Below are 576,716 nucleotides of genomic sequence, written 5' to 3'. Positions count from 1 at the left end.
CCGGTTCTTCTGCCAGTCTCTCACAGGCCCAGCTTTTGGGTGGTACACATCATTGGCCCCGGATTCGATCAGTACTTGGAGGCACCTGGAAGATCAGTTCCACACCCAGTATCACTCAGAGGCTACTGAAGCTAGGATTGCCGACCTCACCCAAGTCAGGCAGAAGCGAGGGGAAACTATTTCAGAGTACGTGTAGCGTTTCAGAGAGGTTAAGAATCGATGCTACTCATCACGCATCACAGAAAAGGAGGCAGTCGATTTAGCGGTTCTGGGACTCGCTAAGCCGATCAAGGATCTGGCTTTTCAGTTGGAATTCACCTCTCTGGCACACATGGTGCAGAAGCTCACAACGTACGAGCATTACCACCCTGAGCTGTACCAGGACAAGTTCAAGCGCCAGGTGAATATGGCCCAAGCAGATGATTCTAGTGATTCTGGCGGGGAACAAGAAGTGGCCGTGGCAGAATGGACCCGGGGGGCAAACCGCGTCCCGTGCAAGTCGGTTAAACAGAAAGGGCTTGTGAAGGGCTTTGACTTTGACATGGCTAAAGCAGAGCAAATATATGATCTACTACTCAAAGAAAAGCAATTGAAGCTCCCAGAGAATCACAAGATGCCAATGGCGCAAGAGCTACAAGGAAGACTGTACTGCAAGTGGCACCACTCCTTCACCCATGGCACGGGCAACTGCAAGGAGCTGCGTGGGCAAATCCAATCGGCTATTGAGCAAGGCCGATTAATCCTGGCCCAACACACGATGAAGGTCGACAATCAACCGTTCCCACAGGCCAACGTAGTGGAGCTATCGGATTTTGGTCCTACGGGCCAGAATTTTACGTTCCAGATCAACATGGCGGGGCCCATACGCCACCGTGGCGAGCAGAGGAGAGAGGCCGATTCTGGCAAATAGCCCCAGGATGAAGACGAGTCGGAGCAACAACATATTACTAAAGAACAAGTGCATCACATCCGTAATCAGCCGATCATCTTCGAGAAGCCAAAGGAGAAGAGCTACAAGCACTTGAAAGGATTATATCTCAAGGGCTTCATCGATGGCAAGCCTGTGAATAGAATGTTGGTCGACACTGGCGCTGCAGTCAATTTGATGTCGTATTCGGTGCTGCGCCGGTTAGGACGTTGTTCTACCGATCTCATCAAGACCAATGTGATGCTCAATGATTTCAATGGACAACCGTCGGAGGCAATGGGAGTCCTTAATGTGGAGTTGACAGTTGGCCGCAAGACGGTCCCGACCTCGTTCTTCATCGTCAACAGTAAAAGTACGTACACAGTGCTGCTTGGGAGGGATTGGATTCATGCCAATTGTTGTGTTTCTTCCATAATGCATCAATGTTTGGTCCAGTGGGATGGCGACGAAGTGGAGTTGGTCCGTGCAGATGACTCCAGCGAGGTTTCGCTCGCAGACATGAAAGCCTGGGATGCGGAAGGACAAGAGCCGATCTCAGGGGTTGCGCTAGAAAACTGTGATCGGATCGAAGCGACAAAAAACGGGCTGAGGCTGGTCTTATCCACTGGCCTCACAGAGTAAACACACCCTGGCACGCTACGGAATGTAGCGAGAGCAGAGAGGCCGATCCCAGCGACCGGCCCCAAAAAATAGATAATATTTATTTGGAGTTGAAACTGTTACATCATGTACAAACAATGGCCTGCTCTGGTTGTTGGCCAGTTATTGAGCTTTCAGTTTCGAATGATAATGGAAATATAGAAAAGGCCAGCCCGTGCAGTTGGCCAAATAATTTTTCTTTTTATCTTCCCGTGTTTGTTGCCGATGTGGCGGATGACGACAAGTTGCCTGCGTTCACAGTTGATCTTTCAGGCGATGGCAAACTGGGATACGGGTTTACATCAGCTGACGATTTAGAGGAAGTTGATATCGGTCCCGGGGATAAGCCGCGACCGACATTTATCAGCAAAAAGTTGGACCGAGCTTGCGTGAGCAGATGATAGCACTGTTAAAGGAATACCGGGATTGTTTCGCATGGGATTATACTGAAATGCCCGGTCTGGATAGAAGCATCATCGAACATCGGCTCCCGCTTAAGAATGGATTCCGGCCGTTTCAGCAACGAGCACGTCAGGTGAAGGCCGAAATCCTAGAAGAAGTTAAGAAAGAGGTGCAAAAGATGTTGGATGCAGGGTTCATCAGGCCATGCCGGTATGCAGAATGGATCTCCTGCATAGTCCCTATACAAAAGAAGGATGGCCGATGGCGAGTTTGCGTGGATTTCAGAGACCTCAACAGAGCAACGCCAAAGGATGAATATCCGATGCCTGTTGCAGAAACATTGATCAACGCAGCTGCCGGTCACAAAATGATGAGCTTTATTGATGGTAATGCCGGCTACAACCAGATCTTCATGGCCCAGAAGATATAAACAAGACCACGTTCAGAGTACCAGGCGTGGTCGGCTTGTTCGAGTACATGGTTATGACATTTGGATTGAAAAATGTCGGTGCAACGTATCAACGCGTCATGAATTATATTTTTCATAATCTCATCGGCAAATTGGTAGAAATCTACATTGATGATGTCGTGGTCAAGTCCAAATCGGCTGGGGGCATCTGGAAGATTTGCGTCAGGTCTTGGAGCGGACTCGAAAGTTTGGGCTCAAAATGAACCCAAAGAAGTGTGCCTTCGGTGTATCGGCCGGTCAATTCTTAGGTTTCCTGGTGCATGAACGGGGAATCGAGATCGGCTTGAAGAGTCAAGAAGCTGTGAGGACAATGAGGCCGCCTACTACGAAGAAGGAGTTGCAGAAGCTTATCGGCAAAATCAACTTTGTCAGACGATTTATTTCTAATCTGTCTGGGCGCATCGAACCGTTCATGGGTTTGGTGAAGATCAAGTCTGATGATGAGTTTCGCTGGGGGGCAGAACAATAGCAAGCTTTCGATGAAATCAAAGAATATCTATCAAAGCCTCTAGTGTTGATTTCTCCCCAGCAAGACAGGTCGTTCTACGTGTACCTGTCCGTGGGTGACACTTTCATTGCTTCGGTGTTAGTTCAGAAGCACGACGGCCAGGAAAGGGTGGTTTTCTACCTCAGCAGATGCATGTCAGACACCGAGACCAGGTATCCTGAGACCGAGAAGCTTTGCCTTTGTTTATTCTTTATATGTACAAAGCTTCGTCATATTTTGCTCTCGGCGGAGATAATTGTCATTTGCACATCGGATGTCATAAAGCACATGCTGTCGGCTCCTGTCCTAAAAGGCCGGCTCGGAAAATGGATGTTTGCATTGTCAGAGTTCGATATCTGATATCAGCCCACGAAGGCAGTCAAAGGACAGGCACTGGCAGATCTCGTTGCAGACAGGGTCAGCACTGATATAGCTGCACTGTTTATACATGCCTGGGCCATGTTTTTTGACGGATCGGCATGCGATGATGGGTGCGGCATGGGAATTCTGTTGGTGTCGCCGCGAGGGGCGGCTTATTCCTTTTCCATCAGAATGACTACACCATGCACCAATAATTTGGTAAAATATGAGGCCGTTCGGAAGGGAATGGAATTGCTCTTGGAAGCTGGTGCAGAAGCTGTGGAAATATTTGGAGATTCGAAGCTGGTGATTTCTCAACTCACGGAAGAATATAGATGTGAGAGCGAGGCTCTTTTTCCGATATGGATGCAGTGCCGTGAGTTGATGTCACAATTCAGGTATATTAATTTCCACTGGATACGCAGGATTCTAAACAATGAAGCCAATGACTTGGCATAGATGGCTTCCGGGTACAAGGAAACAGCCGATGGGGTCGACGTAGAGGTTCAGTTTCTAGAACCTGGGGATTGGAGAGCCGATATCTTCAATTATTTGAAGGATTCGGCTCGGGGGGCACCCAGAAGGGTAGGACTCAAAGCTATGAAGTATGTTCTGATAGGGGACGATATGTTCTACAGGACTTTAGAAGGACTGCTGCTTAAATATCTGGGACCTTTAGAGTAGAATCGGCTTTTACATGAGGTTCATGAAGGAGCTTGCGGTACTCACCAATTGGCTCATTAGATGAAGTGGCTGATTAGGCGATCGGGATATTACTGGCCTACCAAGCTTGAGGATTGCTTCAAATATTACAAGGGATGTCAGACATGTCAGAGATTTGGCAAGATTCAGATGGTGCCAGCGTCAGTAATGAATCCTATCATTAAGCCATGGCCATTCAGGGGTTGGGCCATGGATATGATTGGTCAGATCAACCTGCCATCTAGCAAGGGTCACCAATGGGTGTTGGCTGCTACGGATTATTTCACAAAATGGGTAGAAGCAGTACCCATGAGGTCGGTGGCGTCAAAAGATGTGATCAGCTTCGTTAAAGAGCACATCATTCATAGGTTCGGGATTCCCCAGACCATTACGACCGATGGAGGTTCGGTCTTTATATCGGAGGAATTTAGGAAGTTTGCCGATGACACGGGGATCAAGCTGATCAAGAGAAAGATTGATGAATATCCTAGGCGCTGGCATGAGGTGTTGTCAGAGGCTTTGTGGGCATATCGTATTTCATGTCATGGATCCATCAAGACTTCATCATACCATTTGGTCTACGGCCAAGATGTTGTATTGCCATGGGAGATCACGGCTGGGTCGAGGCGTGTTGTGTTCTAGAATGATCTGACGACCGAAGAATATGCAGCCTTGATGAGCGACAACGTAGAAGATCTTACAGAACTGAGACTTTGGTCGCTGGAGAAGATTAAGGAGAACAAGGCTAAAGTCGCTCATGCATACAACAAGAAGGTCAAGCCAAAGAATTTCCAGGTTGGAGACTTGGTTTGGGAGGTTTCAGTTGTTCTAGTGTCGGCTTCATGGACGATGACTTCATGTTGTACTGGACTTCCAGTTCTGAGGATGACTTCAATTGTGTCCTGGAAATAAGATTATGGTCAACCAGGATATATATGTGTAAGAAAGAGGTTTTGGAAAGATGAATTACCTGGTTGATGTCAGATTCTGATAGACTCAGGGAAGGTTGTGCTGATTTCTTGATGATTCGTCTCATGATCATCTTCCTTTTCTTAGCCGGGACTCGAGGGGCAACACTTGCAGAGGTTTGTGTTTAGAAGCCGACTGGTGTAAGTCGGGCTGAGCAGCCATTACTACTTTCTTCATTGATGGTGATCCCTTGCAAAAGAGAACATCAGGAGCAGTTGAAAGAAAGTGGAATGGTTCCCCGTTACTGGTCACGGGTTCTAGATCATCTTGTTCCTATAAGCAAGGTGAGCAGGATTAGTCAAGCAAAGGGGTAGAGAACTTAGAAAGAATAAGTGCATGGATTCAGTACCTCTTCCTCGGGGATTACAAATTCAGGATTGATTTGCTGCTGCAGAGGACCTAAAGCTTTTCTGAAGACATGAGTTTTCCACATTCCCCACCATGTGCTGAAGTCGATTGATGAGGGAGTGAAGGACAGATCGGCTGGTATTGGAATATGGAGGTTGTCAAACATGCTGTAGCATCTTGAACTGGTGAGACCATCGGGCAAATCGGTTCTACTCTCCACCAAGTGGTGAATATGGAAGTGGGGAGGGACTTGTCCTAAGCCAAATTGCTGAGCTGCTATGACTGGCAGATAGGTTTCATAATCTGGTTTGATAATTCTGTTGGAAGTACTCATGCCAATAGGGAGGAAGCCAGGTCGAATCATTAAAGAATATAGCTGCCGAGTACTGTCGTCATCGGCAAAACTATTCAGCCTAAAGGCAGTTGGGTTCTCAAAGGATTCAGATTCAGTGAATGGATAATGGAGTGGATTGTCTGGACCTTTGTAGAAAATTCTAAACCAATTTGCTGCTTCTGTCGAATTCTGTTTGCTGCCAGGGAGGCTGAATAGGGCTTGGCCATAGCTAGTGCATCTAATTGGCTTGCCATTCTCATCGGGGAAGGAGTTCTTGGTTAGGCTCTGAAAGTTTGGGATCTGATGCTGAAAGTAGAGTTGTGCCCATAACTGAATGAACCACCAAGGGCCTCCAGTTCTGAGTTTCCTTTGGTTAAGCAAATTAGTTGTCATCAGGTGGAGACATCTGTATGTTTCTCCAAGAAAAAGTTTGCCTAGGCCGGTGCTGTTGCCATGGGCTAGATGGTAGGCCAAAGAAAGGTAATTCTTAGTTGCAGCTAAGGAAGGACCACAGAAGATGAAATGTTCTAACCAAAGATTTAAAAAGGCTGTGTGTTCCTTTTCAGTCACTGGCTTTCAAAGAGCCAATCGAGTCCCGATGTCAGATTGGATCTGTATATCCAGATGTCGATGATTAAAGCAAATAACTATATAAACTGCTTCGATTAAATCTAGCTAATCCAATCCACAATGGTAAAGCTTCACTGCTAGATCGGAACATCCTACACGTAGTTGAGCCTAACGAACGTAATAGATAACTGTACTCTAACTAGAACGGAGGCCTAAGAATAAGCAAAGGCCGATTCCTGGATCAATCCCCACTAAGATCAAAGCAAAGCATCTAACACATCGCCGGATCATCCAACCCGTTTGCAAGGCCTAACCTAGCAGATATTAAGCCAATCCTTAAGAATAAGAACGAACCATAACAGATTAGATCTACTAGATAGAAAAGAAGCAGGGTGTTCTCTCTACGCGACTAATTCTATGCAATGAGAATTAGCGTAAGATAAAAACATTATTGCATAGAAAGAACATGATATTCGTAGATGATAAGCAACAAAAGCATAATAGATCTACTAAGGTCATGCTACGAAAATCAGGATAACTAGTATTACTCGCCATCAAAAACGCTTCAGTACGAGTAATACCAAGGTAAAGACAAGAACAATGCTGCCCTGGTCGCAGGAAGCGATCAGGGCAGCATGGCTCTTACTTGAACGAAACCCTAGAATTAGGGGTGGCGGTGCGCCGAGTTGTTGTTGCAAACGTGATCATGTTATCTTCTTACGAATATCATAAGGTACATATTTATAGTCCGGAGACTTGGGAAACAATCTAAACCTAACGCGTCCAAATCGGACTCTATCTCTAATCTGAACTGAATCTAAAGATACATAGCCCACATGGACCAAATACTCACGCAGGAGCCGATTTACAAGCCTTCTTTAACTTCTGCTTTAAGCCCATCTTGCTTGCAGGCCATTAATTAACCCTGTTAATTTATGGCGATAACACATGCCCCCCTGGTTTTGGCAATGATAATTCCAAAACCATTCCGTCGCTTCATCTTCACGTTAATGCTCATTAAACCGCACTGCAACCACCAAGGAAGACGCAACGTCTCTGCAACTGGCTCCTCGTAGAATGTGAAACTGCCGATCCATCTCTAAATTTTACTATTTAATCTCATCCCGAATCGACCCCTTTCACTGCAAACCCATCTTCCTCCCAAAGCCAAGTAGCGCAGAAAAAACTCCAAACCTTCAGCAGCCATGACGATCTCTTCGTCCTCCGGTTCCAACTTCATCGACTATCCTCCTTCCCCTTCTTCTTCTTCTTCAAGCTCCTCCTCCTCCTCCCTCGACTCCATTCCTGAGAGACGAGAACCGACGCCAGAGTACGACCCGACAGCGGCGTACGAGGCGCTCGCTCCTCTGCACTGGGATGCAGAGGAGTTCGACTTCGGGATCATCTCCGAAGACGACGAGCCAAAGACCGAGGGGGAAGACCTCCAATTCCTGTTTCAGGAGGAGCCGGAGAATGACGACAGCGACGACGACTTCTCCTGGGATGGAGCCGATTCCTCCTCGGAAGAGGAAATCGACTCCTCCTCCAGCGACGATCTAATGGGAGGAAACCCCTTCCAGTTCCTCGGGTCCTCCGAGGAGGACAGCGAGGAAGAGAGCAGTGGCAGTGGCGGCGGCCGGAGCAGCGACGCCGAGTCCAGTGGCAGCAGCAGCGCCGACGACGACGATGACAGCGACGACGACGACGACGACAGCAACGGCGGAGATGCACCGGCGCGAAGCCCCAAGCGCCGTAGGTACCTAGATACCTACGAGTGGTAGAAGCAAGTAGTACTGTAGGAGTAATACTGTAAAGCCGAAGGATTCATCCTTTGTCAAATCGGCTTCTTGCTTGTAAAAATCCAACCTTTAATGAAATCTTCTATCTTCCAACTCGTTTGCTCGGATTATTCCCCAAAAAGCCGATGGCACCGCATCAGACTTCATTAATATCCAAGAGCCGACGAAATTCAAACTAGAAGCAACCCGCATAAGAACAGAACACCACTTCCACTTTGAACCCAACTCGGAATAGACACTCCAAATCCGAGCGCAATTCGAGAATCTCGCTCCATAAGTTCGAGTGCAGACTCACAAAGCATCCAGAATTCGAACTAGAGCCCGCAAAACCACCAAACTTTGATGTTGTGAAAAAATTTATTTGATCAAAGATTCAAGAGCTAATTTTGAAAATATGGAAAGGATTTTGAATTCCAGGAATTTTGTCTTTTTCAATACAAAACCACTTTAAACTTAGACTTAAAAGCAAAACTTGCTGCCATGTAATAAATGCACTGAATTTTTCAAAAAGACCCTCCACAAAAGCTATAATTTCACCACCTATTCAAATATAACTGTAGAAAGGACCTTGCATAAAATCATAATTACACATATAATCTTTATATTTACAAAAAGATCCTTTTTCAAGCAATTCAAGCACATGATGCACACAATAGATATACAACTACTGTGCAGACACCTAGGGTGTCACAGCCTTCCCCCCTAAAAGGAATCTCGCCCCGAGATTACAGGAAGAAAAAGAATGGAGAGATTTGATACCTGAATTTGTTCTAAGAAAGTCAGGAAAGTTTTTTTGGAGAAATTTTTCAGTCTCCCAAGTAGCTTCTTCCTCGGTATGATGATTCCATTGAATCTTGTACATTTTAACTTTCTCCCTTCTAGTACTTCTTTCTTTGGTGTCCAGAATTTTGATCGGATACTCCGTATAGAATAGATCAGATTCAATCTCGATGTCTTGTGGTTCAAGGATCTCAGTTGGTACTTTGATGCACTTCCTGAGTTGAGATACATGGAAGACATCATGAATGGCGGCCAACTGAGAAGGAAGACAAAGTCGATAGGCAACTGGACCACAAGTTTCAGTGATTTCAAATGGTCCGATGTATCGGGGTGCTAACTTCCCTTTTACACCAAAACGTTGAAGACCTCTAGTAGGAGATACTCGCAAATATACGAAATCCCCCACCTTGAACTGTAAAGGATCTCTTCTTTTGTCTGCATAACTTTTTTGTCTTGATTGGGCTGCTTTAAGATTAGCCTGGATAACCTTAACTTTTTCTTCTGCCTCAGTAACTAGATCTGGTCCAAAGATTTTGCGTTCTCCGGCTTGTGACCAACTCAAAGGAGTTCGACACCTTCGACCGTACAACGCTTCAAATGGTGCCATTTGCAAGCTAGATTGGTAACTATTATTGTAAGAGAATTCAACTAGTGCTAGGCACTTGTCCCAGTTCTTGCCATATTGGATAACACATGCCCTTAACATGTCTTCAAGAATTTGATTGATTCATTCGGTCTGCCCATCAGTTTGTGGATGATAAGCTGAACTACGAATCAATTTGGTTCCAAGGGATTCTTGCAATTGTTCCCAGAAACGTGCAATGAATTGAGCCCCACGATCAGAAATGATCGTCTTTGGAACTCCGTGTAAGCGGACAATTTGATCAAGGTAGATCTCTGCATACTTCTTGGCTGAATAAGTTGTATGCACCGGAATAAAATGAGTAGTCTTGGTGAGTCTATCAACAATTACCCAAACAGAATCATGCTTCTGAGAAGTGGTGGGAAAGCCAACAATAAAATCCATGCTTGTCCTCCCATTTCCAAGATGGAATGGGTAAAGGTTGAAGAGTACCAGCTACTTTCAAGTGACTAGCTTTAACTTTTTGACAGACATCACATTCAGAAACATATCTGGCGATCTCTCTTTTCATTCTAGTCCACCAGAAATTTTGTTTAAGATCTTGATACATCTTTGTGCTACCAGGATGAATAGAAAACTTGGATAGATGTGCTTCATCAAGGATTTGCTTTCTAAGCTGATGATTCTTGGGTACAACAAGACGAGATTCGAACCATAGAACTCCTCTATGATCCACATGGAAACACTTGTATTTTGCTTCCCCTTGGGATAGCTTTTCCTTGATGATCTTGACACTCTCATCATGTAATTGTGCCATGATGATATCATCATGAAGTGTAGGCTCAATAGATATATGGTTCAAACTTCCTTGAGGTACCATTTCCAAGTTTAGTTTCATCATTTCCTGGCATAGAGTTTCCTTGAATGGTTCTATAGATAGACAATGGCATTGTGACTTGCGGCTGAGTGCATCCGCAACCACATTGGCCTTTCCTGGATGATAGTGAACTTCTAAATCATAGTCCTTAATCAACTCTAGCCAGCGTCTCTGTCTCATGTTGAGATCAGCTTGGGTGAAGATATACTTGAGACTCTTATGGTCAGTGTAGATATTACAATGAGTTCCCATAAGATGGTGTCTCCAAAGCTTAAGAGCGTGAATGACAGCTGCTAACTCCAGATCATGTGTTGGATAATTCATCTCATGATTCTGGAGAGCTCTTGATGCATAAGCAATAACTCGGTTGTCTTGCATAAGCACACAACCAAGTCTCGTACCAGAAGCATCACAATAAACATCAAAAGGTTTGGTATTGTCCGGTGTAGCCAGCACTGGAGCAGTAGTGAGTTGTGTTTGAGAGTTTGGAAGGCTTCTTCACATTTGTCATTCCAAACAAATTTCACTCCTTTCTTTAACATCTCCGTCCTAGGCTTTGCTATTCTGGAGAAATCAGGAATGAATCGATGATAGTATCCAGCTAAACCAAGAAAACTGTGAATCTGATGGACTGAAGTAGGAGATTCCCAATCCATCACTTCTTGAACTTTAGTTGGATCAACCGATATTCCCTCACTAGAGATGGTGTGACCCAAAAATTTCACACTATCCAGCCAAAATTCACACTTGGAGAATTTGGCATAAAGATGATGATCTCGCAATCGTTGAAGAACGATGCGCAAATGCTGAGCGTGCTCTTCTTCATTCTTGGAGTAGATCAAAATATCGTCAATGAATACCACGACGAATTTATCCAGCTCCGGCATGAAGACTGAATTCATCAGGTACATAAAATATGCTGGGGCATTGGTAAGACCAAAAGACATAACCAGATATTCATAAAGTCCATATCTGGTTGAGAAAGCGGTTTTTGGGATATCACAGGGCCTGATCTTTATTTGGTGGTAGCCCGAACGAAGATCAATCTTAGAGAATACTTTAGCTCCAGCTAATTGATCAAACAGGATATCAATGCGGGGAAGAGGATACTTGTTTTTAATAGTAACCGCATTGAGTGGTCGATAATCAACACATAGCCTCAAACTGTTGTCCTTCTTCTTCACAAACAGGGCTGGACATCCCCATGGTGAAGAACTTGGATGGATAAAACCCTTGTCAAGAAGATCTTGAAGTTGGATTTTCAATTCTGCTAACTCATTTGGAGGCATACGGTACGACCTTTTAGAAATAGGTGCAGTACCGGGTTGAAGCTCGATAACAAGTTCAATATCTCTATCAGGGGGCATTCCAGGCAAGTCATCTAGAAATACATCCGCATACTCACACACAACAGGGATGTTTTCAAGCTTAAGGTCTTTTATGGCATAGGCACAAGAATTGAAGTACTCTCGTTGTGGCAAATAGAGTATGGTGGCTCCTTGATAAGGTGAATCTATCTCGACAGCTCGGGAAGAAATATATAACAGTACTTTATGTGTGGTCATCCAATTCATGCCTAGGATAACATCCATGCCTTCTAAGTTCAACAAAATCAAATCTGTCTTTATCAATTTACTACCCAACTGAATTGGTACTTGTCTAATAATTTGATTGGAAGCAATCTTCCCACCAGGAGTTGCTATCATGTAAGATTTCTTGACATGGCAAAAATCCAATCCTAACCTTGCTCCAAATTTGGCACTTATAAAACTATGAGTTGCACCAGAATCAAATAGTATAACTGCGGGTTTATTGTGGATAGAGAATGTACCCGACATGACTGGTGCTCCTTCGGGAAGATCAGCAAGAGTAGTGAAATTAATTCGCCCCTGCTGAACTTGCACTGTTTGCCTCTTGCCCTTGCCCTTGTTGTTGTTGTTCTGGTTAGAATTCTGCCCTGGATAATTCTTTTTGGGATGTGGACAATTCTTGGCAAAGTGGGAAGTACTGCCGCAGTTGAAACATCGATTATCCCCATTTCCACGATTGAACTGTGGGGCATTTGGCCTTTGGCCAGACTACTGCTGCTGCTGCTGAAGCATTGGAGGTCTGAATCCTCCCTGCTACTGAGGCGGCCTAAAAACAAACCTGCTCGTTGGGGCATTTCTCTGTGGAGGTTTTGGTGGAGTATTCTGCACCAGATGATACCTCGGTGGCTGAGCACTCAAGGGTCCCGTTGGTGCCTTCCGCTTCTTCTCAGTACGATGTGCAGCAATACAGTCCTCTTGAGTAATGGCCAGATTAACCAGCTCATTGTAAGTGTTGGGCTGAACAAGGTTCAGGCGTTCTTTGAGCTTGGTAGTGAGGCCACGACAAAAGCGATCTCGTTTCTTGACATCAGTATCAGCATGATGGCCCGCATACTGGCACAGGTGATTGAAGGTCTGTGCATATTGGAGAACAGTGCGGGTTCCCTGATTTAGAGCCAAGAACTCATTCAGCTTCCTTTCAACTAATCCCTCAGGAATATGATGCGTCCTGAAGGCATTCCGGAATTCCTCCCAAGAGATGACATGTCCAGCAAGCTGCATTGCACAATAATTATCCCACCATATACGTGCGGTGCCACGAAGCTGCTGGGCGGCGAAGTGAGCTTTGTTTGCATCAGCACAAGGTACTGCCAGCAAACCAAACTTGGACTCAATAGTGCGGAGCCAAGCATCAGCATCCAGTGGTTCATCGGCCTTGCTAAATAGTGGAGGTTGGGTACCAATGAATTCCTGCTAACCCGCTGGTTGTGCATCACATCCTCCATGCTGCTGGGGTGGCTGATTCTGCTGCACTTGCACCAGCTGACGAAGCAACTCAGTTTGCATGGCCATTAGCTCGGCCAGATTTGACGAGGGTGGCGGTGGCTGCTGAGATCCACTGCCAGCTTCACGGGTGAAGCCATTAGGCGTTCCACGAGTATGACCAATCATCTGTAATTATGGAAGATATCCATTAGATACAATATTCTTGCTCCCAATATCAATGGTATGTGCAATGATCATACATTGGATCGCAAAATAAAATCAGCAGTACATAACCAATTGCAGTATATCAAAATATGCATAACACATATTTGTTCAATCAACATAGCTTAGAAATGGTCAGCTGTTAGATAACTTCATGCTCCATTGTAGTGACACTCAACGCTGAGAGCAAAGTGGTAAAGAAGATAATCTAACAACTCACTTTTTATTGTTCTATGTTATGCTGCTAATCAACAGAGATTAGAATAGTGATTGAACTGCAAATACAGCCTCACAGAATCCATAGGCCAAAATTTTGATGAACACACAAGTCACAAAATGAGTATCCATCAAACAGCCTAGGAGTGCACAAATGAAAGGATTTGACAAGTAGGAAGATCATAGTTTCCAAACTGGTGGTCGCTACTTATATTACATCCAAAGTAGCCTCTTTCTTACAACCTAGCATCACACACCCTTACCACATATGTTACAACAAGTGGTACTCCTCCCTAGGGCTATTTTACTACATTATCTTCCCTATGTACATATGCTACAACAAGAGAAAACACAAACTATCTAGGACAAGTCTAAGGCGCCTAGAAGTCATCGAGGTTGCCCACAAAAGAGGCACTGCCGGAAGAAGAGTCGTCCTGCTGAGGGTTAGGCTCAGCAAGTGCGTGCTCTGAATCTAAATCAGAAACTCCGTCAACCTCCTCGGGGTCCTCATCTGCTGCTGCAGGCTCGGCTGGAGCATCTAGTTGCTCCTGGAGCACACCAATATGGGCTAAAGCATCAGCCCAATCTGCTTGAAGCTCATTCATCTGCCCCTAAAGAAAACCGATCACTGTATCACACTGCACTATCTCAGCACCATGCTCCAAAGCCTGATGCTCAAACTGTGCAATAACATGATCCCTTCCTGCAACAGCATCCTAAAGTCCCTGGACCTGAGTATCTCTCAAACGAAGGCCTCACTGGAAGGTCTGAGCTAAGTCTATCACCTGGTCCATCTGATGCCGCAGAATACTCTGATAATGAGACTGGGCATTCATATATCTGACTACTGCCTCAATAGTCTCCTCAGCTACATCTCCAACTAAGTGCCCGAAGTGTGTGATCCTGAACTGCCACTCTGCATCGCCAGCTCTGACTGCTGGAAACAAACCAATAGGATACGCAGCTACCTCCTCGGGATAGTGCTCACAAAAAGTAGTGATACCTTTGAGAGCTGCTGTCTCAAAAGCATCAACAAGACGGTACCCAATCACCTCAATCTCAATCGGTGGCCACTCCAAGGTAGGGTGATGAGGAATGGTCATCGTAACCCTATTCTTCTGAATTCCATCCTCAGAAAACTGGCGTCCCGTGTACTGGGGTGGATCTGGGTAGTGGAAGATACGAAGTGAATCCCAAAGAATCCTCGGAAAACCCTCCCAGTACAGACAGTCGGTATGAGCATTTCCCTCCTCATCCCAAAAGATATGTGGACAAGCCGCCATCTGAATCAAAAAGGATTCAAATGTGAGTAATACGATTATCTCAAGACTTCTCAAATAAAGCTTTAAGCAGACTGCGGTAAAGCAAAAGTGATTCTAAATCAAAAGATGATATGGTTCCAAACTCAGAAAATAATAAACCACAATCGGTACTGGTTCATCATTTGAGATTCTAAGAAATAAAAAGATCCTTATAACAACAAGATGAGGCTTAGGATGAAGGCATGACTCAAAACCATCTTTTTCATCCAAGAAAGTCTAAGCATTTAACAAGCATGCTTCTATAGTCAAAATTTAACTCAACTCATGGTTCAAACACACTAACACATATCTAGAAGGATTCATACTAGAAATTCCTTAAAAGCTCATGTAACTTCTTCAATTTCTAGGGAGCAATTCAAACATCAACCAAATATGCATGCACGTCCTAACCGTCCTCACAAGATAAACAATCGCCAACTATCGTTGGGCTTACGTGGTCAGCACGGTGGCATACATAAATACGGCTCTCACTATATAGCTAATCGATACATTCTAACCGTTCTTAACTTATCGAATCATGGTTAGTGTACCTGCAGAAAATTGACAGAACATATATATATCCAATGAACCTTTCATGCCAGCACTCATGAAAGCGTCCCCATACAGTACCGCTCACTAAAGAAGCGACAGCCATACAATTTCCGCCGTATGGCCAACGTTAACATACACTACCGAGATAGTGTATTCACAAGTCCTCGATCGATGGTCGGTATATTGGCAGCAGCTCAAGTAGGCCACTGCTCGAGCGCAGCATTCGGTTCGCATCGCCGACGGGAAGGTCAGACTCCCTAAGCTGACTAAGTACACTTTACTTCCAATATAGCCAACTGATAGTTGGTATATTGGGAGCACCTCAAGTAAGCCACTGCTTGAGGGCAGCATTCGGCTCGCATCACCGACGGGAAGGTCAGACTCCCTCAGCTGACTGAGGATCCTTACCTTCTTACCTGAGCGTAGGTGCGTCGTTACATAAATTAAGGGTTGCTTGTGAGTATGGTTTGACAAAAAGTAAAGTGCTGGAAGTCAGAATAAATAAACCATACACAATAGCCACCTAGAAACTCCCGTAAACTCCCCTAGGACTTTACGTTCTAGGCACAACCCTTAACGAAATCCAACGCAGTTTTAAGAAAAACCATGTTGACCAAATTTTATAAGAAAACCAATTTTTAAGGTTCCAACACCTCCGGTGTATGCTTGTAGCTCTGATACCAGTTGTGGCAGAACCACCTGAATTATTCCGGCTCAAGTGCGCTGGCTATCACCATAAAGGCAACACCGGCTCAAACGCACTTCAAATGGAACAATCCTTGGTATGTCGGGTAACGTCCCGATACAACCACCGGTTTTGGATCGAACAAGCATACCCCGCACGAAGGCGAGTCCAGAGGTATTACAACCACAACTTTTACATCACAGGCATAGTAGTTATTACAAACCAGTTCAAAGTACTTATTACAGAACCAAACTTAAAAAAGAAACAGTTATATAAACCATAAGTTTAACTTCAGAGTTCAAAAGTAGCGGAAAAGTAAAACACGATATCTACAACACATCGCAAAGCATACCGAGCTAGCCCAAGCAAGGTATCACTCGTCAGGCTCATTGCCGGTCGAAGACGTATCCCATTCTACAGACCAGCCAGGAGGTAAAGCGCAGGGCCAAGTCAAACTAGCAACCTGATCCTCAAAACTCATACCTGAAAAAGGGTTCAACAGCAAGGCTGAGTATTCTAATACTCAGCAAGACTTAATCGTCAACGGGTCTATTAAACCCACTTTAGCTAGACTATATAGGGTTCTGAAAGGCTCTGGTTTCCTTTGCTGAAAAGCAATAAAGAGTAGGTCCTTAAGGTCATATTTTAGCTTTCCATATTCTAGTTGATTAATCATTCTATGTAAGCAACTAATCTAATTCAACCATGGTAAAGCTTTAAGCAAACATCAAGATTAATAATAATAAGGTTGCTCTTATTACTCTATGTGGCAAAAGGATCAAGCAGTCCCAAACTGTGGGAAGCAGACGATTCGAATCGAATTTCAACTTTGCAAGGTAAACCTAACACACACATCTGGAACACCGTCGGGTCATTCCCAAAAAACCGTTTGCCTTTCTTTCCGGCTTGTGGACAGGGTCACTCTCCCCAACTACAGGGCACCAACTTCCTCCCTTGTAGCCGTGGTGTTGATCAACATAAACATAAATAAACAACCTAATCTAAGAGAGAGTGAGAGGTAATGTCCACTCCCCGGTCCAATCGGTTACTAGGTTTACCGCGTACCATATTTACGGCATGTGGCTAGTACTTTCAAAAACTTAACCACCACCACCACACACCACGACCTTATCAATTTTGTCAACACAGACGAACTTCAACAAGTCCGTCCGTGGTCCTTATGGTTATAGCAGTAAGTAAAACAAGTAACTCCTATAAAGCTCGCAAGTGACAGGCAATCACCCGACTTTTACCGGTTCTAAAAGCATAGCAAGTATTCAAACTCAAGTCTAGTGTTCAGTACAAAGGGTTTCTAAGATCATGCATCTAGGGTTTCAATTCAACTCCTAAGAACTGTAAATGCACAAGTAAATAATAGTAAAGTGCATAATTTGAAAACTGGGTTATGTCCGGGGCTTGCCTTCTCGGTAGTCGCTAGCTAACACAGACTGGGGCTCTTCCGAACTTTGGTTCGAGGCTTCAGTTAGTTCAGCTGCGTTCACCTAGACTTCTGGATCACCTCCGTCAGACTCCGGGATCAACTCGTACGTCCCGTCCGTCAAAGCAGTCGTATCTATATGAGATGCAAGAGGCTAACATTCATAACACATGGGCAATCATTTATAGAGTAGCTAACTAACAAATCTAACTACACAAGTCATCATGATCAACAGCACAAATGAAGTTGACTACTTCATAAACAAGTGGGGGTGGTTTCTTATGACAAGCAAGACATGGTTTGCTAATAAACCAACCACTCAGTGTACACACAGTAATAAATTCTGCAAAAATTATACTAAACAGAACATGAAGAAAGGAAGCTATCCTGTAAAAATCATGCCAAAACATGTAGCCGTTCATTCACAACAAATCATTTACTCAGATAACATCTAGAACAAGCTTGAATTACACAGGTCAAACTAGAGCGAAGCAGAAACTCAAAATTTAACAAGATGTTGACACAGAGATGATAAAGCTACTATGAATTTTTAATGATTTTATATATATAGAATTAATTCTGAGAAAATAAACAAAACAGACATTAGTTTAGCAAGAATCATTTTTAGCTCCTGTTCTATTAATGAAATGATGCTCAAACTTGATGGACAAGTTAAGCTACTCAAGAAGAACACTCAGGAATATTTTCATAATTTATCATAAAAAGAAACTATTTACCATAATTAAAATCTACTAAACAAACATTAATTCAAAGAAATAGCAACACATGAGAACTGAGCACGAAATTTTTATAGAAACACTATATTCACATGAGTAATTCACCATAAAAATTTCATTGCAGGACAAGGCTTCAAACAGTAGTTAAGAAAAAGATAAAATCAACTAATATTTATGCACTAGTAACACTATATCCGAATCCGGCGACGGTGAGCGTCGGCTGCGAGGGTGGAGTTGGGGAAAAAGATCAGCAGGCCAATGCGGACGTTTGGGCGGCTTTGGAGCTCGAGAGGAGGGCCGGAGATGGCGTGTCGACGGCGAGCGGCGGCTTGCAAGCTCGGAGCACGGTGGCGGGGTGACTCCGGTGGCGAATAGGCGAGGGGAAAGGGCTGGGGAGCTGCGCGAGGTCGAGGCGCGGCTAATGGTGGGGGCTATAGGGTTAGAGCGAGTCTGTGGTGACGGCTCCGCGGTGGGGGTGAGCTCGCCGGGGTTTTGAGCGGGGCGGCGGCGGCGTTCTGGGGCGTGGGGGCGAGGAGAAGGCGAAAGAGAAAGAGGAATGGCTTTCTGGGGTTCTTGTAAGGCTTGTGCACGCGCTAGGAGGGGGCGGCGGCCTCTGTAGCGAGCTCGCCACTGCGACGGCGAGGTGGCGGCCGTACGGACGGTTCTGGGCTCAGCGGGGCGCGTGGCACGGCAGGGGAGGCTCCAGCGCGAGGCAATAGGCGTGGAGGAGCTCCGGAGCGACGCGTGGGCGCCAGCGCGAAGCAGGACGTGGCCGGGCTAGCTCTCCACGGCGCCGGCGGCGGTGCTCTGCACAGCGGCGGCGAGAACAGAGCAGAGGAGCTGGAGGAAGGGGAAAAGGACCTAAACGTAATTTCTGAAATTTCCAGGGACCAAACTGTAAAGCAGAGATAACTTTTAAAATAGGGCTCAAATAAAAAAGTGCCCAACATGAAAGTTGTTCAATTTTTCAAGATCTACAACTTTGATGTTGTGCAAAAATTTATTTGATCAAAGATTCAAGAGCTAATTTTGAAAACATGGAAAGGATTTTGAATTCCAGGAATTTTGTCTTTTTCAATACAAAACCACTTTAAACTTAGACTTAAAAGCAAAACTTGCTGCCATGTAATAAATGCACTAAATTTTGCAAAAACACCCTCCACAAAAGCTATAATTTCACCACCTATTCAAATATAACTGCAGAAAGGACCTTGCATAAAATCATAATTACACATATAACCTTTATATTTACAAAAAGATCCTTTTTCAAGCAATTCAAGCACATGATGCACACAATAGATATACAACTACTGTGCAGACACCTAGGGTGTCACACTCGTGGTGCCGCTTGGAGCGTCCGCCATCCTTCTTGTGGGAGTGTCCACTCTTATGTTTGTGGCGGTGCTCGCGGTACTCTTCGTGCCTGGAGTGGTCGTCCTCCTCCCTGGAGCTCTTCTTCTTGGGGCACTCGGCGGCGAAGTGACCGGTCTTGCCGTAGTTGAAGCAGGTCTTCACTCGTGCTTGTCTGTTGTTGAAGGCGCGCTGGAACTTGTGGATAATCAGTGCAAGCTCCTCGTTTCCCAGCACCTCCAACTGCTCATCTGTCACAGACACAAGAGAAGACAAGCAAAAACCTCCAAGAGAAGGGTCAGAGTTAGCTCCAGAGTTGCCTACCAGGGCCATCGACTTGGTGGTAGAGGCATCAGCATGATTGCCTTCCATCTTAGCTCGAGAGAGCTTCTCCACCTCCGAAGCCTTGAGCTTGCTGAACAGCTCATCAACGGTGAGGGTCTCATAGCTAGCAAACTCTATGATAGTCTGGACCTTCACCTCCCAGACCTTGCGATCAAGAGCATAGAGAAGCTTCATAGCCTTCTCATGATCGGAGTAGGTCTGGGTGCCCTGTGGCTGGTTCGCACGCACCTTGTTCACAATCGACTGGAAACGACTGAACATGGTGTCGATGCTCTCACCCGGCAACTGAGTAAAGTTCTCGTACTCCCGCCGGTGAGTCTCATATAGCCTAGACTTGACATGGTTGGTTCCCTCATGGAAATTGGCCAACCGTGCCCAAATCTCCCGGGCTGTGAGAAGATCACTGACACGATCGAACTCAGGACGAGCGAGACAGGCTATGAGAGCATTGTATGCCTTGCTATTGACCTCATGTCTCCTGACCTAAAGTTCGGTCGTGCGGACCGCAAGATTCACGTAGTCAGGGTCCACGCAAATCTCCCAAACTTCGGAACCTAGACTCAGAAGATAGGCACGCATGCGCACCTTCCAATAGTCATAATAGGTTCCATCGAAAATCTGGGGTTTGCCCGGTGAACCCATGGTCGCACAACGGTTTCGAACTGGAGAAGGCTATAGAGAAATCGTCCCGGCTCTGATACCAATTGTAGGACCGAGTAATGCGACCAGAGGGGGGGTGAATGGGAGCCTTTGAAAATTATCGCAAACTGAAACTTCGGCTCAAGATCCAAGTGCGCACCCCAAACCTAGAGTCCAAGGCAAAGTGTGGAGTAGCTATGAGGAGCTACACAAACACAAGAAAGCCCTAGGAACTCACGAGATCAAACACGGAAGCAAACGCGAAGAAACAGCGCAAGAATCAGCAAGGTATATATCACCGGTTGATCCGATGCACAATGGATTGAGGGCGTCGGTCAAACCGATGATACAGAGCCTGCAGCGAAGACAATCAAACACTGGTTGATCCAATGCTGTGTTTTGAACGACGTCGGTTTAACTGATGATAGCACACCGGATGAACCGATAAAATCAACAATAACGCCGGTGTAGTTGTCCAGAGAAGCTTCGAAATGGACTTTGACTACACCGGTTAAACCGACGATGGCAACTTCAAAACGTCGGTGCAGTTGTCTAGAGGAGAGGCAAAACGAGTTCAACAGAGCATCCGTTAAACCGGTGAAGAGAAAAATGAACTCGTCGGTTAAACGCTCAAAACTGCAATTCCATTGTTAACACCGGTTGATCCGATGCTAGTAAAGCCAAAAACACCGATGCATCCAACAGAAACGCCAAAAACCCTAAGTCAGAGCAATCCAATCACCGGTTGATCCGACGCTGATAAACTCGAAAGCGTCGGTTCATCCGGTGTTTGGAAAAAGCTCTGTTTCAAGTCCAGAACGTTTTTCCAGCCCGCGACTTGAGAAATATTCGACGATTGAATGATCAAATCAGGTCCAAAGCTGCTCAAATTTTGGGGAGACGAAGATGATGGGTTCAAGAACACACCCCCAAAAGATCTCCACGAAATTCCTCACGGATTAAGAGGAATCGAGAGAAAACAGAGCAAGAACGGGGTTTTTGGGATTTTCCTAAAACGTGGTTCTTGAGGGCTCACGACCTGCAGGTGATTTCGCACAGGGCTACGATGATTCAAGTCGCAAAGAAGAGCCTCAAGCACCACAACAACAAGTGGAAGAACCCGAACTCAAAGAACTCAAGAAATCGAGAGATTCATGCACCGCAAGCTCCAAAAGAACACGAACCTAAATTCGACTTCAAAGCCCCGAGGGCACAAGGAGGGAAGGGCCTCCTTTTCCACAAAATCTCCTTACAAAATCTTCAAGAATCCATGCCCCTAATCCTAGAGAAGACAGGGGAGGAAGAACATGAGTGGGAGAAGAAGAGAGGGCGCCCTGGCTGTTACCTCTGTCTTCTGTTGTGTCGCCCGCCAAAGAACCAGCGAGAGGGGAGGGCGCTAGCCTTTTTGACTGGGCCACGCCACCCACTCCAGCCTCCCTTTCCTTCTCCTCCAAGCCCTCCTCTAATAACTAGAATACCCCTAAGTGCTAGAACTAAACTAGAAGGCCCTTAGGGGCAAAACCAAAAAAGATACAATGAAGACCATCCGATGGCTGCGACGATTTGGAGTAGTTTGCTTCGACCCGACGCAATCCCTCTGATGTCGCCACGCGTCCTTCTGGAATCTTCACGGGGGCAGTTTTGGGAAAACTGCCGAAACCGAGTTCGGGGGGCGCTTTTGGAGGACCTGCCAAACCTTCCCGCGAGATGTTTCCGGCACACCCGCCAAGCCCGATGTCGCCACGTGTCCGACCTCCCGCCGGAACCCTCTCCGACTTGGCCGACGTCGACGCATCCCAGCCGTTGGTTTTTCCCGAGCTACCAACAAACTCCACGCCATCCCACCTTGGCACCAGGAGTCAATCGCCATGCGGCCCAGCAGTGGCCCAAGCATCTGGGCCGCCCTTCTCCACCGCACGGTCGTCCGGTTGGGCCTCCAACGCCACCGCAAGGTCTCCCGCCTCCGCATGGTCGTCGAGCTCCCTGCTACCGCAATGCCGCCGCATGGCGCATCGGCACGCGCCTCGCTCTTGTCCAAACCATCTCGCTGCCACCACGCCATCCGTGTACCTGCACACTAGAGACCAAGAACTAGCGCAATCTGCACAGAGTCGCGACTACACACAGTTAGTCCACTCCACGTGTTGGCAATCACTCATCACACCAAGGAGCAGGCCTCCACTGCCTCTCACTTCCAACAGAATTATCAAACCAGGTTATGAGACCTATCAACCAGTCATAGCAGCTCGGCAATTTGGCTTAAGACAAGTCCCTCCCCACTTCCATATTCACCACTTGGTGGAGAGTAGAGCCGATTTGCCCGATGGTCTCACCAGTTCAAGATGCTACAGCATGTTTGACAACCTCCACATTCCAATACCAGCCGATCTGTCCTTCACTCCCTCATCAATCGACTTCAGCACATGGTGGGGAATGTGGAAAACTCATGTCTTCAGAAAAGCTTTAGGCCCTCTGCAGCAGCAAATCAATCCTGAATATATAATCCCCGAGGAAGAGGTACTGAATCCATGCACTTATTCTTTCTAAGTCCTCTACCCCTTTGCTTGACTAATCCTGCTCACCTTGCTTACAACAACAAGATGATCCAGAACCCGTGACCAGTAACGGGGAACCATTCCACTTTCTTCCAACTGCTCCTAATGTTCTCTTTTGCAAGGGATCACCATCAATGAAGAAAGTAGTAATGGTTGCTCGGCCAGACTTACTTCAGTCGGCTTCTAAGCGAAGACAAACCTTTGCAAGTGTTGCCCCCAGAGTCTCGACTAAGAAAAGGAAGATGATCACGAGATGAATCATCAAGAAATTAGCACAACCTTCCCCGAGTCCATCAAAATCTGACATCAACCAGGTAATTCATCTTTCCAAAACCTCTTTCTTACACATATATATCCTGGTTGACCGTAATCTTATTTCCAGGACACAATTGAAGACATCCTCAGAACTGGAACTCCAGTACAACATGAAGTCATCGTCCATGAAGCCGACACTAGAACAACTGAAACTTCCAATGCTCTGACGGATGTGCATGACGAACAGGCTGACATAATCGAAGCCCCTGTTGTCGCCTCCAATCCAACTGGATCGATCGCACTTGAACCGATCATCACTTCTTGTTCAGAACAGGTAACACTACGAGCTGATTTTAAATCAGCTGATCACTCCATTAATGCACTTTGTTCCCAACTAATCTTTATCATATCAGCAGGGCTTCAACATTTCATACCTGCTCTCCTTTGACCCGGCATCAATGGGTCTGAATGCACCGAATGCAGAAGTGCAGTCACCACAGCGGCTGATTACAATTACATATCATCTTCAGAACATCAAGAGTCTGCTCTCTGCTCCAATTACTGCTCTAGTTGGTGATTCCAGCGAAATAAAGAACATCTTCGAGCAAATAGAATCCCAACTTCCGGAGCCGCTACAAATCAAGCTCTGGCCAGCCAGCAATCTCCCATTCTTCCGGGTAGAAGTGAAGAGAGCACAACAAAGAATAGAAGCACGCCGTTCTCAAGCTTCTCTGAAAGCTAACATTGCTCAAAAGTGCAAGGCCCTCAACCAGAAGAAGGCAACTCTAGATATCAAAGCTGACGTGTCTGCCAACATGAACCGACTCGGTCTCCTGAAGAAAGAATTGGCAGAACTCAAAGAAAAGGTCCGCACCACCAAGAAACTCATCCAGGCCGAGGAAGCTTCTATTGCAAACTCCAAGCAAGAAACCCAAGAAATAGCCGAGCAAATACAAGCAGAGTTTGCAGAGATAAGCTCCTTAAGTCGGCAGATAGTAACAGGCGATGACAAGGATGACGAAGCAATCATAGCATGAGCAGACGCTGTCCGCACAGAAGCCATCCATGCCATAGGAGAATTCCTGAACTAATAGATAGGCTCAAGAAACATTTAGTATTGCCTGTAAACCTGAAACTTGTAACTGTTAAAAACATCTTAAGTCGATGGTTACACATCTGCTGTCTCGCTTCTCATACATATGCTATTTTTTCTCTGGCCAACTCAACGTGTTGGCCTCTCTCTCTCTTTTATTCTTTTTTTTTGCTGGCCAACTCAATGTGTTGCCCTCTCTCTTTTTTTTGCTGGACAACTCAATGTGTTGGCCTCTATGATACAGCCAGATGGATTTCATCGGCTCTTGTCACTCGCTTTCCCACATGCTCGGGAAATATTTCTTGAGGTGTTGGCCATTGACAGCCACAGGAAACTTGACACCATCCAACTCCTCAAGCATGTATGCATTTCCAGGCAAGACCTGATCAACCTTGTACGGTCCGTGCCAAGTTGGAGACCACTTGCCATACTTTCTATCTTTAGTTCCCAATGGTAACACTGCCTTCCAAACCAAGTCTCCAACCTGGAAATTCTTTGGCTTGACCTTCTTGTTGTACGCACGAGCGACTTTAGCCTTGTTCTCCTTAATCTTCTCCAGCGACCAAAGTCTTAGTTCTGTAAGATCTTCTACGTTATCGCTCATCAAGGCTGCATATTCTTCGGTCGTCAGATCATTCTGGAACTCAACACGCCTCGATCCAGCCGTGATCTCCAATGGCAATACAGCATCTTGGCCGTAGACCAAATGGTATGGTGACGTCTTGATGGATCCATGACACGAAATACGATATGCCCACAAAGCCTCTGACAACACCTCATGCCAGTGCCTAGGATATTCATCGATCTTTCTCTTGATGAGCTTGATAAGGCTCTGGTTGGATGCTTCAGCATGTCCATTAGCCTGGGCATAATATGGGGATGATCTGATCAGCTTAATCCCCGTGTCATCGGCGAACTTCCTAAATTCCTCCGATATAAAGACCGATCCTCCATCAGTCGTAATGGTCTGGGGAATCCCGAACCTATGAATGATGTGCTCTTTAACGAAGCTGATCACATCTTTTGACGCCACCGATCTCATGGGTACCGCCTCTACCCATTTTGTGAAATAATCTATAGCAGCCAACACTCATTGGTGACCCTTGCTGGATGGCGGGTTGATCTGACCAATCATATCCATGGCCCAACCCCTGAATGGCCATGGCTTAATGATAGGATTCATTACTGACGCTGGCACCATCTGAATCTTGCCAAATCTCTGACATGCCTGACATCCCTTGTAATATTAGAAGCAATCTTCAAGCATGGTAGGCCAGTAATATCCCGATCGTCTAATCAGCCACTTCATCTTATGAGCCGATTGGTGAGTACCGCAAGCTCCTTCATGAACCTCATGTAAAAGCCGATTCAACTCTGAAGGTCCCAGATATTTAAGCAGCAGTCCTTATAAAGTCCTGTAGAACATATCGTCCCCTATCAGAACATACTTCATAGCTTTGAGTCTGCCCCCCGAGCCGAATCCTTCGAATAATTGAAGATATCGGCTCTCCAATCTCCAGGTTCTAGAAACTGAACCTCTACGTCGACCCCATCGGCTGTTTCCTTGTACCCGGAAGCCAGCTGTGCCAAGTCATTGGCTTCATTGTTCAGAGTCCTGCGTATCCAGTGGAAATTAATGTACCTGAATTGTGACATCAACTCATGGCACTGCATCCATATCAGAAAAAGAGCCTCGCTCTCACATCTAAATTATTCTGTGAGTTGAGAAATCACCAGCTTCGAATCTCCAAATATTTCCACAGCTTCTGCACCAGCTTCCAAGAGCAATTCCATTCCCTTGCGAACGGCCTCATATTCTGCCAAATTATTGGTGCATGGTGTAGTCATCCTGATGGAAAAGGAATAAGTCGCCCCTCGCGGCGACACCAACAGAATTCCCACACCGCACCCATCATCGCATGCCGATCCGTCAAAAAACATGGCCCAGGCACGTATAAACAATGCAGCTATATCGGTGCTGACCCTATCTGCAACAAGATCCACCAGTGCCTGACCTTTGACTACCTTTGCGGGCTGATATCGGATATCGAACTCTGATAATGCAAATATCCACTTTCCAAGCCGGCCTTTCAGAACGGGAGCCGACAGCATGTGCTTTATGACATCCGATTTGCAGATGACAATTGTCTCCGCCGAGAGCAAAATATGATGAAGCTTTGTACATGTAAAGAATAAACAGAGGCAAAGCTTCTCGATCTCGGGATACCTGGTCTCGGCGTCTAACATGCGTCTGCTAAGGTAGAAAACCACCCTTTCCTGGCCGTCGTGCTTCTGAACTAACACCGAAGCAATGGAAGTGTCACCCACGGACAGGTACATGTAGAACGGCCTGTCTTGCTGGGGAGGAATCAACACTGGCGGCTTCGATAGATATTCTTTGATTTCATCAAAAGCCCACTGTTGTTCTGCGCCCCAGTGAAACTCATCATCAGACTTGATTTTCACCAAACCCATGAACGGCTCGATGCGTCCAGACAGATTAAAGGTAAATCGTCTGACAAAGTTGATTTTGCCGATGAGTTTCTGCAACTCCTTCTTTGTAGTTGACGGCCTCATTGTCCTCACAGCTTCTTGACTCTTCAAGCCGATCTCGATTCCCCATTCATTCACTAGGAAACCTAAGAACTGACCGGCTGATACACCGAAGGCACACTTCTTTGGGTTCATTTTGAGCCCAAACTTTCGAGTCCTCTCCAAGACCTGACGCAAATCTTCCAGATGCCCCCCAGCCGATTTGGACTTGACCACGACATCATCAATGTAGATTTCTACCAATTTGCCGTTGAGATCATGAAAAATATAATTCATGGCGCGTTGATACGTCGCACCGGCATTTTTCAATCCAAATGTCATAACCAAGTACTCGAACAAGCCGACTGCGCCTGGTACTTTGAACGCGGTCTTGTTTATATCTTTTGGGGCCATGAAGATCTGGTTGTAGCCGGCATTGCCATCCATGAAGCTCATCATCTTGTGGCCAACTGCTGCGTTGATCAATGTTTCCGCGACAGGCATCGGATACTCGTCCTTTGGCATTGCTCTGTTGAGGTCTCTGAAATCCACGCAGACTCGCCATCGGCCATCCTTCTTTTGCACAGGGACCACGCTGGAGATCTGTGGCAGTACCACCCTAATTAATCCGGTTCAAGTGCGCTAACCATCATCTTAAGGATAATCCCGGCTAACACGCACTTCAAACGGAGTAATTTGGCGGCGCTGTCGGGTAAAGTCCCGAAGAATCCACCTTAGCATCGATCGAACCCAAAGCTTACATGAAACTCACACGAAGGTGAGCCCAGAGAGTACAACATTTCACAGTTATAATACATTACAGAGTCTTAACTTAATTATTACAAACCAGGTTCGAAATCTCCGAAAGGTACTTGAAGTTCAGATTGAAAGTAGATCAGAGTTTAATGCAGCGGAAATAAAACGAGTTCTAGACGACGATACATGATGTCATGATGAAGCCCGTACATGACATCACTCGGCATGGCCATCGCTGGCCGGAGTCGTATCCCACTCCACCGACCAACCAGGAGGCAGAGTACACGGCCAAGTCAAACTAGCAATCATGTCCTCAAAAGTATTACCTGAAACAAAAATTGAGCCACAAGCAAGGCTGAGTATACTAATACTCCGCAAGGCTTACCCGACTAGGATATAACTAACCCTCTAACTAGACATGCAAGGCTTTTGGCTTGAGGGGTTTGTCTTTGCCGAAAAGCAGTGAGTCCTTATTTTCCGATTTTAGCTTTCAAGTTCTATTATGATTAACCATTCTACATTAGCATCTATCCTAAAGCATACATGGTGGAAAGCAATTATTTTTCATCAATCAACCAAAAGTTCTCATCATCATTGTTCCACTTCTTACTCTATGTGGCAAAAGGGTTAAGCAGTCTCAATATCCGTGAGAGACGGACGATTCGAATCGAATTTGTTAACCTGGCCAGGCAGACCTAAACACACGCATGGGGAATGCAATCACCCACGCGACTTTTCCCCTTTTTCCCCGGGCATGAAACAGGCCCACCGTCCTAGGGTGCCCTGCACCCGTGCGTGACCATAGACCAGACAGTGGGGAGTATGTTCCACGGCCGGTTCCATCAGGTACTTAAGCTTACCGATTACCATATTCTCGGCATGTGGTTAGTACGTTCAAACGCTTAACCACCACTACCACACACCGCGACCTTATCCATTTTGACTAAACAGACGGGGTATCACAAGTACAACAACCCCGCCCGTAAACCTTATATTGCAGTGTGTAGTAAGCATTCAACTCCTATGAGCTCGCGAGTGACAGGAAATCACTCGACTTCTACCGATCCATTAGCATAGCCGACTAGCGACCTACACATACTAGTGTTCAAGCATAGGTACCTAGGATCATGCAACTAAGGTTCCAAACAATTCCTGCAACTTAAATGCACAATAAACAGGAATACAAATAGTTGCATAAATTAAAATAGATAGGACATGCTCCGGGGCTTGCCTTCCTGAGCGTAACTAGCTGTGGGCTCTTCCGAAACTGGGTTCGGGTCTTCAGTAGCTTCAGTTAGATTCAGTTGAGCTTCACGCTGCTCACTCTCGGACTCCGGCACCAACTCGTACGTACCGTCAGGGAGAGTAGTCGAATCTATATGAAATGCATATGCGTGAGTTATTTTAGTGATACGATTCAATCAATTCTTCACTAAAGACTCGTAATTCAATGCAACTCAAGATGATTTATAAAATATTCTGTTACATTATTTGGGCAACCATTTATAGAGTAATAATCATTATACTGACTCCACAAAGTAACTCAGATGGGTTGTCTCTTTTATCCTTATGCAGCAAAAGAAAGATTTTTCTTATTTATCACTAGGTTAAGCATGTCCTTATTATAAATAAAGTTACACAGAGATTCTGGGTTTGAAATTTTTATGGAAGATACATATCCAAATAACTTGCCTACTGTGAAATTTTCAGCCCATTTCATGCAGCCTATTAACCACGAAAAATAAAACAAACAGCTACTGCTGCAAACAAAAATGAATTTTACAGGCCAAAATCTGCAAGTAATGGTCATGAAATTTTAACTGAGGGTTGTATACCTAAAGATAAGCCTGCCATAAATTTTTCACAATTAAACAAGCAATGTACAGAGCATGAAAAATAATACAAAGTATAGCTGCATGGATCAAAACTAATTTCTACAGACTGTTCTAGCAAGTTACAGAGCCTCATATTTTACTAGAACGGTTACTTACTCAAGGTTAACCTCTAGAAAAATTATTAGAATTTTTCATGCACAGAAACTATTTTTAATGATTTAGTGTAGCTATCCTCACCAAAAATCATTTGGTCCAGATTGACTTAACTAAAAATTCTCAAACTTTTTCTGTAGACTCTTGGAACTAAAATACAAGTACTGTAAAAGTTTGAACCCATGAAACAGAACATAACAACTTGGGTAAATAAAACTATCCCTCCTAGACATACAACAAGAGTTAAATAAAATGATAGCTAGGTATGTAAACTGTCCACGAAATTTTTACACAGGCTTATACATCTAACATGTAACCTACCTACCAAAAATGGTTAACAACACATGCTTGTAACTTGAGATCTAATATAAAGCACATTTCCTTTGCATTTTAAATGACATAAAAAATATTGAGCAAATGAAAAAGTTAATGAAGCAAAAGTTGTAGATCTATTTTCAAAGATTCCAGAACAGTTGAGTTTGAATTTTTCTGATTTTTCTACGATTTTTAATCGAATTTACAAGTTCACTGGAAAATCTAGAAAATACAAAAACACAGATTGCAAAGGGGTCCCTGGAATTCTCACAGAACCCCCTGGAAACCTAAAACTATTCGCGCAGGGGTCCCTGGCCGGAGTTGGGGACAGAGGCGGCGGCGGTGGGGGTTTTCCCGGCGAGGAGGGGCTCGCCGGCGGCTGGGATGGGGCCCAGGGGAGAGAGCTCACCGAGCTCTACCTAAGGATGGGTGATGCGGTCGACGGGGGCGGCCGGAGCAGGGTCGGCGGCGGCGCCCAGGGAGCGGCGGCGGCGGCTGCAGCGGACGACGGCGCTCCGGTGTGGGAGGAGGGGCAAGAGCCGGCCGGGGAGCTTCACGGCGCCATGAGGAAGCTAGTTCGGGTGTTGATTGGAGGCGGGGAGGGGCGGAGCAAGGAGGTCCGTGGCGGGCGGGTGGCCGGCGATGTCCACGACGGCGACGGCGGTGTTCCGCGGCGCTGGGAGGCTCTGGGTGAAAATGGGCGGGTCTGGGAGTTGCCTGGGGGTGAATCGAAGCTAGCTGGGTACTCGATAGGGGTGGAGGAGGGCTGAGCTAGGCTCTCCGCGAGAGCCGTGGCTCGGCGGGCGGAAAATGGGGGCGCGGCGGCGCTGCGCGGTGGCGCGGCGGCGCTGGCCGCTCTGGGCGAAGGGGTGGGGCAGATGCGAGGGGAATGGGGTGCGGGCGTGCGTGCACACGTGCGGCGCGAGCTAAATAGGGGAGTGAGGGTGTGAGGAGGGGGCGGGACGCTCGGCGGAGGAAGCAGGGCGTCGGCGGCGAGGGTAGCCGTGGCGCTCCGCGTGCGCGTTTATGGCGCGCTGGCGTGGCTGAGCGGCGAGGCAGCAGCGGGGCAGCGACGCAGTGAAGGCGAGGCGATGATGGCGGGGTGGCGTGCGGGCAGCAGGTGCACGGCCGGCCCGTTTGGGCGCTACGGCGGCGAGGCGGCGCGTCGCCGTGCGCTTGTCGCGGCGTGCGCGTCAACGGGCTGGGCGCGGCGAGGACAGCGTGCGCGCTCAAGTGGAGGGGCGTCAGCGGCACGGCGAGGTAGCGCGGCGGCAGCGAGGCAGCAAGGCCGCGGCAGCAGCGCAGCGAGGCAGCGAGCGCACGCGCGCTCAAGTGCCTGCGCGCGCGCACAGAGCAGAGAGGAGAGAGTCAGCGGGGAAGAGAGAGAGGGGAGAGAGAAAGAGAGTGGAGAGAGGGAGAAAAAGTCAGCGGTTTGACTTGGTTCAAACTTAAGATTTTCAATGGAAACTCGAAAAATTTTGAACACGAAAGTCGTTCAAAATTAAATTTCCTACAACTTTCCTTTTAGGCAAAAATGCATTTGAGCGTTGGTTTGAAAGTTTAAAATTTGAAATCCAGTTTAATGATCCCGCTTGTGTTTCGGGGTTTTTCTCAAATTTTCATGTTAGAACTTGAAAAACTTTGGACACGAGAGTTGTTTATCTTGTCAAGCTCTACAACTTTCATGTTGGGCAAAAGTTCGTTTAATCAAAGATGCGAGAGTTGACTTTTTGGTGTATTTAAATGGAACCCGGCTTTTAAGTAATTAACCGACTAGGGTTAACTGTGTCATTGCATGTTAATTGCTTGTTTAATAGTGCCAAACACCTGAGGTGTTACAAGATCCATTCTGCATACCGACATGGCCTGATGAAGCCTGCATCTAGCATCTTTTGCACTTCTTTCTTAACCTCTTCCAGGATTTCGGCCTTCATCTGACGTGCTCGTTGCTGAAACGACCGAAATCCCTTCTTAAGCGGGAGCCGATGCTCGACGATGCTTCTATCCAGACCGGGCATTTCAGTATAATCCCATGTGAAACAATCCCAGTATTCCTTCAACAGTGCTATCATCTGCTCACGCAAGATCAGGTCCAACTTTTTGCTGATAAATATCGGTCGCGGCTTATCCCCGGGACCGATGTCAACTTCCTCTAAATTGTCAGCTGATGTAAACCCGTACCCCAGTTTGCCGTCGCCTGAAAGATCAACTGCAAATGCAGGTGACTCGTTGTCATTCGCCACGTCGACAGTAAAACGAGAAGATGATAAGAAAAATTATTTGGCCAACCGCACGGGCTGGCCTTTTCTGTATTTCCATTATCATTCGAAATTGAATTTCCAGAGCAGGCTACTGTTTGTACATAATGTAACAGTTTCAACTCCAAAGAAAAATTATCTATTTTTCGGGGCCGGTCACTGGGACCGGCCTCTCTGCTCTCACTACATTCCGTAGCATGCCAGGGTGTGTTTACTCTATGAGGCCAGTGGATAAGACCAGCCTTAGCCCGTTTTTTGTCGCTTCGATCCGATCACAGTCTTCCAGCGCAACCCCTGAGATCGGCTCTTGTCCTTCCGCATCCCAGGCGTTCATGTCTACGAGCGAAACCTCGCTGGAGTCATCTGCACGGACCACCTCCACTTCGTCGCCATCCCACTGGACCAAACATTGATGCATTGTGGAAGGAACACAACAATTGGCGCGAATCCAATCCCTCCCAAGCAGCACTGTGTATGTACTTTTACTGATGACGATGAAGAACGAGGTCGGAACCGTCTTGCGGCCAACTGTCAACTCCACATTAAGGACTCCCATTGCCTCCGACGGTTGTCCATTGAAATCATTGAGCATCACATTGGTCTTGATGAGATCGGCAGAACAACCTCCTAACCGGCGCAACACCGAATACGGCATCAAATTGACTGCAGCGCCAGTGTCGACCAACATTCTGTTCACAGGCTTGCCGTCGATGAAGCCCTTGAGATATAATCCTTTCAAGTGCTTGTAGCTCTTCTCCTTTGGCTTCTCAAAGATGATCGGCTAGGGGCCAAGATCCAGCTGCGCGACGGGCAATTCCTCCAGTTGGGGTGCCCGAAATTCTGATGGGAGCATGAACACCATATTCACATCAGCCGATGGCTTCTCATCGGCTTTTTGCTGCTTGGGGCGCCACTCCCTCCTTGGAGGGTGCCTTTCCGGCCTTCGCAGGTGCTTGACTTGCTCCGCGAGATCTGGACGCGCCTTCCTTCAACACGTCGAGGTACCTTGCTTCTGCTTCTTCGAGACTGCGTAAACGCTGCACCCTGCGCTTCTGTGAGCGACAGAGTCCGTCGGGACACCATCGTGGGCGATGAAACTTATCTTCTTCTTCGAGCTCAAGATCACCCCTGGATTCGAGCTCAAGATCACCCCTGGATGGCCGCTCAACATGGTCGTCGTGACGCGCTTTGGGCCCCAAGCGCTGGAACACCGACTTCTCGCCAGAATGGCGTGACCGAGGCCTGCACTCTAGACAATCATCGATAGTAGGCTATCGGCTCATGCCAGAATTCCAACAGTACCTGAAGAACGGGCAATGCCAGTGGTCACGAACGGCCTGGCGCCTCCCCAGCGTTCTTCCCGTGCGGTTCTCGTACTCCTCCTCTTCCGATTCATAGCGGCGACGCAGCATGTGCTAGTACTCGTATTTTTCAAGAAGCCGATCGGAAGGCGGGAGCTGATTACGGATGTGACGCACTTGTTCTTCAGTGATATGCCGTCGCTCTGACTCGTCTTTATCCCGGGGCTATTTGCCAGAATCGGCCTCCCTCCTCTGCTCGCCACGGCGGCGTATGGGCCCCGCCATGTTGATCTGGAACGCAAAATTCTGGCCCGTAGGACCAAAATCCGACAGCTCCACTACGTTGGCCTGTGGGAACGGTTGACTGTCGACCTTCATCGTGTGTTGGGCCAGGATTAATCGGCCTTGCTCAATAGCCAACTGGATTTGCCGACGCAGCTCCTTGCAGTCACCCGTGGCATGGGTGAAGGAGTGGTGCCACTTGTAGTACAGTCTTCCTTGCAGCTCTTGCGCCGTTGGCAGCTTGTGATTCTCTGGGAGCTTCAACTGCTTTTCTTTGAGCAGTAGATCAAATATCTGCTCTGCTTTAGCCACATCAAAGTCAAAGCCCTTCACAAGCCCCTTCTATTTAACCCACTTGCACGGGATGGGGTTTGCCCCCCCGGGTCCATTCTGCCACAGCTACTTCTTGTTCCCCGCCAGAATCATCAAAATCATCTGCTTGGGCCATATTCACCTGGCGCTTGAACTTGTCCTGGTATAGCTCAGGGTGGTAATGCTCATATGCTGTGAGCTTCTGCACCATGTGCGCCAGAGAGGTGAATTCCAACTGAAAAGCCAGATCCTTGATCGGCTTAGCGAGTCCCAGAACCGCCAAATCGACTGCCTCCTTTTCTGTGATGCGTGATGAGTAGCATCGATTCTTAACCTCTCTGAAACGCTGCACATACTCTGAAATAGTTTCCCCTCGCTTCTACTTGACTTGGGTGAGGTCCAGCTTCAGCAGCCTCTGAGTGATACTGGGTGTGGAACTGATCTTCCAGCTGCCTCCAAGTACGGATCGAATCCGGGGCCAATGATGTGTACCACCCAAAAGCTGGGCCTGTGAGAGACTGGCAGAAGAACCGGACCCTCAGAGGATCTGATACTGAAATCATCCCAAGCTGTGTTAGGTATCGGCTCACATGCTCGATGGAGCTGGCTCCTTCTGACCCGCTGAATTTGGTGAACTCTGGGAGCCGATACTTGGGTGGCAGTGAGATCAAGTCGTAGTCACTTGGATACGGCTTGGAATAGCCGATCACCTTTCTCTTGGGCAGGATGCCGAATTGGTCCCTCAGTATTGCACAGACCTGCTCCACACTAAGAACTCCTGGGGCCGAGGGCTTAGCACTCGGCCTGGTAGCGTACTTTGATAGCCATGCCTGTTTTTCTGCATCTGCCCCTGAAGCTCCCATACTCACCAGCTATCCCGAGCGTGTTGGGTTGATGTTGTCAGGTATGTACACGCACGTGTAGCCGTGCGGGATCTCCTTAGGCAGCTCGGTCAGGAACTGGCCTTCTCCGGGGTCACCGCCGATCTTGTAGACGTCGTAGATCGGCGAATTCTGCGGTCCTGGAGCCGCGAGTGAGTACGATAATGGCGGCCTAGACTGCAATGAGGCTTCCCCTTTGTGACTCCCCAAGATTGGTCCCGATGGGGAGTACTGGTTCTTGATCGCTTCCTGGACGACGTGATGTGCCACGCGTTCCAGCTCGTTCACCAGGCTTTCCGAGTGTCGATGAAGTGTGTGAGCCACCATGTAGTTCATCTCCTGGCACAGGGCTCTGGTGTGCTCCTCTGACGGCACAGACAGGTCAACGTTGTCGAGAGCGCCTTCAGGAGAGAACCCCTTCCACCTGATGCCATAGTTGCGGGTCCTCTCGAAAGAGCCAATGAGATCGGCTTCGAACAGAGCTTTGACTTCATCATACTTCTGCTTGTGTTCGGGAGTCAGCTCTTCATACGTGATAGGCTTGGCGACGGGTGCTTGGTCTTGAGGCCTAGTCATCTCGGCAGTGGACGTTGTTGATGAAGTGTCCCACTGGGCGTGCCAGAATGTGTTGTCGGTCAAAACCCACCGGCGAGCAGCGACAGGCAACACGAAGAGCCGGGAGGTCGCCGGGGTGCTGGCTGGCACTGCTTCCTCGTCAATGGCCCGCAATCCTGACACACGCCGATGATTCCGGAGAATGCAGCGCGTGCCACCTGACCTATACCTGATCAGGAAGGTGCGAACGTGCTTTCAACGATTTGCCTGCATGCACAAACACGTGTAAACATTAGTCCGAGCCATGGTCGGCTCCCCGGGATGACTCTTGCATCGGCTTTCAAAGAGCCGATCGAGTCCCGGTGTCAGATCGGATCTGTATATCCAGATGTTGACGATTAAAGCAAATAACTGTATAAACTGCTTCAATTAAATCTTGCTAATCCAATCCACAATGGTAAAGCTTCACTGCTAGATCGGAACAACCAACACATAGTTGAGCCTAACGAACGTAATAGATAACCGTACTCTAACCAGAACGGAGGCCTAAGAATAAGCAAAAGCCGATTCCCGGATCAATCCCCACTAAGATCAAAGCAAAGCATCTAACACGTCGTCGGATCATCCAACCTATTTGCAAGGCCTAACCTAGCAAATATTAAGCCAATCCTTAAGAATAAGAATGAACCATAACAGATTAGATCTACTAGATAGAAAAGAAGCAGCGTGTTCTCTCTACGCGACTAATTCTATGCAACGTGAATTAGTGTAAGATAAAAACATTATCGTGTAGAAAGAGCATGATATTCGTAGATGATAAGCAACAAAAGCATAATAGATCTACTAAGGTCATGCTACGAAAATCAGGATAACTAGTATTACTCGCCATCAAAAATGCTTCAGTACGAGTAATACCAAGGTAAAGGCAAGAACAATGCTGCCCTAGTCGCAGGAAGCGATCAGGGCAGCATGGCACTTACTTGAACAAAACCCTAGAATTAGGGGTGGCGGTGCGCCGAGTTGTTGTTGCAAACATGATGACGTTCTCTCTTTACGAATATCATAAGGTACATATTTATAGTCCGGAGACTTGGGAAACAATCTAAACCTAACGCGTCCAAATTGGACTCTATCTCTAATCTAAACTGAATCTAAAGCTACATGGCCCACATGGCGCAAATACTCGCGCAGGAGCCGATTTACAAGCCTTCTTTAACTTCTGATTTAAGCCCAACTCGCTTGCGGCCCATTAATTAACCCTGTTAATTTATGGCGATAACAGACATTTGGGTTGAAGAATGCTGGTGCGACGTATCAACGCACCATGAATTACATTTTTCATGATCTCATCGGCAAATTGGTAGAAATCTACATTGATGATGTCGTGGTCAAGTCTACATCAGCTGGGGGGCATCTAGAAGATTTGCATCAGGTCTTGGAGCGGACTCGAAAGTTTGGGCTCAAAATGAACCCAAAGAAGTGTGCCTTCGGTGTATCGGCCGGTCAATTCTTAGGTTTCCTGGTGCATGAACGGGGAATCGAGATCGGCTTGAAGAGTCAAGAAGCTGTGAGGACTATGAGGCCGCCAACTACAAAGAAGGAGTTGCAAAAGCTCATCGGCAAAATCAACTTTGTCAGACGATTTATCTCTAATCTGTCTGGGCGCATCGAGCCGTTCATGGGTTTGGTGAAAATCAAGTCTGATGATGAGTTTCACTGGGGGCAGAACAGTAGCGGGCTTTCGATGAAATCAAAGAATATCTATCGAAGCCTCTAGTGTTGATTCTTCCCCAGCAAGATAGGCCGTTCTACGTGTACCTGTCCGTGGGTGACACTTCCATTGCTTCGGTGTTAGTTCAGAAGCACGACGGCCAAGAGAGGGTGGTTTTCTACCTCAGCAAACGCATGTTAGACGCCGAGACCAGGTATCCCGAGATCGAGAAGCTTTGCCTCTGTTTATTCTTTACATGTACAAAGCTTCGTCATATTTTGCTCTCGGCGGAGACAATTGTCATCTGCAAATCGGATGTCATAAAGCACATGCTGTCGGCTCCCGTTCTGAAAGGCCGGCTTGGAAAGTGGATATTTGCATTATCAGAGTTCGATATCCGATATCAGCCCGTGAAGGCAGTCAAAGGTCAGGCACTGGCGGATCTTGTTGCAGATAGGGTCAGCACCGATATAGCTGCACTGTTTATACGTGCCTGGGCCATGTTTTTTGACGGATCGGCATGCGATGATGGGTGCGGCGTGGGAATTCTGTCGGTGTCGCCGCGAGGGGCGACTTATTCCTTTTCCATCAGGATGAATACACCATGCACCAATAATTTGGCAGAATATGAGGCCGTTCGCAAGGGAATGGAATTGCTCTTGGAGGCTGGTGCAGAAGCTGTGGAAATATTAGGAGATTCGAAGCTGGTGATTTCTCAACTCACGGAAGAATATAGATGTGAGAGCGAGGCTCTTTTTTCGATATGGATGCAGTGTCGTGAGTTGATGTCACAATTCAGGTACATTAATTTCCACTGGATACGCAGGACTCTGAACAATGAAGCCAATGACTTGGCACAGATGGCTTCCGGGTACAAGGAAACAGCCGATGGGGTCGACATAGAGGTTCAGTTTCTAGAACCTGGAGATTGGAGAACCGATATCTTCAATTATTTGAAGGATTCGGCTCGGGGGGCACCCAGAAGGATAAGACTTAAAGCTATGAAGTATGTTCTGATAGGGGACGATATATTCTATAGGACTTTGGAAGGACTGCTGCTTAAATATCTGGGACCTTCAGAGCTGAATCGGCTTTTACATGAGGTTCATGAAGGAGCTTGCGGTACTCACCAATCGGCTCATAAGATGAAGTGGCTGATTAGGCGATCGGGATATTACTGGCCTACCATGCTTGAGGATTGCTTCAAATATTACAAGGGATGTCAGGCATGTCAGAGATTTGGCAAGATTCAAATGGTACCTGCATCAGTAATGAATCCTATCATTAAGCCATGGCCATTCAGGGGTTGGGCCATGGATATGGTTGGTCAGATCAACCCGCCATCCAGCAAGGGTCACCAATGGGTGTTGGCTGCTACAGATTATTTCACAAAATGGGTAGAGGCGGTACCCATGAGGTCGGTGGCGTCAAAAGATGTGATCAGCTTCGTTAAAGAGCACATCATTCATAGGTTCGGGATTCCCCAGACCATTACGACCGATGGAAGATCGGTCTTTATATCAGAGGAATTTAGGAAGTTTGCCGATGACACAGGGATTAAGCTGATCAGATCATCCCCATAATATGCCTAGGCTAATGGACAGGCTGAAGCATCCAACCAGAGCCTTATCAAGCTGATCAAGAGAAAGATTGATGAATATCCTAGGCGCTGGCATGAAGTGTTGTCAGAGGCTTTGTGGGCATATCGTATTTCGTGTCATGGATCCATGAAGACGTCACCATACCATTTGGTCTACGGCCAAGATGCTGTATTGCCATGGGAGATCACGGCTGAATCGAGGCGTGTTGAGTTCCAGAATGATCTGACGACCGAAGAATATGCAGCCTTGATGAGCGATAACAAAGAAGATCTTACAGAACTGAGACTTTGGTCGCTGGAGAAGATTAAGGAGAACAAGGCTAAAGTCGCTCATGCGTACAACAAGAAGGTCAAGCCAAAGAATTTCCAGGTTGGAGACTTGGTTTGGGAGGCGGTGTCACCATTGGAAACTAAAGATAGAAAGTATGGCAAGTGGTCTCCAACTTGGCACGGACCGTACAAGGTTGATCAGGCCTTGCCTGGAAATGCATACATGCTTGACGAGTTGGATGGTGTCAAGTTTTCTGTGGCTGTCAATGGCCAACACCTCAAGAAATATTTCCCGAGCATGTGGGAAAGCGAGTGACAAGAGCCGATGAAATCCATTTGGCTATATCGTAGAGGCCAACACGTTGAGTTGGCCAGCAAAAAAAGAGAGGCCAACACGTTGAGTTGGCCAGCAAAAAAAATAATAAAAAAAGAGAGAGAGGCCAACACGTTGAGTTGGCCAGAGAAAAAATAGCATATGTATGAGAAGCGAGACAGCCGATGTGTAACCATCGACTTAAGATGTTTTTAACAGTTACAAGTTTCAGGTTAACAGGCAATACTAAATGTTTCTTGAGCCTATCTATTAGTTCAGGAATTCTTCTTTGGCATGGATGGCTTCTGTGCGGACAGCGTCTACTCATGCTATGATTGCTTCGTCATCCTTGTCATCGCCTGTTACTATCTGCCGACTCAAGGTGCTTATCTCTGCAAACTCTGCTTGTATCTGCTCGGCTATTTCTTGGGTTTCTTGCTTGGAGTTTGCAATAGAAGCTTCCTTGGCTTGATTTACAGCGGCTCCGGGAGTTGGGATTCTATTTGCTCGAAGATGTTCTTTATTTCGCTGGAATAACCAACTAGAGCAGTAATTGAAGCAGAGAGCAAACTCTTGATGTTCTGAAGCTGATTTGTAATTGTGATCAGCCGCTGTGGTGACTGCACTTCCGCATTCGGTGCATTCAGACCCATTGAAGCTAGATCAAAGGAGAGCAGGTCTGAAATGTTGAAGCCCTGCCGATATGATAAAGATTAGTTGGGAACAAAGTGCATTAATGGAGTGACCAGCTAATTTAAAATCGGCTCGTTGTGTTACCTGTTTTGAAGAGGAAGTGATGATCGGTTCGTGTGCGATCGATCCAGTTGGATTGGGGTGACAATAGGGGCTTTGATTATGTCAGCCTGTTCGTCATGCACATCCGTCAGAGCATTGGAAGTTTCAGTTGCTCCAGTGTCGGCTTCATGAACGATGACTTCATGTTGTACTGGGCTACTAGTATTAAGGATGTCTTCAGCTGCGTCCTGGAAATAGAATTACAGTCAACCAGAATACATATGTATGCAATAAGAAAGAGGTTTTGGAAAGATGAATTACCTGGTTGATGTCAGATTATGATGGACTCGGGGAAGCTCGTGCTGTCTTCTTGATGATTCGTCTTGTGATCATCTTCCTTTCCTTAGTTGGGACTCGGGGGGGCAACATTTGCAGAAGTTTGTCTTCGCTTAGAAGCCGACTGGAGTAAGTCTGGCTGAGCAGCCATTATTACTTTTTTCATTGATGGTGATCCCTTGCAAAAGAGAACATCAGGAGCAGTTGGAAGAAAGTGGAATGGTTCCCCGTTACTGGTCACGGGTTCTGGATCATCTTGTTGCTGTAAGCAGGGTGAGCAGGATTAATCAAGTAAAGGGATAGAGAACTCAGAAAGGATAAGTGCATGGGTTCAGTACCTCTTCCTCGGGGATTACATATTCAGGATTGATTTGCTGCAGAGGGCCTAAAGCTTTTCTGAAAACATGAGTTTTTCACATTCCCCACCATGTGCTGAAGTCGATTGATGATAGAGTGAAGCACAGATCGGCTGGTATTGGAATGTGGAGGTTGTCAAACATGTTGTAGCATCTTGAACTGGTGAGACCATCGGGCAAATTGGCTCTACTCTCCACCAAGTGGTGAATATGGAAGTGGGGAGGGACTTGTCCTAAGCCAAATTGCCGAGCTGCTATGACTGGTTGATAGGTCTCATAACCTGGTTTGATAATTCTGTTGGAAGTACTCATGCCAACAGGGAGGAAGCCGGATCGAATCATCAGGGAGTATAGATGCTGAGTGCTGTCGTCATCGGCAAAACTATCCATCCTAAAGGCAGTTGGGTTCTCAAAGGATTCAGATTCAGTGAATGGAAAATAGAGTGGATTGTCTAGTCCTTTGTAGAAAACTCTGAACCAGTTTGCTGCATCTGTTGGATTCAGTTTGCTGCCAGGGAGGCTAAATAGGGCTTGGCCATAGCTAGTGCATCTAATTGGCTTGCCGTTTTCGTCGGGGAAGGAGTTCTTGGTTAGGCTCTGAAAGTTTGGGATCTGATGCTGAAAGTAAAGTTGTGCCCATAACTGAATGAACCACCAAGGGCCTCTAGTTCTGAGTTTCCTTTAGTTGAACAAATTGGTTGTCATCAGGTGGAGACATCTGTATATTTCTCCAAGGAAAAGTTTGTCTAGGCTGGTGCGGTTGCCATGGGCCAGATGGTAGGCCAAAGGAAGGTAATTCTTAGTTGGAGCTAAGAAAGGACCACAGAAGATGAAATGTTCTAACCAAATATTTAAAAAGGCTGTGTATTATTTTTCAGTCACTGGACCTTTTGTTTTCATGTGCTGGTTCATGTAAGTGCCCCAGTTTGTGCAGTTTGCCTTGGATGAAAGTTTAAAGGGAACTTCTGCCATTTTGTGGGCAGCAGGATTAGGGGATCCAATGTCTAGGCCAGTGATCATGGTGACATCTAGCAGAGTAGGGGTCATGGGTCCATGACCAAAGAGGAAACAGTTCAGGGCATCGGACCAAAAATAGCCGATGGTTTTCAGAAGGTTCTCATCTTTGTCAAGGAGTGATAATGATAAGCTAAGTGCATCGGCTATGTTCAATTCTTGCCACAAAGGCATATAAGTTTTTGCTACTCTGCTGTACCATGTAATCCAGCTCTCAGGAGGGTTAGGCCAAGCTCTTAAGCAGTTGGCACAGAGGTTCAAATCCATTTTTTGACTTACGAAAGGGATTCTATTTGCATCACAGGAGATTAAATCTGTGGGATTTTCATAAATTCGTGGGCCAAGACAGAAAGATTTGGGATTGGAAGGATGCGGCAGAAGGATGTCTGACACTTGAAGTTCAGAGATTCAGAAATTTGTATATGGTGTCATATTTCAGAGTTTAATTCGTTTGGAGGTTTTGATGAACTGAAGAAAGTTAAAAGGACAGGCTAAATGTTACCTTCAGGCCACAGATTGCCGCATCGCCGACTGAACAATTCGTTGTTTTAGCTTCGGAGTCCGCCATGGTTTAGATCTGCTGACTTAGGGTTTGGTGGTTTTGCGGACTCTGGTTCGAATTCTGGATGGTTTGTGAGTCTGCACTCGAACTTATGGAGCGAGATTCTCGAATTACGCTCGGATTTGGAGCATCTATTTCGAGTTGGATTCAAAGTGGAAGTGGTGTTCTGTTCTTATGCGAGTTGCTTCCAATTTTGAATTTCGTCGGCTCTTAGATATTAGTAAAGCCTGATGCGGTGCCATCGGCTTTTTGGGGAATAATCCGAGCAAATGAGTTAAAAGATAGAAGATTTCATTAAAAGTTGGATTTTTACAAGCAAGAAGCCGATTTGACAACGGATGAATCCTTCGGCTTTACAGTACTACTCCTACAGTACTATCTACATTTACTGCTCGTAGGTACCTAGTACCTACGGTGCTTGGGGCTTCGAGCCGGCGCATCTCCGCCATTGCTGTCGTCGTCGTCGTCGTTGTCGTCGTCGTCGAAGGCGCTGCTGCTGCCGTCGGACTCGGCGTTGCTGCTCCGGCTGCCGCCGCCGCTGCTCTCTTCCTCGCTGTCCTCCTCGGAGGACCCGAGGAACTGGAAGGGGTTTCCTCCCATCGGGTCATCGTCGCTGGAGGAGGAGTCGATCTCCTCTTCCGAGGAGGAATCGGCTCCATCCCAGGAGAAGCCGTCGTCGCTATCGCTCTCCGGCTCTTCCTGGAACAGGAGTTGGAGGTCCTCGCCGTCGGTCTTGGGCTCGTCATCTTCGGAGGCGATCCCAAAGTCGAACTCCTCTGCATCCCAGTGCAGAGGAGCGAGTGCCTCGTACGCTGCCGTCGGGTCGAACTCCGGCGTCGGTTCTCGGCTCTCAGGGATAGAGTCGAGGGAGGAGGCGGAGGAGCTTGAGGAAGAAGAAGAAGGGGAGGGCGGATAGTCGATGAAATTGGAGCCGGAGGAAGAAGAAATCGCCATGGCTACTGAAGGTTGGGGTTTTTTGCGCTACTTGGCTTTGGGAGAAAGATGAGTTTGTAGTGAAAGGAGTCGATTCGAGATGAGATTAAATAGTAAAATTTAGAGATGGATCGGCGGTTTCACATTCCACGAGGAGCCAGTTGCAGAGACGTTGCGGTGCGGTTTAATGAGCATTAACGGGAAGATGAAGCGACGGAGTGGTTTTGGAATTATCATTGCCAAAATCAGGGGGGCATGTGTTATCGCCATAAATTAACAGGGTTAATTAATGGGCCACGAGCAAGTTGAGCTTAAAGCAGGAATTAAAGAAGACTTGTGAACCGGCTCCTGCGTGAGCATTTGGGCCATGTGGGCCGTGTATCTTTAGATTTAATTTAGTTTGATTAGAGATAGAGTCCGATCTGGACGCGTTAGTTTAGATTGTTTCCCAAGTCTCCAGACTATAAATTTGTACCTTATGTTATTCGTGAAGAAGAGAACGTCATCACGTTTGCAACAACAACTCGGCGCACCGCCACCCCTAATTCTAGGGTTTCGTTCAAGTAAGCGCCATGCTGCCCTGATCGCTTCTTGCGATCAGGGCAGCATTGTTCTTGCCTTTACCTTGGTATTACTCGTACTAAAGCGTTTTTGATGGTGAGTAATGCTAGTTATCCTGATTTTCGTAGCATGAGCTTTAGTAGATCTGTTATGCTTTTGTTGCCTATCATCTACGAATATCATGTTCTTTCTACGCGATCATGTGTTAATCTTATGCTAATTCTCGTTGCATAGAATTAGTCGCGTAGAGAGAACACCCTGCTTCTTTTCTATCTAGTAGATCTAATCTGTTATGGTTCGTTCTTATTCTTAAGGATTGGCTTAATATATGCCAGGTTAGGCCTTGCAAACGGGTTGGATGATCCGGCAACGTGTTAGATACTTTACTTTGATCTTAGTGGGGATTGATCTGGGAATCGGCTTTTGCTTGTTCTTAGGCCTCTGTTTTGGTTAAAATACAGTTATCTGTTATGTTCGTTAGGCTCAATTACATGTAGAATGTTCCGATCTAGCAGTGAAGCTTTACCATCGTAGATTGCATTAGCTAGATTTAATTGAAGCAGTTTATATAGTTATTTGCTTTATTCATCGATATCCGGATATACAGATCTGATCCGACACCGGGAATCGATCGGCTCTTTGAAAGCCGATGCAAGAGTCGTCCCGGGGAGCCGACCACGGCTCGGACTAATGTTTACACATGTTTGTGCATGCAGGCAAATCGTTAAAGCACGTTCGCACCTTCCTGATCAGGTATAGGTCAGGTGGCACGCCCTGCATTCTCCGGAATCATTGGCGTGTGTCAGGATTGCGGGCTGTTGACGAGGAAGCAGTGCCAGCCAGCGCTCCGGCGACCTCCCGGCTCTTCGTGTTGCCTGTCCCTGCTCGCCGATGGGTTTTGACCGACAACACATTAATGGGCCTCACAGAGTAAACACACCGGCGAGCAGAGTAAACACAACAGGAATATCTTCAATTTTAATTTCTTTTATGGCATAGGCACAAGAGTTGAAGCACTCTCGTTATGGCAGATAGAGTATGGTAACTCGTTGAAGCACTCTTGTTATGGCAGATATCTAACAGTACTTTATGTCTAGTCATCCAATCCATGCCCAAAATAACATCCATGCCTTCTAAGTTCAACAAGATCAAATTTGTCTTTATCAATTTGCTACCCTACTTAATTGGCACATGTCTAATGATTTGATTGGAAGCTATTTTCCCACCAGGGGTTGCTATCATGTAAGATCTCTTGGTATGACAAAAATTCAATCCTACCCCTGCTCCAAATTTGGCACTTATAAAACTATGAGTTGCACTAGAATCAAATAATATGACTGCGGGTTTATTGTGGATAGAGAAAGTACCCAACATGACTGGTGCTCCTTTGGGAAGCTCTGCAAGAGTAGGGAAATTAACTCGCCCCTGTCGGACTTGCACCATTTGTTTCTTGCCCTTACCCTTGTTGTTCTGGTTGGAGTTCTGCCCTGGATAAGGCTTCTTGGGTTGCGGGCAATTCTTGGCGAAATGGGAAGTACTACCGCAATTGAAACATTAATTGTCGCCGTTCCCGCGATTGAACTATGGGGCATTTAGCCTTGGGCCAAACTGTTGCGGCTACTGAAAGACTGGAGGTCTGAATCCTCCCTGTTGCTGAGGTGGCCTAAAAACAAACCTGCCCGTTGGGGCATTTCTCTGTGGAGCTCTTGGTGGAGTATTCTGCACCAGACGATACCTCGGTGGCTGAGAACTCGAGGGTCCCGTTGGTTCCTTTCGCTTCTTCTCGGCGCGGTGCGTGGCGATGCAATCTTCTTGAGTAATGGCCATGTTGACTAGCTCATTATAAGTATCTAACTGAACAAGGTTCAGGCGTTCCTTGAGTTTGGTGTTGAGGCCACGACGAAAATGGTCGCACTTCTTGGCGTCAGTATCCGCATGATGGCCCGCGTACTGGCACAGGTGATTGAAGGCCTGTGCATACTGAAGAACAGTGCGAGTCCATTGATTCAAAGCCAAGAATTCATTCAACTTCCTCTCAATTAGTCCCTCGGGGATATGATGTGTCCTAAAGGCATTCCGGAATTCCTCCCAAGAGGTAACATGTCCAGCAGGCTGCATAGCACAATAGTGATCCCACAAAATGCGAGCGGTGCCACGAAGCTGCTGGGCGGCGAAATGAGCCTTGTTCGCATCAGCACAAGGTACTGCAAGCCAGGCAAACTTGGACTCAATAGTAAGGAGCCAAGCATCAGCGTCCAATGGTTCATCAGTCCGATTGAACAGCGGGGGTTGGGTACCAAAGAATTCCTGGTAACCCGCTGGTTGCTCATCACGTCCTCCACGTTGCTGCTGGCATGGCGGATTCTGCTGCCCTTGCACCAGCTAACGAAGCAATTCAGTTTGCATGGCCATTAGCTCGGCCAGATTCGGCGGTGGTGGCGGTGGCTGCTGAGATCCATTGCCAGTTTCACGGCCGAAGCTTTCGGGCAATCCATGGGTATGACCAACCATCTGTAATTATGGAAGACATCCATTAAATATATTATCCTTGCTCCCAAAATCAATGGTATATTCAATGATCATACATTGGACAGCAAAACAAAATTAGCAGAATTTAACAAAATGCGGTGTAATATAATATGCATTACACACATTTTGCTCAACCAACATAACTAAAAATTGGTCAGCTGTTAGATAACTTCATGCTCTACCATTTCGGTATTCAACTCTAGAAGCAAAACAGTGAGGAAGGTAACCTAAAAATTCACTTTTCATCGTTCTGTGCTATCTTGTTTTTCAACAGGGATCATGGTAGTGTTTTGACTATAAATATAGCTACACAGATCCAAATAGGCTAAAATTTGGTGAGCACCCAGGTTACAAAATTTGCAACAACTTTGGTATTCATCAAACAACCTAAAAAATGCACAGATGAAGAGGTAAAAATTCGGCAAACAGAAAGGTCATGATTTCCAAACTGGTAGTCACTACTTATATTACATCCAAGGTAGCCTTTATATTACAAACCTAGCATCACACTTCCTTACCACATATGCTACAACAAGTGGTACTCCTTCCTAGGGCTATTTTACAACATTTTATTTTCCTATTTACATATACTACAATAAGGAAAACCACATGCTATCTAGGACAATCCTAAGATGCCTAGAAGTCGTCGAGGTTGCCCACAGAGGAAGCACTGCCGGAGGAAGAGTCGTCCGGCTGAGGGTTAGGCTTGGCAAGCGCATGCTCGGAATCTATCTCTGAGACTCCCTCAATCTCCTCTGGGTTTTCTTCTTCTGCTGCAGGCTCGGCTGGTATAGCTGGGGGCATTGGCTGCTCATGGAGCATACCAATATGCTCTATAGCATCACCCAACTCCATTTGGAGCTCATGAACCTGCTCCTGAAGAAAAGCGATCACCGTGTTGCGCTGCACTATTTCAGTACCATGCTCCAGAACCTGAATATGAGTGTCTCTCAGGCTAAGACCTCGCTGAAAAGTCTGGGCCAAGTCCATCACCTGATTCATGTGCCTCTGCTGAAGGGCCTGATAGCGGTACTGGGCATTCATATACCTAATCACCGCCTGGATAGTCTCATCGGCCACATCTCTAGATAAGTGTCCAAAGTGGGTGGTCCTGAAGAGCCACTCTGCGCTGCCAGCATTGACTGCCGGAAACAAGCCAATAGGATAAGCAGCCACTTCATTCGGATGGTGCTCACAGAAGGTGGTAATAGCTTTGAGGGTTGTTATCTCAAAAGCGTCCACAAGGCGATATCCAACCACCTCAATCTCAATAGGCGGCCAAGCCAAAGTGGGGTGCTGAGGAATGGTCATGGTGGCACTGCACTTCTGAACTCCATCCTCAGAAAACTGTCGTCCCTTGTACCGGGGTGGTTCTGGGTAGTGGAAAATACGAAGCGTATCCCACAAAATCCTAGGAAAGCCCTCCCAGTACAGGCAATCAGTATGAGCATATCCATCATCATCCCAGAAGATACTCGGAAGGTCCGCCATCTGAATCAAAAAGATTAAAATGTGAGTTATATGATTATCTCAAGACTTCTCAAATAAAGCTTTTAAGAAGACTGCGGAAAAATGTGATTCTGATTCAAAAGATTATATGGTTTCACAAGACTCAGGAAGTAAACAAACCACAATTGGTACTGGTTCATCAGTTGAGATTTTATGAAACGAAAAGATCATTATGACATCAAGATGGGGCTAAGGATGAAGGCATGACTCAATTCCATCTTTTACAACGAAGAAAGTCTAAGTGTTTCAACAAACATGCTCCTAATATCAAGTTTTAACTCAACTTATTGTTTAATCATACTAAAACATATTCATGATGATCCACGCTAGAAATTCCTTAAAAAGACTCATGTAACAAATTCAAATCCTAGGAATCAAATCAAACATCATCAAACTATGCATGCACGTTCTATTCGCCCTCACAAGATAAACAATTGCCAACTATTGTTGGGCTTACGTGGTTAGTACGGTGGCATAACATAGATACGTCTCTCCCTATAATATCTAGTCGATAAATTCTAACCGTTCTTAACTTATCGAATCGTGGTTATTGTACCTGCAGAAGATTGACAGAGAATATATATGCATTGAACCTTTCATGCCAGCACTCATGAAAACGTTCCCATACATTACCGCTCACTATAGAAGCGGCATCCATGCGTCCAACACTGCATGGACAGTCCTCATACGCTACCGAGGCAACGTATTCACGGGGTACTTTTACTCCCAATATAATCGACTGATGGTCGGTATATTGGCAGTAGCTCAAGTAGGCCACTGCTTGAGCGCAGCGTTCAGTTCGCATCACTGATGGGAAGGTCAGACTCCCTCAGCTGACTGAGTATACTTTACTCCCAATATAGTCAACTAATAGTTGGTATATTGGCAGCACCTCAAGTAAGCCAGTGCTTGAGGGTAGCGTTCGGCTCGCATCACCGAAGGGAAGGTCAGACTCCCTCAGCTGACTGAGGATTCTTACCATCTTACCTTCGCGTAGGTGCGTCGTTACAGAATGTAAAGTACTGAAAGAAAAGTGATGGAAGTTATTTATAAATAAATCATAAGTTAGATAGCCACCTAGTAACTCCCATAAATTTTCCCTAGGGCTTTACATTCTAAGCACAATTCTTAACGAAACCAACGTAGTTTTATAAATACTTTGTTGGTCCAATTTTATTTTGTGGAACTAGGGAGTTTTCAAATAAGCATCGTCAACTTGTTAATCTTGGGACTTCCTGCTCCCTAGACAGCTTGGAGAAGGTGATTATTGGAGCCCTTGAAGAAGATTGTGGAGGTGCCCAGATTTGGTTGTGAGATTCTTGTGCTCGCCTCGCTGGAATGGTGATGAGCAACTCTAGTGGAATCGAGGTTTGGAGAGGTTTACTAATTCATATTGGCTCAAAATCAAGTAGAGTCTTGATAGAGGAGCGGTTGATTCTTTGAATCCATCTCAACGTTGATTAGGGGTTACTGGCTAGTCATCGACATCACGGAAAAATTTTTGTGTCATGCTCAGTTATTTCTTTGCTCATTTTAATTTTGCAATTTATTTTGAGCTCTTTACATTCTTAGACTTTGAATTGCCTCTTGTCACCCTAGGTTGCAAAACAAGTGTTAGGCCTTATTAGGTATAGGTGCTCTTGTGTGTTACTAATCAAATTTTTCATGATTTTAGTTAGAACGACATACTCACCCCCCTCTTAGTCGGTATCCTAGATCCTACAGACGAGTGTGCCTCTATAGCGGCCTGATCGGCGCTGCAGTGCCCCCGTTCCCAGCGTGGCGGCATTGGGGGGGGGGGGGAAGCTCGTGGAGGCTTCAATGGAGGCTGATGGTGGCTGGGCCGATTTCGGCTGATTCGGCCAGGGAGAAGCTCGGGGTGGGGAAGACGGAGGGGGCCGGTGGTGGCCGTTTTGGTGATCGTAATGTCATTGTCCACGGCTAGTTGCGCCCTACCTAGTGCTAAGGAGGGCGAGTGCTAAGACAAGGCGCTGGTGCTGGGGCTCAAGATGGTGGCCATCGCGGCCATCCTCGTCTCTGGCTTGACCGGCGTAACGATCCCGCTAGGGATGGTAATGAGCCTTGACTCTAGTGGTCTCTTCACAATTTAAGTTGGTCTTTATATATTTTTAACTCAAAATAGTACAAGATTGGAGCCTAATTTGGAGCTCGGCCCTTAAATAATCGAAGTTAAATTGTAAGACCTTTTAGCACCCCTACCCTTGGATCCCGCTGTGCAGAAGCCAAGGGGGGGGGGTGGATGGGGCTGGATGGATGGACCGGCCGGTTGGAGGAGAAAGGAAGGAGGCAGCAGATGATGTGGAGTCTATACATCAGCAAGTGCAGAGAGAAGAAGCAGCACGGGTATTTTAGCCTATATAAAAATACAGAGGTCTACGAATGAATCCAAGAACATTAAAAATGTTTAAAACAACATATTTCGAAAGGAGAGATAATTGTAATGGTACATCTACAAATAGCTGAACTATAGTGGCGTACCATATATAACTTAAATTAAATTGTACAACTAATTTTTCCCCATCCCGTCCCCGACCGGCGAGGCGGCGAGGGGAGTCCAAGTCCCAGGGGTATTTAACTATTTGCCATTCTTACGGATGGCACTCTTTCGTTTGCCATTCTTACGGTGGCTTCTATATTTTTGCCACTTCTCTTTGCGCGACGCTAACCATTTGCCAAAATCGCCAACGTGGCAGGGTAGGTCAGCTGGCCAGCGTGGAGGGGGCACGCGAAATTACCTTTCTACCCATGTCTTGTCTTTATATAAGTTGCTCTCTCTTCTTCTATCTGTATGACTGGTGGGACCGCATCATCTTCTTCCACCTCCCTCTTCTTCCTCTGGCCGAGCCGCTCCTGTAGCTCCACTCCACCCTCCGCGCGATCCATAGCCGCCCTCCAAGTCAAGTCCGTCTCCGGCCGGCCGTGCGCGAGCCGTGGTCGCCGCCACACCTGCGCGCATGTCCCTAGCTGCCGTGCTCCCTGGCAGCCCGCACGCGTATGGCCGCCGCCCCGCAGCCACACATGCCTGGGCCGTCGCTGCGCCGCTCCCGGGCCGGCGCGCGCCACCCGGTCCCGGACCCCTGCAGCTCCGACAGCCGCCGCATCCCCGCGCACGCGCCGCACCCGGACCGGCCGCTCCCTCCCCTGGCCTCGGCGTCCAACCAGCGTGCGCAAAGGTGGCACTCCTCCTTGCCAGACCCGCCGCATGCCGCGCATTGCAGTGCACTGCCGCCGCCCCACCGCAGCGTGGCCGGGCGAGCTGGAGGCCTGCGAGTACTCGCAGATGGCGTGCGGCGCCGGCATCTCCACCTCCTGCTGCGCCAAGTCGACGCAGCTCTCGCGTAGCCCAACCGCCGGGTACAGCCCCACAGCCACCACCGCCGACGCCACCGACCCCACAAACACCACCCGCCCCCGGCGTCTCCTCCATCGCCTCCCACTCGCGCTCCCTGGCCGACCGCAGCGCCAGCACCTCCACCTGCACATCCACCACGTCGCTGTGCCGCCACATCATGTACAACTCGCCTAGCGAAGCACGAGCTCGAGCTCGAGGCCTGCTTTGCCGCGTCCGGCCACGTGCACGTGACCGTGGAGGCGTGCCGCGCCCGACAGCGGTAGGCGAGGAAGACAGAGGTGGGGCCGGCAGCGGCCGCGCTCAAGGCGCGGGTGGAGGACCTCCCTCTTTTCTGCACGCGTGAAGAAGACGGTGGTGGAAGAAGGAGATGACATGTGGGTCCCATTGAGCATAGAGATAGAAGGAGAAGGAGCACTGTGTACTAGGATAAGGTAGGGGTAGCATGGTCATTTCGCATGCCGCCTCCACGCTGTCCAGCTGACCTGCCCTGCCACGTCGGCAATTTTGACAAATTGTTAATGTTGTGAAAAAATGTCAAAAATGTAGAAGCCACGTAAAAATGGCAATGGCAAATGAAGGAGTGTAAGAATGACAAATAGGAATACCCCCCACGATCGGAGCGGAGCGGAGCAGAGGAGAAGAGGAGGGAACTCGAGCACGAGATGACGATCCGGTTCGTGCTGTTCGTGAACAAGCAGGGCCAGACGCGGGTGGCGCAGTACTACGAGCACCTCTCCCTCGACGAGCGCCGCGCCCTCGAGGGCGAGATCGTCCGCAAGTGCCTCGCCCGCACAGACCAGCAGGTCCGTCCGCCCGCCACCTCCCCGATCTGCTTGAATTCTTGCTTGCCGTTCGGGATCCAAGAACCGGTCATCGCCAGTCCAGCCGCGAATCTTGGGCCCAGATCGCGAGGAGAGTGTGCGCGCCTTCTTGGATCTGTATCGGGATAAGGTTTCTGGTTTCTGAGACATGCGCTGTTGTTTTGTGCTGATGCAGTGCTCGTTCGTGGAGCACCGGAACTACAAGGTCGTGTACAGGCGCTACGCCTCCCTCTTCTTCCTCGTCGGCGTCGACAACGATGAGGTGTGAAGCCCCCGTGCTTTCCTCTCTCTCTCCCGTCCCTTTGGATTTATTTAGTCACTGTTAGGCCAATTAGGCTTTTATTTGCAAGTGTGGATGAAGTGGATCGTTGGAATATCACCTGCTGTAGTGGGAGTTGAGCGGCTGTCATCTATCTTTGTTTGACCATAGGTTAGTTGTGAAGAAAATAGTTTAATATGAAAAGGTATTTTGCACTACCTTAGATCCACAAATGTTAGAAACAAATACCTCCGACTCTGATCTATGTTACTATTATGGTGTCATGGATAAAGTTATATTTACAGTTGTAAACAAATCTGAATCTCGTGGTCTTAGCCTGATGCTATGGATTTAGCACTATTTCATATAACTTTGTTCAGAGTAAGAAGTTTTGGCACAATGGGATTCATGCATTTGGCAGTTGGTACAGAGATCTTGAGGGAATAATCTTTCATTAAGATTTTCGTAGTTTTACTGTTACAACTGAGTTGTCCTTGAGGACAGTAGTTATTAGGGCTACTTTTTTAGTCTCTGTACTCAAGGGTACTCAAGGGAATTGTTAGGAATAATGCCAAAAGGTATTAGTACTCATAAACTAATATCCAATAATATATTTCTCAAACTCACCGTATTCTTTTCGTAAGTCACAGTGAATCATTTATGCTATTGTTATACTTGTCTAAGTTAATTTGGTTATTGTACTGTTACAATTCTTGATTGATATTAGAATTAGCCTATTGATGATCAAGAAAATGGAAAGTTTGTAGTATCTGACTTTTAATTATATACATATTTCATATTCAAAGGAATTTTAAGGCAATCTTGATCTTGCAGCAATTAACACTACGTTGCAAAAGAAAGCAATGGTCAAAATCTAGTTTAAATACTTTTTTCATAGAAAAACCTTGTATTAGTGGATACTGGGAGTATATATTTTTTTCAATGGAAGAAATCAGTACGCAATGGGATCTTAGAAGCAATGGATCTGCCCATAGGTATGGAGATCTTGAGCTAATCATCAATTCATCATATGGGGCTTCTACTGAGCCCTTGATGCCACCATTTGTTAGGGTTGCATTTTTGTTAGTTCATTGACTGACTTTTGAAGGATACAGATATCTCATGGAACAATAGTTCTTTTGATAGCACCATTTGTTAGGGTTACATTTTTGTTAGTTCATTGACTGAATTTTGAAGGATACAGATGTCTCATGGTAGAGAAGTTCTTTTGATAGTATTTGGTGACATTTGACATTTTGATTGACCCTTAGAAACTTATTACACTGTGATTGCTACTGCTCTGCATATCTATATCTTGTTTCTGCTGCTTGTCTTGTTTTTAAGCGCTTTTCATAGAATGAATATGGTTACAGTTTTCAATGTACCACTTTGTGAATTAGGATTTGATTTGTGTTAGTATTGGCTTTTGGAAAGTATCATAGATCTTACCCAGATAATCTTTCTCTATATTTCTTACATGAACGTGCATATGCAACTGATTGCTACAGGATCTGCAACTTCTATTGCAATTCGACTGCATTTTTTTTAAGTCGTCAAGAAGTTCTTTCTTTTAGATTTTTGAGGCACTCAGACTTTCTCTTAAATATAAATGACTACTTCAGTATTTTGTAACTTCTATTGCAATATAAATGCATTACGTTTTTTCAATTTATCCAGGATTCCTAGACAGTAGATGTATCTTCATTCCTTCCTCAAACTAGGAATTGGTTTTAGACATTTGTCTGTCTGATACAAAATCTAACAATGCATCGATTTTGTTCCGTTTTACAGAATGAGTTAGCTATCCTTGAATTCATACATCTTTTGGTGGAGACTATGGATCGCCACTTTGGCAATGTGGTAAGCTTTCCTGATCCTGAGTGGTCTATCACTCTGCAACCTGCGTTCTAAAATATCCACGTAACTAGGCCTGACACAACTCTTTCTCCTTTTTTTGGCCAGTGCGAGCTTGACATCATGTTCCACCTGGAGAAGGTGCACTTCATGCTGGAAGAGATGGTGATGAATGGTTGCATTGTGGAGACAAGTAAACAGAACATCTTGGCACCGATCCAGCTTATGGAGAAAACTTCTTGAAGTATTCAATCTGTCTGGTTTTCCCTCCTCTGGTTAGCACTTTGCATGCCCCCTTCCCTAGATTTTCCCTTTGTATGTGGAAGTGTCAACAATCTCTGTAACCATGGATTGTTAGTTGAACTGATTGCAAACTATCAGATTTTTTATGATCCTTTTTGCATAGATGTTGTCACTTTGACCGCATGTGTGTAAATGTAACTTTTATATTAAGTAATGGAATTTCCCTTTGTATGTTGTCACTTTTATTTATTACATTTAGAGTTTTATCATAAAAACATTCTGTATTAGAATGTTTCAATATTTTCTACTGCAGATAATTCAACAAGTAATGATCAAAGGTGCATATTTGGGGATTTTGTTGGTTCCATAAGTGATATAAGACAGACTTGATGAAGTATTTTGTTGTGACGATTATTTGATATTCATGAAGTTAGCAAATGTACCTTGTTCTGGTTTTTAGATTTACATGTTCTATTATAATTGATGCAATAAATGCCAATTTTTATGAAACAGTGTCTAATGTTGATCTGTTAAATTGTAGTGGCAAATGTTCTTCCTATTACTATAATAGATCATGCTAATTCCTTGAATCACTTGCACTTTTTCCCCCTGTTGTGGGCTATGTTTCTGGTCAGGGTTTGCAATTTTTTGATTTAGCAGTTCGCAAAAAAAAAAAACTTTGATTTAGTAGCATTATGAACTACTATTTTTCATGTGAAATAAAGAATTTCTGTTTGTAGTTTTATAATCATAAAAAAATTTGTCCGACTAAAATAATTTTTGCTCAGGATACTACGGAATAATGAACCAAGCTGTGAATTGGTGCTGATGCCTGACGACATAAAACGAATGAACTACTGGGACTATTTTGGTGTGATGATTATTTTACAAACATGAGGTATAGAACATGTAGCGAGTATCATAATATGATTCTTTACATTTACTTGTCTGAATAAATGGAATTGGGATGTCAGAGTGAACTGCTGGCAAAAAGTCCCACCCATGAGTTAAGTTTTACACCTCGTAGATATTCAGCCTTAGAATTTGGAATTAGTATTTGATAACTTCAATTATAGTTGTTGGATGGCTTGGAACTCGGAATTGGAATCTTACCCTAATACCAATCGCTATTCCTCGCCCCGCGACCCCTACCCAACAATACCAAACCTTACCCCTCGCTTTTTGTGCTAAACTGGCAGCCCTCCGACCTTCTCAGTGGATATTCCACCCTTTGTCTTTAAAACGAAATTGATTTGGGCTGGTTTACAAGATTCCAAAAGCTAATTTCACGTAATCCAAATATTAGAATTGGAATTGTTGTTCATTTCTATACCATGACTGATTTGGTATTAAATCCAATTCAATACCACGCCCTCCAATTTCGACATCCAAATGGAGCCAGAAAATTTCTGTTGACCATGCTAATCGTATAGGACAGTGCTTATGTTTTGGTACGTATTACTTTAATTTAGCCGAATTGGGCTTCCAAGGGTAAACATAATTTGGTACTGTCGTTGGACACTGGAGCGGGGATAGACTCTTCCAGAGATCTGCAAGTCACCTGTATTTTTTTTTTGATCGAGCAAGTCACCTGTATGACTAACGACATCATGAGCATCAGCATGTATTCCAGATTGGTTTCCATTCTTGTCACATACAACTTTTTTCATGAACCTTTTATTTCCCGAAGACTCCTTAAGTTTACCATTATGTTATATTAGAACCAAAATATAGTGCTTTCATCTAATACTTTTTTTGCCTGCAAAAATTATCTCAGTTATCAACCGGATGAAAAAAAAACTCAAGCTATGTGGTTATTCCTGTTTAGTGCCGAGACATGCCACACGTTGTTTTCCACGGACATAATTTGAACACCATAAAAGCATCCCTCACTCACACATGCTGAAGCTTGTACTCCATAAAAACATCCTACTGTGATCCTCAAAATGAAATTCACTTTTCGCGAAGCAGTATGAAATTTTTTTTAACTCCATGAAAGCATGGTCCACACAAACATACTAAGGGCTCGTTTGGCATAGCTTAAGCTTCTGAAATAGCTTCTGAAGCAGCTTCGCTAGTGAAGCTGAAGTTGTTTTGAAAAAGCGTTTGGCAAAACAGCTTATTTCTGTTTTTTGAATGGATTGCAGATGTCAAATGACCTATATGCCCCTAGCTATTTGACTTATTTATTCATCTGAATTGTATCTTTGCACTCACTTTACAATTTGAGTTCATGTAAAATAAAATAAATAAATAATCTCACATACTATTCTATTGTTCTCGTCACACCATTCCGCTTCTCTGTTGCCCCTCTGCGCGTGGATGCCGTCAACCGCCAGAGGGGATTCATCTTCAGTCGTTGCTTGTTTTGCGAGGAAGAACAGAGGCGACAGTGGCTTCACGCTGGGTACACACGGAAGGGATAAGGCAGTGGCAATTTGGCTGTAAATAATGCGAGTTCGAGGGCAAACGAACGCCTGTTCACGTGGGTCTGGTGGAGACGCACGTCGAAGCCAGGATTCCAGGCTTCACCTCCGCAGTGTATTTTGGAGGGTGCTTCACCGTCAGCTTCGTTCATGAAGCTGTTGCAAATAAGAGTATTTGGCATAGCTTCGGCTGAAGCTGTTGGTGAAGCTCTTCACAAAGCTATGCCAAACGAGCTCTAAAGCTTGAACTCCATTTATAAAGCATCATGGTACCGTGTACTCAAAATGAAATTCAGTTTTGGTCAAGCAGTATAAGAGGAGATATGTATGCAGAGCGACGAAACTTTGGAGACCTATGGCTCTCATTGCTCTTCATTGCTGTTGCTACTGCTAGTGCTACCACCTGATTCTTTGTCCTGGTTGGCATGGGCACCATCTGTGTCAGTTCCATTGCTACCACTGATGGCGACGTGGTACACATGCATCAGGAGAATCAAGAACGGGGCTGCTATCAGAAGCAATGCTCTTAGTTTCATCAGTGAGTACATAATGAAGAAGATGACCATGGAGACAGAAAAAACTGTGAGCACATCAAAGATCTCTGTTAGGTTGCTTGTGATGCTGTGAGGAGGCATTGTCTCAACAAGCATCAAGCACGCATCGATAATGCAAACAAAGAAGCTTGTGCCAATTGGTGTGGTAAGACGATCCTGTACTTCTTCTGTGCTGTTAATTTGACCCTCCAGTGCCAGGCCTTCCAGTCCAAGAAACAGAAGTGCAGTTATACCAGCTAAGAAGTCAAGTGACTTCTCCAGTTTATTGTTGTATTCTTCATCTGCAGCGGCAGCAGCAGCAGCAGGAGCAGGAGCAGTAGCAGCATCAGGAGCAGGAGCAGGAGCAGCAGTAGTAGCAGCATCACCCATACTGGTTCTGAAGTACTTGATGGTACGAATTATGGAGCAGAGTCCAATTACGGCGCCAATTACAGGGTATGCCCAGCTGTCTAAAATCAGATATATGATCCAGCAGGCAAGTGCCACTAGCAATGTGCTGGATAAGGGGGCCAGCAACTTGGTAAGTTTATGAGGGGAACTTGAGCTCCCTCTAGAAAATCTCTTGGAGAGACAACAAACCAGAAAAGGGCAAATATCGACTGTTAATGTAATGGTTGCTACCACGAGCATTGTAATCGGAATGGCACGCCCATGTTCCTTGCTGTTCAGATCAACCTTCTTCAGTGTAATTGCAAGAAGCACCGGGCAGACCATAGTCACCACTCCTTCGGCGAAAGCACGGTAACGGTTCATCCATGCATCCTACAGATATCATATAGGAATGAATCTAATAGGATCTATATTCTATACTGAAAGTAGGAATGGGAGCTCAAATATCACAACTATAACTGAATTTCAATCAGGTTTGTCTGTATTGGTCTTTTCAATTCATCAGAAGACTGCAGGTTATTAATTCAAGTTAGAATAATAAAAAATCAATAGGATGCAAAGCGGAATAGTTAATGAAGGTTTTGAGAAATTACAGGTGAAACTTTTGCACAATCTGTGCCCCATAGATCTTTCCACAGGTGTGTGTGTGGGCCTGTGGAAAGATCTTTCCACATAACCTCTGGCTGTTTATGTACACCAGAGGTACTTTGTTGCTATGTGATAACTACCTATGCTTCTAAACATTAACCTTCTTGGATCCTTGCTAGTTGCTAGATCATGTATATTTCAATTAGCAGGCACTGGGTACACCCTTTTTTAGAGCTTTTTTTGTAATCATTTGCATTTTTCCTAGGCAAAGGCATAGAACGAAATATGGGAATGAAGCTGATGCAAACAAACCATCATGGCACCCCAACATGGAACTTTGTAACCGTATACTGATTGATATAATTTTTCACCTCCACTCAGTTTCTATTTCAGCAGAAAAGAGATATAATAATTTATAATAATTCATTTCTAGTAGCAGAAAGAAATTCTTCTCACCTCATAGAGAACACATATGAGGAGATATGTAAAACATCAAGCAAAGTTGCAAATCTACAATGATAAAACACAGGACTGAATGTTGCTTACCATCTCGGAATCTCTGGCAGCTACTGATTAACCCCGGTGAAGTCCCGTCCCTCAAAAACCGGGGCCAAATGGGCCTGTGGTCTTAAAAAAAAGTCCCGTCCCTCAAGAAAAAGCCGCCTGAATAACCTTGTGATCAACTCTTGAAGACGGATGCTATGGATAGTAACTAGCAGGCAGTCAGACGGAATGAGTAGAAGTGAGAAGCTAGCTGCAGGCAAGAAATGGAGATCAATCTCCTCAAGGCTTAAGTTGAAGGTTCAGAGTTGCTTTGCTGGAAACTAAGATGCAGCTGCACCACTTCAGCATACAGAAGATGAATTTGAACTGAACTAGCACGCGAGAGCTCACACTGGGAAAGCGGCGACAAAGACTCCTTTATTTGGTGAAGTCAATGGCTATGTGGTCGTCGAAGCAGAAGGGAATGAACTCACAAATATCTGGATGCCAGAAAGACTGTAAAGACTGTAGCAGTGTAGCTAACTGCAATCCCAAATACGACTTAAGCTGGAGTGGCTGAGCTGAGCGATCGAGACAAAATCTTGAGGAAAATATTCCAGAAAAGAACCATAAGGTAAATTTGATCTGGCCCAAGTTTAAACCAGATATATGGTAACAAACTAACAAACTCTAGCACTCACATACCACCAAGGAGGTAAAGTATGATAAAAACTACTCCCTCCATCCCAAATTATTAGTCGTTTTGGCTTTTCTAGATATACATATTTTGTTATACACCTAGACACAATATATAAATAGATGCATAGTCAAAACTATGCACATAGAAAAGCCAAAACGACTAATAATTTGAGTGAGTAAATTATAGGTTGTTTTAGTATTTTTTGGTGCATAGTTTTTATTATGCATCTAGATATACACGATGTCAAAAATACATAATTAAAATTATGCACCTAGAAATACCAAAATGATATAAAATTTTCAACCGAGGGAGTAGAGACTAAGTATTTTTATTTTCATAAAATCTGTCAAGTTTTCCTTTGTGGGTTTTACATATAATTGAATCAATGGTTTGAGTTGTTCGAGCAAAGGACAAAGGGAAATCAAAACAAGCAGGCTACCATATTCCATACACACTGGCGCAAGTCATTGGTGTACCCTCTAATTAAGAAGTACTACTGTGGGTACAGGAACAATATCTAGGGTCCAGTAGTGTCTCCTGATGGAATCTTAAATAAATCAACTCATGAACCCCTTCATGTGTGGAAGGATCGGGGCCCAAGAAGAGAGGTTGAATTGAGATTTTTTCAATTTTTACCAAATTCTTAATCTAGACTAGTATTGCCCAATCTACAAAGATTGATCCTATCAACTAGAGCACACTAGAATCATCAAACTAGGTTGGAAAGCACACTAACATATTTATCATTCTTAAGAAAGAGATCACACTAAAAATATATGCAACCTAGTCAATAGAACAAACTAGCATGAAGAAAATCTAGCCAAAGAGCAAACAAGCTAGTACCAAAACAAACACAAGAGATATGAAATGCTAGAAAAGTAAATGAGAGGGACACGAGACAACCAGATTTTTTTCCCGTGGTATCGAGGAGTTGACGCTCCCCCCCTAATCCATGTTGGAGCACCCACTAAGGGTATCGCTCCCTTGCATCACCAAGAAGCAAGTCTTCACTAAGAATGCTCTTTCTCCATCTCCAGAATGGCAAGCTTCACACCATGTACAATCTTCTCTTCTTGGGGCTCCCACAATCTCTAAGAGCTCACCAAGAATCTTCCGATCACCGAGATCATCTAGGTGCCGTCAAACACCAAGAGTAAAAATCTCTCAAGGCTTCACTTGACCCTCACTGAGATGGCCCTAAGCTCTAGCACACTTGCTACTCAAGGAATGGTTGATTTCTTCAAGTTTGGAACAATTTAAAGCACTAGATCTTCATCCAATGGCTCGAAGCACTCTCTTCTCTTCTCTGGGGTGGCCTCAGGTATTCAATGCATCGAAGGCATCATAAATGAGCCAGGGAGTGGAGAAGCACCCCTAGCCGTTGGAAGTCAAAGGACACAAAAGTCGTACGGTTGAACCGCAGGTAGGGCACCGGTTCAACCGGTCACACTGAAGCCCAATAGTAGCCGTTGGAAATCTAACACTGTGTGCAGGCTTGCGTCATTACAATGGTGCTTGCTCTGGTAGGGCACCGGTGTAACTGGTGCTGAAGAAAATCTTGAGCTGAGCAAAACATCATCTCTGAAGAATAGTATGGTGATTAGACCTGTGCTTCTCATTGATGTCGTCGGTGTAACCGGTGCTGAAGAAAATGTTTTGCCCCCAAAACATGCTCTTTGAAGAATAGCACTATGAATACACCGGTGCTTGATCCTGGGGCACCGGTGTAACCGGTCACATTGAGTTATTTCCACTTGATCCCTACACACTGCCCGGTTGAACTGCAGCCAGGGCACCGGTGTAACCGGTGCAGTTCCGTTGCACCGGTGGTGGTTCACCGGTCTAACCGGTGCAACTCTGACTTGCTATTTTCGGTTTAATTGACTAGGAGTTGATTCTTTCTTCGAACTTATGTTCTTCCAAGTGTTTTCTTGAGTTCTTTCGAGTTGTCTTGAACTGAATTGAGCAAGTGTGCGAGATTTCTAGGGTCAAATTGATTTGAGTCAAGCTACTAACCCGAGAACCCCTCTTAATAATACGATCACAAACTAAAAATTATAAAACTCAAACTAAATCAAGTGTCCTTCATCTTCTTATGACACTTGAATCTAGAATGGTCCTTAATCCTAAAAATTGAGTCTGTGAATTGTTTGGTCATGAATTTTGAGGGGTCTCCTTTCACATTTCATATGAGACATAACTTGTAAATGTTATTTTCTTCAAAGCACACGTTAGTCGCATACGGTCATCATTAATCACCAAAACTTATGGAAAGCATATACGGGCCTAGATGCGCTTCAATCTCCCCCTTTTTTGTGATTGATGACAACACAAAGTAGAGATAGCCTAATATGAAATTGAAAGCGCTAAAACACATGCAAGATACAAGATAAACAAGGAACTAAACATGCATGCATAAATTGAGATGAAAAAAATGTAGAGACATGTCAACACAGGTGCATACACAATATCCAAACGACATGTCCATACACAAAATCCATGAAGTCCAAAATACAAATGAACTAATATGCTCCCCCTATCTCTACTTCCCCTATCTATCTCCCCCTTTGGCAACAAAGCACCAAAAAGGAAGGCGAAGCTAATCCTGGGGTGGAGAAGATGACGTCGCCGAGCTAGGTACTGTCATGAAGCGGTCGGCATTGTCGGAGGAGTCGTCGGACGCAGGCATCCTCAGGGAAGTCGTCGGAGCAGTGGATGTAGGAAGAGCTGAGGATGTGGCTGCCTCCGAGACTAAACTCGTGGACTCCGTCAAAGGTGCTGTCGAGACGGGAACAGAATCCGCTGAGGAAGGACGAACGGCTGTCGAGCGAATAGGCTCGAAAGTGAGCGTGGTGACTGGCAGAGTCTGAGCAGAGGGGTGCTGAAGCCCACGAAGGAACTCCTAGTGCTGGAGGAAGAGGGCCCGCTGCTCCTCGATCATCACACTCTGCTGTGCTGGTGCTGGACTTGGATAAGGCATTGCGAACACCCCGGTCTGTAGAAGTGGAGACATCGGGTACGAGGCCAGGGGTGTCTGCATGAAGCCGCCGATCGGAGGAAGAGGACCAGAAGGGTCATACTGGAGCTGCTGTGAGGTAGGAAACTGAGGCTCTGGCAGTCCCTGGTGTCGGTAGAGAGTCCCAAAGCATCCTGAGAAGAACGTGAACATCTGCTGCTATGCTTGGGACTAGAGAAGTAGCTGCTGCCTCATGGTCTCCTGCTGCTGCCTCATCTCCTAGAAGAGCAGGGTCTGAGCCTCCTGCTGGCAGGGCCTGCTTAGCTAGTATCTTGTTCTACATCTCCTGCTGTGAACACTGCTCCTCTGCAAAGGTGCGCTGCTGATCTACTAGAGTCTGGAGGATAGCAGCAAGGGAGTCTGGCTGGGTGACCTGAGCAGTTGTAACCGGTGGTGGCGCTGGGGCCGGACCAAGTGAAGGACCTGCCTCGATGTCATGAGCACCTCGGGGGACGGAAATGGTCGGAATGTAATCCTCATCATCCTTTGAGTCGTCTGTGTCAACAGCTAAGAAACCTGGCAGTTGTGCCTCTGCCTCGTCTAGGGCGGCGTCCTCTTTGGCCCTCTCCTCATCATCAACTCTGCCCTCGGCTATAGCATGCTCGTCGAGAGACCTCTGTGCTCTACGCTGGCCTCTCGAGCTAGGTCTGCCATCTCGAGGAGTTGTAGGTGAGTACTCCTTGAAGCTCAACCTCGATTACTGCAGCTCATCCAAATGTGCGTTCTGACCGAGCTGAGCGAGGATCCTATTGATCTAGTGAGCAAAGGGCTGCTGACGGTGAGCAGTCATCCCATCCATGGTCACCTCCTCTAACTCATAGATGAATAGATCAACTATATCAATCTCTCTGCCTGTTAGGATGTGAATAAGAAGCCACTACTGCATAGCTGTGAGTCCCTCGTTGTACCCCTGCCTGTAGAGCAGACTCCGCTGTAAAGCTAAGTGAAGGGTCTTTGCGACTAGCGTGAGTTTGTCTGGTATCCTCGGTGTCCCGGGCAGGAACGACTGAATAAACAGAATACTGGCCTCCTCATCTGGAGGGGGGTATGGCACGTGAGGGCGACGGGGAGGCTCAACATCACCATAGGTCAGGTGGTGTAGGGAGTGGGGCTCCGCTATGTAAGTCACTCCTAGCAGGCCAGCCAGCCGCTCTCGAGTCAGTCTGTAGTGCCTCTCCTGGAATGTGAAGTCTATGTACTCCCTGTCGTCCCCAACGAACAAGGTGGCGTAGAAAACTCTGACCCACTCACAGACATACTAGTCCCTGTCGCTGAGCAGTGCTGGCAGACCTGGGTACCTCTCAAAGAAAGGGAAGATAGGAACTCCCCCTGCTACCACGCGAAGTGATCCCCAGCGCAGTCTAAGGTGCTCACTGAACCTGACGCCTAGCTGACAATAGGCATAGTAGAACGACTGCTACACCCGGGTGTAGAAGCGATGATCAACGCCCTATCTCTCTGCTCTGGAAACCAGGCCTGTGGTGCAACAAAATGCAGCCTCCTGATCTTGTGCGACGGCAGCCCTCTCACGTCAAGTGAATCAAAGACTGGAGCCTTTGTAGACTTGTCCCCTCTAGGCTGATCCCCTGTCTGGCTATCACTGCCAATCTACTGCTGCGGCTGAGTGCAAGCCCTATCCTCTGAACTGCTCCCCCTCGGGTTCGTGGACCAGTGCGAGGAGGTAGTGTGGGCTGGGCTGCCGCGGAGCCACGAGTACGCCCTGAGCAGCATAGCTGTGGTGTGTCCTCTGGCTCCCCCTGTCTCTCTACCTCTGAGTCATTGATCCGAACTGAGTGCTGAGGCTGATTTGCTGCATCTGCAGCTGCTATAGCTCGGTCCCAATCGCGTTCCTCGCGAATCCTCTTCTTCTTTGCCTGCAGAATCACCTTGCCCTTTCCTTTCTTGTCACCAGCCATTTGTCACAAAGAGTTTGATGGAAGATCATAGAATTAAGATGAGAAAGTATATATGAATACAGAATCATACACTAGAGATAAGAGATCCTAAGCAAATCATGGATTTGATTGAGCCTAATCATGATTTCTAGTGGATGAAATGTGTCTCAAGTAATTTTGCAATGGAATGGTGACACGAATGTGAGTGTGTGAGAAATGTGAAACAAGTTCATAAGTGGCGAGAGTGTGCACTAGGCGTGTACTAAGGTAGGCAAACTAAATGTGACATGTGAAAGTGAAACCTTAGATGGATAAAAATGTGAAATGATGTGCACTAGCAAAGAGATGGAAGTGAGACAAGTGTTCATAAGTGAGATAGAAATAAGATTGAGAAGCAATATGGGGTCATACCCTTGAATTTCAAAAGGAAGACGAAGAGCAAATTTCTCAAAGGCAAATCGACGAGCACGTTGGAGGCGCCCTGAACTGGAAGATGGAGAGCTGGCTGGACATGGCCTGGGCGCGCGGGAGTGCTGAGGGGAAGGTGTGGCGCACAACGGCAAGATTTGTGGCGGCGCTGAGTGGCGGCGGCGGCGGCGCAAGGGCGCGGTGGCGACCTAGGGTTAGGCGCGGCTGTGGCTTGGCGAGCGGTGTGGGACAGGAGAGCGGCGGTGTGTGGTGCAGAGTAGCGGCGGCGGAATCGTGGGCGAGCGGGTGGCGGTGCGGTGGCGGCGCTGCGGCCCAGCGGCGGCGCTGCAGAGGGGCAGAGAGGTGCACAGCGGAGGTGTGCGGCGTAGGAGCGCATCACAAGGGCGAACGGGCGGCACAGATGTACGGGCGACGATGATCGGGCGGTGAAACGGTGAAAAGTGAGAGCAACTGACGAGTGGGGCCCACAGGCAGTAAGTAATATAGGGAACGCGAGTCCGCAAACCCTAGGAGCACCGGAAGGGTGTCGGTGAAAAGTTGACTCGATTTAAATGAATTTGAATCCTAGTCAATGCAGAGGCACCGGTTGCACCGGTGATGGGGCATTGGTGTAACCGATGAGCATTGGTGCAATCACCATGGTAACGTTTAGAGAGGATTTTTTGAGATGAGATCCACTCAGTTGCACTGGTTAGACTGCTGGACCGGCATCTGTTCAACCGAGCATCACCGGTTACACCGGTGCCCAGCCGTCGGTTTAACCGGTGGTGAAGAAATTTTGCTGAATTATGGAACTCTACTTGTGATCAAATTTTCAGAAGAACCAAGGCAATAAACACTTAAATTGGACCATTTTCAAGAGATATCTTCACCCCTCAAACAATCATACTTATAGGTGCTCTCAAGCTTTTACATAACATAGGCGAATTAAGAACCAAGCGAGGATAAACACAAGATCCAAGAAATGTATGATCCATACGGCCTATGAACTTAAAAATTGAAATTTTAAGTTCGCTAGGACATGACTCAATAGACATGAAAGGAAAACATTGATCTTATCACCCTTATGGAGTTGATATATCATATTTGTCATGAATATCTTTCTCGAAGTGTAATTTGCTCCTTTGTGATGCTACTAACGTAATGCAATGCTCATGCAGAGCGGGAATTTAAACATGAATGCACGCTATATGACAAGAAGAATGCATTGCATAAATTTAAATCTATCTTGTCAAGGTTGAACCCTCAGCAAGCTTCTTCAGGATGAACCTTTCTACATGCCATGAGCAAAACAAGGGACCACTGGCTCATGCAAGATCCATGTTCATCACTATCTTGATAAGGTTAGATAAGCCCCTAGTATGCACATATGAGATGTATCTACAAGACAAGGAAATTACATGACGTTAGAAGCATCTAACACGTTAAGCTCACTTCGCAACCTACAAAAAGTGCTCTCATCTAGAGGTTTTGTGAAGATATCCGCCAATTGATCCTCGGAACGAACACCACAAAGTGATATATCATCCCTTGCCACATGATCTCTAACAAAGTGATGGCAAATATCTATGTCCTTTGTGCGAGAGTGTTGAACCGGGTTATTTGCAATTTTTACGGCACTCTCGTTATCACAAAGGAGCAGGATCCTATCCAGTACAACACCATAGTCCAAGAGGCTTTGTTTCATCTAGCGGATTTGAGCACAACAAGCCCTAGCGGCAATGTGTTCCGCCTCCGCGGTTGACAAGGCCACGAAATTTTGTTTCTTTGAAGACCAAGAGACCAAGGAACGCCCTAGCAAGTGGCGCCCACCGATGTGCTCTTCCGATCCACACGACATCCGGCAAATTCCAAATCCGAGTATCCCAAGAGAGTAAAACTAGCGCCTTTGGGGTACCACAAGCCTATGCTAGGTGTATGTTTGAGATATCTAAGGAACCGCTTACCGGCACTAAGGTGTGATTTCTTAGGATTTTCTTGAAAACGAGCGCAAATATATACACTAAACATGATATCAGGCCTAGATGCAGTTAAGTAAAGAAGTGACCTAATCATAGAATGATAAAGAGTTTGGTCAACCGATTTACCTTCCTCATCTAAGTCAAGATGTCCATTAGTTGGCATTGGAGTCTTGATCGGCTAGCAATCATCCATCTTGAATTTCTTGAGAATATCTCTTGTATATTTTTCCTGATGGATGAAAGTCCCTTCCTTCAATTGATTGATTTGAAATCCAAGGAAGAAGTTGAGTTCACCGATCATGGATATCTCGAATTCCCTAGCCATCATATCTCTAAATTCTTTGCAAAGATTGGGGTTAGTTGAACCAAAAATGATATCATCAACATAAATTTGACATATAAATAGTTCTTCATTGATGATTCTTGTGAATAATGTAGTATCCACCCTCCCGATCTTGAAGCCCTTGTTGAGAAGGAAGTCACAAAGGCGTCCATACCAAACCCTAGGCGCTTGCTTGAGCCTATAGAGCGCCTTGTGCAACCTATAAACATGATTAGGATATCTAGGGTCCTCAAACCTAGGAGGTTGTTCAACAAACACCAACTCATTAATAAAGTCATTTAAGAAAGCACTTTTCACATCCAACGCCATCGTCTTGTTATGATGTGAAGCATATGCTAATAGGATACGAATGGCTTCAAGTCTTGCAACGGGGGCAAATGTTTCACCAAAATCTAACCCTTCAACTTGTGCAAAACCCTTAGCCACAAGTCTTGCCTTGTTTCAAACCACCACACCATGCTCATCTTGTTTGTCGCGGAAGACCCGCTTGGTGCTAATGATGTCATTTCCTTGAGAACGTTCTTCAAGAACCCAAACTTTATTGCGGGTGAAGTTGTTGAGCTCTTCTTGCATTGCCATCACCCAATCCGGGTCCTCAAGTGCTTCATCTATGTTTGTGGGCTCCAAGCAAGAAACATCTCTTGGTTTTCCTCACTTGCTCCAAATTCTATTCAGAATTGGAATCAATTGGAGCATAAATTTCATGAGCACTTCTTTAATGGGGAAACCGAAGCAAAATTGTTAGACTCGATATCGGTTAGGCAAGGCCGCGATGAGCCTGCTTCTGATTACTTTAAAAGATTCAAAGAAGTGAAAAAACGATGCTTTATTTTGACAATTTCTGAAAAAGATTTGGCAGATTTGGCTTTTAATGGCTTGCGTTCTTATTTGAAAGAAAAACTTAAAGGCTTTGAGTATCACACTATTAATTATTTGCAATTGAAAGTCTTGGGTTTAGAATTTAAGCTTAAAAATGCCAAAGACACCTATAAGACTCATCGATCCAATACTCATCTTCTTGATCATGATTCTGATAGTTCAGACAATGAGGGTAAGGAGGTGTATGCTGCTGAATTTGTTTGGCCATCAAAGGCCAAACTTGGTTCGGTTCCCTCTCTCAAACCGATTCAAAAGAATCGGCAAGAGGAGATGAGATTTACTTTTGACGTTTCTAAGTGTGATCGGATTTTTGATGAATTGCTTAAAAATGGTAACATCCGATTATCATATGCTATACCATTGCGTGAGGAGCTTAAATGACATGCATATTGTAAATGGCATAATTCTACATCTCATGCGACTAACGATTGTAATGTTTTTCGTCGACAGGTACAATCGGCCATTAATGAAGGACGATTGGTACTTTCTGAGATGCAAATTGACAAGGCCCCTTTCCCTGTTCATATGCTGGAATTAAACAATCCTAAGGTGCTCATTCGGCCGGAACAAGCCGAAGGAGCCAAGTAGAAGAATGTTGTCATTGGAGATCCTAGGCCGGTGAATGTCAATGACAAAATTCTAGCTAGAAAGGTTGTCAAGGAGAAAACTACTGATGGTGAGCGGACTCTGAAGATCACCATTAGAGCACCAAGGCTCGAGGGGCAGGGAAGCTCTCCATCAGGTAGTCGGTCTGCTGCTCAGGCACGACCGGCAGACCGGTTGCTCAAACCGGTTCCTCCAGCCGGTCAGACCAGCCCAGTGACCGTCCCCGGACTTTCAAGCCGAAGCGTCCAAAAGTGGGTACTTGGAAGACCAATGAGGCAAAGGTGTAGGGAAGGGTTGCTATTCAGAAGCCTACCTTTGATCAGTTGTTGAACAAGTACACAAAGACCGTTCAAAATGATCGGCCACTAAAAAATAGATCGCGATCACCACCTCGCCAAGGTAGGACAACATCCCCGAGGAGGGAATCCAGGAAGCGCAGGGGCGAGGTTACTACACTGTTTCCTCCCTAGAAGATGTATGCTACCAAGCCATGGGCGCCATCGGCGTCAAATGCTATAAATCCTGCATGGGAGCATGAAGGGATCTGGATGCAGTGCTTCCCCATGCCCTATCCTCCACATTATCAAGGGGAAGAGCCTAGGAGACCCGTGCATGACTGATTGGGACCCTGCCAATCAGGTTCGGTGCAACAGGTAGCACCGGTCAGACCGGTCAACGCAAACCGGTCAGACTAGTCTGATCAGAGGCCGGGTAAAACACCTCGTCCAGGAAGGAATACTATGTCAAGGAGTGGAAGGAGGAGTTGAAGATCACCGTTGACACAGAGAAGCTTAAAGCTGATGTTGTTGTTCAGATCGGCGATGTCAAGGTGGCTACAAAGGATGTGGGCAAAGGACCGATGGTTTTTGGATCGATATTCCTGTGCAGAGGCCAGTCGTTGCTAATGATCATGAGGCTAGCAGCAGCAGCAATGTAGTGGATAAGTACCATCAACCTCGGTGGTGTCCTCCGGGGTTGACACAAACTCAAAAGAGGAAACTGCAGCGCCTTCGCAACAAAGAGAAGACGGAGCAGGAGGCAGAAAAGATGAGGGACGAGCACTTCAACAAATACAGACCCATGGTCCCTCAAGGCAAGATCTGGCAGGTCAAGTCAGTTGACCAGCCAGTAGGACCAGTCGGACCTCCCCAGCCGACCGGTCTGACCACCCTGAGCAACTAGTTAGACCGATTGAGCCCAGTGCAGAGCCAATGATCAAATCAGAAGCGCATGTTTCGGTCCCTTCTATTGATGAAGCCCCACCAGTTCCTCCAGCACCAGAAGATGAGGAATTGGTGGATTATGTGGCGTCTCCAGAGCACACCAACATGGAAATCAATGTTGTGCATTTGACTTCGGGTTACTTCATGGTTTCGGAGGAGGACTTGGCTCATCTTCAGTTTGGGCCCTGTGAGACCGTGTTCCAGAAGCCCAGCGAGATGGAGAACCATCTAAAGGATCTCTACATGAGAGGACACATCAACGGGAAACCAGTCACTCGCATGCTGGTGGATGGTGGGGCCATTGTAATTCTTATGCCCTACTCTTTGTTTAAGAAGCTTGGTGGCCAGGATGAAGGCTTGATCAAGACTAATATGACGGTCAGTGGCATCGGTGGAGGTGAACCCATTGGTGCTAAAGGAGTTGCTTCCATGGAGCTGACCATCTGGAGCAAGACGCTTGCAACAACCTTTTTCGTCTCGGAGGTGCAAGGTAATTTCAATTTAATCGTGGGGAGGGATTGGATTTATGCAAACCAATGTGTTCCTTCTACCTTGCACCAGTTTCTTATTAAGTGGATCGGCGATGTGGTTGAAGTGATCCATGGTGACACTTCATCTTTTGTTGCTATGGCCGATTCCGATTCTATTGGTGCGCATGACAACATCAAGTGTCTATCAGGCGCGAATCTGTTCGATTAAGAGCTGATCAGTTACACCAAGGATGTCTTCATTTCTACTGTGCTAAAGCCGATGGACAATCGGCTAAATCATTTAATGTAAATCAAATGAGTTCAGCAGGAACTTCAGAGGCGACCGGTCAGACTGCCAGCACCGACCGGTCAGACCGGTCTAACTTAGATCGGCGCTCAGAGGCGATCGGTCAAATCGAATACCCCGACCGGTCAGACCGGTCCGGTTCAGAGAGACTACAACAGAGGCTAGATCAATATCGGGCGCGTACGAATGATATGTGTGAAGCCATTGAATATTTTGATGATCTGGAAAAGCTGGGCCAAGGTTTTACGTCGGCTGATCCTTTAGAGAGGGTAGATATTGGTGATGCAACTATTCCTAGGCTGACCTTTGTGAACAAAAAAATATCGGTTGAATATAAAGCCAATTCGATTAATTTATTAAAATAATATGTTGATTGTTTTGCTTGGGAGTATCATGAAATGCCTGGTTTGAGTCGTGATCTTGTTGAACATCGTTTACAAATCAAAGCCGATTTTAGACCTTATAAGCAACCGGCTAGGCATTTCAATCCTATTATGTATGACCGAATTACAGCCAAAATTAATCGTTTACTTTATGCTGGATTTATTCAGTGTTGTCGTTATGCTGATTGGATCTCTAATATTGTGCCTGTTGAGAAAATGGATTCAAGAAAAATCAGAGTATGCATTGATTTTTGAGATCTTAATAAAGCTACTCCCAAGGATGAATATCATATGCCCATACCCGATATGTTGATTAATGAAGCTTCCAGACATCGTGTTATTAGGTTTTTTGATGGTAATGCTGGTTACAATCAAATATTTATGGTCGAAGAAGATACATCTAAAACGGCCTTTAGATGTCCTGGATTTGTTGGTTTGTTTGCATGGGTCGTTATGACTTTTGATTTGAAAAATGCTGGTGCAACTTATCAGAGAGCTATGAATTTAATCTTCCATGATTTACTTGGTGTCATCTTGGAAGTGTATATTGATGATATTATCATCAAATCGGCTAGTTTGGATTATCATTTGGCCGATTTGAGGCTTGCTCTTGAGAGGATGCGCCGGTATGGTTTGAAGGTGAATCCACTCAAATGTGCTTTTGGTGTATCGGCTGGGAAGTTTCTTGGTTTTATTATTCATGAGAATGGTATAGAGATTGATCCTAAGAGAACTGAAACCATGAAAAAAGTTGAGGCTCCTGCCTGCAAGAAAGACTTGCAGAAGTTCTTGGGCAAGGTGAATTTCTTGAGAAGATTTATATCCAACTTGTCTGGGAATATCGATGCTTTTACTCCTATTCTTCGGTTGAAAGATGAAGCCGAATTTACTTGGGGGGGAGGGGGGCAAAACAACAAGAAGCATTTGAGAAGATCAAGATTTATTTGTTGTCACCACCTGTGCTTAAGGCGCCTATGAGAGGAGTACCTTTCAGGCTTTATGTGGCTGCTTAAGACAAGGTTATTGGAGCTATTTTGACTCAAGAAACTGAAGGCAATGAGTATATCACCACATATTTGAGACGACGACTTATTGATGCGGAGACATGCTATACTTTCATTGAGAAGTTGTGTTTGTCTTTTTATTATGCTTGTACCAAATTGAGACATTATCTACTATCTAGTACTTGCATAGTGGTGTGTCAAACTGATGTGATCAAGCATATGTTACAGAAGCCGATTTTGAGCCGTAGAATCGGCAAGTGGGCTTATTCTTTAGTTGAATATGGTTTGGCTTGTGAACCTTTGAAATCTATGAGAGGCCAAATTGTAGCGGATTTCATTGTTGAGCATTGGATTAATGACGAGCATGGTTTAGAAGTCGGCTATGTTACTTGCACACCATGGAAGTTGTACTTCGATGGATCAGTTTCTGACGATGGTCAAGGAATTGGTGTTGTTCTTATTTCTCCGAATGGTGCTATTTTTGAGTTTTCAAACTAATTGAAGGAAGAATGCACAAATAACCAAGTTGCATATGAAGCACTTCTATTTGGCTTGGAATTTTTGCAATCCATGTGGGTTAAACATGTTGAAGCCTTTGGAGATTCTCTTCTGGTGGTGCAGCAAGTATGCCAATGCTATAATGGTTCTTTAAATGTATATCTTGATAGATGCCTTGATATTATTTTATTGCTTTGATGAATTTGTTACATGACATCTCCCGAGGGAATAAAATGGAAAGGCAAACGCTCTAGCTCACCAAACATCTGGTTATAATGTTACAAAGAAATATTTCGGAAGCCGATGCGAGCGAAAGCCGAGTTTTAGGTTCTAGACGAACCGGTCCGATCGGTCAGAGCAACCGGTCTGACCGCCCAGACCAGTCTGACCGGTCCAGAGACCGGTCTGGCTGGTAGTTCTGCTGATAACACCAATTCGGCTGTAAAAGATGATTCGATCATCAAGGCCAAAGATCAAGATTGGAGGGTTCCTCTTATGTCATATTTAAAAGATCCTTGTCATGGTGCAGAGAGGAATATTCAGCGTTTGGCTATTAAATATGTTTTGATTGATGATGAGCTTTATCGTTGAACCGCCGAAGATTTGCTTCTCAAATGTCTGGACTCAGATCAGGCCAGAGTTGCTATGGGCGAGGATCATGAAGGAATTTGTGGTACTCATTAATCAGCTCCCAAGATGAAGTGGTTACTTAGAAGGGCCAGTTTTTAATGTCCTACCATGATGTCTGATTGCTTCAACTATTAAAAAGGATGTGAAGAGTGTCAGCGGTTTGGTGATTTACAGTTGGTACCCGCTGCATGGATGTATCCTATTATTAAACCATGGCCATTCCGAGGTTGGGGGCTAGATTTCATTGGGCAAATTAATCCTCCATCTTCAAAGGGGCATCGCTCCATGTTGGTTGCTGCGGATTATTTTACTAAATGGACCGAAGAAGTTCCTTTGAAAAATATGACACACAGGGAGGTAAATGAGTTTATTACTGAGCATATTATTCATAGATTCGGTATTCCACAAACTTTGACAACGGATCAAGGTTCTTCATTTATATCAAAGGAGGTGCGTGCCTTTGCCAAATCTTACAAAATTAAATTGCTCAATTCATCTCCATATTATGCTCAGGCCAATGGACTGGCCGAGTCAAGTAATAAGATTTTGATCAAGCTTATCAAGAAAAAGATAGAAGAGATAGCAGGTGGCATGAAGTATTATCCGAAGCATTATGGGCTCATCCTATATCTCGACATGGTGCTACTAAGGTTACTCCTTTTGAGCTTGTGTATGATCAAGAGGCCATTTTACCCGTTGAGGTAAATCTGGAGGCTTATAGATTGGCTAAACAAAATGACCTCTCCCCTGTTGATTACCATAACTTGATGATGGATAATATTGATGAAGTAACTGACAAGTGTTTGAGGGCTCTAAAGGAAATTGAGAATGACAACCTTCGGGTGGCTAGAGCCTACAACAAAAAGGTAAAAGTTAAATCCTTTCAGGTTAGAGATATGGTTTGGAAGACAATTTTGCCTCTTGGAATGAAAAGCAATAAGTTTGGTAAATGGTCGCCAAGTTAGGAGGGTCCATACAAGATTATCAAAGTTATTTTCGGGAATTCATATATGATGGAGACGGTGCAAGGAGAGCATCTACCTAGAGCTATCAATAGGAGGTACTTGAAGAAACACTATCCCAGCGTGTGGCAGAGTGCGAAGACGAAGATGGCCGATATTGGATATCGCCCTTAGTTTTGTTTGTAGGCCTCTGTAATCTGTGCAATACATGTATATCAGGCTAGTTTTTAGTACTTGCTTTTTTGCTTGTAAAACTCACCAAAAAGTAGGGGGGCATATGTTGACAGCAAAAATTGGCAAGGTCAGCGGCCGACCGGTCAGACCGGTCTACCCAGTTGTAATCCAAGTAGGGTTTGTTTTATTTTGAGAATCCTTTTGTAAACCAACTTGGAAGGGGTATGACTTCCCCGGCCTATATATATGAATGCTAAGGCCGATTGAGGATATTCCCAATCGAATCAATACAATTACATTACTTTTTGTTCTCTCAAACCCTAGCCTTTTCCAAACCCTAGTTGCTGTTCTTCCTACGTCTCGACGGCGTTTGAAGGCATTCTGAGTGGCCTGACCGATCTCAGAGCAACCCTAGCACCGCAGGCTTCGACGGGGTCCCTCCCGAGCTCGCTGTTCTAGGTTCACGCAGTGTTCTGCACAGACCGGTCGGCACAACCGGTTAGACCGGTTCGGCCTAGAGCATCGCCGGTGTTGATCATTTTGATGATCGTTCGCGTGTTCTAGCACATTCAGGTGTGTTTGGTGCAAATTAGTGTCAACAGATACATAAAAGTATGATCATCTTCATGATTACCTTTAGGGCATATTTTCTAACAGTCTCCACTTGCACTAGAGTCTAATCTAGAAGATATATAATACCCACAGCTCTTGTGTGTGCCTCATGCTTAGGCTGTGGAAGAGGCTTTGTCAAAGATCCGCAACATTCAAATCTGTGTGTATCTTGCATATCTTGATCTCACCCCGTCCGACGAACTCTCGTATGAGGTGAAATTTCCGTAGTACATGTTTGTTTTTAGGTGATTTTGTCGGTGTTTACCGCCAAACCTACTCAGGGATACCCTTAGCAGTAAGGTTTGTAGGTAGGGATCGACTGCTTTGGAACTCGATGGTGCAAGGATCACAAAGATTTAGACAGGTTCGGGCCGCGAGTTGCGTAATACCCTACGTCATGTGTGGTGGTTTGTATTGCCTTAGGTGTTGATGTTGTTTCGAGGAGGTCCCTGCCCGCCCTTATATATCCGGGGGGGATAGCGTTACATAGAAAATCCTAGCTGACTACAGTTGGAATCCTACTACAACACAATCGGGTAGTTTCCTTTGTACTGTAGCTAGTTCTACGTCTATTCGGGTAGCTACAATAGAGATAAGGTATATCCATAATCTATCCCTTATTCTAGAACATTCTATGCCTATAAGCAGTCCCGCTGCCCCGGGTCTGACAAGCCCCTGAGCTCTTCGTAGCCGAGTCCTGCAGGCGTCGAGTACTTAGCTGGGCATCTTTGAGTACTTCAAGTAGTAAGAACACCCTTCTGGTTGCTTCTGGGCCTTCCTTCAGATATATCGAGTAGTCCTCCAAGTACTTCTGGTTGCTTTGAGGCTGTGAGGTGCTCAAGCCCCGATTTTGGTCATATATGGTGCGTGAAGTACTCGCGCTCCATATGGAGTGTCACTTCAGTCTTTTTCCTTCATTATTTTCCCAAAAATTTGAAAAATAAATCTCTGATGCACATATTCCGCAGCCCCCAAGCCTTAAATCATAATCCCTTATACTACGGGTAGCCCCCGAGCAAAGGTTTAGAATTAAGAATTTAAGACGTGGCATCAGATTTTATTCTTCAGAATATTTGCAGGATTCATTAGATCCGGTATCCGAAAAGACCTCTTTTTCGTGTAAAAAATCCCAAAAAAATGATACGATTGGATACGCCACACTGATTGCACCCGAAATAACTTCAGAAATAAAACCCGAGATGTACGACTCTTTATTGTGTGCTCACGTGGGACTTTACTGTATGGAGAATCTACATTATTGCGTCCTTGAATGCGTCCGTGAATGTTGCCACTATAGCGTCACGGGTTATCCTCTAGTAGAGTCCTTTGTGGCTATAAAAGGTGGGGGAGAGGCCTTTGCCAGAAGCACCAATATTTTAGAAGTCATGGCTTGCATTTGGTGTTCTTGCTCTCGTCCTCCTGAAGTTTGTGTAGTCCTTTCCAACAAAAGATGCTTGAAGAGAACTTGCGAGTGGCAAGAAAAGTCCCTGCTACCTCACCTTGCAACCCCAATGCTCTCATTGGATCCATTCTGGACATCATGTCCTTGCATCTTCCAACGAGGTATATTCTCTGTGGACTGGTTGCAGGTATGTGTGTCATGCTCTTGGGGTTGCCTGTTTCTGGGTGCCCAAGAGCTGACATCTCTGGTAAGGAGACTTAATCTTATCACAACGTATTCAGGGAGAAGGTGAAATTTCTCCGCAAGATGCTACAAGAGACCTTGCGAGGTAGTTACTGTAATCTGCCTCCAAACTCTTGAAACTTTTCTCCCAGAATACAAATATTATTTTTCCCTTTATGGGAATAACAAGTTTGTACTTTGTCATGGCCTCGGGCTGATCTAGCTACAGTGACTAGAAGCTCCAAGAGATCCAGTCGGTGTGCAAGCAAGTCCGAGTCATTTGTAAAGCTAGTTTGGAAGTACTCGAGTTGTAATATCGAGTAGTTGTACTGTGTCGAGTACTTTTTCTTGTTGGAATATAATCCCAATTGAGGAAAGATGAGTCGAGTAGTTGACTAAGAGTGTGAGTGTTTTCTTTTTCAAGAATGTAATCTTAGAATAAGGAAATGTCTCAGAAAATTCCGCCCTTTCCGTGATTGGCAATGGACTATTGGCCTTTGGAATGTTTTACCATGTTGCCACCGCCATTATAAAATAAAACTGTAACTTAGGTTTTACCCCCACCGACTGCCATTCACTTTTACTGCTTAGATCTGTTCTTGCCTTCAAGCCCCCAGATCTAAGTTCTTGCTCCTCCTTGCTTCCTAACCTCCCTTAGGGTTTCCATCAGTGTATTCGTGTGAAGCGCTCTGTAGATTTCCGAATGGCTCGCAAGAAATCGAGCAAAGTAAGTGTTCTGAATCCGATCTTGGATCCTTAGTTTCTGCTGGTTTTCTACCAGAGAAATCCGTAATCCAATGGCATTTTGCCTTGGGTGAGGATCGTTCGTATGAGAATACGGGCAAAATTCTTCTATGGGCTCCTGCGCTATTATAGGATCCAGTTTCACCACTTGACCCCCAATTCCTTTGTTCACATTTCTATCTTCGTGCATTTGTTCATAGCTTTTCTGGGCATTGAGCCCCATTTTGAACTATTTCAATTCCTTTTCCACCTTAAGCCGCAGCCGGATTCCAACATTTTAGATGTAGTCGGTGGTGCAGGTCTTCAGCTTAGACAGGGGAAAGATAAACTTTATATCCCCTATAGGCTTAGTAATAAAGTAATCGACAGGAAACCCAAATGTTCTATGTTGAAAACCAATGGGACAGCGTTCCATCGATTACTCCAGGCCCTCCGATCCAGTGGCCTAAGTGGAATAAGAAACCAGTCGACGAGAGACACCTTTCTGAGCTACTGGCGCGAATTGCCGACCTTAAGCAAAAAGGTGTGACTGGAGAGGCAGTCATGTTCGACTGGATGAAAAGAAGGACTCGGCCGTTGCAAGCTCGAGAAACGCTTGGTTTCCAGTATCAGGGAACAACTGACTCATCAAGGTACTCGGAGGAAGAGATCTCGGATGAGGAAGTGTTTAGTCGAGTACAGCGACTACTCAGGGACGTAAAGAAAGTTCCTATTGTTTCTGATACGTTTTTGACTGCGAATCCTCTGAAGCAGGTACTTGATAAGAGTAGTCGATGTATAGTAATCGAGTACTTTACCTTAGTGTGATTCTGATAGAATTTGCTTTCTGTAGGGGGACGTCGAGCATTTTAAGAGTAGTCCTCTACCTCCAGGCATTTATTGGACCTTTTTATTTCTCCTTGCGCTCTCATACTGTCAACCAGGATCTAGCATATTCATATGAAATCTTATATAAACAATACTAATGTCTGACCTTGGTTGTGCAGATGAAGAAGCGGCTAAGGAGAGGAGTGACGGGGAGCACAGCCCTACTCCAAGTGGAGGCACCCAGGCCAGGCATCCAAGGGGTGCACGAACGGCGGTGAGGAAGCATTCCAATTCCTCACAAACTACTAGCAACAGGTAAGTGGCTAGTTGATTGCAATCGAGTACTTTTGTCTTTGATTTGCTGATTTTGATTTGAATATTTGCTTGTTAAGTCCGGCGGCTAAAATGCCACGGACTTCAGCATTTGGGGATGATGCTGTGGTGGGACAAACCATCCCTTCCACCACAGTGGACCCGTCAAAGGGGACTGGGACTACTCTACCGGTGAGTAGTTCCAATGTAGAAAATGCCAGCGATGCGGGTAAGCAGGCCGTCATTTTGAGGCCAGCTCGCAAATGGGGTGTGAAGAGACTTTCCCTTAAGAGGGCTCCTACGTAAGTTCCTTGAAACTTCTATTTGTAGGGTTTGCTTCTGTATCGAGTAGCTAATTTGTCTTTTCAGTGACACGCTCCTGGGGGCGAGTGGGGAGACTGAGGACAACTTAGTCGCCAAATCGGCAGTGGAGAAGACCCCGGGTACTCCAGAGATGAGTGCTCATGAGACTGAAGACATGGTGGATTCCATGCTTCGGGATTCTCCATTACTTAATATGGAAAGGAGCGATGAAAGTCTCCCAGAGGGCGGTGGAGGCGACAAGCTTCTAGAGAAAGAAGGAGGCGAGAAGCTTCCTGATTGAGGTGCGAGAAGCTATCTGAAGAAACCCCTACAGGTAAACTTGTAATGCCTTGTACTTGAAAAAGTACCTTTTTGTTTTCTTCTGCTCTTATCTTAATTAAGTAGTGTATTTTTTCCTCTAGATTCCCAAAATACAGGGAATACTGTGGGGAGGATTGAAGATGCACTAGAAAAGGCGATGTCTGAGGTGCGGGCGAGTACTTCCCAGATCCCATCGGGGAGTGTTTTGCCGCAGGAGAAGTTAAAGCTTGCGTTCAAGCTACTGGGAGTAAGTAGTCGAATATCTTGAGTACTTGGGTATGGATCGAGTAGTATGTACTGATCATTTTTGTTTTTGCAGGAGGTGCTAGGGCAGGAGGGTGGTAAAGCCCAGGACGATTCAGAGCTAGGTGCTCTGAGAGAGCGGGTAAAGACACTTTCGTCCGAGAAGGCTGCCCTTCAGGAGAAACTTAAGAAGCTCTCCAAGGCCAAGAAAGGTTAGTCTATAGCATATAGAATGCAATCGACTAGTTGTTCTGCCTAGTATTTATAAGATTTTCTTTTGAATCGAGTACACAGCTTGCACTAAATGTTTAAAGATTGAGAAAAGCTTGGTACTAGATCTAAAGATTCTTATGTATTGAAACATAGATGAAATTGAAAAGCTCAATAAGATCAAGGAGGACTCTGACCGGGAGATGGAGACAGCTCTTCAGTAGCTCAAGACCTTGTCGAAGTCCCGGGACTCTATGCAGCAGGAGCTTGTGGAGCCGAAAGTTTTGAAAGGTGCGTCTCCACCACCACCCGACAATACATGGGACATGTACTCGGGTTGGTCAAGTCTTACTGGCCAAGCACTCCTCTTGATGCACTTGGGAAGGGAGCAAAATTTGATTGTACTGATGATCAGTTTAATTAGTATTTGCAAGAAACCTCCTCGGTGGCAGACCAGATAGTGGAGTCCCTGAACAAGCCTCTTGATGCACTTGGGAAGAACTTGTTTTGTAATTTGATTTGGCGTGTGGGCCACAAGTACTTTGGAACAAATGTTTAATATTTGTGTAATATCAACTACTTGCTTTGTAGTAGGATTGTGTAATCCTTTGATGTGTTGAGTAATTGTACTAAAAAATCCTGAGTTTTGGCAGCATCGCGCCTACTCGATCGTGATAGTAGATACAAAGAGTTGTATCCGTAGGTGCCTTAAGAGGCAGAGTATTCTCGAATAGGATCGAGTTATGTGGTTCTTAATTAGAACTCTAGTGCTGACCAGTTAGGATTGAATCCCGCAGGATTAACCAAGTGGGAAAAGCACTTTGTAGAGGGTGTCATAAGCCGTAGCTTAGTCTGAATTTCTTTTTTTGAAAAAGCAATATATTGGTTAGAGCAATGCTCTTATGGACTCTATTGTGCAACAATGGAAAAGTCGAGTATTTGGAGAGTTAGGAGCTTAAGATGTTCTTCGATAGATAGGAAAAAACAGGAGGTTTTCGATAACTACTCAGAGTACTAAGGAAAACAGAAATCTTCTTGTATCTCAAGCATGCGAGTAACACCCGTCAAGTACTCGAGGCAAAAAGGTTCCGTTAGTTGAGGCTCCCTTAGTAGTCTAAGCAAGCAGTTGACTCTTGTCAACCTATTTTAGAGTATCAAGAACTTATTTATGCTCCTTGGGGAATTTTCATAGTTGACCAGTTAGGGTAGACCTTGCTTGATCACCCAGATAGCATTCAACTTGTTATGAAGATATCCCAGACTATTCAATCTGTCGATTAGCATGTCCTATGCCAGGACTGGATTGATTTCTAAAATAGAACTGTTCGTCGCTATTCTCAGCATGCTGTCAATCTGCGCAGTTTCTGTTCGTGGCAGTTTTTTGTGGTCTTATTGATCTCAAAAAATATTAAACCTTTATTTGAGTTGGAGAAGACTTTATGATCTTTCTGTGGCCACAAAGAACACCTCAATCGGATTTAAGATGAGGGAGAAACAAAAGTTTGAATCTGACTGTTTTTCAGTCTTGTAATTCTAGGCAGCCTCTGTTAACATGACGTTTAGGGTATCATAATGGCAGAATTGGACTTTATGGTAGTCAAAAGAGTTGTTGATAATTTCACAAGAATTCCATATTGGTAGAGTTCATATTCATAAGAATTTTGGAGCTTCAGTTATGACAGTTTTAGTATGACTGTTCTGCAGTATCTGTCTAATTGTCAGATTAAGATTCACCTCAAATTTTCCCAATGATGATGATTTTCCATCTACTTTTGGATAACTAGAAAGTTGTAGGCTATGAAGTTGTCTTTCTTCTGGCAAAATATTAAAATTTTTGACCATCAAAATTAAAGACTCCAAAAAAGAGAAGCAACAGTGCTGCTGTTTTCACTAGATTAGCATATGTTGACGTGAGAACGTTGTGTTTGGGCATAGGATTGCTTTACTCGATGTCTTTATTTTGAAGTGTGCTTGTTTTGGTACTGAGATATATTTGTGAACAGGTGGTGCACTTTCGGACCGTTCTTAGCTCACGTTCTTGATCTTCGGTGAAGGCAAGTAAACGTAGCGTTTTGGTCTACTCGCTTTAACTTTGTTATTTCAATTGCCTCCATTAAATTTTAGAAGCTCACACTAGCCAGATAAGATCTGAACTTTGCTTTATTTGTGAATTTATATGTTTTTCCACTTGTGGCATTACTCTTGAAATTATAAATTTTGGAGGTATAGAAGTTCATGCATTGCAATCATACATTTGCACTCTCATATTGAATATGCATATGAAGAAACCATAGCCGAATTGGTGTGGTAAGTACCGGTAGAGCAATGCACATTGAGATATAGCAATGTGGTTGCAGCCCTCACTTCCTTCCTTGGGATTTGTGGGTAGAAGTGAAGTCATGCATTACATTGCACCATTTGCATGTGCATTGAAGTATTGATATGAAGTTTCCATATATTTCTCTACCTGAAGTTATTCGTTGCCTGAAGTGAAGTCATGCATTGCATTGCACCATTTGCATATGCATGGAAGTATTGATATGAAGTTTTCATATATTTTTCTCTACCTGAAGTTATTCGTTGTCGTAGTATGATGCTTCTTTTTATCTAATTATTAATCTGATGTTTAATCAAATTGTGATTTAAATAGCTTGGTTAAAGCAGTTTGCTTGCTGAGGTTTTTCCATAAACCTCACACGTTGATTTTCCCCTCATAGGTGCTTGAGCTTGTACGTTGCATGCTTGGGATGGGAGTAGCAGCACGTGTGCACACACTTAACAATATATATTGAATAATTGTTGTATAATAAAATGTTTGGATGTGGATACTTCGTTGTTGTTGTTTTAAATTCTCTCGTGTGGTTCGGTTTGTGAAATGTTTAAGTCTTTGTTAATCTATCTAAATGATTTATGTTGCTTCCGCGTACTCTGTTTTGGTTTGTGTTGTCATGTGGTAATTCTCCAGAGGATTATTCTGTATTCTTCTGGGGTGTTACAATCTCGGGTTGAAAAGACCTTCGACACCTCGCGCAGCATTGCAACATGGGCTTTCGCTTCCTCCGTCCCTTCGTCGACCTCCACGGGAGTGGTCCAAACTCTTTCACCACTAGAGGGTGTGATTGCATGGCTTCGTTGAGGGGGACCTTGTGGTAGAACCACATCGAGGTCCACTCCCCCCACCTATTGCCATGGGCAACGACCGGGCTCAGAAGATTGGTGTGGAAAGCGAAGGTGTAAACACCAAATTGGGGCTCCGCCTCCGAAGCTGTAGTCTCTTCGCTCAGCTTCACAAACACCATCTTTGGTTGGAAGTGGCATCTAAAGAGACGAGTGAAGCCAGTGGCAGTAGGCTTCAGCTTGCAGGTCTTCATCAGCCACATGTATAGGTTCAGCCGGACGAAGGCCGTCGGCATCATCTGATGGATGTAGACGTCGAAGAGCTTGAAAATTTGCACCACCACCGGATCCAGCGGGAAGCGAAGGCCGGCGATAAAGAAGTCGCGGAAGACTACGACTTAGTCAGGGTGAGGATTCGCTTCACTCTCACCGTCCCGAGGAGGCCGCGCAAGGCAAGCCTCGAGAACACCTCGCTTCTCCAGATCATCAATCATGCCCTGAGTCATGTAGCTCTTTCCGAGGATCTTTGTCGGAGGAAAACGAACTCTGTCGCAGGGCGCCATGTCCTCGGAAGAATCAGTCGCGCCCGAAGTAGGAAGCCACCGCGAGTCAGTCAAATAGCGCCTCGCGAAGGTGCCGGAGAGCAAGAGCAAAAGAGAGGCTAGGGGCTGGGGGGCTGAGGCTTGGAGGACGTGAGCTCTCGCCCCCCCGGGGGCCAGTTTATATAGTGCCAGCCCCCCAGCCTGTGGAGCATGGGAGGGCGTGCCGTTGATGTAAAATGTCGATTTTGCCCTCGCACCACACATAAGGAATCCGAAGAGGCGCAGGGACAGCAGCATCTTTTGTCAAAAACCTTATCCACATCTTTTTTCCAATTTATTATTGTCATCAATTTTGTGGAAAAGGACAGAAATATTACCTAACTTCACCAATAGGCCTTCATTTTTTCCTTTCTATTGACTCCACAGATTCAGGACGTCCTCGCACGCCTCGCACGCCCGAAGGGTGGAGCTTGAGGCTGCATTTCACGCACCGGATGGTCGAGCCTTCGGGTGCCCCGAGGAGCAGCTGAAGTCTCGAGGGGCTGCTGTTGGGGGAGCCACCTTCGGCCAAGGTGCGAAGACGCCAGGACACGAGGAGGCATGAGGCGGTCGCACGAAGACCCCGGAGCGAAGGCCTCGAAGCGAAGTAACTTCGACAAAGGCACCGACCACCAACGCGGCGATCAACCCATCCTGCACGATCGCAAAGGGTACGAAGCGAAGGGGCCAAGGCGAAGGGTAACCGAGCAGAAGAGGAGAGACGGACTCGCTCGGTGAAGGGCCAGACCCGAAGCCCCGGTCAAAGGCATCCAGCAGTGAAGGACCTGGAATGAGACTAGGGACCGCATGTTGGGCCAGCTGTAATCCATTGAGTGATTGTAGATTTGATGTTACCTAAAAGCCCACAGAATATTTTGTATTTGGGGCAGTTAGTGGGCATTATGGGAATTTTAGCAAGAGGATAGGTGAGCCGTTGGGCTATAATACCCCCTGTAACTGTACAAATCATTATGGAATATAGAGCAAACATGTTGTTGCTTTGATTTTCGTGTCATCATTGTGTTTACTACCTTTTCTCTCGAGACTTCACCCTCATCCACTTGAGCTGTTGTGACCTCTTCGTCCCGGAGAGTGTCCTACACCAACACTCATGGTTTAGATCATGACACAAGCAACCCACCATATATAGCACTAGGCGATGCAATGCAAACAACCTAGCAAGGGCAATGGAGCTACATGATGATTGAATTGAAATCTAGCTACCATTACCTTATGGGGGACTTGGGCAACAAATGTCCAAGATGCGAGCTTGGCTTCTTTAGCTTGAATCCTTCATCTTCTAGTTAGCCAAGCCTCCAAACCCCCCGAAGTTATTCTTGGACTTCAAGTCTCCTTTGGAACCCACACCATTTGAGGCCCCTTCATATTGGTGATGATTTCTTTGGGCACCCAAATGGAGTGATTCCAACTCCTTTCTTGCTTTCCAACTTTGTGAGCAACCACATTGCCATTTGTCTTCTTTTTTATCACATAGGAGGTGCTATGGCTCTTGTTCCTCCGGTTGGGCTTGGTGTAGATGAGAGAACTCTTGATTGTAAGCTTCTTTTTGTTCTTCTCATCCGAAAGCTTCTTCTTTGGTTGAGGGCACTTGTTGGACTTGTGGCCTTCTTGATGGCATTTAGAGCAAGTCACGATGGACCCCTTCTCAAGCTTCTTCCCCATATCTTCACGGTTATCTTGAGATGGTTGGACAATGCTCTTGCCCTTCAATCTTGCCAAGTCCTTCATGAGTCTTTCAACTTCTTGCTTGAGCTCATCATTCTCCTTAGCAATGTGATCGTCACATGACTCTACAATAACATCCTCAAAGCATTTCTCATTGCAAGGGTTAGATTCATCAATTAAATCAAAGCAAGAAGTTGAAGCATCTACCTTAGAAATTGAGTTTATACTAGGGTTAGATTGCTTAGTTTCCAAAGAGTCATTAATTTTTGTAATGCTCTCAATTGTTAATTAGAGCTCTTCATGCTCCTTGCCAAGCAATTGGAATTTGCGCAACAAATCATCAGAATTTGTGGCAAGAGTAGCATTAAGATCATTGAGAGCACTATATTTTTAGATTGTTTTTTAATTACTCTTTTGTGCTCATGTACTAAGTCACGAAGCTCATCATATGAAGAAGAATCGGAGTCATCATCACTTACATCGCTTTCCATACCTTGGGCCATAAGGCAAGTGTTTGATGATGACCCCATGTTGGTGTGAGTGGTGAATTTCTTGTTTGATTCATCACTTGAACTTGCGCTTGATTCTTCACCACCACTAACCCATTCACCAAAAATGGCAAATAATTCATGTTTGGGCTTCTTCTCCTTCTTTTGTTGCTTCTTCTTGAACCTCTTCTCAACCTTCATATGTGTTGGTGGTGAGGCCCATCTTTGAGGAAGATAATATACCCCATTGAGTTGATTTTCTTTAAGCATTTGTTCATCTTTTTGACTTGCTTGTAGAGGTCGGAGTTCATTGGCTCTTTTTCATCATTTGAGGTGCTTCTTGCATCCTCCTCTTCCTCTCCACTAGAGCTATCTTTGATGGCCATCTCCTTCAACTTCTTGACTTGCTTGCATGCAAGTGCACTATATATTGGTGAAGGAGGTGGCGCTCTTGGCTTGATATCATGGCGTAGCTCATGGGCGATCACCTTGTTGAGGACTTGATTTGGTGTCAATGTATTGAGGTCCTTCTCATAAAGAACCGTGATCACCAAATCATAATCCGGCCTTCGTAGTGAGTGAAGGATCTTGCGAATGAGCTCTGTATCATCAATTTGCTTCACACCTAAAGAATTGATCTCATTCACAAGAGTGTTCAATCGTGAGTACATATATTCGGCGTTTTCATCATTAAGTTGCTTAAAACTATTGAGCCTATCAATGAGAACATGATATCTTTCATTGGCTACATCCTCCGTGCCTTCACGGTTCTCAATGATAGTCTTTCATAGTTTATAAGCATTTTCACAAGAATAAACACGGTTGAACATATTTTCATTTAGAGATGACAAGATTATGCTTTTGGCAGTGGCGTCATATTGTCTCGCTTGTTGACTATTGCTTTTAGTTCCTTCATTAACTACTCTCCAAACATTTAGGCTCATTGCTTGGAGATGGGCTTCTATTAAAATCTTCCAATATTGGAAGCCCGTGCCATCGAACCGTGGAGCATTTCTAAAGGGATCCATCCCTTCCCCAAAAAACTAACTCACTAGGCGGTGAAGCCTAACCGATCAAATGAGCCGGTAAACACAAATTGCCAATAGAATTGGCTTTCTTGGTGAGAGAAGTGAGTCCCGGCTCTGATACCAATTGAAAGTGATCGGGTGCTCTAGACTAAGAGGGGGAGGGGGTGAATTAGGCAACTTAAAAACCTTAACCTATGGCTCCAACTAGTTTGCACAAAACATAAACTAAAACGTGCTATCTAAATGTACAACTATAGTTCTTCTAGTGTGAAACTCCCATCCCAAAAAAGTTTAGCAACCTATAGTCAATTCTATCAAGAAACTACTCTATGAAAGTAAAGGCACACTAAGATTGCAATACGTAAATGCGGAAACTTAAAGGAGGGATGAGAGGATGCAAACTCTTTGACACGAGGATTTATCCTATGGTTTGGTTAGCTACAAAGGCACACCTACATCCACGTTGTTGAAGTACTCACAAAGAGTATTGCTTCTCAACAATCAAGTCTCTCCTGGGGACACCGAGTCACCACGGTCACCTTGATCCCGATTTCCACTAAGGAGCTTCACCAAGAAGGGTGGGAGTCTCCACGTCCCCCGCACAAGGATGTCAATGACGCTCCACACCAAGTAGGAGGGTCATTGACGTGCCGGCTAGCCACCAATGCTCCAAGGGGCCGGCGCACCGGGATACAATGTTGGTTCACTCTAGAACCAAAGTACAAGACACAACACCTTGCTCTCTTACTCACTTAAGAGCTAACCTAGCACTAACACTCACAAAGTTGTGCTATAGACTAAAGATTTGATCACTATGCTCTTGGATGGCTTGGAGGTGTTCTTGAGTGTGAATGTGACTTCTAGGAACTCCAGCCACTCCAAAGTGGCCGGGGGAAGCCATAGCCCGTTCCACGCTTTTTTGGGAGGTTGGAAGGGGTTGGGACAGTTGGGAGGAAAACATTTATTGACAAGGATTTTCAAGGAGTGCAACAAGCATATTATAGCATCTTGCAGCATCTCGCGAGGGTATGGCTTCGGCAAGACTTGAGTTGAATCTTTGCTAGCGCATTGGTGATGAAATCCAGGCTGTCTTGAGACGACTCGACTGGAACTGGGTATGCATCGAAAACGGGTACCTCCCGACTAGCGGTGATTGAGTAGTTCTCGACGCAGAAAAGACGATCCAAGCTATTTTCATAGATGGATCTGATCATCTGTTTGTAATTAGATGATGAATTGCGCAACCCGAAGATGGGTTGAGCAAGAGGAGTCCCAAGCCGAGTAGAATTCGGTTTGAGATCGATCTGAGTCCGAGTGGAACTCGAGTTGTCTTCGAGTTTCGCCTCGATCTCTTTAGCAAGGTCGGCAAGCAACATGATGCCGTGATCGTCTGATCCGGCGAGTTTGCTGGAGTCTTCCGACGCGGTGATCTTCAGTGTGGGTGAGTTGGTTAGGTTGGTATCAAAGCCGCCCGAACCATTGCCGACGCAATCCCACGAGCCGAAGATGAAGGTGGCGCCTTGAGGAGGCACCGTGGTGCTGAAAGCAAAAGTGGCCATCGAACTCGCCAATGAACTCGCTGAGTCCCCTACCTGGCGTGCCAGCTGTCGGTGTTTATAGACAAGTCTGCTCAAGGATACCCTTAGTAGTAAGGTTTGTAGGTAGGGATCGACGGCTCTGGAACTCGATGGTGCAAGGAACACAAAGATTTAGATAGTTTCGGGCCGCGAGTTGTGTAATACCCTACGTCCTGTGTGGTGGTTTGTATTGCCTTAGGTATTTATGTGTTTCGAGTGGGTACCTGCCCGCCCTTATATATCTGGGGGGACAGGTTTACATGGAAAGTCCTAGCCGAGTACAGTTGGAGTCCTATTACAGCACAATCGGGTAGTTTCTTTTGTACTGCAGCTAGTTCTACGCCTATCTGGGTAGTTACAAAGAGGTAAGGTATATCCATGAGCTATCCCTTACTCTAGAACATTATATGCCTATCCCCTGCCCCGTGTCTGACTAACTCTACTACAATACGAGTTCCCAGCTCTGTTAGTGAAATACTTGCTGCTGCCAAGGAACTCTCACTCAAGGAGTTAATACCTTCCAAGAAGCCAAGCCAGTCGTCGGTCAAGCGTGTAGCGAAAATGGCCTCTAGTGCCATGATTCAATATATTGTTTTGGCGATTGATGACACACACAACACTTGGACTAATGTATTTGCTTAGATGATATCCTCAGGCTTTTAGGTTCAAGTGATGACAAAGAGAAGATAGGCACAGACTAGGCCCGAAGGGCCGCCCCTACGGGGGTTCCGCTACCCGGTAAGCGGACGGGGATCGAGGGGAAGCTCTTTGGATCAGAAGCACCAGAAGAACCGATGCCTAAGCATCGATGCATCCGACTCTTGTCGGAACAACCGATGCTATGGTGTTTGGTGCAGTAGGGAACAAAAGCCAAGTCAGCCTATAGGCACCGGTTGAACCGATGGTCCAAGAAAGGGCATCGGTGCATTGGGCGTACTATGTACCAGAGATGATGTAAAGTGTCCAGGAGAAGTTTCTTCAGCACCGGTTCAACCGACGGTGCATCGGAGCATTGCGTCGGTGCATTGATGTCAGCAGAAAAGAAGAAGGCTGTTTGAGTGCTGTGAGTGACTGGTTTAACCGACGGCAAAGCATCGGTTCAACCGGTGGTCACTGTGTCAGCTGTCAAGAGCTCAACGGCTACTTCGTGCCTTAGAGTGACCGGATGAACCGACGCTACCCATGCCAGAGGCATCGGTTCATCCGATGATATGCAGTTTTCTGCTGACCGTTGGAGCAACGGCTACAAGACTTGGTGGCCTATATATACGCCTCACCCCGGCCATTTGAAGCTTGCTGGAGTTGCTGGACATCCCACACAAACACAAGAACATCTCCAAGCCATACAAGTGCATCAAGATCATATCTTTAGCCCTTAGCACATTTAGAGAGTGTTGTGCAAAGGATTAGCTCTTAGTGAGTGAGTTGCAAGGCTTTGAGCCTTTGTGCTGTGGTTCTCTAGTGAACCAACCAAGAGCTAGGTGCGCCGGCACCTTGGAGCGTGGAGCTCGCCGGCAACGTCATCAACCCTCCGACTTGGTGTGGAGTGGCGACGACAACCTTTGTGCGGGGGACGTGGAGACCCCCATCCTTCGTGGTAAAGCTCCTTAGTGGAACCCGGGGCCAAGGTGACCGTGATTGTGTTCACGGAAGAGACTTGGTGGCCGAGTAGCAATACTCTTTGTGAGTGCTACAACAACGTGGATGTAGGTGTGCCTTTGTGGCGAACCGAACCATGGGATAAACACCCGCGTCAAAGAGTTTGCTATCTCCTATCCCGCTCTTTAAGCTTCCGTATTTCTTACTAGCACTTTGTATGCCTTTACTTTCATAGAGTAGTTTCTTGATAGAAAAGGCTATAGGGTGCTAAACACTTTTGGGATAGGGGTTTTCACACTAGAATAACCTAGTTGCACATCTAGATAGCTTGTTTTAGTTTAAGTTTTGTGCAAACTAGTTGGAGCTATAGGTCAAGTTTTTTATTAGTGCCTAATTCACCCCTCCCCCTCTTAGGCTAGGGGACTCAATCACTTTCAATTGGTATCAGAGCCGGGACTCACTCCTCTCACAAAGGAAGCCAATTCTATTGGCAATTTGTGTTTACCGGCTCATTAGATCGGTAGGCTTCACCGCCTAGTGAGTTAGCTCTTTTAGGGGGAAAAGGATGGATTCTCTAGGACCTCCTCCATGTTTCGATGGCACGGGCTTCCAACGATGGAAGATTTTGATGCAATCGCACCTCCAAGCAAAGGGCCTAAATGTTTGGAGAGTAACGAGTGAAGGAATGAAAAGCACTAGTCAACAAGAGAAGCAACATGATGCTATAGCCAAGTGTGTGTAAGGATCGATGGACCAAGAGGGGGGGGGGGGGGTGAATTGGGCCTTTTTCAAATTCTAAAACAAAGTAAAGCAACCTTAACCTATGCAATGCTAGTAGGGCACCAATTCACCAACCGGATAACTAAGCTTCTAACACAAGCTAAGAGAGCTAAAACAAAGTAAAGCCTAGCAAGGTAGAGCTAAGTTATGATCTCTAAGTCAAGCACATGAGTAAATTGCATGAAAGAAAATGCTTGAATAAAAGGAATGGACAAGAGACAACCGGATTTTTTCCCGTGGTATCGATGTGTTGGCACACACCCCTAATCCACGTTGTGACACTCACAAAGAGTATTGTCACCTCCCAAGTCACCGAGACGAGGGCGCTCACTAAGAGTCTCCGTTCACCATCCCGGCGTGGTGGAGATCAAGCCACGTACAATCTTCTTCTCCGGGCTCCCACAATCCTTGGCAAGCTCCGCGAGAAACACCTCGATCACCAAGATCGCCTAGGTGATGCCAATCACCAAGAGTAACAAGCTAAGGCCTTCACTTGAGCAAGAACCGATCACCAAGAACGGATGCACACTAGCTTCTCTCTACTCAAGTCCTTAATCTTGCTTCTTGATTGATTGAATGCACAAGTATGTGAATGATGAAGCTCAAGGTGGCTCTTGACTATGGTATGAGTGTTTGGATGTTGCCTGGTGTCAAGAGTAGGCGAAATGACCCATTGGAGGGGTATATATAGGCAGCTCACACAAATAGAGCCGTTGGAGAAAAGCTGCCAGAAAACTGCGTAGCGCCGGTTAATCCGACGTCCCTCCATTTGTCGTCGTCGGTTTAACCGGTGAATGTAAACTGCCTCTTCTGAAAACTAGCCGTTACAACTGGGGCAGATTAACCGACGTAGCATCGGTTTAACCGGTGAGTGTAGTTGTCCACTGAACCACTGAAAAACCAAGTCTCTGGACAACTGCACCGACGTTAACTCAAACCTATCGTCGGTTTAACCGGTGAGTACAACTTTTGAATTCCTCTGAAAAACCATCTCACTGGTCAATTGCACCGACGTCTTGATTTAAACAGCGTCGGTTTAACCGGTGTATAGAACTTGAAATACCCTGGAAAAACCAACTCTGGACCAATGCACCGACGTTAATTTCAAACACGTCGGTTTAACCGGTGTATTGAATTTGTCCAGACTCTGCTGACTTCGTTTAACCGACGTATAGAAAATTGAGAGCGTCGGTTAAACTGGTGTATAGACTTTTTCTGATTTTGTCTTTTCTGATTTGAGTCTTGAATGAAATCCAAAAATTCTTGAGATATAGTTTGAGAACCACTTATTTGAACTTCTAGAAACCTGAGTGACCATAGTGTGCATCCATTTTCAAATGACCATGTCCATGCTCAAGTTACTAAGCCTTAATCCCTCTTAATAGTGCGATCACTACAAAACTATAAAACCTATACTAACCTAAGTGTCCTTCTCAACCTTGTGACACTTAGGACTAGAAAGATCCTTAGCCTTGACATATAAAAGTTGAAAACCGAGATCGCCTTTTAGAATAACCGAAATTGAGGGGCCTCTTTTGACATATGACCAAATGAGCGATAATGATCTATTAAGCTGCACAAACTCATTAGTCACAATAATGGTTGTCATTAATCACCGAAACATACCTTGAGGGCCTAGATGCTTACAATCTCCCCCTTTTTGGTGATTGATGACAACACAAACATAAAAAACGAGAGAGCGAGAAAGATAAAGCAGGATAAACACAAGCAAACTCGAAAGCAGGACCAAAGAGCTCAACGGCTCAAACGAAATCCATAGATATGTCTCAAAGAACGGCATACTCAAGCGACAAATGTACATATCCATGAATTAACACCAAATATGATACAGAGAATCAAAGTCCTGATAACTACGAGCTCTCTCTAGCTCTACCCTCCGCCTAACTCTGTGGCTCCCCCTAACACCTCTCCCCCTTTGGCATCAAAGCACCAAAAGGCGAGCTACGGGTCGTGCTGTCATGGTACGGCGACGAAGCGGTCCGGGTCATCGTCGTCGGACGGAGAACTCTCACCGTCGGTGACAGACGGAAGCTGCTGGTCTGGGTCTGAGCTCACTGGGGGGGTGACTGTCGTGGAGGCTCTCGTGCTGGCACTGCCTGGTAGAGGATCCGTAGAAGTCGTAACCGGGTCAGCAGAAGAAGTATCAATATCTGAAGAGGTGACTGCTGAGGCTGCCGGCTGCGTCGACTGTGGAAGCAGGGACTCCTCTACTGCTCCTCCCCCTGAAGGTGCTGCCTGAAGTGAGGAAGGGAGGGCGACCGACTGAACCGCTGACGGTGAGTCCTGAAAGAGTGTGGTCGCCGGCAGTGGTGAAAAGAGCGGACGACCGGCAGACCCAAAGAGTGCTGACATCGAGAACGTGGTCTCCGGTGTCGCTGAAGTAGCTGGGGCTGCAGTAGGGGCTGGAGGGGGAGGAGCTGGTGTGACGGCAAGCTGAGGTGCTCCTACACCCTGAAGTCCGGGCTGCTGCTGCTGTGGGGCGAGTCCGGTGTGAGAGTAAAGCTGGGAGATCATCCCGAACATCGCCATCATGCCCTGCTGCATCTGCTGGAACTGAGCGTCTGTCCTCTGTGAAACTCTGTCAATGAGGCCGACAAAACGCTCCTCTGTCGCTGCACGCTCTCGGGCTGCCTCTCTCTGAATAGCAGCAATCTGAGCCTCATGGGCTCTCCTGGCCTCCTCCTGAGCAAGTCTATCCTCCCTCTGCTGGGTCACGAGCTGCTGTAGTAGTGAAGTGAGCTCGGATGGCTGAGTCACCTGAGACTCAGAGATTGTAGCAGCTGCTGAAGTCGGAGGAGCTGGCTCTCCTGAACCTCCTGCCTCGTGATCGTGACTGGCTGGGGCAGCTGAAGGAAAGTACTCAACGTCGTCGGAGGAGTCTGACTCAAGCTCAGACCAGTGAATCTCATCATCTCCCCCGGGAAGTTGTGCCTCTGCTGCTAGGAGTGCCTCATCCTCCTCTGCCACTCGTGCCTGAACCTCCGGTGACAGTCGAGCCATTGCTGCTCTATCTGCGTGTCTGCCCCTCCTCCTGTCCTGTGGAGCTGTGGGTCGGTAGACAGGGAACCTGGGAGCCTCGTCGTGATGGTAAGGGGCACTGATGGGTGACTCTGCTGGCACTATCATGGAGCATATGTAACTGATCCAGTGCGCATAAGGAAACTGTCGCACCACACCCATCCCATCAGTGATCACATCCTCGATCTCCGCCAGAATAAAGTCAACTATATCAAATGGCTCGTGAGTGAGGATGTGTAGGAGCAAGAGCTGCTGCAAACCTGTGAACCCCTCTGGGTAGCCACTCCTCGGTAACAGAGTCCTCCGGAGTGCCATGTGAACAGCGTAAGCCTCTGGGGTCAGCAAGCTCGGCACTCTGGCGTAAGAGGCTGGGAACGGCTGGCGGAAGCACTGAGTGATCGCCTCGTGAGAAGGAGCAATCCCGCCAACCATCGCCCTGCGGGGTGGATCTGAGTCCCCGTAAACCCTCTCGTGCAGCGAGACGTCGACCAGGTCAACTCCAAGTATACCAGCAATGGTCGCCCTCGATAAACCAAAGTCCTGCCCTCCAAACATGAAGTGCACGGCTCTGCGCTCGGGGGCTATCCAAGCTGTAGCGTAGAACACTCTGACCCAGTCCTCGATATAACGGTTCTGCTCCATCTCTAGTAGTCTGGGCAGACCTCTGAAGTGAGCAAAGTGTGCTCTCACATCTGCTCCCCCTGCGGCTGTCCTCAGTGAGACCCAGTCAAGAACCCTGTGCTGAAAGATCCGGTGGCCCCTCCGCTGGAAAGTCTCGTAGAAGCTGGCCTGTAGCAAAGTCCAGAACCTCCTGTCGACTCTGCTGTCTCGGGTCACTGGGAACCAGACCTCCTCGTCAACACTCCACCTGAGCCTCTTGACCTTGGCCGCATTGGCTCGGGTCAAGTTCTGGAGCATCACACCTGGCTCCAGACGCACAACAGTGTCCATACGGAACACTGCGCGCTCGGCCTCTAGGGCCTCGGCTCTGTGAGCTGTTGCTGCTGCTGCTGACCTGCGGGGCTCCTGTGGCTGGTGTCCTCCCCGAGTCCTCGGTCCAGTGCGACGCTCTGTCGCTGCCGGGGAACCTCTCTCAGACGACTGCTGTGGAGAACTCTGCCCCTCTGACTGTGCTGCCTCTGAGTCAGAATCTGCAGCTGTATCTGACTGATCTGACTCTGCTGCTGCTGCCGTCGCGGCTCTGGTGGCCCTGGCACCTCTCACTCTACCCATGCCCCTGCCTCTGCCTCTGCCTCTGCCTCTGGGGTCTTCCCTGATCTGGAACGGACGAGCACGGCCTGATGCCTGCTCCTCGGCGGCCTTGGCCACCATCTCGGCCCTCTCGGCCTCCTTCTCTGCACGAGTCCGCTTGCGAGCGGGCTTCTCGACCACAACTTCCTTACCCTTCCTCTTCTCGCAACCCATCTCAATCAGACAAACGATCGAACACTTGGCGTGCACTGATCGGCTGCGGCTGCGGCGTGAATGGTGAGGAGGCGCGGCTGCGTGGGCGGCAAGGCGTGTGGGAGCGGCGGCGAGGCTGCGTGGGCTGTGAGGAAAGCGGTGGTGGCGGCGTGAGGCGCAGGCGGCGGCGAGGTGTAGTGCGGCGGTGAAGGCGGCTACGCGTGCAGGCGGCGCTGGGTGAGCGCGAGGGTGCGCGGCGGCGACTTGGAGTGATGGCGCACGGCGGCGGCAAGGTGGAACGGTGGTGGCAGCACGGGCGCACGGCGGCGGTGTGGAGAGACGGCGGCGGCGCGAAGGGAAGACGGCGGCGGCTCGAGATGGATGCGGGCGAAACGGAGAGGAAAGAGAGGCGGCGGCTCGTGCACGACTCATATATGACAGGTGGGACCCGCGATTTTCTTTAACACCGGTCGATCCGACGCGTAGGGTTTGAACGCCGGTTGATTGCGTCGGTGCAGTTCACCCGAGGCTTCTGCAGATCTGAAACTGAACGCCGGTTGAACCGATGCTGTCAAGAGTGTACTCGTCGGTTGATTGATCAAAACACCGGTTGATTGCTAGGTCTGATTTGAATTTACTATCACCGGTTGATCCGATGCTCTGACTTTTGTATACGCCGGTTGAACGCCTGAAACTTGACTGAGCTGAGACAAACTTTAGTAACGCCGGTTAATCCGATGGGTATAGATCCTTTGAACGTCGGTTTAACCGGTGAAGCCAAAAACCCCACACTCAGCTCACTCTTCTATGCTAAGTCCAATAAACTTATAAGATTCAAATAAACTCAAGTTAATGGACTTGCATAGGCGACTTTGCCCCTCAAAATAAATAGGATAGCACACTTGCTTAAATAAATTTCTTTTCAAACACAAGGAAAAGCCGCAAGAGAGACAAAACGCCAAATAAAATGTATGAGCCATGTCATAGGAATATTGAAGATAGAAAGCTTCAAACTCATCATGACATTGCTCACTAGGCAATAACGCACCTAACACTTTGCTCTTTTCACTTTTCATGAATTAAGATCTTGTATATGAAAACAAGTCTCATTTTCATCAAGTGATCTCCTTTGTGACCCTTACGCATGCAATGATAATGCAAGCTACAACCACATGCGAAAGTATAGTAAACATGAAGTGCACATCTATATGACAAGAAATGCATAACAAGAAATTAAGATCTACTTGTCAAGTTTGAACCCACGGGAAGCTTCTTCATGATGAGCCTTTCTACAAGCCTAGAGGAAAACAAGTGGACCACCACCTCTAGCTAAACCCTTGCTCATCACTATCTTACCATGGTTAGACAAGTGTCCTATATGTATGCATTTTTCTATATGACATGGCAACTTACATGACGTTTGCCGCATCTAACACATTAAGCTCATTCCTTAGCCTAACAAAGGTACTCTCGTCTAAAGGTTTTGTGAATATATCCGCCAATTGCTCCTCGGATCTCACACCTTGAAGGGAAATGTCCCCCTTGGCTTCGTGATCACGCAAGAAGTGATGGCGAATATCAATGTGCTTTGTGCGAGAGTGTTGAACCGGATTCTTGGCAATTTTTACGGCACTTTCATTGTCACAAAGGAGTGGGATCCTATCTAGTTTCACACCAAAGTCCAAAAGGGTTTGCTTCATATATAGGATTTGGGCACAACATGCACTGGCCGCTATATATTCCGCTTCCGCGGTGGACAAAGCCACGGAATTTTGCTTCTTACTCGACCAAGAAACTAGAGAACGCCCAAGCAAGTGGCAACCCCCGGAGGTACTCTTGCGATCCACACGGCTTCCGGCAAAATCCGAATCCGAGTATCCCAAGAGATCTAAACTAGCGCCTTTGGGGTACCACAAGCCTATGCTAGGGGTGTGCTTGAGATACCGAAGGATCCTATTCACAGCCGAAAGGTGTGATTCCTTTGGGTTAGCTTGAAAGCGGGCACACAGGCACACACTAAACATTATATCGGGCCTAGATGCGGTAAGGTAAAGCAAAGACCCTATCATAGAACGATAGAGGGATTGATCAACCGGTTTACCGTCCACATCCAAGTCGAGATGCCCATTGGTTGCCATGGGTGTCTTGATTGGCTTGCACTCATCCATCTTGAACTTCTTCAAGATATCTTTAGTATACTTTTCTTGATGGATGAATGTCCCTTCCTTCATTTGTTTGACTTGAAAACCAAGGAAGAAGGTCAATTCGCCAATCATGGACATCTCGAATTCCCTAGACATCATGGTAGCAAACTCATGGCTTAGTAAATCATTAGTTGAGCCAAAGATAATATCGTCAACATAAATTTGACAAATGAAAAGATCCCCGTTGACGTCTTTTGTGAACAACGTGGTGTCCACCCTCCCGATCTTGAAGCCTTGCATGATTAGGAAGTCATGAAGCCTCTCATACCAAGCCCTTGGAGCTTGTTTGAGCCCATAGAGTGCCTTGTGCAACCTATAGACATGGTTAGGATTCCTCGGATCTTCAAACCCGGGAGGTTGCTCAACATAAACAAGTTCGTTAATAACGCCATTTAAGAATGCACTTTTCACATCCATTTGATACAACTTAATGTTATGATGTGAAGAGTAAGCAAGAAGGATACGGATAGCTTCAAGTCTTGCGACCGGAGCAAAAGTTTCACCAAAATCCAAACCTTCGACTTGAGAAAACCCTTTTGCCACAAGTCTTGCTTTGTTGCGTATCACCACCCCATGTTCATCTTGCTTGTTTCGAAAGACCCACTTGGTGCCGATGATGTTTTTGTCTTTCGGAGGAGCTTCGAGGACCCAAACTTCATTGCGGGTGAAGTTGTTCAACTCATCTTGCATGGCCATCACCCAATCCGAGTCCTCAAGCGCTTCCTCTATGCTAGTGGGTTCAATACAAGAAACAAACGAGTGATATTCGCAAAATGAAGCATGTTTAGAGCGAGTTCTTACTCCCTTGGAAGGACTACCAATGATTTGGCCAATTGGATGATCCTTGGAGATGCGACCATGCTTCACTAGCGGTACTTGCGTTGATGCTTGTTGGGGTGGATCATGAGTGACTTGTGCTTGTGGTGGAATACTTTGCTCTTCTTGTTCTTGAACTTGGGGTGTTGGCGTTGGCACATCTTCTTGAGGTTGTGTATCATCTTTTTCTTGATCTTCATCCACTTGGGGCGCCGTGGAGGTGCTTGGTGTAGATGAGGAAGGTCCTCCCCCTTGATCATTGTCTTCATGCACCTCTTCCGGCTTGATATCCCCAATGGACATATTCTTCAAAGCTTCATCAATCTCCTCATCACCTACATTTTCATAGCCAACAACCTCCTCTTGGGAGCCATTAGATTCATCAAACTCCACATCACATGTTTCTTCAACTAACCCGGAGGTTTGATTGAATACTCTATATGCTTTGGAGTTTGATGCATAACCAAGAAAGAAACCTTCATCACATCTACTTTCAAACTTACCGAGCCTTTTCTTCTTATAGATGAAGCATTTGCAACCAAAGACTCGAAAGTATGATATATTTGGTTTCTTCCCGGTGATGAGCTCATATGGAGTTTTCTTGAGGAGTCGGTGAGGATATACTCGGTTGGATGCATGACACGCCGTGTTGATTGCTTCCGCCCAAAACTTCTCGGACGTGCCATAATCATCCAACATTGCTCTAGCTAGGGTGATGAGTGTCTTGTTCTTTCTTTCCACCACTCCATTTTGTTGAGGCGTGTAGGTGGCGGAAAACTCATGCTTGATGCCCTCTTCATCGCACCATTCTTCAATCTTCATGTTCTTGAACTCGGTGCCATTGTCACTCCGGATCTTCACAATTGGGGAGTTGTACTCCCTTTGAGCTCTTCTTGCAAATGTCTTGAAGAGTTCCGGAGTTTCACCCTTATCGCCTAGAAACATAACCCAAGTGTAACGTGAAAAATCATCAACAATTACTAGGCAATAGAGGTTACCACCAATGCTCTTGTATGTAGTTGGACCAAAGAGATCCATGTGAAGTAGCTCGAGCGGCTTGGAGGTAGACAACATCGTCTTGATGGGATGATGTGTTGCAACTTGCTTCCCGGCTTGACATGCTTTACATAGTTTGTTTTTGTCAAACGTGACATCCTTCAAGCCGGTGATCATCCCTCTCTTGTGGGCTTTCTTGAGGTTGCTCATGCCAATATGAGCAATTCTTCTATGCCAAAGCCACCCAAGAGAAGACTTGGTGAAGAGGCATGTCATGGTACTTGTTTGCTTTGAAGAGAAATCCACCAAGTAAATGTTGCCATGTCTAAACCCCGTGAATACCAATGACTTGTCTTTTTCATGAGTTACTACAACACCATTCTTGTCAAAGGCACACGTTAGTCCAAGATCACACAATTGAGCAATTGAAATAAGATTAAAACTAAGTGCTTCTACAAACAAAACATTAGAAATAGATAAATCTTTAGAAATTGCTATTCTACCCAAACCTAAAACTTTTCCCCTTGAGTTATCACCATAGGTGACGTGTTCATGATCGCCGGGGTCTTCAAGGGAGGTGAACATGCTATCATTACCGGTCATGTGTTGAGAGCAACCGCTATCAAGTACCCAATGTTTTCCACCGGCTTTGTAGTTCACCTACACACATGAGAATTCACTTTTGAGTTTTAGGAACCCAAACAAGCTTTGGGCCTTGCACATGTGTGACAAGAGCTTTTGGGACCCAAAGTTGCTTGGGGAGCTTCTTCTTTGACTCCTTAGTGAGTTTGCCAATGAATTTGGCCTTCACCTTGCCCTTCACTTTACTCAAGAGAAAATGGTTATTTTGAAACTTTGAAGAATAATTCTTGGGTAATTTAGGAAGAGGACGTGATGGTAAAGTGCACTCCCTAGTGTGGTGCCCGGTGACTTGGCAATGTTGGCAATATGAACCAACTTCCTTGATGAAGCTTATCTTGATCTCCGGAGAAGGAGTAGTGCCTTGATTTGGCTCCGGAAATGAACCAAGACCTCTCTTGCCATAGTCACGTGCATTGTTGAAGAGAATTTCCTTGTGGATGTATTCTCCTCTTGAGAGCTTCTCCACACTACTCTTGAGGCTTGCAACTTGATCCATCAATTCCTTTTCCCTAGAAGGTGCAAGCTTGGGCAAAGCATTAGTAGCATTTGCATTAATGAGTAGGTCATCACATGAAGTAGAAGCATTGACCTTCTCAATAGTTTCATGAGCAAAGTCTTCAAGACTTGAGTCAATTGCTTCATAGGCAAATTCAAGTTCTTGATACTTGTGAGCCAACTCCCTATGCTCTTGTTTAAGCTTTTTGTGGCTCTCTTCAACTTGCTTAGCAAGTACAAGTGACTCATTGTGCTTTTTGAGCAAGTCATTGTACTTGCCAAGCAAATCGGAGTGGGCAAGCTCTAACTTTGCACGAGTGCTCTCAAGAATCTTGACTTTGCCCTTTTCCCTCTTGATGACGGATGTATACTCATTAATGAGGTTAGCAAACTCATTAGGGTCAAGCTCATCATCACTATCATCTTCACTCTCACATACCTTAGAGTTACCTTTGTCCATGAGGCACATTGGAGGTGGAGGTAGTGATGGTTCTTCATTTGTGAGGGCGATGGTGACTATGTCTTCTTCATCACTTGAATCTTCGCTTGATGAGACATCGGTCACCCACTCTTGTTTTTCCACCAAGAAGCTTCTCTTGGTGTGCCCTTTCTTCTTTGGGAAGAGCTTGGTCTTCTTGTCATGGCTCTTTTTCTTCCCAAGTCTCTTGTTTTTGTTCTTCCTTTCTTCTTCTTCATCATCGCTTGAATCATGGCGATGCTTGCTCTTGTGATCCTTGTTTCTTTTGTCCGGCTTGGGGCAATTTGGACGGATGTGACCTTTTTCTCCACAATTGTAGCAAATTTTGTTCTTGACATCCATTGGCCGGAACATTCCCTTCTTAGAGTCAAAGTTGAACCCCTTCTTGTTGATCTTGTCATTCAAGCGGGTGAACTTTCTCATCATAAGAGCAAGCTCTCCATCATCTTCAACATCGGATGAGCTTTCATGATGATCATCTTCTTCATTGCTTGAGCTAGAATCTTGCTTGATCATCTTGAGCTTGCGGGCTTTGTTTGCCTTGGTCTTTAGAGCAATTGATTTGCTTGAAGTTGGCTCTTCGGACATACCAAGGATACTCATCTCATGAGCGCGAATTTCGCCCACAAGTTCTCCTACTTCCATTGTGTCAAGATTCTCCTTTTGAAGCATAGCATTGATGATGTTATACTTGGGCTTCGGGAGGAGCATGAGAATCTTGCGATTGATGGAGGCACTGTCAATTTTGGATATTTCAAGTGCATTAATGTCCTTGACAATGACATTCAAGCGAGAGTACATATCATTGCAATTTTCATGAGCTAGCATTTTAAAAGAATCATACTTAGCTCTAAACAAGTGATATTTTTGTTCACGGACTTTTGTGGAGCCTTCATGAATTTCAATTAGTTCTTTCCATATATCACTTGCTAAGTCCATGCCATTAACTCTAGCAAAGACTTCCTCACTAATGGCTTCGAAAATTGCATTTCTAGCCTTAGCATTCCATTTTAATTGTTCGGTGGTGGGAGTTCCGGTGAACCCGGTCTTAGTCGCCAACCATACTTCGGGGGCAATCGCATCAAGGTATGCGGCCATGCGAACTTTCCAATAGGCAAAGTTCTTGCCCTCGAAGTGAGGCGGCGAACCACCCATCTTGGCCATAGCTCTAGGCGGTGAAGCCTAATGATCCAAATGAGCAACGAGGCTCTGATACCAATTGTAAGGATCGATGGACCAAGAGGGGGGGTGAATTGGGCCTTTTTCAAATTCTAAAACAAAGTAAAGCAACCTTAACCTATGCAATGCTAGTAGGGCACCAATTCACCAACCGGATAACTAAGCTTCTAACACAAGCTAAGAGAGCTAAAACAAAGTAAAGCCTAGCAAGGTAGAGCTAAGTTATGATCTCTAAGTCAAGCACATGAGTAAATTGCATGAAAGAAAATGCTTGAATAAAAGGAATGGACAAGAGACAACCGGATTTTTTCCCGTGGTATCGATGGGTTGGCACACACCCCTAATCCACGTTGTGACACTCACAAAGAGTATTGTCACCTCCCAAGTCACCGAGACGAGGGCGCTCACTAAGAGTCTCCGTTCACCATCCCGGCGTGGTGGAGATCAAGCCACGTACAATCTTCTTCTCTGGGCTCCCACAATCCTTGGCAAGCTCCGCGAGAAACACCTCGATCACCAAGATCGCCTAGGTGATGCCAATCACCAAGAGTAACAAGCTAAGGCCTTCACTTGAGCAAGAACCGATCACCAAGAACGGATGCACACTAGCTTCTCTCTACTCAAGTCCTTAATCTTGCTTCTTGATTGATTGAATGCACAAGTATGTGAATGATGAAGCTCAAGGTGGCTCTTGACTATGGTATGAGTGTTTGGATGTTGCCTGGTGTCAAGAGTAGGCGAAATGACCCATTGGAGGGGTATATATAGGCAGCTCACACAAATAGAGCCGTTGGAGAAAAGCTGCCAGAAAACTGCGTAGCGCCGGTTAATCCGACGTCCCTCCATTTGTCATCGTCGGTTTAACCGGTGAATGTAAACTGCCTCTTCTGAAAACTAGCCGTTACAACTGGGGCAGATTAACCGACGTAGCATCGGTTTAACCGGTGAGTGTAGTTGTCCACTGAACCACTGAAAAACCAAGTCTCTGGACAACTGCACCGACGTTAACTCAAACCTATCGTCGGTTTAACCGGTGAGTACAACTTTTGAATTCCTCTGAAAAACCATCTCACTGGTCAATTGCACCGACGTCTTGATTTAAACAGCGTCGGTTTAACCGGTGTATAGAACTTGAAATACCCTGGAAAAACCAACTCTGGACCAATGCACCGACGTTAATTTCAAACACGTCGGTTTAACCGGTGTATTGAATTTGTCCAGACTCTGCTGACTTCGTTTAACCGACGTATAGAAAATTGATAGCGTCGGTTAAACCGGTGTATAGACTTTTTCTGATTTTGTCTTTTCTGATTTGAGTCTTGAATGAAATCCAAAAATTCTTGAGATATAGTTTGAGAACCACTTATTTGAACTTCTAGAAACCTGAGTGACCATAGTGTGCATCCATTTTCAAATGACCATGTCCATGCTCAAGTTACTAAGCCTTAACCCCTCTTAATAGTGCGATCACTACAAAACTATAAAACCTATACTAACCTAAGTGTCCTTCTCAACCTTGTGACACTTAGGACTAGAAAGATCCTTAGCCTTGACATATAAAAGTTGAAAACCGAGATCGCCTTTTAGAATAACCGAAATTGAGGGGCCTCTTTTGACATATGACCAAATGAGCGATAATGATCTATTAAGCTGCACAAACTCATTAGTCACAATAATGGTTGTCATTAATCACCGAAACATACCTTGAGGGCCTAGATGCTTACAGTGTGCTATCTTAAATTCTCTTGGTGAAAATATTTTCAACTGTGTGTTTGCTTGTGAAAATGCTCAAGTTTTATGGAAAACTATTAGTGAGAACCATGAAGGCACAAAAGATGTTGCAAATGAAAAATATCATGTTCTCACTGATAAACTTAATAGCTTCAAGCAACTTGATCATGAAAATGCCGAATCTATGTACTCACGGTTGAATATTCTTGTGAATGAGATTAATTTTTTAGATGTGAAGAAAATTGAAGATTTGGAGCTCGTTCGCAAGATCCTTCACTCACTTCGAAGGCCAGAGTATGATTTGGTGACATCAATACTATATGAGAAAGATCTCACAACAATGGCACCAAATCAAGTCCTCAACAAGGTGATCGCCCATGAGCTACGCCATGACATCAAGCCAAGAGTGCCACCTTCTTCACCTACACAAAGTGCACTTGCATGCAAGCAAGTCAAAAAGTTGAAGAAGATGGCCATTCAAGGTAGCTCAAGTGATGAGGAAGATGAGGATGCAAGAAGCTCCTCAAGTGATGAGCAAGAGCCCATGGACCCCTACATTTACAAGCAAGCAAAGAAGATGAACAAATGCTTGAAAGAAATCAACTCCATGGGGTATATAGTCTTCCTCAAGGATGGGCCTCACCATCAACTCATGAAGGTTGAGAAGAAGTTCAAAAAGAAAAAGCAAAAGAAGGAGAAGAAGCCCAAGCATGAGTCATTTGCCATATTTGGTGAATGGGTGAGCGGTGGTGAAGAATCAAGTGCTAGCTCAAGCGATGAATCAAGCAAGAAATTCACCACCCGCTTCGGATCATCATCAAAGACTTGCCTCATGGCCAAAGGTATGGATAGCGATGTAAGTGATGATGACTCCGATTCTCCTTCAATTGATGAACTTCTTGACATTGTTCATGAGCACCAAAAAGTCATTAGGAAGCAATCTAAAGAAATTAAAAATCTTAGTGCTCTCAAAGATCTAAATGCTTCTCTTGCTACTAATCTTGAAGATTTGATGTGCAAATTCAAATTGCTTAGCGAGGAGCATGAAGAACTCAAATTAAAATTTGAGAGCATTAATGATAATAATGACTCTTTGGAAATGGAGCAAACTACCCCTTGTGAAATTCCTATCTCTAGGGTAGATGCTTCAACCTCTTGCATTGATTTAATTGATGAATCTTGCTCTAACCCTTGCAATGAGAAATGCTATGTGAATGTCATTGTAGAATCATGTGATGATCTCATTGCCAAGGAGAATGATGAGCTCAAGCAAGAGGTGGAAAGGCTCATGAAGGACTTGTATAGATTGAAGGGCAAAGGCATAGAGAGCAATGTCCAACCTTCTCAAGATAACCGTGATGACATGGTGAAGAAGCTTGAGAAGGGGTCCACCGTGACTTGCTCAAAGTGCCACAAAGAAGTCCACAAGTCCAACAAGTGTCCTCAACCAAGAAAGAAGCTTTCGGATGAGAAGAACAAGAAAAAACTCACAATCAAGAGTTCTCTCATCTACACCAAGCCCAACCGGAGGAACAAGATCAATAGCACCACCTATATGATAAAGAAGAAAACAAATGGCAAGGTGGTTGCTCACAAGGTTGGGAAGCAAGAAAGGTGGAACCGCCCCATTTGGGTGCCCAAGGACGTCATCACCAATATAAAGGGGCCTCAAATGGTGTGGGTTCCAAAGGAGACTTAAAGCTCAAGAACGGCATCGGGGAATTTGGAGACTTGGCTAGGTTTGGGTGCATGATTAGGGATGCATCATGCAAAGTTGAATTAAAGCCAAGTTGTGGGTTAAAGATTAGTGACCCAAGTTCCCCTCCCCTACACGTAAGGTAATGGTAGCTAGAATTCAATTCAAGCATCTTGTAGCTCCATTGCTTTTGCTAGGACGGTTGCATTGCATCTCCTAGTGTTATATATGGTGGGTTGCTTGTGCCATGATTCTAACCCATGAGCAACCTACATGGTTTGTTAAGTGTGTAGAAAGCTACACAAAGTCACCCTTCATGGTACATGGACTTCATGAGGTATGTTTTTCATATGTGTACCATGAGCACAAGCTATAGAGTAAACTTCCCATTGTTGTCAAAAACATTGTGCATACATTTGCTTGGTGATTCAAACACTAAATGCACACATTTAGGGGGAGTTCATCCTATAGGTTGTGATTTTGAGACTAACATGTTTCCAAGTTTATCTTTTGTAGTCTCACGCGGAGTTAACACTCTAAGAGAATGTTTCTCACAAACAATGTGAACAAACAACTCTATAAGAGTGATTAGATAAATTGTGCTTCATGCATATTGAGCCATGCTCTATTGAACTTAAATGCTCATATCTAAGTTCATAGGCTATATGCTCATACATTTGGTTGGCCTTGGTGTACCAAGTATCTTGACCTCAAAGACTTTCAAGTGGTATTCAACTTCAATTGATTTTGATTGCAAGTCACCTTCAAATTGGTACATACAAGGTAAACAAAAGAGCCCCCGAAGGTATGCAAGATTCTAAATTCCTTACAAGTGGTATCTTTGTCATATCCTTTTTACTTTAGAGCTACCTCCGTGCATGATATGATCTAAGCTTTCTAATTATAACATCTAGTTGTACACTTGATTTTCACATTATCATGTTGTGTACACACTCATGGAAAAGCTTAGCTCATGTCATGCTAGTTTCATGATTTTGTGATCCACCATAGTAAAATTTTCAAATTGGTATCTTCATTGATATCATACAATTGGATCATGAGTCATGGAACTAACTCCCTAGGCTACTAACCCTCTCTTGAGCTATATTGTTTTGCAAGACATTTTTTGGAGCAAGACCTTTTAGGTGATTTGATTCCAAAGGGGGAGAGATGTGGATCAAAGCAAGGCATGTTCTCAACAAAGGTGGAGAAATGTTCTCTATTCCAAAGGGGGAGAAATGCCAAGTGAATCAAGTCATGAGGGACATGTAGCGAGATAGGGGGAGAAACAAAGGGGGAACCATGGCTTTAGGGCGAGGCAAAGCCATCATTGGATGGTGGTAAGCATCCAAGCAAGTGTAAGCGGTTTCAATTGGTTTCAATTTCATTTTCTTGCAATTTTTCATGCTTGCTTTGGTTGTGTTGACATCAATCACCAAAAAGGGGGAGATTGTAGCGAAAATGGCCTCTAGTGCCATGTTTCAATATATTGTTTTGGCGATTGATGACACACACAACACTTGGACTAATGTGTTTGCTTAGATGATATCCTCAGGCTTTTAGGTTCAAGTGATGACAAAGAGAAGATAGGCACAGACTAGGCCCGAAGGGCCGCCCCTATGGGGGTTCCGCTACCCGGTTAGCAGACGGGGGTCGAGGGGAAGCTCTTCGGATCAGGAGCACCGGAAGAACTGATGCCTAAGCATCGGTGCATCCGACACTTGTTGGAAGAACCGACGCTATGGTGTTTGGTGCAGAAGGGAACCGAAGCCAAGTCAGCCTATAGGCACCGGTTGAACCGACGGTCCAAGAAAGGGCATCGGTGCATTGGGCGTACTATGTACCAGAGATGATGCAAAGTGCCCAGGAGAAGTTTCTTCAGCACCGGTTCAACCGACGGTGCATCGGAGCATTGCGTCGGTATATTGACATCAGCAGAAAAGAAGAAGGTTGTTTGAGTGCTGTGAGTGACCGATTTAACCGACGGCAAAGCATCGGTTCAACCGGTGGTCACTGTGTCAGCTGTCAAGAGCTCAACGGCTACTTCGTGCCTTAGAGTGACCGGATGAACCGACGCTACCCATGCCAGAGGCATCGGTTCATCCGATGATACGCAGTTTTCTGCTGACTGTTGGAGCAACGACTACAAGACTTGGCCTATATATACGCCTCACCCCGGCCATTTGAAGCTTGCTGGAGTTGCTGGACATCCCACACACACACAAGAACATCTCCAAGCCATACAAGTGCATCAAGATCATATCTTTAGCCCTTAGCACATTTAGAGAGTGTTGTGCAAAGGATTAGCTCTTAGTGAGTGAGTTGCAAGGCTTTGAGCCTTTGTTCTGTGGTTCTCTAGTGAACCAACCAAGAGCTAGGTGCACCGGCACCTTGGAGCGTGGAGCTCGCCGGCAACGTCATCAACCCTCAGACTTGGTGTGGAGCGGCGACGACAACCTTTGTGCGGGGGACGTGGAGACCCCCATCCTTCGTGGTAAAGCTCCTTAGTGGAACCCGGGGCCAAGGTGACCGTGATTGTGTTCACGGAAGAGACTTGGTGGCCGAGTAGCAATACTCTTTGTGAGTGCTACAACAACGTGGATGTAGGTGTGCCTTTGTGGCTAACCGAACCACGGGATAAACACCCGCGTCAAAGAGTTTGCTATCTCCTATCCCGCTCTTTAAGCTTCCGCATTTCTTACTAGCACTTTGTATGCCTTTACTTTCATAGAGTAGTTTCTTGATAGGAAAGGCTATAGGGTGCTAAACTCTTTTGGGATAGGGGTTTTCACACTAGAATAACCTAGTTGCACATCTAGATAGCTTGTTTTAGTTTAAGTTTTGTGCAAACTAGTTGGAGCTATAGGTCAAGGTTTTTATTAGTGCCTAATTCACCCCTCCCCCTCTTAGGCTAGGGGACTCGATCACTTTCAAAGCCAACTGGTGACGTGGGCACCAAGACTATCCAGCTACAAGAGGGAGACGACTCCAAAACCGACATCATCGGAGCAGGACTGGGTGACAAATAGGAACTCGAACTCGTCAACTTCCTTAGGGCCAACCGATATGTATTCGCGTGGAAACCAGCAGACATGCCAGGGGTGCCCAAGGAGTTGATCGAGAATGCCTTGAAAGTCGACCCTAAAGCCACACCAAAGAAGCAACGATTGCGGCATTTCTCACCGGACAAGCGAGAAGCCATCAAGAAAGAGCTGGCAAAACTACTCGCAGCTGGGTTTATCAAGGAAGTCTACCATCCTAAATGGCTGGCCAACCTTGTACTCATCCAGAAGAAGGACAACAATGAGTGGAGGATGTGCGTCGACTACACCGATCTAAACAAGCATTGCCCAAAGGATCCTTTCGAGCTACCACGTATTGATCAATTAATCGAATCTACAGCAGGATGCATCCTATTATCCTTCCTCGACTGCTACTCAGGGTATCATCAGATTGCCTTGAAAGAAGAAGACCAAATCAAGACGGCCTTCATCACCCCTTATGGGGCATACGCCAACAAGACCATGTCCTTTGGGTTGAAGAACGCTGGTGCAACCTACCAGCGTACGATACAGCTGTGCTTTGCCGATCAGCTACATCGCAATGTTGAAGCCTATGTTGACGATGTCGTCGTCAAAACCAAGACCCAGGATCAATTTATCACTGACCTGGAAGAGACCTTCTACAGCCTCCGAAGATTTCGTTGGAAACTCAACCCAACCAAGTGTGTCTTTGGTGTACCATCTGAAAAACTACTCGGATTCATTGTCAGCAACTAAGGAATCGAGGCTAATCCAGAGAAGATAAACACCATCATGGTCATGGACGCTCCAGCTACTATCAAGGACATCCAGAAACTGATAGGCTGCATGGCAGCCTTGAACCAATTCTTGTCCAGGATTGGCGAACGGGGCCTACTCTTCTTCAAGCTCCTTAAGCGACAAGACAAATTCGAGTGGACTATAGAAGCTGCGGAGGCACTCAAGAACCTCAAACATCATCTCCAGTCATCGCCGATTCTAACAGCTCCACTACCAGGCGAGGAACTACTCCTCTACATCACTACGACTACTCATGTAGTCAGTACGGTGATAGTAGTCGAACATTCGGAGGAAGGCCATGCTTATGGCGTCCAGAGACTAGTTTACTTCATTAGTGAAGTACTCTCTGAATCAAAGGTTAGATATCCATCAATTCAGAAACTTCTGTATGGAATTCTAATCACCTCCAGGAAGCTTCGACACTACTTCGACGAATATAAGATCTCAATAATAACTGACTTCCCAATGGGGGATATACTCTACAATCAGGATGCCACTGGATGAATCTCAAAGTGGGCAGTTGAACTGGGAGCCTTGGAAATTAACTTCAAACCAAGAACAGCAATCAAGTCACAAGCACTAGTCGACTTCCTAGCTGAATGGCGAGAAAATCAAATCCCAGCAATTGGGTAATGTACTTTGATGGCTCACTCAAGCTTGACAGAGGCGACGCGGGAGTTCTATTCATCTCCCCCAAGGGAGAACAATTGAAGTATGTGTTCCAAATCTTGTTCAAAGTCTCCAACAATGAAGCTGAATACGAGGCACTACTACACGGACTTCAACTAGCAGTTTCTCTCGGCATCAAGAGACTACTTGTCTACGGCGGTTCTCTGCTCGTCGTCCAGCAAGTAAATAAAGAATGGGACATCAACAAGGATACAATGGATGCATACGTTGAAGAAATAAGAAAGCTCGAAAACAAGTTCTCAGGATTGGAAATCCACCACATAGATCGTGACAACAACGTGGGAGCCGATGTCCTTTCCAAACTTGGATCTACTCGAGCAGCTGTTCCACCTGGAGTTTTTGTCCATGAACTTAACCATTCATTAGTCAAGGTACAAAGCCAACAAGCCACTGATACGGAGGCCCCAGCCACAGTCAGAGAAGTACTGATGATTGAAGAAGATTGGTGGATCCAGTTTATTGACTTCATCAAGGAGTTCATGCTTCCACCACATGTTGATCCTAAAAGCGCTGAAGCTACCCGCATCATCTGGCGTAGCAAGGGTTTCGTCCTCGTTGGCGACAACCTATACAAGGGTTTTGTCCTCAGAGAAATACACGAAGGAGTCTGCGGTAATCACGCCGCATCAAGGACATTAGTAGGCAAGGCTTACAGGTCAGGTTTCTTCTAGCCAACAACTGTTTCAGACGCAGAAGACCTTGTCAGACGATGCCCTAGCTGCCAATTCTTCGGCAAAAAGACTCATGTCCCAGCACACAACCTGATAATAATCCCTCCATCATGTCCTTTTGCCTATTAGAGTTTGGACAAGATCGGACCATTAACCGTAGCTCCAGGAGGATTCAATCATGTGCTGGTAGCAATCGACAAGTTTACCAAGTGGATCGAGTAGAAGCCCATTGTCAAGATCTCATCAGATAGAGCAATGGATTTCATCTCCGATATCATTCACCAGTTCGGATTTTCCCACACCATCATTATGGATCTTGGCTCTAACTTCACGGTACAATCTTTTTGGGATTTCTGCGACAACTCTTGCATTGAGGTCAAATATGCTTCAGTAGCTCACCCTCGAGCAAATGGTCAAGCAAAGCGCATCAATGGCTTAGTACTCGACGACTTGAAGAAAAGACTCTACGATGCTAACACCAATAAAGGTGGCAAGTGGATTCAAGAACTACCCCATGTGGTCTGGGGGCTGCGAACGTAGCCCAGCAAAGCAACTGGACAGTCTTCTTTCTTTCTCACCTATGGGTCAGAGGCTATACTACCCATAGATATTATGTGAAAATCTCCAAGAGTAGAAGCCTATCAAGAAGGAGAAGTAGATGAAGCTCGACAACTTGAGTTAGATTCAGTTGAAGAAGCTAGAATCAATGCTTTAACTCAATCGGCTAGATATCTTCAAGGAGTCAGACGCTATCATGATCGCAATGTCCAGCAAAGATCTTTCAACATTGGAGATCTAGTTTTATGAAGGATCAAGATGAGATGGGATTGCACAAGTTATATTCTAGATGGGATGGACATTTTATCGTAACTAAGGTTACAAGACCTGGATCATACATAATTACTGATGAAGATGGCAATGAGGTACCCAGTTCCTGGAATATTGAGCACTTGCACAAATTTTATCCTTGATCCAAGCAACATGGCGATGTTAGTTGATCTCTTTAATAAAGCAAGAGTTTTTCACCAGCATATCGACTACATTAAAGGCAGTTTTCAATCTGACAGTATCACCTGTCCAGGAAAGCTTACATAGTTTTCCATCAAGATAACCACACAAGCCACATCCTTGTCCTCGATATAAGGGCACAACCTACTCGCCTAGCTCGAGAAGGTATATGGATACCTTTACTAGTTGTCCATCTTGGGTAACTCAACGGAGTTCATCCTAACAGGTCAACTATAAGGAACTCCAGCCCTGCTTTAAAAGGAAAAACTAGTCGCTTGCTCGAGTATGTTATGGATACTACTAAATTTTGTCCTTCTGTGGTAACCCGATGGGGTTCATCCTAACAGGTCAATCTTAGCAGTTACTCCAGTCTACAAGGTAGACACCCTATTCGCAAGCTCGAATAGGCATTGGATATTTTTAAGATGGTTTCATCTTGGATAACTCGACGGGATTCATCCTAACAAATCCATCTTAGAAATTACTCCAATCCTTGGTTAGGACACACTACTCGCTTGCTCGAGTAATTTATGGATATCTTTACAGTCTTTCTATCTGGGTAATCCGACGGGATTCACCCTAACTGATCAACTATAAAGATTACTCCATGAAAACATTCTATTTGATTGGTCAAGTAGTTTGAATCTATCCTACGGTATCAGACCATACTTCTGAAGACACATCAATAGGATAAGAACAATATCTACAAAGACAAGATCTTATGGAAGATTACAAGAGTTGCTACAAGCAGTTTTACTCTGCCAAGTACTTCAGAATTTCCTCGGCAGTTACTTCTAATTCTTTACAATAGTCTTAGATTTTCTCATCAGAACAATCGGGAGCTATTCCTTTAGCTATGGGAGCTAAATTAAACTGAGGCAAGTAAGACTTGACAACTCCAATCATGTGGGTCAGATAATTCTTGGAGGTAGCCGTCATGACATCAAAGATCTTCTTGGGAGCCTCTTCCAAACGCTCTACCAAGGGCTTGCTGCTCGACGTACCCTCTTCAGAATCAACCATATCCACAATGACCTGAGTTGCTGCTACTAGTCGACTATGGTCACTTGGAGAACCTGATAAAAGGATATTTCAATGATTATCATTGGCAAAGCAATATCAAGACAAAAAAAATTACTCACAAGCTTGAGCAATCTGCAACTGCTCCAGGAGCTTCGACTTCTCTTCTTGAAGTTTTGATCTTTCTTCTTCGAGGCTCTTGGTCTGCCACTTCACGTCACAAAGTTCTAGATGATGCTTTCGGTTTGCTTCATACAGCTTATTCCGAGCAGCAAGGGATTCATCTAGTCATTTGGCAATCAAGGCAGTCTGTTGCTCCAAGGTTTTTTGATTGTCAACAGTCTTATATAAAGCTTGAGACTTCAAGAAAGACCGATTGGTAGTGTCCTGTAACATACAAGGCAAGACTGGTCAGACATCACCAACTACTCGAGGAAGACAAGTAGCTGCAGAAGAAGGCTCACCTTGGTATATTTGAAACACCATTGCATGGAATATGCGAGCTTTTTTACGTTGTCTACAGACAACAACGGGTCATCAAAGAGTTCCTTACCCAATTCTTCTTGGGTAGATTGTGGCATTGACTGAAAGGGCACTAGTCGCATAGTTGGGTTCTTCGACCCTTCAGCTCTATCATTGCCACATCCAGTAGCCCTTGAAGTACCTTCACCAGCTGCAGGATAAGTAGATGTGGGTACCTCAAGAGTTGGCTCCTTTGATGTTCCAGCCGTGTCTACATTCGGCAATCTGGTAGATGAGTTCTGGATCAACCCAATTACTGGTGACTCAGGGGCTGATCGAGTAGTTCCTTCTGAACCACTCTGCACCTAGTTACGAAAATATTGGATCTGATCTTTCTCGTGTGCTGGAAGATATTGAACCCTAGCCAAGAAAAATTCCAAATCAGAAAGCTGAGACAAACAAGATGCAATTAAAGAGTATCAGATTCTTACTGGCCAGCATCGAGACGAGGAATTTTTCTCTGCAACAAAGCCCCAGGAGTTGCCTTTTGTTTTTTTGCTTTCATCAGAAGCAATATCTCCAGAAGTCAGAGGCATGCAGTACCATGTCTTATAATTTTTCTGTAAAAGAAGCAAGGTTTCGTCAGAAGATCGTACAACCTTAAAGTACTCGGCAATGTTTCCCAGCACTTACCCGTGCATTCTCGGGAGGATTTTTTGCCCAGAAGAGTGTGGGAAGCTTCAAATACTTGTTGAAGTTATCAAGTACTTTGCAGCATCTTTTGACTACTTCAAACTGAGCCATTGGTTCTGGCGACATTCTAGTGGGATCCTTTGTACCTTCATATCGAAAGGCCGGATGCTTTCGAAGCTGGAGAGGCTGGACCCGACAGCTCACAAAGGAGGAGACCACATGGTCACCGGTAATTCCTTTGTTTTTCCAACTAGCAATGGCCTTAAGGATGCACTCGACTTCTTGGCCACCAGGTCCTCTACTCGACCAGTTTTCTTGGACTTGGGGGCGCCAGGAACTCTTTCTGGAAGTGGAGATTCAAAGTTCCATGAAACCAGAATTTCTTCCACTCGATTCCTTTACCCGCCGGATCATACGCTAAGTACTCATCTCGAGTTTTAGGGCGGAGTACTAGTTCACATCCACCGACGACGGCAGGTTTGGTGGCATTTGGGATGGGGACAAGGATGAAGAAATGTTGGAAAAGGTGAAAGTGGGGAAGAATCCCTAGGAAAGCTTCGCAGAAATGAGTAAAAATAGAAAGATGCAAAATGGATTGGGGAGTTAGATGATGCAATTGGATTCCCCAAAATTGCAGAAGAGCATAGAAAAATTCCGACATGGGAAGTGCAAGGCCACGTTCAACGAAATCACGGAACACAATGGTTTCAAGGGTACCTTCCATAGGGTAATCTTCTCCTTCCCCTACACGCCTTTGGATCAAGCCCTGAGTTTGGAGGAGCTCCATATTCTCCAGATCTTGCACCACTGATTCAGACATTTTACTTTTGCGCCAGCCCGTTGAAAGATGAGCAACTACTTCATCTTCAATCTTGGATTTGTCTTTCTTGGGAGCCATCACAATGTCACGAGTTTAGGCTCAGGGGCTACGAGTGGGGCTATGGATGGCACAGGCAGTGGGCAACTGTGAATCTAAATTTGATGGCGACCAGGGGTTAAAAGGTTTAAAACCCTAGAAGTAACTGAATGGGTTTATATGGTCTCTGATGACAATTTTGTGAGTACCAGGAGATCAACGGATTCTTTCTTTTTCAAGAAAGTTTTCATCACTTATTCTGCCACGAGTTTTCTTTGATTCTTAAATCCAAATTGAGAGATTTAAATTCAAGACTCGGGGGCTGCGGGATATATGCATCAGAGATTTATTTTTTAAATTATATGGAAAATAAAGAAGGAAAAAGACTGAAGTGACCCTTAGCTTGATTCTGCGATTCAACCTAAGGCTCGGGGGCGGCTACTCCATATGGAGCGCGAGTACGTCACGCACCATATATGATCAAGATTTTGGGGCTTGAGCACCTCACAGCCTCGAAGCAACCAGAAGTACTTGAAGGACTACTCAATGTATCTAAAGGAAGACCCAGAAGATGTTCTGACTACTTGAAGTACTCAAAGACGCCCAATCAAGTACTCGACGCTTGCAGGACTTAGCTACAAAGAGCTCGGGGGCTTGTCAGACCCGGGGCAGCGGGACTACTTATAGACATAGAATGTTCTAGAGTAAGGGATAGCTCATGGATGTACCTTACCTCTCTTGTAGCTACCTGAATAGGCGTAGACCTAGCTGCTGTACAAAGGAAACTACCCGATCGTATTGTAGTAGGACTCCAAATGTACTCGGCTAGGACTTTCCATGTAAACCTGTCCCTCCGGATATATAAGGGCGGGCAGGTGTTGACGCTCACTAACGACCATTTCCAGGCGTCAACTTGATCAGAAAATCAAGAGAGTTTGTATTTCTTACACGCATTCTTATCCAATAAAGTCCCTAAACCACACTTTACCTTTTAGAATATGCAAGTTGTGTTTTCAAGCTAATATGCAGGTTACAAGCATACTTTGGCCCGATATAAAATCACAGAAATTATTAGAGCACCGATTCAGGCTCAGATGGACCAAAAGTGATGCAAGAACCCAATTCAAATGAGTCAAGCCAGACCAACCCCAATGTGGATCAGACAAGGAGGCCCAATACAGCTTGCCAGAAGAAGTTGGGGGCGGTTGGTGGCCCGGGCAGGCCGACCAGGCCCGTGGGCCCCACCGCCTCAACCAGGGCACGTGGCATCTCCCTGTTGGTCCCCTACATCGGTTGTGTAGGCTTCACCCCGTGGCTCCCTGCTATAAATACAAGGGGGGGGTGGAGAATAGGACACACACACACACACCACACACCTCTCATTTCCTCTCTTGCATTCCTTGCATAGTTGTTGATGGTCATTAAGTGTGAAATATGACTATCAACTATACTCAATAAAGAAGAAAAACTATACCTCTTACTTGCATATTTGTATCACTAACCTAGCTCCACAGTTGTTTTCGAGAATTTATGATTTCAGGAGCACAAGTCCGGAATAAGATGAAAACACAACAAATACGCAGATAGAAGACACAGACGATCGTATCCTGTGTAACATGAGCAAAGGAGGCCCACAAACCAGACCAAACCGACCAACCAAGCCCCGGCACCGACCATCTGACATCAGGACCCACCAGGCAATGTACCAAAGAAGGACGGTGGCCAGAGGCGGCAACAAGGGGTTGGCCGACCCCACTTGTCAGGGTTTCCCGCTGATTTTTGGCGGGAAGCTTGATCTTATCCTCCCAATGGTGGTTTGGCATGTATCCATGTATAGAGATGGCGGGAACCGACCTCTCAAGCTATAAAAGGGGCCTCCCACCACTCTCTCCCACACACCACTTGGAAGCCTCTCTCTCTCTCTACACTCTCTTGTAACTTGTACTCCTTAGGGTAGTGGAGCTAGGCTAGTACTTCATCTCTTAGCAAATCTAGTCGTCCTCGGGGTCGGCGAGCAATTCTCGGCCTCTGGTATGGCTTTGTATTCCGACTTTCTTTATATTAATCATTCAGAGTTCGTTCTTGGTTATCTTGCTATGTTCGTAGCTTGTTTAGCCTTGAGCTGTGCTTTATCAAGTTATAGTTGTTGTCTGCTTAGACCAGATGATCTGGGTAAGGATATCGGTTCGTTGTGCTCTCGGGCTTGCCTTAGCATCTTACCTGTCCATCCGAAGGGTGGGGGATCCGGGGGTGCTAGGGTAGTGACCTCATATGCGTGCATGGTGCCCGGGTATGCGGGATCCTTCAGATATGACGGTGCTCCACAGTGTGACTGGGGTAGACCGCAGGTGGTGACAGCCCTGTCGGTCCACCGGGAAGCTGCTTCTCGGTTAGCATACTCCCCGACGTTCGGGTACGGTGTAGGAGTTCATGCAAAGATGAAACGGGACTGGATGTTCTCCAGTGCGGGTCATTCTCCCCGATGTCCCTAATTTCCCGGTACCTGTAGCTCTAAGAAATGCAGCTAACGTAACTTATCTGCTAACATGATTAGTATAACAGGAATCTTTGCCTATGCTCCCACTAACCTTAGGATTGCTTGTTTATTCTTTATTCATGAGAGTTGGCTGTTCTGTGTGTGTCACATTACCCCTGATTATCATTCATTTATCACTTACCCCTGTATAGTCAATGGTCTTCATCTTGCTCATATGTGTCATGGTTATGTAACTAAGTAAATACACTTTTCACAACCTAGCCATCCCTTGGGAAAATATAAATAACGATACCCTAAATACTTCCGGGTGAAATGCTACAACGGTATATCCATGCACTTTCGGATCCTTCTATAAATGTTAAGACATACCAGACGACATCTTTGAGGCGCCATTGCTAGGAACTAACCACTCCTAGTGATGACGCTAAGAAATGCCAATAAGCATTTCTAGTGCCGTTGCTGGGGATGGCACTAGGTGTAAAGTATATTTACTAAAGTATATAAACATGGCAATATAAGTAAGAGGTAGCTACTGCTTATATAGGCTAATGTGTTTATCTTTTTATTTTCTCCTGATTGGATGAAAACAAGGTAGAGTATGTTTGGTTTCTCCTTGCCAACAAATTTCATAGAAAATCCTGAGAAGCTCGTGAGAAGGGTTCGACCTCGCGTTGTTCCTCCTCTGATCTCGCAGTCAACAAGTGAACCAGCTTCCCAAGCACCATCAACTGAACTCATGGCTGAGAAGACTCTCCGCGACTTCTCTGTCCCCTCAGCTGCCAATGTGGCAATTGGACCCAACGTTGATGTTGGGGACGTGAACTTTGAGCTGAAGTCCAGCCTCATAAACATGGTGCAGGCTAGCCCATTCTTCGGCAAGCCGAATGAGGACGCCAACAAGCATCTCTAGAACTTTCTGGAGCTTTGCAAGACCGTAACCATACGGGGTGTTACGGTTGACGCCATCAGGCTCTGTTTGTTTTCTTTCTCCCTCATAGGGAAAGCGAAATAGTGGTTTTATCAGAACAAGGAAGCCGTCAGCACGTGGGACAAGTGTTCCATGGCGTTCCTCGATAATTTCTTCCCGTTGGGCAATACCAATGCCCTACGTGGAAGAATTTAAAGTTTCCAGCAGATAGAGATGGAATCCATTCCAGAAGCTTGGGAAAGGCTGTAAGAGTACATACTAGCCTATCCTCATCATGGGATGGACGAGTTGCTTGTGCTACAAAGCTTCTACAACGTGCTAACGACAACATCCAGAGCCCATCTTGATGCTGCTGCTGGAGGAGCCTTAATAGAGAAGATGGTCTCCAACCAGGGCTGGAACGAGGAGCGTTCCCAGCCCAGAACTAAAGGTGGAATGCATACCGTCAAGGAGACGGACATGCTCGCCGCTAAGCTGTACCTCCTACTAAAGTAATTTGATGAAGGGAACCGGCCACAGATGCCTGTTTCCGTCCATGCCATGAACTCATACTTTACGTGCGAGGTTTGTGGTGACGGTGGACACTCGGGGAATGACTGCCCTGAGACCCGTGAAGATGCAGCATACATCAACAACAACACCGGGTTCCGTCCACAAGGAGGCCAGGGGTGGGGTCAAACACGCCCACCATTCCAAGGAGGAGGTAATAATTTCAACTCAAATTTCAATTTGAATTTCAATTCGAGCCAACCCTCCTTGAGAAACCTTGTGTTTGGCCAAGCTAAAATAAATGAATCTTTAAACAAAAAGCTTGCTGCCAACGATAAAATTTTGGAAAACATACATGCAAAAATTGAAACTCTTTCTTCTGCTCACAAAAACCAATTAAGTTTCAATAAAATGATAGAAACACAACTTGCTCAATTAGCTGCTGCTACTCCTGTCTCTGAAGACGGGAAGATTCCGGGGCAACCCGAATCATCCTTCGAATCAGCAAATATGGTGTCTACCGGGTGGAGCAACCTTCCCCGGCAGACTTCTCACACTAACCAAACAGGAGGAACCACGCACCCAAGGATGAATGCATGGGGCGGGCTGACAGCAAAACTTCATGGAGATCCAGGGGTGCCTATGATCAGCTATTCCATCTTCGATCAATCCTATACACAGGCCCTCTGCGACCTTGGGTCAAGCATAAACATCATGCCTAAGGTAATCTTTGAGCAATTACAATACCCTGCTCTTTCCCAGACTCGTATGTTCGTATAGCTTGCAGATTCCACAGTTCGACATCCCGAAGGGATAGTCGAAAACATCTACATACAGATATAGAGTTGCTTCATCCTAGCTGACTTTGTCATCCTCAACATGGATGGAGACTTGGGACTAGACCTCATCCTCGGACGACCTTTCCTGAACAGTGTGAAGGCTAGGATCGATGTCAGATCTGGAGAAGTCTAGTTCCGCATCGGGGTCGATGAAATATTCTTTAAATTCCTCCACAGGAAGGAGCAGAGTTTCGTGATCCAGCAGGCTCACGATGGAAGTCCACTTTGGGGTGCACCTGAACCCCAGCCAGAAGGACCTACGATCACACGATCAAAGAGAAGACGATCAAAGAAGGTGTGGTGTAAGGTCGCAAGCTCGTCCTCGTCCGATTCTCCAATACGAGCCGAGCAGTGGTGAACACAGCAGGAGAAAAGGTCCCGCTCGTCAGACTCAAAACGACGAGCCCTTGCCAAAGGTAAATCGGTACATATCTCATATTCACTCTCCACCATTTTGCTTTCCTCAATTTTTTTTTCGATTTTTCCCGCTGCATATTTGAATTTTCAAAACACCCTTGCATGCTAGAAACTTTTCTAGCACTTTTTCTTTCTTTTACAAAAATCCAAAAATATTTCCGAGCATGAAAATCCCTTGAAAAATAAATTTGAACATCTTTTCGAAGCAAAGTTTGGCCGGCAGCAGAGTTTTAAAAGTTTTTGACCGTTAGAAGTGCAGTGGGCCCTGGCTGTCAGTAGGGTGGCCCACCTAGGGTTCGGCCGAACCCTAGGGTCGGTTGGCCCCCTGCCAACGGCTAGTGGGCCCAGCCTTTTCCAACGGTCACTAGCCGTTGTGCTAGGCTTCTCCCAACGGTGCCCGGCCATTCTCCCTTTAAATAGAGGTCGAGGGGTGGGTGTTGAGCTCTCACACTCAACTCTCATTCACTCACTCTCTCTCAAACTCTCTCAAACTTTGCTCTCGGGTTTTCATTGGATTTTTTCTAAAGATTTGAATTCAAGAGACCTCTCTCTCTCATTTCTTTGCTGCAAGAAAGAAGGAGCAACTCACAGGTAAGAACATTCAATTCGGTTTCACTAACGTTACCCGTTTTGAGTTGCACTTGTTTTTGTTCCATCATGAAAGGCATAGGGCGGAAGGTTTCCGGTGCATTCAAGAAGATGACGGGTGGAAGCTCATCCCGTTCTCGGGGTGGCTCAAGCTCGTACACACCCGAACCTATGCCTACACCAAGCATGATGGACTATGAAGAAGAAGAACAACACGAAGAGATGCAAGCCGAACCGCAAGCCGGAGTCATAGAGATTGATGTGGAAGATGCACCATACCTCGACTTGTAGGATGATCATGAATGACAAGGCTATGTCATCCTCAAGAACAGAAGCTTCGTCCACACCCGAGCCTTCGATCCGGACCTCCTCATCAAAACAGGTATGTACGAAGACTTCTCTAACATTTGGCATGAAATTGGATGGGATAACTTCGTTCCCGTTGAGGAGTATGGTCCTCGACTCCTCACCATCCAATTTCTTTGCACTCTTCCGGAGGTGGAAAACGGGGTTTATTTTCGACTTTTTGGGAAAGAGTATTTGCTTTCTTGGAAAACTTTTGCCAGCCACCTCGATTTCAACAAATGCTGGCCTATTTCTTTGGACCAAGCTTGCCGAGTGTTGGCGCTCCTTAAATACCCATTTTATTATACAATTAGGAGAGGTTTTGGTAAATTCTTTGGGATGATTCATGTACTAACCCGCCACTTGGCACCTGAACTTGACCGTTTTCGATTTTGTCTTGGATTTTGGAGCATGTTGCATTTTGGCAGGAAATTGGACATTTTCGGAGATGTTTTGACGCAGGGTCACAACTGAGCTAAGATGAGGAATAAGGAGAAGATCCTGCATGCGAAAGATGGAGCCGAAAGGGGCCAGAAAGAGCCCAGGCCGGCCGGCCTGGAGCCCTTTAGGCCGGCCGGCCTAGCTCATTTCGGAGCCCAATCGGCCTCAATTTTCTTTAGCGCGAAGTATTCGTCAACCCTAGCCTGTGTTTTACCAAAACCACCGACCATATCTGCCTATAAACACCCCGAAGCCACCGTCAAGAGAGGAGGGCACCCAGAGGACAGCATCCAGAGACGATTTCCAGAGATCCATTCGAGTTAGACACAAGAGAAAGGCGACACCGGAGGCCTCATCGTCCCTCAGCGCCGCTGCAAGTTGGAGGACATCAAGGGATCCATCCCTTGCCGGAGATTTTGTCACCATGATCGACTACGCTTCGCCTAGCTTCATGGGGTAAAGTCCTCGTTTGTTCATGGGGTTGTATGGTGATCTTGAGTTGTAATTGCCGAATCCTTTATGAGATTGATCTACCATGATTCTTGTTGGTGATACTTTGATGCTTAATAGGTCACGACTTGGCTTTGGGTTTACTTTGCTCTTGCATGGTTTACTTAGATTACATCAACTATCGTGTTCTTGTTGTTCGTTACCAATTATCCTCGTGTAGCGACAGTATGCTGGAGGGAAAGGTTTTGATCTTGGAACACACCTTTGGTAGATTAGATCCGTTCTTCGTTGCTCGGCGATTACATCTCTAGTAATCCTAGACCCTATGGACAAATGCTCTTCATATCTTGTGCACACACCTATCATTGCTCACTAGTCTAGATTAGATTCGATTGGTTAGATTAGATCTATTCCACACAATCACTCAATATAGATCTTTTACCAGCGTCATTAGTGCTTAGTTAAGCATAGTAGAACACTTGTTCCGTGGATTGATAAACCTTGGGGGAATACTCTAAGGGAAAAGCTACACGATCCGTGCGCTTGCGGTACATAAATTGGCGCTCTAAGGAGCGTCAACAAGCTTTTCTGGCGCCGTTGCCGGGGAACAAGCGATTTTGCTACGTTTAACTTTGTATTAATTTTGTTGGTTACTAACACCTAACCTTTTCCCTAGAAAATTTTTGTTTTTGTTTTTCTTTTGATTGTCTAGATGGCCCATCTCATTCAACACGTGGAGGAAGGAGAAAAATCACTAAGGGATTATGCAAGCCCGTGATCGGAGGACTTCAACATGCAAAAATCAGATTCGGTGTTGCAAGCCACCGAGTACGAGATCAAACCTCAAATCATCAAGATGGCGGCGGGAAACCCCTTCAGAGGAGATGAGACGGACAACCCATATAGACATATCAAATGGTTCACAATGCTATGCAACACGGTACAACAAGACGGAGTTCCGCTAGCTTGGTTTAGATGGAATCTTTTCCCATACTCACTTGCGGAAGAAGCGAGAAGATGGTTTGCACTTGCATCCTTCGAGGTAAAAGGAAATTGGGATGACTTGATGAAGAAATTTTGCGAGCGGTTCTTTCCGTTAAGCAAGGTTCAACATATTCAGAAGCAAGTGATCAACTTCGCGCAAGGAGAAAAAGAAGGGATAAATCAAGCATGGGATAGATTCAATGGATTGATTGAACAAGGACCGAAGCTCAGATTTTTTGGTGAAATACTCTTGCATACCTTTTATTTTTCCCTAAACCCCCGAGTGCATGCAAATTGTTCAAATGTGTGCAGGAGGAGATCTCATGGAGAAAACACTCACAGAAGCCGCCCAACTCCTACAAAAAATAAGCAAGGGTGCGGCCTGCGAAGAGATTGGGAAAAACGATGTTCGGCAAGCTCTGAGGAAGAATCGCAAGTGCGGGTGCTTGCTGGAATTTTCAAAAAAGAGACATCGGAAGAGAGAGAAGAACAATCGAAGCACGGGAAAGTCATAGAGACAAACCACGATGAAGAAGCATCGATCCGGAGTGCAATGAAACACGACCCGGAAAAGAAAGGAAGAACCATGGGCACCGCCAAATCGCTAAGGGAATTCGAGTAAATGGATTGGACACCAATTGACTTCGGAAGATTGTTCGACAAAGCAAGACTGCATCCAAATCAACGAGGAATGGCGAAGGTGATAGCGGAAGACTTTCTGCCGGATAATCACACGGGATATACATTTGGCAATGAATCGGCTGGTGATATTATTCGGAAACTTTTTGAAGAAAAAGAGGAAGAGATTGACTTGGACGAAGTGCTGGAGGCCAAAAGGATCATGGGAGTGAAATCGGAATTATCACCCTACGTGCACATAGCCCAAGTATATGCGATTGGAAGCAATCAAGGCGAAGGTAATCCATCACCCACACCTCGTGTTGATTGCATGATAGATGGAATAAAATGTTGCAATGTTCTTTGTGACGTTGGCGCCCATGTTAGTGTGATGAGTTCCAAGGTTTATGTTGGCCTTTTTAATGAAACACCGAACCTAGATGCTACAACCATTAAATTGATCATGGGAGATGGTAGATTAATCAAACCGCTAGGAGTGCTTAGAAATCTAAATGTTGCTATAGTGGGTAAATAAATTCCTACCGACTTTTTTGTGATTAATGCTAGTGATGATGAACATGAAAGCATAATCCTTGGAAAACCCTTTCTCAAATTAGTAAATGCTATTCTAGATGTTGGAAAATGGATTGTCACTGTTGATCTAGATGGAGAGAGGCACACTTTCGAATTCCATTCAAAACCGTCTCGTGCTATACCTCTACCTCTTGATAACGAAGGGGTAGAGAGAATTCGTTCCATTGATTCTTTCAGGGATCCTCTCCAACGCGCTTTGGAGAATGGGGACGCTCAAGACGATCAAGATGGAGAACTAGTGGAAACATTGGAAGAGTTGAAGCCGCAACACGGGAATTTGGAGGAAGAAAAATTTGAAGACATTGGAGAGTTAGATCAAGAAGAGGATGGTGCGCCCGATGTTGAGATGAAGCCGCTCCCCAAGGGATTGAAATATGAATTCTTGGGAGATGGCAAGACTTTTCCGATGATTGTTAGCGACGAATTGAGCCCGGAAGAGACGGAGAAGTTGCTGAATTTATTGAAAAAGCACAAAAAGGTGATCGGCTACTCGATTAATGACTAGAAAGGTATTAACCCCGCTTTTTGCACACATCGTATACAACTCGAGGAGCAATACAAGCCGGTCGTAGAGCATCAAAGAAGGTTGAGCCATGCTATGCGTGATGTGGTGAAGAAGGAGGTTATCAAATTATTGAATGCCGTAATAATATACCCCGTACCACATAGTGAATGGGTAAGCCCCGTACATTGCGTTCCAAAGAAAGGAGGACTCATGATTGTGAAAAATGAGAAGGAGCAATTGATACCGCAAAGAACCATCACAGGATGGAGGATGTGCATCGATTATAGAAAATTGAATAAGGCAACAAGGAAGGATCATTTTCCACTACCATTCATTGACGAGATGCTAGAAAGGTTGGCAAAGCATTCACACTTTTGTTACCTTGATGGATACTCGGGATTCTTCCAAGTACCTATTCATCCGGATGATCAACATAAGACCATATTTACTTGCCCGTACGGAACTTTTGCATATCGGAGGATGCTTTTTGGATTGTGCAATGCGCCCGCTTCTTTTCAAAGGTGCATGATGGCTATATTTTCATATTTCATAGAAGAGATTATGGAGGTATTCATGGATGATTTCTCGGTGCATGGTACTTGCTTTGAAAATTGCTTAGCAAATTTGGAGAAAGTTCTTAAAAGATGTGGAGAGGTTGATCTTGTGCCTAATTGGGAGAAGTGTCATTTCATGCTGAAAGAAGAAATTGTTCAGTGTCATTTCATGGTGAAAGAAGAAATTGTTCTCGGTCATGTTATCTCCGAGAGAGGGATAGAGGTGGACAAAGCAAAGATAGAAACCGTGGAAAAATTGCCACCACCTACGGATATCAAATCTTTGAGGAGCTTCCTCGATCATGCCGGGTTCTATAGGAGGTTCATAATGGATTTTTCAAAAATCACCAAACCATTGACACAACTTCTCCAAAAAGATGTGGAATACATCTTTGATAGTGATTGCCTTCACGCCTTTCGAACACTCAAGCAATCCCTCATAAGTGCTCCTATCATGCAACCCCCGGATTGGAATCTATCTTTTGAAATCATGTATGATGCAAGCGACTACGCCGTAGGAGCCGTTCTTGGACAAAGAAAAGAGGGGAAGGTTAATGCTATCTACTACGCAAGCAAGACTCTCAATGAAGCCCAAGTTAATTATGCAACGACGGAGAAAGAATTGCTTGCCATGGTACTAAAACTTGCAAATAGATCTATTTGATGTTTGGGAAATTGATTTCATGGGACCATTCGTGAACTCACATGGGTTTGAGCATATATTGGTGATGGTGGACTATGTTTCAAAGTGGGTTGAAGCTATGCCATGTCGGAAGGCATCAACTGAGGAGTCCACACACATGATTAAATCGGTAATCTTCCCTCGATATGGCGTCCCGAGAATCTTTATAAGCAATGGAGGAACACACTTCACGGGCAAAGACTTTGGTAAATGCTTGAAGAAATTGGGAATTGAACATAGAGTGTTCACGGCTTATCAACCCCAAACAAATGGACAAGCGGAAACTTCGAATAAGCAATTGAAGGATATTTTAAAGAAGACCGTGGTAAAAGGAGGAAAAGATTGGTCGAAGAGACTAGATGATGCACTATGGGCATATCGTACGGCACACAAAACCCCGATTGGTATGACTCCTTATCAATTTGTTTATGGAAAAACATGCCACTTGCCGGTTGAGTTAGAACATAAGGCGTATTGGGCGATGAAGGAGATGAACTTTGATGCGGAAGCCACTGGAATTAAAAGGAGAATCCAAATAAGCGAATTGGAGGAGTTAAGATTGGAAGCATACAATAGTGCAACAATTTACAAAGAAAGGATGAAGAGATGGTACGACAAGCGATTACAAAACAAGGAATTCAAAGAAGAAGACAAGGTACTACTCAACAATTCAAGATTCAAACTTTTTGGCAAAGGAAAATTACAAAGAAAATGGGATGGGTCGTACATCGTACACTCAGTTTCACCTACGGGAGCGGTGACAATCATGGATGTGAAAGGCGACCAATATGTGGTGAACGGACAGCGACTAAAGGTATTCTTGGAGCCCGACGTCGTGCCCCTTCATTACATCGACATATACACCATGGATGAGGAACCGGAACATCAAGCCTAACGACATTAAGCAAGGTAAGTTTGTAAATATTCTCTTTTAGATTTTATTTTCGTAGTTTTATTTTTATTCTGGATGAACTTTGAGTAAAACATAGGCTCATAATTTGTTGGTGGGCATCTCGAAAAAACCTGGAGTCCAGGGAGTCGAAAAACCCCCTAGGCCGGCCGGCCCAACACCCCTAGGCCGGCCGGCCTGAGCCACCTCGTGTGCGACTCGGTCTCGATTTTTGGTAGGTACGAGATAAGGAAATTTTAAACCTGTGCCTTATAGATTTCGCATGCCAAAACCGCAGAGATATTGGACTTCTCGTCCAAGTCTTTTCAGGACTTAAATAGAGGCGTAGTTTAGATCTATTCTCTCATACTTTTCAATCTACACCACCGCCTCGTGAGAGACGTCGACAAGCCGTTCCAGCGAGCGTAAGAGCCATGATTGCAGTGATGGAGATCAAGGAGAGGGGCATGGCGCCCGACACCCCCACGCCAAAGCAGCAGATGCCTAGCCCCATCTCGGCAACCGGTGCGACACCCCTCCTTGTCGAAGCAAAGCGATGTGAAGCGAAGGCCCCTCCGAAGAAATTTAATACCCAAGCACGGATGAGCATCGGAGGGAAGGGCCCTCTGTGGTGCAAGGAGAAGCTAGCTCAAGCCCAAAGGGTGGTCGTCGTCATCAGTAATGAAGACGAGGGCGAGACGCGACAAGACAAAGAGCCACCCGCACCTAGGCGTTCCTTGCGCCTTCTCGGAGTTAAAAGGAAAAACTACATCGAGCACACCCCGGAGCCGAAGGACTATGTGGGGGACAGCGATTGGGAGAACTACATGAGCCCCGGTTCATGGGGCGCCACCGGTCGTGACTACGATGATTGGCCGCGGTGGGCTGAAGAGGAGAGAAGGGAGGAAGATGACCCCTCCGGAGCTGACAGCGGCAAGGAGAAGAAGAAGGACGACGACGAGCCCGAGGACGACAGCCCCAACCGCGGCGGCCATCACTTCGGGTGCTGTTTCAAGTGCCGCAATGAAATTGTGGATCTCCATGCCACCATCGATAGGTGCCACGATCAACTCGTGGCAATGGATCGAAGGATGGACGACATCGAGAGCTTGGTCGAAAGAGATTACAACTTCCTTCTCCGCAGCATAAGGAAGTTATTCGGGATGGTCGGAGATCTACAAAAGCAAGGAGGAGGAGGGTACCCTAGATGCAATTGCCCTAGGTGCCATTGAGAACACCGACGAGCGTCACACCCGTTCTTTTATATCATTGCGACGAGGGCACCGCATAATCTAAGCATGGGGGAAGAGGCGTAATGGCTCGTAGATTGAATTTTGTTAGTCTTTGTTTAGTCGAAAGTTCATCGTGTGCTTGTCTTTAATTTCGCACGTGTGAGAGTGAGTCTTAAATTAGTGTTGAGTCATGAAAACAAAATAAAAAGAGTCTTTTTTTTTGTTGGATCGTGCAATTTTATTTATGCATTCAGTTTTACTTTATTTTCTTTAAAGCAATTGTTCACGAGCGTTGACATGAAAATTAATTCTTATTTGTGGAGCTTAGTAAATTATTTGTCCATGTTAATACCCACACTTGAGCTTTGATCTAGTGCTTGGTTTTGATTATACTTGCGAGTAAGGCATGATTTGGAGGAATTTAATTTTATAAAAATAATAAAACCCATACAAACATAAGGTTGATCAAGTTCTTGACAAGTCGAGAGTAAAATCCTATCATCCACAAGCTATATTCATTCCACCATAAGCATTGGATGTGCATTGAGTTGAGTTAGGATTTCTTTCTCTTGGGAGTTTTAATTTTGAGCAATGATCGTGTCCGTATTTTTCATCTCTGAATTGCTAGCCCCGTCAATATTCGGTAATGAGAATTCCTCATTGGAACAACTCATGAGATCTACCGGATTCCGAAACCTGAACCCGAGATTATATTGTTTATTATCCTTTGCCTTGACCACAACCCAATTATGAGGATACGTTCTGTTCCTACGCATGATTTGTATAAAACATAATTTTGGGATGAAGAAAGTAAAGAGTACTAGAAAGATGGACCGAAGCCGAGTTGGGAAAGCCCCAGGCCGGCTGGCCTAGCCCCCTCTGGCCTCGGCTCGGGCTCCAAAAAATTCAGGGAGCCACTTCGGAGATTTGCCTATCTATGTTTTATAGAAAGTGTCCTATGAATAGGTTCGGAAAAGAGAAAGAAAATTTGGGAGAAAGAAAGAAAGAAAAAATGTATGAGAAGAGAAGAAAAGAATAAATGAAGGGATTCTATGGTTAGAGAAGTGCAAAGAGATATCACCTTGTTGTTTGAGAACAATATCCTCAATTCCAATCATGTACAATCCGACAACGAGGACGACGCTTGTGCCTTGAAGTCAATATTTTTGTATGCCTTTGCACATGTCCACCGTTCTAAATCTTCTTACCCTTGAACCCTTTACATTATGGAGAAACTCTCATGATCACTGACTCGGAAGGTAAGCAATCATTAGAAGGTTTTCTTAATTTGACAATATATGTATATACTTTGCTAGCCTCACCTATAGCCCCACTTTATACTTGAGAGACTTTTGGGAGATGAGTGTTTCCAAATAATAATAGGATAGCCACTTATATCAAGAGACATGAAAGGACTTGTGCAAGAATTTTTGGTCTAACCTTTGTTGCAGGGTATTTTGCTTCTAAAAACTAAAAAAAACCTCCGAGGATGGCAAGAAAAGCAAGTGTTGTCATTATTCAAGTTGCCGGCTAAAGGTAAGAGTCGTGGAGTAATATTGGATGAGTTTTTGAACGCCCATGATATGATTATCCTCGCTGCTCCTCTGACCTTTATTTGAAGAAATATTGTTAGACTTGTTTGCATAAAATTTTGCAGTTTGAGAACTCTCGAGCAACCCATGGAAGGACTTGATGATTTGATTTGCTCGAGGACGAGCAAAAGCTAAGCATGGGGGAATGTTGGCGCTCCTTAAGTAACGATTTTATTATACAATTAGGAGAGATTTTGGTAAATTCTTCGGGATGATTCATGTACTAACCCGCCACTTGGCACCTGAACTTGACCGTTTTTGATTTTGTCTTGGATTTTGGAGCATGTTACATTTTGGCAGGAAATTGGACATTTTCGGAGATGTTTTGACGCAGGGTCACAACTGGGCTAAGATGAGGAATAAGGAGAAGAGCCCGCACGCGAAAGATCGAGCCGAAAGGGGCCAGAAAGAGCCCAGGCCGGCCGGCCTGGAGCCCTTTAGGCCGGCCGGGCTAGCCCATTTCGGAGCCCAATCGGCCTCAGTTTTCTTCAGCGCGAAGTATTCATCAACCCTAGCCTGTGTTTTACCAAAACCATCGACCATATCTGCCTATAAATACCCCAAAGCCGCCGGCAAGAGAGGAGGGCACCCGGAGGAGAGCATCCATAGACGATTTCCAGAGATCCATTCGAGTTAGACACAAGAGAAAGGCGACACCGGAGGCCTCATCGTCCCTCGGCGCCGCTGCAAGTTGGAGGACAGCAAGGGATCCATCCCTTGCCGGAGATTTCATCACCATGATCGACTACACTTCGCCTAGCTTCATGGGGTAAAGTCCTCATTTGTTCATGGGGTTGTAAGGAGATCTTGAGTTGTAATTGCCGAATCCTTTATGAGATTGATCTACCATGATTCTTGTTGGTGATATTTTGATGCTTAATAGGTTGCGACTTGGCTTTGGGTTTACTTTGCTCTTGCATGGTTTACTTAGATTACATCAACTATCGTGTTCTTGTTGTTCGTTACCGATTATCCTCATGTAGTGACAGTATGCGGGTGTGGCAGAACCACCTGAATTATTCCGGCTCAAGTGCGCTGGCCATCACCATAAAGGCAACACCGGCTCAAACGCACTTCAAACGGAACAATCCTTGGTCTGTCGGGTAACGTCCCGATACAACCACCGGTTTTGGATCGAACAAGCATACCCCGCACGAAGGCGAGTCTAGAGGTATTACAACCACAACTTTTACATCACAGGCATAGCAGTTATTACAAACCAGTTTAAAAGTACTTAATACAGAACCAAACTTAAAAAGAAACAGTTATACAAACCATAAGTTTAACTTAAGAGTATAAAGACAGCGGAAGATAAAACACGGCATCTACAGCACGTTGCAAAGCATACCAAGCTAGCCCAAGCAAGGTATCACTCATCGGCCTCATTGCCGGTCGCAGACAGATCCCACTCAACCGACCAGCCAAAAGGTAAAGAGCAGGGATAGGTCAAGCTAGCTATCTGGTCCTCGAAACTCATACCTGAAAAAGAGTTCAACAGCAAGGCTGAGTATTCTAATACTCAGCAAGACTTAACCGTCAACGGGTCTACTAAACCCACTTTAGCTAGACTATGCAGGGTTTTTGAGAGGCTCTGGTTTCCTTTGCTGAAAAGCAATAAAGAGTAGGTCCTTAAGGTCATATTTTAGCTTTCCATATTCTAGTTGATTAACCAGTCTATGTAAGCAACTAATCTAATTCAACCATGGTAAAACTTTAAGAAAACATCAAGATTAATAAAAGTAATGTTGCTCTTATTACTCTGTGTGGCAAAAAGATCAAACAGTCCCAAACTGTGGGAAGCAGACGATTCGAATCGAATTTCAACCTTGCAAGGCAAACCTAACACACACGTCTGGAACAACATCGGTCGTTCCCAAACAACCGTTTGCCTTTCTTTCCGGCTTATGGACAGAGTCACTCTCCCCGACTATAGGGCACCAACTTCCTCCCTTGTAGCCGTGGTGTTGATCAACAATAACATATAAAAACCTATTTCTAAGAGAGAGTGAGAGGTAATGTCCACTCCCCGGTCCAATCGGTTACTAGGCTTACCGCGTACCATATTTATGGCATGTGGCTAGTACTTTCAAAAACTTAACCACCACTACCACACACCGCGACCTTATCAGTTTTGTCAACACAGATGAACTTCAACAAGTCCATCCGTGGTCCTTATGGTTATAGCAGTAAGTAAAACAAGTAACTCCTATAAAGCTTGCGAGTGGCAGGCAATCACCCGACTTTTACCGATTCTATTAGCATAGCAAGTAATCGAACTCAACTCTAGTGTTCAGTACAAAGGGTTTCTAAGATCATGCATCTAGGGTTTCAATTCAACTCCTAAGAACTGTAAATGCACAAGTAAATAATAGTAAAGTGCATAATTTGAAAACTGGGTTATGTCCGGGGCATGCCTTCTCAGTAGTCGCTAGCTAACACAGCCTTGGGCTCTTCCGAACCTTGGTTCGGGGCTTCAGTTAGTTCAGCTGTGTTCACCTGGACTTCTGGATCACCTCCGTCAGACTCCGGGATCAACTCGTACGTCCCGTCCGTCAAAGTAGTCGTATCTATATGAAATGCAAGAGGTGACATTATACACTCATACCATGGTAAAGTTGTAGGCTAACAACTGGCAAACAATCATAACACATGGGCAATCGTTTATAGAGTAGTTAACTAACAAATTTAACTACACAAGGCATCATGATCAACAGCACAAATGAAGTGGACTACTCCATAAACAAGTGGGGGTGGTTTTCTATAACAAACAAAACATAGTTTGCTAATAAATCAACTACTCAGAGTAAAAACAGTAATAAATTCTGCCAAAATTACACTAAACAGAAAATGAACAAAGTAATCTACCCTGTAAAAATCATTCCATAACATGTAGCCATTTATTCAGAATAATTCATTCACTCAGATAACATCTAGAACAAGCTTGAATTATACAGACCAAACTATAGGTGTGAAACACCTGAAAATTTAACAGGAGATCGAAACACACATGGTATACCTACTGTGAATTTTTCATGATTTTACTTATAGAGAATTAATTCTGATAAAATAAACAAAACAGACATCAGTTTAGCAAGATTCATTTTTAGGTCCTGTTATGTTCATGAACTAATGCTAAAACTTTATGAACAAGTTATAATAGTAAAGAATATCCCTGAAAAATATTTTCATGGTTTATTATGAAAAGAAACTATTTACCATAATTAAATTATATTAAACAATCATTAAATCAACGAAAATGCTACACAAGAGAACTGACCATGGAATTTTTATAAAAACACTACAACCACATGAAAACTTCACCATAAAAATTTCAGAGCAAGACAAGTCTTCAAACAGTAGTTAAGAAAAAGATAAAATCAACTAATATTTATGCACTAGTAACACAAATCAAACTTTTCAGCAAAAAATTGCAACGAAAGCCTAACATTTTATGATTCTACTGCAAAGATATCTTCAAGAGGATTCCAAAACATCAAGATTTGCTATTTTACGAATTTCCTATGAATTTATACTAAATTTCAAAGTTTACAGCAAATCCTAACAAACAAGTCCCTGAAGGCACTATTCATATGTGTCTTGGGTTTGCAGACAGCCCCCTGGGCTTCTTCGAATTCCAACCCGAGGTCCTTAGCCAAGGTCAGAGAGGGGGAGCGACGTTGACCGGCCGAATCCGGCGACGGTGAGCGTCGGCGGCGAGGGTGGAGTTGGGGAAAAAGATCAGCAGGCCAACGCGGACCTCTGGACGGCTTTGGAGCTCGAGAGGAGGGCCGGAGATGGCGTGTCGACGGTGAGCGGCGGCTTGCGAGCTCGGAGCACGGCGGCGGGGTGACTCCGGTGGTGAATAGGCGAGGGGAAAGGGCTGGGGAGCTGCGCGAGGTCGAGGCGCGGCTAATGGTGGGGGCTGTAGGGTTGGAGCTGCTCTGGAATGATGGCTCCGCAGTGTGGGTGAGCTCGCCGGGGTTCGTGGTGGAGCGGCGGCGGTGTTCTGGGGTGTGGGGGTGGAGAACTGACGAATGGGTGAGGGGAATGGAACGAGGGGGTCCTCCTGGTACTGGTGCGCGCGAGAGGATAGGAGCTGGGGTGCTGCAGCGAGTCCTCCATGGCGGCAACGAGGTGGCGGCCGCGCGGTCGGTCTGCGCTGCGTGGCAGAGCGGGGAGGGCACAGCGCAAAGGGATAGGGCGGCGAGAAGGCTTGGGCGCGACGCGTGGGGATGCTCAGCAAGCAGGAGGTGGCCTGGGGGCAGCCCACGACGGCGGGCGGCGCGGGACAGCGGCGGCAGCAGAGGAGAGCAGAGCAGGCAAGCAGGCTGGAGAAGAAGATGAGGACTATTTTGCAATTTCCAAAAGTTCCAGGGGCCAAACTGTAAACTGGCAATAACTTTCAAACCAAAGCTCAAATGAAAAAGTTCCCAAAATGAAAGTTGTCCCATTTTTCAAGATCTACAACTTTGATGTTGTGTAAAAACTCATTTGATCAAAGATTCAAGAGTTATTTTGAAAAACATAGAAGGAAATTTGAATTCTAAGGAACTTTGTCTTTTTCAATGCAATTTCAACTCAAATGTAGATCAAAGTGCAGGATTTTCTGCCATGTAATCATTGCACTACATTTTGCAAATAAACCCTCCACAAAAGCAACAATTACACATTCAATTCAAATTAAGCTATAGAAAGACCCTTGCATAAAGTCAATATTACACATATACCCTTTTATAATTACAAAAAGGTCCTTTTTAAGTAAAACAAGCACATGGTGTATAAAAGGTATGCAACACTAAGGTGCAAACACCTAGGGTGTCACAGCCTTTCCCCCTAAAAGGAATCTCGCCCCGAGATTACAGGAAGAAAAGGAATGGAACAGATTGGGTACCTGAATTGGTCCTAAGAAAGTCGGGAAAGTTTCTTTGGAGAAAAATTTCAGTTTCCCAAGTAGCTTCTTCTTCAGTATGGTGATTCCACTGAATCTTGTACATTTTAACTTTCTCCCTTCTAGTGCTTCTCTCTTTGGTGTCTAGAATTTTGATCGGATACTCCGTATAAGATAGATCAGATTCAATCTCGATGTCTTGTGGTTCAAGGATCTCAGTAGGTACTTTGATGCACTTCCTGAGTTGAGATACATGGAAGACATCATGAATGGCGACCAACTGAGAAGGAAGACGAAGTCGATAGGCAACTGGACCACAAGTTTCAATGATTTCAAATGGTCCGATGTATCGGGGTGCTAATTTCCCTTTTACACTGAAACGTTGAACACCTCTACTAGGAGATACTCGTAGATACACGAAATCCCCTACCTTGAACTGTAAAGGATCTCTTCTCTTATCTTCATAACTTTTCTGTCTTGATTGGGCTGCCTTAAGATTAGACTGGATAACTTTAACTTTCTCTTCTGCCTCAGTAACTAGATCTGGCCCAAAGATTTTACGTTCTCCGGCTTGTGACCAACTCAAAGGAGTTCGACATCTTCGACCGTACAACGCTTCAAATGGTGCCATGTGCAAGCTAGACTGATAACTGTTATTGTAAGAGAATTCAACTAGTGCTAGGCACTTGTCCCAGTTCTTGCCATATTGGATAACACATGCCCTTAACATATCTTCAAGAATTTGATTGATTCGTTCAGTTTGCCCATCTGTTTGTGGATGATAAGCTGAACTACGAATCAATTTGGTTCCAAGGGATTCTTGCAATTGTTCCCAGAAACGTGCAATGAATTGAGCCCCACGATCAGAAATGATCGTCTTTGGAACTCCGTGTAAGCGGACAATTTGATCAAGATAGATCTTTGCATACTTCTTGGCTGAATAAGTCGTATGCATAGGTAGAAAATGGGCAGTCTTGGTGAGTCTATCAACAATTACCCATACAGAATCATGCTTCTGAGAAGTAGTGCGTAAGCCAACAATAAAATCCATGCTGATGTCCTCCCATTTCCAAGATGGAATGGGAAAAGGTTGAAGAGTACCAGCTACTTTCAAGTGACTAGCTTTAACTCTTTGACAGACATCACACTCAGAAACATATCTGGCGATCTCTCTTTTCATTCGAGTCCACCAGAAATTTTGTTTAAGATCTTGATACATCTTTGTGCTCCCAGGATGAATAGAAAACTTGGATAGATGTGCTTCATCAAGGATTTGCTTTCTAAGTTGATGATTCCTGGGTACAACAAGACGAGATTCGAACCATAGAATTCCTCTATGATCCACACGGAAACACTTGTATTTTGCTTCACCTTGAGATAGCTTTTCCTTGATGATCTTGACACTCTCATCATGTAATTGTGCCATGATGATGTTATCATGAAGTGTAGGCTCAATAGATATATGGTTCAAACTTCCTTGAGGTACCATTTCTATGTTTAGTTTCATCATTTCCTGGCATAGAGTTTTGTTGAATGGCTCTACAGATAGACAATGGCACTGTGACTTGCGGCTGAGTGCATCCGCAACCACATTAGCCTTTCCTGGATGATAGTGAACTTCTAGATCATAGTCCTTGATCAACTCTAGCCAGCGTCTCTGTCTCATGTTGAGATGAGCTTGGGTGAAATATACTTGAGACTCTTATGGTCAGTGTAGATATTACAATGAGTTCCCATAAGATGGTGTCTCCAAAGCTTAAGAGCGTGAATGACAGTTGCTAACTCCATATCATGTGTTGGATAGTTCTTCTCATGATTCCGGAGAGCTCTTGATGCATAAGCAATAACTCGATTGTCTTGCATAAGCACACAACCAAGTCCCGTACCAGAAGCATCACAATAAACATCAAAAGGTTTGGTACTGTCCGGTGTAGCCAACACTGGAGCAATAGTGAGTCGTGCTTTGAGAGTTTGGAAGGCTTCTTCACATTTGTCATTCCAAACAAACTTCACTCCCTTCTTTAACATCTCCGTCATAGGCTTTGCTATTCTGGAGAAATCAGGAATGAATCGATGATAGTATCCAGCTAAACCAAGAAAACTACGAATCTGATGGACTGAAGTAGGAGATTCCCAATCCATCACTTCTTGAACTTTAGTTGGATCAACAGATATTCCTTCACTAGAGATGGTGTGACCCAAGAATTTCTAACTATCCAGCCAAAATTCACACTTGGAGAATTTGGCATAAAGATGATGATCTCGCAATCGTTGAAGAACGATGCGCAAATGTTGAGTGTGCTCTTCTTCATTCTTGGAGTAGATCAAAATATCATCAATGAATACCACGACGAATTTATCCAGCTCTGGCATGAAGACTGAATTCATCAGGTACATAAAATATGCTGGGGCATTGGTAAGACCAAAAGACATAACCAGATATTCATAAAGTCCATATCTGGTTGAGAAAGCTGTTTTTGGAATATCACAGGGCCTGATCTTTATTTGGTGGTAGCCAGATCGAAGGTCAATCTTAGAGAATACCTTGGCTCCAGCTAATTGATCAAACAAGATATCAATGCGGGAAAGAGGATACTTGTTTTTAATAGTGACCGCATTGAGGGGTCGATAATCAACACATAGCCTCAAACTGTTGTCCTTCTTCTTCACAAACAGGGCTGGACATCCCCATGGTGAAGAACTTGGATGGATAAAACCCTTGTCAATAAGATCTTGAAGTTGGATTTTCAATTCTGCTAACTCATTTGGAGGCATACGGTACGACCTTTTAGAAATAGGTGCAGTACCGGGTTGAAGCTCGATAACAAACTCGATATCTCTATTAGGGGGCATTCCCTGCAAGTCATCTGGAAATACATCCGCATACTCACACACAACAGGAATGTCTTCAAGCTTTAGGTCTTTTATAGCATAAGCACAAGAATTGAAGTACTCTCGTTGTGGCAAATAGAGTATGGTGGCTCCTTGATAAGGTGAATCTATCTCGACAGCTCGGGAAGAAATATCTAACAGTACTTTATGTGTGGTCATCCAATTCATGCCTAGGATAACATCCATGCCTTCTAAGTTCAACAAAATCAAATCTGTCTTTATCAATTTACTACCCAACTGAATTGGTACTTGTCTAATAATTTGATTGGAAGCAATCTTCTCACCAGGAGTTACTATCATGTAAGATTTCTTGACATGACAAAAATCCAATCCTAACCTTGCTCCAAATTTGGCACTTATAAAACTACGAGTTGCACCAGAATCAAATAGTATAACTGCGGGTTTATTGTGGATAGAGAATGTACCCGACATGACTGGTGCTCCTTCGGGAAGGTCAGCAAGAGTAGTGAAATTAATCCGCCCCTGCTGAACTTGCACTGTTTGCCTCTTGCCCTTGCCCTTGCCCTTGCCCTTGTTGTTGTTGTTCTGGTTAGAATTCTGCCTCGGATAATTCTTTTTGGGCTGCGGGCAATTCTTGGCAAAGTGGGAAGTACTGCCGCAGTTAAAGCATCGATTATCCCCATTTCCATGATTGAACTGTGGGGCATTTGGCCTTTGGCCAGACTGCTGCTGCTACTGCTGCTACTGAGGCATTGGAGGTCTGAATCCTCCTTGCTGCTGAGGCGGCCTAAAAACAAATCTGCCCGTTGGGGCATTCCTCTGCGGAGGTCTTGGTGGAGTATTCTGCACCAGACGATACCTCTGTGGCTGAGCACTCGAGGGTCCCGTTGGTGCCTTCCGCTTCTTCTCAGCACGGTGTGCAGCAATACAGTCCTCTTGAGTAATGGCCAGATTGACCAGCTCATTGTAAGTGTTGGGCTGAACAAGGTTCAGGCGTTCCTTGAGCTTGGTAGTGAGGCCACGACGAAAACGATCTCGCTTCTTGGCATCAGTATCAGCATGATGGCCCGCATATTGGCACAGATGATTGAAGGTCTGTGCATATTGGAGAACAGTGCGGGTTCCCTGATTTAGAGCCAAGAACTCATTCAGCTTCCTTTCAATTAATCCCTCAGGAATATGATGCGTCTTGAAGGCATTCCGGAATTCCTCCCAAGAGATGACATGTCCAGCAGGCTGCATCGCACAATAATGATCCCACCATATACGAGCAGAACCACGAAGCTGCTGGGCGGCGAAGTGAGCTTTGTTTGCATCAGCGCAAGGTACTGTCAGCAAACCAAACTTGGACTCAATAGTGCGGAGCCAAGCATCAGCATCCAGTGGTTCATCGGCCTTGCTGAATAGTGGAGGTTGGGTACCAAAGAATTCCTGGTAACCCGCTGGTTGTGCATCACGTCCTCCATGCTACTGGCATGGCTGATTCTGCTGCACTTGCACCAGCTGACGAAGTAACTCAGTTTGCATGGCCATTAGCTCGGCCAGATTTGACGGGGGTGGCGGTGGCTGCTGAGATCCACTGCCAGCTTCACAGGTGAAGCCATCAGGCGTTCCACGAGTATGACCAATCATCTGTAATTATGGAAGATATCCATTAGATACAATATTCTTTCTCCCAAAATCAATGGTATGTGTAATGATCATATATTGGATCACAAAATAAAATCAGCAGTACATAACAAATTGCAGTATATCAAAATATGCATAACACATATTTGTTCAATCAACATAGCTTAGAAATGGTCAGCTGTTAGATAACTTCATGCTGCATCGTAGTGACACTCAACGCTGAGAGCAAAGTGGTAAAGAAGATAATCTAACAACTCACTTTTTATTGTTCTATGCTACGCTGCTAATCAACAGAGATTAGAGTAGTGATTGAACTACAAATACAGCCTCACAGATTCCATAGGCTAAAATTTTGGTGAACACACAAGTCACAAAATGCGTATCCATCAAACAGCCTAGGAGTGCACAAATGAAGAGATTTGACAAGTAGGAAGATCATAGTTTCCAAACTGGTGGTCGCTACTTATATTACATCCAAAGTAGCCTTTTTCTCACAACCTAGCATCACACACCTTTACCACATATGTTACAACAAGTGGTACTCTAACCTAAGGCTATTTTACAACATCCCTTCCCTATGTACATATGCTACAACAAGGAAGACCATCAACTCTCTAGGAAACTCCTAAGACACCTAGAAGTCATCAAGGTTGCCAACGGAAGAGGCACTGCCGGAAGAAGAGTCATCCGGCTGTGGGTTGGGCTCAGCAGGTCCGTGCTCAGAAGAAATCTCTGAAATTCCCTCTATCTCCTCAGGATCCTCTTCTGCTTCTGCAGGCGTAGCTGGAGCAACTGGCTCCTCCTGGAGCATACCAATATGAGCCATAGCATCATCTAGATCTGCTTGAAGCTCATGCACCTGTCCCTGAAGAAAACCAATCATGGTGTTGCGCTGCTCTATCTCGGCACCATGCCCCATAACCTGCTGCTCAAACTGTGCAATAATATGATCCCTTCCCGCAACAGCATCCTGCAGTCCCTGGACCTGAGTATCCCTCAAACGAAGGCCTCGCTGGAAGCTCTGAGCTAAGTCTATCACATGGTCCATCTGATGCCGCTGAAGACGCTGATAATGAGACTGGGCATTCATATATCTGACTACTGCCTCAATAGTTTCCTCAGCTACATCTCCAATCATGTGCCCAAAGTGTGAAGTCCTATAGAGCCACTCTGCATTACCAGCACTGAGTGCTGGAAAACAAACCAATCGGGTAAGCGGCTACCTCCTCGGGATGATGCTCACAAAAAGTAGTGATAGCTCTAAGAGCTGCCGTCTCAAAAGCGTTCACTAAACGATATCCCACCACCTCAATATCAATAGGTGGCCAATCCAGGGTGGGGTGCTGCGGAATAGTCATCCTAACTCTGTTCTTCTGAACTCCATCCTTTGAAAACTGGCGTCCCGTGTACTGAGGTGGATCTGGGTAGTGAAAGATACGGAGTGTATCCCATAGAATCCTCGGAAAACCCTCCCAGTACAGACAGTCGGTGTGAGCATTTCCCTCCTCATCCCAATAGATCTGGTGACAAGCCGCCATCTGAATCAAAAAGATTCAAATGTGAGTGATATACTTATCTCAAGACTTCTCAAATAAAGTTTTAAGAAGACTGCGGTAAAGCAAATATGAATCTGACTCAAAAGGTGATATGATTCCAACTCAGAAAATAATAAACCACAAACAGTACTGGTTCATCATTTGAGATTCTAAGGAATGAAAAGATCCTTATAACAACAAGATGGGGCTTAGGATGAAGGCATGACTCAAAACCATATTTTTCATCCAAGAAAGTCTAAGCATTTTAACAAGCATGCTCCTAAGGTCAAGATTTAGCTCAAAACATGGTTTAAACATGCTAACACATATCTAGAAGGATTCATACTAGAAATTCCTTAAAAGCTCAAATAACAACTTCAATTCTAGGAATCAATTCAAACATCAATAAAAAATGCATGCACGTCCTAACCGTCCTCACAAAATAAACAATCGCCAACTATCGTTGGGCTTATGTGGTCAGCACGGTGGCATACATAAATACGGCTCTCGCTATATAGCTAATCGATATATTCTAACCGTTCTGATCTTATCGAATCGTGGTTAGCGTACCTGCAGAAAAGTGATAGAACATATATATATGCATTGAACCTTTCATGCCAGCACTCATGAAAGCGTCCCCATACAGTACCGCTCAATATAGAAGCGTCAGCCATACAATTTCCGCCATATGGCCAACGTTAACATACACTACCGAGATAGTGTATTCACAAGTCCCTTTACTCCCAATATACTCGACCGATGGTCAGTATATTGGCAGCAGCTCAAGTAGGCCACTGCTTGAGCGCAGCATTCGGTTCGCATCCCCGACGGGAAGGTCAGACTCCCTCAGCTGACTGAGTACACTTTACTTCCAATATAGCCAACTGATAGTTGGTATATTGGGAGCACCTCAAGTAAGCCACTGCTTGAGGGCAGCGTTCGGCTCGCATCACCGACGGGAAGGTCAGCCTCCCTCAGCTGACTGAGGATCCTTACCTTCTTACCTGAGCGTAGGTGCATCGTTACAAAAATTAAGGGTTGCTTGTGAGTATGGTTTGACAAAAAGTAAAGTGCTGGAAGTCAGAATAAATAAACCATACACAAATAGCCACCTAGTAACTCTCGTAAACTCCCCTAGGACTTTACGTTCTAGGCACAACCCTTAACGAAATCCAACGCAGTTTTAAGAAAAACTATGTTGACCAATTTTATAAGGAAATCAATTTTTAAGGTTCCAACACCTCCGGTGTATGCTTGCAGCTCTGATACCAGCTGTGGCAGAACCACCTGAATTATTCTGGCTCAAGTGCGCTGGCCATCACCATAAAGGCAACACTGGCTCAAACGCACTTCAAACGGAACAATCCTTGGTCTGTCGGGTAACGTCCCGATACAACCACCGGTTTTGGATCGAACAAGCATACCCCGCACGAAGGCGAGTCCAGAGGTATTACAACCACAACTTTTACAACACAGGCATGATAGTTATTACAACAAGTTCAAGGATCACTCTCCCCGACTACAGGGCACCAACTTCCTCCCTTGTAGCCGTGGTGTTGATCAACAATAACATATAAAAACCTATTTCTAAGAGAGAGTGAGAGGTAATGTCTACTCCCCGGTCCAATCGGTTACTAGGCTTACCACGTACCATATTTACGGCATGTGGCTAGTACTTTCAAAAACTTAACCACCACTATCACACACCGCGACCTTATCAGTTTTGTCAACACAGACGAACTTCAACAAGTCCGTCCGTGGTCCTTATGGTTATAGCAGTAAGTAAAACAAGTAACTCCTATAAAGCTCGGGAGTGACAGGCAATCACCCGACTTTTACCGATTCTATAAGCATAGCAAGTAATTGAACTCAAGTCTAGTGTTCAGTACAAAGGGTTTCTAAGATCATGCATCTAGGGTTTCAATTCAACTCCTAAGAACTGTAAATGCACAAATAAATAATAGTAAAGTGCATAATTTGAAAACTGGGTTATGTCCGGGGCTTGCCTTCTCGGTAGTCGCTAGCTAACACAGCCTTGGGCTCTTTCGAACTTTGGTTCGGGGCTTCAGTTAGTTCAGCTGCATTCACCTAGACTTCTGGATCACCTCCGTCAGACTCCGGGATCAACTCGTACGTCCCGTCCGTCAAAGTAGTCGTATCTATATGAAATGCAAGAGGTGACATTATACACTCATACCATGGTAAAGTTGTAGGCTAACAACTGGCAAACAATCATAACACATGGGCAATTGTTTATAGAGTAGTTAACTAACAAATTTAACTACACAAGGCATCATGATCAACAGCACAAATGAAGTGGACTACTCCATAAACAAGTGGGGGTGGTTTTCTATAACAAACAAAACATAGTTTGCTAATAAATCAACTACTCAGAGTACAAATAGTAATAAATTCTGCCAAGATTACACTAAATAGAACATGAACAAAGTAATCTACCTTGTAAAAATCATGCCATAACATGTAGCCATTTATTCAGAATAATTCATTCACTCAGATAACATCTAGAAAAAGCTTGAATTATACAGACCAAACTATAGGTAAGCAATAGCTGAAAATTTAACAGGAGGTCGAAACAGAGATGAAATAGCTACTGCGAATTTTTCATGATTTTATCTGTACAAAAATAATTCTGAGAAAATAAACAAAACAGACATCAGTTTGGCAAGATTCATTTTTAGCTCCTGTTCTATTCATGAACTGATGCTCAAACTTTATGAACAAGTTATACTACTCAAGAAGATCACTCATAAATATTTTGATAGTCTACTAAACAAGCATTAAATCAAAGAAAAAGCTACTCTAGAGAACTGACCATGGAATTTTTATAGAACCACTACAACCACATTAGCACTTCACCATAAAAATTTCAGAGCAAGACAAGTCTTCAAACAGTAGTCAAGAAAAAGATAAAATCAACTAATATTTATGCACTAGTAACACAAATCAAACTTTTCAGCAAAAACTTGCAACTAAAGCCTAACATTTTATGATTCTGTTGCAAAGATCTCTTCAAGAGGATTCCAAAACATCAAGATTTGCTATTTTACGAATTTCCTATGAATTTATACTGAATTTCAAAGTTTACAGCAAATCCTAACAAACAAGTCCCTGAAGGCACTATTCATATGTGTCTTGGGTTTGCAGACAGCCCCCTGGGCTTCTTCAAATTCCAACCCGAGGTCCTTAGCCAAGGTCAGAGAGGGGGAGTGACATTGACCGGACGAATCCGGCGACGGTGAGCGTCGGCGGCGAGGATGGAGTTGGGGAAAAAGATCAGCAGGCCAACGCGGACCTCTGGACGGCTTTGGAACTGGAGAGGAGGGCCGGAGATGGCGTGTCGATGGCGAGCGGTGGCTTGCCAGCTCGGAGCACGGCGGCGGGGTGACTCCGGTGGCGAATAGGCGAGGGGAAAGGGCTGGGGAGCTGCGTGAGGTCGAGGCGCGGCTAATGGTGGGGGCTGTAGGGTTGGAGCTGCTCTGGAATGGCGGCTCCGCAGTGGGGGTGAGCTCGCCGGGGTTCGTGGTGGAGCGGCGGCGGTGTTCTGGGGTGTGGGGGCGGAGAACTAACGAATGGGTGAGGGGAATGGAACGAGGGGGTCCTCCGGGTACTGGTGCGCGCGAGAGGATAAGAGCTGGGGTGCTGCAGCGAGTCCTCCACGGCGGCGGCGAGGTGGCGGCCGCGTAGTCGGTCTGCGCTGCGTGGCAGAGTGGGGAGGGCACAGCGCGAAGGGATAGGGCGGCGAGTAGGCTTGGGCGCGACGTGTGGGGATGCTCAGCAAGCAGGAGGTGGCCTGGGGGCAGCCCACGGCGGCGGGCGGCACGGGACAGCGGCGGCGGTAGAGGAGAGCAGAGCAGGCAAGCAGGCTGGAGAAGAAGATGAGGACTATTTTGCAATTTCCAAAAGTTCTAGGGGCCAAACTGTAAACTGGCAATAACTTTCAAACCAAAGATCAAATGAAAAAGTGCCCAAAATGAAAGTTGTCCCATTTTTCAAGATCTACAACTTTGATGTTGTGCAAAAATTCATTTGATCAAAGATTCAAGAGTTATTTTGAAAAACATAGAAGGAAATTTGAATTCTAAGGAACTTTGTCTTTTTCAATGCAATTTCAACTCAAATGTAGATCAAAGTGCAAGATTTTCTGCCATGTAATCATTGCACTACATTTTGCAAATAAACCCTCCACAAAAGCAACAATTACACATTCAATTCAAATTAAACTATAGAAAGACCCTTGCATAAAGTCAATATTACACATATACCCTTTTATAATTACAAAAAGGTCCTTTTTCAAGTAAAACAAGCACATGGTGTATAAAAGGTATGCAACCCTAAGGTGCAAACACCTAGGGTGTCACAGCGGGAGGGTAAGGTTTTGATCTTGGAACACACCTTTGGTAGATTAGATCCATTCTTCGTTGCTCGGCGATTACATCTCTAGTGATCCTAGACCCTATGGACAAATGCTCTTCATATCTTGTGCACACACCTATCATTGCTCACTAGTCTAGATTAGATTAGATTAGTTAGATTAGATCTATTCCACACTCAATCACTCAATATAGATCTTTTACCAGCATCATTAGTGCTTAGTTAAGCATAGTAGAACACTTGTTCCGTGGATTGATAAACCTTGGGGGAATACTCTAAGGGAAAAGCTACACGATCCGTGCGCTTGCGGTACGTAAATTGGCGCTCTAAGGAGCGTCAACCCCAAGGTTTTAATCATTATGAGTTTTGGGGCCGGATTTCGGGTCAAGTTGTCCATGGCAAGTTTGCACCTCGGTGCAGCGATATTCATAATCCAACTCTTCAGTTGATGCACATGTGGTTGACCATCACTCTCTTCCCAAGAGATGATGTCCGACCCGTGCGCAATGATGAGTTGCTCATTCTCTATGCCATGGTCAACAAGATCAAAATCTCCCCCGCGCAAGCTTTAGTTAGGCAATAGCTTTTGAATTTCAAGATGACGGGTCCTATTGAGTGCACTACTTTGACTATTTGATCCAAGGTCACACACTTAAGAAAGGCCCGAATGACTCTTTGATTTTCTTTTACATAGGCTATACAAATGAGATTCCGCTGCCCAATGCAGAGTTCCATTTGTATAATTGTCATTCGCTAACCATCCCTCTCATTCCACGAGAAGGGGGTCGTAGGCGTAGATCTTCTGGTTTGCCTGGTAGGATGACAAGGAGCAGGACCAGATGGGAGGCAGAGCTGACACCACCGCCTCAGCAGCCTCATCACTCACATCACCATGAGGCTGGTGGGTCGCCATGGCACAATGCCAGCACTGAGGAGTGGATACAGCAGGAACCAGGCCGCAGTCCACTAGTTCCAGCTCCAGTGGAGCCCCGAACCTCATTAGACGGATGTCTTCGTCCCGAGGTTTCAGTGCTATCACCCAGCAGCTAGGTGAGCTGCAGGTGCAGGGCGACAACATACAAGAGACGCTGAACCAACACATCGACAGTACCCAAGCATGGCAGCGTTTCACTGGCGAGAGACTCCACGACATGGAGCAGTCGCAGTTGCAGCGACAGGAGGAGTGGAGGGCATACTGCCGCTGGACGGGTTTCAACCACGATCAGTCGTAGTGAGCCAGAAGAGCTTGGGGGAGGACCCCCACAAGAGGTAACTTGTATCATTTCTATTTACTGCTTTCATAACCTTGCATGAAACCCATAAAAATTTGCAAAATCAGAAAATCCATAAAAAATTTCATAACTAAAAATAAATAAAAATTTGCAAAACTTAGAAAATACCAAAAATATTCCCTTTTAATATGTGTAGTAAGCATGGTGTAAGTTTTCCTTGTTGAGATGATGAATAGTTGCTCTATTAATTTTCTTCATATGCTTAGTTACAACTTTATGCTCTACCTAGTTTTGAGTTTGGTGGCTTAAAATATTCATACCTTAAACTTGAAACTTGTGGGTAGCGGAAAGCATGATCCAAATCTAAGTTGTTGTGAGCTATGATATGGTTAAGTAGAGTTGCTATGATCTTCTCTTATGTGATACTTGACATCCGGAGTATTTAATTTTTGAAAACACAAAAATATAATAAAGCTCCTCGATGATATGAAATTCCTATCCAAAGCCATATGTTATTTTTATTGCAAAACCATCCACATATGCAACTTGCTATCTCATTGAGTTTTGTCAAATTATTGTGACCCTTAGTGAGATTCATTTCATACTCCCATGATCAAGATCACGTACACATTTCTACCACATGCTATGCTTCTACACTAGAAGTAAGCACATATCCATCTACAAAATAAAACTCCATGTTCATGTGTGACACCACTCTCTCTCAAAAATATGCCAAGGATATGGGGCTATACAAAAAGAAAAAAAAAGAAAAATAAAAGATGTCTACCCAGAGAAGGTATGCCACATGCTTCGGCATGTCAAAAAAAAAGAATAAAAGATGCATACCCAAAGAAGATATGCCACATGCTTAGGCATGTCAAAAAAAAAGAGAGAAAAGAAAAGATAGCCCCTTATCCAAAAAGAAAGAAAAAGAGAGAGATGGTGCATACAAAAGGAGTTCATACACCATCCACCAAAATATCCACACACTTGCACATCTTGATCAAGGTTTATGACTTGTTTCTCTTTTGGGTCCGGTCTTTGACTTAGCAAAATATGAGAAGCAGGTATGCCTTCAAATCCTCCATACCTGCAGCTCCATAAAAATAAGCCATTAGAGATAGGTTGAGGAAGAAAGGCACAATAAAAAGCCTTGGTAAGGAATTATACACATTGAGCGATCCGAGAGATCATCCGAGGAATTTTATAAATTTCTTTTGAAAAACTTTACAAAACCTCCAGATTGACGGTTGAGCTAAAGAGAAAGAAATATAAGCACTTTATGATACCGTTCTGACTCTCAACCACCAAAGATGAGGTGAAGCTATAAGCACCACAGGAATAAGGTAAGAGGTACGAACATAAGGCCAACTTATTCAAAATCAAGGTAAGAAGCATTTGGTTGTGCCTAAATATGAGTTGGAAATTCAACATTGTAGTAACTCCTGATCAATAATGAGTGCCTTGTTTTGCTTAGGGACGATCAAAAGGCTAGCTTGGGGGTGTCGTTGATGGTCGTTAAGTGCGAAATATGACCGTCAACTTTACTCAATAAAGAAGGAAAACTATACCTCTTACTTGCATATTTGTATCACTAACCTAGCTCCACAGTTGTTTTCTAGAATTTATGATTTCAGGAGCACAAGTCCAAAATAAGATGAAAACACAATGAATACGCAGACAGAAGACACAAATGATCGTATCCTGCGTAACATGAGCAAAGGAGGCCCACAAACCAGACCAAACCGACCAACCAAGCCCCGGCACCGACCATCTAACATCAGGACCCACCAGGCAGTGTACTAGCGAAGGACGGTGGCCAGAGGCGGCAACAATGGGTCGGCCAACCCCACTTGTCAGGGTTTCCCACTGATTTTTGGCGGGAAGCTTGATCTTATCCTCCCAATGGCAGTTTGACATGTTTCCATGTATAGAGATGGCGGGAACCGACCTCTCAAGCTATAAAAGGGGCCTCCCACCACTCTCTCCCACACACCACTTGGAAACTTCTCTCTCTATTCTCTCTTGTGACTTGTACTCCTTAGGGTAGTGGAGCTAGGCTAATACTTCATCTCTTAGCGAATCCAGTCGTCCTCGGGGTCGGCGAGCAATCCTCGGCCTCTGGTATGGCTTTGTATTCCAACTTTCTTTATATTAATCATTCAGAGTTCGTTCTTGGTTATCTTGCTATGTTCGTAGCTTGTTTAGCCTTGAGTTGTGCATTATCATGTTATAGTAGTTGCATGCTTAGACCAGATGATCTAGGCAAGGATATCGGTTCGTTGTGCTTTCGGGCTTGCCTTAGCGTCTTACCTGTCCGTTCGAAGGGTGGGGGACCCGGGGGTGCTAGGGTAGTGACCTCATATGCGGGCATGGTGCCCGGGTATGCGGGATCCTTCTGATATGATGGTGCTCCATGGTGTGACTAGGGTAGACCGCAGGTGGTGATAGCCATGTCGGTCCGCCGGGAAGCTGCTTCTCGGTTAGCATATTCCCCGACGTTCGGGTACAGTGTAGGAGTTCATGCAAAGATGAAACAAGACTGGATGTTCTCCAGTGCGGGTCATTCTCCCCGATGTCCCTAATTTCCCGGCACCTGCAGCTCTAAGCAATGCAGCTAACGTAACTTATCTGCTAACATGATTAGTATAATAGGAATCTTTGCATATGCTCCCACTAACTTAGGATTGCTTGTTTATTCTTTATTCATGAGAGTTGGCTATTCTGTGTGTGTCACATTACCCCTGATTATCATTCATTTATCACTTACCCCTGTATAGTCTTTGGTCTTCATCTTGCGCATACGTGTCATGGTTATGTAACTAAGTAAATACACTTTACACAACCTAGCCATCCCTTGGGAAAATATAAATAATGATACCCTGAATACTTCTGGGTGAAATGCTACAATGGTATATCCGTGCGCTTGTGGATCCTTCTATAAACGTTAAGACATACCACACGGCATCTTCGAGGCGCCGTTGCTAGGAATTAACCACTCCTAGTGATGATGCTAAGAAATGCCAACAATAGTCTTTAGCCTTAGTGGAGTTTAGGAGAAGTCTAGGAGTCATCGAGTCGCCGGAGTTGCTCGAGAGTCTGGTATGAGTTCATTTCTAGCTCTCTCTTGTAATATTCGGTCGTTTGTAATAGAATTAGACTATGGTTACCAATATCTTCTTGAAGTATATTCTGAGTTTCGAGTATATGCTTCTTGTCATGGTTGCGTTATTATTCAATGCTTGCATTGCATGATCGCCCTGTGCTGGAGATGGTTAGTCTTTTGTTCTTAGAACTCTATCAACTGCTCCAATATTCGTATGATTGTTCTAGTGTGATGTCTGTCCATCCGGAGGGTGGGGGCTCCACGTGGGACACTAGAGTATCCCTTACTAGTGTAGACATGGTGTCTAGATTAGCTAAGAGTTGCTGGATGTCAACTATACACGGTTTGTAGAGGTAGCCGGCAGGTGGTGACAGCCCTGTCCGAGCCTTTTAGTAATCCTCCATGTTCGGTATGGGGGGTAGGAGGTACATAATGTTGCCGGGGTGTACAGGGTCCTCCCGATACTTCGATAGCGATCTCCCTATTGTGTAGTTTAATCTCTGACGAGCTAACTAATAAGAAAGTGTAGATATAGCTAGCCTAGCATAGCTGACTCGAGCTTTGACTTTTACCTTGCTCCCGGCCTAGAGCAACCTTTATTCTTTTATCCAAGAGAGTAGTTTGTGTGTTTCACACTACCTCCTACCATGTTATTATCTTACCCCTATTTATGCATGAGAATATCCAATCTAAATAGAGCTCACCAACTATTGTATATATTCTCTCACTCATCGCCTTCCCTGCGGAAATATAAATGACACCCCGGTATACTCCCGAGTAAAATGCTACAGCGGTATTTCGTGCGCTTGCGGATCTATTCATGGTTCATGAAATACTGCCACCCCAAAATTGGCGTCTGCGGGCATCATCGCTAGGTGACATTGGTAGGCGCCAATAAGCATTTTTGGCGTCGTTGCCGGGGAAGGCACAGAGTGAAATATATAGATAAAGTTGTGAACAAAATCGAAATTGGTATTCACTTGCTAAACAGGCTAACTTGGCTTTATTTTCCTGTCTTTGTTGATATGAAAATAGGGTAGTGTATGACCGGTTTCGACTTGCCGCAAAACTTTCATTCTGATCCAGAGTCACTTTTGAGGAAGACGCAAGCTCATCTCGTATTACCTCAGAAATCACTCACGGCAGTTGATCCAGTCATCGCATCGTCGTCAGCTCCTAGAGCTATGGCCCAGAAGACACTCCGTGATTACTCTGCTCCGTCTGCTAACCAGGTCCCGACCGGACCCGAGGTTAACACCGGAGGAGAAAATTTAGAGATCAAGACGGGTCTCATTACGATGGTGCAGGCCAGCCCATTCTATGGCAAGGCCAATGAGGATGCCAGCACTCATCTCCAATAGTTCTTGGAGCTCTGCAGTACTTTTGTTTTCAAGGGTGTATCACAAGAGGCAATCCGGCTCCGTCTGTTTCCGTTCTCTCTCTTGGGGAGAGCGAAGCAATGGTTTTATGCTAACAAGGCTACTGTGGATACTTGGGACAAATGTGCCAAGGCATTCCTCTCGAAGTTCTTCCCGACGGGCAAAACCAATGCTCTTCGTGGACGGATTTTGAACTTCCAGCAAGCATCAAATGAGTCAATTCTGGAAGCTTAGGAGAGGCTTCAGGAGTACATTATGATGTGTCCACACCATGGAATGGATAATTGGCTCATTCTAAAGAACTTCTATAACGGGTTGACACAGTCATCCCGTGATCATGTGGATGCCGCTGCGGGTGGAGCTTTCTTCTCGCTGACGATTGAAAGAGCTATATCATTGATCGAGAAGATGGTTTCCAACCAAGGTTGGAGCGATGATCGCCTCCAACCACGCCAGCGAGGTATGCACTCCGTCAAGGAGGACGACATGCTCGCTATGAAGATTGATCTCCTCAAAAAGTTTGAGGATTATTCCCAAGATAAGGCTCAGATGCAAGCACTTCAAGCCTTGGAAACTCGCATGATGTGCGAGGTCTGCGGGAATGTTGGACATTCAGGCGACAATTGCCAGAAACCCAAGAAGAAGCTCTATTCCTCAATGGTAGCAATGGGTTTCATCCACAAGGAGGTCAGGGGTGGAATCAACCATGCCTATATTACCAAGGAGGTAATGGGAATTCGAATTCTTTCGGTCCTAACCAGCCTACCTTGAGAGATCTTGTCTACGGCCAAGTGAAGATCAATGAGTCCCTTCAGAAGAAGTTGGCCGCTATGGACAAATGTATGGAGACTATCCATGCCAAGATGGACGGTTTCTCCACGGCTATGAAGAACCAGCTGAGTTTCAATAAGGCGCTAGAAACTCAATTGGCTCAACTAACTGCTGCTACACCTGCTGCTGAACTAGGGAAGATTCCGGGGCAACCCGAGTCTACTCTAGAAAGTGTGAATGTCATCAATGCTATGTGGAAAGAGCCCCTTAGCAGGACACCCCTTAGCTATGCAGAGAAGCTCACATGTCCAAGAAGAGGTGCGTGGGGCGAGTTAGCAGCCACAATAAGAGAAGATCCCGGAAACCCAGTGATCAGCTGCTCAATCTCTGATTATGAATTTGATCACGCCCTTTGTGACCTTGGGGCCAGTGTCAATATCATGCCCAAGGTGACTTTCGAGAAGCTAGGCTATCCATCAATTTCCCCTACCACTATATGTGTTCAGCTGGCAGATTCCATGATAAGATATCCAGAAGGAGTTGTGGAAAGATTAATGGTAAAAGTCAAGAATACCTACATATTGGTGGACTTCGTAGTCCTTGATATGGAAGGAGATCTTGGAATTCTGCTCATACTTGGGCGACCATTCCTCAAGGATACAAATGCTAGAATTGATGTAGGGAGAGGGAGAATCAGCCTCCGTATCATGGGATAGTGAGAAACAAGAGAGAGCCCGTACCATACCATGAAATTTAAGTTCCAAAACAAGAGAGAGGTATTCCTGATTCATGAGGATAGTGAGAAACAAGGGCTATGGGCAAAGCCCGGTTGGGATGATCAAGACTATCACCCCTCTTCCAAGCCAGCTTGGAAGGATTGGGAAATTCATACTTCACCAACCGAGCCAGTGGAAGATGATCAGAAGATCCCTGACTTCATCACCAATACAGTATGAGAATGTAACACCCGGTTTATAAAAGAACATAAACCGAGCAATCATATACGTGACAGGATCAAGTCACACGTATATACAACAGAATGAACAGTATATCACAGCACATATCACGAATAAGACATAATAAATCGAAATACGAATGTTATTTATTACATTAATGACAAAAATGTCTGATACAGCGGAAGCGAAGTACAAATACGATAAAAGCTCTCCGAAGCTGAGCAGGGCGCCACAGGGACGTCGACTGGGAGACGAACGCCTAGAAGTCCTCATAGTCCTGGTAACGCTGAGCGAACTCCCTCGCGTCGGCAGGAACTGAGCAGCAGTAGCGTATCCAAGAGGAAAAAAAATAGAGAAGAGGCAAGAGTGAGTACACAACCGTACTCAACAAGTATAATACAAACTATGAGGCTCTAAGGTTGGCTGACTCGACTGCATTAGCTTTTAAGTTTTGGCAACATTTTATTAAAGCTATTTACTACAAGTTGATGAATTACCATTAACCCAGTTACATAGTAATTAGTCAGAATTAATTATGTAACTACTGAGAACCATACCAAAACCACCAAGGTAATCCCGAGAGGCACCTCCCTCGTCGGAAGGAGATAACCCCACTAATCAAAAGGAGGATCTGGGCCGCTCATGACCGTGAGCACGGCTAGTATACCAGTTTTACACTCTGCAGAGGTTGCACATCTTTACCCACAAGTCGTGAGCTACGCTAGAGGTTCATCACACTTCCTTAGGTGAGATGACTAGCGACTCACTACGAGGCCTTTACAAAGAATCTCGTTGGTAAGGCGTAACCGCGAGAGTTAGGTCAGCGACGATGGGGCCCACCTCCAGGGGTACAACCACCGGAGCGCAATCCTAGCACAGACCAAGCCGGAGGAGCAGGGACCATTGAAGCTTACTACTCTTGCCCCGCAGGTAAGTTACTCCAAACCAAAAAGACCTAATTAGTAAGCCAAGTCTATCCCATTCTAGCCTTATGGTAGCGCTGTTGTCCTAGTTTGTCGCTCTATGAACCGGTCCTTATGGAGAGTGGCCAACCAAGCACTAAGCACCGTGCTGGCCCCCTAAACCATGTTTCTTCAAAAACCATCTTTTAACGAGACGTGAGCCACTCATCACAACACAGAGGGCCACTCTCAGAATTAAGTTCAAGTAAACCATTAATCAAATTAATTAAAAAGGACCAGAATGTGTTATAGCGCAGCAACCTAGCTCAACTAACCAAAATGCAACCCAAAGGTATGTATAAAGGATATAAAGTGGCTAGGAAATCCTTATAGGCATACAGTATTAAAATGCAATATGAAATTGTATTTAAAGATGATAGGTTGTTCATGTTACACTTGCCTTCCTCGTACTGCTCCTGCTGCTACTCAAAGTGCTCGGAAGACGGCTGCTCCGGGTACTGGTACTGGGGCTCCTCAGATGGATCAACGTCTACTCACGAACACATGGCCAAAACAATGCACGATAATAAGCATACAAGCAAATACTAACAAAAACTAAGAAACAGTACATCAATACATAAAAACAGCACACTAAACTAGTCTAAAACTATTCTACGCGTTACAACGATCGCGTGGATATAAAGAACGCTTAAAACGGAGCTAAAACGCATTTTCTAGGCTAAAAACAAGTTCTAGGGGCTTATCTGCGAGAAAAACTAAGTTCCAGGGGGGTTTCTGGGCAAAACCGAGGACTAAAACGTAATTAAACTAAAGCTTCAGGGTCTAACTCGCAAAATTAGCAGCAAAGGAAGGCGGGTTCTATTTCCAGAAAGGCCAGGGGGTTATGTGCTAAAAACAGGACCAAACCGTAAATACTTTTGACTAAGGCTGGACCGCGGGTTGATTAAAGAAAACTCCAGGGTCTCTTTAACAAAAACGCCAGGGCGAACCGGTACGGGTGGATTCAGGCCGCTGGATCCGGATCTAGCGGTCCAGACATGATCGATGTGGGTTCTAATCTCCTGCGTTTATTTTAGATCTGACGGGCCCAGGGCCATCGGGCGCGGGGGCGGCGGCGCTGACCGCCGGAGATCAATCTCCGCGGCGGCGGGGCACTGGGAACTCGCCGGACTTCGGCATTTCGGTGTTCCCGGGCTCAAAACGGAGCGGTCTTGGGTCAGGGAGGTAGCCCGCATCATGGCGAAACCAACTAGGCACACTGGGAAGGGGATTTGGGTTTTGCAGGAGCTCACCACGATGAGGGGCGGCGAGGGTTCGCCGGTGACCAGTACAAGGGATCCTATGGTGCGCTACCCGACCTAGAACTTAGCGCAAAAGGACAGGGTGGCGGAGCTGTTTCTTACCGAGGGCTCGAGGCGTGCGGGTTGCAGCGGAGGGACGTCGGCGGCGTGGCGGCTCGGTGGTGGCGGCTCGGTGGTGCTCCGGTGAGCAATCCCCATGCGGAGCGTGGGGTAGAGGGCGTAGAGAGCGGCTGCAGGCGACCTCCTCCTCCACGCGGTGCTCCAGTGCGGCGCAGGGGCCGGAGTTGGCCTTCGAGGTGGCGGTTTGTGGAGGCGTGAGTGCTCTGCACAGCGGAGCGAGGCGAGGGGGGGCGCTGGGGTGATGGTGGTGGCTGCGGGGTGGAGATGGGGACGCAGGGATCCGCGGGGGGGGGGGGTTAATTAATAGCCGGCAGTGATCCTGGATAGGCAGGCCGCGGATTGGGAGCCAGCGAGGATCGCGGCGAGGAAAGCTCGGACCGGGCCGTTGCTCCGTGGGATTTCCTGGCTCGGGGGAGGAAGCTTCTGGAAGAGGGGATGTTCGGGTGAGGCTGGCCGGTAGGCCCTGTGAAGCTGGAGTGGTCCACGGGGCAGTGGGTCGCGGAGCGGCGACGCGGAGCAGCGCAGAGGACTCGGCGAGGATCGCGGAGAGAGGAAGGGGAAAGATCTGACCAGTGGGGTCAGGCCGTCAGCGGAAGGAGGCGGAACGTGGGCGAGCCGGCATGAGAGGGAGGCCTGACGAGCGGGGCCCGGTGGCAGGCGGGTGAGAGCGAGCGCGCTGGCTTGGGCTCGGGCGAGCGGACTGGGCAGGTGGCGCGCGATGAGGGGGAGTGGCTGGGCCTGCGGGTGGAAGTAAACTGGTTTGGGCTGGGAAAAAAAAGAAAGTGGCCATGGGCCGCTTCGGGTATTGGGTTATGGGTTCCTTTTCTTCTCCTTTTCCTTCTCTTTTCTATTCCTTTTTCCTTTCCTCTCAACTCAAAACAATTTGAATTCAAATGAATTTGAATTCAAACTCCTCTACAAACAAACAAAACAAAACCATGCACCAGCATGAATGCAACAACAAAATTTAAACCTATGATAAATTTTAATTACTTGAGGAACAAAAATTTGGGTTAAATGCCAGACTAACACAGAAAATCCTTAGAAAATTAAATAAAGCCAATTAATTTTATTGATAAATGCTGAAATTTAAATTAGGGTGTTACAGACCCTACCCCCTTAAAGAAATCTCGTCCCCGAGATTTAGCTGGGCTGGCTAGCAAAGAGATCTGGATATGTCTTCATCAACTCATCTTCTCGCTCCCAAGTAGCCTCAGCTTCACTGTGGTGACTCCACTGAACTCTGCACATCTTGATGCGCATGTTCCGAGTAACCCTCTCTGATGTCTCCAGAATCTTCACCGGATGCTCAGTATAAGTCAGATCTTCCTGCACATCCACTCCATCCAGTGGTGCCTGCTCCTCGGGTACTCGCAGACATCTCTTCAGCTGAGATATATGGAAGACATCATGAACTCCTGAGAGGCTGAGAGGTAACTCCAGGCGATAAGCAACTTCGCCTTTCCGCTCTAGCACCTTGAATGGCCCCACATACCGAGGTGCTAACTTCCCCTTGACATTAAATCTGCGGATTCCTCTCATCGGAGACACCTTTAGATACACATAATCACCGACACTGAAGGTCAGATCCCTCCGTTTGCCATCTGCATAGCTCTTCTGTCTGCTCTGTGCAATCCTCAGATTTTCTCGCACAGCCTGAACCATCTGCTCTGCATCATCTATGATCTCAGGGCCAAAGAGCTGCTTCTCACCAATCTGATCCCAATAGAGAGGAGTCCTGCACTTTCTGCCATACAATGCCTCGAAGAGGGACTTCTTCAGACTAGCCTGATAGCTGTTGTTATATGAGAACTCAGCATAAGACAGGCACTTATCCCAACTGGTACCGTACTGAATGGCACAAGCTCTCAGCATATCCTCCAACACTTGGTTGGTTCTCTCTGTCTGCCCATCTGTCTGAGGGTGATAAGCCGTACTGAAACGCAGCTTCGTATCCAACGAATCGTGGAGCTGCTTCCAGAACCGAGAAGTGAACTGAGACCCTCTGTCAGATATAATCTTCTTGGGCACACCATGCAAGCAGACAATCCAAGAGATGTACAACTCTGCAAGTCTAGCTCCGGAGTAAGTAGTGTTCACTGGAATGAAGTGAGCAACCTTCGTCAGACGATCTACTACTACCCATATAGAGTTGTACCCTTTCTGAGTACGAGGCAATCCAACTATGAAATCCATCGTGATCTCCTCCCATTTCCACTCTGGAATCTTCAAAGGCTGTAACAGACCTGCTGGCCTCTGATGCTCAGCCTTGACACGCTGGCAGGTGTCACAAATAGCCACGTACTCTGCCACTGAACGCTTCATCCCATACCACCAGAAACGTTCCTTCAGATCATAATACATCTTCGTGCTGCCTGGATGAATAGAGTAAGCTGTATCATGGGCCTCACTCAGAATCAACTTCCAGAGATCATGCACATCAGGCACGCAGATCCGGTTCTTGTACCACAAGGTACCCTGATCATCCTCTCTGAAATGAGGAGCCTTGCCCTTCTTGAGCAACTCACGAATCTCCTGCAGCTTCTCGTCATCTTTCTGATGCTGCCTGATCTCTGCCTCTAGAGTCGGTACTGCCTCGAATGCTGCACTGGAAGTATGATGCAAGAAGCCTAGACTCAACTGCTCGAACTCCTCGCATAACTCTGGAGGCATCTGGAAAGCCACGGCCATGTTGACATAACTTCTTCTGCTCAGAGCATCTGCTACAACATTGGCCTTACCCGGATGATAGTGAATCTCTAGGTCATAGTCCTTGACTAACTCTAGCCATCTTCTCTGCTGCATGTTCAGCTCATTCTACGTGAAAATGTACTTGAGGCTCTTGTGATCAGTGTAGATATCACACCGCTGCCCATACAAGTAATGCCTCCAAATCTTCAGAGCATGCACAACTGCGGCTAACTCAAGATCATGTGTGGGATAGTTCAGCTCATGCCGACGTAACTGCCGTGAAGCATAAGCAATCACTCTGCCCTCCTGCATCAGAACACACCCAAGACCATCCTTCGAAGCATCACAATATACCGTGAACCTCTTCGTCTGGTCTGGCAGAGTCAGGACTGGCGCCGTAGTCAACCTCTTCTTCAGCTCATCAAAGGCCATCTGACGCTCATCTGTCCATATGAATGCCACATTTTTCTCCAGCAAAGAAGTCAAAGGCTTCGCGATCTTGGAGAAATTCTCAATGAACCTCCGATAATATCCAGCTAAGCCCAAGAATGACCTGACTTCCTTTACTGTCTGCGGTGTCTCCTACTCTAGCACATCCTTCACCTTACTCGGATCAACAGCAATGCCTCCCTGAGAGATAACATGACCGAGGAACGGAACCTCGTCAATCCAGAACTCGCACTTGCTGAACTTGGCATACAACTGATGCTCTCTCGATCTCTGCAATACGAGTCTCAGATGCTCCTCATGCTCTTCTTCTGTCTTGGAGAAGATCAGAATATCATCAATAAAGATCACCACAAAGACATCCAGATAATCCATGAAGACCATGTTCATCAGATGCATGAAGAAAGCCGGGGCATTAGTCAAGCCAAAGGACATGACTGTATATTCATATAGCCCGTACTTGAAGGTGAATGCCGTCTTCGGAATATCCCCAGGACGGATCCTCAGCTGAAAATAAGCCGAATGAAGATCAATCTTCGAGAATATACGAGCACCTCGAAGCAAATCAAAGAGATCCTCAATACGGGGCAGTGGATGCTTGTTCTTGATGGTAACTGCATTCAGCTCCTGATAATCCACACACATCCTCTTCGAGCCATCCTTCTTATCTACCAGCAATAATGGAAAAGCCCAAGTAGAGAAGCTGCGACGGATATAGGCATTGGCTAGCAACTCATCAATAGTTTTCTTGACTTCTTCATGCTCTATAGGTGCCATACGGTAGGGCCGCTTTGCAATAGGAGCTGTGCCAGGCAAGAGATCAATACAAAACTCAATGGCGCGTTCAGGCGGCATACCTGGCAGATCATCCGGAAAGACATCCGGGAATTCAAACACCACGCGAATACCGTCCGTGGGTCTAGCCTTCATCTGATGAAGAAATCCCGAAGGCTCCACTGCACTGATAACAACCTCTTGGCCACTGGAAGCTGATAGCAAGACTGTCCTCTGAGCACAATCTATCCGGACTCCCCACTTGGCCAGAGTCTCCATTCCCAGAATGACATCAATGCCCTTGGTATCTAGCACCATCAGATCAGTACAGAACTCTACTCCCCTCAAGGAAACACTAACTCTCGGGTAGTAAGTGTGAGACCTCAACTGTCCTCCCGGTGAAGATACTAACAGGCACCTCTTTAATGTGCTAGTATGAATACCATGATGCTCGACAAAAGACTGAGTAATGAAGGAATGCGTAGCACCAGTATTGAAAAGCACTGTAGCTGGATATGAATTAACCATGAACGTACCAATAACCACGTTGGGAGCCTCGGCCGCTGACTCGGCCGTCACATGGTTCACTCTGCCCTGAAGTGGCGCCCTGGGCTGAGCTGGGCGCCCCTGCTGTCCCACCTGCGCCTTCCGGGGGCAAGCGTTGGCGTAGTGCCCCGGCTGGCCGCAGTTAAAGCAGACGCGAGGGGGTCCCTGAGCCTGCTGTTCGGCAGGAGGAGCTGCCTGCCGTGGAGCCTGAGGTGCTGGTGGAGCTGGTGGAGCACGAGCCGGAGGTGCCGGTAACCTCGGGCCCTGACCTACCTGGTGCTGCTGTCGAGGCGGGTACTGCTGTGGCCTCTGCTGGTACTGCTGGGGTGGCCGATACTGCTGCTGCTGGTACTGCTGAGGCGGCTGGAGGCGAGGACGAGTGTTGCTGCCGGAAGCAACGGGGACAATCTTCCTCTTCTTGTCCTCCATCTCCAAGTGCTTGCGCTCAGTGTTGAGCGCGCTGTCAACCAGATGGTTGAAGTCATCGAAGCGGAGGTTGAGCAGCGCGTACTGGAGGTAGTCCTCAAGACCCTCCATGAAGTGCTCCTGCTTCTTGCGGTCATCCGCAACATCGGCAGGGGTGTAGCGAGCCAGCTGAAGAAAGCGATCACGATACTCCGTGACCGACATAGTCCCCTGAAGTGACAAAGACAGATAGATATCGAAAGATTAACTCAAGATTTCATAAGGATGGAACAAGGGGCATTAGCTCAAAAGAAACCGCTGAATGATTATATTTAAGATTACCTGCTTCAGTGCAAGGAACTCCTTCTGCTTCATCTTCATAACGCCCGCGGGGACGTTGTGGTTGCGGAACTGCTCTCGGAACTGGAGCCAAGTGAGAGCCTCGCGGTCGTGAACTGGGTGGGACTCCCACCAGTCCAAAGCTGCCCCTCGCAGCTATCCTGCGGCGTACAAGACGCGCTCACGATCATCGCACTGGGCGATGTCCAGCTGACGCTCCACTGCACGGAGCCAGTCGTCAGCCTGAAGAGGGTCGGACGTGTGGGAAAACGTCGGCGGGTGACCCCTCAGGAACTCAGCACGCCTGTCGCGAGGCTACGGCGGTGGAGGAGGCGGAGGCTGAGTGTGAGCCTGCTGAAGAGCCTGAACAGTGTTGTTCAGGGTAGCCATCATCTGCATCTGGAGCTGGAAGTACTGCTCCGGAGTCAAAGGCAGCGGCATCGGGATCCCGGTCCCCTGGGTGTTCTGACCCTGGTTGTTCTGCCCCTGCTGGTCAGAACCACGCCTGGTGTTCACCATCTGATTTTGGACAAAAGATTTCACGAGTAAGGATATTGCAGGAATAAATTCAGATGGATATGATAACTCTTTGCGGAAAAAGATTCAGCCATGATAAAGTAGACAGGATAGAGTGGACTGTTTTACCCCCAATGATCCAACTCATTTTATTAATTAGTTAACTTTAATATAAGAGTGATTTTCTTTAAACAAATTTAAACTACTAAGCTATGCAATCATTCAAAAATATAAATCAAACATGTAGCATAATAACAAGCAGACAATTTTTCACAACTTAGCCGAGTTTAACATATGACTCGACTAACACAATGCGTCGCAGAGCGTGCTATCGTATTATTATGAAAGGGTCACCTAGCTAGTACTCATGGTGGTCAGATGACTGATTCAGGCCAAAGTCTACGAAAACGATTCTTCAGAGAGAGAAATCAAGGCAAGACGGGTAAAAAGTCATAGAAGTCAAGGGGTATAATAGTAAAATAGTTTCAGCAGACAAGGATTGGAGAGAAGAAGACTTAAAACTCGACCAGTTCTATCTAGGCTTCGTCCTACAGTCGATACGGCTCTGATACCACTCTGTAACACCCGGTTTATAAAAGAACATAAACCGAGCAATCATATACGTGACAGGATCAAGTCACACGTATATACAACAGAATGAATAGTATATCACAGCACATATCACAAATAAGACATAATAAATCGAAATACGAATGTTATTTATTACATTAATGACAAAAATGTCTGATACAGCGGAAGCGAAGTACAAATACGATAAAAGCTCTCCGAAGCTGAGCAGGGCGCCACAGGGACGTCGACTGGGAGACGAACGCCTAGAAGTCCTCGTAGTCCTGGTAACACTGAGCGAACTCCCTCGCGTCGGCAGGAAATGAGCAGCAGTAGCGTATCCAAGAGGAAAAAAATAGAGAAGAGGCAAGAGTGAGTACACAACCGTACTCAACAAGTATAACACAAACTATGAGGCTCTAAGGTTGGCTGACTCGACTGCATTAGCTTTTAAGTTTTGGCAACATTTTATTAAAGCTATTTACTACAAGTTGATGAATTACCATTAACCCAGTTACATAGTAATTAGTCAGAATTAATTATGTAACTACTGAGAACCATACCAAAACCACCAAGGTAACCCCGAAAGGCACCTCCCTCGTCAGAAGGAGATAACCCCACTAATCAAAAGGAGGATCTGGGCCGCTCATGACCGTGAGCACGGCTAGTATACCAGTTTTACACTCTGCAGAGGTTGCACATCTTTACCCACAAGTCGTGAGCTACGCTAGAGGTTCATCACACTTCCTTAGGTGAGATGACTAGCGACTCACTACGAGGCCTTTATAAAGAATCTCATTGGTAAGGCGTAACCGCGAGAGTTAGGTCAGCGACGATGGGGCCCACCTCCAGGGGTACAACCACCGGAGCGCAATCCTAGCACAGACCAAGCCGGAGGAGCAGGGACCATTGAAGCTTACTACTCTTGCCCTGCAGGTAAGTTACTCCAAACCAAAAAGACCTAATTAGTAAGCCAAGTCTATCCCATTCTAGCCTTGTGGTAGCGCTGTTGTCCCAGGTTGTCGCTCTATGAACCTGTCCTTATGGAGAGTGGCCAACCAAGCACTAAGCACCGTGCTGGCCCCCTAAACCATGTTTCTACAAAAACCATCTTTTAACGAGACGTGAGCCACTCATCACAACACAGAGGGCCACTCTCAGAATTAAGTTCAAGTAAACCATTAATCAAATTAATTAAAAAGGACCAGAATGTGTTATAGCACAGCAACCTAGCTCAACTAACCAAAATGCAACCCAAAGGTATGTATAAAGGATATAAAGTGGCTAGGAAATCCTTATAGGCGTACAGTATTAAAATGCAGTATGAAATTGTATTTAAAGATGATAGGTTGTTCATGTTACACTTGCATTCCTCGTACTGCTCCTGCTGCTGCTCAAAGTGCTCAGAAGACGGTTGCTCCGGGTACTGGTACTGGGGCTCCTCAGATGGATCAACGTCTACTCACGAACACATGGCCAAAACAATGCACGATAATAAGCATACAAGCAAATACTAACAAAAACTAAGAAACAGTACATCAACACATAAAAACAGCACACTAAACTAGTCTAAAACTATTCTACGCGTTACAACGATCGCGTGGATATAAAGAACGCTTAAAACGGAGCTAAAACGCATTTTCTAGGCTAAAAACAAGTTCTAGGGGCTTATCTGCGAGAAAAACTAAGTTCCAGGGGGGTTTCTAGGCAAAACCGAGGACTAAAACATAATTAAACTAAAGCTTCAGGGTCTAACTCGCAAAATTAGCAGCAAAGGACGGCGGGTTCTATTTCCAGAAAGGCCAGGGGGTTATGTGCTAAAAACAGGACCAAACCGTAAATACTTTTGACTAAGGCTGGACCGCGGGTTGATTAAAGAAAACTCCAGGGTCTCTTTAACAAAAACGCCAGGGCGAACCGGTACGGGTGGATTCAGGCCGCGGGGGCGGCGGCGCTGAACGCCGGAGATCAATCTCCGCGGCGGCGGGGCACTGGGAACTCACCGGACTTCAGCGTTTCGGCGTTCCCGGGCTCAAAACGGAGCGGTCTTGGGTCAGGGAGGTAGCCCGCATCATGGCGAAACCAACTGGGCACACTGGGAAGGGGATTTGGGTTTTGCAGGAGCTCACCACGGTGAGGGGCGGCGAGGGTTCACCGGTGACCATTGCAAGGGAGCCTACGGTGCGCTACCCGACCTAGAACTTGGCACAAAAGGACAGGGTGGCGGAGCTGTTTCTTACCGAGGGCTCGAGGCGTCCGGGTTGCAGCGGAGGGATGTCGGCGGCGTGGCAGCTCGGTGGTGCTCCGGTGAGCAATCCCCGTGCGGAGCGTGGGGTAGAGGGCGTAGAGAGCGGCTGCAGGCGACCTCCTCCTCCACGCGGTGCTCCAGTGCGGCGCAGGGGCCGGAGTTGGCCTTTGAGGTGGCGGTTTGTGGAGGCGTGAGTGCTCTACACGGCGGAGCGAGGCGAGGGGGGCGCTGGGGTGATGGTGGTGGCTGCGGGGTGGAGATGGGGACGCAGGGATCCGCGGGGGGGTTAATTAATAGCCGGCGGTGATCCTGGATAGGCAGGCCGCGGATTGGGAGCCAGCGAGGATCGCGGCGAGGAAAGCTCGGACCGGGCCGTTGCTCCGTGGGATTTCCTGGCTCGGGGGAGGAGGCTTCTGGAAGAGGGGATGTTCGGGTGAGGCTGGCTGGTAGGCCCTGCGAAGCTGGAGTGGTCCACGGGGCAGCGGGTCGCGGAGCGGCGTCGCGGAGCAGCGCAGAGGACTCGGCGAGGATCGCGGAGAGACGAAGGAGAAAGATCTGACCAGTGGGGTCAGGCCGTCAGCGGAAGGAGGCGGGAACGCGGGCGAGCCGGGCGTGAGAGGGAGGCCTGACGAGCAGGGCCCGGTGGCAGGCGGGTGAGAGCGGGTGCGCTGGCTTGGGCTCGGGCGAGCGGACTGGGCCGGTGGCGCGCGATGAGGGGGAGTGGCTGGGCCTACGGGTGGAAGTAAACTGGTTTGGGCTAGGAAAAAAAAGAAAGTGGCCATGGGCCGCTTCGGGTATTGGGTTATGGGTTCCTTTTCTTCTCCTTTTCCTTCTCTTTTCTATTCCTTTTTCCTTTCCTCTCAACTCAAAACAATTTGAATTCAAATGAATTTGAATTCAAACTCCTCTACAAACAAACAAAACAAAACCTTGCACCAGCATAAATGCAACAACAAAATTTAAACCTATGATAAATTTTAATTACTTGAGGAACAAAAATTTGGGTTAAATGCCAGACTAACACAGAAAATCCTTAGAAAATTAAATAAAGCCAATTAATTTTATTGATAAATGCTGAAATTTAAATTAGGGTGTTACAGAGAAGATTTGGAAATCGTCTATCCAGCATCTGAGGATCCTGTTCCTGCGCTGCCTACGCCACCAAAGAAGACCAAGAAGGTGTGGCGCAAGAAGAATAAGACGTCATCGACCGCTACTACTTCTCCAGGTATGAACGAAACGACCTCAACCTGATCAGGTATGGAGAAAGGTCCTGCTTTTCAACCCTAAACTAAGAGCTAGCTTGGGGGAGGTTCCCTTCCCTAAGTCAGCTGTATCCCTTTATTTGCTTTCAATAAAATTTGATAAAAACCTTTAAAAACAAAATAAAAATTTACTGCTTTATTTCCCTTTTTCATGATGCACGGTAAGAATGTTTTAACTCTCTTTTGATAAGTTGAAAGGATGAGTTTTGCTTTGCTCTATCATGTCTGTTGTGCCTAGTTTGAAAATAAGAGTTCTTTAGAGTTTATATTCGTTGGTTATACAAATATCTTGGCAATAAACCTGAACGTTCCGTGGGTTGCATATGCTTGATCCGAGTCTAAGTTGTTGTGAGTTCAGATATGGTAAATAAGATTATGCTAGCTTGTTCTAGTGATGCTTGAAGTCTGGAGTTGTTTTTGAAAAAAATAATAATAATAAAAGGCAAGTTCCCCAGCGATCTGCAATGTCTTGCAAGAGACATATGCCGAAATTTTATGAAAAAACCCTTATGCATATGCTGCTTGATGTTTTGTTGAGTTTTGTCAAATTGGATGACCCTAGTGAGATATTCTTCATGCTTTCTCGATCATAAGCATGTACACGTCCCATCCATTTGCTATAATCCTACACTGGGAATTAGTACCACCATCCATTCCACATCAATAAATGCTCCATGTCTCAGTGATCTCTCTCATAGAACATCCCTGAAATAAAATAAAGTCAGGTTATGGTTGCCCCAAAAAGAAGAGAAAAGATGGCATGCCAAAGAAGCATGACCCAAAAAAAATGGAGGGAGAGAAAAAGGGGTAACCATGTCTCAAAAAAAAGGAAAAAAAGAGAGAGATAGGGATGATTCAAGAGAGAAAAGCCATTACCTCAAGGAGTAAGCCATATTCATCCATCCATCCACTCATACACTTGTAGGTACCCCTCGAAACACATCAACACCTAAGGCAATACAAACCACCACACATGACGTTGGTTATTACGCAACTCGCGGCCCGAAGCTGTCTAAATCTTTGTATTCATTGCACCATCGAGTTCCAGAGCCGTCGATCCCAACCTACAAACCTTACTGCTAAGGGTATCCCTGAGCAGGCTTGGCGGTAAACACCGACAGGCGAGCCAATCGGTGCCTCGACGATCAAGGCACTGTTTGGATGCTGAGGGTTATTAGAATCTAACTTTCAGGAAAATAGTCCCATTAAGCCATTATTTGTGATTTTAGTGATTGAGTAATAACGCAATCAATGGGACTTATAGGTTTGTCAAGTGAATAATAATAGATCACTGGGATGAAGCAAAAAGGCAAAGCAAAGCAAAACACGTAGAAAGAACTCAAGAAAGATTGAAATGGATGAGTTCTGCAGAAACTAGTGGCACCAGATGATCTGATGCAGAAGCACCGGTCTATCCGGTTGGCACCGAATAAACCGATGCATAGGCATCGGTGCAATTTGCTGCACTAGTGGGAGGCCACGTGGAGATGACCCAGTGACACTGGATGATCCGACGGTGCCAAGATGCAGTGTCGGAGTAATCACCGGAGGATTTACCAGAGAGCATGTCGAGTGCGCTGAAGCAATGTCTTCAGCACCGGATGATCCGACGGGCACCGGTGTAAAGCGTCGGAGTAATGACGTCAGGCCACAGCTGAAGATTCCCTTCAGCACCGGATAAACCGACGCCCACCGGATGAATCGACGCCACCCATCGGTTTATCCGGTGACACCTACGTCACCTGTCAGAAGACCCAATGGCTATCTCAGGGCACAGAGTGACCGAATGAACCAGTGCCCTATATATATGGGTTCCCTTGGTCATTTGAAGATTGCTGGAGTTACTACAAGACTCATACACACCCAGAAAACCCTCCAAGCCTACCCAAGTGCATATTGATCAAATTCTTAGGTTTAGCACTAGCATTGAGAGTGTAAGTGCTAGATTAGCTCTTGAGTGAGTGAGCAAGCAAGGTGTTGTGCCTTGTGGCTGGTTCATGAGTGAACCAACAAGAAGATCTTGGTGCCCGGCCCCTTGCAGCGTTGGTGGCTCTCCGGCACGTCATTGACCCTCCGACTTGGTGTGGAGTGGCAACGACATCCTTGTACGGGGGACGTGGAGACCCCCTTACTTCGTGGACAAGCTCTTTAGTGGAAAACGGGATCAACGTGACCGTGGTTGAGTCCACAGAAGAGTCTTGATTACCGGGATGCGATACTCTTAGTGAGTGCTTCAATAATGTGGATGTAGGGGGTGTCTTTGTGGCTAACCGAACCGCAGGATAGACACCCGCGTCGAGAGTTTGCTTCCTCCTATCCCACTCTTTACGTTTCCGCATTTCTACTAGCAATTCTTGTATGCCTTTACTTTCATAGAGTAGTTTCTTAATAGTAAAGGCTATATGTTCCTAAACTCTTTTGGGATAGGGGTTCCACACTAAAACAACCTTAGTTGCACATATAGATAGCATGTTTTAGTTTAATATTGTATAAATTAGTTGGAGCCATAGGTTAAGGTTTTTAGTTGCCTAATTCACCCTCTCCCCGTCTTAGGCTAGAGCATGATTCGATCACTTTCATTTGGTATCAGAGCCATGACTCACTTCTCTCACAAAGAAAACCAATTCTATTGGCAATTTGTGTTTACCGGCTCATTTGATCGGTTAGGCTTCACCGCCAAGTGAGTTAGCTCTTTGGGGAATGAATGAATTCATTAGGACCTCCTCCACGTTCTGATGGCACAGTCTTCCAACGATGGAAGATTTTGATGCAATCACACCTCCAAGCAAAGGGCCTAAATATTTGGAGGGTAACAAATGAGGGAGTGAAGAGCAATAGTCAACAAGAGAGGCAATATGATGCTATTACAAAATGTGCTATTTTAAGCTCTTTTGGTGACACCGTGTTTAACCATGTGTTTGCTTGTGAAAATGCTAAGGATTTATAGAAAACTATTTGTGAAAATCATGGGGGCACAAAAGATATTGCAAATGAAAAATATCATGTTCTCATAGATAAACTTAATAGCTTTAAGCAACTTGATGATGAGAATGCCGAATCTATGTACTCACGGTTAAATATTCTTGTGAATGAGATCAATTCTTTAGGTGTGAAGAAAATTAATGATTTGGAGCTCATTCGCAAGATCCTTCACTCTCTACGAAGGCCGGAGTACGATTTGGTGATCACAATTCTTTATGAGAAGTAAATCGACACATTGACACCAAATCAAATCCTCAATAAGGTGATCGCCCATGAGCTACGCCATGACATCAAGCCAAGAGTGCCACCTTCTTCACCAACACATAGTGCACTTACATGCAAGCAAGTCAAGAAGTTGAAAAAGATGGCTATCAAAGGTAGCTCAAGTGAAGAGGAAGAAGAGGAGGCATGCCAAAGCTCCTCAATTGATGAAAAAGAGCCAATGGACCCCAACCTCTATGAGCAAGTAAAAAAGATGAACAAATACTTGAAGAAAATCAACTCAATGGGGTGTATGGTCTTCCTCAAGGATGGGCATCACCATCAACTCATGAAGGTTGAGAAGAGGTTCAAGAAGAAGCAACAAAGAAGGAGAAGAAGCCCAAACATGAATCATTTGCCATTTTTGGTGAATGGGTTAGTGGTGGTGAAGAATCAAGCGCAAGCTCAAGCGATGAATCAAACAAGAAATTCACCACCCACACTAACATGGGATCATCATCAAACACTTGCCTTATGGCCCAAGGTATGGAAAGTAATGTAAGTGATGATGAATCTGATTCTCCATCATATGATGAGCTTCTTGACCTAGTTCATGAGCACCAAAGAGTAATTAAAAAATAATCTCAAAAATGTAGTGCACTCAATGATCTTAATGCTACTCTTGCCACAAATTATGATGATTTGTTGCGCAAATTCCAATTGCTTAGCAAGGAGCATGAAGAGCTCAAATTAAAAATTGAGAGTATTACAAAAATCAATAACTCTTTGGAAACTAAGCTTTCAACTTCTTGCATTGACTCAATTGATGAATCTAACCCTTGCAATGAGAAATGCTTTGAGGATGTTGTTGTAGAATCATGTGATGATCTCATTGCCAAGGTGAATGACGAACTCAAGCAAGAAGTACAAAGGCTCATGAAGGACTTGGCTAGACTAAAAGGAAAGGGCATAGAAAGCAATGTTCAACCTTCTCAAGATATTCGTGATGACATGGTGAAGAAGCTTGAGAAGGGGTCCACTGTGACTTGTTTTAAGTGCCATCAAGAAGGTCACAAGTCCAACAAGTGCCCTCAACCAAAGAAGAAGCTTTCGGATGAGAAGAACAAGAAGAAGCTTACAATCAAGAGTTCTCTCATCTACACCAAGCCCAACCGGAGGAATAGGAGCCATAGCACCACCTATGTGATCAAAAAGAATACAAATGGCAAGGTGGTTGCTCACAAGGTTGGGAAGTAAGAAAGGAGTTGGAATCACTCCATTTGGGTGCCTAAGGATGTCATCACCAATATGAAGGGGCCTCAAATGGTGTAGGTTCCAAAGTAGACTTGAAGCCCAAGAGCGGCTTTGGGGGATTTGGAGGCTTGGCTACCTAGAAGATGAAAGATTCAAGCTAAAGAAGTCAAGCTCGCATCTTGGATATTTGTTGCCCAAGTCCTCCATAAGGTAACGGTAGCTAGATTTCAACTCAAGCATCATGTAGCTCCATTGCCCTTGCTAGGTTGTTTGCATTGCATCACCTAGTGTTATATATGGTGGGTTGCTTGTGTCATGACTCTAACCCATGATCAACCTACATAGTTTGATAAGTGTGTAGAAAGCTACACAAGGTTACCCTTCATGGTACATGGACTTCGTGAGGTATGTATTTCATTTTTGTACCATGAACACAAGCTATAGGGTAAACTTCCCATTGTCATAAACAATATGCATATATTTGGTTGGTGATTCAAACACTAAATGCACACATTTAGGGGAGCTCATCCTATGGTTTGTGATTTTGAGACTAACATGTTTGCAAGTTTATCTTTTGTAGTCTCTTTCTGGAGTTAACACTCTAAGAGAATGTTGTTCACTCTCAATGTGAATTAACAACTCTCTAAGAGTGATTAGATAAAGTTGTGTGCTTTCATGCATAGTGAGTCATGCTCTATTGAACTTAAATTTCCATATCTAAGTTCATAGGCTATGTGCTCATACATTAGCTCACCTTGGTGTACCAAGTGTTTTTCACCTCAAGACTTCCATTTTGGTACATGCAAGGTAACTAATACAACCCCCAGAGGTATGCAAGATCTAAAACTCTTTCAATTGGTATTCTTGTCAATTCTTTGTTATTTTAGGGCTACCTCCATGCATGATATGATCTAAGCTTTCTCATTCAAATGTCAAGTTGTGCACTTAATTTTCACATTATCATTTTGTGCACACACTTTGTGGAAAGCCTAACTCATGTCATGTCAGTTTCGTGATTTTGTGATCCACCTTAGTAATTGCTCATTTGGTATCATCATTGATATCATATAATTGGATCATGATTCATAGAACTAACTCCCTAGGCTACTAACTTTCCCTTTGAGCTATATTGTGTTTGCAAGGCCTTTTTAAGTGATTTGATTCCAAAGGGGGAGAAGTTTGGATCAAAGCAAGGTCATCATAGAGGGAGAAATTTGCAAGTGGCTTTGACAATGGAGGAAGTAGCAAAAAATGGGAGGAACAAAGGGGATGATGGATTTAGGGGGAGGCCAAGTCAACATTGGATGATGGTAAGCATCCAAGCAAGTGTAAGTGATTCATTTTTTGCAAAATTTAAGCTTGTTTTGATTGTGTTGTCATCAATCTCCAAAAAGGGGGAGATTGTAAGGAAAATGGTTCCATTAGGCCATTATTTGTGATTTTAGTAATTGAGTAACAACGCAATCAATGGGACTAATAAGTTTGTCAAGTGAACAATAATAGATCCCAGGGATGAATCAAAAAGGCCAAGCAAAGCAAAACACGCAGAAAGAACTCAAGAAAGATTGAAATGGATGAGTTCTGCAGAAACAAGTGGCACCGGATGATCCGATGTAGAGGCACCGGTCTATCCGGTTGGCACCGGATAAACCGACGCGTAGGCATCGGTGCAATTTGCTGCACTGGTGGGAGGCCACGTGGAGACGACCCAGTGACACTGGATGATCCGACGGTGCCAAGATGAAGCGTCGGAGTAATCACCGGAGGATGTACTAGAGAGCATGTCGAGTGCGCTGAAGCAAAGTCTTCAGCACCAGATGATCCGACGGGCACCGGTGTAAAGCGTTGGAGTAATGACGTCAGGCCACAGCTGAAGATTCCCTTCAGCATCGGATAAACCGACGCCCACCGGATGAACCGACGCCACCCCATCGGTTTATCTGGTGACACCTACGTCACCTATCAGAAGACCCAACGGCTACCTCAGGGCGTAGAGTGACCGGATGAACCGGTGCCCTACCGTCGGTCTATCCGACGCCACGCAGAAAAGTTGGGTAACGGCTCCCAACGGCTGTCTCCTCTTGGTGGCCTATATATATGGATTCCCCCGGTCATTTGAAGATTGCTGGAGTTACTACAACCCTCATACACACCCAGGAAACCCTCCAAGCCTACCCAAGTGTATATTGATTAAATCCTTAGGTTTAGCACTAGCTTTGAGAGTGTAGGTGCTATATTAGCTCTTGAGTGAGTGAGCAAACAAAGTGCTGTGCCTTGTGGCTGGTTCTTGAATGAACCAACAAGAAGATCTTGGTGCCCGGCCCCTTGGAGCATTGGTGGCTCGCCGGCACGTCATCGACCCTCCGACTTGGTGTGGAGCAGCGACGACATCCTTGTACGGGAGACGTGGAGAGCCCCTTCCTTCGTGGACAAGCTCTTTAGTGCAAAACGGGATCAAGGTGACCGTGGTTGAGTCCACGGAAGAGACTTGATTATTGGGAAGCGATATTCTTAGTGAGTGCTTCAACAACATGGATGTAGGGGTGCCTTTGTGGCTAACTGAACCACGGGACAAACACTCGCGTCAAGAGTTTGCTTCTTCCTATCCCACTCTTTACGTTTCTGCATTTCTACTAGCAATTTTTGTATGCCTTTACTTTCATAGAGTAGTTACTTGATAGGAAAGGCTATAGGTTGCTAAACTCTTTTGGGATAGGAGTTTCACACTGAAACAACCTTAGTTGCACATATAGAGCATGTTTTAGTTTAATATTATGCAAATTAGTTGGAGCCATAGGTTAAGGTTTTTAGTTGCCTAATTCACTCCCTCCCCCTCTTAGGCTAAAGCACGATCCGATCACTTTCACTAACCCTACAGAATCTTGCTAGTTAGGAGTATTAAATGTAGATTACTAACAAAACTGATTCCGTATAGTTTATGTACGTACAAGAGAGATATAAGATTTGTGAACATGTTCACTACGGCTTTGTCGGACGGGAAAACAACCAAAATAAGAGTAGTAGATCTTGCTAAGTTATGAAACTCTGTATTTTGAAACTTTTTTATTTGAGTTCATCTTGTAAAGGAAGCGTAAGTCTCCATTTTAAAAAAATGTAAATTGAAATCTAAATGTTAAAAATGACCTCCTATAGACAAACTACGAAAATAAAAGTTGTTTTTTTCAAATATCTAGTTTACGACATTTTGATTTGAGATCATCATGTCATGATAAGATCTGTGATGCTGTGTGGGTACGATGATCAAGTGTTTAATTTGATCGATATGCATGATGTGTAGCTAGTAAGATCTCTAGATGATCTCGATTGAACCGACTTAATTTGATGGGCATTACCTCTTAGGAGGTACAGTAAGACTTTGAATAAGTCACAACCGTTTAATTTTATAATATTTTAGACAATTAAATGACCAAATAATCAAGGAATCAATGCGTTCCTTTCCTTGCCATATATAATTGCGGAAGTGTTGGTTGATGTTTGATTGAGTATGTGCGTGATGAAAACTGATCTATTTTATTAGTTGTAACTGTAGTCATATTCATTGACAAGCATAGAAGTAGGCAAAGCTTTTGTTTTGGTAGTCTGTCCATCGGAGGTCATTCAAAAAATACATTTCAAATTTCAAATGAAAATGGAATGAAACATTGCTTCACTTCACACTGACAGATAATTTGGACAGATTTCGTGACTCTGTCACTCATCGTTTCAGCCCTGTTTAGTTCCCAAAAAGTTTCCAAAATTTCCCACGTATGCATGGAGCATCAAATATATTGTATGTAAACAAAATACTCCTAATTAATTGCACAGTTTGGCTGTAATTTGTGAGATGAATCTTGTGAGCCTAATTAGCCCATAGTGGGACAAAAGTTATCAAATTACAAACGAAAAGTGCTATAGTCATTTTCAGCTGCAATCAAACATCCCGACAACACAATTTTAAAAAAATATAAAAATTACAAACGAAAAGTGCCACAACACACCTCTCCGCTCTCATGAGCCGTGCAGGTTTGGACTACGTCCCAGTCACATGACCTCACCTTGCACGTGCCAGCTTGTTTGACTACAGTATGGCGGTGGAGTGGCTGCTGCAGGTACAGTGGCTGCTGCAGAGCCAATTGGTGCACAGACGCGGATGGGGAGACACTGTACGAAATGCATGGCCTCTGTTCTGCAGCGAGGCTGCTCCCGAGTAGGATACGCAAAGGATACTAGTACCCTATATACTATACAGCGTGGAGAGTGAGAGCTAAGATCTCGGTGTGTCTCCACACGACACGTGTCCCCATAGAAAAAAAAGTAGCCCGACGACGTTCCTCCAATTGGCCCCACGCGAGCTGCGGACGTCGCCGCAGGAGTTGGCCTCGCCGGAGGATGGACCAGGGGAGGAGATGCGTGGCCTCGCCGGCCCGCAACTGCTCCCCGCTACTGCCCAGCCGCCGCGCCGGCCATGGACGCCATCTCTGCCACGCACGAGCTCTGCTCCGGACGGACCTGCCGGCGCTGGAGGCCACCGCACAGGGCGTGGCGAGGAGGAAGCGGCAGCAGACCGGTGAGCGCAGTGGAGGGGAGCTCGAAGAGGAGGAGGCTGCGAAGAGGCGGCAGCGGCCGGCGAGCTCGGAGCGCCACAATGGGCCGAATACGGCCGCCGCTTCCAGAGTTCGAGCTGGAGCTCCGCCACCAGATCCACGCCGGAGAGGGAGGGAGTGGGGGCGAGCGCTGCCGTTCGCGCCAGATCCGCGCCGGGGAGGGCCGAGCTCGAGGCCGCCGGAGGGAGGGAGGAGAGGCGCGCCAGGACGGATGAAGGAGGCGAGAGGAGGATGGCCGCGTGCACGCTGCCGGAGGTGAGCCGTGCCGCCGGCCCTCCAACCCGTCGGGGCCGCTGCCCGGCCGCGCCGCTGCGGCTCGGCCACGAGGAGATGGCGCGGCGAGGTGGCGACGGCCGTGAGGAGTCCGCATCTGTGCGTGCAGAGGCCGGGAGGCGGAGCGATGCGTGCGGCGCGAGGCGGTGCGTGCGGCGCAGGGGAGGTTGACGAGTGGGTGAGGGTCTGCTTATGGTTTTAGAATAATGGCTCATGGGCTTTCCTTAAGTGGGCTGTTGTTGGGCCTCATTAAACCCACTGCCGCGGCACCTGGCCGGCCCGGCGTAGCGCGCGGTCCGCCTAGTAGTAGTTACTGCACCCCGCTCCTAGTGCCATCCTAGTACTGCGGCCCAGGCGCGCCCTCCATCCCTAGCTGCTAGATCTCCGCCCTACGACGCTCGCCCAACACCCCCAAGCCCTCCGCCTAAAGCTGCTCCGATGCTGCGAAGCCGCCCCACTGCTGCCCCACCGCCACTACCGCCCTCGCTCTACCGGTCCTGCAGCCACGCGCATGTTCAACGAAACAGAAAATCGTTCCAGCGAGCGCGGCTTGCAGGCTCCATGCGAACGAAAAGCACAAAAAATGCGCGCGCCATGCCATCTGAACGTGCAAAAATCGCGCGCAGGCAACCAGCGGTCCAGCGCACGTCCAGCATGCAAAATCGTAGAGGAAGCCATGCAAAATCACAGCAAAAAGAAAAACCTCTAGGTTTTGCACTGGAGATCACAACTTATTCTTGGTCCATTGCCACTGTGAAAATCTGGTGGATGAAAACCTGAATGCCAGGCCCATGCACTTCAATTATGATGGGCTTCATGCCTCGATTGCAGGTGACGATATTTGTTCAAGTAACATATTTGTTTGACAAAACTTTCCCTTGTGAAAGCATCTAGGCCTCTTGATGTGGGTTTCACTGATTGATGACAATATAATTATCATGACTAATGTGTGTTTTGTAGAAACAGTGGTAAGTGAGGTCATGGTAATGGCAATCTCGGGCAATGTGGTTTTCATGCCCCCTGTCGATGGGAATCGTTTCTGTTTTCAAAGGATGGACGACAAGGTTTAGAATGATTAGGTCCGTTCGCCGATGGTGTTGAAGGACGACCGATTAGTCGATAGGACTTTGTTTTTCCTTTGGCTGTACTATTAAGGGGGGTGCAAACTCATAGCTTGGCCTAGGTGAGTCTAATGGTTAGGTGTGGTGCACACTTGTGAAACTTAGCGCTAGGAAGCTACAAGAAGGCCCTAAGATTGATTGGAGTCGAAGCCGTTTGCTAAGAATTTGAATTGGAAGTGAAACGGGCTTTGAATTTGTGCATCGGACGCTGGTCCTGTGTGCGCCGGACGCTGGCGTCAGCGTCCGACCAGGCACACCTTGCTACGCGCCGGCAGCTCGCGAGCGTCGGACGCGTCCGTGGAGCAGTGTCGGACGCGTCCGGCGCTGGCACCCAGGACTTGTACGTTGGCGCCAGACGCGTCCGACGTCGTACCGACGCAACTCAGAGAAGACCAGCAGCCAGCCAATACCGTCGGACGCCTTGGACGCGTCCGGAGGCCCTAACGGCTAGTTGGTTGTTTGAACGCATAACGCGTCGGACACGTCCGACGGCTTGTAAATTTGCTGATGTGGAGGTAACGGTTGGATTTCGGGCTGAGGTCTATAAATACAACCCTACCTCCTCCATTTCGGACGCGTGTCAAGATAAGGCACACGTCAGTAATGCTTAGCCCACCTCCTCCATTTCAGTCTTACCTGGTGGGCACTGGAAGTTCATTTGGCATAGCATCTAGCGCCCCAGCTGCAGTTGCATTTGAGATAACGCACCGAACGACAATACCTTTGGAGTGTTATCATGCAGATATCCAAATTTAGGAAGCCCAGAAACATTCCTGCGAGGAAACCCCTCACCCCCAATCTAGGATCACAATAACGCATGCATTCCCCTCGCGAGTTGCCACCACTAGAGCAACCAAGGCTCCGGCCACAGTCCAAAATTGATTCGAGACAGAGCATCGAACCCTAAACCCTAGCCAACAAAACTTCTAAATATGGCCTACACAATGAACCAATACATGCATAGCACTGCATCCTAGAGGCACTGAAAAGTAAGTTTGGAGCTCCGATTGACTCACCATAATCCAGCGGGGGTTCCCCTCCAAGTCGCAGCGACAGCGCCAAGGCACCGATTCAACACGGTCGACACACAAACCAGAGGTCGCAAGGCACGTCTCCTTGATGCTCTTTCGTGGGATCTTGCAACGTCGCTGCCTTTGGCCTCCGTCGCCAGCCGCCTCGCCGCCAACTCAACCTCGCCCCCAAGAGGCCAGGACGGTGCTCTCGAAGAGGAGAAGACTGGATTTGGTGACCGGAGGAGGAGGAGGGGCCTAGATGCATATTGGACCATCGTTCTGTATCCAAAGGGAGAGAGGGTCACGTGCTCGACTGCCACGGTGGCACTGCCATGTCGCGTGGAGGCTGGGCCGGAAGGAAAATGGGCCCGGTAAACACAAGTTTAGGGGCCTAGTTTTCGAGTTTGCAAGTTCATGGACCAAACTGGCATAGGCATACAAGCTAAAGGGCTGTCAGTGTATTTTACTCTTAGACTTAATAGTAGACTACCAGCTCATCATCTGTGACAAAACAACAAAATCCAATAATAGTTGATGTAGGATTAGAAGGTCATTCGTTATTATTAAAATCGCTTTCTATTTTATTTATTCTCTTTTTCTCAAGGAGTAGTGTTCTAAACTTCTTGTTCCAATCATATTACTGTGTTAATTCTACCGTATCAATATGATATTTTCCTTCTTTAAAGTCATGGTCTTTTGTTCTAAAATTCCTCATGTAGGATGCTATCCAATATCAAATGGAGTTTCTCATGGCTGATTATGAATTCATTAGCGTTTATGGACATTCATTAATTTGGTTTTAGCATCTATACACTCTATCATTGAGCTATTGACTAATGAAAAATTGTATGATTGAATTATGGCTTTATATATTGTTGATCGGAAAACAGGTCTTATATATGATATAGGAAGTTAGGAACTGTCTTTTAAATAATATTTTAATATTCAACTATCACTAAAAAATCTATAGCTATTTCTCAGACACTTGTTCACTAGTACTGTATATACGTAAATTATTAAGAATTTATGTATCACCGGTTTGGGAAATAAATAAAGGGAACAGATGGATGTGATCGATGCTGGCTAGCGCGCGGCGGTGTTTCTTCCCCTGTCGTTTTCCATGCCAAGACTACCGGCCTGATCAAAAAGAAAGGACGACGAACACAGCTGGACACAACAGCAACACAGCTCTCACTTGTATGAGATTTGTTGGAGAGACTCGTGGAGGCAACGGCGACTTTGTTATTTGGCAGACGACAAGTCAGTCTGAGGTATCCCTCTACGTACATATCTCTTGACGATCACAAAAGCCAACATCAGTCCGTCCGTGTGTTGTTTTGCGCCTAAAAAACTGTGCGCACAAATACTGTATACTCTTCTGGTGCTGAATAGTTTTCCATGAGCCTTGAGTTGTTGAACCCTGTTGAAGTAAAAAAGTACAACTGTAGTTACATCAGTTTACCCTGTTGAAGTAAAAAAGTACAACTGTGGTTACATCAGTTTAGGTACAAGTGAAACAATTATGTGTCATCTATTCATTTACCACTGCCATATTGATGGCTTTCGCTCATCTTGTGTTCTTCTATCCCTTGAAACTCAACTTGTTTTTATATCGTGGATATCATTATTTGATCTAGCTAGTATTCTGATATGTTTTACTTTGGAAGTACTTGCAATATCTGGATATCCCAGCAACTCCTTCTACTTACTAATCTCACACGTAAGAGCAACTCCGGCAATAGCCCCTACTCAAGGCCCCTACATTTTTAAGTAGGGGCTCTCCTAATTTTTTGGGGCTTTAAATTTTTCTCTCAACTCCAACAATAGTCCCTATTTTGCAGCCCCTACATTCACAACAATAATAGGACCCACTTGTCATAGGCTATGTCTTTCCTCCTTTCTTCCTAATTCTCCTATCCGTTCCCTCGATTTTCTCTCTCGCTCCTACATTGCTCTGCCGCCACAGGAACTCCCGGATTCGAAGGCCGCCGCGCCGGCGACCCCGCCCATGGTGTACTCCACGGGGAAGATGGTGTGGTCGGCGTCGCCCCGCTCGACGGCCGCTAGCGCATCCGTGAAGGCCCGGCACGGGAGCGCGGAGCACTAGAACGCTGCGCAGAGCTTGGTGGCTGCGGCGGCGGCGCCCTAGCCGGCGTCACGGGTGCGGACGGATCCCGGCCTCCGCCATGGACGGATCCAGGCGGTGCGCCTCCTCTGCGATGCAGGACAGGCTGCGGAACAAGATCCGACTTGTTGGAGTGGACTCGCCGGCGGGAGCAAGGCCGGGCGGGGCAAGAATGCTCGCGGATGCCACCCCTCAAGGGCTCGTGGCGGCGACGACGAGGTGGGTGTCATAGCTCGGGGGCGGTGGGAGTGGCTGAGCTCGGGGACGGCGACGCCGCCAGTGGTTCAGCTGGGGGCGGTGGGGCACATGCAGCTCCGCCCGGGCGCGCCGGCGGGAGCTCCGCCGTGGGAGCGGGCGGCTCCGGCCGGCCGCGCAGACGGGAGCTCCACTGCGTGCTGCTAGCTCTGGAATGGCGGCGCCGGGGGTGCTGCAGCTCGGGGTGGCATGACGAGGCGAGGTCGCGTCCGTGATGGTGCATCACGGTTAGGCCAGGCTAGTGGTGGCGCGGCGCGGCGGGGTCGCGCCAACGACGGCGCCGAGCGGAGAATGGGAGTAGGGGCCTCCCTAGGGACCCGTGGGAGTTGGGGTGGAAGGGGGATTTGAGTGCCTCCCTACTCTAGGGACCCAAATAGGGGCCCTGCTGGAGTGAGTTTTTTGCTCTTCGGGTCCTTGTTGGAGATGCTCAGCCTCGAATGCCTAATCTGACTATTTAACTGTTCTTCAGAGTTGTAATCTTTTCATTTCTTATTCTTTTTCACCTTGAGCAGCTGGACCTCCACTGCACAACACCTACTATTGCGCTTCTTCACTACTGGAAAAATGCGCATTCGTCCGCGGCCGTTAGTACCGGTCACGGCTTTGGACGGCACTAACGTGCAATTTTAGTACCGGGCCAAAAGAACAGTGGTCATGGGAGCCATTAGTATCGGCTGGTGGCTCCAGTCGGCACTAAAGTGCGCGACCGACAGACTCTGACCTCCGCCTGCAACGGCTAGTGACAATTTAGTACCGGCTGGAGCCACTAGCCGGTACTAAATTGCCGCCAGGAAAATTAGTACTGGCTAGTGCCTCTAGCTGGTACTAAATGTGGCACGTTAGTACTGACTCAAACCACCAGCTGGTACTAATACACCCACTATAAATTGGCGCCTTCTTCCTCCCAGAGCCCGAGCCAGTGCCATTTCACCAAAGAAGCTCGAGCTCGGGGCTGTTCTTCCCCTTAGAGAGTTGACGCCATTTTTTCTAGTTTTAGTGAGTGTTCTAGTCATCCAAGTGCGCCAAAGGTTTGCAACTTTATCCTCTCTTCATTGATAGTCTTTATTCTTCGTTTTATGCTCCATAGTTAGAGAAATTTGTGACTTTTGGAAATAGTGAGGATGAGCATGATTTCTTTGATTTATGCAATGATTTGAGATATATAGAACCGATGACTTGAATGTGGGAGTAGGTTTATTGGCTAGGTTGAATATGGATAATTTATAGACATATTTTTCAATCATTTTCTATATATTAGAAATGACCATTGCATATTTTTTTTTATTTTTAGATTCAGATGAGCATGTGGATAGTAGAAATTTTTAGAATGAGTGTAGACACTTCATGTGATTGTAGTATACTCTAGTGATGTATTTATTCAGGCTCATATTGAAACCATCTAGAAGCTAAAAAAATCTTTATTTCGAAACAAGTATAAGTCGTTAATATCCATCCATCAGTGATGGCACTACCTTTCGGGGATACATGATGCGATATATGGACGTCGCGAATCGGCTGGTCGCATTGCCAGCGCTTCCGATTAATACGAAGGCAGCATTTGACGCAATCAGCATGGCCGTTGTTGCACTGAGAGCATATCAACGAGCACGCTGCCTGTGCCAAGTGTTGTGTTCCTATTAACCGGAAATATTGGTGCTGCGACTGGCCGATTGGTGACATCATTGTACCGCACCGTGTACCCCCGAAAGGCATTGTCATCACCGCAGGGTCGAGGTTACCGACATATACATTTTCCGAAATAAAGTTTTTTTTTCTACTAGATGATTTTTGGATATTGAAAAGAGTGTTCGCCTGAAACTGAAGGGTGTCAAAATAATTAGGAGATATAGAGATTTATTTCAATTAATTTATTTAGGTTTTTCTGATTGAGAATTAATGTGATTTTGTATTGTAGTTCACAGATATTTACCAGCAAGTGTGAAATATAAACGAAGTAGTGTTTTTTTGAAAGAATACTTTAAGGGAAACCCCCTAAAGCTTAATTAGGTGCGGCACCCAAGGTTTGAACCCTGGGCGGGAGCACCCTGACCAGTGGCCTTTGCCACTGCACCGTGAGCCCCTTCGCTAAACGAAGTAGTGTTGCTATTGGGGCATTACTCACATTGTGCCTGCTCTATCACAGCTCTTTCTAGACCCTTCATTATGTAGATACGGGTGATGTCATGACCGAAGAAGAATAAGGGCTTAGACAGAGCTGTGACATAGCACGGCACACAATGATGACTAATGCCTCAATAGCAACTCTAATTTGATTACATTTCAGACTTGGTGGTAATAAGGGTACACTTTAATTGTAATTGTGAGAGCAAATTATTGTTTTATTGTAATTGTAATTATTAATTTATTGATGTATTGTAATTGTGAGATTACAAATTAATTGTGAGTTTTTTCAATCAATTTGCAAATTAATGTGATTTATTTCAATTAATTTATTTAGATTTTATTGTAATTGTAAGAATTTATAATGTTGTGAAAAATAATAGTGTTTTCCAGTAAAATATGGCTTCAGCAGCTGAAGGGAGTGGCACCGGTGGGGGCGATCGTTTTCCTTCAGGAGAGAAGAGCACAACTCCAGTAGGTCGTCGGTGCAAGAAACCTAGCGCTTTTCATAGGGCAGCACTCCGTTATTTGGAAAAAGAATATAGAGATTGTGCAGCAAGGGGCGAGGAACCTTCGTTTGATTTTGAGGATTTGTTCTAGCGTTACGGTTCATCACCACCAAATCCGGAGGTTCCACCTCCGCCATCTTCTTCTCGGCCATCTAGAAATCCGTCAAAGCATTATGCGTTCCCATGCAAGGACAGTTGAAAACCTATGTGTTGTTGTGCGAATTTTTAAGTAGCATGTTTGTTTTTGGGATGTTTGTGTTAGTTTTCGAATGCTATCTATGTATGTGTTGTCGAATAAATTGTGTTGGATGTAATAAAAATGTTTGTTATTAAAAAATGTCAAGTTCTTTTTTGCACTTAATGAAATTGCTTATCGAACGAGAATATATTTTTTGTAGATGGATCGACAATGGATGTACGGCCAGTGGTGCACAATGGCGTGGATTAACGGTCTTAAAACTTTCCTCGATGCTGCTGAGACCCACAAGTCGTCGAAAGGTTTCATGTTGTGTCCATGCCGCATTTGCAGAAATCAAAAGGAGTTCTCAAAAAGGCATACTTTACATGTCCACCTTTTTTAGAAGGGTTTCATCGATAACTATACTCTTTGGACCAAGTACGGTGAACCTGGAGTTCCGATGGAAGACAATGAAGAAGATAATAATGATGATAATATCCCAGACTGGGCTCACTTGTGTGAAGCGGGTGTCTTTGAAGATGAACCTATGCATGAGGCAGAAGCAAATGCTGCAGAAGAACAACAACCATCTGACAAACTAGGTCAGGTTTTGGTCGATGCAAACAGAGACGCTGAAACTTTGAAGGAGTCAAAGAAGTTTGAGAAGATGTTGGAGGATCACAGGAAAATGTTGTATCCAGATTGCAAGCAGTGGTTAAAAAAATTGGGCACCACACTGGAAATGCTGTAGTAGAAGGCAACCAATGGTGTTTCAGATAAGGGATTTGAGGAGCTACTAGGACTTGTAAAGAAGATGCTTCTAGAGGGGAACGAACTGCCCCTGACAACTTACGAAGCCAAAAAAGTTGTTTGCCCTCTTGGGTTGGACGTATAAAAGATTCACGCATGTCCTAATGATTGTATCCTCTATCGCGGTGAATACGAGGAACTAGATGCATGTCCTGTCTATGACGCAAAGCGATATTAGATCAGGCAAAATGATCATGGTGATGTCGACGGTGAGCCCGCAAGGAAAAAAGTACCGGCTAAGGTGATGTGGTATTTTCCGATAATACCACACTTGAAGCGCTTGTTCAGAAACAAAACAAGCGCTAAGTTGATGCGGTGGCACAAAGAAGAGCGTAAGCAAGATCAGCTGATGAGACACCCTGCAGATGGGTCTCAGTGGAGAAACGTGGATAGACAATTCCCAGATTTTGACAGCGACCCAAGGAACATAAGGTTTGGTTTAAGTACAGATGGAATGAATCCATTCAGTGAGTGGGGGTGCAGTCATAGTACATGGCCTGTGACCCTTTGTATGTTTAACCTTCCTTCTTGGCTATGCATGAAGAGGAAGTATATATTGATGCCGGCGCTTATCCAAGGCCCCAAACAACCTGCCATCGATATTGATGTGTACCTAAGACTGTTGGTTGATGAGCTTTTATTGTTGTGGAAGCCAGAAGGTGTACATGTGTTGGACGAGTACAAACAAGAGAATTTCGACCTCCGAGCTTTGCTTTTCATAACCATCAATGATTGGCTTGCACTTAGCAACCTGTCCGGGTAGTCGAATAAGGTATATCAGGCCTGCACCCATTGCTTAGATGAAACTGACAGCTTGTACCTGAAAAATTCTTGGAAGGTCGTCTATATGGGCCATCGTCGATTTATGCCCCTCAAACACCCCTTGAGAAGAAAAGGGAAACATTTCAAAGGGGAACCAAAAACTCATGCTAACCTATGTTCTGTGATGGAAAGCATGTTTTCTCGATGATAAAGGATGTTCATGTAGTGTTCGGAAAGGGTCGTGGCAGCCAACCAGTTCCGAACGATGAAAACGGCCATGCACCGATGTGGAAGAAGAAGTCTATATTGTGGGAGCTACCTTATTGGGAAGCCTTGGAGGTCCGCAATGCAATTGACGTCATGCACCTAACAAAGAATCTTTGCGTGAATGTACTAGGTTTCCTTGGTACTTATGGTCAGGGAAAAGATACACTCGAAGCAAGACGTGACCTGAAAGAAATGAAACAACGAGAAGATCTTCAACCTGAGAAGAGAGAGAAGGGACAACACTACTTACGTCCTTCTAGGTACACTCTCAGTAAAGAGAAGCAAAGCATGTTTGATTGCTTGAACAGTATAAAAGTACCGTCCGGGTACTCGTCAAATATACATGGAAGATTAAACATGAAGGAAAAAATTCACAAATTTAAAGTCTCATGACTGTCACATCCTGATGACACAATTGCTTCCAGTGGTGTTGAGGGGTATTCTACCAGAGAATGTTAGATTGGCAATCGTGAAGTTATGTGATTTTCTCAACGAAATTTCACAGAAGGCAATCGATCCAGAAAATCTCATACAACTATAGAATGACGTTGTGCAATGCCTTGTCAGCTTTGAGATGGTGTTTCCACCTTCATTCTTTAATATTATGACACATCTCTTGGTTCATATTGTCAAAGCGATAAATATTCTGGGACCTGTATTGCTACACAAAATGTTCCCTTTCGAGGGAAACATGTCAGTTCCTAAGAAGTATGTTCACAATCGTTCTCGATCAGAAGGATGTATCGCCAAGGGCTATGGAACAGGGGAGGTCATTGAGTTTTGTGTTGACTTTATTGATTATCTTAATCCAATAGGGGTCCCCATGTCACACCACGAGGGGAGACTGAAGGGAAAGGGCATACTAGGGAAGAAATCTAATATGCACATCCTAGAGAGCAAAATCCGCAAAGCAAACTTCACAGTTCTACAAAATTCATCCCTCATGGCTCCATATATGGATAAGCACATGAATATCATAAGATCCGAAAACCCAGGGAAGCCTGAGGCCTGGATTACTAGGCATCACATTGATAACTCTGCTGTTTGGCTTAGAGCAAAGTTGATGGGTGACGGCACAATTGCATAGCAACTTCAATGGCTGGCAAGAGGCCCATCAATGACAATCATGCCGTACCAAGGGTACGAGATTAATGGGTATACATTTTACACAAGAGCTCAAGACGAAAAGAGCACCAACCAAAATAGTGGTGTGCGTATAGACGCAATAGGCAATGATGGAAATAAGGACAGCTACTTCGGAGTCATAGAAGAGATATGGGAACTAGAATATGGGCCTTTGATGATTCCTTTGTTTTGGTGCCAATGGGTGAACCGAGCTGGAGGCGGCATAACGATAGACCGGTACGGGATGACAATTGTGGATTTCAAAAAAATTGGATATAAAGACGAACCTTTCGTCCTAGCCAAGTATGTCGCACAGGTATTCTACGTGAAGGACATGTCAAGCAAGCCTAGGAAAAATTCAGCCAAGTCCGACGACGAGCCAAAACGCCACATAGTTATTCCAGGAAAACAAAAAATCATTGGAGTTGAGGATAATTCAGACAAGTCAGAAGACTTTGATCAGTTTGATGACCATCCTCTATTCTCGTTTGATGTTGATCCAAGCATCTTGTTAGTCAAAGAGGACGCTCCTTATTTACGCCGCGATCACGACCAAGGGACGTTCGTCAAAAAGAAAATTGTAAACGTTCCATTAAATAATGTTGAGTCATAGTATTGTGTATCCATTATGTTTTACTTTATTGTTCATTTCATGAAGTGATTTTTATAATATATATTTTCATTTTGTGATCATAAATAATATAAATTAGAATTGTCTACCTATGTATTAATTACTTGTTCTGTGTTTGAATCATCAACAAGATCTCCTTCATTGTCTACTCCACTATTACCATTTTTCTTAATCTAAATTACATATATTAGCACAAGTCAGAAGACTTTATTGTTCATTTGATCAAGTGATTTATGTAGTAATATATATTTTTTTGGTCATAAATAATATCAATTAGTAGCCAAAGATTGTTACCATAAGTAATATATAGTAGCAAAGGGATTTACCATTTTTCTTGATCTAAATAACATATATTAGCATTTTCATGAATTTTTTAAATATGTTACACACCAGAAACATATAAAAGGAAAATGAAACAAATTTTATACACATATACCTATATTCTACAAATTTTTGTTAATGAAAAGTATTATACAATAATTTTGCATGTTCAAAATATTATATCCTTCTATTTTAAATTCATTTATCAAATTTTTACCCATTAGAAAAGCATAATCCATTACCAAAATCAATGGCAGCAAATTATTAAAATTTTTGTTTTAGCACCGGGCCAAGGTTTTGCCTGGTACTAAACTGCCTCCACGAAATTTTCCCGCCGGTGGAGGCAGTTTAGTACCGGGCAGATCGTGGAGGCCGTTTAGTACCGGGTAGAGCCAAGGCCCGGTACTAAAGTGGCCGCCCTATATAACCCCTGGGAACTTAGATCAATTTCATTCGATCGATCCCCGCCCTCGTCGTCGTCGCCGGACACCCCTCGTGCACCACCGTCCCGCCCCACGCCGCCGCCGTCCAAGACCGCCGCCGCCGCAGCGCGCATCCTCGACCCCGGCTAGCCCTCGCCACGCGCAACGCGTCCCTCCGCCGGCCCGATGTCCTCGACCGCGGCGGCCTGCTGCCGATCGTCCTCGACCCCGGCCCGCCGCCGCCCATCCGCACCGCACGTCCGCGCTGCCCCTCGACCAGCGCCTCTCGACCGCGCCGCCCGCGCCCGGCGCCCCTCGACCGCCGTCTCGCCCCGCCGTCACGCGCCGCCGCAGAAGCTCGCCCTCGACCGCCACCCGTCCTCGACCGCTGGCACAGTCCCGCACTCAACCGCCGCCGTCGTCCCGCCCTCGACCGCCGCCGCCGTCCCGCCGCCCGCGCACTGCGCGCGCTGCACATTTTTTTAATAGGAATGGTTAGAAATAGTTAGAAAATGGTAGAAATAGTTAGAAAATGGTTGGAAATTATATGAAAATTTTAGAAATTGGTTGGAAATTATAGAAAAATTGTAGAAATATTTGAATATTATAGGAAAGTTTTAGAGGCTTGTAGAAATTTAAGGAAAAATTGTATGATTTTCTAGAAAATCGTAGAAATTAGATTGAAAATCGTAGAATCATGTACTTGTTGTTGAAAATTATTGCAGAATCATGGAAAATCATAGAAATTAGATGGAAAATCGTAGAATCATATATTTATTGTTGAAAATTTTTGGAGAATCATGGAAAATCGTAGAATCATGTACTTGTTGATGAAAATTGTTGGAGAATCATGGAAAATCGTAGAAATTAGATGGAAATTCGTAGAATCATGTATTTATTGTTGAAAATTTCATATTATCTAATGTATTCCTATTATCATGACACGTAATTCCATACATATTTCTGATGGACTTTTTGATATATTTCTGATGTATTCACATTATCACGAACACGTAATTCCATACTTATTTCTAATGCACTTTCAGATTGACAAAACTCCACATCTTATGTAATTTCGCGTATCACATGTAACTCCGCGTATTATATATGTTTGCATAGGGATCGAGATGGATCCCTTTCAATGTGATTTCGAAGATGAGTACGCACTCCATGAAATGATCCGAGAAGGCACCCAGGCTGCAGGGTCTTTCGAAAAGGATCAAAACGAGGATGATGGCAGCCAGTATCTCAATGATACTGGTGATGGCGATGCCAAAACTAGGGAAGAAATGCATGCGGAAGATGACATACCCGAGGTATATAGAATTCGATCACAGAATATGACATACTTATGTATCGCAAATGTGTAGTTATATATATATATACATATATATATATATATACATATATATATATATATATATATATATATATAATTTCAGGCTTCCGTATCAAAGAGCTCGAAACGTAAACGAGGCTCGAAGAAAAAGATGGAGGGTCGTACCACGATCACCTCGTTGCACCCGGATGGGGAACCCAAGTCTCCCAAGGGGGTTAAGACGACTATGGTGAATCAGTGCGAATGTTATGCTAGGGAGAACATCCCCATTAGCTTCAAGCTCTGGAAGAAAACCAAAAGCACAGATAATGATGCTGACATCGTCCCTGAAATAGAGAAGTAAATGCTATGGGCAGATGTCAAACAACACTTCAGTTTCCCAGAGGACAAAGAAGAAATCTTTAAGGATTGGGTCATGAAGAAGATGGCTATTTATTTCCAGACGATCAAGAAGAACTTGAACAAAGACTACATAAAGAAGGGCCGCATGCCAGACTTCGAGAAGCACTTCAAGAAGCAACATCCTTTTTGGGATGCATTTGTGCAGTACAAACTATCCGAGACCAGCGAGAAAAGGACATCACAAGCCAAAGAGAACGCGAGCAAGAAGATACACTTTCATCATCTTGGGCAAGGAAGTTATTCGACGGCGATCCCCAAATGGCATAAAATGGAAGACGACCTCACTGCAAAGGGAATCGTACTGGCGACTTTCGACTGGACGCAGCAAGCAAAGAATTTCTTCTACGCTCATGGAGGCTCCCTAAACCCGGAAGATGGCTCGCTTATTACTAGCGATGCCGTAAGAGAAGCAGCCAACAGGGTGGATGAGGCACTAAAGGCCATGTCCGAAGGAAGTTTCAAGCTAGACAGAGAGGAAGATGAGCTAACATACGCTCTCGGGACACCGGAACACACAGGACGTGTGTGAGGTATGGGTGTAGTTCCATGGAAGTATGGCTTCAGTGCTGACATTGAGACCTATCGAAGCAGATCTAGAAAGAAGGGTGAACAAGAAGATAAGATGCGTGCCCTCGAACAGAGGATAGCTTCGATTGAAGAGCCAATGGCAGGTAGCAGCCAGGCACACCAACAAGAAACCAGATCAGCCGCTAATTTGGAGAGCAGCCCCGGCTCGCAACGCCGTAGCAGCGTCGCTTCCACGGAGCACCCAGCCGGAGGTCAACCCACAGTGGTTACGGACGAGTCAGAACATTACCCGGTGGATGACATCACCATGAGGACACCCTGCGTGCTTCTGTATCAGTAGAGGAAAAAGATAAAACTGGTCACGCATGGCATTGCTGAAGTGCCTGTCCAAGGTGGGACAATTCATGGCAGGCCCATTCCGGAAGTATATGCTAGGGTCATGGTCGATCGAGATGAGCCAGGATGGGAAGACCTTGACCTCGAGATCCCTGGAGGCGACGGAGAAGAGGAACTCAGACACGCCGTGCACACATGGATCTATTGGAACAAGTGGTACATATGATTGGCCTCTGGGATACAATTAGTCGATACACCAACTCCCGGCGCCGAGCCCGTTAAGTCACCGGTAGCCCAAAGAGGTCCCAGTCACAGTCCAGCTCCGAGATCACCAACGGCAGCACATAGGAGTCCCAGTCCAGCTCCAAGATCACCACCGGCACCAGAAAAGAGTCCCAGTCCGGCTCCAATCGAGCCCGCAAGGGACTCAAGTGCTAGCACAGGGCCTTGGGTCCCACCATCACCGCCTCCGAAGGCGAAGAAGGATAGCGCAAAGCCTTCGGTCCCACCGCCACCGCCTCCGCAGGCAAGGAAGAGCACAAAGGTCACGCCGCCTCCTAAGAAGAGGAACAACCCCAAGAAGAAGAAAGAAAAGCCTCCACCACAGAAGTTAGCATACCATATGACTCAGGAGGAATTGGATGAAAGTGTGCGCGAGCACGTCAGAGCTCATTTCGCGCCAAAGAAGCCTCCACCGGTGCATCAATGGTCAGAGGCAGATAAGAAATACTTCAGATCTTTACTCCAACTGAAGTACAGGGCACCCCTATCGGACTACGATCGCCAGATCACAAAGTTCTGGGAGAAGCCAAGTAACCATCGGCGCAACCAAGTTCCCCAGCTCGGACAACAGTCCAAGCATTCGATACCCCCGCTCAAGGTCCTCTCCGACCAGGATGCAACTACTGCTCAGTTTGTACTGGAAAGCGGCCTCACAAAAGCTCATCTGCTCGAAGAGGCTCCAATCGAGGTTCACCCAGGGGCAAACAAAAAACCTTTTGTGTTGGGGGACCTCTTACGTGGGAAGAGTTGATTCCGACGCTACCAACTAGGATGCGTGAGTTGCATGCATGGTACATGAAAGCAAGTGCATCGTAGGATGTATGTTTCCGTGCCCGAATACAAGATAGGCATTTCCATCGGGGGTTGGATGACATATGGAATTATTTTGAAAATCTTTATGATTTGTACCATCAAGACGCCCTTGACAAGTCTCTCCTCTGTGTATTTTGTATGTAAGTGTACTTCATCCTACCATTTATATATACTACCATGGCTCTACTAATTATGTGTTTTCTCATCCTCTTCCTTCATTTTTAATCGTGTAGGATGAAGGTTCAAGAATGCCAGAGAAAAGGGATATATCACGTCGGCTTCATAGACCCATGTAATATACATGAGGAGAGTGTCATGAAATGGCCTAATCGGACCGAGAACAACATACTCAGGGCCTTGCATAATCAGAATACTTGCCAATACATTCTGCTTCCGTATAATTTCGAGTGAGTTCTTTATCTTTTTTCTTGACTTCACTATATATATGTGTATATATCCAACATTTCTTATACATATATGTGCATCAAATAGGTTCCACTAGATCCTTCTTATAATCGAGATCGATAGATGCCGAGTTCGGGTGTACGACTCCTTGAGGAAGCCAACATATTATTACCAAGACCTCATAAACATCATCCAAAAAGCATGGGCTCTCTTCCTCCAAAAACATATAGGAATATCGTCACATCCAGCCCCGCTAGAATTCACCACTAACTGGCCGGTACGAATACATATCGCACATCTACTGTCGTTTCTTTAATCAACATAAATATTTCATAACCCATATATATATATGTATATATAGATTATGAGACATGTGCCAGGAAACAACTTATGTGGCTACTACGTATGTGAGTACATGATGGGTTTTACCTGCCGTAGCTCGATGACACAACATACACATCAAGTACGTAGAACAACATTTCTAACAATTACTTGCATTTAGTTCCGTCTAGGTACTAATTCAAAGTATTGGTGCTTGCACTTGACAGATTACTTGCATGGCAGATGCCCTCATGCAACCGGAAAAAATCAAAGCAATTCAAGAATTAGTCTGTGGATTCATCCTAGATGAGGTCATAAATCCAACTGGAGAATTTTTTGCGAATCCTAGGATAAGTGCGGGTCGAGCGGATCCGAATAAGGACATCAGTGATGAGGAGGCGCCTAAGGACCCTTAGTATCTTGTAAAAATTTGTTGGGCATAACTTATGTGCACAACGACTTGTAAATATATTATGAATCCCGAGTTTATTATTAATATATTTATATTAGAAGTACAAATAATATTTCAAGTTTATGTAATTATAATAAATGTATTCAATTGTATGCTAGATACGAATATATACGAATACGCAGACGTGCTAGAATGTGAATACACAGACATACACAAATTCGAATACGCAAACATATACAAATACAAATTAATTGAAACCAAAAAAATGGAAAAGCAGAAAAGAAAAAAAAAGATATTTAGTACTGGTCGGTGTGCTCCATCTGCCGCGCCTGCGTGGCAGGCACTTTAGTACCGGGCCGCCTGACCGGTACTAAGTGGCAGTCCACTTAGTACCGGCCAGGCGGTACCGGGCCGGCGCCCGGTACAAACCGGGGGTTCCGGCCCGGTACTAATGAAGGTTTTTCCAGCCGTGCTTGTTCTTCATTTTTCGTGATCTTAAGATGATGTATATGTACATTCTGGGTTGTTAGGTTTAGGGTGTAGGGTTTTTTATTCTTCCCAAGACCATATAGCTGCTGAAATGTTTAATTTTGAACTATTTGCTGGAAGATATTCACACAGCTAATAGGTATAATTGACTGACAAAAATTTCAGCTGACGCAATTTTTTTGGAAAGTTAGTTAAAAAATAGTAGAATCTACTACCATCTAAGACTTTGAGATTGACTACCTCAAAGAAAAATTGGTTTAATGGAACAGTTTGTGTTCTTTTGTTCGTTCTGATGCAGCTACACAGCTCTCGGTACTGTTGGTTCCACCAACTGTTGTCCTTTGTCACGTGAGTTCCAGGGACAACGTACAGGAACTCAAACATTGGACATTTCCATCCTCTGCCCTTCGCTGCTGAATGGAATGGAATCACTCGTTGAGCTTCGCACGAATCTGAATGCCAAGGACTTTCACGGTCAGGAGATGGTAAATCCATGATCCGCGTGATCTATTGCCATCTCGTCGATGCGAGTGGAAATTAAGGAGAGGAGAAGCCTTCGCAGGGAAGGAGTCTGCCCGCGGGCGGCTTCGAGTGTCAAGTCTTTTTTAGCCAGCCAGGCAGGACGAAATAAAGGTTTTCGAACACAGGTAGGTGTACAACAGGGCGCTTGATAGAGACCTCCCTGTTGAATAGGAAGGTACGTCGCTCGTTGCATATGGACCGAATTAGCACAGTAGCTGTTCTCAAATTTGTATATATCACGTATAATCGCTTAAAGTGAACAGCTAGTCAGGTCGCATCCAGCCCTTAATTTGGCACCTCGCCAACTAACGCTAGCTGCCTTATAAGAAAATTCCATTCCTATTTCCTACTTAATGAAATACTACATGCTAAGCGTGCGCCTTGTCGAAAAAAAACAAAAACAAGGCACGTGAACTCTCCATCACCCGCCACACCAATTCTCCTCCTCTCTAGCTAGGAGATTCCATGGCAATTGCAAGTACGCAAATTTTTTGGCTCTCCCTCCCGCCACGAAAACAGCGAGACCCCCCACGTTTTATACTTCGCACTCAAAAAGTGAAAAGAAAAGGCCAACAGAAAAGTTGAAAAAAAGGTGGGTATATATTGTGTGTCCTGGCGGTGAACCGTGCGTCCGTGCCGTGCGTGGCTCACGACGCGATCGACGACCTTTGTCCTATATGTGTATGAATATGAATGTGACGCATGCAGCGCGCTGCGCCAACCTTGGTACCTGAATGAAGGACTGGTGGCACGTGGCAGTTCAGCTGGTACCAACGAGGAAGCAAGCTAGCAGACGTTGACATGCATGCGCAGCTGGTGGTGTCGTCCAGTACACCAACCCTAACGACAACCGAACCCAGCCTTGAGGCACTCGCAAAAAAGAAATCCCATTATATAAATATATATGCTTTCAGTGCTCTTCTGAGTTTACCATGTTGCGACAAAACGCTATTGCCTGCGAGATTATGGGCAAAATTATCTGAATCTCTATCAAACACTAAACATGCAGAAATAATGTTTCATCCTAATTCATCTAGAAGCGTTTTTTCCTTTCCCTTTAATTAACACTAGGAATTGAACAAGAACCATTCATCTAAAAACGTGCGGTGTTTTATATATACTCTATTTCGTTTCAGAAATATATATATAGTGTCGTAGCCAGACGAGAATTGAGCATGTGGCTTTGCCTCAACAGGAAAAAAAACCAACCTAGACACACGTACGCACGTAGTAACATTATATTTGTCGTCACAATAATCTTCATCTCTCTACTAATAGAAACCTAGCTAAACGGCCTACGTCTCCTTGGCTATTTAATATACCATTAAATTTAATTATATTTCTTTCTGTAGTCATTATAGTATCTCAGATCCATGGACTGCTAGTTTTCCCTGTTCTGTTCAGGAATTAAATGTTGTATGGTGTGCTGTGAAATCATCTCGGTCGATGATTCTTCTTTCTGGTAGTACTACTTCACAACCTCACGCATGCCGGCTAGGCAGCTGGCTGGCCGAAAGAGATATATACGCTAGATGGGTAGTGTCACGAGCAGAGCGGATTGCTAAAAGTTTTCTTCTTTTGTATACAAATTAAGGTGGATGATGGGACCTTATATTGTGGATGCATTTGTGAAGTGGGTCATCATCAGGACTTTTGAGCCATAGTAGTAAAGTTGACAGACCTTGGGTCGTTTGCACAAAATGTAAATACAGAACCAGTCCGTGCATGCTATCTATCTACTACATTAATTGGTTAGCACTGAAACACATAAATGTAAATACATAATCATGGGTTAGATTGATCCATTTTTTTATGACAATATATTTCTGTGATATATTTTCTCTTATGCTTGTTTTATGAGATGAGTTCTTTTACAATACTTGAAATCGCCTCCCATCGCCTCTCACTAGAAAGAACACGCGGCAGTTGCCGCGTGAGACCATTGTTGGACATGGATGAGGGCTCAAGGCATACATATTGACTAAGCACTGTTAACCTATTTATCCTCGAATGTATTCACATGGTATGATCGTTATTTGATTAATCAACAAACAGAAATATGTTTCTATGAAGTAGAAACATATAGATATCTGATCAAGCAAAATACTTTTATCAAGGGTATCGATATCTCTTTACAACTGTACCTGCATATGGCCTATGTACAACAGTGCAGACCTACATGGCAACCATTGGAATGCAGCTGGTGAGTAAACCAACTATTATCTAAGCTCTCAGCTACTAATTACCTATTAACTACTCCCTCTATTCCAAATTATAGGTTGTTTGACTTTTTTGACATTAAGTTTGACCACTCGTCTTATTCAAAAAATTTGTGCAAACATAATCAAATTTAAGTCATTCTTGAAATACTTATATAGATAAGCAAGCCACAACAAAGGAAGTGCTATTTTGCACAAATTTTTGAATAAGACGAGTGGTCAAACTTGAGGTTGAAAAAGTCAAATGACCTATAATTTGGAACGGAGGGAGTAAATACCCTCTTAATATGAATTTCATCTTGCACAAATGGGAACAAAGAATTTTGTACTCCCATTTATTTTCAGTACATGATCTTTTTTCCCCTATGGAACACTCGGAAAAGACACTAAATAGTACAGAAAATTTATGTGGAACTGCCAAACATTATCTGAAATTACCAATCATATGAGTGAATTTGTAATTCAACTGTTGCAAACGACATAAGTGTATAAAAGTGATAGGTTCATAGCCCGACGGATCATTTGCAAGAACTTTGGCTTCCTAAACATGGTTTATCTGGAGAAGATCTGATCTTGTATCCTGCTAAGTGAGGAACTGATATTATTCAACAAACTTTAATGGAGAAATAACTTTTTTTCATGTAAACCAAATAGTCATATATAAATAAGTATTACACTGAGTATATGTCTTAGAGAAGGAAAAAAGGTGCCTCGGCAAAGATAAGTACTTTTCTTTCTTTCTTTCTTTCTTGATAGCGTTGAGCGCATTTTTCTTTCTGTTTTTGCATCAGCTACTTCTTAACCCCCTTGAGTTCCTGTTGAGCTATGCTTATGCCAGTAGGACATGAGATTTCTACGCCACAACAGCTTGACACTAAATCAGTCTTGTTGATGGAGCGCACATATTACAGTGATGCGATCAGACTATTTTCATAAATGCTGAGACATAATCTATTTAACTATCCTGATATTTCATTGACATTGCTACTGTTAATCTCATCTACTCAATAATGAGAATTGGAGAATAGAGAAACTGACAATTTTGAATATGGTAGAATAAATGTGACTCCTGCTTCGTGGTATCTCTTCTTGCATTCCTGCATAGAATTCTTTGGGCCAAAGGTGGGCAATTCAACAGACTCAGGCTTTAAGCTGTTGCAGCTAATGATTTGGAAGCCACTTCCCTTCCTGTCCATTTGCTGGTGGTGATGCAGGACTTTTCCAGCTCCTGGATGGCCATATCTTCGTCATCATGTTGTCCTTCAAGTGTCTAAGCATACTCCATTTGCAGATGCAGTGCCACAATTAAAAAGAGAAGCCTTCATCAGCAGCAGCTGCGAGAATACCATTGCATAAATTGACACTTGAGCAATACATCAAATATCTATGGGACATATTAGCTATTTAGCTTCATTTAGCTGCTGCAGAAGATGGACAAAACAAGAACGGTGGTCGCTTCATTTAGCATGATGCAGATTTGGAGGTAGAGAGGAAAGGAAAGGGTGTGGTGCGTACAGTTCCCGGGATCAAGGAAGGCTAGGGAAACCATAAATCCTGGTCCAACGTGGCACAAAAACTTTTTCCATGCTTGGTCCTGCATTAAGAAGCACCAATGCATCAGTTCTCGAACAGACTTGGCTCGAATGGAACCAAAATTTGACTTGGGCAACAAAGGAGCCAGAGGACCAACTGCCGTGAGGCTAGGAGCTACAATGAACATTCGCGGACCCTTGCCTCTCATGCAGCACCACGAAGCCAAGATCAGGCAAGCATTTCCACAAACAGGTGGTGCACACGCGGAAGGGTTCCAGTTTGTCATTAGCTAGTTGCTTGTACAGGTATGGAACGCGACGGGTCTCTCTTACCTTGGGCGCAGCGGGAGCATTGCTCCCTCTCCGTCCAGCGAGCGACTCGATGTTGACCACCACTCCCGCGGGCGCTTGCGCGGCGTCCATCAGTAGCTACCGTATGTGGCGCGGCGATGGATCGAGCAGGCTCGTTCGACCGGAGTACGACGATGGCATGGGAAGAGGAGGACGAGGCTAGCTGGCCGGCCGGCTAGGCAGCTATGCGTAGCTCTTCGAGGAAGGCGATGGATGGCATAGGCGACGCGGCCAGGGGGGACGCGGGGAGTCGGCCAGGGTTGGGATATGGGTGGGGTAGGGAGGGACGTCAGGGAGCTGGCCGGGGCAGAGGCGGCAGCAGCCCGGACCGGTGCGTGAGGGAGGCGGCCGGGTGGTGTGTGAAGGCCGGCGGTGTTGGTGGGATCTGGAGCGTCGAGTTCGTTGCGCGTAGGGGCTGGGAGTCGCGCTGCCGGGGATGCGCGACGGAGCTCGAGAGGATTCCCGAGGTTTCAGGTTGACAAAGAAATAGGGATCAAACCGATTCGCAATCGAACGGACAACATTGCGTGTTCGCCGGATCGGATGGCTAGTGGACTAATGGGTGACGTGGCCCTATCCGTTAGCCCGCCTTTGGTCCAGGATTCGTAATATAGAGATTGCCTCCACAAATGATTAATTATAGAGTATGCAAAAGGGTATTCTAGTCATTGCGCAAATATCATTTGGGCCAACCCCTCCCCAGTCCCCACCCATCGGCCTCCCCCGACCCCGGGACTCCCCTCTCTTTCTCGCCCTCGACCTGGCCATAGCCGCCGCTGCCACCCCTCGCCCTGCGCCGCGCGAAAGCCAGCCCTCGCCCTCACCAATCGCCTTCGCCCGGCGCCGCCTCCCGCCCGGCACAGGCGCCGGCGGCAGTTCGCCGGACCCGGCGGACAGGTCATTGCCGGCCGAGCCCGAGCCCTCGTCGCCATCCAACAAGGGTGCATCGAACCAGTCGTTTCCCTCCATACATTCGTCCGGGACATCCCAGGACACGAACTCGAGCTTTGGGAAGTGGCCGGCCTGGGACTCTCTCTCTCGCCCTCGACCTCGCCGCCGCCACGCCAGCCTGCACTAGTAGATAGGCCGCCGCTCTTCGCGCGCTTCAACCTCCACGTCGCACCTGGCTCTTTCCTTTCTTCTTGCCACAAGAATAGTTGCCTGATTTATAGGATCGTATTTCTATCCCATCGGCCTATATAGGCTGTGTCGCCCCGTGCCCCCGTTCCCCGTCTTCCTCCTCTGCCGCGCGTCCCCAGGCCTCCAACCAAATGAAATTGACGTCCTGGGGCTCCAAGACAAGGCCGATAGAATGAAGAAGGAGATCAAGGACCTCCAAATGACGTTGGTCGCCACATCGGATAAAGTTTTGAGGGACCGAAACTGGCGACTAGAGGGGGGGGTGAATGAGAGCCGATCAAAATTTCTCTCGAAATCGATCCGTCGGCCTATATCCCTAAAATCACCACAAACCCTTGAACCTAGGATGAGAGAGTAGCTATGGACTAGCTATCTCTAAGCAAAAAACCCTAGGAAGCGAAGCGGAAGCAATACGAGAAAAACTCCCCAAACAGCAGCTCTGCTGAGTCAGACCGGTCTGACTGCTAGCTCAGACCGGTCAGACCGGTTGGGCTAGAAATTGAAATTCCAAACCAGTCAGACCGGTTACCCTGACCGGTCAGACCGGTCGCTCCTAGACAGCCCGCAAGCAAAACTTCAAATGATGAATCTTGAGCAAACGAAGTCCAAATCCAATGAAACTTGGAGGATACCTTCACAACTAACCCGTGAACATATCCCTAAGAGATCTCTCCCAAAAGATTAAAGGATCTTGAGAATTCGGGGCAAGATCAAAGAGGATTGGGGTTTTCTCAAAAACACAAAAACTCCAATTCGTGCGAACTCGCGATTCTAGGGGGTTCGGCACTAGGCTAAATAGATCGGAATCGTCACAATGAGTTCGGCAAAGCACAAATCAAAGAGCTTGACTCCTCCAAACACGAAACACACCAAAAGAGGAGAATTCAAACCCAAAACACAAGGGAGGAGGGAGAGGACGAGAACTCAGCACGCAAAGGTGAATCTCAAACGAATTTCATTCATTAATCTCAGAGGATTTCACCTATACAAAAGCTAGAGCCTACCACACCATCATCCACCCTCTAGATTGGAGAGATTAGCTATAATCTAACCTTCCTTTGCGTTGGAGACCTTGGCCCTAACCTGGAGCAGGGGGAAGGGGAAAGAAAAACCAAAAAGGACTCAAGAGACTCAAAGCCCACGACCTGGAGAAGGGGGGCTTAAATACCCAGCTGCCACGGCCAAACCGATTAGACCGGTCCATGGGACCGGTCAGGTCTGCAGCAGCCCGCTGTACAATCTCAATCGACGGCGGAGTTTCTTTCTTCGACTCGAAGTCTTTGCTGCGATGCCGCCACGTCGATGAAGATCCGATCCGTGGTTTTGGAGGGTCCAGGAAACCCGGGTAGGTGGCCGGTTTTGAGAAAACCGCCAAAACTTCATGCGCGGGAAGATTCCCGCCTCCACGCCGTGGCCCTAGACGCCATTCCCGCCTCGGCCTTCTGACGGCCCTAGACGCCGTCCGACGCCCGTCACCTCCTCGTTCGCAGCGAGGCCCTAGACGCCGTCGATGCCCGTTCCTCCGGCAGTCCCGAGACCGACGCCCGTGCCTCCACGACTTGGTGTTTTCAACCGCCGTCCGCCTCCTTGGTTTTGTGGTGCAAACCAAGAAACCCGCCTTCCGTCGCTGCTTGCGCCTTTGATCCAGGAGTGGACGCCACAGCTGCCGCCCGGCCCGAGCTCCTCCACGACAACTCTCCATCGACACTCGACGCCCGTGTACCTGCAACCAAAGACCAAGCGCACGATCACACCGCACGGTTGACAATTCACTCATCACAAGCATGATAGAGTACTCAACATTCCTCAATCTCCCCCCTTGATGAGTGCATTGTCAACACACCACTAACAAACCATCGAACAAAGAGAGAAGCACAACCTGAGAAGAAACAAAGAAGATGAAGAACTTGAACAAGTGACAAAAGCTCGAAAGAAGCAAGAACAAGTCACTTGACCAAGCAGAGATCGATTCCCTCAGACAAAGGCAACGGCTCGATGCAATCGATCAAACACAAGCATGACTCCTCCAAGACAGAGGTAACGCTCGACGCAGTCATGCAAGAAGTGGAGGGGAAACGAGGAAACCAGGAGCCAAACAAAGCAGAAACTCCCCCTGAAATGCATTTCCCCCTCACAAGTGCAACTCTCACCACATGTATGCACTCTCAAAGCCCTGTGCGCAACAAGTTTTTCAAAAAATCAAACAGGTCTCGCCCATGTTCAATCACTTCTCCCAAATATTCTCTCCCTTGTTGGCACATGCACACATCAAGCCTAAGATATGCCTAAATCTCCCCCTGAAATCATGCTATGCAATGAATGTCATGCAGAGGGTGTAAGTGAAACACTAAGGCATACACAGATATGATCAGCTTGTGACAGGCATGTGTGCTTCATAAACGGGAATTGAATCTAGCTCATCAGGGTATATCAATCAAGTCTAGAGCTAGCAAGTTCAGTTCAGCAAAAAATAAAAGCATCACCCATGATCTAGCAACAGCAAGTAGGAGAAGGAAAGCTGTGATGACCAAACTCATACATGGTGATCCAAAGCAGCCAAAAAGTTTTAGCATGAATCAGTTCTCCATTTCAAAACTTGCATTTTAATAAGGATTTAACAGTTTATATCAAGCAAGTGATTCTGCCAGGGGTTGAAAGCTTGTCATGCTTTACTTAGCAGCGAGGCCAAGCCTATGCCAAAGGCAGTCAGAAGCTTAAAGCACTCACTTCAGTCATGCACAGCCTTGCCCGGGTTCTCACTAGTGCTATGCGAGCCGTCCCGAAAGCTCGATCAGTGCGACAAGCAATCCCACCTGGATCTTTTCAATCCATTTCAGACCCATATTAAACAATTTTAACAATTTTTGCTCATGTCAAAGATCAAAAGCCACACTAGCATGTATAAGATAGCAAAGCGTATCAATACATCCTAACATGCTAGTAGCCAAAACAGGGTGATCATATTTTCAGATTTTCAAATCAAAATATCTTAACTCAGATGATATGACATATACTGAGGAGCAAGCTATACATGATCATGTTTAAGAAACTACACTAGCAAGCACTAGAGGATCATAACAGTGTATACAAGAATGCCAGTGTAGTGAAGCAATGCAAGAATGCAAAGATGTACAATGCATATGCACAATGCAACTACCAAACCTAGAAAACAAAGAGAAGGACAAATAAAACCTACAAAACTAACCAAAGAAAAGTCAGCGATCAAAAGGGGTAATAAACCCCAAGCTCCCCTCGCAAGCGAGCAAAGGTGTCCTGCTCAAGCGGTTTGGTTAGGATATCTGCGGTCTGCCTCTCTGAAGGGACATGGACCAAGTCAATGTGGCCTTTCTCATGGTTATCTCGCAGGAAATGGAACCGGATATCTATGTGTTTGGTTCTGGAGTGTAGAACAGGGTTCTTTGCAATGCTAATGGCTGACATATTGTCTACAAAGATGAGATCCCTACCAAAACTCAGGCCATAATCCTGCAAGGTTCGCTTCATCCAAAGGATCTGGGAGCAACAGCTAGCAGCGGCAACATACTCAGCTTCTGTGGAAGAAAGCGCTACGCTAGCCTGCTTGCAAGAGGACCACGACACCAAAGATGTACCGAGAAATTGACAAGTGCCGGATGTCGACTTGCGATCCAACTGACACCCACCAAAATCGGCATCAGAAAAGCCCACCAAAAGAAGAGAAGAATTCGCAGAGTACCAAAGACCAAATTCAGGGGTGAATTTCAGATACCTGAAGATATGTTTCACCACCTGCCTGTGGGAGGTGCGCGGCGATGCCTGATATCGCGCGCAGAGGCCGACGCCGAACTGAATGTCCGGCCGAGTCGCCGTCAGGTACAGGAGGGAGCCGATCATGCTCCTGTACTCCTTCTGGTGCACCGCATCTCCGTCCAAGTCCTCATCAAGCGCCGTTGAAGTGTTGATCGGAGTCGGCTAAGGAGACAAGTCACTCATGTCGAACTTCCGCAGCAAGTCCCTAGTGTACTTAGCTTGATGGACGAATGTGCCCTGGGAAGTTTGCTTGATCTGCAGCCCGAGGAAGAACTGCAGCTCACCCATCATACTCATCTCGAACTCCCTGGACATCTTGAACCGTGTGACTCGCTCGTTGAGGTCACCTAGCATCTATTGAGGTGGATGACGACGCTGAATGTGTCGTGGTGCTTCCCGTGTCGAAGTCGCCTCCTCCTCAACCAAAGCTAGTGTCTCCTCATGTGCAGCTGGTGCAGCCTGAGTCACCTGCTCGATCGGCCCCTGGGAAGTAGACGTAGTCGGGTCGGGGCTGTCGTCATCGTCCAAGCTCGTGGCAGAGGCTGCTGGGTCCATAGCACGCGTGGTAGCCACAGCGTCACCCTCAGCACCTTCTTCCTCCTCATCTTCAAAGATGGGGTGCCGAGCTCCTCATCTCCTGCAACTTCAAAGACAGAAGAATTGCACGGTGCAGTCTCGTCGAAAGTGACTTCACAAGTCTCTCTGACAATGTTAGTATCAATAATCAGCACACGGTAAGCTCTCGAGTGAGAAGCATAACCGATAAAAATACCGTCAGACGAGCGAGACTCAAACTTATCAAGATTTCCTTCTTTCAGCACAAAGCACCGGCAGCCGAAAACTCTGAGATGGTCAACACGGGGCTGGCGTCCAAATCGCAACTCATAAGAAGTCTTGTGCATGAAAGCACACAAGAAAATGTGATTGGACACATAACAAGCGGTATTGACTGCCTCAGCCCAGTACTTTCGAGGAGTCCTATGCTCGTCGAGCATCGTCCTCGCCATCTCAACCAGCATCCTATTTTTCTGTTCTACAACTCCATTCTGCTGTGGAGTGTAGGGGGAAGAGTACTGGTGGTCAAGACCTTAATCACTGCAAAAGGTGTCAAAACGAGCATTTTTGAATTATGTACCATTATCACTGCGAATTGCTCTCATGGCCTGTGGTAGCTCATTTTTCAACCTCAAGATCAAGTCTCGAACAAACTCGAAAGCCTCATCCTTGGTTCTTATGAAAAAGACCCAAGAATAGCGAGAAAAGTCATCCACGATCACAAGGACTTACCACTTCCCACCAACCGACATCACCCGAGAAGGACCGACTGTGTCCATGTGTAGCAACTCTCCAGGGTGAGTGGTCATCACCTGATTAACAGGCGGATGAGAAGCGGCAACCATCTTCCCATGGCGACACGGGTGGCAAAAAAAGTCCTTTTCAAACTTCAATTTGGGCAATCCTCGGATTAGGCCAAGTGAGCTAAGTCTAGACAACAAGTCGAAACTCAAATGTCCAAGTCTCCTATGCCACTTCCACAGATCGGAAGAAGGACCAGCCAACAAGCAACAAGAAGGCCAAGAGGTGTTCCAGAGAAGTCAACCAAGAAAACCCGATTGCGAGGTAAAATCCGGCAAACCAAATCTCCCCTAGAATCTAAAACACGAGAACATCCCTCCTTGAAGCGAACTTCAAACCCCTCATCAAGAAGTTACGAAACAGAGAGCAAATTGAACCCAAGGTTCGAAACCAAAGCAACTTCCCTTAGGGTAAAGCGATCAGAAATACGAACAGTGCCAAGTCCACGTACCTTTCCTCTTCCATTGTCCCTGAACACAATGTATTCCTTTGAGCGCATCGGGGTGAGGCTGGAGAACCATTTGTCATTCCCGGTCATATGGCGCGAACAACCAGAGTCCATGATCCACCTGTTCTCCAAGCCTCTAACCTGCACATCAGTAGCGAGAAAAGGGGCGAGCAAATGTCTCAACACTGGGGTTAGCAAAGTGAGAAGCAAACCAGTGTCGAGCCATTTGCTCTACAGAAGGGTTAGCAAAATCAGGTAAATCGTATCCCCTATTCCGTCTACCGCAAGGCTGACGACTACCACCGCGAGGAAAGCGTGGTGCATCGTAACCTCCTCCAAAGTCTCGGTCCCATGGTCCGTAGCCGTACTGAGGATGACCAGGAGCACCGCCGGCAAAGCGACCACCCATTGGAGCACGGTAAGCACCACCGTCTCCCTGTCCTCCACCTACACGGCGCGCCCTAGCATCTTGCCTATCACCACGCCGAGGAGGACCACGCACCCGAGCAGAGTACATGTCCGAGTTGTGTCTCTCCTGCTCACGCCTCACAGCCCGCTTTCTCCTGAAGCAAAACTCCTCCAGGTGACCTTCCCTGTCACAGAACTCGCAGTGGTACCTCACCTCTCTCTTGGGAGGTGGAGGCCTTGCCTGCGGACGGGGAGGAGCAGACCCCTTCTTCTTCTGGGCTACCTAGGCTGTGGCAGCAGGGAGCGTGTCGAGGGGATTCCTCAGCTCATTGGGCTTTGGAACCCAAACCTGCTTCTGTGGAGGTGTTTTTTGTGTCTCTTTCAGCACACCATCCACGGGGTCAACAAGCGAAGGCTGCGTGCTCGTGCTAGCAGTGTGTAGAGCACTCGGAACTCCAGCAGTCTTTCCGATCTTACCATACAACTTGTCAAAGTCTGACTTCGTGTTGGTGTAACCGACCCCAAAACCATCACCACGCTTAAACTGCTTGATCATCATGCCCAACTGCGGCTCACTAGCAGAGACCCAACTAAGAATAGCCCTAAGATATGTGTTCTCATTCTTTAAGTTGGCATTCTCTACCGCAAGACTATCCAGATCAGAAATCAAACTAGGGCAAACATGACACTCAATAGGTGGGCTAGACTCTACGACTTTAGTCTTCCCCAAAGACTTAATAAAGGCGTTCTTCTCATCTAGCTCCGACCTAAGCGTGGGACAAAGCTTGCAAGCACCAAGAAAAACTGGTCTAGACTTCATCTCCTCTAGCTCGCACACAACAGTAGCAAACTTAGACTGCAACGAAGCTAGATCAGACTTGAAGATAGGACACTCATCACATTCAAGCACATCACTAACAATGGGAGCGTCCTTGACAAGTTCAAGCTCATGCTTGGTCTTGGCTAGCTCATGAGACACATCAGAAAGCGAAGTCTTAGCAACATCTAAGCTCGCGACATTCTCATCATGCTTGGCACAGAGAGCAACAAGATCGTTCATGTGAGATATGCAGCCAGCACACTCATTCTCACCAGATTTCTCCCTAGCACAAGCCAGCTCAGCCCTAAACTTTCTATGCTCTCTAGCTGCTTCCTTAAGCTGCCTCTTCTGGTTGTCGAGAGCGGCGTACAACTCCCTAACCTCAGTATCTAGCAGGTCGATTGTGGAGTTTACCTCTGAATCGCTCTCGGATCCAGGAGAAGAGTCGTCGTGCGTCGGTGCAGCATGTCCACCTGGAGACGCACAAGCACCATTGGCCTCACCCGCCATGGTACAGAAGCTCTTGCGCTGACCGGCCGCCAAGCAAAGGCCGATGAAGCCGGTGGCTTCCTTGTCCCGCTTCTTCTTCTTCTTGTCGTCGTCGTCAGAGGTCGGTGAAGAAGAGTGGTCGGTGTCGGAGCTCTTGTCTAGGTCGCTGAGCTGCGCCAGGAAGGCCTTCTCCCGCTTCTTGGCCTTGTACTGGAAGCACTTCTTGAGTGACTCCTTGTCGAAGCGTCCTCCCCGGTCACGACTGCGGTGCTTGTGGCGCCGACGCTCCTTGTTGGAGCCTCCCTCGTCGCGGTCGCGGTGGCGGTAGTAGTCGAAGGAGTTATTCTGGCCACCGCCGGACTTCTTGGGGCAGTCGGCGATGAAGTGGTTCAGATCTCCGCAGTGGTAGCACCCGGGGTTCTTCTTCCTCTTCCTGTTGTGGTAGACACGCTGGAACTTGCTGATGAGGAGGCACAAGTCGTCGTCGCCCAGCGTCTCCAGCTGCTCATCTGAAACAGAAGGCAAAGAGGCAAGAGAAAAGCCAAGAGCAGAGTTAGCGTTAGAGCTCGATCCACCTGGGCCAGTCACAAGAGCGATGCTCTTGGAAGGAGGGGCACCATTGAGCTTAGCTCATGTCTGGTTATCCACCTCAGTGGCCTTGAGCTTGCTGAATGGCTCATTCACGATCGGAGTCTCATAGCTTGCAGACTCAATGATCGTGTTCACCTTGAGATCCCACACAGAGCGGTCAAGTGCGTAGAGCAACTTGAGGGCCTTCTCATGCTCTATGTAGTCAAGGGCACCAGCAGATCTGTTCGCACTGACTTTGTTCACAATCGATTGAAACCGACTGAACATGTCGCCAATGCTCTCACCCAGCCCCTGTGTGAAGTTCTCGTATTCACGCCGGTGAGTCTCAAACAGTCCGGTCTTGACTTGAGGTGTGCCCTCGTGGTAGTTCTCAAGGCATGTCCAAACCTTGTGGGCTTCCTGAAAACCCTAGACGCGTGAGAACTCCGCACGAGAAACGCCAGCGAACAAGGCATTGACAGCCTTGGAGTTAGCCTCGTGCTCGGACACCTGAAGAGGAGAGGTTCGAACGGCAAGCACCTCGTAGGTCTGGTTCTTGGTGATCTCCCAAACATCGGCTCCCATGCTCTGCAAGAAAGCTTGCGTGCGAACCTTTAAGTAAGTAAAATCCTCGCCGGCAAACACGGGGATCTTTCCAAGACTCGCCATAGCCGCCAAATGGTTTTCGAACCGGTTAAGGTACTGAAAACCTCAACCAACCTCTGATACCAATTGAGGGACCGAAACTGGCGACCAGAGGGGGGTGAATGGGAGCCGATCAAAATTTCTCTCGAAATCGATCCATCGGCCTATATCCCTAAAATCACCACAAGCCCTCGAACCTAGGATGAGAAAGTAGCTATGGACTAGCTATCTCTAAGCAAAAAGCCATAGGAAGCGAAGCGGAAGCAATACGAGAAAAACTCCCCAAACAGCAGCTCTGCTGAGTCAGACCGGTCTGACCGCTAGCTGAGACCGGTCAGACCGGTTGGGCTGGAAATTGAAATTCCAGACCGGTCAGATCGGTTACCCTGACCGGTCAGACCGGTCGCTCCCAGACAGCCCGCAAACAAAGCTTCAAATGATGAATCTCGAGCAAACGAAGTCCAAATCCAACGAAACTTGGAGGATACCTTCACAACTAACCCGTGAACATATCCCCAAGAGATCTCTCCCAAAAGATTAAAGGATCTTGAGAATTCGGGGGAAGATCAAAGAGGATTGGGGTTTTCTCAAGAACACAAAAACTCCAATTCGTGAGAACTCGCGATTCTAGGGGGTTCGGCACTAGGCTAAATAGATCAGAATCATCACAACGAGTTCGGCAAAGCACGAATCAAAGAGCTTGACTCCTCCAAACACGAAACACACCAAAAGAGGAGAATTCAAACCCAAAACGCAAGGGAGGAGGGAGAGGACAAGAACTCAGCACACAAAGGTGAATCTCAAACGAATTTCATTCATTAATCTCAGAGGAATTCACCTATACAAAGGCTAGAGCCTACCACACCATCATCCACCCTCAAGATTGGAGTGATTAGCTATAATCTTGCCTTCCTTTGCGTTACAGACCTTGGCCCTAACCTGGAGCAGGGGGAAGGGGAAAGAAAAACCGAAAAGGACTCAAGAGACTCAAAGCCCACGACCTGGAGAAGGGGGGCTTAAATACCCAGCTGCCGCGGCTAGACCGGTCAGACCGGTCCCATGGACCGGTCTGACCGGTCGGGTCTGCAGCAACCCGTTGTACAATCTCAATCGACGACGGAGTTTCTTTCTTCGACTCGAAGTCTTTGCTGCGATGCCGCCACGTCGACGAAGATCCGGTCCGCGGTTTTGGAGGGTCCGCGAAACCCGGGTAGGTGGCCGGTTTTGAGAAAACCGCCAAAACTTCACGCGCGGGAAGATTCCCGCCTCCACGCCGTGGCCCTAGACGCCGTTCCCGCCTCGGCCTTCTGACGGCCCTAGACGCCGTCCGACGCCCGTCACCTCCTCGCCCGCAGCGAGGCCCTAGACGCCGTCGACGCCCGTTCCTCCGCCAGTCTCGAGACCGACGCCCGTGCCTCCACGACTTGGCGTCTTCAACCGCCGTCCGCCTCCTTGGTTTTGTGGCGCAAACCAAGAAACCCGCCATCCGTCGCTGCTTGCGCCTTCGGTCCAGGATTGGACGCCACAGTTGCTGCCCGGCCCGAGCTCCTCCACGGCAACTCTCCGTTGACATTCGACGCCTGTGTACCTGCAACCAAAGACCAAGCGCACGATCACACCGCACGGTTGACAATTCACTCATCACAAGCAGGATAGAGTACTCAACATTCCTCAAGTTCAAGATCTCAAGAAGAAGGTCGATGTCCGGGAGCTCTAAGCGAAAGTCGATGCCATGAACAAGGAGTTGGAGGACCTCCAAAATATGGTGGTCACCAAATCAGAGAAGATCAAGGATCTCCAAGTTTACCCACGCGACTAAGCCTTATTAGAAGGCAATTGTCAAATTTTTTTGTTTGAAGATCACTTAGTCAATTGTCAAATCTTTTTGTTTAAACTGTCCATTTGTATTCCGCAAATCAGAGACGATCACTGAATAATAGATTTCATGTTGCTTTTACATTTAACTTGCAAGGAACCCTGAATGCACTGATTGCAAGTATCCTGGAAAATGGAACAGCAAATAAGTGAATTATAACCCCACCTGCATGTGTGTCATATATGCTTCACACTGAAACCTGAATGCACAATAACCACCAGACTTATGCATGACTTTTCCAGCTTTTGTATACAAATTTACGACAGCTAAAGTGACTGTTGATGAGACAAAGCTGATTTCACAACAATCAACAATGTGCATCATTGTTACTACAAAGCGACTAAAGATCAGAAAATTCAGAGGACTGAACCGAACACTTCGAGGCACTACCACTAACACTAAGGGCCTGTTTAGTTCATTTTGCAAAAAAAATTTGCAAAGGAATCTTGGTCATTTGATGTACTAAATGAAGTCTATTTGCAAAACTTTTTGCATAGATGGGTTGTAAATCGCGAGACGAATCTAATGATGCTAATTAATCCATGATTAATTAATAATTAGCGAATGGTCACTGTAGCATCAATGTTGCAAATTATGGATTAAGTAGGCTCATTAGAATTGTCTCGCGATTTACAGCTCATCCATGCAAAAAAATTTGTAAATAAACTTCATTTAGTACTTCAAATTAACAAAATTCCTTCGCAAAATAATGCGTTTACGGCGTTTTTGCGTTTACGTGTAAAGAACTAAACAGCCCCTAAGCATCCTATCCCTGAACCGAGCTACAGGCTCGTCCACATCCATCGACGATCTCATTTGACGTCCTCGCTGATGAGATCGAGGCCCACCAAGAGGAACGCATCCCCCTGGAACAGCAGGAAAGTAGAAGTGCGCCCCCTGGAACAGCAGGAAGTAGAAGTGCATCCCCTGCTTCAGTAGCCGATCTGCAAGTGCAGCAGCAAGTTCAGTAGCCGATCTGCTTCAGTAGCTGATATGCAAGTGCAGCAGCAAGTTCAGTAGCCGTGACTATTCATTGAATTAACCGAATCAATGCAATCAAAAAGTCATTCCAGAGAAGAGCAGGGCAGCATCCTAGTTGTGGCATACAAGTTTAAGCATTAGGTAACTGAATCAACTGTTCGAATCATCCCACTTAGAACACAAAAATGTGGTTTCTTGCGATTATCAGTACTAACGAAATGCAGTTAAAGACCAGGAAAGAGACACATACCGAAAGTGCCCAGGTAGAAGTTTTTCTTGACGCAAGTGTACCTGATCCTGACCTCCCACCTGCCATTGTGCCTGCGAACCAACACTCTGATCAGAACTTAACTGATCACCAAGCAAAAACATTCAGAGTTGTTGCATGCCTTCACGGCTTCACTGGAGAGTGGTGACTGCAGAAGGGAAGTCACTGCCATCCATGTCATTTACGGCTGTGCAGAACAACTTGAAATGCTCGACTAAATTCACTCTTCAATGCTTTGATCACACGAATACAAATACTAATGATGCAGTTGCCAGGACTCAGCGAGAAGCTTACATTAACGAGATGCTGTCTCTAATTTCAAAATGTTCCATCCATCAGGTTATCACTTTGCATGATATGGGACCAAAGGCAAGATTATGTCGGACTGAGAAAACGGGTAACCAATTCAACCCAACCTGAGGCGCCTTGTCGATGAGCTCCTGGACGTAGTTCTCGCCGAAACATCGGTGGCCCGCGTCGTAGTCGCCCCGGATGACGGGCACCGGCTTGGTCTTGCTCACCTCCACCACGCGTACGGATCCCGGCGCGCGCCCCGCCCGCGCCGCCACCTGCTGCGCGCGCGACAGCACCGAGCGGAGCGACGCCGCGGCGGCCACGGACGCCATCTCCGCCTCCGCCGACGACCCGCGCGCGCCCCGCCCGCGCAGCCGCCTGCTGCGCGCGCGACAGCACCGAGCGGAGCGACGCCGCCGCGGCCACGGACGCCATCGCCGCCTCCGCCGACGACCCGCCCTCCGCGGAGTGATGGCCAACGTCTGCTGATGAGGTAGGGGATGGAGGGAGGGAGCAGGAGGAGGGGGATGAGACGGCGAGGACGGGCGGCGGCGGCTCCGAGAAATGATGACGGCGGAACCTGAAACCCTAGAGGACGTCTTTTTTTTTATTTTTTTAATTAGCAAGAACATATTCTCCTAACTATAGTATTTCAATCATGCACCCTAACTATATTACTCAAAACATAAATGTTGCATTTATGAAGTTACCGTTTTATCCTTGATTAAAAAAACAAACTACAAAAACACAATTATACCCCATTTATTTGGAATCGCCTCCCCCTCGGCCATACGTGATAAATCGCTTCCCATCGCTTCCTATTGCCTTTGGCCTTTTTCGTCGTCGGATCGATGGCTCTGAGCAGTCGAAATTCTCTACAAGTATTATAAAAAATCTCGAGATGAGATACTCTGCACTTTGGGTAGTGGCCAATTATTCTATGTATATATTTTTCATTCTCTACTTGTAGTATCCTTCCCACCCCATTTGCATCATATCCGACTTTCATTGCTGGATTTTGACTTGACGGTAGGCAATCGACACACCTGATATATGTTGTGTTGGCGCAAAACGTGGTTTGCAGGGCTCAACACACTGCAAGCCGAAGTCGTGACTTGAATGAAGCAGCCCGATCGATCTGCTCCAAAGCGTGCCAGTCAATTTGACCTAAAAATTGACAAGGAGAAAAACAGATCAGTAACCTCAGGTGGAACATGCCGGGTGAGTCTAGACAGTTCCAAATATACGGCTCAATAAGCCAATTTTAGCGGCAAATGGCTAGAGAGTCAATTCCCGAAAAGTTATGTTCGGTAAACCTCGTATTCGACAATCCAGTGTAATAACAGCATGAACAAAACAAATAGCCGAAACAGACATAACAGTATCATGAATGTAAAGATCAAAGCAGTTATCAGCTATTCATAATAATACATTATTAAGAGCACAAACGTATAACCGAAGCAAGCTTGATCAATACTAAATCTTATAAAAAAGGCAATCCATGCTTATGAATCTGATCTACATAATGAAGAACAGAGATTGGCTAGACTGGTCTATTGGCCAAAGTGGTCTCTCCAATCCTTTTCGCTAAACACACCAGTTTATGTTCACTTGGTCTAACGGCCAGCGGGCTTCCATAATTAATTAGTAATGCAAAACTATTTCATCCATCTTCTAAATAGATCTATAAACATGTATTACTCGTGGAAGCATAACCGTATCAGCTAAAATAACCGATTCGGGTTCCATGGAGCAGGAACAGAACATATCTAAAAGCAGTAAATTATTGGATCAAAGTAAAGCTGGTCTATAGACCAAAGCGGCATTAAATCAACCCTCAAACCACTTGCATCTAAACAGCCTTGAACCCACAACATGTAATGATCAAGATTGGTAAGACTTGCCTACTAAGCATTGATAAACAATCATCATGATAGGATAAACGTACATGAGCATAAAGACGATCATAAACACAGAAGATACGGCCAAGCTCTATCAATCTAGATCGGGCAAAAGTGTTGTAAACAGTATGTAAAAATAAAGCATAGACAACACTGATAACTTAGCAAATCTACTAGAGCCGTTGATACTTAACCCTTGAAATATATCTATGTCCACCGGATGACACCCAATCTACCAACCCAAGCTTAACATCCACCGGATGACGCTAAACCCGATTAAGCATCGATAACTATCTTGATCTATCAAGCCCATGTCCACCGGATTGACATCAAAACAAGATAAAGCAAGACATGTCGGAACTTACAAGCAACTTGGAGGTCAACGGATTAAATAGCCCCCTCAAGCATTTGCACGAACTCGACAACTCGACTGGACTCAAAGGGTGGCGCGAAGCTAGTTTGTTTGTTGATTGATTGTGTAGAGACTTTTTACAAAGGCCGGGGGTTTATATTTATACCCTGGGCTAACACGAGTTCTAACAGAATACGACCTAAAAGATACCGAATAGATCTAATTGAGACCTGTCATAGTACAATTACAAAATTAGGCAATTAATGCCTCTAATCGATAAGTTGGACTCTAATCTTTCCCTTCATGCGCTGGAGTCCGTGATGCAAGCTTCTGGTCGAACCATTCCTCTTTTAGCCGAACAGCCGAACGATCTGCAGCTTACCGATGGCTGACGTCAGCATTATCGAACATCTGTCTGCTGCTTCGTGGCTCTCTTCGTCCTTCCAGCAACGACTCCTGGTCGGAATTTTGGTTCATTCTTCACATTCCTCGAGGCCCAAAATTTGGTGTTAACACATGCCCCCCAATTTTGGGATAAAAGGTTATTTTATTCCGAAATTTGACTCTTTATTCTCCTCTTCGACAACCAAACATCAAACCTTCAAGCCATCACCAATCCTTCAATTTTTTCAGCAATTTGTAATTCTTCCTCTGATTCCTCACTGATTGGTGACTCCGGAGCACTTTGCTAACACCGATCATGCTTATTATCTTGGATTAATGGGCGACCCTGTCAAGTAGTAAATGACCAGATGGCTGCTGCATGTTTCTTTTGCTTGGTCTGTAATAAATGAAATTTCCTTGTGTTCTTTGTGTTTTTTGCTCTAAAGGCGATGCATGCCGCACCAGCTATTTCCTGTTCGGGATTTGTGTTCTGAAGGCGATACTTAGCAATACCGACTATTCGAGCCTGATTCATTTAGAACCAGCTATTTATGTACCTACCTCAATACTAGGATAGTATTTCTTGAGGTATCTCCCATTGATCGCTCTAGTGTATTCTTCTCCTTCCAAGGTCTTCAAGATATAAGCATTACCAGGCACACATTTTACTACCCGAAGAGGATCCTCCCAATTGGGTGACCATTTGCCAAATTTGTGATCTTTAGAACCAATTGGTAAAATAACTTTCCACACTAAGTCTCCTTCTAGAAATTGCTTCACCTTGACTTTCTTATTATAATGTTTTGCAACCCGAATCTTATTTTTCTCAACATTTTCCAATGCTCTAAGCCGAATCTGATGTAAGTCTTCTAACTCATCCATCACGAGGTCTTTGTAATTTTCGGCCGTCAAGTCTTTCTGCAACATAACCCTTCCTGATCCAGATTGCATTTCCCAAGGCAAAACAACATGATATCCATACACCAAGTCATAGGGAGAAGTTTGAGTGGACCCATGGCAGGCCATACGATAAGCCCACAATGCTTCACCAAGTGTTGAATGCCACTTCCTTGGCTTCTCGTCAATTTTCTTCTTAATGAGCTTGATCATGATCTTATTTGAAGCTTCTGCCTGACCATTAGCCTGTGCATAATGAGGAGAAGAAATATACAACTTAATCCCCACGCTGTCAGCAAAATCGTAGAATTCTGATGAGATAAACTGAGAGCCCTGGTCAGTGGTTATTGATTGAGGTATCCCAAACCAGTAGATTAGATGCTCCTTAACAAATTCTATCATATTCTCTGAAGTAACCTTCTTCAATGGAATTGCCTCAATCCACTTAGTGAAATAATCCATAGCCAACAGTATAAACTTGTGCCCTTTGCTCGATGGAGGATGAATTTGTCCAATCAGATCTATGCCCCATCCTCTGAATTGCCACGGCTTGATTATTGGATTCATTGCTGAAGCAGGAGCTCGTTGGATATTCCCGAACCTTTGACAATCCTGACAACCCTTGTAGTACTCAAAACAATCTTCCAGCATAGTCGGCCAAAAGTACCCTATTCTTCTGATTATCCACTTCATCCTGTAAGTTGATTGATGTGCACCACACAACCCTTCATGCACTTCCTTCATGATTATTTTTGCTTCCTCTTGGCTTAAGCATTTGAGTAATACTCCATCCAAAGACTTGTGGTACAGCTGATCATCAAGAAGAACATATTTAAGGGCCTTATACCTGAGCTTTCGGGAAACCTTCTGAGATGGATTTCTTAGATAACCGGCAATTTCAAATCTCCAATCATCAACAACCTGATCATCAGCATTGAAAGCATATTCATCAACAGCAAAAACTTCTCGATCTTCTCGGTATCCAGAAGCATTTTGAGCTAATCGGTTAGCTTCAATGTTCTGCTCTCTAGGGATATGATGCAAAGCCACTACCCAGAACCCCTTCAACAATTCTTGACACTACTCATAGTACTTTCTGAGTATATCGTTTTTGCACTCATATTGGCCGATCAATTGACTAATTACTAGCTCAGAATCTCCAAATATCTCAACTGCGACGGCTTCTACTTCTCAAAGAAGTTGAAGTCCTCTGAGTAAACCTTCATACTCTGCTTGATTATTGGTGACTTCAGGTTCTATTGGAATAGCATACTCATATATTGCCCCCCGAGGGGAAACTAACAGGACACCAACTCCACCACCTTTCTTGCATGAGGATCCATCAAAGTACAGGCACCAAGGCACAATTCCAACATTGTTGGTGACAGATTTGTGATGTTGAGTAATAAAATCAGCAATCACCTGACCTTTAACTGCTTTGGCTGACTCATACCACAAATCAAATTCTGACAAAGCCAAAATCCACTTGCCAATCCGTCCATTTAAGATTGGCATTGACAACATGTGTTTGATGATGTCATCCTTCGAAATAATCATGCACTCAGAGGATAATAAATAATGTCGAAGCTTGGTGCAGGAATAATAAACAAACAAGCAAAGCTTTTCCATAGGAGAATATCTTGTTTCAGGATCCAACAGCTTCCGGCTAATATAACAAAGAACTCTCTCTTTTCCTTCAAACTCTTGTATAAGGGCCGATCCAATCGTTTGGCTACCGGCCGCCACGTACAACCTGAAAGGCTTTCCTAATTGAGGCGGTACCAGAACTGGTGGTGCCTTCATGTATTCCTTTATTTCATCAAAAGCCTTTTGTTGATTGTCACCCCATTTAAACTCCTGGTCTTTCCTCATTTTCAGCAATGGTGAAAACGGCAAAACTTTCTCTGAAAAATTTAATATGAATCTTCTTACGAAATTGATTTTACCGAGCAAGGATTGTAGTTGCTTCAAATTAGTAGGGGGGCCCACTTCATCTATTGCCTCCATGCTCTTCTTTCCAACCTCAATCCCTTTCTGATGTACTAGAAATCCCAAAAACTCACTAGCTGACACCCCAAATGCACACTTGTTTGGATTCATCTTCAAACCATGCTTTCTAGCAAATTCCAAGGTCTCTTTTATATCAGCCAGATGCTCTTTGTAATCTCTAGACTTGATCACCACATCATCAATATAAATTTCCACTATCCTGCCAATCAACTTATGAAAAATGTAATTCATAGCTCTTTGATAAATTGCACCAGCATTTTTCAAAACAAATGTCATAACAACCCACTCAAACAAACGCACAAGATTGGGACATCTAAATGCTGTCTTGAGTACATCTTCAATTGCCATGAAAATTTGATTATATCCAGCGTTGCCATCCATGAAACTGATTACCTTGTGACCTGCTGCTGCATCCACTAACAAATCTGCAATCGGCATCGGGTAACCATCCATCGGAGTAGCTTTGTTCAAATCACTGTAATCAATGCAGACCCGCATCTTGCCATTCTTCATGTACACATGGACAATATTAGAGATCTAGTCAGCATACCTGCAAGGTCTGATAAAATTTACTTCCAATAACCTTTCTATTACAGCCTTCACATCAGTAAGTACTTGAAGTTTATAAATTTTTCGAGGATGCTGTTTAAATGTCCGAAATCCAGGTTTTATTGGTAAACGATGCTCAAAAATAGATCGATCTAAACCAGGTTTTTCTGAATAATCCCAAGCAAAACAATCTTTATATTCTTTCAAAAGGTTTATCAATTATATTCTAAACTCAGGGTCCAAGTTGGCACTGATGTATGTCGGTCTTGGCTTATCACCAGGTCCAATGTCAATTTGCTTTAATTTATCAGCCGACATAAAACCATGCCCCAACTTCCCCTTGTTACCATCTATGGGATTACCCATAAAAAATTACAAAAAGAGTCGACTGCTAGGATCGGCTGTTGACCCTCCTCATTGATCATGATAGGATCTTCATTGTATTCCCTTCCACAGAAACACTCAAGCTCTCAAACTCCCAGTATGCTTGATTAACTGTGGCCACCATTACTGAAGAGTCTACTTTGATTATTTCAACGTTATCTTCATGCCATTGAATAAGACTCTGATGCATGGTTGAAGGAATGCAACAATTAACATGGATCTAATCTCTCCCGAGCAGCAGACTATATGACTGTCAGACCCGGGACAGCGGGACTGCTCACATGCATAGAATATTCTAGAGTAAGGGATAACTCATGGATGTACCTTACCTCTTTTGTAATTACCCGAATAGGCGTAGTACTAGCTGCAGTACAAGGAAACTACTCGATCGTGTTGTAGAAGGACTCCAACTGTACTCGGCTAGGACTTTCCATGTAACCATGTCCCCCCGGATATATAAGGGCGGGCAGGGACCCCCTCGAAACACATCAATACCTAAGGCAATACAAACCACCACACAAGACGTAGGGTATTACGTAACTCGCGGCCCGAACCTGTCTAAATCTTTGTGTTCCTTGCACCATCGAGTTCCAGAGCCGTCGATCCCTACCTACAAACCTTACTGCTAAGGGTATCCCTGAGCAGGCTTAGCGGTAAACACTGACAGCTGGCGCACCAGGTAGGGGGCTTGGCGAGTTCGATGGCCACCTTCGCTTCCAGCACCAAGACGCCTCCCCGAGGTGCCACCTTCATCTTCGGCTCGTGGGTCTGTGTCGCCAATGGTTCGGGCAGTTTTGACAGCCACCTAACCAACTCTCCCACATCGAAGATCTCTATGTCGGAAGATTCCAACAAACCCGCCAGATCCTACGATCGTGGTGTCACGTTGCTTCCCGACCTTCCCAAGGAGATCGAGGTGAAACTCAAAGACAAGTCGGGTTCTACTCGGACTCAGATCAATCTCATACCGAAATCTACTCGGATTGAGACTCTTATTGTGCAACCCATCTTCAGTTTGTGCAATTCATCATCTACTTACAAACAGATGATTAGATCCTTCTATGAAAATAGCTTGGATCGCCTACTTCACGTCGAAAACCAATTAGCCATCGCTAGCCGGGGGCACCCATTTTTGACATTTACCCAGATCCAGTCGTGTCACCTCAAGACAGCCTGGATTTCATCACCAATGCGCTGGCTAAGATGCAGATCAAATCTTGCCGAGGCCATACCCTCGCAGAACTACTCGACAGCCTACGAGAAGTCACCAGCATTGATGATCTCCCGTTTCAACACGGCACTCCCCTCAAAACCGAGAGGGAAACTGGCTCTGGTGGAATTGTCCTAGCTGATTACGAATGAGACCTAGAAAGTTTCTCTCACGAGCGTTTGGTTCCGGTGATCATTCAAAACGGAGGCGCTCCTAGCCATCATGATCCAAATGAAGCCTTGGATCAGATTTTAGCTGATAACCTGACCCAAGATGCTCCAGCAGACGAAGATGAAGTCACTCATATAGCTCGCAAGGAAAGGAATTAGCGCAAAGAAGAGCGCAGGACTCGTGCGGCCGAACGTGCTCGTCTCCCGCCACGCAACCTCAACAACGAATTTAACAATGTTGCGGATCCTATCTTCAGAACACCAATCGCCGCAATGACAGAAGCAACCCTGCGACTCATGACGATGCCCTAGAATCCCGAGTTGGAACGAGTCATAAATCTCACCAAAAACGCCGTTGAACAACTCGAGAGACAGAACCCTCTGTCCTCGCTTCATAGTACGCGATCATGGGCTACCGCAACAGTCGTACCTCAGGCAAGCCGTACTCCCGGAGGCCATCAGCGCCAACAGCAGCAGGAGCAGCAGAACCGAAGAAATCAAGAGGATCAATAAGTCGCGAGTAGCCATCGCCCCAGGGGTGGCCAACCACATGTGAACCAAGCCCCTATGCCTCATCCAAACCGCAACAACAACAACCGCGGGAACAACAGGGAAGAGGTAGCCAATTCCATTGTGGATGCACGGGACATCATCAACGCAAGACGTAGAGTGCAGCTTGCAGACAACTCCGACCGCTTCCAAGCCCTGAGCAAGACCTTCGACAACATCGAGTACCCGAAGGATTTCAAGCCTACGAACATCCAAAAGTACAATGGTAAGCAAGACCCTGCTCAATGGTTATGATTATACTTGACCGCTATTAGTGTTGCAGGCGGAGACACCAGCACCAAGGTCCTCAACCTCCCGATGGCCCTGGCGCCCACACCCCTCACGTGGCTCGAAAGCTTGGCACGCGAGTCAATCCACTCGTCGGAGGACCTCAAGAAGGTGTTTGTCAACAACTTCCAGGGGTCGCTACACCGAGTAGCCACTCGCCACGCCCTGTCCATGATCCAACAGGAGCAAGGTGAGTTGATCAGATCCTACGTCAAGCGATTTTTCGACACAACAGCCACCATCCCCAACATCGCCGACGACGACATCATCGACTACTTCCAGAGCGGCATCACAGTCCAGTCACTATACCGCGACTTTGGTCATAATCGGCCCAACACTGTGGTAGATCTACGTGACATGATGCAGTGTTGGGCAGATGAAGAGGAGCAAGAACGCAGTTGCTTTCCCCGCCGCAACAACAACAACAACGGGAAGCGCCACAATGACCGTGGAGGTCCCAGCAACCAGCGGGATCCTTCGCGTAAGCGTAAGCCAGATGATATAGTCGGCACTATGGATTGCACACCGCGTGGTAAGAAGGGCGACAAGCCGCAAGACCAGTTCGACAAGATTCTCCACAACAAGAGGTGCCCAATCCACCCCAAGAGCAACCACTCGATGTGGGAGTGCACGATCTTGCGCAAATCCTTCCAGTCGGCACCTGCAGTCGCTCCAAAGAAAGAACAAGACAAAGATAATGAAGACGACAAGAAAGACCACGACGGTTTCCAACAGCAACAAAACATCGTTAACGTCATATTTGGAGGAGATCCTAGGTTCTCCAAGCGAGCTCAGAAGCTCCTACTCAGAGAAATCCTATCAGTCGAACCAGCAATTCAGAGGCCACTCAAATATAGCGAGGTCCCCATTACCTTCTCAAGGGAGGATCAATGGACCAGCTTCTCTGAACTTGGAAAGTTCCCGCTAGTACTCGAAACAGTTGTTTAGGGCTCCAAGCTTACTCGAGTACTCATCGACGGCGGAAGTGGGCTCAACTTGATCTTTGCAAGCACATTGGCAAAGATGGGCCTCAACTATATGAGTTTGCTTACTCCAAGCAAAGCTCCATTCTATGGCATCGTTCCTGGAAACTCTTCTACACCAATTGGCTCGGTCACCCTCCCAATCACATTTGGTACAGAACAGAACTTCTGGACAGAGTACATCAAATTCGAAGTAGCCAACTTCGAGTCCTCTTACCACGCTATCTTGGGAAGACCGGCACTAGCCAAATTCATGGCAGTGCCACACTATCTTTACCTGCTACTCAAGATGCCAGGCAATACAGGAGTCCTTTCACTACGTGGAGACCTCCTCAAGTCTTTCGAATGTGACAAGGAAGCAATAGATCATGCGGCCATGAACCGGGTTCCCAGCTCTGTCAACGAAATACTTGCTACTGCTAAGGAACTCTCCCTCAAGGAGTCGATGCCTTCCAAAAAGCAAAGCCAATCATCAGTTAAACCAACTGGTGATGTGGGTACCAAGACTATCTAGTTACAGGAGGGAGATGATTCCAAGACAGCTATCATTGGAGCAGGACTAGGTGACAAATAGGAACTCGAGCTCGTCAACTTCCTTAGGGCCAACCGAGACGTATTCGCGTGGAAACCAGCGGATATGCCAGGGGTGCCCAAGGAGTTGATTGAGCATGCCTTGAAGGTCGACCCTAACGCCACACCAAAGAAGCAATGGCTACGGCGTTTCTCACTAGACAAGCGAGAGGCCATCAAGAAAGAGTTGGCAAAACTACTCGCAGCAGGGTTCATAAAGGAAGTATACCACCCCGAATGATTGGCTAACCCTGTGCTCGTCCAGAAGAAGAACAACAACGAGTAGAGGATGTGCGTCGACTACACCGATCTAAACAAGCACTGCCCAAAGGATCCTTTCGGGCTACCACGCATTGATCAAGTAATCGACTCAACAGCAGGATGTATCGTGTTATCCTTCCTCGACTGCTACTCAGGGTATCATCAAATTGCCCTGAAAGAAGAAGACCAAATTAAGACGGCCTTCATCACACCTTATGGGGCATAGGCCTACAAGACTATGTCCTTCGATCTGAAAAATGCTGGCGCTACCTACCAGCGCGCGATACAGCTGTGCTTTGCCGATCAGCTACATCGCAATGTTGAAGCCTATGTTGACGACGTCGTCGTCAAAACCAAGACCCAGGATCAATTTATTACTGACCTGGAAGAGACCTTCAATAGCCTCCGAAAATTCCGCTGGAAGCTCAACCCAACTAAGTGTATTTTTGGCGTACCCTCTGGAAAATTACTCGGATTCATCATCAGCAACCGAGGAATTGAAGCTAATCCAGAGAAGATCAACGCCATCATGGCCATGAATTCTCCAGCTACCATCAAGGACGTTGTTGACGGTCACTAACGACCCATTTTGACCGTCAACTATCATGCAAAAGTCGAGCGTTAGAAGGAATAAATGTTAGCATAGGACGATTATTTGACGAGTTCCACCGATGCTGGTCCAAGAATGTGTGCAGGTGAATTTGGGCCAAAACTGAAGGTAACGAGCATATTATCCAAGGCATAAATTCTTGGGCCAAGCACAAGCAAGCCCAAAGGCCAAAAGGGCCCACTTGGCAGCTGCAAATGAGAGGGAAACTCAGCCCACACACGTGACACGTCATCGATCCAAAGCAATTCCACCTCGACCAATCAGACACGAGCAAGAAGATCCATGGACCCACCAGGGCATGCAACCGACATAGTTTCGCGCCAAGTCACCAAGAACCGACCTAAGGGCCTGTGACACCCTAGGTGTCTGCACAGTAGAATTGCATTTATTTTATGCATCATGTGCTTATTTTGCTTGATCAAGGACCTTATTGCAAAGTTATAAGGTTGATTGTGTAATTATGATTTTATGCAAGGTCTTTTCTATAACTTAATTTGAATAGGGAGAGCAAATATTGTTTTTGTGGAGGGTTTATTTGTAAAATTCAGTGTAATCATTACATGATAGAAAATTTTGCTTTTTAGTTTGAAATTAAACTGAATTTGCAATGGAAAAGACAAAAGTCCATTAAATTCAAAATCCTTCCTATGTTTTCAAAATAACTCTTTAACCTTTGGTCAAATCAATTTTTGCAGAACAACAAAGTTGTAGATCCTGAAAAGTTTAACAACTTTCATGTTGGGCACTTTTTCATTTGAGCCCTAGTTTAAAAGTTATTGTTGATTTACAGTAGGGTCCCTGGAATTTTCTAAAATTGCAAATCTGTCCAGCTCCTTCTTCTACCTCTCTGCCTCTCTGCTTTCCGACCGCCGGCATGGTACGGCACCGCCCGCCGCTCAGGGCCGGCCCTGGCCACCTCCTGCTTGCTGTGGCCTCCCACGCGTCGCGCCCAGACTCCACGCCGCCCTCCTTCCCTCGCGCTGGATCTCCCCTCCCTTCACCACGCCACCCTGGCCATTCGCGCGGCCACCACCTCGCCATCGCTGTGGAGAGCTCGGGACAGGGCCCAAGTTCCCTTCCTCATGCGTGCCTCGGCACCAGGGGAGCCCTCTCATTCTGTTCCACTCATTTTCTCGCCAAATCACCGCCCCGAAACTCCAGAACGCCGTCGCCATCCGCCTGAAATCCGGTGAGCTAAACGCCACCGCGAACCCGCCGCTCCAGACTTTTTCCGACCGTCTTGACCCCCTAGCGAGCTCCACCATGGGCCCGCGAAGCTCACCAGCCTCCCCTTGTCGCCAATCCCTCACCAGACCGCTCCCTGTCCACCGCCGTCGAGCACCTTCCCGACCTTCTCCCACCGATCCAAGACCACTAAAAGGTGCGCAGGGACTTCCTCCTTCTTTCCCCTAACCTCCCCCCTCGCCCCAGGGCCGGACCTCGCCGGGATCTGCAGCGCCATTCCTCCCCTGCTTCGGCTAGGGACCTCGTTTGAAAAGAAAAGAAAGATCCAGGGGCTAGTTTGAGAAATGTTCATGAACTTTAGAATTCAAACCAGTGAACTTTGAAAATGCCTAGAAATTCATAGAAAAATCAGAAAAATGCAAATCCAAATGTTTTGGAATCCTTGTTACAAGACCTACAAGCTTTGTTACATGCATATCTTCAGTTTTGGTCTGTATTTTAATACAAGAAAAAGAATTGAATAATTAAGCTTTATTTGTTCCATGAGTTCTACTCAATAACTTTCTATGATTTTTGGCTAGCATATGTATTGCAGTGTAACTAGTGCCTGGTAAAAAATTGAAACTTTTTTGACATCATTAGCTAGGTCAAAGTTTCAAGATTCTTAAATATACTAGGTCAAGTTCTGAGTGTAAAACTTTTTCCATGCTTACATGTCCCTAAAACCATGCTGTTACACAAGTTTGGGAAATTTTAGAACCGTTTCACTATATCTTTGATTTAATGCTTGTTAAGTAAGCTTTAATTGTGATAAATAGTTTCCTTACATAGAAAATTTTGAGAATTTTTGTGTAACTCTATTTTGGTCGTGTTTTCATTTCTGTAAAATTTAGGATCCAGAAACACTACAGAACTTCCTGTACTAAATAGTTTTACCATATGTAGTTTAATTTTGTCAAAATTATTTCTTCAGTTTTATGATTAAATAAATTCTGAAAAATTTATGGGATGTTCATAAACATATGAAGCCTGTTCTGAAAAATTTTGAGCTTCATAAGTTCTGTAGTTTGTTCTGTAGAATTTAATATTGCTCTATGTGTAGTCTGAATATCTGTTTTATTCTGATTAATGGGTGGCATGACATGGAATGAATTTTACAGGGCAGATTGCTCTCTGTTTTTACTGTTTGAAGTAATTTTGCTGAAATTAAATGCTGTTTATGTGCTGAGTTACTTGTTTGTTAGCAAACCATGATTTATGTACCATATAAACTACCTAACACTTACTTTGTAAGTGTAATCAAATTGTTTTATGAGGTTAATCATGTTGTTTCGTGTGGTAATAAATGTTTAATAGCTACTCTATAAATGATTGCCCATATGCTAGGTTATGTCTGACTGCATTTATATCGCAAAATGTGTATGTTTTTAATACCATTTCTTGCATCACATATAGATACGACTGTTCTACCGGACGGGACGTACGAGTTGATCAGGAGTCTGAAGGAGGAGATCCAGAAGCCCAAGTGAACGCCACTGTACTGACTGAAGACCCGGACCAAAGTTCGGAAGAGCCCAAGGCTATTTTAGCTAGCGACTATCGAGAAGGCAAGCCCCGGACATAACCCAGTATTTCAAATTATTACAATTTATCATTATTACTTACTTGTGCATTTACAGTTCTTAGGATTTGAATTGAAACCCTAGATGCATGATCCTAGGAACCTATATACTGAACACTAGACCTGAGTTTGAATAATTGCTAAGCTTATAGGACCGGTAAAAGTCGAGTGATTGCCTATCACTCGCGAGCTCTATAGGAGTTGCTTGTTTACTTTCTGCTATCAATATAAGGATGACGGACGGGGTCATGTTCGATATCATGACCTTGAGTGAGGTCTGTGTTGATAAAACATGTTAAGGTTGCGGTGTGTGGTAGCGGTGGTTAAGTTTTTGAACGTACTAGCCACATGCCGTAAATATGGTACGCGGTAAGCCTAGTAGCCGATCGGACCGGGGAGTGGATATACCTTTCACTCTCTCTTAGAGATAGGTTTTATTTATGTTTATGTTGCACAACACCACAGGTGCAGGGAGGAAGTTGGTGCCCTGTAGTCGGGGAGAGTGACCCTATCCACAAGCCGGAATGAAAGGTAAACAGTTGTTTGGGAATGATCCGACGGCGTTCCAAACGTGTGAGTTAGGTTTACTTTGCAAGGTTGGAAATTTGATTCGAATCGTTCGTCTCTCGCAGATATTGAGACTGCTTGATCCCTTTGCCACACAGAGTAATAAGAGTAACATTATTTTGATCAATCTTGATGTTTGACTAAAGTTTCTACCATTGTTGAGTCAAGTTAGATGCTTACATAGAATGGTCAATCAACTAGAATATTGAAAGCTAAAAGGTGAAATTAAGGACCTACTCTTTGTTGCTTTTCAGCAAAAGAAACCCAGAGCCTCACAGAACCTTGCATAGTCTAGCTACGGTAGACTAAGTATATCCGTTGACGGTTAAGTCTTGCTGAGTATTAGTATACTCAGCCTTGCTGTTGAAACCTTTTTCAGGTATGAGTTTTGTGGACCAAATCACTAGTTTGACTTGGCCCTACTCTTTGCCTGCTGGTTGGTCTGTAGAGTGGGATCCGTCTTCGGCCGGCAACGACCCCGATGAGTGATACCTTGCTTGGGCTAGCTTGGTGTCCTTTTGCGATGTGTTGTAGTCATCGTGTTTTATTTCCGCTGCTTTAAACTCTGAACTTTAAACTTATGGTTTGTATAAAGTTTTACTAAGTTTGGACTTGTAATAATACTTTGAACTTGTTGTAATAACCGTTACGCCTGTGTTGTAAAATTGGTGGTTGTAATATCTTTGGACTCGCCTTCGTGCGGGGTACACTTGTTCGATCTGATATCCGGTGGTTGTATTGGGACGTTACCCGACAGACCAAGAATTGTTCCGTTTGAAGTGCGTTTGAGTCGGTTTTACCTTTATGGTGATGACCAGCGCACTTGAGCCGGGATAATTCAGGTGGTTCTGCCACAGCTGGTATCAGAGCTTGCAAGTGTACACCAGAGGTGTTGGAACCTTAAAAAGCGATTTCCGTATAAAATTTGACCAACAAGGTATTTCTAAAACTACGTTGGTTTCGTTAAGAGTTATGCATAGAGCATAAAGTCCTAGGGAAATTATGGGATTTATCAGGTGGCTATCTATATATGGTTTATTATATCTGACTTCCAGCACTTTACATTTTTGTCAAACCATACTCACAAGCAACCCTTAATTTCTGTAACGACGCATCTATGCTAAGGTAAGAAGGTAAGGATCCTCAGTCAGCTGAGGGAGTCTGACCTTCCTGTTGGTGATGCGAGCCGAACGCTGCCCTCAAGCAGTGGCTTACTTGAGGTGCTCCCAATATACCAACTATTAGTTGACTATATTGGAAGTAAAGTGTACTCAGTCAGCTGAGGGAGTCTGACCTTCCCATCGGCGATGCGAACCGAACGCTGCGCTCAAGCAGTGGCCTACTTGAGCTGCTACAAATATACCGACCATCGGTCGATTATATTGGGAGTAAAGGAACTTGTGAATACGCTATCTCAGTGGCGTATGTTAACGTCGGCCATACGGCAGAAATTGTATGGCTGCCGCTTCTATAGTGAGCGGTAATGTATGGGAACGCTTTCATGAGTGCTAGCATGAAAGGTTCAATGCACATATATATATGTTCTGTCAATCTTCTGCAGGTACACTAACCGCGATTCGATAAGTTAAGAACGGTTAGAAATTTACTGACTAGATATAATAAGTAGAGACGTATTTATGTTGTGCCACCGTACTAACCGCGTAAGCCCAACAATAGTTGGCAATTGTTTACTTTGTGAGGAACGAACAGGATGTGCATGCATAAGTTTGCTGATGTTTGATCTAATTCCTAGAATTTGAAAGTGTTACATGAGTCTTCTTAAGGAATCTCTAGAGTGTATCTTCATGAGTATATCTTAGTGTGGCTAAACCATGAGTTGAATTAAAATTTGATATCCGGAACATGTTGTTGAAACACTTAGACTTTCTCGGGTTCGAGAGAGGGAAATTGAGTCATGCCTTCATCCTTAGCCCCATCTCGATGTTATAATGATCTTTTCGTTCCATAGAATCTCAAATGATGAACCAGTACCACTTGGGGGTTTGTTACTTTCTGAAATTGGTGAAACCATATAATCTTTTGAATTTGAATCACATCTTTTCTGCAGTCTTCTTAAAAAGCTTTATTTGAGAAGTCTTGAGATAAGCATATAACTCACATTTGAATCCTTTTTGATTCAGATGGCGGACTGTCACAATGTCTTTTGGGATGAGGATGGATGTGCTCATACTGATTGCCTGTACTGGGAGGGCTTTCCGAGGATTTTGTGGGATACGCTTCGTACTTTCCACTACCCAGACCCACCCCGGTACAAGGAACGACAGTTTTCTGAGTATGGAGTTTAGAAGAGCAGAGTCACCATGACCATTCCTCAGCACCCCACCTTGGCTTGGCCGCCTATTGAGATTGAAGTGGTTGGATATCGTCTTGTGGACGCTTTTGAGACAGCAGCTCTCAAAGCTATCACTACCTTCTGTGAGCATCATCCCGATGAAGTAGCTGCTTATTCTATTGGCTTGTTTCCGGCAGTCAGTGCTGGCAACGCAGAGTGACTCTTCAGGACCACCCACTTTGGACACTTAGTTGGAGATGTAACTGAGGAGACTATCCAGGCGGTGATCAGATATATGAATGCCCAGTCCCACTATCAGATTCTTCAGCAGAGGCACATGGATCAGGTGATGGACTTGGCCCAGACTTTCCAGCGAGGTCTTAGTTTGAGAGACACTCAGATTCAGGGGCTTAATGAGGCTGTTATTGGGAGAGATCACGCCATTGCACAGTTTGAGCTTCAGGTTCTGGAGCGTGGTGCTGAGATAGTGCAGCGCAACACGGTGATTGGTTTTCTTCAGGAGCAGGTTCACGAGCTCCAAGCGGATCTAGATGATGCTATGGCTCATATTGTTATGCTCCATGAGCAGCCAATGCCCCAGTTGTCCCATCTGAGCCTGCAGCTGAAGAAGAAGAAGATCCAGAGGAGATTGAGGGAGTTTCCGAGATAGATTCCGAGCACGCGCCTGCTGAGCCTAACCCTCAGCCGAACGACTCTTCCTCCAGTAGTGCTTCCTCTGTGGGCAATCTCGACGACTTCTAGGCATCTTAGGATAGTCCTAGATAGCATGTGATCTTCCTTGTTGTAGTATTTGTAAATAGGGAATGAGATGTTGTAAAATAGCCCTAGGAAGGAGTACCACTTGTTGTAGCATATGTGGTAAGGGAGTGTGATGTTAGATTTGTAATATAAAGACTATCTTGGATGTAATATAAGTAGTGACCACCAGTTTGGAGAATCATGACTTCCCTACTTGCCAAATCTTTTGTGCATCTTTAGGCTGTTTGATGAATACCAAAGTTGTTGCAGATTTTTGTGACTTGAGTGCTCACCAAATTTTAGCCTATTGGATCTGTGAGACTATATTTATAGTCCAATCACTACCATGATTTCTGTTGATTAGCAGCGTAGCACAGAATGACGAAAGGTGAATTTTTAGGTTACCTTCCTTACTGTTTTGCTTCTGAAGTTGAATACCGAAATGGTAGCGCATGAAGTCATCTAACAGCTGATAAGGCAAGTCACCTGGAATGCCCCCTGATAGAGATATCGAATTCGTTATCGAACTTCAACCCGGTACTGCCCCTATTTCTAAGAGGTCATACTGTATGCCTCCAAATGAGTTGGCAGAATTGAAAATCCAACTTCAAGACCTTCTTGACAAGGGTTTTATACGTCCGAGTGCTTCACCATGGGGATGTCTAGCCCTGTTTGTGAAAAAAAAGGACAACAGTTTGAGGCTATGTGTTGATTATCGATCACTCAATGCAGTCACTATTAAAAATAAGTATCCTCTTCCCCGTATTGATATCCTGTTTGATCAGTTAGCTAGAGCCAAGGTTTTCTCTAAGATCGATCTTCGTTCTGGTTACCATCAAATAAAGATCAAGCCTTGTGACATTCCAAAAAATAGCTTTCTCGACCAGATATGGACTCTATGAGTATCTGGTTATGTCTTTTGGTCTTACCAATGCCCTGGCATATTTCTTGTACTGATGAATTCAGTCTTCATGCCGGAGCTTGATAAATTCATCGTGGTGTTCATTGACAACATTTTGATCTACTCCAAGAATGAAGAAGATCATGCCCAGCATTTACGCATCGTTCTTCAGCAATTGTGAGATCATCATCTTTATGCCAAATTCTCCAAGTGTGAATTTTGGCTGGATAGTGTAAAATTTTTAGGCCATACTATATCCAGTGAAGGTATATCTGTTGATCCAACTAAAGTGCAAGAAGTGATGGATTGGGAATCTCCTACCACGGTCCATCAGATTCGTAGTTTTCTTGGTTTAGCTGGATACTATCGTCGATTCATTTCTGATTTCTCCAGAATAGCCAAGCCTATGAAGGAGTTAATAAAGAAAGGAGTGAAATTTGTTTGGGATGATAAATGTGAAGAAGCCTTTCAAACTCTCAAAGTGCAATTAACTACTGCTCCAGTGCTGGATACACCGGACAGTAGCAAACCTTTTGATGTTTATTGTGATGCTTCTGGTACGGGACTTGGTTGTGTACTTATGCAAGACAACTGGGTGATCGCTTATGCATCAAGAGCTCTCCGGAATCATGAAAAGAACTATCCAACACATGATCTGGAGTTAGCAGCTGTCATACATGCTCTTAAACTCTGGAGACATCATCTTATGTGAACCCATTGTAACATTTTCACTGACCATAAGAGTCTCAAGTATATCTTCACCCAAGCTGATCTCAACATGAGACAGAGACGCTGGCTAGAGTTGATAAAGGACTATGATCTAGAAGTGCACTATCATCCAGGAAAGGCTAATGTGGTTGCGGATGCACTCAGCCGCAAGTCACAATGCCATTGTCTATCTGTAGAGCCATTCAATGAAACTCTATGCTAGGAAATGATGAAACTAAACCTAGAAATGGTACCTCAAGGAAGTCTGAACCATATAGCTATCAAGCCTACACTTCATGATAGCATCATCATGTTACAATTACATGATGAGGGTATCAAATCATCAAAGAAAAGCTATCCCAGGGAAAAGCAAAGTACAAATGTTTCCGTGTAGATCATCAAGGAGTTTTGTGGTTCGAATCTTGTCTTGTTGTACCCAAGAATCACCAGCTTAGAAAACAAATTCTTGATGAAGCACATCTATCGAAGTTTTCTATTCATCCCGGTAGTACCAAGATGTACCAGTATCTTAAACAAAATTTTTGGTGGACTCGAATGAAAAGAGAGATCGCCAAATATATTTCTGAGTGTGATGTCTGTCAAAGAGTTAAGGCTAGTCATTTGAAAGTAGATGGTACTCTCCAACCTTTACCCATTCCATCCTGGAAATGTGAGGACATTAGTTTGGATTATATTGTTGGTTTACCCAACACTTCTCAGAAGCATGATTCTATTTGGGTAATCGTTGATAGACTCACCAAGACCTCTCATTTTATTCCGGTGCATACAACTTATTCTGCCAAGAAGTATGCAGAGATCTATCTCGACCAGATTGTCCGTTTGCATGGAGTTCCAAAGACGATTGTTGACGCTCCTTAGAGCCCCAATTTACGTACCGCAAGCGCACGGATCGTGGTAGCTTTTTACTTAGAGTACTCCCCCAAGGTTTATCATCCGTGGATCGGAAGCGAACCGACTAGGGTTTACAATCTAATCTATCGAACCAATCCTAAACATGAAGCGAGAATTGCATATAAACTGAACAGTTGATAGATATGAATGAAGTATAAGTGTTCATCACACCCACAACCGTAGATGAGATAACGCAACCAAGGAGCTAGGGCCTATCGTCTCTAGGTACAGTTCTAGTCAAAAAGGTGATCAAAACATAGATTCCTTCTCAACTAAAGGTACACGTAATCATCTCTCAGAAAGGCGGCTCGCAAGCGGCCTACTTTCCCAACGTCGTCGGTGCGAGATGCGTGTCGACGCCTAAGGTTTCCCAAAGCTTTACCCCAAACGCCCACCAAGTGCTCTTACTCGATGCTCCTCCTCTTGGTGGCCGTGCAACAACTCCCATGGTACTCGCCATTGATTCTATTCCACATCATGTCGTCGCTAGAACTTTTCCCTCCGCCATGCTGTCACCACACCGGGGTAATAAACCAACTAGCTAAAACACGCTACCTCAACGTATCTGCAAGATATAGACTAATCACCACGAATAGATCTAATATTACTATGAACATATGGATGCATCACATATAAGAAAGAAAGCATGCATTGAAGTAGACCAAAGTCCAGATAACTAGAATAAAGGGTAGATTGATATCACCATCGTGTGTGTACATACCCCGACGAATGTTGGGGATGACTCCGGAACTCCACCATGGCACAACCTCACAGGGAGGCCATGGCGGCTAGGGGTGGCCTAAGCCATCTCCTAGGTACCCTCGAAGACTCGCGGCGGCCGTTAGCCTCCTCCGGTCTTGGCCCTAGGTTTTCGTCGAGTTCTGGGTGGATTGATGCTGCGAGTTGAATAAGGTACGAGCTATTTATGAGCCGAGGAAGCCACCGGTCGAAGGGGGGCCGAACCGCCTCGGAAACGGGCTAGGGCGGCCGGCCTACCCTCTTTCGGGCTCGCCTCGGTCTCATCTTTCGCGTGTAGACTCCTCGCATCTTCTAGAGTTTATGTCCTTCATGATTGCTCCCCTTTGGACGTCGTTATCTTGGAGATATCTTCGAGGAAAGGATAGGATAGGGAATCCTTCCTTAAATCTTCATTTGCTTTGCTTAATCCCGAAGTATCTTGATCTCATCTTCGTGGGCTTGGTCCTTTGAGCTTTCTTGGAGGATGGATGTGCATGAATGGGCTTCAAATCAACATGGGCTTTGGTCCTTCCTTTGGGCTTTGGCCTTCGTCTTTCTCCGTGTTAGCGCTCAATCACGGGCCTTGTCATTTCATGCTCCAAAATAGGCCAAAAACCTGCAAAAACGAAGTTCCTCCAAAATATATGTGCAAGTGTGAAAATGACCAATAATTAGGCCGGGGTTAGGTCGGTTAGTGATTTTGATATTAAATTCATGCCATTATCAAGGATAAACAAGGGATAAAATGGGTACTTAAGGAGCGCTAACATTCCCCCATGCTTAATCCTTGCTCGTCCTCGAGTAAGTCCAGGAGCTTTGCTTATAAAGAAATCAGTGTTGCCTCTCAATGTCCTCTCTGCACTTAGTCATACATAACAAGACATATTGCTCTCTCAAGTATTTAGCATTTAAGTTCATGTTGTGACCGGCTACTTTTTCATTATGGAAGATAGACTAGCAATTAAAGAACAAGCCACAATAATGAATAAATGCAATGCTCTCAAACTTAAGCGAACTTCAAACCTTTACCTTGTTTCATCGTGAAGAGTTTTCAAAAGAATGCATATCAAACATAAGTGAGGTTCTCTTGCAAAAGATCATGGAAATACTCATCTCATCAAGTCGCTCAAGCCTACATTAGATTGTCTTCAACCTATTCTACTCATATATAAAAGTGGAAGGCTTATGTGGAGCTTGGTAGGTAAAAACAATCCTAGCAAAACATTATACTTGAAATATTATCAAACTAAGAGAGAGATCAAATGGAATTACCGAGATTAGTCAAAAAGGCCATTGGAAAATAATGTTGGAGAGGGAGAAAGATGAAACACACACATTTAGATAGGTGGACATTTGCAAGTGGCAAATGGATGATCCCGAGACACAAATGAAGTTCTCGTTATCGGATTGCACATGGTTGGAAGATTTGAGTATGGAATAGTTCTTCAAAGTAACTTGAAAAATTAATGAAGCCAAAAAGAACTAAGGAGCATTTTATTCTTCTCTTTTTTTTCTTTTCTTTTCTCCTTTTTTTCATTTTTCTATTTTTCTCTTTTTCTTTCTTTTTGTTCCTCAGAACTTTTGATAACATAGAATACTTACCCAGCCATCCCCCCATGCTTGAACGAATGCTTGTCCTCGAGTATGAATAGTGGGAGAAACAACTAGCTAGGGTAAGTATCTCAAATTCACCTTCTTCTTCGTAGAACCTCTTGAATCTCCGGGAAGCCTTGTCTCCCAAAACTTTTCTTTATATGGTGCCCTTGATTCATTTGATTCCGTCCAAATGATAATCCATACTCAAATTGGGTTGTGGTCAAGGAGGTAATCACAAAAAGATATTTTTGGTTTAGGGTGGATATCCAGCGAGGTTTGCAAAATTCCCGAAGTAGAGACTCACAATGCATGGATAAATAGGCTAGCAAAAAGAAGGTTACACAAAAAAAAACGGAATGACCAGCTTCTTAGTCTCATACCAAAGAAATCAATCTTAATCCAACTCATCAAAATATAAGTTTGCAATCTAAAGGTTTCATCATGAAAGAATATGTATGTATAGGCTTTGGTAGGTAGAACTTTGCAAGAGATTCAGAAATATAGATAGCATAGGAATTAATTTTTCAAATTAAACAACACAAGGTGTAAGGTCATCGGTAGACTTAAATCAAAGAGCAACATAGAATATGTGGGTCTAGAATTTAGTCATTTAACCTCCACAAATAAAAGAGCTGGTATTTAATCATTTTAATTCCATTTAATTGAGAGCAAATGGTCAAGTCATATACAACATAGCGTAGTTAAAACAAAGCAGCAACTTTCATCACTTTTCCATAAGCAAGAGCATATAAGAATATCATCGTGGTGAGCTCAAGGTGATGGTGGTTATCATTCATTGAAAATAAAAACAAATCTAGGTTGTACTCCTAGTAGCCATGTTATTATAGGGAGAGATATACAAAGGTTGCATCTATGGTTGAAGGCATATATGTACAAGCATTTAGAAAAAGAGAGAGTTGAGGAAGAATTACCGTCCTTCTCGATGCTCATATTGAAGTGTAGCGCGGCCTCCCCCATACTTAAGCATTGTGCTAAGCATGGAAGAAGAATCATGAGCATCTTGTGGCAACCATGATTATCTTACTCCATGAGATCTTTCTTCCTTGTCCACAAAATCCTCCCCCATGCTTGGCATGATGCTAGGCGTGGAAGGAGAAGATGGACCATCTTGCAATTCTTGAAGTCTTTCCCTCATGTGTATGAATATCATCTTCAATGTGTCTTCATCTTTGTCGCCTCAATTTCCTTCAACTTCTTTTTGTACTAAGTCATGGTCCCAATCATTGCTTCTCATCGTCGTCACCTTCTTCAATTCCTCGTTGTCCCATTGCTGCCTCATCTTCACGAATTTTTCTTTCAATTTCCAGAACAGAACATTTACTGAAACATTGCTCCATTGCAAAGTGAACGAATTTTCCTTTCCAACGAGTCCTCATTCGCCCAAAATTGATTCCGAACAAGAGAGTTATATCCATTTCATCCCAGCGCTGCAATCTGTCCCGACAAATTTCAGAACGTGCAACGTCCAATGTTCTTGCCATATCTCCTTGTACGGGTCTTCAAATTCATTGATCTTGGATGTGTTGGAACGAGAATTTCATGGACCTTCTGAATATCAACTTTTTATTCCTTGTACGTCTTTATCCATGTGCAAAATTTGATGAAAACAGCGGGGCTTGCTCTCGAACTTTGGAGATGTTGACGAATTTGATTTCTTCTTTGATCACGAATTCATGGGAACGCTTTGTCATGCTTGCAAAACAATTCAAGTGCACAATCTACCCCCAAGGTGACAGTTGGGAGTAAAAACAATTGCCAAAAAAAAAACATCCCCTAAGATACTTAACTTGTGGCATAATTAGCCTAGTGAAAATTAAACCTAATGGGTGTATGTGAATGCAAGTGGGAGGTGTGTGTATGCAAATGAGAGGAAGGTGCATAAGCAAAGACAATGTTTACACCTAATTCTAAGCACCATGCTTACAACTAGGTTGCTGAATTTCCCTTGGCCATAAAGATTTATTAATCAAAGGTAGAACATCATGTTTATCCCGAGGTCAATAATTCTTCATAGCACAAGAAAAACCAAGCGCATTGCAAAGCTTATAAATCAACCTAAAGCAACATGAGAACAAAATGGATTGCTATCTTGGTCAAAAGTGCTTAAAGATGGAGGTCCGCAAACAAGTTTAAACACCACATTTACACAAGATTGCAAAAGGTAAATGCTATCATAATAAGCATTACATGGATAGGAAAGCATACATCAATAAGATTGAGACCAAGCTAGCAAAATGAGGGCATGAACAATGGAATGGATGCAAAGTGCAAATACAAAGTTAGCAAAAACAAGTGTTAGCAGGGTTGAAAGGACATTTCGATGTTGTTCCGCAACTAGCTTATTCAAAAACAATTGCTAAGAGTGACAAAAAGCCTTCGCGACACTTCATAAGAAGTGAGGCTTTTGTCAATGAAAAGGTTATTTATCGAAAAGGACCAAGCAACCGAGTTAACAAGGTTTTAGAAGTAGGTTTATAGGTTTCCTATATTTTTGGCTTAAAACAAAAATTTTGAAGAGAGAGTGTTGGGTATAGAAATTCTATCTAAGGTGGTTTAAAAAAAACTAGAGAGAAACAAAAGTTAGATTTTTTTTTAAATAAAAAACATAACCTATGGTTTTAGGATTGCTCTACGAGTGGTTTTCCTAAGGATTTTAGGATCTCAAAAGTGAGGCTAATCAATGTTTTTAGAAAAAGTTTTTTTTTTAAAATGCAACATGCAATGCAATGCAACATGGGGTGGGTGAACAAAATGATATGACATGATGAGGTGGTCTAAAACAAAACAAAAAGTTAGCCTAAGTTAATTAGCCACAAGTTTAGAATCAAAGGGTGGTGCAATGCTTCATAAATCTCTCTAAAAAGACACAAAGAAAAAGACTCAAAACACTAATAGGCACACAAAAAGGTCTATAAGTTTTCCAAGATCAAATAACAAAGTGCTCCATCAATAACATTTATAAAGAACAACATGAAGTTGTGGTTTTTGTTAGAGCAATGGTACAATGTTACTTAATATTCCGATTAAAGAGTGCAATGTAGACAGTCATATTAATATATATAAATAAATAAATAAAATGAACGGGTTGCCTCTCGCAAAGCGCTTCATTTAAAGTCATAGAGCTTGACTTTCTCACATACCTTCTCATTGATGTGAAGCCATGGTCCTTCGTGCGAGAATTCAAATTGTCCATGTAGCTTGTATTGATGTCGCCTTTCGTAATCCATCGTGGTTCGCTCTTAACATCTTCATGCGTTGAATGTTGTCACTCGTACCTTCCTTTGCCAACATCCTTGAGGCCCTTATTTTGTCTTGAGCTTTTGAATTCGATCTTGTATGCTTGATGAAACCACAGCCCAAGCTCCTCTTCATTGTTGTCATCCTTATCTCCTTCACCTTGTTCTTGTCATATTGCTCTTCGCCTCTCCTTCGTGGATTTTACCCTGCGTCCAGAATTGAACATATACTAAAATATAGCTCTATTGAAAAGTTTATGAAATTACCTTTTCAACAAGTGGTCATTCGCTTTAAACAGAGTCCAAACGAGAGAGTTATGACCGTTTTACTTTAGCGCTGCATACTGTCCAGAAAATTTCAGAGTGCACGACCTTCGATGTTTTGGCCATAACTTCTTGTGGGAAACTTCGATTGACTTCATTCTTGATTCGTTGGAACCAGAACTTCATGGGACTTTTGAATATCCAAAAATATACTGCAATTTTCTTCTGAGGTCGAGCAGAATATTAATGATAACAATGACTTCTTACGAATCGATCCGAAGATGTCGATGATCTTGATCTTGTGGTCTTTGGAGCATCTTGTTGTGCATCCTTGGCTTCAAGGTCATCACCATTGATTCACCAGCGAGTATCATGGCTCCAATGGTCTGTCTCCATGGTTCTTGATTTGCCTAAGGTGTCGGGATCGAAGGAGCCTCCCGTACTTCGTGTCGATGATCAGAGTGGTCTCTTTCTTTGATTGTACTCGACTAGAAGCTTCTTGAGCATCCCATGGAGAAGATGGGTGGCATCATGGTTCCTCTAATCTTGTTGCCTCCAGCATTGTTCAACTTCAAATCATCAACTTTTGTGCACAAGGTCCTCCAAACATCTTGCGACATCGTCATCACTTTCTCCATTGTTTATTGCTGCCTCTTCTTCGTTGAATTTCTTGATCATCCTGCATAGAACATGTACCAACATTCTACTCCATGGAAAGCCTTATGAAATTAATTTTTCAACGAGTGGTCATTGATCCCAAATGGACTCCGGATGAAGAAGTTATGGTCGTTTTACTCCGGCACTGCGCTCTATCCCGAGACATTTCAGAACGCGCAGCGTTGAAAGATTTTACCATAACTCTTCACACCGATCTCCAAAATTCACAATTCTTGATGCGTTGGAAAGAAGGATTGATGGAGCTTTACAATATACAATTTTCTCTCATGGTACTTCTCTAATAATGGACGAAAATCTCATCACAACAACAGCACTTTGGGGATGATGATGATCCGATCGCACGATTTTCTTTTTGGGCATACTTCATCACCTATGGCTTGGACAAAGAAATCTCCAAGAGACATTAGCCAAAATTGACACTGGTGACATACCTTTTTCATCTTTACTTGTTTTGAGTGTGGGCTCGATAGTGGATGCTGGGCCACTAACAAAAGTTAGCACCTACCACTAAAGAGCGGGTTTTCACGTAGCCATCAACTTGCTTGAGTGAGATTGGACTTGTCAAAGTACGGACGTTGAGAACTTCTCAATCGCTTTGTGTCTAGGATTTTACCTGCATTCATGGACACAAACAAGAAACACAGGATATATGCAATATAAAATTAGGGTTAGTCCAAAAAGATAGATAGATCTCCCTAGGGTTCGAGTTGCCAATCCCCGGCAACAGCGCCAGAAAAGCTTGTTGACGCTCCGTACCGCAAGCGCACGGATCGTGATAGCTTTTCCCTTAGAGTACTCCCCCAAGGTTTATCATCCGTGGATCGGAAGCGAACTAACTAGGGTTTACCATCTAATCTATCGAACCAATCCTAAACATGAAGCGAAGATTGCATATAAACTGAACAGTTGATAGATATGAATGAAGTATAAGTGTTCATCACACCCACAACCGTAGATGAGATAACGCAACCAAGGAGCTAGGACCTGTCGTCTCTAGGTACAGTTCTAGTCAAAAAGGTGATCAAAACATAGATTGCATCTCAACTAAAGGTACACGTAATCATCTCTCAGAAAGGCGGCTCACAAGCGGCCTACTTTCCCAAGGTTGCCGGTGCGAGGTGCGTGTCGACACCTAAGGTTTCCCAAAGCTTTACCCCAAACGCCCACCAAGTGCTCTTACTCAATGCTCCTCCTCTTGGTGGCCGTGCAACAACTCCCATGGTACTCGCCATCGATCCTATTCCACATCATATCGTCGCTAGAACTTTTCCCTCCGCCATGCTGTCACCACACCGGGGTAATAAACCAACTAGCTAAAACACGCTACCTCAACGTATCCGCAAGATATAGACTAATCACCACAAATAGATCTAATCTTACTATAAACATATGGATGCATCACATATGAGAAAGAAAGTATGCATTGAAGTAGACCAAAGTCGAGACAACTAGAATAAAGAGTAGATTGATATCACCATCGTGTGTGTACATACCCCGACGAATGTTGGGTATGACTCCCGAACTCCACCATGGCACAACCTCGCAGGGAGGCCATGGCGGCTAGGGGTGGCCTAAGCCATCTCCTAGGTACCCTCGAAGACTCGCGGCGGCCGTTAGCCTCCTCCGGTCTTAGCCCTAGGTTTTCGTCGAGTTCTGGGTGGATTGATGCCGCGAGTTGAATAAGGTGCGAGCTATTTATGAGCCGAGGAAGCCACCGGTCAAAGGGGGAGCCGAACCACCTCGGAAACGGGCTAGGCCGGCCGGCCCCATGGGCCTAGGCCGGCCGGCCTACCCTCTTTCGGGCTCACCTCAGTCTCATCTTTCGTGTGTAGACTCGTCGCATCTTCTAGAGTTTATGTCCTTCACGATTGCACCCCTTTGGACGTCGTTATCTTGTAGATATCTTCGAGGAAAGGATAGGATAGGGAATCCTTCCTTAAATCTTCATTTGCTTTGCTTAATCCCAAAGTATCTTGATCTCATCTTCGTGGGCTTGGTCCTTTGGGCTCTCTTGGAGGATGGATGTGCATGAATGGGCTTCGAATCAACATGGGCTTTGGTCCTTCCTTTGGGCTTTGGCCTTCATCTTTCTCCGTGTTAGCGCTCGATCACAGGCCTCATCATTTCATGCTCCAAAATAGGCCAAAAATCTACAAAAACGAAGTTCCTCCAAAATATATGTGCAAGTGTAAAAATGACCAATAATTAGGCCGGGGTTAGGACGGTTAGTGATTTTGATATTAAATTCATGCCATTATCAGGGATAAACAAGGGATAAAATGGGTACTTAAGGAGCGCCAACAATGATCATTTCTGATCGTGGGGCTCAGTTCATTGTACGTTTCTGGGAGCAATTGCAAGAATCCCTTGGAACCAAATTGATTCGTAGTTCAGCTTATCATCCACAAACAGATGGGCAAACTGAACGAATCAATCAAATCCTTGAAGACATGTTGAGGGCATGTGCTATTCAATATGGCAAGAACTGGGATAAGTGCCTCGCACTGGCAGAGTTCTCATATAATAACAGTTACCAATCTAGCTTGCAAATGGCACCATTTGAAGCGTTATACGGTCGACGGTGTCGAACTCCTTTGAGTTGGTCACAAGCCGGAGAACGCAAAATCTTTGGGCCAGATCTAGTTATTGAGGCAGAAAAGAAAGTCAAAGTTATCCAGACCAATCTTAAAATAGCCCAATCAAGACAGAAAAGTTATGCAGACAAAAGAAGAGATCCTTTACAGTTCAAGGTAGGGGATTTCGTATATTTGCGAGTATCTCCTACTAGAGGTGTTCAACGCTTTGGCATAAAAGGGAAATTCGCACCCCGATACAACGGACCATTTGAAATCATCGAAACTTGTGGACCAGTTGCTTACCGGATTCGTCTTCCTTCTCAGTTGGCCGCCATTCATGATGTCCTTCATGTATCTCAACTCAAGAAGTGCATCAAAGTGCCCACTGAGATTCTTGAACCACAAGATATCGAGATTGAACCCGATTTATCTTACGCTGAGTACCCAATCAAAATTCTTGACACCAAAGAAAGAAGTACTAGAAAGGAGAAAGTTAAAATGTACAAAATCCAGTGGAATCATCATACTAAGGAAGAAGCCACTTGGGAGACTGAAAATTTTCTCCAAAGAAACTTTCCCGACTTTCTTAGAACAAATTCAGGTATCAAACCTTTCCATTCCTTTTCTTCCTGTAATCTCGGGGCGAGATTCCTTTTAGGGGGGAAGGCTGTGACACCCTAGGTGTCTGCACAGTAGAATTGCATTTATTTTATGCATCATGTGCTTATTTTGCTTGATCAAGGACCTTATTGCAAAGTTATAAGGTTGATTGTGTAATTATGATTTTATGCATGGTCTTTTCTATAACTTAATTTGAATAGGGAGAGCAAATATTGTTTTTATGGAGGGTTTATTTGTAAAATTCAGTCTAATCATTACATGGCAAAAAATTTTGCTTTTTAGTTTGAAATTAAACTAAAATTGCAATGGAAAAAGACAAAAGTCCATTAAATTCAAAATCCTTCCTATGTTTTCAAAATAACTCTTTAACCTTTGGTCAAATCAATTTTTGCACAACATCAAAGTTGTAGATCTTGAAAAGTTGAACAACTTTCATGTTGGGCACTTTTTCATTTGAGCCTAGTTTAAAAGTTATTATTGATTTACAGTAGGGTCCCTGGAATTTTCTGAAATTGCAAATCAGTCCAGCTCCTTCTTCTACCTCTCTGCCTCTCTGCTTTCCCACCGCCGGCGCGATACGGCGCCGCTCGCCACACAGGGCCGGCCTCGACCACCTCCTACTTGTTGTGGCCTCCCACGCGTCGTGCCCAAACTCCACGCCACCCTCCTTCCCTCGCACTGGATCTCCCCTCCCTTCGCCACGCCACCCCGGCCATCCGTGCGGCCGCCACCTCGCCGTCGCCGTGGAGACCTCGGGACAGAGCCCCAGTTCCCTTCCTCGTGCGTGCCTCGGCACCAGGGGAGCCCTCTCATTCTGTTCCACTCACTTTCTCGCCAAATCACCGCCCCGAAACTCCAGAACGCCGTCGCCATCCGCCTGAACTCTGGTGAGCTAGAAGCCGCCGTGAACCCGCCGCTCCAGACTTTTTCCGACCCTCTCGACCCCCTAGCGAGCTCCACCGTGGGCCCGCAAAGCTCACCAGCCTCCCCTTGTCGCCAATCCCTCACCGGAGAACCTCGCCGCCGTTGAACCTACGCCGCTGCTCCCTGTCCACCGCCGTCGAGCACCTTCCCGACCTTCTCCCACCGATCCAAGACCACCAAAAGGTGAGTAGGGACTTCCTCCTTCTTTCCCCTAACCTCCCCCTCGCCCCAGGGCCGGACCTCGCCGGGATCTGCAGCGCCATTCCTCCCCTGCTCCGGCCAGGGACCTCGTTTGAAAAGAAAAGAAATATCCAGGGGCTAGTTTGAGAAATGTTCATGAACTTTAGAATTCAAACCAGTGAACTTTGAAAATGCCTAGAAATTCGTAGAAAAATCAAAAAAATGCAAATCCAAATGTTTTGGAATCCTTGTAATAAGAACTACAAGCTTTGTTACATGTATATCTTCAGTTTTGGTCTGTATTTTAATCCAAGAAAAATAATTGAATAATTAGGCTTTATTTGTTCCATGAGTTCTACTCAGTAACTTTCTGTAATTTTTGGCTAGCATATGTATTGCAGTGTAACTAGTGCCTGGTAAAAATTTGAAACCTTTTTGACACCATTAGCTAGGTCAAAGTTTCAAGATTCTTAAATATACTTGTTTTGCTAATTTATATGTGCTGGTTGATATACTAAAGTTATGAGTGTGAAACTATTTCCATACTTACATGTCCCTAAAACCATGCTGTTACACAAGTTTGGGAAATTTTAGAACTGTTTCACTACATCTTTGATTTAATGCTTGTTAAGTAAGCTTTAATTGTGATAAATAGTTTCCTTGTATAGAAAATTCCGAGAATTTTTGTGTAACTCTACTTTCGTCGTTTTTTCATGTCTGTAAAATTTAGGATCCAAAAACACTATAGAACTTCCTGTACTAATTAGTTTTACCATATGTAGTTTAATTTTGTCAAAATTATTGCTTCAGTTCTATGCCAAAATAAATTCTGAAAAATTTATGGAATGTTCATAAATATATGAATCCTGTTCTGTAAAATTGTGAGCTTCATAAGTGCTATAGTTTGTTCTGTAGAATTTAATCTTTCTCAAGGTGTAGTCTGAATAACTGTTTTATTCTGATTAATGGGTGGAATGAAATGGAATGAATTTTACAGGGTAGATTGCTCTCTGTTTTTACTGTTTGAAGTAATTTTGCTGAAATTAAATGCTGTGGTATGTGCTGAGTTACTCATTTGTTAGCAAACCATGATTTATGTACCATATAAACTACCTAACAGTTACTTTGTAAGTGTAATCAAATTGTTTTATGAGGTTAATCTTGTTGTTTCGTGTGGTAATAAATGTTTAATAGCTACTCTATAAATGATTGCCCATATGCTAGGTTATGTCTGACTGCATTTATATCGCAAAATGTGTATGTTTTTAATACTGTTTCTTGCATCACATATAGATACAACTGTTCTACCGGACGGGATGTATGAGTTGATCCTGGAGTCTGAAGGAGGAGATCCAGAAGCCCAAGTGAACGCCGCTGTACTGACTGAAGACCCGAACCAAAGTTCGAAAGAGCCCAAGGCTGTTTTAGCAAGCGACTATCGAGAAGGCAAGCCCCGGACATAACCCAGTATTTCAAATTATTACAATTTATCATTATTACTTACTTGTGCATTTACAGTTCTTAGGATTTGAATTAAAACCCTAGATGCATGATCCTAGGAACCTATGTACTGAACACTAGACCTGAGTTCGAATAATTGCTAAGCTTATAGGACCGGTAAAAGTCGAGTGTTTGCCTGTCACTCACGAGCTCTATAGGAGTTGCTTGTTTACTTTCTGCTATCAATATAAGGACGACAGACGGGGTCATGTTCGATATCATGACCTTGAGTGAGACCCCGTCTGTGTTGATAAAACATGTTAAGGTCGCGGTGTGTGGTAGCAGTGGTTATGTTTTTGAACATACTAGCCACATGCCGTAAATATGGTACGCGGTAAGCCTAGTAGCCGATCGGACCGGGGAGTGGATATACCTTTCACTCTCTCTTAGAGATAGGTTTTATTTATGTTTATGTTGCGCAACACCACGGGTGCAGGGAGTAAGTTGGTGCCCTGTAGTCGGGGAGAGTGACCCTATCCACAAGCCGGAATGAAAGGTAAACGGTTGTTTGGGAATGATCCGACGGTGTTCCAAACGTGTGAGTTAGGTTTACCTTGCAAGGTTGGAAATTCGATTCGAATCGTCCGTCTCTCGCGGATATTGAGACTGCTTGATCCCTTTGCCACACAGTGTAATAAGAGTAACATTATTTTGATCAATCTTGATGTTTGACTAAAGTTTCTACCATGGTTGAGTAAAGTTAGACGCTTACATAGAATGGTTAATCAACTAGAATATTGAAAGCTAAAAGGTGAAATTACGGACCTACTTTTTATTGCTTTTCAGCAAAAGAAACCCAGAGCCTCACAGAACCTTGCATAGTCTAGCTACGGTGGACTAAGTATATCCGTTGACGGTTAAGTCTTGCTGAGTATTAGTATACTCAGCCTTGCTGTTGAAACCTTTTTCAGGTATGAGTTTTGAGGACCAAATCGCTAGTTTGACTTGGCCCTACTCTTTGCCTACTGGCTGGTCCGTAGAGTGGGATCCGTCTTCGGCCGGCAACGACCCCGATGAGTGATACCTTGCTTTGGCTAGCTTGGTGTCCTTTTGTGATGTGTTGTAGCCGTCGTGTTTTATTTCCGCTGCTTTAAACTCTGAACTTTAAACTTATGGCTTGTATAAAGTTTTACTAAGTTTGGACTTGTAATAATACTTTGAACTTGTTGTAATAACCGTTACGTCTGTGTTGTAAAATTGGTGGTTGTAATATCTCTGGACTCGCCTTCATTCGGGGTACGATTGTTCGATCCGAGATCCGGTGGTTGTATCGGGACGTTACCCGACAGACCAAGAATTATTCCGTTTGAAGTGCATTTGAGTCGGTTTTGCCTTTATGGTGATGACCAGCGCACTTGAGCCGGGATAATTCAGTTGGTTTTGCCACATCATCAGTCACGTGTCCAAAATTGGGGGCGAAAGACAGTGGCCAGAGGTCGGCCGACCAAGAGGTCGGCCAGCCAAGAGGTCGACCGACCTAGCACTGGGCCCTCTCGCCTCTGTTGGTATTTTGCAACGTCACGAATAAAATCCGCAAGTGCACGGATACCGCTGTAGCTTTCACCCAGGAGTATTCCAGGGTATCGTATCCACTAGGAAATGTGAGTACGCTATCTACAGGTTCAGGATCATCCAAGGACACACGCGCTGGTGTGGAGAAGACAGAAGAGAGGACTTTCTATATCTAGAATCTATGTCTAGAAGAAGAGATCACGTCGCCGTTATACTTCGAACTAAAGGTATCGACCGTCTTATACAAGCCGATAGCTCCAATATGTGCTCTATCTGATATCCGAACGTGGAGGATTACGAAAAGGCTCGAACAGGCCTGTCACCACCTGCCGGCTACCTCTACAAACCATGGGACTATCAGACAACTGAGTGGTATAGTCCAGCCTAGACACCACGTCTACGACTTTCCCTACTAACCTTAGCCCTGGCCAAGACTACCCTTTTCTATCTGGGTCTCAAGATAAGATCAAATGCTACTCGCTAGCATACACATCAACTAATATAAGGCAGATATGATAACTTACGATCTAAACTCTAATTCCAAATAAACAAATAAAGAAAGTCTCGAACACTTACAACCGAATAAGCATCAGTCGAGGTACAAGCGGAGAAGAGTGCCGACAGACCCGGCACTTCCCCTGACTCCTCCTCACTCTCCTCCTCTTCTTCTACACCTCCTAGTCTACCTAAGCATCTAGGATGAAGGCCTCAAGCTCCAAGGGAGAAAGGTGAGTTGAGAGGGTGTGATGTGTGTGTTTTCATTCTCTACCCCTCCCCTTGTATTTATAGGAGGGAGCCATGGCCAAGGGGGGCGTCATCTGCAGTTGATCTCGGGCAAACCGACTTAAGCAAGCAACAGGGACGCGCCACATGTCGAAGTTGAGGTGGTGGGGCCCATGGGCCTGGTCGGCCGACCAGTAGGTCGGCCGGCCTGGCCGTGGGCCCACCGACCTTCCCCTTTGGTCCACGTATTCCTTCCTGGGCCCACTTGTCATTGGCATGGGTATTGGCTCTTATAGTGTTGCTTTCTTGCTCTGGTGGGCCATCTATTCCACATTCTGACATGTGTCGCGTCTTGATTTGCTGGAATATTACGTTCTGGATCAAACCACACCATTATACTACAAAATCAGCTGGAAATCACCTGCACACATTCTAGAACATCATCTGTGGAATTCATCAGTAAATAAATGTATCCTAGCATTTATTCCACATTTTAGTCCCTTTTTGTGCAGGAGTTGATGGTCAAAATTGGTCGTTAGTGACCGTCAACAGCCTCCAGCTTCCACGTGTCACTTTCCTATTGGCTCTAGAACGCAGTTTGAGGTGGATTGGCTGCATTCCTGGGGTGGCTCCCTCCTATAAATACAAGGGGAGGGGGTGAGAATAGGAACACACACAACACACATCACACACCACCTCATCTCTTCTCTTGAGTCCTCACTTGAGGTGAGGAGTTGTCTTAGGGAGTTTGGGAGTAGAGGTACTCAGGAGGGGCGCCGGCAATGGTGCTCTTCTCCAAATTGTACCTCTACGAGAGTGAGGGAGATAGTCAGGGGATGTTCCGGGCTTGTCGGCGCTTTTCTCCGCTTGTACCTCGACGGATGCTTATTCGGTTGTAAGTGTTCGTGACTTTCTTTGCTTATTTAGAATTAGAGTTTAGATCGCAAGTTATCATCTCTGCCTTATATTAGATGATGTGTATGTTAGCGAGTAGCATTTGACTCTAGAGTGGGCTCCAGATAGAAAAGGATAACCCTGATCGCCTTTAGAGTTAGTAGGGAAAGGCGTAGATGTGGTGTCTAGGTTGGACTATACCACTCAGTTGTCAGATAGTCCCACGGTTTGTAGAGGTAGCCGGCAGGTGTTGACATCCCTGTTTGAGCCTTGTAGTAATCCTCAACATTCGGATATTGGATAGAGCACATATTGGAGCTATCGGCTTGTATAAGCCGGTCGATACCTTTAGCTCGAAGTATAACGGCAACTTGATTTCTTCTTCTAAACATAGATTCTAGATCTTAGAAAGTCCTCTCTTTCCTATCCTCCTACACTAGTGTGTGTGTCCTTGGACAGCCTAAACCCGTAGATAGTGTACTCACGTTCCCTAGTGGATACGATACCTTGGAATACTTTTGGGTGAAAGCTACAGCGGTATCCGTGCGCTTGCGGATTTATTCGTGACGTTACAAAATACCAACAAGCTTTCTGGCACTGTTGCCGGGGAACGGCAGCTACATTATCTTCAAACTCAGTCGTCCTCATATCTTTTTCCTTTTCTTTCCTTCTACCTTTACCACCGCTACCCTTGGAGCAGCTATCCTTTCCCTAGCTCTCTACCCCAATGGGCGAGTTCTTTGAGCCATCACCATCTTCCTCATCTAACCATGAACTCGACCTGGCTTCATAGCCATGGTTCGGGGGCGACCCTTCTCGGGAGAAATTCATGAAGATCCCTATGAGCATTTGCTAGAATTCAAGGAACTGTGTTCGGGTCTAGAAATCCTAGGCATGACACAAGAAGCCTTGCGGTGGAAATTGTTCCCCTTCTCTCTTATAGAGAGGGTGGAGCAATGGTACACCCGCACGATAGGAAATGTGAGCGGTGATTGGGAGGAGCTTCGAGATGACTTTTGTTACTCGTTCTCACCGAGTGCATAGACTCCCTACCGATAGACTTCCTCGATTTTGAGCAATTAGAGGAGTCCATAGGTGCAGCTTGGGCTAGATTCTCACGCCTTTTGGCATCTATCCCAGACATGTCTATACCCAATGAAGTATCATTGGAAGATTTCTACTCGGGTTTAGACATGGAAACTGCCCTAGAGCTTGACGATGCTAGTGGAGGATGGTTCGCACACACAACTCCGGAAGAAGAAAGAGACATCCTAGATAGTTTCTTATAAGACTCTTTCTTCTCTACCGACCATAGTGAACCCCGCCGGGAGGAATCCGCATCGAGCCATGAGAGTCTCTCAACACCCGAATCTGAGCCTGCATCTTCCACATCTCAATATTCGTTTGTTGAGCCCTCTCCCGAACCACGAACACCGAAGGAAGAAGAAATTCAACCTTCGGAGTTCTCTTCCCAATTCGAGGATGACCCTTCAGGGAACATCGAAAACACCTCGAATCTTAGGCACGAGAAGCCTAAGGAATCATTGTGTCCTTATGAGACACTTGATAAAATTTTCTGCCATACACCCGCAATTGATTGGTCAAAGGAGGCAAAGCGTGCTTCCGAAGCGATTCGGATTAGCCCAACCTCTGCAACCATCACTTGTTGTAAGAAGAGAAAAATTGTAGAAGCCCTTCATGATCCTGCTACTGATGTTTGCATCTTACCCGAGTGCCTTTTGGACACTCTCGTGGGTAACAATTCTCTAACCCCAACCGACAAGTACTTTAAAAGTCCATCCGGACTGTACTTTGAATGTCGGGGGATTGCAAGGGACATGCCTATCACAATAGACAAAATCGAGGTGCATTTAGTTTTTTACATCTACGATATCCTTGATTTTGATCTTCTCATAGGCCTCCCGCTAGAAAAACATTTGGCATCTCATGGGAGCCTAGATGAAAAGCTTAGGGAAACTGGTTCTGCCACTACCACCTCTTGCCTAGAAAATCTTCTGGCAAAGCCCCTTCCCGAGCAGAACCCGCTCAAGGAGATGATGCATACATCTCCGTTCATATCATCCGAGCCCATTCTCTTTGGAGTTCTAAAATCCTCTGAAGAATATGACTCGGAAGATAGCCTTCACTTTTGTGGAGATGAACGTTCATCATGACCCTCGATCGAGTTTGAGCCTCTTCCCGCTGGCCTAGAATATGTTGTTCACGACCTTAATTGAGAATCAACATCAAGCTTTCACGATGAACCTCTTGAGATGGAGAATCAATGGGCCATTGAATTTTGTGAGGCGCCGACTCTGGAGTCCGAAGAAAAGGATTCCACAAATGACATACCACGAAAACTATGCTCATTCAATGCAACTCCAGAGTTAGGCATGTTTAGTGCACTGTGCACACACAAGGACTACAACCCACTCAAGGTCCTCTTTTGCAAAATCTTCAGAAGGTTGGTTGTAGATGTATATGTTTATCATAAACATTGTAGATTTCGTGGGTGCACTGTGGTACTAACCTTGTAGCTAGCTTCAACGATTGGTGGTGAAACAATGACCCATCACCAATGATGGCTGCAAGAGTTATCATAGTCGAGCTTATGACCAGAAACAAAGCACCGTCGGGAGATAGCCCGGACTATTATATATTTACTTATTTATTTCCCTTTCAATAAAAGCATGAGCATGTTCTAGGATACTGTTTTGCTTCGAGTATTTTTGGTCGCTAACCATTCCAGGGGAAGATCAAAGAGAATGATGGATAGACAACGCCTACGAACATGTGAGCTACACCAACTACAACACCTCGATATGCCTTGATGAAGGAACAACTACAGTAGGAGACTTGAACTCCATACACTTGAAGTTTTGCAAACTCCAAGTGTGGGGCAGGTATGTGAGTACCCCGAAGTAAGTTCTTTTCTCAATTCATATCTTGTCTTGGAATTGGTGTATGTCCTCGTATCTTAATCTATAAAGGGGGAGAGAGAGAGGGATTGCCATGGTGACAATGTTGACTCCATCAACAAAAATGCCGTTGTAAGTACTCTCAATGTCCTGCTTTTGACATTAAACAAAGCCCTACCGAGAGGTCGTCCGAGGATCACCAGGTACAAACTCATACCTATCTCTCTTCGAATAATGCTCAATCATGCTTCCATGCTCCCTTTATCTGCCCTTGTATGCTTTGGTTTGAATGTGTGTGGTGCACAACACATTCATAGGCGTTTTAAATCAAGCATGGTGTTTGGGTTAAAATGTCCTCTTCAGTCAAACTAGACCTTGTGTCAAGATTGATTGATGTTCTAGAGTTAATACCTTGTATAGATGTTGGTTGCATATGTGGACTAACCTCTACAGAAAAATCAAATCCAATTGGGTGAGTCATTGAGCTGAATTCAAATGGAAAGTAAGACAAGGTTTTGGATGAATATTGCATGGCATACTCATGCTGATGCAACCTTGATTCAACCTTGCTTGAGTGAGTATCATGGTGAGATTAAATTTTAGTTTGAATAAATTTTAGCACCTCCTTGGTTCTTAAAATCAGTAGAGCTATTAGTTTGTTTCCATCTTTTTGTTTTTGAATAAGCACTAGGTACAAGAACAAGTGTGGGGGAGATCTCTCGGAACTTTCATGCATATACACTCGAGATCTCCCACTACACGTACACAACATCGAATGAACCAGAATGCAAAAGGACAAAGACAACTGGTGCTAGCAAGTACTACCACCATTCATTCTTCATCGCGATGGTTTGTGCACTCTACCCCTCATACTCTCCCTAACCTATGAGTTTAAATGAAATCTTGCTTCATCATTAAAATTAAACTCAAGGTATCCTTTGGTGCTTGTGCTTCTCTATGATTGGCTTGCATACCTTTTATTCTTTGCTAAACTTGAGCTTGTGAATCATATCTTAGGGAACCCATAATTATTAAGTTGTTGACTAGTGAGATATGGTTTGATGGAAGAATCTGTGCTTTATCTGCTTATGTGTCTGGGAAATTTTTATCAAAAAGAAAAACCCCCATAGCTTTACAACTCCACGTGTTTGTCCTACCAAATCCATATGCTGACCTTCATGATACAAATCTTACACATATGTGCCTTGTTGTTGCTTTGAGCTTCATCAAACTTTGTGACCCTAGTGAGATGTCTTTCATACTTATTTGATCAAGATCATGTGCACTCCACCAGCTGAACTTCTACAATAGAAGTCAGCTATGCCATTCCATCCATCCACAAAATAAAACTCCATGTTTAATGATCTCTCTCTCTAGTATCCTCCAAATGAGGCATGAGCTATTAAAAAAAAAGAAGAGAGAGAAAAGATGGCATGCCCAAGAAGCATGACCCAAAAAAAATGGACACATCAATGTCCATGAAAAAAGAAAGAAAGAAATATATATATATACACATATATAGCCATGTCCTCATGTTATCCAAATAAAGGAGAGAGAGATTCATAAAAGGAGTATTTCATTCCATCATTCACCTTCCACATATGAGCACAATCTTGATCAGCTTGTTTGATTTGTCATCTCCATGGATCCTTTGTTTGATTTTGCAATATATGTGACACAAGTGCATGCTTCCATTTCCCTACCATGAGCTCCACATAAGCCATATTTAGAAGTAGGATGAAAACAAGCAATGCCTTGGTGAGGATATATATACACAGTGAGCGACATGAGAGATCCTATGGAGAAGTAAAAGCTATGGTTAGTCTTTGCAAAAATATTTTCAAAACCCTAGACATATGGCAGGAAAGTGGAGGAGATTGAAGTCAACACCGTTCCACTCTTCAACTTCCCAAAAAATTCATGGTAGACACATCAAAATTCACAGGCAAAGATAAGGCCTAGAATAATCTGTATGCAGGTGTCATATCATATGAAGTCGGGCCCGCCTTAGTTCTTGCCTTTACTCGAGGACGAGCAAAGAACTAAGTGTGGGGGATCTTGTTGACGGTCACTAACGACCCATTTTGACCGTCAACTATCGTGCAAAAGTTGAGCGTCAGAAGGAATAAATGTTAGCATAGGACGATTATTTGACAAATTCCACAGATGCTGGTGAATTTGGGCCAAAACTGAAGGCAATGAGCATATTATCCAAGGCATAAATTCTTGGGCCAAGCACAAGCAAGCCCAAAGGCAAAAAGGGCCCACTTGGCAGCTGCACATGAGAGGGAAACTCAGCCCACACGCGTGACACGTCATCGATCCAAAGCAATTCTACCTCGACCAATCAGACGCGAGCAAGAAGATCCATGGACCCACCAGGGCATGCAACCGATATAGTTTCGCGCCAAGTCACCAAGAACCGACCTAAGGGCCCACTCATCAGTCACGTGTCCAAAATTGGGGGCGAAAGGTGGTGGCCAGAGATCGGCCGACCAAGAGGTCGACTGACCTGGCACTGGGCCCTCTCGCCTCCAGCTTCCACGTGTCACTTCCCTATTGGCTCTAGAAGGTGGTTTGAGGAGGATTGGCTGCATTCCCAGGGTGGCTCCCTCATATAAATACAAGGGGAGGGGGTGAGAATAGGAACACACACAACACACATCACACTCCACCTTATCTCTTCTATTGAGTCCTCACTTGAGGTGAGGAGTTGTCTTAGGGAGTTTAGGAGTAGAGGTACTCAAGAGGGGCGCCGGCAACGGCGCTCTTCTCCAAATTGTACCTCTACGAGAGTGAGGGAGATAGTCAGGGGATGTGCCGGGCTTGTCGGCGCTCTTCTCTGCTTGTACCTCGACGGATGCTTATTCGGTTGTAAGTGTTCGAGACTTTCTTTGCTTATTTAGAATTAGAGTTTAGATCACAAGTTATCATCTCTGCCTTATATTAGATGATGTGTATGCTAGCAAGTAGCATTTGACTCTAGAGTGGGCTCCAGATAGAAAAGGATAACCCTGATCGCCTATAGAGTTAGTAGGGAAAGGCGTAGACGTGGTGTCTAGGCTGGACTATACCACTCAGTTGTCTGATAGTCCCACGGTTTGTAGAGGTAGCTGGCAGGTGGTGACAGCCCTGTTCGAGCCTTTTAGTAATCCTCCCCGTTCGGATATTGGATAGAGCACATATTAGAGCTATCGGCTTGTATAAGCCGGTCGATACCTTTAGCTCGGAGTATAACGGCAACGTGAGTTCTTCTTCTAAACATAGATTCTAGATCTTCGAAAGTCCTCTCTTTCCTATCCTCCTACACCAGTGTGTGTGTCCTTGGACAGCCTGAACCCATAGATAGTGTACTCACGTTCCCTAGTGGATACGATACCTTGTAATACTCTTGGGTGAAAGCTACAGCGGTATCCGTGCGCTTGCGGATTTATTCGTCACGTTACAAAATACCAACAGACGTCTAGAAGCTTATAGGCTGCATGGCAGCCTTAAACATATTCTTGTCCAGGTTGGGCGAACGGGGCTTACCCTTCTTCAAGCTCTTAAAGTGACAAGATAAATTTGAATGGACTATAGAAGCCGCAAAAACACTCGTGAACCTCAAGCATCACCTCCAGTCACTGCCAATTATGACAGCTCCACTACCCGGCGGCGATAGTAGTCGAACGACCGGAGGAAGGCCATGCCTATGGCATCCAGAGTGTAACACCCTAATTTAACTTTCCTAGTTAATAATAAAATTAATTGGTTTGTTTAAATCTTCTAAGGATTTAAATTGCTTAGCTTGCATTTAATCTAATTTTGTTGCATAAGTAATTAAAATTTATTTTAGGGCTAACTGTTTGTGCATTCATGCCGTTGCATAGTTTTACTTGTTTGAGTGTTGTAGGGTTGGATTCAAATTTGAGTTTGGATTCAAATAGTTTGAGTGAGGTTTGCAAAAAGAAAAGAGGAAGGAAACAGCCCAATAGCCAACCCAGCCCAAACCCGTGAGCAGCCCAACCCGCAAACTCTCCTCCCAGCCCAAACCGTCAGCCCAGGCAAAGCTCCACGCCCAGGCCCAGTCCCTTCCCGCGACCTCTTTTCCCCAGCCCAGTGGCCCAGCCAGCGAAGTGCAGCAGCCCAGCGCACCTGCTCGCCCTGAGGCCTAGCACCGCGGCCCAATCTCCCTCCTCCGCTTCAGCCCAGCTTCGCTCGCGGGTTGTCGTCCCCGCTTGGCCCAGCGCTCCCCCGCTCACCGCAGAGGCGCGCCCAAACCCCGGCCGGCCCACCTGCCAGCCTCCCCACTCACGGCCGCGACACGCGCTCCCACTCGCCCGCGCGGTCCCCCTTTGACTGACAGACGGGCCCGCGCGTCAGCCGCGTTTTCACCGCTGTGTCTGACCGAGAGGCCCCGCCTGTCATCCCCTTCCCCGCTCCCTTCCTTCTCCAGCGCGCAGCGCCCGCCCGAGTCTCGCCGGGAATCTCGCCGCGCCTTCAACGACCCGCACGCCAAGGTTCCCCTGGACCCTCGCCTTCTTAAACGCCGCACCGCACCCCCCTGGGACCTTCACTGCCCCCCCTCAAAACCTAGCCGCAACCGTCGCCTTGTCTCTGCTCGAAGCAGAGCACCCCGCCGCCGTGGTCTCACCTCCCCGCCGCACCAGAGCCCGGACCAAGCATCGCACCGGCTCTGCCTCGGGCCCAGCAACGACCCGGAGGCCACCATCTCCAACCCCGGTCCACGGCCGTGCCGAATCTTCCCCCTCCCCGTGACCGCCGCGTCGCTTCGCCGCCGGTCCGCCCCGATTTTCTGCCCTGCGCCACCTCCCCGTCCGATTCCAAGCTCGGTAAGCGCCTCCTCAGCCTCCTAGTCCTTTTGCGCGAGATAACGTAGCCGTGGTGCGTCCCCGCCCGCACAACGCCGCTCGCCGGCGAGCTAGCGCCTTCTCGCTCCGCCACAAGCCCGTCCGAGCCCCCAAGCAGCCCCCCCTCGCCACCAGTGCCTTGCGCATACCGCGGGCAGGCTCCCCGACCCAAGCCCGGGTCGGATTGACCCCCGGAGCGCCGGGTGGGTGAACTCCGGCGACTCTGCGGCCGCGCGCCGCCGCGCTCCGTGAGTTCCGCCGCCGCCGTCGCCCGCAAACAACCCTGGCCATCCGATCCGTTTTGGACGCCCTTGATTAGATCGCACCCATGGCAGATCTGAGCCCACGGATGGTGATCCAGCGGTTGAGATCCAACCGTACCGGTTCGGCCTGTACAATTTGCTAAAGAGACCCTCAGTTTTTCTAGAATGAACCCGCAGTCCTTGTCAGTTGAAAAGAAATTCCAAAACCTGCCCCTGCTTTTATGTTTTAGCCCCTGAGTTTCCCCAAAATAGAACCCGCAGTCCACCCTTGACGTTTTTGCGAGATGGCCCCTGAATCTAAGGTTTAATTATGTTTAGGCCCTCGGTTTTAGCAGAAAACCCCTGGAACTTAGTTTTTCTCGCAGTTAAGCCCCTAGAACTTGTTTTTAGCCTAGATTATGCGTTTTAACTCCGTTTTAGGCGTTCTTTATATCCACGCGATCGTTGTAACGCGTAGAATAGTTCTAGACTAGTTTTGTAGGCTATTTTCATGTATTGTTGTACTGTTTCTTAGTGTTTGCCTTTGTTTGCTTGTATGTATTGTGCTGGACTTGTTTTTGGCCACGTGTTCGTGAGTAGACGTTGAGCTACCAGAGAAGCATCAGTACCAGTACCAGGAGCCATCTTCTGAGCAGTTTGAGCAGCAGGAGGACTTTTGAGGAAGGCAAGTATAGCATGAACACCACCCATCACTTTAAATACAATTTCATACTGCATTTTAATACTGTATACCTATAAGGATTTTCCTAGCCACTTTATATCCTTTATATATACCTTTGGGTTGCATTTTGGTTAGTTGTGCTAGGTGCCGCGCTATAAACATAATGGTCTTTTTTTTAATTAATTTGATTAATGGTTTACTTGAACTTAATTCTGGGAGTGGCCCTCTGTGCTTCGTGCTTGGGTGGCTCACATCCCGTTAAAATATGTTTGATAGAAACATGGCTTAGGGAGCCAGCATGGTGCTTACTGCCTGGTTGGCTACTCTCCATAAGGACCGGTTCATAGAGCGACAACCTGGGACAACAGCGCTACCACAAGGCTAGAATGGGATAGACTTGGCGTAATAATTAGATCTTTTTGGTTTGGAGTAACTTACCTGCGGGGCAGGGGTGGTAAGCTTCTATGGCCCTCGTGCTGAGTGGCCTCGTCTGTGCTTGGTCTGCGTACCTGTGTCTTGACTGCCCACTAGACCTGCTCCATGGTCGCTGATCCAACCTCGCGGTTACTCCTTACCAACGAGATTCTTTGTAAAGGCCTCGTAGTGAGTTGCTAGTCATCTCACCTAAGGAAGTGTGATGAACAACTGGCGTAGCTCACGACTTGTGGGTAAAGATGTGCAACCTCTGCAGAGTGTAAAACTGGTATACTAGCTGTGCTCACGGTTATGAGCGGCCCAGATCCTCCTTTTGATTAGTGGAGTTATCTCCTTCCGACGAGGGAGGTGCTTCTCGGGGTTACCTTGGTGGCTTGGTTTTGGTTTGGATCTCAGTAGTAACATGGTTAATCTTGATTAATTACTATGTAACTGGGTTAATGGTATTCATCAACTCGTAGTAAATAGCTTTAATAAAATCTTGCCAACACTTAAAAGCTAATGCAGTTGAGTCAGCCAACCTTAGAGCCTCATAGTTTGTGTTATACTTGTTGAGTACAAGTTGTGTACTCACCCTTGCCTCTTCTCTACTTTTTCCTCTTGGATACGCTACTGCTGCTCAGTTCCTGCCGACACGAGGGAGTTCGTCCAGCGCTACCAGGACTACGAGGACTTCTAGGTGTTCGTCTCCCAGTCGACGTCCCTGTGGCGCCCTGCTTCGGCTTCGGAGAGCTTTATTCGTATTTGTACTTCGCTTCCGCTGTATCAGACATTTATGTCATTATTGTAATAATTAACATTCGTATTCTCTTTATTATATCTTTTTACGTGATATGTGCTATGATATACTGTTCATTCTGTTGTATATACGTGTGACTTGATCCTGGCACGTATATGATTGCTCGGTTTATGTTCTTTTATAAACCGGGTGTTACACAGAGACTAGTATACTTCATCAGCGAAGTACTCTCTGAATCAAAGGTTAGATATCCATCAATTCAGAAACTTCTATATGGAATTCTAATCACCTCCAGGAAGCTTCGGCACTACTTCGACGAGTACAAGATCTCAGTGATAACTGATTTCCCATTGGGGGATATACTCCACAATCGGGATGCCACCGGACGAATATCAAAGTGGGCAGTTGAACTGGGAGCCTTGGAAATCAACTTCAAGCTAAGAACAGCAATCAAGTCACAGGCGCTAGTCGACTTCTTAGCTGAATGGCGGGAAAATTAGATCCCAGCACCTTACAACGTTCCAGAGCATTGGGTGATGTACTTTGATGGCTCACTCAAGCTCGACGGAGGCGGCACGGGAGTCCTATTCATCTCCCCCAAAGGAGAGCAACTAAAGTATGTGTTCCAAATCTTGTTTAAGGTTTCCAACAACGAAGCTGAATATGAGGCACTGCTACATGGTCTTTGTTGACGGCCATTATCTCACGTTTTGACCATCAACTTCTCGGGAATAAATTGAGTTTTGCACTATGTTCCATGCATATCTTATTTAATTCTAATAAGTTCCACAAGTTTTGGATGAGTTGTGTTTGCAGGAATACAGGGTCCAAAGATGGTCCAAACATTCCGTGCCGACCGGCCTAACACCTCCACATACGTGGGTCCAACAACTTCACTGAAGCAATGTGACATGTTCATAAGGTTCCAAAACAAGGTTAGCATGTCATATCCTGTCGGTGGACCCGAAAGGCACAAGGATCAACCCAAAATCCCACCTGTCAGTGCCACGAGTGTCAAATGAGGAAGGCACCCAGTCCAGAGGCAATGTGGAGCGTTGATACGCAACGTCGGTGAAACGAAGGGCCAAGAGGCCCCGGGACCAGGCTGCCCAGCCTCCCTCAGCCCGCCCGGCTTGAGATACCTGATTCTGAGGAAGATTCCCGAAGCACCGACGTCCAGGAGAGATCAGAGGCCACCCACAGAAGGTCGGTGGCCATGTGGCAAAATCCTAGGCCGGCCATCCTAGGTTGGGCCGCCCGGCCCCACCTTACAGCCTCTCAGCTCCTGGCTTCGCTCGGTAAAGCTCTTGTATCTTTCCTTTGACATTTGCAATATAAGTTATCTTCTTATTTACTTGAGTCAGCTTTACTTTCCGCAAGTCTATTTTACCAAGTCCTTGTGCTTGTCTGCGGAAGTACCTTTTACCTCTAGTTCAATTTAAGTCTCCTTTCTTGTTTGTCGGAGTTAGTCTTACGGGTTTTCTCGCCCATACTAGTGTAACTCAAGTTAGTTCACTAGGTTCAGGGGGATTTCTCGTGTACCGAGAGCAGACATGGTGTCTGACTCAGTGCTAGCTAGAAAGTGTGTTCCACCCCACGGTACCGCAGTGGTAGGCGGCAAGTGGTGACAGCCTTGTCGGTCCCTCGTAGTCCACCACGTTTGGGTGTTTTCATAGCAGTATTATTGCCGAAGGTAAGTAGGGCCCGTTCTCACCCCTGTCTGGCCCTACGCTCAGGCCGCCGAAGTAAGTTCCTAGTTCCGACATCAAGTTAGAAGCTTAGATTAGTTCTAGTGAGGCTAGCTCAGAAGTTTAGAAGTGTTTCAGGAGTTCTTCCTCGCTCGTTGTCCTCCCAGCTGCTACCTCTCTAAGGTAGAGAATCTCCTGTGTGTCATACGGTCATAGCCCGGCCACTTATCCTATCAGTTATCTGGCTTACCCCTGCTATATTAGTCGGTCGTTAATCTCAGTAACGGTTATCACTATGATTTACGATACACTTTACCATAGTGCTTCCCTGAGGATTTTCACGATACCCTGGAATACTCCAAGGTGAATTGCTACACCAGTGATTTCTGTGCGCTTGCAGAATACCTATTCAGATTGAGCATAAGAGATGCCAACAAGCATTTCTGAAACTGTTGCCGGGGAAGCAATTGGCTAAAGTTATCGTATAATTGAGTGAAAACACTTACTGTCTTATCACCGCTAATTTTAGCGGGCTTACCATTGCTCTCTCTCTCTCTCTCATTTATTTGATGCAGAGCAGTGCACGACTGGTTTTGATCTACCATCCAACTTCAATCTGAATCCTCAGAGAATTGGGCGAATTGTGAGACGCCGCGTCGTCCCACCCCAGAAGAAACCCACTTGGAATCCTCGTTTGTCAGTCTCAGCACCACCTATGGCCAAGACTCTTAGGCAGTACTCGGCCCCGTCTAGCAGCCACATCCCTACTGGACTGAACAATAACCAAGGCAATGACGGCTTTGAGCTCAAGTCGGGACTGATGAACATGGTTCAAGTGAGTCCGTTCTGTGGAAAGGCATCGGAGGATGCCAACGCTCACCTTCAAAATTTCTTGGAAGTGAGCAGTACTATCAACCCCAGAGGTACCACGATGGATAACGTCCATCTTCGGTTGTTCCCATTCTCCTTGCTAGGCAAGGCGAAGATGTGGTTTTACACCAATAAAGCATACTTCACAACATGGGAAGCTTGCTCCAATGCATTCCTGACGAAGTACTTTCCGGTGGGCAAAACCAATGCCCTCTGAGAAAAATCTCTGGATTTCAGCAGCTCCCGGATGAAGACATTCCTGAAGCTTGGGAGAGATTCCAGGAATACATTGCAACATGTCCCCACCACGGCATGGAGGAATGGCAGATTATTTAGAGTTTCTTCAATGACATGAAAACGCCAGCCCAGAACCACATTGATGTAGCATCAGGTGGTTCCTTCCTTTCGCTCAACGTTGCTGCAGCAAAGGCGCTTGTGGAGAAGATTGCTTCCAACCAGAGTTGGAAAGGTGATAGGCAGCAGCAACCCCGCAAGGGAGTTCATTAGATCGACAGCATCGATATGCTTGCTGCCAAGATGGACCTTCTCATGAAGCGACTGGAGTCTCCACACCAGGAGGCTAACCAAGTTATGGATTCTCGCATGACGTGCGAGGTGTGCAGAGAAATTGGACACATGGGCAGCTCTTTCCCGATCACTCAGGAGGAAGCTCACTTCGTTGGGGCGAACAACTCCAATAGTTCAGGCTTCCGTCCTCAGCAGGATTGGAATTCCAAGCCCAACCTCCCATTCGGTCAGCAGCAAGGTATGAATTTTAATAACAATTTTTAGCCTTCTTTAAAAGACCTAGTTTATGGCCAAAATCAAATTAATGCATCATTAGTAAGAAATTCCTTGCTAATGATAAAATTTTGGAGTCTTTAGCCGGACAACTAGAGGGAATAAACTCTGTTATTAAGAATCAGTTGAGCTTCAATAAAATGATAGAAACTCAAGTTGCTCAACTAGCCTCATATTGTCCTAACAACAATTCGGGAAAACTTCTGTTGGCACTCCTTAGCCTAACAAATTACTCCGCAAGCGCATAGAGACCGATTGTAGCTTTCACCAGGGAGTATACCTGGGATATCGAATCCAAGGAACGGTAAAGCTTCGACTAGACTCAAAGATCGTTAGCCGGACACAACCAGCGAGAAGAAGATACGGGAAGAGGGCCTAACTCCAGATAACCTGCTACTCTGACTAGCTAACGAGCTAACTACTAACTTGATCTGCTTCGGCGGCTGGAAGAGGAAGGACTTCAGAAAGGGATGAGAGGGGAGTCCAACGGCAACCTGCACTACTGCTATGAAAACACCCGAACGTGGTGGACTACAAAGGTTAGATAGGGCTGTCACCACCTACCGACTACCACAGCGGTTCCGTGGGGTGGAACACAACCTAAGGTAACTACCAAGCCTGGGCACCATGCCCACAGCTCTCGAGCTACTTGCTCCTACCTTGTACTTAGATAGAAAGCAACCTCAGATAAGCAGAACTTGCTACTTACGCAGACTCAGGATCCCGCAGATCAAAGTAAGTACTTAACGAGTAACTAAGATAGAAAGTAAAGCTAGCGAGAAACAGAAGTTGAGACAAGGAACTTACTCAGATAAATTCCCCGAGGTGGCTATAAAGTGGAGTAAGACCGAGAGAACTTGAGTCCGCTCCTTTCAGCTCGGCTTTCGCTAGAGCACTCACCTCACTCTATCCCTACTGAACACAAGTGTACAAGAGACTTTCTTCTCTATGGAATGTTGTGTGTTACAAGAGGGGGTGTGGTGCTCTATTTATAGTGTCCTGAGGTCAGTACTGATGGTTATTGCAGGTAGCGTCGGTTGGAAGCCGGTAATCTTGTTGAGCTTAACTTCCATGCCAAGCCCCAGCCTGAGAGGCTGCAAAGTGGGGCCGGCTGGCCTCCCCTAGGCCGGCCAGCCTGGGGATGTTGCCACGTGGCACCGACCTTTGGACAGTGGCTCTGATTCCTTCCCGTGAGGCGGTTGACAGTTGGTTTTTGGTTGGAGTGGCGGTTGCTAGGCCGGCCGGCCTAGGGGAGGCCGGCCGGCCTCCCTCTGGCCCATCTCGTCTTCAAACTTGGCCGAGGCCTTGCTCTGCTTGTGTACACTCTTCAAGGAAGTGGGTTCTCGGAGCTTTGGTAGTTTTGGGCTGTTGCATGGACCTTTGGACTATTGTCAAAGCCTTTCGGTCCTTTCTTGTGAGATTTGCAAAACCCATCCCCGCATAGCTTGGTCTTGAGCTAAGATGCCCTCTCCACGATGCCTGGCAGCAAAACATGATGGGGCTAGGCCGGCCGGCCTGGGGTTTGCCCCATTTTGGCCTTGTTTTCATGTATGCTGCTCCTCACTTCAAATAGACATCAAAACTCATGGAACTTGTTAATGTTAGTAAAAACCATAATAAAATAGTTCCAATTGAATGAAATCCGAAGGAATGTTGGCGGTAAAAATCATCAAAATCAACCGCCAACACACCCCCACACCTAGACTTTGCTCGTCCCGAGCAAAAGGGTTGAAAAAGATTCCTGAGGATCAAGCAAAGTCCAGGGTTCACAAACGATAGTATGCATAGGAATTATTTCAAAGCTTTCCTTTCATACATCGGATTCCGGGTGGCTAACACCTTCATGCTGACCTATTGATCTCCAGAATAAATTAATGAAGATAATGACTCGTTTAGCCTCGTAGTACTTGGAGTGATTTTTGTTTTTAAATAAACCCAAGGCATACTCTTTTTGCTCAAGTCTCTCCACTCAGTTTTGTTCATACCTCACTTTTTCAAAGTTTGCTTTGTAACAGGGTATGTGGAGCTAAGGATGTTGCATATCCATAACATTTGTATTGCAAGATCAAACTTGGTGTCTCTTAGGAATCTAGATGTTCATCTCTTTTGGGTCAAGTGCAAGTGATAGCTGAGAAGAGATCCATGGTGGTTTTGCATTTGGTACTACACATTTCCCCCCTTCTCTTCTCTCTTTTTTTTTGAGACAAGGTATGAATGTTGTTCATCCTCTTCTTTCTTTTCAGGGGAGCGTAGTACTTGTTTTGTTACCACACTTCATGGACTCAAATTGACGGATGTGTATGTGAATGACCCTAACAAGATGAATTGATCTAAACTTCCTTGGAGGCACTAAGCTTGAACAAGCTCAAAATGCATAAGATTGCTATGTGTCTGGATGTTATAAATATGGCTCTGGAATGGGTATGGTAAAGTCGAGTAGGAGAGTTTGCCTGGTTTTGAATTTTCAAATTGAAAAACTTCCAAGACGTTTAAGCAAAAACTAGCATAACTTCATGTCTTTATATCGTAGAGAGCAATAAGCAAGAAATCAAGTGATCCTAAACATGAGTTCTGGAGGCATTTCAGTACTTGCATATGAAACAAATTCTAGCATACCATGGTTTGTGAAAAGGATTTAAACTCTTCTTAGTCATTTCATTCAAGTATTTGATTTGATTTTAGCTAATAAACTTTTGAATGAATTTGGACAAAACCAAGAAGGGTACTGAAGTAGAAGTGGCATACCTGGCGTACGCGAAAGGGGGCCAGAGGGTGGCCAACAGGTGGGGCCGGCCGGCCTAGGTGAGGCCGGCCGGCCTGGGCCTATGGCCACTCTCAGTAGCCCTTTTCTCATAGGCTCGGGCTCGGTTTCTTCTGCTCCAGTGAGGGTGGTTTTGTGTTTTTGCTGAAATTCTCAGGCCGGCCGGCCTGGTTTGGGCCGCCCGGCTTGAGTTTTCTTCGGAATTTATTCAAACTTTTCTGACCTCTTGTGTTCACCTTTCTCGTTTGAATTCTCTACGCAATGATGAAACGTGAAAGCAGGGGGTTGTGGTTGGCACACACATGTGCACCAACCACAAGGACACAAGTGGAAACAACTAGAGATTTTATTTTATTGAAAAGGGAAAATGGGGGTGCTGCTGATTACAAATTTAAACTAATGAAGGAAAACAAAGAAATGAAAGCACCCAAAACTAAATCTATCCTAAACCTACACCTACTTGGGATCCGGGGATCGGTAAAGATCCTCGTTCCCGGTCGCCTTCGCAAGGCGCTTGATCTTTGAACAGACCGCCTTGCGAAGGGTGTCTACCCTATCTCCCAACTCCATCCGATCTATCTCTGTCTCGGCTACGTGCTCATCCATGTTGTTGAGGGGTAGCCCGAGAGCAGCGAGCTGCTCACGGAGATAGGTGATGTCGTTGGGCTCCTTCTCCTCCTCCTCGTCGTCGTCGAAGTCGGTGTAGGCATGGACCTTGGCCGGTCCACGGATCGGGGGTGGCGGAATGTGCCGGCTCACCGAACCCGGCGAGAGATCCATGCCGGTACGATCCAGCGGGGGCGTGAGCACCTTCCCCCTGCCAACCTTCGCCCCAATCACGCGGTGGCATGGAGGACTAGGGCTAGCGGGGGTGTACTCCGGGGAGTACGCGGACAGGTCCTGCTACACCATTTGTAGTGCAGCGACATGTGCAATGCGTGCCCCGCTCGATGACGTACCCGCACGCTTCATCACAACCTTCCTTGGTGTAACACCCTAATTTAATTTTAAGCTTTAATAATAAATTTAATTGGCTTTAATAAAGTTTCTAAGGTTTTATTTGCTTAGACTTGCATTTAACCTTAATTTCTCTTTCACAAGTAATTAAAATTTATTTTAAGGTAACATGTTTGTGCATACATGCTGGTGCATAGTTTTATTTGGTTGAGTGCTTAGAGTTTGAATTCAAATTTCATTTGAATTCAAATAGTTTGAGTTGAGTTTGAAAAAGAAAAGAAAAAAAAAGAGAAGAAGCCCAAACCCAGAAAACTGGCCCAACCCGTTCCCCCTCTCCTCTTTCCCGTTCGGCCCAGCCCAACTCGCCGCGGCCTGCTCAGCCCAGCTCACCGCGCGCGTCGCCCTCAGCCGCTGACAGCCCGGCTCCACATGTGCATCAAATATCCTTGGGTTGAATTGAATTATGACATTATTTTTTCTCAGCTCTCCGAATCGAATAATTCAATTTGATTCGATTGCGAGAAATAGTCTAATTCATTTGACTAAATTTCGCGAAATAAATTGCTGTCAATTTATTTCGTAGGTTAATTATTTTAGCCCGAATCACAAGGCCCATCTAAGCCCATCCAGTTTAACCTAACCCTTAATCACTTTCTATAAATACCCCACTCCTCCCTCTCTTCATCTCACAATCTGCCGCCGCCGGCAGCCTTTCCGTTCGTCTGATCCTTCTCTATCTTCCACGAACAAGCTAGTGATGCACGCCGCCGCTCACTGCTGCTCTCCTCCGTTCTTCCCTGCTCTCTCTTCCTCCTTGCTACCTCCAATCAGAGCCGATCAGATCAACCAGCAGCACCAGGAGGCCAAGCGCCCAGGCCTCCCTGCGCCCCTGTTCCCTGGTCGGCACCCCCCTCCTGCAGAGCTGGCCAACGTGGCGCAGCCATGGACAACTGCAGCGAGGCCAGTGCCTCCTCCCTGCTGCGCATGCAGAAGGGACAAGCAGTCAGCTATGCACTGCAGTGCATGCCCCCAGTGCCTCCTCCCTGCCGCGCATGCAAAAGGGACAACTGACCAGCCGTGCGGTGCATGCTCCTGGAGAAAGATGCTCTTTGCAGTAAGACCCTAAGGTATTTTGTTTTATTTTAGTTAATTCTTGTGTCCTGTCCTTTTTACCGATAATCCCCTTGATCTATGCAAAACCTGTGCATAAATCCTAATCAATTCTCTTACACAGTCTGATCCTACTCTATGATCAATTCATGAATACTATTTACAGTGTCATGTGAATCTAACCTAGCTGGCCAGAATTATTCACGTCAAGTACTTCTCCATCAATATTGGATTCATTCATGCACAGTCATTTATTTAATCAAATTGCTTTCTTTTTATTCAACTTCTGCGTTAGTCCATCAGTCCTGGCTTCATAGCACTGAATTTCTCTCAAACATCTTGTGATATTATTTTTAATATCATTTCATTGTTAAGTTTTATGTGGACACTACAGATTGATATCATATTAATAATTAGCTTCATATTGATTTCATGGTATAGTATTTAATTACCAAATTATTACTATGCCATTGCACTGCAATATTAAGTTAAATTATTAAAGTGATATACTACTCTCTTGTGTATACATATCTTTCTAATGATTTATCCTTGTATCATCATCTCAAGTGCAATATCTAAAACATTCTCCTTGTCCGATGAGATTTACCTAAGCCTATCTTCCTCATTTTAAGTTTGAATTTAATGTTTCTTGTGCTCTTGTGATTTTAGCTTCGAGCCTCATCCTTTAGTGCGTTCCTTTATAGCTTTCTTGTGTTTGATGCTTGTTCTTAGTTTTGCTTGTTTACTTGTTTCTTGTATGTTTGTCTCAATGCTTGTCGCGAGTAGAAGGAACGCAGTTTGAGAACTGAAAGATGAAGAGATGCAAGAACAAGAGTTGAAGACACTGAGCAGTTATTGTTTGGATTAAAGGCAAGTATAACATGAACAACCTATCACTTTAATTATAATTTCATACTGCATTTTAATACTGTATGCCTATAAGGACTTTCCTAGCCACTTTATATCCTTTATATATACCTTTGGGTTGCATTTTGGTTAGTTGTGCTAGGTTGCTACGCTATAACACATTCTGGTCCTTCTTAATTAAATTGATTAATGGATTACTTGAACTTAATTCTGAGAGTGGCCCTCTGTGTGGATGAGTGGCTCACGTCTCATTAAAAGATAGGTTTTTGTAGAAACATGGTTTAGGGGGCCAGCACGGTGCTTAGTGCTTGGTTGGCCACTCTCCATAAGGACCGGTTCATAGAGCGACAACCTGGGACAACAGCGCTACCACAAAGCTAGAATGGGATAGACTTGGCTTACTAATTAGGTCTTTTGGTTTGGGGTAACTTACCTGCGGGGCAAGAGTAGTAAGCTTCAATGGTCCCTGCTCCTCCGGCTTGGTCTGTGCTTGGATTGCGCTCCTGTGCTTGTACCCCCGGAGGTGGGCCCCATCGTCTCTGACCTAACTCTCGCGGTTACGCCTTACCAACGAGATCCTTTGTAACGGCCTCGTAGTGAGTCGCTAGTCATCTCACCTAAGGAAGTGTGATGAACCTCTGGCGTAGCTCACGACTTGTGGGTAAAGATGTGCAACCTCTGCAGAGTGTAAAACTGGTATACTAGCCGTGCTCACGGTTATGAGCGGCCCAGATCCTCCTTTTGATTAGTGGGGTTAGCCCCTTCCGACGAGGGGGTGCCTCTTGGGGTTTCCTTGGTGGTTTTGGTTTGGTTTCTCAGTAGTTACATGATTAAACTTGATTAATAACTATGTAACTGGGTTAATGGTAATTCATCAACTCGTAGTAAATAGCTGTAATAAAATTTTGCCAACACTTAAAAGCTAATGCAGTTGAGTCAGCCAGCCTAGAGCCTCATAGTTTGTGTTATACTTGTTGAGTACAAGTTGTGTACTCACCCTTGCCTCTTCTCTACTTTTTCCTCTTGGCTACGCTACTGCTGCTCAGTTCCTGCCGACACGAGGGAGTTCGTCCAGCGCTACCAGGACTACGAGGACTTCTAGGTGTTCGTCTCCCAGTCGACGTCCCTGTGGCGCCCTGCTTCAGCTTTCGGAGAGCTTTTATCATATTTTGTACTTCGCTTCCGCTGTATCAGACATTTTGTCATTATTGTAATAAATAACATTTATATTCGCTTTATTATAACTTTTACGTGATATGTGCTATGATATACTGTTCATTCTGTTGTATATACGTGTGACTTGATCCTGGCACGTATATGATTGCTCGGTTTATGCTCTTTTATAAACCGGGTGTTACAGAGTGGTATCAGAGCCAGGTCGACTATAGGACGAAGCCTAGATAGAACTGGTTGAGTTTTAGGACTTCTTCTCCCCAATCCTTGCCTACTGAAACTATTTTACTATTATACCCCTTGAATTCTAGTCCTTTTACTCGTCTTGCCTTGATTTCTCTCTCTAAAGAATAGTTTTCGTAGATTTTGGCCTGAATCAGTCATCTGACCACCATGAGTATCAGCTAGGTGACCCTTTATAATAATACGATAGCACGATCCGCGACGCGTTGTGTTAGTCGAGTTGTGTGATAAACTCGGCTAAAGTATAAATTTGTATGCTTGTTATTATGCTACATGTTTGATTTGGATCTTTGGTTGATTGCATAGTTTAGTAGTTAAAATTTGTTTAATGGAAATCAGTTTTAAGTTAAAGTTAATTAATTAATAAAACGAGTTAGATCGTTGGGGGTAAAACCATCCACTCTATCCTCTCTACCTTATCATGTCTTAGGCTTCTCCTGTCTTGCTTGTTGAGAAGAAGGATATTGCGAAGAGGATGTGATATCCAGGGATTCACCGACAAGGACGTCACCGACGAGGACGTCGGTTTCTGTAAGGGGGTAGGGATGTGACACCCCGACCTACAGATAGTACGGGAGAATTTGAGGATTGCTCAGACGAGGTAGAAGAGTTATGCAGATCTGAGTTGAAGAAGTGCTTGAGAGTGCCAGAAGAACAAGCACCGTTGAAAGGTTTGGATCTGACCTATACCGGGCATCCGATGAAGATACTGGAGACATCAGAGAGAGTTACACGGAACCGGAAGAACAAGGCGTGCAGAATGCAATGGAGTGACCACCCCGAGAAGATGAGCTGCGGAAGACCTATCCTGATCCCTTTGCTAGCTAGTCCTTAGAATCTCGGGACGAGATTCCTGTAAGGGGGTAGGATTTGTAACACCCTAATTTAATTTTCAGCTTTAATAATAAATTTAATTGGCTTTAATAAAGTTTCTAAGGTTTTATTTGCTTAGACTTGCATTTAACCTTAATTTCTCTTTCACAAGTAATTAAAATTTATTTTAAGGTAACATGTTTGTGCATACATGCTGGTGCATAGTTTTATTTGGTTGAGTGCTTAGAGTTTTGAATTCAAATTTCATTTGAATTCAAATAGTTTGAGTTGAGTTTGAAAAAGAAAAGAAAAAAAAAGAGAAGAAGCCCAAACCCAGAAAACTGGCCCAACCCGTTCCCCCTCTCCTCTTTCCCGTTCGGCCCAGCCCAACTCGCCGCGGCCTGCTCAGCCCAGCTCACCGCGCGCGTCGCCCTCAGCCGCTGACAGCCCGGCTCCACATGTGCATCAAATATCCTTGGGTTGAATTGAATTATGACATTATTTTTTCTCAGCTCTCCGAATCGAATAATTCAATTTGATTCGATTGCGAGAAATAGTCTAATTCATTTGACTAAATTTCGCGAAATAAATTGCTGTCAATTTATTTCGTAGGTTAATTATTTTAGCCCGAATCACAAGGCCCATCTAAGCCCATCCAGTTTAACCTAACCCTTAATCACTTTCTATAAATACCCCACTCCTCCCTCTCTTCATCTCACAATCTGCCGCCGCCGGCAGCCTTTCCGTTCTTCTGATCCTTCTCTTTCTTCCACGAACAAGCTAGTGATGCACGCCGCCGCTCACTGCTGCTCTCCTCCGTTCTTCCCTGCTCTCTCTTCCTCCTTGCTACCTCCAATCAGAGCCGATCAGATCAACCAGCAGCACCAGGAGGCCAAGCGCCCAGGCCTCCCTGCGCCCCTGTTCCCTGGTCGGCACCCCCCTCCTGCAGAGCTGGCCAACGTGGCGCAGCCATGGACAACTGCAGCGAGGCCAGTGCCTCCTCCCTGCTGCGCATGCAGAAGGGACAAGCAGTCAGCTATGCACTGCAGTGCATGCCCCCAGTGCCTCCTCCCTGCCGCGCATGCAGAAGGGACAGCTGACCAGCCGTGCGGTGCATGCTCCTGGAGAAAGATGCTCTTTGCAGTAAGACCCTAAGGTATTTTGTTTTATTTCAGTTAATTCTTGTGTCCTGTCCTTTTTACCGATAATCCCCTTGATCTATGCAAAACTTGTGCATAAATCCTAATCAATTCTCTTACACAGTCTGATCCTACTCTATGATCAATTCATGAATACTATTTACAGTGTCATGTGAATCTAACCAGCTGGCCAGAATTATTCACGTCAAGTACTTCTCCATCAATATTGGATTCATTCATGCACATTCATTTATTTAATCAAATTGCTTTCTTTTTATTCAACTTCTGCGTTAGTCCATCAGTCCTGGCTTCATAGCACTGAATTTCTCTCAAACATCTTGTGATATTATTTTTAATATCATTTCATTGTTAAGTTTTATGTGGACACTACAGATTGATATCATATTAATAATTAGCTTCATATTGATTTCATGGTATAGTATTTAATTACCAAATTATTACTATGCCATTGCACTGCAATATTAAGTTAAATTATTAAAGTGATATACTACTCTCTTGTGTATACATATCTTTCTAATGATTTATCCTTGTATCATCATCTCAAGTGCAATATCTAAAACATTCTCCTTGTCCGATGAGATTTACCTAAGCCTATCTTCCTCATTTTAAGTTTGAATTTAATGTTTCTTGTGCTCTTGTGATTTTAGCTTCGAGCCTCATCCTTTAGTGCGTTCCTTTATAGCTTTCTTGTGTTTGATGCTTGTTCTTAGTTTTGCTTGTTTACTTGTTTCTTGTATGTTTGTCTCAATACTTGTCGCGAGTAGAAGGAACGCAGTTTGAGAACTGAAAGATGAAGAGATGCAAGAACAAGAGTTGAAGACACTGAGTAGTTATTGTTTGGATTAAAGGCAAGTATAACATGAACAACCTATCACTTTAATTACAATTTCATACTGCATTTTAATACTGTATGCCTATAAGGACTTTCCTAGCCACTTTATATCCTTTATATATACCTTTGGGTTGCATCTTGGTTAGTTGTGCTAGGTTGCTGCGCTATAACACACTCTGGTCCTTTTTAATTAATTTGACTAATGGTTTACTTGAATTTAATTCTGAGAGTGGCACTCTGTGTGGCTTGAGTGGCTCACTTCTCGTTAAAAGATGGTTTTTGTAGAAACATGGTTTAGGGGGCTAGCACGGTGCTTACTGCCTGGTTGGCCACTCTCCATAAGGACCGGTTCATAGAGCGACAACCTGGGACAACAGCGCTACCACAAGGCTAGAATGGGATAGACTTGGCTTACTAATTAGGTCTTTTTGGTTCGGAGTAACTTACTTGCGGGGCAAGAGTAGTAAGCTTCAATGGTCCCTGCTCCTCCGGCTTGGTCTGTGCTTGGATTGCGCTCCTGTGCTTGTACCCCCGGAGGTGGGCCCCATCGTCGCTGACCTAACTCTCGCGGTTACGCCTTACCAACGAGATTCTTTGTAACGGCCTCGTAGTGAGTCGCTAGTCATCTCACCTAAGGAAGTGTGATGAACCCCTGGCGTAGCTCACGACTTGTGGGTAAAGATGTGCAACCTCTGCAGAGTGTAAAACTGGTATACTAGCCGTGCTCACGGTTATAAGCGGCCCAGATCCTCCTTTTGATTAGTGGGGTTGTCTCCTTCCGAAGAGGGAGGTGCCTCTCGGGGTTACCTTGGTTTGGTTTGGTTTGGTTCTCAGTAGTATCATGATTAAATTTGACTAATTACTATGTAACCGGGTTAAGGGTAATTCATCAACTTGTAGTAAATAGTTTTAATAAAATTTTGCCAAGATTAAAAGCTAATGCAGTTGAGTCAGCCAACCTTAGAGCCTCATAGTTTGTGTTATATTTGTTGAGTACAAGTTGTGTACTCACTCTTGCCTCTTCTCTACTTTTTCCTCTTGGCTACGCTACTGCTGCTCAGATCCTGCCGACACGAGGGAGTTCGTCCAGCGCTACCAGGACTACGAGGACTTCTAGGCGTTCGTCTCCCAGTCGACGTCCCTGTGGCGCCCTGCTCAGCTTCGGAGAGTTTTTATCGTATTTGTACTTCCCTTCCGCTGTATCAGACATTTATGTCATTTATGTAATAAATAAGATTCGTATTTCGATTTATTATGTCTTATTCGTGATATGTGCTGTGATATACTGTTCATTCTGTTGTATATACGTGTGACTTGATCCTGGCACGTATATGATTGCTCGGTTTATGTCCTTTTATAAACCGGGTGTTACACTTGGGGAAAGAATCCCCGTGGTTGGTCGTGTCGGACTGCATGTGCGGGAGCGCACGAGGGCCCTCGACACCGGGCCCCTGGCTGGCCGGCGACGAGGGGGAGAACGATGCGATCTCCACTGGCCCGATGATCCTGACGCTACTAGATGAAGCCCTTGTCCGGCTTGATTTGGAGGGTGCTTTGGGAGAGGGTGTAACCATGGCCTCGAATCGTTGGGTTTTCGGCAAAGTTTGCGAGGCCATGACTGTGATCTTGGAGAAGAGAACGGAGTTTGGGATTGAAACTGGTGGATGGCTTTGAACTGAGGAAGAGAAGTGCGCCTTCCGGTTTAAATTGACTCATCGGGCTCTGAACACTTAGGATCAAGGGATTTGAATCCTGAGGGATCGTCACACGAAAGGATGAGGCCGTTCGGCCACGGGGGTAGGCCGGCCGGCCTGGGGTAGGCCGGCCGGCCCCACCCTGTCAGGTGTGGGCCTCGGGCTTCTGGATTCTTCTCTCATACCTATCCCTTCTCGGGTATGTAGGTGGGCTTGTCCAAAAATGGAAAGAAAAGAACAGAAAAGAATAGAAAGAGAAATCTATCCTAGGATAAGGCACGTTTTAGGTACGGCGACGACCGTAGATGGTTATTCGATCTCGGTATGCTCGTAGACATCTACCTCTTCGAGCTCGGGAATTTGGGGCTCGAGGAATATTTTCAATCGTTGGCCGTTGGCCTTGAAAACATTCCCGTCATCGTCCTGGAGGGTTATGGCGCTGTGGTCTGCGGCGTTCAAAACTAAGAAGGGACCTTCCCATTTGCTCCTAAGCTTACCATGACCAAACAATCATACACGGGAGTTGAAAAGGAGTACCTTATCCCCCGCCTTGAATTGTTTGATCTTGATACGCTTGTCATGCCATCTCTTTGTTCGCTCTTTATAGAGCTTAGAGCTATGGTAGGCCTTCTCCCTCCATTCATCCAACTCAGCCAACTGGATTTGTCTCTTGATTCCAGCTGATTGGAGATCCATGTTCCACCTCTTTATAGCCCAATGGGACTTATACTCAAGTTCAACTGGTAAATGGCAGGTCTTGCCATAGACTAGTTGATACGGTGTTATACGAATCGGCATTTTGTAAGCCATTCTATAAGCCCATAGTGCCTCGGGTAGTTTGCTTTTCCAACCCTTCCCCATGGCATTGACCGTATTTTGTAAAATATTCTTGATTTGCTTGTTAGACGTCTCTACCTGACCACTAGTTTGGGGGTGGTATGGTGTTACAACCCGGTGGTCTACTCCTAGCTCACTGAGGCACTTCCTGAAAGTTCTGTCGATGAAGTGTGAGCCTCCATCGCTGATCACGACTCTTGGAACTCCAAAACGAGGAAATATAATTTCCTGAAACATTTTCTTGGAGCTCTTTGAGTCGGCCGCAACGCAAGGAAGTGCTTCGACCCATTTGGACACATAGTCCACAACCACCAAGATGTACTCGCATTGCTCTGACATCGGGAAGGGACTCATGAAATCAACTCCCCAAACATCAAAGATATCTACCTGAAGATTACTCTTCAGGGGCATTGCATCTCGGGAATTGATGTTCCCGTGTTTTTGGCATCTTGGGCAACGCCGCACGAATTCCTTCGCGTCTCCATACATGTTTGGCCAAAAGAATCCACTTTGCCAAACTTTTGCATGGGTCCGGAAAGCTCCGTAATGTCCTCCATAGGGTGAGGAGTGACAACGCTCTAGGATCTTGTGGGTCTCACATAATGGGATACAGCGGCAGAGTAAGTCGTCTGCGCAGACTTTGAACAAATATGGGCCATCCCATAGATGAAATCTGCTGAGGTGAATCAATTTCTTCATGTCTTCTCCCGAAGGTATGTATCCAGTCACCATAAAGTTTACTAAATTGGCATGCCATGGACTGGATGAGGTGACTTCAGGAGAGTGTCATCTCTCAAGTAATCATTGATCGGGAGGTCCGATCCTTGTATTTGCATCCTTGAGAGATGGTCTGCCATGCAATTATCTGCTCCTTTCTTGTCTCTGATCTCTAGATCGAATTCTTGTAGGAGCATAATCCAATGGATAAGTCGTGGCCTAGCGTCCTTCTTGGTTAAGAGGTACTTCAGTAATGCGTGATCCGTGTACACAATCACCTTAGCACCGACCAAGTAGGACCTGAACTTGTCCATGGTGAATACAACCGCCAAAAGTTCCTTTTCTGTTGTGGCGTAGTTGAGCTGGGGTCCGGTCAATGTCTTACTTGCGTAGGAAATAGCATAGTGTTGCTTATCTCTACATTGACCGAGCACTGCACCTACGGCGTAGTCACTTGCATCGCACATGATCTCGAAAGGAAGTTTCCAATCGGGAGGCTGAATGATGGGTGCGGAAACGAGTGCCTTCTTGAGGGTATAGAAGGCTATGAGGCAATCCTCGTCAAAGTTGAACGGGGCGTCCTTTGCCAACAGGTTGGTCTAGGGTCTGGCTATACGGGAGAAATCCTTAATGAACCTCCTGTAGAAACCAGCATGACCTAGGAAACTCCTGACTCCCTTGACATTAGTCGGGGGTGGCAACTGCTCGATAACATCGATTTTTGCCCGATCCACTTCTATCCCTTGCTCAGACACTCTATGTTCGAGAACAATGCCTTCTCTCACCATAAAGTGATACTTTTCCCAGTTAAGAACTAGGTGTGTCTCTTGGCACCTCTTGAGAACCTTCTCAAGTTCTCAAGGCATTGAGCGAAGTCTTTTCCATAGACAGAGAAGTCGTCCATGAATACTTCCATGATGTGCTCAATTAGGTCTGAGAAGATTGCCATCATGCACCACTGAAATGAGGCTGGTGCATTGCATAGACCAAAAGACATTCGCCGATAGGCGAACGTACCATAGGGGCAGGTGAAGGTAGTCTTGCTCTGGTCATCGGGATGGATAGGAATCTGATGGTAACCAGAGTATCCGTCGAGGTAGCAAAAGTATGAGTACTTTGCCAACAGTTCAAGCATCTCATCGATGAAGGGAAGAAGGAAGTGATCTTTCCTGGTTGCCTTGTTAAGCATCCGGTAATCGATGCACATTCTCCATCCGGTCACTGTCCGTTGAGGTATGAGCTTGTTCCTCTCATTACAGACTACCGTCATGCCTCCCTTCTTCGGGACCACTTGGACTGGGCAGACCCACTCGCTATCTTGCACGGGATATATGATGCCCGCGTGCGGCAGCTTGAGTACCTCTTTCTTGACTACCTCCCTCATCGCATCATTAAGCCGCCATTGATGTTCTCGTGACAGCTTATGTTCTGGCTCCATTGGAATACAATGGGTGCAAAGATTGGGGCTAATCCCCTTGAAGTCTTGGAGAGAGTATCCTATGACGGACTGATACTTCTCTAAGACTGCAACGAGCTACCGAGTTTCACTCTCTGTCAGCTTATCGCTGATGACAACTGGCATAGCTCTGTTGTCGTGGAGGAATGCATACTTGAGACCAGGAGGCAGCGGCTTCAGCTTAGGTAGAGGAGGTTGCGGAATCTCCTCTCCGTCAAGCTTACTTTTGCCGACCGTATCTGTCTCCTGGGCGAAGTGTGAGACATCTTCTTCAAGAATGGGCTGAGTTAGCTCTTCTTGACTGATGTTCACCACTTCCTCCAATGGGTCTTGCTCCTGTATAGCCTCAGCAATGGTGTTGCATGAGCGAACTAGGCTGACCGGGACTTTCTCTTTGCCAACCTTAACCTCGAGCGCAGCTCGGTCTCTATTCGGGTTGACAAGGGGCTCTATTGGCTGACCGATCAAGACGAACTCCTCACCTTCCGGGATATTGAAGATGTCGAAGTCTAGGAAAACCTTGTTACGTCCCATCTTTAGGGACATAGCATGGAGAATTCCCTAACTTTCCACGATCTAGCCGTCAATCCATTTCAGGTGTTTACGAGACGAGGTCAGAGGTTCAAATGAAATGTGATCTTCCAAAGTTTTGGACATCACGTTCACCCCGACCTTCGGGTCGTAAAAGGTTTCTTGTGGTTCAATGTCCCCAATAGTACAGAGGAGCACTCGAGGATCACAGTAGATCTGGATGACACTACTATTAGCCTCAGCTTCCTCTGTCCATTCCTTACTTATAATTGCAGAAAGACCCTCTATCTGCGACGAAACTTCAGGAATGAATGCCTCAGATTTTAAGCAAATGCACTTATGTTCCTTCGGCATGCTTGTCGCATTGCCGAGTTCTAAGTACTCTTCCTCCGTGAAGAGGACGGGTATGAACATAGGCATATCCTCGATAAAGGGCTCATGATCTGAGGTCTTTGATGGCTCGGTTATTTCATCTATGTATGGTGGAGGTGGAGAGGATGTGGCTGAAAGGATTCGAAGTTGTTGTGTCTCACTGGGCTATTCTAAGGGCTCAGGTGGATCGTCATAAATACAGGTGTATTCAGTACTATTCAGAACCTTCTCTAGGAGAGTTCTGACTTCAGCCACTGTCCTGTACATGAAGGATCCCTCGGAAGCCACATTCATGAAATGTGCACTTTCCGGTTTAAGACCATAGAAGAAGTGCTGCATAAGTATTTCCTCCGGCATGTGATGTGGTGGCCCGGAGTCTACTAAATGCATGAATCTAGCCCAGGCTACTCCTAGTGATTCATCACCTTGCTCGGATGATAGGAGCTGTTTCCGATGAGGAACCACTTTGGAGACGGGATAGAAGAACAAGCAAAATTCATCCTTCAGCTGTATCCAATCTCCTCCGACTCTCCTTGCCGTCCGGTTGTACCAGAATTTGGCTTCTCCCATTAGAGAGAACAGGAATAGCTTCCACCATAAGGTGTTTTGGGACATACCGGGTATGATCAGAAGAAAGCAATTCTCTTCGAAGGTTTGCAAGTGAGCATAGGGACACTCGTCTTTCTTTCTGGAGAAAGACTGTGCACGAACCATGGCTACGAGACTGGGACGGATCTCGTAACCATCAGATAGTATGGGATGGCAGGATGGTCGCGGTTCCGAATACCCGCGGGATGGAACTGCCGAATAACTAGGAGAATACTCCATGTGGATATATGGAAAGTCGTACGACTGACTAGCTCTAAACCTAGTGTTGCTACCGTTCCCCGGCAATGGCGCCAGAAAGCTTGTTGGCACTCCTTAGCCTAACGAATTACTCCGCAAGCGCACAGAGACCGATTGTAGCTTTCACCAGGGAGTATACCTGGGATATCGAATCCAAGGAATGGTAAAGCTTCGACTAGACTCAAAGATCGTCAGCCGGACACAACCAGCGAGAAGATACGGGAAGAGGGCCTAACTCTAGATAACCTACTACTCTGACTAGCTAACGAGCTAACTACTAACTTGATCTGCTTCGGCGGCTGGAAGAGGAAGGACTTCAGAAAGGGATGAGAGGGGAGTCCAATGGCAACCTACACTACTGCTATGAAAACACCCGAACGTGGTGGACTACAAAGGTCGGATAGGGCTGGCACCACCTACCGACTACCACAGTGGTTCCGTGGGGTGGAACACAACCTAAGGTAACTACCAAGCCTGGGCACCATGCCCACAGCTCTCGAGCTACTTGCTCCTACTGTGTACTTAGATAGAAAGAAACCTCAGATAAGCAGAACTTGCTACTTACGCAGACTCAGGATCCCGCAGATCAAAGTAAGTACTTAACAAGTAACTAAGACAGAAAGTAAAGCTAGCGAGAAATTGAAGTTGAGACAAGGAACTTACTCAGATAAATGTTGGTATTTTGTAACGTCACGAATAAAATCCGCAACTGCACGGATACCGCTGTAGCTTTCACCCAAGAGTATTCCAGTGTATCGTATCCACTAGGGAACGTGAGTACGCTACCTATGGGTTCAAGCTGTCCAAGGACACACACACTGGTGTAGGAGGATAGGAAAGAGAGGACTTTCTAAGATCTAGAATCTATGTCTAGAAGAAGAGATCACGTCGCCGTTATACTTCGAGCTAAAGGTATCGACCGGCTTATACAAGCTGATAGCTCCAATATAATGCTCTATCTAATATCCGAACGTGGAGGATTACGAAAAGGCTCGAACAGAGCTGTCACCACCTGCCGGCTACCTCTACAAACAGTGGGACTATTAGACAACTGAGTGGTATAGTCCAGCCTAGACACCACGTCTACGCCTTTCCCTACTAACTCTAGAGGTGATCAGGGTTATCCTTTTCTATCTGGGCCCTACTCTAGAGTCAAATGCTACTCGCTAGCATACACATCATCTAATATAATGCAGATATGATAACTTGCAATCTAAACTCTAATTCTATATAAGCAAAGAAAGTCTCAAACACTTACAACCGAATAAGCATCCGTCGAGGCACAAACGGAGAAGAGCGCCGACAAGCCCGGCACATCCCCCGACTATCTCCCTCACTCTCATAGAGGTACAATTTGGAGAAGAGCGCCATTGCCGGCGCCCCTCCTAAGTACCTTTACTCCTAAACTCCCTAAGACTACTCTCACTCAAGTGAGAACTCAAGAGAAGAGGTGAAGGTGAGGTGTGTGGTGTGTGGTGTGTGGTGTGTCTTCATTTGAGCCCCTCCCCTTGTATTTATAGGAGGGAACCAACAGCCTCCTGTCCGAGAAACGAGCCAAACCACCTCTGGGGATCATCCACATCTCGCCACGTGTCGTCTGAGAGGCGGTGGGGCCCGTGGGCCGTCAGCACCAGGCCGGGCGACCTAGTGGTCGGCCGACCGTGGGCTGAGCCCTTTCGGCTTGGTCTTCGGTCTGCAGGCTGCTAGGTGGACCCCCATGTCATGTATGTGGGTAAGGGCTTGTCTTGAGTTGGTTTTGGAGTTCTGGTGGGCCCGTAGATCCTCGTGAATGTGTCTGTTTTGTCGAGAAGGTTTCACCTCGGATTGATGACGTGTCTTCTTGCTTATGGGCTGAGTTTCCCTCTCATGTGCAGCTGCCAAGTGGCCCCTTTTGGCCTTTGGGCTTGCTTGTGCTTGGCCCAAGAATTTATGCCTTGGATAATATGCTTGTTACCTGCAGTTTTGGCCCAAATTCACCTACACACATTCTCAGACCAGCATCTGTGGAATTCGTCAAATAATCTCCCTATGCTAACATTTATTCCTTCTGACGCTCAACTTTTGCACGATAGTTGACGGTCAAAATGGGTCGTTAGTGACCGTCAATAAGATCCCCCACACTTAGTTCTTTGCTCGTCCTCGAGTAAAGGCAAGAACTAAGGCGGACCCGACTTCATATGATATGACACTTGCATACAGATTATTCTAGGCCTTACCTTTGCCTGTGAATTTTGATGTGTCTACCATAAATTGCTTGGGAAGTTGAAGAGCGGAACAGTGTTGACTTCTGTCTCCTCCACTTTCCTACCATATGGCTGGGGTTTTGGAAATATTTTTGCAAAGACCAACCATAGCATTTACTTCTCCATAGGATCTCTCATGTCTCTCACTGTGTATATATATCCTCACCAAGGCATTGCTTTTTTTCATCCTACTTCTAAAGATGGCTTATGTGGAGCTCATGGTAGGTGAAACGAGTGCATGCACTTGTGTCACATATATTGCAAAATCAAACAAAGGAACCATTGAGATGACAAATCAAACAAGCTGATCAAGATTTTGCACATATGAGGAAGGTGAATGATGGAATGAAATACTCCTTTTATGAATCTCTCTCTCCTTTATTTGGATAACATGAGGACATGGCTATATATTTTTCTCTCTCTTTTTTTTAACACTGGGACCTTCATGTGTCCCTACTATTTTTTTTTGGGTCATGCTTCTTAGGCATGCCATCTTTTCTTTTTTTTTTTAAATAGCCCATGCCTCATTTGAAGGATACTAGAGAGATCATTAAACATGGAGTTTTATTTTGTGGATGGATGGAATATGGTAGCTAACTTCCAGTGTAGAAGTTTAGCTTGTGGAGTGCACATGATCTTGATCAAGCAAGTATGAAAGAAATCTCATTAGGGTCACAAAGTTTGAAAAAGCTCAATGCAACAACAAGGCACATATGTGTAAGATTTGTGTCATAAAGGTCAACATATGGCTTTGGTAGGACAAACACGTAGAGTTGTAAAGCTATGGAGGTTTCCTTTTGATAAAAATTTCCCAGATATACAAACAGAGAAAGCAAGGATCCTTCCATCAAACCATATCTCACTAGTCAACTACTTAACAATTATGGGTTCTCTAATGATATGACTCACAAGCTCAGGTTTAGCAAAGAATAAAAAGTATGCAAGCCAATCATTGAGAAGCATAGAACTAGAGGATACCTTTTGAGTTTAATTTTAATGTTTAAGCAAGATTTCATTTAAACTCATGGGTTAGGGAGAGTATGAGGGGTAGAGTGCACAAACCGTCGCAATGAAGATGAGCGGAGCTTAGTGGTAGTCAGCCAAACCAGAGGTTCCATTGCCCAATACTAGCACTGATTCGTCTTGGCTTTTTGCATTCTGGTTCGTTCGGTGTTGTGCACGTGTTGTGGGAGATCTCGAGTGTATATGCATGAGAGTTCAGAGAGATCTCCCCCACACTTGTTCTTGTACCTGGTGCTTATTCAAAAACAAATAGGTGGAAACAAACTAATAGCTCTACTTATTTTAAGAACCAGGGAGCTCCTAAAATTTATTGAAACTAAAATTTAATCTCACCATGATACTTACTCAAGCAAGGCTGAATCAAGGTTGCATCAGCATGCATATGTTGTGCAACATTAATCCAAAACTTTGGCTTAACTTTCCATTTGAATTCAGCTCGCTGACTCACCCAATTGGATTTTATTTTCTGCAGGGGTTAGTCCATATATGTAACCAATATCTATACAGGTATTAACTCCAAGAACATCAATCAATCTTGACACAAGGTCTAGTTTGACTGAAAATGACATTTTAACCCAAACACCATGCTTGATTTAAAAGGCCTATGATTGTGTTTTCGAACACACATCCAAACTAGAGCATACGAGGACAGATAAAACGAGCATGAAGCATGATTGAGCTTTATTCTAAGACGGAATAAGTATGAGTATGAACCTGGTGATCCTCGGGCGACCTCCCGGCAGGGCTTTGTTTAATGTCAAAAGCAGGACATTGAGAGTACGTACCACAACATCTTGTTGATGGAGATAATATTGTCACCATGGCAACTCCTCCCATCTTTTTTTTCATATTATTTTTTTTATAGAGCAAGAAGCGAGTATGTACACCAATTCCAAGACAAGATATGATTTGAGAAAAAGAACTTACTTTGGGGTACTCACATCCCTCCCCCACACTTGGAGTTTGCAAAACTTCAAGTGTATGGAGTTCAAGTCTCCTTCTGTAGTTGTTCCTTCATCAAGGCATATCGAGGTATTGTAGTCGGTGTATCTCACATGTTCATAGACATTATCTATCTTTGATCTTCCCCTGGAATGGTTAGCGACCAAAAATACCCAAAGGAAAACAATATCCTAGAACATGCTTTTGCTTTTTATTGAAAAGGAAAATAAATAAGTAAATATATAATAGTCCGGGCTATCTCCCGGCAGCGCTTTGTTTCTGGTCATAAGCTCGACCATGACAACCGTTGCAACCACCATTGGTGATAGGTCATGTTTCACCACCAATCGTTGAAGCTAGCTACAAAGTTAGTGCCACGGTGCACCCACGAAATATGCAATGTTTACGATAAACATATACGTCTACAACCAACTTTCTGAAGATTTTGCAAAAGAGGACCTTAAGTTGGTTGTAGTCCTCGTGTGTGCACGGTGCACTAAGCATGCCTGACTCTGGAGTTGCATTGAATGAGCATGGTTTACGTGGTATGTCAAAAGTAAAATTCCCATGCTCATTTGAGGAATCCTTTTCATTGGACTCCAGAGTCGGTGCCTCACAAAATTCCTTGGCCCATGATTTTTCCATCTCAAGAGATTCGTCGTGAAAGATCATAGTTGTATCTCGATCAAGGTCGAGAACAACATATTCTAGGCCATCGGGAAGAGGCTCAAACTCGATCAAGGGTGATGATGAACGTTCATCTCCACAAAAGTGAAGGCTATCTTCCGGGTTGTATTCTTCAGAGGATTCTAGAACTCCCAAGAGAACGGGCTCGAATGATATGAACGGAGATGTATGCATCATCTCCTTGAGCGGGTTCTGCTCGGGAAGGGGCTTTGCCAGAAGATTTTCTGAATGAGGAGTGGCAATGGCAAAAGCAGTGTCCCTAAGCAATCCAGCTAGGCTCCCTTGATGAGATGTGAATGAAATTTCACGTGGGCAGCCTATGAGAAGATCAAAATCGAGGACATCGAAGATATGAAAGTCTAGGTGCACCTCAATTTTGTCTAAGGTTAGCAGCACAGCTCTTGCGACCCCCCGACATTCACTAATGTGTCCAAAGGGACAATATTTGAGTAGCTTGTCGGATGATTTTAGTGTAACATCGCCCAACAAAGTATACGCTAAGTGCCATGGCATGATGTTACCCTCCATGATGGGGTTAACATGGGCTTCTATGGTAATTCCTCCTATAGAGCATGGAAGGATCGTGGAAGGTATACTCGTCCAAACGTCTTCGGAAAAGCATCTCGCTCCATCTGACTGTTCCACCTCTATGACCTCCTCGAGAAATTATTTGTGAAGAGGATCGGGAGAAGAAGGAGGTACCGTAGGACTAAGGGAAGGTTCTGTCAGGAGATTGTGTAATTGATCGATACTGACGGAAGAGAGTTCCTCCCTTAATTGGGCGTCGTGGAGATTTGAGGTGTTTTGGATGTTTCCTGGAGGATCATCCTCGAATCGGGAAGAGAACTCCGAAGGCTGAATTTCTTCTTCCCTCGGTGTTCGTGGTTCGGGAGAGGGCTCAACAGATGAATATTGGGATGTGAAAGGTGAAGGCTCAGATTCAGGTGTTGAGAGACTCTCATGGCTCGACGCGGATTCCTCCCGGCGGGGTTCACTATGGTTGGTTGAGAAGAAAAAGTCTTCTAAGAAACTATCTAGGATGCCCCTTCCTTCTTCCGGAGTTATGTATAAGAACCATCCTCCGCTGGCGTCGTCAAGCTCTGTGGCAGTTTCCATGTCTAAACCCAAGTAGAAAAATTCCAATGATACTTCATCGGGTATAGACATGTCTGGGATAGACGCCAAAAGGCGTGAGAATCTAGCCCATGCTGCACCTATGTACTCCTTCTCTAATTGCTCAAAATCGAGGATGTCTATCGGCAGGGAGTCTATGCGTTCGGTGAGGGAGAACGAGTAACAAAAGTCATCTCGAAGCTCCTCCCAATCACCACTCATATTTCCTATCATGTGGGTGTACCATTACTCTGCCCTCTCTATAAGAGAAAAGGGGAACAATTTCCACCGCAAAGCTTCTTGTGTCATGCCTAGGATTTCTAGACCCGAACACAGTTCCTCGAATTCTAACAAATGCTCATAGGGATCTTCATGAATTTCTCCAGAGAAGGGTCGCTTCCGAACCATGGCTATAAAGCCTGGGTCAATTTCATGGTTAGATGAGGAAGATGATGATGGCTCAAAGAACTCGCCCATTGGGGTAGAGAGTTGTGCAAAGGATAGCTACTCTAAGGGTAGCGGGGGGTAAAGGTAGAAGGAAAGAAAAGGAAAGAGATACAAGGACGACTGAGTCCGAAGATAATCTAGCTGCCACTCCCCGGCAACGGCGCCAGAAAGCTTGTTGGTATTTTGTAACGTCACGAATAAAATCCGCAAGCGCACGGATACCGCTGTAACTTTCACCCAAGAGTATTCCAGGGTATCGTATCCACTAGGGAATGTGAGTACACTACGTACGGGTTCAGGCTATCCAAGGACACACACACACTGGTGTAGGAGGATAGGAAAGAGAGGACTTTCTAAGATCTAGAATCTATGTCTAGAAGAAGAGATCACGTCACCGTTATACTTCGAGCTAAAGGTATCGACCGGCTTATACAAGCCAATAGCTCCAATATAATACTCTATCGAATATCCGAACGTGGAGGATTACGAAAAGGCTCGAATAGGGCTGTCACCACCTACCGGCTACCTCTACAAACCATGGGACTATTAGACAACTGAGTGGTATAGTCTAGCCTAGACACCACGTCTACGCCTTTCCCTACTAACTCTAGAGGTGATCAGGGTTATCCTTTTCTATCTGGGCCCTACTCTAGAGTCAAATGCTACTCGCTAGCATACACATCATCTAATATAAGGCAGATGTGATAACTTGTGATCTAAACTCTAATTCTAAATAAGCAAAGAAAGTCTCGAACACTTACAACCGAATAAGCATCCGTCGAGGCACAAGCGGAGAAGAGCGTTGACAAGCCCGGCACATCCCCCGACTATCTCCCTCACTCTCGTAGAGGTACAATTTGGAGAAGAGCGCCGTTGCCGGCGCCCCTCCTGAGTACCTCTACTTCTAAACTCCCTAAGACTCTCACTCAAGTGAGAACTCAAGAGAAGAGGTGAAGGTGAGGTGTGTGGTGTGTGTGTGGTGTGTGGTGTGTCTTCATTTGTGCCTCCTCCCCTTGTATTTATAGGAGGGAACCACCAGCCTCCTGTCCGAGAAACGAGCCAAACCGCCTCTGGGGATCATCCACATCTCGCCACGTGTCGTCTGAGAGGCGGTGGGGCCCGTGGGCCGTCAGCACCAGGCCGGCCGACCTTGTGGTCGGCCGACCGTGGGCTGAGCCCGTTCGGCCTGGTCATCGGTCTGTAGGCTGCTAGGTGGACCCACATGTCAAGTATGTGGGTAAGGGCTTGTCTTGAGTCGGTTTTGGTGCTCTGGTGGGCCCGTAGATCCTCGTGAATGCGTCTGATTCGTCGAGAAGGTTTCACCTCGGATTGATGACGTGTCTCAGACCAGCATCTGTGGAATTCGTCAAATAATCTTCCTATGCTAACATTTATTCCTTCTGACGCTCGACTTTTGCACGATAGTTGACGATCAAAATGGGTCGTTAGTGACCGTCAACAGTAAATTCCCCGAGGTGGCTACAATGTGGAGTAAGACAGAGAGAACTCGCGTCCGCTCCTTTTAGCTCGGCTTTCGCCAGAGCAGTCACCTCACTCTCTCCCTACTCAACACAAGTGTACAAGAGACTTTCTTCTCTATGGAATGGTGTGTGTTACAAGAGGGGGTGTGCTGCTCTATTTATAGTGTCCTGAGGTCGGTACTGACGGTTATTGCAGGTAGCATCGGTTGGAAGCCGGCAATCTTGTTGAGCTTAACTTCCACGCCAAGCCCCAGCCTGAGAGGCTGCAAAGTGGGGCCGGCCGGCCTCTCCTAGGCCGGCCGGCCTAGGGATGTTGCCATGTGGCACCGACCTTCGGACAGTGGCTCTGATTCCTTCCCGTGAGGCGGTTGATAGTTGGTTTTTGGTTGGAGTGGCGATTGCTAGGCCGGCCGGCCGGCCTCCCTCTTGCCCATCTCGTCTTCAAACTTGGCCGAGGCCTTGCTCTGCTTGTGTACACTCTTCAGGGAAGTGGGTTCTCAGAGCTTTGGTAGTTTTGGGCTGTTGCATGGACCTTTCGACTAGTGTCAAAGCCTTTCGGTCCTTTCTTGTGAGATTTGCAAAACCCATCTCCGTATAGCTTGGTCTTGAGCTCAGATGCCCTCTCCACAAGCCTGGTAGCAAAACATGATGGGGCTAGGCCGGCCGGCCTGGCCTAGGCCTGCCGGCCTAGGGTTTGCCCCCATTTTGGCCCTGTTTTCGTGTATGCTGCTCCTCACTTCAAATAGACATCAAAACTCATGGAACTTTTTAATGTTAGTAAAAACCATAACAAAATAGTTCCAATTGAATGAAATCCGAAGGAATGTTGGCGGTAAAAATCATCGAAATCGACCGCCAACAACTTCCTGGGCAACTAGAAGTTCCCCCGAAGGAAAATGTTAGTGCGGTAATTACGCGGACGGGTAAGTCCATGCAAGAACCACCATACCCTAAAGATGCAGGATCTCAGCAGAAAGCCGTACCCGCCAGCAATACCTGTGCTGCAGACGAAGACCAGGAGGAGGCAAGAGAATCCAACACCACTGCTGCCCAGGAGGAAACCGTGGAACCCCCTAGAACTTCACGGGAGTTTCATGACACTACTGCCTTACCATTTCCGGACCGGATAAGGAAGCCGGTGGCCGACAATCAATTCGGCAAGTTCGTCGAGGTAATACGGAAGCTGTATGTCAATATACCACTTCTTGACGCTATGCAGGTACCAACCTATGCCAAGTACATCAAGGATATACTTGGTAACAAGAGAAGCCTGCCCACCACTGAGGTCGTGCAACTCACAGAGAAGTGTAGCGCAGCTATACTCGATCCTCTCCTGGAGAAGAAGAAAGATCCAGGATGCCCCACAATCACATGCTCAATCGAGAGTCAGCATTTCTCACACGCTTTGTGTGATCTAGGAGCGAGCGTCAGCGTCATGCCCAAGGTAGTTTATGATAAACTAAACTATCATGAGCTTGCCCCTACTGCTATGTGCTTGCAGCTAGCGCACCAAACGGTCCGTTACCCCGCGGGAATTGCAGAGAATGTTCCGGTTAAGATTCGGAACTTCTTTATTCCTGTTAATTTCGTCGTCCTCGACATGGAGGTCGACACCAAGACGCCTCTCATTCTGGGAAGGACATTCTTGAGTACCGCAAATGCACACATCGATGTTGGAGCCGGAGAAATTCAACTCAACATCAATGGGCAGACAGATAGGTTCGCCTTCCGACCGAAGGTAGAACAATGCTCCCAGGTCAAGACATTCAACTGGAAGAAATCCGAGAAAGCGCAGGAGAAGCCATCAACACCTGCCATCGAGATCCTTGTCGAGCTCTTGGAACAACTAAGAATCGACAAGGAAATCAGAGTGCACAACTACAGGAACGCAAGACGACGAATCCTTCGTAGAGAATTCGAGGAATCGGAGGCGAAAGTGATCAAAACGAAACCCGCCACCAAGAAGGAATGGCGGAGAAATGTGTCTTCGTCTGGGACTCCATCCGGCAACGACAACAGAACCCGAGGTATGGAGAGTCCCGCTCAGGACTCAAAACCCGAGCTATCGCCATGAGAATCATGGTACGTATCCATTCTCTGCATTTGCATATAGGATAGTTTAATTTCTTGCATAATTTTTCCCTTCCAAGAATCATGGCATGTTTACTTTTCAACCTAAAATTTAAATTTATGTTTTGCATAAAGTTTTGTTACATTGCATATAAAAAAAATTCGGCCAAATAGTAGGCCGGCCGGCCCCACATGCTTTCATTTAGTCAGGGGGCAGCAGGAATCCGAGGCTTGAGTACAGCAGAAGAAAAGGGAGGAGGTCGACACACTCACAGGGGGGAGGACAGGCTGGCCGGCCTCATCATGGCCACCCGGCTCCCCTCTGCCGCTCGCGTCCCGTCGCCACCAGCCAGAGCACTCCCACCAGCAGGTCTACATGCTAGGAAATGACGTGGACGAAGGAGGGCCGCGGGAGGTGCCGCCCGGCACCATGCAGGCCGGCCGGCCCTGCCCCTGCGTGCCCCGACGTGGACGAAGGAGGGTCGTCGTCGATCATTGCATCCTCGCTCTCAGTACGCAAGTTTCTCTCCCGAGCACTCTTTCTCTCGCTCTCTTTCTGAGTTTTCTTGCTTAATGAAGCTCTTAGGAGTTAATTAAGCCAAGTAACTCAAGTGCTAGCCCCACAAAAATATTAGTAGTGCTGAGATTAGCTTGGCATTGATCCAATAAAATTAGTAGTAACCCTCTCCTAAAAATGAAAACCACAAAAATATTTCCGGTAGAATAATGCTCTGAACGAAGAATGTTTGTGGTGGACTGATCCCCACAAGAACGACTAACCACTGACCCTCTCCGATTATTTTTCTCTACATTTTCTTTGCACTAATCTTTTGCAGGAGCCATGTCGCTGTGGGGGAACATCACCAGCAAGGTGAAGAAGCTAGGCTCGTCATCCCGATCCCGTAGTTCGCGAGCGTCATTAGGCTCCCAGGATGACATGTCGGTGGATTCTGTCCGCCGACAGTCTCAGCTCCAGGAAGAAGAGGAGGAAGTCCCTGCCTCTCCAGCAGTCCCGAGGCCCCGTCTCAAAATCAGGGTCCTGACGTCGATCAATCAGATCGTCATCCGGACTGATTATGAGCGGGATGCCCTCGAGCTGTTGAAGAAGCAGTCGTACGGCCACACCAAGATGTTCGATACAGAATTCCTTATGACGACGGGACCCCGCCCGGACATGAACCGCGCATTCACTGCCGCAGGATGGTCACACTTCGCCGACATCACTGAACCAGGTTCGCACCTTCTCACTATGGAATTTCTATCCACACTCCATGTCAAAACTGTTGGAAAAGAAACTAAAATCCACTTCTGCTTTTTCAACGCGTTCTTTGAAATGCTACCCAAAGACTTTAGTAATGCACTAGGCTTCAGTAAGAAATGCATATTAGAAGCTAATGCGTTAACTGGTTACGACCGTAGTGCTTGGTGGGATGAAATCTCAGATGAACCAGTGAGTAGTAAAAATAGCATAGTTTCCGTCCATAATCCAACTCTGAGAGTCCAAGCCAAGTACCTAGCCATGGTAGTGTTTTCCCGAGCAGACCTCAGGCTATGTAGTTCCTCGGAACTCATATGCCTTTATGCTATGGCAAAGAAGATTCGGTACACACCTGTCATGGGCATGATTGCACATTGGTAGAAAATGATCACGTGCAAATCTCCCATCGACATAACCTCACTAGTCACCCGCATTGCGCGGCATGTTGGTGTTTTGGAGAATGCACAAGTCACATATCTGCCCGCGATAGATGAGTACCGAACCTTCATTGGTCTGGACCACTTTGCTCACGCGCACATGATGCGTCAAGGACCCGGGAACTCGTTCTTCATGTGCTATCCGGGGTATGAGAAGGAGTTCGAGCTGCCATGCCCAAATTCTCACTCTATTCCATGAAGCGTCTCACCCTCCAGATGGAGAAGAAGGAGCCAGCACGCCACAACACAGCTGGTCCTTTGACATGTGGTAGAGCTCGGCGTGATGCACAGTTGGCCGAGGGTGGCACGTCACGGCAAGCAGGAGTTTCCCGCCAGCCGCGAGCCTCACGTCAGGCCCGCGCTTCCCAGGAAGCCGGACCTTCGCACGCTGCACCCTCACCAGTTACCTCAACATAGCCTCGCCCAGACACCACCTACATGAGCTTCGAGGAGGCCTACGGGTTTTACAACCAGGGTGGCCAGCCCTCGTACCAGCCTGAGGGTAGCACGGGGTATGGGCATGACCAGGGGTTTTACTACCCCTCGGGCATGGGCACTTCCCAGGGCCCACAGGTCGGCCCGTCTGCATCAGCACGCTTTGAGTACGATAACCCCTCACACAGGGGCTGTCGGATCTCACTGCCCGCATGAGCACCATAGAGTTGCAGCAGGAGGAGTTGAGACGCGGTCTCGAGCACAACACCAGTCTCACACAGGAGAGTTGGGGGATGGTTTTCTCCATGTCCTACGACTGGCGTCGTGGGATGTACCACCCCCCGCCACAGCCAGACCAGTAGCCCCGAGCTTCGTTGAAGCTTGGGGGGAGAGATCGTCAGTGCCCAGGTAAGTCGTCATACCCGCTTGTTCCGTTCAGTTTAAAAAAAAGAGAATTGCCATGTTTAGAATAAATGTGTGGAAATCCGTGCAAACTCTTATCTTGGAAGTGATGAATAGTTGCTCTGTTTGAGCTTTGCATGTGCCCCGTTTACAGCTCTTTACTCATCTAGTACTAGAGCTAGTTGGCACATAATAGACACAATCAATCTGTTTGTGTCGGGCCATTTAGCATGATTTCTAAATCTAAGTTGTTGTGGGATTTGAGATGGCCTACATTGGAATCATAAACTGTCTACCTCAGTAAGGGAAAATTCTTGGAGTAAAAATTAAAATATGATAAGGTTTCCCAGTTGGTCTACATGTCCCATCCAGAGCCATAATAATATTTCATATATGAGCTACCATAGGCTATCTTGATTTACTTTGAGCTTTGTCGAATGGTGAGTTCACTTGGGAAAAGGTACTTGTCATCTACCGGACTTTCTCCTTTGCGTATCCATTTCTTTGTTAGCCTCAAAGTGTCTGGTCTGACAATCACCTACTCCGGGTATTGTCATCCACTTTCACCAGACAATTCCACCACAACTCAGCCCAAAATCTCCACTGTAAGCTCATCCACTTCCAAAAGGGTCAAAATTCCTTCAAAAGACTCCCTCTCAAATGTTCTGAAAATCAAGAAGGATAGGGAATAATCTTCTTAAAAAAGAGAGAGAAAAATAAAAGAAGAAGTGCTCATGATCCTTAGCAAAATAATGCAAAAGAGGAGTTCAATAAAATGACCCAAAGTATTTGTAAGTGTGAGTCCATTTCCCCCTCTCCCTTGAACATTTGTGCCTCCATAAGATCAGAATTTGATCAAGTACTTATCTCCTGCGAACCACTCTTCAGCTCAGCAACACAGGTGATTAAGGTATGCTACACTCTTCCTACCCAGAGCTCCAGATATCAACCTTAGATTAGGAAGAAGTCGGTCAGTTTCGACCTTGGTGAGGACTATACAATTTGAGCGATTGAGAGTACCTTCAGGGAACTTTAATCATATGCACATCTATAAAATACTCCAAGGATGAACCTGAACAGGAAAGCAGGAAATATTCCGGTGAAGGTTGTTCAGTCCCCTAACCGCTCAAGACAAGGGATGAAATGTGAAATAAGCCCCATCATCCAGAACATATAGGTATGAGCCAACTTACTCGAAGTACATACGGATAGAGTAATATGATGTGCACAGGGTACCTACAGAGGGCAAGCATTGACGCAACTCCTGATCCACCGAGCTTCAATGGTAAGCTATGCTCGAGGACGAGCAAAGGTTTAAGCTTGGGGGGGTGTTGACGGCCATTATCTCACGTTTTGACCGTCAACTTCTCGGGAATAAATTGAGTTTTGCACTATGTTCCATGCATATCTTATTTAATTCTAATAAGTTCTACAAGTTTTAGATGAATTGTGTTTGCAGGAATCTAGGGTCCAAAAATGGTCGAAATCAAAAGAAATCCCGACCGACCGGCACATTCTGTGCCGACCGGCCTGACACCTCCACATACTTGGGTCCAACAACTTCACTGAAGCAATGTGATATGTTCATAAGGTTCCAGAACAAGGTTAGCATGTCATATCCTGTCAGTGGACCCGGAAGGCACAAGGATCAACCCAAAATCCCACTTGTCAGTGCCACGAGTGTCAAATGAGGAAGGCACCCAGTCCAGAGGCAATGTGGAGCGTTGATACGCAACGTCAGTGAAACAGAGGGCCGAGAGGCCTCGAGACCAGGCTGCCCGGCCTCCCCCGGGCTGCCCAGTCTGAGATACCTGATTCTGAGGAAGATTCCCGAAGCACCGACGTCCAAGAGAGATCAGAGGCCACCCACAGAAGGTCGGTAGCTCTTGGCGGCCGTTTTCGATGATTTTTACAGCCAACATTCCTTCGGATTTCATTCAATTGGAACTATTTTGTTATGGTTTTTACTAATATTAACAAGTTCCATGAGTTTTGATGTCTATTTGAAGTGAGGAGCAGCATACACGAAAACAGGGCCAAAATAGGGCACACCCCATGCCGGCAGGCCTAGGCCAGGCCGGCCGGCCTAGCCCATCATGTTTTGCTGCCAGGCTTCATGGAGAGGGCATCTGAGCTCAAGACCAAGCTATACGGAGATGGGTTTTGCAAATCTCACAAGAAAGGACCGAAAGACTTTGACACTAGTCGAAAGGTCCATGCAACAGCCCAAAACTACCAAAGCTCCGAGAACCCACTTCCCTAAAGAGTGTACACAAGAAGAGCAAGGCCTCAGCCAAGTTTGAAGATGAGATGGGCTAGAGGAAGGCCGGCCGGCCTCCCCAGGCCGGCCGGCCTAGCAACCGCCACTCCAACCAAAAAGTCAACCGCCTCACGGGAAGGAATCAGAGCCACTGTCCGAAGGTCAGTGCCACGTGGCAACATCCCCAGGCCGGCCGGCCTACAGGAGGCCGGTCAGCCCCACTTTGCAGCCTCTTAGGCTGGGGCTTGGCGTGGAAGTTAAGCTCAACAAGATTACCGTCTTCCAACCGACGCTACCTGCAATAACCGTCAGTACCGACCTCAGGACACTATAAATAGAGCACTACACCCCCTCTTGTAACACACACCATTCCATAGAGAAGAAAGTCTCTTGTACACTTGTGTTGAGTAGGGAGAGAGTGAGGTGAGTGCTCTGGCGAAAGCCGAGCTGAAAGGAGCGGACTCGAGTTCTCTCGGTCTTACTCCACTTTGTAGCCACCTCGGGAAATTTATCTGAGTAAGTTCCTTGTCTCAACTTCAGTTTCTTGCTAGCTTTACTTTCTGTCTTAGTTACTTGTTAAGTACTTACTTTGATCTGTGGGATCCTGAGTCTGCGTAAGTAGCAAGTTCTGCTTATCTGAGGTTGCTTTCTATCTAAGTACACGGTAGGAGCAAGTAGCTCGAGAGCTGTGGGTGTGGTGCCCAGGCTTGGTAGTTACCTTAGGTTGTGTTCCACCCCACGGAACCGCTGTGGTAGTCGGTAGGTGGTGACAGCCCTATCCGACCTTTGTAGTCCACCATGTTCAGGTGTTTTCATAGCAGTAGTGCAGGTTGCCATTGGACTCCCCTCTCATCCCTTTCTGAAGTCCTTCCTCTTCCAGCCGCCGAAGCAGATCAAGTTAGTAGTTAGCTCGTTAGCTAGTCAGAGTAGTAGGTTATCTGGAGTTAGGCCCTCTTCCCGTATCTTCTTCTCGCTGGTTGTGTCCGGCTGACGATCTTTGAGTCTAGTCGAAGCTAGGCTTAGAGCTAGTCAGTCGTACGACTTTCCATCTATCCACATGGAGTATTCTCCTAGTTATCCGGCAGTTCCATCCCGCGGGTATTTGGAACCGCCACCATCCTGCCATCCCATACTATCTGATGGTTACGAGATCCGTCCCAGTCTCGTAGCCATGGTTCGTGCACAGTCTTTCTCCGGAAAGAAAGACGAGTGTCCCTATGCTCACTTGCAAAGAGAATTGCTCTCTTCTGATCATACCCGGTATGTCCCAAAACACCTTACGGTGGAAGCTATTCCCGTTCTCTCTGACGGGAGAAGCCAAATTTTGGTACAACCGGACGGCAAGGAGAGTTGGAGGAGATTGGATACAGCTGAAGGATGAATTTTGCTTGTTCTTCTATCCCGTCTCCAAAGTGGTTCCTCATCGGAAATAGCTCCTATCATTCGAGCAAGGCGATGAATCACTAGGAGTAGCCTGGGCTAGATTCATGCATTTAGTAGACTCCGGGCCACCACATCACATGCCGGAGGAAATACTTATGCAGCACTTCTTCTATGGTCTTAAACCGAAAAGCGCACATTTCATGAATGTGGCTTCCGAGGGATCCGCCATGTACAGGACAGTGGCTGAAGTCAGAACTCTCCTAGAGAAGGTTCTGAACAGTACTGAATACACCAGTATTTATGACGATCCACCTGAGCCCTTAGAATAGCCCAGTGAGACACACCAACTTTGAATCCTTTCAGCCACATCCTCTCCACCTCCACCATACATAGATGAAATAACTGAGCCATCAAAGACCTCAGATCATGAGCCCTTTATCGAGGATATGCCTATGTTAATACCTGACCTCTTCACGGAGGAAGAGTACTTAGAACTCGGCAATGCGACAAGCATGCCGAAGGAACATAAGTGCATTTGCTTAAAATCTGAGGCGTTCATTCCCGAAGTTTCATCGCAGATAGAGGGTCTTTCTGCGATTATAAGTAAGGAATGGACAGAGGAAGTCGAGGCTAATAGTAGTGTCATCCAGATCTACTGTGATCCTAGAGTGCTCCTCTGCACTATTTGGGACGCTGAACCACAAGAAACCTTTTACGACCCGAAGGTCAGGGTGAACGTGATGTCCAAAACTTGGCAAATCACATTTCATCTGAACCCCTGATCTCATCTCGTAAACACCTGAAGGGGATCGATGGCCAGATCGTGGAAAGTCAGGGAATTATGCATGCTATGTCCCTAAAGAAGGGACGTAACAAGGTTTTCCTAGACTTCCACATCTTCGATATCCCAGAAGGTGAGGAGTTCGTCTTGATCGGTCAGCCAATAGAGCCCCTTGTCAACCCGAATGGAGACCGAGCTACGCTCGAGGTTAACGTTGGCAAAGAGAAAGTCCCGGTTAGCCTAGTTCACTCATGCAACACCATTGCAGAGGCTATACCGGAGCAAGACCCATTGGAGGAAGTGGTGAACATCAGTCAAGAAGAGCTAACTCAGCCCATTCTTGAAGAAGATGTCTCACACTTCGCCCAGGAGACAGATCCGGCTGACAAAAGTAAGCTTGACGGAGAGGAGATTCCGCAACCTCCTCTACCTGAGCTGAAGCCGCTGCCTCCTAGTCTGAAGTATGCATTCCTCCACGACAACAGAGCTACGCCAGTTGTCATCAGCGATAAGCTGACAGAGAGTGAAACTCGGCAGCTCGTTGCAGTCTTAGAGAAGTATCGGTCCGTCATAGGATACTCTCTCCAAGACTTGAAGGGGATTAGCCCCAATCTTTGCACCCATCGCATTCCAATGGAGCCGGAACATAAGTCGCCATGAGAACATCAACGGCGGCTTAATGATGCGATGAGGGAGGTAGTCAAAAAAGAGGTACTCAAGCTGCTGCACGCGGGCATCATATATCTCGTGCAAGATAGTGAGTGGGTCAACCCAGTCCAAGTGGTCCCGAAGAAGGGAGCCATGACGGTAGTCCGTAATGAGAGGAACGAGCTCATACCTCAACGGACAGTGACCGGATGGAGAATATGCATCGATTACTGGATGCTTAACAAGGCAACCAGGAAAGATCACTTCCCTCTTCCCTTCATCGATGAGATGCTTGAACGGTTGGCAAAGCACTCATACTTTTTCTACCTCGACGGATACTCTGGTTACCATCAGATTCCTATCCATCTCGATGACCAGAGCAAGACTACCTTCACCTGCCCCTACGGTACGTTCGCCTATCAGCGAATGTCTTTTGGTCTATGCAACGCACCAGCCTCATTTAAGAGGTGCATGATGGCAATCTTCTCAGACCTAATTGAGCACATCATGGAAGTATTCATGGACAACTTCTCCGTCTATGGAAAAGACTTCGCTCAATGCCTTGAGAACTTGGAGAAGGTTCTCAAGAGGTGCCAAGAGACACACCTGGTTCTTAACTGGGAAAAGTGTCACTTCATGGTGAGAGAAGGCATTGTTCTCGGACATAGAGTGTTTGAGCGAGGGATAGAAGTGGATCGGGCGAAAATCGATGTTATCGAGCAGTTACTTCCCCAGAGTAATGTTAAGGGAGTCAGGAGTTTCCTAGGTCATGCTAGTTTCTACAGGAGGTTCATTAAGGATTTCTCCCGTATAGCCAGACTTTGACCAACCTGTTGGCAAAGGACGCCCCGTTCAACTTTGACGAGGATTGCCTTGTAGCCTTCTATACCCTCAAGAAGGCACTCGTTTCCGCACCCATCATTCAGCCTCCCAATTGGAAACTTCCTTTCAAGATCATGTGCGATGCAAGCGACTATGTCGTAGGCACAGTGCTCGGTCAATGTAGAGATAAGCAACACTATGCTATATCCTACGCAAGTAAGACATTGACCGGACCCATCTCAATTACGCCACAACGGAAAAGGAACTTTTGGCGGTTGTATTCACCATGGACAAGTTCAGGTCCTACTTGGTCGGTGCTAAGGTGATTGTGTACACGGATCACGCAGCACTGAAGTACCTCTTGACCAAGAAGGACGCTAAGCCATGACTTATCCGTTGGATTCTGCTCCTACAAGAATTCGATCTAGAGATCAGAGACAAGAAAGGAGCAGATAATTGCGTGTTAGACCATCTCTCAAGGATGCAAATACAAGGATCGGACCTCCCGATCAATGATTACTTGAGAGATGACACTCTCTTGAAGGTCACCTCATCCAGTCCATGGTATGGCAATTTAGTAAACTTTATGGTGACTGGATACATACCTCCGGGAGAAGACAAGAAGAAATTGATTCACCTCAGCAGATTTCATCTATGGGATGACCCATATTTGTTCAAAGTCTGCGCAGACGGCTTACTTCGCCGCTGTATCCCATTATGTGAGACCCGCAAGATCCTAGAGCGTTGTCACTCCTCACCCTATGGAGGACATTACGGAGCTTTCCGGACCAATGCAAAAGTTTGGCAAAGTGGATTATTTTGGCCAAACATGTATGGAGACGTGAAGGAATTCGTGCGGCATTGCCCAAGATGCCAAAAACACGGGAACATCAATTCCTGAGATGCAATGCCCCTGAAGAGTAATCTTCAGGTAGATATCTTCGATGTTTGGGGAGTTGACTTCATGGGTCCCTTCTCGATGTCGGAGCAATGCGAGTACATCTTGGTGGATGTGGACTACGTGTCCAAATGGGTCGAAGCACTTCCTTGTGTTGCGGCCGACTCAAAGAGCTCCAAGAAAATGTTTCAGGAAATTATATTTCCTCGTTTCAGAGTTCCAAGAGTCGTGATCAGCGATGGAGGCTCACACTTCATCGACAGAACTTTCAGGAAGTGCCCCAGCGAGCTAGGAGTAGACCACCGGGTTGCAACACCATACCACCCCCAAACTAGTGGTCAGGCAGAGACGTCTAACAAGCAAATCAAGAATATTTTACAAAAGACGGTCAATGCCATGGGGAAGGGTTGGAAAAGCAAACTACCCGAGGCACTATGGGCTTAAAGAACGGCTTACAAAACGCCGATTGGTATGACACCGTATCAACTAGTCTATGGCAAGACCTGCCATTTACCGGTTGAACTTGAGTATAAGTCCCATTGGGCTATAAAGAGGTGGAACATGGATCTCCAATCAGCCGGAATCGAGAGACAAATCCAGTTGGCTGAGTTGGATGAATGGAGGGAGAAGGCCTACCATAGCTCTAAGCTCTATAAAGAGCGAACAAAGAGATGGCATGACAAGCGTATCAAGATAAAACAATTCAAGGCGGGGGATAAGGTACTCCTTTTCAACTCCCGCGTACGATTGTTTGGTCATGGTAAGCTTAGGAGCAAATGGGAAGGTCCCTTTTTAGTTTTGAACGCCGCAGACCACGGCGCCAAAACCCTCCAGGATGATGACGGGAATGTTTTCAAGGCCAACGGCCAACGATTGAAAATATTCCTCGAGCCCGAAATTCCCGAGCTCGAAGAGGTAGATGTCTACGAGCTTACCGACATCGAATAACCATCTACGGTCGTCGCCGTACCTAAAATGTACCTTATCCTAGGATAGATTTCTCTTTCTATTCTTTTCTTTCCATTTTTGGACAAACCCACCTATCTCCCGAGAAGGGATAGGAATGAGAGAAGAATCCAGAAGCCCGAGGCCCACACCTGATAGGGTGGGGCCGGCCGGCCTAGCCCCGTGGCCGAACGGCCTCATCCTTTTGTGTGATGCTCCCTCAGGATTCAAACCCCTTGATCCTAAGTGGTCGGAGCCCGATGAGTCGATTTAAATCGGAAGGCACGCCTCTCTTCCTCAGTTCAAAGCCATCCACCAGTTTCAATCCCAAACTTCGTTCTCTTCTCCAAGATCACAGTCATGGCCACGCAAACTTCACCGAAAACCCCACGATCCGAGGCCATGGTTACACCCTCTCCCAAAGCACCCTCCAAATCAAGCCAGACAAGGGCTTCCTCCAGCAGCGTCAGGATCGTCGAGCCAGTGGAGATCGTGTCATTCTCCCCCTCGTCGACGGCCAGCCAGGGGCGCCTGCCCCAGGCCGGCCGGCCAGCCTCCCACCGAGGCCTTTCGCCCCCCGACTCGAGGGAGAGCTCGGTCCAGGGCCCGGTGTCGAGGGCCCTCGTGCGCTCCTGCACACGCAGTCCGACACGACCATCCATGGGGATTCTTTCCCCAACGAAGGTTGTGACAAAGCGTGCGGGTACGTCATCGAGCGGGGCATGCGTTGCACATGTTGCTGCACTACAAATGCTGCAGCAGGACCTGTCCGCGTACTCCCCGGAGTACACCCCCGCTAGCCCTAGTCCTCCATGCCACCGTGTGATTGGGGCGAAGGTTGGTAGGGGGAAGGTGCTCACACCCCCGCTGGATCGTACCGGCATGGATCTCTCACCGGGTTCGGTGCGCCGGCACATTCTGCCGCCATCGATCCATGGACCGGCCGAGGTCCATGCCTACACCGACTCCGACGACGACGACGACGAGGAGGAGGAGCCCAATGACATCGCCTCTCTCCATGAGCAGCTCGCTGCTCTCTGGCTATGCCTCAACAACATGGATGAGCGCATAGCCGAGACGGAGATAGATCGGTTGGAGTTGGGGGATAGGGTAGACACCCTTCGCAAGGCAATCTGTTCAAAGATCAAGCGCCTAGCGAAGGCGACTGGGAACGAGGATCTTTACCGATCCCCGGATCCCAAGTAGGTGTAGGTTTAGGATAGATTTAGTTTTGAATGCTTTCATTTCTTTGTTTTCCTTCATTAGTTTAAATTTGTAATCAGCAGCACCCCATTTTCCCTTTTCAATAAAATAAAATCTCTAGTTGTTTCCACTTGTGTCCTTGTGATTGGTGCACATGTGTGTGCCAACCACAACCCCCTGCTTTCACGTTTCATCATTGCGCAGAGAATTCAAACGAGAAAGGTGAACACAAGAGGTCAAAAAAGTTTGAATAAATTACAAAGAAAACTCAAGCCGGGCGGCCCAAACCAGGCCGGGCGGCCCAAACCAGGCCGGCCGGCCTGAGAATTTCAGCAAAAACACAAAACCACCCTCACTGGAGCAGAAGAAACCGAGCCCGAGCCTATGAGAAAAGGGCTACTGAGAGTGGCCACAGGCCCAGGCCGGCCGGCCCCACCTGTTGGCCACCCTCTGGCCCCCTTTCACGTATGCCAAGTATGCCACTTCTACTTCAGTACCCTTCTTGGTTTTGTCCAAATTCATTCAAAAGATTATTAGCTAAAATCAAATCAAATACTTGAATGAAATGACTAAGAAGAGTTGAAATCCTTTTCACAAACCATGGTATGCTAGAATTTGTTTCATATGCAAGTACCGAAATGCCTCCGGAACTCATGTTTAGGATCACTTGATTGCTTGCTTATTGCTCTCTACGATATAAAGACATGCAGTTATGCTAGTTTTTGATTAAACGTCTTGGTAGTTTTTCAATTTGAAAATTCAAAACCAGGCAAACTCTCCTGCTCGACTTTACCATACCCATTCCAGAGCCATATTTATAACATCCAGACACATAGCAATCTTATGCATTTTGAGCTTGTTCAAGCTTAGTGCCTCCAAGGAAGTTTAGATCAATTCATCTTGTTGGGGTCATTCACGTACACACCCATCAATTTGAGTCCATGAAGTGTGGTAACAAAACAATTATTATGCTCCCCTTAAAAGAAAGAAGAGGATGAACAACATTCATACCTTGTCTCAAAAAAAAAGAGAGAAGAGAAGGGGGAAATGTGTAGTACCAAATGCAAAACCACCATGGATCTCTTCTCAGCTATCACTTGCACTTGACCCAAAAGAGATGAACATCTAGATTCCTAAGAGACACCAGGTTTGATCTTGCAATACAAATGTTATGGATATGCAACATCCTTAGCTCCACATACCCTGTTACAAAGCAAACTTTGAAAAAGTGAGGTATGAACAAAACTGAGTGGAGAGACTTGAGCAAAAAGAGTATGCCTTGGGTTTATTTAAAAACAAAAATCACTCCAAGTATTATGAGGCAAAACTAGTCATTATCTTCATCAATTTATTCTGGAGATCAATAGGTGAGCATGAAGGTGTTAGCCACCCGGAATCCAAGGTATGAAAGGAAAGCTTTGAAATAATTCCTATGCATACTATCGTTTGAGAACCCTGGACTTTGCTTGATCCTCAGGAATCTTTTTCAACCCTTTTGCTCGGGACAAGCAAAGTCTATGTGTGGGGGTGTGTTGGCGGTCGATTTAGATGATTTTTACCGCCAACATTCCTTCAGATTTCATTCAATTGGAACTATTTTGTTATGGTTTTTACTAACATTAACAAGTCCCATGAGTTTTGATGTCTATTTGAAGTGGGGACCAGCATACATGAAACACAGGGCCAAAATGGGGCAAACCGCAGGCCGGCCGGCCTAGGCCAGGCCGGCTGGCCTAGCCCCATCATGTTTTGCTGCCAGGCTTCGTGGAGAGGGCATCTGAGCTCAAGACCAAGCTATACGGAGATGGGTTTTGTAAATCTCACAAGAAATGACCGAAAGGCTTTGACACTAGTCCAAAGGTCCATGCAACAGCCTAAAACTACCAAAGCTCCGAGAACCCACTTCCCTGAAGAGTGTACACAAGCAGAGCAAGGCCTCGGCCAAGTTTGAAGACGAGATGGGCCAGAGGGAGGCTGGCCGACCTAGCAACCGCCACTCCAACCAAAAACCAACTATCAACCGCCTCACGGGAAGGAATCAGAGCCATTGTCCGAAGGTCGGTGCAACGTGGCAACATCCCCAGGCCGGCCGGCCTAGGGGAGGCTGGCCGGCCCCACTTTGCAGCCTCTCACGCTGAGGCTTGGCGTGGAAGTTAAACTCAACAAGATTACCGGCTTCCAACCGACGCTACCTGCATTAACCGTCAGTACCGACCTCAGGACACTATAAATAGAGCACCACACCACCTCTTGTAATACACACCATTCCATAGAGAAGATGTGGTGTCTGACTCAGTGCTAGCTTGAAAGTGTGTTCCACCCCACGGTACCGCAATGGTAGGCGGCAAGTGGTGGCAGCCTTGTCCGTCACTCGTAGGCCACCATGTTCGGGTGTTTTCATAGCAGTAGGATTGCCGAAGGTAAGTAGGGCCCCTTCTCACCCCTGTCTGGCACTACGCTCAGGCCGGCGAAGTAAGCTCCTTGTTCCGACATCAAGTTAGAAGGTTAGATTAGTTCTAGTGAGGCTAGCTCAGTAGTTTCGAAGTGTTTCAGGAGTCCTTCCTCGCTCATTGTCCTCCCAGCTGCTACCTCTCTAAGGTATAGAATCTCTTGTGTGTCATACAGTCATAGCCTGGCCACTTATCCTATCAGTTATCTGGCTTACCCCTGCTATATTAGTCGGTCAATAATCTCAGTAAAGGTTATCACTACGATTTACGATACACTTTACCATAGTGTTATCACCATAAATTAACAGGATTAATTTATGGGCCGAAAGCAAGATGGGCTTAAAGCAGAAGACTGAAGAAGACTTGTAAATCGGCTCCTGCGTGAGCATCTGGGCCACATGGGCCATGTATCCTTAGATTTAGTTTAAGATTAGAGATAGAGTCCAATCGGGACAAGATTAGTTTAGATTGTTTCCCAAGTCTCCGGACTATAAATATGTATCCTTTGTTATTCGTAAAGGAGAGCGTCATCACGTCTCGCAAACAACAACTCTCGGCGCATCGCCACCCCTAATCCTAGGGTTTCATCCAAGTAAGCGCCATGCTGCCCTGATCGCTTCTTGCGGTCAGGGCAGCATTGTTCTTGCTTTTACCTTGGTATTACTCGTACTGAAGCATTTTTGATGGCGAGTAATGCTAGTTATCCTAATGTTCATAGCATGGCTTTTAGCAGATCTGTTGTGCTTCGTTGCTTATCATCTACGAATATCATGTTGTCTCTGTGCAATCACGTTTCAATCTTATGCTAGTTCTTGTCGCATAGAATTAGTTGCATAGAGGCAACACCCTGCTTCTTTTATATTTAGTAGATCTGATCCGTGATGGTTTGCTCTTATCTTAAGAGTTTGCGTAATATCTGCTAGGTTAGGCCTTGCAAACGGATTGGATGATCCGGTGGTGTAGTAGATGCTTTATCTTGGCCTTGATAGGGATTGTTCCGGGAATCGGCTCTTGCTAGTTCTTAGGCCTCTGTTTTGGGTTACGGTTTAGTTATCTGTTATGATCATTAGGCCTAGTCACGTGTAGGATGTTCCGATCTAGTAGTGAAGCTTTTACCATCATGGATTAGATTAGCTAGATTTAATTGAAGCAGCTTTGCAGTTATTTGCTCTATTCATCAATATCTGGGTGCAAGCAGATCCGACCTGACACCGGGACTCGATCGGCTCTTTAAAGCCGATGCAAGAGTCGTCCCGGGGAGCCGACCATGGCTCGGACTTACATTTACACGTGTCTTTGTGTGCAGGAAACTGTTCGGAGCACGATCGCACCCTCCTGATCGGGTATAGGTCAGGTGGCACGCCCGGCATTCACACATTCTCCGGGCGCGTGACGGAATTGCGGGCCGTCGACGAGGGAGCAATGCCTGCCAGCGCCCCGGCAACCTCCCGGCTCTTCGTGTTGCCCGTCGCTGCTCGCCGGTGGGTTTCGACTGACAACACATTCTGGCACGCCCGGTGGGACCTCTCTCGGCAACAACATCCACTGCAACAATGACTGGAGCTCAAGATCAAGAACCCGCTCCCAAGCTGGTCACGTATGAAGAGCTCTCTCCTGAACACAAGAAGAAGTATGATGAGATTAAAGCTCTACTGGAAGCCGATCTCATCGGCTCTTTTGAGAGGACCCGCAACCATGGCATCAGGTGGAAGGGGTTCTCACCAGAAGGCGCTCTCGACAATGTAGATCTGTCTGTACCATCAGAAGAGCACACCAGAGCCTTGCGTCAGGAGATGAACTACATGGTGGCCCATGCGCTTCATCGGCACTCTCAGAGCCTGATGAACGAACTCGAGCGCATGACGCATTGCGTCATCCAGGAGATAATCAAGAACCAGTACTCTCCATCGGGGCCAACCCTGGGGAGTCACTCAGAGGAAGCTGCACTGCATTCTAGACCGGTATTGCTGTTCTCATTTGCGGCTCCAAAACCACAAAGTTCGCCGATCTATGTCGTTCACAAGATCGGCGGTGATCCTGGAGAAGGCCAATTCCTCACCGAGCCACCCAAGGAGATTCCGCACGGCTACACGTGCGCCTACATCCCTGACAGCGTCAGTCCAACACGCTCGGTGCAGATCGTAAACCCAGGAGCTTCTGGAGCAGACGCGGAGACACAAGCGTGGCTGGCAAAGTACGCTACTGGGCCGAGTGCTGAGCCATTGGCCCCAGGAGTTCTTAGTGTGGAGCAGGTCAGTGCAATACTAAGAGACCAATTCGGTATCCTGCCCAAGAGGAAAGCGATCCGCTATTCCAAGCCGTATCCAAGTGACTATGACTTGATCCCACTGCCACTCAAGTATCGGCTTCCTGAGTTCGCCAAGTTCAATGGGTCAGAGGGAGCCAGCTCCATCGAGCACGTGAGCCGATACTTAACGCAGCTTGGGATGATCTCAGTGTTGGATCCGTTGAAGGTCCGGTTCTTCGGCCAATCCCTTACAGGCCCAGCTTTTGGATGGTATGCATCACTGGCTCTGGATTCGATTCGAACTTGGAGACAGCTCGAAGATCAATTCCATACCCAATACCACTTGGAGGCTGCTGAAGCTGGAATCGCCGACCTCGCCCAAGTCAGGCAAAAGCGAGGAGAGACTGTGTCGGAGTACATACAGTGCTTCAGGGAGGTCAAGAACCGATGCTACTCGTCGCGCATCACAGAGAAGGAGGCAGTCGATCTGGCTGTCCTGGGACTTGCTAAGCCGATCAAGGATGCGGCTTTTCAGTTGGAGTTCACATCTATGGCGCACTTGGTGCAGAAGCTCACAGCATACGAGCATTACCATCCTGAGCTGTACCAGACAAGTTCAAGCGCCATGTAAACATGGCCCAGGCGGATGAATCTGATGACTCTGGCGAAGAGCAAGAAGTGGCCGTGGCAGAGTGGACTCGGGGGGCAAACCCTGTCCCGTGCAAGTGGGTCAAACAACAGGGGCTTGTGAAGGGCTTCGACTTCGACGTGACCAAGGCAGAGTAGATATTTGATCTGCTCCTCAAAGAAAAACAGCTGAAGCTCCCAGAGAATCACAAGTTACTGATGGCACAAGAGTTGCAGGGAAGACTGTACTGCAAATGGCACCACTCGTTCACTCATTCCACGGGTGAATGCAAAGAGCTACGTCGTCAGATACAATCGGCTATCGAGCAAGGCCGATTGATCCTGGCTCAACACATGATGAAAGTTGACACAAAGCCCTTCCCACAAGCTAACATGGTGGAGCTGTCAGATTTCGGATCCAAGGGCCAGGATTTGGCATTCCAGATCAACATGGTGGGACCCATGCGCCGCCATGACAAGCAGAGGAGAGAGGCCGATTTTGGCAAACGGCTGCAGGATGAACGCGAGTTGGAACAGCAATATGTGACTGAAGAGCAGGTGCGTCACATTCGCAATCAGCTTCCAGCTTCTAATCGGCTTCTGGAGAAGTACCAGTACCAGTACAAGTTGCGCCGCCGATACGAATCGGAGGAGGACGAGTACGAGCACCGTTCAGGAAGGACACTGGGGAGACGCCAGGCTATACGCGACCACTGGCATTGCCCGTTCTTCAGGTACTGTTGGAATTCCGGCATGAGCCGATTGCCTACTATAGATGATTGCTTGGAGTGCAGGCCTCGAGGGCACCAGCAGGATGAGACATCGGTGTTCCGGTGCTTGGGGCCCAGAACGCGTCATGATGATCGTGTGAGGAAGCCGACCAGGGGTGATTCCGAGCACGAAGAAGAAGACAGGTACCATCATCCACGGTGGTGTCCTGACGGGCTTAATCGCTCGCAGAAGCGCAGGGTGCAGCGCTTGCGCAATCTGGAAGAGGCAGAAGCAAAGTACCTCGACGTGCTGAGGAAAGCGCGTCCGGATCTCGCGGAGCAAGTCAGGCGACCGCGAAGGGAAGAAAGGTGCCCTCTGAGAAAAGAGTGGCGCCCCAAGCAGACAAAAGACGATGAGAAGCCATAGTCTGATGTGAACATGGTGTTCGTGCTCCCATCGGAGTTTCGGGCACCCCAACTAGAAGAATCGGCCATCGCACAGCTGGATCTGGGCCCACAGCCGATCATCTTCGAGAAGCCCAAGGAGAAAAGCTACAAGCATCTGAAGGGATTGTATCTCAAGGGCTTCATCAATGGCAAGCCTGTGAACAGGATGTTGGTCGACACTGGTGCCACGGTCAACCTGATGCCATATTCTGTGCTGCGCCGATTGGATCGTTCTTCTGCCGATCTGATCAAGACCAATGTGATGCTCAATGACTTCAACGGACAACCATCAGAGGCAATGAGGGTCCTTAATGTGGAGTTGACAGTGGGCCGCAAGACGATCCCGACTTCGTTCTTCATCGTCAACAGAGAATGTACGTACACGGTATTGCTTGGGAGGGATTGGATTCACGCCAACTGTTGTATCCCTTCCATAATGCATCAATATCTCGTCCAATGGGATGGCGATGAAGTGGAGGTGGTCCGTGCAGATGACTCTAGCGAGGTCTCGCTCGCAGACATGAACGCCTGGGACGCAGAAGGACAAGAGCCGATCTCAGGGATCGCCCTGGAAGACTGTGATCGGATCGAGGTGACAAAAAACGGACTGAGGCTGGTCTTATCCACTGGCCTCACAAAGTAAACACATCCTGGCATGATACGGGATGTAATAGAAATAGAGAGGCCGGTCCCAGCGATCGGCCCCAAAAAATAGGAAAATCCTGTGTGGATTCGGAGTTGTTACATCATTTACACACGATGGCCTGCTCTGGCAGTAGGCCACTCATCGACTCTTTGGTTTCGAATGATAATGGAATTATGGAGGCGGCCAGCCCATGCGGTTGGCCAAATAATTTTTCTTGTCATCTCCCTGTGTTTGCCGCTGATCTTGTGGATAACGAAGACTCGCTTGCGTTCGCAGCTGATTTTTCAGACGACGGCAAGTTAGGATATGGGTTCACGTCAGCTGACGATTTGGAAGAAGTTGACATCGGTCCTGGGGATAAGCCACGGCCGACATTTATCAGCAAGAAGTTGGATCCGGTCTTGCGTGAGGAGATGATTGCATTACTGAATGAGTACCGGGATTGCTTTGCATGTGACTACACCGAGATGCCCGGACTGGATAGAAGCATCGTCGAGCATCGGCTCCCGCTCAAGAAAGGCTTTTGGCCATTTCAGCAACGAGCACGTCAGATGAAGGCCGAAGTCCTAGAAGAAGTTAAGAAAGAGGTGGAGAAGATGCTGGATGCTGGGTTCATCAGGCCGTGCCGGTATGCAGAATGGATTTCCAGTGTGGTACCGGTGCAAAAGAAGGATGGCCGATGGCGTGTTTGCGTCGATTTCAGAGATCTCAACAGAGCGACGCCAAAGGACGAACACCCGATGCCTGTTGCAGAGACATTGATTAACGCAGCTGCCGGCCACAAAATGATGAGTTTTATGGAAGGCAATGCTGGTTACAACCAAATCTTCATGGCCCCAGAAGACATGAACAAGACTGCGTTTAGAGTACCAGGCGCAGTCGGCTTGTTCGAGTATTTGGTTATGACCTTTGGACTGAAAAATGCCGGTGCGACGTACCAACGTGCCATGAATTACATTTTTCATGATCTCATCGGCAAACTAGTAGAGATTTATATTAATGATGTTGTGGTCAAGTCCAAATCAGCTGGGGGGCATCTAGAAGATCTGCGCCAAGTGTTGGAGCGAACTCGAAGGTTTGGGCTCAAAATGAACCCAAAGAAATGTGCCTTTGGAGTATCGGCCGGTCAATTTCTGGGATTCCTGGTGCACGAGCGAGGAATCGAGATCGGCCTTAAGAGTCAAGAAGCTGTAAAGATGATGAAGCCACCTACTACAAAGAAAGAGTTACAGAAGCTCATCGGTAAAATTAACTTTGTCAGGCGATTTATTTCTAATCTGTCTGGACGCATCGAACCATTTATGGGTTTAGTGAAAATCAAATCCGATGATGCGTTTCGCTGGGGGGCAGAACAGCAGCAAGCTTTCGATGAAATCAAGGAATATTTGTCAAAGCCTCCAGTATTGGTTCCTCCTCAGCAAGATAGGCCGTTCTTTGTGTACCTATCCGTGGGTGACACGTCCACTGCTTCGGTATTAGTCCAGAAGCATGACGGCCAAGAGAGGGTGGTTTTCTACCTCAGCAGACGCATGTTAGATGCCGAGACCAGGTATCCTGAAATCGAGAAGCTTTGTCTTTGCTTATACTTTACATGTACAAAGCTTCGTCATATTTTGCTCTCGGCGGAAACAATTGTCATATGCAAATCGGATAAAGCACATGCTGTCGGCTCCTGTCCTGAAAGGCCGGCTTGGAAAATGGATGTTTGCATTGTCAGAGTTCGATATTCGGTATCAGCCTGCGAAAGCGGTCAAAGGACAAGCTCTGGCGGATCTTGTTGTAGACAGGATCAGCACTGATATTGCTGCATCATTCATTCGTGCTTGGGCTATGTTTTTTGACGGATCGGCTTGTGACGATGGGTGTGGTGTGGGAATTCTGTTGGTCTCGCCGCGTGGGGCGACTTACTCCTGTTCTATCAGAATGACTACCCCATGCACCAATAATTTGGTGAAATATGAAGCCGTTCGCAAAGGGATGGAATTACTCCTCGAAGCTGGAGCATAAGCGGTGGAACTTTTTGGAGATTCGAAGTTGGTGATTTCTCAGCTCACGGAGGAATATAGATGTGAGAGTGAGGCTCTATTTCCGATATGGATGCAGTGCCGTGAGTTGATGTCACAATTTAGGTACATCAATTTCCACTGGATACGCATGACTCTGAATAATGAAGCCAATGATTTGGCACAGATGGCTTCCGGGTACAGGGAAGCAGCCGATGGAGTCGATGTGGAGGTTCAGTTTCTAGAACCCGGAGACTGGAGAGCCGATATCTTCAATTACTTGAAGGATTCGGCTCGGGGGGGCACCCAGAAGGATAAGACTCAAGGCCATGAAGTATGTTCTGATAGGGGATGACATGTTCTACAGGACATTGGAAGGATTACTACTTAAATGTCTGGGACCTTCAGAGTCAAATCGGCTCTTGCATGAGGTTCATGAAGGAGCCTGCGGTACCCACCAATCGGCTCGTAAGATGAAGTGGCTGATTAGGCGATCGGGTTATTACTGGCCCACTATGCTGGAAGATTGTTTCAAATATTATAAAGAATGTCAGGCATGTCAGAGGTTTGGCAAAATTAAGATAGTACCAGCATCAGTGATGAATCCTATCATCAAACCGTGGCCATTCAGAGGTTGGGGCATGGACATGATTGGACAGATCAACCCGTCGTCTAGCAAGGGTCGCCAATGGGTCTTAGCTGCCACAGATTATTTCACAAAGTGGGTAGAGGCAGTGCCCATGAGGTCAGTAGCGTCGAGAGATGTGATCAGCTTTGTCAAAGAACACATCATCCACAGATTTGGGAACCCTCAGACCATTACGACCGATGGTGGATCGGTCTTTATATCAGAGGAATTCAGAAAGTTTGCCGATGACATGGGGATTAAGCTGATTAGATCATCTCCATATTATGCCCAAGCTAATGGACAGGCTGAAGCATCCAACCAGAGCCTCATCAAGCTCATAAAGAGAAAGATCGATGAACATCCTAGGCGCTGGCACGAGGTGTTATCAGAAGCTTTGTGGGCATATCGTATTTCATGTCATAGGTCCACCAAGACGTCGCCGTACCATCTAGTCTATGGCCAGGATGCTGTGCTACCATGGGAGATCACGGCCGGATCAAGGCGTGTTGAGTTTCAGAATGATCTATCTGCTGAACAGTATGCAGCCTTGATGAATGACAATGTGGAGGACCTGACAGAGCTAAGGCTTTGGTCACTGGAGAAGATCAAGGAGAATAAGGCTAAAGTTACTCGCGCATACAACAAGAAGGTCAAGCCAAAGAATTTACAGGTTGGAGACTTGGTTTGGGAGGCAGTTTTACCATTGGGAACTAAAGAAAGAAAATATGACAAATGGTCCCCAACTTGGCATGGGCCGTACAAGGTTGATCAGGTTTTACCTGGGAATGCATACATGCTCGAGGAATTGGACGGCGTCAAGTTTCCTGTTGCTGTCAATGGTCAGCACCTCAAGAAGTATTTCCCGAGCATGTGGGAAGGCGGGTAACGAAAAGCCGATGAGATCCATCTGGCTGCAGTGAAATAGGCCAAAACGTTGAGTTGGCCACAAAAAAAAAGAAAATGAATGATGACAGGCCAACACGTTGAGTTGGCCAGTAAAAAAAAAGAGTGAAAAGAGAAGGCCAACACGTTGAGTTGGCTAGTAAAATATATATAAAAGCAAGACAGCCGATGTCTAACCATCGACTTAAGATGTTTTCAAGTTTCAGGTTAACAGGCAGTACTAATTGTTTCTCGAGCCTATCTACTGGTTCAGGAATTCCTCTATGGCATGGATGGCTTCAGTACGGACGGCGTCTGCTCGTGCTACAATTGCTTCGTCATCCTTGTCATTGCCTGTTACTATCTGCCGACTCAAGGTGCTTATTTCTGCAAACTCTGCTTGTATCTGCTCGGCTATTTCCTGGGTTTCTTGTCTGGAGTTTGCAATGGAAGCTTCCTCGTCCTGGATGAGTTCCTTGGTGGTGCGGACCTTTTCTTTGAGTTCCGCCAATTCTTTCTTCAGGAGGTTGAGTCAGTTCATGTTGGCAGACACGTCAGCTTTGATATCTAGAGTTGCCTTCTTCTAGTTAAGGGCCTTGCACTTTTGGGTAATGTCGGCTTTCAGAGAAGCTTGAGAGCGACGTGCTTCCATCCTTTGTTGTGCTTTATTCACTTCTATCCGAAAGAATGGAAGGTTGCTGGCTGGCCAGAGTTTGATTTGCAATGGCTCCGGGAGTTGGAATTCTATTTGCTCGAAGATGTTCTTTATCTTGCTGGAATCATCAACCCGAGCAGTGATTGGAGCAGATAGTAGATTCTTGATGAGCTGAAGCTGATGTGCCAAGTTAGCCGATTGCTCCAAAGATGATGTCTCTAATCCAGGGACAGTCAGACCCATTGATGCAGGGTCAAAGGAAAGCAAACCTGAAATGTCAAAGCTCTATAGACATATCTGGAGTAAGAGCAAGATGCATTTATGGAGCTATCGACTGGTTCAGAATTGGTTTTGGAATGTTACCTGTTCTGAAGAAGAAGTGTTGGACGGTTCAAGAGCAACTGTCCTGTTAGAGCTGGTGTTGATGTCAAGGACATCTACTGCATCGGCTTGTTCTTCGTTTGTCTCCACCAGTGCATCAGGAGTAGCAGTCATCTCATGTTGTGCTTGACTTTCTGCGTTGGGGATTTCTTCGGCTGCGTCCTGGAAATAGAATTACAGTCAACCAGTGTATATGTGTACGAAATAAAGAAGAAGTTTTGAATGATGAGTTACCTGGTTGGTGTCAGACTCTGATGGACTCGGGGAAGCTGGTGTTGGTTTCTTGATCACTCGCCTCATGATCATCTTCCTTTTTTTTTGGTCAAGACTCGAGGGGCAACACTTGCAGAAGTTTGTCTTCGTTTGGAAGCCGACTGAAGTAAGTCTGCCTGAACAGTCATTATCACTTTCTTCATTAGTGGTGATCCTTTGCTGAAGAGTACATTAGGAGCAATAGGAAGAAAGTGGAATGGCTCCCCATTGCTGGTCATAGGTTCTGGATCATCTTGTTGCTGCAAACAGGGTGAGTTAGAATTAGACAAATGGAAGGATGGATGATCTAGAAAGAGCAAAATGCATAAATTCAATACCTCTTCCTCGGGGATTACATATTCAAGATCGATTTGCTGCAGTCGAGGACCTAGAGCTTTTCTGAAGACATGAGTTTTCCACATGTTCCACCAAGTATCAAAGCTGATTGATGAAGAGGTGAAGGACAGATCGGCTGGTATTGGAATGTGGAGGTTATCAAACATGCTGTAGCATCTCGAGCTGGTGAGACCATCAGGCAGATCGGCTCTGCTCTGCACCAAGTGGTGAATATGGAAGTGGGGAGGGACCTGTCCTAGGCCAAATTGCCGAGCTGCTATAACTGGTTGGTAAGATTCATAACTTGGCTTGATAATTCTATTAGAGGTGCTGATGCCAACGGGGAGGAAGCCAGGTCGAATCATCAAAGAATACAGATGCCGAGTGCTGTCGTCATCGGCAAAATTGTCTAATCTGAAGGCAGTTGGTTTCTCAAAGGATTCAGATTCAGTAAATGGGAAGTAGAGTGGATTATCTAGTCCTTTGTAGAAGACTCTGAACCAGTTTGCTGCATCTGATGAATTCAGTTTACTGCCGGGGAGACTGAATAAAGCTTGGCCGTAACTAGTACATCTAATTGGTTTGCCACTCTCATCAGGAAAAGAGTTCTTGGTCAGGCCTTGGAAGTTGGGAATATGGTGCTGGAAGTACAGTTGTGCCCACAACTGAATAAACCACCAAGGGCCTCCAGTTCTCAGTTTCTTGTGGTTAAGCAGGTTAGATGTCATTAAATGGAGATATCTGTAGGTTTCTCCAAGGAAGAGTTTACCAAGGCTGGTGTGATTGTCATGGGCCAGGTGATAGGCCAAGGGAAGATAGTTCTTAGTTGGAGCTAAATAAGGACCACAGAAGATGAAGTGCTCTAGCCAAAGATTTAAGAAGGCTGTGTGTTCCTTCTCAGTCACTGGACCTTTTGTTTTCATGTGCTGATTCATGTAAGTGCCCCAGTTTGTGCAGTTAACTTTGGAAGAAAGTTTGAAGGGGACTTCTGTCATTTTGTGAGCAGCAGGATTAGGAGAGCTAATGTCTAGTCCAGTGATCATGGTGACATCCAGCAGAGTAAGGGTCATGGGTCCATGACCAAAGAGGAAGCAATTTAGAGCATCAGACCAGAAGTAGCCGATGGTTTCCAGAAGATTTTCATCTTTGTCAAGGGGTGACAGTGATAAGCTAAGTGCATCGGCTATGTTCAAATCCTGACACAAGGGCATGTGAGCTTTTGCTACTCTGTTGTACCATGTGATCCAACTTTCAGGTGGATTAGGCCAGGCTCTTAAGCAGTCGGCCCAGAGGTTCAGATCGATGTTTTGATTAACAAAAGGGATCCTATTCGCTTCACAAGAGATCAAATCTATGGGGTTTTCATGGATTTGTGGGCCAAGACAGAAGGATTTTGGATTGGAAGGATGCGGCAGAAGGATGTCTGACACCTGATGTTCAGAAATTCAGAAATATGCGTATGGTGTCATGTTTCAGAGTTTCAGTTTCAGAGGCTTGGTAAGCTGAAGAAAACTGAAGGATTAGGCCGAATATTACCTTCAGGCCGTGGATTGCCGCATCATCGATTGCAGAGCTTGTCGTATGAGCTGCAGAATCTGCCATGGTCCAAGATCCGTTGACTTAAGGTTTGGTTGCTGTGGGTTCTGATTCGAATTCCGGCTGCTTGGAGAATTCTTGCTCGAATTTATAAAGTTTGGTTTTCGAATTGCGCTCGGATTCGAGAGTTCGTCGAGTTTGGTTCAGGCTGGAAGTATTACTCTATTCTTCTGCGGGTTGCTTCTAGTTTGAATTCCGTTGGCTCTTGGATATTTATAGAAGCCTGATGCATTGCCATCGGCTTTTTGGAAAGTAAATATCGAACACACAAAATTTAGGGAACTCGATTTCATTAAAAGAAAGTTTATTACAAGGAAAGCCGATTTTACAAAGGAATCAATCCTTCGGCTTTGTGATCCTATTCCTACAATGCTACCTACATCTACCAGTCGTAGGTATCTGAATACCTACGGCGCTTTGGGCTCCATGACGGTGCGTCTCCGCCGTCGTCATCATCGTCGTCGTCGCTGCTGCCATTGCCGCTGTCATCGGCGCTGCTGCTACTTCGTCCGCCACCACTGCTGCTGCTTCCTTCTTCACTCCCCTTCGAGGGGGCCTTGAGGAATTGGTGGGGGTTTCCTCCTGCCGCCGTGTCGTCACTGGAGGAAGAGCCGATCTCTTCGGAGGAGTCGGCTCCTTCCCAGGAGAAGGCATCGTCTTCGCTGCTCTCTAGTTCCTCTTGGAACAGGAACTGGAGGTCTTCCTCTCCCTCAGTCGTGGGTTCATCCTCCTTGGAGGTGACCCCAAAGTCGAACTCCTCTACATCCCAGTGCAGAGGAGCCAGCGCCTCGTAGCCTGCTGTTGGGTCCCACTCGGGGGTCGGCTCTCGGCTCTTGGAGGTAGGATCAATGGAGGAGGCGGAAAGGGAAGAAGAGGAAGAGGGAGAAGAGGAAGAAGAGGAGTCTCCAAAAGAGTTGGAGCCGGAGGAAGAAGGGATGGCCATGGCTGTGGAAGGATTGGGGTTTCTATGCTACTGGCTTTGGGAAGAAGAAGGAATTTTTGCTGTGAAGAAGAGCCGATTCGGGGCGAGGTTAAATAGTGAAAAGATGGAAGATGGATCGGCAGTTTTCACGTGCTACGAGGAGCCAGTTGCAGAGACATTGCGTCTTCCTTGGTGGTTGCAGTGTGTTTAATGAACATTAACGGGAAGATGAAGCGACGGATTGGTTTTGGAACTATCATTGCCAAAATCAGGGGGGCATGTGTTATCACCATAAATTAGCAGGATTAATTTATGGGCCGAAAGCAAGATGGGCTTAAAGCAGAAGACTGAAGAAGACTTGTAAATCGGCTCCTGCGTGAGCATCTGGGCCACATGAGCCATGTATCCTTAGATTTAGTTTAAGATTAGAGATAGAGTCCAATCGGGACAAGATTAGTTTAGATTGTTTCCCAAGTCTCCGGACTATAAATATGTATCCTTTGTTATTCGTAAAGGAGAGCGTCATCATGTCTCGCAAACAACAACTCTCGGCGCATCGCCACCCCTAATCCTAGGGTTTCATCCAAGTAAGCGCCATGCTGCCCTGATCGCTTCTTGCGGTCAGGGCAGCATTGTTCTTGCTTTTACCTTGGTATTACTCGTACTGAAGCAGTTTTTGATGGCGAGTAATGCTAGTTATCCTAATGTTCGTAGCATGGCTTTTAGCAGATCTGTTGTGCTTCGTTGCTTATCATCTACGAATATCATGTTGTCTCTGTGCAATCACATTTCAATCTTATGCTAGTTCTTGTCGCATAGAATTAGTTGCATAGAGGCAACACCCTGCTTCTTTTATATTTAGTAGATCTGATCCGTTATGGTTTGCTCTTATCTTAATAGTTTGCGTAATATCTGCTAGGTTAGGCCTTGCAAACGGATTGGATGATCCGGTGGTGTAGTAGATGCTTTATCTTGGCCTTGATAGGGATTGTTCCGGGAATCGGCTCTTGCTAGTTCTTAGGCCTCTGTTTTGGGTTACGGTTTAGTTATCTGTTATGATCATTAGGCCTAGTCACGTGTAGGATGTTCCGATCTAGCAGTGAAGCTTTTACCATCATGGAATTAGATTAGCTAGATTTAATTGAAGCAGCTTTGCAGTTATTTGCTCTATTCATCAATATCTGGATACATGCAGATCCGACTTGACACCGGGACTCGATCGGCTCTTTAAAGCCGATGCAAGAGTCGTCCCGGGGAGCCGACCATGGCTCGGACTTACATTTACACGTGTCTTTGTACGCAGGAAACTATTCGGAGCACGTTCGCACCCTCCTGATCGGGTATAGGTCAGGTGGCACGCCCGGCTTTCACACATTCTCCGGGCGCGTGACGGAATTGCGGGCCGTCGATGAGGGAGCAGTGCCTGCTAGTGCCCCGGCAACCTCCGGCTCTTCGTGTTGCCCGTCGCTGCTCGCCAGTGGGTTTCGACTGACAACACATAGTGCTTCCCTGAGTATTTTCATGATACCCTGGAATACTCCAAGGTGAAGTGCTACACCAGTGAATTCTGTGCGCTTGCAGAATACCTATTCAGATTGAGCATAAGAGACACCAACAGTCTTCGACTAGCAATCTCCCTTGGTATAGAGCGACTACTCGTCTACGGCGATTCTCTACTCGTCGTCCAACAAATCAACAAAGAGTGGGACATCAACAAGGATACCATGGATGCATACGGCGATTCTCTACTCGTCGTCCAACAAATCAACAAAGAGTGGGACATCAACAAGGATACCATGGATGCATACGTTGAAGAAATCAGAAAGCTCGAAAACAAGTTCTCAGGGTTGGAGATCCACCATGTCGATCATGACAACAACGTGGGAGCTGATGTCCTTTCCAAACTTGGCTCTACTCGAGCAGTTATTCCACCGGGAGTCTTTGTCCATGAACTTCATCACCCATCAGTCAAGGTACAAAGCCAACAAGTGACTGACACGGAGGCCCCTGCCACAGTTAGAGAAGTACTAATGATCGAAGAAGATTGGCGGACTCAGTTTATCGACTTCATCAAGGAATTCAAGCTTCAACCGCATGTCGATCCTAAAAGCGCTGAAACTGCCCGTATCACTAGGCGTAGCAAGGGTTTCATCCTGGTTTGCGACAACCTATACAAGCGCTCCGCTTCAGATATCCTCATGAAGTGTGTCACCCTTGAAGAAGGCAAAGACATCCTTCGAGAAATACACGAAGGAGTCTGTGGCAACCACGCGGCATCAAGGACACTGGTTGGCAAAGCTTACAGGTCAGGTTTCTTCTGGCCAACAACTATTTTAGACGCAGAAGACCTTGTCAGAAGATGCCCTGGCTACCAATTCTTCGGCAAGAAGACCCATGTCCCATCACACAATCTGGTAACAATCCCTCCATCATGGTCGTTCGCCTGTTGGAGTTTGGACATGATCGGACCATTAACCGTCGCTCCAGGAGGATTCAATCACGTGCTGGTAGCAGTCGACAAGTTCACCAAGTGGATCGAGTACAAGCCCATTGTCAAGATCTCATCAGACAAAGTAGTGGACTTCATCTTTGACATTATCTATTGGTTTGGTTTTCCTCACACCATTATTACAGACCTTAGCTCCAACTTCACATCACACTTTTTTGGGATTTCTGTGACAACTCCTGCATTGAGGTCAATATGCTTCAGTAGCTCATCCTCGGGCAAATGGACAAGTTGAGCGCATCAATGGTTTAGTACTCGATGGCTTGAAGAAAAGACTCTATGATGCCAACACTAAGAAAGGTGGCAAATGGATTCACGAACTACCTCATGTAGTCTGGGGGCTGCGAACCCGCCTAGCAAAGCAACTGGACAATCTCCATTCTTCCTTACCTATGGGTCAGAGGCTATATTACCTGCTGATATCATGTGGGGATCACCAAGGGTAGAAGCCTATCAAGAAGGAGAAGCAGATGAAGCTCGACAACTTGAGCTAGATTCAGTCGAAGAGGCTAGAGTCAACGCCTTAACTCAATCGGCTAGATATCTCCAAGGAGTCAGACGCTATCATGATCGCAACGTCCAAAAAAGATCCTTCAACATTGGAGATCTAGTACTTCACCGGATTTAGGATGAGACAAGACTGCACAAGTTAAATTCCAGATGGGAAGGTCCCTTCATCGTAACTAAGGTTACAAGACCAGGTTCATACAGAATCACTGATGCAAATGGCAATGAGATACCGAATTCCTGGAACATCGAGCACTTACGCCAGTTTTATCCTTGATCCAAGCAGCTTAGTGGTGTTAATTGATTTCTTTAATAAAGTAAGGATCCTTATTGGCATATCGACTACATTAAAGGCAATCTGACAGCATCACCAGTTCGGGATAAAGCTTACACAGTTCTCCATCAGGACAACTACACAAGCCGCATCCTTTCCCTCAATATAAGGGCACAACCTACTCGCCTAGCTCGAGAAGGTGAATGGATACCTTTACTAGTTGTCCAGCCTTACTGTAAAGGCAAAACTACTCGCTTGCTCGAGTACATTATGGATACTACTACATTTTGTCCATCTTGGGCAACCCGACGGGGTTCGCCCTAATAGGTCAATCCTAGTAGTTACTCCAGTCTACAAGTTAGACACCTTACTCACCTCGCTCGAGTAAGTTTCGAAAATCTTTTTGGCATATACATCTTGGATAACCCGACGGGGTTCATACCTAACAGTTTTGCCTTAAGGATTACTCTAGTCCTTGAACAAAGGACGCTTTACTTGCCTCGCTTGAGTAAGCTTTGGATATCCCTTTAACATTTTACGTCTTGGGCAACCCGACGGGGTTCGTACCTAACAGTTTTGTCTTATGGATTACTCCAGACCCTGATTGGGACTCACTACTCGCTTGATCGAGTAGTTCAGGAATACCTTTACAAGTTCACTTACTTGGGTATTCTACTCGCTTGTTCAATTTGTTCAAAACTATCCTACGGTATCAAATCGTGCTTCTGAAGACACACCAACAGGATACGAATTATGGACAATGACAAGAACTCAATAAAGATCACAAGAGTTGTTACAAGCAGTTTACTCTGCCATCTTCTTCAGAATCTCCTCACCAATCACTTCTGACTCCTTACAATACTCTCGGAAATTTTCATCAGAGCAACTGGGAGCTATTCCTTTAGCTATCGGAGCTAAATTAAACTATGGCAAGTATGACTTGACAACTCCTATCATGTGAGTTAGATAATTATTGGAAGTTGCCGTCATGACATCAAAAATCTTCTAGGGAGCTTCTTCTAAATGCTCCAACAGGGATTTGCTATTTGACGACCCCTCCTCAGAATCTATCACATCCACAAGGGCTTGAGCTGCTACTACTAGTCGAGATTGGTCTTTTGGAGAACCTGATAGAAGGATATTTCAGTAATTTCATCAACAAAGCAAAATCAGGAGAAAAGATTGGATGTTTACATGCTAGGGCAGTCTGCAATTGTTGTTGGAGCCTGAAATTTTCTTCTGCAGCTTTGATCTTTCTTCCTCAAGGTCCTTGATCTGCCGCTTCATGTCACAAACATCCAGATGATCTGCCGATTTACTTCATAAAGCTTATTCCGGGCAGCAAGGGATTCATCCAGTCGTTTGGCAATCATGGCATTCTGCTGCTCCAAGGTCTTTCGATTCTCCACAGTTTTATACAAAGCTTGAGATTTCAGGAATGACCGATTGGCAACGTCCTATGACATATAAGGCAAGACTGGTCAAACATCAATAACTACTCGACAAAGACAAATATTAGTAGAAGTCTAACCTTGGTATACTTGAAGCTCCATTGCATATAATCAGCAAGCTTTTTCACATTGTCTATAGACAACAGTGGATCATCAAACAGTTCTTTTCCCAATTCTTCTTGGGTTGACTGGGGCATAGACTGGTAGGGCACTAGTCGAACGGAAGGACCTCTCGACCCTTCAGCTCCACTATTTTCAGACCCATCAGCATTGGAGGCTCCTTCAGTAGCCACAGGAGTATGTTCAAGTACTTCAGGGTCGGGCTCGTTTGGTTTCCCAGCTGTGTCAGCATTTGGCAAGCTGGCAGTTGGATTCTTGATCAACCCAATTACTTGTGACTTGGGGGCTGATCGACTAGTTCCTTCCGAACCACTCGATACCCAGTTACGGAAGTCTTGGACTTGATCTTTCTCATGCGCTGGAAGATGTTGGATCCTAGCCAAGCAAGATTCTGAATAAAGAAAAGCTGAGGCAAACAGGATAAATTCAAAAGAATATAAGATACTTACTGGCCGGCATCGAGACGTGGAATTTTTCTTTGCAACAAAGATCTGGGAGTTGCCTTCCGTTTCTTGCTACCATCAGAGTCAGCATCTACAGAGGTTGGAGGCATAAAATACCATGACTTATAATTTTTCTGCAAACAAAGCAAAGAATTTGTTAGCAGATCCAAAATATTAACTACAAGTATTTGACATGGTTTTCAAATCGCATACCCACGCATTCTCGAGAGGATTGTTTGCCCAGAAGAGTGTTGGAAGCTTTAGGGATTTGTCGAAGTTGTCGAGTACTTTGCAGCACTTTTTGACTACTTCAGATTGAGACAGTGGTTCTGGTGACATTCTGGTAGGATCCTGTGTGCCTTCATATCTGAAGGCAGGATGTTTTTGATGCTGGAGAGGTTGGACCCGACGGCTTATAAAAGAAAAGACTACATGATCACAAGTGACTCCTTTATTCTTCACATAAGCAATGGCTTTCAGAATGCAGTCAACTTCCTTGCCACCAGGTCCTTTACTTGACCAATTCTCTTGGATCTGGGGGGGCACCAGGAATCCTCTCTGGAAGTGGAGATTCAAAGTTCCCGATGTAGAACCAGAATTTTTTCCACTCGGCTCCTTTACCCGATGGGTCATATGCCAAGTACTCATTCCGGGTTTCAGGACGGAGTGTCAATTCACACCCACCAACGACGGCAGGTTTACTGGCATTTGGAACGGGGACGAGGATAAAGAAATGTTGAAAATTATGAAAATGAGGCAGAATACCAAGGAAGGCTTCACAGAAATGGGTAAAAATGGAAAGGTACAAAATGGATTGTGGAGTCAGATGATGCAGTTGGATTCCCCAAAACTACAGAAGAGCATAGAAAAACTCCGATACGGGATCTGCAAGACCACATTCCACGAAGTCACGAAATATAAAAGTCTCGAGGGTACCTTCCATGGGACAATCCTCTCCTTCCCCCACACGCCATTGGATCACTCCTTGAGACTGATGAAGACCCAAATTCTCCAATTCTTGCACTGTCGCTCCAAACATTTTGGGCATTGGTAAACCACAACATGTAACGATCAAGATTGGTAGGACTTGGCTACTAAGCATTGGTAAACAATCATCATGATAGGATAAACGTACATGAGCATAAAGACGATCATAAACACAGAAGATACGGCCAAGCTCTATCTAGATCGGGCAAAAGTGTTGTAACATTATGTAAAAATAAAGCATAGACAACACTGATAACCTAGCGAATCTACTAGATGAGCCAAATCTAATAGAGCCGTTGATACTTAACCCTTGAAATAAATCTATGTCCACCGGATGACACCCAATCTACCAACCCAAGCTTAATGTCCACCGGATGACGCTAAACCTGATTAAGCATCGATAACTATCTTGATCTATCAAGCCCATGTCCACCGGATGACATCAAAATAAGATAAAGCAACACATGTCGGAACTTACAAGCAACTTGGAGGTCCTTCCAGCAATGACTCTTGGTCAGAATTTTGGGTCATTCCTCACATTCCTTGAGGCCCAAATTTTGGTGTTAACACGTTGACAATGCTAATCTGATAGTACAATACTTATTTTGTCTCATGAATTTGTTAGTAAATTAATTTTATATAATTTAAGTCATTGCGGCCGAGGAGCGAGTGCGAGCGACCAGCAGCAAGGTGCGGACGTACCACGACTGAGAAAGGCACCTGCTGTAAAAGACTTTGGTCCCCTAGACTAGCATGCAGTGGATCGGCGTCGTGCACTGCGCGATTCGAATGATTGTTTAGAGCAACTCCAGCCCAACCCCTAAACAGGCCCCTATTCCAATTTTAGGGACTTGATAAAAAAAATCCACTCCAATGGAGCTCCTACTTGGGCTCCAATTTTAGGAGAACTCTCAAAATTTAGTTTCAGTTCCCCAGAAACCAGGCCCTCCTATTCCGCCCCCATCTCGTCTTCCCCGCCGCCACTCGGGAGCCGCCGTGCTGTCCCTGCCACGAGCTTCCTCCCCTCCCAAACTCCATCTCAGCACGACATCGCAATGAGGTCCGTGCTCTCGGCGAGGAGCATCGAGAACGACAGCTTCCGGCAGCCGGGCACCAACCAACCCAGCACCTTGGCCTTCCTCACCAGAGGCGGCGTCGTGGTGCGAAGCGGGGTTCGGGGATGCTGGGGCGCAGAGGCGCGCGCGGTGCGCGGCTTGGAGGCGGCGGCAGGACGCGAGGATGGCGCGACTCCAATGCGTGCACCCGTGCCACCGCGAGCGCGCGGTCGGCCCGCGCGCCGGGGGAGAGCGCAAGTGGATCTCGCGGCCGCCTGAGATGGAAGAGTGGCCGGTGGATCTCCCGCCGCCGCCGGCCATGGTGGATCTCCCGGCGCTGGCCATGGGGGAGGAAGAGTTTCCCGCGCTGTCGGCCATGGGGAAGAGGAAGAGGAGCCTGCACCGCCGGTCATGGGGGAGGAAGAGAAGCTCGCACCGCTCGCCATGCGGAAGACGAAAAGGAGCTCGCGTCGTTGCCATGGGGAGGAAGAAGAGGAGCCCGCTCTGTCGCCATGGGGAACAAGAAGAGGAGCCCACCGGTGGCTCTGGGGGGAGGAAGAGAAGCCCGTGCTGCCAGCCATGGGGAAGAGGAAGAGGGGCCCGCGCCGCCCGCCATGGGGGAGGAAGAGAAGCTCGCGTTGCTGGCCATGGGGAAGACGAAGAGGAGCTCGCAGCATGGCCATGGGGAAGAAGAGGTGTCTGCGCTGCTGGCCATGGGGAAGAAAGCGAGGAGCTCACGGCCAGCCATGAGGAAGAGCACGCCACCGACGGGTGACACGGTGAGTGTCTCTTTGAAAGTTCCTGATCGATCACGGCCCCAAATTAAATAATCTGATACCACAGACACGTTCTAACCAGGTCAGGAGCCGGCCGGTGACTCGACGGTCGGTGTGACTGTTTCTCAAGTTCCTGCTGATCGAGCTTTATCTCAGCGACGAGCACCCGCCATCACCCTATGCACCGGATCGACCCTGGCGGCGCCAACCGGCCACTCGCTGGTCCTCCGTGGTCCCAAGGTCTTCCTTTCGCCCTTTTGCCACTCTCCGCCGCTTGTTAGCTGAGTCTTCGATCTTGTCGCTGCCAGCCACAACTAGCTATGGCTGCGTGCCTGCGCGCGTGTGGATGTCACACTGAAAGCACCACGCATGAGTAGGCACCCGCCCACGGCCGTGTGGGAGGCCGGAAGGCCTGGCCCTACGTTTAGGCCTGCTAACGGGGATGTACCCGCCCCTACCCGCAACAGTTCAATTAATTTTTGCCAACCCGCCCCCACCCAAATGTTTAATTTTTGCATTCTGGACTTCTCAGAGTTTGATGGATGCAAAACACATTATCCAGGAACATGTGGGATGTTGGATATCTATCAGCTGAGAACGCCCTGGTAGTTTCTTCATAAACTCGAAGGAATTCACCAATGGACTCAACTTTACTAAACTCAGATTCGATTGGAAATGGTTGCTGGTTTCCTGTGGCATATCGCTTCAAGACGGTCTTGTACTTTGCTACCTCCGTAATCATGGCATATGTTGAATTCCAACGATTTGGAACATCAAGGACTAAACCAGCCTTTGCAGCAAGACCTTCTCTTTGAGCTATCTCATTGAAATTCTGGATACGCGCTGGTGATGAGTTAATGTTCCTAATCAGGTCTCTTATCAATTCTATCACAGCACTAGCAACATTCATACCGTCTTGCACAAGAATGTTAAGTATATGAGCACAACATCTAACAAGAAGATGCTCACCACCAAATAACATGTCTTGCTTTCCGCTTTCTTGCAGAAGATCGCAAGCTGTCTTGTTGTTTGCTGCATTGTCCAGTGTTATTGTGAACATCTTCTCTTTGATTCCATAGTCTGTCAGAACAGTTGTAATGGCTTCCTCAATAGCAACACCTGTATGTGGATACCTCACATCCTTAAATGCAATTATCTTTTTCTTCAAAACAAAATCAGGGCCAATATAGTGGGCTGTAACATAAAGATATCCCAACTTTTGGTTTGATGTCCAAAGATCCGAAGTGAAGCATATGCGAGAGCTAAGACTCTGAAGTTCACTTCGTAATTCTATCTTTGCTCTCTCAAACTTAGCAACACAATCATTACGAATCGTTTGTCTCCCTATGCCGCTAAAAGTGGGTTGCAGTGACTCCATCCAAGGCTCAAAACCTTCATCATCAAACTTGTTGAATGCTACATCAGCTCTAACATTCCATGCAATCATCAGGTCGCGACTTCTCTGCTTATTAAAGGTGAATGGACCATCTGGCTTTTTTTCATTGTAGCAACAGATCTGTTCCTATCATCACTAGGGACTTTGGGGCAGTACTCTGCAATGTGAGTTCTAAAGCTGTTTGTACCTGATTTTCTGTTTGCAATCAACTTTGTTCCACAGTACTTGCAAATTGCTTTTAGTGCACCATCTATCCTGACCAATTCCGGCTCATAATACTCCCAGATTGGTGCCTTTCTATTTGGTGTTTGTGACGAACTATTATCAGTGCTCTCACTTGTACCAGAGGCCTCTAACTGAAGAGAAGACATCTGTTTTGAAAAGGCATAAACTATACTTACCATGTGGTTATAAAAATAGAGAGCTGCTCTTGCTACCATCTAGACAACATCTTGTGCAAAGGGGCAGTCAGCTCCCCTGATCTACTAGGAATAGCAAACTAATTCATGATTTTTAGCTGCCTGGTTAATTAAGTCCAATCTATGATACAGGAACACCAGTTAAATAGGTCAAATTGTTGTCCCTAGTCAACAGTATAATCACTAACAAGTTGATACAGGAACACCAGTTAAATAGGTCTAATTGCTGTCCCTAGTCAACAGTATAATCACTAACAAGTTGATACAGGAACACCAGTTAAATAGGCCTAATTGCTGTCCCTAGTCAGCAGTATAAACAGTAAAAGCCGAGAATGGGGAAAAACCTGTGATCCCAACCGGCGGTTGCAGCAATCTTGTTGTCTGGCCGAATCGTTGTGCCAGCTATACCCGGTCGCTCAAGTTCTATCTCTTTCCTAAGAGTAAATGCACCCTATAATCGGAAGGGAAAAAAACCATGTCAACGTAGTGAGGCAACAAGACCTGAATTCAAAAGTTGTGGTTCACTGTGCAAATGCATGCACACAGATTTTCTTCAAATAAACACTACATTTCGAAGTCAATATGACATTTATATTTTATAACAGAAGTGAGAAGCAGATTAAATGCAGTTGTTGCAGGCATGCCGAATGCGAGGCAGGACTCAGAAGCATGGCCTGCCCGGGATCTGGCTGGCCTGTGGTCAATAAGGCCAAGCCTTAGTGGCTTAGTCAAGACTGCAGATGGTCCAACCTGTCCCTGTCAGCTAATGGCAAACCGTCCATTATACATCCATCCATCCCTCAATTCTTCCCTCTCCTGGGATCACTAGATGCTAAGTCATTAACGCCAAAAGCGAGCAGGCAAGAGCAGCTCATTTTGCAGATAGGATCTCACCAAAAACACGAATCCGACCAGACATGCAGAATGTGGAGAGGAGCTCAATAAGAACAAAGCTAATTACTGACCTCGATAGCTAAGAATAAAACTAAAACACATGCCATCAATAACTGAATTTAATCACAACAAAACATATGGAGAGGAGATAGAATCATAGAACAGGAGTAGTAACACATGCTGTCAATTGCTTCAAGTACGAAACATTATGAAACAAGAATACTGAATTACCGAAACAGCAGATCTCACGTCGTTGTGGTGCAAGAGTTGGCTAACAAACAGCTTCAAGAGGAAGGCTACAGGTGCAACAGTTCGCTAACTTCAACTGCCTATGTCTGCAGGAGTAAATTTGCAACAATTACTGAACTAAAGGATTTCTCAAATTACTGGAATAAGCAAGCAGGAGTAAATAAGGAAGCAAGCTAGTTAACGGAGGCAAAGCTGATCATCCACCATTGGTTTGGGGCAATCCCTCCGATCCACGGGGGTCGGAGGAGGAAGGATTGGAATGAGTAGTAAAGGTTACCTGGACCGGACTGGATGGAGTAGCATCGGCCGGAGACGGCAGCGGTGGATCTGATCTGAGAAATCCGATGCGATGCGATGCGATCCTCGAAGGAAGGGAATGGGGTCTTGTGCTCAAGCTGCTTGCTAGCGAGCAGAGGCGAGAAGCTTCGGGGCGGGCAGCTCTACAGCAGCAGCCAGCACCTGGGCCGCGGCCGTCGGCCTCCGCCCCCTGCTGCCCAAAGGATCTGCGCGCGGGGCTCCGCGCCGACGGCCTCCGCGCTCCGCCCGTGGACTTGTCCCTCCGCCCGACGGCCTCCTTGCTCCGCCCGCGGATCTACGCCGACGGCCTCCACAGATCCGGCGACGGTGGCCGGCAGCGGCGACGGTGTCACCTTCTTGGCTTGTGGGAGCAGCCGATCTGATCCGTTTCTACCCCCACTCCACCCCAACCCACGGATGCAGCCCACCCCGCCCCAACCCGTTGATCTCTAAACCCATTACTACCCACCCCCATTCGAAAACCCGACCCAAAATTCCCATCTGACCCCGCCCCACTAGCAGGGCTAACCACGCATGAACACGCACCTGCTCACAGCTAACACGCACCCGCCCACGACCACCACACACACGCACACGAGAAGCCGGAAGGCCTGGCCCTAGCAACGTTCGCGCAGCACGCGAGCGCTGGCGACACACTACACGGCCCCGTCCCCGGGCGCGGACCCGCACCACGCAGAACGCCGTGCGACGGTCCGAACGACGTCTCGGGAGCGGAGCCCACGCACGCACCTTAGAAGCCGCCCGCGCAGACCTCTTGTAGAGCCTCGGATCGAAAGCCCAATTTGCCAACAGAACAGAAGCCAGCCCTAGACAGATACGTGGCGGGCTGGGCCTTATGCTGGCCACATCTAGTCCGTCCGAACCAAGAACGATCCAGCCCATTAAACAACCAGAGTTAACTGACATGTGGGTCCCACATGTCAGAGACTTGCAGCCGTGGCTCTCTCTCCGGAACTTTTCTAATTTTTTTTTGCTATAAAATGAATCTTTTACCAGGGTGCAGCATGGAGATCGAAGGCGCCATGCCAGCACCTGCTGACGCCCACCTTCCACTTCTGGCTATGCAGGGCAGCGTCGCGACTGCTACTAGCCTGGTGCTACGCACCATACAGCTAGTAGCAGCCGCGATGTCAATCGCCGCAATGCTTTCTACCAACGACTACTTCACGTTCCCGGCTTACAGATATGTCTCTGTATCCAATTCTTATACAGATATGTACATATAACCACATGTCCATAGCATATTCAGTAAGGAAAAATACTTGTCAAATTTTGAAAAATAAACATGCATCAGGACTATTGCTTGTAAATGGCATGCGCCTCTGGATATAGGAAATGTTGCTTTGTGTGTACTAAATAATACGATCATAGCTTGTTAGTCTAAAAAAACTAGATTATAGGAGAAAACTTTCCTATAACTTTTGAAATAAGGAGGTGCCAGATTTCAAATCCGGGTCGGAATAGCTTGTTAGAGTATGTAATGCCGGGCCGGAAGTAGGGAGTGGCGGTGCCGCGTTGTAGTTGTAGACTTGTACTGTAGTCGGATGCGCCGCGGTAGCAGATGTAGTAGCCAGTACTCCGCCACTTAGCTCCCTGCTGGGCTCCTGGGCCAGCAGCGAAGTCTGCACGCATTGGGCTGGGGATTGTTGTGTGACTTTTGATTGTTAGGCTGAAATCATCCATATCCATCCGATTCAGTCATTAGTTGGGATGGATGGGCCTTATCAATTATTAACAATCCAGCACGCAAACTCTAACTAGCGACCCGTCGCGCTAATGAGCAAGTGCGCGACTGCGGCCTGGCCTGCTTTTGAACGACCCGCACATGGGCTTGGCCTTGGCCTACTGCAGCGGATGCCCACCCCACAGGCCGACCTGCTTATTTTGCCTTTTCTTTCTTTCGGAAAAATACAAGAACTTTTTTTATACGTACTTCATTCTTAGTTTGATTTGTACATCGAGTTTTTATGATAATTTTTTAGTTTTAGTTTATTATTTTATATATTTTTAGTTTAGGTTTTCAGTCTGTTTTTTATTTTAGTTTTCAGTCTTGTTTTGGTTATTTTCTTTTAGTTTTAGTCAAATGATTTATGAGTTTTCTTCAAAAAAAAATTCAATTTTCAGTTAAGTTATATATCTTTTATCCATTATTTAGTTTCAGTTTTCAGTCAATTTTTTTTTTAGTTTCCATTAGGTTTGAATGCCTTTCTTGTGTCTCCCTGACGAGCGGACCCACTCGTTATCTTCTTTCTCCTTCCCCTATCTCTCACCGACAAGTGTGACGGGCCGGGGCTGCGTCTGGGGATCGGGGCGGAGCTCCTGCACGCCGGTCGGGGCTCGCCCGCCTGGGCGCGGCGACCTTTGTGGCAGAACCACCTGAATTATTCCGGCTCAAGTGCGCTGGCTATCACCATAAATGCAACACCGGCTTAAACGCACTTCAAACGGAACAATCCTTGGTCTGTCGGGTAACGTCCCGATACAACCACCGGTTTTGAATCGAACAAGCATACCCCGCACGAAAGCGAGTCCAGAGGTATTACAACCACAACTTTTATATTACAGGCATAGTAGTTATTACAAACCAGTTCAAAGTACTTATTACAGAACCAAACTTAAAAAGAAACAGTTATACAAACCATAAGTTTAACTTCAGAGTTCAAAAGCAGCGGAAAAGTAAAACACGATATCTACAACACGCCGCAAAGCATACTGAGCTAGCCCAAGCAAGGTATCACTCGTCAGGCTCATTGCCGGTCGAAGACGGATCCCATTCTACAGACCAGCCAGGAGGTAAAGCGCAGGGCCAAGTCAAACTAGCAACCTGATCCTCAAAACTCATACCTGAAAAAGGGTTCAACAGCAAGGCTGAGTATTCTAATACTCAGCAAGACTTAACCGTCAATGGGTCTACTAAACCCACTTTAGCTAGACTATGCAGGGTTCTGAAAGACTCTGGTTTCCTTTGCTGAAAAGCAATAAAGAGTAGGTCCTTAAGGTCATATTTTAGCTTTCCATATTCTAGTTGATTAACCATTCTATGTAAGCAACTAATCTAATTCAACCATGGTAAAGCTTTAAGCAAACATCAAGATTAATAATAATAAGGTTGCTCTTATTACTCTGTGTGGCAAAAGGATCAAGCAGTCCCAAACTGTGGGAAGCAGACGATTCGAATCGAATTTCAACCTTGCAAGGTAAACCTAACACACACGTCTGGAACACCGTCGGGTCGTTCCCAAACAACCATTTGCCTTTCTTTCCGGCTTGTGGACAGAGTCACTCTCCCCGACTACAGGGAACCAACTTCCTCCCTTGTAGCCGTGGTGTTGATCAACATAAACATAAATAAACAACCTAATCTAAGAGAGAGTGAGAGGTAATGTCCACTCCCCGGTCCAATCGGTTACTAGGTTTACCGCGTACCATATTTACGGCATGTGGCTAGTACTTTCAAAAACTTAACCACCACTACCACACACCGCGACCTTATCAATTTTGTCAACACAGACGAACATCAACAAGTCCGTCCGTGGTCCTTATGGTTATAGCAGTAAGTAAAACAAGTAACTCCTATAAAGCTCGCGAGTGAGAGGCAATCACCCGACTTTTACCGGTTCTAAAAGCATAGCAAGTATTCGAACTCAAGTCTAGTGTTCAGTACAAAGGGTTTCTAAGATCATGCATCTAGGGTTTCAATTCAACTCCTAAGAACTGTAAATGCACAAGTAAATAATAGTAAAGTGCATAATTTGAAAACAGGGTTATGTCTGGGGCTTGCCTTCTCGGTAGTCGCTAGTTAACACAGACTGGGGCTCTTCCGAAGTTTGGTTCGGGGCTTCAGTTAGTTCAGCTGCGTTCACCTGGACTTCTGGATCACCTCCGTCAGACTCCGGGATCAACTCGTACGTCCCGTCCGTCAAAGCAGTCGTATCTATATGAGATGCAAGAGGTGACATTATAAACACACTCATATCATGATAAAGTTATAGGCTAACAACTGGCAAACATTCATAACACATGGGCAATCATTTATAGAGTAGCTAACTAACAAATCTAACTACACAAGGCATCATGATCAACAGCACAAATGAAGTAGACTACTTCATAAACAAGTAGGGGTGGTTTCTTATGACAAGCAAGACATGGTTTGCTAATAAATCAACCACTCAGAGTACAAACAGTAATAAATTCTGTAAAAATTACACTAAACAGAACATGAACAATGGAAGCTATCCTGTAAAAATCATGCCAAAACATGTAGCCATTCATTCACAACAAATCATTTACTCAGATAACATTTAGAACAAGCTTGAATTACACAGGTCAAACTAGAGCAAAGCAGAAGCTCAAAATTTAACAAGAGGTTGACACAGAAATGATAAAGATACTCAAGAAGAACACTCAGGAATATTTTCATAATTTATGATGAATAGAAACTATTTACCATAATTAAAGCCCACTAAACAAACATTAATTCAAAGAAATAGCTACACATGAGAACTGAGCACGAAATTTTTATAGAAACACTATATTCACATGAGTAATTCACCATAAAAAATTCATTGCTAGACAAGGCTTCAAACAGTAGTTAAGAAAAAGATAAAATCAACTAATATTTATGCACTCGTAACACAAATCAAACTTTTCAGCAAAAGCTTGCAACTAATGCCTAACATATTATGATTCTACTGCATAGATCTCTTCAAGAGCATTCCAAAACATCAAGATTTGCTATTTTATGAATTTCCTATGAATTTATACTGAATTTCAAAGTTCACAGCAAATCATAACAAACAAGTCCCTGAAGGCACTATTCATATGTGTCTTGGGGTTTGCAGACAGCCCCCTGGGCTTTTTCAAATTCCAACCTGAGGTCCTTAGCCAAGGTCAGAGAGGGGGAGCGACGTTGACCGGCCGAATCCGGCGACGGTGAGCGTCGGCGGCGAGGGTGGAGTTGGGGAAAAACATCAGCAGGCCAACGCGGACCTCTGGGCGGCTTTGGAGCTCGAGAGGAGGGCCGGAGATGGCGTGTCGACGGCGAGCGGCGGCTTGCGAGCTCGAAATAGGCGAATAGGCGACGGGAAAGGGCTGGGGAGCTGCGTGAGGTCGAGGCGCGGCTAATGGTGGGGGCTATAGGGTTGGAGCGGGTCTGTGGTGATGGCTCCACGGTGGGGGTGAGCTCGCCGGGGTTTCGAGCGGGGCAGCGGCGGCGTTCTGGGGTGTGGGGGCGAGGAGAAGGTGAAAGACAAAGACGAATGGCCTTCTGGGGTTCTTGTAAGGCTTGTGCGCGCTAGGAGGGGGCGGCGGCCTCTGTAGCGAGCTCGCCGCCGTGACGGCGAGGTGGCGGCCGTGCGGACGGTTCTGGGCTCGGCGGGGCGCGTGGCACGGCAGGGGAGGTTCCAGCGCGAGGCAATAGGTGGTGGAGGAGCTCCGGAGCGACGCGTGGGCGCCAGCGCGAAGCAGGACGTGGCCAGGCTGGCTCTCCACGGCACCGGCAGCGGTGCTCTGCATAGCGGCGGCGAGAACAGAGCAGAGGAGCTGGAGGAAGGGGAAAAGGACCCAAACGTAATTTCTGAAATTTCCAGGGACCAAACTGTAAAGCAGAGATAACTTTTAAAATAGGGCTCAAATGAAAATGTGCCCAACATGAAAGTTGTTCAATTTTTCAAGATCTACAACTTTGACGTTGTGCAAAAAATTATTTGATCAAAGATTCAAGAGCTAATTTTGAAAACATGGAAAGGATTTTGAATTCTAGGAATTTTGTCTTTTTCAATACAAAACCACTTTAAACTTAGACTTAAAAGCAAAACTTGCTGCCATGTAATAAATGCACTGAATTTTGCAAAAAACCCTCCACAAAAGCTATAATTTCACCACCTATTCAAATATAACTGCAGAAAGGACCTTGCATAAAATCATAATTACACATATAACCTTTATATTTACAAAAAAAATCCTTTTTCAAGCAATTCAAGCACATGATGCACACAATAGATATACAACTACTGTGCAGACACCTAGGGGGTCACAGCCTTCCCCCCTAAAAGGAATCTCGCCCCGAGATTACAGGAAGAAAAAGAATGGAGAGATTTGATACCTGAATTTGTTCTAAGAAAGTCAGGAAAGTTTCTTTGGAGAAAATTTTCAGTCTCCCAAGTAGCTTCTTCCTCGGTATGATGATTTCACTGAATCTTGTACATTTTAACTTTCTCCCTTCTATTACTTCTTTCTTTGGTGTCAAGAATTTTGATCGGATACTCCGTATAGGATAGATCAGATTCAATCTCGATGTCTTGTGGTTCAAGGATCTCAGTTGGTACTTTGATGCACTTCCTGAGTTGAGATACATGGAAGACATCATGAATGGCGGCCAACTGAGAAGGAAGACGAAGTCGATAGGCAACTGGACCACAAGTTTCAGTGATTTCAAATGGTCCGATGTATCGGGGTGCTAACTTCCCTTTTACACCGAAATGTTGAACACCTCTAGTAGGAGATACTCGCAAATATACGAAATCCCCCACCTTGAACTGTAAAGGATCTCTTCTTTTGTCTGCATAACTTTTTTGTCTTGATTGGGCTGCTTTAAGATTAGCCTGGATAACCTTAACTTTTTCTTCTGCCTCAGTAACTAGATCTGGTCCAAAGATTTTGCGTTCTCCGGCTTGTGACCAACTCAAAGGAGTTCGACACCTTCGACCGTACAACGCTTCAAATGGTGCCATTTGCAAGCTAGATTGGTAACTAATATTGTAAGAGGATTCAGCTAGTGCTAGGCACTTGTCCCAGTTCTTGCCATATTGGATAACACATGCCCTTAACATGTCTTCAAGAATTTGATTGATTTGTTCGGTCTGCCCATCAGTTTGTGGATGATAAGCTGAACTACGAATCAATTTGGTTCCAAGGGATTCTTGCAATTGTTCCCAGAAACATGCAATGAATTGAGCTCCACGATCAGAAATGATCGTCTTTGGAATTCCGTGTAAGCGGACAATTTGATCAAGGTAGATCTCTTCATACTTCTTGGCTGAATAAGTTGTATGCACTGGAATAAAATGAGCAGTCTTGGTGAGTCTATCAACAATTACCCAAATAGAATCATGCTTCTGAGAAGTGGTGGGTAAGCCAACAAAAAAATCCATGCTGATGTCCTCCCATTTCCAAGATGGAATGGGTAAAGCTTGAAGAGTACCAGCTACTTTCAAGTGACTAGCTTTAACTCTTTGACAGACATCACATTCAGAAACATATCTGGCGATCTCTCTTTTCATTCTAGTCCACCAGAAATTTTGTTTAAGATCTTGATACATCTTTGTGCTACCAGGATGAATAGAAAACTTGGATAGATGTGCTTCATCAAGGATTTGCTTTCTAAGCTGATGATTCTTGGGTACAACAAGACGAGATTCGAACCATAGAACTCCTCTATTATCCACACGGAAACACTTGTATTTTGCTTCCCCTTGGGATAGCTTTTCCTTGATGATCTTGACACTCTCATCATGTAATTGTGCTATGATGATATCATCATTGTGGCAGAACCGCCTAAATTATCCCGGCTCAAGTGTGCAGGCCATCACCATAAAGGCAACATTAGCTTAAACGCACTTCAAACGGAACAATTCTTGGTCTGTCGGGTAATGTCCCGATACAACCACCGGTTCTCGGATCGAACAAGCATACCCCGCACGAAGGCGAGTCCAGAGATATTGCAACCACCATTTTACAACACAGGTATAGTAATGATTACAAACCAGTTAAAACCATTATTACAAAGCCAACTTAAGTAAAACAGTTATACAAACCATAATTTAAGTTCAGAGTTTAAAACAGCGGAATATAAAACACGACGGCTACAACACGTCGCAAAAGGACACCCGGCTAGCCCAAGCATGGTATCACTCGTCATAGTTATTGTCAGTCGCAGACGTATCCCACTCTACGGACCAGCCAGGAGGCAACGAGCAAGGGTAGGTCAAGCTAGCGATCTGATCCTCAAAACTCATACCTGAAAGAGAGTTCAACAGCAAGGCTGAGTATTCTAATACTCAGCAAGACTTAACCGCCAACGGGTATAAGTAGCCCACTTTAGCTAGACTATGCAAGGTTTTTGTGAGGCTCTGGTTTTCCTTTGCTGAAAAGCAATAAAGAGTATGTCCTTACTTTCAAGTTTTAGCTTTCAAGATTCTAGTTGATTAACCATTCTATGTAAGCAGCTACTATTCAACCATGGTAGAAAACTAAGAAAACATCAAGATTGATAAAAATATTGTTGCTCTTATTACTCTGTGTGGCAAAGAGATCAAGCAGTCTCATTTCATCGTGAGAGGCGGACGATTCTGAATCGAAATTCAACCTTGCAAGGATAAACCTAGCACAAACGTCTGGAACACCGTCGTGTCGTTTCCAAACAACCGTTGACCTTTCTTTTCGGCTCGTGGATAGTGCCACTCTCCCCGACTACAGGGCTCCAAGGCCGAATCTTGTCCCTAGAAGTCGTAGTGTTGCGCAACATAAAATAAAACCTATTCCTAAGAGAGAGTGGGAGGTATATCCACTCCCCGGTCCAATCGGCTACTAGGCTTGCCGCGTACCATATTGACGGCATGTGGCTAGTACTTTCAAAGACTTAACCAACGCTACCACACACCGTGACCTTAGCAAGTTCATTACACACAGACGGGGTCTCACATGAAGTTAAGATATCGATCACAACCCCGTCCGTCATCCTTATATTGTTAACAAAAGGTAAACAGGCAATTCCTATAAAGCTCGCGAGTGACAGGCAATCACTCGACTTTTACCGGTCCTATAAGCTTAGCAAGTAGTCGAACTCAAGTCTAGTGTTCAGTACATAGGTTCCTAGGATCATGCATCTAGGTTTTCAATTCAAATCCTAAGAACCGTAAATGCACAAGTAAGTAATACAGTAAATGATATTAATTTGAAATATAGGTTATGTCCAGGGCTTGCCTTCTCGGTAGTTGCTAACTATTTCAGCCCTAGGCTCTTCCGAACTTTGGTTCGGGGCTTCAGTTAGTTCCGCAGTGTTTACTTGAGCTTCGAGATCACCTCCGTCAGACTCCGGGATCAGCTCGTACGTCCCGTCCGATAAGGCAGTCGTGTCTACATGTAATGCAAGAACAGTATTATAAACACACATGGGCAATTGTTTATAGAGTAGTTAAATACCAAATTTAACTACACAAGGCATCATGATCAACAGCACAAAAGAAGTTGACTAACTTTATAAACAAGTGGGGGTGGTTTTCTTATAACAAACAAAACGTAGTTTGCTAACAAATCAACTACTCAAAGTACAAACTGTAACAAATTCTACCAAAATTACCCTAAACAGAACACGAACAAAGAAACTTACCCTGTAAAAATCATGCCAAGACATGTAGCCGTTTAATCACAACAAATCATTTATGCAGGCAGCACATAGAACAAACTTGAATTATACAGGTCAAATTAGAACAAAGTAGAACCTCAAAATTTAACAGGAGGTTGACACAGAAATGAAATAATGACAGTAAATTTTCATGATTTTATCTAAATAGAAATAAATATGAGAAAATAAACAATACAGACAACAGATTAGCAAGATTTATTTTTAGCTCCTGATCTAGCCATGAACTGAAGCTCAAACTTCCTGGACAAGCTAAGATACTCCAGATGAACACTCAATAATATTTTTAGGATTTAACAAGAAAGGAAACTATTTATCATAAATAAAGTCTGTTAAACAAGGATTAAATCAAATAAAAAGCTACACATAAGAACTGAGCACGAAATTTTTATAGCAACACCATATACATATGAGTAAACCACCACAAAAATTTCATTGCAAGATCAGGCTTCACACAGTAGATAAGAAAAAAAAAATAAAATCAGCCAATATTTATGCACTAGCAACACAAACTAAAATCTACAGCAAAAACTTGCCACTGAAGCCTAACATATTATGGTTCTAATGCATAGAGCTCTTCAAGAGGATTCCAAATCATCAAGATTTGCTATTTTACGAATTTTGTACGAATTGATATTGAATTTCAAAGATCACTGAAAATCATAGCAAAGAAGTCCCTATAGCACTATTCATCTAAGTCTAGGCCTATTCAAATAACCCCCTGGGGTTTTCTTTCTTTCAACCCGAGGTCCCTGGGCCGGTTCAGAGAGGGGTGGCGGTGGTTGACCGGCCGTTTCCCGGCGAGGGGCTCACCGGCGGCGAGGTATGGGTTGGGGGAAATGGAGTAGAGGTCGATGCGGTTCTCTGGAGGTTCTTGGGTCGCGAAATGAGGGCGGGAGGAGGTCGGTCCACGGCGAGCGGCGGCCGGTGGAGCTCGGAGCACGGCGGCGGGGTGGCTTCGGTGAGGTTCGGGCGAGGGGAAGTGGTCTGGGAGTTGCGCGAGGGCGAGGCGCGGCTAATGGTGGGGGCTATTGGGGTGGAGCAGGTCTGTGGTGGCGGCTCCGCGGCGGGGTGAGCTCGCCGGGGTTCAGGGTGGTGCGGCGGCGGCGTTCCGAGGCGTGGGCGCGAGGGAAAAGCAAGAGAGCGAGGGGAATGGGTTTCTGGAGTTCCTTTATTGCTCGGGCGTGCGTGAGGAGAGGGCGGCGGGCTCTGCCCGGGGCTGTCCACGGCGGCGTCGCGGTGGCGGCCGTCGAGGCGGCTCTGGAAGCTGCGGGGCGCGTGGCACGGCCGAGGAACTCCAGCGCGAGGCAACAGGAGGGGGAGGAGGAGCGGTGCGACGCGTGGGTGCCAGCGTGAGGCGGAGTAATGGCCGGGAAGGCTTTCCCCGACGCCGGCGGTGGCGCTGTCGGTGGACGGCGGCGAGAACAGAGTAGGGGGGTGGAGGTGGAAGAAAAGGGTCATTTTGCAATTACCAAAAGTTCTAGGGACTAAACTGTAAACCAGCGATAACTTTTAAACCAAAGCTCAAATGGAAAAGTGTCCAACATGAAAGTTGTTCAACTTTTCAAGATCTACAACTTTGATGTTGTGCAAAAATTTATTTGACCAAAGATTCAAGAGCTAAAATTAAAATCATTGAAGGGATTTTGAATTCTAAGAATTTTGTCTTTTTCAAAGCAAATTCACTTCAAACATAGACTTAAAAGTAAATTTTGCTGCCATGCGTTAAATGCACTGAAATTTTGCAAAAACACCCTCCACAAAAGCTATAATCAGAAATAACTAAAGAAAGGACCTTGCATAAAATCATAATTACACATATATCCTTTTATAATTACAAAAAGATCCTTTTTAAGCATTTCAAGCACATGATGCATAGCAAACATACACAATTACTGTGCAGACACCTATTTAATTACTGCACAGACACCCGGGGTGTTACAATCATGAAGTGTAGGCTCAATAGATATATGTTCAAACTTCCTTGAGGTACCATTTCCAAGTTTAGTTTCATCATTTCCTGGCATAGAGTTTCCTTGAATGGTTCTATAGATAGACAATAGCATTGTGACTTGCGGCTGAGTGCATCCGCAACCACATTGGCCTTTCCTGGATGATAGTGAACTTCTAAATCATAGTCCTTAATCAACTCTAGCCAGCGTCTCTGTCTCATGTTGAGATCAGCTTGGGTGAAGATATACTTGAGACTCTTATGGTCAGTGTAGATATTACAATGAGTTCCCATAAGATGGTGTCTCCAAAGCTTAAGAGCGTGAATGATAGCTGCTAACTCCAGATCATGTGTTGGATAATTCATCTCATGATTCCGGAGAGCTCTTGATGCATAAGCAATAACTCGGTTGTCTTGCATAAGCACACAACCAAGTCCCGTACCAGAAGCATCACAATAAACATCAAAAGGTTTGGTATTGTCCGGTGTAGCCAGCACTGGAGCAGTAGTGAGTCGTGCTTTGAGAGTTTGGAAGGCTTCTTCACATTTGTCATTCCAAACAAATTTCACTCCTTTCTTTAACATCTCTGTCATAGGCTTTGCTATTCTAGAGAAATCAGGAATGAATCGACGATAGTATCCAGCTAAACCAAGAAAACTGCGAATCTGATGGACTGAAGTAGGAGATTCCCAATCCATCACTTCTTGAACTTTAGTTGGATCAACCGATATTCCCTCACTAGAGATGGTGTGACCCAAAAATTTCACACTATCCAGCCAAAATTCACACTTGGAGAATTTGGCATAAAGATGATGATCTCGCAATCGTTGAAGAACGATGCGCAAATGCTGAGCGTGATCTTCTTCATTCTTGGAGTAGATCAAAATATCGTCAATGAATACCATGACGAATTTATCCAGCTCCGGCATGAAGACTGAATTCATCAGGTACATAAAATATGCTGGGGCATTGGTAAGACCAAAAGACATAACCAGATATTCATAAAGTCCATATCTGGTTGAGAATGCGGTTTTTGGGATATCACAGGGCCTGATCTTTATTTGGTGGTAGCCCGAACGAAGATCAATCTTAGATAATACTTTAGCTCCAGCTAATTGATCAAACATGATATCAATGCGGGGAAGAGGATACTTGTTTTTAATAGTAACCGCATTGAGTGGTCGATAATCAACACATAGCCTCAAACTGTTGTCCTTCTTCTTCACAAACAGGGCTGGACATCCCCATGGTGAAGAACTTGGACGGATAAAACCCTTGTCAAGAAGATCTTGAAGTTGGATTTTCAATTCTGCTAACTCATTTGGAGGCATACGGTACGACATTTTAGAAATAGGTGCAGTACCGTGTTGAAGCTCGATAACAAATTCAATATCTCTATCAGGGGACATTCCAGGCAAGTCATCTGGAAATACATCCGCATACTCAAACATAACAGGGATGTTTTCAAACTTAAGGTCTTTTATGGCATAGGCACAAGAATTGAAGTACTCTCGTTGTGGCAAATAGAGTATGGTGGCTCCTTGATAAGGTGAATCTATCTCGACAGCTCGGGAAGAAATATATAACAGTACTTTATGTGTGGTCATCCAATTCATGCCTAGGATAACATCCATGCCTTCTAAGTTCAACAAAATCAAATCTGTCTTTATCAATTTACTACCCAACTGAATTGGTACTTGTCTAATAATTTGATTGGAAGAAATCTTCCCACCAGGAGTTGCTATCATGTAAGATTTCTTGACATGGCAAAAATCCAATCCTAACCTTTCTCCAAATTTGGCACTTATAAAACTATGAGTTGCACCAGAATCAAATAGTATAACTGCGGGTTTATTGTGGATAGAGAATGTACCCGACATGACTGGTGCTCCTTCGGGAAGGTCAGCAAGAGTAGTGAAATTAATTCGCCCCTGCTGAACTTGCACTGTTTGCCTCTTGCCCTTGCCCTTGTTGTTATTGTTCTGGTTAGAATTCTGCCCTGGATAATTCTTTTTGGGATGTGGACAATTCTTGGCAAAGTGGGAAGTACTGCCGCAGTTGAAACATCGATTATCCCCATTTCCACGATTGAACTGTGGGGCATTTGGCCTTTGGCCAGACTGCTGCTGCTGCTGCTGAAGCATTGGAGGTCTGAATCCTCCCTGCTGCCGAGGCGGCCTAAAAACAAACCTGCCCATTGGGGGCATTTCTCTGTGGAGGTTTTGGTGGAGTATTCTGCACCAGACGATACCTCAGTGGCTGAGCACTCAAGGGTCCCGTTGGTGCCTTCCGCTTCTTCTTAGTACGATGTGCAGCAATACAGTCCTCTTGAGTAATGGCCAGATTAACCAGCTCATTGTAAGTGTTGGGCTGAACAAGGTTCAGGCGTTCTTTGAGCTTGGTAGTGAGGCCACGACGAAAGTGATCTCGCTTCTTGGCATCAGTATCAGCATGATGGCCCGCATACTGGCACAGGTGATTGAAGGTCTGTGCATATTGGAGAACAGTGCGGGTTCCCTGATTCAGAGCCAAGAACTCATTCAGCTTCCTTTCAATTAATCCCTCAGGAATATGATGCGTCCTGAAGGCATTCCGGAATTCCTCCCAAGAGATGACATGTCCAGCAGGCTGCATTGCACAATAATTATCCCACCATATACGTGTGGTGCCACGAAGCTGCTGGGCGGCAAAGTGAGCTTTGTTTGCATCAGCACAAGGTACTGCCAGCAAACCAAACTTGGACTCAATAGTGCGAAGCCAAGCATCAGCATTCAGTGGTTCATCAGCCTTGCTAAATAGTGGAGGTTGGGTACCAAAGAATTCCTGGTAACCCACTGGTTGTGCATCACGTCCTTCATGCTGCTGGCGTGGCTGATTCTGCTGCACTTGCACCAGCTGACGAAGTAACTCAGTTTGCATGGCCATTAGCTCGGCCAGATTTGACGGGGGTGGCGGTGGCTGCTGAGATCCACTGCCAGCTTCACGGGTGAAGCCATTAGGCGTTCCACGAGTATGACCAACCATCTGTAATTATGGAAGATATCCATTAGATACAATATTCTTGCTCCCAATATCAATGGTATGTGCAATAATCATACATTGGATCTTAAAATAAAATCAGCAGCACATAACCAATTGCAGTATATCAAAATATGCATAACACATATTTGTTCAATCAACATAGCTTAGAAATGGTCAGCTGTTAGATAACTTCATGCTCCATCGTAGTGACACTCAACGCTGAGAGCAAAGTGGTAAAGAAGATAATCTAACAACTCACTTTTTATTGTTCTATGCTATGCTGCTAATCAACAGAGATTAGAATAATGATTGAACTGCAAATACAGCCTCACAGAATCCATAGGCTAAAATTTTGATGAACACACAAGTCACAAAATGAGTATCCATCAAACAGCCAAGGAGTGCACAAATGAAAGGATTTGACAAGTAGGAAGATCATAGTTTCCAAACTGGTGGTCGCTACTTATATTACATCCAAAATAGCCTGTTTCTTACAACCTAGCATCACACACCCTTACCACATATGTTACAACAAGTGGTACTCCTCCCTAGGGCTATTTTACAACATTATCTTCCCTATGTACATATGCTACAACAAGAGAAAACACAAATTATCTAGGACAAGTCTAAGGCGCCTAGAAGTCGTCGAGGTTGCCCACAGAAGAGGCACTGCCGGAAGAAGAGTCGTCCGGCTGAGGGTTAGGCTCAGCAAGTGCGTGCTCTGAATCTAAATCAGAAACTCCCTCAACCTCCTCGGGGTCCTCATCTGCTGCTGCAGGCTCGGCTGGAGCATCTAGTTGCTCCTGGAGCACACCAATATGGGCTAAAGCATCAGCCCAATCTGCTTGAAGCTCATTCACCTGCCCCTGAAGAAAACCGATCACTATATCACGCTGCACTATCTCAGCACCATGCTCCAAAGCCTGATGCTCAAACTGTGCAATAACATGATCCCTTCCTGCAACAGCATCCTAAAGTCCCTGGACCTGAGTATCTCTCAAACGAAGGCCTTGCTGGAAGGTCTGAGCTAAGTCTATCACCTGGTCCATCTGATGCCGCAGAAGACTCTGATAATGAGACTGGGCATTCATATATCTGACTACTTCCTCAATAGTCTCCTCAGCTACATCTCCAACTAAGTGCCCGAAGTGTGTGATCCTGAACTGCCACTCTGCATCGCCAGCACTGACTGCTGGAAACAAACCAATAGGATACGCAGCTACCTCCTCAGGATGGTGCTCACAAAAAGTAGTGATACCTTTGAGAGCTACTGTCTCAAAAGCATCAACAAGACGGTACCCAATCACCTCAATCTCAATCGGTGGCCACTCCAAGGTAGGGTGCTGAGGAATGGTCATCGTAACACTATTCTTCTGAATTCCATCCTCAGAAAACTGGCAGTCCCGTGTACTGGGGTGGATCTGGGTAGTGGAAGATACGAAGTGAATCCCAAAGAATCCTCGGAAAACCCTCCCAGTACAGACAGTCGGTATGAGCATTTCCCTCCTCATCCCAAAAGATATGTGGACAAGCCGCCATCTGAATCAAAAAGGATTCAAATGTGAGTAATACGATTATCTCAAGACTTCTCAAATAAAGCTTTAAGAAGACTGCAGGTAAAGCAAAAGTGATTCTAAATCAAAAGATGATATGGTTCCAAACTCAGAAAATAATAAACCACAATCGGTACTGGTTCATCATTTGAGATTCTAAGAAATAAAAAGATCCTTATAACAACAAGATGGGGCTTAGGATGAAGGCATGACTCAAAACCATCTTTTTCATCCAAGAAAGTCTAAGCATTTAACAAGCATGCTTCTATAGTCAAAATTTAACTCAACTCATGGTTCAAACACACTAACACATATCTAGAAGGATTCATACTAGAAATTCCTTAAAAGCTCATGTAACATCTTCAATTTCTAGGGAGCAATTCAAACATCAACCAAATATGCATGCACGTCCTAACCGTTCTCATAAGATAAACAATCGCCAACTATCGTTGGGCTTACGTGGTCAGCACGGTGGCATACATAAATACAGCTCTCACTATATAGCTAATCGATACATTCTAACCGTTCTTAACTTATCGAATCGTGGTTAGTGTACCTGCAGAAAATTGACAGAACATATATATATCCAATGAACCTTTCATGCCAGCACTCATGAAAGCATCCCCATACAGTACCGCTCACTATAGAAGCGGCAGCCATACAATTTCCGCTGTATGGCCAACGTTAACATACACTACCGAGATAGTGTATTCACAAGTCCCTTTACTCCCAATATACTCGATCGATGGTCGGTATATTGGCAGCTCAAGTAGGCCACTGCTCGAGCGCAGCGTTTGGTTCGCATCGCTGACGGGAAGGTCAGACTCCCTCAGCTGACTGAGTACACTTTACTTCCAATATAGCCAACTGATAGTTGGTATATTGGGAGCACCTCAAGTAAGCCACTACTTGAGGGCAGCGTTCGGCTCGCATCGACGACGGGAAGGTCAGACTCCCTCAGCTGACTGAGGATCCTTACCTTCTTACCTGAGTGTAGGTGCGTCGTTACAGAAATTAAGGGTTGCTTGTGAGTATGGTTTGACAAAAAGTAAAGTGCTGGAAGTCAGAATAAATAAACCATACACAATAGCCACCTAGAAACTCCCGTAAACTCCCCTAGGGATTTACGTTCTAGGCACAACCCTTAATGAAATCCAACGCAGTTTTAAGAAAAACCATGTTGACCAAATTTTATAAGAAAACCAATTTTTAAGGTTCCAACACCTCCGGTGTATGCTTGCAGCTCTGATACCAGCTGTGGCAGAACCACCTGAATTATTCCGGCTCAAGTGCGCTGGCTATCACCATAAAGGCAACACCGGCTCAAACGCACTTCAAACGGAACAATCCTTGGTCTGTCGAGTAACGTCCCGATACAACCACCGGTTTTGGATTGAACAAGCATACCCCACATGAGGGCGAGTCCAAGAGGTATTACAACCACAACTTTTACATCACAGGCATAGTAGTTATTACAAACCAGTTCAAAGTACTTATTACAGAACCAAACTTAAAAAGAAACAGTTATACAAACCATAAGTTTAACTTCAGAGTTCAAAAGCAGCGGAAAAGTAAAACACGATATCTACAACACGTGGCAAAGCATACCGAGCTAGCCCAAGCAAGGTATCACTCGTCAGGCTCATTGCCGGTCGAAGACGGATCCCATTCTACAGACCAGCCAGGAGGTAAAGCGCAGGGCCAAGTCAAACTAGCAACCTGATCCTCAAAACTCATACCTGAAAAAGGGTTCAACAGCAAGGCTGAGTATTCTAATACTCAGCAAGACTTAACCGTCAACGGGTCTACTAAACCCACTTTAGCTAGACTATGCAGGATTCTGAAAGGCTCTGGTTTCCTTTGCTGAAAAGCAATAAAGAGTAGGTCCTTAAGGTCATATTTTAGCTTTCCATATTCTAGTTGATTAACCATTCTATGTAAGCAACTAATCTAATTCAACCATGGTAAAGCTTTAAGCAAACATCAAGATTAATAATAATAAGGTTGCTCTTATTACTCTGTGTGGCAAAAGGATCAAGCAAGTCCCAAACTGTGGGAAGCAGACGATTCGAATCGAATTTCAACCTTGCAAGGTAAACCTAACACACATGTCTGGAACACCGTCGGGTCGTTCCCAAACAACCGTTTGCCTTTCTTTCCGGCTTGTGGACAGAGTCACTCTCCCTGACTACAGGGCACCAACTTCCTCCCTTATAGCCGTGGTGTTGATCAACATAAACATAAATAAACAACCTAATCTAAAAGAGAGTGAGAGGTAATGTCCACTCCCTGGTCCAATCGGTTACTAGGTTTACCGCGTACCATATTTACGGCATGTGGCTAGAACCTTCAAAAACTTAACCACCACTACCACACACCACGACCTTATCAATTTTGTCAACACAGACGAACTTCAACAAGTCCGTTCGTGGTCCTTATGGTTATAGCAGTAAGTAAAACAAGTAACTCCTATAAAGCTCGCGAGTGACAGGCAATCACCCGACTTTTACTGGTTCTAAAAGCATAGCAAGTATTCGAACTCAAGTCTAGTGTTCAGTACAAAGGGTTTCTAAGATCATGCATCTAGGGTTTCAATTCAACTCCTAAGAAATGTAAATGCACAAGTAAATAATAGTAAAGTGCATAATTTGAAAACTAGGTTATGTCCGGGGCTTGCCTTCTCGGTAGTCGCTAGTTAACACAGACTGGGGCTCTTCCGAACTTTGGTTCGGGGCTTCAGTTAGTTCAGCTGCGTTCACCTGGACTTCTGGATCACCTCCATCAGATTTCGGGATCAACTCGTACGTCCCGTCCGTCAAAGCAGTCGTATCTATATGAGATGCAAGAGGTGACATTATAAACACACTCATATCATGATAAAGTTATAGGCTAACAACTGGAAAACATTCATAACACATGTGCAATCATTTATAGAGTAGCTAACAAACAAATCTAACTACACAAGGCATCATGATCAACAGCACAAATGAAGTTGACTACTTCATAAACAAGTGGGGGTGGTTTCTTATGACAAGCAAGACATGGTTTGCTAATAAATCAACGACATCGAGTACAAACAGTAATAAATTCTGTAAAAATTACACTAAATAGAACATGAACAAAGGAAGCTATCCTGTAAAAATCATGCCAAAACATGTAGCCATTCATTCACAACAAATCATTTACTCAGATAACATCTAGAATAAGCTTGAATTACACAGGTCAAACTAGAGCAAAGCAGAAGCTCAAAATTTAAAAGAGGTTGAAACAGAGATGAAAAAGCTACTATGACTTTTTCATGATTTTATATATACAGAATTAATTCTGAGAAAATAAACAAAACAGACATCAGTTTAGCAAGAATCATTTTTACCTCCTGTTATATTCATGAACTGATGCTCAAACTTCATGGAAAAGTTAAGTTACTCAGGAGGAACACTCAAGAATATTTTCATAATTTATCATGAAAAGAAACTATTTACCATAATTAAAGTCTACTAAACAAACATTAATTCAAAGAAATAGCTACACATGAGAACTGAGCACGAAATTTTTATAGAAACACTATATTCACATGAGTAATTCACCATAAAAATTTCATTGCAAGACAAGGCTTCAAACAGTAGTTAAGAAAAAGATAAAATCAACTAATATTTATGCACTAGTAACACAAATTAAACTTTTCAGCAAAACCTTGCAACTAATTCCTAACATATTATGATTCTACTGCATAGATCTCTTCAAGAGGATTCCAAAACATCAAGATTTGTTATTTTACGAATTTCCTATGAATTTATACAGAATTTCAAAGTTCACAGCAAATCATAACAAACAAGTCCCTGAAGGCACTATTCATATGTGTCTTGGGGTTTGCAGACAGCCCCCTGGGCTTTTTCAAATTCCAACCTGAGGTCCTTAGCCAAGGTCAGAGAGGGGGAGCGATGTTGACCGGCCGAATCCGGTGACGGTGAGCGTCGGCGGCGAGGGTGGAGTTGGGGAAAAAGATCAGCAGGCCAACGCGGACCTCTGGGCGGCTTTGGAGCTCGAGAGGAGGGCCGGAGATGGCGTGTCGACGGCGAGCAGCGGCTTGCGAGCTCAGAGCACGGCGGCGGGGTGACTCCAGTGGCGAATAGGCGAGGGGAAAGGGCTGGGGAGCTGCGCGAGGTCGAGGCGCGGCTAATGGTGGGGGCAATAGGGTTGGAGCGTGTCTGTGGTGACGGCTCCGCGGTGGGGGTGAGCTCGCCGGGGTTTCGAGCGGGGCGGCGGCGGCGTTCTGGGGCGTGGAGGCGAGGAGAAGGCGAAAGAGAAAGAGGAATGGCTTTCTGGGGTTCTTGTAAGGCTTGTGCGCGCGCTAGGAGGGGGCGGCGGCCTCTGTAGCGAGCTCGCCACCGCGACGGCGAGGTGGCGGCCGTGCGGACGGTTCTGGGCTCGGCGGGGTGCGTGGCACGGCAGGGGAGGCTCCAGCGCGAGGCAATAGGCGGTGGAGGAGCTCCGGAGTGACGCGTGGGCACCAATGCGAAGCAGGATGTGGCCGGGCTGGCTCTCCACGGTGCCGGCGGCGGTGCTCTGCACAGCGGCGGCGAGAACAGAGCAGAGGAGCTGGAGGAAGGGGAAAAGGACCCAAACATAATTTCTGAAATTTCCAGGGACCAAACTGTAAAGCAGAGATAACTTTTAAAATAGGGCTCAAATGAAAAAGTGCCCAACATGAAAGTTGTTCAATTTTTCAAGATCTACAACTTTGATGTTGTGCAGAAATTTATTTGATCAAAGATTCAAGAGCTAATTTTGAAAACATGGAAAGGATTTTGAATTCCAGGAATTTTGTCTTTTTCAATACAAAACCACTTTAAACTTAGACTTAAAAGCAAAACTTGCTGCCATGTAATAAATGCACTGAATTTTGCAAAAACACCCTCCACAAAAGCTATAATTTCACCACCTATTCAAATATAACTGCAGAAAGGACCTTGCATAAAATCATAATTATACATATAACCTTTATATTTACAAAAAGATCCTTTTTCAAGCAATTCAAGCACATGATGCACACAATAGATATACAACTACTGTGCAGACACCTAGGGTGTCACAACCTTGACCTTCGCCGACCGTCCTTCCTTCCCGAGCAGAGCAGAGGCCCACGATGGAGTAGAGGTCTGGCGTAGTGGTGGAGCTACCATTCGCTCGTGGAGCCTCGCCGGATTCGGGCCAGATGCGGGATTCGTGCCTCGCCGGAGCCGGGTACGGGGCTCGCACGCGACGCCATGGCGTGTTAGTGGTCCGCCGAGGACGGACTCACCTATCGTGGCCAGGCATGGTCGGGGTTACGAGGTTCGCCGCGCTGGGGCGGGACGCATGCCTGCACAGGCCGCTGGGGATGCGCTTGCGCCGTTGGAGCCGCGTGGGCCGCCGGGCAGGGGCCTCGCGCGCTCTGACTGTCGGGGATCGAGGAGGAGTACCGCCGAATCCGGAGGAGAAGTGGACGGCGGTGGAGTGGAGTGTCCCGCGGGGGGTGCCCATAGAGCGCGACGGGCAATCCAACATACCAATCATTAACAACCAGACTGAAATCCAACATTTCAATCCACATATGCACGAGAGGTTGAGGCAAAAACTCACCAAAGCAGAGCATGCGTAGGTAAAGGGTGTTAAGTATTTCTAGCTGCGGTTCAGCATAGTATTTCCAGATAATATGCGTCGGTAAAGGGTCAGCAAACCAATCACAACCATGCTGAACCGCGGCTAGAAATTTCTTAGTTACCATGATTATGAGAAAAAACAAGCATACGGGCTGAACGAGATTGTTTACTATACACTGAGCAGTGGCCGTTGGATTTGGTTGAGCAATGGAGAGAGCGCCTCAGCGATGATCTGTTGCCTTCGTTTCTACAGTGTTATATATATTTTTGGTGTATTTAATTTGTTGGTAAAATTCATCTGTGTGCTGCAGTTTGCTAGCCGTGGCAGCCGGGGTACCGGCATTGTGGTCCTTTAGTATGCTAGTAGCAGATCTGGACCTGATGGTGATAAAGAACAAAGACGCTCCTCAAAAGTGGTTTGTTCATGCCTTACAGTTAGCCGACACGGTACGTTAAAGCCAGTTCTTGGTGCTCTTTTTTTTGGGGTATTGTTCAATCTTAACTTCTCGATCTGGTCGTACAGATAGTTGGAGCGGTGACTTTCTGTGCTGCAAGCACAGCTTCAGGAGTGGTCTTATTCGTCAAGTACGATCTAAAGTCTTGCGCAATGCAGCATTGCCAGAAATTCGAAGACGCGATCACGAGAGGCTTTATTAGCTTTGTGGCTGCAATCCCACGCATTTTCGCGAATTGGATAACACGGAGTGGCCCAAGTGATGAACCGATGCTTTACCAGACTGAGTTCATCATCTTTACTTCAAACATGCTGGGGATGGCTTTCGCTTGTCCCAGCATAGGCATTGGTCTAATGTTGAGCTGCCAGGACGCCAACAATATGATCTGCAACCCCAATATGGCACTAGAGTAAGTGATGTCTTGCTTGTTCTTTCTGTTTAGCTTTCCTCTATTATTTAATAGTATATTATCCAATTGCATGACTTTGTTGATTGATTCAGACATTATATCTCCTTGCATCACCTTTTGGACCAAATTGTGTGAATACTCTCAAACATTTGATCCATAGGACTCTTGGTGTTCTTCCCTGTACTAGGACTTGCACCATAGCATCTCTAGGAACCTTTCACTGTTCTTCTTCATGTCCAAAGTGTTGGCCAGCAATACAAGAATTAGATCCATCAACAGCGACATGTTTAAACAATCTTCATGTCCAAAGTGTTGGCCAGCAATACAAGAATTAGATCCATCAACAGCGACATGTTTAAACAACTGTTCAAGCTGATCTAGACACTCTGGAGGGCCATAGTGAGCCTTTTCGATTCAGACTGATTCTGAAAATGCATAAATGATCAAGATTAGCTGGAGAAAACATATTACAGAAAACACTGAAGTACAATGTAGAAAACATATTCTTGAGTTGAGTTCTATTTTGTGTCTATTATCTAACTTGCTCCAGCTATTGGTCCAAGTAGTAACTATCTAATCCACTATCTATACCTGTTTAGCAGATAGCTACTGTCTACTGGGAACAAAACAGGGCCTTGATAATAACATTATTGTTTCTCTGCAGATTTTTTATTATCGGACTCTTTGTGCTAGTGTCTGTATCCTTTCTAGAGGTTATGTGCCAAATCTTAGCTGTGCGTTGTGGGGCAGCTACTCTTACAGGGCCACCCTTGACGTGCCTGTTCTTGGTTGCGGGAAAATAGGTACATATCTGCCTTTTTTATTATCACACACACACACACACACACACACACACACACACACACACACACACACACACACACACACACATATATATATATATATATATATGGTAAATATGGGAAAGATATTACTAACACATATCATTTAATTCACAGGTTACGTCATTGTGGAGTCTAGGCTCTGCGTGCACGACTTTAGGGTTGATGCAAGTCTTCTTCTTCGCCACTTCGCCAACCATTTATTCAGCAAATCGACATACATTTATGAGACTGTATTATGCTCGACCTCCCTGCTAGCCGGCTTTTGCTATGCAATGTCGTCGTGTCTCCGAGCTTACCTGGTCCTGTCCCGGCTTCGTCGACCGGGGGAAGCACAGCAGTAGCTTGATGGTACAGTTGGTTGCTAATCCCTTTTGTTAAATTTCCTGGTTAACTTCTTGGGAAAATCATGCATTATTTCACTGGTTGAATACCAAGATTATGTTGTTGGATAACATATGATGTTCACTGCATGAATATAACAGTTTCTGCTTTCCGTTTTGGCTTCTACCAGTAAGATGTAGTTAAGTCATACTATCAACTAGGAGAATTAAAATTTTGGGTTCGCACATGGGATTACTCTTTACTTTTGTGGTTATTGCCCTCTTATAATAAACACTTAGGCAATTGCTTGATTAAAATTTGCAAAAAAATTACCATTAATATCCATGTTAACAGTTTCAGTTGATTACCTTTCTCTGATTACATGGTACTATGGTTTGTACTTTTGTTTTTGCCATTGTCAGTTTACTATTAGATTAGCTACAAATTCTGGTTTAGTTATTACAGAGAACTGGCATTTTATTTGAAGGTTTACCAGTTGCCTTACTTTCTTTATATAAACTGACGTAGCTAATAGATTGGCCTATTTTTCAGTTTCTATCTTTGTTGCTCTTTCTTTATTTTATTCCTCTGTATATTTTGCTAATTCATTTTCCTTGTTCTTTGGCTCCATTAGGCCTTCCCATGAGAGACCAGTTGCTTCCATGACATCAAAAAGACATCTTCAAAATCCTCGTTTCCAATCTAGACGCGTTAAGTTGAGGGCATGGGTTAATAAATCTTAATTTCTGATGTCTAGTTGTTTCAAGACTGAAAACAGAGGAAACCATGTACTAATCTTCTTGCAAATGACCATGGCCTTGATATTCTTGAGGATTTTGTTTCTTACATGGGGTACAAATATAAACGGTATTGTTCATTGATAAATGCTTTCTATGATTCTGTCTTCACACAGGACCACCTTTGTAGCTCCTCCCCTGGACGCGGTAGCTCGTACTAATTGTACTGGGAAATTTGTGACACTACCAACCAAAACATGTTTTTTACTTTGTTACATTACAATTTACAACTAAGGGTTCCTTTAGTTGGGCTTTCCAACCGGTTTTTGCTTTTGCAAAAGTCAAAAGCTAACTAAAGGGCCAAAAGCCATATATGATTTTGCACAAAAGTAGCTTTTTTTAAGTACAAAAGTGAAAGCAACCTTCACCCTGCATTTAGCTGCTATTTATCTAGAAATAACCCACGTGCCACTCTTTACGTACATATAGGTTCGTTCTTTCTTTTCTTTTCCGTCCATGACATGTCTCTCATCCGCAACATTGGGACTTTCTCGCTATCGCGCCACCCAGCGACCTCACGTCACTGGCGCCCCTCCTGCCGCCGCCTGCTAGCGCGAGGTATACTGTCAGCCTCCTCACTCTGTTCAGCCCGCTGATTAAGATTCTCCACGCCATTTCTTCCATGATTCTCCGGAGATTCTTCCTCCTCGCATCTGAACGGCGGACCACATAGGTGCGCGGCTCTAGCGGTGGCCTCGCACACTTCCCTCAGAGACTTGCACGGTGGCGCCCTAGCCCCCAATGGCTAGTGAAGCTGGAGTTCCAACCCAGGCTGCAGGTCTCCTTCGTTTTCGTCACTGCCGTCTCACGTGCGCACGTTGAAGATCCCAAGCACTGCTGCCCCAACTGGGCTGACCGCCGCTCCATCGGCGTCACCCGAGGCCGGTGCAGCACCGCTGGAGCACCTCCGACAAGGATTTTCGCCCCCACGCGGCTACACACCTCCCTTGCACGCATGAGAAGAAGAGGCAAGAGATTGATTAGCAGGATCTGCTTGTCAGTGAGAGTAGCGTTTTAGAAGGCACACCTACTAAAACAAAAGGGTTATGAGCTACTTTTCCGAAGCTACTTCTTGAAAAGCTACGACTTAGGCCACCCCAACGCTCCACCGTGTATTGTGGTTCTGTCAGGCCACGTAGGTTCGGATGAAAAAAAGCGCGATCAGAGTAGCCTCGCAGACCCGCATAGTCTCCTGCAGAGGATACAAGAGCTTCATCTGACAAAATTCAGAAGCAGCAACTAGAGAGCGCGGTGGGAGAAAGATTTGTGTTGCTATCGTTTGCTTTTCTCTGAAAAAAGATGAAAAGGTACTAGAGGAGAGAAAGCTAGGTTGCAGTGGGACACCTAGGGAAGGGAGTGGGACAGCTAGGGACCTGGTGACTTCAATTCCTCCATTCCTAGGTGTAGGTTCATCTTTTCTTCTTGGGGTTATAGCGTATTGCCTGCGTTGTGATTGCCCTTACATTAAAGCCATAGCCCAACCAAAAGGGGCCTAAATCCCATTTCGTGTGGCATAAAGTTTCTACCCAACTTTGTGTAGCAAGTTGATGCCGAGACCCTAGCTAGGTACCGTACCCGGAATAGTCGACTAGTCTTAGGGCGTTGGATATGACGATAGTTGTGGGTCATGTCATCCACACAAATCATGGTCTTGTTTAGTTACTCCCAAATTCCTGAAAAATGCACTATGCAAAAAGAAGATGTCCCGTCACATCAAACTTGCGGTACATGCATGTGTTGACGGCTCTTAAGTACCAAATTTAGGCCGTCAACTCCTACACAAATACATAAAATGTAAACATCAACATAGTGGTAGGGGTTTATTACTAACCATTTCCACGAGTGTTGGTAAATATTTGTATGCAGGTGAAATAAGGCAGAAAACACACTTCAAGAGCATGGAAACACACTCCTCAATCCAAGGCAAAAGGCGTCAACCAATCAGAGCATGACATTCAGCCTCACATGGATCAAAGGGCCCACTTTCGGACACAACCGACTTAGGCAAGAGCCATTCCACGTGGATTAGGCAAGAGGGCCCAGCTACCAGTCACCCAGCCATAGATGGGCCGATTCGGGGCCGGCCGAAGGTTGGCCGACCTACAGGCCGGCCGACCTGCCCACAGCACCAACCGACCTCAGCCGTCGACGTGGCAGCTCCCCATTGGTCCTAGAAGTTGGTTCTGGGAGGATCACCTACTGAAACCGACCTTGCTGGCCGTGGCTCCCTCCTATATATATGAGGGGAGGGGGCTCAAATGAAGACACACCACCAAGTTGGAGTTCACATCCACTTCAAGCTTTCTCTTTGGTTTAAAGTTGTCTTAGAGTAGGGAGAGGGTAGAGGTACTTAGGAGGGGCGCCGGTCTTCGGCGCTCTTCTCCATTGTTGTGCCTCTACGAGAGTGGGGGAGTAGTTTGGGAGAAGTGCCGGGTGTCGGTTCTCTGCTCCCAGCTTGTACCTCTACGAATGCTGCTACATTCTTTGGTATTTAGTAAGTATTCGTAGTTCCTATCTCTAGTATTTTACTTGCTATAGTAGATGCTAGTAGTGCTTGTAGTTGAGTGAGATCAGTTCTCTTACTCGCGGGTTCGTCGCTCTGTATTCGTACTGAGTGTTGTAATTTGCTACGGCTCGAGATACGTAGTTAGACTGCAGTAGTAATCGATAGCGTAGACGTGGTGTCTAGGCTAGGGGTTATCCTTCGTTTGCCTTATATCCCACGGTTTGTTAGAGGTAGGTCGTAGGTGATGACAGCCCTATTGGTCCTTCGTAATCCTCCACGTTCGGATATAGCGTAGAGCTGTTGGCCGGAGTCGACTGGCAGACCAGTTGTAAGCCGATGCCCGAAGCGAGTATTGTGCCCGAGAGATCGACCTTTAACTAGGCAGTAGCACTATCTTAGGAATCCTCTCTACCCTTCTACCTATCTTGGTGTGTCCTTGGACCGATTAGAATAGAAGAGAGTGCACACACGTTCCCTGTGGATTCGATAACCCTTGGAATACTCTGAGGTGAAAGCTACAACGGTATCCGTGCACTTGCGGATTTATTTGTGACGCTAAAATACCCAACAAGCTTTCTGGCGCCGTTGCCGGGGAATGGTTGCTGTACCTTTCTTCGAACCTAGTCGTCCTCGTATCCTTTGCTTTTCTTTTCTTCTACCTTGACCCCCGCTACCCATAGAGGAGCTATCCTTTAAAAGCTCCTCTATCCTACAGGATTTATCCCGTATCATCTTCAGTTTTCTTCCTGCTATCTTTACCCCCGCTACCCATGGAGAAGCCATTCTTTCATAGCCCCTCTGCCTCAAGGGGCGAGTTCACTACAACAAATGAATTATTAAATGTCCAAATAATGCAATTACTATGTGAAGAGCGAGCTGCAAATGAACAATGGGAATAAAATGATTAGACTCCATTTCTCAATCCTTTCTTGTATTGGCGCATATATCTTTCAGGCTAGATGCGGGCTTCGTGCAATTACCATTCGCTCGTGGAGCCTCACCGGATTTGGGCTAGATGCGGGATTCGTGCCTCGCCGGAGCCGGGTACGGGGCTCGCACGCGACGCTACGACGCGTCAGTGGTCCGTCGAGGACGGACTCACCTGCCGTGGCAAGGCATGGTCGGGGCTACGAGGTTTGCCGCACTGGGGCGGGATGCATGCTCGCGCAGGCCGCTGGGGACATGCTTGCACCGTCGGAGATGCGTGGGCCGCCGGGCAGGGGCCTCGCGCGCTCTGGCTGCTGGGGATCGAGGAGGAGTTCCGCCATATCCGGAGGAGAAGCAGACGGCGGCGGAGTGGAGTGTCCCGCGGAGGGTGCCCATAGAGAGCGACGGGCAATCCAACATAGCAATCTTTAACAACCAGACTAAAATCCAACATTTCAATCCACATATGCACGAGAGGTTGGGAGGCAAAAACTCACCAAAGCAGAGCATGCGTAGGTAAAGGGTGTTAAGTATTTCTAGCTGTGGTTCAGCATAGTATTTCCTGATAATATGCGTCGGTAAACTGCAAACCAATCACAACCATGCTGAACCACGGCTAGAAATTTCTTAGTTACCATGATTATGAGAAAAAACAAGCATACGGGCTGAAGGAGTGTTGGCAGCCAAAATTGGCAATGCCGAAGGCCGACCGGTCTGACCGGTCTGGTCATGTGTAATCCAAATCAGGTTAGATTTGATTTGTAGAGTCCATATGTAACCCGATTTGGAAGGGGTACATTTTCCCCGGCCTATAAATACAAAGGCCACGGCCGATTGAGGTCTTTCTACCCAATCAAATCAATAAAATTACAATTTTCCTATTTTTCTCCAAACCCTAGGTTTTCCAACCTCGTGCTGTTCTTTGCTTGTCTCGACGGCGTTCAAGGGCGTCTTGAGTGGCCTGCTGATCTCTAGACACCCTAGATCTTCAAGCTTCGACAGGGTCCCTCCCGAGCTTGAGGTTCTAGGTCTTTGCGAAGCTCTCTTCGCGAAGTTCATCAGGCACAATGGCCGGTGAGAAGGTTGATCCCAAGGTAGATGCTACTCCCATCAACATCAAGTACAAAGACATACCTGAGGAGACGAGCAAGCAATTCGAGGCTGCGTTCCAGAAGGAACAAGAAGATGCCAAGAATAGATTGCTTGCATGCTTCAGGAAGACTCGGCAAGGCGTGTTCAAGAAGGAGGAGTTCAAGATGCCTACGTTCACACTGCTGCTGAACCCATCTACTATGGCTACGGCTGCTGTTCCATCTGCTTCCACTCCAAGCGAGGTAAGTTTTACCTTCAATTCTATTAAGCAGTTTGCTGATGCCTTTTTGAGTCGATTTGAGAAATCACAAAAGTTTACACAGGATATACTTATCGACTTGAGTATGCAAACAAGGGGAGTAAAACTGTTAATGATTATTCCAATTTTTCCCCTAATCCTAGTCTTTTGGCTGCACCGTCGGATAATTATCAGTATGGTATGCCGCCGAATTACTTCGCGGGACAGACACCCCCGCCGGGCTTAGTTCGGCCGTCCAGGGCCAAACCGGTCAGATCGGTCGCCCCGACCAGTCAGACCGGTGCCCGGCGGGTGGACCAGTCAGACTGGTGCCATGGTGCTCGGTTCTGCGTCACAGCCACAGATCACGCCTCCACCTGCTTCGGCTGATTATAGCCTGGAGCGAGAGTTGGCAGATTTTGTGCCGCCGTATACGACAAAGTCATACGGTGAACCCCCTTTTCCTCCACCGTTGCCCAAGGATGTTTGGGACGATTGGATTAGGGCTAATCCGCAGTATGCCGCACAAACGATGTCCACCACTGATCCTATGACACATCATTTTGGTCAAGCGTCTACGGGTAACTATGAGGCCAATCTTGCTAGGATGAAGGAGGATCTGGCCGATATGTTTAAAGAAAAACTTGGCTTTGTTGCGGGTAGGAGTCGTCTATATCATAGGACGTACATTGATGCTTTTGATTTGATTCCTTACCCCACTAGTTGGCGTGTTCCCTATTTTGTCAAGTTTAGCGGTGATGATAACCGATCTACTTGGAAGCATATTAGCCAATATATCGCTCAACTTGGAGAAGTCGGTTCTAGCAAGTCTTTGCGCGTTCGCATGTTTTCTTTATCTTTGACTGGAACGGCTTTCTCTTGGTTTTTGTCGTTAGCTCCTAACTCAATTCATTCTTGGGATGAATTAGAACAGAAGTTTCATGATGTAGGATCAAGAACACCAACTAGAGGGGGGGTGAATAGGTGGTTTAAAAACTAAAACCAACAACACTAGAGAAATTTAATTAGTGACAAAGGAAACCCCTATGTCATGCTACTACTATCTCAAGATGGGTTTGCAACCTAGGGTGACAAGATACAAATCAAGCTCTAGTAAAGTAAATTGCTCAAGGTAAAAATAAAAATTAAAGAGAGCAAGAGATGTAACCAAGCTTGACACACGAATTTATCCCGTGGTGTCGATGACTTGCCGGTCACCCCTAATCCACGTTGAGGTGGATTCCAAGAATCAACCGCTCCTCTATCAAGAACCTCTTGATCTTGAGCCGGCTTGAATCAAGGAACCGCTCCACACCTCGATTCCACTAGAGTTGCTCTTCACCACTCGGGTGAGGTGAGCACAAGACCTCTCACAACCGAAATCGGGGCTCCTCAACAATCTCCTTGGAGGAGCTCCACGAAATCCACTCCTCCAAGCCGTCTAGGGAGTGGCAACTCCCAAGAGTAACAAGTCGATGACGCATGCTTGAAGTTTCCCTAGTGCCACAAAGCTCAAACTCTTGATGCAATTCACTAGGAAGCCCTCACATTCTCAAAAATGCAATCTCTAAGCGTGTGTGAGAGAGGGATGCCTTAGCTCTATAGTATCAAGTATGCAGTCTAAATGGCCAAGAGAGTGACCCAATGGCCTGGCATTGGGTATATATAGACATCCCTTCAAAACTAGCCGTTACACTCTTTTCTGCGAAGTCGCGGACCGTCCGTGGTTCAAAACCCGGACCGTCCGCCATTATAAACCAGTGAGGCAGAGTGCATTTAATGCGTGTCAGAACTAGCAATTACAGCCCTGGCGGACTATCTGCCCCCTAGTGGCGGACTGTCCGCAGTTGTGTGTTCCACTCCACTAGAGACTAACATTGTCTCTGGTACAACTTTGAAATTAGCTGGCGGACCGTCCGCGCCCCAGGGGCGGACCGTCCTCCATACATTCTTGAAAAACCACAAGAGACAACAATGTTTCTGGTACAGATTGTCAAATAGCCCGCGGACCGTCGCCACCCTAGAGGCGGACAGTCCGCCGCACAAATCATAAGCCCAACCAGAGAAAACACCCTCTCTGGTACATTTTGAGTTAGAGCGGCGGATCATCCGCTCACCTGGGCCGGACTGTCCGCCAGTCATATCTAATTTCCACCAGAGCCAAACATGCTCTCTGGAACGGGTGTGGACCGTCCGCGCTCCATGGAGCGGACCGTCCGCGCTTGTGCAGTCAGCTCTCAAACATGATCTTTTTCAAATCTTTTTCAAAATGTCGTTAGCCCTCATGCATGCACCTAGACATTTTGAGCAAAATGGCACTAAAGACCCGTCAAGCACGAGTATTCGACCCCTCTTGATAGTACGGCTATCTATCCAACAAATCCGGTCACTTTTCATCCACTAAACACCTTGTGACCGGCAAAATACAAAACTCCTATTTTATACCTTAGCGTTGAGCCCGAGCTTTGCTCATCATCTCCAAAACTCCACACGTTCACAACCAAATCTCTTTCATCCGTGGATCAACCTATACTCATTATCTCAAATGAAATCGTTAATCCACAAACTGTTGTCATTAATTACCAAAACTCGAATTTGGGGCCTAGATGCTTTCAATCTCCCCCTTTTTAGTAATTGATGACAACACTAAATTTTGGAGTGATAAAAGTGTTCAAGTCAACTTTATACACTAGGCATAAGGGGGACTTGGAATTGAACTTTGGAAGGACTTACTCATTTTTCTTGAAAATTTCAGAATATGGTATGAATAAATTCACCAAGTTCGATGAGTAGAGAGAACTCCCATTTGATATGTGCATATAAATTTGAATAAATACCACCAGCACATATATATGAAATTTGAAAATTTTGATGGAGTTTCCCCTACAAGTGGAAATCGAGGCATACATGATACAAGATATATATGGTATGAATTTTAGCTTAGTTAGCACAACCTCACAACCACAAGATGAGCATAAGTAGATAAGAGTAACACAAATCAACATAGTTCATCACACATTACAAACCAAATGTTCAAATCCAATCACAAACCGAGTTCATGCAAGACACAAATCATAAACATGCAATGCAATAGTTAAACACAAATAAATACGAGTAGCAAGCAGAAGCCGAAAGCGAATGATTTCCATGTGAAGTCCATGAGCTCCCCCTAGATCCAAGCACTCCAAAGATCCTTCTCCCCCTTTGGCATCAATTTCCAAGAAGATCAATCCATCGGCAGTGGAGGAGAAGGTGGTGGGTAGAACGGCTGGTGCGGGTAGAACTCTGGAGGCGGCACTGGAGCCGGAAACACTGAGTAGAAGTGGTCAAAAAAACCGGTGAAGGCTGTGCTGAAAGTGTCAAAGCTCTGCTCTAGATGCTGCTGCCTCTGCTCAAGCTGCTCAAACTGCTCAGAAGAAGGCAAATCCTCAAAGCGTGCATCAAAAGCTGCTATGTCTGAGTGTAAACTCTCCTGAACCCCCTGCATCTGAGCCATCATGGGCTGGAACATCTGCTGCTGCATGTTCTGGAAGTTGAGGTTCATCTGACTCTGCATCTGACTGGCTAACCCCGCAATCTGAGAGGACATGCTCTCCTACATGGATGCAAAGTAAGGGTCAAAGTAGCCAGCTGGAGGAGCCCACTGCTGCTGTACTGGAGGATGCGGTGGTGGCATGGCATGCTGAGTTGCAGCTGCTCCCATGTGAGCATCATCATCACTATCATCAGCACCATCCTGCCCCTGTGCCTCAGCATCCATATCATCTCCAGGGAAAGGAGTCAAAGGCCTCAAAAGAAAAGTATTGTCATTCTTGAAAGGCCTGAAAGGAGCATGCTTGCTCTCACATATCCCTCTGAAGCTAGACTTGACCTTGATGATGGACATAATATATGGAGCAAAATATAAGTTCATCTCCATGTTAAGCCTTAAATCTGCAAGCTGATCCATAATAAGAGCAATGACATTTATTCTATTTCCGTGCATGATATGAGATATCACATTCCAATAGAGTCCTCTAATCTTGTCCTTGTTGCCACTCTTAGGCATGAATGTGACTCTGACAATTTTGTTAATCACAGCAGGATGATGCCTCAGACCCTGAGTTCCCCCAAAGCTTCTAGAAATACCAAGATGTGCAGGCTCATAGTACATGGGGTAGCCATTCTCATCCAAAGGGTTTTCTAACACAACATTCATACTTTGCTCACTAGTGATAAAATCATAATCCAACTGGTTAGCAGCAGCAAACTGAGCAAATGTAACACAATAAGTTCTCTTCCCAATTGTCCACCAAAAAGTTTCCTCTACCATATTGATCTCTAAGGTGGCATAGAACTGACGTATGACTGTTTCATTCCAATCACACCTATGCCGCAGAAAATTTGCTAACCCCATTTGCTCAAATCTATCCACTAGATCAGACATGACTTGTTGTGATCTCATATAGCCTAGGTCAATGGTCTGATGTTTGAATACATTCTTCTTAACTAGATGACCAAAGTAAGCATCTTTTTGTACCTCAGTTTTGAAGAAGAGGATGTTGGTGTCACGAGGCAAGTTGAACTGATTCACTGATCTAGAATTGGCATAGCTCTCAGCAGTCCACTGTCGGCTAGGAAGATCTAGCCCCATCAGATCTGTGACATCATCCTCAAATTCCTCATCTTCTTCCTCTGAAGATTCATCACCAACACCACCCACTGAAGATGCTGCAGCCATCTCACTGGGATTTGGATCATAGTCCACATCATCGGAAACATCACTGCCTCTTTGATGCCCCTGCTTTCTTGATTTTAGATGTAGTGGCCTTGAGGGTCTTCCGGGGTGGCCTGAGATCAATAATCAATCATAAGATTCATATATTCAAGTATAATATACAATCCAATTAAGATCATCACAAGAGAACAAGAATCAGCCATTCTGTGCACTGGCAGACCGTCCGCATGAAGGCCGCGGACTGTCCGCGTCCATGTGCTAATTTTGCCTAACGGTGGACCATCCGCCAGCCAGTCGCGGACCGTCCGCGATGCATCTGTTCATGCGCAGAGAGCTCAAAATCGCCCCAAACTTTGATTCATCCATATTATGAGTTTTAGATCAAATCCACCAACCAAACTTTAACTATAGCATCTCCTTATCGCTAGGAACAAGACCCCCCAAGTTTTTTCAAGAATCCATGGTCCAAAAACAGATCGGAGCACCTAACCCTAACTCTTTCCAATGAAGAAATCCATGAACAAGAGTTAGGGATTTGTCAAAATACCGAGAGGACATGATGTAGAATCTTGGGAAGAGTCCGGGGATGTGCTCGGACCGTCCGGGAACCACGCCAAAGAGCCTTGACCTTGAAGTCTCCCCCACGTGCTTGAGAGAGAAAGAGAGAGAGCTTTTGGAGGTTTTGGTGTGGGTTGGTGGGGGAAGGAAAGGGACATCCATATATAAGCCAAGTCAGGTCGTCCTACCATTCTGTCCAGTCGCGGACTATCCGCGATATCCAGGCGGACCGTCCGCCTATTACATTGACACCCGACTGAAACTACCTCTGGTAAATTCTTGCCAACACAGGCGGACTGTCCGCGGACCTATGGCGGACCGTCCGCGCTTTGCTCAGTAGCATACCATCATTGTATCTGAAGCTTGCCGGATGAACCAATCATAAGCGGACCGTCCGCGGTCCTTTGGCGGACCGTCCGCAGTATAATTTTGCGGTTGAGAACTTCTCTGCAGAGCCTCTGGTGAACAAATCTCATGAATGGCGGACTGTCCGCCTCTTACCCGCTGACTGTCCGCGCTATCAAATTTCAGACAGCACAGAATTTTGCCAACTTTCTCAATTCCAACTTCAATTTGGGATCATTGCTCATACAAAAATCTAAAAATCTCAAATCTTGCATGAAAACCTTCCAAAGATTCATATGAGCAAGTTACAACAAGAATTCAAAAATAAATCGAGTAAAATCATGAAAACTCATAAATGGCAAAAAAAATGCCTCAAAAAATCAGAAAAAAAAACAAAGAATGCATGAAAGAACCATATGCCACATGTGCTAGTTTTCAAGCCACATTTGAGAAGTCAATGATATTTAACTCATTTCTTAACTTGCAAAACCGAGATTCATCCAATGGCTTGGTAAATATATCGGATAATTGATCATCCATGCCAATTCCATCAATTTTGATATCACCTTTGTTTACATGATCTCTAAGAAAATGATGGCAGATATCAATATGCTTGGTTCTTGAATGTTGAACCGGATTGGTAGCAATCTTCACGGCACTTTCATTATCACACAACAAGAGAATTTCATCAAATTTCACACCATAGTCAAGAAGAGTTTGCTTCATCCATAACAATTGTGCACAACAACTTCCGGCCGAAATATATTCTGCTTCCGCGGTTGAAAGAGCCACGGAATTTTGCTTCTTTGATGACCAAGATACAAGAGATCTTCCAAGAAATTGACAACCACCGGAAGTACTTTTCCTATCAACCTTGCACCCCTTATAATCCGAATCCGAGAATCCAACCAAATCAAAATGAGCACCCTTGGGATACCATAAGCCAATATGAGGAGTATATTTCAAGTATCTCAAGATCCTTTTGACGGTGGTCAAATGACATTCTCTAGGTGCGGCTTGAAATCGTGTACACATGCAAACACTAAACATGATGTCGGGCCTAGATGCGATCAAATAAAGCAAACTACCAATTATAGAACGGTAAAGCTTTTGGTCAACCGGGTTACCTCCCTCATCTAGGTCGAGATGCCCATTGGTGGCCATATGTAACACCCGGTTTATAAAAGAACATAAACCGAGCATTCATATACGTGCCAGGATCAAGTCACACGTATATACAACAGAATGAACAGTATATCATAGCACATATCACGAAAAAGATATAGTAAAGCGAATACGAAGTTATTTATTACAATAATGACAAAATGTCTGATACAGCGGAAGCGTAATACAAATACGATAAACTCTCGACGAAGCAGGGCACCACAGGGACGTCGACTGGGAGACGAACACCTAGAAGTCCTCGTACTCCTGGTAGCTCTGAGTGAACTCCCTCGCGTCAGCAGGAACTGAGCAGCAATAGAATATCCCAAGAGGAAAAAGTAGAGAAGAGGCAAGAGTAAGTACACAACTTGTACTCAACAAGTATAACACAAACTATGAGGCTCTAAGGTTGGCTGACTCAACTGCATTAGCTTTTAAGTCTTGGCAAAATTTTATTAAAACTAATTACTACAAGTTGGTGGATTACCATTAACCCGGTTACATAGTAATTAATCAAAATTAATTATGAAACTACTGAGAACCAACTGAACCAAGCCACCCGGGGAACCTGCCTCGCCAAAGGAAGATAACCCCACTAATCAAAAGTAGGATCTGGGCCGCTCATGACCGTGAGCACGGCTAGTATACCAGTTTTACACTCTACAGAGGTTGCACATCTTTACCCACAAGTCGTGAGCTACGCCAGTTGTTCATCACACTTCCTTAGGTGAGATGGCTAGCGACTCACTACGAGGCCTTTACAAAGAATCTTGTTGGTAAGGAGTAACCGGGAGGGTTAGATCGGCGACTATGGAGCAGGTCTAGTGGGCGTCAAGCACAAATCACAGACGAGGCCACTCAGTATGAGGGCCATAGAAGCTTACCACCCTTGCCCCATTGGTAAGTTACTCCCGACCAAAAAGACCTAATTAGTCAGCCAAGACTGTCCCATTCCAGTCTTGTGGTAGCGCTGTTGTCCCAGGTTGTCGCTCTATGAACCGGTCCTTATGGAGAGTGGCCAACCAGGTAGTAAGCACCGTGCTGGCCCCCTAAACCATGTTTCTAACAAAACATAATTTTAACGAGACGTGAGCCCCTCAAGCGGGCCACTCTCAGAATTAAGTTGCATAAACCATTAATCAAATTAATTAAAATAGACCAAGTGTGTTTTAGCAGCAGCAACCTAGCACAACTAACCAAAATGCAACCCAAAGGATATATATAAAGGATATAAAGTGGCTAGAAAATCCTTATAGGCATACAGTATTAAATTGTATTTAAAGGTGATAGGTTGTTCATGTTATACTTGCCTTCCTCAAAAGTTCTCCTGCTGCTCAAACTGCTCTGAAGATGGCTCTTGGCACTGGTACTGATGCTCCTCAGATGGATCTGCGTCTACTCACGAACACATGGCCAAAACAAGGCACAACAGTAAACATACATGCAAATACTAGCAAAAACTAAGAAACAATACAACAATACATGAAAACAGCGCACAAAACTAGTCTAGAACTATTCTACACGTTACAACGATCGCGTGGACAGAAAGAACGCCTAAAATGGAGCTCAAACGCATAATCTAGGCCTAAAACAAGCTCCAGGGACCTATTTGTAAGAAAACTGGAGTTCCACGGGGGTTTTGGGCAAAACTGGGGACTAAAACATAATTAAACTATAACCCTGGGGTCTAACTCGCAAAAGGTCAGGTGCTGGACGGTGGGTTCGAAATCTAAAAAGCTCAGGGGCTAAAACATAAAATTAGGGACGGATTTGGAAATACTTTTGAATAACTCTGGGCCGCGGGTTGATTCTAAGATATCGCAGGGGTCCTTTTGCAAGATGGCGGGTGCTGACCGCTACTTGATTTCTTTGACTTCGGCTCGATCAGATTTCCACCGTTCGATCCCGATCTAGCGGCTCAGAGAGCAGGGCGAGCGTGGGGTCAGGGACGCGCAGCCGCCGGCGACCAAACCTTCGGCGGCGCGGCTCTGGCTCACCGGAGTTGGGCGAAGTCGGCCGCCCGGGACTGGTTTGGCTCGGTTTTTGGTCGAGGGGCGAGCGCTAGATGAGGCGAACTCGTTCATGGCATTTAGGAGGTACGCAGGGGCACTGGCAGGGCGGCGCTGGCGGCCGCGATTCGCCGGCGTGGCCGAAATCGGCCACTGGGCTGGGGTTTCCGGCTCGGGCCTACCTGGGGTATGCGCGCAGCACACTGGATGCTCCTACGGGTGCGGGTCGGGGCGCGGTTCGGGGCTACAGTGGTGGGATTGGGCGCGCCACAGCGGCGCGGCCTCTGTGCTCCGGTGAGACGGGGCATGGACGGTAAGGGTACGGGGGGAAAGGGATTACGGGCCGAAAAGAGTCATTACCTTCCCATATAGCTCACGCGATGCTTGAACTCAGCGCAGAAGTCTTGTAGCGGTGCCGGTGTCAGACTCCGGCGGTGGCGTGGAACAGAGTTTGGGGGCGAGGCCGCTGCAGTGATCCTCCGGGCGCCTAGGCTGCAGGATTCGACGCGCGGCGTTGCTGGAGAGGATCACAAGGGGTTAGGTAGGTCCAGGGTCCCTCGGCGGCGAACAATCCCGGCGGAGGATCAACTCACCGTGGTGGAGATCTCGGCCGAAATTCATCGGTGCGCTGCGGTATTGGCGTGGCTAGGGCACCGGTTGCGGTTTAGGGAAACCCAGGGACATGGCTGCGTGCTTAAAAGAAGGAACGGGGCTGGCTTCGCTGTGCGTGTCACGGAGCTGCGGAGATTGCGATTGGCGCAACGGATCCGGCACTATCCGTGCCAATCCATGCCGGCTTCTGGAAGGTGCGGCTGCGGCGGAGCTGGCAGCGATGATTGCGGGGCGGTAGACGTGGCGCGGGTGGCCCAGAGCGTGGGCGCGGTGAGAAACGCGGTCAGGCCAGCGAACAGAGGCACGGCATGGCGGAGATGAAAGGGCTGATAGGTGGGCCCGCCTAGTCGGTGAGAACCCGTGCGCGAGCGGGGCCGGGGTGCTAGCGGCAGGCCGGGAAAGAGCGGGCCGAAGCGGAGAGGGAAGCTGGGCCATGAGCGGGTGGAGGCGTGGGCTCGGGCACGTGGGGTCTAGCTGGGCTGGGCGTAGTCTGGCCGGTGTCGCACGGGTTGGGCTGCTGGCGCAGGAGAGCGGGCCGCGGGGAGAGGGGAAAAAGGGTGAGCAGCGCAGGGGTTTGGTTGGGCCGGTAGGCTTGTTGGGTTGGGGTTTTTGGGTTTGGGTTCCTTTCCATCTCTCCTCTTCTAATTATCTTCCTATTTCTATTTCTAACTCAAACTCAAGCCAAATGAATTCAAATTTGAATTTGAATTCACTCAAGCACTCAAACAAATAAAACAATGCTCCAGCATGATGCAACAACAAAATTAAACCTATGATAAAATTTTAATTACTTGAGGAACAAAAATTGGATTAAATGCCATTCTAAACACAATAAACCTTAGAAAATTAAATAAAGCCAATTAAATTTATTACTAAAAGCTGAAATTTAAATTAGGGTGTTACACCATAGGAGTCTTGATTGGTTTTGCATCTTCCATACCAAATTTCTTCAAGATATCCTTCACATATTTTGATTGACACACAAAGGTGCCTTCCTTGAGTTGCTTGATTTGAAGTCCAAGAAAGAAACTCAATTAACCAATCATGGACAACTCAAACTCCCTAGACATCATTTCACCAAATTCCTCACAAAAACTTGGGTTAGTTGAACCAAAGATAATATCATCATCATAAATTTGACAAACAAACAAATCCTTACCAATTGCTTTAGTGAACAAGGTAGTATCAACCTTACCAATTTTGAAGCCCTTAGAGATAAGAAAGTCTCTCAATCTTTCATACCAAGCTCGTGGAGCTTGCTTAAGACCATAAAGAGCTTTAGAGAGCTTGTATACATAATTTGGCTTCTTGGGATCTTCAAAACCGGGAGGTTGCTCAACAAAAACAAGTTCACTAATCTTGCCATTCAAGAAAGCACTTTTCACATCCATTTGAAAAAGTTTTATGTTGTGAGAGCGAGCATAAACTAATAAAATTCTAATTTCTTCTAATCTAGCAATGGGAGCAAAAGTTTCATCGAAATCCAAACCTTCGACTTGAGTGAAGCCTTGAGCTACCAATCTTGCCTTGTTTCTCACAACCATTCCATCTTCATTTTGCTTGTTTCTAAAGACCCATTTTGTGCCAATGACATTGTAGTTCTTGGGCCTCTCAACTAAATCCCAAACTTGATTCCGGGTGAAATTGTTTAATTCTTCATGCATAGCATTCACCCAATCCGTATCTTTCAATGCTTCATCTACACGGTTAGGTTCAAGAAAAGATACAAAAGAATAGTGTTCACAAAATGAAGCAATGCGAGATCGAGTTTGGACACCCTTACTAATATCACCAATGATTTGATCCACCGGGTGATCCTTTCCAAGTACATGATGAATTCTTTGAGGAACAATGGATTCTTGAGTTGATGGAGAAGGTGCACTAGATGAACCAATTTGATCTTGTACTTGAGAATCATCATTACTTGAATCTTGTACAATTTGTTGTGCTTGATCATTTGAGATAGAAGTTGAAGGATTAATTCTAATAGAGATAGAAGGACCATCTTCGTCTTCATCTTCTTCTCTTGGTCTAACATCACCAATTGACATATTTTTCATTGCATTTCTCAAACCATCACTTCTCACATCATCAAGATTTTCTTGTTCATTATGAGACCCATTGGTTTCATCAAACTCAACATCATATGCTTCTTCAACAATGCCATGTGTTTTGTTGTAAACCCGATAAGCTTTGCTATGAGATGAATACCCAAGAAGAAAACCCTTATCACATTTGCTTTGAAACTTTGATAACCGAGTTCCCTTCTTGAGAATATAGCCTTTGCAAACAAACACTCTAAAATATGAGATATTTGGCTTCCTTCCAATAAGCAACTCATATGGGGTCCTGTTATGAAATCTATAGTAATACAATCTATTAGAGGCATGACAAGCCGTATTGATTACTTCGGCCCAAAAGCTATCCGAAACATTGTACTCGGAGAGCATTGATCTTGCCATATCAATCAAGGTTCTATTTTTCCTCTCAACAAGACCATTTTGTTCCGGAGTGTACTTGGTTGAGAATTCATGCTTGATTCCTTTCTCATCACACCATTCCTCAACTCTTGTGTTTCTAAACTCACTTCCATTGTCACTCCTCACTTCTTCACCTTGAGCTCAAATTCATTTTCGGCCCTTATCATAAATTTCTTGAATGTGTCATATGTATCGACCTTGTCATGAAGAAAGAAAACCCATGTATATCTTGAGTAATCATCCACTACCACAAGACAATAGCAATTCCCACCAATAATTCTATATGTTGTAGAACCAAATAAATCCATATGCAATAATTCCAATGGTCTCTCGGTTGACATGACACTCTTAGTGGGATGAGCATTTGCAACTTGCTTTCCGGCTTGACATGCACTACATAACTTATCTTTTTCAAACTTCACATTCTTCAAGCCAACTACTAAATCATGCTTTATGAGTCGGTTGAGTTGTTTCATGCCAACATGACCAAGTCTTCTATGCCATAACCAACCCAAAGATGATTGAGTGAACAAACAAGTGGACAAGTTTGCCTCTTTAGTAGCAAAATCCACAAGATATACATCCTCATGTCTAAATCCCGTAAAGATGTGATCTTTTCCATCCAAGCTAGTCACTACAACATCATCTTTAGTGAAACTACACTTATACCCAAAATCACAAAGTTGAATGACCGCTAAGAGATTAAACTTGAGAGAATCAACCAACAATACTTTTGAAAGAGAATGATCACTTGAGGTAGGAATTGTACCAACTCCTTTGACTTTGCCCCGGCTATTGTCACCAAAGATGATGTCACTATATCCAACCACATTCTCATCTAGAGAGGAAAATATCATTGGATCTCCGGTTATGTGTTGAGTGCATCCACTATCAAGCACCCAATGTCTTCCTCCGGACTTATAATTCACCTACAAAAAGAAGTAACTCTTTTAGGTACCCAAACTTTCTTGGGTCCTCGAACGTTAGTGACCCAGATTTTTGGCACCCAAATGGCATTCTTTTTAGCACCATCTATAGGTATCCCAACAAATTTTGCACTAACATTGCCATTTGAATTTTTCATAAGAATGTAACTTGAATCAAAGGATATGATTTTCTTGTTGGTGCAATTCTTCTCAACATGACCAATCTTCTTGCATTTTTCACAATATGGCTTACCACTACTCTTCACAAAAGTAGTTTTGGTTTGCACAAAAGCCTTCTTCCCTTTCTTAGGAATGTATCCAAACCCTTGTTTGTTCAAGGTGAACTTTTGGCTTGCCCAACAATGGTTAAACTTGGCTCTACTATCATAGCACTTTCTCAAATCATTAGTCAAGCAAGTAATCTCTTTCTTTAACAAATCATTTTCCATAATGAGAGATTCATTGCAAGATGGGTTATCAATTTTGGTGCAAGAAGAACTAGTAGAGCTAGAGCCACAAGGTTTATCATCAATTAAATCACAACTAACACCAATGCTCAATGCTGCTTTCCTTTCATGATTAAGCAAGGTATTGTGAGCTTCCTCAAGCTTCTCATGAGTTTCTTTGAGATTCTCATGAGAAGTCTTTAGCTCCTCATAGGAATCTTGAAGAGAAGTAAACTTTAACTTCATGTCCTTTAACTTAGCCTTTTCCTTAGTCATGAATTCATCGGCGTCATTGAGCATTTCAACAAAATCATCATATGAAAGTTCATCAAGTTCACCATCTTGTTGTACCTTTGCACCACCCTTTACCATAAGATAATGTGGTGTAGAGAAGAGTGATGGAGCCTCCTTGATGGCGATCCCGGCAACTCCCTTGGATGGCTTGTCATCATCATCATCATCATCATCATCATCATCATCATCATCATCATCGGAGCTTGCACCGGAATCCCATTCAACAAAATATGCTTGGCCATTCTTCTTCTTCTTCTTTTCATCATTTTTCTTGTCCTTCTTGTTCTTATCATCTTTCTTGTTTGGACAATTGACAATGATATGACCTATTTCACCACATTGGAAGCAAGTCTTGTCCATAAACGAATTTTTTCTTGATGATTGACCTCTCTTGCCAAAGTTCTTCTTGCTCATCGTTCTATTGAATCTCTTGACAAAGAGAGCCATCTCCTCATTCGATTCTTCTTCTTGGCACCCACTTTCTTCTTCTTTTTTTCTATCTTGAGCTTTGAATGCCACACTTTTCTTTTTCATATCAATTTCTCCCCCATGAGCTTCATCTTGAGATTTCTTGAACATGTCATGGGTGAGAACTTCACCCAATATTTGTGTGGGAGTTGCGGTCTTTACATTTGACCTTACAAGCAAGGTCACAATTGTGTCATATCTTTCCGAAAGACATCTAAGAAACTTGTGGTTGAAATCCGCATCCGGGTACCTCAAACCCAAGTCCCTTGAGGTCATTCACAATGTCATTTAGCCGGTTGAACATCTCGGCTATACTCTCATCCTTCTTCATGGTAAATTCACTAAAATTGCCCTTAAGCAAATATAACTTGGCCTCCTTCACACTTGATGTGCCCTCATGAATTTCCACGAGTTTATTCCATATGTCATTTGCATTTGTGAGACTCTTGACTCTATTAAATTCAGTCACATCAAGAGCACTAAAGAGCACATTAACCCCATGATCATTTAGTATCTCATTTTCCTCATCTAGGGGTGTCAAATTCTTTGGATCCAAAATGACATATCCATCACTTACTACTCTCCATAGCTTTCTACTCATGGCTTTGAGATGAGCCGACATCCTAGTCTTCCAATAATCATAATTGTTCCCATCAAACAACGGCGGCTTTCCAACATGAATCCCATTATCACTAGTCATTGTTCTACTCCAAGATGGTTAAATCCGCAATTAATGGAGTACTTAGCTCTAGTACCACTTGTAGGATCAAGAACACCGACTGGGGGGGTGAATAGGCGGTTTAAAAACTAAAACCAACAACACTAGAGAAATTTAATTAGTAACAAAGGAAAGCCCTATGTCATGCTACTACTATCTCAAGATGGGTTTGCAACCTAGGGTGATAAGATACAAATCAAGCTCTAATAAAGTAAATTGCTCAAGGTAGAAACAAGAATTAAAGAGAGCAAGAGATGTAACTAAGCTTGACACACGAATTTACACCGTGGTGTCGATGACTTGCCGGTCACCCCTAATCCACGTTGAGGTGGATTCCAAGAATCAACCGCTCCTCTATCAAGAACCTCTTGATCTTGAGCCGGCTTGAATCAAGTAACTGCTCCACACCTCGATTCCACTAGAGTTGCTCTTCACCACTCCGGTGAGGTGAGCACAAGACCTCTCACAGCCGAAATCGGGGCTCCTCAACAATCTCCTTGGAGGAGCTCCACGAAATCCACTTCTCCAAGCCGTCTAGGGAGCGCCAACTCCCAAGAGTAACAAGTCGATGACGCTTGCTTGAAGTTTCCCTAGTGCCACAAAGCTCAAACTCTTGATGCAATGCACTAGGAAGCCCTCACACTTTCAAAAATGCAATCTCTAAGCGTGTGTGAGAGAGGGATGCCTTAGCTCTATAGTATCAAGTATGCAGTCCAAATGGCCAAGAGAGTGACCCAATGGCCGGGCATTGGGTATATATAGACATCCCTTCAAAACTAGCCGTTACACTCTTTTCTGCGAAGTCGCGGACCGTCCGCGATTCAAAAACCGGACCGTCCGCCGTTATAAACTAGTGAGGCAAAGTGCATTTAATGCGTGTCAGAACTAGCCATTACAGCCCTGGCGGACTGTCTGCCCCCCAGTGGCGGACTGTCCGCAGTTGTGTGTTCCACACCACCAGAGACTAACATCGTCTCTGGTACAACTTTGAAATTAGCTGGCGGACCGTCCGTGTGACACCTCAGGTGTTAGCACATTTAACTACAACCAATGTACCTTAGTTAAAGTTAAAAGAAAAATTTGAGAAATTAATTCAAAGAGAAAGGATCAAATAAAATACAAATCATACAAAAGAAATTAAAGGAAAAAGAGAAAGGAGTGAAAAGCTACTCAAAATTTAATTCAAAAATGTGCACAAAATTTTTGTTGGCTCATGAGAGGTGTTTCAATTGACATGTGCTCAATTGAACTTCAGCCAAAATCAAGTCAAAAACTGAATAAAACTAAAGCCCTTTTTTGCAAATATGCAAATGTACCAATAGTTCAAAATGTGAGTTTCAAATGAAAATTTGCATAACACGAAAGTTGTAGATCTTGAAAAGTTATGCAAAAGGGGTATTCAACACTTTTCCATTTGAGCCCTCCAAATAGGAGATAATTTCAGTTTACCGAGAGGTCCCTGGAATTTTCAGAAATCACAAAAGAGCCCCCATCTCCATCTCTCTCTCTCCCGGCTGGCTCTGTTTCGCCCGCCGCCCGCCGTACGCCGCCGGTGGACTTCGTCCACTGCGCGCCCGCGGCCAAATGGACCCAGGAAGTCCCCCAGCGCCACCTGGCCCGCCCCTTGGCACCTCCTCATGCGCACACGCGTCCCAGGCCGCTCCCCGAGCCGCCACGATACCCCCCGCCATGCGCCGCGCCGCTGCCGCTCCGCCCGCTCGCCGTCGACTCGCCCAGGGCCAAATCTACCGCCCCCAATCGCTACTCCCCTCGCCTAGGAGCTTCTTGGCCTATAAGAACCCCCAGAGCCCCGTCATCGCGCCCCTTCTCCTCCTTCTTCCCCCTCCCGCCGCTCCGCCATGGCCGCCGAGATCCAGCTCGCGCGGACCGGCTAGCCCAGCCCCACATTGCCCCCTCCGACCACCGCAATAGCTTCGCCACCTCCTAGTTACGCTCCACGCGCGCGGAATCGACCCCAAACCTCCTCCCGACGCCGTTCCCCTTTTGCGCCGCCGCCGGCGAGCTCAGGCTCACCGCGGACCGGCCAGCTCCGAAGGAGACTGAGCACGACAGCTACCCCAGAAGCATCCACGAGCTCACGCGGTGCTCGTGCGCGCCTTGTTCCCCTACCCCGAGCCCTCCTTCACCTCCAGCGCCGGCGAACCGAACAACCGACCCGCCATTGCCGCCGACGAGCTTGAACCCGTGCACCAAACGCTCGAACGTCGACCAGGGTAGGTGTTCCTCGAACCTTTCTCTCCCACGCGCCTCCCCGTGGCAGCCCCGGTAAGCCTTGCACCGCAGAACACCACCGGCAAGATGCCATGGCGGAGAAGGCCGGCGAAGGACCCGGTTGTAAATACTTTTCTTTGTTCAAGGGTGTTTCTGCAAGTTTTTCAGTGTATACCAGTGAACTCCTAAAATGCGAAACAAATCACAAAAAAATCGGAAAAATGCAAACTCAACTGATCTGGATTCCTTGTAACAAGATCTACAAAATTTGTAATATTTACATTTGCAGAAACTCAACCGAATTTAATCCAGGGAAAAGAATAAGAAAACCACCTTATGCATGTTCATGAAGTTCTGCTCATCAAATGACCTTGATTTTTGGATATGTTATCACTAATGGAATTTTAAGATCACAGTAAAAAGATGGAAACCAACCAAAACAGTTATCATATTGGAACAATCAAGATTCTCTAATCTGTTGTTAGCTTTCTAGATTTAATTCTGGAAAATATGCGCAAGAACTTACTCTGAAATTTTTACTTCGTGCATGAAAAACTAAAACACTGTTAATACTTAAATTTCAGATTTATTAGAGTTCATTTTCTATATACCATGATTTATGCTGGTTTAACCAACTTAATTCCTCATATATAGTTCTTATGCTCAGAAAATTCTATATTTATTTCTGGAGTCTCTTTTTAGCTCTGTGTTCCTGTATAAAAATTTTGAGCTGTAGTTACTGAGTTTTGCTTTGTTGAATAATCATGCTTAGCATCTTAGGGCTAGATTTACTATTTCTGTTCTGAGTAATCTACAATGTTTCTGATCATTATTTTTGGGCATGATCTTGTTTAGAGTATTTTCTACCTGTAATAAAAAGTTCATATGCAATACTGGTTAAATGCACCTTGAGAAATTTATGCAAACTCATGCTAAGTTAACTGAATAACTAATTTACCATAGTGAGTTAAATCTTGAAAAATTTTCTGGAGTATTTATAACTCATGACTAGTCTCTGGTAAAACTTTGAAAGCCATATCTCTAGTAAAACTCTCTGTAGAATTAATCTTAGTTAAAAGCTTGCTGTTTTTGTTCTTTTTATTACCTCAGTTACATAAGTGAATAAAATCTGGAAAAATTTCAGTGCTGATTATATGCTTTGAAGTTGTTCCCATAAAATTTGTAGCACCAGAACCCATGTTGAACGTTCTGTACAAAAACATAAAGTAACTAGAGTAATCCATTTACATGAATAGTTATAGTTTTTGCTTTATGGTTAAAGGCTGAAATCTACCATAAGTACTTAATTTGAATCTGGGTTACTTTGGTGTTTCCTCACTAGCTCATTAGTGAATTTGGGTTGTTACGAAATAATGAAAGCATGCTATGTATTGAAACTAAGAATGGAAACCAAAACCCCACTCATTCATGAAGAAACGTAGTTAGGTTTACTACTCTATAAATGACTGCCCATGAAATAAACTGTTGAAATCATCATTTAAGTAACTTTTGTTGGACTACAACTTTATCGTGAAGGAAAGAAATTGTTATCCATGAATAACTCATAATCTTGCATGGCATATAGAAACGGTTAATCTCGTGGACGGTGACTACGAGTTGGTGCCCGCGGACTCTCGTGCGGATCAGGAGGTCTCCTTGAACTGTACTAACTTGTCTCAAGACCTGGGCCAAGCCCCAGAAGCTTTTCTGCCTGACAGTGCCCAAGAAGGCAAGCCCCGGAGCATAATTCCATTATTTTTCCGAATTATCATTCAGTTATCTATTTATGTATGGTAATAGTTGGTTTTCTGCATTTAAGTTTTCTAGGCGTTGATCGAAAACCTTAGATGCATGATCCATAGGAACCTATGTTTGATACCGGATCTTTTTATCGACTAGTTGCCATGCTAAATAGGTACGGTAGAAGTCGAGTGGTTTCCTGCCTCTCGCGAGCAAATAGGAATTGTACTGACTTTATTTCCTGTTGAAATGTAAGGACAACGGGCGGGGTTGTGTAGTTGTGATACCCCGCTGGTGTAGTCAAAAATGGCTAAGGTCGCGGTGTGTGGCTCATTTCGTTAAGCGTTTGAAAGTACTAGCCACATACCAAGAAATATGGTAATCGGTAAGCTGAAGTACCTGATTGGACCGGCGAGTGGAACGATCTCGCACCCTCCTGGTAGAAGTAGGATTTATATTTTTGTCGCGACGTACGGGTGCAGAGTGGTCGGACTCTGTAGTCGGGGAGGGTGTTCCGGATCCACGGACTGGAAAGAAAGGGGAAAAGTAGCGTGGGCGGGAGCGAAGTCGATCCCCATGCGTGTGGTCTAGGTTCCCCTGGCCAGGTTGAAACTCGATTCGGAATCGTCCGCCTCTCACGGTATGAGATTGCTTAATGATTTCGGTCACATAGAGTAACAAGTGGAACATGATGATGATAATACTGCTGGTTGATTAAATGTTTGCTCTACCATGTTTGTGTAGAGTTAGTTGCAAATTTATAATGGTTAATCCCACTAGAATCCGGCTAAGTAAAACCCGAAAGTAAGGATCAACACTTAGCGGCATTTTTGGCAAGCAAACCCCACCAACCAAAAAGCCTTGCATGTCTAGTTATCGGACTATGTTATATCCGGAGACGGGTCAGTCTTGCTGAGTATTAGTATACTCAGCCTTGCTTGTGGCACTGTTTTTCAGGTACTAACTTTGAAGATCTGTTTGCAAGTCTTACTTGGCCTTGTACTCTGCCCCCGGGTTGGTCTGTTGAGCGGGATGGCCCTTCAGCTGGTGCTAATCACCCTCCCGCTGAGTGACGCATTCGTACGGGCTTTATCGATGCGTCACGTTATCTCGCTAGTTATCTTTACTACTTTCGCTGAACATGAGACTTAAATAATTGAGTAGTTGGAACTCCGCAGTACTTTGCTACTCTGAACATGGTTTGTAATAAATTTTCTTTCCGCTGCAATCACTCTGAGTTGTATGAAATATTCTGTGCTTGTAATCTCTGGGCTCACCTTCGCGTGAGTGTTGTCTGTTGATCCTGGAATAGCGTGGCTTTTATCGAGGCTTCACTCGAGGAACTACCGGTGAGTGCCAATTTGGGTCAGAGTTGCTTAGCAACAAAGATCAGTGCACCCGGGCCCAGTAGTTTTGGGTGGTTCCACCACAGTCCGCGCCCCAGGGGCGGACCGTCCTCCATACATCCTTGAAAAACCACCAAAGACAACAATGTTTCTGGTACAGATTGTCAAATAGCCTGCGGACCGTCCGCACCCCAGAGGCGGACAGTCCGCCGCACAGATCATAAGCCCAACCAGAGAAAACACCCTCTCTGGTACATTTTGAGTTAGAGCGGCGGACCGTCGGCTCACCTGGGCCGGACTGTCCGCCAGTCATATCTAATTTCCACCAGAGCCAAACGTGCTCTCTGGAACGGGTGCGGACCCTCCGCGCTCCATGGAGCGGACTGTCCGCGCTTGTGCAGCCAGCTCTCAAACATGATCTTTTTCAAATCTTTTTCAAAACATCATTAGCCCTCATGCATGCACCTAGACATTTTGAGCAAAATGGCACTAAAGACCCGTCAAGCACGAGTATTCAACCCCTCTTGATAGTACGGCTATCTATCCAACAAATCTGGTCACTTTTCATCCACTAAACACTTTGTGACTGGTAATACAAAACTCCTATTTTATTCCTTAGCCTTGAGCCCGAGCTTTGCTCATCATCTCCAAAACTCCACACGTTCACAACCAAATCTCTTTCATCCGTGGATCAACCTATACTCATTATCTCAAATGAATTTGTTAATCCACAAACCGTTGTCATTAATTACCAAAACTCGAATTAGGGGCCTAGATGCTTTCACATGATCACTTTTATAATGGAGATAATGAAACTAAGTTGACAGATTTAACATCGGTTAGACAGGGTAGAGACGAGTCTACCCAAGAGTATTTTAAGAAGTTTAAAGATATTAAGAACCGGTGCTTTAATTTGTCACTTTCTAAAAAAGATTTGGTTGATTTGGCTCTTGCGGGATTACGTTCTAGCTATAGAGAGAAGCTTGATGGTTCAAGTTTTTATTCTATAAATCAGCTTCAAGCTAAGGCTTTGAGTCAAGAAACCATATTTAAAAAAAGAGAAAGATACCTACAAGTCCCATCATTCAAACACTCATGTTGTTGAATATGGTTCCGATTCATCGGACGATGAGAATAAAGAGGTATATGCTGCTGAGTTCGTTTGGCCCGCCTCGGCCAAACCATCTACTTGTACATCTCTCAAGCCGATTCAAAAGAATCGGCAAGAGGAGATGAAGTTAACTTTTGATGTGTCCAAGTGCGATCGTATATTTGATGAGCTATTACGACTCGGGCATTTAAAGATTACTCATGTTATGCTGCCACTTGAGGAGCTAAAGCGGCGCGCTTATTGCAAATTTCATAATTCTTCATCTCATGTGACTAATGATGGTAATATATTTCGTCGACAGGTGCAATCGGCCATAAATGAAGGACGATTGGCCTTTCTAGAGATGAAGATAGATAAAGCTCCGTTCCTGGTTTATACTATTGATCTTAACAATGCAAAGGTGCTGATTCGGACGGATCAAGCCGAAGGGGCAAAGGGCAAGAATGTGATCATTGGTGATGATAGGCCGTTGACTGTTGATAACAATATTCTAGCCAGGGAGGTGATTCAGGAGAAGACTCCTGATGGGAAGAAGAATCTGAGAATCATACTGAAGCCTCGCACGCTCGGGGGGCAAAAGGATTCTTCTTCAGGCGACCGGTCTGCTGTTCAGCCGAGACCGATCTGACCGGTTCCTCCGACCGGTCAGACCAGTCAGACCAGTCATACCGGTCTTGATGACCGGTCAGACTGCCGTGGTGGTCAGCCCCGTACATTCAAGCCCAAGCGTCTGAAAGTGGGTACATGGAAGACTAATAAGCCAAAGGTGCAGAGCAAGCTTGCAAACCAGAAGCCTACCTTTGGTCAACAGTTGAACAAGTACTCAAAGGCCACTCGAAACGATCGGCTCCTAAGAAAGAGACCAAGGTCACCTCCGCGTCAAGGCGCCCCATCATCTCCTAGGGGAGAATCAAGCAAGCGCAGGGGTGATGTGGTTACCTTGTTCCCTCCTAAGCAGATGCAGCCGATGTACGCTACAATGCCATGGGCTCCACCGGCATCGGATTCTCAGTTTCCCGCATGGGAGAACGGGGGGTTTTGGATGCAACATTATCCGATGCCATGTCCACCATACTTCCATGGGGAGGGAAGCTCCAGAGGACCTGTGTTTGATAGGTTGAAGCAGCCGGTTCACGATCAATTGGGTCAGCACCAACTAGTCAAGGGCAGTACCCCGGACCGGTCAGACCGGTGTACAACAGGTCAGACCGGTCTCAGCAAAGACCGGCCCAGTTCCATCCTGTGCGCCAAGAGTATCATATTAAAGAGAAGAAGGATGAACTAGTGCCGATGCAAGTTGATTCTGAGAAGGCTCCACCTGCTAAGGTGGTGCAAGTTGAAAGCAGGAAAGGCAAAGCTCAAGGTGCACAAGAAGGGCCGGTGATCATGGAGAAACCGGTTAGCTTCTTTCAGAAGGTTGTGTTGGCAAATGATCATGAAGCCAGCAGCTGCAACCTCAAGGACCAAGACAAGGAGAAGTACCTTCAACCTAGGTGGTGTCCACTGGGGCTAACACACACTCAGAAGAGGAGGTTGCTGCGTCTTCGCCGCCACGAACAGAAGGAAAAGGAGGCGGAGAAGTTGAGGGACGAGATATTTGATGAGTGCAGACCAAGGTTCCCTCAGGGCAAGATGTGGCGGGTCAAGGCAGTTGATCAGCCCACAGGATCGGTCGGACTGCTTCAGCCGACTGGTCGGACCAGTGTCCCAGAACGGTCTGACCTTACAGAGCAACCGGTCATACCGGTCGACCCTGAGCTTGACCAGAAAGTCGAAGAAGTGGCTCCTACTTTGGTTACTGGTGCATTAGAGGTTTCAACAGCTCCTCTAGCAGCAGAGGACGAGGAGTTGGTGGATTACGAGTCTTCTCCGGAACGCACAAACATGGAGGTTAATGTTGTGCGCTTTTTTTACGACTATTGGGCGATTCCGGAGGAGGAGACTGCGCATCTGGACTTTGGCCCCGCGAAGCTATATTTCAGAAACCCAAGGATTCAAATAATCACTTGAAGGCTCTCTACGTGAGGGGGCACTTCAACAGGAAGCCAGTTTCTCGTATGCCCGTGGACAGTGGGGCAATTGTGAACTTGATGCCCTATTCACTCTACAAGAAGCTTGGCGGGATGGACGAAGAACTCATCAAGACGAACATGACGGTCAGCGGCATTGGAGGAGGTGATCCCATTGGTGCCAAGGGGTTGCTTCGATGGAGTTGACCGTTAGGAGCAAGACGGTTGCTACGACGTTCTTCGTCTCCGAGGTGCAAGGTAACTTCAACCTCATACTTGGATGAGATTGGATTCATGCCAATCAATGTGTGCCATCTTCCTTGCACTAGTTTCTTATTCAGTGGATCAGTGATGAAGTTGAGGTTGTGCATGGTGATGCTTCTTCCTTCATTGGTACCGCCGATTCTGAGTTCCTTGGTGCACATGACAATATCAAGTGTTTATCAGGCCTCGACTTGACCGATTATGACTTAATCAGCTGCACCAAGGAGGGTTTTGTCTCTATAGTCCTAAAGCTGATGGAGAATCGGCTACACTTACTTCTATGATGTAGGAGAGCATTGACACAGAGCCGACCGGTCAGACCGGCCGAAGCCGACCGGTCAGACCGGTGCATCAGACCGGTCAGACCGGTCCAACGCAGATTGGCTGCAGCATCGCATCGAGCACTATCGGGACAAGGCGAACGATACGTGCGAATCTATTGAAGACTTTGATGACTTAGACAAGTTAGGCCAAGGTTTTATGTCGGTTGATCCTTTAGAAAAGGTAGATATTGGAGATGGTTCTATTCCTAGGCCGACATTTGTAAATGCAAACTTATCGGATATTGTAAAGCTGATTTAATAAAGTTATTGAAAGAATGTGTCGATTGTTTTGCATGGGACTACTCTGAGATGCCCTGTTTGAGTCGCAATTTTGTTGAGCATCGGCTGCCGATTAAGGCCGGTTTTAGACCTTATAAGCAACCTTCTAGGCGTTTTAATCCTATTATGTATGACCGAATAAAAGAAGAAATCATTCGTTTATTAGATGCTGGATTTATTCGGTCTTATCGTTATGCGGAGTGTGTAAGGATCACCGGGGTGTCCGATCCTAGAGGGGGAGGGGGTGAATAGGGTCGCTAATCGCTTTTTACCCTAGGGCTCAAACTAATCGCATAAGATAAACCTAACACGTCCTACACATGCTAGTTATGACTAAGGTTTATCTATGCTACTCTCTACTTACCCCTAAAAACTTGCAACCTATAGCCAATCCTAATCAAACTAACTAGGAAAGTAAAGGCATGCAAGATAGAGTAAATGCGGAAACGTAATACGGTAAGTAAAGAGATAAGTGCAAGAGGGATGCAACCTCCCGAGTAGACACGGTCATGTAACGTGGTTCGGCACAAACGCCTACGTCCACGGGACACCGAGACTCTTCCGATCACCGTCTTGCACTACGCCACCAAGGCGATGCCGGCAAGCAAAGGCAAGTGCGCACAAGACACCGAGTCTAGTGCACCGCCACCGTCTCTCTCGGTCACCCGGCCGAAATCCACTACGGAGCTTCTCCACCAAGGAGGGGGCCTACTCTTCCCCCGCACAAAGTGTCGTTGCCACTCCACACCAAGACGGAGGGTCACACGACGGATCACAAGTTGCTTGCCGCAGCAAGACTTCTCTCAAGGGAGCTCTCGGCAAGAACTAATCCCTAAACAAGCACTAAGCACTCTCACAAGTGTGCTTAAGCCTATATGATGTACAATGAAGCTCTATGGTGGTTGGAGATGTTCTTGGGTGTGTTTGGGATGTTCAGCAACTCCAGCACACTTCAAATGGCCGGGGTGAGGCGTATATATAGGCCACCAAGTCTTGTAGCCGTTGCTCCAACGGTCAGCTGAAAATCTGCTACCACCGGAAGAACCGATGCCTCTTGGCAGGGTAGCGTCGGTTCATCCGGTTACTCACAACATGAAGTAGCCGTTGAAGTCCTGACAGCTGACGCAGAGACCACCGGTTGAACCGATGCAATGCACCGATGTCTCACCGGTTCAATCGGTGCTGAAAGAATCTTCTCCTGGATGCTGACGTCATTACACCGGTGGTATGCACCGATGCACCGTCGGTTGAACCGGTACTGAAGAAACTTCTTCTGGGCACTTGACATCGTCTCTGGTACAAAGGACGGCCATTGCACCGATGCCCTATTTTGGACCGTCGGTTCAACCGGTGCCTATAGGCTGACTTGGCTTCGATTCCCTTCTGCACCAAAGTATCAAGGCGTCGGTTCTTCCGACTACCATCGGATGCTCCGATGCCCTGGCGTCGGTTCTTCCGGTGCTCCTGAATCGAAGAGCTTTCAGGGCGCTGCCCTGAGACCCGCGAGGGGCGGAACCCCCGTAGGGGCAGTCCATCGGGCCTTGCTACGCCTATCTTCTCTTTCTCTTTGTCATCACTTGAACCTAAAAGCCTGAGAATGATCATCTTAACAATCATATTAGTCCAAGTGTTGTGTTGTCATTCGATCACCAAAATCACTCGAAATGGCATCAATGATGCCATGTTCGTTACAGAGTGGATCTCTAACATTGTGCCCATTGAAAAGAAAGATTTGGGCAAGATTAGAGTATGCATTGATTTTAGAAATCTTAATAAAGCTACTCCTAAAGATAAATATCCTATGCCTATAGCCGATATGTTAATCAATGAAGCTTCTAGGCATCGTGTTATCAGTTTTCTCAATGGTAATGCCGGTTATAATCAAATATTCATGGCCGAGGAAGATGTTTCTAAAACGGCCTTTAGATGTCCTGATTTCATTGGTTTATTTGAGTGGGTTGTTATGACTTTTGGATTGAAGAATGCTGGTGCTACTTATCAAAGGGCTATGAATTTGATCTTCCATGACTTGATCGGTATAATATTGGAAGTTTATATTGACGATATTGTGATCAAATCGACTGGTTTGAGTCATCATTTGGCTGATTTGAGTGTTGCTCTTGAGAGGATGCGTCAGTATGGATTGAAGATGAACCCGCTTAAGTGTGATTTTGGTGTATCGGCTGGGAAGTTCTTGGGCTTCATTATTCATGAGAAGGGCATAGAGATTGATCCAAAAAGAATTGAAGCCATGAAGAAAGTAGAGGCTCCCGCTTGCAAGAAAGACTTGCAAAAGTTTCTGGGCAAGGTGAATTACTTGAGAAGGTTCATATCTAATTTGTCCAGAAAGATAGATGCTTTTACTCCTATTCTTTGGTTGAAGGACGAGGCTGAATTTACTTGGGGGGCAGAGCAACAAGAGGCTTTTTAAAAGATCAAGAAGTATTTGTCTTCACCACCGGTTCTCAAGGCACCTAAGAGAGGTATTCCTTCTATGCTTTATGTGGCTGCGGAAGATAAAGTTATTAGTGCTGTTTTGACTCAAGAAACTGAAGAAAAGGAGCACGTTATCACATATGTTGGCCGACGACTTATTGATGCGGAAACAATGTATACATTTATTGAGAAATTGTGCTTATCATTATATTATGCTTGTACCAAGTTGAGGCATTATCTTTTATCAAGTACTTGCATAGTTACTTGTCAAGCCGATGTTATTAAGCATATGCTACAAAAGCCGATTTTGAGTGGAAGAATCAGAAAGTGGGCTTATGCGCTTGTTGAATATGATTTGGCCTATGAATCTTTGAGAGCTGTTAGAGGCCAAATTGTAGCGGATTTTATTGTTGAACATCAGATTAATGATGAGCATGATTTGGAAGTTGGTTATGTTGCTTGCACACCATGGAAGTTGTTCTTTGATGGATCGGCTGGTGATGATGGTCAAGGAATTGGTGCTGTTCTAATCTCTCCGAATGGTACTATTTTTGAATTCTCAAACCGGTTGGAAGAAGAGCGCACAAATAACCAAGTTGAGTATGAAGCACTTCTATTTGGCTTGGAATTCTTGGAATCAATGGGCGTTAAACATGTGGAAGCTTATGGTGATTCGCTTATGGTAGTGCAGCAAGTATCCAAGGTATGCTAATGCTATAATGGTTCTTTAAATGCATATCTCGATAGATGCCTTGATATTATCTCTTGCTTTGATGAATTTGTGATTCAACATATTCCAAGAGATAATAATAAGACAAATGCTCTGGCTCAACAAGCATTTGGCTATAATATTGTTAAAAAATATTTTAACACAAGGAAGCTGATGCGAGCAACAACCGAGTTACTGGTTCTGGACGAACCGGTTAGACCGGACGCCCCGACCGGTCGCTCTACTGAGAACAGCGAGTCGGCCGCCACTTCCAATTCTAAATTGAAGGCCGAGGTTGCTGACTGGAGGGTGCCAATTGTGACATATTTAAAGGACCCTGGTCATGGTGTGGAGAGGAATGTTCGGCATTTGGCATTTAAATACATTTTAATCGACGATGAGCTTTATCATCGAACCGCCGAAGATGTATTTCTCAAGTGTTTAGATTCTGATCAGGCCCGTGTTGCTATGGGGGAGGTTAATGGAGGCATCTGTGGTATGCATCAATCGGCTCCTAAAATGAAGTGGTTACTTAGGAGAGCCGGTTTCTATTGGCCAACTATGATGGCGGATTGTTTTAGATATTATAAAGGGCGTGAAGAATGTCAGTGGTTTGGTAATGTTCAGTTGGTGCCTACTGCGTTATTACATCCTATTATCAAGCCATGGCCGTTCAGAGGTTGGGGGTTGGATTTCATTGGTCAGATTAATCCCCCTTCTTCAAAGAGACATCGTTTCGTATTGGTTTCTACGGATTATTTTACGAAGTGGACCGAAGCAGTTCCTTAGATGAATATGACACATCGGGAGGTAATTGAGTTTATTACGGAGCATATTATTCATAGATTCGATATTCCTCAAACTTTGACAACGGATCAAGGTTCATCTTTTATTTCAAAGGAGGTACGTGATTTTGCTTAATCATACAAGATTAAAATACTCAATTCATCTCCATATTATGCTCAGGCTAATGGTCAGGCCGAGTCTAGTAATAAGATCTTCATGAACCTCATCAAGAAGAAGATAGAGGAAAATCCTAGGAGGTGGCATGAGGTATTATCTGAAGCATTGTGGGCTTATCGTATATCTAGACATGGTGCTACTAAAGTTACTCCTTATTTTGAGCTTGTTTATGGTCAAGAGGCCGTTTTGCCTGTTGAGGTGAATCTGGACGCTTATGGATTGGCTAAACAAAGTGACCTATCTGCTGTTGATTATTATGACTTGATGATGGACAATATTGATGAAGTAAGCGACAGACGGATGCAAGCTTTGTAGGAAATTGAGAAGGACAAGCTTCGGGTAGCTAGAGCTTACAACAAGAAGGTGAAGGCTAAATCTTTTCAGGTTGGTGAGCTGGTTTGGAAGACTATATTGCCTCTTGGGACAAAGAAAAACAAGTTCGGCAAGTGGTCGCCAAGTTGGAAAGGACCATTCAAGATTGTCAAAGTTATCTTCGGAAATTCTTATATGGTGGAGATGATGCAAGGAGAATGTCTTCCAAGGGCTCTTAATGGAAGATACTTGAAGAAATACTATCCCAGTGTGTGGCAAGACGCTTGAAGAACGAAGACGGCCGGTATAGAGTATCGCCCTTAGCATTATTTTAGCCTTGTACTTTATGATCAAATTTATGTAATTAAGCTAGTTTCTGGTACTTGCTTTTTAGTTTGCATAGCTCATTAAAAAGCAGGGGGGGCATATGTTGGCAGCCAAAATTGGCAATGCCGAAGGCCGATCGGTCTGACCGGTCGAGCCGACCGGTCAGACCGATCTGTTCCTGTGTAATCCGAATCAGGTTAGATTTGATTTGTAGAGTCCATGTGTAACCCAATTTGGAAGGAGTACGTCTTCCCTTGCCTATAAATACAAAGGCCACGGCCGATTGAGGTCTTTCTACCCAATCGAATCAATAAAATTACAATTTTTCTATTTTTCTCCAAAGCTACAACTTAGGCCACCCCAACGCCCCACCGTGTATTGTGGTTCTGTCAGGCCATGTAGGTTCGGATGAAAACAAGCGCGATCAGAGTAGCCTCGCAGACCCACATAGTCTCGCATCGCCGACGGGAAGGTCAGACTCCCTCAGCTGACTGAGTACACTTTACTTCCAATATAGTCAACTAATAGTTGGTATATTGGGAGCACCTCAAGTAAGCCACTGCTTGAGGGCAGCGTTCGGCTCGCATCACCGACGGGAAGGTCAGACTCCCTCAGCTGACTGAGGATCCTTACCTTCTTACCTGAGCGTAGGTGCGTCGTTACATAAATTAAGGGTTGCTTGTGAGTATGGTTTGACAAAAACATAAAGTGCTGGAAGTCAGATATACAAAAAACATACATAAATAGCCACCTAGTAACTCCCGTAAATTCCCCTAGGGCTTTACGTTCTATGCACAACCCTTAACGAATCCAACACAGTTTTTAGAAACAACATGTTGGTCAAATTTTATAAGGAAACCAATTTTTAAGGTTCCAACACCTCCGGTGTATGCTTGCAGCTCTGATGCCAGCTGTGGCAGAACCACCTGAATTATCCCGGCTCAAGTGCGCTGGCCATCACCATAAAGGCAACACCGGCTCAAACGCACTTCAAACGGAACAATCCTTGGTCTGTCGGGTAACGTCCCGATACAACCACCGGTTTTTGGATCGAACAAGCATACCCCGCACGAAGGCGAGTCCAGAGGTATTACAACCACAACTTTTACATCACAGGCAAAGTAGTTATTACAAACCAGTTCAAAGTACTTATTACAAAACCAAACTTAAAAAGAAACAGTTATACAAACCATAAGTTTAACTTCAGAGTTCAAAAGCAGCAGAAAAGTAAAACACGATATCTACAACACGTCGCAAAGCATACCGAGCTAGCCCAAGCAAGGTATCACTCGTCAGGCTCATTGCCGGTCGAATACGGATCCCATTCTACAGACCAGCCAGGAGGTAAAGTGCAGGGCCAAGTCAAACTAGCAACCTGATCCTCAAAACTCATACCTGAAAAAGGGTTCAACAGCAAGGCTGAGTATTCTAATACTCAGCAAGACTTAACCGTCAACGGGTCTACCAAACCCACTTTAGCTAGACTATGCAGGGTTGAGAGGCTCTGGTTTCCTTTGCTGAAAAGCAATAAAGAGTAGGTCCTTAAGGTTATATTTTAGCTTTCCATATTCTAGTTGATTAACCATTCTATGTAAGCAACTAATCCTATTCAACCATGGTAGAACTTTAAGCAAACATCAAGATTAGTAATAATAATGTTGCTCTTATTACTATGTGTGGCAAAAGGATCAAGCAGTCCCAAACTGTGGGAAGCAGACGATTCGAATCGAATTTCAACCTTGCAAGGTAAACCTAACACACACGTCTAGAACAACATTGGGTCGTTCCCAGACAACCGTTTGCTTTTCTTTCCGGCTTGTGGATAGGGACACTCTCCCCGACTACAGGGCACCAACTTCCTCCCTTGTAGCCGTGGTGTTGATCAACACAAATAAATAAACAACCTATTTCTACGAGAGAGTGCCAGGTATATCCACTCCCCGGTCCAATCGGTTACTAGGCTTACCGCGTACCATATTTACGGCATGTGGCTAGTACTTTCAAAAACTTAACCACCACTACCACACACCGCGACCTTATCAATTTGTCAACACAGACGAATTTCAACAAATCCGTCCGTGATCCTTATGGTTATAGCAGTAAGTAAAACAAGTAACTCCTATAAAGCTCACGAGTGACAGGCAATCACCCGACTTTTACCGGTTCTATAAGCATAGCAAGTAATCGAACTCAAGTCTAGTGTTCAGTACAAAGGTTCCTAGGATCCTGCATCTAGGGTTTCAAATCAACTCCTAAGAACTGTAAATGCACAAGTAAATAATAAATAAAGTGCATAATTTGAAAACTGGGTTATGTCCGGGGCTTGCCTTCTCGGTAGTCACTAACTATTTCAGCCCTGGGCTCTTCCGAACTTTGGTTCGGGGCTTCAGTTAGTTTAGCTGTGTTCACCTAGACTTCTGGATCACCTCCGTCAGACTCCGGGATCAACTCGTACGTCCTGTCAGTCAAAGCAGTCGTATCTATATGAGATGCAAGAGATGAAATTATAAACACAGTCACATCACGATAAGGTTGTAGCCTAACAAATAGCAAACATTCATAACACATGGGCAATCGTTTATAGAGTAGCTAACTAACATTTCTAATTACACAAGGCATTATGATCAACGGCGCAAAAGAAGTTTACTAACTTCATAAATAAGTGGGGGTGGTTTCCTATAGCAAACAAAACATGGTTTGCTTAACAAATCAACCACTCAGAGCACAAATAGTAACAAACTCAGCAAAAATTACACTAAACAGAACATGAACAAAGTAAGCTATCCTGTAAATTTCATGCCAAAACATGTAGCCATTTATTCAAAACAAATCATTCATTCAGACAACACCTAGAACAAGCTTGAATTATACAGGTCACACTAGAGCAAAGAAGAAGCTCAAAATTTAACAGGAGGTCGATACAGAGATGAGTTAGCTACTGTGAATTTTTCATGATTTTATCTACACAGAATTAATTCTAAGAAAATAAACAAAACAGACATCAATCTAACAAGATTAATTTTTAGCTCCTGTTCTAATCATGAACTGGTGCTCAAACTTCATGAACAAGTTAAGCTACTTAAGAAGAACACTCATAAAAATTTCATGATTTATCATGAACAGAAACTATTTACCACAATTAAAGTCTACTAAACAAGCATTAAATCAAAGAAATAGCTACACATGAGAACTGAGCACGAAATTTTATACCAACACAATATTCTCATGAGTAATTTACCATAAAAATTTTACTGCAAGACCTGACTTTAAACAACAGTTATGAAAAAGATAAAATCAACTAGTATTTATGCACTAGTAACACAAATTAACCTTTACAGCAAAAACTTTCAACAAAAGCCTAACATATTATGATTCTACTGCATAGAGCTTTACACAAGGATTCCATAACATCAAGATTTGCTATTTTACGAATTTTCTACGAATTTCTACTGAATTTCAAAGTTTACATCAAAACATAACAAAAAGGTCCTTTAAGCACTATTCCTCTGAGTCACTGACTAAACAGATAGCCCCCTGGGGTTTTTCAAATTCTGAACTCGAGGTCCTTGCCAAGGTCAGAGAAGGGGCGCGAGGTTTGACCGACCGATTCCGGCGTCTAGGCTCACCGGCGGCGAGGGGTAGGTTGGGGAAAACGGAGAAGAGGTCAAGGCGATTCTCTGGATGCTCTTGGGTCGCGAAATGATGGCTGGAGGAGGTCGGTCCACGGCGAGCGGCGGCCGTTGGAGCTCGGACCACGGCGGCAGGGTAGTTCCCGTGGGGGTTGGGCGAGGAGAAGGAGCTGGGGAGCTGCGCGGGGTGGAGGCACAGCTAATGGAGTGGTCAGCGCGGGCGGAGGAGCTGCGGAGGGGCGGGTCGACGGCGGGGGTGAACTCGTCGGAGTTCAAGCGGAGCAGCGGCGGCGTTCTGCGGGTTTGGGTGAGAGGAATGCGTTGCTGGGTCTCCAAGGGTGCTGACGCGCGCGCAAGTTGGGGTCCTCGGGTGCTGCAGAGAGCCCTCCACGGCGGCGGCGAGGTGGCGGCCGCGGGCGGGTCACTGGGCGCGTGGCACGGCGGCAGAAGCTCCAGCACGAGGGCAATGGGCGGTGGGGGAGGTCGTCCGTGATGCATGGACTGCCAGCGCGAAGCAGGAGGTGGCCGGGGGCGGTCCAGAGCGGCGGGCAGCGCGGCAGAGCGCCGGCGGCAGAGGAGCAGAGGAGCTGGCCTGAGGTGGAAGAAAATGGACTGCTTTGCAATTTCCAAAAAAAACTCCAGGGACCCCACTGTAAAACACTGATATCTTTTAAACTAAAGCTCAAATGAAAAAGTTCCCAACATGAAAGTTGTTCCATTTTTCAAGATCTACAACTTTGATGTTGTGCAAAAATTTATTTGATCAAAGATTCAAGAGTTATTTTGAAAAACATAGAAGGAATTTTGAATTCCAAGGAATTTTGTCTTTTTCAATGCAAATTCACTTTAAACTTATACTTAAAAGCAAAATTTTCTGCATGTAATAAATGCACTGAATTTTGCAAATAAACCCTCCACAAAAGCAACAATTGCACATCCTATTCAAAATAAACTATAGAAAGACCCTTGCATAAAGTCAATATTACACATATAGCCTTTTATAATTACAAAAATGTCCTTTTTCAAGCAAAACAAGCACATGATGTATAAAAGGTATGCAACACTAATGTGCAGACACCTAGGGTGTCACAGCCTTCCCCCCTAAAAGGAATCTCGCCCCAAGATTACCGGAAGAAAAGGAATGGAACAGATTGGATACCTGCATTTGTTCTAAGAAAGTCGGGAAAGTTTCTTTGGAGAAAATTTTCAGTTTCCCAAGTATCTTCTTCCTCAGTATGGTGATTCCACTTAATCTTGTACATTTTAACTTTCTCTCTTCTAGTACTTCTTTCTTTGGTGTCAAGAATTTTGATCGGATACTCCGTATAGGATAGATCGGATTCAATCTCGATATCTTGTGGTTCAAGAATCTCAGTGGGCACTTTGATGTACTTTCTAAGTTGTGATACATGAAAGACATCATGAAAGGCGGCCATCTGAGAAGGAAGACGAAGTCAATAGGCAACTGGACCACAAGTTTCAATGATTTCAAATGGTCCGATGTATCGGGGTGCTAATTTCCCTTTCACACCGAAACGTTGAACACCTCTGGTAGGAGATACTCGCAAATATACGAAATCCCCTACCTTGAACTGTAAAGGATCTCTTCTTTTGTCTGCATAACTCTTCTATCTTGATTGGGCTATTTTAAGATTAGCCTGGATAACCTTAACTTTCTCTTCTGCCTCAGTAACTAGATCTGGCCCAAAGATTTTGCGTTCTCCGGCTTGTGACCAACTCAAAGGAGTTCGACACCTTCGACCGTACAACGCTTCAAATGGTGCCATTTGCAAGCTGGATTGATAACTATTATTGTAAGAGAATTCAGCTAGTGCTAGGCACTTGTCCCAGTTCTTGCCATATTGAATAACACATGCTCTCAACATGTCTTCAAGAATTTGATTAATTCATTCGGTCTGCCCATCAGTTTGTGGATGCTAAGCTGAACTAAGAATCAATTTGGTTCCAAGGGATTCTTGCAATTGCTCCCAGAAACGTGCAATGAATTGTGCTCCACGATCAGAAATGATCGTCTTTGGAACTCCGTGTAAACGAACAATTTGATCAAGATAGATCTCTGCATACTTCTTGGCTGAATAAGTCGTATGCACAGGAATAAAATGAGCAGTCTTGGTGAGTCTATCAACGATTACCCAAACAGAATCATGCTTCTGAGAAGTAGTGGGTAAGCCAACAATAAAATCCATACTGATGTCCTCCCATTTCCAGGATGGAATGGGTAAAGGTTGAAGAGTACCGGCTACTTTCAAGTGACTAGCTTTAACTCTTTGACAGACATCACACTCAGAAACATATCTGGCGATCTCTCTTTTCATTCGAGTCCACCAGAAATTTTGTTTAAGATCTTGGTACATCTTTGTGCTACCAGGATGAATAGAAAACTTTGATAGATGTGCTTCATCAAGGATTTGCTTTCTAAGCTGATGATTCTTGGGTACAACAAGACGAGATTCGAACCATAGAACTCCTCTATGATCCACACGGAAACACTTGTATTTTGCTTCCCCCTGGGATAGATTTTCCTTGATGATCTTGATACTCTCATCATGTAATTGTGCCATGACGATGCTATCATGAAGTGTAGGCACAATAGATATATGGTTCAAACTTCCTTGAGGTACCATTTCCAGGTTTAGTTTCATCATTTCCTGGCATAGAGTTTCATTGAATGGCTCTACAGATAGACAATGACATTGTGACTTGCGGCTGAGTGCGTCCGCAACCACATTAGCCTTTCCTGGATGATAGTGAACTTCTAGATCATAGTCCTTTATCAACTCTAGCCAGCGTCTCTATCTCATGTTGAGATCAGCTTGGGTGAAGATATACTTGAGACTCTTATGGTCAGTGTAGATATTACAATGAGTTCCCATAAGATGGTGTCTCCAAAGCTTAAGAGCGTGCATGACAGCTACTAACTCCAGATCATGTGTTGGATAGTTCTTCTCATGATTCCGGAGAGCTCTTGATGCATAAGCAATAACTCAGTTGTCTTGCATAAGCACACAACCAAGTCCCATACCAGAAGCATCACAATAAACATCAAAAGGTTTGGTACTGTCTGGTGTAGCCAACACTGGAGCAGTAGTGAGTCGTGCTTTGAGAGTTTGGAAGGCTTCTTCACATTTGTCATTCCAAACAAATTTCACTCCTTTCTTTAACATCTCCGTCATAGGCTTAGCTATTCTGGAGAAATCAGGAATGAATCGACGATAGTATCCAGCTAAACCAAGAAAACTGCGAATCTGATGGACTGAAGTAGGAGATTCCCAATCCATCACTTCTTGAACTTTAGTTGGATCAACAGATATTCCTTCACTAAAGATGGTATGTCCCAAGAATTTCACACTATCCAGCCAAAATTCACACTTGGAGAATTTGGCATAAAGATGATGATCTCGCAATCATTGAAGAATGATGCGTAAATGCTGAGCATGATCTTCTTCATTTTTGGAGTAGATCAAAATATCGTCAATGAATACCACGACGAATTTATCCAGCTCCGGCATAAAGACTGAATTCATCAAGTACATAAAGTATGCCGGGGCATTGGTAAGACCAAAAGACATAACCAGATATTCATAAAGTCCATATCTGGTTGAGAAAACTGTTTTTGGAATATCACGGGGTCTGATCTTTATTTGGTGGTAGCCCGAACGAAGATCAATCTTAGAGAATACCTTACCTCCAGCTAATTGATCAAATATGATATCAATGCGGGGAAGAGGATACTTGTTTTTAATAGTGACCGCATTGAGTGGTCGATAATCAACACATAGCCTCAAACTGTTGTCCTTCTTCTTCACAAACAGGGCTGGACATCCCCATGGTGAAGAACTTGGACGGATAAAACCCTTGTCAAGAAGGTCTTGAAGTTGGATTTTCAATTATGCTAACTCATTTGGAGGCATACGGTACGACCTTTTAGAAATAGGTGCAGTACCAGGTTGAAGCTCGATAACAAATTCAATATCTCTATCAGGGGGCATTCCAGGCAAGTCATCTGGAAATACATCCGCATACTCACACACAACAGGGATGTCTTCAAGTTTAAGGTCTTTTATGGCATAAGCACAAGATTTGAAGCACTCTCGTTGTGGTAGATAGAGTACGGTGGCTCCTTGATAAGGTGAATCTATCTCGATAGCTCGGGAGGAGATATCTAACAGTACTTTATGTTTAGCCATCTTGTCCATGCCCAAAATAACATCCATACCTTATAAGTTCAACAAGATCAAATCTGTCTTTATCAGTTTGCTACTCAACTTAAGTGGTACATGTGTAGTGATCTGATTGGAAGCTATCTTTCCACCAGGAGTTGCTATCATGTAAGATTTCTTGACATGACAAAAATCCAATCCTAACTTTGCTCCAAATTTGGCACTTATAAAACTATGAGTTACACCAAAATCAAATAGTATAACTGCGGGTTTATTGTGGATAGAGAAAATACCCGACATGACTGGTGCTCCTTCAGGAAGGTCAGCAAGAGTAGTGAAATTAATTCGCCCCTGTTGAAATTGCACTGTTTATCTCTTGCCCTTGCCCTTGTTGTTGTTGTTCTGGTTAGAATTCTGCCCTGGATAATTCTTTTTGGGCTGCGGACAATTCTTGGCAAAGTGGGAAGTACTGCCGCAGTAGAAGCATCGATTGTCATTATTCCCACGATTGAACTGTGGGGCATTTGGCCTTTGGCCAGACTGCTGCTGCTACTGCTGAGGCATTGGAGGTCTGAATCCTCGCTGCTGCTGAGGCGGCCTAAAAACAAATCTGCCCGTTGGGGCATTTCGCTGTGGAGGTTTTGGTGGAGTATTCTACACCAGACAATATCTCGGTGGCTGAGCACTCGAGGGTCCTGTTGGTGCCTTCCGCTTCTTCTCAGCATGATGTGTAGCAATACAGTCCTCTTGAGTAATGGCCAGATTGACCAGCTCATTGTAAGTGTTGGGCTGAACAAGGTTCAGGCGTTCCTTGAGCTTGGTAGTGAGGCCACGACGAAAACGATCACGCTTCTTGGCGTCAGTATCAGCATGATGGCCCGCATACTGGCACAGGTGATTGAAGGCCTGTGCATATTAGAGAACAGTGCGGGTTCCTTGATTCAGAGCCAAGAACTCATTCAGCTTCCTTTCAATCAATCCCTCAATAATATGATGCGTCCTGAAGGCATTCCGGAATTCCTCCGAATAGATGACATGTCCAGCAGGCTGCATCGCACAATAATGATCCCATCATATACGGGCAGAACCACGAAGTTGCTGGGCGGCAAAGTGAGCCTTGTTTGCATCAGCACAAGGTACTGCTAGCAAACCAAACTTGGACTCTATAGTGCGGAGCCAAGCATCAGCGTCCAGTGGTTCATCGGCCTTGCTGAAAAGTGGAGGTTGGGTACCAAAGAATTCCTGGTAACCCGCTGGTTGTGCATCACGTCCTCCATGCTGTTGGCGTGGCTGATTCTGCTGCACTTGTACCAGCTGACGAAGTAACTCAGTTTGCATGGCCACTAGCTCGGCCAGATTTGACGGGGGTGGCGGTGGCTGCTGAGATCCACTGCCAGCTTCACGAGTGAAGCCATCAGGCGTTCCACGAGTATGACCAACCATCTGTAATTATGGAAGATATCCATTAGATACAATATTCTTGCTCCCAAAATCAATGGTATGTGCAATGATCATACATTGGATTGTAAAATAAATCAGCAGTACATAACAAATTGCGGTGTAACAAAACATGCATAACACATATTTGTTCAATCAACATAGCTCAGAAATGGTCAGCTATTAGATAACTTCATGCTCCATCTTAGTGATACTCAATGCTGAGAGCAAAGTGGTAAATAAGATAATCTAACAACTCACTTTTTATTGTTCTATGCTACGCGGCTAATCAAAAGAGATTAGAGTAGTGATTGAACTGCAAATATAGCCTCACAGATTCAATAGGCTGAATTTTGGTGAACACCCATACCACAAAATGAATATCCATCAAACAGCCTAGGAGTGCACAAATGAAGAGATTTGGCAAGTAGGAAGATCATGGTTTCCAAACTAGTGGTCGCTACTTATATTACATTCAAAGTAGCCTTTTTCTTACAACCTAGCATCACACACCCTTACCACATATGTTACAACAAGTGGTACTCCAACCTAGGGCTATAATACAACATCTCCTTCCCTATGTACATATGCTACAACAAGAAAGATCATCGACTATCTAGGAAAATCCTAAGACGCCTAGAAGTCATCAAGGTTGCCAACGGAAGAAGCACTGCCGGAGGAAGAGTCATCCGGCTGTGGGTTGGGCTCAGCAAGTGCGTGCTCTGAAGAAATCTCTAAAACTCCCTCTATCTCCTCAGGATCCTCTTCTGCTTCTGCAGGCTCAGCTGGAACAGATGGTTCCTCCTGGAGCATACCAATATGAGCCATAGCATCATCTAGATCTGCTTGAAGCTCATGCACCTGCCCCTGAAGAAAACCAGTCACTGTGTTGCGTTGCTCTATCTCGGCACCATACTCCATAGCCTGCTGCTCAAACTATGCAATAACATGATCCCTTCCCGCAATAGCATCCTGAAGTCCCTGAACCTGAGTATCTCTCAAACGAAGGCCTCGCTGGAAGGTCTGAGCCAAGTCTATCACCTAGTCCATATGATGCTGCTGAAGAATCTGATAATGAGACTGGGCATTCATATATCTGACTATGTAACACCCTAGTTTAAATTCCAGCATTTTATAATAAATTTAATTAGCTTTATTTAATTTTCTAAGTTTTATTGTATTTAGAATGGCATTTAATCTAATTTTTGTTCCTCAAGTAATTAAAATTTTATCATAGATTTAAATTTTTGTTGTTGCATTCATGCTGGTGCATTAATTTAATTGTTTGAGTGTTAGAGTTGAATTCAAATTGAAGTTTGAATTCAACTAGTTTTGGTTGAGTTTGAATAGGATTTAGGAAGGGAGAGAAATAGAGGAAAACCCAAAACCCAAACTCAAACCCAATCCCGCAGCCCATTTCTTTTCTCGGGCCCAACCTATCTCCCCCTCCCGCGCTCACGCGCTCCTCTCCACAACCCAGCTACCGCACCCGCCCAAGCGCGCGGCCCAGCACTTCCCCTCTCACTCTTTCCCTTGGACCTGTTCCGCTCCCACGCCCGCTCACACGCGGCCCACACCCGCACCCCAGCTCAGCGCTCCGCTCGGCCCGCCCGCTCTCTCCGCGCGTCGCCCGCGACCACTGACAGCCCGGCCCCACTGTCAGGCTCGTCTTCCCCCTCATGCAACTGAACCTCGCAATCCCCGCCGAGACGCTCACCGGCCTTCCAAACCCTGGCGCAGCTCTGGAACCCTATCCCCACGACCTAGCCGCCATCCTAACCCTAGCCGCAGCCTCACGCCTGCTCTGCCGTGCAAAGCCATTGCGCCACCGCGGGCCCGCTATTTCGCTGCAGCACAAACCTCCCCGTGCCCCGCTATCGCTTCGCCCCGGCGCCAGGAAGCATTCCAGAGTTCGCAGCCGCGACCCCGGCTCTGGTGCGTGACGGATTTCATCTTGGGGCCATCGCCGCCGGTGAGCCCAACTCTGAGCAATTGCTCAATTCCGGTGATCCTAAACCTCCCTGACCCCATTAATCCTTCACAGCAACCCCCCGCGTCGGCTCGTGGAGACCCGGAGCCCGGAGGACCCCTGCAGCAACCATCTCCGCAACCACCATGTTGTGCTCCGCCGCTGGTCCACGCCGCCGCCCACCTACGCCGCAACCCCGGCCACCACAAACCCTCAGTGAGCACAAGCACGGCCCTCTCTTTCTTTTGCACCAGATGTCGTAGTCCGTAGTTCGCATCTGGGCCCGGAACAAGCACGCCGGTGAGCCGCGCCCGCGCAGCGCCGCCCGGCACCGCTGCACGCCCTGCCAGGTTTCCCACGCGCCCTCCCGTATGCCTGGGCGAGTGCGCGTAGCGCTGCTCTTGCTCACTAGCCCAGCAATGAGGCCAATCTGGCCCCGGACCGCCATTGCAGTCCGCGCAGGCGAGACTCGCCATGGCCCAGCGCCGCCGCCGCCCTTGCCCTCTTCGCTCCGAACCTCCTTGTGCCCAGGTGTTGCCTCCAGTGGAGCACGCATGGCGTGAGGAACCTCCTAGGCCAAATCGCGACTCAAACCGAACCATGGAGAGCCGGATTGGCCGTCTCCGGCGACCCCTCCGCCGCGGGAGCCCTGTTCCCGGCGATCCCCGCCGCCGCCGTATGCCGCGATGGCCCTGAGCCGTTCAATCCAAAACCTGCGCTGTAGATTAGATCGGAGTTTCTTTAGATCCTAGCCCTCAGAAACAGATCCGGCGGTCCAGATCCAAACGTACCGGTTCGCTGCGGCTGTTTTGCATAAGAGCCCCTGTCTTTAATGGTTATCAACCCGCAGTGCATCACAAGTCAAAACTAATTACATCGAGGCCCTGTTTTTAGCAATTAACCCCCAGGCTTTTCTCAGAATAGAACCCGCCGTCCAGGCTTAGTCTTTTTGCGAGTTAGACCCCAGAGTTTTAGTTTAATTATGTTTTAGTCCTCGGTTGTGCCTGAAACCCCCTGGAACTTCAGTTTTCTTACAATTAGGTCCCTGAAACTTGTTTTAGGCCTAGATTTTGCGTTTTAGCTCCGTTTTAGGCGTTCTTTATGTCCACGCGATCATTGTAATGCGTAGAATAGTTTTAGACTAGTTTAGTGTGTTGTTTCTATGTATTGATGTACTGTTTCTTAACTTTTGTTTAGTGTTTGCTTGTATGCTTATTGTTGTGCCTCGTTTTGGCCATGTGTTCGTGAGTAGACGTTGATCCAGTTGAGGAGCCCCAGTACCAGGAGCAGCCTTCTCTCGACCACTTTGAGCAGCAGCAGGTGTAGTATGAGGAAGGCAAGTATAACATGAACAACCTATCACCTTTAATTACATTTTCATACTGCATTTTAATACTGTATGCCTATAAGGACTTTCCTAGCCACTTTATGTCCTTTATATATACCTTTGGGTTGCATTTTGGTTAGTTGTGCTAGGTTGTTGTGCTATAACACACTCTGGTCCTTTTTAATTAATTTGACTAATGGTTTACTTGAACTTAATTCTGAGAGTGGCCCTCTGTGTTGTCTTGAGTGGCTCACGTCTCGTTAAAATATGGTTTTTGTAGAAACATGGTTTAGGGGGCCAGCACGGTGCTTAGTGCTTAGTTGGCCACTCTCCATAAGGACCGGTTCATAGAGCGATAACCTGGGACAACAGCGCTACCACAAGGCTAGAATGGGATAAACTTGGCTTACTAATTAGGTCTTTTTGGTTTGGAGTAACTTACCTGTGGGGCAAGAGTAGTAAGCTTCAATGGTCCCTGCTCCTCCGGCTTGGTCTGTGCTTGGATTGCGCTCCTGTGCTTGTACCCCCGTGAGGTAGGCCCCATCGTCGCTGACCTAACTCTCGCAGTTACGCCTTACCAACGAGATTCTTTGTAACGGCCTCGTAGTGAGTTTGCTAGTCATCTCACCTAAGGAAGTGTGATGAACCTCTAGCGTAGCTCACGACTTGTGGGTAAAGATGTGCAACCTCTGCAAAGTGTAAAACTGGTATACTAGCCATGCTCACGGTCATGAGCGACCCAAATCCTCCTTTTAATTAGTGGGGTTATCTTCCTTTGGCGAGGCAGGTTCCCCGGGTGGCTTGGTTCAATCTGGTCTTCAGTAGTTTCATAATTAATTTTGATTAATTACTATGTAACTGGGTTAATGGTAATTCATCAACTCTTAGTAAATAGCTTTAATAAAATTTTGCCATCACTTAAAAGCTAATGCAGTTGAGTCAGCCAACCTTAGAGCCTCATAGTTTGTGTTATACTTGTTGAGTACAAGTTGTGTACTCACTCTTGCCTCTTCTCTATTTTTTCCTCTTGGTTACCCTACTGCTGCTCAGTTCCTGCCGAGGCGAGGGAGTTCACCCAGAGCTACCAGGAGTACGAGGACTTCTAGGCGTTCGTCTTCCAGTCGACGTCCCTGTGGCGCCCTGCTCAGCTTCGAAGAGTTTTTATCGTATTTTTGTACTTCGCTTCTGCTGTATCAGACTTTTGGTCATTAATGTAATAAATAACATTCGTATTTCGCTTTATTATGTCTTATTCGTGATATGTGTTGTGATATACTGTTCATTCTGTTGTATATACGTGTGACTTGATCCTGGAACGTATATGATTGCTCGGTTTATGTTCTTTTATAAACCGGGTGTTACAGACTACCGCCTAAATAGTCTCCTCAGCTACATCTCCAATCAAGTGCCCAAAGTGTGTAGTCCTGTAGAGCCACTCTGCATTACCAGCACTGACTGCTGGAAACAAACCAATCGGGTAAGCGGCTACCTCATCGGGATGATGCTCACCGAAAGTAGTGATAGCTTTGAGAGCTGCCTTCTCAAAAGCGTCCACTAAACGATATCCCACCACCTCAATATCAATAGGTGGCCAATCCAAGGTGGGGTGCTGAGGAATGGTCATTGTAACTCTGTTCTTCTGAATTCCATCCTCCAAAAACTGGCGTCCTGTGTACTGAGGTGGATCTGGGTAGTGGAAGATACGGAGTGTATCCCACAGAATCCTCGGAAAACCGTCCCAGTACAGACAGTCGGTGTGAGCATTTCCCTCCTCATCCCAATAGATATGGTGACAAGCCGCCATCTGAATCAAAAAGATTCAAATGTGAGTTATGTGATTATCTCAAGACTTCTCAAATAAAGCTTTAAGAAGACTGCGGTAAAGCAAATGTGAATCTGACTCAAAAAATGATATGATTGCAACTCAGAAAATAATAAACCACAAACGGTACTGGTTCATCATTTGAGATTCTAAAGAATGAAAAGATCCTTATAACAACAAGATGGGGCTTAGGATGAAGGCATGACTCAAAACCATCTTTTTCATCCAAGAAAGTCTAAGCATTTTAACAAGCATGCTCCTAAAGTCAAAATTTAACTCAACTCATGGTCTAAGCACACTAACACTTATCTTTGAGGATTCAAACTAGAAATTCCTTAAAAAGCTCATGTAACAACTTCAATTTCTAGGAAGCAATTCAAACATTAACCAAATATGCATGCACGTCCTAACCGTCCTCACAAGATAAACAATTGCCAACTATCGTTGGGCTTACGTGGTCAGCACGGTGGCATACATAAATACGGCTCTCGCTATATAGCTAATCGATACATTCTAACCATTCTTATCTTATCGAATCGCGGTTAGTGCACCTGCAGAAAATTAACAGAATATATATATATATATATATATATATATATATATATATATATATATATATATATATATATATATATATATATTGAACCTTTCATGCCAGCACTCATGAAAGCGTCCCCATACAGTACCGCTCACTATAGAAGCGGCAGCCATATATTTTCCGCCGTATGGCCAATGTTAACATACACCACTGAAATAGTGTATTCACAAGTCCCTTTACTCCCAATATACACGACCGATGGTCGATATATTGGCAGCAGCTCAAGTAGGCCACTGCTTGAGCGCAGCGTTCGGTTCGCATCGCCGACGGGAAGGTCAGACTCCCTCAGCTGACTGAGTACACTTTACTTCCAATATAGCCAACTAATAGTTGGTATATTGGGAGAACCTCAAGTAAGCCACTGCTTGAGGGCAGCGTTCGGCTCGTATCACCGACGGGAAGGTCAGACTCCCTCAGCTGACTGAGGATCCTTACCTTCTTACCTGAACGTAGGTGCGTTGTTACAAAAATTAAGGGTGACTTGTGAGTAAGGTTTGACAAAAACATAAAGTGCTGGAAGTCAGATATAAATAAACATACATAGATAGCCACCTGATAATTCCCATAATTTTCCTAGGGCTTTATGTTCTATGCACAAACCTTAACGACACCAACGTAGTTTTATAAAGACTTGTTGGTCAAATTTTTATACAAAAATCGATTTTTAAGATCCCAACACCTCCGGTGCATACTTGCAGCTCTGATACCAGCTGTGGCAGAACCACCTGAATTATCCAGGCTCAAGTGCGCTAGCCATCACCATAAAGGCAACACCGGCTCAAACGTACTTCAAACGGAAAAATTCTTGGTCTGTCGGGTAACGTCCCGATACAACCACCGGTTTTGGATCGAACAAGCATACCCCGCACAAAAGGCGAGTCTAGAGGTATTACAACCACAACTTTTACATCATAGGCATAGTAGTTATTACAAACCAGTTCAAAGTACTTATTATACAAGCCACAAGTTTAACTTCAGAGTTTTAAAAGCAGCGGAAAACAAAACACGACATCCACAGCACATCGCAAAGCATACCAAGCTAGCCCAAGCAAGGTATCACTCGTCAGGCTCATCGCCGGTCGAAGACGGATCCCATTCTACAGACCAACCAGGAGGTAAAGAGCAGGGCCAAGTCAAACTAGCGATCTGATCCTCAAAACTCATACCTGAAAAAGGGTTCAACAGCAAGGCTGAGTATACTAATACTCAGCAAGACTTAACCGTCAACGGGTATACTAAACCCACTTTAGCTAGACTATGCAGGGTTCTGAGAGGCTCTGGTTTCGTTTGCTGGAAAGCAATAAAGGGTAGGTCCTTAAGGTCATATTTTAGCTTTCCATATTGTAGTTGATTTACCATTCTATGTAAGCAACTAATCTTATTCAACCATGGTAGAACTTTAAGCAAACATCAAGATTAGTAATAATAATGTTGCTCTTATTACTCTGTGTGGCAAAAGGATGAAGCGGTCCCAAACTGTGGGAAGCAGACGATTCGAATCGAATTTCAACCTTGCAAGGTAAACCTAACACACACGTCTGGAACAACATCGGGTCGTTCCCAGACAACCGTTTGCCTTTCTTTCCGGCTTGTGGATAGGGACACTCTCCCCGACTACAGGGCACCAACTTCCTCCCTTGTAGCCGTGGTGTTGATCAACATAAATAAATAAACAACCTATTTCTACGAGAGAGTGCCAGGTATATCCACTCCCCGGTCCAATCGGTTACTAGGCTTACCGCGTACCATATTTACGGCATGTGGTAGTACGTTCAAAAACTTAACCACCACTACCACACACCGCGACCTTAGCAGAATTCATCAACACAGACGAACTTCAACAAATCCGTTCGTGATCCTTATGGTAATAGCAGTAAGTAAAACAAGTAACTCCTATGAAACTCGCGAGTGACAGGCAATCACCCAACTTTTACCGGTTCTATAAGCATAGCAAGTAATCGAACTCAAGTCTAGTGTTCATTACAAAGGTTCCTAGGATCATGCATCTAGGGTTTTAATTCAACTCCTAAGAACTATAAATGCACAAGTAAATAATATATAAGTGCATAATTTGAAAACTGGGTTATGTCCGGGGCTTGCCTTCTCGGTAGTCGCTAGCTAACACAGCCTTGGGCTCTTCCGAACTTTGGTTCGGGGCTTCAGTTAGTTCAGCTGTGTTCACCTGGACTTCTGGATCACCTCCGTCAGACTCCGGGATCAACTCGTACGTCCCGTCCATCAAAGCAGTCGTATCTATATGAGATGCAAGAGACGGAATTATAAACACACTCATATCACGTTAAGTTGTAGCCCAACCAATGGCAAACATTCATATCACATGGGCAATCGTTTATAGAGTAGTTAACTAACAAATCTAACTACACAAGGCATCATGATCAACGGCGCAAAAGAAGTTTACTAACTTCATAAACAGGTTGGAGTGGTTTCCTATAACAAGTAAGTCATGGTTTGCTAATAAATCAACCACTCAGAGCACAATCAGTAATAAATTCAGAAAAAATTACAATGAACAGAACATAAATAATGTAAGCTATCCTGTAAATATCATGCCAAAACATGTAGCCATTTATTCAGAAAAAATCATTTACTCAGATAACATCTAGAACAAGCTTGAATTATACAGATCAGAATATAGCAAAACATAGGCTCAGAATTTAACAGAAGGTCGACACAGAGATGAATTAGCTACTGTGAATTGTCCATGATTTTATCTACAAATAATTAATTATGAGAAAATAAACAAAACAGACATCAGTCTAACAAGATTCATTTTTAGCTCCTGTTATAATCATGAACTGGTGCTCAAACTTCAGGGACAAGCTAAGTTGCTCAAGATAAATACTCAGAAATATTTTAATGATTTATCATAAAAATAAACTATTTACCATAATTAAAGTCTACTAAACAAGCATTAAATAAAAGAAATAGCTACTCATGAGAACTGACCACGAAATTTTTATAGCAATACTAGAGTCTCATGAACATCTCACCATAAAAATTTCACAGTAAGACATGGCTTCAAACAATAGTTAAGAAAAAGATTAAACATCTAGTATTTATGGACCTAGTAACACAAATTAACTTGTACAGCAAAAACTCTCAACTAAAGCCTAACATATTATGATTCTACTGCATAGAGTTTTACACAAGGATTCCATAACAATTGGATTTGCTATTTTACGAATTTTCTACTAATTTCTACTGAATTTCAAAGTTCACAGCAGAAAATCACAAAGAATTCCCTAAAGGCACTATTCATATGTGTCACGGGGTTTGCAGATAGCCCCCTGGAACTTTTGTTCCTTCTAACACAGGATCCTTGGCCGGTGGAGAGGAATAGGGAAGGGGTGGAGGTGGCGAATCCTGGTGATTCCGGTCACCGGCGGAGAGGCTAAGGTGGGGAAAATGGAGAGGAGGCCAAAGAGGACCTCTGGGCACCCTTGGCTCGTGAAGAGGTGGCCGGAGATGGGCGGTCCACGGCGGACAGAGATGCGGCGGAGGTGGGGATCGACGGTGAGGGGGTTCCGGTGGGAAATGGTCGACGACAAGTAGCCCGTGAGCTGCGCGAGAGCGAGGCAAATCTATTGGCGTGGTCAGCGCGGGCGGAGGAGCTGCGGAGAGGCGGGTCGACAGCGAGGGTGAGCTCGTCGGAGTTCAAGCGGAGCGGCGGCGGTGTTCTGCAGGTTTGGGGTCGAGAGCGACCGAGAGGGCGAGGTGAATGTGTTGCTGGGCCTACAGGGGTGCTGAGGCGCGCGCAAATTGGGATCCTAGGGTGCTGCAACGGGCCAACCACGGTGGCGGCGATGTGGCGGCCGACAGTAGTCTCGGCGGCGCGTGGCAGAGCAATGGAGGCTCCAGCGCAAGGCAACGGGCGGTGGAGGAGTTCCAGCGCGACGCGTGGGCGCCAGCGCGAAGCAGGAGATGGCTCGGGGGCGGCCCAGAGCGGCGGGCAGCGCGGCAATGCGCCGGCGGTAGAGGAGCAAAGGAGTAGGCCTGAGGTGGAAGAAAATGGACTTGTTTGCAATTTCCAAAAACTCCAAGGACTAGTCTGTAAATAAGAAATAACTTTTAAACTAAAGCTCAAATGAAAAAGTACCCAACATGAAAGTTGTTCAACTTTTCAAGATCTACAACTTTGGTGTTGTGCAAAAATTGATTTGACCAAAGGATAAAGAGATATTTTTGAAAACATAAAGAGGATTTGAATTCAAAGGACTTTTGTCTTTTTCAAGGTAAATTTACTTCAAATCTGAGCTGAAATTTAAATTTTGCTGCCAAGTAATAATTGCACTGAATTTTGCAAATACACCCTCCACAAAAACAATAATTGCACACCCTATTCAAATTAAACTATAGAAAAGACCTTGCATAAAATCATAATTACACATATAACCTTTTATAATTACAAAAAGATCTTTTTCAAGCAAGTCAAGCACATGATGCATAACATAGATACACAACTACTGTGCAGACACCTAGGGTGTCACACTCGCGCGCTCTGGTTGTCAGGGATCGAGGAGGAGTGCCACCTAATCCGGAGGAGAAGCGGACGGCGGCGGAGTGGAGTGTCCCGCGGAGGGTGCCCATAGAGCGCGACGGGCAATCCAACATACCAATCATTAACAACCAGACTAAAATCCAACATTTCAATCCACATATGCATGAGAGGTTGAGAGGCAAAAACTCACCAAAGCAGAGCATGCGTAGGTAAAGGGTGTTAAGTATTTCTAGCTGCGGTTCAGCATAGTATTTCCTGATAATATGCGTCGGTAAAGGGTCAGCAAACCAATCACAACCATGCTGAACCGCAGCTAGAAATTTCTTAGTTACCATGATTATGAGAAAAAACAAGCATACGGGCTGAAGGAGTGTTGGCAGCCAAAATTGGCAATGCCGAAGGCTGACCGGTTTGACCGGTTGGGCTGACCGGTCAGACCGGTCTAGTCCTGTGTAATCCGAATCAGGATAGATTTGATTTGTAGAGTCCGTTTGCAACCCGATTTGGAAGGGGTATGTCTTCCCCGGCCTATAAATCAGGGCAAGAGTTTTTATTCAGCTAGGTCTTTCTACCAAATCGAATCAATAAAATTATAATTTTCCTATTTTTCTCCAAACTTTAGCTCTTCCAACCTCGTGCTATTCTTTGCTCATCTCGACGGTGTTCAAGGGTGTCTTGAGTGGCCTGCTGACCTCAAGACAACCATAGATCTTCGAGCTCCGACGGGGTCCCTCCCGAGCTTGAGGTTCTAGGTCTTCGCGAAGCTCTCTGCGCCCAACCGGTCTGATCGGTTGGCGCAACCTATCTGACCGGTCGCCAGGGGACTTCGTCCGGTTGCGATCATTGCGATCCTGCACATTCTAGCACTTGTGTGTTGGCTAATCTTGCGCCAACATACTTTTTGGCGACTCTGCTGGGGAAAGATCTGAGTTCATCGAGCGCAATGGCCGGTGAGAAGGTTGATCCCAAGGTAGATGCTACTCCCATCGACATTAAGTACGAACACATACCTGAGGAGACGCGCAAGCAATTCAAGGCTGTGTTCCAGAAGGACCAAGAAGATGCCAAGAATAGATTGCTTGCATGCTTCGGGAAGACTCAGCAGGGCATGTTCAAGAAGGAGTTCAAGATGCCTACATTCACACTGCCACCGAACCCATCTTCTACGGCTACGGCTACTGTTCCATCTGCTTCCACTCCAAGCAAGGTAAGTTTCACCTTCGATTCTATTAAGCAGTTTGCTGATGCCTTTTTGAGTCGATTTGAGCAATCACAAAAGTTTACACAAGATATACTTATCGACTTGAGTATGCAAAACAAGGGGAAGAAAACTGTTAATGATAATTCCAATTTTTCCACTAATCCTAGTCTTTCAGCCACACCGTCGGATAATTATTAGTATGGTATGCCGCCGAATTACTTCACGGGATAGACGTCCCCGCCGGGCTTAGTTCGGTCGTCTAGGGACGAACCGGTTAGATCGGTCGCCCCAACCGGTCAGACCGGTGCCGCGGGGGGTGGGCCGGTCAGACCGGTCACCCAGACTGGACAGACCGGTGCCATGGTGCTCGGTTCTGTGTCATAGCCACAGATCACGCCTTCTCCTGCTTCGGCTGATTATAGCCTGGAGCGAGAGTTGGCAGATTTTGTGCCGCCGTATACAACGAAGTCATTCGGTGAACCCCCTTTTCCTCCACCGTTGCCCAAGGATGTTTGAGACGATTGGCTTAGGGCTAATCTACAGTATGCCGCACAAACGATGTCCACTACTGATCCTATGATACATCGTTTTGGTCAAACATCTATGGGTAACTATGAGGCCGATCTTGCTAGGATGAAAGAGGATCTGGCCGATATGTTTAAAGAAAAACTTGGCATTGTTGCGAGTAGGAGTCGGCTATATCGTAGGTCGTATGTTGATGCTTTTGATTTGATTCCTTACCCCATTGGTTGGCGTGTTCCCGATTTTGTCAAGTTTAGCGGTGATGATAACCGATCTACTTGGGAGCATATTGGCCAATATATCGCTCAACTTGGAGAAGTCGGTTCTAGCAAGTCTTTGCGCGTTCACATGTTTTCTTTATCTTTGACTGGAATAGCTTTCTCTTGGTTTTCGTCGTTAGCTCCTAACTCGAATCGTTCTTGCGATGAATTAGAACAGACGTTGATCTCTATTATAATGGAGATAACGAAACTAAGTTGACAGATTTAACATCTGTTAGACAGGATAGAGACGAGTCTATCCAGGAGTATTTTAAGAAGTTTAAAGATATTAAGAACCGGTGCTTTAATTTGTCACGTTCTGAAAAAGATTTGGTTGATTTGGCTCTTGCGGGTTTACGTTCTAGCTATAGAGAGAAGCTTGATGGTTTGAGTTTTTATTCTATAAATCAGCTTGAAGCTAAGGCTTTGAGTCGAGAAACAAGATTTCAAAAAGAGAAAGATTCCTACGAGTCCCATCGTTCAAACACTCATGTTGTTGAATATGATTCCGATTCATCGGACGATGAGGATAAAGAGGTATATGCTGCTGAGTTCGTTTGGCCCGCCTTGGCCAAACCATCTACTTGTACATCTCTCAAGCCGACTCAAAAGAGTTGGCAAGAGGAGATGAAGTTTACTTTTGATGTGTCCAAGTGCGATCGTATATTTGATGAGCTATTACGACTCGGGCATTTAAAGATTACTCATGTTATACCGCTGCTTGAGGAGCTAAAGCGGTGCTTATTGCAAATTTCATAATTCTTCGTCTCATGCGGCTAATGATGGTAATGTATTTCGTCGACAGGTGCAATTAGCCATAAATGAAGGACGATTGGCCTTTCCGGAGATGAAGATAGATAAAGCTTTGTTCCCGGTTCATACCATTGATCTTAACAATGCAAAGTTGCTGATTCGGCTGGATCAAGCCGAAGGGGCAAAGGGCAAGAATGTGATCATTGGTGATGACAGGCCGTTGACTGTTGATAACAAGATTCTGGCCAGGGAGGTGATTCAGGAGTTGGGAAGAAGAATCTAAGAATCATACTGAAGCCTCGCACGCTCGGAGGGCAAGAGGATTCTTCTTCAGGCGACCGGTCTGCTGTTCAGCCGAGACCGGTCAGACCGGTTCCTCTGACCGGTCAAACCGGTCTTGACGACCGGTTAGACTGCCCTGGTGGTCAACCCCGGACATTCAAGCCAAAGTGTTCGGAAGTGGGTACATGGAAGAATAATCAGCCAAAGGTGCAGGGTAAGCTTTTAAACCAGAAGCCTACTTTTGGTCAACTGTTGAACAAGTACTCAAAGGCCACTCGAAATGATCGGCCCCTAAAAAAGAGACCAAGGTCACCTCTGCGTCAATGCGCCCCTTCATCTCCTAGGGGAGAATCAAGCAAGCACAGGGGTGATGTGGTTACCTTGTTCCCTCCTCAGCAGATGCAGTCGATGTACGCTGCAATGCCATGGGCTCCACCGGCATCGGATTCTCGGTTTCCCGCATCTTCATTCACCTCTGTGAGGGGTATTTGGGGATTGCTCCCCACTTCAATTTGTGGCGGGCTCTGTACCGCCTCAAGGGGCACCCGTCCAATGCTCGTCTGAATGTTGTGGGTGGGGCCGCCTTCTCACTGCGCTAGGGGAGTGTCTACCCTGACTTCGACCTCCGCGACACCAACAAGGGGTGGGCGCGAGAATGGTTCGTGGTGGCGAACCCGGTGCCCTGCCTCCCGGCGCGCACCGGCCGCGCGCCGGAGTACAAGGCGTGCTAGGAAGAACCGCCAGCCGCGGAGGACATGGCGTAGGTGGAGCGCCTCCTCAACGAGATCGGCGACTTGTCGGCACGGGGCCTGACGGGGGCCACGGTGGCCATCTCCTTCTGCAGGCGGCTCACGCAGCCGGTACTGGGGTCACCGAGACCCCACCTGGGGGAACGAACACAAGGTTCCCCGGGAAGAGATTGTGAACCGGGTCACCCGCATCATGGCAGGGCAGATCCGGGACAAGGGCTACCCCAAAGCCCACTGCCTGAAGCGGCCGACTGACGCCGTAAGTTTTCTTGAATCTTGCCGAGTTGTTTTCATTCATTCTGAGTTGTTTCCTCTGTTTTTGCTCTGTTCTTCCGAGTGCACCCGTTGGGATGTATAACAACTCGGCGCTTTTGTAGGCCAAGGTCTTGGAGTACTGGTCCCCCGCTCCACTGCCTAAGGGGACCGTGGGAAGGATGCTGCCGCCCCCGCTGAGATGCAACTACCGGCTGAGGAGGAGGCTGAGTTTTCCTTCGACTCCTCCATAGGGAGCAAGCAGGAGGTGGAGATCACCGGAGCCTCAGGGCCGCCAACGTCTGGCGCCTTGAGGAGGAAGATGCGCCGCACTATCAGGAAGATCCAGCTATCGAAAGCTGGGTCGGCGGCGGCGCAACAAGCCGTGAAGAGCTCAACCCGCAGGGGGATGAGCAAGGTCCGGGGGGCATCAGCACCCCGAGGCACCACTGAGGTGGGGTCGGTGCTGACAGGCCCCAAAGTCGAGGAAGATGCAGCCCAGTCGCTCTACCAGCTGCACGGGGAGATGGCGTCCCTATGCGCCAGCTCTGGGACACCGCCAACCGCGCCACTGAGGCTGAAATTCCCACTGCGTCGCAGCGGCGGGTGAGTTACGCCATCTTGACACCGTTCTGTCTTGGATTTTGCTTTCTGGAGTCCTTTCTTAATGCCTTCATTGTTGTTGTATGAGGGCGACGCTCAGCGGCGCCAAGAGGAAGGCGGAGGAGTCATCCAATGAGGGCGGCTCCAGTGATGCCCCGAAGCTAACCTCGCCATGGGCGAGCCCGGCGAGGAGCCGAGCCCGCCACGAGGAGGAGGAGAAGAAGGGGGAGGAGGAGGAGGCCAGCAACAGGGTCTCCCCCCCCTCCCCGCGACGTGGAGATACAGGATCCGCCCCGTGACGAAGGGGTGGTGAATGCTCAAGTCGGGGCCCTCAATGTCCCGGCCATCAAGGCGGTCAGGACTGTCGAGGTCCCGGCCATCGAGGCGGAGAAGGCCCGAGCCGAGCCACTGGAAGGGATTAGGCCGTCGCCAGCGAGGGGGAAGCCCAAGGAGGACGAGTCACTTGGCAGCCACATGGTCGAGTGCGCCAAGCTGACCCACGAATGGGTCGAGGTAAGTCCCCTGCCTTTCTTGTTTTGAAGCCAACTTGTTCTTGGAGTTGTTGCCGTGTAACGCCTGTGCCTTTGCCAAGCTCTTGTAGATATGTCCGAGCAAGCCGCCCAGGAGCTGGCCAGGGGAAGCACCGCCCTTGGCCGGGTGGCGGAGCTCGAGGCCAAGGTGGCCGAGCTGGAGGCGCGGAGCCACCGTCTGGAGGCCGACAAGGTCAAGGCCGAGGATGCTCTGCGCAAGGAGAGCACGGTATGTAGTCGGGGTCACATCTTTCGAATTCTTTGTGCGCTATTTGGTCTCTGACTTGCTTTTGCTCAGAGCTGTAGGCCTGCACCAAGGCCAATGAGGAGCTACAGAAGCTCCGGGAGGCGGCCGAAGTGTGGGAGGCCAGCACTGAGGAGAAGCTTTGCCTGGAGTGGGAGGCTCGGAAAGGTATGACCCGGAGATCATACGCCGTGTTCTTGTTGTCGTGTTCGTCAGCTTGGGCTGACCCAGCCGGGTGCTTTTTGCAGAAGCGGGGGAGCAGGTGGCGCAGGGCCGGGCGACGCTGGATCGCCTGAGCAGGCCGCTGGAGGCACTGCTCGGGGCTTTTGAGCCCGAGGGCGTGGCTACTGCCGAGAGCCTGGCTGAGAGGCTAGAGGAGTCCCGCGGCCGACTGGAGGCCTGCATCCGAGGAGCCGCCAAGGATGCTGTGCAGCACACCCTGGGTCTTGTGAAGACCCATCTCCCCGAGGCAGACCTGGATCCGGTGGGAGACGGTATCCCAGAGGATTGCTCGGATGCTGAGTGGGAAGCCAACCACGCTGCCGTCCTGGAGATCGCCGAACGCATCGTCGCCGAGTTGTAGGCTGTCGGTCTCTAGGAGTTTGTTTTGTTTCTTTTGCTTTGCATTTCCTAAGCTTCTACGGATAGAAGCGATGTAGGTGTTAGATATTCCATGGGTTGCCCACATCTGTACCATCTGGCCTCTGTAGGTGGTAGGTTCTAGGAACCACTATCCCACTTACTACAAAGGGGTCTTCCCATGGGGAAGATAGCTTGTGAGCGCCGGTGGTCGACTGGATTCGTCGTAGAACTAGGTCGCCGACGTTGAAGTCGCGCTCATGAACGTTGCGATCATGATAGCACCGGAGCTGCTGCTCATATCTCGCATGCTGGATGGAGGCCGTCAGGTGATGCTCCTCTGCCGAGTTGATGTCCGTGCATCGAGTCGCCTTAGCCTTGTTCTAGTCGTAGTTCTAGGTGCGCGGAGCACCAAAAGCTATGTCCGATGGCAATACTGCTTCAGAACCATACACCATGAAGAATGGTGAATAGCCGGTGGCCCGACTTCTTTGTGTGCGAAGTCCCCAAACTACTCTAGGTAGTTCTTGGAGCCACTTTGCACCATACTTTTCGATCGGGTCGAAAATTCTGGCTTTGAGCCCCTGGAGGATCAAGCCATTGGCCCTTTCAACTTGGCCATTGCACCTGGGGTGAGCCACAGAGGCATAGTAGACATCAATATAGCTTTCCTGGCAGTAGTCCCAGAACTCGGAGCCCGTAAATGAAGTACCCAAATCAGTGATGATCCGGTTAGGCACCCAGAATCGGTGTGATATTTCCTCAATGAACTCAGCTGTAACACCCGGTTTATAAAAGGACATAAACCGAGCAATCATATACGTGCCAGGATCAAGTCACACGTATATACAACAGAATGAACAGTATATCATAGCACATATCACGTAAAAAGACATAATAAAGCGAATACGAATGTTATTTATTACAATAATGACAAAAAATGTCTGATACAGCGGAAGCGAAGTACAAATACGAATAAAGCTCTCCGAAGCTGAAGCAGGGTGCCACAGGGACGTCGACTGGGAGACGAACACCTAGAAGTCCTCGTAGTCCTGGTAGCGCTGGACGAACTCCCTCGTGTCGGCAGGAACTGAGCAGCAGTAGCGTATCCAGGAGGAAAAAGTAGAGAAGAGGCAAGAGTGAGTACACATCTTGTACTCAACAAGTATAACACAAACTATGAGGCTCTAAGGTTGGCTGACTCAACTGCGTTAGCTTTTAAGTGTTGGCAAGATTTTATTAAAGATATTTACTACGAGTTGATGAATTACCATTAACCCAGTTACATAGTAATTAATCAGAATTAATTAAGAAACTACTGAGAACCAAACCGAAACCAAGCCACCAAGGTAACCCCGAGAAGCACCTCCCTCATCGGAAAGAGATAACTTCACTAATCAAAAGGAGGATCTAGGCCGCTCATAACCGTGAGCACGGCTAGTATACCAGTTTTACACTCTGCAGAGGTTGCACATCTTTACCCACAAGTCGTGAGCTACGCCAGAGGTTCATCACACTTCCTTAGGTGAGATGACTAGCGACTCACTACGAGGCCTTTACAAAGAATCTCGTTGGTAAGGCGTAACCGCGAGAGTTAGGTCGGCGACGATGGGGCCCACCTCCAGGGGTACAAGCACGTAGCACAGACCAAGCCGGAGGAGCAGGGACCATTGAAGCTTGCTACTCTTGCCCCGCAGGTAAGTTACTCCAAACCAAAAAGACCTAATTAGTAAGCCAAGTCTATCCCATTCTAGCCTTGTGGTAGCGCTGTTGTCCCAGGTTGTCGCTCTATGAACCGGTCCTTATGGAGAGTGACCAACCAAGCACTAAGCACCGTGCTGGCCCCCTAAACCATGTTTCTACAAAAACCATCTTTTAACGAGACGTGAGCCACTCAAGCCACACAGAGTGCCACTCTCAGAATTAAGTTCAAGTAAACCATTAATCAAATTAATTAAAAAGGACCAGAGTGTGTTATAGCGCAGCAACCTAGCACAACTAACCAAAATGCAACCCAGAGGTATATATATAGGATATAAAGTGGCTAGGAAAGTCCTTATAGGCATACAGTATTAAATGCAGTATGAAAATGTATTTAAAAGTGATGGGTTGTTCATGTTATACTTGCCTTCCTCGTACTGCTCTGGCTGCTGCTCAAAGTGCTCGGAAGACGGCTGCTCCTGGTACTGGTACTGGGGCTCCTCAGATGGATCAACGTCTACTCACGAACACATGGCCAAAACAATGCACAATAATAAGCATACAAGCAAACTCTAACAAAAGCTAAAGAACAGTACATCAATACATAAAAACATCGCACTAAACTAGTCTAAAACTATTCTATGCGTTACAACGATCGCGTGGACATAAAGAACGCTAAAAACGGAGCTAAAACGCATAAACTAGGCCTAAAACAAGTTCTAGGGGCTTAATTGTAAGAAAAACTAAGTTCCAGGGGGTTTTCTGCAAAAACCAAGGGCTAAAATGTAATTAAACTAAAGCTTCAGGGTCTAACTCACAAAAGAACCAGGGCTAGACGGCGGGTACTAATTTGGGAAAGCTCAGGGGCCTAAGTGAATAAAACAGGCCTAATCTGTAATTATTTTTGAAAGGCACAGGACTGCGGGTTGATTTCTAACAAAAGGAGGGGCTCTTTAGAAAGATTGTCAGCCGAAACGGTATCTTTGATTCAGGCCCGCTGGATCGCGATCTGACGGCCCAGATCCGATCGATGGGGGTTCTAATCTCCTGCGTTCATTTTAGATCTGACGGCCTAGGGCCATCGGGCGTGGGGGTGGCGGCGCTGACCGCCGGAGACCAAGCTCCGCGGCTGCGCTGCGCGGGAGCTCGCCGGACCTGGCCAAACCTGGCCGTCCGGGGGTCAAATCGACCCGTTTTTGGGTCTGCGGCGATCTACGAGGCACGCGTGGTCCACCTGTATCTAAGTCGAGGGTTGACGGGGCTCGGAGCGGCGATTCCAACCGCGGCGGCGGATCTGTGCGGCTACACTCGCCGGCGTGCACGAGGATTCTGCTACGGGGCATAGCTTAGGACTACAGTAGGTCGGGGAGGAAGAGTGGGTTACGGTAGGTCTCACCAGGGGATCAGAAGTGGCGGCAGCTCATCGGAGAGGAACGGCGGCGAGCAGGGGCGGACGATGGCGACGGGTTCACACGGGCGAACCTCCCTGGGACCGGTTACGGCCGCGGGAACTAGCCGGCGAGCCTCTTAGATGCCCTGCGAAGGTGGCCACTAGGTCAAATTTGGACCAAAGAAGGCCCTGACGGCAAGATTGAATGGCGGTGTCACGGCGGTGCCCTGCTCCGGCGAGGAATTCGCGCGGACCGCTAGAAAAAGCAGGGGCAAAGGGGCACGAGGAGCTCCCTTACCTCAGTGCGCAGCTTGGCAAGCGTGCAGGTGTCGCAGAGGAGCCGCGAGGCTCCGGGTTCACGACGGCATGGATGGGAACGGATCTTCGGGGCGGGGCAGTGCGCTAGTGGTTCGGGGGGAGGGGTGGCGGCTGCGGATGGGAGGAGGGCGCAGGGTCGCGGGGCACTAAATAAAGGAGGAGCCCGGGGATCACGGAGGGTACGCTAGGGAAGGAAGGCCGGCGAGGTTTCCGGCCAGAAGGGCGCGCGGCCGTTGCAGCGCATCACGGCGAGGAAGATGGGAATGACAGGCGGGGCCCGGGTGGCAGTGGGGGGTGCGTCGCACAGGTTGCGGTGAGCAGGGAGCGCTGGGCCATTGCGGTGTGGGCCGTGAGCGGGGAGGAACTGGGCCTCGCGCGGGGTGTGGGGGCCTGGGCTGAGTGCGGGAGAGCAGGCCTGCTGGGCTGGGCGCGGGGAGAAGAAACGGGCCGGCCGGGGCTAAGCTGCTGGGCCGCGGGAAGGAAAAGAAAAGGGGCTGGGCTGGGTTGAGTTTGGTTTTGGGTTTGGGTTAGGTTTTCTATTTTGGGTTTTCTTTCTCTTTCTAATTCTAATTCTAACTCAAACAAATCTATTTGAATTCAAACAAAATTTGAATTCAATCACCCAATGCACACAAGCAAATAAAATAAATGCTCCAGCATGAATGCAGCAACAAAGTTTTAATCTAAGGAAAATTTTAATTAATTAAGGAACAAAAATTAGATTAAATGCAAGACTAACACAATAATCCTTAGAAATTTAAATAAAGTCAATTAAATTTATTATTAAATATTGAAATTTGGATTAGGGTGTTACATCAGCTGCCTTAGCTGCTGTAGTGGCTATCACTAGCTTGACTTCGATCCATTTTGTAAACTTGTCAATAGCCACAAATATATGACTGTATCCACCGGCGGCCGTCTTTAGGCGTCCCACAGAGTCGAGTCCCCGACAAGCAAAGGGCCAGGACGGCGGTATGGTCCGCAAGGCCTGAGCCGGGACGTGCTGCTGCTTGGAGAAGAACTGGTACCCAGGACATCACCTGATGATGTTCTTGGCGTCGGCCAAAGCCGTGGGCCAGTAGAAGCCTGATCAGAAGGCTTTCCCCACGAGGGTGGAAGCACCCGCATGGTTGTCGTAGATACCCGAGTGGATATCGCTAAGGAATCGGACTCCTTCATTCTGTGTGATGCATTTACACAGGGTTCCTGAGGAAGCCGAGTGCCTGAACAGCTCGGTTCCTATGACGACGTAATTTCTTGATTGGCGAGCAAGCTTCTCGTGTTCCTTTCCCTTTGGATATCTTTTGTTGTTTTTGATGAAGTCGATGATTGGGGAGTGCCAGTTGGTATCGAGGGTTAGGACCTCCTGTCCTATGGCCGGGACCAAATCAGGCTTTGTGGGAGGCTCCTCTTCCATTTTGACCGTGGGGCTCCTAAGTGCTTGAACAAATACGCCGGGTGGAACGATAGACCGCTTGGATCCGAGCTTGGACAAGACATCGGCTGCGACGTTGTCATCTCTGGAGCCGTGGTGGAACTCCAAACCATAGTATTTGGCTTCGAGCTTTCTGATCTCCCTGCAGTAGGCGTCAATCTTCTCCTTGGTGCACTCCCAGTCCTTGTTAACTTGCTGTATGACGACTTTGGAGTTGCCGTACACCAATAATTGCTTGATTCCGAGTGTGACAGCGATCCGGAGACCATGAACGAGAGCTTCATATTCGGCAGCATTGTTGGTGGCTTTGAAAAGTAGCTGGAGGACATATTTGAGTTGTTCACCTTTCGAGGAGATGAAGAGGACTCCAGCACTAGCTCCATCGCGATTGACAGCGCCGTCGAAGTACATGATCCAGTGCTCGGATCTAGTATCGGGCGGAGGGTCTTGTATCTCGGTCCACTCGGCAACGAAATCGGCCAACGCCTGGGACTTGATGGTAGAGCGCGGCATGAATTCAATTGTGAATGCACCGAGTTCAACTGACCATTTGACGACTTGGCCATTGGCGTCCTTGTTTTGGAGGATGTCGCCGAGTGGATATGATGAGGCCACCTTGATCTTGTGTGCTTAGAAGTAGTGGCGGAGCTTCCTTGAAGTGATGAGGACGGCGTACAGCAGCTTCTGCACTTGGGGGTAGCGTGCCTTGGATTCGCCGAGTACTTCACTAATGAAGTAAACAGGTCATTGCACCTTGTAGGTGTGACCCGGTTCATCGCGTTCGACAACCAGGATGGTACTCACTATGCTGGTAGTGGCGGCGATGTACAGGTGGAGGACTTCTCCATCTTCAGGTGCCGTCAGGACGGGTGGCGAGGTGAGGAAGTTCTTGAGCTCCTAGAATGCTTTGGAAGCATCGTCGTTCCATTCGAATTTGTCGGACTTCCGGAGAAGTTTGAAGAAGGGTAGGCCTCTGTCGCCGAGTCGGCTTATGAATCGGCTCAAGGCGGCCATGCACCCTGTAAGATTTATCAGGTCCTTTTTGATCTTGGGAGGCTTCATGAACCTGATTGCATTGACCTTGGTGGGGTTGGCTTCGATTCCTCGACTACTGATTATGAAGCCGAGTAGTTTTCCTGATGGGACACCGAACACACACTTGGTCGGGTTGCGTTTCCATTTGAATTTCCTAAGATTTTCAAATGTCTCGGAGAGGTCTGTAATGAACTGATCATTACATTTTGTCTTGACGACGACGTCATCGACATAGGCCTCGGTGTTGCGCCCGATCTGCACCTAGAGGCATCTCTGAATGGCCTTCTGGTAGGTCGCGCCGGCATTCTTGAGGCCGAATGTCATTGTGTTGTAGCAGTAGGCCCCAAAGGGGGTGATGAAAGATGTCTTCTCTTGATCCGACTCCTTGAGGGCTATCTGGTGCTACCCTGAGTAGCAGTCGAGAAAAGAGAGAAGAACGCACCGGGCCATCGAGTCAACGACCTGGTCGATGCGTGGTAGTGGAAAGGGGTCCTTAGGGCAGTGTTTGTTGAGGTCTGTATAGTCAACACACATTCTCCATTCGCCATTTTTCTTTTTTACAAGAACTGGGTTTGCCAACCAATCTGGGTGTGCAACTTCTCTGATGAAACCATCAGCTAGGAGCCGGGTTACTTCTACCCTAATAGCCTCCTTTTGATCCTGTGCGAAGTGACGGAGCCGTTGCTTGACAGGCGTCACCTTCTTGTCCAGATCTAAGGAGTGCTCAGCCTCCTCCCTTGAGACTCTGGGCATGTCAGATGGCTTCCATGCGAAGATGTCCCAATTCTCCCAGAGGAAAGAGGTGAGCTCGCCTTCCTATGCCGAGTCGAGGCTGGCCCCGATCACGGCGGTCTTGTGCGGTTCATCGTCCCGGAGGACAATGGTCTTGGTCGTCATGGCTGGAGTGAGTTGCGACTCAGAAGTCGACTCCTTGGCGGGGATGGTCTGCTAATCCGCCGGGAGATTCTTTGCTGCCTAAGCAACAAGAACCAAGTTCCTGGATCGTTCCAGGGTGTCGGAGAGCTCGATGTTCTTGGCCTCGCACGCATAAGAGGTCTGCAAGTCTCCGTAGACTGAGAGGACCCCCTTTGGAGCTGGCATCTTCAGGAGAAGGTACGTGTGGTTGGGTATCGCCATGAACTTGGTGAGGGAGGGTCTTCCCAGGATGGCATGGTAGGAGGTCTCGAACTCGGCGACCTCGAAGTTGATGTACTCGGTGCGGTAGTTGTCGCGAGTGCCAAAGGTGACCGGCAGGGTGGCCCGACCAACCGGGGTCAAGCCAGCTCCAGGGATGATGCAGTAGAAGGCCTGGTAGGATGGGACCAGGGACGCCATGTCATAGCCCATGTTCTGGAGCGTGCTGGCGAAGATGATGTCGAGGGCGCTGCCACCATCGACGAGTACTTTGGCCAGGCGGACCTGGCTCACCACTGGGCTGACCACCAAGGGGTAGGCACCTGGCTTGGGCAGGTGGTCCCAGTGGTCGCGGTGGTCGAAGGTGATCGGCGTCTCCGACCACCGGAGGGGTTCAACCGGGTGTTTGAACACCAGGTTGACTTCTCGGTCATCCAGCTTGAGCTTGTGCCTACATGCTGCCATGCTCGGGCCACCATATATGAAGTTGACGGCCCTATCTTCCTCCTGGAAGTTCCCTGGGGAATCTTCCCTCTGGTCATCGTCATCTCGCCTGGGTGAGTTGCGCCTCCGTGGGCGCGCCCGGGTAGTTCTAGAACCACCTGGTCTATCGCGGTCGTCGCGGCAGAGTCGCTTGGGGTCGTCATCCTTGACGACGCCGTTGGAGAGTGCTCATCACTCCCGGGCGGTGTGGTTTGCGTCCTTGAGCCAAGGACACTTGCCATCCAGGAGCCGATCCAGATCCGCTTGGTTGAGAGTGGAGCGGAACTGGGATCGTTCGGCGATGGCGGCGGTGTTCTCGGGGCCACGCTTGCAGTCCCGGCACTTGGACGATTCGGCGCGGTCGTGTTTCTTCTCATGGCGAGGTGGGCGGTCGTCGCGACGATGTTTTAGGCGGTTGTCCCGCTGAGGGGGACACTCGGAGTAGTCGTTCTTGTGCCGGCGACGAGCCTGCTCAGCTTCCTCCATGTCAGCATGCTTGTTGACGACCGTCATCATCTTGCCCACTGTCTTGGGGTAGGTCTGGAACATCTTCCTCCACAGCTTGATGTTGTGGAGACCCTCGTTGAAGTAGTGGATGACGTCCCTGTCATCGGCTTCCGTAATGGTATTACGGTTAGCAAAGTACCTCTTGATGTAGTCGCGGAAGGACTCGTCCGGTTGTTGTACGACGCTGGCCAGATCCCATCTGGTCTTGGGACCCGGGCAGGATGCCTGGTAGTACTGGACGAAGGCGTCGCAGAGGTCCTGCCAGCTATTGATGGAGCCAGCGGGGAGTGCTTCGAGCTAGTTGAGAGCTTGGGGACCCATCATGACCAGGAAGTAGGCGGCCATGATGTCGTTGTCGCCGTGAGCAGCTCACACGGCGATGGAGTAGGTACGCAGCCACGTCTCAGGATCTGACTCGCCGTCGTACTTCTCCATCCCAGTGGGCTTGAAGGTAGAAGGCCACTGAATCGCTCGGAGCCGGCAAGAGAACGCGGAGAAGCCGTCGAGGTCGTTGCCGCGGTCGTTGTCGCGGCGAGGACGTCGTGGGCGGTTGTCGCCGTGGCGACCGCGTTTCTGGAGGTCGATGTCGGAGTCGCCGGGTTCCTCGTCATACTGACGACGTCGCTCTCGTTCGGCGCCGTCACGTTGTCGGTGATGGTTGTTGATGCGCTGGCGCGGGTCTCGCTGGTTGAGTTGGAGACAAAGGTCACCCTGGTTGACCTCTACGTCGTAGTCATGAGGTCGTGTCGAGTGATGACTCAAGTGGGCGCGGTAGGCCGAGTTGCTTTCGCGCAGCTGCTGGGCTCGAGTGGCGGCCACGTGCAGGCGAGCAGGAGCCTTGACGATCTCGGGGGTCTCTTAAAGACCCTCGAGCACCTAGAACACCACGGCGAGGTTGGACGATGGCGTGGCGAAGACGTCTTGGCCGTTGTAGTTGAGGACGAAGTCGCCGTCAAGGTTGCGTGGCCGGAGCGGTGAGCGCCGATTCCTGGTGTTGCGGCGTTCGGCGTCCTCGAGGTCGCGTTCGCCCCGGTTGATGGCCTCGTCGTTGCGCCTCTGTTGGCGCCGGCCAACGTCACCACTGGAGATTAGTGATGACGCCCGTAGATGCCAAGGGGGTGGCAGGTATTTTATAAACCATGAATAAATCCGCAAGCGCACGGAATACCGCTGTAGCATTTTACCCGGGAGTATACCGGGGTGTCATTTATATTTCCATAGGGAAGGCGATGAGTGAGAGAGTATATAGATTAGTTAGTGAGCTTTATCTAGATTGGATATTCTCATACATAAACAGGGGTAAGATAATAACATGGTAGGAGGTATTGTGACACACACACGACTACTGTCTTGATTAAAAGAATAAAGATTACTCTAGGCCGGGAGCAAGGTAAAAGTCAAAGCTCGAGTCAGCTGTGCTAGGCAAGCTATATCTACACTTTCTCATTAGTTAGCTTGTCAGAGATTAAACTACACAACAGGGAGATCGCTATCGAAGTAACGGGAGGAGCCCGTACACCTCGGCGACTTTATGTACCTCCTACCCCCCATACCGAACGTGGAGGATTATGAAAAGGCTTGGACAGGGCTGTCATCACCAGCTGCCTACCTCTACAAACCGTGGGTATAGTTAACATCCAGCAACTCTTAGCTAATCTAGACACCATGTCTACACTAGTAAGGGATACTCTAGTGTCCCGCGCGGAGCCCCCACCCTCCAAATGGACAGACATCACACTAGAGCAATCATACGAATACTGGAACAGTTGATAGAGTTCTAAGAACGAAGGACTAGCTATCTTCAGCACAGGGCAATTATACAATGCAAGCATTGAATAATAATGCAACCATGACAAGAAGCATATAACCGACAACTCAGAATATACTTCAAGAAGATATCGGTAACCATAGTTTAATTCTATTACAAACGACCGAATATTATAAGAGAGAGCTAGAGATGAACCCATACCAGACTCTCGAGCAACTCCGGCGACTCGATGACTCCTAGACTTCTCCTAAACTCCACTAAGCCTAAAGACTATGCAAGGAATGCAAGAGAGAAGAGTGAAGTGAGATGTGTGTGTGTGTGTCCTATTCTCTACCCCCCCCCCTTGTATTTCTAGGAGGGAGCCACCGGGGTTCTGCAGCTAATCCTCCGCAAACCGACTTAGGGGACCAGTGCCAAGCTGCCACGTAGCAAGCTTAAGGTGGTGGGGCCCACGGGCTGGTCGGCCGACCAAGGGGTCGGCCGGCTTGCCAGTGGCGCCAACCCCCCCCAGCTACTGGCAGTTGGGCCTGTCTAGGCCTGGCCTGGTCTAAACACCGGGGTAGAGCTCGTCTTAAGTAGTTTTGCTTCGGTTGTTGGGCTTCTTTTGGTCCACTTGAGCTTGAATCGATGCTCTGATATTTGTTGTGATTTTCCGTCAGACCAAAGTGTGCTTGTAACCTGCATATTAGCTCAAAAACACAACTTGCATATTCTAGAAGGTAAAGTGTGGTTCAGGGACTTTATTGAATATAAATGCGTGCAAGAAATACAAATTCTCATGATTTTCTGATCAAGTTGACGCCTAGAAATGGTTGCTAGTGAGCGTCAACAAGATCCCCCAAGCTGTCCTTTGCTCGTCCCGAGCAAAGTAGGACAAATCAGATTGTTGATTAGAAAATCACTTTGACTCATACCTTACCTGTCATGTCATAGTCCGAAGCAAAGAGATTCATTCTATAAGTTTAAATAAGTTAGTTAGCATACCTTTGCTCAATCACCTTACTCCTTCATGGGGCTTTTCAGCCGTCTCCTTGTCTTGGGCTGTTGAGAGTTAGAACGGTGCATAAAGTAATACTTACTTGTTCATAGATCCGCAATCCATCTGGAGGCATGTTTTTGAAAGATTTTGAAAACATGGCAAAGCTCCCAGGATAACTCTCCCGAGGCACTCATCTTGTATTTCCTTACCAAGGGAGTGTTTGCCTTTGATCTTTCCTACCACTACAAGTCTTTGTGGAGCTCAAGGTAGGATAAGAATAGGGCACACTTGTGTTCTATTTATTGTAAAGTCAAAGAGAAGATCCATGGAGAAACAAGTCATGCAGTCTCGATCAAAAGGTGCAAGTGTGTAAGTGGATGGATGGATGGATGAGTATGACTTACTCCTTGAGGTGATGGCTTTTCTCTCTGAATCATCCCTGCCTCTCTCTTTTTTTTTGAGACATGGTTACCCCCTTCTCTCTCTCTCTTCTTTTTTTTTGGGTCATGCTTCTTTAGCATGCCATCTTTTCTTTTTGGGGCAACCATAATCTAACTTTATTTTATTTCAGGGATGTTCTACGAGAGAAATCACCAGGACATGGAGCATTTATTGATGTGGAATGGATGGTGGTACTAATTCCCAATGTAGGAATATAGCAAATGGATGGGATGTGTACGTGCTTATGATCGAGAAAGCATGAAGAGTGTCTCACTAGGGTCACCCAAATTGACAAAACTCAACAGAACATCAAGCAGCATATGTATATGGGTTTTTCATAGAGTTTGACATATGGCTCTGGTAGGACATTGCATATCGCTGGGGAACTTGCCTTTTTAATTTTATTTTTGAAAACAACTCCAGACTTCAAGCATTACTAGAACAAGCTTGCATAACCTCATTTACCATATCTAAACTCACAATAACTTAAACTCGGATCAAGCATATGCAACCCACGGAACTTTCAGGTTTACTGGCAAGATATTTGTATAACCAACGAATATAAACTTAAGAGAATTCTTATTTTCAAACTAGGCACAACAGACATGATAGAGCAAAGCAAAACTCATCCTTTCAACTTATCAAAGGGAGTTAAAACATTCTTACCGCGCATCATGGAAAAAGGAAATAAAGCAGTAAATTTTTATTTTGTTTTTGGAAGTTTTTACCAAATTTTATTGAAAGCAAATAAAAGGGATACAGTTGACTTAGGGGAGGGAACCTCCCCCAAGCTAGCTCTTGGTTAGGGTCGAAAAGCAGGACCTTTCTCCATACCTGGTCAGGTTGATGTCATTTCGTCCGTACCTGGAGAAGTAGTAGCGGTCGATGACGTTTTGTTCTTCTTGCGCCACACCTTCTTGGTCTTCTTTGGTGGCGTAGGCGGCGCAGGAACAGGATCCTCGGATGATGGATAGACGACCCTCAGATCTTCCCATTTTGTATTGGTAATAAAATCATGGATCTTCTGATCATCTTCCACTGGCTCGGTTGGTGGAGTATGAATTTCCCATTCCTCCCAAGCTGGCTTGGACGAGGGGCGATAGTTTTGATCATCCCAACCGGGCTCTGCCCATAGCCCTTGTTTCTCACTATCCTCATGAATCAAAAATACCTCTCTCTTGTTTTGGAACCTAAATTTCATGGTCTTTCCCATGATTCGGAGGCTGATTCTTCCTCTCCCCACATCAATTATGGCATTTGTATCCTTGAGGAATGGTCGCCCAAGTATGAGCGGGATTCCAAGATCTCCTTCCATATCAAGGACTACGAAATCCACCAATATGTAGGTATTCTTGACTTTTACTATTAACATTTCCACAACTCCTTCTGGATATCTTATCGTGGAATCTGCCAGCTGAACACACATAGTGGTAGGGGACACTGTCGGATAGCCTAACTTCTTGAAAGTTACCTTGGGCATGATGTTGACACTGGCTCCAAGGTCACAAAGGGCGTGATCAAATTCATAATCAAAGATTGAGTAGCTGATCACTGGGGTTCCGGGATCTTCTCTTATTGTGGCTGCTAACTCACCCCACGCACCTCTTCTTGGGCGTGTGAGCTTCTCCGCGTAGCTGAGGGGTGTCCTGCTAAAGGGCTCTTTCCAAATAGCATTGACAACATTCACACTTTCTAGAGTAGACTCGAGTTGCCCCGGAATCTTCCCTAGTTCAGCAGCAGGTGTAGCAGCAGCTAACTGAGCCAATTGAGTTTCTAGCACCTTATTGAAACTCAGCTGGTTCTTTATAGTTGTGGATAATCCGTCCATCTTGGCATGGATAGTCTCCATAGATTTTTCCATAGCGGCCAACTTCTTCTAAAGGGACTCATTGATCTTCGCTTGGCCGTAGACAAGATCTCTCAAGGTAGGTTGGTTAGGACCGAAAGAATTTGAATTCCCATTACCTCCTTGGTAATATGGGCATGGTTGATTCCACCCCTGACCTCCTTGTGGACAAAACCCGTTGTTGCCATTGAGTAATAAAGCTTCTTCTTGGGTTTCTGGGAAATTATCGTCTGAATGTCCAACATTCCAGCAGACCTCGCATGTCATGCGAGTTTCCAAGGCTCGAAGTGTATGCATCTGAGCCTTATCTTGGGAATAGTCCTCAAATTTTTTGAGGAGGAGATCAATCTTCATAGCAAGCATGTCAGCCTCCTTGATGGAGTGCATACCTCGCTGGCACAGTTGGAGGCGATCATCGCTCCAACCTTGGTTGGAAACCATCTTCTCGATCAATGATGTAGCTCTTTCAGTGGTCAGCGAGAAGAAAGCTCCACCTGCAGCAGCATCCACATGATCACGGGATGACTGTGTCAACCCGTTGTAGAAGTTTTGTAGAATGAGCCAGCTGTCCATTCCATGGTGCGGACACGCCAGAATGTGCTCTTGAAGCCTCTCCCAAGCTTTCGGAATTGACTCATTTGATGCCTGCTGGAAGTTCGAAATCCGACCACGAAGAGCATTGGTCTTGCCCGTCGGGAAGAATTTCGCGAGGAACGCCTTGGCACACTTGTCCCAAGTATCCACAGCAGCCTTGTTAGCATAAAACCATTGCTTAGCTCTCCCCAAGAGGGAAAACAGAAACAAACGGAGCCGGATTGCATCTTGTGATACACTCTTGATAACAAAAGTACTGCAGAGCTCCAGGAACTGCTGGAGATGAGCGCTGTCATCCTCATTGGCCTTGTAACAGAATGGGCTGGCCTGCACTATCGTAATGAGACCCGTCTTGATCTCGAAGTTCTCTCCTCTGGTGTTAACCTCAGGTCCGATGGGGCCTGGCTAGCAGATGGAGCAGAATAATCACGGAGTGTCTTCTGGGCCATAGCTCTGGGAGCTGACGACGATGCAATGACTGGATCAACTGCCGAGAGTGATCTCCGAGGTGACACGAGACGAGCTCGCATCCTCCTCAGAAGTGACTCTGGATCCGAATGAAAGTTTTGCGGCAAGTCGAAACCGGTCATACACTACCCTATTTTCATATCAACAAAGACAAGAAAACAAAGCCAAGTTAGCCTGTTTAGCATGCGAATACCAATCTCGATTTTTTTTCACAACTTTATCTATATATTCCACTCTGTGCCTTCCCGGGCAACGACACCAAAAATGCTTGTTGGCACCGGCTAACGTCACCACTGGAGATCAGCGATGACGCCCGCAGACGCCAAGGGGGGTGGCAGGTATTTCATGAACCACGAATAAGTCCGCAAGCGCACGAAATACCGCTATAGCATTTTACCCGGGAGTATACCGGGGTGTCATTTATATTTCCGCAGAGAAGGCAATGAGTGAGAGAGTATATAGCTTAGTTAGTGAGCTTTATCTAGATTGGATATTCTCATACATAAACAGGGGTAAGATAATAACATGGTAGGAGGTAGTGTGACACACACACACGACTACTCTCTTGAATAAAAGAATAATGATTACTCTAGGCCAGGAGCAAGGTAAAAGTTAGAGCTCGAGTCAGTTGTGCTAGGCTAGCTATATTTACACTTTCTCATTAGTTAGCTTGTTAGAGATTAAACTACACAACAGGGAGATCGCTATCGAAGTAACGGGAGGAGCCCGTACACCTCGGTGACTTTATGTACCTCCTACCCCCCATACCGAACGTGGAGGATTACGAAAAGGCTCGGACAGGGCTGTCACCACCTGCCGGCTACCTCTACAAACCGTGGGTATAGTTGACATCCAGCAATTCTTAGCAATCATACGAATACTGAAACAGTTGATAGAGTTCTAAGAACGAAGGACTAACTATCTCCAGCACAGACAATTATACAATGCAAGCATTGAATAATAATGCAACCATGACAAGAAGCATATAACCGACAACTCAGAATATACTTCAAGCAGATATCGGTAACCATAGTCTAATTCTATTACAAACGACCGAATATTACAAGAGAGAGCTAGAGATTATCCCATACCAGACTCTCGAGCAACTCCGGCGACTCGACGACTCCTAAATTCCACTAAGCCTAAAGACTATGCAAGGAATGCAAGAGAGAAGAGTGAAGTGAGATTTGTGTGTGTCCTATTCTCTACCCCCACCCCCTTGTATTTATAGGAGGGAGCCACCGGGGTTCTACAGCTAATCCTCCGCAAACCGACTTAGGGGACCAGTGCCAAGCTGCCACGTAGCAAGCTTAAGGCGGTGGGGCCCACGGGCTGGTCCGCCGACCAAGGGGTTAGCCGGCCTGCCAGTGGCGCCAACCGCCCCCAGCTGCTGGTAGTTGGGCCTGTCTAGGCCTGGCCTGGTCTGAACACCAGGGTAGAGCTTGTCTTAAGTAGTTTTGCTTCAGTTATTGGGCTTCTTTTGGTCCACTTGAGCTTGAATCGATGCTCTGATATTTTCTGTGATTTTTTGTCGGACTAAAGTGTGCTTGTAACCTGCATATTAGCTCATTAACACAACTTTCATATTCTAGAAGGTAAAGTGTGGTTTAGGGACTTTATTGAATATAAATGCATGCAAGAAATGCAAACTCTCATGATTTTCTGATCAAGTTGACGCCTAGAAATGGTCGTTAGTGAGCGTCAACAGCCTCATGTCGGCGCGGATCTCGTTGCGGTGAAGTCATTGGGCCTTCTCCTCATCGGTCTCGTTTTCACGAGTGTCAGAGTCGTCGGAGACGATGAAGATGCGGTGATGCTCCAGTGCAGAAGAGAGGTTGGGTGGGAGGGTGAACGAGGCGTGCTGGAAGCCGAGTTCCTCTCCTGAAGTCGGGTCAGATCAGATCTGACCGAAGGTAGCCGGGTCGGTAGTCGTACTAGGATCTGGTCCGAATACGTCACGGCGGTGTTGTGGAGTCCGAGAGGAATCCGACCCGGGTCATCGTGGTGCTGAAGCATGTCCTCGCCGAGCCTGACGCACTCAGCGATGGATTTGCCGACTCGATCTATCTGGGAGATGAGATCATCAGCAGACCTATCTGGACGACGGGTCGTCCTGGACGGAGCGGTTGTCGCATAGTCCTCCTCGGGTTCGGGAACCCTAAGGGCAGCAGGTCTTGGGGAGACTAGATAGGATCTGGTTCTAGTAGACGTGTTGCCGAGTTCCCGGAGAACACGGTCGGGGTCGTTGCGATGGCGAAATACGAATTCGCCGAGTCGAATGCACTCGGCGATGGATCTACTAACGCGATCTATCTGGCAGATCAGGTCATCAACAAATTCATCAGGGCGATGGGTCACCCTGGTTGACGTGGCCGGCATGTCGTAGCTCTCGGATTCGGAAATCCGGGAGGCGGCAGGCGCTTGAGGGGTTAGATCGGATCTAACCCTAGGGACGTCATGGCCTCCGGTGGCTGGAGGACCGGAAGCGGGGTTCCTGGGAACCATGACCTCCGGGAAGCTTCCGAAGGTGAAGGAGAAGCAGATCGTCGCCTCCATCTGGGCAGTGACGCTGGCGGAGAAGACGACGCCGGTGTTGGCTGCCATTGAACTCGACGTATGAGCCCTGAGTCCCCTACCTGGCGCGCCAACTGTCGGATTGTTATTCCGGCCAGTCCACCAGGGGTGTACTCGGTGGTAGAGTTTCAGGATGGGGATCTCAGGACCAAGAGCTCGATGGTAACACGAAGACGCAGGGACTTAGACAGGTTCGGGCCGCGATGTGCGTAATACCCTACGTCCTGTGTTTGGGGTTGTATTAGGGTTTGCAGGATGTTGCGAAAAGGTGGAGAGAGTCTATGGGTTGGCCTACGTCTCCCTTATATAGACCAGGAGGTGTAGGGGTACATGGAATGATATGCTCGGGTTGTTTTACAAAGAAGGAGGTCGGTTAAGATCCCTAAATATGCGGGACTCTAGCTGGAGCCTCTCGTCCTGATCCTTGAAGATCCTTTCCGTGCACGGCCGAGTGCCGTACGCCGAGTAGTCGTAGCCGAGTCACTGAGCAGGGTAGCCACCCGGGTTCCAGGGACCCCACTCGGTAGGGAGGTACGTAGATCTACCTCCGTCACTGGTACTTGCTTTTTAGTTTGCATAGCTCACTAAAAAACAGGGGGCATATGTTGGCAGCCAAAATTGGCAATGCCGAAGGCCGACCGGGCCGACCGGTCAGACCGGTCTGGTCCTGTGTAATCCGAATCAGGTTGGATTTGATTTGTAGAGTCCGTTTGTAACCCGATTTGGAAGGAGTACATCTTCCCCGGCCTATAAATACAAAGGCCACGACCAATTGAGGTCTTTCTACCTAATCGAATCAATAAAATTATAATTTTCCTATTTTTCCAAACCCTAATTTTTCCAACCTCGTGCTGTTCTTTGCTCGTCTTGACGGCATTCAAGGGCGTCTTGAGTGGCCTGCCGACCTCAAGACAACCCTAGATCTTCGACCTCTGACGGGGTCCCTCCTGAGCTTGAGGTTCTAGGTCTTTGCGAAGCTCTCTGCGCCCAACCAGTCTGACCGGTTGGCGCAACCAGTCTGACCGGTCGCCAGGGGACTTCGTCCGGTTGCGATCCTGCGCGTTCTAGCGCTTGTCTGTTGGCTAATCTTGCTTCTAGCGCTTGTCTGTTGGCTAATCTTGCGTCAACAAGGAGATTGTTTACTGTACAATGAACAATGGCCGTTGGATTTGGTTGAGCAAAGGAGAGAGAGCGCCTCAGCGATGATCTGCTGCCTTTGTTTCTACAGTGTTATATATTTTTTTGGTGTATTTAATTTGTTGGTAAAATTCATCTTTGTGCTGCAGTTTGCTAGCCGTGGCAGCCGGGGTACAGGCATTGTGGTCCTTTGGTATGTTAGTAGCAGATCTGGACCTGATGGTGATAAAGAACAAAGATGCTCCTCAAAAGTGGTTTGTTCATGCCTTACAGTTAGCCGACATGGTATGTTACAGCCAGTTCTTGGTGCTCTTTTTTTTTGGGGTATTGTTCAATCTTAACTTCTCGATCTGGTCGTATAGATAGTTGGTGCGGTGACTTTCTGTGCTGCAAGCACAGCTTCAGGAGTGGTCGTATTCGTCAGGTATGATCTGAAGTCCTGCGCAATGCAGCATTGCCAGAAATTCGAAGACGCGATCACGAGAGGCTTTATTAGCTTTGCGGCTGCAATCCCATAGTCACAGGATTCGGGGTCGATGCCTCGTCCCTCGACCCGGGAACGTCGTTCCGATTCGAGGGTCGGGGTCGAAGAGGGTCAGTGTCCCATTCAAGGTTGAATCGTGTCCCGGTTTGAAAGGGGTCGCAGCCCCATTGCTAGCAGATTTAATTGGGATAAGGAGGTTAAGGACAGTGGATTGGTGTGGTTTTTGTTAGACAATGAGCTGAGTACGTGTAGCATGGTCTAAATGTACTCTTTTATATGTTTCTTATATGCTTGTGCAGATTAGTTTCTTCATTAGTAGCACATATATAGTTTTTGTCTTTATCGACCCGAAGATATCGACCCCGATGAATCAGGGTCGCGTCCCACATAATAATTTATCGTTCCATAGATGTATACCCCCTTCATACCATAATTTTATAAAATGACGACCCTCGACCCTCGACCCCGTTCCACGAGTGTTGGTAAATATTTGTATGCAGGTGAAATAAGGCAGAAAACACACTTCAAGAGCAAGGAAACACACTCCTCAATCCAAGGCAAAAGGTGTCGACCAATCAGAGCATGACATTCAGCCTCACATGGATCAAAGGGCCCACTTTCGGACACAACCGACTTAGGCAAGAGCCATTCCATGTGGATTAGGCAAGAGGGCCCAGCTACCAGTCACCCAGCCAAAGATGGGCCGATTCGGGGCCGGCCGAAGGTTGGCCGACCTGCCCACAGCACCAACCGACCTCAGCCTTCGACGTGGCAGCTCCCCATTGGTCGTAGAAGTCGGTTCTGGGAGGATCACCTGCTGAAACCGACCTTGCTGGCCGTGGCTCCCTCCTATATATATGAGGGGAGGGGGCTCAAATGAAGACACACCACCAAGTTGGAGTTCACATCCACTTCAAGCTTTCTCTTTTGTTTAGAGTTATCTTATAGTAGGGATCGGCGCTCTTCTCCATTGTTGTGCCTCTACGAGAGTGGGGGAGTAGTTCGGGAGAAGTGTCGGGTGTCGGCTCTCTACTCCCAGCTTGTACCTTTACGGATGCTGCTACATTCTTTGATATTTAGTAAGTATTCGTGGTTCCTATCTCTAGTATTTTATTTGGTATAGTAGATGCTAGTAGTGCTTGTAGTTGAGTGAGATCAGTTCTCTTACTCACGGGTTCATCGCTCTGTATTCGTACAGAGTGCTGTAGTTTGCTACGGCTCGAGATACCTAGTTAGACTGTAGTAGTAATCGATAGCGTAGACGTGGTGTCTAGGCTAGGGGTTATCCTTCGTTTGCCTTATATCCCACGGTTTGTTAGAGGTAGGCCGTAGGTGATGACAACCCTATTGGTCCTTCGTAATCCTCCACGTACGGATATAGCGTAGAGCTGTTGGCCAGAGTCGACTGGCAGACCAGTTATAAGCCGGTGCCCAAAGCGAGTATTGTGCCCGAGAGATCGATCTTTAACTAGGCAGTAGCACTATCTTAGGAACCCTCTCTACCCTTCTACCTATCTTGGTGTGTCCTTGGACCGATTAGAATAGAAGAGAGTGCACACACGTTCCCTGTGGATTCGATAACCCTTGGAATACTCTGAGGTGAAAGCTACAACGGTATCCGTGCACTTGCGGATTTATTCGTGACACTAAAATACCCAACAAGCTTTCTGGCGCCGTTGCCGCGGAACGATTACTGTATCTTTCTTCGAATCTAGTCGTCCTCGTATCCTTTGCTTTTCTTTTCTTCTACCTTGACCCCCGCTACCCATAGAGGAGCTATCCTTTAAAAGCTTCTCTACCCTACGGGATTTGTCCCGTATCATCTTCAGTTTTCTTCCTGCTATTTTTACCCCCACTACCCATGGAGAAGCCATTCTTTCACAGCCTCTCTGCCTCAAGGGGCGAGTTCACTACAACAAATGTGACCTTCTATGACGATTACCTCATGACAACAGACTAAAACGTCATAATGTAGTTACTTTTATGACTTTTGTTTGGGAGGGTATGGTTTAGTGACAAAGATAAAATGTTCGTCAATAAGACAAATTTAAAATCATCATAAACTATTCCAAGATCATATTGTGACGAATACTCTTCCAAAATCATGACAAATACGGAGTGTCACAAACTTATCATGACTATTAATAGTTATATTTTTTATTTTTTTATTAGAATTACTTAATACTTAAACTACACATGCGGTAAATAAGATATTTAAATAAATTACTTTATACTTGAACTATGAGAGTGGTCAATAAGACATGCCAATTATCATATTTTAAGTTAATAATTTTCCTCAACAATTTTCTCTCATTTTTGATGAAAATTTTAAAATAGAATATTTTATCTAACGTTGACCTTGTGATATAAAAAAGAATCACAAAAAAATACCTATATATGACTGAGAAACGATGGCAGCAAGCTCCTCTCACGACTTGACCTTTCCTCACGCTGGGCCGTGGCCCAACAAGACCACGAACACTTTTTTTCTTGTACACCCGTCTCCTTCGTCACGCCAAACAGCACCGCCGTGCGCTCCGCTCCTCCTGCTGATTTGCCCAAACCGGCCGCCGCGGGCCGAGGTAGCCCCTTCGCGCCTCTCCTCCGCGCTTGCCGGCCGCCGCCCCTCAGCCTGAGCTGGCCGTGCCTTGCTCCCTGCCGCGACCTCGCTCCTCTGCCGGAGCTCGCCTCGCCGCCCCGAGCCGGACGTCCCCCGGGCCACTCCTCCACTCGAGCTACCGGCCGCGGGCCGAGCTCGCCCCGACGCGTGCCGCTCCTCCGCTCGAGCCCGCCACGAGCCACCCCCGCGCGCTCCTCCTCGTTGCCTTCCACCTCCTCGCGACCGCTGCCCGCCTTCCTCGACGGCGGCGGCGGCGGTTGCGCGGAGTTCGCGAGATCCCGGTTCGTTCGTTGCTTCCCCTCCCTAATTCGAACCCTAGATCCCAATTCGTGTCTGACTTCTCGATTGGACTGCACAATTTTCATGGTGGGTGAAGCGAATAGGTATTGATGGTTTGCCCAATTCGTTCCTAATTTCTTGGTTGAACTGCTGGATTCATGGTGGGAGAGGGGATTAAATGCGGATGTTCTTCTCTATTCTTTGTGTTTTCCTCCTTCAGCATTGCATCACTATATTATTTATGCATCTTATTTTTTTATTGTGTTTCTTTTGTCAGGGAAAGAACTAGATGCATGTCAGGTAACTCTCTTTCCTGATAGCCTTCTTTGTCATAACCACACACTAGAATGCATTCAAATAAAACTGCACTACGGTTTCTTTCAAGAACTATTCTTATGCTCCTTCAAAACTTTCTAGAATAATATGCAGAGGTGGACAGATTGTTACTTGAGATTTGAGAATAATATGCAGTTTTGCTGGTACATCCTGTATGGTTCGTTCAGCTTTCCATTCATTATGCTACACTATTTCAGTTTTTCTTTATTCTAAGCTAGTAGTAACAAATCTTGATAGATGACATGATAATAGTAGAGCACCACAGTTGTGTTGAACCGAATATTTTTTTGGGGGTTGTAATGTTCAGTAGTGCACACATTTGCAATCATTGTCGAATTACATGTTATGGCTCGAACTCAGCAATTTTAGAAGGGGGGGTATCACTGCAGTCAGGTGCATCCAAGGCCAACCATACTTCATAAGTTACCACCTGCTATGAAATCGATGTACCTTTTTTATTGCGACAGCTTATCTACTTCTTCATTTTCTTTGTGCAGCATGAACTAAGCATGTGGGAGTCGCAGCAATAATAATAAGCTCGATCAATAGGTAAACTAGATAGACAAAACATTGTTCAGTTGTTCTCGAACATGCTCGAAAAACGAGCTCACAACTATATTTCATACAGTTGTTGCTCTGAATCTATGTTTCGAAAAAATGAGCTCACAACATAAGGGCAAAGGTTTTCTAAAACTATTATGCAAAAGTTCTCTTATAAATGTCAATGAGTCTGTCATTTGGTCTACTGTAACACATGATGCACTAATGAATTGTTTGAACGAAGTATGACTGATTTCAATCTGACTTTTGTTCTTAAGCCACTAGAGTAATAAAGTTAATCGGTTGGCTTTTGTGTCAGGTCTGTTGAGGGTTGATTTAAAATGGATGGCTTCTTACGATGTGCCAAGGCAACAAAGAACTAATGAATCGAATTTACTTGGCTTGCTGTTTTGGTAAGATTTCTCATACCTTAGGCACTTTCATCTTCCTGTTATATGCTTGCTATAAAACATCACAACCTCGAGCACACCATGCTAGCAACCCCAAGGGTCATGGTCTCTCTTTCTTTAAATGCAATCACAGATTTCTAGAACTATCTGTATCAGATATGCTTGGCCTCCAAGATGGCAAAGCCACTGCAGTTTGGCCGCTAGCAAATATTTTTAAAATTCCTATTATTGCAGTTTTCTGATGTGTTATGACTTAGAACGAATTAGGCGCTATCAGTAATTGTTATGCTTGATTTCTAATTGTCAGAAACCTGTGCAGGTTGTCATGGGGAGTGGACTGTAGGCCACTACTAATATAATCTCTCCTGCGCTTATTTGCCCCCTATTTGTCTTCAGGTAGTTTGAACTCCAAACTTTCATATGATTTCTAGCTTCCATCTTTCCATTAAGAGACCTGTGCATTTTTGGTTAACAGGATGGCCCTCCTGATGTTCTCTTTCTAATGACCGCAACAAGAACAGGTCTTCCTAATGCTACAAAGAGCTTGCGGTAGAAAAGCATGCAGAAGCAAATCATCTAGGCAAACTTTTGGTTAGTAGGATGAGTTGGGGACTTGTAATAAGTGTGTTTGATAAGTTGTGGCTGTCACAGTATTTGTAATTGTATTTTGCTATTTGTGATTTTGTTTAGTCCGTGAAAACTGAGCATTAAGGCCCAAATGGATTGGGCTTTGTTAATGACGAATCAAATCGATATAATGGAGATGCTATATTATATTCTAGTCATCGCCACATCATATGGTGTAAAATTTTTACGATGTTTTCTATCCTATGTGGCACATGTATAGTCATCCAAGCACACAATTTTGTGACGTTTCTTAGCATTGATTATGACAAAAAATGTGCTGTCACAAATTAGTGACGATGGAATAATCGTCATAAGATCTATGACGAAAAAATATGTTTTCGTCGTAGAAGTCCTTTTATTACATGGTATAGTCGACGAACTGATTTTTGTCACGCAAATATCACAGATTATGAAAGATGACGAAAATATTGCTTTTAGTGACATAAATAAAATGTCGCAGAAGCCTATATGTGTTGTAGTGGTTCAATGAGCCACCATCCTCTTCCATATCCAGCTATGAACCTTGTCTTGGCCTTATCGCTATGGTTTAGGAGCTTTAATTCTCTGGGTTAAGTAGCGAGAACCCAGACCACCATCTGCGAGAGTTCGAGCAGCTTTGTTCACGCTTCGCCTCTGCAAGCATGAAACTAGATGTCCTCTGGATGTTGTTTCCCTTCTCACTTAAAGGGAGGGCAGAGCAATGGTACACGTCTTATACATATACCGGAAAGGGCAGCTGGGACTCCCTAAAGAAGACATTCCCTATCATGTTCTTCCAGCAGAATGAGAAGGAAACTTTAGGCGAAGCCTGGGCTAGATTTTCGCTCCTAGTGAAGTCTGACCCTGCCATGTCGACACTCAATCCTTTAGTCCTTGGGAAATTTAAGAGGAGTCTCGATAAGGAATCCGCCGATCATCTCAACTCCATCACTGGAGGAGTACCCCTCCAACAGTTTCTGGCTGAGGCTAATAAAATCCTTGATTATATTGCCGAGGATACCTCCTTGTCAGCCGAGTCTGATCCTCTCCAAGGGGAGTGTGAGTTGACCCATGAGGATCCTCTAGTAGTTGAACCCAATCCTTCATCTTCCACAAACTTAGATTCAACTCTAGAACCCTCACTCGAACCAGGAACATCGGAGGAAGAAGAAATTCGACCCCCAAAGTTCCCTTCCCGATTCGAGGATAACCAATCTAGAAATCATAAAAATACCTCGAATCTCTTCAATGCCCAATTAGGGGAGGAACTTTCTTCTGTCCATACCGACGAATCTCAAAATTCCTTGACAGAACCTTCCCTTAGTCCTACGGTACCTCCTTCTCCTCCTGATCCTCGTAATGAAGCATCTCTTAAGGAAGTGATGAAGGAGGAATGGTCCAATGGAGAGAAACACTTTTCTGAAGCAATTTGGATTAGTTCTCTGTCCATGATCATTCCCTGCTATATAAGGGGAACTACCATAGAAGCCCGCATTAACCCCATCATGGAGGTTAATGTGTTGCCATGTCACTTAGCGTACGATCTTCTGGGCAATGTTACGCTAAGACCAGCCGACACACTCTTAAAGAGTTGTCCCTCGGGACTCATCCTTGAATGTCGGGGGGTCGCAAGTGCCGTGCCACTCATAATACACAAAATCGAGGTCAAATTAGATTTTCATATCTTTGATATCCTCGATTTTGATCTTCTCCTAGGTTCCCCATTTGAAAAACTCCTCGCATCTCAAGGGAGTCTAGATGAAATGCTTAGGAAAACCGCTTCTGCCACTGCTACGTCTTGCCTAGAAAATCCTATGGCGAAGCAACTTCCCAAGCCCAGCTTGCTCAAGGAGATGGTGCATGAATCTCCGTTTATATCATCCGAACCCGTTCTCTTTGAGATGGTAGGAACTGCCATCTCTGAAGAGTATGACTCGAATGAAATCCTTCACTTTTGTGAAGATGAACGATCATCATGCCCCTTGGACGAGTTTGAGCCTCTTTCCTTTGGCCTAGAATATATTGTTCTCGACCTTGATCGAGATACAAATATGATCTTAAACAATGCATCTCTTGAGATGGAGAATCGATGGGCCATGGAATTTTATGAGGCAACGACTCTGGAGTCTGAAGGAAAGGATTCCGTTGATGAGCATGGGAGCTTCATTCTTGTAATAACACAAGAACCATGCTCATTCACCGCCTCTCCAGAGTCAAGCACGCTTTGTGCCCTGAGCATACACGAGGACTACAATTGCCTTAAGGTCCTCTCATGCAAAACCTTTAGAAGGCCAGTTGTAGATGCATCTGTTTATCGTAAACATTGCAGATTTCGTGGGTGCACGGCGGTACTAACCTTGTAGCAAAAACTTCATGATACATCAATAATTGGTGGTGAAAGGGAAACACATCACCAACTACAGCTGCAAGAGGATGTTCCCATGGTCGAGTTTATGACCATAAAAAACAAAGCACTGCCGGGAGATAGTCCGGATTATCAATTATTTATTAATTTCCCTTCAATAAAAAGCAAGAGCATGCTCTAGGATGTAGTTTTCTTCGGGTATTTTTGGTCGTTAACCATTTCAGGTGGAGATCAAAGAGAACGAGGGATAGGCAATGCTTATGAACATGAGAGTTACACCAACTACAACACCTTGGTGCATCTTGGTGAGGGAATGACTACGGAAGGAGACTTGAACTCCACACACTTGAAGTTTTATTGCCCAACAATACAAACTCCAAGTGTGCGGGAGGTATGTGAGCATCCCAAGTAAATTCTTCTCATGCCAATTCATTATCTTGGTTTGTAAATGGTGTTAGTTCTTTTATCTTGCTCCTTAAAAATATATAAAATTCAAAAAAAAATGAGAGGAGTTGCCATGATGACAATGTTGAACACTTCATCAACAAATCATCGCGGTAAGTACTCTCAGTGTCCTGCTTTCGACATTAAACAAAGCCCTGCCGGGAGGTCACTCGAGGATCGCCAGAGTAAGTCTCATTGTGAGATTAATATTTAGTTTGAATAAATTTTAGGGCTCCCTGGTTCTTAAAACCGGCAAAGCCACTATTTTGTTCCCACATTTAGTTTTGAATGCAGCACCAGGTACAAGTTCAAGTGTGGGGGAGATCTCTCAAGACCATCATTGCCATACATATTCGAGATCTCCCACATATGTATCGCACAACATCGTCTGCACCAACATGACAAGGGACAAGGCAGGGACACAAAATTCAGCTAGCCACTCATGATTCGGCTGAATCACCACTGCCTTGATCCCCATCCTCCTCAAAAGCGGTGGTTTGTGCATCCTCTACCCCTCAACTTTCCTTGATTCATGAGTTTGAATGAATTTAATTCTGAACCATTAAAATCAAACTCAAAATGAATCGGTGTGTTGCACCTGCTCTACATGTTTCCTATGGTTGGCTTGCATATGTTTTATTCCATGCTTATCACCTTGATGCTCGTGAACAAAATTCTTTAGGAAAATATGCTTCTCTAAGTAGTTGATGTTTGAGATATGGTTTGAATAATATGATCTTCATTCTTGATGTTTAAGTGCTTGGGAAATTTATTTGAAAATTTGGAAATCCCTTTGCAAAACTCCTCTTTGATATGCCAAAGTCCTACCAAAGCCATATGATGATACCTCCTGAAAACCTTATACACATATGATGCTTGTCTTGCATTAAGCTTTGTCAAATTGTTGTGACCCTTGGGAGAATTCTTTTCATGCTTTCATGATCAAGATTCACGTGCACACCATATACCCCCTTGCTATGCTTCTTTGAGAAGTTAGCATTGTACCATCCACTTATTCCACAAAATAAATGCTCCACTATATGTGCTGGTCTGTCTCTCCAGTTTTTGTTAAAAAAAGAAAAAAAGAATAAGAGAGGCATGGGCTATCGAGAAAAAAAATATATGGACACATGAAGGTCCAAGTATTGAAAAAAAAGAAAGAAAAAAAATATGGGCACATGAAGGTCTATAAAAAAAAAGAAAAAAAGATAGCCATGATCTCAGAAGAATTTATATAGGGAGAGAGATCATACAAAAGGAGTTTCCATTCCATCCATCACAATCCATACATGTGCACATCTTGATCTGATTGTATGACTTGTTTTTCTCTTTGGATCCGGTTTTTGACTTTGCAATATAGGTGATACAAGTATGCCTTATACTTCATGCCCTACCTTGAGCTCCACATATAGCCATCACTAGAAGTAGGATGAAGAAAAGGTAAGTCAAATGCCTTGGTAAGGACATATATACATTGAGCGATCTGAGAGAATCAAATGAGGAGCTAAGCAAGGTTTGTTTTGAAAACTTATTGAAAAACCCCAAGCTACTTGACATGAGGAGTAGAAGTGATTTGATTCGTGACCATTCCATTCCTCAACTACCGAAGATGGCATGATAGACACTTCAAAGTTCACAAGTGCAAGGTATGGTTTAGAATATCTCTTATGCTCGCTTCACACCTTTGGAATTCATGTTTCACCTTAGTCCTTTTTGCTTTACTCGAGGACGAGCAAAGGCTAAGTGTAGGGGAGTTGTTGACGGCTCTTAAGTACCAAATTTAGACCGTCAACTCCTGCATAAATACATAAAATGTAAACAACAACATAGTGGTAGGGGTTTATTACTAACCATTTCCATGGGTGTTGATAAATATTTGTATGCAGGTGAAATAAGACAGAAAACACACTTCAAGAGCATGGAAACACACTCCTCAATCCAAGGCAAAAGGCGTCGACCAATCAGAGCATGACATTCAGCCTCACATGGATCAAAGGGCCCACTTTCGGACACAACTGACTTAGGCAAGAGCCATTCCACGTGGATTAGGCAAGAGGGCCCAGCTACCGGTCACCCAGCCAAAGATGGGCCGATTCGGGGCCGGCCGAAGGTTGGCCGACCTGCCCACAGCACCAACCGACCTCAGCCTTCGACGTGGCAGCTCCCCATTGGTCCTAGAAGTCGGTTCTAGGAGGATCACCTGCTGAAACCGACGTTGCTGGCCGTGGCTCCCTCCTATATATATGAGGGGATGGGGCTCAAATGAAGACACACCACCAAGTTGGAGTTCACATCCACTTCAAGCTTTCTCTTTGGTTTAGAGTTGTCTTAGAGTAGGGATCGGCACTCTTCTCCATTGTTGTGCCTCTACAAGAGTGGGGGAGTAGTTCGGGAGAAGTGTCGGGTGTCGGCTCTCTACTCCCAGCTTGTATCTCTACGGATGCTGCTACATTCTTCGGTATTTAGTAAGTATTCGTGGTTCCTATCTCTAGTATTTTACTTGGTATAGTAGATGCTAGTAGTGCTTGTAGTTGAGTGAGATCAGTTCTCTTACTCACGGGTTTGTCGCTTTATATTCGTACAGAGTACTGTAGTTTGCTACGGCTCGAGATACGTAGTTAGACTGCAGTAGTAATCGATAGCGTAGACGTGGTGTCTAGGCTATGGGTTATCCTTTGTTTGCCTTATATCCCATGGGTTGTTAGAGGTAGGCCGTAGGTGGTGACAGCCCTATTGGTCCTTCGTAACCCTCCACGTTCGGATATAGCGTAGAGCTATTGACCGGAGTCGACTGGCGGACCAGTTATAAGCCGGTGCCCGAAGCGAGTATTGTGCCCGAGAGATCGACCTTTAACTCAGCAGTAGCACTATCTTAGGAACCCTCTCTACCCTTCTACCTATCTTGGTGTGTCCTTGGACCGATTAGAATAGAAGAGAGTGCACACACGTTCCCTGTGGATTCGATAACCCTTGGAATACTCTGAGGTGAAAGGTACAACGATATCCGTGTGCTTGCGGATTTATTCGTGACGCTAAAATACCCAATAGCATGGAGTACTAAATGTAGACGAAATAAAAAACTAATTGCATAGTTTGCTTTAACTTTGCGAGACAAATCTTTTGAGTCTAATTAATCAATGTTTGGACAATAATTCACAAATACAAACGAAATGCTACAGGAATTCTGGCGCCTCCCAACTTTGGGAACTAAACAAGACCGCAAATTCCATGTGAGGATCCAATAGTGAGCGATCAATTGACTGTATCCTAACATTGTTTGGCCATCATACGCCATCGATTAAGAGAATTTCTAAATTTACAAGAGATACCTAAGTTAGAACCAGTCAATTTGGCTGGCATTTATAAGGGATGCGATAAGAGAATAGGAAACTAATTAAGCCAATAAAGATTAGCTAACATTGGTTCTGAAAATTTATGGATTAATATATGGCCTAAAGGCTGTCTTTACATATCAATATATTTTTAATTTATCCATCACTAGGCTTGTCGGCAGTGATCAATTTTTCCTAATTACTATGCATCCACAGATGAGTCCTTTTTCCCTATATATATGAGCAATGTATGGGTCGATGCATCTCATTCCAGCAGAACACATCTCCCTAAAACATATAAGTGTCTTGTTCCTTACAGCATGGAGGGACGCAAAATGCAGAATGGCGCACTAGTACTGCTTTCACTGCTGGTCCTTGGGGTGCTTTTCCATTCATGTGACACGTAAGTGAAATAAATCAAAATGTTTTTCCTCCATTATTTCCTCAAAACTAATTAGTATCTATAGAGTAGCTGATATTTTTCCTGCACAATTAAATATACAAATTGCTGAAGCCCTCTATGTGTGATCTGTGACACCCTAGGTGTCTGCACAATAAAACTACATTTATTTCCTGTGCTTCATGTGTGAAATTGTTTGAGCAAGGGCCTATTTGAAAATTTTAAGGACCTTTGTGTAATTATGAATTGTTCCAAGGTCAATTTTATAGTTTTATTTGAATAGGATGTGTGATTATAGCTTTTGTGGGGGGTTTATTTGAAAAATTCAGTGCAATCATTACATGGCAGGAAATCTTTCATTTCAGTCTAAGTTTAAACTGAATTTGCATTGAAAAAGACAAAAGTCCTTTGAATTCAAAATATCTCCTATGTTTTCAAAAATAGCTCTTTAACCTTTGATCAAATAATTTTTTTCACAACATCAAAGTTGTAGATCTCGAAAAGTTGAACAACTTTCATGTTGGGCACTTTTTCATTTGAGCTTTAGTTTAAAAGTTATTACTGTTTTACAGTAGGGTCCCTAGAATTTTTGGAAATTACAAATCGGTCCACCTTCTTCCACCTCCAGCCTGCTCCCCTGCTTCCCTGCTCACCGGCGCAGCGCCGCCCGCCGCTCTGGGCCGGCCGCCCCGGCCACCTCCTGCTTGCGCTGGCACCCACGCGTCACGCTTGAGTTTCCCACCGCTTCTACCCCTCGCGTTGTGCCCTTCTCGCCTTGCCACGCCACCCCGAAGCTGCCGCCGGCTGCCACCTCGCCGCCGCCGTGGATGGCTCGCTGCAGCACCCCAGGACCCCAACTCGCGCGTGCCCCAGCATCTGGAGAACCCCAGCATTCTATTCCGCTCTCTCTTTCGCTCGCTCCCCGCTCCAAAACGCCAGAACAGCGCCGCCGACCGCCTGAGCTCCGACGAGCTTGACGCCGCCGCGGAACCGCCACTGCAGCCCTCCTCCGCCCGCGCTGACCACACCAGCAGCTCCGCCGTGACCTCGCGCAACTCACCCACCCCTCCTCCTCGCCCAATCCCCACCGGAACAACCTCGCTGCCGCTCCCCGAGCTCCGCCAGTCGCTGCTCGTCGTCGACGCCCTAGCTCCGACCCTCCGCTCGACCTCCCAAGCCACCCAGAGGTGCGCCCTGACTTGGTGAAGCTCCCACGCCTCTCCACCCTCACCGCCGGAGATCGCCGTCGCCGGATTTGGCCGGTCAACCTCCGCTTCCCCTCTCTGACCACAGCCAGGGGCCTCATTTGAAAAGGAACAAAAGTTCCAGGGGGCTGTCTGCGAAGCTCAAGACTCATGTGAATAGTGCCTTTATGGACCTCTTTGTTATGTTTTGCTGTGAACTTTGAAAGACCATAGAAATTCATAGAAAATCAGAAAAAGGCAAATCTTGATGTTTTGGAATCCTCTTGAAGATATCTATGCAGTAGAATCATAATATGTTGGGTGTTAGTTGAAAGTTTTTGCTGAAAAATTAGATTTATGTTACTAGGTGCATAAATGCTAGTTGTTTTATCTTTTTCTTAACTAATGTTTGAATCCATGTCTTGCTGTGAAATTTTTATGGTGAATTGCTTATGTGACTCTAGTGTAACTATAAAAATTTCGTGTATAGTACTCATGTTTAACCATAGCTATGATTTAATGCTTGTTAAGTAAGCTTTAATCTTTATAAATAGTTTCCTTATTTAGAAAATCCTGGTAATATTTTTAGAGCCTTGTTTTAGTCTGATGGTGCTGTCTTTAAAAATTTAGGACCAGTTCATGACTAGAACAGAAGCTAAAAATGATTCTTTTTAGATTGCTGTCAGTTTTGTTTAATTTCTCAGAATTAATTTTGTGCATAATAAATTCTGAAACATTTGTGAGGTGTTCATAATCATATGAAGTCTGTTCTGAAAAATGTTAAGATTCATAAGTGCTGTGGTTTGTTCTGTAGAATTTAATCTTGTTCTAGGTGTAGTCTGAATATTTGAATTGTTCTGAATAAATGGCTGCATTAATTGGCATGATTTTTACAGGATAGATTACTATGTTTGCCTTCTGTTTGATGAAATTTTTTCTGATTTTTCTACTGAATGTGTGCTGAGTTGTTTATTTATTTAACAAACCAAGATTTACTTGCTTTAGGAAACAACTATCACTTGTTTGTGAAGTCAGTGAGCTTCTCTTGTGCCGTTGATCATGATGCCTTGTGTAGTTAGAATTGTTAGTTATCTACTTTATAAATGATTGCCCATGTGATACGATTGTTTGCTATTTGTTAGACTATAACTTTATCGTGATATGAGTGTGTTTATAATACTGTTCTTGCATCACATATAGATACTTCGGTGTTAGCTGACGGGACGTACGAGCTGATTCCAGAGTCTAACGGAGGTGATCCAGAAGCCCAGGTGAACGCTATTGATCTAACTGAAGCTCCGGACCAAAGTTCGGAAGAGCCCAAGGCTGTGTTAGCTAGCGACTACCGAGAAGGCAAGCCCCGGACATAACCCAGTTTTCAAATTATGCACTTTATATATTATTTATTTGTGCATTTACAGTTCTTAGGAGTTGAATTGAAACCATAGATGCATGATCCTAGGAACCTTTGTGCTGAACACTAGACTTGAGTTCGATTACTTGCTATGCTTATAGGACCGGTAAAAGTCGGGTGATTGCCTGTCACTCGCGAGCTTTATAGGAGTTACTTGTTTTACTTACTGCTATCACTATAAGGATCACGGACAGATTTGTTGAAGTTCGTCTGTGTTGATGAATTTGATAAGGTCGCGGTGTGTGCTAGTGGTGGTTAATTTTTTGAATGTACTAGCCACATGCCGTAAATATGGTACGCGGTAAGCCTAGTAGCTGATCGGACCGCGGAGTGGATATTACCTCTCACTCTCTCTTAGAGATAGGTTTTATTTATGTTTATGTTGTGCAACACCGCGGCTGCAGGGAGGAAGATGGTGCCCTGTAGTCGGGGAGAGTGACCTTATCCACAAGCCGGAATGAAAGGTAAATGGTTGTTTGGGAACTACCCGACGGTGTTCCAAACGTGTGTGTTAGGTCTGCCTGGTCAGGTCAATGAATTCGATTTGAATTGTCCGTTTCTCACGGTTTGGGACTGCTTGATCCCTTTGCCACACAGAGTAATAAGAGCAACATTATTATGATCAATCTTAATGTTTGACTAAAGTTCTACCATGGTTGAGTAGAGTTAGATGCTTACATAGAATGGTTAATCAACTAGAATCCTGAAAGCTAAAATTTGAAATTAAGGACCTACTCTTTATTGCTTTTTAGCAAAAGAAACCCAGAGCCTCACAGAACCTGCATAGTCTAGATAAGGTGGACTAAGTATATCCGTTGACGGTTAATTCTTGCTGAGTATTAGAATACTCAGCCTTGCTATTGAAACCTTTTTCAGGTATGAGTTTTGAGGATCAGATTGCTAGCTTGACCTACCCCTGCTCTTTGCCTGCTGGCTGGTCCGTAGAGTGGGATCCGTCTTCGGCCGGCAATGACCCTGACAAGTGATAACTTGCTTGGGCTAGCTTGGTGTCCTTTTGCGACGTGTTGTAGCCATCGTGTTTTATCTTCCGCTGTTTAAACTCTAAACCTTTTACTTGGCTTGTATAACTGTTTTACTAAGTTTGTACTTGTAATAATGCTTTGAACTTATTGTAATAATCTTTATGCCTGTGTTGTAAAATTTGTGGTTGTAATATCTCTGGACTCGCCTTCGTGCGGGGTACGCTTGTTCAATCCGAAATCTGGTTGTTGCATCAGGACGTTACCCGACAGACCAAGAATTGTTCCGTTGGAAGTGCGTTTGAGCCGGTATTGCCTTTATGGTGATGGCCAGCGCACTTGAGCCGGGTTAATTCAGGTGGTTCTACCACAGCTGTTATCAGAGCTTGCAAGTGTATACCAGAGGTGTTGGAACCTTAAAAATCGATTTCCATATAAAATTGGAACAACAAGGTATTTCTGAAACCAACGTAGTTTCGTTAAGAGTTGTGCTTAAAGCGTAAAGCCCTAGGGAAATTATGGGTTTTATCAGGTGGCTATCTATGTATGGTTTATTATATCTGACTCCCAGCACTTTACATTTTTGTCAAACTATACTCACAAGCAACCCTTAATTTCTGTAACGATGCACCTACACTAAGGTAAGAAGGTAAGGATCCTCAGCCAGCTGAGGGAGTCTGACCTTCCCATCGGTGATGCGAGCCGAACACTGCCCTCAAGCAGTGGTTTACTTGAGGTGCTCCCAATATACCAACTATTAGTTGACTATATTGGAAGTAAAGTGTACTCAGTCAGCTGAGGGAGTCTGACCTTCCCGTCGGCGATGCGAACCGAACGCTGCGCTGAAGCAGTGACCTACTTGATCTGCTGCCAATATACCGACCATCGGTCGATTATATTGGGAGTAAAGGAACTTGTGAATACGCTATCTCAGTGGCGTATGTTAACGTTGGCCATACGGCGGAAATTGTATGGCTGCCGCTTCTATAGCGAGCGGTACTGTATGGGAACGCTTTCATGAGTGCTGGCATGAAAGGTTCAATATATATATATATATATTCTGTCAATTTTCTGTAGGTACACTAACCGCTATTCGATAAGTTAAGAACGGTTAGAATTTATCGATTAGCTATATAGAGAGAGCCGTATTTATGTATGCCACCGTGCTAACTACGTAAGCCCAACGATAGTTGGCAATTGTTTTTCTTGTGAGGACGATTAGGACGTGCATGCATAAGTTTGCTGATGTTTGAATTAATTCCTAGCCTTTGAAATCATGAGCTTTTTAAGGAATTTCTAGTGTGGATCTTCATGGTTATGAGTTAGTATGTTTAAACCATGATTTGAGTTAAAGCTTGATATTAGGAGCATGCTTGTTGAAACATTTAGATTTTCTTGGATGAAAAAGATGGATTTGAGTCATGCCTTCATCCCTAGCCCCATCTCGATGTTATAATGATCTTGTTGTTCTATAGAATCTCAAATGATGAACCAGTACCAATTGTAGTTTGTTTACTCCCTGAGCCTAGTAGCCTTTTGAATCAGAATCACATTTGCTTTACCGCAGTCTTCTTAAAGTTATATTTGAGAAGTCTTGAGATGATTATTTAGCTCACATTTGAATCTTTTTGGATTCAGATGGCGGACTGTCACAATGTCTTTTGGGGTGAGGAGGGAAATGCTCATACTGATTGCTTGTACTGGGAGGGCTATCCGAGGATTTTGTGGGATACGCTCCGTACTTTCCACTACCCAGACCCACCCCGGTACATAGGACGACAGTTTTCTAAGGACGGAGTTCAGAAGAGCAGAGTCAACATGACCATTCCTCAGCACCCCACCTTGGCTTGGCCGCCTATTGAGATTGAGGTGGTTGGATATCGTCTTGTGGATGCTTTTGAGACAGCAGCTCTCAAAGCTATCACTACCTTTTGTGAGCACCATCCCGATGAAGTAGCCACTTACTCTATTGGTTTGTTTTCGGCTGTCAGTGCTGGTAACGCAGAGTGACTCTTCAGGACCACACACTTTGGGCACTTAGTTGGAGATGTAGCTGAGGAGACTATTCAGGCGGTAATCAGGTATATGAATGCCCAGTCCCACTATCAGATTCTTCAGCAGAGGCATATGGATCAAGTGATAGACTTGGCCCGGACTTTCCAGCGAGGTCTTCGTTTGAGAGACACTCAGATCCAGGGACTTCAGGATGCTGTTGCGGGAAGAGATCATGCCATTGTACAGTTTGAGCATCAGGTTATGGAGCATGGTGCTGAAATAGTGTAGCGCAACACAGTGATTGGTTTTCCTCAGGGGCAGGTGCATGAGATCCAAGCGGATCTAGATGATGCTATGGCCCATGTTGGTATGCTCCATGAGCAACCAGTTGTTCCAGCCGAGCCTGCAGCAGCAGAAGAGGACCCAGCGGAGATGGAGGGAGTTTCAGATATAGATTCTGAGCACGCGCATGCTGAGCCTAACCCTCAGCCGGATGACTCTTCCTTCGGCAGTGCTTCCTCTGTGGGCAACCTCAACGACTTCTAGGCATCTTAGGATATCCTAGATAGCTTGTGATCTTCCTTGTTGTAGTATATGTACATAGGGAAGAAGATGTTCTAAAATAGCCCTAGGAAGGAGTACCACTTGTTGTAACATATGTGGTAAGGGTGTGTAATGCTAGGTTGTAAGAAAAAGGCTACTTTGGATGTAATGTAAGTAGCAGCTACCAGTTTGGAAATCATGATTTTCCTACTCGCCAAATCTCTTCGTTTGTGCATTTCTAGGCTGTTTGATGAATACTAAAGATGTTGCAAATTTTGTGGCATGGGTGCTCATCAAATTATAGCCTATTGAATCTGTGAGACTATATTTATAGTCCAATCACTACTATGATTTCTGTTGATTAGCAGCGTAGCACAGAACGATGAAGAGTGTATTGCTAGATTATCTTCTTTACCATTTTGCTCTCAGCGTTGAGTATCAATACGAGGGATCATGAAGTTATCTAACAGTTGACCAATTCTGTATTATTCTGGTTGATCAAAATGTGTGTTGTGCATGTTTTGTTACGCCATAATTTGTTAAGTACTGCTAATTTTATTTTGCGATCCAATGTATGATCGTTACACATACCATTGATTTTGGGAGCAAGAATGATGTATCTAATGGATGTCTTCCATAATTACAGATGGTTGGTCATACTCATGGAATGCCTGACGGTTTCGGTCGTGAAGCTGGCAGTGGATCTTAGCAGCCACCGCCACCCCCCGTCAAATCTGGCCGAACTAATGACCATGCAAACTGAATTGCTTCGTCAGCTGGTTCAAGGGCAGCAGAATCAGCCACGCTACCAGCAGCATGGAGGACGTGATGCACAACCAGCGGGTTACCAGGAATTCTTTGGTACCCAACCTCCACTATTCAGCAAGGCCGATGAACCACTGGACGCTGATGCTTGGCTCCGCACTATTGATTCCAAGTTTGCTTTGCTAGCGGTACCTTGTGCTGATGCAAACAAGGCCCATTTTGCCGCCCAGCAACTTCGTGGTCCTGCACGTATATGGTGGGATCATTATTGTGCGATGCAGCCTGCTGGACATATCATCTCTTGGGAGGAATTCCGAAATGCCTTCAGATCACATCATATCGCTGATGGACTCATTGAGAGAAAGTAAAATGAGTTCTTGGTTCTGAATCAAGAAACCCGCACTGTTCTTCAATATGCACAGGCCTTCAATCAACTGTGCCAGTATGCGGGCCATCATGCTGATACTGACGCCAAGAAGTGCGATCATTTTCGACGTGGCCTCAATACCAAGCTCAAGGAACGCCTGAACCTTATTCAGCCAAATACATACAATGGCTAGTCAATCTGGCCATTACTCAATACGACTATATTGCTGCACATCATACTGAGAAGAAGCGAAAGGTACCAATAGGACCCTCGAGTGCTCAGCCACCGAGATATCATCTGGGGCAGAATACTCCACCAAGACCTCCACAGAGAAATGCCCCAACGGGCAGGCTTGTTTTTAGGCCGCCTCAGCAGCAAGGAGGATTCAGACTTCCAGAGCCTCAGCAGCAGCAGTCTGGCCAATGGTCAAATGCCCCACAGTTCAATCGTGGGAATGGTGATAATCGATGCTTCAACTGCGGCAGTACATCCCACTTTGCCAAGAATTGTCCGCAGCCCAAAAAGAATTATCCAGGGCAGAACTCCAATCAGAACAACAACAAGGGCAAGGGCAAAAGGCAAATGATGCAAGTCCGACAAGGGCGAGTTAATTTCACCACTTTTGCAGAGCTTCCTGAAGGAGCACCAGTCATGTCGGGTATTTTTTCTATCCACAATAAACCCGCAGTCATACTATTTGATTCTGGTGCAACTCATAGTTTTATAAGTGCCAAATTTGGAGCAAGGATAGGATTGGATTTTTGTCATACCAAGGGATCTTACATGATAGCAACTCCTGGTGGGAAGATAGCTTCCAATCAAATTATTAGACATGTGCCAATTAAGTTGGGTAGCAAATTGATAAAGACATATTTGATCTTATTGAACTTAGAAGGCATGGATGTTATTTTGGGCATGGATTGGGTGATTAAACATAAAGTATTATTAGATATTTCTTCCCGAGCTGTCGAGATAGATTCACCTTATCAAGGAGCCACCATACTCTATTTGCCACAACGAGAGTGCTTCAATTCTTGTGCCTATGCCATAAAAGACCTTAAAATTGAAGATATTCCTGTTGTGTGTGAGTATGCGGATGTATTTCCAGATGATTTACCTGGAATGCCCCCTGATAGAGATATCAAGTTCGTTATCGAGCTTCAACCCGGTACTGCACCTATTTCTAAGAGGTCGTATCGTATGCCTCCAAATGAGTTAGCAGAATTGAAAATCCAACTTCAAGATCTTCTTGACAAGGGCTTTATACATCCAAGTTCTTCACCATGGGGATGTCCAGCCCTGTTTGTGAAGAAAAAGGACAATAGTTTGAGGCTATGTGTTGACTATCGACCACTCAATGCGGTCACTATTAAAAACAAGTATCCTCTTCCCTGCATTGATGTCCTGTTTGATCAATTAGCTAGAGCCAAGGTATTCTCTAAGATCGACCTTCATTCTGGCTACCATCAAATAAAGATCAAGCCTTGTGATATTCCAAAGACTTCTTTCTCGACCAGATATGGACTATATGAATATCTGGTTATGTCTTTTGGTCTTACCAATGCCCCAGCATACTTTATGTATTTGATGAATTCAGTCTTCATGCCGGAGCTTGATAAATTTGTCGTGGTGTTCATCGACGATATTTTAATCTACTCCAAGAATGAAGAAGAGAACGAGCAGCATTTACGCATCGTTCTTCAGCGATTGCAAGATCATCATCTTTATGCCAAATTCTCCAAATGTGAATTTTGGCTGGATAGTGTAAAATTTTTAGGCCATACTATCTCCAGTGAGGGAATATCAGTTGATCCAACCAAAGTGCAAGAAGTGATGGATTGGAAACCTCCTACTTCAGTCCATCAGATTCACAGTTTTCTCGGTTTAGCTGGATATTATCGTCGATTCATTCCTGACTTCTCCAGAATAGCCAAACCTATGACGGAGTTGTTAAAAAAAGAGTGAAATTTGTTTGGAATGACAAATGTGAAGAAGCCTTCCAAAATCTCAAAGCACGACTCACTACTGCTCTAGTGCTAGCTACACCGGACAGTACCAAACCTTTTGATGTCTATTGTGATGCTTCTGGTACGGGACTTGGTTGTGTGCTTATGGAAGATAACCGAGTTATTGCTTATGCATCAAGAGCTCTCCAAAATCATGAGATGAACTATCCAACACATGATTTGGAGCTAGCAGCTGTTATTCACGCTCTTAAGCTTTGGAGACATCATCTTATGGGAACTCATTGTAATATCTACACCGACCATAAGAGTATCAAGTATATCTTCACCCAAGCTGATCTCAACATGAGACAGAGGTGCTAGCTAGAGTTGATAAAGGACTATGATCTAGAAGTGCACTATCATATAGGAAAGGCTAATGTGGTTGCGGACGCACTCAGCCGCAAGTCACAATGCCATTATCTATCTGTAGAGCCATTCAATGAAACTCTATGCCAGGAAATGATGAAATTAAACCTAGAAATGGTATCTCAAGGAAGTCTGAACCATATAGCTGTTGAGGCTACACTTCATGATAACATCATCATGGCACAATTACATGATGAGGGTATCAAGATCATCAAGGAAAAGCTATCCCAGGGAGAAGCAAAATACAAGTGTTTCCATGTGGATCATAGAGGAGTTCTATGGTTTGAATCTCGACTTGTTGTACCCAAGAATCATCAGCTTAGAAAGCAAATCCTTGATGAAGCACATCTATCTAAGTTTTCTATTCATCCAGGTAGTACAAAGATGTACCAAGATCTTAAACAAAATTTTTGGTGGACTCGAATGAAAATTGAGATTGCCAGATATGTTTCTGAGTGTGATGTCTGTCAAAGAGTTAAAGCTAGTCACTTGAAAGTAGCTGGTACTCTCCAACCGTTTCCCATTCCATCTTGGAAATGGGAGGACATTAGTATGGATTTTATCGTTGGCCTACCCAACACTTCTCAGAAGCATGATTCTATTTGGGTAATCGTTGATAGACTCACCAAGACCGTTCATTTTATTCCAGTGCATACAACTTATTCTGCCAAGAAGTATGCAGAGATCTATCTTGATCAAATTATCCGTTTGCATGGAGTTCCAAAGATGATCATTTCTGATCGTGGGGCTCAATTTATTGCACGATTCTGGGAGCAATTGCAAGAATCCCTCGAAACCAAATTGATTCATAGTTCAGCTTATCATCCACAAACAGATGGGCAAACTGAACGAATCAATCAAATCCTTGAAGACATGTTGAGGGCATGTGTTATCCAATATTGCAAGAACTGGGACAAGTGCCTAGCACTCCCGGAATTCTCTTACAATAATAGTTATCAATCCAGCTTACAAATGGCACCATTTGAAGCGTTATACGGTCGAAGGTGTCGAACTCCTTTGAGTTGGTCACAAGCTAGAGAACGCAAAATCTTTGGGCCAGATCTAGTCTCTGAGGTAGAAGAAAAAGTCAAAGTTATCCAGACTAATCTTAAAGCAGCCCAGTCAAGACAGAAAAGTTATGCAGACAAGAGAAGAGACCCTTTACAGTTAAAGGTAGGGAATTTCGTATATTTGCGAGTATCTCCTACTAGAGGTGTTCAACGCTTCGGCATAAAAGGGAAATTGGCACCCCGATACATCGGACCATTTGAAATCATCGAAACTTGTGGTCCAGTTGCTTACCGGATTCGTCTTCCTTCCCAGTTGGCCGCCATTCATGATGTCTTTCATGTATCTCAACTCAAGAAGTGCATCAAAGTGCCCACTGAGATCCTTGAACCACAAGACATCGAGATTGAATCCGATCTATCATATGTTGAGTATCCCATAAAAATTCTGGACACTAAAGAGAGGAGTACTAGAAGGGAGAAAGTTAAAATGTACAAGATCCAATGGAATCATCATACTGAGGAAGAAGCTACTTGGGAGACTGAAACTTTTCTCCAAAGAAACTTTCCTGACTTTCTTAGAGTAAATTCAAGTATCAAACCTTTTCCATTCCTTTTCTTCTTGTAATCTCGGGGCGAGATTCCTTTTAGGGGGGAAGGCTGTGACACCCTAGGTGTCTGCACAATAAAACTACATTTATTACCTGTGCTTCATGTGTGAAATTGTTTGAGCAAGGGCCTATTTGAATTTTTAAGGACCTTTGTGTAATTAAGAATTATTCCAAGGTCAACTTTATAGTTTTGTTTGAATAGGATGTGTGATTATAGCTTTTGTGGGGGGTTTATTTGAAAAATTCAGTGCAATCATTACATGGCAGGAAATCTTTCATTTCAGTCTAAATTTAAACTGAATTTGCATTGAAAAAGACAAAAGTCTTTTGAATTCAAAATGCCTCCTATGTTTTCAAAAATAGCTCTTTAACCTTTGATCAAATAAATTTTTGCACAAAATCAAAGTTGTAGATCTTGAAAAGTTGAACAACTTTCATGTTGGGCACTTTTTCATTTGAGCTTTAGTTTAAAAGTTATTGCTATTTTACAGTACGGTCCCTGGAATTTTTGGAAATTGCAAATCGGTCCACCTTCTTCCACCTCCAGCCTACTCCCCTGCTTCCCTGCTCACCGGCGCAGCGCCGCCCGCCGCTATGGGCCGGCCCCCCGGCCACCTCCTGCTTGCGCTGGCACCCACGCGTCACGCTTGAGTTTCCCACCGCTTCTACCCCTCCTCGCTGCCGCCGTGGATGGCTCGCTGTAGCACCCCAGGACCCTAACTCGCGCACGCCCCAGCATTTGGAGAACCCCAGCATTCTATTCCGCTCGCTCTTTCGCTCGCTCCCCGCTCCAAAATGCCAGAACAGCGCCGCCGACTGCCTGAGCTCCGACGAGCTTGACGCCGCCGTGGAACCACCATTGCAGCCCTCCTCTGCCCGCGCTGACCACACCAGCAGCTCCGCCGTGACCTCGCGCAACTCACCCACCCCTCCTCCTCGCCCAATCCCCACCGGAACAACCTCGCCGCCGCTCCCCGAGCTCCGCCAGTCGCTGCTCGCCGTCGACGCCCTAGCTCCGACCCTCCCCTCAACCTCCCAAGCCACCCAGAGGTGCGCCCTGACCCGGTGAAGCTCCCACGCCTCTCCTCCCTCGCCGTCGGCGATCACCGTCGCCGAATTTGGTCGGTCAACCTCCGCTTCCCCTCTCTGACCACGGCCAGGGGCCTCATTTGAAATGGAACAAAAGTTCCAGGGGGCTGTCTGCGACTCATGTGAATAGTGCCTTTAGGGACCTCTTTGTTATGTTTTGTTGTGAACTTTGAAATTCCATAGAAATTCGTAGAAAAATCAGAAAAAGGCAAATCTTGATGTTTTGGAATCCTCTTGAAGAGATCTATGTAGTAGAGTCATAATATGTTGGGTGTTAGTTGAAAGTTTTTGCTGAAAAATTAGATTTATGTTACTAGGTGCATAAATGCTAGTTGTTTTATCTTTTTCTTAACTAATGTTTGAATCCATGTCTTGCTGCGAAATTTTTATGGTGAATTTCTTATGCGACTCTAGTGTTACTATATAAATTTCGTGGTCAGTAATCATGTTTAACCATAGCTATGATTTAATGCTTGTTAACTAAGCTTTAATCTTGATAAATAGTTTCCTTGTTTAGAAAATCCTGATAATTTTTGTAATACCTTGTTTTAGGCCAATGGTGCTGTCTGTAAAAACGTAGCACCAGGTCATGAATAGAACAGAAGATAAAAATGATTCTTGTTAGATTGTAGTCAGTTTTGTTTAATTTCTCAGAATTAATTCTGTGCCGAATAAATTCTGAAAAATTTATGAGGTGTTCATAATCTTATTAAGTCAGTTCTGAAAAATGTTGACCTTCATAAGTACTGTGTTTTGTTCTGTAGAATTTAATATTACTCTAGGTGTAGTCTGAATATTTGAATTGTTTTGGATAAATGGCTACATGAATTGGCATGATTTTTACAGGATAGATTACTCTGTTTACCTTCTGTTTGTTGAAATTTCTGCTGATTTTTCTACTGAATGTGTGCTGAGTTGTTTATTTATTTAGCAAACCATGATTTACTTGCTTTAGGAAACAACTACCACTTGTTTGTGAAGTCAGTGAGCTTCTTTTGTGCCGTTGATCATGATGCCTTGTGTAATTAGAAATGTTAGTTATCTACTCTATAAACGATTGCCCATGTGGTACGATTGTTTGCTATTTGTTAGACTACAACTTTATCGTGATATGAGTGTGTTTATAATACTGTTCTTGCATCACATATAGATACTTCGGTGTTAGCTGACGGGACGTACGAGCTGATTTCGGAGTCTGACGGAGGTGATCCAGAAGCCCAGGTGAACACTGCTGAACTAACTGAAGACCCGGACCAAAGTTCGGAAGAGCCCAAGGCTGTGTTAGCTAGCGACTACTGAGAAGGCAAGGCCCGGACATAACCCAGTTTTCAAATTATGCACTTTATATATTATTTATTTGTGCATTTACAGTTCTTAGGAGTTGAATTGAAACCATAGATGCATGATCCTAGGAACCTTTGTACTAAACACTAGACTTGAGTTTGATTACTTGCTATGCTTATAGGACCGGTAAAAGTCGGGTGATTGCCTGTCACTCGCGAGCTTTATAGGAGTTACTTGTTTTACTTACTGCTATCACTATAAGGATCACAGACGGATTTGTTGAAGTTCATCTGTGTTGATGAATTTGATAAGGTCGCGGTGTGTGTTAGTGGTGGTTAAGTTTTTGAATGTACTAGCCACATGCCGTAAATATGGTACGCGGTAAGCCTAGTAGATGATCGGACCGGGGAGTGGATATTACCTCTCACTCTCTCCTAGAGATAGGTTTTATTTATGTTTATGTTGCGCAACACCGCGGCTACAGGGAGGAAGATGGTGCCCTGTAGTCGGGGAGAGTGACCCTATCCACAAGCCGGAATGAAAGGTAAACGGTTGTTTGGGAACTACCCGACGGTGTTCCAAACGTGTGTGTTAGGTCTGCCTGGCCAGGTCAATGAATTCGATTCGAATCATCCGTTTCTCACGGTTTGGGACTGCTTGATCCCTTTGCCACACAGAGTAATAAGAGCAACATTATTATGATCAATCTTAATGTTTGACTAAAGTTCTACCATGGTTGAGTAGAGTTAGATGCTTACATAGAATGGTTAATCAACTAGAATCCTGAAAGCTAAAATTTGAAATTAAGGACCTACTCTTTATTGCTTTTCAGCCAAAAAAACCCAGAGCCTCACAGAACCTGCATAGTCTAGATAAGGTGGACTAAGTATATCCGTTGACGGTTAAGTCTTGCTGAGTATTAGAATACTCAGCCTTGCTGTTGAAACCTTTTTCAGGTATGAGTTTTGAGGATTAGATTGCTAGCTTGACCTACCCCTGCTCTTTGCCTGCTGGCTGGTCCGTAGAGTGGGATCCGTCTTCGGCCGGCAACGACCCTGACGAGTGATACCTTGCTTGGGCTAGCTTGGTGTCCTTTTGCGACATGTTGTAGCCATCGTGTTTTATCTTCCGCTGTTTAAATTCTGAACCTTTAACTTGGCTTGTATAACTGTTTTACTAAGTTTGTACTTGTAATAATGCTTTGAACTTATTGTAATAATCTTTATGCTTGTGTTGTAAAATTTGTGGTTGTAATATCCCTAGACTCGCCTTCGTGCGGGGTACGCTTGTTCGATCCGAAATCCGGTGGTTGCATCGGGAAGTTACCCGACAGACCAAGAATTGTTCCATTTGAAGTGCGTTTGAGCCTGTATTGCCTTTATGGTGATGGCCCGCGCACTTGAGCTGGGATAATTCAGGTGGTTCTGCCACATGATCTCTCAGTTGTAATTAAGATCAACTAAATGAGGGCCCTCTATAATTATCGACTTCCATCACATTGATTTTATGCTTATTATAGAGATGTTTCTGTGCTTTGTGTATGTAATTTATCATATTCAGATTACATGCTTGAAAAATTGGTGGAACGGTGATGGATGAAATGAATACCGAGAAGGATCTTTTACCAAAAAATCGGACGTGCTACCATGCTGACGATCTCTGCAAACTATTCAATCATGATTTTTGCTGGTGCTGCCTCGGGGGTCATTGCTATATTACACAAAGTGAATGTAAAGAAAATTGTCATGCGAAATGAATTATTAAATGTCCAAATAATGCAATTACTATGTGAAGAGCGAGCTGCAAATGAACAATGGGAATAAAATGATTAGACTCCATTTCTCAACCCTTTCTTGTATTGGCGCATATATCTTTCAGGCTAGATGCGGGCTTCGTGCAATTACCATTCGCTCGTGGAGCCTCGCCGGACTCGGGCTAGATGCGGGATTCGTGCCTCGCCGGAGCCGGGTACGGGGCTCGCACGCGACGCCACGACGCGTCAGTGGTCCGCCGAGGATGGACTCACCTGCCGTGGCAAGGCATGGTCGGGGCTACGAGGTTTGCCGCACTAGGGCGGGACGCATGCTCGCGCAGGCCGCTGGGGACACGCTTGCACCGTTGGAGATGCGTGGGCCGCCGGACAGAGGCCTCGTGCGCTCTGGCTGTCGGGGATCGAGGAGGAGTGCCACCGTATTCGGAGGAGAAGTGGACGGCGGCGGAGTGGAGTGTCCCGCGGAGGGTGCCCATAGAGCGCGACGGGCAATCCAACATACCAATCATTAACAACCAGACTAAAATCCAACATTTCAATCCACATATGCACGAGAGGTTGGGAGGCAAAAACTCACCAAAGCAGAGCATGCGTAAGTAAAGGGTGTTAAGTATTTCTAGCCGCGGTTCAGCATAGTATTTCTTGATAATATGTGTCGGTAAAGGGTCAGCAAACCAATCACAACCATGCTGAACCACGGCTAGAAATTTCTTAGTTACCATGATTATGCGAAAAAACAAGCATACGGGCTGAAGGAGTGTTGGCAGCCAAAATTGGCAATGCCGAAGGCCGACCGGTCTGACCGGTCTGGTCATGTGTAATCCGAATCAGGTTAGATTTGATTTGTAGGGTCCGTATGTAACTCGATTTGGAAGGGGTACGTCTTCCCCGGCCTATAAATACAAAGGCCACGACTGATTGAGGTCTTTCTACCCAATCGAATCAATAAAATTACAATTTTCCTATTTTCTCCAAACCCTAGCTTTTCCAACCTCGTGCTGTTCTTTGCTCATCTCGACGGCGTTCAAGGGCGTCTTGAGTGGCCTGCTGAGTGTGACACCTCTGGTGTCAGTTTAACCCAGGCAATTAACAGAATTTCCCACACAAATGAGCTAAGAAAACTTAAATATGAACCCTATGGCTAGTTCTTGCAAACTTATGTGTAAATGTATGTGTGCACGTGTTTGAGTGCAATGTGTTTGAAAACAATAATTGGTACCCTTTTAAACTAGGCTTAACATGTGTGGTAATAAGACAATAAAATAAACCTTTCATAATGACCTATAAACTTTCTATGCAAATCAAATCCAAACTGGAAAGCCCTCAAATGCAAAGATCAATGGAACCATTCTTTGATTTGTGAAGAGCTACTAATTCAAACAAATTAAATCAACAAGAGTTCAATTTCTAGTAATAAGGAAGTTAAAAACAACTTTCAAACCAATGCACTTATGCATAGGAAAATGAATAGACATATTCACCATGTCATGATAAACAAAAACCAGTTGAAGCCTAGGAGTAAAAGTGCCAAAATTCACATGAAATGATAAGTACTTTAAATGATAGTTTTTGAAATAATTAAATAACTCTCAAACCATTGCTCTAATGAAAAAGTGCATAACACGAAAGTTGTAGATCTCGAAAAACTGAGCAAAAGTGGTATTCAACACTTTTTCATTTGGAGCCAATAAGAGGGAGAAAATTTGAAATTACAGAACTGCTTTTGGAACTTCGGTTTATTTACGATATTGCCACTGACCGGTTCTTCCACCTCCGTCTCCCTGCACCTCGTCCACCGGCGACGCCGTACGCCGGCGCCGGCCACCTGGCCGCCCACGCGTCGCGCCCCAGCCCCAAAACCGCTCCCGCGCCCCTGGGTTTGCCCCCAAACCAGCTCTCCTGGCGCTACCTGAGCTCGACACGCGCCCCGCCGCATCCTCTGCTCGCCACGGCGACTGCCATGGCCGGCCGCTGCCGTGCCCGCGATTGAGCTCCCCCGGGCGACCCTTCCCCAGACAGCTCGCCCCTAGCACGACCTCCCCCTCCTTCCGGGCCTATAAAGGGCAGAGCCCAGTCCCTCGCGCGTGCCCAGCAAGGCCGCCGGCCATCTCTTGCGCCGCCGCTCGCCGGCCACTCGGGAAACCACCAATTCGGCCCCTTTTCCCCTAAACTGAACCCCCAGCAACCTTCCTTGCCACCGCACGAGCCTCCCAGACCCAGCCTTTGGCCCCTCCCCTCGCTGGACCACCGCCGGCGCGACCAACCTCGCCGCCGAGCACTGCTGCTCCGTGGAACTCCACCCTCCGCTTCCACATTGCCAAAATCAAGAGCACCACGACCTTCCTCACATCCTACTGAAGCTTCCCAGCCAGACCACCCCACCCCAACACCGCCGGAGCGCCACCACCGGCGATCAGACCCACCGCCGGCCGCCCCTCACCGCGGACCCGCCTCCTCAGACCCTTCCCCGGCGAGCCACGGACACCCTAAGGTGCGCCTCGGTCTCCTCTCTCTTTTCCCCCACAAACCCCTCGCCGCCGGCCAACCCCTCGCCGGGAAACGCCACGCCCGTACCCTCCTCTGTTCTGTACTTCCGCCAGGGACCCCAAGTTAAAAGACACGAAATTTCCAGGGGTCCAACTGCAAAATGTACATGAACCTCAAAACAGCAAACTTCAAAAATTCCTAGAAAATCGTAGAAAAATCGTAAAAATGCAAACTCAACTGTTCTGGAATCCTTAGAACAATAACTACAACTTTTGTTACAGTCACATGTTCATATTTTGCTTTTATTTTAATCTGAGAAAAAGAATAAGAAAATCACCTTATGCATGTTCATGAAGTTCTACTCAGCAAATGACCTTGATTTTTGGATATGTTATCAATAATGGAATATTAAGATCACAGTAAAAAGATGACAACCAACCAAAATATTTATCATATTGGAACAATCAAGATTCTCTAATCTATTGCTAGCTTTCTTGATTTAATACTGGAAAATATGCACATGAACTTGCTCTGGAATTTTTACTGCATGCATGTACAACTGAAAACCTGTTAATTCCTAAATTTCAGATTAATTAGAGTTCATTTACTATATACCATGATTTATGCTTGTTTAATCAACTTAATTCTTCATATATAGTTATTGTGCTCAGAAAAATCTATATTTATTTATGAAGTCTCTTTTTAGCTTTTTGTTCCTGTCTAAAAATTTTGAGCTGCATTTACTGAGTTTTGCTTTGGTGAATAATCATGCTTAGCATCTTAGGGCTAGATTTACTATTTTGGTTCTGAGTAATATACACCATAACTGATCTTGATTTTTGGACATGATCTTGTTCAGAGTATGTTCTATCTGTAATAAAATGTTCATATGCAGTACTGGCTAAATGCACCTTGAGAAATTTATGCTAAATCATGTTAAGTTAAATGCATAACTAAATTATCTGGTGGTTATAAAGCCTGATATTTTTTCTGGAGTATTTTTAGCTCATGAGTAGGCTCTGGTAAAAATTTGAGAACCATATCCCTAGTACAACTCTCGGGAGAATTAATTGGATTTAATGGCTTATTGTTTTTGTTCTTTTTATTACCTCAGATGTATAAATGAATAAAATCTGGAAAAATTACAGTACTGAGTATATGCTTGGTAGATGCTACCATAAAATTTGTAGCACCAGAACCCAAGTCAAACTTGCTGTGCAAAAAGGTGAAGCAACTAGAGTAATCTACTTACATGCTTTGTTATGGTTAATTACTTTATGGTTAGATGCTGAAAACTATACCATAGATGCTAAAGTACCTGATCCGAGTTACTTTAGTTTTTCATCACTAGCTCATGAGTAAATTGGTTGCTATGAAATAGTGAAAGTCTGCTATGTTTTAATGATAAGAATGAAAATCAAAACACACAGCTCTTTTTTGAAGTAAAGTGAAATTAAGAACTACTCTATAAACGATTGCCCAGAAAATAGAGTTAACTAAGACCACCACAACAAACACGTGTTATTCTAGACTACAACTTTATAGTGACGGAAAAAATATGTTTACATCATGTTGTAACAATATCATTTCTGCATGCATATAGAAACGGTAAATCTACTCGACGGTGATTACGAGTTGGTGCCCGCGCATACTACCACTACGGAGAGTGTCTATCTTAATATTACTGACTTGAATCAAGACCCGAACCAATGGTCGGAAGAGCCCAAGGCTATTTTTGAACAGTGCCCAAGAAGGCAAGCCCCGGTGCATAATCCCATTATTTTACGCATTATATTCATCTTACTATTTGTATATGTTGTAATAATTTTTATTGTGCATTTACGTTTTCTAGGAGTTGATCGAAAACCTTAGGTGCATGATCCCTAGGTACCTATGTTGTTATCCGGATCTTTTTCTCGACTAGTTGCCCCGCTAACTAGGTACGGTAAAAGTCGAGAGGTTTCCTGCCTTTCGCGAGATTATAGGAGTTGACTGACTTTAATTCCTGCTGAAATATAAGGACAACGGGCGGGGTTGTGTAGTTGTGATACCCCGCCGGTGTAGTCGAAAATGGCTAAGGTCGCGGTGTGTGGCTCATTTCGTTAAGCGTTTGAAAGTACTAGCCACATATCGAGAAATATGGTAATCGGTAAGCTGAAGTACCTGATTGGACCAGCGAGTGGAACGATCTCGCACCCTCCTGGTAGAAGTAGGTTTATTTTTTTGTCCGGACGTACGGGTGCAGAGACGTCGGGCTCTGTAGTCGGGGAGGGTGTTCCGGATCCACGGACTGGAAAGAAAGGGGAAATGTTGTGTGGGTGACTTGGTTCCCATACGTGTGGTCTAGGTTCCCCTGGCCAGGTTGAAATTCGATTCAGAATCGTCCGCCTCTCACGGCATGAGACTGCTTAATGTTTTCGGTCACACAAAGTAACAAGTGGAACATGATGATGATGATAATACTGCTGGTTGATTAAATAGTTGCTCTACCATGTTTGTGTAGAGTTAGATGCAAACTTAGAATGGTTAATCCGACTGGAAGATGGCTAAATAAAATCTGAAAATAAGGATCCACATTTAGTTGCATTTTTTGGCAAAACAAACCCCACCAACCAAAAAGCCTTGCATGTCTAGTTATCGGACTATGTTATATCCGGTGACGGGTCAGTCTTGCTGAGTATTAGTATACTCAGCCTTGCTTGTGGCACTGTTTTTCAGGTGCTAACTTTGAAGATCTGGTTGCGAGTCTTACTTGGCCGTGTGCTTTGTCTGTTGAGTGGGATGGCCCTTCAGCTGGTGCTGACCACCCTCCCGCTGAGTGACGCTTTCGTACGGGCTTTATCGATGCGTCACGTTATTTCGCTAGTTATCTTTTACTGCTTCTGCTGAACAACGAGACTTGAATAATTTGAGTAGAAGGAACTCTGTAGTACTTTCACTACTCTGAACATGGTTTGTAATAAATTTCTTTTCCGCTGCAATCACTCTGAGATGTATGCAATGTTCTGTGTTGAAATCTCTGGGCTCACCTTCGTGTGAGTGTTGTCTGCTGATCCTGGAATAGCGTGGCTTTTATCGAGGCTTCACTTGAGGAACTACCGGTGAGTGCCAATTTGGGTCAGAGTTGCTTAGCAACAAAGATCAGTGCACCCGGGCCCAGTAGTTTTGGGTGGTTCCGCCACAGCTGGCATCAGAGCTCGCAGACAGCCTACCAGAGATGGCAACCCTTGTTTTCTAACAACAAACCTTAAAACTTGACTTCAAGACTACTAAAGTTTTTGAGAGAATTTAGGATCTCCAAGGACAAGTCTAGAACGTAAAGCCCTAGGGGATCTTATGGGTATAATCAGGTGGCTTATTTTGTATGGCTAACTTCCAGCACATTACTTTTCAGTATTTAAATTCCGCAATTTAAATTCTGCAACTACATCGTCGCCGCGAAGGTATGCTTACTCAGTCAGCTGAGGGAGTCTGACCTTCCCGTCGGTGATACGAGCCGAACGCTGGAGCTCAAGCTGTGGCCTACTTGAGCTGCTGCCCATATACCAACTTCGGTTGATTATATGGGGAGTAATGTTTCAAAATTGGAATTCAATTCCCCGTCAAAGACGGTACACAGTCAATACGTTATTTCGATGACATATGCTTAACGTTGTCCATACGGCGGTAATTGTATGGATGCCAATTCTATAGTGATTGGTAATGTATGTGAATGCTTTCGTGAGTGCTGGCACGGAAGGTTCAATTTTATATACTGTCAATTTACTGCAGGTACGCTAACTCGAAATCGAATCATAGGCTATCTAGCTATATCGAGTAGCTACATAGTGAGAGTCGTATTATGTATGCCACCGAAACTAACCACGTAAGTCCAAGGTTACTTGGCAATTCTTTTCTTTGGTGAGGACGGTTAAGATCTGCATTCATCCTCAAATCATCAGCAAAGAAACTCTTGAAAGAAATCAGAATCGAAAAGTTTAAAACACGGTCTTAAGGATCATCTAGACAGTCTGCAAATTCTGGAAAATCTGGCTTTCTCGAATTTTTAAGATATGAAGATTTGCTCAAATAAAGTTTGGGCTGTAAGATGAAATGTAGCAACATATAATTAGAATCTTCTGTAAAAATATGAGAATTTTTGAAGCTTCCTACCTTAGTTTTTTCGAATTTATAGTAACCCTATGCAAATCTGTCAAGTTGGAACAGTCTGCCTAAACTGAATTTTTCGACCACCTTAAGATGCTTATCTGAAAAATCGTTCAACACAAAAGTTGTAGGTAACTTAATATAGAACTCACTGTAAAAGTTTGAATTATCTTTGCCTACTGGTTTGGGAGATATGGTCAATTTACTTACTCTCTGGACAATCTGTTATCTGGTTTGACATCACTTCAAAACCTTGAGCATTAAACCTTGTTAGGATCTGAACTGGCCTTAGTGTTGACTAGATGAAATGTTCCTCACTACCTTGGGAATCTTCTATAAAATTTTGAGAATTTTTGACCAAGTATATTGTCCTTGGTAAAGAAAACACTAGCTCTCTGTTCGCTGAATTTTCTGGACATACAGGAAGGAAGACTTTAAAAAAAAACCATCATAGGGTTGATCTAGACCTAGCCTTGACTAAAAAAAAATGTGCACAATGATATTAGGAATGCCCTAGAAAAATTTCAAAAATTTATGGACCCCTCAATTTAGAGTGATGAAACTCTAAACTTGCTTCCGGTACAATTGAAATCTCATTATCCAATTTATATCCTACGGGATATTGCTAAAATTTTCACCCTTGTAGATGACTCTTCTTGGATGTGAGTTGAATAACCAAGTGGTCACAAATTTCACAATCTGGGTTCTCACAAATTTTCCAATCCATGAAGCTAGTATACTCCAAGCTATAGACAAAACACTATCATCCGGCCTGCTGAAAAACAGACAGAATAGAGAAGCAAAGACGGAATATTTCAACCATCTTAACCATTGTTTTAGCCTTGGAGTTGAATACCAAAGTTGTTCCAAATTTCCTAAGCTACATGCCTAAAAAAATTTCAACTTCATTAGATGTATATAGCAAGAGTTATGCTCTAAATACCGAGACTCTGTCTAGAAAACCAGAGGTGTAGTAATGGAATTTTCGACCATCTTACTCTTAAAATTGGCTTCTGAGTTGACTACCAAAGATGTAGCACGTGAAATTATCTAGTTGCTGTCAAAATTTCAGAAAGATTCGATGAACCAAAAGGAAGTTACGAATTTCTCTGTAATGACTAACGCTGCACAAACTGGTTACACAGCATTTGTTGTGTTCTATTGTGTTGCACACTTGTTCATTGCATCTTGGAAGCTATACGAATCATATCGCTGATGCTTGAACTCATATATTTCAGATGGTGAGAGCAACCCATAGTACTCTAGATAATTTCGGTGCCAGTGGTAGCGGATCGCAGCCACCACCACCCGGCCTTGAGGAATTACTTGCCACCCAAAATGAGTTGCTTCGACAACTTGTTCAGGGACAGCAAGCGATTTCTCATTTTCTGCAGCAACAACACTTTCAACTAGATGGGCATAAGATCCACCAATCTCCAGTTGCAGACTATCAAGAGCTCCATGAAGAGACACAAGAAATAAAGAATGTTCACTCGGACTCCCTAATGCCACCATCACAACTTCCGATGAAACTTAAGGATGACCAAGTAAAGTGTCTGACCCCCAAGCATGGCTCAAGCAATATAGACTTGACTGGATGGGAAATTACATGCACGAAATTCGTTCCCCGTGGTAAAAGGCAAACCCGCAATGCTATTGTTGCCAACACAGTCCTAAGAGCAAGAACTCGCTCGCCTGTCCGTGAAACTATGGACCCAGCTAGGTGCACTATAACCGAGAATAGTTCAGTAGATATGCCAGTAATGACATCCTTACAATGCAAACAGCACAGTGGTCCGAGTGAGATGAACCGTTGTTTCATCTGTAGAAGTCCTACCCACTTCGCTCGAAGATGTCCTCAAGCCACACAGCAAAATCAGGACCAAGGTTCTAGCCAAACAAATAAAAGCATGCGCAGAAGATTGCGGGATGAGCGCAAGAAACAGGCTGATCAGGTCGAACAAGGAAGGATCAATTTCACCACTCTTGAAGAAATTCATGAAGGTCAACAGAAATATAAAGAACTTGCATAACTTTCTTGGTCAGTACACTGCATTGCAACATGTGCAACGCATGCCCACGCACTTACTCAGCACACTTGTGTGTACCACATTATGTGCATAAACCATGTGTACCATCATACCATGAACCGCACATCCACTAGCTTACCTCCGGACAAATGCACCAATCCGTGTGCATATTTCTTAGGAGTATGGGTTGTTGTATCCGTATATTACATCGACACCAACTTATCTCCCATGGGTGCTTTAACTCATTTAACCACATATCTGCATTGCCACATTGCAATCTCCATCCTAGAAAGCAGTCAGATGTAAGCGGACCAGCAGGTACAGAAGGAAAACCCAAATCTTAGACCTGGCCAACTACCTCAAAATAAGTTGATCCTGTGTAACAAAATGTAGTAAAACAAATCTCCTTACTGCTGTAAAATTTTGAGAAATTTTGGAGAAGTGTAACCCACAAAATTTAGTCTTTTGGTAAACCCCTATGATCCTGTCAACCTGTAGCAGTCTGGCCACATGAATTTTTCGACCCACTTAAACGCTTTTCTTGAGAAACCGTTAAACATGAAAATTTCTGATAACTAAGTCTAAAAACTACTGAAAATTTTTGAGAATTTTATTTCAAGTGGTTTGGTACTTACAGTCAAAATACTAGCCCTCTGTTCAGTCTGAAATCTGGGTCAACCTTCCTGCAAACACTTAAGGATTTGACTATCTTAAGCTCTGTTTCTGAGTTAGAGTTGACTAGAGGAAATGATCACAATTATCTTAGGCACCCCCAGTAAAAATTTGAGAATTTTTCGACCTTGTATTTATCAGTTATGCTAAATTCTATCAGCTACTCAGAATCTGTCCTGCGAAAATCGTCAAGCACAAGCTCTTTTAAAGAATGGAGAAGCCTAAATGTTTTACTATGACAAGGATAGAGTTGTATGGTTTGAATCTCCATAGTGGATCAACTGAATCGTGATCTTTGAAAACCAATTCTTGATAGGTCACCTCTTTCCAAAGCTTTCCAATCACATGGGTATTAACGAAGTATATCAAGACTCTATGCAAATTTCTCGTTAAGTATATCTCATAATGCTATACCGAGACCACTTATAAATACCCGTTACACTCCAACTTTTGCCGATTATGGATTTCATGATTGGTTTGCCAAGCACCCCTCCAAGGCCTGATTCCATTTGGATCATTATCGACAACCGACCTTTTCTTCAATTACACACTATTCACACTACCAAGAAGTGAGCCAGTATCCCTCGTGATCATATTGTGGTCTACATATCATACCACATACAATTAAATTCAATAGTGGTGCTCAACTACTAGCACACTTTTTGGAAAACCCCTTGAAATCTTCTCCTGTCACCAAACTGATCCGAAGTTCAGCTTATCATCCTCGAACCGACGGCCAAACTGAAAAGTGGACTGAATCTTAAAAGACATGCTAAGATCTTACATCATTCTGTATGACAACCATGAAGACAAATGCCCGTTTTTAGCAGAGTTCTCACCCAGCTATCAAGCAAGCTTGAAAATGGCACTATCAAAGCCTCGTATGGTCAAAGGTGTCAAACTCCACTGAGTTTGTCACAAACTGAAGACCACTAAATATTTGGACCAGACTTGATAATTAGGCTGAATAACAACCAAAGATAATACAAGAAAATCTTAAAGCTGACCACTCTAGCCAAATGAATTATTTGGATAAAAAGAAGAAAAATCTTTGCAACTCGAAGTCGGTAACAATGTCTACCTTCTGGTTTCACCAACCAAAGATACACACACTTTCCACATTTAGCCTATTCACTTGAATCTCGGGGCGAGATTCTTTTTAAGGGGGGTAGGCTGTGACACCTCTGGTGTCAGTTTAACCCAGGCAATTAACAGAATTTCCCACACAAATGAGCTAAGAAAACTTAAATATGAACCCTATGGCTAGTTCTTGCAAACTTATGTGTAAATGTATGTGTGCACGTGTTTGAGTGCAATGTGTTTGAAAACAATAATTGGTACCCTTTTAAACTAGGCTTAACATGTGTGGTAATAAGACAATAAAATAAACCTTTCATAATGACCTATAAACTTTCTATGCAAATCAAATCCAAACTGGAAAGCCCTCAAATGCAAAGATCAATGGAACCATTCTTTGATTTGTGAAGAGCTACTAATTCAAACAAATTAAATCAACAAGAGTTCAATTTCTAGTAATAAGGAAGTTAAAAACAACTTTCAAACCAATGCACTTATGCATAGGAAAATGAATAGACATATTCACCATGTCATGATAAACAAAAACCAGTTGAAGCCTAGGAGTAAAAGTGCCAAAATTCACATGAAATGATAAGTACTTTAAATGATAGTTTTTGAAATAATTAAATAACTCTCAAACCATTGCTCTAATGAAAAAGTGCATAACACGAAAGTTGTAGATCTCGAAAAACTGAGCAAAAGTGGTATTCAACACTTTTTCATTTGGAGCCAATAAGAGGGAGAAAATTTGAAATTACAGAACTGCTTTTGGAACTTCGGTTTATTTACGATATTGCCACTGACCGGTTCTTCCACCTCCGTCTCCCTGCACCTCGTCCACCGGCGACGCCGTACGCCGGCGCCGGCCACCTGGCCGCCCACGCGTCGCGCCCCAGCCCCAAAACCGCTCCCGCGCCCCTGGGTTTGCCCCCAAACCAGCTCTCCTGGCGCTACCTGAGCTCGACACGCGCCCCGCCGCATCCTCTGCTCGCCACGGCGACTGCCATGGCCGGCCGCTGCCGTGCCCGCGATTGAGCTCCCCCGGGCGACCCTTCCCCAGACAGCTCGCCCCTAGCACGACCTCCCCCTCCTTCCGGGCCTATAAAGGGCAGAGCCCAGTCCCTCGCGCGTGCCCAGCAAGGCCGCCGGCCATCTCTTGCGCCGCCGCTCGCCGGCCACTCGGGAAACCACCAATTCGGCCCCTTTTCCCCTAAACTGAACCCCCAGCAACCTTCCTTGCCACCGCACGAGCCTCCCAGACCCAGCCTTTGGCCCCTCCCCTCGCTGGACCACCGCCGGCGCGACCAACCTCGCCGCCGAGCACTGCTGCTCCGTGGAACTCCACCCTCCGCTTCCACATTGCCAAAATCAAGAGCACCACGACCTTCCTCACATCCTACTGAAGCTTCCCAGCCAGACCACCCCACCCCAACACCGCCGGAGCGCCACCACCGGCGATCAGACCCACCGCCGGCCGCCCCTCACCGCGGACCCGCCTCCTCAGACCCTTCCCCGGCGAGCCACGGACACCCTAAGGTGCGCCTCGGTCTCCTCTCTCTTTTCCCCCACAAACCCCTCGCCGCCGGCCAACCCCTCGCCGGGAAACGCCACGCCCGTACCCTCCTCTGTTCTGTACTTCCGCCAGGGACCCCAAGTTAAAAGACACGAAATTTCCAGGGGTCCAACTGCAAAATGTACATGAACCTCAAAACAGCAAACTTCAAAAATTCCTAGAAAATCGTAGAAAAATCGTAAAAATGCAAACTCAACTGTTCTGGAATCCTTAGAACAATAACTACAACTTTTGTTACAGTCATATGTTCATATTTTGCTTTATTTTAATCTGAGAAAAAGAATAAGAAAATCACCTTATGCATGTTCATGAAGTTCTACTTAGAAAATGACCTTGATTTTTGGATATGTTATCAATAATGGAATATTAAGATCACAGTAAAAAGATGACAACCAACCAAAATAGTTATCATATTGGAACAATCAAGATTCTCTAATCTGTTGCTAGCTTTCTCGATTTAATACTGGAAAATATGCACATGAACTTGCTCTGGAATTTTTACTGAATGCATGAACAACTGAAACCCTGTTAATTCCTAAATTTCAGATTTATTAGAGTTCATTTACTATATACCATGATTTATGCTTGTTTAATCAACTTAATTCTTCATATATAGTTCTTGTGCTTAGAAAAATCTAGATTTATTTATGAAGTCTCTTTTTAGCTTTGTGTTCCTGTCTAAAAATTTTGAGCTGCATTTACTGAGTTTTGCTTTGGTGAATAATCATGCTTAGCATCTTAGGGCTAGATTTACTATTTTGGTTCTGAGTAATATACACCATAACTGATCTTGATTTTTGGACATGATATTGTTCAGAGTATGTTCTATCTGTAATAAAATGTTCATATGCAGTACTGGCTAAATGCACCTTAAGAAATTTATGCTAAATCATGTTAAGTTAAATGCATAACTAAATTATCTGGTGGTTATAAAGCCTGATAATTTTTCTGCAGTATTTTTAGCTCATGAGTAGGCTCTGGTAAAAATTTGAGAACCATATCCCTAGTACAACTCTCGGGAGAATTAATCTTATTTAATGGCTTAATGTTTTTGTTCTTTTTATTACCTCAGATGTATAAATGAATAAAATCTGGAAAAATTACAGTACTGAGTAGATGCTTGGTAGATGCTACCATAAAATTTGTAGCACCAGAACCCAAGTCAAACTTGCTGTGCAAAAAGGTGAAGCAACTAGAGTAATCTACTTACATGCTTTGTTATGGTTAATTACTTTATGGTTAGATGCTGAAAACTATACCATAGATGCTAAAGTACCTGATCCGAGTTACTTTAGTTTTTCATCACTAGCTCATGAGTAAATTGGTTGCTATGAAATAGTGAAAGTCTGCTATGTTTTAATGATAAGAATGAAAATCAAAACACACAGCTCTTTTTTGAAGTAAAGTGAAATTAAGAACTACTCTATAAACGATTGCCCAGAAAATAGAGTTAACTAAGACCACCACAACAAACACGTGTTATTCTGGACTACAACTTTATAGTGATGGAAAAAATATGTTTATATCATGTTGTAACAATATCATTTCTGCATGCATATAGAAACGGTAAATCTACTCGACGGTGATTACGAGTTGGTGCCCGCGCATACTACCACTCCGGAGAGTGTCTATCTTAATATTACTGACTTGAATCAAGACCCGAACCAATGTTCGGAAGAGCCCAAGGCTATTTTTGAACAGTGCCCAAGAAGGCAAGCCCCGGTGCATAATCCCATTATTTTACGCATTATATTCATCTTACTATTTGTATATGTTGTAATAATTTTTATTTTGCATTTACGTTTTCTAGGAGTTAATCGAAAACCTTAGGTGCATGATCCCTAGGTACCTATGTTGTTATCCGGATCTTTTTCTCGACTAGTTGCCCCGCTAACTAGGTACGGTAAAAGTCGAGAGGTTTCCTGCCTTTCGCGAGATTATAGGAGTTGACTGACTTTAATTCCTGCTGAAATATAAGGACAACGGGCGGGGTTGTGTAGTTGTGATACCCCGCTGGTGTAGTCGAAAATGGCTAAGGTCGCGGTGTGTGGCTCATTTCGTTAAGCGTTTGAAAGTACTAGCCACATATCGAGAAATATGGTAATCGGTAAGCTGAAGTACCTGATTGGACCAGCGAGTGGAACGATCTCGCACCCTCCTGGTAGAAGTAGGTTTATTTTTTTTTCCGGACGTACGGGTGCAGAGACGTCGGGCTCTGTAGTCGGGGAGGGTGTTCCGGATCCACGGACTGGAAAGAAAGGGGAAATGTTGTGTGGGTGACTTGGTTCCCATACGTGTGGTCTAGGTTCCCCTGGCCAGGTTGAAATTCGATTCAGAATCGTCCGCCTCTCACGGCATGAGACTGCTTAATGTTTTCGGTCACACAAAGTAACAAGTGGAACATGATGATGATGATAATACTGCTGGTTGATTAAATGGTTGCTCTACCATGTTTGTGTAGAGTTAGATGCAAACTTAGAATGGTTAATCCGACTGGAAGATGGCTAAATAAAATCTGAAAATAAGGATCCACATTTAGTTGCATTTTTTGGCAAAACAAACCCCACCAACCAAAAAGCCTTGCATGTCTAGTTATCGGACTATGTTATATCCGGTGACGGGTCAGTCTTGCTGAGTATTAGTATACTCAGCCTTGCTTGTGGCACTGTTTTTCAGGTGCTAACTTTGAAGATCTGGTTGCGAGTTTTACTTGGCCGTGTGCTTTGTCTGTTGAGTGGGATGGCCCTTCAGCTGGTGCTGACCACCCTCCCGCTGAGTGACGCTTTCGTACGGGCTTTATCGATGCGTCATGTTATTTCGCTAGTTATCTTTTACTGCTTCTGCTGAACAACGAGACTTGAATAATTTGAGTAGAAGGAACTCTGTAGTACTTTCACTACTCTGAACATGGTTTGTAATAAATTTCTTTTCCGCTGCAATCACTCTGAGATGTATGCAATGTTCTGTGTTGAAATCTCTGGGCTCACCTTCGTGTGAGTGTTGTCTGCTGATCCTGGAATAGCGTGGCTTTTATCGAGGCTTCACTCGAGGAACTACCGGTGAGTGCCAATTTGGGTCAGAGTTGCTTAGCAACAAAGATCAGTGCACCCGGGCCCAGTAGTTTTGGGTGGTTCCGCCACACCGAGCTCTAGACACCCTAGATCTTTGAGCTCCGACGGGGTCCCTCTCGAGCTTGAGGTTCTAGGTCTTTGCGAAGCTCTTTTCGCGAAGTTCATCGGGCACAAAGGCCGGTGAGAAGGTTGATCCCAAGGTAGATGCTACTCCCATCAACATCAAGTATGAAGACATACCTGAGGAGACGCTCAAGCAATTCGAGGCTGCGTTCCAGAAGGAACAAGAAGATGCCAAGAATAGATTGCTTGCATGCTTCGGGAAGACTCGACAAGGCGTGTTCAAGAAGGAGGAGTTCAAGATGCCTACGTTCACACCGCCGCTGAACCCATCTACTACGGCTACGGCTGCTGTTCCATCTGCTTCCACTCCAAGCGAGGTAAGTTTTACCTTCGATTCTATTAAGCAGTTTGCTGATGCCTTTTTGAGTCGATTTGAGCAATCACAAAAGTTTACACAAGATATACTTATCGACTTGAGTATGCAAAACAAGGGGAATAAAACTATTAATGATTATTCCAATTTTCCCCCTAATCCTAGTCTTTCGGCCGCACCGTCGGATAATTATCAGTATGGTATGCCGCCGAATTACTTCGTGGGACAGACGCCCCCACCGGGCTTAGTTCGGCCGTCTAGGGCCAAACCGGTCAGATCGGTCGCCCCGACCGGTCAGACCGGTGCCCCGCGGGTGGACCAGTCAGACCGGTCACTCAGACCGGTCAGACCGGTGCCATGGTGCTCGGTTCTACGTCACAGCCACAGATCACGCCTCCACCTGCTTCGGCTGATTATAGCCTAGAGCGAGAGTTGGCAGATTTTGTGCCGTCGCATACGACAAAGTCATATGGTGAACCCCCTTTTCCTCCACCGTTGCCCAAGGATGTTTGGGATGATTGGCTTAGGGCTAATCCGCAGTATGCCGCACAAACGATGTCCACCACTAATCCTATGACACATCATTTTGGTCAAGCGTCTACGAGTAACTATGAGGCCGATCTTGCTAGGATGAAAGAGGATCTGGCCGATATGTTTAAAGAAAAACTTGGCTTTGTTGCGGGTAGGAGTCAGCTATATCGTAGGCCGTACGTTGATGCTTTTGATTTGATTCCTTACCCCACTGGTTGGCGTGTTCCCTATTTTGTCAAGTTTAGCGGTGATGATAATCGATCTACTTGGGAGCATATTAGCCAATATATCGCTCAACTTGGAGAAGTCGGTTCTAGCAAGTCTTTGCGCGTTCGCATGTTTTCTTTTTCTTTGACTGGAACGGCTTTCTCTTGGCTTTCGTCGTTAGGTCCTAACTCAATTCGTTCTTGGGACGAATTAGAACAGAAGTTTCATGATCACTTTTATTATGGAGTTAACGAAACTAAGTTGACAGATTTAACATCGGTTAGACAGGGTAGAGACGAGTCTACCCAAGAGTATTTTAAGAAGTTTAAAGATATTATGAACCGGTGCTTTAATTTGTCACTTTCTAAAAAAGATTTGGATGATTTGGCTCTTGCGGGTTTACGTTCTAGCTATAGAGGGAAGCTTGATGGTTCAAGTTTTTATTCTATAAATCAGCTTCAAACTAAGGCTTTGAGTCAAGAAACTAGATTTAAAAAAAGAGAAAGATACCTACAAGTCCCATCGTTCAAACACTCATGTTGTTGAATATGGTTCCGATTCATTGGACGATGAGAATAAAGAGGTATATGCTGCTGAGTTCGTTTGGCCCGCCTCGGCCAAACCATCTACTTGTACATCTCTCAAGCCGACTCAAAAGAATCAGCAAGAGGAGATGAAGTTTACTTTTGATGTGTCCAAGTGCGATCGTATATTTGATGAGCTATTACGACTCGGGCATTTAAAGATTACTCATGTTATATTGCCGCTTGTGGAGCTAAAGCGGCGCGCTTATTGCAAATTTCATAATTCTTCATTTCATGCGACTAATGATGGTAACATATTTCATCGACAGGTGCAATCGGCCATAAATGAAGGACGATTGGCCTTTCTGGAGATGAAGATAGATAAAGCTCCGTTCCCAGTTCATACCATTGATCTTAACAATGCAAAGGTGCTGATTCGGCCGGATCAAGCCGAAGGGGCAAAGGGCAAGAATGTGATCATTGGTGATGACAGGCCGTTGACTGTTGATAACAAGATTCTGGCCAGGGAGGTGATTCAGGAGAAGACTCCTGATGGGAAGAAGAATCTGAGAATCGTACTGAAGCCTCGCACGCTCGGGGGCAAAAGGATTCTTCTTCAGGCGACCGGTCTGCTGTTCGGCCAAGACCGATCAGACCGGTTCCTCCAACTGGTCAGACCAGTCAGACCGCTCATACCGGTCTTGATGACCGGTCAGACTGCCCTGGTGGTTAGCCTCGGACATTCAAGCCAAAGCGTCCGAAAGTGGGTACATGGAAGACTAATAAGCCAAAGGTGTAGGGCAAGCTTGGAAACCAGAAGCCTACCTTTGGTCAACTGTTGAATAAGTACTCAAAGGCCACTCGAAACAATCGGCCCCTAAGAAAGAGACCAAGGTCACCTCCGCGTCAAGGCGCCCCATCATCTCCTAGGGGAGAATCAAGCAAGCGCAGGGGTGATGTGGTTACCTTGTTCCCTCCTAAGCAGATGCAGCCGATGTACGCTACAATGCCATGGGCTCCACCGGCATCGGATTCTCGGTTTCCCGCATGGGAGAACGGGGGGCTTTGGATGCAACATTATCCAATGCCGTGTCCACCACACTGTGACACCTCAGGTGTCAATACTTTTAAATCCAATCAATACACCTTAGTTAAAGTTAAAAGAAAATTTGGGAAAATAATTCAAGAGAAGGGTTCAAATAAAAGACCAGTTATTGCATAAGAAATGAAAAGAGAAAGAAAAAGGGTGAAAAGCTATTCAAAAGTTAATTAAAAAATATGCACAAAATTTTAGTTGGCTCATGGGAGGTGTTTCAATTGACATGTGCTCCATTGAACTTCAGCCAAAATCAATTCAAAAACTGAATAAAACTAAAGTCCTTTTGTGCAAATATGCAAATGTACCAATAGTTCAAAATTTGAGTTTCAAATGAAAATTTGCATAACACAAAAGTTGTAGATCTTAAAAAGTTATGCAAAAGTGGTATTCAACACTTTTCCATTTGAGCCCTCCAATTAAGAGATAATTTTAGTTTACCGAGAGGTCCCTGGAAATTTCAGAAATCGCAAAAGAGCCCCCATCTCCATCTCTCTCTCCCGGCTGGCTCAGTTTCGCCCGCCGCCCGCCGTACGCCGCCGGTGGACTTCGTCCACCGCGCGCCCACGGCCAAATGGACCCAGGGAGTCTCTCAGCGCCACCTGGCCCGCTCCTTGGCATCTCCTCGCGCGCACACGCGTCCCAGGCCGCTCCCCGTGCCGCCACGACACCCTCCGCCATGCGCCGCGCCGCTGCCGCTCCGCCCGCTCGCCGTCGTGCGCCCCTGACCCAAATCGACCTCCCCCAGTCGCTGCACCCCTCGCCCAGGAGCTCTATGGCCTATAAAGACCCCCAGAGCTCCACCGTCACGCCCCTTCTCCCCCTTCTTCCTCCTCCCGCCGCTCCGCCATGGCCGCCGAGATCCAGCTCGCGCGGGCCGGCTAGCCCAGCCCCACATTGCCCCCTCCGACCACCGCAGAAGCTTCTCCACCTCCTAGTTACGCTCCACGCGCGCGGAATCGAACCCAAACCCCCTCCCGACGCCGTTCCCCTCTTGCGCCGCCGCCGGCGAGCTCGGGCTCACTGCGGACCGGCCAGCTCCGAAGGAGACCGAGCCCGACAGCTACCCCAGAAGCATCCACGAGCTCACGCGGTGCTCGTGCGCGCCTTGTTCCCCTACCCCGAGCCCTCCTTCACCTCCAGCGCCGGCGAACCGAACAACCGACCCGCCATCAACGCCGACGAGCTCAAACCCGTGCACCAAACCCTCGAACGTCGACCAGGGTAGGTGTTCCTCGATCCTTTCTCTCCCACGCGCCTCCCTGTGGCAGCCCCGGTAAGCCCTGCACCGCAGAACACCACCGGCAAGATGCCACGGCGGAGAAGGCCGACGAAGGACCCGGTTGTAATTTGTTTTTTTTCGTTTAAGGGTGTTTCTGCAAGTTTTTCAGTGTATACCAGTGAACTCCTAAAATAAGAAACAAATCACAGAAAAATCGGAAAAATGCAAACTCAACTGATCTGGATTCCTTGTAACAAGATCTACAAATTTTGTAATATTCACATTTGCAGAAACTCAACCGAATTTAATCTAGGGAAAGAATAAGAAAACCACCTTATGCATGTTCATGAAGTTCTACCCATCAAATGACCCTGATTTTTGTATATGTTGTCATTAAGGGAATTTTAAGATCACAGTAAAAAGATGGCACCCAACCAAAGCAGTATCATATGGGAACAATCAAGATTCTCTAATCTGTTGTTAGCTTTTTCGATTTAATTCAGGAAAATATACACATGAACTTGCTCTAAAAATTTTACTACAGACTTGTGCCACCAAATCCCTGCTAATCTCTAAATTTCAAATTTATTAGAGTTCATGTGCTATATACCATGATTTATGCTGGTTTAATCAACTTAATTCCTCATATATAGTTCTTATGCTAAGAAACATCTATATTTATTTCTGGAGTCTCTTTTTAGCTCTGTGTTCCTGTATAAAAATTTTGAGCTGCAGTTACTGAGTTTTTCTTTGTTGAATAATCATGCTTAGCATCTTAGGGCTAGATTTACTTTTTTTGTTCTGAGTAATCTACAATGTTTCTGATCATTATTTTTGGGCACGATCTTGTCTAGAGTATGCTCTACCTGTAATAAAAAGTTCATAAGCAATACTGGTTAAATGCACCTTGAGAATTTATGCAAACTCATGCTAAGTTCACTGAATAACTAATTTATCATAGTGAGTTAAATCTTGAAAAATTTTCTGGAGTATGTTTAACTCATGGCTAGTCTCTGGTAAAAATTTGAGAGCCATATCCCTAGTAAAACTCTCTGTAGAATTAATCTTAGTTACAAGCTTGCTGTTTTTGTTCTTTTTATTACCTCAGTTACATAAGTGAATAAAATCTGGAAAAATTTCAGTGCTGAGTAGATGCTATGAAGTTGCTCTCGTAAAAATTGTAGCACCAGAACCCATATTAAACGTTCTGTACAAAAAGATGAAGTAACTAGAGTGATCTACTTGCATGAATAGTTATAGTTTTTTGCTTTATGGTTAAATGCTGAAATCTATACCATAAGTACTTATTTTGAATCTGGGTTACTTTAGTGTTTCATCACTAGCTCTTTAGTAGTTGTGTTGATAAGAAATAAGAGAAGCATGCTATATGTTGAAATTGAAAAATGGAAACTAAAACCCCCCACTCATTCATGAAGAAACGTAGTTAGGTTTACTACTCTATAAATGACTGCCCATGAAATAAACTGTTGAAATCATCACTTAAGTAACTTTTGTTGGACTACAACTTTATCGTGAAGGAAAGAAATTGTTATCCATGAATAACTCATAATCTTGCATGGCATATAGAAACGGTTAATCTCGCGGACGGTGACTACGAACTGGTGCCCGCGGACTCTCGTGCGGATCAGGAGGTCTCCCTGAACTGTACTAACTTTTCTCAAGACCTGGGCCAAGCCCCAGAAGCTTTTCTGCCTGACAGTGCCCAAGAAGGCAAGCCCCGGAGCATAATCCCACTATTTTTCCGAATTATCATTCTGCTATCTATTTATTTATGTATGGTAATAGTTGGTTTTCTGCATTTAAGTTTTCTAGGCGTTGATCGAAAACCTTAGATGCATGATCCATAGGAACCTATGTTTGATACCGGATCTTTGTATCGACTAGTTGCCATGCTAAATAGGTACGGTAGAAGTCGAGTGGTTTCCTGCCTCTCGCGAGCAAATAGGAATTGTACTGACTTTAATTCCTGTTGAAATGTAAGGACAACGGGTGGGGTTGTGTAGTTGTGATACCCCGCTGGTGTAGTCAAAAATGGCTAAGGTCGCGGTGTGTGGCTCATTTCGTTATGCGTTTGAAAGTACTAGCCACATACCGAGAAATATGGTAATCGGTAAGCTGAAGTACCTGATTGGACCGGCGAGTGGAATGATCTCGCACCCTCCTGGTAGAAGTAGGATTTATATTTTTGTCGCGACGTACGGGTGCAGAGTGGTCGGACTTTGTAGTCGGGGAGGGTGTTCCGGATCCACGGACTGGAAAGAAAGGGGAAAAGTAGCGTGGGCGGGAGTGAAGTCGATCCCCATGTGTGTGGTCTAGGTTCCCCTGGCCAGGTTGAAATTCGATTCGGAATCGTCCGCCTCTCACGGCATGAGATTGCTTAATGATTTCGGTCACATAGAGTAACAAGTGGAATATGATGATGATAATACTGCTGGTTGATTAAATGGTTGCTCTACCATGTTTGAGTAGAGTTAGTTGCAAATTTAGAATGGTTAATTCCACTAGAATCTGGCTAAGTAAAACCTGAAAGTAAGGATCAACACTTAGCGGCATTTTTGGCAAACAAACCCTACCAACCAAAAAGCCTTGCATGTCTAGTTATCGGACTATGTTATATCCGGAGATGGGTCAGTCTTGCTGAGTATTAGTATACTCAGCCTTGCTTGTGGCACTGTTTTTCAGGTACTAACTTTGAAGATCTGTTTGCGAGTCTTACTTGGCCTTGTACTCTGCCTCCGGGTTGGTTTGTTGAGTGGGATGGCCCTTCAGCTGGTGCTAATCACCCTCCCGCTGAGTGACGCATTCGTACGGGCTTTACCGATGCGTCACGTTATCTCGCTAGTTATCTTTGCTGCTTCCGTTGAACATGAGACTTAAATAATTGAGTAGTTGGAACTCCGTGGTACTTTGTTACTCTGAACTTGGTTTGTAATAAATTTTCTTTCCGCTGCAATCACTCTGAGATGTATGAAATGGTTTGTGTTGTAATCTCTGGGCTCACCTTCGTGTGAGTGTTGTCTGCTGATCTTGGAATAGCGTGGCTTTTATCGAGGCTTCACTCGAGGAACTACCGGTGAGTGCCAAATTGGGTCAGAGTTGCTTAGCAACAAAGATCAATGCACCCGGGCCCAGTAGTTTTGGGTGGTTCCGCCACAGCTGGCATCAGAGCTCGCAGACAGCCTACCAGCGATGGCAACCTCGGTTTTCACAACAACAACTTAAAACTTGACTTCAAAGCTACTAAAGTTTTTGAAAGAGTTTAGGATCTCCAAGGACAAGTCTAGGACGTAAAGCCCTAGAGAATCTTATGGGTATAATCAGGTGGCTTATTTTGTATGGCTAACTTCCAGCACATTACCTTTCAGTATTTAAATTCTGTAATTTAAATTCTGCAACTACGTCGTCGCCACGAAGGTATGCTTACTCAGTCAGCTGAGGGAGTCTGACCTTCCCGTCGGTGATGCGAGCCGAACGCTGGAGCTCAAGCAGTGGCCTACTTGAGCTGCTGCCCATATACCAACTTCGGTTGAGTATATGGGGAGTAATGGTTCGAAATTGGAATTCAATTCCCCGTCAAAGACGGTACTCAGTCAATACGTTGTTTCGATAACGTATGCTTAACGTTGTCCATACGGCGGTAATGGTATGGATGCCGATTCTATAGTGATCGGTAATGTATGGGGACGCTTTCGTGAGTGCTGGCACGAAAGGTTCATTTTATATACTGTCAATCTTCTGCAGGTACGCTAACTCGAAATCGAATTATAGGCTATCTAGCTATATCGAGTAGCTATATAGTGAGAGATGTAATATGTATGCCACCAAAGTCATTGCGTAAGACCAAGGTTACTTGGCAATTTTTCCTTGGTGAGGACGTATAGGTTCTGCATTCATTCTCAAAAAGATTAGCAAATAAATCTCTGGGGAAATCGCAAGCAAATCAGCTAAAACACCATCCTAAGGAGTATCCAGAAAGTCTGCAACCTGGTTTCCACGAATTTTAACCTTCTGTTAAGTTACTCAAATCGACTTGGGGTAGTAAGACTAAATGGTGTTTCCTAAGTTATCCAGCTGCTGTAAAAATTTGAAATTTTTTGAAGCCTTCTAGCATGGTATTTGTATTTTTGGATCAACCCTGTGTAAAACTGTTAACTCTGAACAGTCTATACAACTGAAATTTTTCGACCTTTATAAGTTGTTCAAACTAAAAATCGTTCAACATGAAAGTTGTAGACAACTAAGTGATGAGCTTACCATAAAAATTTGAAATTTTTTGACGTCTGGGTTGAGAGTTATAGTCAAAATACACCCTCTCTGGACACTCAGTTTTCCTGGTTGACATCACTCTGAATACCTGAGCATATCACCCCCATGGAATCCGAATTGAGCTTAGTGATGACTAGATGAATTGTTCCTTAATATCAGAGGGATCTTGTGTAAATTTTTGAGAATTTTTGAAGCAAGTTCTCTACAGTTTTGGCCATTTCTTTCACTGTTCCAGAGTTAGTAGTTCTTGTTACCATCAGCTGATCCATCGGTCTTTTGTTGGGACAGATGGAAGAGCTGCTGGTCGTTGACGCGCAGGGGCACGTGCACTCCGCTTGCCTGCACTGGGACGGGTTTCCCCGCCGTCTTTGGGAGCTTTTGAGTGCAGCCGGTTACCTCCAGCCACCGGTTTACGATGGCCACGAGTTTGTGGAGGACGGAGTTCGTCGCTGCAGTGTGACGATGGTGATCCCGCAGCACCCGCTCAACGGGTGGGAGCCGATCGTGACTCAGATGGTCGGTCACTACCTGCTGGACACCTGGGAGCTTACCGCCATGAGGGCGATGACCACCTTTTGCTCTTTGCGCCCTCTGGAGGTGGTTCTGACCGCGTTCGGGTTGTTCCCTGCACCTGACCCGGCAGACCCGCTTTGGCTCGACCGGATGACACACGTGGACGTGGTCGCTACCCTTGACCCGGTCGGGGCCCTTCGGACGACAGCGAGGTGCTTGGACGGTCTCTACAGACTTCACACTTACCAGGGTTACGCCGTCGCTCAGTTGGTGGACCACGCTCAGGCCCTGCACCTGGCGGTCCAGCTGAGAGATGGGCAGCTTCAGGAGGCTAGTACCGAGCTCGAGAGCAGGGCTACTCTTATCGCCCAGCTCCACGGCCAGGTTCACGAGCTTCAGGACACTGTGTCGGATCGTGACGCTACGATCAACTTCCTGGAGGACCAGTTTCACGACCTGCAGCTTGAGATGGACGAGGCCCAGGGGCAGCTCCACGCGATACAGCACGCGCAGGATGCCCTTCACGCACCTCCCGACGAGATGCAGGTGGACGAGGAGGACGAGCCCCAGGAGATAGAGGGCATTTCAGAGATGGACTCCGAGGACCAGGCGCCGCAACCCGCGCCGGTTGAGGTTCACACTCCCGCGGCGAGTGAGGCATCGGTCAACATGTAGACCGAGGCGCGGTGGTCTAGCTTTTGTAGACTCCTCTTAGTGTGGCCTACTTTTGGATCATGGCTACTAGACTAACTTAGAGTTGAGTAACCCCCTTAGTACTGATGTTAGGAGTAACCAAGTAGAAATGAGAGGATGATGGATGTAATGAATCCCTAATGCTACTAGTGTTAATTATCAGTGATCTGTGAAAAGCTGAAAGCAGCAGCTAGTTCGAATTTTTATCCTCTTTTCCTTTCGGATTTAGCTCCTGAGTTGAATACCAAAGTTGTTCCAATTTTCATCGTGGAAATACTCGCAAAATTTCATCCCAAACGGATCAGTAACACGGGAGATAATCGCCAATTACAGAAGCTCTGTTTTCTGTGAAACAGAAAAACCAGAGGAGGAGTAAATGAATTTTTCGACTAACCTACTCTGGAAATCTGACTTTGTGATGACTACCAAAGTTGTAGCTCATGAAATTATCTATCTCCTGTAAAAATTTCAAGTTTATATCATGTACGGAATTCCAGTTATGAGCGATTTTGTATCACTGGTTTTCTGCACGACGTGATTTAAGCAATTCTGAATATTTACATGTCATCTTGAGTTGAAATTCCCATTCGAGATGATAATAATGATGAATCTAATGCGAAAGTACTCACATTTCAGATGGTGGGATCGACTCGAGGCTCCCCTAGTGGTTTTGGAGCCGGGGGGAATGGCGATCCACCTCCACCTCCTCCACCAGTGGGTATTGCTGAGGTTCTTGCCGTCCAGACGGAGATTTTGCGGCAGCTGGTTCAAGCTCAGCAACAACCGCGGGGTGGGCATCATGCTCATCACACGCAGGAAGCGAGCTACCAAGATTTCCTCAGTACTCAGCCTCCGCTGTTCAATAAAGCGGATGAGCCTCTGGACGCGGACGCTTGGATTCGCACGATCGAGTCCAAGTTTTCTCTATTGACTACTCCTTGTTCCGAAGCGAACAAGACTCGCTATGCCACGCAGCAGCTTCGCGGATCAGCTCGTATGTGGTGGGATTACTACCACGGGATGCTACCGGCTGATCATGTGGTGAACTGGAATGAGTTCAAATTGGCTTTTCGAGATCATCATATTCCAGCTGGACTTCTTGACGGTAAGCTCAACGAGTTCTTGGCCTTAACTCAGGGCACTCGTACTGTGGTGCAATATGCCCAAGTATTCCATCAACTGTGTCAGTATGCTGGACATCACGCGGATACCGACGCTAAGAAGCGTGAACGCTTCCATCGAGGCCTTAGTACCAAGTTACAGGAGAGGCTAAATCTTGTCCAAGCAGACTCATTCAATGAATTGGTGAATATGGCTATATCTCAGGAGGATCTGATTTCTGCACACCGCGCTGAAAAGAAGCACAAGGCACCTGCTGGACCCTCGAGTGCCTCTGCATCGAGGTATCGTATTGTGCAGAATAGCCCACCCGCACCCTCTCAGAAGGCCCCTCAGCCAGGTCGTTGGATTATTCGACCTCCTCAACAGCAGCAGCAGACTCGATTCGGGTTTCCTCAGCAAGCTCGATTTGCACCTCAGCAGCAGCAGAACGGCCCTAGGCCGAATACTCAGCCAGCCGCTCGCCCCGATAATAATAACCGCTGTTTCAGATGCGGGAGTCCAGATCACTTTGCCAAGATGTGCCCCCAGGCGAGACAATCTCAAGGGCAGGCTTCTCGCAGAAATGATCAGCACAAGGGCAAGAGGCAAACCATTCAAGTCAGGCAGGGCCGACTTAACTTCACCAACCTTGCTGACCTTCCTGAGGGAGCACCAATCATGTCGGGTACATTATCTATAAACCAACACCCCACTGTTATCTTATTCGATTCTGGTGCATCTCATAGCTTCATTAGTTCTAAATTTGGAGCAAGGGTTGGGTTAGATTTCTATCACACAAAAGGGTCATTCATGATATCTACCCCGGGTGGTAGAGTCGCATCAAACCAAATCGTTCATAATGCGCCACTTAGTTTGGGTAGTAAAACTGTTCCTACCACTTTAATCTTGTTGCCACTAGAAGGTATGGACATTATTCTGGGAATGGATTGGATGAACAGACATGGGGTAATGTTAGATATCTCTTCCCGGGCCGTTGAAATAAATTCTCCAACTCATGGTCATTCGGTTCTATATTTACCACATCATCAATGTCACAACTCTTGTGCCTATGCCATGAAAGATATTCGCCTCGAAGATATTCCGGTAGTCCGTGAGTATGCAGATGTTTTTCCGGAAGATTTACCTGGTATGCCGCCAGACCGGGATATCGAATTTGTCATTGAACTTCAGCCTGGTACAACACCTATTTCAAAAAGGCCATACCGAATGCCGCCTAAAGAATTGGCTGAACTAAAAATCCAGCTAAAAGAACTGTTGGACAAGGGTTTTATCCACCCTAGTGCTTCACCTTGGGGCTGTCCAGCATTGTTCGTAAAGAAGAAGGATGATAGTCTGAGGTTGTGTGTTGATTACCGGCCTCTCAATGCGGTGACCATCAAAAATAAATATCCACTTCCCCGCATTGATGTACTGTTTGACCAGTTGGCTGGGGCAAAGATCTTCTCCAAGATTGATCTCCGTTCGGGGTATCATCAAATTAAAATCCGGCCTTGCGATATTCCCAAGACCGCCTTCTCAACCCGATATGGTCTCTATGAATATTTGGTTATGTCTTTCGGTCTCACCAATGCTCCGGCTTATTTTATGTATCTCATGAACTCGGTATTCATGCCGAAACTTGACAAGTTTGTCGTGGTTTTTATCAACGACATTCTGATCTATTCCAAGAACGAGGCGGAACATGAGCAACATCTACGCATTGTTCTTCAACGTCTCAGAGATCATAAGCTATACGCAAAATTCTCCAAGTGTGAATTCTGGCTGGACACAGTCAAATTTCTGGGTCACACTATATCTAGTGAAGGCATTTCCGTTGATCCCAGCAAAGTACAAGAAGTGATGGACTGGAAACCTCCTACTTTAGTTCATCAGATCCGCAGTTTTCTCGGCTTGGCGGGGTATTACCGCAGATTTATTCCGGACTTCTCCAGAATTGCTAAGCCCATGACAGAACTACTAAGGAAGGATGTCAAGTTTAAATGGAGCGCAAGGTGTGATGAAGCATTCCATACATTGAGAGCACATCTAACCACTGCACCAGTCTTGGCTCAACCTGACAACAATAAACCCTACGATGTTTATTGTGATGCTTCAGGTACTGGTCTTGGTTGTGTTTTGATGCAAGACAATCGGGTTATAGCATATGCTTCCCGAGCTCTTCGGCCACACGAGCTAAATTATCCCACTCATGATCTTGAGCTAGCCGCAGTTATTCATGCTCTCAAGCTTTGGAGACATTATCTTATGGGCACTCATTGCAATATTTATACCGACCATAAGAGTCTCAAATACATTTTCACTCAAAGTGAGCTGAATATGAGGCAACGAAGATGGTTGGAATTAATCAAAGATTATGACCTGGAAGTTCATTATCATCTAGGCAAAGCTAATGTGGTAGCCGATGCGCTCAGTCGCAAGGTTCACTGCAATTGCCTTTCAGTGGAGTCGTATAATGACACATTGTGTGCTGAAATACAAAGGCTGAAATTGGAGATCATTCCTCAAGGTTCTTTGAATCATATTTCGGTGGAACCGACACTTTATGACAAGGTCATCATAGCACAATTACAGGACAAAAGTGTTGGTGTCATTAATCAGAAGGTAGTAGAAGGTGAAAATAAATATAAGTGTTTCCGAGTGGACCATAAAGGAATTTTGTGGTTCGAGTATCGCCTAGTCGTTCCCAAGAATCCTGAGCTGCGGAAACAAATACTGGACGAAGCACATCTCTCTAAATTCTCTATTCATCCGGGTAGCACCAAGATGTACCAAGATCTCAGACAAAATTTTTGGTGGACTCGCATGAAGAGAGAGATTGCCAAATATGTCGCAGAATGTGACACCTGCCAGAGAGTGAAAGCTAGTCACTTGAAAGTTGCTGGAACTCTCCAACCTCTACCAATTCCGTCTTGGAAATGGGACGATATCAGCATGGATTTCATCGTAGGCTTACCAAATACTTCTCAGCACCATGATTCCATTTGGGTCATTGTTGATAGGCTCACAAAGACTGCTCATTTTATTCCAGTGCATACTGAATATCGAGCCAAGAAATATGCTGAGATCTATATTGATAGGATTGTCTGCCTACACGGTACACCCAAAACAATTATATCGGATCGTGGTCCTCAGTTTGTGGCAAGATTTTGGGAGCAACTCCAAGAGGCTCTCGGAACTAAATTAATTCGAAGCTCGGCTTACCATCCACAGACTGACGGACAGACCGAAAGGGTGAATCAAATTCTTGAGGATATGCTTCGAGCATGTGTCATCCATTATGACAAGAACTGGGACAAATGTTTATCCTTGGCGGAGTTTTCTTATAACAACAGCTATCAGGCCAGTCTGAAAATGGCACCCTTCGAGGCTTTGTATGGTCGACGGTGTCGAACTCCTTTGAGTTGGTCTCAGACTGGGTAACGTCAAATATTTGGACCCGAATTAGTGGTCGAGGCTGAGGAGAAAGTAAAAATAGTACAAGCTAATCTCCGAGCAGCCCAGTCTCGGCAAAAGAGTTATTTCGATAAAAGAAGGGATCCTTTGAAGTTCATGGTTGGTAACCACGTCTATTTACGAGTGTCCCCAACTCGAGGCGTTCAACGTTTCGGAGTCAAGGGTAAGCTCGCACCTCGCTTTGTCGGGCCATATGAAATCATTGAAGAATGTGGACCCGTGGCTTATCGTTTGCGACTTCCTTCACGACTTGCCGCCATCCATAATGTTTTCCACATATCCCAACTCAAGAAATGTGTTCGAGTTCCTACGGAAATCATTGATCAACAGGAAATTTTAGTGGAGCCCGATCTCTCATATACCGAATATCCACTCAAAATTCTGGATCAAAAAGAGAGAGGTACTCGTCGAAAGGTGGTAAAAATGTATAAAATTCAGTGGTCTCATCACACTGAGGAAGAAGCCACCTGGGAGACGGAGGATTATCTTAATCGACATTATCCGGGTTTCCTTAGCTCTACCTCAGGTATATCATTTTCCCCACCTAAATCCAATCATCCAATCTCGGGACGAGATTCTTTTTAAGGGGGGTAGGTTGTGACACCTCAGGTGTCAATACTTTTAAATCCAATCAATACACCTTAGTTAAAGTTAAAAGAAAATTTGGGAAAATAATTCAAGAGAAGGGTTCAAATAAAAGACCAGTTATTGCATAAGAAATGAAAGGAGAAAGAAAAAGGGTGAAAAGCTATTCAAAAGTTAATTCAAAAATATGCACAAAATTTTAGTTGGCTCATGGGAGGTGTTTCAATTGACATGTGCTCAATTGAACTTCAGCCAAAATCAATTCAAAAACTGAATAAAACTAAAGTCCTTTTGTGCAAATATGCAAATGTACCAATAGTTCAAAATGTGAGTTTCAAATGAAAATTTGCATAACACAAAAGTTGTATATCTTAAAAAGTTATGCAAAAGTGGTATTCAACACTTTTCCATTTGAGCCCTCCAATTAGGAGATAATTTTAGTTTACCGAAAGGTCCCTGGAAATTTCAGAAATCGCAAAAGAGCCCCCATCTCCATCTCTCTCTCCCGGCTGGCTCTGTTTCGCCTGCCGCCCGCCGTACGCCGCCGGTGGACTTCGTCCACCGTGCGCCCGCGGCCAAATGGACCCAGGGAGTCTCTCAGCGCCACCTGGCCCGCCCCTTGGCATCTCCTCGCGCGCACACGCGTCCCAGGCCGCTCCCCGTGCCGCCACGACACCCTCCGCCATGCGCCGCGCCGCTGCCGCTCCGCCCGCTCGCCGTCGTGCGCCCCTGACCCAAATCGACCTCCCCCAGTCGCTGCACCCCTCGCCCAGGAGCTCTATGGCCTATAAAGACCCCCAGAGCTCCACCGTCGCGCCCCTTCTCCCCCTTCTTCCTCCTCCCGCCGCTCCGCCATGGCCGCCGAGATCCAGCTCGCGCGGGCCGGCTAGCCCAGCCCCACATTGCCCTCTCCGACCACCGCAGAAGCTTCTCCACCTCCTAGTTACGCTCCACGCGCACGGAATCGAACCCAAACCCCCTCCCGACGCCGTTCCCCTCTTCCGCCGCCGCCGGCGAGCTCGGGCTCACCGCGGACCGGCCAGCTCCGAAGGAGACCGAGCCCGACAGCTACCCCAGAAGCATCCACGAGCTCACGCGGTGCTCGTGCGCGCCTTGTTCCCCTACCCCGAGCCCTCCTTCACCTCCAGCGCCGGCGAACCGAACAACCGACCCGCCATCAACGCCGACGAGCTCAAACCCGTGCACCAAACCCTCGAACGTCGACCAGGGTAGGTGTTCCTCGATCCTTTCTCTCCCACGCGCCTCCCCGTGGCAGCCCCGGTAAGCCCTGCACCGCAGAACACCACCGGCAAGATGCCACGGCGGAGAAGGCCGGTGAAGGACCCGGTTGTAATTTGTTTTTTTCGTTTAAGGGTGTTTCTGCAAGTTTTTCAGTGAACTCCTAAAATGCGAAACAAATCACAGAAAAATCGGAAAAATGCAAACTCAACTGATCTGGATTCCTTGTAACAAGATCTACAAATTTTGTAACATTCACATTTGCAGAAACTCAACCGAATTTAATCTAGGGAAAAGAATAAGAAAACCACCTTATGCATGTTCATGAAGTTCTACCCATCAAATGACCTTGATTTTTGTATATGTTGTCATTAAGGGAATTTTAAGATCACAGTAAAAAGATGGCACCCAACCAAAGCAGTATCATATGGGAACAATCAAGATTCTCTAATCTGTTGTTAGCTTTTTCGATTTAATTCAGGAAAATATACACATGAACATGCTCTAAAAATTTTACTACAGACTTGTGCCACCGAATCCATGCTAATCTCTAAATTTCAAATTTATTAGAGTTCATGTGCTATATACCATGATTTATGCTGGTTTAATCAACTTAATTCCTCATATATAGTTCTTATGCTCAGAAACATCTATATTTATTTATGGAGTCTCTTTTTAGCTCTGTGTTCCTGTCTAAAAATTTTGAGCTGCAGTTACTGAGTTTTTCTTTGTTGAATAATCATGCTTAGCATCTTAGGGCTAGATTTACTTTTTTTGTTCTGAGTAATCTACAATGTTTCTGATCATTATTTTTGGGCACGATCTTGTCTATAGTATGCTCTACCTGTAATAAAAAGTTCATAAGCAATACTGGTTAAATGCACCTTGAGAATTTATGCAAACTCATGCTAAGTTCACTGAATAACTAATTTATCATAGTGAGTTAAATCTTGAAAAATTTTCTGGAGTATGTTTAACTCATGGCTAGTCTCTGGTAAAAATTTGAGAGCCATATCCCTAGTAAAACTCTCTGTAGAATTAATCTTAGTTACAAGCTTGCTGTTTTTGTTCTTTTTATTACCTCAGTTACATAAGTGAATAAAATCTGGAAAAATTTCAGTGCTGAGTAGATGCTATGAAGTTGCTCTCGTAAAAATTGTAGCACCAGAACCCATATTAAACGTTCTGTACAAAAAGATGAAGTAACTAGAGTGATCTACTTGCATGAATAGTTATAGTTTTTTGCTTTATGGTTAAATGCTGAAATCTATACCATAAGTACTTATTTTGAATCTGGGTTACTTTAGTGTTTCATCACTAGCTCTTTAGTAGTTGTGTTGATAAGAAATAAGGGAAGCATGCTATATGTTGAAATTGAAAAATGGAAACTAAAACCCCCCACTCATTCATGAAGAAACGTAGTTAGGTTTACTACTCTATAAATGACTGCCCATGAAATAAACTGTTGAAATCATCACTTAAGTAACTTTTGTTGGACTACAACTTTATCGTGAAGGAAAGAAATTGTTATCCATGAATAACTCATAATCTTGCATGGCATATAGAAACGGTTAATCTCGCGGACGGTGACTACGAACTGGTGCCCGCGGACTCTCGTGTGGATCAGGAGGTCTCCTTGAACTGTACTAACTTGTCTCAAGACCTGGGCCAAGCCCCAGAAGCTTTTCTGCCTGACAGTGCCCAAGAAGGCAAGCCCCGGAGCATAATCCCACTATTTTTCCGAATTATCATTCTGCTATCTATTTATTTATGTATGGTAATAGTTGGTTTTCTACATTTAAGTTTTCTAGGCGTTGATCGAAAACCTTAGATGCATGATCCATAGGAACCTATGTTTGATACCGGATCTTTGTATCGACTAGTTGCCATGCTAAATAGGTACGGTAGAAGTCGAGTGGTTTCCTGCCTCTCGCGAGCAAATAGGAATTGTACTGACTTTAATTCCTGTTGAAATGTAAGGACAACGGGCGGGGTTGTGTAGTTGTGATACCCCGCTGGTGTAGTCAAAAATGGCTAAGGTCGCGGTGTGTGGCACATTTCGTTAAGCGTTTGAAAGTACTAGCCACATACTGAGAAATATGGTAATCGGTAAGCTGAAGTACCTGATTGGACCGGCGAGTGGAACGATCTCGCACCCTCCTGGTAGAAGTAGGATTTATATTTTTGTCGCGACGTACGGGTGTAGAGTGGTCGGACTCTATAGTCGGGGAGAGTGTTCCGGATCCACGGACTGGAAAGAAAGGGGAAAAGTAGCGTGGGCGGGAGTGAAGTCGATCCCCATGCGTGTGGTCTAGGTTCCCCTGGCCAGGTTGAAATTCGATTCGGAATCGTCCGCCTCTCACGGCATGAGATTGCTTAATGATTTCGGTCACATAGAGTAACAAGTGGAATATGATGATGATAATACTGCTGGTTGATTAAATGGTTGCTCTACCATGTTTGAGTAGAGTTAGTTGCAAATTTAGAATGGTTAATTCCACTAGAATATGGCTAAGTAAAACCTGAAAGTAAGGATCAACACTTAGCGGCATTTTTGGCAAACAAACCCTACCAACCAAAAAGCCTTGCATGTCTAGTTATCGGACTATGTTATATCCGGAGACGGGTCAGTCTTGCTGAGTATTAGTATACTCAGCCTTGCTTGTGGCACTATTTTTCAGGTACTAACTTTGAAGATCTGTTTGCGAGTCTTACTTGGCCTTGTACTCTGCCTCCGGGTTGGTTTGTTGAGTGGGATGGCCCTTCAGCTGGTGCTAATCACCCTCCCGCTGAGTGACGCATTCGTACGGGCTTTACCGATGCGTCACGTTATCTCGCTAGTTATCTTTGCTGCTTCCGTTGAACATGAGACTTAAATAATTGAGTAGTTGGAACTCCGTGGTACTTTGTTACTCTGAACTTGGTTTGTAATAAATTTTCTTTCCGCTGCAATCACTCTGAGATGTATGAAATGGTTTGTGTTGTAATCTCTGGGCTCACCTTCGTGTGAGTGTTGTCTGCTGATCCTGGAATAGCGTGGCTTTTATCGAGGCTTCACTCGAGGAACTACCGGTGAGTGCCAAATTGGGTCAGAGTTGCTTAGCAACAAAGATCAGTGCACCCGGGCCCAGTAGTTTTGGGTGGTTCCGCCACACACACTTCCATGGGGAGGGAAGCTCCAGAGGACCTGTGTTTGATAGGTTGAAGCAGCCGGTTCACGATCAATTGGGTCAGCACCAACTGGTCAGGTTCAGTACCCCGGACCGATCTACCCCGACCGGTCAGACCGGTCTCAGCAGAGACCGGCCCAGTTCCATCCTGTGCGCCAAGAGTGTCGTATTAAAGAGAAGAAGGATGAACTAGTGCCGATGCAAGTTGATGCTGAGAAGGCTCCACCTGCTAAGGTGGTGCAAGTTGAAAGTGGGAAAGGCAAAGCTCAAGGTGCACAAGAGGGGCCGGTGATCATGGAGAAACCGGTCAACGTCTCTCAGAAGGTTCTATTGGCAAATGATCATGAAGCCAGCAGCAGCAACCTCAAGGACCAAGACATGGAGAAGTACCTTCAACCTAGGTGGTGTCCACTGGGGCTAACACACACTCAGAAGAGGAGGTTGCTGCGTCTTTGCCGCCAAGAACAGAAGGAAAAGGAGGTGGAGAAGTTGAGGGATGAGATATTTGATGAGTGCAGACCAAGGTTCCCTTAGGGCAAGATGTGGCGGGTCAAGGCAGTTGATCAGCCCACAGGACTGGTCGGACTGCTTCAGCTGATCGGTCGGACCGATGTCCCAGACCGGTCTGACCGCCCAGAGCAACCGGTCAGACCGGTCGACCCTGAATTTGAGCAGAAAGCCGAAGAAGTGGCTCCTACTTTGGTTACTAGTGCATCAGAGGTTTCAGCAGCTCCTCTAGCAGCAGAGGACGAGGAGTTGGTGGATTACGAGCCTTCTCCGGAATGCACAAACATGGAGGTTAATGTTGTGCGCTTTTCTGACGACTATTGGGCGATTCCGGAGGAGGTGACTGTGCATCTGGACTTTGGCCCCGCAAAGCTATATTTCAGAAACCCAAGGATTCAAATAATCACTTGAAGGCTCTCTACGTGAGGGGGCACATCAACAGGAAGCCAGTTTCTTGTATGCTCATGGACAGTGGGGCAATTGTGAACTTGATGCCCTATTCACTCTACAAGAAGCTTGGCGGGATGGACGAAGAACTCATCAAGACAAACATGATGGTCAGCGGCGTTGGAGGAGGTGATCCCATTGGTGCCAAGGGGGTTGCTTCGATGGAGTTGACCGTTAGGAGCAAGACGGTTGCTATGACGTTCTTCGTCTTCGAGGTGCAAGGTAACTTCAACCTCATACTTGGACGTGATTGGATTCATGCCAATCAATGTGTACCATCTTCCTTGCACCAGTTTCTTATTCAGTGGATCGGCGATGAAGTTGAGGTTGTGCATGGTGATGCTTCTTCCTTCATTGGTACCGACCGATTCTGAGTTCCTTGGTGCACATGACAATATCAAGTGTTTATCGGGCCTCGACTTGACCGATTATGACTTGATCAGTTGCACCAAGGAGGGTTTTGTCTCTATAGTCCTAAAGCCGATAGAGAATCGGCTACACTTACTTCTATGATGTAGGAGAGCAACGACACAGAGCCGACCGGTCAGACCGGTGCATCAGACCGGTCAGACTGGTCCAACGCAAATTGGCTGCAGCATCGCATCGAGCACTATCGGGACAAGGCGAACAATACGTGCGAAGCTATTGAAGACTTTGATGACTTAGACAAGTTAGGCCAAGGTTTTATGTCGGCTGATCCTTTAGAAAAGGTAGATATTGGAGATGGTTCTATTCCTAGGCCGACATTTGTAAATGCAAACTTATCGGATATTGTAAAGCTGATTTAATAAAGTTATTGAAAGAATGTGTCGATTGTTTTGCATGGGACTACTCTGAGATGCCTGGTTTGAGTCGCAATTTGGTTGAGCATCGGCTGCCGATTAAGGCCAGTTTTAGACCTTATAAGGAACCTTCTAGGCGTTTTAATCCTATTATGTATGACCGAATAAAAGAAGAAATCATTCGTTTATTAGATGCTGGATTTATTAGGTCTTGTCGTTATGCGGAGTGGATCTCTAATATTGTGCCCGTTGAAAAGAAATATTCGGGCAAGATTAGAGTATGCATTGATTTTAGAAATCTTAATAAAGCTACACCTAAAGATGAATATCCTATGCCTATAGCCGATATGTTAATCAATGAAGCTTCTAGGCATCGTGTTATCAGTTTTCTCAATGGTAATGCGGGTTATAATCAAATATTCATGGCTGAGGAAGATGTGTCTAAAACGGCGTTTAGATGTCCTGGTTTCATTGGTTTATTTGAGTGGGTTGTTATGACTTTTGGATTGAAGAATGCTGGTGCTACTTATCAAAGGGCTATGAATTTGATCTTCCATGACTTGATCGGTATTATATTGGAAGTTTATATTGACGATATTGTGATCAAATCGACTGGTTTGAGTCATCATTTGGCTGGTTTGAGTCTTGCTCCTGAGAGGATGTGTCAGTATGGATTGAAGATGAACCCGCTTAAGTGTGATTTTGGTGTATCGGCTGGGAAGTTCTTGGGCTTCATTATTCATGAGAAGGGCATAGAGATTGATCCAAAAAGAATTGAAGCCATGAAGAAAGTAGAGGCTCCCGCTTGCAAGAAAGACTTGCAAAAGTTTCTGGGCAAGGTGAATTACTTGAGAAGGTTCATATCTAATTTGTCCGGAAAGATAGATGCTTTTACTCCTATTCTTCGGTTGAAGGACGAGGCTGAATTTACTTGGGGGGCAGAACAGCAAGAGGCTTTTGAGAAGATCAAGAAGTATTTGTCTTCACCACCGGTTCTCAAGGTGCCTAAGAGAGGTCTTCCTTCTAGGCTTTATGTGGCTGCGGAAGATAAAGTTATTGGTGCTGTTTTGACTCAAGAAACTGAAGAAAAGGAGCATGTTATCACATATGTTGGCCGACGACTTATTGATGCGGAAACAAGGTATACGTTTATTGAGAAATTGTGCTTATCATTATATTATGCTTGTACCAATTTGAGGCATTATCTTTTATCAAGTACTTGCATAGTTACTTGTCAAGCCGATGTTATTAAGCATATGCTATAAAAGCCGATTTTGAGTGCAAGAATCAGAAGGTGGGCTTATGCGCTTGTTGAATATGATTTGACCTATGAATCTTTGAGAGCTGTTAGAGGCCAAATTGCAGCGGATTTTATTGTTGAACATCAGATTAATGATGAGCATGATTTGGAAGTTGGTTATGTTGCTTGCACACCATGGAAGTTGTTCTTTGATGGATCGGCTGGTGATGATGGTCAAGGAATTGGTGCTGTTCTAATCTCTCCGAATGGTACTATTTTTGAATTCTCAAACCGGTTGGAAGAAGAGCGCACAAATAACCAAGTTGAGTATGAAGCACTTCTATTTGGCTTGGAATTCTTGGAATCAATGGGCGTTAAACATGTGGAAGCTTATGGTGATTCGCTTGTGGTAATGCAACAAGTATCCAAGGTATGCCAATGCTATAATGGTTCTTTAAATGCATATCTCGATAGATGCCTTGATATCATCTCTTGCTTTGATGAATTTGTGATTCGACATATTCCAAGAGATAATAATAAGGCAAATGCTCTGGCTCAGCAAGCATCTGGCTATAATATTATTAAAAAATATTTTAACATGAGGAAGCCGATGCGAGCAACAGCCGAGTTACTGGTTCTGGACGAACCGGTTAGACCGGACGCCCCGACCGGTCTGACCGCTCGGACCAGTCTGACTGGTCCAGAGACCGGTCTGACCGGTCGCTCTGCTGAGAACAGTGAGTCGGCCGCCACTTCCAATTCTAAAGGGAAGGCCGAGGTTGCTGAATAGAGGGTGCCAATTGTGACATATTTAAAGGACCCTGGTCATGGTGTGGAGAGGAATGTTGGCATTTAAATACATTTTAATCGACGATGAGCTTTATCGTCGAACCGCCGAAGATGTATTTCTCAAGTGTTTAGATTTTGATCAGGCCCGTGTTGCTATGGGGGAGGTTAATGAAGGCATCTGTGGTACGCATTAATCGGCTCCTAAAATGAAGTGGTTACTTAGGAGAGCCGGTTTCTATTGGCCAACTATGATGGCGGATTGTTTTAGATATTATAAAGGGCGTGAAGAATGTCAGCGGTTTGGTAATGTTCAATTGGTGCCTGCTGCGTTATTACATCCTATTATCAAGCCTTGGCCGTTCAGAGGTTGGGGGTTGGATTTCATTGGTCAGATTAATCCCCCTTCTTCAAAGAGACATCGTTTCGTGTTGGTTGCTACGGATTATTTTATGAAGTGGACCGAAGTAGTTCCTTTGAAGAATATGACACATCGGGAGGTAATTGAGTTTATTACGGAGCATATTATTCATAGATTCGGTATTCCTCAAACTTTGACAACGGATCAAGGTTCATCTTTTATTTCAAAGGAGGTACGTGATTTTGCCGAATCATACAAGATTAAAATACTCAATTCATCTCCATATTATGCTCAGGCCAATGGTCAGGCCGAGTCTAGTAATAAGATCTTGATGAACCTCATCAAGAAGAAGATAGAGGAAAATCCTAGGAGGTGGCATGAGGTATTATCTGAAGCATTGTGGGCTTATCGTATATCTAGACATGGTGCTACTAAAGTTACTCCTTATTTTGAGCTTGTTTATGGTCAAGAGGCCGTTTTGCCTATTGAGGTGAATCTGGACGCTTATGGATTGGCTAAACAAAATGACCTATCTGCTGTTGATTATTATGACTTGATGATGGACAATATTGATGAAGTAAGTGACAGACGGATGCAAGCTTTGAAGGAAATTGAGAAGTACAAGCTTCGGGTAGCTAGAGCTTACAACAAGAAGGTGAAGGCTAAATCTTTTCAGGTTGGTGAGCTGGTTTGGAAGACTATATTGCCTCTTGGGACAAAGAGAAACAAGTTCGGCAAGTGGTCGCCAAGTTGGGAAGGACCGTTCAAGATTGTCAAAGTTATCTTCGGAAATTCTTATATGGTGGAGACGATGCAAGGAGAATGTCTTCCAAGGGATCTTAATGGAAGATACTTGAAGAAATACTATCCCAGTGTGTGGCAAGACGCTTGAAGAACGAAGACGGCCGGTATAGAGTATCGCCCTAAGCATTATTTTTAGCCTTGTACTTTATGATCAAATTTATGTAATTAAGCTAGTTTCTGGTACTTGCTTTTTAGTTTGCATAGCTCATTAAAAAGCAGGGGGGCATATGTTGGCAGCCAAAATTGGCAATGCCGTAGGCCGACCGGTCTGACCGGTCGAGCCGACCGGTCAGACCGATCTGTTCCTATGTAATCCGAATCAGGTTAGATTTGATTTGTAGGGTCCGTTTGTAACCAGATTTGGAAGGAGTACGTCTTCCCTTGCCTATAAATACAAAGGCCACGGCCGATTGAGGTCTTTCTACCCAATCGAATCAATAAAATTACAATTTTTCTATTTTTCTCCAAAGCTACGACTTAGGCCACCCCAATGCCCCACCGTGTATTGTGGTTCTGTCAGTCCACGTAGGTTCGGATGAAAACAAGCGCAATCAGAGTAGCCTCGCAGACCCGCATAGTCTCCTACAGAGGATACAAGAGCTTCATCTGACAAAATTCAGAAGCAGCAACAAGAGAGCGGAGTGGGAGAAAGATTTGTGTTGCTATCATTTGCTTTTCTCTGAAAAAAGCTGAAAAGGTACTGGATGAGAGAAAGCTAGGTTGCAGTGGGACACCTAGGGAAGGGAGTGGGACAGCTAGGGACCTGGTGACTTCAATTCCTCCATTCCTACATGTAGGTTCATCTTTTCTTCTTGGGGCTCTAGCGTATTGCCTGCGCTGTGCATGCCCTTACAGTAAAGGCATAGCCCAACCAAAAGGGGCCTAAATCCCATTTCTTGTGGCATAAAGTTTCTACCCAACTGTTGGTATTTTGTAACGTCACGAATAAAATCCGCAAGCACACAGATACCGCTGTAGCTTTCACCTAGGAGTATTCCAGGGTATCGTATCCACTAGGGAACGTGAGTATGCTATCTACAGGTTCAGGCTCATCCAAGGACACACACGCCGGTGTGGGGAGACAGAAGAGAGGACTTTCTATATCTGGAATCTATGCCTAGAAGAAGAGATCACGTCGCCGTTATACTTCGAGCTAAAGGTATCGACCGGCTTATACAAGCCGATAGCTCCAATATAATGCTCTATCCAATATCCGAACGTGGAGGATTACGAGAAGGCTCGAACAGGGCTGTCACCACCTGCCGGCTACCTCTACAAACCATGGGACTATCAGACAACTGAGTGGTATAGTCCAGCCTAGACACCACGTCTACGCCTTTCCCTACTAACCTTAGCCCTGGCCAAGATTACCCTTTTCTATCCGGGGTCTTAAGCTAAGATCAAATGCTACTCGATAGCATACACATCAACTAATATAAGGCAGATATGATAACTTGCGATCTAGACTATAATTCCAAATAAATAAACAAAGAAAGTCTCGAACACTTACAACCGAATAAGCATCCGTCGAGGTACAAGCGGAGAAGAGTGCCGACAGACCCGGCACTTCCGCCGACTCCTCCTCACTCTCTTCCTTTTCTTCTACACCTCCTAGTCTACCTAAGCATCTAGGATGAAGGCCTCAAGCTCCAAGGGAGAAAGGTGAGTTGAGAGGGTGTGATATGTGTGTACATTCCTCTACCCCTTCCCTTGTATTTATAGGAGGGAGCCACCCCAAGTTCGCAGCTCAACTCTGCAGAACCGACTTAAGCAAGCAACAGGGAGGCACCACATGGCAAAGTTGAGGAGGTGGGGCCCATGGGCCTGGCCGGCCGACCACTAGGTCGGCCGGCCTGGCAGTGGCCCCACCGACCTTCCCCTTTGGTCCACGTGTTCCTTCCTGAGCCCACTTGTCATTGGCACGGGTATGGGCTCTTGTACTATTGGTTTCTTGCTCTAGTGGGCCATCTATTCCACATTCTGACACGTGTCGCGTCCTGATTTGCTGGAGCGTTATGTCCTGGATTAAACCACACAATTATACTGCAAAATCAGCTAGAAATCACCTGCACACATTCTAGAACATCACCTGTGGAATTCGTTAGTAAATAAATCTATCCTTGCATTTATTCCACATTTTAGCCCCTTTTTGTGCAGGAGTTGATGGTCAAAATTGGTCGTTAGTGACCGTCAACACCAACTTTGTGTAGCAAGTTGATGACGAGACCCTAGCTAGGTACCATACCCTGAATTGTCGACTGGTCTTAGGACGTTGGATATGACGATAGTTGTGGGTCATGTCATCCACACATATCATGGCCTTGTTTAGTTACTCCCAAATTCCTGAAAAATGCACTATGCAAAAAGAAGATTTCCCGTCATGTCAAACTTGCGGTACATGCATGATGTACTAAATGTTGACGAAATAAAAAACTAATTGCAGAGTTTGCTTTAACTTTGCGAGACGAATCTTTTGAATCTAATTAATCAAGGAAAAAGTCTAAATTACTCCCCTCAACTATTGTCAAAGTCCGCATAACCCCCTAAATTATAACTTAGTTCAATTTACCCCCTAAACTATGCCAGTTAATTCAAATTACCCCCTAATACAATTTGTATTTTTCATTTCTCTATATGTAGATGGAGTTTTAAGTTGAAATTTTACAAGATGGTAGTACACATCATAACAAATGTTAGAAAAATACATCATAATTTTTTATCATAATTTTGATAGGTTAGGATATTTAATAATAAATTAATTATTGGAGTTCAATATTATATGAAAAACAATGATGAAAAATTATATAAAAATTGTTCAATATGCACTATGATGTACACTACTACCCTGCGAAATTTGAAATTAAAATTTAACTTGTGTAGTGAGAAACAAAAAAGACAAATTGTATTAAGGGGTGAAATGAACCAACTGGCATAGTTTAGGAGATAAATTGAACCAAGTTATAGTTTAGGGGGTTATCCAGACTTTGCCTATAGTTGAGGGGAGTAATTTAGACTTTTTCCATTAAGGAATGTTTGGACAACAATTCACAAATACAAACGAAATGCTACAGGAATTCTGGCGCCCCCCAACTTTGGGAACTAAACAAGGCCGCAAATTCCATGTGAGGATCCAATAGTGAGTGATCAATTGATTGTATCCTAACACTGTTTGGCCATCATACGCCATCGATTAAGATAATTTCTAAATTTACAAGAGATACCTAAGTTAGAACCAGTCAATTTGGCTGGCATTTATAAGGGCTGGGATAAGAGAATAGGAAACTAATTAAGCCAATAAAGATTAGCTAACATTGGTTCTAAAAATTTATGGATTAATATATGGCCTAAAGGCTGTCTTTACATATCAATATATTTTTAATTTATCCATCACTAGGCTTGTTGGCGGTGATCAATTTTTCCTAATTACCATGCATCCAAAGAGGAGTCCTTTTTCCCTATATATATGAGCAATGTATGGGTCGATACATCTCATTCCAGCAGAACACATCTCCCTAAAACATATAAGTGTCTTGTTCCTTACAGCATGGAGGGACACAAAATGCAGAATGGCGCACTAGTACTGCTTTCACTGCTGGTCCTTGGGTGCTTTTCCATTCATGTGACACGTAAGTGAAATAAATCAAAATGTTTTTCCTCCATTATTTCCTCAAAACTAATTAGTATCTTTAGAGTAGCTGATATTTTTCCTGCACAATTAAATATACAAATTGCTGAAGCCCTCTATGTTTGATCTCTCAGTTGTAATTAAGATCAACTAAACGAGGGCCCTCTATAATTATCGACTTCCATAACATTGATTTTATGCTTATTATAGAGATGTTTCTGTGCTTTGTGTATGTAATTTATCATATTCACATTACATGCTTGAAAAATAGGTGGAACAGTGATGGATGAAATGAGTACCGAGAAGGATGTTATACCAAAAAATCCGACGTGCTACCATGCTGACGATCTCTGCAAACTATTCAATCATGATTTTTGCTGGTGCTGCCTAGGGGGTAATTGCTATACTACACAAAGTGAATGTAAAGCAAATTGTCATGAGAAATGAATTATTAAATCTCCAAATAATGCAATTACTATGTGAAGAGCGAGCTGCAAAAGAACAATGGGAATAAAATGATTAGACTCCATTTCTCAATCGTTTCTTGTATTGGCGCATATATCTTTCAGTCTTTTTTTATTTTAGTTTTCAGTCTTGTTTTTGTTATTTTCTTTTAGTTTTAGTTAAATGATTTATTAGTTTTCTTCAATGTTTTTTTTTCAGTTTTCAGTTAAGTTATATATCTTTTATCCATTATTTAGTTTCAGTTTTCAGTCAACTTTTTTTTAGTTTCCATTAGGTTTGAATGCCTTTCTTGTGTCTCCCTGATGAGCGGACCCACTCGTCATCTTCTTTCTCCTTCCCCTATCTCTCACCGACACGCGTGACGGGCCGGGGCTGCGTCTGGGGATCGGGGCGGAGCTCCTGCACGCCGGTCGGGGCTCGCCCGCCTGGGCACGGCGGCCTTGACCTTCGCCGACCGTCGTTCCTTCCAGAGCAGAGCAGAGGCCCACGATGGAGTAGAGGTCCGGCGCAGTGGTGGAGCTGCCATTCGCTCGTGGAGCCATGCCGGATTCGGGCTAGATGCGGGATTCTGCCTCGCCGGAGCCGGGTACAGGGCTCGCACAGGCCGCTGGGGACGCGCTTGCGTCGTTGGAGCCGCGTGGGCTGCCGGGCAAGGGCCTCGCGCGCTCTGGCTATCAGGGATCGAGGACGAGTGCCGCCTAATCCGGAGGAGAAGCAGATGGCGGCGGAGTGGAGTGTCCCGCGGAGGGTGCCCATAGAGCACGACGGGCAATCCAACATACCAATCATTAACAACCAGACTAAAATCCAACATTTCAATCCACATATGCACGAGAGGTTGAGAGGCAAAAACTCACCAAAGCAGAGCATGCGTAGGTAAAGGGTGTTAAGTATTTATAGCCGCGGTTCAGCATAGTATTTCCTGATAATATGCATCGGTAAAGGGTCAGCAAACCAATCACAACCATGCTGAACCGCGGCTACAAATTTCTTAGTTACCATGATTATGAGAAAAAACAAGCATACGAGCTGAAGGAGTGTTGGCAGCCAAAATTGGCAATGCCGAAGGCCGACCGGTCTGACCGGTCGGGCCGGTCTGGTCCTGTGTAATCCGAATCAAGATAGATTTGATTTGTAGAGTCCGTTTGTAACCTGATTTGGAAGAGGTACGTCTTCCCCGGCCTATAAATCAGGGCAAGAGTTTTTATTCGGCTAGGTCTTTCTACCCAATCGAATCAATAAAATTATAATTTTCCTATTTTTCTCCAAACTTTAGCTCTTCGAACCTCGTGCTGTTCTTTGCTCGTCTCGACGGTGTTCAAGGGCGTCTTGAGTGGCCTGCCGACCTCAAGACAACCCTAGATCTTCGAGCTCCGACGGGGTCCCTCCCGAGCTTGAGGTTCTAGGTCTTCGCGAAGCTCTCTGCGCCCAACCGGTCGCCAAGGGACTTCGTCCAGTTGCGATCATTGCAATCCTGCATGTTATAGCACTTGTGTGTTGGCTAATCTTGCGCCAACATACTTTTTGGTTACTCCGCTGGGGAAAGATCTGAGTTCATCGGGCGCAATGGCCGGTGAGAAGGTTGATCCCAAGGTAGATGCTACTCCCATCGACATTAAGTACGAAGACATACCTAAGGAGACGCGCAAGCAATTCGAGGCTGCGTTCCAGAAGGACCAAGAAGATGCCAAGAATTGATTGCTTGCATGCTTCGGGAAGACTCAGCAGGGCGTGTTCAAGAAGGAGTTCAAGATGCCTACGTTCACACTGCCACCGAACCCATCTACTACGGCTATGGCTGTTGTTCCATCTGCTTCCACTCCAAGCGAGGTAAGTTTCACCTTCGATTCTATTAAGCAGTTTGCTGATGCCTTTTTGAGTCGATTTGAGCAATCACAAAAGTTTACACAAGATATACTTATCGACTTGAGTATGCAAAACAAGGGGAAGAAAACTGTTAATGATAATTCCAATTTTTCCACTAATCCTAGTCTTTCAGCCACACCATCGGATAATTATTAGTATGGTATGCCGCCGAATTACTTTACGGGACAGACGCCCCCGCCGGCTTAGTTCGGCCGTCCAGGGCCGAACCGGTTAGATCGGTCGCCCCGACCGGTCAAACCGGTGCTCCGGCGGGTGGACCGGTCAGACCGGTCACCCAGACTGGTCAGACCGGTGCCATGGTGCTCGGTTCTGCGTCACAGCCACAGATCACGCCTTCTCCTGCTTCGGCTGATTATAACTTGGAGCGAGAGTTGGCAGATTTTGTGCCGCCGTATACAACGAAGTCATACGGTGAACCCCCTTTTCCTCCACCGTTGCCCAAGGATGTTTGGGACGATTGGCTTAGGGCTAATCTGCAGTATGCCGCACAAACGATGTCCACTACTGATCCTATGACACATCGTTTTGGTCAAGCGTCTACGGGTAACTATGAGGCCGATCTTGCTAGGATGAAAGAGGATCTGGCCGATAAGTTTAAAGAAAAACTTGGCTTTTTTGCGAGTAGGAGTCGGCTATATCGTAGGCTGTACGTTGATGCTTTTGATTTTATTCCTTATCCCATTGGTTGGCGTGTTCCCGATTTTGTCAAGTTTAGCGGTGATGATAACCGATCTACTTGGGAGCATATTGGCCAATATATCACTCAACTTGGAGAAGTTGGTTCTCGCAAGTCTTTGCGCGTTCGCATGTTTTCTTTATCTTTGACTGAATGGCTTTCTCTTGGTTTTCGTCGTTAGCTCCTAACTCGAATCGTTCTTGCGACGAATTAGAACATAAGTTGATCTCTATTATAATGGAGATAATGAAACTAAGTTGACAGATTTAACATCTGTTAGACAGGGTAGAGACGAGCCTATCCAGGAGTATTTTAAGAAGTTTAAAGATATTAAGAACCGGTGCTTTAATTTGTCACTTTCTGAAAAAGATTTGGTTGATTTGGCTCTTGCGGGTTTACGTTCTAGCTATAGAGAGAAGCTTGTTGGTTTGAGTTTTTATTCTATAAATCAGCTTCAAGCTAAGGCTTTGAGTCTAGAAACAAGATTTCAAAAAGAAAAAGATACCTACAAGTCCCATCGTTCAAACACTCATGTTGTTGAATATGATTCCGATTCATCGGACGTTGAGGATAAAGAGGTATATGCTGCTGAGTTCGTTTGGCCCGCCTTGGCCAAACCATCTACTTGTACATCTCTCAAGCCGACTCAAAAGAATCGGCAAGAGGAGATGAAGTTTACTTTTGATGTATCCAAGTGCGATCGTATATTTGATGAGCTATTACGACTCGGGCATTTAAAGATTACTCATGTTATATTGCCGCTTGTGGAGCTAAAGCGGCGCGCTTATTGCAAATTTCATAATTCTTCATCTCATGCGACTAATGATGGTAACATATTTCGTCGACAGGTGCAATCGGCCATAAATGAAGGACGATTGGCCTTTCTGGAGATGAAGATAGCTAAAGCTCCGTTCCCGGTTCATACCATTGATCTTAACAATGCAAAGGTGCTGATTCGGCCGGATCAAGCCGAAGGGGCAAAGGGCAAGAATGTGATCATTGGTGATGACAGGCCGTTGACTGTTGATAACAAGATTCTGGCTAGGGAGGTGATTCAGGAGTTGGAAAGTCGAATCTGAGAATCATACTGAAGCCTCGCACGCTCAGAGGGCAAGAGGATTCTTCTTCAGGACAGGTCTGCTGTTCAGCCGAGACCGGTAAGACCGGTTCCTCCGACCGGTCAGACCGGTCTTGACGACCGGTTAAACCGCCCTGGTGGTCAGCCCCGGACATTCAAGCCAAAGCGTCCGGAAGTGGGTACATGGAAGAATAATCAACCAAAGGTGCAGGGCAAGGTTTTAAACCAGAAGCCTACCTTTGGTCAACTGTTGAACAAGTACTCAAAGGCCGCTCGAAACGATCGGCCCCTAAAAAAGAGACCAAGGTCACCTCTGCGTCAATGCGCCCCTTCATCTCCTAGGGGAGAATCAAGCAAGCAGCAGGGGTGATGTGTTTACCTTGTTCCCTCCTCAGCAGATGCAGCCGATGTACGCTGCAATGCCATGGGCTCCACCGGCATCGGATTCTCGGTTTCCCGCATGGGAGAATGTGGGGTTTTGGATGCAATGTTATCCGAAGCCGTGTCCACCAGACTTCCATGGGGAGGGATGCTCCAGAGGACCTATGTTTGACAGGTTGAAGTAGCCGGTTCACGACCGATTGGGTCAGCACCAATCTGGTCAGGGGCAGTACCCCGGACCGGTCAGCACCAATATGTGTGTTCATTCCTCTACCCCTCCCCTTGTATTTATAGGAGGGAGCCACCCTGAGTTCGCAGCTCATCTCTGCAGAACCGACTTAAGCAAGCAACAGGGAGGCGCCATGTGGCAAAGTTGAGGCAGTGGGGCCCATGGGATAAACAGAGCAGAACCATGATGGGTCACAAAATTTGATAAAGCTCAATCATGTTGCCAAGAGACATAGCATGGGATTTTTATATGGCTCTGGTGGCATGGTGGATAAAGAGATAAGACCAAGAACTTAGTTTTCGTTTTTATAAATAAAATCCCAGACTGGTCAACATGAAAGAGACAAACAACTTTAAACCAGTCATATCACGTTAGTCAACAACTAAGTATTATGGGTCCTATAAAATATGGTTCACAAACTTAAGCGCAGCATGAAAAACATTTATGCAAAGGCATCTATCAAGAGCTCTTATTTAGCACATTTCTTAAATAGGTTCAAGATTTGAAAAGATATGCTCATGTTTAGAAATGCTAAAGGGAGGAAACAAGTGAGATAGTGCAAACTCATGAGTCGGAGCGGGAGGGGCGCGTGATGTGTAAATGTGATCGTGGACGTGTAGCATCATGGGATCTCTCCCCACACTTGTTTTCGACCTGCTCTTCGATCATAGACAAAACAAACCAAATATAAAAGATAATGGGGCTCTGCCGGCATTAACACCGGGGAGCCAAAGTTCACAAATCTGAATGAAATAAAGACTGGGGCGCGACTAAACTGACCTAAACCTAAACGACTCGATTATGACTAGCGCCCAACTAAACCTATGATAACGAATAGGGGTCTTATCTAAGATCCCTACTCAAAGTCTTGGATCCCTAGTGCCTTTGCTAGGCGATCCATCCTCTCATCAAGAAATTCGAGGTAAAGATCGAGGTCCCATTGCAACTCACTGACCTCCTCTCTTAGCCTTTGCTGAGATGTGTCCAATCTAACATTGGCCATATGAGCTTTTGTAAGCTCATTGGAAAGTACCCTCATCTCAGACTTGTCTTGATAGTCTTCTACTCTGGCCGGCGGTCTCACTCCAAAGATGGTGAGGCATGGTTGGCGCAGCGGCTCATCAGGAGATATCTTGTTGCACCGATAATCGTGGCTGATTATCTGACCCTCTTTTGTCACCCATGAGTGAACATATTCTTCATCGGGCTTAAGTCTCGGCCCGGGTGTATTCTCATCTTGGAACAATCTGACCGCGAAAACCTCCAATTTCTTCTTGGAAGGCCTATTTCGTGGTTTGCTTTGCCGTACCTTCTCTAGAAGCACTTCACTAGGCAATGGAGGACCACCAGTGGAGCCGGGAGCCGAGTGGGTCCGTGGGAAAGTTGGCCGACCAAGGTGATCGGCTGACCTGCCCCTAGCACCCCTCAGGTCCCTCCTTCTTGGGTTGCTTCGAGGTGTTGCTGGAGAGGTCATGGGCACCGAGAAGGCCTCTTCTTGAAGAGCCTCCACGAAGTATTGCTCCATAGGGCTCAGTGGAGGGTCTCGGCGGGATTTCGGTGCAATGTAGGGGACTATCTCCTTGTCGGCCATGGGTTGATGGTGATGGGATGCTGGTGGAAGCAATGGAGGTTTTGGGGAATAGATGGAAACAAGGTAGGGTTTCTGAGAGGAAGAAGAAGGGTATGAGACTCCTTTTTCTCGTCGCGAAACGCCGTCATTTTTCGTGGGGTTGGAGTCTAGGTGGGTCAGGGAGGCCGTGCCCCGAAACTGGGCCTCACTGGGGCTAGCCCAGGCTCGGTCGACCTATAGGTCGGTCGACCTAGGCTGGGCCCCAGTGGGCCCCAGCTTGCGCGGGTCAACTGGTAGGACTATGTGTTTGAGAGTTGGGATGGGCCCTCCTACCCTTTTGGCCTATATGGCTCTTTTTGAACATAAGTACGAGATCGACTAAGTCAATCACTTCTACCTCTTCATCAAGAGCTTTATGATGGTCTAGGAAAAGCTTGAGTCGTTGACCGTTTACCTTAAAGGCGTTACCATCATCATCTTGTACCGTGATGGCTCCATGTGATGATGTGTCGATGACGTGATACGGTCCTTGCCATTTGCTCCTTTGTTTCCCATGACCAAATAACTTGACCCTAGAGTTAAAGAGTAATACCTTGTCTCCAGGATTGAAACTCTTAGGCTTCAATCGCTTATCTTGCACTCTTTGTAAATTGAGGCACTATGATAAGCTTTATCTCTCCATTCTTCCTATTCCAAGATTTGATGCTTCCTGTATTCTCCAGCTATTTTAAGATCCATATTCCACTTCCGGATAGCCCAATGCGCTCTGTGCTCCAACTCCACGGGTAAGTGGCAAGTTTTCCCGTAGACAAGCTGGTAGGGTGACATTCCAATGGGTGTCTTGTATGATGTACGGTATGCCCACAGTGCATCCAGTAGTCTCAGCTTCCATCCCCTCCCCATCTCGTTCATGGTCTTTTGCAGAATATTCTTAATCTGCTTATTGGATGTCTCTGCTTGACCGCTAGTCTGAGGGTGATACGGAGTCGCGATGTTGTGCCATGTCCCTAGTTCCTTGAGAAAGTTCCGGAAGGCCGAGTCAAAGAATTGTGACCCTCCGTCACTGATTACCATCCGTGGTGTGCCAAACCTTGGAAAGATAATCTCATGGAACATCTTACGGGCATGCTTTGCATCTGCGGCTCTGCATGGCACGGCCTCGACCCATTTGGAGACGTAATCTAGGGTGACTAGAATATACTCGCATCCTTTGGATATTACAAAATGTCCCATATAATCAATACCCCAGACATCAAAAAGTTCGACCTGAAGATTGTAGTTCAGGGGCATTGAGTCACGGGCTGTGATCCCTCCATGCCTTTGGCAGTTTGGACATCTACGGATGATGTTCTTTGTACCTTCGTACATAGATGGCCAATAGAAGCCACTCTGCCAGATTTTCGCTTGAGTGCGAAATACACCAAGGTGACCTCCATATGGTGTTGCATGGCATTTCTCTATGATCTTCTGTCCTTCTGCCGTAGGTACACAACGTCTAAGTAACCCATCTGCACAGACTCGGTACAGATATGGTGCATCCCATAGGTGGCGTCTGCTCTCCTGTACTAGCTTTTTTTGCTTTCCCCTAGGGATATATACCCCGAAACCATAAAGTTTACGATATTCGCATACCAGGGGTGCGAAGCTGTTACTTTGAGAAGCATATCATCCCATAGGAAATCATTTATCGGCGGGTCTTGGGTATTCGTATTGGTCATGCACGATAAATGATCCGCCACTGAACTCTCTACTCCTTTCTTATCTTTAATTTCCAAATCAAACTCTTGGAGTAGGAGAATCCATCTGATCAACCTTGGTCTAGCATCCTTTTTAGTGAAGAGGTACTTGAGTGCGGCATGGTCTGTATAGACGATGACCTTGGTACCCACTAAATAGGATCTAAACTTGTCGATAGCGAAGACATCTGCTAGGAGCTCTTTTTCTGTTGTGGCATAGTTGAGCTGAGCTCCAATGAGTGTCTTGCTTGCGTACGTGATCGCGTGATGCTTCTTATCCTTGGTTTGACCAAGTACGGCCCGCACCGCATAGTCACTAGCATCACACATGATCTCGAATGGGAGCTTCCAATCTGGGGGTTGAATGATTGGAGCTGAGATGAGTGCCTTTTTGAGTGTGTCAAAGGCTTTATGGCACTCATCTGTGAATTGAAAAGGAACGTCCTTGGCTAGTAGACTTGTGAGGGGTCTAGCTGGCGTGTGGAGCCGGGCTGCAGCGGGGCGGGGAGGGCGACGCGCTGGGCTGAACGGTTGAGCGGGCCACGCGGGGAGGGGGGGTCGCGCGGCGCGGGGAAGGCCGAATGGAGAGGAGGGCGCACACTGGGCCGAAGCGGGAAGGAAAGGCCGAGCGGGAAAGGGAAACCGTGGGAGCGGGCTGGGCTGACTGGGCCGCGGGAAAGAGGGAGCGGACCGGGCTGGGTGCTGCTGGTTTGGGCCGGCGGCTTGGGTTGAGCCACTGGACTGAAATGGGGTGGGCTCTGGTTTGAGCGTGGGAGCTGGGCTGAGTGAGAGAAGTGGGCCACAGGATTGGGTTTGAGTTTGGGTTTTGGGTTTTGGGTTTTCTTTCTCTTTCTATTTCTTTTCCTTTCTAAAGCTAATTCTAATTCAAACTCAAGGCAAATGAATTCAAATTTGAATTTGAATTCACACAAGCACTCAACAAATAAAACAATGCTCCAGCATGATGCAACAAAAAAAATAAACCTATGATAAATTTTAATTACTTGTGGAACAAAACTTAGATTAAATGCAAGACTAGACATATAAACCTTAGAAAATTAAATAAACCAATTAAATTTATTATTAAATGCTGGAATTTAAATTAGGGTGTTACAAATCCTACCCCCTTATAGGAATCTCATCCCGAGATTCTGGGCTGGCTAGCAAAGAGATCAGGATATGTCTTCATCAACTCTTCTTCCTTCTTCTGACAAGTCCTCCGCAAAGACATCCGGGAATCCAGACACTGTCATCTCCATCTGATGAAGAAAACCAGAAGGCTCTGTAGCACTGACTGTCACCTCTTGGCCATTAGATGCTAACAAGTGAACTGACCACTGAGTACAATCAATTCTGACTCCCCACTTGGCAAGAGTATCCATTCCCAGAATCACATCGATACCCTTGGTGTCTAGCACCCTCAGAGCAGTACTGAACGTTGCCCCCCTTATGGCTATACTGACTCGAGGGCTAACAATATGGGATCTCAACTCCCCTCCCGGTGAAGAGACTAGCAGATACTTCTCTTAATGGGGTGGTAAAGAAACTATACTGCTCAACATATGACTTGGTGATGAATGAATGAGTAGCACCAGTATCGAAAAGCACTGTAGCTGGATGGGAGTTGACCATGAACGTACCAATAACCACGTTAGGAGCCTTGGCCGCTGACTCGGCCGTCACATGGTTCACCTTCCCCTGTCGTGGCGCTCTGGGTTGGGCTGGCGCCCCTACTGTCCTGCCTGCCGTGGAGCCGGTGAAAGGTGCTTCTGTGGATAACTTTTGGCATAATGACCTTTTTGTCCGCACTTGTAGCACTTGCGGTGGTGTTGAATGTCGCTACTTGGTTGACCTCCATGTGAACCTAGCATCACATCTGGCATCATTTCTGCTGCTTGCTCTTTGGACTCCTTGCGACCGCGTGGCTGAATCACATTCATAGTGATAGTCAACCCATCAACATAATCATGGAGAGCTTGATTCTCGACCTGTGTATCTCTAGAGCACTTAGGATCCTTTCTCTTCTGGATGGTCTGTAGCTCTTCGACCGATGGACTGTCAAGGAAAAGGGAATCCTCTGCTAGCTGCTCTTGATGGGACCTCTTCCTCTTTGTACCGGAGAACAACCTCTGGTTCCTCCTAGTTGTGGCTTCATCTTCAGTCGCACGAACTTGACGACAAGGAACGCCATAGAATTGGCAACACGGGCAAGTTTTCTCACCATCACCCATTGCACTGTCTCCAAGGTCTTTTTGTTCTAGCCGACATCTGAGCTGGGATAAAAGGAAATACAGATTGGTAAGGTCAAGGAAGAGAGAAAAACTCCATTATTTAAGGTTCTATCCTATTTAGACAACACTGCACAGGCATTACTGCTGAAAACTCCAGATAGGTGTTACATAAATCCGGGAACAAGGAACTAGAGCATAACTCTTTTGTTTCGTCTGAGAGATTCTCAACTTCTCTTGTACTATCTGTAGGCCGGGGTGTCACATCTGGTTTATATGTCTAGTCTTGCATTTAATCTAAGTTTTGTTCCACAAGTAATTAAAATTTATCATAGGTTTATTTTTTTTTGTTGTTGCATCATGCTGGAGCATTGTTTTATTTGTTGAGTGCTTGTGTGAATTCAAATTCAAATTTGAATTCATTTGCCTTGAGTTTGAATTAGAATTAGCTTTAGAAAGGAAAAGAAATAGAAAGAGAAAGAAAACCCAAAACCCAAAACCCAAACTCAAACCCAATCCCGTGGCCCACTTCTCTCACTCAGCCCAGCTCCCACGCTCAAACCAGAGCCCACCCCATTTCAGTCCAGCGGCTCAACCCAAGCCGCCGGCCCAAACCAGCAGCACCCAGCCCGGTCCGCTCCCTCTTTCTCGCAGCCCAGTCAGCCCAGCCCGCTCCCACGGTTTCCCTTTCCCGCTCGGCCTTTCCTTCCCGCTTCGGCCCAGTGTGCGCCCTCCTCTCCATTCGGCCTGCCCCGCGCCGCGCGACGCCCCCTCCCCGCGTGGCCAGCTCAACCGTTCAGCCCAGCGCGTCGCCCTCCCCGCCCCGCTGCAGCCCGGCTCCACACGCCAGCTCCACCCGCTCGCGCCCGCGCGTCGCTCGCGTCATCCCACGAGTCGCTGATGCCGTGGCCCCACCCGCCAGGTCCGTCTCCCCCGCAGCGCAACGCCCGCGCCCGAATCTCGCCGAGATCGCCGGGATTTCCTTCCGCTGCCCCGCGCCGTGATCTCCGGCCCTCCCCTTTAAACGCCCAGCCTTCCGCGCACCTCACTTTCCCATCCCGTAGCCACACCAAATCGTACCCGCCGCCTCCGCGCCGCTCTGCCCCGACTCGCCGAGCTCCGCCGCCGCAGGTGAGGCCGCCTCCAAGCAATAGCTCGCCTCCGGTGACGCTCTGGCCCCCCTGACCCCATGTTCGCCTCCGCAGCACCTCCCGGAGTCAGCCCGTGGGTCCAGGACGCTGGAACGGCACGTTTTCGACCACGCCACCACCTCCGACCGGCCTTCTCCGCTTGACCTCGCCGGCGACCCCCTTCCGCGTCACGCTCCGCCCGTTCCAAGATTCGGTGTGGACATCCTCCGCCCGCGCTCCCTTTTTGGCATGTTAGCGTAGCCCGTAGCCCTTGGCATCGCCTAGAGCACTCGCTCCGGCGAGCACCTTCGCTGCAGCGCCGCCCCTCGCCGTGGCGAGCCGCGCCCAACCCCTAATCGGCCGTTCTGAGTGCCTAGGTGGATTAGCCACGCCGCGCACAAGCTCCACGGCCAAACAGCAGCCCAAAATACCGCTTGTAGCGCCCAGGCCGCCCTCTCCGACGAGCTCCCGGCGAAGCGCCGCCGCGGGTACTCAAGTCCGGCGAGTTCCGCCGCCGCCCCGCGCCCAAAACCGCTAGAGCCGTTCGATCCAGAACCTGTGGTCAAGATTAGATCACCCCCCATTTAGATCCAGACCGCCAGATCGCGATCCAACAGCCAATATCCTAGTATACCGGTTCGGCCCAGGAGTTTTGCTAAAGAACCCCTCAGGTTTTCGACAATCAACCCGCGGTCCGTAATAGTTCAAAAATATTTCCAAATCCGCCCCTGCTTTTACGTTTTAGACCCTGGGTTTCTTTAAAATACAACCCGCCGTCCAGCCTGGTAGTTTTTGCGAGTTAGACCCTAGAGTTAACGGTTAATTACATTTAGGCCCTCGGTTTTGCAGAAAACCCCCTGGAACTTAGTTTTTCTCGCAGATAAGCCCCTAGAACTTGTTTTTGGCCTAGATTATGCGTTTTAGCTCCGATTTAGGCGTTCTTTATGTCCATGCGATCGTTGTAACGCATAGAGTAGTTCTAGAGTATTTTTGTGTGCTGTTTTCATGTATTGTTGTACTGTTTCTTAGTTTTTGCTCTTGTTTGCATGGATGTGTATATGTGGACTTGTTTTGGTGTTGCCATCGTGAGTAGACGTTGATCCTTCGGAGGAGTACCAGTACCCAGAGCAGACACCATCTTCAGAGCAGTTTGAGTAGTAGGAGAACTTTTGAGGAAGGCAAGTGTAACATGAACAACCTATCACTTTTAAATACACTTTCATACTGCATTTTAATACTGTATGCCTATAAGGACTTTCCTAGCCACTTTATATCCTTTATATATATCCTTTGGGTTGCATTTTGGTTAGTTGTGCTAGGTGCCACGCTATAACACACTTGGTCCTTTTTAATTAATTTGATTAATGGTATATGCAACTTAATTCCGAGAGTGGCCCTCTGTGTGGCTTGAGTGGCTCACTTCTCATTAAAATTGGTTTTGTTAGAAACTTGGTTTAGGGGGCCAGCACGGTGCTTACTGCCTAGGTTGGCCACTCTCCATAAGGACCGGTTCATAGAGCGACAACCTGGGATAACAGCGCTACCACAAGACTGGAATGGGACGGTCTTGGCTTACTAATTAGGCCATTTTGGTTCGGGAGTAACTTACCGACGGGGCAAGAGGGGAGTCGAGCCTCAATGGTGCCCAGGCTACGAGGCTTGGTGTGCGCACCCCTCGAGGTGGGTACCATCGTTGCATTGCCTGAATCCTTAGCGGTTACACCTTACCAACGTGTCCTTTGTAACGGCCTCGTAGTGAGTTTGCTAGTCATCTCACCCAAGGAAGTGTGATGAAACAACTGGCGTAGCTCACGACTTGTGGGTAAAGATGTGCAACCTCTGCAGAGTGTAAAACTGGTATACTAGCCGTGCTCACGGTTATGAGCGGCCCAGATCCTCCTTTTGATTAGTGGGGTTAGCTCCTTCCGACGAGGGGGTGCCTCTCGGGGTTACCTTGGTGGTTTCGGTTTGGTTCTCAGTAGTGACATGTTTAATTTTGATTAAATACTATGTAACTGGGTTTATGGTAATTCATCAACTTGTAGTAAATAGCTTTAATAAAATTTTGCCAAGACTTAAAAGCTAATGCAGTCAGTCAGCCAACCTAGAGCCTCATAGTTTGTGTTATACTTGTTGAGTACAAGTTGTGTACTCACCCTTGCCTCTTCTCTACTTTTTCCTCTTGGATACACTACTGCTGCTCAGTTCCTGCCGACGCGAGGGAGTTCGCTCAGGGCTTCCAGGACTACGAGGACTTCTAGGCGTTCGTCTCCCAGTCGACGTCCCTGTGGCGCCCTGCTCAGCTCCGGAGAGTTTTTATCGTATTTTGTACTTCGCTTCCGTTGTATCAGACATTTTTTTCATTAATGTAATAAATAACATTCGTATTCGCTTTATTATATCTTTTGACGGGATATTTGCTGTGATATACTGTTCATTCTGTTGTATATATGTGTGACTTGATCCTGGCACGTATATGATTGCTCGGTTTATGTCCTTTTATAAACTGGGTGTTACAGAGGCGGAAGTTGTTCAATAACTTCAATCTTCGCCTTCATGGACCATGAACTGACATTTCTCCCAGTTGAGGATCAGGTCCTTCTCTTGGCATCTTTGCAAGACATTGTCTAAATTCTCCAGACAATGATTGAAGGTCGTCCCATAGACCGAGAAGTCGTCCATGAAGACTTCCATAATTTCTTCGATCATGTCAGAAAAAATGGACATCATGCACCTTTGGACAGACGCGGGTGCGTTACATAACCCAAATGACATTCGTCGGTAGGCATATGTTCCATAAGGGCATGTGAACATGGTCTTGCTCTGATCTTCGGGATGGATGGGTATTTGATGGTAATCAGAATAACCATCAAGGAAACAAAAGTAGGAGTGCTTCACCAATCGCTCTAACATCTCATCGATGAATGGTAGTGGGAAGTGATCCCTCTTAGTAGCCTTGTTGAGTTTTCTATAATCTATACACATCCTCCATCCCGTGACGGTTCGTTGAGGAATTAGCTCGTTCTTGCTATTTTCCACCACCGTCATGCCTCCTTTCTTGGGCACGATTGGACTGGGCTTACCCACTCACTATGCGGAACAGGATATATAATTCCAGCATCTAGGAGTTTAAGAACCTCTTTCTTCACCACCTCCCTCATAGCATTGTTCATCCTTCTTTGGGGTTCCCTGGAAGGTGCTATTGCGGGATCCAATGGGATTCGGTGGGTGCAGAGGGCAGGATTAATGCCCTTGAGGTCTTGTAGGGTATAGCCTAAGACTAGATCGATGCTTCTCTAGAACAGCGATGAGCTTATTTGTGGCAGAACCAGTCTGAATTATACCAGTTTAAGTGTACTAAACACCTAAAAGCACTTCAACCGATATAATTACTAGTATGTCGGGTAAAATCCCGATAAAACAACTCGATACCGGATCGTAACACAAGTATACATCCCGCACGAAGGCGAGTCGGAGATACAACAATCCACAATATTTTATATCACATAGATAAGAAGTATAATTACATCAAATTTTTGTAGCTAACAAGCCGAAGCTTTAGCTTTTACAGATTTATTTTGGCAGAAACTAGAGAAGTTTTATAGAAACAAACTATAAGAAAAGGATTCTGCAGCGGAAAGTAAAATACGAATATTTAGAGACGTCGTAGAGATGATGTCAAGATAAGCCCGGATGTGATATCATTTATCTGAACCATAGCTGGTAGATGGTTCCTATTCCATCGTCTAGCCAGCAGGTGAATTACTAGGCCAAGTCATACTATTGTTGTGATCATCAGAAGGCATTCCTGAAAAACAAGATCACAGGCAAGTCTGAGTATACTAATACTCAGCAAGACTGACCCGGGGAGGGGTATAAAACATCCCTTTAACTAGACATGCAAAGTTTGTGAAGGCTCTGGAGTTTATTTGCTGAAAAGCAAAAAAGAGTAGGTCCTTAATTTCAAGTTTTAGCTTTCAAGTTCTAGTTGGATTAACCAGTCTAGGTTTGCACCTATCTATACAAACATGGTAGGGAAACTTATTTGCATCCAACAAGATTAAGTATGATCCTTGTTTCACTTTTTACTCCATGTGGTAAAGAGATTAAGCAGTCTCATTATCCGTGAGAGGCGGAACAGTTCGAACCGAATTTCAATCCTTGCAAGGTAAACCTAACTCACACGCTTGGAATACCGTTGGGTCACTCCCAAGCAACCAGTTGGCTTCTCATTCCGGTTCATGGATCAGGGCCACTCTCCCCGACTACAGAGAACCGCCATTCTCTACACCCGTAATCGTTGTGCAACATATAATAAACTTTCGTCATAAAATATCTTCCTATCTCTAAGAGAGAGTGGGGTAAAGTCCATTTGCCGGGCCGATCAGTTACTAGGCTTGCCGCGTACCATATTTATAGCATGTGGTTAGTACTTTCAAACGCTTACCAACACTACCACACACTGCTACCTTAGCAAAATTTTAACTACACAGGTGGGATATCCAGATCCTTTCCGTGGTCCTTATAGTGACTGAAGGAAGAAACAATCAACTCCTATAAACTCGCGAGTGACAGGAAATCACTCGACTTTTACCGGTTCTATTAGCAAAGCAGCTATTCGGAACTCTGTTTCTAGTATTCAAACAATAGGTTCCTAGAATTATGCATCTAAAGTTTTCATTCAACTCCAACAACTTAAATGCACAAGTAAGAATAACCATAAAGTGGCATAATTTAAAGTAATGGGATTATGCACCGGGGCTTGCCTGTATCGGTGTTTATAAAGTCAATAAGTTGAGGTTCTTCCGAATCAGAGTTCGGGGCTTCAGTTAATTCAACGTTGGCCTGAGCTTCAGAAGAAAAATCCCCGTCTGGATCCTGGGTGAACTCGTATTTGTCGTCGGCTAACGATATTTCTATATCTAATGCAGTAAAAGTAAATTAGTGAAGTGCTTGAGTATAGCTTTCCTTCACTAAAGAGTTGAAAATTAAATCAAACAAACAATCATTCAATATTTTCTACTGGGCAGTCATTTATGGAGTACAAAAGAAACATAAGGAACTCCATAAATAACAAAAATGACTACCCTAAGAACATGGTTTGAAGTTAAAGAAAAAGGAAAGGTGATTTATTTCAAAATAAGTCACAAAAAGGTTTTTAAATAAATCTTTAAAGAAGTACATTTTAAAAGCATAAAATATAGTCTACTAATATATTTTGAAGAGTTTTGGAAAAAAACTAGACATGCTTACAAAGTCACATGTTCAAAACTTATTTGAAATAAAATCCCAAAATAAAAGATCAAGTTTAAAAGACCTATAAACTAATTTTATTTTTAAAACTTACCACACAAAGTTTCATAACAAAAACATAGCATCATCATATAGAACTATTCACAAGGAGCAAAACAAAATTTATTTGGCATTTTTCTGATTTTTCTAGCATTTACTAGGAATTATCAAAGTTCGCACATAAAATAAAGAAAAGAGGTTTTGATTTATTACTGCAAGGTCCCTCGAATCAAATGATTCCTTGCAAAAAGGCCCTTGGCCGGATTGGGAAGGGGAGCAGGGAAGGGGCGGCCGGATCCCGACGGCGTGGGTCGCCGGCGGCGAGCCAGAGATGGGGAAATAGGAAAAGGAGGTCGGGGCGCACCTCTGGGCACTTGCGGCGTGGTTCGGGATGGTCTGAGGCGCTGACTCCGCGAGCTCCGGCGATCGGCGGTGAGCTGCGTCGGTGAAGGTGGTGCTCCGGTGAGCTATAGCGGAGGGGATCGAGCTGAGAAGTACCAGTGGAGCAAGAGGAAGGTGTTGGTGAGTTCAATTTAGGCCGAGCCGTGGCGAAGGAGTGGCTACGCGTGCGAGCAGGGGCGGCGGCGCTAATGGCGGGCGGGGCGACGGCGTTCTGGTGGCTCCAGGGTGAAAAAGTGGAGGGGAAGCGACTAGGGAGCTTCGGTGGGACTTTAGGGAGGTGGTAGTGCTGCGAATTTGAGCGCTAAGGGGCGGAGGGTGGCTATCCGCGGCGAGCTCCAAGCTCAGTTAGTAATGGCGGCGGCGGTGGTGGTGGATGGTGGCACAGGAGCTCCGGTCGAGCTTTTATAGACCAGCAGGAGGAGGGATGAACATCAGGGAAGGTTTGGGGATGATCTTGGCCGGAGAGGAGGTGAAATCGGGGACGACGGCGTGCTCCCGTGGGCGGCCGGCGGCGTGGCATGCACGGGTGGCGTGGCACGCGTGCAGGGCAACAGCAGAGATGGGGAGAAGGCGGCGGGAGGCTTGCGCGCAGCACGTGGAGGCGGCGCGGGGTCCTGGGGCCGGGGAAACGGCGGCAGGGGCTCAAACGGCGGCGCCGACGATGTGGGGTGGTGCCCCTGCTTTCCAGCCGCGGGAGAATGAAGAAAAACAGTGGGTGGATCTTTTTGTAATTACTGATAAGTCCAAGGGCTGAAATGAAAACTAAAATTTCCCACTGTTCTAGGGCTCAAATGAAAAAGTACCCAACATGAAAGTTAATTTTCATGTTATGCAGATCTTCACTAGATCAAAGGTTTTGAAAATATTTTTATAATTTTGAAAGAGCACTATTCCAATAAGGGAGAAAATACTTTTTATGGTAAAATTTCTATACATTTGGACTCAATGCAATAATGCAACTAAAATAATTATTTTTAGCATATCTGCAATAAGACCCATATCAAAGTTGAAAATACTTTTCAAGTCAAAACTTTTTGCAACAAAGTACTTATAATTTTTCCTAATTACCAAAATACCCCTAGTTTTGCATAGAATAATTTTTAACTATGAAACATGCACCAAATCCACACATTAAACCCTAATTTAACAGTTAGACACCTGAGGTGTCACAGCCTACCCCCCTTAAAAGAATCTCGTCCCGAGATTCGAGAATAGATATGGATTGGGATGCTAGGTACCTGGATTAAGGAAGTCGGGAGAATTTTGTTGCTCCAAAGGTTCAGCAAAAGTGGTAAAGTTGATCTTCCCTTGCCTGACTTACCTTTCTTGCTTCTTGTCATTGCCTTGATTGTTCTGGTTAACGTTTTGGTTAGAATTCTGATTTTGTGCGGGCTTCTGGTTTCGAGGGCAATTTCTAGCAAAGTGCATAGGACTTCTGCAGAGATAGCAACGGTTGTTATTATTTGGATAATTAGGCGGTTGAAAATCTAATCTTGGCCTAGACTGTTGTTGTTGAGGTATTGAGAGTCTAGTTGCTCCTTGTTGTTGGGGTGGCCTGAGAATCCATTTGCCTGATGAGGCATTCTTTGGTGGGGTCTTGGGAGTTATATTCTGCACTAAACGATACCTCAGTGGTTGTGCACCTGAGGGTTCAGTCGATGCCTTCCTCTTCTTCTCGGCACGATGTGCTTTAATGCAGTCGTCCTGGGTAATGGCCATATTAACCAGCTCATTAAAACTATTGGGGCGGACAAGGTTGAGACACTCCTTGAGCTTGGTATTAAGACCACGTCGAAAACAATCATGCTTCTTGGCATCTGTGTCTGCATGATAACCGGCATATTGGCACAAGTGATTGAAAACTTGTATGTATTGATGCACAGTGCGGGTTCCTTGTGTAAGCGCCAAGAATTCAATCAGTTTCCGATCCATGAGTCCCTCAGGAATATGATGCGCCCTAAAGGCGGTCCTGAATTCATCCCAGTTGACAACATAATCGGCAGGTAGCATGGCACGATAATTATCCCACCAGATGCGAGCGGTGCCACGTAGCTGTTGTGCAGCGAAAAGAGTCTTGTTTGCTTCGGAGCATGGTACCGGCAATAAAGCGAACTTTGACTCTATGGTCCGAAGCCATGCATCTGCATCCAGGGGCTCATCAGTCTGGTGAAACAGTGGAGGATGGGTACCAAAGAAGTCTTGATATCCCGGTGCCGGGGGAATATGTCCTTGTTGCTGAGAGCGGGGTTGGTTTTGCTGCCCCTGTATAGTTGTCGTATCAGCTCAGTTAGCAGGGCCATAACTTCTGCCAAATTAGGAGATGATGGTGGCGGTTGCTGAGATCCACTAGTCTGGCCATGGTTAAATCCTTCAGGGGTACCACGTGTTGATCCCACCATCTGAATCATGGAAGGTATCCATTAAATCCCAGTTTATCCTCATTTCCATTATCAAATGGTATAATGTTGCCAAAAAAAGATCACAAAAATGGTAGGATATGATTCATTGAAACGTAAAGTTTTCAAAAGAATCAAGAATGATCAAACTATAAACAAGCTAGTTGATCATTAGAAAATTCCTTAAACAAAAGATCAAGGATGCAAAGGCTGGATCTAAACACAACTAGTCTACCACTTCTAAGGTTAACTAAGTCTAAGTTTTAGAACAAGCACTCACCATATTTCCCACAAACCAATCAATCAAAGTAAACACTCTTAAAAGACATTCATGTTTAATGCATGCACGTTCTATCGTTCTCACAACTCAGAATAACTGCCATACATTTGGCCTTACGTGGTTAATTTCAGTGGCATAGTATAGATACGTCTCTCCCTATAATATCTTGTCGATGATCCTAACCGTTCTTAACTTATCGAATCCAGGTTAGTGTACCTGCAGAAAACACATAACATATACATATCTAATAGCCACCTATAATACCCATAAAACATTACCCTAGGGCTTTACGATCTGAGCATAGTCCTTAACGAATCCAACGCAGTTTTGTAAATACTTTTGTTGAGCACATCTTTTATGCAAAATTTTTCTAAGGTTTGTTGTACCATCATGATATACTTGCCCGCTCTGATACCAGCTGTAGCAGAACCAGTCTGAATTATACCAGTTTAAGTGTACTAAACACCTAAAAGCACTTCAACCGATATAATTACTGGTATGTCGGGTAAAATCTCAATAAAACCACTTGATACCGGATCGTAACACAAGTATACATCCCGCACGAAGGCGAGTCAGAGATACAACAATCCACAATATTTTATATCACATAGATAAGAAGTATAATTACATCAAAGTTTTGTAGCTAACAAGCCGAAGCTTTAGCTTTTACAGATTTATTTTGGCAGAAACTAGAGAAGTTTTATAGAAACAAACTATAAGAAAAGGATTCTGCAGCAGAAAGTAAAATACGAATATTTAGAGACGTCGTAGAGATGATGTCAAGATAAGCCCGGACGTGACATCATTTATCTGAACCATAGCTGGTAGATGGTTCCTATTCCATCGTCCAACCAGCAGGTGAAGCACTAGGAGACAAGTCATACTATTGTTGTGATCATCAGAAGGCATTCCTGAAAAACAAGATCACAGGCAAGTTTGAGTATACTAATACTTAGCAAGACTGACCCGGGGAAGGGTATAAAACATCCCTTTAACTAGACATGCAAAGTTTTGTGAAGGCTCTGGAGTTTATTTGCTGAAAAGCAATAAAGAGTAGGTCCTTAATTTCAAGTTTTAGCTTTCAAGTTCTAGTTGGATTAACCAGTCTAGGTTTGCACCTATCTATACAAACATAGTAGGAAACTTATTTGCATCCAACAAGATTAAGTATGATCCTTGTTTCACTTTTTACTCCATGTGGTAAAGAGATTAAGCAGTCTCATTATCCGTGAGAGGCGGAACAGTTCGAACCGAATTTCAATCCTTGCAAGGTAAACCTAACTCACACGCTTGGAATACCGTTGGGTCACTCCCAAGCAACCGTTGGCTTCTCATTCCGGTTCATGGATCAGGGCCACTCTCCCTGACTACAGAGAACCGCCATTCTCTACACCCGTAATCGTTGTGCAACATATAATAAACTTTCGTCATAAAATATCTTCCTATCTCTAAGAGAGAGTGGGGTAAAGTCCATTTGCCGGGCCGATCAGTTACTAGGCTTGCCGCGTACCATATTTACGGCAGTGTGGCTAGTACTTTCAAACGCTTAACCAACACTACCACACACTGCTACCTTAGCAAAATTTTAACTACACAGGCGGGATATCCAGATCCTTTCCGTGGTCCTTATAGTGACTGAAGGAAGAAACAATCAACTCCTATAAACTCGCGAGTGACAGGAAATCACACGACTTTTACCGGTTCTATTAGCAAAGTAGCTATTCGGAACTTTGTTTCTAGTATTCAAACAATAGGTTCCTAGAATTATGCATCTAAAGTTTTCATTCAACTCCAACAACTTAAATGCACAAGTAAGAATAACCATAAAGTGGCATAATTTAAAGTAATGGGATTATGCACCGGGGCTTGCCTGTATCGGTGTTTATAAAGTCAATAAGTTGAGGTTCTTCCGAATCAGAGTTCGGGGCTTCAGTTAATTCAACGTTGGCCTGAGCTTCAGAAGAAAAATCCCCGTCTGGATACTGGGTGAACTCGTATTTGTCGTCGGCTAACGATATTTCTATATCTAATGCAGTAAAAGTAAATTAGTGAAGTGCTTGAGTATAGCTTTCCTTCACTAAAGAGTTGAAAATTAAATCAAACAAACAATCATTCAATATTTTCTACTGGGCAGTCATTTATGGAGTACAAAAGAAACATAAGGAACTCCATAAATAACAAAAATGACTACCCTAAGAACATGGTTTGAAGTTAAAGAAAAAGAAAAGGTGATTTATTTCAAAATAAGTCACAAAAAGGTTTTTAAATAAATCTTTAAAGAAGTACATTTTAAAAGCATAAAATATAGTCTACTAATATATTTTGAAGAGTTTTGAAAAAAAACTTGACATGCTTACAAAGTCACATGTTCAAAACTTATTTGAAATAAAATCCCAAAATAAAAGATCAAGTTTAAAAGACCTATAAACTAATTTTATTTTTAAAACTTACCACACAAAGTTTCATAACAAAAACATAGCATCATCATATAGAACTATTCACAATGAGCAAAACAAAATTTATTTGGCATTTTTCGGATTTTTCTAGCATTTACTAGGAATTATCAAAGTTCGCACATAAAATAAAGAAAAGAGGTTTTGATTTATTACTGCAAGGTTTCTGGAATCAAATGATTCCTTGCAAAAAGGCCCTTGGCCGGTTTGGGAAGGGGAGTAGGGAAGGGGCGGCCGGATCCTGGCGGAGTGGGTCGCCGGCGGCGAGCCAGAGATGGGGAAATAGGAAAAGGAGGTCGGGGCGCACCTCTGGGCACTTGCGGCGTGGTTCGTGATGGTCTGAGGCGCTGACTCCGCGAGCTCCGGAGATCGGCGGTGAGCTGCGTCGGTGAAGGTGGTGCTCCGGTGAGCTACAGTGGAGGGGATCGGGCTGAGGAGTACCAGTGAAGCAAGAGGAAGGTGTTGGTGAGTTCAATTTCGGCCGAGTCGTGGCGAAGGAGTGGCTACGCGTGCGAGCAGGGGCGGCGGCGCTAATGGCGGGCGGGGCGACGGCGTTCTGGTGGCTCCGGGGTGAAAAAGTGGAGGGGAAGCGACTAGGGAGCTTCGATGGGACTTTAGGGAGGTGGTAGTGCTGCGAATTTGAGCTCTAAGGGGCGGAGGGTGGCTGTCCGCGGCGAGCTCCAAGCTCAGTTAGTAATGGTGGCGGCGATGGTGGTGGATGGTGGCACAGGAGCTCCGGTCGGGATTTTATAGGCCAGGAGGAGGAGGGATGAGCATCAGGGAAGGTTTGGGGATGATATCGGCTAGAGAGGAGGTGAAATCGGGGACGACGACATGCTCCCGTGGGCGGGCGGCGGCGTGGCATGCACGGGTGGCGTGGCACGCGTGCAGAGCAATAGCAGAGATGGGGAAAAGGCGGCGGGAGGCTTGCGCGCAGCACGTGGAGGCGGCGCGGGGTCCTAGGGGCGGGGAAACGGCGGTAGGGGTCACATTATTCGTCTCCTCTTTTGAAAGTATGTCACTGATGATTACGGGAGACTCTACATGGCTATTCAGGAAGGCTTATCTAAGCGCGGAAGGTAAAGGCTTTAGCTCAATCGGAGGTCGTGATGGCTTCTCAGTCACGAGCAGTTCAGAAGTATCACCGGGTTCTTCTTCTGCATCACTGACTTCTTCCGGCATTATCTCGATATCCTCCTCGAGGTTCGAGTCAACAAACTCGAAGGTGGAAGTGGCCATTATTTCCTCGATTGGTTCTGGAATAGGGAGATCTTCCACAGAGCATGTTAATGCTCGATCCATGGGGATGTGGATTGTGTCCTTCCCTAACTTAATGTTCAAACATCCGTCCTTAGGGACATCCGAAAAGAGGGCTTTAAGTGGATGTCCTATCAAGAAGTCGAAGTTGAGGTCTTCAAAGACGTGAAAGTTCAGACGGATTTTAACATCATTGTGCCATAATGGCACATTGGTGATTATCCCGTAGCTGCTTGTAATAGAACCTGAAGGTCTCCTGAGCTGTCTGTCTGTCGGAGTGAGTTTGTAATTGCCTAGGAAGACTAAGGCAAACTCATCTGACATGAGATTAGCTCCAATAGCGGGACTATAGAGAGCATCCACATTTTGATCTTGTAGGTGGCAACGGAATGATGTGGAGAGGAGTTTAAATAAATTGGAGATACGGATGACTCTCCTTCCTGCAGCCATTCGTTGCTGATCAATGTTGTCAACTCTTGAACTGTCTCCCGAAGAAAGTTCTCTTCTAAAGGATCAGTAGGAGTGACATGGCTTGGTGGTTGCTTCTGGCAGAAGTATCTTGAGGTATTACCGAAATCTTCAAAGATATCCGGCTCGATACTTCGGAGAAATTCCGGAGGTAGAGGGTCTTCTTCCTTCGATATTTCAGATTTATGTTCAGGCGCAGTTTCATAGGTCGAATCTACTGATAGGCTTTCAAGGGGTTCTGATTCGATTTCTTAAGGCTCCGCTTGACGCATCTCGGGCTCTGTGGGAACTGGCTCGTGGATACAAACGAAAGAGGTTCTGTCCAAGATTTTGTCCAGGATTTCCCTACTTTCGGTTGGGGTGAGATGAGCAAAATATTCTCCAGAGGTAAGATCGAGATGGTGTGCAGACTCCTTGTCAAGACTAGCATAAAAATGCTGGAGCAATAAATGCTCGGGTAATGACAAGTCTGGGCCTGATTTCACCAATAGGGTAAATCTAGCCCAAGCTACACCGATTGATTCCTTATCATTCTGACGGAAAGTTAAAATTTCCGTTCGTAAGGTACATATTCGTGAAAGCGGAAAGAATGCAGAACAAAATATGTCCCGAAGTTCAATCCAACTTCCATTCACACAACCTACGACACGAATGTACCATTGCTTCGCTTCTCCCGAAAGGGAAAAAGGAAACAATTTCCATTTAAGAGTTTCGTGTGTCATGCCCGAAATTTTCTTGCATGAACACACTTGCTCAAACTCACGCAGATGATGGTAGGGATTTTCACAATCCCTTCCTAAAAAGGAATTTTCCTGAACAAAGGCTATGTAGCCTGAGTCGAGTTCATAGCTAGTAGAAAGAATTGAGTCAGCAGAGGGTGCTGGCTCATAGAACTCACTCTTGGGTGAAGAGAGCTGTAAAAGAGATAGCTGCTCCATGGGTAGCGGGGGTTGAGGTAGAATCAAAGGAAAAGAAAAAGAAGATACGAGGACGACTAAGTCCCCAGATAATGTAGCTACCATTCCCCGGCAACGACGCCAGAAAGTTTGTTGGAATTTTGTAACGTCATGAATAAAATCCGCAAGCGCACAGATACCGCTGTATCTTTCACCTAGGAGTATTCCAGGGTATCGTATCCACTAGGGAACGTGAGTACGCTATCTACAGGTTCAGGCTCATCCAAGGACACACACACCGGTGTGGGGAAGACAGAAGAGAGGACTTTCTATATCTAGAATCTATGCCTAGAAGAAGAGATCACATCGCCGTTATACTTCGAGCCAAAGGTATCGACCGGCTTATACAAGCCGATAGCTCCAATATAATGCTCTATCCAATATCCAAACGTGGAGGATTATGAGAAGGCTCGAACAGGGCTGTCACCACCTGCCGGCTACCTCTACAAACTGTGGGACTATCAGACAACTGAGTGGTATAGTCCAGCCTAGACACCACGTCTGCGCCTTTCCCTACTAACCTTAGCCCTGGCCAAGACTACCCTTTTCTATCCGGGGTCTTAAGCTAAGATCAAATGCTACTCACTAGCATACACATCAACTAATATAAGGCAGATATGATAACTTGCAATCTAGACACTAATTCCAAATAAACAAACAAAGAAAGTCTCGAACACTTACAACCGAATAAGCATCTGTCGAGGTACAAGCGGAGAAGAGTGCCGATAGACCCGGCACTTCCACCGACTCCTCCTCACTCTCCTCCTCTTCTTCTACACCTCCTAGTCTACCTAAGCATCTAGCATGAAGGTCTCAAGCTCCAAGGGAGAAAGGTGAGTTGAGAGGGTGTGATATGTGTGTTCATTCCTCTACCCCTCCCCTTGTATTTATAGGAGGGAGCCACCCCGAGTTCGCAGCTCATCTCTGCAGAACCGACTTAAGCAAGCAACAGGGAGGTACCACATGGCAAAGTTGAGGCGGTGGGGCCCATGGGCCTGGTCGGCCGACCAGTAGGTTGGCCGGCCTGGCAGTGGCCCCACCGACCTTCCCCTTTGGTCCACATGTTCCTTCCTGATCCCACTTGTCATTGGCACGGCTATGGGCTCTTGTCCTATCGGTTTCTTGCTCTGGTGGGCCATCTATTCCACATTCTGACACGTGTTGCGTCCTGATTTGCTGGAGCGTTATGTCCTGGATTAAACCACACCATTATACTGCAAAATCAGCTGGAAATCACTTACACACATTCTATAACATCACCTGTGGAATTCGTTAGTAAATAAATCTATTCTTGCATTTATTCCATATTTTAGCCCCTTTTTGTGCAGGAGTTGATGGTCAAAATTGGTCGTTAGTGACCGTCAACACCAACTTTGTGTAGCAAGTTGATGACGAGACCCTAGCTAGGTACCATACCCCGAATTGTCGACTAGTCTTAGGGCGTTGGATATGACGATACTTGTGGGTCATGTCATCCACACATATCATGGCCTTGTTTAGTTACTCCCAAATTCCTGAAAAATTTACTATGCAAAAAGAAGATTTCCCATCATGTCAAACTTGCGGTACATGCATGATGTACTAAATGTTGACGAAATAAAAAACTAATTGCATAGTTTGCTTTAACTTTGCGAGACGAATCTTTTGAGTCTAATTAATCAAGAAAAAAGTCTAAATTACTCCCCTCAACTATTGTCAAAGTCCGCATAACCCCCTAAATTATAACTTAGTTCAATTTACCCCCTAAACTATGCCAGTTAGTTCAAATTACCCCCTAATACAATTTGTGTCTTTCATTTCTCTATATGTAGATGGAGTTTTAAGTTGAAATTTTACAGGATGGTAGTACACATCATAACAAATGTTAGAAAAATACATCATAATTTTTTATCATAATTTTGATAGGTTAGGATATTTAATAATAAATTAATTATTGGAGTTCAATATTATATGAAAAACAATGATGAAAAATTATATAAAAATTGTTCAATATGCACTATGATGTACACTACTACCCTGCAAAATTTGAAATTAAAATTCAACTTGTGTTGTGAGAAACAAAAAAGACAAATTGTATTAAGGGGTGAAATGAACCAACTGGCATAGTTTAGGAGGTAAATTGAACCAAGTTATAGTTTAGGGGGTTATCCAGACTTTGCCTATAGTTGAGGGGAGTAATTTAGACTTTTTCCATTAAGGAATGTTTGGACAACAATTCACAAATACAAACGAAATGCTACAGGAATTCTGGCGCCCCCCAACTTTGGGAACTAAACAAGGCCGCAAATTCCATGTGAGGATCCAATAGTGAGTGATCAATTGATTGTATCCTAACACTGTTTGGCCATCATACGCCATCGATTAAGATAATTTCTAAATTTACAAGAGATACCTAAGTTAGAACCAGTCAATTTGGCTGGCATTTATAAGGGCTGGGATAAGAGAATAGGAAACTAATTAAGCCAATAAAGATTAGCTAACATTGGTTCTAAAAATTTATGGATTAATATATGGCCTAAAGGCTGTCTTTACATATCAATATATTTTTAATTTATCCATCACTAGGCTTGTTGGCGGTGATCAATTTTTCCTAATTACCATGCATCCAAAGAGGAGTCCTTTTTCCCTATATATATGAGCAATGTATGGGTCGATACATCTCATTCCAGCAGAACACATCTCCCTAAAACATATAAGTGTCTTGTTCCTTACAGCATGGAGGGACACAAAATGCAGAATGGCGCACTAGTACTGCTTTCACTGCTGGTCCTTGGGTGCTTTTCCATTCATGTGACACGTAAGTGAAATAAATCAAAATGTTTTTCCTCCATTATTTCCTCAAAACTAATTAGTATCTTTAGAGTAGCTGATATTTTTCCTGCACAATTAAATATACAAATTGCTGAAGCCCTCTATGTTTGATCTCTCAGTTGTAATTAAGATCAACTAAACGAGGGCCCTCTATAATTATCGACTTCCATAACATTGATTTTATGCTTATTATAGAGATGTTTCTGTGCTTTGTGTATGTAATTTATCATATTCACATTACATACTTGAAAAATAGGTGGAACAGTGATGGATGAAATGAGTACCGAGAAGGATGTTATACCAAAAAATCCGACGTGCTACCATGCTGACGATCTCTGCAAACTATTCAATCATGATTTTTGCTGGTGCTGCCTAGGGGGTAATTGCTATACTACACAAAGTGAATGTAAAGCAAATTGTCATGAGAAATGAATTATTAAATGTCCAAATAATGCAATTACTATGTGAAGAGCGAGCTGCAAAAGAACAATGGGAATAAAATGATTAGACTCCATTTCTCAATCATTTCTTGTATTGGCGCATATATCTTTCAGTCTTTTTTTATTTAATTTTCAGTCTTGTTTTTGTTATTTTCTTTTAGTTTTAGTTAAATGATTTATTAGTTTTCTTCAATGTTTTTTTTCAGTTTTCAGTTAAGTTATATATCTTTTATCCATTATTTAGTTTCAGTTTTCAGTCAACTTTTTTTTAGTTTCCATTAGGTTTGAATGCCTTTCTTGTGTCTCCCTGATGAGCGGACCCACTCGTCATCTTCTTTCTCCTTCCCCTATCTCTCACCGACACGCGTGACGGGCCGGGGCTGCGTCTGGGGATCGGGGCGGAGCTCCTGCCCGCCTGGGCACGGCGGCCTTGACCTTCGCCGACAGTCGTTCCTTCCCGAGCAGAGCAGAGGCCCACGATGGAGTAGAGATCCGGCGCAGTGGTGGAGCTGCCATTCGCTCGTGGAGCTATGCCGGATTCAGGCTAGATGCGGGATTCTGCCTCGCCAGAGCTGGGTACAGGGCTCGCACGTGACGCCACGGCGCATCAGCACCTACCGTGGCCAGGCATGGTCGAGGCTACGAGGTTCGTCACGCTGGCGCGGGATGCATGCTCGCACAAGCCGCTGGGGACGCGCTTGTGCCGTTGGAGCCGCGTGGGCTGCCGGGCAGGGGCCTCGCGCGCTCTGGCTATCAGGGATCGAGGAGGAGTGCCGCCTAATCCGGAGGAGAAGCAGACGGCGGCGGAGTGGAGTGTCCCGCGGAGGGTGCCCATAGAGCACGACCGGCAATCCAACATACCAATCATTAACAACCAGACTAAAATCCAACATTTCAATCCACATATGCACGAGAGGTTGAGAGGCAAAAACTCACCAAAGCAGAGCATGCGTAGGTAAAGGGTGTTAAGTATTTCTAGCCACGGGTCAGCATAGTATTTCCTGATAATATGCATCGGTAAAGGGTCAGCAAACCAATCACAACCATGCTGAACCGCGGCTAGAAATTTCTTAGTTACCTTAATTATGAGAGAAAAACAAGCATACGGGCTGAAGGAGTGTTGGCAGCCAAAATTGGCAATGCCGAAGGCCGACCGGTCAGACCGGTCTGGTCCTGTGTAATCCGAATCAAGATAGATTTGATTTGTAGAGTCCGTTTGTAACCCGATTTGGAAGGGGTACGTCTTCCCCGGCCTATAAATCAGGGCAAGAGTTTTTATTCGGCTAGGTCTTTCTACCCAATCGAATCAATAAAATTATAATTTTCCTATTTTTCTCCAAACTTTAGCTCTTCCAACCTCGTGCTGTTCTTTGCTCGTCTCAACGGTGTTCAAGGGCGTCTTGAGTGGCCTGCCGACCTCAAGACAACCCTAGATTTTCGAGCTCTGATGGGGTCCCTCCCGAGCTTGAGGTTCTAGGTCTTCGCGAAGCTCTCTGCGCCCAACCGGTCTGATCGGTTGGTGCGACCGATCTGACTGGTCACCAGGGGACTTCGTCCGGTTGCGATCATTGCGATCCTGCGCATTCTAGCACTTGTGTGTTGGCTAATCTTGCACCAACATACTTTTTGGCTACTCCGCTGGGGAAAGATTTGAGTTCATCGGGCGCAATGGCTGGTGAGAAGGTTGATCCCAAGGTAGATGCTACTCCCATCGACATTAAGTACGAAGACATACCTGAGGAGACGCGCAAGCAATTCGAGGCTGCGTTCCAGAAGGACCAAGAAGATGCCAAGAATAGATTGATTGCATGCTTCGGGAAGACTCAGCAGGGCGTGTTCAAGAAGGAGTTCAAGATGCCTACATTCACACTGCCACCGAACCCATCTACTACGGCTACGGCTGCTGTTCCATCTGCTTCCACTCCAAGAGAGGTAAGTTTCACCCTCGATTCTATTAAGCAGTTTGCTGATGCCTTTTTGAGCCGATTTGAGCAATCACAAAAGTTTACACAAGATATACTTATTGACTTGAGTATGCAAAACAAGGGGAAGAAAACTATTAATGATAATTCCAATTTTTGCACTAATCCTAGTCTTTCAGCCACACTGTCGGATAATTATTAGTATGGTATGCCGCCGAATTACTTCACGGGACTGACGCCACCACCGGGCTTAGTTCGGCCGTCCAGGGCCGAACCGGTTAGATCGGTCACCCCGACCGGTCAGACTGGTGCCCCGGCGGGTGGACCGGTCAGACCGGTCACCCAGACAGGTCAGACCGGTGCCATGGTGCTCGCTTCTGCATCACAGCTACAGATCACTCCTTCTCCGACTTCGGCTGATTATAGCCTGGAGCGAGAGTTGGCAGATTTTGTGCCGCCATATACAACGAAGTCATACGGTGAACCCCCTTTTCCTCCACCGTTGCCCAAGGATGTTTTGGACGATTGGCTTAGGGCTAATCTACCGTATGCCGCACAAACGATGTCCACTACTGATCCTATGACACATCGTTTTGGTCAAGCGTCTACGGGTAACTATGAAGCCGATCTTGCTAGGATGAAAGAGGATCTGGCCGATATGTTTAAAGAAAAATTTGGCTTTGTTGCGAGTAGGAGTCGGCTATATTGTAGGCCGTACGTTGATGCTTTTGATTTGATTCTTTACCCCATTGGTTGGCGTGTTCCCGATTTTATCAAGTTTAGCGGTGATGATAACTGATCTACTTGGGAGCATATTGGCCAATATATCGCTCAACTTGGAGAAGTCGGTTCTAGGCGTTCGCATGTTTTCGTTATCTTTGACTGGAATGGCTTTCTCTTGGTTTTCGTCATTAGCTCCTAACTCGAATCGTTCTTGCGACGAATTAAAACAGAAGTTGATCTCTATTATAATGGAGATAACGAAACTAAGTTGACAGATTTAACATCTATTAGACAGGGTAGAGACGAGTCTATCCAGGAGTATTTTAAGAAGTTTAAAGATATTAAGAACCGGTGCTTTAATTTGTCACTTTCTGAAAAAGATTTGGTTGATTTGGCTCTTGCGGGTTTACGTTCTAGCTATAGAGAGAAGCTTGATGGTTTGAGTTTTTATTCTATAAATCAGCTTCAAGCTAAGGCTTTGAGTCAAGAAACATGATTTCAAAAAGAGAAAGATACCTACAAGTCCCATCGTTCAAACACTCATGTGGTTGAATATGATTCCGATTCATCGGACGATGAGGATAAAGAGGTATATGCTGCTGAGTTCGTTTGGCCCGCCTTGGCCAAACCATCTACTTGTACATCTCTCAAGCCGACTCAAAAGAATCGGCAAGAGGAGATGAAGTTTACTTTTGATGTGTCCAAGTGTGATCGTATATTTGATGAGCTATTACGACTCGGGCATTTAAAGATTACTCATGTTATACCGCCGCTTGAGGAGCTAAAGCGGTGCTTATTGCAAATTTCATAATTCTTCGTCTGATGCGACTAATGATGGTAATTTATTTCGTCGACAGGTGCAATCAGCCATAAATGAAGGACGATTGGCCTTTCCGGAGATGAAGATAGATAAAGCTTTGTTCCCGGTTCATACCATTGATCTTAACAATGCAAAGGTGCTGATTCGGCCAGATCAAGTCGAAGGGGCAAAGGGCAAGAATGTGATCATTGATGATGACAGGCCGTTGACTGTTGATAACAAGATTCCGGCCAAGGAGGTGATTCAGGAGTTGGGAAGAAGAATCTGAGAATCATACTAAAGCCTCGCACGCTCGGAGGGCAAGAGGATTCTTCTTCAGGCGACCGGTCTGCTGTTCAGCCGAGGCCGGTCAGACTGGTTCCTCTGACCGGTCAGACCGGTCTTGACGACCGGTTCAACTGCCCTGGTGGTCAGCCCCGGACATTCAAGCCAAAGCATCCGGAAGTGGGTACATGGAAGAATAATCAGCCAAAGGTGCAGGGCAAGCTTTTAAACCAGAAGCCTACCTTTGGTCAACTGTTGAACAAGTACTCAAAGGCCGCTCGAAACGATCGGCCCCTAAAAAAGAGACCAAGGTCACCTCTGCGTCAATGCGCCCCTTCATCTCCTTGGGGAGAATCAAGCAAGCGCAGGGGTGATGTGGTTACCTTGTTCCCTCCTCAGCAGATGCAGCCGATGTACGCTGCAATGCCATGGGCTCCACCGGCATCAGATTCTCGGTTTCCCGCATGGGAGAATGGGGGTTTTTGGATGCAATGTTATCCGAAGTCGTGTCCACCAGACTTCCATGGGGAGGGAAGCTCCAGAGGACCTGTGTTTGACAGGTTGAAGCAGCCGGTTCACGACCGATTGGGTCAGCACCAATCTGGTCAGGGGCAGTACCCCGGACCGGTCAGCACCAATATGTGTGTTCATTCCTCTACCCCTCCCCTTATATTTATAGGAGGGAGCCACCCTGAGTTCACAGCTCATCTCTGCAGAACTGACTTAAGCAAGAAACAGGGAGGCGCCATGTGGCAAAGTTGAGGCGGTGGGGCCCATGGGCCTGGTCGGCCGACCAGTAGGTCGGCCGGCCTGGCAGTGGCCCCACCGACCTTCCCCTTTGGTCCACGTGTTCCTTCCTGGGCCCACTTGTCATTGGCACGGGTATGGGCTGTTCTACTGTTGGTTTCTTGCTCTGGTGGGCCGTCTATTCCACATTCTGACACGTGTCGCATCCTGATTTGCTGGAGCATTATGTCTTGGATTAAACCACACCATTATACTACAACATCAGCTGGAAATCATCTGCACATATTCTAGAATATCACCTATGGAATTCATTAGTAAATAAATCTATCCTAGCATTTATTCCACATTTTAACCCCTTTTTGTGCAGCAGTTGACGGTCAAAATTGGTCATTAGTGACCGTCAACAAGATCCCCCCACACTTGGCCCTTTGCTCGTCCTGAGTAAAGGTTAGGATTGAGGTGAGCTGGTAGCTTCTTGATAGAATATCCTGCACAAAAGTTATTTCATACCTTGCTCTTGCTTGTGAACTTGAATGTGTCTATCATGATATCTTGAGTTGTTGAAGAATAGAATGATCTCGGCTTCAAGTGTCATCCTGTCTTGTTGCCAGACTTGGGAAATTTTGAAAAATATTTTTATAAAATTGTTCATGGTCTTACTCTCCTCCATGGGTCTCTCAGAGTCGCTCATAACTTCTTACGAACACTCATCCCTATTTCACCTCACTGGTTTTGATGGTATATGTGGAGTCTCGGTGGATGAGGTAGAATGTCATCTGCTTGGCCCAAATCTGTTGCAAGATCAAAAATTGGATCCACAGGTGCATAATCATGTTTACGACTGGTCAGGTTAGTGCACAGATAAATACATGCTCGTTTTCATGTCTGATTTTATTGCTGGGTCATGCTTCTTTGGCATGCCATCTTTTCTCTCTCTCTTTTTTTGGGTCATGCTTCTTTGGCATGCCATCTTTTCATCTCTCTTTCTCTCCCTTTTTTTCGAATAAACATCATCAGACAATATTTAAGGAGCACATGATTCATCTGAACATAAAACCTAAAATCAAGTGCATAAACAGAGAAGAACCATGATGGGTCACAAAATTTGATAAAGCTCAATCATGTAGCTAAGAGACATAGCATGGGATTTTTATACGGCTCTGGTGGCATGGTGGATAAAGAGATAAGACTAAGAACTTAGTTTTCGTTTTTATAAATAAAATCCCAGACTGGTCAACATGAAAGAGACAAACAACTTTAAACCAGTCATATTACATTAGTCAACAACTAAGTATTATGGGTCCTATAAAATATGGTTCACAAACTTAAGCGGAGCATGAAAAACATTTATGCAAAGGCATCTATCAAGAGCTCTTATTCAGCACATTTCTTAAATAGGTTCAAGATTTGAAAAGATATGCTCATGTTTAGAAACGCTAAAGGGAGGAAACAAGTGAGATAGTGCAAACTCATGAGTCGGAGTGGGAAGTGCGCGTGACGTGTAGCGTCATGGGATCTCCCCCCACACTTGTTTTCTACCAGCTCTTCGATCATAGACAAAATAAACCAAATATAAAAGATAATGGGGCTCTACCGGCATTAACACCGGGGAGTCAAAGTTCACAAATCTGAATGAAATAAAGACTGGGGCGCGACTAAACTGACCTAAACCTAAACGACTCGATTATGACTAGCGTCCAACTAAACCTATGATAACGAGAGGGGTCTTATCTAAGATCCCTACTCAAAGTCTTGGATCCCTAGTGCCTTTGCTAGGCGATCCATCCTCTCATCAAGAAATTCGAGGTAAAGATCGAGGTCCCCTTGCAACCCTCTGACCTCCTCTCTTAGCCTCTGCTGAGATGTGTCCAATCTAACATTGGCCATATGAGCTTTTGTAAGCTCATTGGAAAGTACCCTCATCTCGGACTTGTCTTGATAGTCTTCTGCTCTGGCCGGCGGTCTCACTCCAAAGATGGTGAGGCGTGGTTGGAGCGGCGGCTCATCAGGAGATATCTTGTTGCGCCGATGTTGACGCTTCTTAAAGCGCCAATTTACGTACCGCAAGCGCACGGATCGTGTAGCTTTTCCCTTAGAGTATTCCCCCAAGGTTTATCAATCCACGGAACAAGTGTATTACTATGCTTAACTAAGCACTAATGATGTTGGTAAAAGATCTATATTGGGTGTTTGAGTGTGAAATAGATCTAATCTAACCAATCTAATCTAATATAGACTAGTGAGCAATGTTAGGTGTGTGCACAAGATATGGAGAGCACTTGTCCATAAGGTCTAGGATCACTAGAGATGTAATCGCCGAGCAACGAAGAACAGATCTAATCTACCAAAGGTGTGTTCCAAGATCAAAACCTTTCCCTCCCGCATACTGTCACTACACGAGGATAATCGGTAACGAATCAACATGAACACGATAGTTGATGTAATCTAAGTAAACCATGCAAGAGCAAAGCATACCCAAAGACAATTCGCGAGCTATTAAGCATCATCAACAAGAATCGTGATAGATCAATCTCATAAAGGATTCGGCAATTACAACTCAAGATCTCCTTACAACCCCATGAACAAATGTAACACCCTAATTTAAATTTCAGCAATTAATAATAAATTTAATTGGCTTTATTTAATTTTTTCTAAGGTTTATTGTGTTAGACTTGCATTTAACCTAAATTCTTGTTCTATAAGTAATTAAAATCTATCATAGATCTACTTTTAATGTTGCATTCATGCTGGATGTTTTTATTTTTGCTTGTGTGCTTTAGGTTGTGGAATTCAAAATTTAATTTGAATTCATCTAGTTTGGTTTGAGTTAGAACTAGAAATAGGAAAATAGAAGTGGGAAGATAGAGAGAAGGGCCCAAACCCTTGCCCAAATCCAGCCCAAAACCCCTAAACCACAAGCCCAGCCCAGCTCTCCTCTCTTTTCCTTCTTGCGATCGGCCCAGACAACTTCCTCCGTTCCCGGCCCAACCCCGCGCGGGGCCTGCTGGTCTGCGCCACCCTGCGACCGCAAGACCCGGGCCCACGCGTCAGCTTTGCCCCCTTCCTCGCGCAACGGCCGCGCTCGTCACGCCGCTTTTCCCGGCGAGATCTCCCACGCCAGGCGCGCACGCCAAAGGCCGCCGCCGCCCTATAAGAAGGGTCCCCGGCCCTCCTCCGTACCCCACCTCTCCACCGCCGCCACCAGAGCCTCCAAACCCTAGCGCCGCATCCCCGCTCCGCCACGCGACGCCCCCTGCGCCGCCGTGGTCCCAAAGCTCCGCCGTGCCCCCGCCACCGAGATCCGCCGCAGAAGCTTCGTCTTGGGGCCAGGTTCGCCCCCGGACTCGCTGCCCCGACCCCAGTTCGCGCCTGTGCCAATTTTGGTCACCGGAGCGCCGCCGCGGTGAGGGTGCTCTCCGCCGATTTTTCTCGCCGTCAGCACTTCTCCGGACCGCCTGACCCTGTGCCACCTCCGCAGCTCAATTACGCATTGTGCCGTAGGGAGGAGAAGCTCGGAGGAGCACGCCGTCATCCCCTTCATCAAGCTCTGATGGTGCGCCGCCGCCCAACTCCCCCACCGCCGCCCTGCAGCGCTGTCATCGGCCGAGACCGAGCCCTAGGTGAGCCCCACTCCTTTCTCTCCCTGCTGTCTTGATCCGAGGGGCTGTAGGCCTTGCGGTTGCCGGAAGGCCGAACTCCGGCGCGCTCCGCCGCATGGCGACCCACCCCGCCGGCGCGACTGCGTACCAAGACCGCCCCGGGCCCGGCCTATCTCCCAGTGGTTTACGCACTTCGCGTTTTTCACCCAGAACCAAAAAAAAACCAAGCCGCGTTGACCCCCGGAGTGCTGGTTTTGGCGAACTCCGGCGGGATCCCTCGCACGCCACCGCGGGACAGGGGAATTCCGGCGACTCGCGCCGCCACCGTCAGCCCGAACCCCCTGCGCCGTCCGATCCGGAGTCTACGGCTACGATTAGATCGAATCCCCATTAGATCCAGACCGTCAGATCCCGATCCTACGTCCGAGATCCAAAGATAACGGTTCGGCCTGGCACTTTTTCTAAAGAGACCCCCAACTTTGCCTAAATCAACCTGCGGTCCAGCCTTAGTCAAAAGTATTTACGATTTGGTCCTGTTTTTAGCACATAACCCCCTGGCCTTTCTGGAAATAGAACCCGCCGTCCTTTGCTGCTGATTTTGCGAGTTAGACCCTGGAGTTAACGTTTAATTGTGTTTTAGTCCCTCTGTTTTAGCAGAAAAGCCCTGGAACCTCAGTTTTTCTTACAGTTTAGTCCCTGAACCTTGTTTTTGGCCTAGATTATGCGTTTTAGCTCCGATTTAGGCGTTCTTTTTATCCACGCGATCGTTGTAACGCGTAGAATAGTTTTAGCTTAGTTTTTCTTGCTGTTTTTATGTATTGCTGTACTGTTTCTTAGTTTTTGTTAGTGTTTGCTTCTATGCTTATTGTTGTGCCTTGTTTTGGCCATGTGTTCGTGAGTAGACGTTGATCCATCTGAGGAGCCCCAGTACCAGTACCAGGAGCAGCCGTCTTCCGAGCACTTTGAGCAGCAGCAGGAGCAGTATGAGGAAGGCAAGTATAACATGAACAACCTATCACTTTTAAATACCTTTTCATACTGCATTTTAATACTGAATGCCTATAAGGACTTTCCTAGCCACTTTATATCCTTTATATATACCTTTGGGTTGCATTTTGGTCAGTTGTGCTAGGTTGCTGCGCTATAACACACTCTGGTCCTTTTTAATTAATTTGATTAATGGTTTACTTGAACTTAATTCTGAGAGTGGCCCTCTGTGTGGATGAGTGGCTCACGTCTCGTTAAAAGATGGTTTTTGTAGAAACATGGTTTAGGGGGCCAGCACGGTGCTTAGTGCTTGGTTGGCCACTCTCCATAAGGACCGGTTCATAGAGCGACAACCTGGGACAACAGCGCTACCACAAGGCTAGAATGGGATAGACTTGGCTTACTAATTAGGTCTTTTTGGTTTGGAGTAACTTACCTGCGGGGCAAGAGTAGTAAGCTTCAATGGTCCCTGCTCCTCCGGCTGGTCTGTGCTTGGTTTGCGCACCTGTGCTTGTACCCCCGTGAGGTGGGCCCCATCGTCGCTGACCTAACTCTCGCGGTTACGCCTTACCAACGAGATTCTTTGTAACGGCCTCGTAGTGAGTCGCTAGTCATCTCACCTAAGGAAGTGTGATGAACCTCTAGCGTAGCTCACGACTTGTGGGTAAAGATGTGCAACCTCTGCAGAGTGTAAAACTGGTATACTAGCCGTGCTCACGGTTATGAGCGGCCCAGATCCTCCTTTTGATTAGTGGGGTTGTCTCCTTCCGACGAGGGAGGTGCCTCTCGGGGTTACCTTGGTGGCTTGGTTTTAGTTTGGTTCTCAGTAGTATCATAAATTAATTCTGATTAATTACTATGTAACTGGGTTAATGGTAATTCATCAACTCGTAGTAAATAGCTTTAATAAAATTTTGCCTACACTTAAAAGCTAACGCAGTTGAGTCAGCCAACCTTAGAGCCTCATAGTTTGTGTTATACTTGTTGAGTACAAGTTGTGTACTCACTCTTGCCTCTTCTCTATTTTTTTCCTCTTGGATACGCTACTGCTGCTCAGTTCCTGCCGACTCGACGGAGTTCGCAAAGCGCTACCAGGACTACGAGGACTTCTAGGTGTTCGTCTCCCAGTCGACGTCCCTGTGGCGCCCTGCTCAGCTTCGGAGAGTTTTTATCGTACTTGTACTTCGCTTCCGCTATATTAGACATTTATGTCATTAATGTGATAAATAACATTCGTATTCGCTTTATTATGTCTTTTTACGTGATATGTGCTATGATATACTGTTCATTCTGTTGTATATATGTGTTACTTGATCCTGGCACGTATATGATTGCTCGGTTTATGTTCTTTTATAAACCGGGTGTTACAGAGTGGTATCAGAGCCATATCGACTGTAGGACAAAGCCTAGATAGAACTGGTCGAGTTGTATGACTTCTTCTCTCCAATCCTTGTCTGCTGAAACTATTTTACTATTATACCCCTTGATTTCTATGACTTTTACCCATCTTGCCTTGATTTCTCTTACTAAAGAACAGTTTTCGTAGATTTTGGCCCGAATCAGTCATCTGACCACCATGAGTATAAGCTAGGTGACCCTTAATAATACGATAGCACGTTCTGCGACGCGTTGTGTTAGTCGAGTCGTATGTTAAACTCGGCTAAGTCGTGAAAATTATCTGCTTGTTATTATGCTACATGTTTGATTTGGATTTTTGAATGATTGTATAGCTTAGTAGTTTAAATTGTTTAGAGGAAATTACTCTCATGTTAAAGTTAACTAATTAATAAAATGAGTTAGATCGTTGGGGGTAAAACAGTCCACTCTATCCTATCTACTTTATCATGGCTGAGTCTTTTTCCGCAAATAGTTATCATATCTATCTGAACTTATTCCTGCAATATCCTTACTCGTGAAATCTTTTGTCCAAAAATCAGATGGTGAACACCAGGCGTGGTTCTGACCAGCAGGGGCAGAACAACTAGGGTCAGAACACCCAGGGGACTGGGGTCCCGATGCCTCCACCTTTGACTCCGGAGCAGTACTTCCAGCTCCAGATGCAGATGATGGCCACCCTGAACAACACTGTTCAGGCTCTTCAGTAGGCTCACACTCAGCCTCCGCCTCCTCCACCGCCGCAGCCTCGCGACAGGCATGCTGAGTTTCTGAGGGGTCACCCGCCGACGTTTTCTCACATGTCCGACCCTCTTCAGGCTGACGACTGGCTCCGTGCAGTGGAGCGTCAGCTGGACATCGCCTAGTGCGATGATCGGGAGAGAGTTCTGTACGCAGCAGGACAGCTGCGAGGGGCAGCTTTGGACTGGTGGGAGTCCCACCCAGTTCAGGACCGCGAGGCTCTCACTTGGCTCCAGTTCAGGGAGCGCTTCCGCAGCCACAACGTCCCCGCGGGCGTTATGAAGATGAAGCAGAAGGAGTTCCTTGCACTGAAGCAGGTAATCTTAAATATAATCATTCAGCGGTTTCTTTTGAGCTAATGCCCCTTGTTCTATCCTTATGAATCTTGAGTTAATCTTTCGATATCTATCTGTCTTTGTCACTTCAGGGGACTATGTCGGTCACGGAGTATCGTGATCGCTTTCTGCAGCTTGCTCGCTACGCCCCTGCCGATGTTGCTGATGACCGCAAGAAGCAGGAGCACTTCATGGAGGGCCTTGAGGACTACCTCCAGTACGCGCTGCTCAACCTCCTCTTCGACGACTTCAACCATCTGGTTGACAGCGCGCTCAACACTGAGCGCAAGCACTTGGAGATGGAGGACAAGAAGAGGAAGATTGTCCCCGTTGCTTCCGGCAGCAACACTCGTCCTCGCCTCCAGCAGCCTCAGCAGTACCAGCAGCCTCAGTACCGGCCTCCTCAGCAGTACCAGCCGAGGCCACCTCAGCAGTACCCGCCTCGACAGCAGCAGCAGGCGGGGCAGGGCCAGAGGTTACCGGCACCTCCAGCTCGTGCTGCTCCACCGGCACCGCAGGCTCCACGTCCGGCAGCTCCTACCGGACAGCAGGCTCAGGGACCCCCTCACACCTGCTTTCACTGCGGCCAGCCGGGGCACTATGCCAACGCTTGCCCCCGGAAGGCGCAGGCGGGACAGCAGGGGCGCCCAGCTCAGCCCAGGGCGCCACTTCAGGGCAGAGTGAACCACGTGACGGCCGAGTCAGCGGCCGAGGCTCCCAACGTGGTTATTGGTACGTTCATGGTTAATTCATATCCAGCTACAGTGCTTTTCGATACTGGTGCTACGCATTCCTTCATTACTCAGTCTTTTGTCGAGCATCATGGTATTCATACTAGCACATTAAAGAGGTGCCTGTTAGTATCTTCACCGGGAGGACAGTTGAGGTCTCACACTTACTGCCCGAGAGTCAGTGTTTTCTTGAGGGGAGTAGAGTTCTATACTGATCTGATGGTGCTAGACACCAAGGGCATTGATGTCATTCTGGGAATGGAGACTCTGGCCAAGTGGGGAGTCCGGATAGATTGTCCTCAGAGGACAGTCTTGCTATCAGCTTCCAGTGGCCAAGAGGTTGTTATCAGTGCAGTGGAGCCTTCTGGATTTCTTCATCAGATGGAGGCTAGACCCACGGACGGTATTCGCGTGGTGTCTGAATTCCCGGATGTCTTTCCGGATGATTTGCCAGGTATGCCACCTGAACGCGCCATTGAGTTTTGTATTGATCTCTTGCCTGGCACAGCTCCTATTGCAAAGCGGCCCTACCGCATGGCGCCTATAGAGCATGAAGAAGTCAAGAAGACTATTGATGAGTTGCTAGCCAAGGGCTATATCCGTCGCAGCTTCTCTCCTTGGGTTTTTCCATTATTGCTGGTAGATAAGAAGGATGGCTCGAAGAGGATGTGTGTGGATTATCGGGAGCTGAATGCAGTCACTATCAAGAACAAGCATCCACTACCCCGTATTGAGGATCTCTTCGATCTGCTTCGAGGTGCTCGTATATTCTCGAAGATTGATCTTCGCTCGGGTTATTTTCAGCTGAGGATCCGTCCTGGGGATATTCCGAAGACGGCATTCACATGCAAGTACGGGCTATATGAGTATACAGTCATGTCCTTCGGCTTGACTAATGCCCCGGCTTTCTTCATGCATCTGATGAACATGGTCTTCATGGATTATCTGGATGTCTTTGTGGTGATTTTCATTGATGATATTCTGATCTTCTCCAAGACTGAAGAAGAGCATGAGGAGCATCTGAGACTCGTATTGCAGAGATTGAGAGAGCATCAACTGTATGCCAAGTTCAGCAAGTGCGAGTTCTGGATTGACGAGGTTCCATTCCTCGGTCATGTTATCTCTCAGGGGGGGGCATTGCTGTTGATCCGAGCAAGGTGAAGGATGTGCTCGAGTGGGAGACACCGCAGACAGTAAAGGAAGTCAGGTCATTCTTGGGCTTAGCAGGATATTATCGGAGGTTCATTGAGAATTTCTCCAAGATCGCGAAGCCTTTGACTTCCTTGCTAGAGAAGAATGTGGCATTCATATGGACTGATGAGCGGCAGAGGGCCTTCAATGAGCTGAAGAAAAGGTTGACTACGGCGCCAGTCCTGACTCTGCCAGACCAGACCAAGAGGTTCACGGTATATTGTGATGCTTCGAAGGATGGTCTTGGGTGTGTTCTGATGCAGGAGGGCAGAGTGATTGCTTATGCTTCACAGCAGTTACGTCGGCATGAGCTGAATTATCCCACCCATGATCTTGAGTTAGCCGCAGTTGTGCATGCTCTGAAGATTTGGAGGCATTACTTGTATGGGCAGCGGTGTGATATCTACACTGATCACAAGAGCCTCAAGTACATTTTCACGCAGAATGAGCTGAACATGCGGCAGAGGAGATGGCTGGAGTTGGTCAAGGACTATGACCTGGAGATTCACTATCATTCGGGCAAGGCCAATGTTGTAGCAGATGCTCTGAGCAGGAGAAGTTATGTCAACATGGCCGTGGCTTTCCAGATGCCTCCAGAGTTATGCGAGGAGTTCGAGCAGTTGAGTCTAGGCTTCTTGCATCATACCTCCAGTGCAGCATTTGAGGCAGTACCGACTCTAGAGGCAGAGATCAGGCAGCATCAGAAAGAAGATGAGAAGCTGCAGGAGATTCGTGAGTTGCTCAAGAAGGTCAAGGCTCCTCATTTCAGAGAGGATGATTAGGGTACCTTGTGGTACAAGAACCGGATTTGTGTGCCAGATGTGAATGATCTCCGGAAGTTGATTCTGAGTGAGGCCCATGATACAGTATACTCTATTCATCCGGGCAGCACGAAGATGTATTATGATCTGAAGGAACGATTCTGGTGGTATGGTATGAAGCGTTCAGTGGCAGAGTACGTGGCTATTTGTGACACCTGTCAGCGTGTCAAGGCTGAGCATCAGAGGCCAGCAGGTCTATTACAGCCTTTGAAGATTCCAGAGTGGAAATGGGAGGAGATCACTATGGACTTCATTGTTGGATTGCCTCGTACTCAGAAAGGGTACAACTCCATTTGGGTAGTAGTGGATCGATTGACAAAGGTTGCTCATTTCATTCCAGTGAACACTACTTACTCTGGTGCGAGACTTGCAGAGTTGTACATCTCTCGGATTGTCTGCTTACATGGTGTACCCAAGAAGATCATACCTGACAGAGGGTCTCAGTTCACTTCTCGGTTCTGGGAGCAGCTCCATGATTCGCTGGATACGAAGCTGCATTTCAGTACGGCTTATCACCCTCAGACAGATGGGCAGACAGAGAGAACCAACCAAGTGTTGGATGATATGTTGAGAGCTTGTGCTATTCAGTATGGTACTAGTTGGGATAAGTGCCTGTCATATGCTGAGTTCTCATATAACAACAGCTATCAGGCCAGTCTGAAGAAGTCCCCCTTTGAGGCATTGTATGGCAGAAAGTGCAGGACTCCACTCTATTGGGATCAGATTGGTGAGAAGCAGCTCTTTGGCCCTGAGATCATAGATGATGCAGAGCAGATGGTTCAGGCTGTGCGGGAAAATCTGAGGATTGTACAGAGCAGACAGAAGAGCTATGCAGATGGCAAACGGAGAGACCTGACTTTCAGTGTCAGTGATTATGTGTATCTGAAGGTGTCTCCGATGAGAGGAATCCGCAGATTCAATGTCAAAGGGAAGTTAGCACCTCGGCATGTGGGGCCATTCAAGGTGCTAGAGAGGAAAGGCGAAGTTGCTTATCGCCTGGAGTTGCCCACCAGCCTCTCAGGAGTTCACGATGTCTTCCACATATCTCAGCTGAAAAGATGTCTGCGAGTACCCGAGGAGCAGGCACCACTGGATGGAGTAGTTGTCCAGGAGGATCTGACTTATATTGAGCATCCGGTGAAGATTCTGGAGACATCAGAGAGGGTTACTCGGAACAAGCGCATCAAGATGTGCAGAGTTCAGTGGAGTCATCACAGTGAAGCTGAGGCTACATGGGAGCGAGAAGATGAGCTGAGGAACACATATCCAGATCTCTTTGCTAGCCAGCCCAGCTAAATCTCGGGGACGAGATTTCTTTAAGGGGGTAGGGTCTATAACACCCTAATTTAAATTTCAACAATTAATAATAAATTTAATTGGCTTTATTTAATTTTTTCTAAGGTTTATTGTGTTAGACTTGCATTTAACCTAAATTCTTGTTCTATAAGTAATTAAAATCTATCATAGATCTACTTTTAATGTTGCATTCATGCTGGATGTTTTTATTTTTGCTTGTTTGCTTTAGGTTGTGGAATTCAAAATTTAATTTGAATTCATCTAGTTTGGTTTGAGTTAGAACTAGAAATAGGAAAATAGAAGTGGGAAGATAGAGAGAAGGCCCCAAACCATTGCCCAAATCCAGCCCAAAACCCCTAAACCCCAAGCCTAGCCCAGCTCTCCTCTCTTTACCTTCCTGCGATCGGCCCAGACAACTTCCTCCATTCCCGGCCCAACCCCGCGCGGGGCCTGCTGGCCTGCGCCACCCCGCGACCGCAAGACCCGGGCCCTCGCGTCAGCTTCGCCCCCTTCCTCGCGCAACGGCCGCGCTCGTCATGCCGCTTTTCCCGGGGAGATCTCCCACACCAGGCGCGCATGCCAAGGCCGCCGCCGCCCTATAAGAAGGGTCCCCGGCCCTCCTCCGAACCCCACCTCTCCACCGCCGCCACCAGAGCCTCCAAACCCTAGCGCCGCATCCCCGCTCCGCCACGCGACGCCCCCTGCGCCGCCGTGGTCCCAAAGCTCCGCCGCGCCCCCGCCACCGAGATCCGCCGCAGAAGCTTCGTCTTGGGGCCAGGTTCGCCCCCGGACTCGCTGCCCCGACCCCAGTTCGAGCCTGCGCCAATTTTGGTCACCGGAGCGCCGCCGCGGTGAGGGTGCTCTCCGCCGATTTTTCTCGCCGTCAGCACTTCTCCGGACCGCCTGACCCTATGCCACCTCTGCAGCTCAATTACGCATCATGCCGTAGGGAGGAGAAGCTCGGAGGAGCACGCCGTCATCCCCTTCATCAAGCTTTGACGGTGCGCCGCCGCCCAACTCCCCCGCCGCCGCCCTGCAGCGCCGTCATCGGCCGAGACCGAGCCCTAGGTGAGCCCCACTCCTTCTTTCTCTCCCTGCTGTCTTGATCCGAGGGGCTGTAGGCCCTGCGGTTGCCGGAAGGCCGAACTCCGGCGCGCTCCGCCGCGTGGCGACCCACCCCGTCGGCGCGACTGCGTACCAAGACCGCCCCGGGCCCGGCCTATCTCCCCAGTGGTTTACGCACTTCGCGTTTTTCACCCAGAACAAAAAAAAAACCAAGCCGCGTTGACCCCCGGAGTGCTGGTTTTGGCGAACTCCGGCGGGATCCCTCGCACGCCACCGCGGGACAGGGGAATTCCGGCGACTCGCGCCGCCGCCGTCGGCCCGAACCCCCTGCGCCGTCCGATCCGGAGTCTACGGCTACGATTAGATCGAATCCCCATTAGATCCAGACCGTCAGATCCCGATCCTACGTCCGAGATCCAAAGATAACGGTTCGGCCTGGCACTTTTTCTAAACAGACCCCCAACTTTGCCTAAATCAACCTGCGGTCCAGCCTTAGTCAAAAGTATTTACGGTTTGGTCCTGTTTTTAGTACATAACCCCCTGGCCTTTCTGGAAATAGAACCCGCCGTCCTTTGCTGCTGATTTTGCGAGTTAGACTCTGGAGTTAACGTTTAATTGCGTTTTAGTCCCTCTATTTTAGCAGAAAAGCCCTGGAACCTCAGTTTTTCTTACAGTTTAGTCCCTTAACCTTGTTTTTGGCCTAGATTATGCGTTTTAGCTCCGATTTAGGCGTTCTTTTTATCCACGCGATCGTTGTAACGCGCAGAATAGTTTTAGCTTAGTTTTTCTTGCTGTTTTTATGTATTGATGTACTGTTTCTTAGTTTTTGTTAGTGTTTGCTTGTATGCTTATTGTTGTGCCTTGTTTTGGCCATGTGTTCGTGAGTAGACGTTGATGCATCTGAGGAGCCCCAGTACCAGTACCAGGAGCAGCCGTCTTCCGAGCACTTTGAGCAGTAGCAGGAGCAGTACGAGGAAGGCAAGTATAATATGAACAACCTATCACTTTTAAATACCTTTTCATACTGCATTTTAATACTGAATGCCTATAAGGACTTTCCTAGCCACTTTATATCCTTTATATATACCTTTGGGTTGCATTTTGGTTAGTTGTGCTAGGTTGCTGCGCTATAACACACTCTGGTCCTTTTTAATTAATTTGATTAATGGTTTACTTGAACTTAATTCTGAGAGTGGCCCTCTGTGTGGATGAGTGGCTCACGTCTCGTTAAAAGATGGTTTTTGTAGAAATATGGTTTAGGGGGCCAGCACGGTGCTTAGTGCTTGGTTGGCCACTCTCCATAAGGACCGGTTCATAGAGCGACAACCTGGGACAACAGCGCTACCACAAGGCTAGAATGGGATAGACTTGGCTTACTAATTAGGTCTTTTTGGTTTGGAGTAACTTACCTGCGGGGCAAGAGTAGTAAGCTTCAATGGTCCCTGCTCCTCCGGCTGGTCTGTGCTTGGTTTGCGCACCTGTGCTTGTACCCCCATGAGGTGGGCCCCATCGTCGCTGACCTAACTCTCGCGGTTACGCCTTACCAACGAGATTCTTTGTAACGGCCTCGTAGTGAGTCGCTAGTCATCTCACCTAAGGAAGTGTGATGAACCTCTAGCGTAGCTCACGACTTGTGGGTAAAGATGTGCAACCTCTGCAGAGTGTAAAACTGGTATACTAGCCGTGCTCACGGTTATGAGCGGCCCAGATCCTCCTTTTGATTAGTGGGGTTGTCTCCTTCCGACGAGGGAGGTGCCTCTCGGGGTTACCTTGGTGGCTTGGTTTTAGTTTGGTTCTCAGTAGTATCATAAATTAATTCTGATTAATTACTATGTAACTGGGTTAATGGTAATTCATCAACTCGTAGTAAATAGCTTTAATAAAATTTTGCCTACACTTAAAAGCTAACGCAGTTGAGTCAGCCAACCTTAGAGCCTCATAGTTTGTGTTATACTTGTTGAGTACAAGTTGTGTACTCACTCTTGCCTCTTCTCTATTTTTTTCCTCTTGGATATGCTACTGTTGCTCAGTTCCTACCGACTCGAGGGAGTTCGCTCAGCGCTACCAGGACTACGAGGACTTCTAGGTGTTCGTCTCCCAGTCGACGTCCCTGTGGCGCCCTGCTCAGCTTCGGAGAGTTTTTATCGTACTTGTACTTCGCTTCCGCTGCATCAGACATTTATGTCATTAATGTAATAAATAACATTCGTATTCGCTTTATTATGTCTTTTTACGTGATATGTGCTATGATATACTATTTATTCTGTTGTATATACGTGTGACTTGATCATGGCACGTATATGATTGCTCGGTTTATGTTCTTTTATAAACCGGGTGTTACAACAAACGAGAACTTTACCCCATGAAGCTAAGCGAAGCATAGTCGATCATGGTGACGAAATCTCCGGCAAGGGATGGATCCCTTGCTGTCCTCCAACTTGCAGCGGCACCGAGGGACGATGAGGCCTCCGGTGTCGCCTTTCTCTTGTGTCTAACTCGAATGGATCTCTGGTTCTAATTCTCCGCGATGCCCTCTCTACGATCCTCATCATTGACGGCGGCTTCGGGGTATTTATAGGCGGAATTGGTCGGTGGTTTTGGTAAAACAAAGATTAGGGTTGACGCATACTTCGTGCCGAAGAAAGATGAGGCTGATTGGGCCTGAAAATGGGCTGGGCCGGCCGGCCTGGGCTCTTTCTGGCCCCTCTCGGCTCCATCTTTCACGTGCAGGTTCTTCTCTTTATTCCTCATCTTGGCCCAGTTATAACCATGCGTCAAAACTTATCCGAAAATGTCCAATTTCCTATCAAAACACAACATGCTCCAAAATCCAGGACAAAATCGAAAACGGTCAAGTTCGGGTGCCAAGTGGTGGGTTAGTACATGAATCATCCCGAAGAATTTACCAAAACCTCTCCTAATTGTATATTAAAATGGGTACTTAAGGAGCACCAACATTCCCCCCATGCTTAGCTTTTGCTCATCCTCGAGCAAATCAAATCATCAAATCCTTCCATGGGTTGCTCGAGAGTTCTCAAACTGCAAAATTTACTTATGCAAACAAGTTTAACAATATTTCTTCAAACAAAGGTCAGAGGAGCAGCAAGGATAATCATATCACGGGCGTTCAAAAACTCATCCAATATTACTCCACAACTCTTACCTTTAGCCGGCAACTTGAATATCGACAACACTTGCTTTTCTTGCCATCATTGGAGGTTTTTTCTTTAAGTTTTTAGAAGCAAAATACCCTGCAACAAAGGTTAGACAAAAAATTCTTGCACAAGTCCTTTCATGTCTCTCGATATAAGTGGCTATCCTATTATTGTTTGCAAACTCTCATCTCCCAAAAGTCTCTCAAGTATATAGTGGGGCTATAGGTGAGGCTAGCAAAGTATATACATATATTGTCAAATTAAGAAAACCTTCTAATGATTGCTTACCTTCCGAGCCAATGATCATGAGAGTTTCTCCATAATGTAAAGGGTTCAAGGGTAAGAAGATTTAGAATGGTGGACATGTGCAAAAGCATACAAAAAATTGACTTCAAGGCACAAGCATCGTCCTTGTTGTCGGATTGCACATGGTTGGAATTGAGGATATTATTCAAACAAGATGATATCTCTTTGCACTTCTCTAACCATAGAATCCCTTCATTCATTCTTTTCTTCTCATACACATTTTTTTCTTTTTCTTTTCTTTCTTTCTCCCGAATTTTCTCTCTCTCTTCCGAACCTTTTCATAGGACACTTTCTATAAAACATAGATAGGCAATTATCCAAAGTGTCTCCCTGAATTTTTGGGGCCCGAGCCGAGGCCAGAGGGGCCTAGGCCGGCCGGCTCAAGGGGTTTAGGCCGGCCGGCCTGGGGCTTTCCCAGGTCGGATTCGGTCCATTTTTCCAGTACACCTTCCTCTCTTCATCCCAAAGTTATGTTTTATACAAATGATGTGCAGCAACAGAATGTATCCTCATAATTGGGTTGTGGTCAAGGAAAAGGATAGTAAACAAGATAATCTCAGGTTCGGGTTTTGGAATCCGGTAGATCTCATGAGTTATTCCAATGAGGAATTCTCATTACCGAATATTGACGAGGCTAGCAATTCAGAGATGAAAATTAAGGACATGATCATTGCTTGAAATTAAAACTCCCAAAGGAAAGAAATCCTAACTCAACTCAATGCACATCCAATGCTTATGGTGGAACAAATATAGCTTTTTGATGATAGGATTTTTACTCTCGACTTGTAAAGAACTTGATCAACCTTATGTTTGTAGGGGTTTTATTATTTTTATGAAATTAAAGTCCTCCAAATCATGCCTTACTCGCAAGCATAGTCAAAACCAAGAGCTAGATCAAAGCTCAAGTGTGGGTATTAACATGGACAAATAATTTACTAAGCTCCACAAATAAGATTTAATTTTCATGACAACGCTCGTGATCAATTGCTTTAAAGAAAATAAAGTAAAACTGAATGCATAAATAGAATTGCACGACCCAACAAAAATAAAGACTCTTTTTATTTTATTTTCATGACTCAACACTAATTTAAGACTCACTCTCACACATGCGAAAAATAAAGCACACAACGCTAAACTATGACTCTCACACATGCGAAATTAAAAACACGCACACGATGAACTTTTGACTAAACAAAGACTAAGCAAATCAATCTACGAGCCGTCACACCTCTCCCCCAATGCTTAGATTATGCGGCGTCCTCGTCGCAATGATATAAAAGAACGGGTGTGACGCTCGTCGGTGATCTCAACGGCACCTATGGCAATTGCATCTAGGGCGCCCTCCTCCTCCTTGCTTTTGTAGATCTCCAACCATCCCGAATAACTTCCTTATGTTACGGACAAGGAAGTTGTAGTTTCTCTCGATCAAGCTCTCGATGTCATCCATCCTTCGATCCATTGCCACGAATTGATCATGGCACCTATCAATGGTGGCTTGGAGATCTGCAATTTTATTGCGGCACTTGAAACAACACCCGGAGTGATGCCCGCTGTGGTTGGGGCTGTCGTCTTCGGGTTCGTCGTCCTTCTTCTTCTTCTTGCCGCTGTCTCTTCCGGAGGGGTCGTCTTCCTCCCTTTTCTCATCTTCGGGCCACCCCGGCCAATCATCATCATAGTCACGACCGGTGGCGCACCATGAACCGGGGCTCATAACGCTCTCCCAATCACTATCTCCCGCATAATCCTTCGGATCCGGGGTGTACTCGATGTAGTTCTTCCTTTTAACTTCGAGAAGGCGCAAGGAACGCCTAGGTGCGGGTGGCTTTTTGTCTTGTCGCTTCTCGCCCTCGTCTTCATGGCTGCTGATGACGACGACCACCTTTTAGGCTTGAGTTAGCTTCTCGTTGCACCATAGAAGGCCCTTCCCTCCGACGCTCATCCGTGCTTGGGTATTGAATTTCTTCGGAGGAGGCTTCGCTTCACATCGCTTTGCATTGACAAGGAGGGGTGTCGCACCGGTTGCCAAGATGGGACTAGGCGTCTTTGGCGTGGGGGTGTCGGGTGTCCAGCCCCTCTCCTCGATCTCCGCAGCTGAAATCGTGGCTCTTGCACTCGCTGGATCGGCCATTGTCGAAGTCTCTCTCGAGGTGGTGGTGTAGATTGAAAAGTATGGGAGAATAGATCTAACCCGTGTCTCTATTTATGTCCCGAAAAGACTTGGACGAGAAGTCCAATATCTCCTCGGTTTAGGCATGCAAAATCTATAAGGCACAGGTTTGAAATTTCCTTATCTAGCACCTACCAAAAATCGAGACCGATTCGCACACGAGGGGGCCTAGGCCGGCCAGCCTAGGGGTGTTGGGCCGGCCGGCCCTGGGGGTTTTTCGGCCCCCTGGACTCCAGCTTTTTCCGAGGTGCTCACCAACAAATTATGAGCCTATGTTTTATTCAAAGTTCGTCCAAAATAAAAATAAAACCACGAGAATAAAATCTAAAAGAATATTTACAAACTTACCTTGCTTAACGTCATTAGGCTTGACGTTCCGGTTCCTCCTCCATGGTGTATATGTCGATGTAGTGAAGGGGCACGACGTCGGGTTCCAAGAATACCTTTAGTCGCTGTCCGTTCACCACATATTGGTCGCCTTTCACATCCATGATTGTCACTGCTCCCGTAGGTGAAACCGAATGTACGACGTACGGTCCATCCCATTTGCTTTGTAATTTTCCCTTGATAAAAAGTTTGAATCTTGAATTGTTGAGTAGGACCTTGTCTCCTTCTTTGAATTCCTTGTTTTGTAGTCGTTTGTCATACCATCTTTTCATCCTTTCTTTGTAAATCGATGCACTATTGTACGCTTTCAATCTTAGCTCCTCCAATTCACTTATTTGGATTCTCCTTTTAATTCCGGCGGCTTCCGCATCACAATTCATCTCCTTCATCGCCCAATATGCCTTATGTTCTAGCTCAACCGGCAAGTGGCATGTTTTTCCATAAAAGAATTGGTAAGGAGTCATACCAATAGGAGTTTTGTGTGACGTACGATATGCCCATAGTGCATCGTCTAGTCTCTTCGACCAATCTTTTCCTCCTTTTACTACGGTCTTCTTTAAGATGTCCTTCAATTGCTTGTTTGAAGTTTCCGCTTGTCCATTTGTTTGGGGGTGATAAGCCGTGGACACTCTATGTTCAATCCCCAATCACTTCAAGCATTTGCCAAAGTCTTTGCCCATGAAGTGTGTTCCTCCATCGCTTATCAAGATTCTCGGGATGCCATATCTAGGGAAGATTACTGATTTAATCATGTGCGTGGACTCCTCAGTTGATGACTTCCGACATGGCATGGCTTCAACCCACTTTGAAACATAATCCACCATCACCAATATATGCTCATACCCATGCGAGTTCACGAATGGTCCCATGAAATTGATTCCCTAGACATCAAATAGGTCTATTTGCAAATTGTAGTTCAATGGCATGGCGTTCCTTTGCGAGATATGTTCTGTCCTTTGGCATTCCGGACAAGTCGAAACAAATCTTTTTGCATCTTCATGCATTTCAGGCCAGTAGAATCCACTAGCCCATACCTTAGCTTGAGTTCTAAAGTGCCCATAATGTCCTCCGTATCCTGACGAGTGACACTTTCTTGGAACTTCTTCACGTTCCTCTCTTGGTATGCATCTTCTTAGGACTCCATCTTCTCCATATCTATATAAATATGGTGGATCCCAATAGTATTTCCTTTTCTCCGTGACCACTCTTTTCTTTGCATTCTTTTCCAAGTGATCTAGGGGCATCCCTTTTATCGCCCTTATTATATCATTCATCCAACTATCTCGGTCGAGGATTCTATATAAGTGATCATCTCTCATTTGATCCTCGATAGGTTCCTTTCCATCCTCTCCATGGTTCATCCTTGATAGGTGGTCGGCCACAACATTTTCTGCCCCTTTCTTGTCCCTTATCTCCACATCTAATTCTTGTAGCAATAGGATCCATCGAATCAAGCGTGGTTTAGCATCTTTCTTGGACAAGAGATACTTGATTGCCGCGTAGTCGGTATAGACTATCACCTTTGAATTTACTATGTATGATCTGAATTTTTCGAAGGCGAATACCACGGCAAGCAATTCTTTCTCCGTTGTTGCATAATTAACTTGGGCTCCATCTAGAGTCTTTCTTGCGTAGTAGATAGCATTTACCGTCCCCTCTTTCCTTTGTCCAAGAACGGCTCCTACAGCATAGTCGCTCGCATCACACATGATTTCAAAAGGTAGATTCCAATCCGGAGGTGCATGATAGGAGCACTTATGAGTGATTGCTTGAGTGTTCGAAATGCGTGAAGACAATCACTATCGAAAATGTATTCCACATCTTTTTGGAGAAGTTGTGACAATGGCTTGGTGATTTTTGAAAAATCCTTTATGAACCTCCTATAGAATCCGGCATGACCGAGGAAGCTTCTCAAAGATTTGATATCCGTAGGTGGTGGCAATTTCTCCACAGTTTCTATCTTTGCCCTGTCCACCTCTATCCCTCTCTCGCAGATGACATGACCGAGAACAATTCCTTCTTTCACCATGAAATGACACTTCTCCCAATTAAGCACAAGATCAACCTCTCCACATCTTTTAAGAACTTTCTCCAAATTTGCCAAGCAATTTTCAAAGCTAGTACCATGCACCGAGAAATCATCCATAATCTCCTCTATGAAATCTGAAAATATAGCCATCATGCACCTTTGAAAAGAAGCTGGCGCATTACACAATCCAAAAGGCATCCTCCGATATGCAAAAGTTCTATATGGGCAAGTAAATGTGGTCTTATGTTGATCATCCGGATGAATAGGTATTTGGAAGAATCCCGAGTATCCATCAAGGTAACAAAAGTGTGAATGCTTTGCCAACCTTTCTAGCATCTCGTCAATGAATGGTAGTAGAAAATGATCCTTCCTCGTTGCCTTGTTCAATTTTCTATAGTCGATGCACATCCTCCATCCCGTGATGGTTCTTTGCGGTATCAATTGCTCCTTCTCATTTTTCACGACCGTGAGTCCTCCTTTCTTCGGAATGCAATGCACGGGGCTTACCCATTCACTATGTGGCACGGGGTATATTATTCCGGCATTCAATAATTTGATAAGCTCCTTCTTCACCACATCACGCATAGCATGGCTCAACCTTCTTTGATGCTCAACCACTGGCTTGTATTGCTCCTCGAGTTGTATACGATGTGTGCAAAAAGCAGGGCTAATACCTTTCAAGTCGTTAATCAAGTAGCCGATCACCTTTTGTGCTTCTTCAATAATTTCAGCAACTTCTCCGTCTCTTCCGGGCTCAATTCGTCGCTAACAATCACCGGAAAAGTCTTGGCATCTCCCAAAAATTAATATTTCAATCCCTTGGGGAGCGGCTTCATCTCAACATCGGGCGCACCATCCTCTTCTTGATCTAACTTTCCAATGTCTTCAAATTTTTCTTCCTCCAAATTCCCGTGTTGCGGCTTCAACTCTTTTATTGTTTCCATTAGTTCTCCATCTTGATCATCTTGAGCGTCTCCACTCTCCAAAGCGCGTTGGAGGGGATCCCTGAAAGAATCAATGAAAAGAATGCTCTCTACCCCTTCGTTATCAAGAGGTAGAGGTAAAGCACGAGACGGTTTTGAATGAAATTTGAAAGTGTACTTCTCTCCATCTAGATCAAAAGTGACAATCCCTTTTCCAACATCTAGAATAGCAATTACTAATTTGAGAAAAGGTTTTCCAAGGATTATGCTTTCATGTTCATCATCACTAGCATTAATCACAAAAAAGTCAGTAGGAATTTCTTTACCCGCTATAGCAACATTTAGATTTCTAAGTACTCCTAGCGGTTTGATTAATCTACCATCTCCCATGATCAATTTAATGATGGTGGCATCTAAGTTTGGTGTTTCGTTAAAAAGCTCAACATAAACCTTGGAACTCATCACACTAACATGGGCGCCAACGTCACATAGAACATTGCAACATTTTACTCCATCTATCTTGCAATCAACACGAGGTGTGGGTGATGGATGACCTTCGCCATGATCGCTTCCAATCGCATATACATGGGCTATGTGTGCATAGGGTGATGATTCCGATTTCACTCCCATGATCCTTTTGGCCTCCATCACTTCGTCCAAGTCAATCTCTATCTCTTTTTCTTCGAAAAGTTTCCGAATAATATCACCGGCCGATTCCTTGCCAAATGTATATCCCGTGTGATTATCCGGCGGAAAGTCTTCCGCATTAACCTTCGCCATTCCTCATTGATTTGGACGCGGTCTTGCTTTGTCGAACAATCTTCCAAAGTCAATTGGTATCCAATCCATTTGCTCGAATTCCCTTAGCGATTTGGCGGTGCCCATGGTTCTTCTTTTCTTTTCCGGGTCGTCCTTCGTTGCACTCCGGATCAATGCTTCTTCATTGTGGTTTGTCTCTATGACTTTTCCATGCTTCGGTTGTTCTTCCCTCTCTTCCGATGTCTCTTTTCTGAAAATTCCAGCAAGCACCCGCACTTGCGATTCTTCCTCGGAGCTTGCCGAACATCGGTTTTCCCAATCTCTTCGCATGGACGCCCCCTTGCTTATTTTCTGTAGGAGTTGGGCGGCTTCCGTGAGTGTTTTCTCCATGAGATCTCCTCCTGCACACATTTGAACAAATTGCATGCACTCGGGGGTTAGGGAAAAATAAAAGGTATGCAAGAGTACTTCACCGGAAAATCCGAGCTTCGGTCCTTGTTCAATCAATCCATTGAATCTATCCCATGCTTGATCTATTCCTTCTTTTTCTCCTTGCGCAAAGTTAATCACTTGCTTCCGAATATGTTGGACCTTGCTTAATGGAAGGAACCGCTCGCAAAATTTCTTCATCAACTCATCCCAATTTCCTTTTACCTCGAAGGATGCAAGTGCAAACCATCTTCTCGCCTCTTCCGCAAGTGAGTATGGGAAAAGATTCCATCTAAACCAAGCTAGCAAAACTCCGTCTTGTTGTACCGTATTGCATAGCATTGTGAACCACTTGATATGTCTATATGGGTTGTCCGTCTCATCTCCTCTAAAGGGGTTTGCCGCCGCCATATTGATGATTTGAGGCTTGATCTCGTACGTGGTGGCTTGCAACACCGAATCTGATTTTTGCATGTCGACGTCCTCCGATCGCGGGCTTGCATAATCCCTTAGTGATTTTTCTCCTTCCTTCACGTGTTGAATGAGATGTCAAAACAAAAAACAAAAACAAAAATTTCTAGGGAAAAGGTTAGGCGTTAGTAACCAACAAAATTAATACAAAGTTAAACATAGCAAAATCGCTTGTTCCCCGGCAACGGCGCCAGAAAAGCTTGTTGACGCTTCTTAAAGCACCAATTTATGTACCGCAAGCGCACGGATCGTGTAGCTTTTCCCTTAGAGTATTCCCCCAAGGTTTATCAATCCACGGAACAAGTGTATTACTATGCTTGACTAAGCACTAATGATGTTGGTAAAAGATCTATATTGGGTGTTTGAGTGTGAAATAGATCTAATCTAACCAATCTAATCTAATCTAGACTAGTGAGCAATGTTAGGTGTGTGCACAAGAAATAGAGAGCTTTTGTCCATAGGGTCTAGGATCACTAGAGATGTAATCGCCGAGCAACGAAGAACAGATCTAATCTATCAAAGGTGTGTTCCAAGATCAAAACCTTTCCCTCCCGCATACTGTCACTACACGAGGACAATCGGTAACGAATCAACAAGAACACGATAGTTGATGTAATCTAAGTAAACCATGCAAGAGCAAAGCATACTCAAAGCCAAGTCGCGAGCTATTAAGCATCAAAGCATCATCAACAAGAATCGTGATAGATCAATCTCATAAAGGATTCGGCAATTACAACTCAAGATCTCCTTACAACCCCATGAACAAACGAGAACTTTACCCCATGAAGCTAAGCGAAGCATAGTCGATCATGGTGACGAAATCTCCGGCAAGGGATGGATCCCTTGCTGTCCTCCAACTTGCAGCGGTGCCGAGGGACGATGAGGCCTCCGGTGTCGCCTTTCTCTTGTGTCTAACTCGAATGGATCTCTGGTTCTAATTCTCCGCGGTGCCCTCTCTGTGATCCTCCTCTTTGACGGCGGCTTCGGGGTATTTATAGGCGGAATTGGTCGGTGGTTTTGGTAAAATATAGATTAGGGTTGACGCATACTTCGTGCCGAAGAAAGCTGAGGCTAATTGGGCCTGAAAATGGGCTGGGCCGGCCGGCCCAAGAGCTCCAGGCCGGCTGGCCTGGGCTCTTTCTGGCCCCTCTCGGCTCCATCTTTCACGTGCAGGTTCTTCTCTTTATTCCTCATCTTGGCCCAGTTATAACCATGCGTCAAAACATCTCCGAAAATGTCCAATTTCCTGTCAAAACACAACATGCTCCAAAATCCAGGATAAAATCGAAAACGGTCAAGTTCGGGTGCCAAGTGGCGGGTTAGTACATGAATCATCCCGAAGAATTTACCAAAACCTCTCCTAACTGTATATTAAAATGGGTACTTAAGGAGCGCCAACAACCGATAATCGTGGCTGATTATCTGACCCTCTTTTGTCACCCATGAGTGAACATATTCTTCATCGGGCTTAAGTCTCGGCCCGGGTGTATTCTCATCTTGGAACAATCTGACCGTGAAAACCTCCAATTTCTTCTTGGAAGGCCTATTTCACGGTTTGCTTTGTCGTACCTCCTCTGGAAGCACTTCACTAGGCAATGGAGAACCACCAGTGGAGCCGGGAGCGGAGTGGGCCCGTGGGGAAGTCGGCCGACCAAGGTGGTCGGCCAACCTGCCCCTAGCACCCCTTGGGTCCCTCCTTCTTGGGTTGCTTCGAGGTGTTGCTGGAGAGGTCATGGGCACCGAGAAGGCCTCTTCTTGAAGAGCCTCCATGAAGTATTGCTCCATAGGGCTCAATGGAGGGTCTCGGCGGGATTTTGGTGCAATGTAGGGGACTATCTCCTTGTCGGCCATGGGTTGATGGTGATGGGATGCTGGTGGAAGCGATGGTGGTTTTGGGGAATAGATGGAAACAAGGTAGGGTTTCTGAGAGGAAGAAGAAGGGTACGAGACTCCTTTTTCTCATCGCGAAACGCTGTCATTCCTCATGGGGTTGGACTCTAGGTGGGTCAAGGATGCCGTGCCCCGAAACTGGGCCTCAGTGGGGCTAGCCCAAGCTCGGTCGACCTAGGCTGGGCCCCAGTGGGCCCCAGCTTGTGCGGGTCAACTGGTAGGACTATGTGTTTTAGAGTTGGGATGGGCCCTCCTACCCTTTTGGCCTATATGGCTCTTTTTGAACATAAGTACGGGATCGACTAAGTCAATCACATCTACCTCTTCATCAAGAGCTTTATGATGGTCTAGGAAAAGCTTGAGTTGTTGACCGTTTACCTTAAAGGCATTACCATCGTCATCTTGTACCGTGATGGCTCCATGTGATGATGTGTCGATGACGCGATATGGTCCTTGCCATTTGCTCCTTTGTTTCCCATGACCAAATAACTTGACCCTAGAGTTAAAGAGTAATACCTTGTCTCCAGGATTGAAAATCTTAGGCTTCAATCGCTTATCATGCCATCTCTTGGTTCTCTCTTTGTAAATTGAGGCACTATGATAAGCTTTATCTCTCCATTTTTCCAATTCCGAGATTTGTTTCTTCCTGTATTCTCCGGCTATTTTAAGATCCATATTCCACTTCCGGATAGCCCAATGCGCTCTGTGCTCCAGCTCCACGGGTAAGTGGCAAGTTTTCCCGTAGACACGCTGGTAGGGTGACATTCCAATGGGTGTCTTGTATGCTGTACGGTATGCCCACAGTGCATCCGGTAGTCTCAGCTTCCATCCCCTCCCCATCTCGTCCATGGTCTTTTGCAAAATATTCTTAATCTGCTTATTGGATGTCTCTGCTTGGCTGCTAGTCCGAGGGTGATACGGAGTTGCGATGTTGTGCCATGTCCCTAGTTCCTTGAGAAAGTTCCAGAAGGCCGAGTCAATGAAGTGTGACCCTCCGTCACTGATTACCATCCGTAGTGTGCCAAACCATGGAAAGATAATCTCATGGAACATCTTACGGGCATGCTTTGCATCTGCGGCTCTGCATGGCATGGCCTCGACCCATTTGGAGACGTAATCTAGGGCGACTAGAATATACTCGCATCCTTGGGATCTTACAAAAGGTCCCATATAATCAATACCCCAGACATCAAAAAGTTCGACCTGAAGATTGTAGTTCAGGGGCATTGAGTCGCGGGCTGTGATCCCTCCATGCCTTTGGCAGTTTGGACATCTACGGAAGAAGTTCTTTGTATCTTCATACATAGATGGCCAATAGAAGCCACTCTGCCAGATTTTCGCTTGAGTGCGAAATACACCAAGGTAGGTCCATATGGTGCTGCATGGCATTTCTCTATGATCTTCTGTCCTTCTGCCGTAGGTACACAACGTCTGAGTAACCCATTTGCACAGACTCGGTACAGATATGGTGCATCCCATAGGTGGCGTCTGCTCTCCTGTACTAGCTTCTTTTTGCTTTCCCCTAGGGGTATATACCCCGAAACCATAAAGTTTACGATATTCGCATACCAGGGGTGCGAAGCTGTTACTTTGAGAAGCATATCATCCCGTAGGAAATCATTTATCAGCGGGTGTTGGGTATTCGTATTGGTCATGCACGATAAATGATCCGCCACTGAATTCTCTACTCCTTTCTTATCTTTAATTTCCAAATCAAACTCTTGGAGTAGGAGAATCCATTTGATCAACCTTGGTTTAGCATCCTTTTTAGTGAAGAGGTACTTGAGTGCGGCATGGTCTGTATAGACGATGACCTTGGTACCCGCTAAATAGGATCTAAACTTGTCGATAGCGAAGACAACTGCTAGGAGCTCTTTTTCTGTTGTGGCATAGTTGAGCTGAGCTCCAATGAGTGTCTTGCTTGCGTACGCGATCGCATGATGCTTCTTATCCTTGGTTTGACCAAGTATGGCCCGCACCGCATAGTCACTAGCATCACACATGATCTCGAACGGGAGCTTCCAATCTGGGGGTTGAATGATTGGAGCTGAGATGAGTGCCTTTTTGAGTGTGTCAAAGGCTTTATGGCACTCATCTGTGAATTGAAAAGGAACGTCCTTGGCTAGGAGACTTGTGAGGGGTCTAGCAATCTAGGAGAAGTTTGCAATGAACCTTCGATAGAATCCAGCATGGCCAAGGAAGCTTCTGATTCCTTTCACATTGATGGGAGGCGGAAGTTGTTCAATAACTTCAATCTTCGCCTTCACGGACCATGAACTGGAATTTCTCCCAGTTGAGGATCAGGTCCTTCTCTTGGCATCTTTGCAAGACTTTGTCTAAATTCTCCAGACAATGATTGAAGGTCGTCCCATAGACCGAGAAGTCGTCCATGAAGACTTCCATAATTTCTTCGATCATGTCAGTAAAAATGGACATCATGCACCTTTGGAACGACACGGGTGCGTTACATAACCCAAACGACATTTGTCGGTAGGCATATGTTCCATAAGGGCATGTGAACGTGGTCTTGCTCTGATCTTCGGGATGGATGGGTATTTGATGGTAACCAGAATAACCAACAAGGAAACAAAAGTAGGAGTGCTTCGCCAATCGCTCTAACATCTCATCGATGAATGGTAGTGGGAAGTGATCCTTCTTAGTAGCCTTGTTGAGTTTTCTGTAATCTATACACATCCTCCATCCCATGACGGTTCGTTGAGGAATTAGCTCGTTCTTGCTATTTTCCACCACCGTCATGCCTCCTTTCTTGGGCTCGACTTGGACTGGGCTTACCCACTCACTATGCGGAACAGGATATATAATTCCAGCATCTAGGAGTTTAAGAACCTTTTTCTTCACCACCTCCCTCATAGCATTGTTCATCCTTCTTTGGGGTTCCCTGGAAGGTGCTATTGCGGGATCCAATGGGATTCGGTGGGTGCAGAGGGCAGGATTAATGCCCTTGAGGTCTTGTAGGGTATAGCCTAAGACTGATCGATGGTTCTCTAGAACAGCGATGAGCTTATTCGTCTCCTATTCCGAAAGTTTGTCACTGATGATTACGGGAGACTCTACATCGCTATTCAGGAAGGCGTATCTAAGCGGTGAAGGTAAAGGCTTTAGCTCAATCAGAGGTCGTGATGGCTTCTCAGTCGCAAGCAGTTCATAAGTATCACCGGGTTCTTCTTCTGCATCGCTGACTTCTTCTGGCATTATCTCGATATCCTCCTCTAGGTTTGAGTCAACAAACTCGAAGGTGGAAGTGGCCATTATTTCCTCGATTGGTTCTGGAATAGGGAGATCTTCCACAGAGCATGTTAATGCTCGATCCACGGGGATGTGGATTGTGTCCTTCCTTAAATTAATGTTCAAACATCCGTCCTTAGGGACAAAAAAGACAAATTGTATTAAGGGGTGAAATGAACCAACTGGCATAGTTTAGGAGGTAAATGAACCAAATTATAGTTTAGGGGGTTATCCAGATTTTGCCTATAGTTGAGGGGAGTAATTTAGACTTTTTTCATTAAGGAATGTTTGGACAACAATTCACAAATACAAACGAAATGCTACAGGAATTCTGGCGCCCCCCAACTTTGGGAACTAAACAAGGGCGCAAATTCCTTGTGAGGATCCAATAGCGAGTGATCAATTGATTGTATCCTAACACTGTTTGGCCATCATACGCCATCGATTAAGATAATTTCTAAATTTATAAGTGATACCTAAGTTAGAACCAGTCAATTTGGCTGGCTTTTATAAGGGCTGGGATAAGAGAATAGGAAACTAATTAAGCCAATAAAGATTAGCTAACATTGGTTCTAAAAATTTATGGATTAATATATGGCCTAAAGGCTGTCTTTACATATCAATATATTTTTAATTTATCCATCACTAGGCTTGTTGGCGGTGATCAATTTTTCCTAATTACCATGCATCCAAAGAGGAGTCCTTTTTCCCTGTATATATGAGCAATGTATGGGTCGATACATCTCATTCCAGCAGAACACATCTCCCTAAAACATATAAGTGTCTTGTTCCTTACAGCATGGAGGGACACAAAATGCAGAATGGCGCACTAGTACTGCTTTCACTGCTGGTCCTTGGGTGCTTTTCCATTCATGTGACACGTAAGTGAAATAAATCAAAATGTTTTTCCTCCATTATTTCCTCAAAACTAATTAGTATCTTTAGAGTAGCTGATATTTTTCCTGCACAATTAAATATACAAATTGCTGAAGCCCTCTATGTTTGATCTCTCAGTTGTAATTAAGATCAACTAAACGAGGGCCCTCTATAATTATCGACTTCCATAACATTGATTTTATGCTTATTATAGAGATGTTTCTGTGCTTTGTGTATGTAATTTATCATATTCACATTACATGCTTGAAAAATAGGTGGAACAGTGATGGATGAAATGAGTACCGAGAAGGATGTTATACCAAAAAATCCGACGTGCTACCATGCTGACGATCTCTGCAAACTATTCAATCATGATTTTTGCTGGTGCTGCCTAGGGGGTAATTGCTATACTACACAAAGTGAATGTAAAGCAAATTGTCATGAGAAATGAATTATTAAATGTCCAAATAATGCAATTACTATGTGAAGAGCGAGCTGCAAAAGAACAATGGGAATAAAATGATTAGACTCCATTTCTCAATCGTTTCTTGTATTGGCGCATATATCTTTCAGTCTTTTTTTATTTTAGTTTTCAGTCTTGTTTTTGTTATTTTCTTTTAGTTTTAGTTAAATGATTTATTAGTTTTCTTTAATGTTTTTTTCAGTTTTCAGTTAAGTTATATATCTTTTATCCATTATTTAGTTTCAGTTTTCAGTCAACTTTTTTTTAGTTTCCATTAGGTTTGAATGCCTTTCTTGTGTCTCCCTGACGAGCGGACTCACTCGTCATCTTCTTTCTCCTTCCCCTATCTCTCACCGACACGAGTGACGGGCCGGGGCTGCGTCTGGGGATCGGGGCGGAGCTCCTACACGCCGGTCGGGGCTCGCCCGCCTGGGCGCGGCGGCCTTGACCTTCGCCGACCGTCGTTCCTTCCCGAGCAGAGCAGAGGCCCACGATGGAGTAGAGGTCCAGCACAGTGGTGGAGCTGCCATTTGCCTCGCCGGAGCCGGGTACGGGGCTCGCACGTGACCCCACGGCGCATCAGCACCTGCCGTGGCCAGGCATGGTCGGGGCTACAAGGTTCGTCACGCTGGGGCGGGATGCATGCTCGCACAGGCCGCTGGGGACGTGCTTGTGCCGTTGGAGCCGCGTGGGCCACCGGGCAGGGGCCTCGCGCACTCTGGCTATCAGGGATCGAGGAGGAGTGCCGCCTAATCCGGAGGAGAAGCGAACGGCGGCGGAGTGGAGTGTCCCGCGGAGGGTGCCCATAGAGCTCGACGGGCAATCCAACATACCAATCATTAACAACCAAACTAAAATCAAACATTTCAATCCACATATGCACGAGAGGTTGAGAGGCAAAAACTCACCAAAGCAGAGCATGCGTAGGTAAAGGGTGTTAAGTATTTCTAGCCACGGTTTAGCATAGTATTTCCTAATAATATGCGTTGGTAAAGGGTCAGCAAACCAATCACAACCATGCTGAACCGCGGCTAGAAATTTCTTAGTTACCATGATTATGAGAAAAAACAAGCATACGGGCTGAAGGAGTGTTGGCAGCCAAAATTGGCAATGCCGAAGGCCGATCGGTCTGACCGGTCGGGCCGACCGGTCAGACCGGTCTGGTCCTGTGTAATCGGAATCAAGATAGATTTGATTTGTAGAGTCCGTTTGTAACCCGATTTGGAAGGGGTACGTCTTCCCCGGCCTATAAATCAGGGCAAGAGTTTTTATTCGGCTAGGTCTTTCTTCCCAATGGAATCAATAAAATTATAATTTTCCTATTTTTCTCCAAACTTTAGCTCTTCCAACCTCGTGCTATTCTTTGCTCGTCTCGATAGTGTTCAAGGGCGTCTTGAGTGGCCTGCCGACCTCAAGACAACCCTAGATCTTCGAGCTCTGATGGGGTCCCTCCCGAGCTTGAGGTTCTAGGTCTTCGCGAAGCTCTCTGCGTCCAACCGGTCTGATCGGTTGGCGCGGCCGATCTAACCGGTCGCCAGGGGACTTCGTCCGGTTGCGATCATTGCGATCCTGCGCGTTCTAGCACTTGTGTGTTGGCTAATCTTGCGCCAACATACTTTTTGGCGACTCCGCTGGGGAAAGATTTGAGTTCATCGGGCGCAATGGCCGGTGAGAAGGTTGATCCCAAGGTAGATGCTACTCCCATCGACATTAAGTACGAAGACATACCTGAGGAGACACGCAAGCAATTCGAGGCTGCGTTCCAGAAGGACTAAGAAGATGCCAAGAATAGATTGATTGCATGCTTTGGGAAGACTCAGTAGGGCGTGTTCAAGAAGGAGTTCAAGATGCCTACGTTCACACTGCCACCGAACCCATCTACTACGGCTACGGCTTCTGTTCCATCTGCTTCCACTCCAAGCGAGGTAAGTTTCACCTTAGATTCTATTAAGCAGTTTGCTGATGCCTTTCTGAGTCGATTTGAGCAATCACAAAAGTTTACACATGATATACTTATCGACTTGAGTATGCAAAACAAGGGGAAGAAAACTGTTAATGATAATTCCAATTTTTCCACTAATCCTAGTCTTTCAGCCACACTGTCGGATAATTATTAGTATGGTATGCCACCGAATTACTTCACGGGATTGACGCCCCCGCCGGCTTAGTTCGGCCGTCTAGGGCCGAACCGGTTAGATTGGTCGCCCTGACCGGTCAGACCGGTGCCCCGGCGAGTGGACCGGTCAGACCGGTCACCCAGACTGGTCAGATCGGTGCTATGGTGCTCGGTTCTGTGTCACAGCTACAGATCACTCCTTCTCCTGCTTCGGCTGATTATAGCCTGGAGCGAGAGTTGGCAGATTTTGTGCCGCCGTATACAACGAAGTCATACGGTGAACCCCCTTTTCCTCCACCGTTGCCCAAGGATGTTTGGGACGATTGGCTTAGGGCTAATCTGCAGTATGCCGCATAAACGATGTCCACTACTGATCCTATGACACATCGTTTTGGTCAAGCATCTACAGGTAACTATGAGGCCGATCTTGCTAGGATGAAAGAGGATCTGGCCGATATGTTTAAAGAAAAATTTGGCTTTGTTGCGAGTAGGAGTGGGCTATATCGTAGGCCGTACGTTGATGCTTTTGATTTGATTCCTTACCCCATTTGTTGGCGTGTTCCCGATTTTTGTCAAGTTTAGCGGTGATGATAACCGATCTACTTGGGAGCATATTGGCCAATATATCGCTCAACTTGGAGAAGTCGGTTCTAGCAAGTCTTTGCGCGTTCGCATGTTTTCGTTATCTTTGACTGGAATGGCTTTCTCTTGGTTTTCGTCGTTAGCTCCTAACTCGAATCGTTCTTGCGACCAATTAAAACAGAGGTTGATCTCTATTATAATGGAGATAACGAAACTAAGTTGACAGATTTAACATCTGTTAGACAGGGTAGAGACGAGTCTATCCAGGAGTATTTTAAGAAGTTTAAAGATATTAAGAACCGGTGCTTTAATTTGTCACTTTTTGAAAAAGATTTGGTTGATTTGGCTCTTGTGGGTTTACGTTCTAGCTATAGAGAGAAGCTTGATGGTTTGAGTTTTTATTCTATAAATCAGCTTCAAGCTAAGGCTTTGAGCCAAGAAACAAGATTTCAAAAAGAGAAAGATACCTACAAGTCCCATCGTTCAAACACTCATGTTGTTGAATATGATTCCGATTCATCGGACGATGAGGATAAAGAGGTATATGCTGCTGAGTTCAGTTGGCCCGCCTTGGCCAAACCATCTACTTGTACATCTCTCAAGCCGACTCAAAAGAATCGGCAAGAGGAGATGAAGTTTACTTTTGATGTGTCCAAGTTCGATAGTATATTTGATGAGCTATTACGACTCGGGCATTTAAAGATTACTCATGTTATACCGCCGCTTGAGGAGCTAAAGCGGTGCTTATTGCAAATTTCATAATTCTTCGTCTCATGCGACTAATGATGGTAATGTATTTCATCGACAGGTGCAATCAGCCATAAATGAAGGACGATTGGCCTTTCCGGAGATGAAGATAGATAAAGCTCTGTTCCCGGTTCATACCATTGATCTTAACAATGCAAAGGTGCTGATTCGGCCGGATCAAGCCGAAGGGGCAAAGCGCAAGAATGTGATCATTGATGATGACAGGCCGTTGACTGTTGATAACAAGATTCTGGCCAGGGAGGTGATTCAAGAGTTGGGAAGAAGAATATGAGAATCATACTAAAGCCTCGCACGCTCGGAGGGCAAGAGGATTCTTCTTCAGGCGACCGGTCTGCTATTGAGCCGAGACCGGTCAGACCGGTTCCTCCGACCGGTCAGACCGGTCCTGACGACCGGTTAAACCGCCCTGGTGGTCAGCCCCGGACATTCAAGCCAAAGTGTCCGGAAGTGGGTACATGGAAGAATAATCAGCCAAAGGTGCAGGGCAAGCCTTTAAACCAGAAGCCTACCTTTGGTCAACTGTTGAACAAGTACTCAAAGGCTGCTCGAAATGATCGGCCCCTAAAAAAGAGACCAAGGTCACCTCTGCATCAATGCGCCCCTTCATCTCCTAGGGGAGAATCAAGCAAGCGCCGGGGTGATGTGGTTACCTTGTTCCCTCCTCAGCAGATGCAGCCGATGTACGCTGCAATGCCATGGGCTCCACCGGCATCGGATTCTCGGTTTCTCGCATGGGAGAATGGGGGGTTTTGGATGCAATGTTATCCGAAGCCGTGTCCACCAGACTTCCATGGGGAGGCAAGCTCCAGAGGACCTGTGTTTGATAGGTTGAAGCAGCCGGTTCACGACCAATTGGGTCAGCACCAATCTGGTCAGGGGCAGTACCCCGGACCGGTCAGCACCAATATGTGTGTTCATTCCTCTACCCCTCCCCTTGTATTTATAGGAGGGAGCCACCCTGAGTTCGCAGCTCATCTCTGCAGAACCGACTTAAGCAAGCAACAGGGAGGTTCCATGTGTCAAAGTTGAGGTGGTGGGGCCCATGGGCCTGGTCGGCCGACCAGTAGGTCGGCTGGCCTGGCAGTGGCCCCACCGACCTTCCCCTTTGGTCAACGTGTTCCTTCCTGGGCCCACTTGTCATTGGCACGGGTATGGGCTCTTGTACTGTTGGTTTCTTGCTCTGGTGGGCAGTCTATTCCACATTCTGACATGTGTCGCGTCCTGATTTGCTGGAGCATTATGTCCTGGATTAAACTACACCATTATACTACAAAATCAGCTAGAAATCATCTACACATATTCTAGAACATCACCTGTGGAATTCGTTAGTAAATAAATCTATCCTAGCATTTATTCCACATTTTAGCCCCTTTTTGTGCAGCAGTTGACGGTCAAAATTGGTCGTTAGTGACCATCAACAAGATACCCCCACACTTGGCCCTTTGCTCGTCCTGAGTAAAGGTCAGGATTGAGGTGAGCTGGTAGCTTCCTGATAGAATATCCTGCACAAAAGTTATTTCATACCTTGCTCTTGCTTGTGAACTTGAATGTGTCTATCATGATATCTTGAGTTGTTGAAGAACGGAATGATCTCGGCTTCAAGTGTCATCCTGTCATGTTGCCAGACTTGGGAAATTTTGAAAAATATTTTTTATAAAATTGTTCATGGTCTTACTCTCTTCCATGGGTCTCTCAGAGTCGCTCATAACTTCTTACCAGCACTCATCCCTATTTCACCTCACTGGTTTTGATGGTATATGTGGGGTTTCGGTGGATGAGGTAGAATGTCGTCTGCTTGGCCCAAATCTGTTGCAAGATCAAAAATTGGATCCACGGGTGCATAATCATGTTTACGACTGGTCAGGATAGTGCACAGATAAATACATGCTCGTTTTCATGTCTGATTTTATTGCTGGGTCATGCTTCTTTGGCATGTCATCTTTTCTCTCTCTTTTTTTGGGTCATGCTTCTTTGGCATGCCATCTTTTCATCTCTCTTTCTCTCTCTTTTTTTTCGAATAAACATCGCCAGACAGTATTTAAGGAGCACATGATTCATCTGAACATAAAACCTAAAATCAAGTACATAATCAGAGCAGAACCATGCTGGGTCACAAAATTTGATAAAGCTCAATCATGTAGCCAAGAGACATAGCATGGGATTTTTATATGGCTCTGGTGGCATGGTGGATAAAGAGATAAGACCAAGAACTTAGTTTTCATTTTTATAAATAAAATCCCAGACTGGTCAACATGAAAGAGACAAACAACTTTAAACCAGTCATATCACGTTAGTCAACAACTAAGTATTATGGGTCCTATAAAATATGGTTCACAAACTTAAGCAGAGCATGAAAAACATTTATGCAAAGGCATCTATCAAGAGCTCTTATTTAGCACATTTCTTAAATAGGTTCAAGGTTTGAAAAGATATGCTCATGTTTAGAAACGCTAAAGGGAGGAAACAAGTGAGATAGTGCAAACTCATTAGTCGGAGCGGGAGGTGCGCGTGACGTGTAAATGTGATCGTGGACGTGTAGCGTCATGGGATCTCCCCCCACACTTGTTTTCGACCTGCTCGTCGATCATAGACAAAACAAACCAAATATAAAAGATAATGGGGCTCTGCCGGCATTAACAACGGGGAGCCAAAGTTCACAAATCTGAATGAAATAAAGACTGGGGCGCGACTAAACTGACCTAAACCTAAACGACTTGATTATGACTAGCGCCCAACTAAACCTATGATAACGAGAGGGGTCTTATCTAAGATCCCTACTCAAAGTCTTGGATCCCTAGTGCCTTTGCTAGTCGATCCATCCTGTCATCAAGAAATTGGAGGTAAAGATCGAGGTCCCCTTGCAACTCTCTGACCTCCTCTCTTAGCCTCTGCTGAGATGTATCCAATCTAACATTGGCCATATGAGCTTTTGTAAGCTCATTGGAAAGTACCGTCATCTCAGACTTGTCTTGATAGTCTTCTGCTCTGGCCGGCGGTCTCACTCCAAAGATGGTGAGGCGTGGTTGGAGCGGCGGCTCATCAGGAGATATCTTGTTGCGCCGATAATCGTGGCTGATTATCTGACCCTCTTTTGTCACCCATGAGTGAACATATTCTTCATCAGGCTTAAGTCTCGGCCCGGGTGTATTGTCATCTTGGAACAATCTGACCGCGAAAACCTCCAATTTTGTCTTGGAAGGCCTATTTCACGGTTTGCTTTGCCATACCTCCTCTAGAAGCACTTCACTAGGCAATGGAGAACCACCAGTGGAGCCAGGAGCCGAGTGGGCCCGTGGGGAAGTCGGCCGACCAAGGTGGTCGGCCAACCTGCCCCTAGCACCCCTCAGGTCCCTCCTTGGGTTGCTTCGAGGTGTTGCTGGAGAGGTCATGGGCACCGAGAAGGCCTCTTCTTGAAGAGCCTCCACGAAGTATTGCTCCATAGGGCTTAGTGGAGGGTCCCGGCGGGATTTTGGTGCAATGTAGGGGACTATCTCCTTGTCGGCCATGGGTTGATGGAGATGGGATGCTGGTGGAAGCGATGGAGGTTTTGGGGAATAGATGGAAACAAGGTAGGGTTTCTGAGAGGAAGAAGAAGGGTACGAGACTCCTTTTTCTCGTCGCGAAACGCCATCATTCCTCGTGGGGTTGGACTCTAGGTGGGTCAAGGAGGCCGTGCCCCGAAACTGGGCCTCACTGGGGCTAGCCCAGGCTCGGTCGACCTAGGCTGGGCCCCAGTGGGCCCCAGCTTGCGCGGGTCAACTGGTAGGACTATGTGTTTGAGAGTTGGGATGGGCCCTCCTACCCTTTTGGCCTATATGGCTCTTTTTGAACATAAGTACGGGATCGACTAAGTCAATCACATCTCTTTTGGCCTAGAGTTAAAGAGTAATACCTTGTCTCCAGGATTGAAACTCTTAGGCTTCAATCGCTTATCATGCCATCTCTTGGTTCTCTCTTTGTAAATTGAGGCACTATGATAAGCTTTATCTCTCCATTTTTCCAATTCCGAGATTTGATGCTTCCTGTATTCTCCAGCTATTTTAAGATCCATATTCCACTTCCGGATAGCCCAATGCGCTCTGTGCTCCAGCTCCACGGGTAAGTGGCAAGTTTTCCCGTAGACACGCTGGTAGGGTGACATTCCAATGGGTGTCTTGTATGCTGTACGGTATGCCCACAGTGCATCCGGTAGTCTCAGCTTCCATCCCTTCCCCATCTCGTTCATGGTCTTTTGCAGAATATTCTTAATCTGCTTATTGGATGTCTCTGCTTGACCAATGTCCCTAGTTCCTTGAGAAAGTTCCGGAAGGCCGAGTCAATGAAGTGTGACCCTCCGTCACTGATTACCATCCGTGGTGTGCCAAACCTTGGAAAGATAATCTCATGGAACATCTTACGAGCATGCTTTGCATCTGCGGCTCTGCATGGCATGGCCTTGACCCATTTGGAGACGTAATCTAGGGCGACTAGAATATACTCGCATCCTTGGGATCTTACAAAAGGTCCCATATAATCAATACCCTAGACATCAAAAAGTTCGACCTGAAGATTGTAGTTCAGGGGCATTGAGTCGCGGGCTGTGATCCCTCCATGCCTTTGGCAGTTTGGACATCTACGGATGAAGTTCTTTGTATCTTCATACATAGATGGCCAATAGAAGCCACTCTGCCAGATTTTCGCTTGAGTGCGAAATACACCAAGGTGACCTCCATATGGTGCTGTATGGTATTTCTCTATGATCTTCTGTCCTTCTACCATAGGTACACAACGTCTGAGTAACCCATCTGCACAGACTCGGAACGGATATGGTGCATCCCATAGGTGGCGTCTGCTTTCCTGTACTAGCTTCTTTTTGCTTTCCCCTAGGGGTATATACCCCCGAAACCATAAAGTTTACGATATTCACATACCAGGGGTGCGAAGCTATTACTTTGAGAAGAATATCATCCCGTAGGAAATCATTTATCGGCGGGTCTTGGGTATTCGTATTGGTCATGCACGATAAATGATCCGCCACTGAATTCTCTACTCCTTTCTTATCTTTAATTTCCAAATCAAACTCTTGGAGTAGAAGAATCCATCTGATCAACCATGGTTTAGCATCCTTTTTAGTGAAGAGGTACTTGAGTGCGGCATGGTCTGTATAGACGATGACCTTGGTACCCACTAAATAGGATCTAAACTTGTCGATAGCGAAGACAACTGCTAGGAGCTCTTTTTCTGTTGTGGCATAGTTGAGCTGAGCTCCAATGAGAGTCTTGCTTGCGTACGCGATCGCGTGATGCTTCTTATCCTTGGTTTGTCAAAGTATGGCCCGCACCGCATAGTCACTAGCATCACACATGATCTCAAACGGGAGCTTCCAATCTGGGGGTTGAATGATTGGAGCTGAGATGAGTGCCTTTTTGAGTGTGTCAACGGCTTTATGGCACTCATTTGTGAATTGAAAAGGAACGTCCTTGGCTAGGAGACTTGTGAGGGGTCTAGCAATCTAGGAGAAGTTTGCAATGAACCTTCGATAGAATCCGGCATGGCCAAGGAAGCTTCTGATTCCTTTCACATTGATGGGAGGCGGAAGTTGTTCAATAACTTCAATCTTCGCCTTCACGGACCATGAACTGACATTTCTCTCAGTTGAGGATCAGGTCCTTCTCTTGGCATCTTTGCAAGACTCTGTCTAAATTCTCCAGACAATGATTGAAGGTCGTCCCATAGACCGAGAAGTCGTCCATGAAGACTTCCATAATTTCTTCGATCATGTCAGAAAAAATGGACATCATGCACCTTTGGAACGACGCGGGTGCGTTACATAACCCAAACGACATTCGTCGGTAGGCATATGTTCCATAAGGGCATGTGAACATTGTCTTGCTCTGATCTTCGGGATGGATGGGTATTTGATGGTAACCAGAATAACCATCAAGGAAACAAAAGTAGGAGTGCTTCGCCATTCGCTCTAACATCTCATCGATGAAAGGTAGTGGGAAGTGATCCTTCTTAGTAGTCTTGTTAAGTTTTCTGTAATCTATACACATCCTCCATCCCGTGACGGTTCATTGAGGAATTAGCTCGTTCTTGCTATTTTCCACCACCGTCATGCCTCCTTTCTTGGGCACGACTTGGACTGGGCTTACCCACTCACTATGCGGAACAGGATATATAATTCCAGCATCTAGGAGTTTAAGAACCTCTTTCTTCACCACCTCCCTCATAGCATTGTTCATCCTTCTTTGGGGTTCCCTGGAAGGTGCTATTGCGGAATCCAATGGGATTCGGTGGGTGCAGAGGGCAGAATTAATGCCCTTGATGTCTTGTAGGGTATAGCCTAAGACTGATCGATGCTTCTCTAGAACAACGATGAGCTTATTCGTCTCCTCTTCCAAAAGTTTGTCACTGATGATTACGGGAGACTCTACATCGCTATTCAGGAAGGCGTATCTAAGCACTGAAGGTAAAGGCTTTAGCTCAATCGGAGGTCGTGATGGCTTCTCAGTCGCGAGCAGTTCAGAAGTATCACCGGGTTCTTCTTCTGCATCGCTGACTTCTTCTGGCATTATCTCGATATCCTCGTCGAGGTTCGAGTCAACAAACTCGAAGGTGGAAGTGGCCATTATTTCCTCGATTGGTTCTGGAATAGGGAGATCTTCCACAGAGCATGTTAATGCTCGATCCACGGGGATGTGGATTGTGTCCTTCCCTAACTTAATGTTCAAACACCTGTCCTTAGGGACATCCGAAAAGAGGGCTTTAAGTGGATGTCCTATCAAGAAGTCGAAGTTGAGGTCTTCGAAGACGTGAAAGTTCAGACGGATTTTAACATCATTGTGCCATAATGGCACATTGGTGATTATCCCGTAGCTGCTTGTAAGAAAACCTGAAGGTCTCCTGAGCTGTCTGTTTGTCGGAGTGAGTTTGTAATTGCCTAGGAAGACTGTTGGCGCTCCTTAAGTACCCATTTTAATATACAATTAGGAGAGGTTTTGGTAAATTCTTCAGGATGATTCATGTACTAACCCGCCACTTGGCCCCCAAACTTGACCGTTTTCGATTTTGTCCTGGATTTTGGAGCATGTTGTGTTTTGACAGGAAATTGGACATTTTCGGAGATGTTTTGACGCATGGTTGTAACTGGGCCAAGATGAGGAATAAAGAGAAGAACCTGCACGTGAAAGATGGAGCCGAGTGGGGCCAGAAAGAGCCCAGGCCGGCTAGCCGGCCCAGCCCATTTTCAGGCCCAATCAGCCTCAGCTTTCTTAGGCACGAAGTATGCGTCTGGGACACCTCAGGTGTCTAACTATTAAATTAGGGTTTAATGTGTGGATTTGGTGCATGTTTCATAGTTAAAAATTATTCTATGCAAAACTAGGGGTATTTTGGTAATTAGGAAAAATTATAAGTACTTTGTTGCAAAAAGTTTTGACTTGAAAAGTATTTTCAACATTGATATGGGTCTTATTGCAAATATGCTAAAAATAATTATTTTAGTAGCATTATTGCATTTGAGTCCAAAATTATAGAAATTTTACCATAAAAAGTATTTTCTCCCTTATTGGAATAGTGCTCTGTCAAAATTATAAAAATATTTTCAAAACCTTTGATCTAGTGAAGATCTGCATAACATGAAAGTTGTAGATCTTGAAAAATGGGCACTTTTTCATTTGAGCCCTAGAACAGTGGGAAATTTTAGTTTTCGTTTCAGCCCTTGGACTTATCAGTAATTACAAAAAGATCCACCCACTGTTTTTCTTCTTTCTCCCGTGGCTGGAAAGCAGGGGCGCCGCCCCACATCGCCGGTGCCGCCGTTTGAGCCCCTGCCGCCGTTTCCCCGCCCCCAGGACCCCGCGCTGTCTCCACGTGCTGCGTGCAAGCCTCCCGCCGCCTTCTCCCCATCTCTGCTGTTGCCCTGCACGCGTGCCACGCCACCCGTGCATGCCACGCCGCCGGCCGCCCACTGGAGCACGCCGTCGTCCCCAATTTCACCTCCTCTCCGGCCGAGATCATCCCCAAACCTTCCCTGATGCTCATCCCTCCTCCTGCTGGCCTATAAAAGCCCGACCGGAGCTCCTGTGCCACCATCCACCAGCACCGCCGCCGCCATTACTAACTGAGCTTGTAGCTCGCCGTGGACAGCCACCCTCCGCCCCTTAGCGCTCAAATTCGCAGCACTACCACCTCCCTAAAGTCCCACCGAAGCTCCCTAGTCGCTCCCCCTCCACTTTTTCACCCCGGAGCCACCAGAACGCCGTCGTCCCGCCCGCCATTAGCGCCACCGCCCCTGCTCGCACGCGTAGCCACTCCTTCGCCACGGCTCGGCCTAAATTGAACTCACCAACACCTTCCTCTTGCTTCACTAGTACTCCTCAGCCTGATCCCCTCGGCTGTAGCTCACCGGAGCACCACCTTCACCGACGCAGCTCGCCGCCGATCGCCGGAGCTCGCGGAGTCAGCGCCTCAGACCATCCCGAACCACGCCGCAAGTGCCCAGAGGTGCGCCCCGACCTCCTTTTCCTATTTTCCCCATCTCTGGCTCGCCGCCGGCGACCCACGCCACCGGGATCCGGCCGCCCCTTCCCTGCTCCCCTTCCCAAACCGGCCAAGGGCCTTTTTGCAAGGAATCATTTGATTCCAGGGACCTTGCAGTAATAAATCAAAACCTCTTTTCTTTATTTTATGTGCGAACTTTGATAATTCCTAGTAAATGATACAAAAATCAGAAAAATGCCAAATAAATTTTGTTTTGCTTCTTGTGAATAGTTCTATATGATGATGCTATGTTTTTGTTATGAAACTTTGTGTGGTAAGTTTTAAAAATAAAATTAGTTTATAGGTCTTTTAAACTTGATCTTTTATTTTGGGATTTTATTTCAAATAAGTTTTGAACATGTGACTTTGTAAGCATGTCAAGTTTTTTTCCAAAACTCTTCAAAATATATTAGTAGACTATATTTTATGCTTTTAAAATGTACTTCTTTAAAGATTTATTTAAAAACCTTTTTGTGACTTATTTTGAAATAAATCACCTTTTCTTTTTCTTTAACTTCAAACCATGTTCTTATGGTAGTCAGTTTTGTTATTTATGGAGTTCCTTATGTTTCTTTTCTACTCCATAAATGATTGCCCAGTAGAAAATATTGAATGATTGTTTGTTTGATTTAATTTTCAACTCTTTAGTGAAGGAAAGCTATACTCAAGCACTTCACTAATTTACTTTTACTGCATTACATATAGAAATATCATTAGCTGACGACAAATACGAGTTCACCCAGGATCCAGACGGGGATTTTTCTTCTGAAGCTCAGGCCAACGTTGAATTAATTGAAGCCCCGAACTCTGATTCGGAAGAACCTCAACTTATTGACTTTATAAACACCGATACAGGCAAGCCCCGGTGCATAATCCCATTACTTTAAATTATGCCACTTTATGGTTATTCTTACTTGTGCATTTAAGTTGTTGGAGTTGAATGAAAACTTTAGATGCATAATTCTAGGAACCTATTGTTTGAATACTAGAAACAGAGTTCCGAATAGCTGCTTTGCTAATAGAACCGGTAAAAGTCGAGTGATTTCCTGTCACTCGCGAGTTTATAGGAGTTGATTGTTTCTTCCTTCAGTCACTATAAGGACCACTGAAAGGATCTGGATATCCCGCCTGTGTAGTTAAAATTTTGCTAAGGTAGCAGTGTGTGGTAGTGTTGGTTAAGCGTTTGAAAGTACTAGCCACATACCGTAAATATGGTACGTGGCAAGCCTAGTAACTGATCGGCCCGGCAAATGGACTTTACCCCACTCTCTCTTAGAGATAGGAAGATATTTTATGACGAAAGTTTATTATATGTTGCACAACGATTACGGGTGCAGAGAATGGCGGTTCTCTGTAGTCGGGGAGAGTGGCCCTGATCCATGAACCGGAATGAGAAGCCAACGGTTGCTTGGGACTGACCCAACTGGTATTCCAAGCGTGTGAGTTAGGTTTACCTTGCAAGGATTGAAATTCGGTTCGAACTATTCCGCCTCTCACGGATAATGAGACTGCTTAATCTCTTTACCACATGGAGTAAAAAGTGAAACAAGGATCATACTTAATCTTGTTGGATGCAAATAAGTTTCCTACCATGTTTGTATAGATAGGTGCAAACCTAGACTAGGTTAATCCAACTAGAACTTGAAAGCTAAAACTTGAAATTCAAGGACCTACTCTTTATTGCTTTTCAGCAAATAAACTCCAGAGCCTTCACAAACTTTGCATGTCTAGTTAAAGGGATGTTTTATACCCTTCCCCGGGTCAGTCTTGCTGAGTATTAGTATACTCAGACTTGCCTGTGATCTTGTTTTTCAGGAATGCCTTCTGATGATCACAACAATAGTATGACTTGGCCTAGTGCTTCACCTGCTGGCTGGACTGATGGAATAGGAACCATCTACCAGCTATGGTTCAGATAAATGATGTCACATCCGAGCTTATCTTGACATCATCTCTACGATGTCTCTAAATATTCGTATTTTACTTTCCGCTGCAGAATCCTTTTCTTATAGTTTGTTTCTATAAAACTTCTCTAGTTTCTGCCAAAATAAATCTGTAAAAGCTAAAGCTTTGGCTTGTTAGCTACAAAACTTTGATGTAATTATACTTCTTATCTATGTGATATATAATATTGTGGATTGTTGTATCTCTGACTCGCCTTCGTGCGGGATGTATACTTGTGTTACGATCCGGTATCAAGTGGTTTTATCGGGATTTTACCCGACATACCAGTAATTATATCGGTTGAAGTGCTTTTAGGTGTTTAGTACACTTAAACTGGTATAATTCATACTGGTTCTGCCACAGCGTCAACCCTAATCTGTGTTTTACCAAAACCACCGACCAATTCTGCCTATAAATACCCCGAAGCCGCCGTCAAAGAGGAGGATCGCAGAGAGGGCACGCGGAGAATTAGAACCAGAGATCCATTCGAGTTAGACACAAGAGAAAGGCGACATAGGAGGCCTCATCGTCCCTCGGCGCCGCTGCAAGTTGGAGGACAGCAAGGGATCCAACCCTTGCCGGAGAATTTGTCACCATGATCGACTACGCTTCGCTTAGCTTCATGGGGTAAAGTCCTTGTTTGTTCATGGGGTTGTAAGGAGATCTTGAGTTGTAATTGCCGAATCCTTTATGAGATTGATCTATCACGATTCTTGTTGATGATGCTTTGATGCTTAATAGCTCGTGACTTGGCTTTGGGTATGCTTTGCTCTTGCATGGTTTACTTAGATTACATCAACTATCAGTGTTCTTGTTGATTCGTTACCGATTATCCTCGTGTAGTGACAGTATGCGGGAGGGAAAGGTTTTGATCTTGGAACACACCTTTGGTAGATTAGATCTGTTCTTCGTTGCTCGGCGATTACATCTCTAGTGATCCTAGACCCTATGGACAAATGCTCTCCATATCTTGTGCACACACCTAACGTTGCTCACTAGTCTAGATTAGATTAGATTGGTTAGATTAGATCTATTTCACACTCAAACACCCAATATAGATCTTTTACCAACGTCATTAGTGCTTAGTTAAGCATAGTAATACACTTGTTCCGTGGATTGATAAACCTTAGGGGGAATACTCTAAGGGAAAAGCTACACGATCCGTGCGCTTGCGGTACGTAAATTGGCGCTTTAAGAAGCGTCAACAAGCTTTTCTGGCGCCGTTGCCGGGGAACAAGCGATTTTGCTACGTTTAACTTTGTATTAATTTCGTTAGTTACTAACACCTAACCTTTTCCCTGGGAAATTTTTTGTTTTTGTTTTTGTTTTGATTGTCTAGATGGCCCATCTCATTCAACACGTGGAGGAAGGAGAAAAATCACTAAGGGATTATGCAAGCCCGCGATCGGAGGACTTCGACATTTAAAAATCAGATTCGGTGTTGCGAGCCACCGCGTACGAGATCAAACCTCAAATCATCAAGATGGCGGCGGCAAACCCCTTTAGAGGAGATGAGACGAACAACCCATATAGACATATCAAGTGGTTCACAATGCTATGCAACACGGTACAACAAGACGGAGTTCCGCTAGCTTGGTTTAGATGGAATCTTTTCCCATACTCACTTGCGGAAGAAGCGAGAAGATGGTTTTCACTTGCATCCTTTGAGGTAAAAGGAAATTGGGATGACTTGATGATGAAATTTTGCGAGCAGTTCTTTCCGTTAAGCAAGGTTCAACATATTCGGAAGCAAGTGATCAACTTCGCACAAGGAGAGAAAGAAGAGATAGATCAAGCATGGGATAGATTCAATGGATTGATTGAACAAGGACCGAAGCTCGGATTTTCCGATGAAGTACTCTTGCATACCTTTTATTTTTCCCTAACCCCCGAGTGCATCCAATTTGTTCAAATGTGTGCAAGAGGAGATCTCATGGAGAAAACACTCACGGAAGCCGCCCAACTCTTATAGAAAATAAGCAAGGGGGCGGCCATGCGAAGAGATTGGGAAAACCGATGTTTGGCAAGCTCCGAGGAAGAATCGCAAGTGCGGGTGCTTGCTGGAATTTTCAGAAAAGAGACATCGGAAGAGAGGGAAGAACAACCGAAGCATGGAAAAGTCATAAAGACAAACCACAATGAAGAAGCATTGATCCGGAGTGCAAAGAAGGACAACCTGGAAAAGAAAAGAAGAACCATGGGCACCGCCAAATCGCTAAGGGAATTCGAGCAAATGGATTGGATACCAATTGACTTCGGAAGATTGTTCGACAAAGCAAGACCGCGTCCAAATCAACGAGGAATGGCGAAGGTTAAAGCGGAAGACTTTCCGCCGGATAATCACACGGGATATACATTTGGCAAGGAATCGGCCGGTGATATTATTCGGAAACTTTTCGAAGAAAAAGAGGTAGAGATTGACTTGGACGAAGTGATGGAGGCCAAAAGGATCATGGGAGTGAAATTAGAATCATCACCCTATGCGCACATAGCCCAAGTATATGCGATTGGAAGCGAGCAAGGCGAAGGTAATCCATCACCCACACCTCGTGTTGATTGCAAGATAGATGGAGTAAAATGTTGCAATGTTCTATGTGACGTTGGCGCCCATGTTAGTGTGATGAGTTCCAAGGTTTATGTTGAGCTTTTTAACGAAACACCAAACTTAGATGCCACAATCATTAAATTGATCATGGGAGATTGTAGGTTAATCAAACCGCTAGGAGTACTTAGAAATCTAAATGTTTCTATAGCGGGTAAAGAAATTCCTACCGACTTTTTTGTGATTAATGCTAGTGATGATGAACATGAAAGCATAATCCTTGGAAAACCCTTTCTCAAATTAGTAAATGCTATTCTAGATGTTGGAAAAGGGATCGTCACTCTTGATCTAGATGGAGAGAAGCACACTTTCAAATTTCATTCAAAACCGTCTCGTGCTTTACCTCTACCTCTTGATAACGAAGGGGTAGAGAGCATTCTTTTCATTGATTCTTTCAGGGATCCTCTCCAACGCGCTTTGGAGAATGGAGACGCTCAAGATGATCAAGATGGAGAACTAATGGAAACAATGGAAGAGTTGAAGCCGCAACACAGGAATTTGGAGGAAGAAAAATTTGAAGACATTGGAAAGTTAGATCAAGAAGAGGATGGTGCGCCCGATGTTGAGATGAAGCCGCTCCCCAAGGGATTGAAATATGAATTTTTGGGAGATGGCAAGACCTTTCCGGTGATTGTTAGCGACGAATTGAGCCTGGAAGAGACGGAGAAGTTGCTGAAATTATTGAAGAAGCACAAAAAGGTGATCGGCTACTCGATTAACGACTTGAAAGGTATTAGCCCTGCTTTTTGCACACATCGTATACAACTCAAGGAGCAATACAAGCCAGTGGTAGAGCATCAATGAAGGTTGAGCCATGCTATGCGTGATGTGGTGAAGAAGGAGGTTATCAAATTATTGAATGCCGGAATAATATACCCCGTGCCACATAGTGAATGGGTAAGCCCCGTGCATTGCGTTCCTAAGAAAGAAGGACTCACGGTCATGAAAAACGAGAAGGAGCAATTGATACCGCAAAGAACCATCACGGGATGGAGGATGTGCATCGACTATAGAAAATTGAACAAGGCAACGAGGAAGGATCATTTTCCACTAACATTCATTGATGAGATGCTAGAAAGGTTGGCAAAGCATTCACACTTTTGTTACCTTGATGGATACTCGGGATTCTTTCAAATACCTATTCATCCGGATGATCAACGTAAGACCACATTTACTTGCCCATATGGAACTTTTGCATATCGGAGGATGCCTTTTGGATTGTGCAATGCGCCCGCTTCTTTTCAAAGGTGCATGATGGCTATATTTTCAGATTTCATAGAGGAGATTATGGAGGTATTCATGGATGATTTCTCGGTGCATGGTACTAGCTTTGAAAATTGCTTGGCAAATTTGGAGAAAGTTCTTAAAAGATGTGGAGAGGTTGATCTTGTGCTTAATTGGGAGAAGTGTCATTTCATGTTGCAAGAAGGAATTGTTCTCGGTCATGTCATCTCCGAGAGAGGGATAGAGGTGGACAGGGCAAAGATAGAAACCGTGGAGAAATTGCCACCACCTATGGATATCAAATCTTTGAGAAGCTTCCTCGGTCATGCCGGATTCTATAGGAGGTTCATAAAGGATTTTTCAAAAATCACCAAGCCATTGACACAACTTCTCCAAAAAAATGTGGAATACATCTTCGATAGTGATTGTCTTCACGCATTTCGAACACTCAAGCAATCCCTCATAAGTGCTCCTATCATGCAACCTCCGGATTGGAATCTACCTTTTGAAATCATGTGTGATGCAAGCGACTACGCCGTAGGAGCCGTTCTTGGACAAAGAAAAGAGGAGAAGGTAAATGCTATCTACTACGCAAGCAAGACTCTAGATGGAGCCCAAGTTAATTATGCAACAACGGAGAAAGAATTGCTTGCCATGGTATTCGCCTTCGAAAAATTCAGATCATACATAGTGAATTCAAAGGTGATAGTCTATACCGACCACACGGCAATCAAGTATCTCTTGTCCAAGAAAGATGCTAAGCCACGCTTGATTCGATGGATCCTATTGCTACAAGAATTTGATGTGGAGATAAGAGACAAGAAAGAGGCGGAAAATGTTGTGGCCGACCACCTATCAAGGATGAACCATGGAGATGATGGAAAGGAACCTATCAAGGATCAAATGAGAGATGATCACTTATATAGAATCCTCGACCGAGATAGTTGGATGAATGATATAATAAGGGCGATAAAAGGGATGCCCCTAGATCACTTGGAAAAGAATGTAAAGAAAAGAGTGGTCAAGGAGAAAAGGAAATACTATTGGGATCCACCATATTTATATAGATATGGAGAAGATGGATTCCTAAGAAGATGCATACCAAGAGAGGAACGTGAAGAAGTTCTAAGAAAGTGTCACTCGTCAGGATACGGAGGACATTATGGGCACTTTAGAACTCAAGCTAAGGTATGGGCTAGTGGATTCTACTGGCCTAAAATGCATGCAGATGCAAAAAGATTTGTTTCGACTTGTCCGGAATGCCAAAGGACAGGAAATATCTCACAAATGAACGTCATGCCATTGAACTACAATTTGCAAATAGACCTATTTGATGTCTAGGGAATCGATTTCATGGGACCATTCGTGAACTCGCATGGGTATGAGCATATATTGGTGATGGTGGATTATGTTTCAAAGTGGGTTGAAGCCATGCCATGTCGGAAGGCATCAACTGAGGAGTCCACACACATGATTAAATCAGTAATCTTCCCTAGATATGGCATCCCGAGAATCTTGATAAGCGATGGAGGAACACACTTCACGGGCAAAGACTTTGGCAAATGCTTGAAGAGATTGGGGATTGAACATAGAGTGTCCACGGTTTATCACCCCCAAACAAATGGACAAGCGGAAACCTCAAACAAGCAATTGACGGACATCTTAAAGAAGACCGTAGTAAAAGGAGGAAAAGATTGGTCGAAGAGACTAGACGATGCACTATGGGCATATCGTACGGCACACAAAACTCCTATTGGTATGACTCCTTACCAATTCGTTTATGGAAAAACATGCCACTTGCCGGTTGAGCTAGAACATAAGGCATATTGGGCGATGAAGGAGATGAATTTTGATGTGGAAGCCACCGGAATTAAAAGGAGAATCCAAATAAGTGAATTGGAGGAGATAAGATTGAAAGCGTACAATAGTGCATCGATTTACAAAGAAAGGATGAAAAGATGGTACGACAAATGACTACAAAACAAGGATTTCAAAGAAGGAGACAAGATCCTACTCTACAATTCAAGATTCAAACTTTTTAGCAAGGGAAAATTACAAAGCAAATGGGATGGACCGTACGTCGTACATTTGGTTTCACCTACGGGAGCAGTGACAATCATGGATGTGAAAGGCGACCAATATGTGGTGAACGGACAGCGACTAAACGTATTCTTGGAACCCGACGTCGTGCCCCTTCACTACATCGATATATACACCATGGAGGAGGAACCGGAATGTCAAGCCTAACGACGTTAAGCAAGGTAAGTTTGTAAATATTCTTTCAGATTTTATTCTCGTGGTTTTATTTTTATTCTGGACGAACTTTGAATAAAACATAGGCTCATAATTTGTTGGTGAGCACCTCGGAAAAAGCTGGAGTCCAGGGGGCCGAAAAACCCCCTGGGCCGGCCGGCCCAACACCCCTAGGCCGGCCGGCCTAGGCCCCCTCGTGTGCGAATCGGTCTCGATTTTTGGTACGTGCTAGATAAGGAAATTTCAAACCTGTGCCTTATAGATTTCGCATGCCTAAACCGAGGAGATATTGGACTTCTCGTCCAAGTCTTTTCGGGACATAAATAGAGACAAGGGTTAGATCTATTCTCCCATACTTTTCAATCTACACCACCACCTCGAGAGAGACTTCGACAATGGCCAATCCAGCGAGTGCAAGAGCCACGATTTCAGCTGCGGAGATCGATGAGAGGGGCTGGACACCCGACACCCCCACGCCAAAGATGCCTAGTCCCATCTTGGCAACCGGTGCGACACCCCTCCTTGTCGACGCAAAGCGATGTGAAGCGAAGGCTCCTCCGAAGAAATTCAATACCCAAGCACGGATGAGCGTCGGAGGGAAGGGCCTTCTATGGTGCAACGAGAAGCTAGCTCAAGCCAAAAGGGTGGTCGTCGTCATCAGCAGCGATGAAGACGAGGGCGAGAAGCGACAAGACAAAAAGCCACCCGCACCTAGGTGTTCCTTGCGCCTTCTCGGAGTTAAAAGGAAGAACTACATCGAGCACACCCCGGAGCCGAAGGATTATGCGGGAGATAGCGATTGGGAGAGCATCATGAGCCCCGGTTCATGGGGCGCCACCGGTTGTGACTATGATGATGATTGGCCGGGGTGGCCCGAAGATGAGAGAAGGGAGGAAGACGACCCCTCCGGAGGAGACAGTGGCAAGAAGAAGAAGAAGGACGACGACGAACCCGAAGACGACAGCCCCAACCGCAGCGGGCATCACTCCGGGTGTTGTTTCAAGTGCCGCAATAAAATTACAGATCTCCAAGCCACCATTGATAGGTGCCATGATCAATTCATGGCAATGGATCGAAGGATGGATGACATCGAGAGCTTGATCGAGAGAGACTACAACTTCCTTGTCCGTAACATAAGGAAGTTATTCGGGATGGTTGGAAATCTACAAAAGCAAGGAGGAGGAGGATTTCTTTCTCTTGGGAGTTTTAATTTCGAGCAATGATCATGTCCTTAATTTTTCATCTCTGAATTGCTAGCCTCGTCAATATTCGGTAATGAGAATTCCTCATTGGAATAACTCATGAGATCTACCGGATTCCAAAACCCGAACCTGAGATTATCTTGTTTACTATCCTTTTCCTTGACCACAACCCAATTATGAGGATACGTTCTGTTCCTGCACATCATTTGTATAAAACATAACTTTGGGATGAAGAGAGGAAGGTGTACTGGAAAAACGGACCGAATCCGACCTAGGAAAGCCCCAGGACGGCCGGCCTAAACCCCTTGAGCCGGCCGGCCTAGGCCCCTCTGGCCTCGGCTCGGGCTCCAAAAACTCAGGGAGACACTTTGGATAATTGCCTATCTATGTTTTATAGAAAGTGTCCTATGAAAAGGTTCAGAAGAGAAAGAGATAATTAGGGAGAAAGAAAGAAAAGAAAAAGAAAAAAAATGTGTGTATGAGAAGAAAAGAATACATGAAGGGATTCTATGGTTAGAGAAGTGCAAAGAGATATCATCTTGTTGTTTGAACAATATCCTCAATTCCAACCATGTGCAATCCGACAACAAGGACGATGCTTATGCCTTGAAGTCAATCTTTTTGTATGCCTTTGCACATGTCCACCATTCTAAATCTTCTTACCCTTGAACCCTTTACATTATGGAGAAACTCTCATGATCATTGGCTCAGAAGGTAAGCAATCATTAGAAGGTTTTCTTAATTTGACAATATATGTATATACTTTGCTAGCCTCACCTATAGCCCCACTATATACTTGAGAGACTTTTGGGAGATGAGAGTTTGCAAATAATAATAGGATAGCCACTTATATCGAGAGGCATGAAAGGACTTGTGTAAGAATTTTTGGTCTAACCTTTGTTGCAGGGTATTTTGCTTCTAAAAACTAAAAGAAAAACCTCCAAGGATGGCAAGAAAAGCAAGTGTTGTCGATATTCAAGTTGCCGGCTAAAGGTAAAAGTTGTGGAGTAATATTGGATGAGTTTTTGAACGCCCGTGATATGATTATCCTTGCTGCTCCTCTGACCTTTGTTTGAAGAAATATTGTTAGACTTGTTTGCATAAGTAAATTTTGCAGTTTGAGAACTCTCGAGCAACCCATGGAAGGATTTGATGATTTGATTTGCTCGAGGACAAGCAAAAGCTAAGCATGGGGGAATGTTGGCGCTCCTTAAGTACACATTTTAATATACAATTAGGAGAGGTTTTGGTAAATTCTTCGGGATGATTCATGTACTAACCCGCCACTTAGCACCCGAACTTGACCGTTTTCGATTTTGTCCTGGATTTTGGAGCATGTTGTGTTTTGACAGGAAATTGGACATTTTCGGAGATGTTTTGACGCATGGTTATAACTGGGCCAAGATGAGGAATAAAGAGAAGAACCTGCACGTGAAAGATGGAGCCGAGAGGGGCCAGAAAGAGCCCAGGCCGGCCGGCCTGGAGCCCTTGGGCCGGCCGGCCCAGCCCATTTTCAGGCCCAATCAGCCTCAGCTTTCTTCGGCACGAAGTATGCGTCAACCCTAATCTGTGTTTTACCAAAACCACCAACCAAATCTGCCTATAAATACCCCGAAGCCACCATCAAAGAGGAGGATCGCAGAGAGGGCATCGCGGAGAATTAGAACCAGAGATCCATTCGAGTTAGACACAAGAAAAGAATTAGGGAGAAAGAAAGAAAAGAAAAAGAAAAAAAATGTGTGTGTGAGAAGAAAA

The 576,716-nt window shown here is 45.7% G+C and overlaps 3 protein-coding genes, 2 long non-coding RNA genes, 1 other non-coding gene and 1 pseudogene across 12 annotated transcripts; 2 read left to right on the top strand and 5 right to left on the bottom strand.

Annotated features, from left to right (window-relative positions):
- The first annotated feature begins 51,992 nt into the window (after positions 1–51,992).
- On the top strand, positions 51,993–55,683 carry LOC120672582 (AP-4 complex subunit sigma). Of its 3 annotated transcripts, none has more exons than XM_039953075.1 (5): positions 51,993–52,215; positions 52,409–52,495; positions 54,284–54,352; positions 54,455–54,621; positions 55,378–55,683. In XM_039953075.1, exons 1-4 carry the CDS (start codon positions 52,075–52,077, stop codon positions 54,587–54,589), a joined length of 432 nt encoding a protein of 143 aa, XP_039809009.1. In that variant the 5' UTR covers positions 51,993–52,074; the 3' UTR covers positions 54,590–54,621; positions 55,378–55,683. The 3 variants fall into 3 exon arrangements, with proteins under 3 accessions (XP_039809009.1, XP_039809010.1, XP_039809008.1); XM_039953076.1 differs by lacking the exon at positions 55,378–55,683 and adding an exon at positions 54,903–55,099; XM_039953074.1 differs by lacking the exon at positions 55,378–55,683 and having other exon boundaries at positions 54,455–54,828.
- Positions 55,684–56,882: 1,199 nt separating this feature from the next.
- On the bottom strand, positions 56,883–60,105 carry LOC120672581. 2 transcript variants are annotated; one of them, XM_039953073.1, is made up of 3 exons: positions 59,094–59,497; positions 57,911–58,331; positions 56,883–57,880 (listed from the first exon to the last, which is right to left on the bottom strand). In XM_039953073.1, exons 1-3 carry the CDS (start codon positions 59,094–59,096, stop codon positions 57,378–57,380), a joined length of 927 nt encoding a protein of 308 aa, XP_039809007.1. In that variant the 5' UTR covers positions 59,097–59,497; the 3' UTR covers positions 56,883–57,377. The 2 variants fall into 2 exon arrangements, with proteins under 2 accessions (XP_039809007.1, XP_039809006.1); XM_039953072.1 differs by having other exon boundaries at positions 56,883–58,331; positions 59,094–60,105.
- Positions 60,106–193,649: 133,544 nt separating this feature from the next.
- On the bottom strand, positions 193,650–195,334 carry LOC120675582. The gene is made up of 3 exons (XR_005675393.1): positions 194,878–195,334; positions 194,528–194,606; positions 193,650–194,346 (listed from the first exon to the last, which is right to left on the bottom strand). It is a non-coding gene; the product is annotated as an uncharacterized LOC120675582 (long non-coding RNA).
- An 11,756-nt stretch (positions 195,335–207,090) lies between these two features.
- LOC120675778 (pyridoxal phosphate homeostasis protein-like) lies at positions 207,091–208,564 on the bottom strand. Its single transcript, XM_039956988.1, has 3 exons — positions 208,102–208,564; positions 207,668–207,738; positions 207,091–207,380 (listed from the first exon to the last, which is right to left on the bottom strand). The coding sequence occupies exons 1-3, from the start codon at positions 208,309–208,311 to the stop codon at positions 207,203–207,205; spliced, it is 459 nt and encodes a 152-aa protein (XP_039812922.1). The 5' UTR covers positions 208,312–208,564; the 3' UTR covers positions 207,091–207,202.
- Positions 208,565–256,138: 47,574 nt separating this feature from the next.
- On the bottom strand, positions 256,139–256,244 carry LOC120677137. Its single transcript, XR_005676200.1, has one exon. It is a non-coding gene; the product is annotated as a small nucleolar RNA R71 (small nucleolar RNA).
- A 13,674-nt stretch (positions 256,245–269,918) lies between these two features.
- On the bottom strand, positions 269,919–544,130 carry LOC120674666 (annotated as a pseudogene).
- On the top strand, positions 424,947–427,444 carry LOC120673987. Of its 4 annotated transcripts, none has more exons than XR_005674942.1 (5): positions 424,947–425,375; positions 425,478–426,258; positions 426,569–426,662; positions 426,979–427,055; positions 427,135–427,444. It is a non-coding gene; the product is annotated as an uncharacterized LOC120673987 (long non-coding RNA). The 4 variants fall into 4 exon arrangements; XR_005674941.1 differs by having other exon boundaries at positions 425,471–426,258; XR_005674940.1 differs by having other exon boundaries at positions 424,951–425,673; positions 425,791–426,258.
- Positions 544,131–576,716: the final 32,586 nt, after the last annotated feature.

This window comes from Panicum virgatum, chromosome 5N (assembly GCF_016808335.1).
Source record: "Panicum virgatum strain AP13 chromosome 5N, P.virgatum_v5, whole genome shotgun sequence".
NCBI lineage: Eukaryota > Viridiplantae > Streptophyta > Magnoliopsida > Poales > Poaceae > Panicum > Panicum virgatum.
The sequence above is the reverse complement of the archived record's forward strand: the minus strand, read 5'-3'. Positions and strand labels throughout refer to the sequence as shown.

Coding starts and splice junctions, on each gene's coding strand:
- LOC120672582 (XM_039953075.1), top strand. CDS start 52,075: ATGACGATCCGGTTCGTGCTGTTCGTGAACAAGCAGGGCCAGACGCGG. Junction 52,496..54,283: donor TCGGCGTCGACAACGATGAG/GTGTGAAGCCCC, acceptor TCCGTTTTACAG/AATGAGTTAGCTATCCTTGA. Junction 54,353..54,454: donor ATCGCCACTTTGGCAATGTG/GTAAGCTTTCCT, acceptor TTTTTTGGCCAG/TGCGAGCTTGACATCATGTT.
- LOC120675778 (XM_039956988.1), bottom strand. CDS start 208,311: ATGGCGTCCGTGGCCGCCGCGGCGTCGCTCCGCTCGGTGCTGTCGCGC. Junction 207,739..208,101: donor TCATCGACAAGGCGCCTCAG/GTTGGGTTGAAT, acceptor GTTGGTTCGCAG/GCACAATGGCAGGTGGGAGG. Junction 207,381..207,667: donor CTTCTACCTGGGCACTTTCG/GTATGTGTCTCT, acceptor CTGCACTTGCAG/ATCGGCTACTGAAGCAGGGG.